The sequence below is a fragment of the Emys orbicularis genome, chromosome 2, assembly GCF_028017835.1.
Source record: "Emys orbicularis isolate rEmyOrb1 chromosome 2, rEmyOrb1.hap1, whole genome shotgun sequence".
Taxonomy (NCBI): domain Eukaryota; kingdom Metazoa; phylum Chordata; order Testudines; family Emydidae; genus Emys; species Emys orbicularis.
In genome coordinates, this window is record NC_088684.1 from 202,266,513 (window position 1) to 202,692,435 (window position 425,923).

General features: G+C 40.7%; 1 protein-coding gene across 2 annotated transcripts; it reads right to left on the reverse strand.

Moving 5' to 3' along the window:
• Positions 1-3,080: 3,080 nt before the first annotated feature.
• On the reverse strand, positions 3,081-397,458 carry POU6F2 (POU class 6 homeobox 2). Of its 2 annotated transcripts, XM_065399712.1 has the most exons (10): positions 397,354-397,458; positions 329,431-329,602; positions 234,981-235,072; positions 233,736-233,964; positions 125,868-126,193; positions 71,299-71,445; positions 31,198-31,404; positions 14,944-15,112; positions 7,038-7,206; positions 3,081-3,585 (listed from the first exon to the last, which is right to left on the reverse strand). In XM_065399712.1, exons 1-10 carry the CDS (start codon positions 397,456-397,458, stop codon positions 3,081-3,083), a joined length of 2,121 nt encoding a protein of 706 aa, XP_065255784.1. The 2 variants fall into 2 exon arrangements, with proteins under 2 accessions (XP_065255784.1, XP_065255785.1); XM_065399713.1 differs by lacking the exon at positions 397,354-397,458 and having other exon boundaries at positions 3,081-3,477; positions 329,431-329,596.
• Positions 397,459-425,923: the final 28,465 nt, after the last annotated feature.

Here is a 425,923-nt window from a genome sequence, read left to right on the forward strand (position 1 = left end):
ATAAATAATTTACAAAACATAATACAAAATTAGAAAGCTGTAAAAAGAAAAACAGCACACATGAATGGTTTTAAGACTGTGGGATGAGCTTCATTTTTTTGTTCCAAACTGGCAATTTATATTTATTTTACATTTTCGCTGTCCTAGTTATATCCTTCCAGTATGTACTTTTGAACAAACCAGACCTTGTATAACTGCTGCCAGCATATTTTTAAACATTTAACATCCTTTATATGATGTTTGGTTCACTTTCCTTCTCAGAGAATTTTTCTTTGCAGAATTTAGAGCAGTTCCTGGGAGATATGAACTCTAGTTTTTTGATAGAGCAAGGATGACAATTTTGGTCCCAGGGCTGTTGATTTTATATGTGTGTGTGGAATTTCAGAGGTGGTGGAATGGGTGATCACATTGCTGGTATTAATGATTGGACAAGCTGTAGTCCAATTAGTCGCGTACTGAAGAGACGGGTAGGACTTTACGAGCATCCGCTTCCAAACACTGTCTATTCTTCATAGTTTCCAAGTTGGTTTCTGAGTGGTCTCCTGATCATTGTATAAATTCAGTTGTAGCCACAAATATACATACCACAACTTTACCTTAATTAGCTAACTAGCTATATAGATGTGCTTGGGGAAGAGAAAAGAAGAAGAAAAAGAAGAAGTAGACCCAGAGGGGCAGATGTTGCTATGAAGTTATTTCGCTCATCACTTCGAATACACAGCTTGGGTTAGGGATTTTTATTTTCTATTTCCCCTTACAAAATTTACCTGCACTTATTAGTAGGATTTTATTTTTCACAGATATTTACATTTCAACAGCAGGAAAAGTGACTATAACAATCCTTCCCCCCCTCAGAAAAAACAACAACAAAAAATATCCTTATACACCCTGCTGAAGTTTAAAGCCTAAAAAGTATTCACTAGAATGAGTCCAACCTGGGACAGTGGATCCACATCACTCTTCACCTTTGAGCAGCTCAGATCTGGATGCAGTGCCACACGTGGAAGGTGATCTCTGGAGCCTTAAAATTCCATGGGCCCTGCAGAGATTTTCTCATACTACAGGGTGAATTCCATTAATAAAACATAGAAAGTGAGATCCAAAGCCCATTGAAGTCAATGGGAGTCTTTCTATTGCTTTCAATAGGTTTCGGATCAGGCCCTGAGTTCTTGAAAAAAATAATTCTGCAGGTGTAATTTGAAGGTTCCAGAGCTCTGGGACTGATTCAGATCCCATTTAGACTCTCAAAAATCCAGACCAACTCTGCTGAAGACACTGGAGTTTATTGGGATTTATACCAGCATAACTGAGAGCAGAATTTTACTCTACATCTGTACAATAGACTGAACCTAATTCCCAGATGTGAACTTTTGGAAAGTCCAGATCAGGATGTGGCCTCTACCTTTACAATAGGCCAACCCACAACCCTGGATCAGAATTTCAAGAAAGTTTGGATCCACATATGAGCTTTGCAGGTGAGGTTCACACTACACCCTTTTTCTTCTCTGAGCCTTGATATACTTTTTGATCCAATGACCATAGAGTTTTAGAAGATGCCAAGTCCATCAGGAAATGAAGCCACAGAGTGAGATAAGTTGCCTTTTAAAAAAAACATTTTTAGATGAAAAATGTCACAAGTGACCCACCCCGTTCCCTATTCCCAAAGGATATGCACAATGCATCCCGATTGTTTAGGTTTTTTAGCCTGCCATGGCAGTACACACCCACACAAACCCACACACACTCCAAGAGTAGCAGTTGATAGGGAAAACATCAGTGCCAGGAGGGGGAAAAAAAAGGCAGAAAAGATAAAAGTAGTAAAACAGTCCATAAGGGTGTAATGATCAAAATGTCCTCATTACTTCTTGGCCTGTCCATTTGTTTGTTTTCATCAGACTCTCACGAAACTTCTTTGGCTAGCAGACTTTGGAGAGAAATTGCTTCACACAGAACCTTAACATAGACGCAGTATCAAACCAAGTGTGCAGTTTATATTACAAAATTAGTTTTGGTAACCTCTCCAGGTTCATGGCCAAAGGACAGAGAAATCAGGAGCCATGCTGTTGACAATGAGCACAACATTGAGCATGTGTGCTACACTGACAGTTCCTCAGACATAATTCTAATCCTTCTTTGTCCTCTATTGCATTTCAACATAATCTATATAAAAGTGTTCAGGTTTCACTTTTCTTTTAAAAATCTTTAAACAGTATTGGAGGAAGAGGGAGGAGGCAGGAAAAGTGTTAGACAAATCAAAATAGAAATCAATACTTTACACTTTCAGGGGGAAAATACTGAACCCCACAATTCACAATAAAAAGAAAGTCATTTTGGCACACAAACACTTGGAGATTGCAAAACTGTGTAGATAAAAAAAAGGTGTGTGTGTGTATGTGTGTTTGTGAGCACTATGGAATGGCTTTAACATGTGTTAAATCCACCTGCAGGGGGTGTGACAAAGGGTGGGAGAAATTAATCGTATTATTTTTTTCCTCTTTGTAAAGTACAAATGTAAAAACTCATAACACAATTTTACGCTTGTAAAAGAGTAGACTAACAATCTAGTTTGCAATGCCATGTTTCTGACTTTGGTTAATAGTTTTCATAGTGAATCAGCACTTGATACCTGAAAGGCTACAATCACTCCTCCAGGTGGCAGGCTTGTATTCTCTTTTAAACAGATAAAAGGTTTTTTTTTTCTTTTTTTTTTCTTTTCCTTAAAACATATTCACATTTTCATAATACACAGAAAAAAAGTAAGCAGTTATTTGGTTTGCTTTAAGTCCATTTAAAAAACTGGCTTTTTTGGGTGGGTGGGGGGAGCTAATTCTACAACACACACACACACTAAGTGCTGTGTATTTTGTTTGTTTTTGTTTGGTGGTTTTTTTTGTTTTTGTTTTTGTTTTTTGTTTTGTTTTTTGTTTTTATATAGGAAAACCCACGGACATTTATAAACTGTTCTGTCCATCTTGTAGTTTTCTCAGTCTTTTACTTACAAGGGTGACGAATGGGCATTTTCAGAGTCCAAATGGTTAAATTTTTGTTTGTGTGTTTCCCTTCCTTTTCTTTTTTTCTTTTTAGGAGTTTTCCTCCAGAGAGTCTGTTAAGGGCTCCATAGGGACTGCTGTCGCAGGCTCATGCTGTTTTAAACGTTTAATTGTGTTCTTCAGTGCTTGCCTCTTATTGCAGAACCAAACTCTAACTACTTCCCGGTCATAGTTCAGTTTCTCTGCAATCTCTGTCATTTCCTGCCCAGAGGGATGAGTGTTCTTCTCAAAGTGGGCATTCAAGATCTCAAGAGCTTGTGGCGTGAATGAGGTACGCCTCTTGCGCTTTTTGGATGGTTCACTTCCGATAAACTCAGTCAGGTTCTGCATACCTGCTCGATGGCGGGCCTCAGCCTCAGCCATCCACCGCTCAAGCACCGGCTTTATCTTCTGGGCACTTTTAGGGGTGATGTCCAGCTTTTCAAACCTGGCAGGATACAAAAGGCCAGGGTTCAGTTTGGCTGTCAGACTGCTAGCTATAGTGTTCTCTTGGGCTTCCTGTGGTAGGAAAAAGTGGCTTCTCAGGATGGTGTGTCTGAGGGAAAATTGAGAAAGAAGAGTCTTACACTGATGCTCTGCCAGGGTGGGACTTCCTGCCTGCCTGACTAATTGACTGGCAGAGGTAATTTACAATGGATTACAATGGAAAGCCATCATATATCTAGGTATATATAGCTAGATAGTTAAGAAAACACAAAATGAGCACTGTGACAAAATACCAAGAATTCAGTAAGTGACATAATACAGGCTATAAAGTTCAGTTTTCGTAGTTCAAGATCAATTTTTCATGATCCTCAAATGCCTGAAGACTAAACCTAATTACAGGAAATGACATCAAAGGCAACTGATTGTTATTCGTGATTAATTATCTTGTTTACCCTTCCATCCCATATTGTCCAAATGCCACAGCTTTAGTAATACAAAGCAATAGTGGCTGCTAGCCTCTGAATTTCAGGTTTCTTTTCCCATTTTTTTTAAAGCAATTTTCACTGTATGCAAGTTAACACTCTGTCCCTTCTCTGGGTAGGAAAAAAAACTCCCATAGCTACTGTAGTGTTCAGCTCAAGCAGCTGGACACATTGTAATTATCTTGAATGCCCCCACAACATGCTAAGACAGACTCATGCCTTTCGAATGAAACCCAGCATAATAGTGCACTAATATGCTGTGGCACCAAGCTGGGTTTATTGTGGGATATCTGCAAAGTGTGCTGGAATGATATCATTTCCTGTAAATGAGGTCTTCTATGTATCGTTTTGCCATCAAAAGTCCTTCGCTAGATTTCAGATCAGGCTTTACAAATATTGTGAAATATCTGAAGAAACACCACACAGAGCTTTCATTCTTTCAAAAACAACCTGTAAGAACTAACTTCACTTTTCAAGTCTTCATTGTAAGTCCTCGCTGCTTTGATTTATCATTTTGTCTAGCTTTACATTTAAAATTCTTAATCAAATTCTGTAACATCATTCATTTGTATTTTCCCCAGCCCCCATTTCCACCCCGGACCTTAGAATATTTAATGCTGTTGAAAAGCAACATTACTGCATGGCATCCTATTGCACTAGCCAGTCCTCATGGTGTGAAAGTGCCACTGCTCTTGGTAATCAGAAGATGCTTTAAAGAGGAGGCAGACTGAATCCATGTCTTTATGCCTCTTAACCCAGGGTCTGGAACTGGGATTCTGTAGCTACTGGTGCAGCATCAACTACAGAGAATTCTGGATGCACCAAGTGGCAAGCTTAGAAAACATTCCAGGAGCAAATATAATATCATACACACAAACAATTGAAGGGAATAACTAATGCTCCAGAAAACTTACAATTGGTGGTTATGTTCCTACGGCAGTACGGACTGCCAGGTTTTCCCCTCTTCAGTAATATTTTAATTGCGTTATGTTTTTTTATTGGTTATGTTCCTACGGCAGTACGGACTGCCAGGTTTTCCCCTCTTCAGTAATATTTTAATTGCGTTATGTTTTTTTATAACTGTGTCACAAGTTAGGAAAGCGCCAATATTGATATGTATTGTATTTTATTTTTGCATGAAGAATATGTTAGTAAAGTGGAATATTGTATTGCGTGTGCTGCAAATTTGCACCAAGATATTCCCTTAGGGCACGTGAGTTGGAAATTCAACTTGCTTATCCTTTTCCCATGAAGTTCATATAGCAGCTGCTTTTTTATCATGAAGGGAAAGAGAGAACTCAGTATTTCTGAGGAAGGGGTGACTGCTATTGAAGTGGCCTGCTTTTGTGCTTAACAAGAAGTGCACAGTCATTACAGATTATTGCATCCCAATGGGATGTCTCAAAAGGTGGAGAGGAAAAGGTAAAAATTATAACCTTGCAAGCATTTGGGGCCAGATTCCGCACCTGTTACTCAGGCTCAGCATTGATTTACTCCTCAAATACTCCCACTGATTTCAATGGGGCTACTGAGGGGAGGGGGGTAAGTGAGGACTCAATGTCAGGCTCCCCACTTCTGGCCCTTAATTAACTATCTACTTCTAACTTAGTGTTTTTCATTACGATCACTTAGTGGGTAATCCTTTTTTCATTGTAATTCAAAGCATCTCAACCAGGTTACTGGGCTCTGCATGTTAAAGGCGGGGAGACTGGGGGAGGCGGGGGGAACAAGATGAAAATAAACCAAACATAAGTAAAGCAAACTTCAATTTATAAACTTAAAGTATGGCATGTTAAAAAGCAATCTACAGCTACTACAAATTGGCAATTGCTAAAAACACTTCCTGTTTTAGGTGTTCTTTACCAATTGACCATACAGAAAAAATAAAATTAATGCTTCGGAACAAGCAGCAATAGCATCCATATCATTGGTGTTGCTTGTTAGTGTTGATGCTTCAGTACACGTTGTTTGGTATAACAATATACAAGTCTTGAAACAAATTTCCCAGCAGTAGTATCCTTGTATAGACTGAATAAAGGTTATTTTCTACAGGGAGGTATCTTATAAGAAAAAACAGTAGGGGAGACCATAGAAGTGAGAGGATCCTATGGAGCTTTTTGTATTTAACAACAATCAATGGGTTTTATGGAAAATCATTGAGCAAAATGTGAGCTGCAAGCTCACTACCCCATACTGATGTTATTTATAACCTTAGTCTTAAACTGCAGGAAAAGTACACTTCCGTTCTATGGGGAATACATTAAAAGTATAAAGAGCAGATAAAAAGACAGAGCATTTCATGGATCACCAAGAACAAAATCCACTTAAATGAGCTTAGAGTTGGTTTCTTGGCTTTCACTGATGGAGGAGGACTATAAGGCATTGCCCAAGAGGAAAAAGCTGTTACCTAAGTGTGTTAGTTACCTCATGCATAAACATGGGATTAGTGTAACATACATACATGTATACATGGTGTTTGCTTCTGACTACTTAACTTTAACTCCATCAAGACTGCATGATTTTTTTTCTTAAGATTAGAGCAGATTCTTACTCATTTTCTGTACATTTTTAAAACACTTGGGTAATAAAAAGATTAACACTAGAAAGTTTGCAAGATACCGTGTAGTAAATTTTTTCTCCCTTCTGTGTTGCCTAGGTAAATCATTATTAACATCCTGTATGTGAAGTGCAAACCACAATAATACAGGCTTTAACTTAGCAGGGATGCAGCCATGAAATATCTGTTCAGTAACCCTATCTGTAGAAAATGGCACAGTATGAAGAGGGTCAGCTGGTGCTTATGCAGCATCAGCAGGGTCTCCAGCTCCACTACTGAATTAAATCTCAATGCCAGGAACATATTTATTGTTTCATACTTTTTGTTAAAAAAGGAAAAGACAAAACTTGCTTTGGAAGCACACAGTAAGTACAGTTTATCTGCCAGATACCAACATTATTTGCTAGTCTAAGTAAGTAATGAATTCTAAGGACACATGATTAAAATACTCGTATACTCCAGATTAATAAATACAATTAAGAACAAAGAGAGGAGAATATAGCTTATTATGTAACTTGTTACCTGCAGATGGCAGACTGGCTATAGGCTGGGCCTTCTGTGGCACTTAGAGCTTGGCCAACTTGAGTCTGTGTCAGACCAAGAGACAGGCGCCGGATTTTAAAAGCTTTGGCAAATTCTCGGATTTCCTCCAAATTCACCCCATCCACCTCACCAGTGGCTGTTTGAGGATCTGTTGAAATATTTTTTAAATTGTGTAAATGCTTCATACTAGTCATTTGAGCCGTCCAGGATTACTACATTTTCTTGGGAAGTGTAAAGTGGATTTTTTTTCCCCTAACAGAGACAGATTGGTACTGTCAGAAGTTACAAAACATTCTTAACTATTTTCTTCACTAAAACACTACCAAGTTTGTAGACCAAGGTATTTACAGTTCATTTCAAGGTAGTAGGGAAGATTTTCAAAGGCACAAATGGCAGGTAGGTGCCTACTTTGTAAGAACTGAAGAACGGCCATACCGGTCAGACCATAGGTCCATCTAGCCCAGTATCATGGCTTCTTACAGGGGGAATAAACAGAACAGGTAATCATCAAGTGAGCCATCCTCTGTTGCCCATTCTCAGCTTCTGGCAAACAGAGGCTAGGGACACCATCCCTGCCCATACTGGCTAATAGCCATTGATGGACCTATCCTCCATGAATGTATCTAGTTCTTTTTTGAACCCTGTTATAGTCTTGGCTTTCACAACATCTTCTGGCAAGGAGTTCCACAGGTTGACTGTGAGTTGTGTGAAAAAATACTTCTTTTTGTTTGTTTTAAACCTGCTGCCTATTAATTTCATTTAGTGACCCCTAGTTCTTGTATTATGAGAAGGAGTAAATAACACTTCCTTATTTACTTTCTCCACACCAGTCATGATTTTATAGACCTCTATCATATCCCCCCTTAGTCGTCTTTTTTCCAAGCTGAAAAGTCCCAGTCTTACTAATCTCTCCTCATATGGCAGACGCTCCATACCCCTAATCATTTTTGTTGTCCTTTTCTGAACCTTTTCCAATTCCAATATATCTTTTTTGAGATGGGGCGACCACATCTGCATGCAGTATTCAAGATGTGGGCATACCATGGATTTATATAGAGGCAATATATTTTCTTTCTTAATATCTATCCCTTTCTTAATGATTCCCAACATTTTCACTTTTTTGACTGCTGCTGCACATTGAGTGGATGTTTTCAGAGAACTATCCACAACGACTCCAAGATCTCTTTCTTGAGTGGTAACAGTTAATTTAGACACCATCATTTCATATGTATGGTTGGGATTATGTTTTCCAATGTGCATTACTTTGCATTTATCAACATTGAATTTCATCTGCATTTTGTTGCCCAGTCACCCAGTTTTGTGAGACCCTTTTGTAGCTCTTCACAGTCTGCTTGGGACTTAACTATCTTGAGTAGTTTTGTATCATCTGCAAATTTTGCCACCTCACTGTTTACCCCTTTTTCAAGATCATTTATGAATATGTTGAATAGGGCTGGTTCCAATACAGACCCCTAGGAGACGCCACTATTTACCGTTTTCCATTCTGAAAACTAACCATTTATTCCTACCCTTTGTTTCCTATCTTTTAACCAGTTACTAGTCCATGAGAGGACCTTCCCTCTTATCCTATAACAGCTTACTTTGCTTAAGAGCCTTTAGTGAGGGACCTTGTCAAAGGCTTTCTGAAAATCTAAGTACACTATATCCACTGGATCCCCCATGTCTATATGCTTGTTGACCCCCTCAAAGAATTCTAGTAGATTGGTGAGGCATGATTTCCTTTTATAAAAACCATGTTGAATCTTCCCCAACAAATTATGTTCATCTATGTATCTGACAATTTCGTTCTTTACTTTAGTTTCTACCAGTTTGCCCGGTACTGAAATCAGGCTTACCAGCCTATAATTGCTGGGATCACCTCTGTAGCCCTTTTAAAAAATTGGCGTCACATTAGCTATCCTCCCGTCATTTGGTACAGAAGCTGATTTAAATGATAGGTTACAGACTACAGTTAGTAGTTCTGCAATTTCACATTTGAGTTCCTTCAGAACTTTTTGGTGAATACCATCTGGTCCTGGTGACTTATTACTGTTTAGTTTATCAATTTGTTCCAAAACCTCCTCTAATGACACCTCAATCTGCGACAGTTCCTCAGATTTGTCACCTACAAAGAATGGCTCGGGTTTAGGAATTTCCCTCACATACTCAGCCTTGAAGACCGATGCAAAGAATTCATTTAGTTTCTCCGCAATGGCCTTATTGTTCTTGAATGCTCCTTTAGCATCTCGATCGTCCAGTGGCCCCACTGGTTGTTTAGCAGGCTTCCTGCTTCTGATGTACTTAAAATTTTTGTTGCTATTACTTTTTGAGTCAAAGGGACTTAGATGCTTCACTACCATTTTGCCTTTGAAAATCTCCTCCAGTTTCAACAAATAACGCTCACAGTCTTCTCTGATTGTCTTTGGCTCACACAAGGGGCTGCAATTGGTTTTTCCTTTGGAGCTTAAAATATGCACAACTGATGAAAATGGGCTGAGTCTTTAAATTTGAAATTAAGTCTTTTCTGCTTTAGCTGGAACAAATGCAAACAAATCAACCAAACCAAAACCAAAAAACCACTCAAGCCCACCCCATCCAAATATTTCTGTTTGAAACATCTTAATTTTATAATCAGTGCTTAAAACATGTCTTTGTGGGGAAAAATCCTTTCAGGGTTTACATTCTGCACCCCATCAGGTAGCCAACCAAGCAGCAGAGTATTTGCAATGTCAGCCATCGTGTTTTAGACGGTAGTGCTGCACAATATTTTACTTTTACATTAGACCCAGAAGATAATGCTCATGAAGCTGTGAGAATAAATTTGTCCTTTTCCTCTACAGCAGTTTACTGCCACAGAAGCCTTTGTCCCTGAAAGGGCACATAATAAAGGATATCTACCATAGGAAGGCTCCTTTGGTGCTGGATAACTCGGTCAATTTAGGACTTATCAAGGGAAATGACACAACAGCTGGAGAATGAAACTTCCCCCACCCCCCAAGCTACTGATCCCTGGCTAAATGAAGGCATTCACCAAGCCTGAGACAGCATGGGACTAGGATGGTGGAAGATTTCAAAGTCTTGTTCAATCCTGCGTGTAGTGAAGGCATTCTCCCAGCGAGACATCTCTATTGTTCTTCACCTCATTCCTGAGACTTCTTAGGTGAAAAGTTTTCAGCACAATAACCCATCAATTTCTGTAAATGCAAGTAGCTGTCCGAGGACTGTGCTAGACTACATTACTGTGCTGAACACCATATTATAGTGGCTCCTGCTAGTACTGCTACAGTTAAGGACTTGTCAGTATTACAGTAACAAAGCTTTCATTTTCAGGGGTTTATAATCTGATGTAAAAATTCCCTTAGGATTGAAACTCCATCTAAAAAGGCTCTTAGACCAATGAGAGAAAAAGAGAGAGATTTTTAGCATATCAGTTTAGCCTATGATGATTAGAATATTTTAAAATATAATAATAAAAACCCAAATAATTTTTATCAGAAACAATGCTATTTTTCTCTTCTATAGTTGAAAACAGCTTGGATTTTAAAAATGAAATTGCGGTGGTTTATATCCCTTACTGTGGGCCTTTGTATGCATGTGTGTGTGTAGTGTTGAGCACTCAACCATGCAACTCCTGTTGAAGTCAGTGGGGGCTGCATGTGCTCAGTATATCAGATAAATTAGGACTTATATGTATTTCATGCAGGTATGTGCATATACATATACACACGCATTATACGTGTGTGTGTGTGTAATATATATGTGTCAGTTGTATATTTTTATATTTCGTTAGTGTGTGTAAATATAACTAAGATCATTCAGGTTTACAAAGTACGACTGTTCACAGAAACTAACCATTAGCCCATAAATGTTTGAAATATTCCTACTTGCTGTACACACATGACTTACATACCACACTGGTTACTAAGGGGGAAAATTTTCAAAGACACAAATGGGAGTTGGGAGCCTAACTGTCCTTTATGCCTTTCTAAATCTTTTCAGAAATGTATATAACCCCACTGACACAATAAGTTGTAAAGAGTCCCCTGAGTGATCCAAATGATACAAGGCATTAAGATAATGGCCTCCTCCATTTCTTTCCTTTCTTTGCTTTAGGACTCTGAGTGGGGATGCTAGGGACAGACCAATGGACAAATCAGACATTTCCAAAGCACTTTTAAATGTAGTTCTGAAAGCAGCAAACTCAGTATTAAGGGTATTTATAGCTATTGCTGGGAGTTGGTGGAAAGACTGAAACCTGTTGGGAGGGAAAGATAAAGGATGTAAGAAGCTAAGGCTTGTTTGTTTGTACATGATTATGGATGCGTTGCGTTGAGTTTTATTGCAACTGGACTCTTTTGCTATGGCAGGGTTGCAAGAGTGGATTCCTTGTGAAGATCATTTCCTGCACTGGGATCTTGGACTAGGGAAGAATTAGCCTGAACTCCTCCTTGGGAATGGAAATCAAAACCTATCATGCAAAACACGAACTGGGGAGGAAAAGATCTGACATGCATGGTAGAGAATAGCTGGTATCTGTGTTAGTGAAATGGCATGTTACTGTCATGTGATGTCTTTAGAATAGGGATTGTATTAGTAGACAGGGGTAGTACTGAAATACTTTCTTCCACCCCTGAATTTTGCAGAAAGTAGTTTTTGGATCAGATTTGATCAGATTTCTATTTAGAGTCTGATCCAAAGCCAATTGAAGTCTATGGAAAGACTCCTCTGACTTCAGTCAGACCCTTACTGCTCATATATGCAGTATATAGGTTTTTGTATGTGTCCTTTGACACAATCATCTATAATGGATCAGGCCCATCTCACACTATTGCCAGGTTAGATTTTTCTTGCCATCTTTCTTGCTAGGTCTGTAATTTCCCTCCTGTTTTAATGCAAATTTCTCATTCTACATTGTAAAGAAGGCGGTTGATTTTTAAGTCCAGCTGATAGCGTGGAGTAGATAGTACAGTGCCAATGAGGAAAAAGGGGTATATGCCTGTCTTATGGAGTTGTCACGGTCAATAGTATCAGTATTTAGATTAAAGCTCTACCATGGCTGCAGAGCTACCAGCTTCTGCTGAGAGGAGAAGGAGCCATTTGGGACCTCTACAGGGAGAGATGCACACTGGGAATCCATCCACTTGAGGAGACAGAGAAGACGCCACATGGAATTTCCTCTCTGGTGCTGGGGGAGGAGGCAAGAGAATCTGGTGTGAAACCAGGGGATTCAAAAGCTCCTACAGATTCTTTCCTGTTCTCCTGCCTTGGAGAGCTTTCCTCTTTCTTCAGGGATGCCTCCTTCCAGTGTCAGCTCTGCAGGGATTAAGTAAGGCCTGGGTGTGCTCTCCTTTCTCCTGCAGAGTGCAAATCTGTTCCTATCTGTGTAGTAATGGACAAAAAACAGTGCAGAGAAAATAACACTCCCTGAGGGAAGGTAGAAGTCCTGTATGAGGAACACCAGCAAGAGGGAAGATGTGGGTGAGGACTTCTTCACCGTGGAAGACAGAATAGAGGGTAGCTGGCCAGGTAAGGACAACAGAAAGTAAATAGGGCAGGGAGAGGCAGGACAAGACAGTGCCGTCGGGAAACATGTGGGCTCACAGGAGAGGGGAAAAGGAAAAGAGAAATAGCTTTGTTGTAGTTTATTTATTTGTGGGAAGTGCTCAGATACTATGGTAATGGATGACCTGGATAGACAAAGAGGGAATTGGATTCAGGGAGAGATGGGTCCCATAGTGTGAGGAAGAGGGATATGGTATTCATAGCAACATGTAGTGAGAAAGATCAAGAAACGAGGGGAAAGAAGAATTAGAGGTTAGGGAACTGGAAGGGGAAGTAGGAGAAAAAAGACCCTTAACGTTTTTTCTTTTGGGGTATGTGGATAGAAAGAAAGAAAGAAAGAAAGAAAGAAAGAAAGAAAGAAAGAAAGGTAACAAGTGGGGAGAAGGAGTGAATTATCTGAGAAAAGAGTAAACACACAGGATAAGAGAATAAGGATAAGTACAGCGTACAGGGAAAAGAAAAAAACAGGAGTGAAACTTGCAGTCCTTGCTCAGGCCAAACTCTTATTTAAACGAATAGCTTTGCCTGAATGAGGACTAACAACTGCAAGATCTGACCCTAAAAGCTAAAATTAAAATAAAAACCTTTAAAGGAAAAAGATAGGCAAGAGAGAGGAAAAGAAAAATGAAACACAAAGGGAAACATAAAAAGGTATCACAGGACATCATTGGAGATAATCTATAATAGAAAGAAGGGAATTAGAGAAAATATACAGAAATTTTAAAAAAGGCTGAAAGATTTTAGAAAACATATTGGGGGAAAACGGATGTAAAATCACAAAGAAAATATATACATAGAATGAAAAACAAACAGAAACAGACAACATGGAAAATGTATTTCACTGGAAGCTATGAAGGGCCAGATTCTGTTACCCTTACTCATGTTGAGTAGCACCTTAGTCCATGGATTTCAGTAGGGCTACCTGTAGAGTAAGTTATTACTCAATGTGAGTAAGGATGGCAAAATCTTGCCCTAAGTAATTCATTAGATTATCACACAGATGTCACCCTTAAGTAACTTGCCTCTTTTGCCTCTTATAAATAGACATGGGCACATGAATATTTGCAATGTTAATATTCTCACTAATTATACCTGAAATAAATACTGCAAATCCCTACTGCGGTAAAATTATATAGGGCTGAATTGTAGCTCAAGACTAGACAGAGCTTTTAGAAAGTGGGTACATTACTGTCTCAGGAGCAGGACAGGGACCAAATTGTTGTTTAAAGGGCCACAATTCCTCCCTTGCTCCCCCATGAGGTACTGATCTACTGCTTGCCTGTTGGAGCAGTAAGGGACTGATCCCACTGAAGTCAATGTGAGGCTTTCAATTGACTTCAATGGACATTAGGTCAGGTCCTAAATTATTATCCTTGGTGTATTATCTCAGCCATGCCGGCCAATGTATGGGTAGGGATGGAGCCAAGGCTTTATTCATTCCTTGCCCACGCTCCATCCATTTGCCCAAATGGAGAGTAATTGGGCATACAGTGCCTCTGACCACTTATAGCTGGAGTTCAGGGCCAAGGCAGCTCACACAGGTGAGTAGAGGGAAGCCTTGCTGTCCGGTTACTCCCCTGTCCACACACAAATTAGTCAGTTCACACACAAATTAGTTATCTAAGGCAACTTTTTAAGGGCGTCACATATTTGGTACATTTTTTCATATTTTCCTGATCTTGTCCCATTGAAGCTGTTGGGGGAAAATAAACCTCACTTTAAGCAATATCCAGAAACCAGCAGGCAGCCAGTCCATACCATTGAGCACTGGTGTCATACGTTCCTGGAAAGATACACTACTTAATAAGCAGGCTGATATATTCTGCACCAGCTTCAGTTTCTAGGTTGGTTAAAGGAACATTGCACTTGCCAGCCTGGATCAGATCCAAGATCCATCTAGTCAAGCATACTGTTTGATAGTGGCCAGCAACAGATGCTTCAAAGGAAGGTGCATAAACCCCACAGTAGGCAGATTTTGGGTAGTCCACCCCCCATGTAGGTATCATTCTGATCTCACATAGTTAGAGGCTGGCACAATATGAAATACCTTTTAGTTTTAAGAATGAGGATAGGCTGCCACTTTGTCCACAATTAGGGTAATCAATCAAGGGCTACTACAGTTTTTATGACCATTTTTAGTGCTGGTTTGGATTTCTTAGGCCCCTTGAATCACAGCACTGAGCAGTTCTTATTGGCAAAGATTACTCCAGTTAGCAATATACAGTCCATTATATGAATAAGAAGGAAAGGTAGATAAGGAAGATAAGCAAGAATGGAAACAAACAGATAGGAGAAATAGAGAGAGCCAGGGCGCAATACTTACTGCTGACTAACTGGCCAACACTCAAAGCTGAAGAGGAGGAGGATGAGGAGGAAGAAGAGGAAGCCTGACGCACTGGGCTTTGAGACATAGATGCTTGACTGTGAGCCAAATGCAGAAGGTTGGATTGTGAGGCTGCTTGTCCCACTTGCGTCTGGGAGGGCTGATGGAGCTATATGTTAAAATGTAAGAATAAAAATTTAGAAATGTACTAGTAATCAAAGACTTTCCCAAAGAAACTATTGACTCTGAATGAGTATATAATACCATGTGCAAAGTTTAGATGACAAAGGGTTGACAGGGGCAGCTTGAGCTGCGTCAAACCACCACCCTTCCAATTTTGTTTAATATAATCAGATAATTTCTCTACTACTAAAAACTTCAGAGGTTCTTTATATATTTTCTTTATTGAAATGAGTATCAGAGAGATTCCTGCTACGTCCAGCAAGACTCTGATTTTATCAATATAAGCCCTCACCCTACAACCTGATCCATGAAGGCAAGCCCTAATTCCCTATGTAAGGCAATGTGGTTTCATGAAGGTGGAAGGGTCCTTTCAGAGTGGGACCATGGGGGCTATAAATAAAGGAATAGTCCATTTTATGACACTAACCAATGATTCAAAATTATTTGTAATGCTTCATTATTCCTTAGTCCACAAACCTGTTCTTTCTTGGTAGCACACTGTGACACTTCTGAAATCCACTCACGTACCATCAGGATTGACATTTCTCTCTCTATTTTCCAATAGATAAGATGTTCCTCAAATATGGCTAGATGCAATTCATATACAATGATACATTATGGATCTGACTCTGATATTCCACCAACTTTACAATGGTATAACCCTGTTAACTTTAGTGGAGATACTTCTGATTTACAGTGGAGGAAGCAAGAGGAGAATCAGACCCTTTCTCCTAATAATGAACTCTTATGCAGGCCTGAAAAGCTAAAGACCATTGTCCGGGTATGCTGGAAGAAGGACAGGAGACACTGGATGTCATTCAATTAGGCTGCAACTTTATTCCTAAATGTCCAGGAGTACCCGGCAGATAAAATTGTACAGTGCAGATAATTCCATAAACATTTACACCTACCCAAGAGGGGAGGGCTGCTGTCTGCCCTCCCCCTTTACCCATCCTGGTCCCTAGCCAGCTCACTGCTGGGACCTCATCCCCTCCTCAAATGAAGGTTGGGGGGGGGGTTATAAAGGAGCAGGAGGGATGACTCCCTGACATACTGGTCATAAGAGCCCAGAGCCCCCCTTGTTTCCACTCCTTTAAAGAATACCTTCTTAACCAATCCATTTTATCTGATCACTGTATTCCTTCCCTATGGAGTACCTGCACTGGACATCCATCCCATGCTTAAACAGTGAGCTGCAACATCATAACCTAACTCCCATTTCTTTTTTGCCCGAACTAAACCCTCAACCTGCTGTGGAGAAGGCGAATCCTCTCCCCCCCCCCCCCATGTCACTTTGGCTGACCTGGGGCTGAGGGAAAAATTCCTTCCCATCCCTCTGAGAAAGGTGTGACTGGCATAATGCCCACAGTGGCTTATGACAAAACCTGGTATTTAACTACCTCCACAGGCGGGAGGGTGCGTGCTGCTCTCCCTGGTCCGGATAAAAGAGGTTTTTTTCATGCACCAGCATAGACATATACAGTCCCCCCTTTCTTCTGGTCACCTGGGGGCGGGGGTGGGTGAGCACCCCCACTCTGACCTGGTATGGAACTGCCGCCGCAAATCACTCCCTAGCCCTTAAAGGGGAACACACCTCTTCCAACAAGCCAGACAGTACCCTCTCCACTTAATGTTCAGTGAGGTCATTCTGTCCCACTGATTTTACACAAAATTCCCAACAAATTCAAGAGGAGATCTTTACCTGGAATGAAGGTGGGATATATTATCCTATAATATAAAACAGCCTTACTACATCATAATATTATAGATTTATTAGAACCTGGCACAGCCTTATTAGACTACAGTAAAATATCATAATATATCATCTTAAGATAACAAGTCCTTATTATTGCTTTAAAACATATTGATTCTTTCTGTAGGCCTAAAAGACTACAAAAATGAACAAAAAGGACTCATAAGTCATGCTAATTGTTAGCCCTGTGAGTCCTCACAGTGAGGAAATAAAGAACCATTTGGTGTTGTTGAGGAGGAATGAGTTATATTTGAATTTTTAAGGTGCATAAAGCAAATTATTGTTTGATTTTACTGAACAAGTGGCTTCAGGTAAGAGGTCTCTTTGGTATCTTTAGTAGCACCCAAAATTAGGAGTACATTCCACATACACACAAAAAGACTGATGATAAACAGAGAAACAATTAAAGTACCCAGAACAACTGATACCTGTTAGATGTATTTGATCTAATCCAAGGTGGCTTACCACCTCCTTTGGAACACATATTTGCAGCTTTTTTACTTTAATGTTCTTATTCCTATTATAGAACAATTCAAAAATTGGAGGTCCGGGGGGAAATCATGTTTTTTTTTTAATGATTAATTTCATTTACTTGTCTACCAGCTCTAGTCTACTATAGTTTCCTTATGGATCGAAAAGCAAAATCATTTCACAGTCTTGAGGTTTAGTTAAACAACTGGATTTTCTCCAAAGATCTTCAAGCCCTATCAGAGTTATATTGGCCAAGGATGTGATTGACACACTTGCAACTTTCAAAAATCTCAATACATCAAATACCGGTAAAGATTTTTTTTCAGTTGGGGAGGATGGGCAAAATGTCCATAGAAACCCCCCCAGCACAGCAGAACTACTGCAGTAATGCTGGGAGGTAAGGAAGGAGCTCATGGAGGGAGAATTTTGCACTCCCTGAATATGGCAGAGCTGGCCATTCCATCCCTTCTGCATAAGCCACATCGGAGTGGTGCTTTCAGGACCAGTGCCTCTGAGTGGGTGGCTTCTCTTCCAGACCCGGCAGAAAGGCTGGAGAATTACCCCATATCATATCCATGGGTAAAGGGTAGATTCCATCCTCTCTCCCTCCCGTATAGTTTCCTGCAACCCCCCTGTTTTACTGGTGTGATGGGTGGGCTGTAAATGTCATGCTTAAAGAACAATGATGGTGTTCTATGACATGAAATTGCATTAAAGTACTCTCTCTGTTTTCATCCACTATAATTTCCATTCCAGAAATAGGACTTAAAGAGAGGTGATGATTAGATTGCGAATAAGGCAGTTTGTTTAACTCTGACTTTTCCAGATGACACAATCAATTCAAGCTAATGCAAGAGTTGACGTTTTTTCCAATTTTGGACATGTATGTAAGCCATGAGATATATTTATGACTATTCTACATTTTCCATCTAAAGACAGAAGGGTGTATAGAAATTGCAGCAGCTGTTGCTGTATGTGTCACTCTGTGTAGGTGGATGTAGAGGGCAGACAGAGAATGACTATTGTATGCAACACTGATCAGAATCTGGCAGGGATACATGTATGTGCTACAGCCACAGAAATAAGATGAACATGAAAAACATCAAAATAGAGCATAATATTTTACAAGAATAATGACTGCATTTTCACAAAAGTGCATAAATGGAAAGGGCCAGATTCTTATCTCTCTTCCACAAATTTTATATCAGTGGAGTTAGTCCTGATTTATGCCGGCATAAGTGAGGACAGAATTATGCCCATAAAACTGAATTTTGTCACTCAAATGATTGTGTGTGTTATTTTGCCACATCTGGGATTGTTGGCTGTAAATATACAATAAGGCCCACAGGTGAAATTGGTGATCTTCTGACCTGCACCAGAAAGTTACAAGTCAATTGTGGAACATAAATTGCAGGACTGTGCTATGATTTTGCATAGACTATGAGAGGAAAAGAGTGAGAGAAGAGGAAATAAAGACCAAACTAGGGGAAACAGTCTGCTCCCAGACTGCACACAGAACTGAAATTGACTTTACTTGGTGTATGGACAAAGATCTAGGCAAAATATGGCCCTACAGAAAAGAGTGAAAGGAGAGGAACTCTGAGAGAAGAAGAGGAAATAGACAACCAATCAAGAAAAGAAAGGGAGGAGAAAGGCAACAAGAATGAATAAAAGGACAGAGTAGGTGAGACTAACAGGAATGACAAGAATGGTATGAAAAATTTAAAAAGACAACTTTGGTAATAAAAATAGAGGACTGTAGTTTTTCTGATGTAAGTACTATTTTTTGAGAAATATAATTAAAGCTGGTCAGAATTTTTTTCCCCCATGGAAAATTTGACAAAAATGAAAAAAAAAATTTTGTCAAAGCTTTCCACAGACAAATTGAATTTTTGTCACAAAATCAAAATATGAACTATCTTGATACTGAAATGCCACCACTATGTCTCATGGGAGTTGTAGTTTGGGTGACTGATGTTCCCATTCCCCTCCATAGGCTGTATTCCCTGGTTAGACTACATATCCCATGATGCACCACAGGCTCTCCTCTTGGTGAGGGGAGATGGTGCATCATGTCAGTGTCATGGATATAGCACACCATGAGAGATGAAGTCCAGCTCATAGAGGTGAATGGGAGCATAAGGCACCTGAAATACAACTTCCATGAGGCAACATAGCAACACTTCAGAATTGAAATATTTCAGTTTTCAATAGAAATATTTTGGGTTTCAGGCACCCAGTATTTTGATGAAAAATTGAAATTTTCAGTGGAAAGCAGACCCTTTTTGTGAAGAATTTCAGTTAGTCAAAAACCCAGTTTTCCATGGAAAAATAGTTTCAATCAAAATTTTTTGACCAGCCTTAATAAATGTCTATCCCACATTCTCCACTATTAAAGAGGTGTTCTATTTATATTTCCTTTGGGCCTCAGAACTAGTGATACTGTAATATTACTCCCTGCATAAACAGGCATGGCATTCAAAAACAATTTATTAATCTTGCAGTGCTCAGCAAAACACACACTCTTACATGCTTGCACCTCACACCAAATCCCACTCACAATCAAGCTACACCAAAGCAGGCACACTCAGACCCAAACACTGTGCCCACAGCCTAAATTTAGCATACACACAGCAAGTACAAACACACAGCATCCTGTTCTATCCACCCTCAGAGGGTCCAGTCTTGCAAATAGATTTATACACATGGAGCTTCACTCCTATGTGGAGTTTTACACAGGAGTAAGATTTTACACAAGTGGATTTAACTGCAGAATGAGACCCATATTTGACATTTCAAAATATACTTATAACCATCTTATGTATAGGGAGAATGTTATAGGGAGATTCTACAAACACTGCCCAGCCGAACAGTGTGCGCGCATGTGGGAAAGTGGTGTGGTATGGTCAAAGGGTTCACACAAACATTGTGCATCCTGAGCGTCAAACCTTCAGACAGGAAGAACAGCAGGGCACTGCCACTAGTACAGCCTGTGAACACTCCTAGCTGTGGATAGGGCATGCAGGTGCACTGGATCCTACCATAGGCGTGCACCCAGGGAGCCCCGCCCCTGCCATGCCCTAGCCCTGCCCCCACCCTGCCCCCATCCACTCCCTCCTACTTCCTGCCCCCTGACTTCCCCCCTCAGAACCCCCACCCCCCCTGCTCCTTGTCCCCTGACTACCCCCTCCTGGAACCCCTGCCCCTAACTGCCCCTCAGGACCCCACCCCCTACCTAAGCCTCCCTGCTCCTTGTCCCTTGACTGCCCCCCTAGGACTCTACCTGTCCCCTGACTGCCCCGACCCTTATCCACACCCCTGCCCCCAGACAGACCCCCAGAACTCCCATGCCTATCCAACTGCTCCCCAACCCCTGACAGGACCCCCAGAACTCCCGACCCATACAACCCCCCCTGCTCCCTGCCTCCCCCAACCCCTCTCCACACCCCTGCCTCCTGACAGCCCCCCCAGAACTCCCGACTCATCCAACCCCCCCAGCTCCTTGTCCCCTGACCACCGCCTCCAAAGACCCCCCCACACGACCCTCCTTGCTCCCTGTCCCCTGACTGCCCTGACCCCTATCCACCCCCCGCCTCCTGACAGACCCCAGGACTCCCATGCCCCATCCAACCCCCCCCGCTCCCTGACTGCCCCCTCCAGAGACCCCCGTCCCTAACCACCACCCCATAATCCCACCCCCTATCCAATCAGGGGCGGCAGGTTTGTATGATTTTTGGTGGTGCCCAAGCAGAGCTGTCCCAAACATAGGACGGATCGGGGCAACCGCCCTGGACCCCGTGCTTTGAGGGGCCTTGTGCATCAGGGGGACACAGGGTCCAGGGCAGCCTGGGGGCTTAGTGGGGAGCCTGGCACCAGCGAGCAACCCAGCCCCAGCATGCCCCACCCCTTCCCCCAAACCCCCACCACTGAGCAACGCTGGGAGCCGGTGGGGTGGAGCAGAGCGGGCTGGGGCCAGGTCACTTGCTGCTGCCAGCGTCAGACCCCCTGCTAACCCCCCTGGCTGCCCTGGACTCCTTGTCCCCCTGAAGAATATCCTGAGGCTCTCTCTGCCTGCAGCTCCCTCCCCCTCCCTGCAGGGGAGGCGCGGTCAGGCAGCTCTGGCACCACTTCCCCACAGCTCCCATTGGCCGGGGTTCCTGGCCAATGGGCTGGGAACCAGGTCAGCGCTGGGAGGGGGGAGGGAGGCAGCGTATAGAGTTGCCCTGCCTCTGCCGAGACTCTCCCCTGCACGCAGGGACGCTGGGGAGGGGGGAGCTGCCCCCGAGGTGAGAGCGCCCCACCCCCTGGCCCAACCCACCCTGCTCCCTGTCCCTCGACTGCCCCCCGCCACTTCCAACCTCCCCCAACCATGAGGGAGGCTCCTAGCAGCGTCTGGCTCAGCGCGGCGCCATACACGCTGCCCTGCGGGAGCACGTAGCCCCACCCCCCCACAGCTCTGCCTGCCCTGCATTAGGGTGTGCCCAGGCACACCCAGCACACCCCCTGCGCACGCCTATGGATCCTACACCTGAGTTGGGACAAGGATTCCATCCCCACATTATCTGCCTATGTCCCCCATGCAAGGCCGTATTCCTTGACCTTTGCTTGTGGGACCAGAATTGCACTCAAAGTCCAACTTGTTGAGTTGTAAAATGCAGCCTATGACCACAGTAAATCAGGTTAAAGAGAAAGTTGATCAGTAGCCAGATTTTTATTGCTGATGTACCACAAACAACCAACAAATTCCTTGTGGAAGGTACATGTATTGTGACAGACCCAGACCTGTTGGGTGCAGGAGTCTGGTAGATGGAAAACACACTGGACACTGGATTAATAGTTTTCTGTTTCCTGAGTGACCAGGGCAGGGGCTACCTCAGAGCAGTCAGGAAGGTGCTAGAAGCAATTAAGTCAGGCAGAATCCATAAGACACCTGGAACCAATTAAGAACTGATTAGAAGCAATCAAAGGAAACAGGCTAATCAGATCACCTGAAGCCCATTTAGAACTGGCTGGGACTAGTTTAAAAGGAAGCCCCTTCAGAGAGGCCGACTGGTAGAAGCTGGGAGTAAGAAGGTGTGTTGTGGGATGAATGGGAGAAAGAAGGTGTGCAGTAAATGACCCGGAAGAACAAGTGTGGTCAGGTACCAAGGAGGGTGCTAGGACGGGCCGTTTGGGGAAGTAGCCCAGGGAAGGGCTATAGCTCCGGTAGTATAGGAAAATTACCTGTTGCCATTGCCAATTAGGGTCCCTGGAACTTGGAGAAGAGGGCAGGCCCAGGTTTCCCCCAACCTCCACCCTCCCCCACAAACGCTCCCTGAGAAGGAAGACTGGTACTAAAGAGGGTTCTTGCACCAAACCCGTAGACTGGCCGATGATGAAGGTGGCTCAGTAAGCTATAACCCTTGCCTCTAGGAGGGGAGAGAGGCTACACTGAGGGTCACAGCAAACCTCTGAGGCCAGCCTAACTGTCTAGAAGTGCAGGACCCCCTGAGGCAAAGCCGGAGTTCTGCCACAGTTTGTATAGGTATATATCTGTACACACACACACACACACACACACACACACACACACAATCTAGAATATATATATATCTGGTATAGGTGTGAGTATGTGTATCTATCTAGTCATCCATCCATCCATCCACACCCTTATACACACATACACATACATATACCTATACCAGATATATATCTTCCAACAATTTGTTGGTTGTTTGATTACACACAGTTATTTTTTGTACAAAATATACTTTTAATGCAGCATTCAGTCTCCTGGCCCACCATCAGTACTGAAATAAAAATACTATTGTATCAACTAGACTTAAACACATACTTAAGTGCTTAACACAACAGGGATGATACCAACTAACATGCTTAATATTAAGTTGATGGAAGCCTTAATCTCTCTGTGCCTCAGGTCCCCATCTGTAAAATGGGGATAATAATATTTTCATCCCTCAGAGATGTTTTGAAGATACAGTATTGGTTGTGACACTCTCAGATACTACTGTGATGAAAGCCATAGGTACACACATAGGTGACCTTGCAGACTTCTGAAATCCTTAGTTTTATTGGAAGGTTACTATGAGTATTTTGCAGCCTTATTCTACCACTCTAAAACAGCAATAATGGACAAAGTTGTTTCTACCCCAAAATTACACTACTATTTCACCCATGTAATTGGCTGAAGGATTATGGAGAATGTCATTAGTGTGCCAGAGACACAGATGTGCAACTGATGAAGAAATGAGGAAAAACTGGCGTCATCAGCATCATCAAGAAAAATCAGATACTATGAAAAGCAAAGGAAGAGAGTGAAGTTAGACTGAGATACCACAATTTAGTGGCTATGTTGAAACACAGAGAAAGAAGAGCATGGTCTTCATAAAACAACAAAGCAACAAGAGCACAGTGGAGAAGAAATGATGAAGAGCAAGTTAGATTTTAATGTGAGAAAAGAAAACAAGGGATTGTATGGAGTTGTGGTAATGAGGTGGGACGGTGGATCTGGTGGGAAGAAGCTGCAGGAAGAAAACTTTCTTGGCCTGAAATTTGGAAAGCAGATGTACAAAAAATGAACACAGTCCCATCTGAGAGCTGTCCTCAGCCTTTCAGCAACAGCTAATTTGGAACATACAGGCAAATGATGGGAGGTGCAGAATATGTAGGAGAATGCTGCCTTGCAGCACATTTTATCCTGTTGGAGTGTAGCAGGACCCCAGGGCACTAGTGCTGTAAGACACAATGAAATATTAAAAGTTCTGGCAGGCACTGTAGACAAGACAAGACTGAGGACAAGTCAGACTACATACCAGATTTACTGAATCTGCTATGTAGAAGGAAATAGCAAGACAATAGCAAGAAAGTACATTAAATGCAAAGCTAACTATCTCACCTAAAGCAGACTGGAAAATAACACAGCAGCCTTAAGAGGTACCTCTATGTGCTGTGGGCGAGCAGGTGATCATGATAGCGCCAACTATTAGGAATATTGTGTTAAAGTGATACATGAATTGGAGCGTGTTTTCAACACAAGTGATATATTTAGAACTACAGTTCATTGGCCAAGTTCTCCTGTCAGTTACATTGGTGCAAACCTATGTAAGTCAGTTCTTCAGAGAAGAGTATTGTGATGGCTGGGGTAAACTCCAGAAAAGGCCCTATTATTGAGGTCCTCCAAGTATGGAAATATATTAGTGTTAACAGGCTGGTACAACAATAGCTAAGTGGCTGTTTTTTAAAAAAAAGATGCACTTGTCAGTATGCTATGGATTTGGATAAAGTCCCTCACAAAAGGCTATTGAGGAAACTAAGTAATCAAGGGGTAGGAGGTGAAATTCTGTCCTGGATTATGAACTGGTTAAGAGAGGAAACACAAAGAGTAGGAACAAATGGTCAATTTTCTCATGGAGGGAGGTTATTATGGGGTGCCCCAAGGATTCACATTAGGACAAGTGTTGTTGTATGATTTTAATAAACACCTGGAGAATATGGTGAAAAATGACCAGGTAAAATCTGCAAGTGACACAAAATGATTTAGGTTAGTACAGAAGACCATGAGGAACTCCAAAAAGACCTAAGATTCATGGTTGGGAAACACCATGACAGATGAAATACAATATAGATAAATGTAAAATGAGGTACATTAGAAAGAATAATTTCAGTGGCTCACACACATTGATGAGTTCCAAATTAACTGTAACAACTCAGGGGAAAAACGTAAGTAAGTGTCACAGTGGACAGCTCACTGAAAACACCAGCTCAAAGAGCATTGGTGATCAAAAAAGCAAACAAAATGTTCGATTGTATTAAGAGAAGGACCAAGAATCATACCAAACACATTATAATGCCATTATATCTGTTGTTGATGCACCTCATCATTACCACTGTGTTCAGTTCTGATTACAGAATCTCAAAGAGGTTATTGCAGAAATGAAAAGGGTTGAGAGGAGGGCAATGAAAATGTTTAGATGCATGGAAAGAATTGTTTATGAAGAGAGATTAAAAACATGAGGCCTACAACAGGTGTACTTTAAACATTTTCAATGTTTTGAAAGGTATTACTAGTTCTAGTAAAATTCTCATTATATTTATAGGCAACTGTATATGCTTAAACTGATAATATCTTTGAAAACAGTAAAAACTTTGTAACAGCAACTATTTCATATAGCTTGGAGAAGAAATGGATAGGCGGTGACGTGATAGAGGTATATATAATAATGAATAGTTTAGAGCACATAAATAGGAAGCTTCTATTTATTCTCTTATGTGCTTGAAACAGCAACTATTTCATATAGCTTGGAGAAGAAATGGATAGGCGGTGACGTGATAGAGGTATATATAATAATGAATAGTTTAGAGCACATAAATAGGAAGCTTCTATTTATTCTCTTATAATAGAACAAGGTGACACCCAATGAAATGAAAAAGCAATATATTTACAACTCATAGAAAGAAACAATGTTTTGCACAACACATAATTAACCAGTGGAAGTCAATGCCACATGGTATCATTCAAGCCAAGAAAGTAGCAAGATTCAAAAATCCATTAGACATTCCTATAAGCCAACCACAGTTACATTAGATAGGCTTGAAAGTATATAAACAATATAAACCCTTTTACTCAAAGCACAAGATAATCACTAACGGTACAATTTTCAAAAAATTCCTACGTGACTTAGAAGCTGAAGTCCCATTGACTTTTAACTGGGACTTAGGCACTTTTGAAAATTTTACCCTCATTGCCTGGATTTAGAAAAGAAATTCCACTAAGAGTACTATATTTCATACTTATTCATTGTAAGGTTTCTTGCATCTTCCGCTGGTGCTGACCACTGTCAGAGACAGGATACTGGACTAAATGGCCCACTGGCCCATTATGCTATGGCAATTCCTTTGTTTCTGTGGCCGCCCCTGGAGGGTTTTAATTAAAAGTGACTATAGATTGATTTTGGCAAGTCTGGGGGCTCTTATGAGAAAGTTGTATGACTGAATTTTAAAATACAACAGAATAATTTGGACCCACATTCATTTGGGATATAATCTAGAATTGGGTGAATAATGCATGAACATATTAATAGAATCATAGAATAGAATCATAGAAATGTAGGGCTGGAAGAGACCTTGAGAGATCATCAAATCCATCCCCCGCACTGAGGTAGGACCAAGAATACCTAGACCATCCTTGAGGAGTGTTTGTTTAACTTGTTCTTATAAACCTCCAATGAAAGAGGTTCCACAACCTCCCTTGGGAGCCTATTCCAGTGCTTAGCTATTCTTCTAGTTAGAAAGTTTTCCTAATATCTAAGCCAAATCTTCCTTGCTGTGGATTAAGCCCATTACTACTTGTCCTACTTTAAGTGGACATGGAGTACAAATTATCACTGTCCTCTTTATAACAGCCCTTCATATATTGAAGACTATCAGGTCTCCCCTCAGTCTTCTTGTCTCAAGACTAAACATGCCCAGTTTTTTCCTCACAGGTCACGTTTTCTAAACCATTTATCATTTTTTGTTCCTCTGGACTCTCTTCAATTTGTCCCCATCTTTGCTAAAGTGGGGTGCCCAGAACTGTACACAGTATTCCAGCAGAGGTCAGAGAAGGACAACTACCTCCCATATCTAATATATGATACTCCTGTTAATATACTCCAGAATGATATTAGCCTTTTTCACACCTGCATCACACTGTTGGCTCACATTCAATTTGTGATCCAGTAAAACCTCCAAATCCTTTTCAGCAGTACTATGTCTAGCCAATTATTCCCCATGTTGTAATTGTGCATTTGAATTTTCCTTCCTAAGTGAAGTACTTTGCACTTGTCTTTATTGAATTTCATTTTGTTGATTTCAGACCAATTGTCCTATTTGTCAAGGTTGTTTTGAATTCTAACCCTGTCCTCCTGTCATTCTGGACACCACCCGCAAATGCTAGACATTAATTTAAAAAACACAGAAAGAAGCTAACAAGGTACGTACTTGACAAAGGATACAAAGATTTATGAACAAACGATTTAGCCAATCACTGTTTTCATTATTTGTGCAGCACAAGATGTGAATATGGTCGAATCAAATTTCCCTTTTGAATTTGAATCGTCACAAATAAGTTTTGCAGTATTGACTCTAAAAGGAACTGCTGTGTGCCCTGCAATCTGAAAAATCAGGCAGGTGCCTAAATATGAGCAGAAATATTTTCAGCTCAAAATACATCAAGGTGTGAGAGTACCATGGTTTTATATAGTGGCACTATGATAGTTCCTATTTTATTATCTATCCCTTTCCTAATGGTTCCTAACATTCTGTTAGCTTTTTTGACTGCTGCTGCACATTGAGCAGATGTTTTTGGAGAATTATCCACAAGATCTTTCTCGAGTGGTAACAGTTAATTTTGTGACCCCATCATTTTGTATGTACAGTTTGGATTAATTTTTCCAATGTGCATTACTTTCTATTTACCAACATTGAATTTTATCTGCCATTTTGTTGCCCAGTTACCCAGTTTTGTGAGATCCCTTTGTAACTCCTTGCACTCAGCTTTGGCTTAACTATGTTGAGTAGTTTTGTATCATCTGCAAACTTAGCCACCTCACTGTTTACCCCTTTTTCCAGATTATTTATGAATATGTTGAACAGGATTGCATATATTTTTATCTCACAATGGTAAAATATATAATAGAAATATATAATAGAAAAATATTTAAATTAAATACAGTCACTGAGGACTAGAGGCTGCTCTGAGCTACAGCAGTCTTTTTTGCTTGACTGTACTTTATAATGGACTCATATGTATCTAGAGAAAATCCAGAAGGCTAACAGTTTATGTAACCATTCATGGGTCTGCTGAAAGATTCAGAGGAAACCTCAGAGCCACTGTGATGACTGACTGGGACAGCCATTGAATGAATAGTCAGATCCTACTGCAGAAGAATATCTGACACAACATGCAGAGTTTCCTTAATTGCTGTGTTTCCAAAAGGATGGAAAGTTGCATGATGAATTGAGATTGGCTGTAACCCTAGTTTAATACATCATTTTTACTTCACTGATTTATTTTTACACTCTCAAAACTTAAAAAAAATGGTTTGCAATTTTTCTCCCCAATATACTTTAAGAAATTTGAAAACTATCTACCAGATAGAGTATGGGTCTGATTTTCAAAGATCCTGAGTACCTGTAGCTCCCACTGAGTTTATATGGAGTTGTGAGTGCTCAGCTCTTCTGAAAATTAGCCTTTATAGCAGAGGAGTAGAGATGAGTTGAAACAAAATGTTGGACTGAAACACCCCTGGCTTGAGGGAAGGTTCATATCTACAGCCAAAAATTGTGACGGGTTCATGTCTGGCAGATAACAGGGTAACTTCAGTACTGATTTATACCTTGTGCAATCCCATTTAGTTTTCAAACAGCCAGTATTGTTACATCTCATTTGATTCTTTATCTGAGCATCAGCACTATCAACTTGTAGGACTAGGTTCTTAGGCCTTAGCTCTGCTCCAGCTGAAATCAATGCCAAAAATGCCACTGACTTTAGTTGGGGGCTTTAGGTAAAAGCTTGAAGAGCCAGTAGAGGGAGCACAAACACAAAGAACTATTTTTCTGTAGCTCCGATCAAAATAGCGATTTTATAGTATTTTTAATATACCGGTAATTTTGTATTAGGTTTTTTTACATCCACACTGAGGAGGACATTCAACATCAGCTTACCATAGATTTAAGAAAGGGATTTTTTTTGGTGCTGAACTACTTGGGGCAATCCATTGAAATCCTGGAGTTTGACTGAATAAGGTCAGTGGGATTGGACCCGGAGCTGCTGATCTTTTGAAAAACCGTTATTTGAAAAAACATTTATTATTTCACCTTTGAAAATAAAATCCCTCCAAGGACTCGTTTGCTTGCTTTTAAAGATTCACCTTCCTACTCAATAGAACTTGAAGCAAATACATTATTTAACATATATCTGTGTCTCCTTCATTTATTGGTGGGCAATTTATAGTAACTCTTTTTATTTATATTGTACAATATGTAACAGTTCCTCAACTGGTGGAAACTGTCATAGCTCCATTGCCTTCAGTGAAGCTGTGACAATGTACACTAGCTGATGATTTGTCCTTGTGCGTTTATGGTGCCCACACCAAGGCACTTGGGTGGGATGAACCACTGACATACGATATGGTAAGACCAAATAGCAGCTCTTCAGCCATTGGACTGTCCCATTGCAACTAGTTGCACCACCTAGCAACAGTTCATAGAGGCACTATGCTTCTCTCCATGTGAGGCTGACTCCATCAGCATTGCAGAGGAGGGGATGAGGCCCTGGCTCCACTGCCATCCACCCCCTTCTCGCCCACTTTCGGGGGTCTAGTACCACAAGCAGCTCTAGCTTGAATGGGGTCCCCCTCTGCAGCAGCCAGCTGGGATTCCATAGGAACCTGGCTCGGCAGAGAGTTGTGATGCTTTTTAGACCTCTGCTAACAGGCCTCTGTGCTCCACGGTTGTCCTAAGATCCATGGATCTCCCAGGGGATCTCAGGAGAGCAACAGTTTTTGTGAGTCTCACCCCCTGCCTTCTCCGGGAGGGAGGAAAAGCCCTGCCCTCTCAGTGGGACAATCAGAAGGAAACCGAGGGATGAAACCTACTGCATTTCCTAACCCATATGCAGATTTTCCACTGCAGGGGAACATATGGCCTGGGCACTTTACATTCCTCTGATAATAAACATTTAAGGGTGGCATTTTCAAAAACACTCAACATTGGCCTAACTCTGCTCCCACTGAAGTCAATGGGAGTTTTACTAGTGACTGTAATGGGAGTAGAGTTGGGCCAATGCTGAGCACTTTTGAAAATTCCTTCCTTAAATGACCAAAAGAGTAGGCTGGCAAAAGAAGGTGCAGCCATATAAAGGTATGAGGCCTAAGAAAAGAGCCATCTTAGAAATTCATTAGCTCTTTAAATCTCAAGCTAAACAAGGCACAATTGAGATTAATTTATAGTTCACTCTATCCTAGAGGTCTCACAAACATGGGACAGCTAATTAGTATTTGGGGTAGGGATGGGGTATGGGATAGACTTATTGGTGTCTAAAAATAAACAAAGGTTCAATAACACCACCACCACCACCACAATAACTTGACCATTGAAATGACTGACTCTTTCATAATATGACTTCTCTTGGCAATCACAGCTTGATATCATTGCACTGATCTGTTCTAGACTTGGCTTTTCCTTTTTCAGATGAAAAGATTTTGGATCAGACAGCATTTTATTCTTTACAAACATGGCAAGAAGCTTGCCTTTAGAGCATTAGACAATCATGAAGGATTTAATGAACTATAGAACCTTTTCTGGACTATATGAGGTTGCTACATCCATCCTGAAACTTGTGGATCGCATGGTACATTATACTGAATGACATTTTTTCACTGCAACCTTTCCCTTGGTTTTTTGTGTGCATACACTCGTATATACATTTTAACTGAGGAAGTTAGTGAATAGCCTGGGTTTTTTTTTTAAAGGAAAATGAAACTTGCTATATTTTTGAAATGAACTATTATGGAAGTGCCTGCAATATAAGTCACTCCATTCAGCTTTAGACAACAATTTTTCCTTTCAGAATAACACATTACTGGTTGAAGTACTTTGCTCATAAGAGAGAAAAGTGAAACTACTTCTTTGAATTTTTCCCCCTGCCTGAATGAGTCTGAATATAATTAAAATATACCTTTCATTCCGCGAGACAGAATGGTAACAAAACAGGGAACTCTGAAAAAAGGCTATGAAAGTGAGTAAGGAGCAGATGGTTATTTCTGTTGCGGCTGTTTTTGAAATCACTGAAGCTATAGATAATTTACCTGTTGGCCTGGTTTGAGTGGTGATAGTGTTATTCCCTGGGTGTTGATCACTGGTAGTATCTGGTTTCCAATGACTGTAGCAATGATCTGACCCTGGGCATTGGTCAATAACTGTGGGGTAATTGGCTGCACTTGAAGGCCCTGAGCTCCTCCTGCTGCCTGATTGGATGGGACTGGATTAGGCATCAGTGGAATTGTTCCAATAATCTACAAGAAACAAAACAATAGGTGAAAATCTACACATAACACAAATATTTATTATATATTATTACTTGTTTTATATATATGCATTTTATATCAGGTAAAGACTGTCCTTTTTCCCCCACAAGTTCACTTTTCATCCCAAATTGCTCAATAAATGATAGGCTTACGCCTGAAAAGTGCTGAGCACCCTTGGCTCCTGTTGATTTCAGTGAGAATTCTCTCTCTCACACACACACAGCTTCAGTGATCAGCAAAAAGCAGGCAAATTCTGGCTGACGACTAAGCAGCACAACACACAAATTGGGCGGGGGCACTGACATTTTGACTAATAAAATGGGCAAAACCTTGCATTTATAAAAAATGACACAGGGAGCCAAACGTGGAGGGGATAAAGAGAACAGAAAGAGCTGCCATACTGAGTCAGACCATGTTCCATCTTGCCTAGTATCCTGTCTCCAACAGTGGCCTGTGCCAGAGCTTCTGGGGCAGTGCACAGAAGAGGGCAATTAGGGAGTGATCCATTCCTGTCTTCCACTCCCAGCTTCTGGGAGTCAGAGCTTTAGGGTTGCCGCGAGCATGGGGTTGTGTCCCTGACCATCTTGGCTAATAGCCATTGATGGAACTATCCTCCATGAACTCATCCAGTTCTTTTTTGAGTTCCGGTGTACTTATGGCCATCACAACATCCCATGGCAATGAGTTCCATAGGTTAGTTATGTGTTGTGTAAAAAAGTACTTCCTCTTGTTTGTATTAAACCTGCTTCCTATCAATTTGGTCAGGTTATTCCTGGTTTTTGTATTGTATGAAAGGGTAAATAACACTTTTCTATTCACTTTTTCCTCATCATTCATGATTTTATAGACCTCTATCATATCCCCCTTTAATCGTCTCTCTTCTAAGCTGAACAGCGCTAATTTTTTAGTCTCTCCTCATATGGAAGCCATTCCATTTCCCTAATCACCTTTGCTTCTCTTCTCTGAACCTTTTCCAGTTCCACTGTATCCTTTTTGAGATGGGTTGACCAGAACTGGACACAGTATTCAAAGTGTGGGCACACCATTGATTTATATAGTGGCACTATGATATTTTACGTCTTTTTTTCCCCCTTTCCTAATAGTTCCTAACATACTTTTAGCCTGTTTGACTGCTGCTGAACACTGCGTGGAAGTGTTCAGAGAATTATCCCTGGTGACTCCAAGATCTCTTTCTTGGGTGGTTACAGCTAATTTAGAACCAATCATTGTATACATATAGTTGGGATTATTTTTTTTCAGTGTGCATTACTTTTCACTTATCAGCGTTGAATTTTACCATTTTGTTACCCTGTCACCCAGTTTTGTGAGATCCTTCCATAACACTTTGCAGTCAGCTTTGGATGTAATTATCTTGAATAATTTTATATTGCCTGCAAACTTTGCCACTTCACTGTTCACCCCTTTTCCAGATTATTAATTAATATGTTGAACAACAGAGGTCCTAGTACAGATTCTTGGTGGACCCCACAGTTCACCTCTCCATTGTGAAAACTGACCATTTATTCCTACCCTTTGGGTATGTCTACACTACCAGCGATCGATCCAGCGGGGGTCGATTTATCGCATCTAGTCTAGACACGATAAATTGACCCCCGAGTGCTCTCCCGTCAACTCCTGTACTCCACCACCACGAGAGGCGCAGGCGGAGTCGATGGGGGAGTGGCAGCAGTCGACTCACTGCGGAGAAGACACCACGGTAAGTCGATCTAAGTACATCAACTTCAGCTACGTTATTCACGTAGCTGAAGTTGCGTAACTTAGATCGATCCCCCCACCCTAGTGTACACCAGGGCGTTTCCTATCTTTCAACCAGTTACTGCTCCATGAAAGGACCTTACCTCTTATCCCATAGCTACTTAGTTTTAGTACTTAGTACTTTAAAAGCCTTTGGTGTAAAGAGTATAAGTTACTATAAGGGTTATTTACCCATCACTTCAGAGTCTTTAAGGTCCATAAGAAAAGACTGGGTCTCACTTTCTGAGGTGTCATCTGAAAGAACCACACACGGTAACCTGCACTGAACTCTAGTCAGATACCTCAGAAGGAAGAAGGACTGAGTGGACGCCTCTTGCATTTGAAACCTGAGCTTAGAGCAGAAAGCAATCCCCTGAAATATTAACATGCCTGTAAAACTGAAATACAGATAAGATGACAGACGAGTACTGAATGAAAGGCAGCAGGATCTTTTCACAAATATTATAGCACATAAATACACCTCAGGTGAGGCTCATTTAAAAAAAAAGTTTTTCAAGATAGTGAATGGCCAAAGTTACCTTCAGCATAAACAGGTGCAAATCCCACTGACTTCAATAGCTATTTTTAATACATCAATGGAAAATAATACCAATACAACCCTAGTGCTTATATAGCACGTCTCATCTGTAGATTTCAAAGTGCTTTACAAAGGAGCTCTGTGTCATTAACTTTTATGTGGTATAAGTGTGGTATAAGTTTTAACACAATTCGCTGTAAAAATAGCTTTAAAAATTGCTTAGGAAGAATACCAGTGGCTTGGTGGCCAGATCACAGAAATATTATCTGGGACAGCAAGACAAGGGGAAGACCTTGGGTCTATTGAAAATTAAAGGGGATACAACATGTGAGTTCCAACAGAGAAGAATGACAGGCCTCCATTGAATGTGCTTTGACATATGACTCAGTGGCATTCAGTTCTATCCAGGGTGATGCTGACATGCCTTCTTTCTTAGACTAAACATTCTGGGAAGAAATCAGGGGTTGGAAGCATGGGGTGGGAAGAGCAGAGGGATTAAGAGGAAAATTGTAGTTCTCAAAATGAAGACAGAAGAGAATGCGAAAGTTCCACCCTGAACTAGCTTTTCTGTGGGATGGCCAGGTGGAGTATTCAACCCACCAATTTGAACTATATAATGACACCAGGGTACATTTTACACGCTCAAAGCATTGTACAGATATTATCTAATTTACTACATCCCTCCCTGTAAGGCAGATAGTTAAATAACCAGATGGGGAATCTGAGATGGAGAAGTGAAGTGACTTGCCCAAGATCAAACAGCAAATGATTGGCAGAGTGAGACTTTGGATTTAGATCTGCCCCAGTAGTGCATCTTTCTCCAGACCACACTATTTCAGGCACCCTCATTTGGGCTGCACCTATGCTACAGTCTCTGAGAGGATGATAGTTCATTAACCAGTGGGGATTAATTTGAATAATTAGTAGACCACAAGCTATTTTAAAGGGTCTGACTTTCATCATAATTAAGATAGTATAGAGCACAGCATGTCAGCCTGCTCACATGTCCTGGAAGGTTTATGGGCTATACAATATATTCTTTCATTTTCAGCAAGTGTTAACAAATGGGAAGAAGAACGCTTCTTCACTTCATCAGCAGAAACTTTGCATAGGGATCTCATCACTTCACCATGTCAGTAAAGGACATGGCCTTGAGATGTTACTATTGGGCCTACAACTTTAACCAGGAAGGTTTGAATCTCTGTAAGGCAAAAAATGCTGCTCTGGTTTATCACTAATAGATATGTTTGCACCCACATTTAAAATGCATTTCTTAGATTGCAGCTGGACATTTATAGACTGACAGTGCTTAGGACGACACTTTTTGAGGTCAGAAGCAGAAGGATATCGATATGTGTGAGTGTGTGTCACACCCTACTGTACTCTGTGCACTGTACACACACAGCCAGAGACAGAGTGGGGAAAGGATACATAGTACTGAACTACCCTAAAAGTTTAGGCACACAAGCATGTTGAGGTGTAGGCATTATGATACAGTCTAACTACATGATTCCACACTACTTTTTCCACAGGATTCCTGCCTCACTCAGTACGCAGGATGGATAGTGCTCAGGGAATGAGTCAGCCATTCAGTGTTTTTATCCCAGTCATTCAATTAGTGGTCCTAACCTATTTACTGCATACCTTCTAAAGCCTGCAATGAATACAGAATTATTCACTTTCTCATGGCTTTTTTTTTAAATCACTACAGTATTTGAGTTTTATCATAAACATTAATTATTTTGTCTCCATTGCAAAATAAGAGAGCATTATTATCCCCATTTTACAGATGGGAAACAAAGAGACTTACCTCAGGCCACAGCGTGAATCAGTGGCAGAGCCAGGATGAATCCTTATGCTCATTCCTCCAGGCTATGCTACCTTTAGCATCTTTAGGCTATTGTGTATAAGTTTTTGCAATTCTTTTGCTAACACAAAGAGAGGACACCAAAGAGCTGCTGCTTCCACCCTTGTAGAATGGGGTGGCTAATTGTGCACATATTTGCACTTCAGCTATAGAATTGTGTTTTTGTTTAAATGTATAATAATAGTTGTTTATTTCCCAACAGTGGAGCTTTTCTTATTGCCACTGTTACATTTATTGGGGTTTGAAATTTATTTAAAAGTGACTATTATGTTCTAAAATGTATCGTGTTGGATTTTTATTATTAGTTCTTCTCCAACAAGCATTAATCTTCAGTCAGAAACAGGCATGCCACCTTGTTTGGCTGCTTCCCCAGCACAGCCAAAGGCAGATGGCAAATTGTGGCAAAATGAATGGTTTAACATCTGCCTTTGTCTCTGTTCAGAAACAGCTGAGTAAAGGCAAAGACAGGCTTCATTGGGCTGTTTCTGATGTAAACCAAAGGCCGCTGCCAAGCAAATGCTGCTGCTCATTTTGAAAACTGGTTGTGAAGTATTAAAGAAGGGAAATGCTGAGATTTTTTCAGTAGCAGGGCCCAAAAGCATTTATCGCCTGGCTTTATTAGTGTGCCACATTGCACTTGAAAAATGTATACAGTTTTGAACTTTTAATCAATGGAAAAGCTGGTCTAAAAAACAAAATCATATGCACATAAAAACCATTTAACATCCCAAACCACAAGGAGAATATGCGTGAAAAACTTATACTTAAAGTAGTGAGAATTGCTAAGTCAGTTTCAGGGAGGAGAGATGGCCGCTAATAGAATAGAATGAAAACCCCAAATCAATATTGAAAAGACAATACAGTGTAACTGAACATAAAGCAGCTTTATTAATAAACAGAAATATTTAAAAAGAGAAATAACAATTATTTGTAGAGTGGAGCTCAATGCTGTATATTCTTCCTGGAGTTCACAAGGAGCTCAATAGTTGTCAGATGGTGAAATCATCGTGGTTTGCAACAGGTTGTGCAGAAAAGGACTCTTGTTCTGCGCTAGTCTTCCAAGCTTCAACAACCAAGCTCAGTGGCCAGAAGAGCTCTCATGGCTAGAAGTGAACAGCAGCAGTCAAAATGTCTTTGCTCTTGGATGTGAAACTCCTGTTCCCAATTGCTAGAGATGATCGGTACCTTAGGGAGCACCATTCCCCAGCTGTGGAAAATTGGTCTACTAGCAGCAACACATTTATTGCTCACGTAGCGGCTAACTCATAGTGTCTATAGAATACACTGGTGTGGTTGTTGGTAGGCTCTTTTTCTTCTCATGTGATGCCTGGGTCCATGTGTAGCCTCTTAGCCCAGCCAGCCATAGCATTCTCCACACCATCCAGGGACCCATCAGGTCTGCTCTGTGCCAAAGACTGCACAGAAGGGGATGAAGGAGTCTATGTCGCACTGATAAAGCCCTCCTCTTACAGGCCTTCAGTTCATTCTCAAAGATACATAGTGATACATGGTGGCAGTTCCCGTATCTCTTCCTATCCTGGTAATCCTCAGGAACTATTTCATCACCCACCAAGAGCTCTCTGGGTGTCCCTGAATAAATATCTACTACATGTGTGACTTCTGTCTCTTCCATGCCCTGAGGTGGATCTGCCTGGATGCAGGGAAACACCACACTTAGGAACTTTGTCTGAAAGGTAACGTGTCAAGGACGTTAATGTGTGCCAAAAGATAAAAGCAACAATGATACAAAACAACCCTATCCATCAGCTCCCCCATTCTGATAATACACTTTCTCCATCTTGCTTGGCTAAGAAATATGATGTGCCATGCACACCAGCAAGAATAAAATCCATTGCATGGCCACTGTACAGTGAATTATATTATCTCCTTACCAATAGCATTCCAGAGTAGCTTGGAAATGCTTTAGTCATGTTGTGCTTCCTTGGCAAGGCCTGCATTTTCTTGCTGACTTCATTTGTTGTCTCCTTTGGCAGATCCTTGGATTTCCACCTCCATCTCCTTAGATTTCCACTGCAGCTTTAACTTACCTTTGCTATCTGTGGAGTTAAAAGTAATTTATAATTATTAGAGTGCAAAATAGCACCAACAAATACTGCCAGCCAGTATATAAAGGCACAAAATACAATACATTACTTTCCAGCTTCATCATTTCAGTCCCAAACATCCAGCACTTTAGGTTTTCTTCAAGTAAGCTTCTTGTCAATCCTTCGCATTGCCTCTGAGGTGTCTGGTATCAACGATGTCTGAGATAAAATCATCCACTCAGAGTGATACAGACTTTTTAGCAGGAAGATGGTGAAATGTTGTTGAACTAAGGGTAGTATAGCAAGATGATTATCCACAAATGAGCACATTCTATAGCTGGTCTTCAATTTGACGATCCTCAGGCGTGAATCAGATGTCCATATGAATACTTTGCTGGCCCATTCTGCAAAGAGTTCAGTGGCCATAACATAGTTAGATAACTTTTGTCATCACAACTTTGTGGTACATGAGTCCTTAAGCTCTGCAAGAGGTAACATTGCAAAACATATGATTCATTCTCTGAGATACAAGAAGGTTTTTAAGCTTCCTGCAATGTACAACATATTGGGAGTTAAAGTATCATCTAAATGCATTTCCTTTCTTAGCTTTTGAATGGAGAAAAGTGTTTGTATTCAGACAATAACCAGAATCAGAAGGGTCATCATGCTGCACAAGTTAAAGGCATATCTTATTTTAGGTTACATTTCTGCAACCTATTAAGAGAAGAATGAGAAAAGTGGAAATGAGTGAAATGTATTAGGGATTTTAAGTTACTGAACATTTGCCAGTCACTTTAAGGCTACTGATGGTAGGACCAACAGGATAACAAGACATCTCATTAGCCTATTTGTTTCAGTGTTTCAACTTTGGGATTTTGAATTATTTCAAGTATGCTATAAGACCAAAAGTATGTATGAAATATGGGAGGAAGAGGTAAGTCCTTGTAATCTATGGTACACAGCACGTTTGATTACCATATGATGCATTTACTACAGGTTAATAAATTGCCTTCAGAATCTGTTTGCATTAATAGAAGGGTTCTTTCCTGATAGTCACTGTCCCATGATCATAGATAGTTTGAGGATAAAAAGAGAGAGTAAGGGACAGAGTAAAGCAGGGTGAGGATTTTGAGGTGACTCTTTTGGACTCAGTCAGATTCCCATATTCTTAGTTACATCAACTCTACCAGTACGTATGGGAGCCTATGTTATTGTGTACTTTGCACACTGAAGATCTGGAAGGTATAAGTTCAAGTCAATGAGTGCTACTGGCACCTTTTTCTGGCTCCTCAGTATGTAAGTTACACTAATATAGACTTCCTTAAAGATCAAGAGAGTGGGTGTAAAAACTAAAGCAGTCCGACTGAATCTAACGGTGTCTACTGGAGTCAAAGAGATGATAGTTTATATCACACATATTTGCATTTGAAGCTGAGAAAGCTTGAAAACATGATACAACAGAATGCTCTTCCAGAGAATGGGGCATCAGATAATGAAACTACAGCCAAGCATCTATGAAAGTACATCTCTGGATTGTCATTGCATATAAAGAATTATGGTTTTCAAGGTTGAACATTGTTCATATATCTCATGGTAAGTATCATAATGGAACGTTGAGTTTGACATTCCACCTTCCTACTTTTGCAGCAATTTTTTTTTACCAAGTAGTGTTTGTACAGTAACACTACACTGTACAAGATTTTGTTTTTCATTGTAGCAGGAATGATGTGCTGACATTATTCTCAAGCAAATATAATGATGCTCTATTAAAGGGGACACGTCTGTAGTCAGAGAAATGTCTCTTCTCATCAAACACAGTTGGGGTTTTCACATAGCAAAAACTTAAAGAAATATAACAGACCAAATAAAAGTTAGAAGTTATGTAGGGTTTCTGTTTAAGCTGGTTCTCAGGGAACAGTTAATTGAACAAATGTAGCCCCTTTTTTTGTTATGAGAATCTTTATTAGTCATAAAGAGTCTTTAAGGGCTTGATTTCCAGAAGTGCCTGAGCACCTGCTGAATTCAACTAGATATCTGGGTGCAGAGGCGTAGCGAGCGCCCTCCGTACCCTCCGACTGGAGGGGGCCCTGCAAGGAAGGGGGCCCCTAAAAGTGGCAAAATAAATACCGCATTCCAGTTTCTGCATTGTAAGGGGCCCCGCCCGGACATATGTTCGGAGGGGGCCACGTTCGGAGGGGGCCACGTTCTTTGTTGCTACGGCCCTGTCTGGGTGCTAAGAACAACACACCTGTCGATTTCTACAAAACTGTTCATCATTTAAAACTCTTCAATGAATGGCTAATGCAAATGGATTTCAGCATATCCACTGCTTGCAAATTATTGCTGTGATTAAGTATTTGCTATCTGTAACTGGCTGTTTTAACTGTCCGTCAGTACCAGGAGCCTGTAAGTGAGTGTGGCCGTGTGGGGAGAGGGGCTGACACGGGTGTGGTGCAGTATATGGTTCCCCTGCAGCAAGCCTTACTGAGGGAAGGAAGGGAGCATGCAATATCCCTATAGCTAGACAAGGCGAGTAAGGTGGCTTCAGCAGCACTGTGAAGATTTAAAGAGGCAGCATTGGTGTAACAACTGATAATGAAAACACAGTTTCACGGGCTGCGACGTCATGGGGTACCAAAATTAACATATGGACACATTTGACAGTACAGTAAAAGGCTGGCCTATGCACATAGAATGGTTGGAGCAGTACTTTGCGCTCCTAGACACTCTACAAGAGAAGAAAATGCCTGCACTGCTGAACTCTATGGATGGCAAGACATACCGTCTACGTGGCAGTCTGACGTCTCCAGACAAGTCATGCAGCAAGACTTTTGATGAGTTAGGGACAATATTACAAGAGCATTTTGCAGAAAAACCCTGGGAGATAGCTGAGCACTTTAGATTCCATAAGCACAGCTAGCAGGAAGATGAAAACATCATGATGCATTGAGCTACACTACAAAGATTAGCAGAACACCACAGTTTTGGAAATACCCTGCAAGTTGCTGTGAGGGATCAATTGGCATGTGGTATCAGAGATGAAGCAACCCTGAAGCATCTTCTAAAAACAACCACTTTCACATGCAAGAGAACTATGGAGATAGCTACTTCTATAGAGGTTGCTGACAGAGAGTCAAAATTAGTTTCAATCAATAGGTAAGAGTAGACACTCTACACACATATTGCATTATATTCCAAGGTGAAAAGACAAGACAAAGTCACAGGGAAATTGCTATCACTGTGGCAACGGTGGATACAGTACAACTGACTGCTGTTTCTGGCATGAGGCCATTGGCACCGTGGCAAAAAGGGGCCCATTGAAGCATCTGCAGGTCCTCCACAAAGAACAAAACACCAAATGACAAGAAGAAGAGACTAGAAACACACCATAAGATGCACGTTTGAAAGCAGAAGCTGATAACAGTGAGGATGACTTAGCCAAGTTAAGCAATGCATGCCTTGAAGTGTGTATCTGGGAGACACCTATGGCGAATGGTAAACCCCTTATGATGGAGGTGGACATGGGTTCAGCTGAGTCTGTGATTCCACAAAAAGAATCCCTGGAAACCTTTAGTAAGAGCAAGTTGGAATGGTCTGACATTATGTTAAATATGTACACAGGAGAGAAAATTACCCTGTTGGAAGTACACATGGTAAATGTACAGTACAATAGTCAGTGCCACAACTTGGACCTCTACGTCATAAAATTGGAAAAACCAGCATTGTTTGGATGAAGGTGGCTGAACAGTATTCACTTGGTTTGGCAATTGATCAAGGCTCTTCAAGTCCATCAGAGGGCTAGCTCACAATGGCAGCTGGAAGAGATTTTATTTAGAGCTGTACCAGTGTTTCAGAAGGGCACTGGACATCTGAAGGGGTAAAACCTCAGCTCTTCAAGGCTCATCAAGTACCACTTGCCATCAGAGATGCAGCTCACAAGGACCTGGAACATCTAGAAGGTATGGGCATACTAACCAAGACTGAGTGGAGTGAATGGGCAACTGCCATTGTTCCTGTCATGAAGATAAATGATGCAGTAAGGGTTTGTGGTGACTATTTGTGTGACCATTAATCCTGTACTCTGGATGGAACAATACCCCTTACCTCGCATTGAAGATATTTTCTTATCACTGGCCAGAGGGAAGAAATTCAGCAAACTGGACTTAGCTCAGGCTTTCCTGCAAATAGAAATAGAGGAAGGGTCGAGGAAATTCCTCACCATCAAACTGAAAAAGGCATGTTCCAGTAAACTGACTGGTATTTGGAGTGGCATCCACCCCTGCAGGTTGGCAGAGGGCAATGGATCATTTATTCCAGGGAATACCAAGCTGTAGCTGATATTTAGATGAAATCATTGTCACCAGATCCAGTGATGAGGATCATTTGAAGAATGAGGCACAAGTTTGCAAAAGGTTGGAAGAATATGGATTACAGGTGAACTGTGATAAATGTAAGCTCTTGTAACGGAGTGGCCCCCCCACCTCTCATGAGTCCCTCCTTCTGGTCAACTGCATGTGCCTGCACTCTCTCTGATTGTGGTGACCCTTGTTGGTAGTTTCTCAGGCAGGTTTTCAGTGACTCAGCCCTCCGTCCGAGTCACACACAGAGTCTGTATGTGAAATAGAACAGGCCCCTTCCGGGTTATACAGTCCACCAGGGGCCTATCCCAGTATCCCTCTGTTGGTATCTCTGGAGTCCTCCCTGGGCTTACTCTTTAAATAATCCCATCTCTGGTATGGAACCATACGCTCAAGGCTTCCTCCCTTCCTTCCTTCCTGCACGCCTCCCTGGGCTCAGTCCTTACTCAGTCCCAGCAGCCAGCCAGGAGCTCTCTCTTGCTTCCCCAGTCCCTGCCAGCATTGATCTGTCTGTGATGCTGCAGTTCCCTTTGGCCAGCCAGGAGCACCCTCTGCACTCCTCTGGCTCCAGCAAGGAACTGACTGACTCTGGCCATGCAGCTCCTTTTAGGTGAGTCTGCTGGGCCCTGATTAGCTGCTCCCTGCAGCCTCCCTCACTGGTTGATTCCCTGCAACCACTCTAGGCCACTCGGAGGAGTTCTCTTCTGCTCCTCTCTGAGAAAGAGTGTGGTAGGACCCTGAAGCCTCCAGTAGGGGGCCTAGTTCACCGCATCACAGTTCTTCAAGGAAGCGGTGACATACTGTGGACACATCATAGATGCAGAAGGACTGCATAAATCACCAGAGAAAGTTGAAGCTGTTACGAGGGCACTTTACCCTGAAGATGTGTCACAGGTTCGTTCATTCATCGGATTAATTAAATTAACAAATTCTTGCCAAATCTGGCAAAGGGTTGTATCCACTCAATCAGTTGCTTCAGAAAGGGAAATGCTGGAAACAGACTAAGCAATGTGAAGAGGCTTTCCAGAAGGCAAAGCAGCAAATGTTAACTCACTACAATCTGGAGCTAGCAATCTCCTTGGCATGTGATGTTCCAGCCAATGGAAATGGAGCAGTGATCTCCCATCTCCTGATGGTCAGGAACAGCCTATTGCTTTTGCTTCCAGATCCCTGAGTCTAGCAGAACACAACAATGCCCAGATAGACCACAAAGTCTTAAGTCTGGTCTGGGTAGTTAAGAAATGTACACATTATCTCTATAGTAGGAAACGTTACGCTTCTGATAGATCATACACCCTTGTCCATTTTAACCCAAAAAGTGGCATTCCAGAAATGGCTGCTGCTTGTGTTCAGAGGTGGGCTTTATTTTGGGGGGCCTATAACTATGATGTCAAATGTAAGGGAACGGCTCAACATTGTAATGCTGACGGATTATCACGACTAGCACTATTGGATACAAGCTCCACGCAACAAGAATTTACAGCTTTTGAAATGTTCAATGTGGCACAGATTGGCATACTTGTTTTACTCAGCTGATACTGAAACAAGAAATGAGAACATAAGAACATAAGAACATAAGAAAGGCCGTACTGGGTCAGACCAAAGGTCCATCTAGCCCAGTATCTGTCTACCGACAGTGGCCAATGCCAGGTGCCCCAGAGGGAGTGAACCTTACAGGCAATGATCAAGTGATCTCTCTCCTGCCATCCATCTCCATCCTCTGACGAACAGAGGCTAGGGACACCATTCTTACCCATCCTGGCTAATAGCCATTTATGGACTTAGCCACCATGAATTTATCCAGTCCCCTTTTAAACATTGTTATAGTCCTAGCCTTCACAACCTCCTCAGGTAAGGAGTTCCACAAGTTGACTGTGCGCTGCGTGAAGAAGAACTTCCTTTTATTTGTTTTAAACCTGCTGCCTATTAATTTCTTTTGGTGACCCCTAGTTCTTGTATTATGGGAATAAGTAAATAACTTTTCCTTATCCACTTTCTCAACATCACTCATGATTTTATATACCTCTATCATGTCCCCCCTTAGTCTTCTCTTTTCCAAACTGAAGAGTCCTAGCCTCTTTAATCTTTCCTCATATGGGACCCTCTCTAAACCCTTAATCATTTTAGTTGCTCTTTTCTGAACCTTTTCTAGTGCTAGAATATCTTTTTTGAGGTGAGGAGACCACATCTGTACACAGTATTCGAGATGTGGGCGAACCATGGATTTATATAAGGGCAATAATATATTCTCAGTCTTATTCTCTATCCCCTTTTTAATGATTCCTAACATCCTGTTTGCTTTTTTGACTGCCTCTGCACACTGCGTGGACATCTTTAGAGAACTATCCACGATGACGCCAAGATCTTTTTCCTGACTCGTTGTAGCTAAATTAGCCCCCATCATGTTGTATGTATAGTTGGGGTTATTTTTTCCAATGTGCATTACTTTACATTTATCCACATTAAATTTCATTTGCCATTTTGTTGCCCAATCACTTAGTTTTGTGAGATCTTTTTGAAGTTCTTCACAATCTGCTTTGGTCTTAACTATCTTGAGTAGTTTAGTATCATCTGCAAACTTTGCCACCTCACTGTTTACCCCTTTCTCCAGATCATTTATGAATAAATTGAATAGGATAGGTCCTAGGACTGACCCTTGGGGAACACCACTAGTTACCCCTCTCCATTTTGAGAATTTACCATTAATTCCTACCCTTTGTTCCCTGTCCTTTAACCAGTTCTCAATCCATGAAAGGACCTTCCCTTTTATCCCATGACAGCTTAATTTACGTAAGAGCCTTTGGTGAGGGACCTTGTCAAAGGCTTTCTGGAAATCTAAGTACACTATGTCCACCGGATCCCCCTTGTCCACATGTTTGTTGACCCCTTCAAAGAACTCTAATAGATTAGTAAGACACGATTTCCCTTTACAGAAACCATGTTGACTATTGCTCAAGAGTTTATGTTTTCCTATGTGTCTGACAATTTTGTTCTTTACTATTGTTTCAACTAATTTGCCCGGTACCGACGTTAGACTTACCGGTCTGTAATTGCCGGGATCACCCCTAGAGCCCTTTTTAAATATTGGCGTTACATTAGCTAACTTCCAGTCATTGGGTACCGAAGCCGATTTAAAGGACAGGTTACAAACCTTAGTTAATAGTTCCGCAACTTCACATTTGAGTTCTTTCAGAACTCTTGGGTGAATGCCATCTGGTCCCGGTGACTTGTTAATGTTGAGTTTATCAATTAATTCCAAAACCTCCTCTAGTGATACTTCAATCTGTGTCAGTTCCTCAGATTTGTCACCTACAAAAGCCAGCTCAGGTTTGGGAATCTCCCTAACATCCTCAGCCGTGAAGACTGAAGCAAAGAATCCATTTAGTTTCTCTGCAATGACTTTATCATCTTTAAGCGCTCCTTTTGTATTTTCATCGTCAAGGGGCCCCACTGGTTGTTTAGCAGGCTTCCTGCTTCTGATGTACTTAAAAAACATTTTGTTATTACCTTTGGAGTTTTTGGCTAGCCGTTCTTCAAACTCCTCTTTGGCTTTTCTTATTACACTCTTGCACTTAAGTTGGCAGTGTTTGTGCTCCTTTCTATTTGCCTCACTAGGATTTGACTTCCACTTTTTAAAGGAAGTCTTTTTATCTCTCACTGCTTCTTTTACATGGTTGTTAAGCCACGGTGGCTCTTTTTTAGTTCTTTTACTGTTTTTCTTAATTTGGGGTATACATTGAAGTTGAGCCTCTATTATGGTGTCTTTAAAAAGGGCCCACGCAACTTGCAGGGATTTCACTTTAGTCACTGAACCTTTTAACTTTTGTCTAACTAACCCCCTCATTTTTGTATAGTTCCCCCTTTTGAAATTAAAGGCCACAGTGTTGGGCAGTTGAGGTGTTCTTCCCACCACAGGGATGTTGAATGCTATTGTATTATGGTCACTATTTCCAAGCGGTCCCGCTATAGTTACCTCTTGGACCAGCTCCTGCGCTCCACTCAGGATTAAATCTAGAGTCGCCTCTCCCCTTGTGGGTTCCTGTACCAGCTGCTCCATGAAGCAGTCATTTAAAGTATCGAGAAATTTTATCTCTGCATTTCGTCCTGAAGTGAAATGTTCCCAGTCAATATGGGGATAATTGAAATCCCCCACTATTATTGGGTTCTTAATTTTGATAGCCTCTCTAATTTCCCTTAGCATTTCATCATCACTATTACTGTCCTGGTCAGGTGGTCGATAATAGATCCCTAATGTTATATTTTTACTAAAGCATGAAATTTCTATCCACAGAGACTCTATGGAACCTGTGGATTCGCTTAAGATTTTTACTTCATTTGAATCTACAAAGACATTACCTTAGCAGAGGTATATGAAGCTACCTTAAAAGACTGGAAGACAGAATCAGTGGAGAGTATAAAGCCATTCTTCCACCAGAGGAATGAAATCACAGTTGCTCAAAGTCATCTGATGTGGGGAATTCATGCCATCATTCCTACAAAACTACAGACAAGGGTCCCGGAGGAGCTGAACACTCGGCACTCGGTGTAGTCAAGATGAAGACATTGGCTAGAGGGTATGTCTGGTGGCTAGGTATTGACAAACAGGTTGAACAGTTAGTGAAGGACTGTTCTGGCTATCAGAAGATGCAAAATATGACTGGATTGGTGTCATTTCATCCTTGGAACTGGCTAACTGCTCCCTGGGAACAAACTCATCTGGATTTCACAGGCCCATCCTTGGGTACCAATTTGCTAGGAGTAGAGAATGGATATTTCAAGTGGCCTGAAGTTTTCTGCAAGTCATCCACAATTTCTGCAAGTACCATACTAGTTCTGCAAAGTCTTTTTGCTTGCATGGGACTGCCAGGTCAAATTGGAAGCAACAATTGTCCATAATTTGTTTCAGTGGATTTCCAAGCTTTCGTGAAAAGTAACAGCATCAACAAGTTACATCTGCACCATACCATCCTGCAACAAATGGCTTAGCAGCACATTTTATTCAAACCAAGAAACAAGCATTGACAGCTGTAACAGAACAACCAGGTTCGTTACAGGCCCAACTTGGAAACTTCTTGTTGGCTTACTGGAATGCTGCACATGCAAAAAACAACCAGTCGCCTGCAAGTTTGTTCCTAGGGCACAATTGCTTATCTCACCTGGATTTGTTAAACCTGACCTGTGAAGGTAGGTAATCAACAAGCAGACTGATCAAACAAAGGACATTGGACACTCTTCAATTAGAGAGTTATGGATGGGACAATGAGCTCTTGCTCGAGATTACAGAGGTGACCACAAGTGGGTTTCTGGCACTATCCTTGCTGAGAAGGCACCTTATTCTGATGCCATTGCATTGATACCTGCTGTGATACACCTCTACCCCTATATAACGCAACCCGATATAAGACGAATTCAGATATAACGCGGTAAAGCAGTGCTCCGGGGGGGGGGGGCCTGCGCACTCCGGTGGATCAAAGCAAGTTCGATATAACGTGGTTTCACCTATAATGCGGTAAGATTTTTTGGCTCCCGAGGACAGCGTTATATCGAGGTGGAGGTGTATGGCATTGCCACATCGAGCAGATTCAGGATTTACCCCCAAAACAAAGTGTCACAGCACTGGCTGTACCTGATCTGGCTGATCCAAATTCTGAAGTTCAGGACACTGCATTTCCTTTGATTCGTAGCAGAGAGGAACCATAACCGAATTGTTATCCAAAGCATCTATCCAAGTGTCTACTCCAGAACCTGAGTGACGCTACCCTGTGCGCCAAAGGAAATCACCTAAGTGACTCAATCTGTAGTTTAAATAGTTGATAGGTAAGGCTGAAGAATGGTACCGAGGCAGAATAATTTGCTCACTCTGTCAGGAATGCTCAGATAGCCTACTCTGACCTCCTTAGCTACAGCTGCAATTTATAATGTTAGGTTAGACATGTTTGGCGCGGGGGGGGGGGGGGGGAGAGACAACTCAATAAGGGGGGGAAGACTGTAATTTATGCAACGTAATTGTGCCTGTTCCATGCCTAACCACTAGAAGGCATCTCTATGTATCAAGATCCCTAGTAGTAAATCAGAAGAGTGTGGCGGAGCAAGAAGCAACACAGCAGCTGAATAAACAAGCAGGTTCCTTAGCAATCTGTCCATGTCTTAATTGGCAAGTTCCAGGGTCCAGGCATACGAGATCTAGCAGTATCCACATCCCTTATCCTTCTTTGATTTGTGTCTTTATACCATAAGCCCTTCAGGTCAGGGATTGTCTCTTTTCGGTGTTTATACAGTGCCCAGCACAACGGGACCCCAAATCCTGACCAGGGCTTTTGGCACTACCATAATATAAATATGTACTACTACTACTGCTAATGCCATGCAGCCAAAAGATTGGACTTGATTACCGCCATGAGAGAATCCAAGTCCTAGCAAACAGGGCATACTATAGCAGAAAACACGGAGACAAACTCTGGAAGCCAGAATCAGGAGTTGGGGAGAGGGCAGTGGCTTGCCCATTATTCTTGGAATTTTTAAATAAAATCTGGTATTGAGATGTTCAGTTAGCTGAACATGAAAAGACAGTGTTTTCAACAGCCAGTGCATTTTTTTCAGATGCGGTTTTCATGCTTCCTGTTGTGACATTTCCTTTTTAATAACAATCATTAAGTTATTGCCACTGTGTGTGGGGGGGGGGGAGAGGGAAGAGTTTTTGATGCTGCTAATTTATTGTTATCTCCAGTTGCCTCTTCCGGCTTGTCACCACATTTTCAGTGGGCGTGGAAGTGGATGCGGGAGATCAAACAGCAGCTTGTTTTTGCAATGCTTGGGCTAAGCAGGTGTGTTAGCAGTGTACTACTTTGATTTTCTATATTATCCTTGTAGAAGTTGTTCTACAAGTGGCTTAATTTTCCTGTGAAAATTTATTGAAACTAGAGCTGAGAACTCTTATTTAGTATATTTTGATTTTTATATATTGGTGATTTTTGTGCTTTTGAAAGGAGTTTTAAGCCCGATCTAGACAAGCCATCTCTAGGGGTCAGAGGATATTTCATTCTTCAAATATATTCTAGTCTTGACTTCTCTACTAAGACAGATAACTTGGGTGCCAATTAGTAGCAAGTGTGTATTTTTTATTTGGGCACTCGTCCACACAGGAACTGGGCTGAAATCAGCACCTCAAGTTCACAAATCAACACCTTCAGAGGATAATAATGTTCAGCACAGCAAACCACGGTTAGATCTGAACCAATAAGATCACTAGCCCATCACTAAATCCTTGAGTCATCTAGTTTCAGCTTCCTCATTATCAATTTGTGCCACTATGTAAAATATTTACTGATTTTCAAGCTGGAAGTTTAAAGTGACATAAGCCAACAGACACAAGGGGGAAATCAGAATTAACCAGTCAGTCTGAGGCGGGAGCAGTGTCTGATATTACACTAAACTCTAAATTGGTAAATAAGAGTAAAACTGTTGGTCTTATTATTTAATAATAATTTATATAGTGATAGTATCCAAAGGCCCAAATCAAGATTGAAATAGATGCTGGGCAAACACACTGGAAGGCACTTTTCCCTTCCCAGAAGAGCTTACAATCTAAACAAGCTTAATCTTTTATAGCACATAAATGGCTTTAGGAACTGATATATAAATTGTTCAAAGGCATCACCACCCACCACTGAAACACAGCCACCTGTAGGGTGGAATTTGGCAGTTATAGCAAACCTATACAAGACTTTTAGGAGAAAAAGGAAAATGAATATTTCATTCAATGGGAAATGGAAGGAGAATATAGGTAGGCTGAATGTAAGTAACGGAGCTGGAAAATGGCCACAACTTCAGGGTTATATACCCCAACATTTGCAAGAAGTGCCGCTTGAGAACAAGCGTGACAAAGCTTTCTTTTATAGCTCATTAGTAATACAGCACCTCCATTGGTTCCTCACAACATACTGCGGTACTGAGAGACGACTGTTACTTATGTTAGTACCTGCGCATTCCTTAAAAATCACATGTCCAAATATAAACCATACCTAACCTTGCTTTGCTTGTGAGATTTGACAGGACCACAGGACAAAGTGGTATGACTGCAAAATAATCTTGAAAAAGAGTTATCTTTCTTGCTGAATTAAAAACCAGGATCAACCACGTACTTGCATGAGTAATGGATGTGTATCAGGTACTAGGTATGTACAAGATGTGCAGTGGTGTGTATACTCTGCTCTGCCAGCCAGTTGCTGTTTGACGTGGGCAAGTCACTTAATTACTGTGCCTCAGTGTACCCATCTGTAAAAGGGTAATAATAATACTTCCCTACTTGAGAGGGGTACTGTGAGACTTACATAATGTTTGAGAAGTTGTTTGAGATTCTTCAATGAAAGATTTTACACAATGGAAAGCATATAGTATAAGGGGGAAGGGATAGCTCAGTGGTTTGAGCATTGGCCTGCTAAACCCAGGGTTCTGAGTTCAATCCTTAAAGGGGCCACTTAGGGATCTGGGGCAAAAATCAGTACTTGGTCCTGCTAGTAAAGGCAGGGGGCTGGACTTGATAACCTTGCAAGGTCCCTTCCAGTTCTATGAGATAGGTATACGAGGTGACTATCTCAATGAAAGCATTCTAAACTAGTTCTTTGATTGAGTTTTAGCAGGAATAGTATATGTATCACACATCATAAGTGCAATAGCTAAAGTATATTCTCTTTCATGTCATCAAATGCATCATTAATCCATTGCACATGAGCTGACAGGTAAAAGGGAAGAGAAGACCTTTTCTTTTCATAGCCTAACAGACTAAATAAAAATTCTGTTCTGGTCACCATCTGACAGAAGAGAGAAACCCTAAATCCCTGTTACAGTGTAGCACGGGGTCGGCAACGTTTGGCACGCGGCTCGCCAGGGTAAGCACCCTGGCGGGCCGGGCCAGTTTTATTTACCTGCTGACGTGGCAGGTTCGGCCGATCGCGGCCCCCACTGGCCGCGGTTCGTCGTCCCGGGCCAATGGGGGCGGCGAGAAGCGGCGCGGGCGAGCGATGTGCTGGCCGCGGCTTCTCGCCGCCCCCATTGGCCCGGGACGGCGAACCGCGGCCAGTGGGGGCCGCGATCGACCGAACCTGCCGCGTCAGCAGGTAAATAAAACTGGCCCGGCCCGCCAGGGTGCTTACCCTGGCGAGCCGCGTGCCGAACATTGCCGACCCCGGTGTAGCATTATGTAATACTCTGGCTTAGTTCCTGTGCTTATGTCAACTATTAATGGCTAGCCCTAGCAACTATAACGGAGCTCTTTTTTTCTATAGCTATAACTATTACTTACTACTCTCTTATGCTATAATAGTCTTTTAGCTCAGATGATAGCAATTTGTGGGTCTGGTGCTGAAGATCCAAAGTTCAAGCCCCACTGACTACCCTTGTGTCACTATATATTTGGTTTATAATTAGATACAAGTCCACCAGGGTTATTTGGCTCACTTATTTATAGACAAAAGGATATGCATGCTTAAACTCATACCAAAATAATTACTGTTACATCTCATAATTCATACTAAGAGTGGGGAAGACACAACCTCCTCCTGAATGTTAGAAATGGGGGAGTAAGTGAACAAGCAGAGTTTACAATCTCCCCTGGCTAAGGGTGGCATGCAGCTGTGCTGTCCCAGTTGCAAGTAAGGGTTGGAATAGCAGCTCTGAGACAGTTTCCTCTCCAGTTCCCCCTTGCTACAGTGGTGAAGTCGTCTGCTATGGCTATAAACTGATATATTGAGGTTTTACTTTAATTATTTTAGTATGAGTCTAAGGGTACGTCTATACCCAGCCGCTAGTTCGGCGGCTGGCAATCGAAGTTCTGGGTTCGACTTATCGCGTCTTGTCTGGACGCGATAAGTCGAACCCGGAAGTGCTCGCCGTCGACTGCGGTACTCCAGCTAGATGAGAGGAGTACCGCGGAGTCGACGGGGGAGCCTGCCTGCCGTGTGTGGACCGAGGTAAGATCGAACTAAGGTACTTCGAACTTCAGCTACGTTATTCACGTAGCTGAAGTTGCGTACCTTAGTTCGATTTGGGGGGTTAGTGTAGACCAAGCCTAAACGCGCTTGTCTTTATCTGTAGCAGTAGCAGATACTTCGCCTTCCATGCTGGCTTGGTTCTTCATGCCAGCACATCTGGGGCAGCCTAGACACTCTGGGGACAAACCACTGTGTGTGTGTGTGTGTGTGTGTGTGTGAATTATGAGGCGTGAGGATGAGTGAAGTGCAAATTACCACAGTCCTACCTCATTGCAATTCATATACAGAACATTTTAATTATGGCTAAGAGTAGATTTCCATCTTCACAAGTCATGCAGTCTGCTCACTTCTAAGATACAGCAGGATGTATTAACGACTCTTAGAAAACTATCAATATTTCTGCCTGCTCAAAAACCAGCTCACAGTAAAATGCATTATGAGATGAGAGCTCTTTGATGCTTTGAATAAGTAAAGATACAGAAATGTTGCCAATAAGTTTCAGGAAGAGGCTAGAGAGAAAAAAAGGGCGATTAATTACGACCACAATACAGTATCCAAAAATAAATGTGTCAGTGAAGTTAGCAAGGAATATAAAAATAATTACCGCTAATAATTATGTTCATTGCTTTGTTTCAAGCCAGAATCCTCTGTCTTACTTCCTTCACTGAGGTGAAATCATATGCTCTATCGTATTATGATATATCATATCATATCAAATCATATTTGGCTCTAAAATGCAAGGTGGTCTTTTGTTTTCAAAATACGAGAGAAATAAAACTGGCCTAGACCTTAACAGCATGAGGCAGACTAAATAACTGAGATCCTAAAGAGTCTTTTACAACAGCTATTTCCTTATACTAACAGAGCCATGACTATGCTGCCCTTTAGCAGCAAACATCTACCAGAGAAATTTCATAGTTCAAGGAAACTGACAAGCCTCCAAGGGAAGAAGCCAGTATGTTGTTCCAGTCCAGTCCATTCTTACTGGACACACATCTATTTTGGGTCTACATGAAGTCATCAGGCCTATTTCTGATTTCACTTATACTAGATGTAAATCATGAGTAAATGCATTGACGTAAATGGAGTTAGACTGGGTAAAACTGACGTTGGTGAGATCAGAATCTTTTTCAATGTAGATAGAATACAATATAACATTATATCTCAGTCAATTATTCATGATCTCAGATCTCAATTTTTGCATGTGTTTTTTCATTATTTTTGCAGAGGAAGTCAAGTTTTGATCAAAAACATATTGGCCCTGATTTTCAAAAGCCAAAAGTAGGCCTTCTGTGATTTTTGCGCCCTCACTTAATTGTGTGAGCACTGAGACATCCAGCTACCTGCATGTGCCTGCAGATGAGATAGTTGGATGTTTGCGTGCTGTGATCATCCATTGGTTATCTAAATGCATAAAAATGTGACATCAAAATTGGAGCCCACTTCTCAGAATCAGGCCTATTGCTTTTGAAGAGTGAAGATCTCATTTTGTCTGTTTAAGTGCAACATGTAGTACATTGGTCCCCAAACACTTTACCTCGTGTCCCCCTGACCCCCTGTCTGTGCTCCCCCTCCCCCCAGAGCCAGGGTGCTCCAGAAGGGGAGGACATGGATAGAGGTAAGGGGGACAAGGCTGGGGACACAGTTTGGGGCGGGGACAGGACTGGGAGCAGAGCCTTGGCCAGGGGCCGAGGCCGGCAGCTGGGGCCCTGGGCATGAAGGCTGGGGCCCTGGGCGGGCAGCCAGGGCTGGGGCCAGGAGCAGAGCTGGGTGGCGCTCCCTCCCCGCCCTCCATGGGGGCTGGTCTAGGCCCCAGACGTGCTCCCCCGAATGTTCCTCCATGTCCCCTTGGGGAACACACCCCACAGTTTGGGGACCTCTGATGTAGTAGATTAATAAGGTAAGCGTTAAAATAAGATAAATCAACCAAATTGTAGGACTTTCCTCCATCACTACAGAAACAGCATTGCTGAGTCAATAATGTGCCCTTTTCCCCTTCAAAATATTAATGGCTACTTAGTGTCCAAAAATAGTGCTAATTTTTATAAGATTTTTCTTTTGCCTTGTCTGAAACTAGGTTTCAATTTCAACTGAAGTTTGAGGAATTTGGGGAGTATTTCTCCTTTTCCTTATTATACTTGGTTAAATACTACTTGCATTATTCAGGTGAGCTGTCCCATTGAAGCCAAAGCTATGAGTTAAGTGAGTAGGATTTTGTCCTAAATGACTTTTAAATAAGTTGCTTTATTTGTTCACTGCTTTATTAGTATTATTATTTGTAATGTAGTAGCATGTAGGAGCCCCTGTAATGAACTAGAATCCCATTTAGAATAACCAATGGCTGATCACAACACTTAAACATCCAGCTATCTCATCTTCAGGCACAATGACAGTTTCTGAAAGCCTTAATGAAGCTTCTGGATACTTCTGTTCAGGTTTCAACCTTTAGGGCCCACTCTTTCATTGCTTTATTAGTATTATTATTTGTATTGTCGTAGCATGTAGGAGCCACTGTAATGAACTAGAATCCCATTGTTCAAGGTGCTGTACAAACACAGAACAAAGAGAGAGTCCCAAAGAGCTTACAGTCCAAGTACATTCCTTGAGTACCCAAAACATCCATTTACTTTAAGACTGATGTGAAGAGAATCACTGGTGCTCAAGAATGCAGGATACAGCCCCAGATTTGAAGTTCACTGCCCAATGGGGAATTTTTTTTAAATAAAATGTTCCCTATCTGCTAGGGTTCCCAACCCCATTCCAGTCTACTATAAACAGCCATGTGAGTTTCTCATACATGACCTTATCTTGAGAGATGATGAGGAAGTACAACTATCACTGAAATCAATGGGGATTAGGAGGTGCTGAGAACCCCAACTAGTAAAGTATTTCTCACATTAAAAGGGGAGACCATCTAACTCCAACCTGCATAAGATTTACCGCCTGAGGTGCTCAGATCAGAAATGAAAGTTTAAAGAAGTGTAAACAACAAAGAACCTTGACAAAGAAATAGGGGTCTAAAAAAGAGAATGTTATCCAATATCCATTTGTTTATCACAATCAAGTTTTACGATTCAAAGCTGATTTATATATATTTTATGAAGAGCATAGATAGCCATTGTAGTGGCAAAATTAAATGTATTTTGAAACTTGTGTGTGACATTTATCTATCTGCTCTATCAGAAAAAAGTTGTCATATTCATTCAAACACATATTACTTTTTCAATTTCCTGCCCGTAATGTTTTTTTAATGTTCTTTAGGGCGAGACCACAGGATTTCTCATTTCTCACAACAAAGACCATAACTCATTAGAATTATGCTGATGAGTTTATCCCATAAAAATTGCATCACCCTTTTCATAGGTGAACAATCTGCACTCTTATCCATGACCAACATGGCTTTTATTTATTTATTTATTTAAAATACAAATGCAGGTAAAGAGAGCTAGGTGCAGCCTTTCAAACCATTCACACTCTCTTAGATATCTGTCTTCCCCTCCCCTTCTTCAGATGTTCATAAGACAAAATAGAAAGTCACAGTGCTTTTTTATCATGTTTGAGATTCTATTCTGAGCCACATGAGATAACTAAGGTAACAAAACAATTGAAACTCCTTATCTCCTGTCTCCCCTTCTGAAGGTTTGATTTTGATTGTAAATGCGTATAAACCAAATGCTTAAGAGTAAACCATATTGTTGTGTGCCAGGCAAGGTCAGGGGATCAGCGGGTATTAGTTGTTAGAGTTGAAGAAAATGCCTATTAGATTGAGTCAAGTGAGGACAGGATACAGTTGCCAGGCAGAGGACATAATGGGGGAGATTTTCAGAGGCACAAAGGGCAGTTTGGCACCCAAGTCGGTGGGAATTGGATGCTTAACTCCTTAGGTCCTATTGAAAATCCCAGCCCTACTTATTAAAATGATACCGTAGTAAGAGCCTGATCCAATGTCCTATGAAGTCAATGTGAGTCCTTCCACTGACATCGAAGAGTACTGGACCATGTCCTATGTCTTAGCAAAAAGGCCACATCATTCGTTAAAATTTTTCGGAATGGCTATTAATACTGTAATGTATAATAATGTAAGATTAAGGGCCAAACTCTCTGCTGGTATAAATGAGTGGAGTTCTATTGACCTCATTCATTTACACCAGCAGAGAATTTGGCCCTAAGAGACAGGATGCATCTTCCGTCCTGCCATAAATGACAAGAAACATAATAAAAGGATTTGTTCCATCTTCTTCAGGTATTGGTAATACTTGTGGCGTTTGAACTTCAAAAGACTGGCCAATTTGGCTCAGACGAGAATCCGCTTATTGGAATGTAAACTCCTTGGTGTATTTTATTGGGATGAAATTTTATGTGCCAAGGCTCTCCCATGAAATTTCTAGTACTTGCTGATTTCAACTCTGCTAGAAATACAGTGAAACCAGCCCTTTCCAAAATTTCATTATTTACCCCTTCTTGTTCTATTTAAAACAAGAGCAGAGATGCGCAGAAATTTAAAAGGTGATCTACAAAAATAAAGGATTGTGCCCTTTTCTGTTTCTTCATGTTTGGCCTCAATTTTTTATTTTAAATGCTGACTTGTTTTTAACCACAGAAATCTCAGGAATATCAAGTCTTGAGTTCTCTATTTTACTAATGATCTTCTTTGAAGACCAGATAATGGGTGGAACAATTTCTCAGACCTTAAGTGCAGGGTCAGAGGTGTTGAATCTTGAGCAGAAAGAACTTTCCCCATAGTTGCTTACAGGGGAGGCTCTACGTTTTTTGCCGCCCCAAGCACGGCAGGCAGGCTGCTTTTGGCGGCGCGCCTGCGGGCAATCCGCTGGTCATGCCGATTCGGCGGCATGCCTGCAGGAGGTCCGCCGGTGCTATGCCATCGGCGTCCCCGCTGCCGAATTGCCGCCGTAGCCACGGGACCGGCGGACCTCCTGCAGGCGCGCTGCCGAAAGCCGCCTGCCTGCCGCCCTCACAGCGACCGGCAGGCTGCCCCCCACGGCTTGTCGCCCCAGGCACTCGCTAGCTGCGCTGGTGCCTGGAGCCGCCCCTGGTTGCTTATCCAGGTGTTTGAGATAAGTAGGCATTAACAAAATTACACCAAATCCAAAGAGAATCCATCATTTTAAAAAGTCTGAATAAGTATCACACCACTTTTTAGTTGCTCAGCTTTCAGTTCCTTGGTACTTTGGATATTGTAATCTTGCTAGTGCTCTAGTCATCCATACAGACTTTCAGGCAGAATGGAGTGGACAAGGAGTACAATTCTCAAAAAAATCTGAATGACTTACAAGCCCAAGGGTAAACTTTTCAAAAGCGCCCAAGTCGCATTTAAAAAAATGACTTCAGCACTAAATCCAAAGTAATTTTCAAAATTAGGCCTTAGGCTTCCCAAGTCACGTAGGCCCTTTTGAAAAATGTTACTCATGATGTGAATTTCTATGTGTTAACAAAAAGCAGATTTATTTCTTTATTTAAGCACTTAGGCCTTCTTTATTCATCAGCAAAACACCTTTTTTCCCTTTGCAAGTCACTGCTAAAACAAAATAAACCCCCTCACATCTCAAGAAAGGTTCACGAGGATGCAACTTCTGTTCAACTTATGGACAAAACCAAACCAGTTTGCTCACCATTATCTAATATACTTATAAACATGAAACAGTGATTCTTCCGTTAAATGACTTCAACTTGGCTGGTAATATCTTGACACATTTCCCTGGGAAGGATATAACTTAAAATGCTCTTAAGATCTAATTTTGTTGATATTATTTTAAATGCTCAGGAATGATTCTAGACTGAAGATTTATAAGAAAGAATCCCTAACCATCTCTTGGAAGTCAAATTTTCATGTTCTGTACAAACTCAGTGAGAGAAATTGCCTTCTTGACATGATGCTCATTTATCTCCCCCTTCCTCTGTATTCTTTGAGGGCTCCTTTTGCATCATTTTCTGGATAGTATAATGCCAATTTAAACATTTTTACCTTTATGTGGCTGCCAAAGACTATAGTGATTTAGTGAATCAGGCATTCATCATTCATGTTTGCTCTGTCTTTTCACTGCATATGATTTTTAAGGAGAAATAAAAGGCAGGAGGGAGCTCTGGGTGCTACTTTCCACAATAAATGCTATTTACCAGCTACCCTTTCCATCGATGGATCTGGTTATAAGAATATGAGCTTGACTCAATAATATTTCACCTATGTTTTCACATGTATTCAGAAAAAAGGGAATTGTTGTAGTACATTTACTCATTTGATTTTGTTTCAGAAATACTGGACACACTATACTGTTGAGTAAGTATTTTCCCATAGGGACAACTCTATCTTTTATTCCTGTATATGATAGACAGAAATAAAACCTTGTTTATGAACAACATATATAGTGTAGTAGCCTAAGCATCAGATTTGACATAATTAGACTAGAGCTGGTCAAAAAGCAGGCTAAAATTTTTGCAAAAATGTAGTCCTTTTTTTGAAAATTTGACCAAAAAAATTTGGCCAGAATTGCAAATTCTGAAAATTTTCAGTGAGCCCTAAATTAGATTCCCCCAAAGACACAGGTTCCAATCCTGGTAGGGTTTTCATCATCTATCTAATGCTGATAAACAGAGTACCATATACCTTATGCTGTGTGGCTCTTTCAGAAGAAATCTTAAAGACAAAATGTGGTGTGTTGTATATGGATATTAAAGATACATTAACATTTTTCATAAAGGGCTTGCTCTGATGACTGGCCAAAATTTCTCTTCTCACCATCCTATGTGCTGCTATCCTCCATCCAAAATGAGAAAGTAGATGCAAAACATGAGAAAGTAGATGAGAAACAGAAGACAGTATGTGGGTGTGCATGCAGATATCCCTTCAGATTTTCACCGCAGCAAGGCATATTGCAATGAATCTTGCTTTAAAGAATGTCCACAAAAATGACATTTGTTTATGAGAATTATATTACTTTGTTTATAGCATCACTAGTCAATTCTTCTCTATTTATATCAACCCTACCCATATATGTATACCTATATCTACATACACACAAAAAATATACATACATACATATAAAATGTATATCTATACATGAATGTGTAGATATGAATGTACATAATACAGAGATGAAGTGAGAGTATGTGTGTATTTATACAAACATGCACAGACACAAATATATGTGAAGGGGAGGGATCATCTGCAGGTGTGATCATACTGTGGAAAATGTTTTGCTGGACAAGATAGACTAACCACAAATATATAAGGTTTCTTTGTAAATTACAATAATCGTGTGAGAGATTATAAATATAAAACAAATAGCATGAGTAGAATTAAAATGCACAATTCACTATTTTAAAATGCTATGAGATCAAATTTAAACTACTAAAAATTGAAACATCAAGTCAAAATTTTGGAGAGGGTACAGAATTTGATGTTAATAAATATGAGAGGCTAACAGAGTACAAGTCAGAGCAAGCATGCTGTGGGCAGGAGCTGTGCAATCTTCCTCACACAGTTCTGCTAATAAACCTCAATTTTCCGGACCAGTTAAGTATTCCAGTTCTGATTCTCTTGTTCAGAGACTACCAATCGTACCAAATTGTGTGGTGGTTTCCAGCAGTGAAAGGATAGTGCCTTAACTCATTGCACCAGCTATCTAGCTGTTTATAGACACACATTTATTAATATTTAGATTTGTGTCTGTGGGCAATCAAGCCATTATTAAACTAAGTAACTGTTTTTCCAACGGATAACCTGTAAATAATTCCCAAACTGTACTTAAGACTACTTGAGATAATTTCTCTGTGTTTTTGTCTTTCTCACAGCATTGTGGAGGCACAGTTAGAGTAAAAGGACTAGGAAGGGGAACATTAGGAGATAATTTAGGAAGGTTTTGTTCACCACAACTAGCGGTTCGTGCCCAGTGCAGATAAAAGCTAAAAGGACCATCTCCTTAAGGTAAATGAGGCTGGGATTTTGCTAGTGGACCTTGTGTCTGTAAGGAGAAAGTGGGGGACCTGATGTGTTTGCAGATCAAGGTCCTGCTTGGCACAGTCTACTCGCTTTGTGGCAGAAGGATGAGAGGATTCAGAAGGCAGCTGAGCCCTAGCAGTTGTTGTGTTTAATGTGCAGTGCTGTGTGCATTGGATGGCCTGTGATATACAGGAGGTCAGACTGGAAAAAATCTGGTGGTCTCTTCTGGCCTTAAACGCTATGATTTTATGAAGAGGGTCTATGGCTGAGCCATTACAAACATTGAATCTATCTCCCCTTGTAAGTATTCTCACACTTCTTATCAAACTGTCTGTACTGAGCTATCTTGATTATCACTTCAAAAGTTTTTTTCTCTTACTTAATTGGCCTCCCAGAGTTGGTAAGACAACTCCCACCTGTTCATGCTCTCTGTATGTGTGTATATATATCTCCTCAATATGTTTCACGCTATATGCATCCGAAGAAGTGGGCTGTAGCCCACGAAAGCTTATGCTCTAATAAATTTGTTAGTCTCTAAGGTGCCACACGTACTCCTGTTCTTTTAGCCTGAGTTAATGGTTCTATGGTGGGACTCGTTTAACTCTGCAATGGACCCAGCTAAGTGCCTGGTATGTGAGAGGAAATGGGCATATAGCACTCCTCACTATTGGTAAGTTATAAAGTTTATAAAGACACAGGACTCAACCCCTGTGTCTATCTTTCATTCACCTGAGTGTCCTGATCAATGCAGTGTTTCTTTCTGGCCCCTGAAACTGACCATGAAAGCTAGATAACAGGTATGTGTGTGAGTGCATATAGGTTATGTTACCGCTTAGGGAAAACTTGAAGGCAGGGGCTGAAGTGGGGAGGATGGTAGAGAGAGGAAGTGGATCAGGCCTGGATTAACCAGTGTGTACTTGGTGCACTTTCATGTGGCACTCATCTCCATGATCCCCTCCCCAAACCACAGAGGGGGAATGCTGTCTATCTGCCCCACTCCCAAAAAAGCAACAAGAAACAACCCAGGCCAGGAAGTGGGTGGGGAGATCCTGCCTGCATGCTGTGGTGAGAGCCCATGGACTGGAGCAGGGAGCTGGGCCACCCCTGCAGGATTGGAGCTGAGCCAGGGTGAGTGTACTGTGGGCTTACACTCCAACTTTCCCTCCGCCCAGGGCCTTCCACCCCTCGGGGCAAGGAAGACGGGAGGGCCCCCAATTGCCAATGTGCAGAGAACCCTAAAATTCTTTAATCTGGCACCGATCAGCATGTTTTGGAACCCCAAATGTCACTGAGAAATACTTTAGCAGAAGGCTGGGTAGCCATTCATCTTTATTTAAATGTGCACAAGGCTTTAAAGAAGGAACTAACAAAAGCAAAGAAAGAAAAGATTAAAGAAAGGGTTACAAGTAATCAAAGTAATAAAGTGACCGAGTGGGAGAGAAGAGGAGAAATTTGGAATGAAAGCAAGGAAGAGGATATATAATTTGATGGGATCTGTCTGATGGTACTAACATAGGGTTGCCAACCCTCCTGGATTGTCCGGGAGTCTCCAGGAATTAAAGATTAATCTTTAATTAAAGTTTATGTCATGTAATGAAACCTCCAGGAATACATCCCACCTAAATTGGCAACCCTACGCTAACACCATATGCCAAATGGGTGCTGCTTCTTGCTTTGGACCCACACTATTGCATTATGTTAGTCTGATATCACCTGCTTCTCACTGTCCATCTAGCAATCCATTGCATCAAATAAGCTGCGTCATGGCTTAATATACGTATCCTGCAAGGATTGGGGAGAGAGGATCAGGCCTCTGGAGACTCTGACTAACAAGTTAAAATTAAACTTTTTTTTTCCAGTTGGGCTGCAATGACCTATTTATACAATTTCTTTCTTGATAGCTAGCTATTTTTTTGAACATTATAACTTGTACCTGGCTCTCTCGTCTCTCGCTAGAACTGTCTCCCTGATGTCCCAATCACTCTCTGATCTATTTTTCTTTTCTTATCTGTTGGATGGATGCTAATATGACACATCCCACCTCTAAAACAAACCATTTATTTTGAAAGTTGGCTGTCAGAGTATTTGAAGCATCAAAAATGAAAATGAATGTTTATTTGGCTACTGGGTGCGTCGTGTCTTGGTATTAAATTATTTCTTGAGAAGTGGATTTTTAAACTGGGAGGATGTGTGTATTGTTTCCTTAAATATGCAGCAGGAAGCCATGCAGGAGGGATAACTGGACAAGGTTCTGTGTAGAATGTCCACAGTGAAGCAGAGAGAGCAGTTTAAGGGATTCTACTGTTTTCTTTATTTTAATAAAATCCATGTTGTGTCTAAAGAAAAACACTTTCTGTGATTCTTTGCCACTGTCATATGACCATTCATTCATTTTCTATAAGAACTATCTATCCTAGATGTAATATTTATTTAAATTAATGCATTAAAATGCAAATTTCAGTGAAAAGGTCCTTTAAAAATTCTATATCTTGGATAGCATCAGCAAAGGTATTTTTAAACCCATTTTTCTTTTTGGTACATACTCAGTTTGCATACACATGCACACAAAACTCCCTTTGCTACCAATGACTATTATGTTTTCCTACCAAAGAAAAGACAAACGCTTACTCTTTCAGGGTCAGTGCCGCCCAGAGGAGTCAGGGGGCCTGGGGTCTTCGGCGGCGGGTCCCGGGGCGGAAGGATCCCCCGCCGCGGGTCTTCAGGGCACTTCGGCAGCAGGTCCCGGAGCGGAAGGACCCCCCGCCGCCGAATTGCCGCCGAAGACCCGGAGCAGAAGAAGCTGGGCCCTGCGAGAGTTTTCTGGGGGCCCCGGAGCGAGTGAAGGACCTCGCTCCAAGGGCCCTGAAAAACTCTTGTGGGGGCCCCTGCGGGGCCCGGGGCCTGGGGCAAATTGCTCCACTTGCCCACCCCTCTGGGCGGCCCTGTTCAGGGTCTGATCCAATGCCCACTGAAGTACAGAGCAACCAGGATGACTTCAGCTTTTTCTGCTTGAATGGTCTGTACAACTTTTGACAGAAGTGGAAAAGTGGAAAAGCGTAGAGGAATTCTCTGGGCCATTTCTGGATCTATGGCCAGAGCTCACAAATCCTTCCTATTGAAGAAGAATTCCTGTCATGGTGTTTCATTTAGAAGTCAATAGGTCCATAACTAGGGTCGCCAGGTGCTGAGTTATCACTACAAATGCTACATAATGAAAATTCAGTTCTCCCTGCCTACCATGATGTGACTCAGCCAACTGCTGCTCCAGTTTTCCTCTCCTTTAACATGAAGAGCTTTCAGGGATGAAAGGTTTTTCTCTTCCAAGTTCATCAGTTGGGCTGCTTTTCTGTGGAGCCAAGATTTCATTCTCCCTTGACTGTAATGTATACCATTGCTGTTGTGTTCTCTGTCACTACCAGGGTTTGCCTGTTTTGTGTCTCATCCTTTTTGTTTTCAAGTGCCAGTGAAATGTTCACAAACACTAGTCAATTTATGCTCTATGCCTCCTTGAATAATCACTGACTCTGAGTCACTCTATCACATAAGCATTTCCCCTTGCAATATGCATGTGTCCATGGCTTATACTTTCCTCTTCATCTTTTTTGGGGGGAAGACTTTCTTGAACATTATAGGGGCAGCCACCTCTGAAAGGCTGAGCTGATGTGCCACACTTCAAGTGGTTTTGCATGTTATGGGTGGACACAAAGAGACCTGAATTCCCAGCAGTCTCACTGTGACCTTTGAACTGACCTCTGAATATGACCTTGGTGATCTCAGAACCATCTGAATGGTTGATATGGGTTTGGCATGTCTTTCCATAAATATGAAAATGTTCTCCTTTACCATACTTATCACCCCTCGAAGATGCCAAATAGATTGTTCTCTGAGATATGTCTGTGTTCCCAGTACTGATAGGAACAGGGGCGGCTCCAGGCACCAGCGCAGCAAACGCATGCCTGGGGCCGCAAGCTGTGGGGGGCGGCGTGCCGGTCGCCGTGAGGGCGGCAGTCAGGCAGCCTTCGGCGGCCTGCCTGTGGGAGGTCCGCCGGTCCCGCGGCTTCGGTGGCAATTTGGCAGCGGGTATGCCGAAGGCGCGCGACTGGCAGATCAAAACGCCGCCGAATCCTCGTGACCAGCGGACCGCCCGCAGGCATGCCGCTGAAGGCTGCCTGACTGCCGTGCTTGGGGCGGCAAAAAACATAGAGCCGCCCCTGGATAGGAAAGTCAAGCAGGTAGCCGGTCTCGTAAGATGTGTATTAAGGAAATGTAAAGGGCACTTCTGGATAGGAATATATATATATAGTGACTACTTTCATGTCAATAGAGGTCTCCATATGCACCTTTACCATCCTTTGTAAATCTATTTAGAGACTTGACCCGAGGCCCAGTACTGCTCTGACTCCTCCATATCTTTTGGGCCTTCACAAAATTATTGAGTAGGTTCCAAGTAAATTCTCTTCCAACGGTATTCCCTCTGTAGCTCCTAATTTGCAGTATGTGTGATTTAGCTTCCCATATCAGCTCCTTCTTTTTAGCCTGCTTTGAGAGCGAGAAGAATCTGCTCTGGGAAATATTGCATTCACCTCAGTGTCTGATCTGATCTATATGTAACACCCACTTCTCTGAGGTTTTGGAGCAAAGAGTTGCAGCCTCCTCTTTAAAGCAGACCTCTTCCGCAGAGTGAATTGGTATCCAAACATGCTAAGTTGTGGTGGTGGTGGGATGCTTATTTGGATAGTGCCCTTCTGAATTTTTCTTCCCTTTTCTGAATTTTTTTTCTTTTCCTGTGAGGAAGTTAGAATCTTTTCCTTGAAATATGGGATATCTGTGAATCTGAAATGTCTCTCTGTTTCTATTGGCTTATCTGAAATTGTTCCTTTGTTTTGAGGATGGTAATTTTTTTTTTCCAAACTAAATTTTAATGATGCGGAAGTCCAAAGTAGACTGGCCAGATACACAGCTGCTGTAAATTGGCATAGCCCCATTGACTTCAAGCTAAGGATCTTGCCCATATATATTAACATTTCTACCATTTCCTGCTCTGTATTCTTTCAAAATTGAGGCAGGATAACAGTAAAAAAACCCAGCAAACATATAATTCCATAAACAAACAAATATTCCTTTAACATACAGATTCACTAGGGAGATAATGAATCAAACAGCTCCTTTCATTGCATAGCTGTGGGGAGGAGAAGCCAATGGAGCCATTCTTTCCTTTCTGTTGACTTTTCTTAACAGGATGTGCCTCTTTTCTGCCCGAAAACACACTCAGAGAAAGATACTGACCCCTTTCTTCCCCCCCACACCTGTAGTGTCCAAGAGTTGTAAATCCGCAGTCCAGTCAAATTTGGAGGGGAAAAAAAAGAGTGTGACCAATGGCAGCTCCAGTCTGCCAATCTGAAGGTCTTTTGAAATGGAGTATTCTGGCAGTGGGCTCCCCAAGGAATGGCCCTAAGTCCTATTGAGAGCACAATGTTCACCAGTGCAGATCAGCCAGGGGTAATGGTAGTCTAGACAAGGCTGCCAGTGTTTTAATCCCCATTGTTCAGATGGCTGTGAGCAGTGTTAGATGACATGGTGGTTAAAACATTGGTGGCTAGCAGACATGAATGTTCCCGTCTTTGCTACCAGCTGTGCAGCTCTAGTGGTGGTAGCCATGGTGGGAAATTTTAAGAAAAAAGTCTAGTGTGGACACACTGGCAGATATGGAGAGTGGTGTCAACTGCAAGGCCCCAGAGGCAGCTCTGACAGGCATTGTACCTCACACAGGCACTGTGGCTCCAGAACTCCCTGTAGGGTAACAAATATACGTCCACTGTTAAACCCCATAAGGAAATGGAGCATGCACTCACTCCCCTCCACAGCCAACCAGTTCTGCTGGCTGGTGCAGAATAGAAGCTGGGCCATGGCCCAGCTTCTTCCAAACTTCCTTGAGATAGCTAGTGATACGAAAAGTACTAGCACTGCATAGTCCTTGCACTGATGTAAGCACGAGGACTGTCATTTTCACCAGGCCCTTGCACATCTGCTCACTGGCTGGTTGTATCATACTCTAAAGGTAAGAGAATGGAAAAATCCTTTGTATCGTTTGTCAGACATGAACGAGATGAACAAAAAAAATATTGTTTACTAAGAAAAAGATATGCATTAGTCATTCAAGTTTTGTCTACTCACAGATGTTAAGTTACATTATTTTAATTTAATTTTAAACCAGTTTAAACTGCTGTGTGGACACTCTTATTTCGATTTAAGAGTGGCTTATTACACTTTAGCTTAATCAACGTAAATCAAACCAAAATAAACCTGATTTAAACCAAAATAAGAATGTCCACTAGGACTTTTGCACCAGTTTAACTAAACTGGTTTGAAATCACACCTCATATTAAGCTGGTGCAACTTCTTTGCATAGACAGGATCTACAATTTAGAGGCATCCATAGGGCATATATCTAGAATAGGAATAAAATGCTGCAATTACATTGTAGCATATCTTGCTGCAGATATTGCATTCTTCAAAAGAAGGGCATTGTATGGTTTTACAGAAATAGAACAATTATAACATTGTGTCTTATAATTTACAATCCAGTTTTGGACTAAATACATTAATTTGATGCCTCTACAATCCTCAAACTTTTAAGAAGACAAGAGAGCCATCAAAAATGTCACTTGTAAACTTAGTTTATAGGCAAGTGCTTGCCACACCAAGGAAAAGAAGAGTTACAAAAGAACATGAAAATAACAAAAATACATACATAAAAAGTGGCTGCACTGAGAGAGATTTCTTTTTGAATGGGAGATACTTTAGTATTTAGAAAATCAATCTACAAAAAGAGTCACAATCCTACCCTGGAATCCTGTCCCCAGTTTTTATTGCTCATGGAATATTACATTGTACCATATACGTCACAGGGTGACGAAAATTCCCCAGCTTATTTAATTGTGACTCTTCAATGAATTTGAAAGGGAATGCTTTATTTCCATTTCTTTAATTTATTACTTTTTTAGCTGATGAAGTATTTTATTTTATTAACCCTTGTATCTGAGAGCTGATGCTTAAAAAAAAAAAAAAAGGGGGGGGGGGCCCTTGGGTGTATTGTGAAGGCCTGGAACTGAATAATGCACTTTAATAATGAGGGATAGAGCTATGGCTTTCGCTGATGGCTGTGACCGCCTCTGTGACCTGATTATGTCGTAGAGTGTCAGCAGCTGAGACACTACAAAAGCGAGCGCATCCCATCAAATCTATCTCCATTGTAATCACTCTCACTGCTGAGAGCCTTGTTAGGAGCAGAGAATCCATCAGGCCTCATTAGCACCATTTACTATCAAGAAGCTCAAAGAGCAAATGTGTGCCCTCTCATCAGAATAATGAGAACCAAAGTACATCTATTATCGAATTGGATCAACAATGCCACTCTCTCTGTTTAGTTTTGCAAACTAATTGCAGATTAAAAAGCTGTACAGATAGTTATGTGTGTTAATCTCTGTGGACTGCACCCAAGGTTCTCTATATGTGGAAGGTTTTCATATCCAGGGAGTTAGGCAAATGTTCAAGTAGATTGAGTTCTTTAGATGGTATTCTTAGATGATACTGATATCATTCTTTAAATCCACTGTATAATTAACATGTTCATTATTCATGTATATTAACACTGACATTATTTTCACATTAATGTCAAAAAAGGAAAATCAGGTGGTTTTGTTCTCTCCTCATCACAACACAGTTTTATAAAGTTATTAGATTTCACTTTTTTAACATGCTATGTTCTTCCACTCTCTGGTGTCATTTCTATTTTACAATCCCTCAGGTTGACAAAATTAGTATTTTTCTTCTTAAAAAGCTCTTGCCCTTATTATAAAATGACTGAACTTCCTAAGTTGCATTTCACCCTCACTTCAAACCCATGTAAACCCTGCTGAAGTCAACAGGATTGCATGAGTGTAATTGAGGGTAGAATATGGCTGTATATTTTAGTCAAGTAGAAAACTGGGCTGGGGGTAGCCTTTGTAGTAACCATCACCATAAAGCATGCTTTCGAATCTGTAGTGATTTAAAAACTAGGGATTCAATGGGCATTACCTCCTTCCAAAATATTAATACCAACAGCTAAAACATAAAATGTCTATGCTTTCTTCTACATTCAATAGAGTAATAAAAATATTCTATTTTTCTGCATCTGAAATAATTCCAAGTGCAAAAGTGGTGCCAGAAGCCCAGCGCTGTTGTACAAATGGACTTCTTAACTTTGAAGACAGAGTAACCTAATTTGCCTGTGAATATAGACAATTAACATAGATTTTTCCACTTACACTATAACAAACTAATCAGGTGATGTAAATTTGTTATCCAAATGATAAGATCTCTTCTGATATCTTGGTTGTGAAAAACTCAGGCTTCTCAAATGAGTAGTAGTGACATAAGAAAAGAAATCATACCATCATTTTTAAAGTCCAAAATTAAACCAATACAAATTTGCTACATAACATGTTGTCACACTTGTATAATCTGGACACTCTGAACATAAAAATGGTTGGAGTTGAAGGTCAAGTCATATGTCACCCAAAAGGTAATTTCCCCTAGATTTGCAATAGGATCTCAGATTTGACCTATATTATGTCACTGTGTTACAAGGGATTAAGGATCACCATATATTTAGCCAACAGACAGACAATTATACAAGACCTAAATCTTTAATTAAAAAAAAAAAAAAAAAAAAAAAAAAAAAAAAAGAAGAAGGTGTCTACAATTACTATGTTTGCAAATACAAATGGTAAATCACCTGAGCCTAACTTTCCAGAGATGACTAGTGATTTGTGGTTCCAAACTTGAGATTCTTTGAAGGAGCCTGATTTTCAGAGGGCAAGTGCTCAGGACTTTCTGAAAGTCAGACCCCCTTAAAGGGTCTCAGGTTGAGCACTCAAAAAAGCAGAGGTACCCAAACCCACTACTCACTTATGGATTAAGTTTTAAAAGTCAGACCCACCATTTTTGCTGCTTTGCTAGAATTGTATTAATTGGCAAGGGCAGACTCAACAGGACTCCTCTGTCTAAAATGCGATATGCCTGTTACATGGACGGATAGCTTCAGAAGCATGCTATGAGCCATAGACTATTATAGAGATGGCTGCTATAGAAAACACTTATTATTTTTATTATTATCATGATTATTATTTATTTACATTGTGATAGTGCCTGGGAACCCCAGCCAGGAGCCAAATCCCTATTGTGCTAAGCACTCTACAGACACATAACAAAAAGACAGTCCCTGCCCCCAAAAGCTGAATAGACAGAAATACACTGTACTTTTATTTAACAATAGAGAAAAAGACTCTTTTTCTGAGCCCCCCTCTTTCTCTGAAACCTGTGGAATTATTAGATTTTACTTTACCTGTAGAGTAACTAGCAGTACCCTGGCCCAATTGACTATAGTTTCATTCATTGGTATATTCATTATACTAATTCATTAAGCACCCGACTTACGTATATATTTCACTTACATGTTTTCTGGAGAGAATAAGTAAGAAAAAACTACTGAAAAACTGACATGGATGTATATCTTCAACTCTTACAATTTACATCTTAGGAGCCAAGTGTCTCTTGTGAGAGAAGGATATGCACTATTTCTGGAGCACAGATATAAAGAAGCAGACCTTCTAGATGGAGGTGATCTGACTATGAATTATAGGTATTATAACCAACTTTTCTTCCATACCAATACCCCATGCCTCCAGAAATCTTAATAGGCTTTTGAGAGCCTCCATTTAAAGCTGGCTGCATAAAATGATCCTTTGATGAAAAGGGATTGAAACAAGGGTTAAAGTAGACATTGAAAGGTTATTGTAGAGGGCACATTGTTCATACAATCCTCCTTTAATATGTGTGGTGTGCACCTGCGATAAGATGATTCATTAGATAAGGCCTCACTTTGACAAGCTCCATCGTTCAACCCTCGGGGTAGTGATGGAACAATTCTGCACCCACCCAGTAAATATAACAAGGTCAGCATTTTTTCTGGGACTTAGATGGGGAGACTGAAGCTCAGGATGCATCTTTGTTTATGTTTTATGTAAAAAAAAATCCCTATAAAGTTTGAGGATACCGTTTTTGTTTTGTTTTACTGATCAGAAAAAAATGTAACCTTTGTCTCTAGTAAAAAAACTCAGTGACATAAAATTATGAGGAAGAAAAGAAGAACTTACAATTTGTGCTTTTTTGAATTGTAAGTCAAGAACTGTAGAATGAAACTTTATAATCACTGATATCCAGGGCTGTACCAGTCCATCAAACATCTACTGAAGTGTCTGGAATCAGCTTGAATTTTTCATTGTAGTAGTATCTCTTCTAATAACAGGTTTGTTTTTTGGTATAGAGTACCAAGTTAGCAGTAGTAATCTTAAACTATATTATTACACTTATTATAATGATTCTATTATAATACTATTTGCCGCGAAACAAATAGTCATATTACTTTTGTTACTGACAGATGAGAGGATAAAGCCAGTCAATGATCATGATTCAGGAAGGTACTTAAGAACATGAAGTCAATGAGATCACTCATGTGCTTAAAGTTAGGTGCATACCTTTCTGAACTGGGGCCATATTGCAGGACCAGAATGATATCAGCTTCAGTTAAGACAAATAAGCAACTCTGTAAATAAGCATGATATGATGAAACTTCCCTTTTAGACATCTCAAAAATGTACAAATTATTGTGTTTAAAAGACAGTATTAAAAGGCTTTTAAAAGACAACAGAGCCTCTTGAATTTGCACTAATGACTGGCAGATCCATTATAGGTTGCTAAATTTTGTGCTTTAATAAACAGTGAGCAAATAATCATATTAAATCAAAGATACTGTATTACAAAATATGCTTTGTTAATTTATTTTGACTAATGTGGTATATTTTATGAACACTTTATTGCATACTAATAAATGGTATAGTTTATAAAAATAATGCAGTCTTGGTACTATAAGACTTCAGTGTAGATTTCTGTTATTAAATCTGTGCTTAGAAATGGGGAGTGACTGCTGGTTTTTTGGTGAGAATTATCAGGTTCTTGAATTAGCAAAGTGAGACGCAGCAACAATCTGCACACTTAAAATACCACATTGTTACATTCTTGTAATCTCTTCCCAAGATTGTATTAGAAAAGCAAAAGCGAAACCATTTTCAGTTTAAAAAACAAATTCCCCATTCTAACACCATCCCGCCCCCAGTCCTAAACATTTCTATTTCTTACCTTTCCTGGTAAACATTATTTATTTATCCTCAATATGTGCACTTACAAATTGCTGTCATGCAAAAGAAATTCATTTTTATCCAAAGATCAATCTGCCATAAGAATTCACCGTTTTCTCCATCTTCCACTCACCTGTCCTTGTGCATTAGTGACTAGTTGACCTGTGACCCCTTGAAGACTGGAGAGTGCATTGCCAAAGGCCTGTGAGCTTGCTATTGAGCCCATGGCTGCTGCTGCTGCAGCCGCTGCTGCTTGACTTGCCAGTGGATTATTAACCAGCTGAAAAAAAAAAAAAAAAAAAAAAAAAAAAAGATCACGATAAAACCACTGATGAGCGAGGAAGCACACAAAACACAGCGCTAAATGAATATATAAATGCTACAGTACTAACATAGGGGAATACTCCAGTTTATCCCTAGAGCTTAAGCACTTCTTCAGAGAGGTTTTTATTTCTGATGCACTGGTTCCTTTGACAATGAATGTATCTAAGAATCCCAGAGGAAATTCCATTGTCCTGAAGAACACAATTGTCTTATTGTTCAGAGTTATGCTTGTATTTCCTTCTTAGGTGCATAATCTAGGTACCCGAATCTTGCATCTATGTGAAGTCAATGAAAGTTCAGTCTTTGACTTTAAAGGGAATGGGCTCAGACCTTAAGTTTGGCCATTAAGATTAGAAAGAAATCTTCTTGCTTAATGTTACTTCAGCTCAACTATTGAACCCAAATATGAGAAAAACTCGCTGCTTCTACCGGTTTATACATTCAAGGAATATGTGTCAACACAAACACAAATCACAGTCTGGAACTTGACCCTATGATTAAGTTAAATGGATGTCAACTGAAAATGAATAACCATCTCCACAGCTTTCTATTTGCAAAACCATGGAAAATGTACTGATATAGTTATTTGTTTTTGCCTGTGAATAATTAATTCCAGGGTTCACGTACAATTCTCCAGCTGTCGGCATGTTTCACTTCTTCTGCCATAATGACATGCTCAATATACAACATAGCATGCATAAAACATTTTCACTGATGGACCAATTTTCAAACGGTCATCTCAATAGGATGTCCAAATCCCACATAAGGACACTCTAAGCAACACTTGGGTTTGTAAAAGAACAATTACATGTTTAAATACAGAGGAAAGTGTCTCACTGGGGATTCAGATGTCCTATGGGAGACTGGTACTAGTCGTATAAACCAAGCCACAAGTGCTAGGGAACTTTCTGGCGATGAAGAATTGTTGGAGAAACAGACTGGTACAAGAGATTAGACGGTATCTGTCAGAGACATGCTTTCTGGAATGGAACATCTCTGAACCAGATGAACAGCTGGTTCAGGTGTTAGCCTAGAACTTGGGAGACCCACGTTCAATTTCTTGCTCTGCCACAGCCTCGGGCAAGTCACTCAGCTTCTCAGTTCTTCAATCCCCATCTGGAAAATGGGGACAATAGCACTTCCCTATCTCACAGGGGTATTGTTAAGATAGACATAAAAGAGCGTGGTACACTATGATGATGGGTGATCTACAAGAAGGGAAGGGGGATTCACTCTGCACCAAGAGGGAAGATACCCTGATGGTGTTAAATTCCTTCAGGCATAGGGAAGAAGCATAAGGGATTGGGTAGGCTGTACTGTACTGTGGGAAGGAGGTGAAGAAAATGATCTTGGAAAAGGTGGCAAAAAGAGGTCAGGGCACGGACCCGTAGGTGCTGGAACTAGGGATGCTGGGGGTACAGCAACAGCCCGTGGCTTGATGTGGTTTCCATTATATACAGAGTTTACAGTTTGGTTCAATGGCTTTCAGCATCCCCACTACACACATTGTTCCAGCACCCCTGCATGGACCTGAGCCTTATTTGTTTGTTTAGAGCCCAAGACTGGAATCCCCTTCTCCTCCCCAATTCTGAAGAGACACCCAGTTACACAGCCTCCAAACTGTTCTAGTGGGTTGAACAGAAAATGCCATAGATGAGAAAATGTATGATGATAAATCCTGTTTAGCCTTCATTCTGTTTTTATGTATATTTGAATAAGGTTTATTCAAAACAAAACAAAACAAAAACCCTTTGTAACAACAAGTACACGATCTATTCTGGTCCTAGATATGTGCCCCAAAAATATGTTCAGGAAGTAAAAGGGATATAGAATTGGGTTTTTTACCATCCTACCTGGAGTAAAAAAAAAAAAAATCTCTCAAACAGCTGGAATACCGCTGCTATGAACACTGAGCTAAATTCCGCCGATGTCTCACATGAGGCCTTAATCCATTATGCGGTGGGTTAAAAGTATGTATAATGAAGTTTCTTATCAGCATTGAGGATATATCGTTTCATTTTTTAAAATAATTTCCACAGATGTGGGAGCAGAATATAGACAACTTGCCTACTTTAGTAAATTATATTTATTCACTTTTACATTTTCTCATCCTCATCTGAGAATGCAGAGATAGAAAAGTAGGTTATTTATTATGATTCATATTATCGTAGAGCCTAGGAACCCCAGCCCTGGACAAGGATCCCATTGTACTAGGCACTGTACAAACATAGAAAGAAAAACAATCCCTGCCCCCAAAGAGTTTACAATCTAAGTATAAGACAAAAGACAACACATGGCTACAGACAGCTCGATGGGGGAGTACAAGGCAACAATAAGACAATATTGCTCAGGATGTCAGGCAGTGGTCCTCAGCACACCACAGGAGAGTTTTAAGGAGACATTTGAAGGTGGATAATGAGTTGGTGTTGTGCATGTTTACAGAAGCACATCCCATGTGAGAGGGGTAGCAAAGGAGAAAACACAAAGTTGCTTGTTTGAAAATTTAACAAGTGGGCGATGGGGGCTGGCATCATGGAGCTATTGGACGCAAGAGTCAAACTTCTGATACTGAATGAGAGACAATATGTCAACTCTCGCCTCCAATCAGTCCATGCTGGGACCATGACACCTGTGGCAGAATATAGAAGACTGATACCGTATTTGGAGCAGCTATACTTTGTAATGTTCTGAGACACATAATACAATAGAATAATGTGCCTGTTTCATTTAGCTTTACCCCTAAGGATCAATCCAAATCTTTGTGCCTGCCCTGTAGATAATGGTGTGATAATGGTGGAGAAGTTGGATAAGTAAGTGGGGAGACCATGATAAATGCTGCTTCATCAAAACCAAGTTTTCATGGGAAGGGGAATAGATAAAGGTCTGTTTGTCTTTCCCAAAAGGTTGGCCTACTTGCCTGGGATGTGGGAGGTTCAAGTCCATGCTTCAAATCAGGCAGAGCAGGGATTTGAATTTGGGTCTCCCACATTCTCAAGGGAGTACCCTAATCACCAGGCTATTGGGGGGGGGGGGGGGGGCTCGGTCTTGTTTTTTGTGAAACATTTCAAAAGGTCTCTTGTTTTGTCTTGATGGGAATGGCAACAAATTCCAAAACCTCATTTTGTTTCCACAGGATGGAAAATCTGCTTTCGGACCAGCTTTATAAGGTTCTACCAAATGTGAATAAGAATATCCCAACCTGCCCCTAAATCAGATTTTAAAATAATAGATTTTCTTTTGAATATTTTCAGGAGCTGTTGCAAGCTGTTGATGGGAGATTCAAACTTTCACAAACGGATTCCTTCTAAACTTTGATGCAAATTGGGGATGGAGGACTCAAGTTTATCCTAATTATTTGGACAACAGGATAGCATCTGACATATTATACCTTGCTCTAATTTTAAAATAACACCCATTAGCCTCTTCCAACTCCGGCTTGAGAGATTTCTGCTATTTCTGAATGCAGACGTTAGCACTTGGGAGCACTTATTGATAGAAATATATTATGAAAGATCCCATTAAAGGACTCTTCAGTATTAGTTTCAGTTTTTAAATAGTGTTTTAATTTAGAATGCTGAGGCTCTTCAGAGCTGTCACTTCCAGTGCCTGAGTTTCTGCTTCTACTCAAAGCAGCAGCTGTAGCAGCAGGTCATGGAGAGCTTACTTTAAAATGACAGGCCTAATTTCTCAAGAGTGCCTCAGTGCCTGTTAATGAAATTATCTTGAAGTTCTTATGAGGAGGAGCCCTGTAGTATCTGAGTTGCTTCAATACATTTTCCCAATGTCCCAACCTCTCAGAAAGAAAAGTCTATGGATCTGATTCTGAGCTCTCTTACACTAGGGTAAATCAGGAGTTACTCCACTGAAGTTAATGGAACTACATTATTAAAAGAATGCTGTAAAATTAAGAGAGTAAACTGTAATTTCAAAATCAAAAACTGGTACTCTTCTGCAGTACATTTTGTAGTGTTTGGAAATACTCATTAAAAAGTGCATTTAAAAAAATATGTGCTGGTGTTGTTAGCACCAGCTTCTTACTCAACAGCAACACGTGCCTACTCCTTGTGGTGGCAACATGTGCATATTCCCTGTGATGGAGTATTTTTTCCAGTAATGTGGTGTCTGAATGAATTTATCAAGAAAAACTGAGCAAGTGTTTTTATTTACATTGAGCAAAATATCAGTTGTGATAGCATGTACACTCATTTGACTTTTCTTTTCACTCCAAAGTGTTCATCATAGTGTACGCTCATTCCACTGCACTGGTAAACAAAGGTGAAATTCTACTAAGTAAAGCAATGCCTCTTTAACAAATATTAAGATGAATGCAAATAGTTTGATTAATGAAACGAAAAACCAAGACATTTCAGGACACTGAGGCATAGTATCAAAAACTAGGCCTGTCAACTTTATCGTATGATCACTTTATGTAATATCAATAGATGAGGAGAATAAGGACTTTTGGGTTTTTCAACATATTTGTAGAAAAGGGTGAAGGGTGAGGAGACTTCACCTGAATGCAGCATTGAAGGAGTGGGTACATTATAAAGTAACAGCTTGAATGGTTATGCTACAAAAGCCTGCTTGTTTGCTAGGTGGGCTTTTTAAACGCTCACATTTCTGGTCACTACCTAAAACTGAAATTACCGTAGAAACTTCATAGGCCTGATAGCCAATGATGTAACCTTGATCTGGTACATTCACATGCAATTTTGCCAGTAAAGTGCATCTGGCAATAAAATATCCAACCACTGAAAGGTATTTATTTAAAATAATGAACAATCCTTGCTTTATTAGAGAGATGGTACCCAACCAAATCGTGGATCTGAACATCCCCAGAGCTTGGGATGAGTTCAGAAATGACTCTCAGTAAGAACTTTGTGGCAGACTCCTATCTGTACTGTCAAGAAGTTTGAATGTGGAACTGAAATTTCTGGCTCAAGGCCATCACTAGTTTATTACAATGACGCCTGCTCTTGTAGCACTGCCATAGCTGAAGGCCATTTGCATTTTATGCCAGGGCTCAGAAATTTTTTGTGACCTTGAGAACACACTGAAAGACTCACCTATTTTCCCATGTTTTTTTTTTTTTCTAGGGGAAGGATGTAAGAAAGGGTTTGATTAGGGTTGACTGGGTTATGGAACAGATGAATGGGAAGAGTTTGTTTTAGGGTTGGCATGGCCTTTTTATGGAAGTTCTGCTGCTGTCTTCATTATTGTTATTACCCACATCATCATTGCTTTACTAATCAGTATATCTTTAATAATAACTCACACATTTATAGTAACGATATCATTATTCATATATCCTCAAATACCTTAAACAGGTAGGACAAGATTTTTCAAACCTCTGAAGCCTAGGTAGAGGGGTGGCTTCAGAGCCTGAGCTCCAGTCCAATCCACAACTTCAAAGCACTGTCTAGTCCGCTATTTTTAGAGCACTAGCGTGAGCCTTGCTAGCCCGGGTGTGTCAACCCAGGCTGGGAGGCTTGCTCATGCTTGCTCCAAAATGCTGTGTAGACATACCTTTGATGTTAGGCTCCTAAATAAAAGTAACCTGATTCGCAGAGGTACTGAGCAGCTGCCACTTCCTTTGAAGTTGTGTGACTTCCATTGACTCTGCTCCCAAATATCTGACTAGAGCATAGATTTATATTTTTAAATTTTTTTTAATATACGTGGCACTAATACTTTGCAACCTGGCTCCCTGTAAAATCTAAAAATCTCTGATAGAATCTCAGAAAGACACTATAGGTTGTCTCAGCTTAGTCCTTGTGAGGCACCTCAGTGTCACAGGGATGAGCTCCAGATAAATTTTTGTAGAAATAATAATAATTAATAATTAATAATAGCAACACTCAGCATTTGTAGAGTTTTACAATCATACATTTCAAACCTGGGTGCCAAAGCTTACTTCACCTTTTGGCTCCTAAACAAAAGTAGCCTCATTTTCAGAGGTGTTGTGTGTATATAGATACACTGACCTCAAGAGAAAATTATTGATCAGCACAATATGTAAATCTAATTAATTAAATAAAATAAATTAAATGTACAAAAAGATACTCTAGTCTGACATTTGGGACCCCTGTACATTTTAAATCCTAGCAAAGTCAGTGGAAGCTATTTTTGTTCTTTTTAAAAAATCCTTTCTTGGATTTTGTATAATGGGATAATTACAACATTTTATGTTTCTAAATGAACAATGGTGTAGACTGTCTAATAAAAAGGTTGTCATACAATTTAAATTTGCACTACTCTTTGAAGATAAACTCTTGCTAGGTAAATGTTGGAAGCAAACCTTTTTCCCACCCAAATCTGAAAACAATCTGTCAACACTTGTTATTTTTAAAAATGTCTGAATAAAGATTTACATGATAGGCCTATAACTATACTATATATTTATATAAAGTCCATCAAGGGAAACATATACATTTTAAAATTGTTTGAATTTGTATTTTCAAGTTACTGTAGACAGCAACAATTCTGTACAGGCAAAACAGACATTTAAACATATGCACATATCTATAAAATATGTATATGTAAATACACATTCAGATATATGCAATAGCATAAATGGTAGAGATTGGGTATTGAAATATCTGAAGGCACAGACTTGCTAGGGACCTTTAAAATATCTGGTTTTCACAGATACTTAATCTGCTCATTATATACAATTATTGTGGCTGGGATATTTGCTGTCCAAATCTACGCTGAATTGCCTATCAGGAATAAGTACTGATAGTGGTATTGCTGATGTGACATGACTTGATTCAATGCAAAGCGACACGACCTGAGGTGCTGGAGAGAACACAGCTCTCATGTGCATCCTGGTATCACTTATGCAGCATGGACATTGGAGTATGCCTCAAAAATGACCAAACTATCTTTATAAACAAGGTGTAGAATGTCTAATGTGGTCAAATTGGAACCATAACCCCAAATCCACCACCTGAGTTTATGCTATCAAAAAAGCTGTGTATGTGATATCAACAGCAAAGCAGTTAAACAACAGGCACCATTCCCACAGCTCTTCACCCTATTATAGATATGAATGATGAAGATGTGCATGAACAGGGAAGTGAATGGACGCCATTCCAGCCACGTTGATCTCTGCTTCTTTAACATAGAAGAGAAAAGAGGAGAAGGGGGATTGGAAAGAGGAATACTATTTGAATCCAGTCCTGCAAGGCGAGCTGAGGGTCCTCGGCCCCTCTCAGGACTGACTACGCCTTATGTTTGACAAATAGAAAAGAATGAAACTAGAAAAGAAAGTAAATATATATCTTCAGGCAGCTACATGGATACTGAAAGAGTAAGAAAGCAGTTAGGAATAGTAGCTGACAGAATGCCTTAAAATGACAACATTGGGCACCTACCTCCAATAATGTAAGTTCCTGGATGTCTAAATTTACTTATTTGTTACAGGCCAAACCTTCATCGGGGTAAACTGGTGTGGTTCCATTTATGTTACTAGAGCTGCATTCTTTACCCCAGTTAAGGATCTGGCCCTTTAAGGTTAACCACTCTCTTCAAAACCAAATTTCATCCTTACATGTGGCATAAACTTACTGTAAACATAAGAAGTCTGACTCTCCCTTGACTTACAGGGGTTTTTACACCAGTGTAATTCCACTGACTACAACGGAATGACTGCTTATTTACACCAGTATTAGTGAGAGCATTAGGACCAAGATACGTACCACAATTCTATACTTTTCTGAAGTAGTTGACATACATAGTAGGAATATATGCTAAGGGAATCTCCTAAACTTTCTGAAGAGGGTAGAATCACTTGAATTCAACTTACTGCAGTTCCTTGATTCCTAAGCTGGTCTATTTTAGAATGATTTATCAAGCTTCTGAAAGATTCTTTCTACTCAAGAAAAATGGTTACCATAGGGCTCCCTTGTTACCAAAAAATGAATCCTCATCAAAAGGAAATTGCCATCTGTCCTCCTGGATAAGAGGCTGGCACTCGAGTCTCAGCAATCTGGCTGTAGCAAGGTGTCACACAAGAGACACAACAAATTAATCCTTTTAATCTAAATCATTTATTTGCCTTTAATTTAAATGTACAAATGGGATGTCTACATGTAAATTTGATCATTTGCAGGCACAAGTGATAATGTGCCAAAAACGATGTGGATGCAAATAGAGGCCACACTGAGAAAATGTCATCCTTTATGTCTAGATATCTGAGTAAATCTTTCTGAAATGTTTTGCCTTGTAATACAACTCATTATTTAAATACACACACACTCTGCACTATTTCACTGAAGACTGGTTCACAAAGCAGAATATTATGGAGAATCCAGGATTCTTCTCTCCTTTGCGTGTGTGTGTGTGTGTGTGTGTGTGTGTGTGTGTGTGTGTGTGTGAGTGAGAGACAGAACTTCCATTTAATTTATATGGACATACCTGTATAAATGAAATCTACAAGAAAGTCAGACAATGCCCTGGTTTAAGATTATAAACTGGATGATGTGATGAGATCTTTGCTACTTTTTCCACTCTTGGAATATAACTTTTATAATGTAATAATCTCACATAATGGACCTGCTACCATATAAGCCAATGGGAAAACTTCTGTTGACTTCAACAGGAGCAAGATCACACTCTAACACTAGAGCTGTGGGGAATCTGTCCCTTTTATCTGGCTTCAGCTCCAAATTCAGGTTCACCAAAATTCACATACTTATTTTTGCCAAACCTGGGACAAGATTCAAGCACACTAGGGATACGTTTTGAGTGCCCCGTAGGCCAATTACTGGTAAAGATAGGGGCCAACCAAAAAGTTCTCATCTGATTCGAGATCCTTACTCCCTCAAAGCTGGAGTGTATTTTGGATTTGACGCAGTTCCTTGTGGAATCTGCAACTCAGTCTCTCTAATTGAATAATTTCTCAGGTTACTCCTGGGGACATTCTGCACCCCCCCAACCCCTCCAAAAAAGAAAAAAAAATTCTGCACACAATATTTTAAAATTCTGCAAAATTCTGAAAATTTTATTTGTCAAAATAACACTACATAATCATGCCAGTTTCAATTATTTTGGTAATTTATTTCAAAATACCTGTCAGCAAGTATGTCTGTAACAATACAGATACATAAAAATTCCCCCAGGAGTAGAGAGTTAACGAAACCCCTATGACAACCTAGTTCCTGTTTCTCTGTCCCCTTCCCCCATGCACTGTGCCAAGCCGGGGGGACGGACACCCACAACCCCTGCCCCCTAGAGCCCAGCCACAGTGCCCCCCCAGCCAATACACCCAAAACCCCTCCCCCCCAGAACCCAGTCAAGGGGCCCCCGACCCAGATACCCGCACCCCCTTCCCCCCCCCACGAGCCCAGCCACGGGGTCCCCCAGCCAATACACCCAAAACCCCTCCCCCCCAGAACCCAGTCATGGGGCCCCAACCCAGATACTGACACCCCCCCCCAGAACACAGCCGTGGGGTCCCCCGGCCCAGATACCCATACCCTCTCCCCCCGATCCCAACTGTGGGGCCCCCCCTTACCCAGACACCTGCCCCCTGTCCCCCCAGAGCACAGCTGTGCCCAGACACCCACCCTCTTCCACCCCAGACCCCCAGGATCCAGAGGGAGAAACAGCGTGATGCTCAGTCCCAGGCTTGCACGGAGTTCCCTGCGCATCACCCGCTCCTTCCCTCAGGATATGCGGGGAACTGCAGCTGCCAGGAACCCTCTAGCTCCCTTCCTCTCCCCACAGTAGTGTCTTCTATGTGCGAGCTGGGCTCTGCCGGGTCCAGCAGTCCCTAATGGTGGCCAGCAGCACTGCAGCCCATTTCTGTGGGGGGAAAGGAAATTCTGCATGCACAATGCTAATTTCTGCAAAATTCTGCATTGCGCAGTGGCGCAGAATTCCCCCAGGAGTATCAGGTGCTGAGCTGCTGCCCACAAGACATACCCACAGGAGCAAAATTAAACAAAAACTTTACCTGGTGTCAAAGACATTAAAAGGCCTATCTCCAAATTCTGGTTTTGGGTGGAAAATGTGCAGTTTGGTGGGAAACCAGTTGAAACTCAATTTCTGCTGAATTTTGCTTTGAATTTTTGGGTTCATTCAAATCTCAAAATTCAGAACAAAACTTGAGAGGCATGAACCCACACAAAACAAAACTGACAAAAGGGTTTGCCCGAAGCCCTGTGAATGAAAATCACAGTCTGATTAAACACATATAAGAGCCAAGCTGTGGCTACCACAGAACATGTGACCTGAGTGAAGGCAGGGAGAAAGGCGAGGATGCTGGGAATTCCTTCCCTGAGTAATATTCTGAGGCAGGATGCAGCCATTGTTTAGTTCAGCCAAGGTTGTATAGAGAGGGGTGGGTAGATGACCTTTCTCTGCCTCCTATACACTGGATAATGCCTGGGGAACATCTGCTCCTCGTTTTCCAAAGATGGAGCAATGAAGGCCTATAAGCATGTTCTCCCCCAATATCAACAAAGGCATTACATGATTGCCTCTGCCGTACACAGGTATAATGCCTCCAGCCACTGCCTCTCAGATTCAGCAACATCCTGTTGCCTCCACCTCTTGAAGCTTTAGTTTGGCTCTAACTATAATACAGGGTGTTCACATATTGGAGAGTATATTAAGATGCCCTGAACAGAGACAGGATTAATTATAACACAGAAAATCCACAGCTTCTGCACACATACATGGATGGATATGTGATCCTCATCAACAGCAATCTCAGTACATAAAGGTACATGTAAAAGGATACTGAGTGTAAATCTATCATGACAATGACCTTCCCCACCACAATTTTCTACAGAAGAAATGCCGAAGGGTTAATGCTGTAATGGAGCCATGTACAAAATGTTTCTGCAGAGAACCCTCCTTCTCAGTCACTTCCATCTGATCTGGTGTCAGCAAGCAACCTGCTACCAAAATGAGCTGTAAGTCCTGACACAGATGCAGCACAGTCAGAGCTCTATTAGGCATGCTGGACGGGGCTGTGGCTGGCTCAGTTTCATCCCTTAATAGTAAGGTAATTCCAGGTGGAGTTTTGTTAATGTTCTTTTGAGAGGTACACAGAACACAGTTTACCAGCTATTCTAATTCTATCAGTGTTCCTAGAAGCTTAATATTTTTTGCACAACCGTATCTATACCCCATATCTCCCCTAAGAGCTGCATTCTTTTTTTCATTCACTGTTTTATCCTTGGGCTTTTTCTCCATTTTATTCCTTTACTCTGATCTCCTTTCTCTCATCTACTTTCCTGCAGTCTTGGACCTGATGACAAATTAAGTTTGCCATCTAGGTGTTCAGTAAAGACAGCATTAAATCTGTGTTCATAAGGATGTGGTGTTGCCATATTAATTCCTAATTAATTTAAAAGCTGTATATGTATACATTTTACATTTGCAAAATTAAAATGCCATCTAATGATTTGGTCACACGTACAGCATGAAATTTGACAATAGCAAATGGAAATACTGTTCAAGGTACATAGAGCAACCGTTTGTTGCAATCTAGGACTTTGCTACAGTATTAACACTGTGCTACATGCACAACTTCACGGCAACAAAGCAGATAAAACTGAGATCCACTCACTCCAAAAGCACAGTCCCCTACCATTTGAGGTAAAGAACAACTGCTATTAGCAGTACAAAAATATGACATACAAGGATGAGTTGTAGAAAATTTGCCATAAAATCCCTACTCCAAGGATCTTACAATCTAAGGCCACTATCCTGCAAAGACTCTTAAAGTTAATCATGTGCATAAGTCTTTGCAGGATCGTATCCTAAATATGAGGCTTGTTCTAGCATTATTTTCTGATTGTGTTTAGCTGACAGTCAAACAGACTGGATACATTTAAAATCTAATGATTTCATGCCAGAAGTAAATTATTTTTTGTGATCTTAAGGCAGTCACATGGGGTATAAGTCATGGCAAATTATGGGCCCTTGTCTCTCTCTGTCTTGTACGATGTCGAACACAATGTCTGCACTTCAGAAATAATACGTAAGTTATTCTGTATTTGTTAATGGCTGACAGCACAGATGGATGAAATTATAATGATCATTTATAATAATTTCAGCTGTGTGCACTACCAGAGAAGATCTACTCACAGACATTCACGCAACAAATTCTGCTACATGTGCAAAACTACCTACCATCTTTTTCTGCAGCAGCTCAGCTAACAACCTGAAAAGCTGTAACTTTTTCATTAAATCCCACATTATTGCCTTATTGTATATAGACTCTTGTTCTTCCATAAGGCACTGTCAGTAGATAGATAGATGAATTTCTTCATGTTCTAAGTATTTTCTACTTTTATCTATTGACCAGATTCACAAAATATTTATGGTCCCTTCAGGCACTTTTTGTGCGTTACAAAACAAAGGATTTTTGTGCTAAAAATAATATAAGTTCCAAGCTTCTGAGGCCTGATTCTGATTTCCCTCACACTGGAGTAAATCTGGAGTAATTCCAATGAAGTCAGCAGAGTTACTCTAGCTTTAAACAGGTATAAATGGGATCAGAATCAGGCCCCTTGACTTCCTATACATACTACAGATTTTATATAATAGGATGGCATTTTCATTTAAAATTCTGGAATCAGCTGATTACACTGATGTTTTACTTGAATCAAGTTTTCCCAATGTAAAACCAGCCTCTTTTCACACTTATGTCAGTGTAAATTAGAAATAATTCCAATGAAGTCAAAAAAGATATGCCATTATATAACCAGTGAGAGACGTGAGTCAGGCCCATTGGGTGAGATACTCCTCCTTGTTCTAGTGCCTTTTATGCTGGGTAAAAGAGATGGAGCAGCATAAAGGGGTTCTAAAAGCCCCATTTCCAGTTGGGGAATGATTCCCTTTGGGCAGGCACTGCAGAAGAGGGCCAAAAGGCTGTCCACTGTGGACCCCTTTGCAAGCACTGGTGTGAGGGGAATGCCAGAGGTGGGGCTGGGGCAGGAGGGCCATGAATCATAGAATATCAGGGCTGGAAGGGACCTCAGGAGGTCATCTAGTCTAACCTGCTACTCAAAGCAGGACCAATCCCCAGACAGATTTTTGCCCCAGATCCCTAAATGGCCCTCTCAAGGATTAAACTCACAACCCTGGGTTTAGCAGGCCAATGTGCAAACCACTGAGCTATCCTTCCCCCCTGGCTAGACATTCCAGGTAGCCTGGGGAAGCTGCTATAACTTACAAGTTGGATAGGAGGGTAAGTCAGTGGGGAATCTCACTACATGTATCAGCAGGGGGTCACTGTCACATGGACCACAAAAATACTTCTCCCTAATTTACAGTCCATGTGTACTTCTGCATATTTCTGCATCCTTGTGGATGTTTTTTGGCTTGATTCGAATAGTATCCTACAGACTAGTCCTTAAAAAGAATCATGCACAAGCAGATTCTAGTCCTTTAAGAAAGAAAATATTTGAGAGGCATTATACCTATAAATATCACAAATAGTTATTATCTCCCTATGGATTTCACTCTTAGAAACCTGGACATAGAAGAACTCGGGCCACTGCAATTATGCTTGCAAGAGCTAAATAAAGGCAGGCTTTGGCAGAAAAAGACATTACTTATATATACACAACAGTAAAAATGCTTCCCTTAGAATATAGTACATGCACCCATTTCCACTCTCCAAACTGAGAGCAGAACACGGTCCTGGAAAAACCTCAAGGTAACGTTTTGAAAATAAGGCAAATGACTCCTATTGTGAGCATATAATGCCCTTTCCAAATCCCATTGGCCATGATTTTATCTCAAACTATTTCAGTGCTTAACTCTAGTTTTCTGCAGAAGGGAAGGGGCCAAATTCAGATGTAGTGTTAACAAACACAAAACTCAGTTGACTTCAAAGGAGCTGTACCCATTTTTACCAGGTTCAAACTTCAGCCAATAACTGCAGGGAAGATCCCTGGAATTGGGCTAAACAATCACTTATTGGATGGGTTTGGCACTGCAAGACTGTGGTAGTATTAGCTATATTTTGATTGAACGGAAAATGCAGGTACAGTCTTTTCCCATTTAATTACCTTCCCTTCCCCAACACTGATTAGCAAAGTCTACTATCTTCCTGATTAATATGTAGATGCAGTTTATATGCTGTTCAAAGAACAGAAACCGAGGCCACAAATAAAGAAGAGGCAGGTGACATACACAACCCCACTAACTTTACATTCTCAACCACATGAGGCCACATTGCCCATCAGCCAACCCATAACAAGATGCTTGAGGACCCAAGTTCTAGAACTGGCAGATCTATATACATGGTGTATTACTGGGAAACCAATGATTTAATGTTTTCTTATATAGCATCCATCTTTAGAAAAGTAAAAGTTACATTATAAGCTAATACAAAAGTTGTTTCTCTTGCATGACTCTAAGAGCCATGTTTTCTGCTGAGCCCACCTTGCACTGGCATAGCAGAGAGAGGTGATTGCCAGTTATGACTCCCTTATTCTCTCTCTGGCCTCTCGGGACCATATGCCAGTTGAAGATTACAGGTTGTCCAGCTATTGTCACTGTACCAATGGCTTCAGGAGTCATCTCTGCCAGCTTTACACCTCCCCACACAGGGGTAACCCCAGTCAGGGCTTTATGGTAGATTTCCCTTCCCTCTGTGCCATACGAGAGGTGCAAAAGGAAATAGAGCAGGGCCACAAATTCAGCTCCAAATATCTAACTGGGCCAGATTTTCATCTCAGTTAAACTGGTGTAAACCCAGAATAATTCTTAACAGACTTACTCTGGGTTTACACCAGTGTAACTGAAGTCAGATGTAGCCCTCTGCTCTTCCATTCAATGGTACACACAAACTCTAGAAATTGATTTCCTTTCTAAGAACCATGGATCAGTGTAAGTAGATGCAACTGCATGGAAGTCAACAGAATTGCACCCACTTACTGTGGGCTGGAATTTGACTCCTTGACAATAGCTACTGCAAACTTCATAGATATTAAAGCATGTTGGAAACAGAATACTTTATACAGTAATTACAAGTTCATTTCTCAGTAATTTACACTAGTGAGAATGAAAACATCTTTTCATTGGTGCCTGTGACAGCAATAAGTCTCTTCTCACTGGCATTTGGGAAAGCAACACAAGCCTTTCACTGAGTTCATTTAAAAGGAAAATTCATAGTTAGAAAATTAACATTTAAAGTGTGAATATGAAAAACTTTCCATACAGTGAATCTCTATGAACTGTGTTCAGACACCACACTGGAAGAGGGACAGTCTTGTGATAAAAGCACTTGCCTAAGGCTCCAGAAATTAGATGCAGTTCCCAGATCTTCCACAGACTTGTATGACCCTGGCTGAGTTACTTTAATCTCTTTGTGCCTCAGTTTCCCATCTGTAAAATAGGTATAAGAATGCCCCCTTTCTCCCACACTTTGTATTTCTTGTCTATTTAGATTGTATCTTTGGGCTAGACTACATACACTTGCCCCCAAATAACAAAAGGCATGCAACAAAACGAATTTCGTTATTTCAGTGCAGATCTGTATGTGGGCCAGCCCTTAACATGCACTGCACAGCACTTGGTAGAAGGGGTCCCCATCTTGACTGGGGCCCCTAGGCAGGCACTACCTGAATACAAATAATAAGTATAAGCAACATCAATGGAGGGCATGTTTGTACGGAGAGGGGAGTGGGTGGGTTAGCACCCAAGAAATTAGCAAAAGTTGGTCATCTAATAGAGATGGACTTTAACTAAAAAAACCAAACAAAATTGTAATGAAAATTGGAACTGGACGTTTCAAAGTGGTTTCCTAAAACAGGAGGGTGCCTATTGGAGGCTGCACTGTATTTCACATATGATAGACTTCAGTCTGTACTACACATGTCTGGATCAGCTGCTGTTTATATATAATTGATTTCACTTTGCTGATTTATATGTTATCGGAACCTCCTGAATAAATGAAAGCCTTGTATTCTCTCTGAGGTTGTTACCTGACAACATAAGTATATTCTCCAGAAAATACTAATTTTACCATTAACAGACCAGACACTTGTCATGAGATAAATCAGCTGTTCAACTTGCCACTGAATCTTTCTACCCACACTGAATCCTTTCACTTCTTCTGGCTCTTTGTTTATTGCAATGCTTCCAGTAAATGTCAGACACAATACCTTGATTTTATCAACCTAGATGTTTATAATGAATTATCCTTACTCATACTACGCTGATTTAAGCTGTAGAACTATTGTTGTACCTCATCATGCAGAAAAGACCACACACTTTATAAATGAGCCTCATCACACAGCTGTTACAAGTAACAGAAAGTCAGAAAAAAATTCAAATAACCCACAACAGCCGAACTGCAGAGTGTCACAAAACCGTTTATAACGGGCACTAACTGGCACTCAGGTTTGTAGCCACAGCAGAGAGCTGGGATTGAATGATTATAGAGACTGAGGCATCCTCCCTCACAATGGTTTCTCCAGAAAAGGGGTAGTGCTGACTTAGCAGGGGAAGGGAACTCTACCACTTTCCCTACTGTGTCTGTTCTGTGGATAGAGGACTTCATTCTCCCCTGGGCTGATTCTGTCTCCCACCAGTTATAGTGCAGTGTAACTTCACTGATTTCAACGGAAGCATGGTGACCCCACTCTGTAGATTAGCAGCAGTGCTGTAGGGGCTGGCCCTGCTGCCAGAGCCATGGGGATGGGCATGCAGAAGAAGCTGACCATCTCTCCAAACCACAGCCATCCCACAGCCCTGGTTGGCAGGAGAGCTGGCAATAAAATCCTGCCCTTACTTCCCCCTGCCAACTATCCTGCAGTGGGAAGATGGATTGCCATTGGAGAAGGGACTGTGCAGGCTGCAGGAGATGGCATGTAGGAGATGAACTAAGGGCTGGGGGACAGGCCCAGCAAGCAACTGAGCATGGGATACTTGTAATCTGGCATCACATGTAAGAATTGACCAGAGCCCAAGGGGAAGGAGGTGCCTGAATCAGGGACCGAGGAGCTGAGACGGGAGAGGAAGTTGAAACTGTTTGATGGATGAAGGTAAAGTTCCCTTCTGGCCTGTGGGATTTATGCCCTACTTATTTTATTGGGCTCTGAAATAAGACTGATGTTCTATACATGCTAATAAAGGTGCTGGGATATATTTGTGTAGAGTGAGGACATAGACATAAAGAGCCATGCTTTAAGGAGCAACTAGAGAACAACTCCCTAACCAGGAGGTTTCTACCTTATTAAGCTTCCCGCTGCAACACATCTCGGTCATCTCTGGCAACTGGAGACCAGAAACTCTACAACCACTTCACAATCTGTGTGTTGGAGAGATTTCTGCCTCATCGAAGGTTGTAAGAGCTTGGAACAACCTAGTACAGAGGTCCTCTACCGCAGCAGTGATTCCTGGCTTACATCAATGTCAGTGAGATAAGAGTCAGGCCCCATGATTTTACATCCAGCAACTTAAAAATATGAATAAGTAGATAAACAAATGAATAAACAATATAATAGAATACCCGCAAAATAATACAAAGGGGGGAAAGCCGTGGTTCCTTCACCTGCGGAAAATGTAAGCAACCCTATATCAACAATATCTTGGAAGCAGAACTATAAAAAGTAATGGCAGCAAGAGGACAACAAACAGAAAATATTATAAATAAATAATTCACATTGGGACCAGTCCCTGTATGGAGCTGATTTTAATAGGAATTGAGGGTGTTCAACATCTCCAGAAGTTGCTCAGTATCTTGTAGGATTGAGTCCTGAAAGGGCAAGAATATATATGTGTGAAAGAACGGCACAAGGGCAAATAAAAATCCTTCTGTGCTCACAAAGCATATTAGATGCAGGTTGCTCTATAAATTTTAACTAAAGAATAACAGCCTAATATAGGCCACTACCTAATATAGCAGATCTGATATATCAAAGAAAACACAAAAAACATATTGTATGTACATTTTGGGAAAGTTCCCATTATCCAAGCGGAACACAAGTAAAAAATATTATATAGAGATTAATCTTACCAAAGAGAAAGAAAATTACAGGACTTGAATTATACTTACAAACGCAAAGCACCACTGAGCAAATAAAAGGAATAACTAATTTTAACACATCAACATTTGGTGGGAAAGGGAGGGAAGAACATAAAGAAAGAGGCAGCACCACAGGAATGACTATAGAAATAATTATTTTAAATCAGACTCTCAATATACAACATCATAAAAACACTAAATCCTGGGTTAGGGATAGAAGAGAGAAAAATATGGATACATCAAAACAGTCATGTATTTCTGACATTTGTCTGAATATCATGCAGCCTATACACCTATCCTGCTGTGTGAAGGATCTAGGGGAAAAGATGATAGGCATATATAAGTCAACTGTGTAAGAGATGAGCCTTTAATCTATATGCAGGGATCTTAAAAGCATTCAGAATAAATGTACACACTTTTTTGCTAGTGTTATTTTTAGTTTTACAAAATAGCGGGATAATTATTCTAGGCTATTTTACATTAGAAAAGAAGAAAAGCGTGTGGTAATGCATCGCTAAAATCTACATCCTGTTTAAAAATAGCCTTTAAAATAAATACAATGTGCCTGTGTCACTGTTACCAAGATAGCTGCTAAGGCTGGTCGGGAATTTTTTGACTCAACCTTTTTTGTCAGAAAATGCAGATTCATCAAAACCATTTGTGGGACAAGATCGGTTTTGATGTATTTTCCATTTCATAAAAATTTTGAAGGAACAGTTTTGTAGTTGTTGCACTGTTTTGTTTCGACAATTTTCAAAACTGGGATGAAATTATTATTTATTTTGAAATCTGAATTAATTTATAGTAAAAAAAAGTCAAAAAAATTAAAAGGGCGGAATAAAAAGTTTCAAAATAATTGAAACTAAACATTTTGATTGATCCAGTCCAAAAATTATTTTGCATTTTTGGTTCACAAACATTTTTGAGACTTCAACTTTTATGCTGATTAGGGCTGGGAAAAGTGTTCAAAATCTTGGAAATGCTCATGGGATAGGAAATCCTTTTTCCTTCCCAGCCCGCCTGTCCCATTTCTAGTCTCTCTGAATGCATCCCCTCGTGTTTTAGGTCTTGTGCCTTTACCTATCTTGAGGTGGAATTTTGCAATTCTTCCACACTTGGTACTGTGCATATCAACTGTGATTACCCAGCAAGTCCAACTGAGTTTGGACACCTGCAGTTCTTCCCTTCAGGAGTCTGTGACCAGAGATATACAGTGATCAGACAGCCTTCTGGAAACCAAAGTACTCTTTATTTTGCAGTAGGAACTCAGCGTTTAGAGAAAAAGGATTTTAAAACAATAAAGTCTACACATGTCTATCTTCCCTAAAGCTCTATCATCCCCTGGATGGTAACCTGGGCAGACCTAACTTCACCAGATACCCTCAGTGGGTCCCTGCGTCTCAGTCTGGTTCCCCTGAACAACTACAGTCCTCTTTTGAGAGAGGGTCCCTTTTAATCCTCCCAGAGTTCTTTAGTTCTTCTGTGTTCCTGGGCTTTTGCCCATCTGGTCTAAGCCAGGCCTGTAGGCTCAGCAGGAGATTGAGCCAATAGTTCTCGTATTGTCCCTTAATGATTCTCAAATGTTTGCTGATTAGTGTTTTATTTTGAGCCATTTTTCGCCTTTCTGTCCATTTTCCAACACAGCCCTCTGTTGAGTTAGCCCCACGTATTCATCCAGCAAACATACAGTATTAATAAATTATTACAGAGCAGTTCCAGATCCATCACAACCCACTTTTCAAATATGGGTGCTTTAAAAGGATGTTCAATTTCCTCCCTGGGATGCTCACATCAACATTTAGGACCATAAAACAGACAAGTAGGTGCCTGATCCAAACCCTATGTCAATGTGAGTCTGTCCAAGGACTTAGATGGGATTTTAATCGGGCCCTAAATGTCTAAGACCTCAATTCAGGAAAGCTCTTAACCATACATTTAACTTTAATGATGTGCTTAAGTCCCATTACTTCGGTGGGACTACTGCCCTTCCTTTAGGCATCCTATTAAGGCACGCCCATTTGAAATCTTAATTCAAAATGATCTGTAATTAAAAAATAATTCTTAAAAAGACTAACCTCTGCCATTCTTCATTGATATCACTGGTATTTTGTAGTAGTGTAGTTCTGTAAAACTATCATATTGTCCAATATCACAACTGGAAAGAGACTCAGTAAATCCAGACCCCATGTCTTTCCAGTAAAGCTCTACTTATGCTTATAAAAGAGTAAAGAAAAGATTTAATCTCCTAGAAGGAACAGCTGAATTTAAACCTATTATGGCCACTATTACTAACAATAGGACTAATATTTATATATCTGCTCATCACAAACTTTTAAAGAAGGGGTCAATAGTCTCCCTCTCTGGGAGTTCATAAAATGTTCAAAAGCAAAGCAACAAAATTACACCGAGTAAATCAGCCAGATGCAGATGAAATCGCATTCCATTTCAGAGAAAACACAAAACAATCCTACAATCTTCTGAATGTCTCTTTAATGCAGATATCTTTCAAGAACTTTGCAAACTAGCATTCAAACAGTAATAGCTCAAAGAACATCGTAAACAGCTTATTTCAGGTAGAAATCACATCACATCTAAAATTGGGTTCATGTGCTGATCAGCAAGCAAATAGGTGAACCAACTGGGGAACACTATGGATGTTTTCCTCTCTGGTTCCTGCTTTTCTTAGAGCATTAAGGTCTGGAAACTCAATTTGTTTTACTATTACATTACCTATATAGCGTGGTCTCTTGTTAGTTGGCCCACCATTGTGCCAAGCCTTAGCCCTTGAAAAAACATCCATTTGATATCTAGGAGTTATCAGCCAAAAAAGAAAGCAAAATCTATCTTGAATTAATAAAAGTTCTTCCCCCCTCACCCCCCATCATTACTTTCTGGAAAATTGATCCAAACACTGTATATTATAAACAGAACTTGTTTTAGTGTTAGGCAGTGAGGAATCCATTAATCAAACTGAAAGGTAAAGAAATTGGCTTTTTACTTTTGTAACGTTTTAATATAGGACCTGTTATTAAGAAACATAGTTTAAGTCACTTCTTAAAGAGATTGGTCCTTCTTTAGGGACTGGGACTCAGGAGATCTAGGTTCAACTCTAAGGTCTGCCCAAGACTTCCTGTGTGACCTTGGGAATGTCAATCTGTCTGTGACTTAGGGCTTGTCTAAATGCGTGGCAAAGCATGCCAAAGCTATACATAAGCAACTGCCCAATAATTCCAGAAATTAATCCTTGGTCTGTAGATTGCTAACCAGCAGGTCATTGCTAAAAGTTGAGATCCAAAATTGTAGCTGTTTCAATTGGACAGCTAAGTCACATATGTTGCTGTCCTCTGATTGAAAGGGTTAAGAATCAGGTTTCCATTGTCAATACTCATGAATTAGAAATTTGCCTTCTTCAAACACCATGCAGCATTTCCTTTAAATCCACAGCATTGAAGATCATTCCTGTGAGCGTGCTACCTAGGCACTCAGGAGACCTGTTTTACATTCCCTGCGCTGGCAGACGCTCTGTGTCTTTGGGCAAGTCACTTAGTTTTTCTGTACCTCAGGTCCCATTTGTGCTCCCAACAGGGGTGTTGGGAGCATAAATACATTGAAGATTGTGAGGCACTCAAAGACTATGTTGATGGGGCCATATAAGTACCTAAAATAGTTAGATACTAAGCTCATTTACTAGAATATTTGAAGCAAGTCAGAAAAAAGGGGGGAGGGGACTCATTTAAAGGGAAATGATTTAAAAACTCAAACTCAAACGCATATTCTTGGATATTTTTGCGCAGCTCTGCAGCTATGACATTACTTCTGGCTAGCACTAGAAGCAAGAGAAGTAGTCACACTGTACGTGACTGGCATTCAGTTGTTGACCCTGAAGCACCGAGGTGTGGGCCATATCTTATCTCTGCTCCCCATCATGGCCACTTCCTTCCGACTAACCAGTGCTCGCTTCACTGCAAGCCGTGAGGTGCTGAAGGTTATGCCGAGATTTCCTGTACAGCTGTTGAGCATAAGTAGAGTGGGGAGCACACTCCACACTGCTTTCAGCAGCATTCAGTTCCTTCTTGTAGGACTGAGCCATAAATGAGTCCTGCTTCACATGCTTATATATCATTCTCAGCTTTCATGGGGTGCTACTACATTCCATAAAGCACAAAGAAATTGGTTGAAATCTAGACAGCCTGAATAGTTGGCTTTTATGTGGCTGGAGTACAGGAGAAATGAAATCCACCCTCTCCATTGCAAAGGAGGGGCTGAAATAACATCTGCAGCTGCTTTGTGACAGTCGCACAGGGTGCTGGGGGCCACTGGATACATATAAACATGGATACAATGTTTCTTCCCCTGCTGCAGCCCAGTCCCATTACCTATTTTCCATGGTGTGAAGGGGGAATGCAGGCACCCGTGGTGACCTCTCTACCTGTGGTCCCTCAATGTGGAGTTTAAGTGGTGCTGAGGGCCTTGGGCTAGTTTTTTGCACCATGGGGAAATTTCACCCTTTCTTAATAAGCCAAGTTAAATCTTGCTCCTGTGCTTTTAGGTTTATTAACTGATAACAGATTTTTAAGCAACATAAAGATCAAGTTTTTTGGAAAGCACTTTATTCTCACTTGGTAATGTTTTTAACATGATGATTCATCACTGCTACCAAGGAAAGAAAACAACCAGTGCACAGAATTTGTACCAAGTCCCAAAGCATTTGATCTGGATAGACTGCTGGCATTTTTAAAGACAGAGTATGTACTGTCTTGTACGTCAAAAGTAATACAATGTATACCTTTCCACTTTAATCACACAAATTTGAGCTGCTGAGTATAGCACAGAACTATTCAGCACCTCTCAAGCAACAACTGGCCAACACCATGGGCTAATTAGCCAGTTTTGCTGTCCTGCAATCAGGGCAATATTTCCAGGATCAGATCCTCTTTTACTGCACCAGTGATTTTTTTTTTTTAATACCACCATGATCATATAGTTCTGCACATGGAGCTTTGCTGATTCACACCAGCTGGGCCACTTTTTTTCCTCTGTAAAATTTTGAGGGGAGAATAGAGACTATAGAGGAGCCCAAGCCACATAGTTTCAGTTCAGATCCTTGATACAAAAACTTTCCCAAAGTTCAGTGGCATTGAGATCTGTGTGAGAGTTGATTCCCACCTCACACCACTTTGACACTGATTTATCTCCTTTCTGTGGAGTTATTCCTGATTTCCACTTCTGTTAAATCAAAATTAGGCTTCTGGGTTTTGGTTCAGGTCTGTCTCTAATAAAGACTGAAATAATACTGCAAATACAAAAAGGAAAATATTATCAGGTGTATTTTGCAATCAATTTTGCAATGAATATTGACAAGTATTGAACATATTGAGCAGTGCTCCCTTGGCCAGTTTGATCCATTGACCAGTTTTGGTGATGTAACTGAAGTCCTTATAAGGGATGATTATGGATGGAAATATTAATTAAATCAGGTGTAGGGAATCATGAACAAAACAGAATACTACACAAGGAAAAAATGTTGTTTTTCATATTTATTCCCTTTAGGAAGTTGTAGGTGTTGTATCCTTGGGGGCAGCAGTTTTAGGAAGACATCACTTGAGACACAGAGAGCTGTAACCCTTAAATGCAGCCATTTATTGCCACATACTGAACTAACCAAACCAGCCAAAACTGGCTGGGCTATCCCCTAATAATCTAGCTCAGTTGCCATAGCAACAACAAGGTTCTATTACCACGACAATCAAATACACAACATATTCCTCCCCCCTTAATAAGAACATCCCCTAAATAAAACAAACACTAAACTACAGAAGGAGGGCAGACTGCCTCCGTTCCTGGCTAAACCCCAGGGATTATTTTGCCCCCTAACTGTGGGTTTGCCCTAGCTAAAGATCCAGCCATTGAGGAGGCCTTCTGTCTCTAGGTGGATTATGGCAGACTTCTGGTGGTGTTGCACCCAAAAGTGTCTTGGGTGCAGGCCTGATAATGAGCTCAGAGTTCGTAGCGCGAATGGGTGAGGATGTGGTATCAGCTTGTTCCGGGCAGGTGGGTATCTCAGTCGCCGGCAGTAATGGAGGGGGACAGTCAGGAACAGGTGACTCTTGATTTGGTGTCTCGCCGGAAGTGGTGAAGTCAGGCAACTCAACTGAAGATGTGTCCTGAGGACTGGTATGACCTGGCAACAGCTGATCTACATGTCGCTGCCAGGTGAGATCCTCTGCAGTCTGGCTATGTAGGAAACAGGTCCTGTTTGAGCGATGACAGTGGCAGGGACCCATTTAGCTCCAGAAGTATAATTCCGAGCCAAAACCTGCTGTCCCGGGCTAAAGGTTCGGTCTTTTGCTCTGGGTGAACACCTGATGACTTGATATTGCTGCTAACATTGCACAATTTGTCAGGGTTCAGAAGGTTTCAGCAGATCAAAGCAAGTGCGCAGCTGTTGTCCCATCATTAGAAAGGCCGCAGATGCCTTGGTCGTAGCATGAGGTGTGTTTCTGTAGGATAGTCCAGACGCTTTTGAATGGATAATTGTCCCCTTGCTGATTTCAAAGCTTGTTTTATTGTCTGCACAGATCTTTCAGCTAATCCATTGGTGGATGGAAGATATGGTGCTGAAGTGATGTGGCGTATCCCATTTGCCTTCATAAAATTTTGAAACTCCTGAGAGACGAACTGCGGTCCGTTGTCACTCATGAGTTGTTCTGGCAGACCAAAACGACTAAAGAGTCCCCGTAGTTTTTGGATAGCACTCTCTGCAGTAGTGGACTGCATTATAGAGACTTCTGGCCTTTTAGAATGAGCATCTACCACCACCAAGAACATGCTTCCTTCAAGGGGCCAGCGAAGTCAATGTGAATACATTGCCATGGGTTTTCAGGCCAGTCCCATGGGTGTAGGGGTGCCCACTGGGGTGCATTCCTCACACCCTGACATGACATACAAGCTCTTGCCTTAATAATAATATATGGAGATATACCTATCTCATAGAGCTGGAAGTGACCCTGAAAGGTCATCGAGTCCAGCCCCCTGCCTTCACTAGCAGGACCAATTTTGCCCCAGATCCCTAAGTGGCCCCCTCAAGGATTGAACTCACAACCCTGGGTTTAGCAGGCCAATGCTCAAACCACTGAGCTACCCCCCCCCTTCTCTTCAATAGCAATATCCAATCCAGGCCACCAAAAATAGCTTTGTGCAATTTCCTTCATGCGCACTATTCCACAGTGACCAGAATGTAGCTGTTCCAACATCTGTGATCTCAGTGGTGGTGGGATAATGACACATCTCCCCTACAACAAACAACCAGATTGGATTGATAACTCCGTCCTCCCGGACGTGTAGGTAACAAGGTCGGGTGAGACTGGAGAGGTTCGTCGAGATGTTCCATGCATCACCATATCTTGGGACAATATTGGGTCAACGCGAGTTGCCTTCTTTACCTGAGTAGCGGTGATGGGTGTATTCTCTACCTGTTCAAAGTAAAAGATTTCCTGCTGGGCAATATCTTGATGTTTGACTGGCAAAGATAACCTTGAGAGACCATCCGCATTGCCATGCAGAGTGGATTTCCGATATTTGATTTCATATGTGTGCGCTGAAAGCAACAATGCCCAATGTTGCATATGACTAGCTGCTAATGGGTGAATGCCTGTGTGGGGTCCAAAAACTGAAGTCAGAGGTCTGTGAGAAGAGTAAACTTCTGCCCGAACAGGTACTGATGAAACTTCTGAATTCCGAAAACGATTCCCAATGCCTCACGTTCGATTTGGGCATAGTTAGTTTCTGCTTTGCTTAGAGTATGTGAAGCAAACGCAATAGGTCTCTCTTCTCCTGAAGGCATAATGTGTGACACGACCGCTCCCACTCCACAAGGGGAGGCATTGCAGGCCAACTGTAGGGGTAAGGATGGATCAAAAGTGTGTCAAAACTTCAGAATTTAGCAATGCACCCTTAGCTTTGTTAAATGCAACATCACAGGCTTCAGTCCACTTCCAGGCCTTGTTCTGCCCAAGGAGTTTGTGAAGTGGTTTTAGCAGTGTGGCTAAACTGTGAGATGAACTTTCCATAATAGTTCAATGGTCCTAGAAATGAGCGAAGCTGGCTAACATTTCGAGGAGGGGAAGCCTCCACAATAGCCTTAACTTTTGCAGGGGCCTTACGAAGACCCATAACATCAATAATGTGTCACAAATATTCAACAGAGGGCTGGAAGAATTCACACTTGTTTTTGCGGACTCATAGGCCATACTCTTCCAGTCTTTGTAGGGTGGCCTCTAAATTCTTTAGGTGATCCTCCTCATTCCTTCCAGTGACCAGGATGTCGTCCCGATAGCACTGGACTCCTGGCAAGCCACACAAGATCTGGTCCATAGCCCTCTGGAACAGGGCAGGAGCAGACGTTATTCCGAAGGGTAGGCGACAGTATCGATAAAGCCCTTTATGCGTCACAATAGTCAACAGACCTTGGGACTTTTCATCAACGTGCATCTGTAAATATGCTTGACTCAGATCAATCTTACTGAACTTTTGTCCCCCAGCCAGGCCTACAAAGAGGTCATCGATGCGAGGAAGCAGGTATTGCTCTGCACACAACACCGGGTTGACAGTGACTTTAAAATCACCGCAAATCCAGAGGGAGCCATCTTTCTTCACTATTGGAATGATAGGAGTTGTCCATGGGCTATGGGTAACTGGTATTAGGACTCCATTTGTGACCAGGCGCTCCAGGTCCACTTCAACTTTCGGCCTGATGGCATATGGCCCAGTTCTAGCTTTCAGATATTTTGGTTGACTGTCAGGTTTAATGTTCAATGTCACAGTGATTTGCTTCGTACTTCCCAGATCCTCTCCAAAAACAGCAGTATGTTTCCTTAGTATGGCGGTCAGACCAGTTTCTTCTTTAGTTATTCTGTGTACTTCTGCCCAGTTCAGCTGGATCTTCCTAAACCAAGACCTACCCATTAAGGCTGGGTAATTATCTCTCACCACAAACAGTGGCAATTTAGCAGCCTGTTCATTGAGCTCCACCTTAACATCAATTGTGCCCAACATGGGCACAGCTTCTCCCGTATATGTCTTCAGAACAGTTTTTGTTGCCTTAAATGGAAGATGCTGTAGCTTTTCTTTATACACAGTCTCGGAGACCAGCGAGACGGCTGCACCGGTGTCCAGTTCCATGTGTATAGGTTTGCCGTCCAACAACGGGGCTACTAAGTATTCATGTGAGCCCACTGCCAAAGACAAAACGTGCAGTGGCACTTCTTCTTGTGATGAGGTGTCTCCTTGGTCATCCTGGGTCTGCTCTAGGGTATGCAGGTTTCCCTTTTTGGTCGGCCAGACCACAGGCCTCTTTTTCTTTTGTTTACAGGCACACTCCATGTGTCCCTTTTTGCCACAGTGTCGACACACCAGGTCCTTACATGAGTATTCTGATGCATGGTGACCCGGCTTACCACAGCGGTAACATTCCTGACTCCGCACAGTTTTGTGGGTAGGTTCTTGTGACACCTTATGCACCCTAGGGGATGCACCGATGGATTGCGCCTCCTTTGTAGCCAGTTCCATGGAGACCGCAATATCAACAGCCTTCTGTAAGGTAAGCTGAGCCTCTGTCAATAGGTGCTTCCGTATAGCTTCACTGTGCGGGCCACACACTAACCTGTCACGTAGGGCGTCATTTAATATCTCCTTAAATTCACAGTGTTCTGCAAGCCTTTTTAAAGTTGCTACAAATTGTACAACTGTTTCATCTTCTTTTTGGCCTCTTTTGTGGAACCTATATCTTTCAGCAATTACCAGTGGTTTTGGAGAAAAATGGGACCCCAGAATTTCCACAGTGTCACTGTAAGATTTGGTCTCAGGCTTAACAGGGTGTAGTAAGCTGCGTAGCAGGGAGTAGGACTTAGCCCTTACAACACTTAAGAATATTGGCACCTTCTTCTCTTCTGTAATGTCATTTGCAATAACAAAAAGCTCAAAACGCTCAGCATATACATGCCATTGCACTATAGTCTCCTCAAAAGGTTCCAGCAGCCTCGTAAGTGTAGCTATCAGGGCCGGCTCCAGGGATTTTGCCGCCCCAAGTGGCGCAAAAAAACCCCCAAAAAAACGCAATCGCGATTTGCGGCGGGAGGTCCTTCGCTCCGAGCGGGAGTGAGGGACCGTCTGCTGAATTGCCGCCGAATAGCTGGACGTGCCGCCCCTCTCCGGAGTGGCCGCCCCAAGCACCTGCTTGGCAAGCTGGTGCCTGGAGCCAGCCCTGGTAGCCATGGTTTTAGTTTCAGGTTGCACAGTCAGTGCAAACAAGCCAGTTCTCACCTCCTTCCAACAGCAAAAAAGATTATTTTTTTTTTGTACCTTGACTTCTACTTCCTTCTGTTGCTGGGGCAGCACAGGAATCCCACCCTTGTCGCCACTTTGTTGTATCTTTCACAGAATATCAGGGTTGGAAGGGACCTCAGGAGGTCATCTAGTCCAACCCACTGCTCAAAGCAGGACCAATCCCCAGACAGATTTTTGCCCCAGATCCCTAAATGGCCCCCTCAAGGATTGAACTCACAACCCTGGGTTTAGCAGGCTATCCCTCCCTCCCCCATCTTTGGGGGCAGCAGTTTTAGGAAGAAATCACTTGAGACATAGTGAACTATAAACCTTAAAAGCAACTATTTATTGCCACACACTGAACTAACCAAACCAGCCAAAACTGGCTGGGCTATCCCCTAATAATCTAACTCAGTTGCTATAGCAACAACAAGGTTCTATTACCACAACAACCAAATACACAACAGTAGGTAAAGGAATTGTCTTAGTTTTATTTTATTTTACAAAGTAGTGTCCAAAAATATTAACTAGTGTAGATGTCTAACTGTATGACTAGTCTAAATCAAAATGGTTCTTGGGTCCGTCAAAATAATCCAGAATTATGCGAAGAAATCAACTGGGAGTTTTATGAAAAGGATATGATCAAACTGTGGGTGCAAGCTAACTTTTCACTGATTCTCAGAGCCTAAAAAGTGAGGGTCACTTTGAGTTATAGATCTGTCTCGGTCTTTTTAAAAATTTGTTTTTTGTTCATTTTTGGGTGCCTGTGTATTTTTTCCTGGTTCTATGAAGATGACCCTTCTCCCGGTTGATAACACTACAGACAGTAAACTACATAGGTAGAATGAAGCACTGGCTCGAAGATGGGTTGCTGCGACCTTCAAAAAGCATCTGTCCTAAAAGACCTGCAGCTAGGGGGTGGAGCAAATAGTTTAACAGAAAATCGAATACGCAATATATGAGTTATTCCCCCACAACGGTTTACAACAATGAAAAGGAAACATTTCCATCAATTTCCATTGTGTCCTTGGTCATAATCAATAAGCTATAGACACAGAGATATTTCTGAACGAATGAACAGGTCAGAGAAAGTCAGTTGTCAACACTGTGGAGTGTCATTAATGCAATGTAGTTAAAAACAAAAGCAGAAATGCATCTGGGCATTCCAATTATAGTGTGAATTAGACAACTCTAGGGTGTTAGTACTAGGAGTTGCTGGCTAAACCGTGGTCAAGTTACTTATGCCCTGATCTAGCACATCACTCAAGCACATGTTTATGTGTTGTGCTAGATCAGGACCTCCTATGTCTCAGTTTACTCATCTGTAGAATGGGTATAATCATACTTGCCTAACTCACTGGGGTGTTGGAAGGCATTAGGACATGTGGAAAAATGATGATACAGAAGTGTGTTCATTATATCTTGAGCTAATTTGAAAGTTTAGTTTGTGCCACCACTGCACTAAATAATAGATTCAGACTGTGTAAACTTCCTAAAATCTAAATAAACAACATTCTTTAAGGTAGAATGGGCCTAAAACTTTGTTCTGTGACTTGTCAGTAAAAATATAGGGCCCATATTAAACGTAATTGAAATTAATGGGTATTATTGTCACGGGGATAATGATACTTACCTCTTTTGTAAATGACAGATCTACAACTGAAGAACTATATGAAAATATAATTAATTATTAATTATTATTATTATGGTCATTGTTGTTTCATTGAGAACAGAATTAGGCCTGTAGGTTTTAAACTCTGATTTCTAGTAATGTCTGCATCTGGACTCTAGAAAGAAAGCACAAGAAAAAAAAATTCTGGGTAAAATGTTCAAAAGTGCCTAAGGGCCAGATTTTTAAAGATAATTAGATGTTTAAAGATACAGCTTGCTGCCTAGTGACATAATCCAAATCACCTAGGTCCCTAATTCTCATTGATACCTATGGGAGTTAGGCACCTAAATGCTTTGGTAAATTCCATTAGGCACCTATTTGCTCTTTGCCACCCAGTGATTCTTTTACACAGAGGGAATCCCCAAGGGGTTGGATCCACCAGGTTTTTGACTGCTTTGTGCTGCTGGTCTGGTGCCTAGCAGATGCCCTGGGCCCCAGGATCCAGCCCGATTTTTCTCATTAGAAAGGACTGAGAATTTCAGTTAGTGCATTACAGAAAAGCTGTGACAATTGCTGTATCATTTATCTATAGATAACTAAATGTGTGAAATTGCAGGTTTAAATTCTGGGTCCATATTTAGAAACTGGTGACACTTGGGCTATGTCTACACTGCAAAAAAAAACCCTACGGCAGCGAGTCTCTGAGCCTGGGTCAGCTGACTTGGGCTCGCACTATGTGGTGGCTAATAGCAGCGTAGACGTTCCCGCTTGGGCTGGAGCCCAGGCTCTGAAACATGGTGAGGGGGCAGAGTCTCAGAGCCTTGGCTCCAGCCCAAGCCAGAATGTCTACACTGCTATTTTTAGCCCCATAGCACAAGCCCGCGTCAATTGACCCAGACTCTGAGACTGACTGCCGTGGTTTCCCCCCCCCCAGTGTAGACATACCCTTGGATTCCTTTTGGAAAGGACATACCGCTACATGCCTAAGCATGCACAGCTCTCCTTGGTACACAGGCTTTCCGAGATATGGCTGGGATTTGGCACAACTGCCTGGTTAATTAAAATGTAGGTGAATATAGTGACCTAACCAAATGGCTGTATAATTCAAATATTAACGGACTGCAAAGTTGGTAAGGGGACTTGATAGCAAAGGTTAATTTCTTAGTGTGTTTCAGGTACTGATGGGCAAACCTGGTCTGCAGGTTTGGTTAAGCATCTGAAAGTTTATAGGATGTTTATTCAACTTGTTTGGACATCCTTATCCTGGAAATCTTGTGAGACGTCATAGTCTTGTGAGAATTTTAGTACTTCCTGTTTGCATCTAGACTGGAAAAAGGGCAGGGGCAACTTCTCCTGTGGTATTTCTCCATTTCCACCGACTGGACTAGCTAGAACCAGAGAAAATTTAGGGAAAAACCACCAAATGTTTTTGTACCTACACTGTTCATGTTCGATTCAGTTTGATTTGCGGGCAAAGGCTTGAGCCAGTGCCATTTAATTTGGACTATTTTGTCCATGCTAATTTATACAGACACAAAAGCCTCTGTTAATACTGATCCCAGCCTGTATGTTGTCTTTAGACAATTTAAAAATAAAAATGGTCCAAGTCTCCTATTAGTCAGTCCTGGTCACTCTTAGAGACCCCAGAATCCTTGGGGAATGACGGCACAGACCTGGCTCAATAAAATGCCCATTCTCATCCAAAAAGTAAAGAAAACACACCTATTCCCAACATGCCCTGTGAATATGCTGCTACAATACCATGTTGTTGATTAACCATTGTTTCCTTTAGTTATTGCTGCTCCCATTGTGCTTACAGTTTGCCTACACTTTTGCATGAGAATGGGCATTTTACTGAAGTAGATTTGTCCCATCATTCTCCAACAGTTGTTTCATAACATAGTACGATAACACCAGATTTGCAGGGTCCATTTGGAATGTGTGTATCCATCTTACACTCCAAGGGCATGAGAGACTGTATCGTATCTTAGCCTTGTAATGAATTTTAAGTTTCTCGAGACCATTACTCACCACCTGAAATAAGTGTTGGAGAGTAAATGAAAATAGCCATCCCCATCAGAAAAATATACATTCATTTAATGGCCGAAACAAAATGCCATCTCTGTTGTGATAACAAAAGGCTTAAAGTGCATTACTGTTGTTTCTCAATACACTTGCGGTCTGACTACTGGGTCAGATGGTGCAACAGTCCATGTAATCTCCTGAATGGAAAAAAATTAGGCTCAAAGTGCCAAATAGACGCCCACAACATAATATCAGGTAAAACAAACATATTCCTCCTACCTGCCCCCCCCTCAAATGTTAGAGAAATAGAGAGAAATTCCAGTCATTTCTCATTACTGTGAAGGTCAGCCTAGCTGGGAAAATTGTTTCTGCTTTACAATTCCCCAAACTGTAGAAAGCAGTTAGAGTTCTGGACAAAAACTAATGTTGCATTCAAAGGGAAAAGAGGCTGATATGGCATTGCTGCAGTAATAAGAGAATTTTTTACTCTTTCCACTTCCCTGTGAACCTAATCAACTGTGACATGAGAAAATATACTGGGCTCACCCAGCCAGAATCAGACTGCCACCTGAAAATGTCCTCAATATTCCACTGTTTGGGACTTTACAATGATCCTTCCGACATCAATTTTGTACATGTACATCAAAATGCCATTAGAAATGCTTACAAACACCTCCTGCTCACAGGCCTGCACTCAGACTCCAATCGAAGCCTGGCTGTAAAGACTCCCCAGTGGTTGACTAAAGGTTTCTTTCGATTACTCATATGAAAGCATTTGGTTATGGAAAGGCATCTTGGGGGAACCTGGGGGATCTAAGGATATCTACTCTGACCTCCCCTGTAAGCTCTCTTGAATGTCATTAGAAGCAATATATAATGAAGGTGCCTTAAAATCTGCCTTTCACATTTAATTAATATCTGTTGATTTATTGCATTTCTTTGTTCTCCTTAAGATCCAACAAATAGGTTGTGCCTTTCAAGGGATGAAAATCTGTGCAAAATCTGAGAGAGAGGGGGAAAAGAAAGTGGGTGGGGAAAAGAGAATGACGAGAGACTGAGAATATACACTATATACAGTATACATCTCTGATATGTACAGTATATTTGAGTGTCTCCATACACATGTACTGACACACACATGCTCTGCACATATGATGCAAGTGTAAATGAAGTTAGACAGTCTTGATAAATGCTTGGCAATTTAATGTAATTCTTGATGACAGTTTTATTATTTCTCAGTGATGAAAAGCTGAATAAATCTAATGTGACTGCACACAATGGTATTATCATCCTCTTCTTTTGTTCTAATATTTACAGGAAATATTACAAGTGTTTGACATATAAATTGAGCATTTGACTGACTTTAATAACCATGTGATCAATAAGAAGTGATATTTTTATAGTCTAAGTTCAATATTTAAAGGGCCAAGGGTGGAAAATCTTTATCACAGCAATAAGGCTAAAACTTTACTTTCAGAAACTATAATTCCTCTTTTTTACATTCTGTTCAGAACTGGTATCTTTAGAAGTCAAGTTCTGTTCATAAAAATCTCAATTGCATTGGACATGGGCAGCAGAAAGGTTACAGATAGGGGGACATTTATTTATTTTGGGATTTATTTTAACTTTATTGTCAAGAAGTTCAGCCTGTAGCTTTATTAAAATGATTTCTGACACATATATCAAAGTTTATACTTTATTCTCACAAGAGACCAATTCTTTATAAAAACTCTGACCAGCTATAATCATATTGTATATGAATATGTATTTCATATCTGATATCTCTGTATCCATCATCCTTTAAAAATATTTCCTTAAAATAACCTAAAATATTACATGCAAAATGGAACAAACAAACAAGCCCCACCACCCTTACATAAAACCTACTGCGCATGCAATGCTAAGATTGCAAGATCGCTCACCCAGTCAGGGAACAGACACAATACCACAAGACCTGTATGTCCAACCAAAAACTAACAGGCTTAAATTTGGAACACTCACAATGAACTGTTTGTGAACAACCTACAAGCCGATAACTAACCATAGAATTTTTCAGCAAATAATTTAGAATCGCAGATAAATGTGAGATAATGATAAACGACTGGCAGCCAATTCTCAAACAGAAATTAGTCTAAATGCTTTGACTAAAGTACTCGCTGTGAATTATTCATTCAGCTCTATTTGGAACCCTTTAGTTTGCAAACTGATCATCGGTATTCAAACAAGATGGACAACCACCTCAAGGGTTAATTTATAACCAAGCTTATAGAATCAAGAGCACAGAAAAAGGGTCGCCAGGCATCTCAGACAGCAATGGATTGTAGGATAGGGTAGGCAGGCCACCTACCAAGGGTGGTACTGTGGTTCCCACTTAGGGTGACCAGATGTCCCGATTTTATAGGGACAGTTCTGACATTTGGGGCTTTTTTAATATCGGCTCCTATTACCCCCCACCCCCGTCCCAATTTTTCACACTTGCTATCTGGTCACCCTATTCCCACTGGCCATTGACAAACCTGTTATTGGGGTAAATCGTCTTGGCAGGGGGTTAGGCCATTTGATTGGTGTGGCTCTCAGGGCTGCACAGAACAACCATTAGGCAATCACCTCTCATTAGATCAAAAAGGTCTGGAGTGGGAAGTGCACTGATTTATTCTTTCTTCTTAATGAGTAGTCTCCTTGTGAGCTCATTATCCTTGATAGGATGGAAGACCCTGGCAGAAATTAAGAAACAGCTTCCTACTGCATGGACCACACTTCACTAGTGAGCAGCCTTCGGGTAACTGCACGAGATAGCTTTTTCTGCTTAAATGTCTGGGTAGTATTTGTAATGTCCAGACTGATTTTCAGGGTGGTGATGGGGGCCACATGCAGTGTGATGCGTCTTTCTGCCAGGAAGCAGCTAGCAAAACTAACATGCTCTGAACAAGAATCATTAACAGGATTTAGCTAGCACTGAAGACAACAACATGGACCTTTGTTCTGAATATGGAGCCCACCAGCCTAGCTACTGACACCAGTCAGTAGCCCAAGGGCAAGCAAGGTTTACTGGGAGGTTCTGGCAAATGAGGTGGAGGCATTAGAGGGGTGGTATTTGGCCTGCTTCCAGGCTTACATCCATCTGGGGTTAGCCAGAAGTCACTGGGGCCTGGATTTTACCCTTTATTTTTATCACTTAGAAAAGAAAACACTTTAGACAGACAATCAGGCCAGATTTTCAAAACTGGGTGCCTAAAGTTTGGCTCATAGGCCTTTATTTGGGCACCCTGGTAAGTGGCCTCATTTTCAAAAGTGTTGTGTACCCAACATGTTTTTTCCAAAGAGTATAAAGCCAGACAGGCAGTATTTCTACCTTTCATTCTGGGGTGAATTCATTCACAAAGGCGTTCCATATTAACATGTGTTATGTGAGACAAGATTGCTATGAAATCGGTCAGTATGCAGTGGCTAGTTCATAATGCAACAATGGCTGCTGCATAAGTAATGACCGTAACAAAGGCAGATCAGATGTATATGCTGACACGTCTGTATATGGCTCTTTCTGTATATGACTGCTTCTCTTTCTGCTGACTCCATTCCCCCTTTGACCTGTAGAACCCTAGGATAAGTAACACAGAGATCTCCGTTTGTGTTCCAAGGCACTGTAGTTTAATGACTTGTGAAAGCATGTGCTTCGGTCTCTAAAGAATTTGCATTTCACCATGTTCCACTTGGCAATTCCCTCTCCCAGAAATAATGAGTAAAACCGTCCCATGTCATGCACTTGATCCAGGAGTATGTTATGCAAAAAGTTAGAGAACATTTAGTGAACTGTCACATCTTTGACATGCTCAGTAATCTTCAGAAAATCAGTACATATTACTATCACATTAGCAGAAAAATATATTAAATAAAGATTTTCAGTAGCAAGCCTAAAGGCTATCATGTTGTCTGTCACTCAGGTATAGGGTTCTGACCCACACACAGGTACATCCCCTTGTGTGCATGCAGTTATACCAGTAAGGTGACTAGCTTATGGGAAGAGCCATACCAGTATAACTGCATCCTCACTAGGGGAGTGGCATAGCTTGAACTGTACTGTGTAGTAAAAGCAGTGTAACTTTTGTGTGTAGTCAAGGCCTTAGTAATGCAAACACACACAGGGTATTGTATAAATCTATTTGAATGACTTCTAATTTTGGAATTTACAAACAAATTTGTCTTTGTTCCCTGTGACATTGATAGCCAAGGCCAAGGTTTTAAAAAAAAATACAAGCCTAAAGTTCTGGCTCCTAAGTCCATAAATAGGTTCTTTAAAAAGTCACCTGATTTTTAAAAGTGTCGAGCACCCAGCAGCTCTCAGTGAAGTCAGTGGAAGCTGCTCAGTGCTCAGCCCTTTTGAAAACTGGGTCCCTTATTTAAGAGACTAGCTTTAGGCTTCGTTTGGGGGCTTTTTAATTTGCCCATATGCCTCTACCCAAAAGGATATCATGTGGAATTGTACAAGGATAGAGCAAAATTTCATAATGTTATATGTGACTTTACAAAAACTTCCTCTGGTTAGTTTCCTGAACATCTTTGTCAGTGGCCATGCAATTGTGGCTCTCAGTCATAATCAGGTGAGAGAATTCTCATTTTAAATGGCAAATGAGCACCGAGATAACAGCAGCTTACATATAAAAGTTCATCACACTGAAACAGAAAGGAGTTGATCTAATGCAAAGGACATCATTAGCTTAAGGTCAGTTGTCTAATCAGATCCTGTCACTATGGGGATTGATCCTGTTCTCACTGAGGTTGAAGGATGTTTTGAATTGGCTTCAACTGTAGCAAGTTCAGACCGTGCTCAGGTGCTGATTCTGTTACCCATTATCATTCTGTTACCCACCATCATGCTGAGTGCTGCCTAACTCTGAAAGCAATCCAGTGAAGGGAGAAAGGGTGGAGACAGGGGCAGAACTGGTGCTCATTTTCTTGCCTTCTCACTGCATTGTCTTGCACCATTGTAAAATATATATATATTTCCACTTCAGGATGAGATTTAGGCGGCACCGATGTGACTAAACTGGTTTCTACATTGATTTAGTTAAATGAGAGCAACCCCCTTGGGTTGGTTTAAAAGCGTCCACACAAAGAGGTTGCACAGATTTAACTAAAACAGTTCTCTAAAGCCAACGTGTTTGGTTACATTGGCGCAATGGCTGAGTGTAGGTATGCCTTCAATAAATCCTTTAGGAAAAGCTTGTCCCATGACATGAATTTAAGTTTAAGTTGAGCACTCTTTGCGCCTTAAAAAATAAAAAAGGTAAGATTTTGAAAAAATTGTAACCTAAAGACAATTGTACTTCTGACCTTACAGCCCAAAGGGCTGATCCTACAAACCCTTACTTGCATGAGCCGTTCCAATGCCTTCCATTGCCTAAGGATTACTCACATGGGGAAGGGTCTGCAGGATTGCGCCCTAAAAAGTTGCTGCTCTTCCTAGTGAATAATTGCATTTTCAACAATTTTTAAAGTGAAGGTGTTAAGAACCCTTTGAAAAGTGACTGAATATTTCAACGTAAATAAATCTTGCATGTAAAATATAAAAATCTCTGTGTGTTGCATTTTAAATCTGATAAATATTTATTATCAATGCTGTTTGCTTTTAATCTGTTCAGGATATCATTCCTCCAGCTTTTTAGTACTTAAACAAAAATGGCATTTACATTACAATATTGCTTCCCAACAATCTCATTTTCTGGTTTAGTCAGCAGCCTTCATGCTTGATTAGTCTTTAATTATACAAATACCTACATATTAAAAAAGTTTTCTTTTTTCCATACTTTGAGCATGTAATTATTTTCTCTTGCATGCAATAACCTTTAATTTTAGGATTAAGCAACTGATTCTCTTTAGTATGGATGGATTTTTTCAAGTGTTAAAGCAAATTTGGTTATTGTATTATGAGTAGGAAAATTAACTTTAGGAAAACCTTTCATTAGAGCATCTGACAGCACACTGATCAGCTGCTGACAGAAACTTCAACATATTCATACGTGAAAACAAAACAGGGGCCTGATTCTCTTTCCTTTGAAAGCAGTGGCAAAACATCAGAGGGTGGAGGATTGGGCCTACAAGACCGCTTGAATTTTCTTGCTTTTTATAGTAGGAGTATGATTTGTATTACAGTCGTACCTAGAGGACCCAACTGAGATCAAGGCCCCATTTCACAGCACCAAAACAATGTAAAAGACTGTAGTTCTAGAAGAGTTTCCAGATTCTAAATAGATCAGACAAATGGAGAATCAGAGAAAATCAGGGAGCAGAGGCAGAGAAAGGTGAAGTGACTTGCACAAGCTCACATAACAGGTCAATAGCAGAGTTGGGGGGTACAACAAAGATATCCTGATGGCTGCTCCAATGCCTTATTTTCTAGACCACATTGCCCTCCCTGTGTATATTAGTTTTAGAATGGTAACTCTACAAGAAAACTTTTTTTAAGTATCAATAATGAGCATAGAGTGAAACCCCATTCAGAACATTCATATTCTATGTAGAGGAAACAGAGGTTCCAGTCCTGCAGGCCTTAGTCACAAAAACTGCAGGACTGGACCCACGGGATACATGAATGTTATTGATATCCATGAATGTAAACTTAAAATACCAATGATTTCCCTAAAACATACACATCACCCCAAACTTCTTTGGGGAGAAACAGCAATGATTTTAGAATGGATTTGTTTTCTACAGTTTTGTGGGGTTTGTATTTACGTGTACTGTAAATATTGTAAATACACACATTGATTGTATTGAGAACATGTTTTGTGGGTGGGATGGGGTTAAAAAAGGATGATGCTATAATTCCAGAAGGTTAGATTTTTATTTCATAATGTCAGAGAGAGCCTGACCTTGCTCCATCTTAAAGCAACAGGAAAACTCCAACTGACTTAAATAGCATCAGGATGAGACCACAAATAAGAAGGAAAGTTAGCTACAAAGGGTAGTAAACTGACAGCCATCAGGAAGAAGGAAATATACTGAACCCCTTACTTTGCTAGTAAATTCTTTGCTGTTATTGAGCCACAGTTTTGGGTGTCATTTTGGTGTTTTGGATCACCTGCATTTAAAAAAATCTTTGGATCGCCTGAGCCTGACTGCTTCTCTGTTATGAGTGTGCAATGATTTTGCAATAGTGGGCTAAGCACAAGTCTTTTTAAAATAAAATAAAATAAAATAAAATAAAATAAAATAAAATAATCTTATCTTCCCTCCCCCCTTACTAGCTCAATGGTTTCAGCAGTCAAAAACATTGTGAAACAATGCTATTTGGTGCAGAGATTTAATGCACTTAGTCTTTCATTTCTGGAAACTTGGCTTCAAATCCTAATTTCTGTCACAAACATAAAATTGTTTTTTTCAATCTGAGTCCCCAGTGGCCATTTGGCCATATCTACGATGACCATTTAGAGCTGGGTGAAATAGAGAATTTCTGTTCCACAGGAAATTCAGATATTTCAACAATTATTTTCATCCCAAATTGGAATGAAAAGTTGTATTATCAAAAAGTTTCATAAAATGAAAATTTCTGAAAAATTTCAATTAGAAAGTGTCAAAATGATTTGTTTCAATATTTTCTATCAAAGCAAAACATTTCTACATTCCCATGTATGTTTCATTTCAGTGTGTTGAACTGAATCGAAACATTTTGCTTTGAGTCAGTTCGACAGTAAACGGAATCTGCCTATCCTGGTGATGTGCCTCATGTGAACTGTAATTCAGGTGCCTCATGCAATCATTCTTCCCTTTGGGCAGGGCTCCCTGGCCAGACTACATTTCCCATGATACATCATGCAGCTCAGCCAGAGAGGAAACCACAAGTCATCATGGGAGATGTAGTCCAGATACGGCCCTTGGCTCACAGGAAAGAATGGGGGCATGAATTACCTGAATCACAACTCTCTTAAGGCACTGTATCACTTTAAGCAGATGCGGTTTAATGTTGAATTGACTCAAAATGAAATATTTTGGTTCTGTTTAACAAACGGAAATATTTTGCTTCAGGCTGACCCAAAATGAAATGTTTTGTTTAGATTTTCCTGATATAAAATCATAACATTTCCTTTGGAAAGTTTTGATTATATGTAAACTGCAGTTTCCATCAAAAAAATCATTGTGACAGAAAATTCCTGACCGGTTTAAGTGATCATGTTTGCAAAAGTAAAAATGGGCATATTTTGTGGCAACATTTTTAGGGTCATGAAATAGCCATACAAAAGTGGTGTCACAACTACCACCTTCTGATGCAACTACATATTTCCCAGAGTGGGACTTTTTCTAGCAAGTTAGTGTTCTACATGAGTTTGTCATGAAACACTGAACAAATGTCACTAACAGTCACTTTGAGGAAAATAACAGCTTTGATAGCATCTGTACTTTTCTCTTCATTCCAAACACTATTCATCTCACTGAACACTTGTTCCACTGCACTGTTTGTTCTTGGCAAAAACACCAAATTCTACTCTGCATAGCAATAAATCTTGAACAAATGTAAAAACCCCCAATTGTTTTAACTGATTAAAAAAAAAAAAAAAAAAAAAAAAAAAAAAAAACCAACCAAACCCACCAAGATGTTTTAGGTGTTCTGAATAAGTCTTGGCACATTTGGACATCCTATGTAAAAGTGAGGTGTATGGTCAACTTAGTCATAATATAATATCACCACACAATCTGCAGAGTTATTCTATATCAAGACTGAAGCTTATTGGCAGTACTTCACTTTTCATAAGCTCTACATTCACTATCAAAGTAAATACTCCCTTTACTCACAGCTCAGCCCAGGCCTGACATTTTTTTGACATTCAGCTTTTCTTTTGGTTCTTTCTTTCCCTCTTTTTTTTTAATAGGTGCACACTTCTTCACTTCCTGCTTTTGGCTGGGATCAGAAGCAAAAATACTTAAGTACCGTAATACAGATTGTTCTAAAAATCATTTAAGCAGTGCTGACACCAAGGATGCTAGAAATCTCATGGGAACAGGCATTCTCCTGAGAGATGCTCAACCTGATTTCCAGATTAAAGAGGTTCAGATGGAGCCAGATCTTGGTCCAATGGTATAGCTCCTTTTGACTTCAATGGAACCAGGAGTTGGTCCCTAATTATTTTTTACCTATTGTATAACACAATGCAATACATGGCAAGTACATGATTTAAAAATAAATCTTAGGATCATCTAGATCTGTGAGATGTCAAGTCTGATTATTGATCGATTATCTGCCAGGACTCCCCTTCTCTCACATGCTGCTTTATATCCATTTATTTAACTTGTCCCTAGTTTAACAGCTACGCTTCCAGTTGGAGCTTTTAAAAGGACTCTTTTCCTAGCTGGAACTATATGTCATGCCCTCCGATCTTTTGATTTTTCATTCTACATGTAATCAATTGTTGGTTACTTCAAATGAAAGTAAAGGGGTGGGGGAGAGGAGAAAATGTAACAAGTAAGATTCTTACAGCTCACCTTTCCAGTGCAACCACTCAGATAAAAGGAAATTTCTTTTTTGCCTTATTTGTTTCTAGTTGCAGTACTGAGGTCAGAATAAGCCAAGAGAACGAAGGGAATAAGCGTCCTGATGGGCTGCCCGAAGCTGGCTGGTGTTACGGATCAGCGTAAAGCCAGCTCTTTTTCCTGTGCCTGGGCCGATGTAACTCACTGGAGTGGCAAATTACATCAGACCTACAGCTGTAACCCGACATTATGATTAATTTGATCAGTAATTTCTCCTGTTTTTCATTTTAATCGGTGTGACTATTCTGCTGTGGCAGGTCTTTCAGATCTAATTAAGATAAATTTCAGAGTAAAAGACTTGGCAGAGTTTTCGAGTCAAATCCGAGCATAAAGTGTGAAGACCTGCAGCACCAGTCAATCAATTTCCAGTAAAGACGGCAGACTCTAACTCAGCAATCAACCCATTAACACTTAAGCAAATTTCATAATCTTCAGGACTGTGCTTAGTCACTCTCTCAAAACATTCCGGCTTAAAAAAAACCAGTATTATTTTTTTTAACATTCATCCTTCTTTAAATCTACTACAGCTGCCAAGAGAATCCACAGGTGGACACTTAGATAGAGCTTCGCAGTGCTGCTGAAAAGACTTAGTTTAAAACTTTTAAAAGCTCAGAGCAGAGCGCTTTGCCCTTTTCTTTACGTCAGCACCTGAAAGCCAAGCAAGCCTTGTGAGGTGAAGATGAAGCTTTAATTCTATGAGATCTGCAGGATATTGCTCTCCAATCAGACTCAGTGAGCTACTCAGAGAATTTCATACCATTTGCCTGTTTTCACTTGGTCCATGTGTCATAGGTGCTGGAACTAGGGATGCTGCCGCACCCCCTGTCTTGAAGTGGTTTGCATTATCCACAGGGTTTACAGTTTGGTTCAATGGATCTCAGCACCCCCACTGTACACATTGTTCCAGCACCCCTGCCATGTGTCTCCAAGCAGAAGGAAATGTTTCTCACAGGGCTAGAAAGACTGAGGGCTTCCAATATATTTTAAAAACAGGCCACTTGCAGTTAACTCCCTAAACAGAAGAAAGTGCCCTTTGGCCCAACCCTATGAGGTGTTAATTGCTGAATGGGAATTGAGGGCATTTAGCACTCATAGGAGGAGGTTCTTTGTTCCTCTGGAAAGGCCCTAGGTGAAGTCCATAATTAGAATACTTATGATATCCTCAAATCTGTAGGGCATTACATAAACAAGAATGAAAATGTTCCTACCTTTTTGTGTAACTTTTTTAGTTCGTGGAACCACAGAACTGCCAGAACTGGAGGCAACCCATTGTTCATCATCTAAAAGGGACTTTCAAAACCATCTAAGTGACATAGTAGGACATGTTTCAATGGCACTTGGGCTGCTAAATCATTTAGGAGCTTTGAAAACCCCAGTCCTAATCTCTACTCCTTGTCCTTTTGTTTTTCCCCCCTGTGATTATAATATCTCTAGTTTGTCTCCAATAAATGTGCATCAAGAGGTGGCTTGGAGATTTCAAACGACTTTATTCCATGGCCTCTTTTGTAAATTATTGCCATTCCCTAGTATATTTTACATATAAAAACTCTTCTCCTTTAAGTGTCAGATTGGAAAGAGGTTTCTTGGATGTAGCCAGCAGGTACATTGTTCATTGGGCCCTTGCTTTTCTGTTCTTGGATTCTTTTGTAAGGACAATATTATAAAATGTTCACCTAAAGAGTACTGTGGCTGTGTGAAAAATGTGGGGGTGGGGAAGATAAGCCACTGGTTCTGGATACTTCCAGGTTCTTATTATCTTTTTGGAGCCAGTGATGAAAAGCAGGAAACATAAGACTAATACACTGCTGACAGACAGACAGTTCCATTGGCTACAAAAGAACGTCAGGGCTGTGTTGATTTTTCTGTCACTGGGATCCCTGAGGCTTGCTGTGCCATCAACAGGAATAGCCATCCTACCACTTACAGAGGCTCTGGAAATGTAAGACTTCTTGGGATATGGATCACTTCCAAAATTTGCCCTGGGGAATATTTTTGCTTTTATATTTTTACAGTTTACTAAATACTCTAGTTGCTTTAGGGAGTTTATTAAGTACTCTCCTTTCAGAATCCAGAAATTGCTGGGGAAGCCAGCTCTACTTTCCCCTGCTTTCAAGAATTCTCTGGCAAATGGTTTCCTGTATTAGACTCAGCCTCTGGGGTGTTAATAATGCCAGTTGTTTGGCTTGAAGATTAATTTCTTTCACTTTAAATGCGAGTCAGAGACTGATGCTCTCTGCGCTTCTGAAAATAACAACACCTGCAGAGTATACTTGGATGGACCAGGTAGCCAGTGCTCCAACTGAAAGGAGCTCTCCTCAGGGAATGAAGACACTCTCTTATATATTCCTTTTCAGAACTCTTAAACTTCTCTTTGTTCGTTTAAATACAGCATTCAGCAGCCTTACAATGTGATGATCGAGTGCTTCAACTACCAAAATAGTAGTAAGCTTCTGGGAGGAGGAAGCCAGCTGTGAAGAGAAGAGGACCCTTAACTGTACTTCTTTTGGCACTAATGTACTTTTTGTTGCAGAAACCTGAACTGTGGTGTGTTGCTGATCCCTACCTATCCATCGGTTAAGACAAAATGCTGTTTCCACATAGGGCTGAAATAGTCAGAGCCCCCGTTGGGACTCTCAAATACACTAACAATGGTTAAGAGAACCAAATTGGAAAGTTACAAAGAGAGGGTTCAATCTCGCACCACTGAATTTTGCACCAAGGGAATTTTGTCTGTGTTTTTATTGGCAGTCGGATCAAACCCATACAGCTTCACCACTAAAGTTGGCACTAATAACTGGCTTCCTCGCTGACAGCGCCACTAGAGAGCAAGGACAGAATGGGTACAGAGGCTGAGGGGAGTGCTCCAGTGTAGACGGTGAATTCTTGTGAATGCAGCACTTCCTCTCCAAAACTCCCAATCTGGCAACTTTCCCTAGAGGGGCAATGTAATGGAGTTCATTCATCACTGGAGGCGCCCCTTGGAGTCGCAGCGCTCTCTCTTTGTGAGGCAGCCCTCGGGCCAGGTCACTATATAGTTTTCCCCATTAGGGGTATTAAAGTTTCTCCAGATCAGCTGTCCAGGTGCCCCCTTCACTGGTCCGGCGCCACTTTTCCAGTGGCTGGTAGGGCAACCCAGGCCCACCTGCTACTCTGAGTATCAGCACTTGGGCTTTCTCCTACTCTGTCTTCCACAGGCTTTCTTCCTCATTACTCCTCTGGATAAACCCCTTCTGTCAGGGATGGGATCCCAGGGCTTTTGCGCCCTACCCCACCCCTGGTCTCCTCCTATCCACCTCTTTGTGCCCAGAGAGCAACTGAGGACTCTCTCCCTGCAGCCCCTTTCTGCTCTTAACTTCCTGCTCTCAACTTTATACAAGCTCAGCCTGCCCCTGTCCAGATGGGCTCCTTCTTCAATTAGTTCTTGTCAGCCAAGTCTGAGGCTATGGGCTTGGCTACATTTGCAAGTTAGAGCGCATTAAATCAGCCCCGGGCGCCCTAACTCCTGAGGTGTCCACACTGGCAAGGCACTTAGAGCACCTGGACTCTGCAGCTGGAGCGCTCCTGGTAATCCACCTCCACGAGAAGCATAAAGCTTGCTGCACCACGGCTGAAACGCCTGGGTATCAGTGTGGATGACGTGTTGCATTACTGCGCTGTGATTGGCCTCCGGAAATGTCCCATAATCCCCTGAAGTCAAGTGGCCACTCTTCTCATTGTTTTGAACTCAGCTGCAGGCATGCGGATATCCCCTTTCAAAGCTCCATTTCTGACAGCCCGCATGCTTATCTGCTCCGGGACACAAAGCAAATCATTACTGTGGAATGCTGCTGCTGCTGCCGAGGCAGGCGTTTGTGCGTGTGTGTGTGTGTGTGAGAGAGAGAGAGAGAGAGAGAGAAGCGGGGGGGTGTCTGTGTGTGTCTGCTGCTGTCTCACCTTACAAGACAGCATGCTGACACACTCTCAGCCCCCCAAACACACTGTCTCTCCCCCCACAAACACACAACACACTCCCTGTCACACTCCACCCCCCCTTTTGAAAAGCACGCTGCAGCCACTTGCACACTGGGATAGCTACCACAATGCACTGCTCTCTGTGGCGTTGCAAGAGCTGCTAATGTGGCCATGCCACTGCGCTTGCAGCTGACAGTGCAAACACACGGCAGCGCTTTCCCTGCTGCTGTCTCCGAAGGCCGGTTTAATTCCCAGCGCTCTACATTTGCAAGTGTAGCCAAGCCCTTAGTCTACACTACCACTCAGGTCGGAATAAGTTACGTCGCTCAGGGGTGTGAATAAGCCTCCTGACCGACATAAGTTACACCTACCTAGGCACTAGTGTGGACAGCACTACGTCAGGAGGAGACCTTCTCCCACCAACACAGCTACTGCCACTCGTTGGGGGTGGATTAATTAAGTCAATGGGAGAGTTCTCTCCCATCAGCTTAGAGCAGCTACACTAGAGATCTTGCAGCAGTGCAGCTACTCTGATGCAACGGTGCCGCTGTAAGCTCTCTGTTGTAGCCATAGCCTCACTCTCCCCTCGGGTGCAGCCTTTGAGCCACCTTAACCTCTTCAGGGCTGGTGTGGGGGTGACCAGCCCATCACAGGCAGTACAAGAACTCGTAAGGTTTCCAGGATTGTGAGCATGACACCACACAAAAATATGAACAAGCTGGTAGCAAAAATGATCAGTAGCTAGAACAGGACACTAGAAATCAAGCCTCCCAGGTTCTGTTCCTGCCTGAGCTCTTGACAGATGTGTATCCACATACAAACACCACTAAAGCTCCCTGTGCCTCAGTTTATCCAGTTGTAGAATGGGTATAATAATAACTACTTCATTGTAGTCAGGTGTTGTGAAAATTCTCTAATGTCTCTATAGGTAGTAGTATATAAGCTCCAAGTATTGTATTATACTCCTCCTCCTTCTCATTCTCCAGGGAAACAAGGAGGGCAGAGATTAATATGAAAGATGTGAACTCATCTCTTACTGTATAGCAAGCAAGCATGACCAAAACACAGTAAATTTTATCTGATAAAGATATCCTGACGCTTATTTTATCTAGCTTTAAAATAACCAGCTTTGACTGACGCAGAGGTGGAGCAGGAATGCCTTTGGCTCTGGTGATAGCTGGCTTCGGTAGCAATTTTAGAGAGGAGACCCAGAAGGCTAGTGCTACTTTTTGGAAATGATGCATGAATTTCTCCAGCATACTGTAAGTTACCCTACCCCTAAAGGACTGCATATCTGGAGGAAAAACTGTGGTGGTGGCGAAAGCAAGGGGACAAGAGAATTAAGGAATTAGCAAGAGTGGGAACAACGCCCTAGAATTGCAATGTTAATGGGTTTGGGCTGGGCTGTGCGTGAGTACGTCCAATCAATGACAACAAAATTGTTCAGTAGAGATTTTGAGACAAGGAGCTGGATCTCAGCTGGTGACAATAGCATAGCTCCATTTATACCAGATGAGGATCTGATCCAAACACACAAAAAATCATTTCAATTTTATCAGAATTCTCAGGAACAGGGCTTCAGCTGTGTGTATATTTCAGTGGAAAAAGCAACCCTATGAAACAATGACATGTTCTTTATCTGTTTGGAATGAGGTAGGATGGTATCGAGTATATTTGCAGCAAACTTTCAAAATTCGTGTTTGCAAATGGCTGTGGATGACACTTGTTGAATGCAGGGAAAAATCATTTTCAGAGAGACACTGCCAATTAATTACATTTCTTATGGATGAGGCCACCTGCTATTATTTGAATGTAAAAAGCAAAAACTGGAAAAACGACTTATGATTGCTGCATCATTTGACAAATTCACTCATATTAAAACTCTCAGCTGATACCACTATCGCCTCTCGTATTGTAAAGGCACACTATCTCACTTCTAACCAGTACTAAAAGTGAAGAATCATAGAATCATAGGGATCTCGAGAGGTCAGCTAGTCCAGTCCCCAATCCTATGTAGAGGAGCGGTTCACATCTTCTGTACTTCCTTCAGTATTTATCTTTACAAAATAGTGTTTTGTCAAGCTGTTCTCAATCATTTGGGGCCAGATTCTGCCACCCTTATTCACACTGAGTAGTACCTTACACTGGAAGTGATCCAATTAATTTCAATGTGACTAGTCAGCCAGTAAGGTGGTACCCAGTATGATTATGGGTATTAGAATCCAGATCTTAACTAATCTGGAGGACATGAATGAAAGGAGTATACAGCAATTTGAGAACTGTAAATATGGACAGACAGAAAGACAGAGCAATAACTACATCCTCTGTAAATTAATTATTTTCCCTGCCACTCTCAAAGCAATATAAACTTTGTTGTTCCTCCTGGATCTCAAAGATTTGTAATAAATTTCTGGAAATGTCAGTAAATGTTGAATTGAGCTCCTTTTTTTTTTTAATGAGAAACTAACCCTTGAATACTTGTGGGGTTTTTTTGTTTTTGTTTTTTTTGCCTGTCGGAGCCCCAGGCGTTTGTGTACATACTCTCCCTCATTTATAGCTGAGTTTTTCAGTCTTTCTGACTCTCTTTCTTTGTTATAAAAATATCGAGGTGCCAAATACATTATTTAAGATTAGCATGAAAATTTAATCTGAAGAAGACTTTTCTTTCGCCAGCCTACGGTTTGCTTTTATTTGGAGGGCTTTTGTTGTCATCCACCCTTCCCCCCCACTTCTTCCCCTCCACCCTCTTTTTTATTTATTTTTACCTATCATCTTCCTTCTTCAGCTTCAGTTACTGTATGTAGGCTTCTATGACAAAAAGGTGGTTTGGCGCAGAGTTCTTAATACAGTCAGAATAATTTTACAGTTGGGACTCTCCAACGGGGAATTTCTGTTTGTGTGTTCAACTTTGCCCATGAGTAGAGCAGTGGAAATTAGTTGGGATCATTCTCCACCTTCAGTGGGGATCTTATTTTGAGGATATAGGTGTGGATGGGTTCAACTGATCCATAATGCTCAAACACCTGGGTCAGTGTTCAACCAGTAGCTAGCCTTGTCTTTGGGGCCAGATTTAAACATCTGTTGTCAACACAAAGTGTCCTGTTCTTGCAGCCAAGCTGATAATGGACTAAGTTATTCTCTAACTTGAATTTATATTGCAAATCATCAAGATCTGAGGGCTCCTAAAAGTATTCATGGAATGGCAAGTCCTCAGGATTTGCCCATTAATAGGTGGCTGTTTAGCCTTTGAAATTTCAGCATGGTGGTCTCTCAAAAACAGGCATAGTGTCCCTTTCAATAGCAGAGACCATCCAGGATCAGAATTATATTTATTCCAAGCTGCCAATAATTTTATAGAACTGAAGTCTTCCGCTGTGTGTCCCAAATGAGCTAGATTTGCTTCCCTGTTCTGGCTCCTTTGTGCTAGTCAATTGGTACAAAGCAACTGGAATCTGACAGCAGCTATCTTGGGGAGAAGTCCCCTGCTCTCAGATGGTGTAAAACCAAAAACCAACCAAACAAAAAAACACACCCCAAAACTCCTCCTTCACCAACTACCCCCCCCCCCTTCAAGTCTGGGTAAAAGGGGAATGTAAGGGATCTCCTGGGATGAGGTTGAATGCGGCTCCACTCCAGCAATTCTCATCTGGTATATTGTCCTTTAGAGATTAGTTATGGACCTCATTCAGCTCTATTTCACTCACATCAATGTAAATCAGGAGTAACACCTCTGTAGTCAGGGCAGAACCAGACCCACAGAGTGGAATAACCAAAACTAGGATTTCTCCTCTGCTATTATAAAATAACGGTAAGACTTGCTAAAAAATAATATATATTTTTTGTAAATGCAATCCAGTCCACTGAATTGAATAAAGGATAGCAATAGAATTATAGTGCAATATTACAGAACAATCTGACAAGAATCATGCTGAGAATTTTAGCCAGTGTGCAGTGTATCAGCGTTATTAATTTCTGATCAGCTAGAGAAAGCACCTCACTCAGGTATACCTAAGCAAGTCACTTTCATTTAATTTTCTTTCTGAAGACATGACAGCATCTGTACATTTCAAGATATAATTGTTGTTATCCTTCAGAGTTTTTGAAACAAACGCAATCATCCTTCTGAATTACTGGCTTCTCATGACAATCTTTTGAGGTTGCATTGTTCTAAACTAATATCTCTCAGACAGATCCTGAATAATGTAAGAAGGTAAAACCCACATGAAAAATCAAGAATTCAGAAATGAAATTTAAGCTGTCAAATTTTAACTTAGTTGATCTTTATTCCCTTAATATTCCTCAAACAAAAACCATTTCATTCTAGTTCATAAAGATCATTACCTTAGAGGCCATAATATCTTTGAATTTAGTTCCAGGTCGATTTTTAAGTTAAAGTATCAGACATACAAACAAACAAACATACATACATTCTAAGCAGGTATTATAAAGTAGATATATAAGGTGATGCCAAATATAGTGCCCATCTATAAAAAGGGAAATAAAAACAACCCAGGAAACTACAGACCAGTTAGTTTAACTTCTGTGCCAGGGAAGATAATGGAGCAAGTAATTAAGGAAATCATCTGCAAACACTTGGAAGGTGGTAAGGTGATAGGGAACAGCCAGCATGGATTTGTAAAGAACAAATCATGTCAAACCAATCTGATAGCTTTCTTCGATAGGATAATGAGTCTTGTGGATAAGGGAGAAGCTGTGGATGTGGTATACCTAGACTTTAGTAAGGCATTTGATATGGTCTCGCATGATATTCTTATCGATAAACTAGGCAAATACAATTTAGATGGGGCTACTATAAGGTGGGTGCATAACTGGCTGGATAACCGTACTCAGAGAGTTGTTATTAATGGTTCCCAATCCTGCTGGAAAGGCATAATGAGTGGGGTTCCGCAGGGGTCTGTTTTGGGACCGGCTCTGTTCAATATCTTCATTAACGACTTAGATATTGGCATAGAAAGTACGCTTATTAAGTTTGCGGATGATACCAAACTGGGAGGGATTGCAACTGCTTTGGAGGACAGGGTCATAATTCAAAATGATCTGGACAAATTGGAGAAATGGTCTGAGTTAAACAGGATGAAGTTTAACAAGGCAAATGCAAAGTGCTCCACTTAGGAAGAAAAAATCAGTTTCACACATACAGAATGGGAAGAGATTGTCTAGGAAGGAGTACGGCAGAAAGGGATCTAGGGGTTATAGTGGACCACAAGCTAAATATGAGTCAACAGTGTGATGCTGTTGCAAAAAAAGCAAACATGATTCTGGGATGTATTAACAGGTGTGTTGTGAGCAAGACACGAGAAGTCATTCTTCCGCTCTACTCTGCTCTGGTTAGGCCTCAGCTGGAGTATTGTGTCCAGTTCTGGGCACCGCATTTCAAGAAAGATGCGGAGAAATTGGAAAGGGTCCAGAGAAGAGCAACAAGAATGATTAAAGGTCTTGAGAACATGACCTATGAAGGAAGGCTGAAAGAATTGGGTTTGTTTAGTTTGGAAAAGAGAAGACTGAGAAGGGACATGATAGCAGTTTTCAGGTATCTAAAAGGGTGTCATAAGGAGGAGGGAGAAAACTTTAAAATAAAAAAATGGGTCAGCTACCTTTAAATTTAAAGAAATTCTAAACAGAGGGAGAGAGCGAGAGGCAGGAAGGAATGGTTAGGATGCTGGCCTGTGGCTTAGGAGATCTAGGTTCAGTTCTGTGCTCCACTACAGTCTTCTGGTGTGACCTCAAAGAAGTCATGACTCCATGTGCCTCAGTTCCCCATCTGTAAAATGGGGATAATAGCACTGCCCTACCCCTGAGGTGTTGTGAGGATAAATACATTAAAGATTGCAAGGTGCTCAGATACTATGCTAATGGAGGCCATATAAAGTATCTCACACAAAGAGAAGTTACTGCTGTGACATGCTTCTTTGTGCTCCTCCAAGTGAAAAATGACTTTGTTTAGCTAAAACTTTGCAGTCATATTGGTCTGTACCTCTAGATCAGAGATGGGCCTAGGAGGGAGTGTTCAGATCCAGATTAGGTTCAGTTTAAGGTTCGAGGCCACATCAGGGCTAAGGGTTAAGTTCTGATTCAACGCTGATGACATCTCTTGAACAGTTCTCATTAGATCTTAGTCCTACCTAGTGGAAATCTCAGGCGGAACTGTTCTCACTGGCATTTGGATTCCCCTTTACCAGAACTGGGAAATATGCCCCTTGCAATTTTGGATCTGATCTGCAGCCAACGCTCCAGCAAGTGGGTTTGGATCTGGGGAACTGAAATAGGAGCCCACACAAAACGTAAAGGCTCCCAGATTGAAAGGTTCTGGTTTTGGCTCAGCTGCATTTGAGATAGGTTGGAAATTAACAAACAGAATTAAAAAATGGGGTTTTTTTTTGTTTAGAAGACCAAATGCACAGTAACTTCCAAAGCAAATAGCTAACAGGCATTTTTAGTAGCATATAAAAAATGTACTTAGCGTGCATGCATGGCAGCTGCACTGAGACAATAAAATGTAACAGCAGCTCCTTTGGAGCTATTTCTGTCTCTATGTGTCAATAATCTGCATATTAAAGAGTCCCAGAGCCCTCTCTAACATGATGGACTGTGCACTAAGTAGTGCCTAAGTAGCCCTTAACACAATACACAGTAGGAGCTCTAGCAGCATTATGCTTTGCTGTAGAAAAAGCTCACAGAGTAAGGACCTGTCTCCAATGGACTTTTAGTGTATTAGCTGAACCATTTTAAAACACCGTTTTTATTCAGTTTAGTCTTAATGAGGTTGCATATGATCTGACTGGCCAGCATGGACAGGGCTGAGTGCCTCATTTAAACCAATTGTAATAATTGTGTAAAAAGCATTTGAAAATAGTGAAATCATTGTAGAGTTAAAGATGCAAGGTGAACAGGCCTGAAACCATAGTGTGGACAAAGCATAAAAAGGGTAATGGCAAAGTTTATAAAATAAAGTAAACGAAAACCTTTTTTTGCAGTATTTCTAGCTGTTGTTTAAAGCACAGTTCTACTCTGAAAAGTGAATGTATAAAAACAGCACTTTTTTACTCCAGAGATCTTCTCCTTGTGTGTATTCACAGTCATAGTTATGTGTGTAGTCAAAACTGCTCTTGTGGGGTTTGGATCCAAGATGATGAAATTCAAGTAAGAACAACTGATCTTGTGAGAGTGGTTTTTTTTTTTAAAACAAAACTTTCTGGAACTGCTTGCAAGGCTTTGGCCCCATCATACTCAACCCCTAATCTGGATCTGAGCACTGCTGCTTCACCTGCCTCTGGCTGAAATAGAGCTATATACTTTTTTCGTATTAAGAAATATTATGAACAAAAGTTCTAATATCCACCAATGCCTTTTCAAGTCTAGTGTAGAGTGATGAATCTAATTAATTATAAAGTGCCCAATGGAATTGTAGTGGCTTTGATGGAGTTGTAAGCCTATTATGTCAGTTACCTCTACAAATCTGAGGGATTTCCAAACACCAGGAAACTGTACATACTGTATTATATTCAGTGCAATGATTAGGCACACAGGGCTTGTTCCTGCACTACTGAAGTTAGTGTGAGTTCTTGCTCCCCAATAGATAAAGTTGTAGCTGGCTGTTTGAAATTTGTGCACACATTAACTGACATTCATAGATTTTAAGGCCAGAAGGGACCATTAGAGTCTAGTCTGAACTCCTCTATGACACAGGCTATTAAATTTCACCCAGTTGCCCCTATGTGGAGTCCAATAACTTGTGTTTGGCTAAAGCATCTCTTCCTGGAAGGCATCCAGGTCTTGATCTGAAGACATCAAGAGATGGAGAATCCATCACTTCCTTTGGTCATTTGTCCCCATGGTTAATCTCCCTCACCGTTACAATTTGTACCTTATTTCTAATTTGAATTTCTTCGGCTCTAACTCCCAAACATTAATTCTTGTTATGCCTTTATATATAGCCCTCTGTCTGCAGTACTGTATATTCATCTTCTAAAACTTCTAAAGTTGATGTGCAATAGCACTCAATATGATCATTAAGTACTGCGGGCCTGAGTCTCCTCTCACCTCTGTAAATCAGGAGTAGCTCTCCACTGTCTTTAATGGAGTTACACCAGTATACAACCAGAGTAGCTGGGAGAAGAATGTGGCCCAGGCTGTGCAAGTAGACACAGTTATGTCTAGCCATGTGTCAACAAAAGGCCTTATGAACAACAAAAAGAGCCACGAGTCACTGTAACTATTATTGCCCCCAGCATTTCAGACATGACAGTGGGGTGAGTAGGTAAGGATGGATTTAACCCTGGATTTGTGGTCCACCATAGGAGTCTCAATATTGTTTAATTTAGCTTTTGTTCTTAATAAGACTAACGATAAAATGTGGAGATGAGAGAAAGGACACCTTTCCTACCCTCTGCTTTGAAACTTTTTGGAAATAGTGGAAGCTAAAGCATGCTGAACACTTATGTTATGACAGCAGAATTCTGAATGTACAATAATGATCATTTTGGGAGCATAATAACTTTAAATGGCAGCTGACTTTGTTGCTGCTTTCAGAAAATAGCAGATGGTGAGATTGGTGGGCCAAACTGATCTCTGCTATAACACCCACGAACCTAGTGGAGTTACATCAGAGAAGAATTTGGCCTGTTTCACCTAGGAGCTTACGATGTTTGTTTCAGGAGCAAAAGATAATATTTGCCCTTCAGAAGCAAACAGTCTAGGAACAAAACTTGTTTTGTTTTTCTAGTTTCCTAAGACAGGCTTAGGCTGAAAGCAGCATGCACATAAAGGATTGATTCAAATTAGCTGACACTGATCAGTGTGTATGCTCAGAACATGCAGTGTGCATTTTATTTTCCCCACAACGAGTGGATTGCTGCCTTCCAGAAGAGAGAAATTTACTATTCATTGCTACACAGTAGAGATTTCTATTCACCAGGGACCATCGTACCTGCAGTGGATTTGGAGAAGTGAGTGGAGATGGAAGGCCATGTCCTGGTGACTGGTTGGGTTTCTGAGGGGAGTTTGAGGACTGCTGGGCTGGCGGTTGTTGGGTCTGGCTCTGGGGCTGCGTTTGGTTCTGCTGTTGTGGTGTCTGCTGCTGCTGTTGTGGCGGCTGCGGTTGTTGGGCTTGTTGTGTCTGCTGAGCTTGTTGCTGCTGCTGGCTTGTTTGCTGCTGCTGTTGTTGCCCTTGTTGCTGCTGCTGCTGCTGTTGATGATGCTGGAGCTGTTGAAGATGCTGAAGTTGCTGAAGCTGGGAATTCAGGGATGAGGTAGCTACAAATTAAAAAATTAAACCGAATTATACATGATACAGCTCATGTACTCCAGAGACACTTACTAGGTGAATTATATGCTGGACCAAATCCTGGTCCTATTGAAGTATATGGCAAAACTGATTTCAACCTGGCCAGGAACTGGCCCATTGTGAATAACACAGTGCAGGCTCCTGCAAGAGTCTAAGAAATATTTCACCAAGAAAACCAGCATTCAGTTCTGCTAGTGCAGCTCTTTGGTGAAATCCTGGCTCCACTGAAGTCAAAGGTAAAACACCCATCCAGTGAGCCCATGTGTAGGTTTGGAGCCTGATCTTGCAGTCTTTGCTCAGACAAACCTAGCAATGAAGTCAGTGGGAATTTTGCCTGAGTAAAGACTAGAGGACTGGGCTGATGGGATGCTGTTACACATACCATAGCGTGATTTGATGCCACTACATACAGAAAGAGAGAATCAAGGTTATAAAATAAAGCATTCCCTGAAAAGATGAGCAATGACACAACAAAGCTGTAATATTGACACAGGGTATTTATATGGTAGGTATCAGGAGATAAAATATCAGGTGTGATGTTTTTTGTACAGCGCATAGGTAATAAAAATAGACAGTAAAATGCACTTGTGCCTCTGAGCTTTGAGTCCACCTTATCATTCAGTCTAAAAGCTGTAAAACTCTTGTGAATTACTGCCAGCCTGGTAGACACAGCTGTCATCTGCTGGTGGCAAAAATATCACTTTTTCACTAGTATGGTGCCCTCAACCAAAAGCATCCAAAAGTGTGGGCTCAGTTCACCCTGTTGGCACAAAGAACACATGGTATCTCCTAGTGCCAGCAGGGCCACCTTAGGCAAATGGGAATCCAGTCACGGAGGAGGGCACACAGTGTTTGCATTGGGGACTTCATATGTGGAGGGCAATATTAAGTTGCAAGCCAGGCTTCATAGAAGCTGTGTCAGATGCAGCTGCCCAGAAGATTCACTGAATCAGCACATGTCCCAAGAGTCCATTTACCTATGCTCAGCCATCACTTTTGGAGCTGTACTGGCTGGCGACAGGAGCCCAATGGACAGGAGGTTGTAAGTGTCATTCACTGCTACAACCCACCGTCCAGAGGGTCTTGTTGCCACCAGGATGCTCCATCCTGAGTTGTATCAATGGAAGCCAAAGTAACCATGGAGTGAATCAAGCCTATTATTTAGAAATATAATTTACATTTCATGGCAAGAAACATTGTTTACCAGGTTCAACTGTAGATTTGTCAAATAAACAAAGTTGATTCAGCTTTCTTTTCATGCTGATAGCCCTATTCCAGCTCTCTAGGTATGTATGCCCTACAAATGACACTGAGGATTTGGAGTGATTTCTGAAGTCACTGCGTGGGTAAAGTGGCATAAAACAAAAGAAACGGGTGAGGAAGAGCAGGGAAGTATAAACCACATAGGATGCATGGTGGAGTGGGCAGCATATGGGAAGAACCTTTCATCACCCCATTCCAATATTCCTAATTTATCTGCAATAATATACAGGTATTCTTCGATCAACAAAGAGAATCAAATGGCTAATGTGTATTTACATGAATTACAGTCATGTATGTATGACCCACCTCAAAAGCAAACTGAAAAGGAAATTAAACTGCAGCTACATCAAGGGAAACAGGGCCGGCTCTAGGCACCAGCAAACCAAGCATGTGCTTGGGGCGGCACATTTTCAAGGGCAGCATTCCGGCTGTCTTTTTTTTTTTTTGTTTTCCTTTTTATGCTTCGGGTGGCAAAAGCCTAGAGCCGGCCCTGGCGGCAGCAGCGCGTCGCCCTGGGGCCGCTGTGGTTCGCACCGCGGGGGAGCAGTGCCCACACCTTGTGGCTGGGCCGGGCAGGCTCCGAGCAGGGGACACTCGGGCTGGGAGCTGCCCCTCGGGGCACACGGAGCAGCCTGCAGATGCCGCAGGGCGGCCGCCCCCCCAGCGCCACAGCCGGGGCTGGGCGAAGCGGCCAGAGCCAGAAAGGGTCTGCGGCAGGGTGGCCAGAAGCAGCAGCAGGGCCATAGAGGGCGGGGCGCTGCCGTGCGGGGCCTGCGTCCCGCTCTCCGGGGCTCCGCTCCCTCTGGGGCTGCCCTGCCCCAGCTCCTCAGCCCCCTGCCGGAGCCGTCCCCCAGCTCTGCCCTCCCGGGTCCCGGCTGGTCCTGGAGGCGGGAGCCCTGGCTGGAGGGACCCTGGGCTGAGGCACGGCCCGGGAGCCCTGCTGCTTACCCCGACTCTGCCAGCGCCGGACTGGCTGGAGGCAAGGGAGGAGCGGGCAGAGTCAGCACTGGTGGGGGGGAGACCAGGGCTGGGGCGGCAGGGGGAGCGGGTGGGGTGTGGGAGAGAGCCCAGTGCTAGGGTGGCAGGGGTGTGTGAGTGGGGTGGGGGGGGGGGGGGAGAGCCCAGGGCTGGGGCGGCAGGGGGTGTGGGTGGGGTGGGGGTGAAAGCCCAATGGTGGGGTGGGGGGCGGCCAAAATTTTTTTTGCTTGGGGCAGCAAAAAACCTAGAGCCGGCCCTGAAGGGAAAGTGAGGATTTGGAAGAGAAGGAGTCACTCACCAACCTAAGTTGCAAGGAACATGATTTCTGAGATAACAGCAAATTCAACACCTGTTCTGGATGTAAGATGTGAAAAAGCTTGAGTTGAAAAAACCTGACTATAGCCTCTGGGTGCTATAATGATATAAATATTTACTACTATTTACTTAGATGCCTACGTCTGTTTAGGGTAACTGCTGAACATAGCAAGTGATGATGAATAAAACAAAGGACATGTGACTGGGAAGATGGCGCAAATATTAACAAGACGACATGGGGAGTATTGAAAGTGGAGAATGTGGAGAATAATGAATGTTGCTGCCAAAATATTCCTATTACTGGGCTGTTGGAGAGGAAAACAAGTAACTGTTTAATGGAAGCTAAACATGACAAAATAAAAATAGAGAGCGACCATCAAATTAAAGGCGCTTACAATACACCAGGCAAGACACACCAACCGGGAGCAGTAACTGTATGCTCCCACCACTTTAGAAAACAGAACCATGAGCTAGATGACTCAAAGTCTTGAGGGTAATTTAAAAAAAACCTTCTAAGATTTTTCTACTAGCATATGAAAATGGAGACTGGAGAGTACATGTATGTTGGAAGGCAACTCTGATTCCATTATATGAAAATACAGTTAGCACTAATACAGTCTGCAATACATACAACATTTTTATGGGAGGAAGGTACGTTTGCTCCAGGGGGTAAGCAATCTACACCAGCCTTTTACCTTGCACAGATTACTTCCCCCTCCTGGCCATCAGGAGTGCCAGAGTCAAGGCTCCCCCACTCGCTGTCTCTGCCTGCTCTTTCCCCAGCCTCTTGTGTGGGAAGCGGAGTGGTGGCTGCATGGAAGCTGCATTCCTCCCAGTTCTATAACTAGGGCCCTACCAGATTCATGATCCATTTTGGTCAATTTCACGGTCATAGGATTTTAAAAATCGTAAATTTCATGATTTCAGCTATTTAAATCTGAAGTGTCACAGTGTTGTAATTGTAGGGGTCTTGACCCAAAAAGGAATTGTGAGGGGGGTCTCAAGGTTATTGTAGGGTGGGTTGCAGTACGGCTAGCCTTACTTCTGCACTGGGACGCTGGCTTCAGAGCTGGGTGCCTGGCTAACAGCTGCCACTCTCCGGCCACCCATCTCTCAAGGGAGTGCAGAAGTAAGGGTGGCAATACCATGACCCCCCTAAAATAGCCTTGTGACCCCCCTACAACTCCCTTTTGGGTCAGGAACCCCAATATGAGAAACACTGGTCTCCCCCATGAAATCTGTATAGCATAGGGTAAAAGCACATAAAAGACTGATTTCACAGTCCATGATGTGTTTTTCATGGCCGTGAATTTGGTAAGGCCCTATCTATAACCTACGATGTACATAGCCCATACAGAGGAGTAAGGGTGTAGCTTACATTCCCTTACCCTACTGTGCAGGTCAGAGTAAGCCACAACCTTGTCCTTGAAGGCTAACCAAAGCCCCAAATATTGTGATTTTACTCTAGAGGAAATTTTAAAAAGTGTTTCTGGAAAGCAAAATAATGGTCAAACCACACTTTTTAGTAATGCATTTGGGAACAAGGAAAGATGGAGATGGTATGATGGGGGAATTCATATGGTTCTGACCATACGAATGTGTAACAACAGAGTTGTCCTAAATTTGCTTTATGGTCAGGGCCGGCTCCAGGCACCAGGCAACCAAGCTGGTGCTTGGGGCGGCACCTGGAGGGGGGCGGCGCTCGGGCCGCCGGGGAGAGCGGGGCCACAGCCGGGCTCGCCGCCCTCCCCCCGGCGCTCTGGCCGCCCTCCCCCCCCGCGCCCTCCCCCCGGCTGCCGGGGGGAGAGCCGAGCCCCGGCCGGGGCTCGCCGCCCTCTCGCCGCCCTGCCCCCGGCGCTCTGGCCCACGGGGGGGGGGGGGGGGGCGGAGGCTTTTTTGCCTGGGGCGGCAAAAAAGCCAGAGCCGGCCCTGTTTATGGTTGAAAGTTTAAAGTGTGAAAAATGTAACATTAAAAGAAATACAAGAAGACGCATTGTTAAAGTTAAAAGTGGCATTGCCTGGAGGTCTCAAATAGTCACTTGGGAGCACAGGCAGGGCAGTGAAGAAAAGAAAGGCAAAAAAAGGAATGAAGATATTTAACATAATAAAACAAATGAGGGGGAAGGTTCAGTACAGTGCCCAAATTACAAGGATATGTTTTTGTGACTGAGTAACACAAAACAACTGGAATACAGTACTAATATTTTAAGAAATATTAGTATTAATCTTTTTCCTCACAGAGCACATAATTTAATTTCAGAATGCTTCTTTTAATGAAATGTGACTTGTTGCCAGTGACAGAAGTGCAACTGAAGTAACAGCACACGCTCTAGGGAAACAGATAATGGAATTGATGTTAAACTGTTTGCTTAAACCTAGGAGAGTAAAACCTGAAGAGGTAAAATTTCTTTAAATCTATGAATCTTCTTGAAAGGAATGTGTCGCTTGTGACTAAAGCAGTGACTTCAAACCCTGCAAAGAAGTAATTTAATTTGATGGAATGGCTAGCCAAGCAGCTTATGTCTTCCTGTTCGCACCACCTCCATTAACAAGCTATGCATTAGGCCAGCTTCAGCACTGTACTGTTTCAAATTAAATCTTCGTTAAAGTGTTTTCTTGATGGCATATTCTGAAAAACAGTACAATTTATTTTTCTATTTTACAAACATTTCTACCTTCATGTCCTCTCTTCTCCTTAACCCAAATAGTACAGAGACAAAGTCCATAAAAGCAACCAAATCCCTCTCTTGTCTTAGACCTTGTGACTTAGGGCCAGATTTTGATACCTTTATTCATGTTGAATGGCACCAAACTGGAGAAGAATGTCTGGTGCTTAGAGCACTAGCCAGGGCTTAGGAGACCCAGATTCAATATCCTGCGCCACCACAGATTTCCTGTGTGACCTTGGGGCAAGTCACTGAGTCTCTCTGTGACTCAGTCCCCCAGCTATAAAATGGGCATAATAGCACTTCCCTGCCTCACAGGGGTATTGTGAGGATAAAGACATTAAAGATTCTGAGGCGCTCACATACTATGGTAATGGTAACCATATAAATACCTATGACAGATACTCTATGATTTGCCCATAGAATCTGACACTTTATTCACCCTGGGGTTGGGAGAGGGTGGAAACAAGTGGAGATGGAGGAGGCAGTAGGCTCCTACTCTGTTTGTCTATTGGCAGTCTGAGTCAATAGAGTCTTGTCTGTTTGGAAGAGCTCTGTACAAATCCTCTCTGAGGCAACACTTAATGGCCTACTAAGTTATAAATTACATTGAAGAGGTAAAAGTAGGGATTTGGTTTTCTTAATATGATGATGATAAACAACTTTTTCACTGACTAACAAACAGATGTGGAATTGGAGGAAGGACTCTTTGGAAACAGACACTGCTCTTGTATCATCTGAAATTCCACCAGGCTCCAAGCGCTGAAGAAAGTGACAAATGTCAGACAGGTATACAAGTCATAAAAGCTAAGGAGCGTAGACAAACGACATGATTTAATTGAAAGCAATAAATACATGACAAACCCCATTGATTATACTACATATGCAGTTTGTGAGAGGCAGTGTGATGAGGAGTGAGCATGGGACTGGATGCCAGATCCAGCACTCACTTTGACAGCAGATTCATTGTGTGGCTTTGGGTAAGCCACTCAGGATACATCTACACTGCAAACCCTCCCACTCCCTCTCCCCCATGGCAGTGAGTCTCAGAGTCTTGGTCAACTGACTTGTGCTCACAGTACAGGGCTAAAAATAGCAGTGTAGACGTTCCCACTCGGGCTGGTGCCTGGACTCTGAAATCCGGCAATAGAGGAGGGTCTCAGAGCCTGGGTTCCAGACCAAGTGAGAAAGTTTACACTGCTATTTTTAACCCCATAGTAGGAGCCTTGCAACCCACGTCGGTTAACTTAGGTTCTGAGACTCGCTGATACCTTTTTGTTTGGTTTTGGGTTTTTTTGCAGTGTAGAAATACACTCAGGGATGTCTACGCTGCACACTAAGCCGCTCTCTATAGATATGTAAAACATAACATGTATTCACCTACCTCACAGGAATCTTATGATGATGTATGTGCTAATTATTGGCTAGAACTTTGGCGATAAGTGTGAAGTATTAATTTATTTCTTCAGAACTGTATATTTTATCTAAGATAAACAAAATCAAATTTCTGCAAAAAGTGTCCCGAAGAAGATCCCTCTTTTCTATCATTCAACAAAGAAACAGTAAAATGAATCATTTTAAGGGAGAGATAAGTTTAATGAGCTAACATTTTCTATATTGTATCTAAACTGTAAACAGGGAGCAGGAAAACCCACAGGAACTGGAATTCATCTCAAATTCTATTAATGAAAAATGCATATTGAATTGATATTATGTATGAATCTAAGGAATCAGTTCCAGCCCTTTAGGAAAAGGAAGCTGGTAACATGTATTTATGCTTATAGACAAAAAGAAACAAGCTGGCTTTCTAATTTGAGTGTCTCCATTGTGAGTACAATATGATCTTGTCATACTACAGACTAGTTACGAATGTGTGTGATACAGTTGCAGTCACGCTAGTGCTGAACTGGTGTGTATGGCAATTATGATGGATCCTTAATTGTTGCAGTGCCCTGGTAAATCTCCTGAGGGATGGTCACACGTTTCAGTGATCACCACGTTATATAAAAGGCTAACGCAAAAACTCTATAAGGGCAGAAAAACATGTAGGGACCGACTTGTACCTGCTCAGCACAGCTCAGAGTCAGGGGTGCTGTAGAGCCAGGCTGTGCCAGGGGGAGCATCCACACCTGGCTTTTCTGATCTGCCCAGTGCCCCTGCTACTACATCCCTTAATGGTGTTGCCGGTTCCACTCTAGTGCAGAGGGAGATCATGGGCTAGGCTTCTCCATGCCCCTCCCAGTTCCCTTTGGGCCAACATAATCTGCCTGGCCCTTATGTTGTTCACATAAGGTGGGGCGTGGGGAAGGCCCTTTCATGCTCCTCCACCTCTCCTGTTCATCCACGTATCACCCATGTAGAAAACTGGCAGGTAACTTTAGCCATTAAAGGTGATGCAATGGGTCCAATTCACCCCTGATGTAACTATGCTGAAGGCAATGAATTTACACCAAGAATTCATTCTGCTCCACGAGTCTAAGGGAGAGAAGGTCTGATTCATGGCTGTAGCAGGAAAAATGAAGGTAGTCATGGCACCAACTATATGTACTCCGGTCCCAGTTCTGCTTGCACTGACTTCAGTGGGAACAGGAGTAGGGTCTCATTTGTCATGGTTAGTATGTTTCTGCAACTGTCCAGGCAAAAAGAAGGGCTCTGAATGTCAATAATAGCAAAAGAAAAAATTAGAAATATTTTTTTCCTAGCAACTGAAAAAAAAAGTTAACAAAGCCACAAAAGCTTAATTATATTTATTTTCAGATCCAGACCCATATTTAACACCCCATTCACAGTATAAATTCAGATTCCAAAGATCTCTCAAGCCTAATCCTAAAATCAAATTAGAGCTCTTGTAATTCAACTTGTATTCTGAATTTGTTCTTGTGGATGAACTCCACATATTGTCTGATTAGAGAGAGAGAGTAAAGAGGAGAAAGGGATTGTGGGAGTTTGAAGGAATACTTTATTGTTACTTTTCCCTAAAGCCTCATATTTGCATAATTGCGCAGATGTTATACAGTGCCTTGATGTGATGTACAATTGACTAAAATGTAATGCGATGTACAACGGACAAAAAGAGAAAATCATACATTATACCTTTTCCTATTTGACTGAGCACAGAACTCGGCTCTAGCTGCTTTTAGAGGCTAATGTCTTTTTCCACTTCCCCAATAATGGAGAATGGATTTACATTGCCTCAAACTAAAAAGTGTAACTAACTTAAGCATCCGAGCTTGCGTCCGAGTTGACATGGCCTGCTTTTTCCTGTTGTTTCTCTTTTAATGAGGTATATCTTCTTCGAAACAGATTTCTAAAGATTGAATGCACACACTGAATAGTCTAATGCAGGCCCGTGTTTACACTCTCTCCTACTAGGGGTAATAAGGGGCGGGTTAGCCATCTACCCACTTTATTTTTTGCATATGCTTGGATTTTCCTTTTGAGGGGGAAGTGAGGGTTGTTTTATTTATGTTAGCATCTGGTAAAAAAAATAAGGAAAGGGTGGCACATAATGGCTCAAGGGATTAGTAATAGAATACAGAGCATATTACTTCTAAATCACTAGTTTAAATCCAGTCTGCATGAATACAGGGAACAAAGTCATTGCATTCTGATGGTTGCAAGGTACCCTACTTTCAGTAAAATGAATTGGGCATCACCTTATATATATACTGTTTACATTTGGAATAATGTCACTAGGTAGCTTCTATGTAATGCATTGACAGTATCAAAAATATTAAGCGGCAACATCATAAAAAAACACCACTATAGGTGTCACCAATTGACACCTTTATTTGCAGTTTCAGTCAAGAGGCTAAGGATTGAAAGAGGAAGGAGACCAAGTCCTCTGCTCATGCCTAAAGGTGAACCCTCAAGGTGAAGGCACGGCAGGGGGGAAAGCTTGCATTGCCAATGCTCTTGTTGTACCAACTCTGCAGATATGCAGAGGGCTTCACTTTCCACCATTGTCAAATTCAGGATCTTTCAGGAACACTAAATTCACTTTAAAGAATATAGGCAATAAAAAGGAAGTATTACGGAGAAAACCATCATAATTTATCAGGTGCCTGTGGTGTCTCAATATTTTGATGTATACTGGAACTTCCCTGAAAAATGACCACTGTATTAAATAAACCTGACATTTTCCCCTACCAAACTTTAAGATGTACAATAATACACTGGAAACATCAAAAAAGTTCTAGATGGGGAGGCGTGACTAGGCAGTAGGGCAAATGTATTTGGAATAGTTCCTGCTTTGAGATAATCTAGAAGCTATTTTCTCCTGGTTTATGACAACATTTTCAGAGTAACGTTCCTTGAGAGTATTGTAAAAATTGCATTAACCTATTTAAAATGCCCAAAGGCAAGAACAAGCCGGAGAAATTAGACTTTAATAAGCCATTTGCTTCCTCGGCTCAAATGGGAGCTCAGGCCCCATACTGTACAGATGGTTGAAATATCATCCTGGATACTGGTATCACCAAGGCAAGAGAGATAAATCAGGAAATCATCTTGAGACTTTCATGCAATGATAAACAATTAAAAAACCTCTGTAACATTGTCCGAGGGCAGTGCAAGGGCTTAAATTACCAAAGGAGAGGCACTGGGTGTCAAGCACAGACAGCAAACATCATCTAGATCTGGTAGCTCCAGATTTTGTGAACATGAAAAATCTCTTGTGAAAATGTGGGCCTCTATTAAACTTCTGTTGAAGCACAATGGGTCAAATGAGGAGTCCTGACACCAGTTCTGTATGGAAGCCAATAGGAGGTTTCTGCCTGAATAAGGGCTGCAGGATTTGGTCCAGATTATTTAACGATAGGAAAGTGCAGTGTCTTGAACATCAGATACAACATAAGAATGTGCAAGTTTATGGTGTTCCTGCCTGCTGGACAATCCAGAACCTATTGAGCTCATGGGAAATGTTCATTTTCATCATCGGGAGGCAGGATACAAAGGATAACCTGTTATTTCTTGGGAATTTCTTCAGGATTCCTTCAAAGGAAAAAATTTATAGGGAAAAGTTGGAAGACTAAGAGGGAAAAAATCCTCTCCAGGACAAACAGAACCAGATGTGAGTTCTCAAAGCAATTTGGCCATGCCATTTCACAGGAATCACATGTTAGTCTGCTAGAAGAATAGTGCACAAATACCTACAGAAGCACAGACAGGAATGTATGATGGTCAAGGAGTGAGGTCATAATGAAAAAGTACTTAAAAAGAAACAAACCCCAAATACCTCAAAGTTGTTTACTCGTCTCGATTTCCCACTTTGTCATTTTGTCTCTTTTTAGGCCCCAATCCTGTGAACTGCTCCCTGTGGGCAGACCCTTATACCTATGCTGAGCACTAATGGGATTACTGTGGCTTCACTCAGGCACAAGAGTCCACCCAGCCTCTGCAGCTTGCAAGATGAGGGCCATGGCCAATATGCTCTTTGGGACAGGGGATGCTTTTATCTTTGTGTCTTTGACAGCATTGAAAACACTGTCAGTACTAGACAAAGAATAAACAAATAAAGTTAAACAGAACCTTATACGTGAGGGAGTGGTTATATGCTTAAAAGGAATATATAGAGTTATAATGTTAATGCTAATGAAGTTTATTGTAAGGGAGATAAAACCAATCTCTAATTATGCCCTGGCCTACACCAGTGGCAGCATGTATAGGTACGCGCAGCTACATGCCACAGTGAAAAGCAGGCTATATCCGCACTGCAGTGTGTAGCTACTTGTGTCAATGAAGGTTCTGGCAGGAGGGAGGCAGTGGGGAAAGGCTCCAGCACTGGGGAGGCAGGGGGAAAATATGCTGCTAAAAATAGCAGTCTAGACATGAGAGGCACTGCTTGGGTGCACAGAGAGCCATGTAGGGCACGTACCCTAAGGTTCTGGTGTGTCTGTATTTTACTTACCTAACTGTGACTCACCACCTATATCGCTGTTTATACCTGCGCTAGGAGGGCATGTAGTGTATGTACTCTACATGTGGTGTAAGTGTAGACATAGCTTATTAGGGATTAGGTTGAGACCTTCAGGAGGAGCAGATTTCTCCATATCTGCCTATTGCAGACTTTCTTGAACCTTCCCCTGAAAGATCTGGAGCTGGTTACGGTCAGAGACAGGACACTGGATTAGATGGACCTTGGGTCTGATCCAATATAGCAATGCCTATGACCTTATGGGTAGTGTTTGTCTTTGCAGTGAAACTGCAAATAGCTCACACACTGGGCTCCTTTATTTTGGAAAACAAGGGATTCTGCTGACCAGATGATGATGATGATGGCTCCCAATAGACTCTCTGACAATGAGTGGGCAGCACACGCACACAAAATGTGTATTGATTTTAATACTATTGCTTGTAATTTGTAATTTTTGTTACTTGTCTGTTTCCCATGTTATAATATTGATGTGGCTCTGAGATATAAATCCCCATGGCATTTATAAAGACTACAGGCCAGACTGTGCCTTGAATGCACTAGCTTGTGGTGGATGCAAGTAGAGTGCCATATCATGCCAGGGGGAGCTTGGGAAGGATTGCGCAGAATCCAGTTTTGAGCTCCAGGAAATGCAGAGGTGAGTCCGTAGTCCCGGGGGTGCCTGGCCATTTCCACTGGTACAAGGTACAAGGGCCGTAGCAAGAAGGACTCATTGAGCTGTCTGGAAATTCTAAAAGAGGATTTTGCATTCTTATGGACAACTGAGAATTCTGTACTTGTCTATGGCACATGGGTCTCCCGACAAAGAAATATTTATTCAGGTGCACCTTTAGTATTGCTTCTTTTGAACATCAGAAATTATTAGAAGTCTCTTCAAAGAAAGTCTTTGAAATGAATCATGTTTCCTTAACTAAAAGTGAAGTTACCGTAAGTAAAACATACTGTTTTGTACAATACAATGGAACACTAGATCAAAGTGTTTGGGGGTTTAAAAGGTTGGCCTTGAAGCTCAGCTAGTGGAAGAGTCCTGGGAATGACAAAGGAGGGTATCACTTCCCACCAGCCTTGACCAAGATATGTAGCAGAGGCTACTGTGCCTCAGAGATGATTTGGTATGATGAGATGCTTTTATCTAACAGACTTTCATTACATCTGTGTTCTCTGTCATTTCCTATTGTCAATATAGGAAGCTTCTGAAAGTAAGAAATACTTGAGTATGTGGATCTTTGTTTAAATATGTGCACTGTCACTGGTTTTCTTTCATTGTGTGTGTGCTAAGTAGCTTTCAGGGGCTGGCTCTGATTAGGAGGCTGTACAATGGGGCCCTAGTCATGACCTCCAGAGCCTCCAAATGCTACTGCAATACAAATATATAATAATCATGTTTTAATATGGAGTGGCTAGACTCTAATATACTACATGCTCTGACACACCTACAGAGACAGTCAGTGTTGATTTTGTCTAGTCAAATAGCTAAGAAACATGAGACAACTCCATGTATGTATTCAGAACTCTTCAAGTTTCAAAAAACTGAGTATTGCATTCCAAGGTCCAAATTCCAAGTGGCTAGAGAAGCAGGCTTAACAATGATGAGTGCAAGTCACTGAATAAAGGAAGAAGGCAAGAAAGTGTGTGTAACAAGGAGCAGAGAAAACACTGGTCCAAAAGTCTTCCATTCCTTATAGACAATAAAGCATCAACAGCGAGTGGGAGGCACAGATGCAAAACTGACAGAGGCAGCTCCATTTCCCTACAGAACTATGCAACTGAATTAGCCATGAAGGTCTTGGATTTGGGTCGAGACTCATCAACACGGAGCTGCGCCTTCCCCATTATAATATCTAACTTCTTTTGCGTCTGCCTCCCCCACCCCCCGCCATGTAAAATTAAAGGCAATGCGGCAGACTGGGCAAAAGAACAAAGTAAAATAAAAAGGAAACAGGGTATTAGTCTTCTATCCCAAAGAACATAGGGCCAAGTCCTGCAAGAAGCTGAGTGCCCTTAATTCCTACCGAAGTCAACAGGAGTTGAGGGCACTCTGCATCATTCAGGAGACGCTCAGCACATTGCACGATCAAACCTATTACGCTGATCACAACTACACAATTAATTCAATTAAAAAATTAAAACAGGAATGAAGAACAGTTTAATGATCATTCAGTATTAATTATTATTTGTACTACCACCATCCTCCGATAAGATCAGGGTCACCATGTGCTAGGTGCTGTACATACACATAGTTTTAAATAGACCATACCTGCAGTGAATAACTTGTAATTTCGGCAGACAAGACAGAGAAAGGAAGCATACCTTCCCTCTTTTACAGGTGGGGGATTAAGCACAGAGAGATTAAATAACTTGCAAACGGTTATATAGGAAGTTTGTGAAAGAGCCAGGAAGTGAATCCAGATCTTGAGAGCCCCAGACTCATCACGGGACCTGCCTGATTATATACTAGCTCACTGCTGCCCCACATAATAAGTCTGCCTGTTAGTAACTTTATTTTGTTCTCTTCAGCTTTGTTCACTTGTTTGGTTCATTTCATTGACGATTATACGTCAAATTAAAACAAAGCGAGCAAATGCAAGAAGCATTTTGTTTAGGGGCTAGGTCCACACATTCCTTCTCAAAATATTCTGCAACATTACCAGCTGATTTTGTTTGTTGTTTGCAGTAATTCCTTGGTAGGTGTAAGGGGCCCAATTTATTTTTTCTCTCCTGTTTATTTTATTCATTTCTAAATAGACTAAAAACAAAGTCTAGCACTGGGGTCAACAGCAGTTCTGGACCCTGTTGCTGGCCACCCCTCTTCTGCAAAAGGAACTATTGCTCATGACTTTATTCACAATAACGTGAGAGTGGCTATAAAGTCAAGAGGGTGGCAAACTGAACACAGGCCCCTTTGTCCTCCTCCTCCCCCCCAAGATGTTGTTGCTTTGGGTACTCAGCAGAGCGCTGTCATGCCTGGCTTCTACCTGACCTCTGGTTCCTCAAATTGTCTTCCCTGCTCTTCTTCTCAAACAACAATGAATGCTCTCTGAACCCTGAGATGCCTCTACCTACCTAACTTTGCTTGGCAAATAGAGGGTATTATTCTTACTGCCAAAATCAGTGCTTCTGCTACTGAAATAAGTACAAATTAACACAGTAGTGGGAATTTTTGTTTTAACAGGAGGAATTTACTGTACCAGTGTCCAGTAGGGCAGCCATCAGTTAAGGTAGTCACAACTGATATTACTGTAAACCTAATGACTTAGTCCTTTTTTGGTTTGGCTAGGATTTGTCTCTTTCTGCTTGTCGATGGTCACCTTTAGGGTGGAAGTTAAAGATGCTGGCCTGATTCTGCCTGGTCCTCACACAGGTGCCTAGTGGGTGAGTGGCCTGCTGGTGGCAGGGTGTTGGGGGCAGTGACCCCTGGTGTGGTTTGCAGAAGGACAGACAGAGTTCCAGTCCCCCTGCACCTGTCTGCTTGCTGGAGGTACATGGTGCTCTGAAGGTGGCCGGAAAGAGGCAGCCCATGGTTCTGCCCCACTGCACCTGACTATCGGGCATGGAAGAACAGCCTGCTCCCCATAAAGGAGTGTAGTAGAAGGCATGGTCCCTTCTGTGCACTACGGAGTTAATGGATATGTTCTGCCTCCCAGTGCTCCCCCTAGGAGTTGTTCTGCATTGCACCTCTCTGAGCTGTGCCCAACAGACATACTCTAGCCCTTTTCAAAAAGAGTGGGACATAGCCCCTGTGTTTTGTCCAACCTTCCTTCTCTCAACAAGATTAGAATGTGTGAATGCTGGGAAGTCCAGAATGGCTGCTGCAGTTGTCTACATAGTCACTGCAATACCTAATTCATTGCTTTGTAAAGCCTGTCAGGGTTAGAGCTGGACAAAGCTTTTTGGTTGAAACTTTTTTGTGAGAAATGCAGAATCAGGGACACTGATTTTACTGAATTGTCCATTTAAAAACAAACAAAAATTCAACCCCCCCACCCTGAAATTTTTGTTCCAAATTTTCAAAATAGAACTTTTTTATTTTAAAATTTCCTTTAACTTTATTAAAAATGCAGTGTATGCAAATACTTGAAATCCATCTATTGATTTTGTTGAAACAAAACATTGTGTTCAACCTGAAACAATTTTTTTCTTTTTGATTTTCTGAAAATTCTGGAAAAAAATCATTTTTCATTTAATCTGAAACTTTTCCCCCGACTATTTGAAATTGCCAATAAACCAAAGAATCTATTATTTGCCTAGCTCTAATCAGGATTCCTCATATATGAAAGCTGCCATTTAACCCTGGGTGCTATTCTATATCTTATTTGGCTTAGTTCCCTAGTATACCACAAAGAAGCCATGAGAAATTTGGATGAACTGAAAGATATTACAATTCAGGGGTCGGCAACCTCTGGCACGCGGGTCGCCAGGGTAAGCACCCTGGCGGGCCGGGCCAGTTTGTTTACCTGCCACGTCCGCAGGTTTGGCCGATCGCAGCTCCCACTGGCTGCGATTTGCCGTCCCAGGCCAATGGGGGCTGCGGGAAGCGGCGCAGGCCGAGGGATGTGCTGGCCGCCGCTTCCTGCAGCCCCCATTGGCCTGGAGCAGCGAACCGCGGCCAGTGGGAGCTGCGATCGGCCGAACCTGTGGATGCGGCAGGTAAACAAACCGTCCCGGCCCACCAGGGTGCTTACCCTGGCAAGCCGTGTGCCAGAGGTTGCTGACCCCTGCATTACATGCAGCTAAATCTTCCCTTTGCAGTTAATCTACAAGTTTCTCCCACAGCAACTGATTAAGCATTTATAAATAAAGAGGGCTACAAAAACATTTAATAAAAGACATTTCAGTTAATAATCCATTCATTTTTGTAGGGCATTTTTGGATGGGAAAAAATGTGAACACAGATGGCAGGCTTGCAAATTGAATGAAAAACCATTCATTATTACTGTCCAGTGTACTAATTCAGGGGGTAAGCTTTTTGCTCTTTATATGTGCTGATTGGTACCTCATTATGCAAATCAATGGGACTACTTGTGGAATATAGCACCACTCAATGTGAGGGAGGCAAAATTGAGCCCTACAGCAATGATGCTCCAAGGTGCTCACAGGGAGCTAATCCCTAATGCACTCCTTTAGGCACTATTGGCTTAATTTTAATAGTTAGGATAATAAAGGATGGTTTTAATTAAGTGTTTAGACCCTACCAGCTGTATCTGCTTTGCTGATTACTCAAGCGCTAGCTGCAGTTTGAAAACATTCTGCTCACTGCTGTCACTTGTGAGTAGCCTCTACCCCTCCCCCTTGAACAATCAGACAAACTGCCCACGCATGTATACACACACACATACGCACACAGACATATACCTATAAACCATGGGTTTATTAACAGCCATAGTGTGTACCTATAAACACATTACTGCTGCTAATAAATATTAAAATTTTGGTTTGGGTCCAACCTGAAATGAATATTAAAAATCTATTCTGTGAATTCAATCCTTTTTACAGAAAAGTCCCATAGAATTTAATAGGGATGAAACCATTACAAATTGAATATTCTGTAGAAATTACTCTAAGAATTTATAAAATTGAAAAGAGAAATATAGCCTGTCTACAGTTTTTTTTTAAGCCATCCTACAGAGGCTATTAGCAGGCACATAATTCGCTATTAAATCCTGTAGAATGTTTCAAAAATCCCATAGAAAGGTTACAATTTTCTATTCAATTCTTTAGGACTTTTCCAAAAGAAAGGTTAACATTTAACTTTTAATTGTAGAGAGTTCAGGAAATTTTGACAATTACTAGAATATTGGATGTGGTTGAAGAAGTTACTAATGTTTTTTAGTGTTGTTACTTAGGGGGAATTCTCTGTTCTGGAGTTTCCCCATCTGTAAAAGTGGGGGTGATTACTTACCCTCGTTAGGAAAGCCCTTTGAGAAGTATAGATGAAAAATGCAATGTAATGTTAGAGACTCATTATTATTATTATGCCATTTTAGAATGAAGATACTGTCTGTATCGAAATGGAGCGTTTTTAAATAAAAAACACAGTACAAAAGAAAGGATTTTTACGAACAAATTTCAACTGGGATACAAGACACAATTTTACAATGTGTCTTGGTTTGCTTATATTAACTTTTTAAATTAAAAATCAAAGGTTTAAAGTGTATTTCAAACTGTGTGAACTATGATGGCAATGCAGGAAGCAAAAGATACACCATGAGCACACGCAGAAATCTGAAACCATTATGTCAGATTTGTTTTGCCAACTTTTAACTAAAGAGATGCAAAACTCTTCTCTTCAGCTGCAGTGCCAGGGCATTTTGTTTTTACTCTGTTGATTTTAATAGCCCGCGCAGAAGCTTGGAGAGGAACATTTCTTCCTTTGTTAATTTTAAACTTTTCCCATTTGGCAACCCTGGGTTTTTTTTCCATTGGTGTGTTTTCAGTGAAGCTGAACTTAATATGGCTCTCTTTGGTTTTGTATCCAAGCTTGCTCTCTGCTCTTGGTACAGAGCCAGGGCTCAGTGCCACACGGCCCCAACTGTCCTCCTTTACTTCCCTTCCAGGAGCACCTTGTGAGCTGGAGTTTTCTAGGGAATATCCTGGTGGAATGGCTCTTCAAGAAGGTCTCAGCTTTCTGGAAAAAGAAGAGCCTCATCAGCACCACTACTAGCTGACCTGCCCTTCCTCCCGCACAGAGCCAGGTCTTTGGGAGTACAAGGCTCCAGCAGTCTCTGTGACGGAATACACCACTGTATTCATACCCTACACCCTATTGTAATAATATTTGTACAAGATATGCCTTGTAAGGTATGATTTAAAAACTCATAATTTTCAGGTCAGTATTGTCCTGATAAAATACATGTGGCAAAATCATATGTGATGTTATAAGATTCCCCTGTATGATGCTATTAACACATGTTCCAAACCCCACAGCCCTGTCCAGGCAGAAGTTGGTAAACAGGTCTGTCCTAAACTAAGGGCACATCTTCACTGGCAGCTTTAAAGTGCTGCCGCTTGTGTAGTTGCAGCATAGCACTGGGAGAGAGCTCTCCCAGCACTCTAAAAAAACCTCTTCTATAAGGGGCGTAGCTACCAGCGCTGGGAGCACGGCTCCCAGTGTTGGTGCACTGTCTATATTGGCACGTTATGGTGCTGAAACTTGCAGTGCTCAGGGTGTGTGTGTGTGTGTTTTTTCACACCGCTGAGCAAGAAAGTTGCAGCGCTGTAAAGTGCCAGTGTAGACAAGCCCAAAGGAATGTGTGATTGCCTTCATTTGCATTGAAGCAGTAAACAGAGTCATCAACCTGGAAGGGAAAACCAAGGAAGCTCAAACAGGTGAAAAAACGTCTAGGGAACATCCTTCCACATAGATTCTTTGTCTCCTGGTTCTCAGCTAGAAATGTTTTTCAAGAGGAGGACTGAACCTATTAAAAAGAAGGGGGAACACCCCAAGGCACGCCTCTTTTTCTCCCTGCCATCACATTCTCTGCACCTGAGATAGAAACAGCTGTTGGACTCTGGAGAAGGGGTTCTGACCAGAAGAGTTTGGCCCATGGTTTACATATTAAATTGAAACTTTACTCCCTCAGTGGAACAGTTTAATCAGAAACCATTTTAATAATTTGTAAACACTGCCATTGTTTGATCTGCTGGTAAGTGATCAAGCCTTCTACTGGAAAATCAAATAAAAAATTCAAACTATCACACAAACAAAACTTTATAAATGAAACGTGTTGTAGTGACAAATACTGTTCTCACCGTATGCTGCAATTCTGTAATGCAGAAGGGCACAGTGTCCTGAAAAATCAGCTTTCAAATCAACTCGTATCAAAAGGAAGCCACGTCAAAAAGAGGAAGGGAGGATGGTTAGACTTGTCATTAAGGCACAAACTTGGAAATCAGGAGTTCTATTCCTGGACCTCCTACGGACTTCATGTGTGACCTTGGGCAAGTTAACTAGTCTCTCTCTTTCATTTGCCTCATCTGTAAAATGGGGAATAAAAAAAACGTACTTCCTTCCCTCATAGAAGTGTTCCGTGTAAGGCTAAATTCATTAAAGGAAGTAAACTGCTTTGAGATCCTCTGATGGAATGTGGAAGTGCAAAGTATTATGTCCACATAGGAAGTATCATGTTATAAAGCCATCTTAGATACCATGCTAAATCATGGAATGGTGGTTTAAAAGCCTGAATTTATTGTCTCACTCACTCATCTCTACAAGGAGTATATTTTTGGATAAAAATTTCTGGCTTCACTAAAACATGTTTCAAGGGAAGATTTCATTTCATTTTATTCTAAAATCTCTGTATGAGTTTGGAATGTTCATAGACACCAGGGAAATAAACAACTTATTTTAAATCTTTAAGAATTAGAATGCCTTTTAAAATGAACTCTCAACTTAGAAACTTTATACACACTTACATAACACCAGATGTTAAAAGATATCAAATGACAAAACTAAATTCCAGATCTCCTGGAAGACTAGAACTGACAGCCAAGCACATACAACTACAGCCACCTTCTTCATAAAACTGGGGCACACCAACAGAGCCAACTAAACCACACAAGCTAACAACCACAACAATAAAAATCCATGAGAAAGTTTCAGCAAATAGATATCAAAGGTAACAAAGTGTTTCCTCCAGCACAGCAAGCAAGGCCACAGAACAGAAAGATGACAAAAGAAAATGAAGAAAGGAAAACAGATTCAAGGGGAATAACTATGGGCCCCAAGTGGGCTTATTATATGAATAGACTGCAGGTAACTACATCCTTCCACTGTGGTGCTTCATAAATTCTGTCATCTTGTTAAGACTGTGAAGACCACTGACCTCACTTCCTCCATTAATAAGGCTGCACTGCTCTACTCAGAGACTTTTATTTTGTTTATGAAACTTGAACCACTGTATAAATGTCTCTTCTGTCTGCAATGAAGCTCATTACTTTTGAAATCACAAGAGTAAGGGAAAAATGCCCTCCATACTCTACTTACCACCTACACAAAAATAATTAAAACAAAAAAACACTTTTAAGGCTCATTCATTCTCGTTTCTGAATATGCTACAACAAAAGATTTGTTGCTTTAGTTGTAATATGCTGGGAGAGGCCAAGATGGTTGTGTGCTGCTCATGTCTTAGCAACGGATATTTTAGACAGCCCTAATAATCTCTCTTCTTAAAGAAATCAAAACTGTTATTTATAATTAACTATAGACAAAATTCAACTTTTGCACCACTAAGGGACACATATGGAGGGATAGGGGACAAAGAGGTAGTGGTCAACTGGAGTGTTCTTGGGACATTCTTCCTACACAGAGCAGAAAGACTCAAAAGGTCAAGCAGGCAGCATACTCTGCAGCACTCTTTACTGCTGCTCAGAAAAAGAAGCAGCATACATTCCATTCAGCACTTGCTTCCGGACAGCAACATGTGTGTAGGAGGCTGAGGCCACACCCAATCCAGTTGACCACATCCATCCCTGGCTGTGAAACCCTGGTAGGTGACTACTTCAAGAGAGCAGGTGGGCTGTGACCTGTCTTGTCCCTGGCCTCTGCAACCTCTTCCTCCCAACCTGAACAAGCACAAGACAAGGCAGAATTGTCTCCTCACATAAAAAGGAAAAGATGCACTTAAACAGTATGTAATCCATGTTTTTTTCCCCTGTTGCTACAGTTCTGAGTGTTCTATGACCAAGCACATACAAAGTATGCGTCTTTAAATTTCACAGTATGCAGCCAAGATAAATGTTCAGCCATTATCCTCTGACTATGAGACTAGAACCTTTACCTAAGTTGCAAGCACAGTCAATAAAAAAGAAACTTTTCCTCTATAAAAGCTACAAAAGCTCCCTGTGGTCACCTCTTGTAGCTGGTGAACTGCAATAATGTTGCTGTTGCTGACTAGTCTTAGTTTTAGTGTCTCAAAGCAAAAATGCTGCAAATAAATACATATCCATCAACAGTGCCAGTGAGAACAAGGGGGCAAACTCTGCTCTGAGTTACACACTGTACATATGGGGTAATGCCAATGAAATCAATGGCTTTACCTTGGATTTATTCTGGTGTAACCAAGAGCCGAATGTAGCCTCTTATCTCTTAGTTCTAAGGGTTTTCTTTCTCACTGACTCACTTTTCACTTCACTTGAGTTACATATGACTTAGGTATGTTCAGTGCTTGCTTTGCCACCTCTACTAGATAACAAAAAGCTCTGTTGTCTAGACTTAATGCCCTTTCCAATAATAAGGGAATACAAACATATGATAGTGCACATCACAATGAAACCCACAATAAAACACTAAAAGCAAAAAATCCCCCCCAAATCATAAAGAATTCCTAACATTCCTTTTACTGGCTTTCTGCACAGTTGCTGCACTGGATCATAGCCTGCAGTTACTGTGCTGCTGTTCTTATTAAGGAATGGAGAGTTCATATTTCACAACTACAATATTTTCTTTTAAGCATTACATAACACAGCAGTGAGAGACTGCTGTAACCTTCAGCCACCGTCTGTTGTGCCCCCCTACAGCCCAGAATCCCTCTTTCCAAAATAGAAGATGACCTTTGGTTTCTGCAGCCACACCCCATAGACTTACGTAACAATGACAGCAGCTCCACCCACTTATTTGCATCAGACACATCACCTAGTATATGGCACACTTAGAAAGAGGGTGTCAGGTTGCTGTTTATTTATGTCAGCCAACCGCCCCCTCCCAAGACATCCCTGACATTTGCAAATTGAGGTTTTATTGCTGCCTTTCCTCCAATCCACCCCAACCCCAATATCTGCCTCTCTCTCTTTCTCTCTCTCTTTTTTCTCCCCAGGACAATCCTCTATTTTGTGTGCTCTGGTATACACCATACACATTTATCTTCTTGGACTATGCATTCCAAAAAAAAAAAAAGTAGTAAAAGGGAATAGTAAAAATCCAGTCCAATGTGAGTGGCACAGCTATAATTCTTTATGAAGCAGCAGGTAAGATTGATTGTCAAGGGTCAAAAGGCTAGGTCAAACTCCGCTCATTCGTCAGCTGAATGTCATTTTTGTTTTCCCTGTCACCAGATAGCTTAAAAAAAAAATTGCAACTCCTTCCTCATTATCTGGGACTTGGCTCCTTTCCTGCCATCCAGTATTAATGAAACTGTGCTTCAAGCCTGGCCCACATCTTTGAGGTTCTTCTTCATGTACTTATTCCCTTTCTTAAGCACTAAACAGCAAGGACAATTTTAAAGATCGTTTTCTCACACAGAGAAGTTGGAAAATTGCTGCTGCGGTAAGAATGATTTGAAAACATGCATGCAGCATAAACGTCTGGATGAACAAAAATGTAATTAAATCAAAGCAGGTCCAAAGCCCACACAGCGAGGTAACTGAATCATGGTTATATCCGTGCATCTCATATGGAATCCTTAAAAAAACCAAGATATAATATTTTGAAGTCCTCTAAAGAAAGAATAACTTTTTGGTGTTGTTATAATTACAAGCTGTGCACCAGTGGAATAATACTAATAGTGAAATCATCCATTGATTTACTGTGAGCTTGATTTATACAAGCCTGATTCAGATGAAAACTTAACCAATAATTTCCTTAAAGAGAACTAAATATCTAAATTAACAGAAGTTTAATTACATCCAAGTGAAAGGGAATGGAGATGTATTAGCTGGACATTTGGGAATACATTTTCAAACCTACCTAAACAATAAAAAAAATGATGTATAGAAAATACCACTCTGTGTGTGCAATTACCTCTTTGTGCACACAAATAAAGATAATAATTTAGCACCTTTCGCAATGGGATCTCACAGCAATTTATAAGAAAAACTAATTAAGCCTTACTACGGAACCAACTCCACTTCTTCTAAAGTCAACTAGCAGGACTGTCACTGACTTCAGTGGGAGTCGGATCAGTAACTCTTTACTGTTAGGGAGGCAAGTATTATTCAACTCATTTTACTAACTGATAAACTGAGACAAAGCGATTAAGTGGATCGACAGGTTACACAGTGAGTCAGTGGCAGAGCTGCGACTAAAACAATAGACAACACTGCTTTCGGACTTAGTGTACATAAACTGTTTGCATGTGCACATGCATATTTGATAGGCACAAGTTAGGTACCCATGTTTGAAATTTTGACCCTTAATACTTTCTTTCATAACTTTAAAAAAATAATCAGAACTCTAAAGTTCTTCAAAGCTTGAAAGCAGGACTAATCCTTCCAGTTAAAATCTCTGCAGTGATGAAGACCTCATATATACATTACTGTATTTCACTATGGTTTTTGTGCTGTGGTCCTACTGGAATTTTTCAAACTTTTTCCATGGCTTTGAGATACATATTTAAAGATATAGGTCAACATTTTGTAAGTAAGGTGCCTATAGGTACCTAAATCCATTGGAGGTATTATTACTAGGGGTAGGAAAAATATTTGACTAATTTCCAAGCCACAAACATTTATGTGTCAAAAGTTTGCCTAAGACTTGAACTTCATTCAGTTTCTGGTCCATGTCAGGGAGACTTTGAAAATAATGAGCAACAAAGGATAGATAGAAAACAACAAAAAATACAGGTTAAAAAAATTTCAGACTGGACAGAGTGAAAAACAAATGCAGAAAGAATGTGAAAACTCAACTGAAAGAGGAGAGAGAACTCCAATAAAATGAAATAAGTACATATACTATGTAGATATCTAGATAACTTCACCCAGCTGAGAGAGCCTATGTTTTACAAAGTGCTCTTTTGTCCCTAATACCTAGGGCATACTTCACTTTAGCTAGAAAAATGACCTTTAAAATATTTTTAAACCATAAGTTTAATTTATAAGGAGCAATCTTTCACACTAGTTTAAGTTACCTGTGTTAATTGACTTCAGTGGCACTAACTGTGGGAAAAATGATAGATGAATGAGAGTAATCGCCCACAGTAATCAGCTCAGCCATCAGCTGAATTAGACTGCGGTTTCAGTGTGCGCAAGAACATCATGCAAGAGTGTAGGGAAATGAATACAGCTGGTTGAAATTCCACCTGTTCCCCTCCGCCCCCCCCCCCCAATTTTTTATGTGGGTCAAAAAAAAAAATGCAGTTTTTGTCAACATTGAAACATTTTACAAAAGTAGTTCGTGTTTGAGAAAGTCCTTGATGAAAATAATCCAAAAGAAAATGAAACTTTCCTTTTGCTTTGACAGGAAATTTTCATTTTGTTTTGAATTGTTTCATTGAAAAATGGAAATTTTCTGCAAAATTTTTTGAATGAAATGGTTTTGTTCAACATTTTTTGTGGAAATAAAGCTGGATTTCAGCCAGCTCTAGCAATGAAAAATAATGCATCCAACTGGAACTGTGGGATGGGATGAGGATGGGGGAATTAAAGCAGGCAGATCCTGCTTCATTAAAAAATATCACTCATGGCACGTGTGAGTTTCATGATTTTCGAGCCAAGCTGCAGAGCGGACATCCTGCTGTGTGTGTGCTGCAGTATGTCAGTATAAAACCTGAATTTGCTCTATGTCACTAATCTGGGAAGTGGCATAGTGGGGTCTGGCCAAGTGCATAGATAAGAGCAAATGCAAACCAGAGTTGGGCACTGTCTGGGAGACACTCTTTTCAGTCAGTAAAATGACTGATTATATGTTCCCAGCTGGGTTTTGCATGGGGCCTTGTTCACTAAAATATTAATGCATGCCATTTAGCTAAACAGTACAACAAATCCATGATATTGTGCCGAGAATGGCTGCAACTGACACATTTCAGATTCATCGCAGATTACTGCCAAACCAGGATGCTTTCTGCTGACAAACTACAGCCTTGTCTAGTGTCCACAGGTTTTAAGAATTAAGCTGTTTTCAGTAACATCTATGGCACCATTTAGCTGAGAGATAGTAAGTGCTGCATTGTACACAGGCAGGAATAGAGAGAACAAAGAGGCCGGTCCCTGTAGATACAACAGAGGAAAGGGCTTTATTTGTGGTGACCTGGAAGGGGCACAGACAGTCAGCACAACTTTCAGGTGCAGTGAGACCTATAGTCTTAGCTTTTGAAGGGCCTTCCAGCATATCTCCCTGATTAAGCTCCAGAAACATTTATTAATTTTGAAGAACACAGTGATAATCCGTAAACTTTAATGGACGACATGGTAGATTAGCTGACTCTCTATTTCAGATTTCTTACATTTGCTAATGAATCCACTATTGAGCTAGGACTAGAAATCTTTAGTAAGATGCTCCTTATTTGGACAGAATGACCAAGATGGTGGAACTTTGTTCTCAGCACGGCCTCAATCAGACTTTGGCAGCTCTAGAGCTATTTCTATTGTGGACCTGGCCTTCTTGTCTGGTTCTTCTTCACCATTCTCAACATTCTGACCCGGAGATATCAACAACCATGTACCTGTGTCTGCTGTGAACATTTCACTACAGAACATTGTCTCCTCACCCTTTTTCTTTGTCGCTATTTTCTGCACTCTCATGATCAGATATTGGCAGCCCTATAACTATTTCTAATGTGGACAACTCTTCTTTCTCTGATTCTTTTTCTCCTCTTTCTTTCACCTCTACGTGCTGTGCAGAGCCATATAATTAAAGCACAGCATCCCTTTTTCTAACATTCAGCTTCTTGGGCTGAGAACATTTTCCAGGGATGTTGGGGTGTCCTACCATATCTTCCATACAGAGGTTTCCATTTTTTTTGTTTCCCCCAAAGTCATAGTTTCTCAGGTTTTCTGCTTTTTGAACTTTTTTTCTTGAACCTCATTACATTGAGATTTGCCTCCTCATGGTTTCCCAGTGTCATTCTTTGTGGGTGGCTTGGTTTCCCTATAACATTTATGTTAATCAACTTTTTTGGTGTTTTGGATACATTCTTCTTATCTGAATTTAGGCCTGGTATCATCAGTATATCATCTGACTAATCTCCCATGATGTACATCATTTTTAGAGAAGCCCTGGTGTAACATGTAACAGCTCAAAGTAGTGTCTCCATTTTGGTCATGCTGACTTATCTCTTCATCTACACTTCACCTGCCCGATTTGTGTTGGCAGGTAGAGGGTAGCTCACAGAAGCCCTAGTGCCAGTGATGGCAGCCTGTGTGGCCTCCATAGCCAGAAATCAATCCAGAGCTGCCACAAAAAACAATGGACCAATGAGTAGGGGACTTGGCACTCCCTAAAGAATGAGCCCAGGAGTCTGTGTTGGGGACTATGAAAATAAATCTGTGATTTTCAGGAAAAATTGCCATAAATTTTCCAACCTAACAATCATTTTACTATTTGTTTAGCAGCAGAAGAGGCTAGTCACATGCATTTTCCCCCAGTGAAAGCTGAAATTCAGTCTGACATTTACATGGTTCCTAAAAACGAGGCACTCAGGCCCTTAAAGGCTGGCTCTGGCACAAATTCTTTTCACATGGTGAACAAGCATCCATCAATTAGCAATTACTCTTGTTCTTTATCAGCCCCAATCTACTGTTCTGCACATCTAGACCCTTCATTTAAGCCGAGTCCCACTGACTTCAGTGGAACACCACGTGAATGTAAGGGTCCATCCATGTGGAGGAACTTACAGCTGTTCATTACTTACCCTGAGCCAACCAGCTTCTCTTTTGATTTCAAAATAATCTTAAGTACATCACATGGCGACCTACACAATAAAGCTATCTATACCGTCTTCATTTTAACACATTTTTGTTAAATTAAAATAAGTTTTAGCATTTAAACACCCAACATTAATTGTCTCCAAATCTTTCCAGTTACTATGGTTTTGTTGAGAGCCACAATTTGATTTTATCTGCTACGAAGTATTTGAGACATTCACTTGGCAAGTCTTCAGAATTCAGTACAGGCTGTCTCTCTCCCCAAAGAAAAAAAGGCTCATATTTTCAAAAGTGACTAGTACCCAATTTGAGACACTCTTAAGAGGCCTGATTTTCACAAAGTGCTCAGCTCTGAAAATCAGGCCCTTCTAAGGTGTCTGAAAGTGGGCACCAAACAGGGCCGCCCAGAGGATTCAGGGGGCCTGGGGTCTTTGGCGGCAGGGGGCCCTCGCCGCCGAATTGCCGCCGAAGACCCGGCACTTCGGTGGCGGGTCCCGGGGCGGAAGGACCCCCCGCCGCCGAAGACCCGGAGCGGAAGAAGCTCCGGGGGCCCGGGCCCCGCGAGAATTTTCCGGAGCCCCCGGAGCGAGTGAAGGACCCCGCTCCAGGGGCCCCGAAAAATTCTCGTGGGGGCCCCTGCGGGGCCCTGGGCCTGGGGCAAATTGCCCCACTTGCCCCCCCCCCCTCCTTGGGCGGCCCTGGCACCAAACAGTGTTGGCACCTAAGATTACTAGTCACTTTTGAAAATTTGGGCCAGGGTTTATGATTCCCTTTTCCTCCCCTTTTTGGTCACTGTTTAGCGACTTATTTCAGTTTCACAGAACAACATGGTATATGGAAACTGGGAAGCTAAGAGGGCATGTGAAGTGTTTTTCTGCTTCTGCACTTTGAAGCTATTTGGACTTCCTTGAAGGAAACTGGTGTCTGTCTGTATCTTGTGGAGAAAAAAGCCTTGTGGAATTGTAAGATGTAGAAATATGGATCAAAGGGTAGAGAGGGTACCACTGTTATTTCATTAAAGCACAGTACTATCATTTTATTGCATTAAATTGAAAGAACCATAAATACTCAGACTATGAGTCAGATCATGCAGTTATAATTTGGGCAAAACTTCCACTACAGAATGGATCCCAATGTCTACCTTGTTTTAAAATATTCTTTGTGCATCAGGCATAGAGAGACCAGACAACTACATACAAAATCACTTAGGAAAAGATTGTGGACAGAAACAATTTCTCAGAATTTGTAGGGCTTTATAAGAAGTTGAGTGCAGAAAGCGCTGAATTGTATGAATTTGTTGCTTTCCATTTTAACATTAAATGGAGATTTAATATGACTACTTTCATTTGTCATGAATGCACATAAGCAGTGTTGAAAGACTAATATGCAGAGATCTGAAATAGATTTTTTTCAAAAGGAAGCTTTGTATGTCTGCGTGTGTAGCAATACCACTATTTTAAGAAATGAGGATCAAATTAAGTATTTACTGCTGTTCAGTGTTGCCAATGGGGGTCAGTAAATTTATGAACAGTTTATAATTTTAACTGTCTTCCAGACAGTGGGTCATATGTGTGTTAAAGTAGTCATAATAACCTGTCAGTAAAAATTTCCTGCAACACAGTCATTGCAAAAAATGTTTGCAAATAGAGCAGCATTCTTCAGGACTGGCAGCGCCATTTCCCTTATGAAATGATACAACCAAGCACTGTAAAAAGAAACCCCAAAAAGCAAAGGATTTACTAAGTGGAATTTTAGGATTTTTTTTGTTTCCTTTGTTACTTTGCCTCCACATTCCAGAGAGTTCAAGTCATCAAATATATATGTTTTTAATACACAGGTAGTGACTGGAAAATATTAATGATGACATACAGCCTCTGCCTCCAAACTAGAGACAGCAAGAATGAAATATAATCTGTATTTGTTTTTCTGAATTATTATGCATTATTTAGAATACAGTAGTGTGCAAAACATGTGAGACACTTTTCAAATACAGAGGGAGCTGGTGTCACCATTTTTTATTTGTCAACTGGTTCACTGTCAGTGCATCGGAGACTAGCTAATTACTTGTGTACCTAATGTCTTCTTATCTTATTTGGTATTGATCCTGCTCACACTGTAGTCAATGTAAGTTTTCCTATTGATTTCAGTAGGATCAGGCCCATTCACAGTGCACTTGCTGTTCATTCTCTGCTGGCAGAATGTTTTCAAGGGTCTGCATCCACCGATGATGTCACCTAGCACAGTATTGAAATCTTAAATATTACCCATCAGTCATTCTCAGCACCACTTGTCTCTCTTGGGGGTCATGGCTCCAGCAAGGTCAGCAGCAATCTAAAGTACAGTGCTCACTCACTAAAATACAGCCAGGAAAACATCTCAATTCTCTTTTCCTCTTAAGGAAGGCAGAAAATGCAAGTGAAAATATTTTGCTTTGAACCCTTTTGCTGTGAGCTGTTATTCATTGGGATATTAAGACGGGTTGTCATATACCCATGCATAACTCTCATGGACTACTGCAGGAGTTTTGGACATGTTTCTGAGGGAAGAATTTGACCCTTAATCTACACAGTACACCACACACATTCAGAATGGACCTGAACCATTGCATGATAGGCTAGATTCAGCCATGGTAAAAGCAGGTTAAATTCACATTAAAGTAATGGAACTGCACTTCATTATACCAGGGAAGAATTTGACCTAGTTATTTCAGCTAAAACTGTTTTGTATTAATAAACTAAAAGTTACCTGCTAATATTTTAACAAAAATGAAGTAACTGTATTTTTATGTGCTCATTGACACAAATGCAAGGCATATTCAGCACATGGCTCCTTTGAAATAACCCTCATTTACTCCCTGTATGGTATGCTCCAGAACTCCAGACTTATTCTGCTATACCACAGCTAGCATTTGTCCCACAGGACTATGGAAATGGCTTTTGGAAGGGGGCAGGGAAGCAGCATCTTTTTATTATGTTGATGACAAGATTTTAAAATTCCTTGTCCCACCTGGGATAAAACATTTTACAAATTGCACCACACGATAACATACTGCCACGTATCTGATACTGAAAAGGCTAGATTTAAAACCCAGTAGGACTGAGCAGTAGCTGAATGCTACAAAACAATGCATTCTGGGGTATCACAGAGTAGCTCAGCTAACCAAGATGACTTTGAAAGGACATCATTTTAAATTTAAGCCTTAATTTAAAATCTATTATGTGCTGAATGCCCCACCTCTACGTCTTGCTTTTTTCTTTTTTAAGTAGTGGCCAATGATATAGATGCTTCAAAGGAAGGTGTAAAACTCCCAGAATGCACCTGGTCAATTAAGCTGTGCCATGGGGGACATTTTGTTCTAACTGCAGCTGGAGTTTTCTTGTGCTAGGAAAGAGTGACAGACCCTTGTGGAAGTAGAGCAAGAACTGACAGGGATTTGAAGGGGATTTCAATGCATACAGTCTCTTCTGTGAGCGAGAGTCAGGCTAGCTGTAACCCTAATAATGCGAGATATGTAGAAGCGAGGATTGTGTGAGGCGAGTGGGAAAGAGCTGTGTGAGAAGTTGTTGCGACCTTGTGTAGATAAATATAGAATGTAGACTAGAGTCTAAATAGATGTGAAAAATAAGATATCAGGATGACCTATGTATAAACAAAATGCAGCTGTTGCTCATTATTGTATGTAACAAAAGGTATAAATGCTTGCTGTAATTGTTTACCTAGAGAGAGACCTGCCTAGGAGGGGGAAGCCCTGTGTCCTAGTGCACTCTCTCCCTCTATGCAATTGCTTGAGAATAAAGTATCTGACTTTGCTTAACCCAACCAAAGAGAGTGAGAACTCTGTTTTTCTCCGACAATTTGGGGGCTGGTCCGGGATTGTTGCTCCAAAGCTCTGTAATAAAGTTATTTTACTGGAAAGGTGTATGTGGCATACATTGAATAATAAGACTAAAGTACTGTATAATGGCAATGTGTATGTGTTCATTGTGGGAAAAAGGTTAATTCGTTCTGTTCTTTTTCCTTCTCCTCTTCTTGGCTTCTTTTAACCTACAAAGGAAACTTCCACTCTCCACTCACACATCTTTTTTCCACAATGAACACATACACATTGCCATTATACAGTACTTTAGTCTTATTATTCAATGTATGCCACATACACCCTTCCAGTAAAATAACTTTATTACAGAGCTTTGGAGCAACAAGCCAGGACGAGCACACCCACTTTTGAGGAGTCCACTCAGTACAACCTCTGGTGTCCAATAGCTTTCCTCCCTCCTCAGCCCTCTGGCTAGAAATCTGAGGTAGCCAGAAAGATACCATGTGCAATATGGGGAGTGGGTTAACCTTCATGTCCTTGCTTCCAAAGACTGTTGGTATGCAAATTTTAACAACAATTTTCAATTAAAAGATCTGACCAATGAAGTCTCTTTTCTTACTTAAGCAAATGTATTAGACTTTAGTATATCACATTTTCCTGATATTATCCAAACACTTTGTTTTGCCCTTGTTATTTTATGTTTGCTTTGCTTGGTATTGTATTGGTGTTGTCTGGTGTTATATGTTGAAGATTGCATAATTAAAAGTGTGCCTACTCTCAGCCGCAGTAAGTCTGAGAACCGGAGAGGGGTTTAGCATTCCTCTCTCCACCCCGGTTGACAGGGAAGGGGAATACAAAGTGTTTGGATAATATCAGGAAAATGTGATATATTAAAGTCTAATACATTTGCTTAAGTAAGAAAAGAGACTTTGCTGCACCCAAACAAAGAGAGTGAGAACTCTGTTTTTCTCCGACACGCTATAGTGGATCTAAAGCTGGAGCTAAGATTCCCACTGAAGTAACTGGGAGTTGTGTTTGCTCAGCACCCCTGGAATTCAACTTGCTTATCTAGTTGCCTAAATATGGATTTGGGTTTTTGGCCCCAATTCAAAAAGGTACTTAGGGACATACCTAAACTTTAGCACTACTTGAGTAGCCCCACTGATTTCAATGGGACTAATCATGTGTTTAAAGTTAGGTGCATGCTTAAATTATGTCAGTATTAGAGCCTTTTAAACACCCAAGTATGAAAATGTTGGCCTTAGTTCTTACTCGAGCAAAACTCCCAAAGGCCTCAAAATGGGAATTTTGCCTAAGGACTGAAGGATTTAACTCTTAATATTTTATATGTTATTCCCTTGTACATACAGCCTCTATCTTATTCACCTTTTTGGCTTGCACTGTGTAATAAGCAGACATACCCTTTGAGCAATCCTTAACAATTCCTGAACATTTTAACTGATAGGTTACATCTAATTTAGAAGCTGTCATTAAATATGTATAGTTTAGATAGTTCCTGCCAATGCACATTATCTTGCACTTGTCTACATTTCATTTAATCTCCTGTTGTGTTGCTCAATTATGTAGTTCAGTTAGTTTTTCAGGAAAGAACAGACCCTTTTAATGATTAGTTATGAATGTACTAAATGTACAGTTGTAAAGTATAGTCATAATTACTGTTTTTACCAATATGTAACTGTAATTGTCTTTTTATGTGTGCAAGTTTCAACACTATGATTGGCACAACTTTTAATATTGAAGTTTGGGTCCTTACAGAACAGAACTAAATCAATACAAAACTTCATTAGAGTGTCTTCTCATTGGCATATTAAATTTTATACAGTATTTAACTGATGACCAGAGTGATATCCATCTCCCACAACATAGACATTGGAACAAGAAGGATTTGCTACAGCAAGATAGAATGTAGCTGAATATTTCCCAAAACAACAACGAGGAGTCCAGTGGCACCTTAAAGACTAACAGATTTATTTGGGTATAAGCTTTCATAGGTAAACAACCCACTTCTTCAGATGCATGGAGTGACCACACATCTGAAGAATGCATGGAATCACCATGCATCTGTCACTCCATGTATCTGAAGAAGTGGGTTTTTTACCCACGAAAGCTTATGCCCAAATAAATCTGTCAGTCTTTAAGGTGCCACCGGACTCCTCATTGTTTTTGTGGATACAGACTAACACTGCTACCCCTCTGATACTGAATATTTCCAAAATTAAAAACATTCCAGCAGTATCAATAGTTTCTTTACAAGATGCTGGATGGGAGAACAGAACCATCTTGGTAATTATTTTGGAAGGTCATCGGATGTGCTGTATTGATGAGCCTTCTGTTCCTCTTGTGCAACAGCATAAATGGTATTTGTATTGCATGTCTCGAGGACTATCCAATACATAATCTCATTGACTCTGCCCATAGCGACTACAAGTAGAATGGGAGACACCAAGCCCTTGTACAGCAATTGTTTCTTCTTGTTTTTTATATTTTATTGTTCTTGGGGCAGCTGTTGGTTTGATTAAATGTAGGGTTCACACATCTAAAGTTAGCATAAAGGTCAATCTATTTCATGGTGCCTTGTACCAAAGGAATAATGACGGGGTGCAATAAGGTTTAAAAATGTTGCAAATTACTGGAAATTGGCTGATGCGATTATTTAAACAAAATAAACCTACTTTTACCTAGACAGCTTGAAACTTGCTATCTGCTTGTAGAAGCAGCAGCAGTCTTCTACAGTTTAACCCTTTCATCTCACTATTCACCCCCTCCAATTCTCCCAAGCTGCATGACTAACTGTCCCCAATATGATTTTTTCCTCCCCTCATGCTGATCTCTGTATCTTCTTCCAAGCAGCTCCTTCTGCTGAGAAAACCCTCCCTGCTCTTGTCTACCATGCCTCCATTCTCTCCTCCATTAATTCTCTCCTCAATGCACACTTCCTCCATGAGGCAAATACAGGATCTGGTGTTCCCCTTAAAGACGCATAAGCAAAATAAACATCAGAAACACTAATAAAGATAACACACCTCTAAATAAAATTCATGGAACTGACAAGACACATGTTAAACATCACCACTCAATCTTGTGGTCTTTTGTTGCATCTCATCCCTGTCATTAATCTGTGCCTTGTTTACTTAGGGCCTGATTCTGCAAACACGTCCTGGATGCAGTGTTTACTGTCATGAATATCTGTCTAATGCAGGGTTTCTTGCACCTTTCTCTTATGCATCTGGTACCAATCACTGACTGGATAGATCTCGGGTCTGATCCAGTATGGCATTTCCTATGTTCTTATGACTCCCTGGGACCGCTCATCCCCAGGCATAGCGCTTACTGAATTAGTGTTTCCAGGACTGGAGCCTTAAGATTACTGACTCTTTGAGTCAGGGATCTTGCCTTCCTACTGAATTTATGTGAAAAGCACTTAGCATGCTATCTAAATAGCAACAATGGGTGTCACATGCACCACATGCAATCTCAGCAGTTCTGTTCTACTCACCAGACTAACTAACTGCAAGAGTGACCGAAAGACTTATTGTTTCCATTTCAGACATAAATAACAGTATTGTTAATAAATTATCAATGTAATCATTGCTTTTCTTTAAGAAATAAACCTGGAAAACAGTTATATTCCAAGAAATGTCCAGTAAAAATCAAAGATGGAATTTCCTGAACTTCTTACCTCTATTATTATAGTAATAGCCTTCTATCAGAAACAATGCTTTTGAATTGAGAACTCCGGGTATGATACTGATAGGAATTCTGTGGCACTTCACGCAGGCTTCTCCAGCGAGATTAAGTGGATACTGTAGTGATTTTGCTGCTGTGATAATCCGTAGCGGCCTACAGCGTTGCATCAGCAGCGTCCCCTTAGCTGGCAGACTACTAAGAGCTGAGGCATTTTATATAATTTTTGACTATAGAATCATTCCCTGGCTATAAAAATTATTCATACCACCAGCTGAACACAAAGCGGAGCCCAGCCTCTTAAATCCATGTAGGAGGATTCTTTTCTGTTTGTTTAGACTAGCACAAATGATATATCACCTGGCTGATGCTGAGACACATTAGGTATTCGGTAGGAGGAAGACAACATGTAGTTTGTATGTCATGTTGCAACTAACCCTCCACAGCCTGAAACTATTTTTTTTTGTTTATAGTCAACCCTGGTAATGAAGTGGCAACTGGTGCATTAGTCACATTATCATATGGTAACAGTGAACAAGAGTGATCTATCTTAGATCACCACTCAGGATGGCTGTAAGCAAAAGATCAAAGATCTTGATCTGTTTGATGAATTTGATCAATCTCTTCTTCTCTACACACTCTTCCTTGGTCTTCCATCACTTTCTACTTCAGGATTCTCTCTTAACTGACTGACCATTTTTCATGGAATCTTTTTCTTTTCCACCATGTTTCTGCATCGTCTCCAGCATTCCTTTATCATCTTTTTGGGTGTTCTCATTCGCTGCTTTGAATTCCGCTATTACTTCTACACTGATGGCTCCCAGAGAGTTCTTCTCCCCACCCCTTCACCAATCATGCATTTTTGTCTGCCTTTCCAATGTCTCCTCCTCTTGGAGGCCTCATTGCCAGTTCAGTATCACCATGTGTAAAATGTATTATTTATACAGAACCATAGGTAGGCATGATGCTTGCCAGAGCAATACACATGTCAAGCCTCTGCCTTGAGGCCCTTACAGTCTAAAAATGAGCTTTATTCCATGCCAAATTCCATTCACTCTCTATCAACATTGACAGCATGACCATCTCCACATTACCCAGATTTGTTGTCATCTTTGTCCTCTCTCTCAGCAAAATCATACTGGTTTTACTTCAATATTATCTCTAGTCCAGGGGTTTTAGACACATCTTCCATTCAAATTAATAGACTCATAACCCACTTTTTTATTTCATATATTTTATTGCTTGTAAAGTGCTGTGTACCTTGCTGTACAATGCCATAAAACTAACTAATAATGACAGCCAAAAGGAGATGAGTGTCGTAAGGGAAGGAATACTTGTTAAAGCACTTTGACAAAATTTTCTCAATTTTAGTAGTGTGATTCATACCCTTTTGGAAGAGCAAGCAGTGATTGGAGAATTGGTCTAAATGCAACAAGATGAAATTCAGAAAAGATAAGTGTAAAGTACTTTATCTTAGGAAGGAAAAATTAAATGCACATCGACAAAATGGGGAATAACTGGCTAAGTGGTAGTGTTGCTGAAAAGGATCTGGGATTTATAGTTGATCAAAAATAGAATATAAGTCAACAATGTGACGCAGCTGCAAAAAAGGCGAACATGATTTTGGGGTGCATTAACAGGAGTGTCATATGTAAGACATAGGAAGTAACTGTCCCGCTCTACTCAGCACTGGTGAGGCCTCAGCTGGAGTAACGTGTCCAATATCATGCACCAAACTTTAGGAAAGATTTGGACAAACTGGAGAGAGCCCAGAGAAAAGCAATAAAAATGATAAAAGGTTTAGACCTATGAGGAAAGGTTAAAAAACCTGGGCATGTTTAGTCTTGAGAAAAGAAAACTGAGGGGGGAACCAGATAACAATCTTCAACTATGTTAAGGGCTGTTATAAAGAGGACTGTGATCAATTGTTCTCCATGTCCACTGAAGGTAGGACACAGAGTCATGAGCTTAATCTGCAGCAAGGGAGACTGAGGGTAGATATTAGGAAAAACTGTCTAACTATGAGAGTAGTTAAGCTCTGGAATAGGCTTTCCATGGGAAGTTGTGGAATCCCCATCACTGGAAGTTTTTAAAGAACAAATTGGACAAACACCCATCAGGGATCGTCTAGGTTCACTTGAGCCTGCCTCAGTGCAGGGGCCTGGACTGGATGACCTCTTGAGGTCCCTTACAGTACAACATTTCTATTATTCTAAGATTAAATGACAGTGGAATGACCCAGAATTGTGTTCCTGAACCTCTCCATGTTTTGGTGCAGGGATATGCAAACTAAAGGTCACATATTGTCTCTGACTCACAAGTGGAACCACCATAGACGTCACTACACAGCTCTAAGCATACTGTGCACAGCCCCTCACGGGTAATGTACTAGGGAAGCTGCAGGTTTTACCACTATTATTAGAGTTCACTAGAGCTGTGGGCCTCATTCACCCCTAGCTGGGAATAACTGGCAGGAGGGAATGGGAAACTCCAATAATTTCAAATCACAGACTTTCCTCTGAATTCGTCTGTCTATGGAGAGGTGGAACTAGATTGGTACTAGGCCTGATGCTATACAACATGCTCATCAGGGATCTGGACGTAAATATAAAGCCACTACTGATAAAATTTGTGGATGAGACAAAGACTTGGGACATGGTAAATAATGATGACAGGGCAGTTAGATAGAGCAATCTGGATCGCTTGGTGAGCTGGGACCTATTCACACAAAATGGGTTTGAAAACAGCCAAACACAAAGTTATACTTCCAGGGACAAGGAATGCAGGCAATACCTAAAGAATGGAGGGCTGTATCCTGGAACACAGTGACTCTGAAAAAGATTTAGAGGCTAAGTGGACAAGCAACTCAGCATGAGCTCCATGTGCAATGCTGTGGAAAAAGGGGTCATGCAGTCCTTGGGGATTAGTGAGTACGAATATGGAGTTGCTCTGCATCTGTCATTGGTAAGACCAATACCGGAATACAGTTCCAGTGTTCATGTTTTTTAAAGGATGTTGAAAAACTGGAGAAGGTGCAGAAAAAAAAGCTATAAAAATGATATGAGGGCCAGAGAAAACACCTTACTGTGAGAGACTTAGAGAGCTCAATCTGTTTAGCCTATCAAAAAGAAGAGTGAAAAGTGACTTGATTACAGTGTACCTTCATGGGGAGCAAATACCAGGTACGAAAAGGCTCTTTAATCTAGTGGAGAAAGGCATAACAAGAACCAGCGGCAGGAAGCTGAACCCAGACAAATTTAAATGAGAACTAAAGCAGAAATTTCACAGTGATTAAACATTGGAAAAAACTACCAAGTGAAGTGGTGGATTCTTCATCTTGATGTCTTCAAATCAAGGCTGGATGCCTTTCAGGAACAGATGCTTTAGCCAAACACAGGTTTATTGGACTCAATACAGGGGTAATTGGAGGAAATGTAATGGCCAATGTTATATAGGTCAGACTACATTATATAATGGCTCTGGGACCCTCCCACCTCACAAGGTCCTAGAGCCTGGACTCCAGCCCGAGCCAGAACGTCTACACTTCAATTAAATGGTCCCTTAACCTGAGCCCCTTAGCCCGAGTCAGATGGCAGGGGCCAGCCATGGGTTTTTAATTTCAGTGTAGACATACCCATAGTCCTTTAATTAGAGGCTGAGACATACTGGACTGGATGGGTTTCCTGAAACTGTGAATGCATCACAACTGAGTGTAAGCCTTCCTCTTTAACCTTCTATAAATGTTGTTTAGCAGTTTGGTAGCTGGCTAGCATCTTTTCTCCTTAGAACAAATGCATCCTCTATTCAATAGGCCTGGTTTTCCATTGGTTAGCCCTTAAGATCAGGTCTCCTGCTTGACAGAAGTACACCCCAGCTCTCATAGTGCAATATAAGGAAGAATGCACTGCAGATTTTTTTTCTGTTTTAGACAACAGGAACAACCAAGGACTGAAGAAAATAGCTGCTGAATCTGAAGAAGGCAGAGTGCTCTCTTAACTGAAAGGCATGTTAAAAGGAACAGTTTTAAGTCTGCAACACCAAGGGGCCATTGTCTTGGTTGATAGGCCCAAAGTATGGCCTATCTGTTTACTGAGACACAAGCATGTATGTATTTAGAGAAGGCAAATGGCCCTTCCCAGTTGTGCCTGTCTGCTCAGTCTTTACATTAAAACTTAAAAGGCTCTGCGACAATGCAGGATTCCTGTGCATACTATGCCTGTTTGGGTTATTGTAGGTTGTAAGCTCCACTGATTTTATTTACATTTTGGGTTGTTTGTTTCAGTGCTCATAAAGGATACTGGCTTGACACCCCTGCAAAATGAAGCATTTATCCAAAGAGTATAGGGAATGGAAGTGCAAGGCGGTGCCATAACTAAATAAAGCCCATGGTGAAACAGTAACCTTCTCTCTCTTCTGAGACTGCCGATTATTATAAATTGTGACTCTTATGTTTGTGATGTGGACACCTCCCCACTCAGAACAGGTGCACCTTTTCCACATAGGCCAGTGAATAGCCATCAGACTGAAATATGTTTACCAGTCTAGGCTTGTTTCAAACAGATAGCCTAGACTTAATATCCTACTTCTGATCATTTGAGCAATCCTACTTCCTCTGGCACTTTTTAAAAATTACATACATTTATTTGCAGACTGATTTATTTTGGGCATAGGGAGGGAGAGAAGCTTGTGCAAAGTCTCAGGGGGACTCCTATCAATAAGTTGTGGAATCCTGTATGATTAGCTAAAATGTGGACCTAATAACTCTGATGGCTCCCCTGTTAACAAATAATAACAAATAATGGTGAATCATGTTGCCTTTGTGATACCCTTAGCTGGACATTCATTTTTGTCCCATGTTTGACAAACATACAGTCCATAGGAATAACACAGTTAAATAGCCTCATTTTTTTAAACTGGCCTGACTTTCAGAGGCACCTCCAGCTCCCACTGTAATTGCTCATCACCTCTGAAAATCAGGCCGTATATTTCCACGGCCTCATTTGTATTTGCTTAAAAAATAATGTGTGGAAACTCCAGATTTGGTACCCGTAGAGTTAATCAAACGTTAGCTGATGAGGGAGAGTTCTTCCCTGCAGGTCCTCAGAGACAGTTGTAATTAATTTGATCTTCTCTAGTCATTAACTCAGATTCATAGTGAGCTCTCCAGATATCAGTCTATTAATTCACTGGAGGGAGATCAGTTCTCAGGATTCATTTAGTTAAGCAGCACTGTTGGATTACATTTTAAACCCCTTAAAACTGGTTGTAATTGATGTCTGTTTATGGAAGCTTACTTTAATGGAGTTGAAGTGAGATGAAAATCTAGCATACTAGTCTGAGATAGTACTATACTGTTTAAAGCCTGTCTCCAGAGGCATCCAGTTAAATAAGAGACACTGCAGAATAAAATACATTCCTCATAAATCACTAACCATCTCTGGGTGTTTTTAAAATGGTTTTTAGCCATTCTGATTGTTGGCGCCTTGGTAACCAATCGACAGTAGATCCTCATTGTACAATATGTGTACATGTGATATGTAGCAAGGGCTTGACCCTGCACTCGTTGATGTCAATGGCAAAACTCCTATTGGCGTCAGTGGTGCAGCATCAGATTCTAAATGCACAAATGCAAAGAGCTTAATATTCTTGTCCATTAGAACTCAGTGCAATTAACCCAATGGCCACCCTTCCAATTGCATCAATAGCAACATACTTGCAAACACCCCTACTGGAACTCCCTGAAGTCCCAAAGCACCAAGAAATCAAACTAGTACTCTGCAGATAGCATTCTGCCACTGCAGTTCACCACTTAAAAACACAGCCTGGATAACTGGAATTTTATGACTGTTGCTTTAGACAATTCGACTGCTGTGTGTTCACTGTGGCTTTGAATTTCCATAGATCTGTTAGTAACTGATAGTTATAATTGTCAGCACTTAAAAAGGCAACATAGAGTGTATGGCTTTGTCACAAAACATAGAGCATGAAGTGACCTTTCAGGTTGTTTTAGGGAGAAGAGTGATATAGTAATTAAAGTAGGAGGCTGAGGTCAGGAGTGCTGGTCTCTATTCCCATATATGCCACTGACTAGCAGTGTGACTTTGGGCAAGTCACAAAGGTCAACATTTTCAAAAAGCATCCATTGCATTTGGATGTCTCAGTTGATGGGTGACAAACATGAGACGACTTGGGTCTAATTTTCACAGGTTCTGAGCACCCACAACTTTAGATAAAGTCAACAGGACCTGCAGGTGCTCAGCACCTCAGACCATCAACCTAAAGTGTCTTAAGTCTGGTACCCAAAAATGGAGGCACCACAAATTAGTGTCCATTTGGAAAAGTCCGTGCCTCAGTTTCTTTACCTGTACAAGTGTCAATAAGCATATGTCAAATTCTCTGCTGTAATGCTATGGACTTCAATTTGGTCCACTAACACTTAACGTTTTCACAGGGGTGTCATGAGGCTAAAGTCATTAAAATTTGTAAAACCCTTTGAGGTCCTTGGATGGAAGGTGCTATAGAAATGCAAGAAAGTACTATTTATAAATGTAAAGTCATGATTGCTACAACTGCAGGGAACGAAATGGGAGTTCTCATTTTGAAGCATATTTTGTTAGACTAATATGCAGTTGATACACCTGAATTGTTGTGCAGAAGATCCACAAGAATAATACCATGGTAGCACCCCTTGGTGTATGAGTGATAGTTTTAAAGTTCATGGGACAAATTCTGTACTGACTTATAGCCAATGACTTTAGTACAATTGCACAGGGTGTAAATCAGTACAAGAATATGGCCCCTTATGGGATAAACATTTTCACTCTATTTTACCTCATAGGGTTTGATTTTATGGGGGGGTACGGGGGGGATTACTTTTTAAACTCAAATACTAAGGGGACAGATAATACTGAATGCATTTTATTCTTGAGCCCTAATAGCAACAACATATTTACTCAGCCTACTCTAAGTCCACTCAAGGCTCCATTCCTAAAGTACAGCTTGAGTTGTAGGGACCATATGTGCTTTCACAACAAGATGAGACAAATTGCCACAATCTTCTTTAATGTGATCTCATACCATATGAGCTGAACAATGGACTGGAGAAAGCCAATGGCAAACTTGACTGTTTTCTGCCAAATAAAAGTAAGGTGGAAATGGAGGTCGGTGATTTTCTTGGGTATAGCATTCTTCTTGTCATAACAGAAGTGAAAAGGAGTTGGCTACTGCTCAGAGCAAATGGACTGGGTAATTTTGTTAAGTATATGTTCTTCGCTGCAGTTTATAATATACAAAAAATGTTGTCAGGCTCTCTCTGGCTGGAAAAAAATGACTAACATAGCATAAGCAAAACACAAAGTTAAAAGTTATAAAATGTAAGAAAATGGACAAAAAGAGATTTTGATATATATTTTATGTATTTATAGGCATTTCTATGGACCACCATCATATTATCTCAGCATCCTGTAAATATTAATGATTTCATTTTCCCTACATGAAGGGAAGTATTATCTCTATTTTAGAAGCAGAAGATGATTAAGCAACTAGCCCAATGTCACACAGGAAGTCTGCAACAGAGCAGGAAACAGAACCCAAATCTCTGAAACCCAGAGACTTGATCACAAGACACTACTTCCTCCCTTGGAAGCAGGTATAGAAATTTTATATATTTCTTAAAGTGCCTTTTAAAGAGTCTCCCAAATACAAGTTTAATTTTTATTTTGTGTGTTTCTATTATTCTCTTTATTCTATAGTTGTTCATGATGTTACACTCACAGTGCTGGAGACTATAATACCTGGTTTATCCACCTTAACAGTTACAGAATGGACAGCAGCAGTGGAAGCTGCCCCATGCTAACCTCCACCAGTGTGCTTCTACCTTGTTTCAATGGTACCAATCCTTAAGGGAGCAATGACACTTCAATCTCCAAGGCCATTCAAACTGCCAACAAGAGTGCCAGCTTAATGCTGTTTAGACAACTGTCCCTGAGACCATCCACTCGGTTCATCTATGTCAGTGGTTCTCAAACTTTTTTTTTTGCAGACCACTTAATGATTTTTCCAAATGTTGTTTGTACCATTATCTAACTATTGTAAAGCGCGTTGGATAAAAGTGCTATATAAAAAAAAAACACCTTAATAATAATTAACTATTTTTGTTCTACAAATAAAAGCACACAGCTCATATTTCAATATCAATAGTCTTACCTTTCTAATGCGATGGATGTGCCCCCTCTTCCCTGCTGCGGCAGCCCCCGAGCTGGGGCTGGGAAGGAGGGGGTTCTCTCCCCAGCCACAGAGCTGAAGCTGGGAAGGAGGGCCATCTCTCCCCGACAGCTGCAGCCCTGGAGCTGGGGAAAGTCACCTCTTTCTCTGGCCACTGCAGCCCTGCACGTCCCCAATCTCCTCCACCCCCTCTTCTCACCCCACTGCCCCCTCCCACCTACCCCCTATTCCCTGCAAGGCCACCACCTCACCTTACATGTGCATCTTCTCCAGGGTCCAGGCACCTAATTAGCGGAGCCACGCCTGCACGGCTCCACTAATTAGGTGGGTGGCCCTTCATTCTTTTGTGTGCGGCCGCCCAGGCACGCACCTTAGAGGGAACTATCCGCAGACCATGTGAATGGAGTGGTCTGCGAACCACAGTTTGAGAACCTCTGCCAATGAATAGCATGAGAGTGAGAAGCACCAACCGCCTGCAACTCCTCACTGAAGGAGCTGCAGGTACTCAACACCTCTCAAGTCTAGCCCTCAGTATTCAACTGAATATTTCACTACTGATAGTATTTAATCAGCTAAGACAACACAAACTCACTTCAAAAGACTACAATACTTTCCAAGTATAAACCATCACAATTAAAGCTCAAAACTCCAGTGGGCTGATTGCTTTAACGTTATCAACTACATCCAGTTTGAGCCGATACTGGATGTTTGATCCTCAACTCTAAATGCTCAGAGTGGTTTCTGGATTTGATAGAAAGACGTATTAGGAATCTGAAAATCCTGTTTGCATTGCTCAAAAGATTTGAACAGGATATTTCATCTCCAAATAGACTGCTAACTTGAATGCATTCCACCACATTTCTTTGAGAAAAATGTAATTTTCACTCAGTCAGGGGGTAACGCAGAGAGCAGCCACACTGGCGGCACAGCTGAGTATTATCTACACAAGCCTATCTGTGTGGTTTTTAATGCAAGTTATTTCTATCTGAATCCTTATCATTCCAAATTCCTTAGTCTCCTTTAAGGACATGTCTACATTACATCTTTTAGTGTGGTATCACTCCCACTTTATTGCACACACCATACTATGGTGAGGTGGTAGTCTATGTATAGTTATAGCCGAGGCTTGCCTTTTATTATAAACCTGTGGCTTACACACACACACTTTTCACAAGAATATCCGCTCCACATGTGGTTGTCAGTATATTCTAACATTCCGTAGTTCTAACTTTCCATCTCTTTCTCCTTCCACTGGTATCAAAGTAGTACTATTGCCATGGGGGAAAGATACCATTTCACATTACTACCATTTGCATGTAAATATTCTACTACATACATCCTACATAGGAAAGTGTGACGATACGGTTGTGAGTGGCCTCCAAAAGCAGGGTTTTTGTGACGCTGGTAAAGAATCTGCTGCCTTGGTGCCTCAAACCCAGGAGAATAAGGTGAAGGGAGAGCCAGTTCCTTCCCCAAATTTGTGGCATAGGACTAGGATTCATTTCCTGGAGTCTTCTAAGCATGCAGAAATGCCTGCAGGAGACCCAGCTCAGATGGACTCCATACAAAATTTGAAGCAGAAGGGACCTTTTTAAAAAAAAGATTTTAGGTGGTGATGGGTAGGAGGTGGGGGTAATATCAAGTTTACAAAGGAATACAAGTGTCAATCCTAACTATTGAGAAGCTACCACCTCTCCATAATAGGGTATATGCCTCTCTCTCTCTCTCTCTCTCTCATCAGATATCCAATTTCTGCAGATATAAACTCTAGCCAACCATTACATTTTTTCACTGAAAACACAGTGGCCATTAAGCTGACATCCTTAACCAAACAAATGGCAAAGAATTTTGTATTTTATTTTGGAAGAAAAAGTGGCAAAGTTATGGCCTGCAGAGCTTGCTTTTTAAGGAAACATATCTACAATATTATACTCAAGTTTACGAACCAAATATTTCTATTTTGAAAAAAGCCTGCCATTTTACTGCTGATGGAATCCACAGAACTTAGTGTAATAATGAATAGCTCTGTCTTTATCAAGCTGTACTACTCCCTCAACGTCCCTGTTTAATACTGCATCTGGGTAATCACTGTTGTTTGATAAAGTGATTACCAGATATTGCTATCAAATAACTATCATGATTAAGCAAGTTACATGGGCCTTGAAGCACTGGAGCAATTTATGTGAATAATGAGTTTCTCCTTCAAATGGCATTATAAAAATATTTGAATAGTGTGCTAAAGTTAGGTCAAGAACAATAAATTTACATTTTCTGAATGGCTACAAATACTATAAATACTATACATTACTTTTTTCTACAAATAGTACAATTACCTTAAGTAGCTCAGTTATTTTCCAGTCCCTTCTCTTGGTACGTTGACTCATTGTGTGTATAAAATTTGTAGCAAGATGTTTACAGCTGTCACTATGGCTTTCTGCACACCTAGGCTATTTTATGACATTACAAATTTCCTTTTCTCTACCCAAAGTACAAGATGCACAGATCAGCCAGAAAACAATTTGTAGCTATTCACATCCAAAATGTCAAAAGCTGTTAATGATAATTTGAGCTCAAGCTCACATGTAATCTGGAGGTTGAGATGAAAGAATTAGCAATCAGCCAGAGTGCTACTGAATCAGACTATATGGGAAATCAGATTGACCTGTGATAGGAAATATTTCCCACCAGCTGAAATTACCAGCAAACAGATAGATAGCTGCATTTAGTACGTACATTTCATAAACAGAAAGCAAAAGATTTACTACAGTACAACCTCGATTTTCGTGAAGACATGAGGGACTTTGAATAAATTTGGATAACGGAGGTTTTGGATCATTTGGGAATCTTAAATGTAATTAACAGACATCTCCCCCCTAGGTCACTGCCTTCTTTGTGTCACAGTCAAGTCTAGTGAGGAAAACAAGAAGAAGCATAAACTCTGGCAAATCAAGTGTAAAAGTATAATTAGGCAGGCCGAAAAAGAATTTGAAGAACAACTAGCAAAAGACACAAATTATCAGCATTTTTTAAAGTACCATATATACTTGTTCATAAGCTGAATTTTTTTAGTAAAAAAGGGAAGCACCAGAGAAGGGGGTCGGCTTATGAACGGGTATAGAGAGGGAGAGGTGGGACACAGCCCCTCCCCCCAACAGAGGGAGCAAGGAGAGGCAGCACAGCCAGCAAAGCCAGAAGGGAAGAGGCGGGGCCAGAGTCTCTCTGCTTCTGGCCACGCTGCTCTCCCCCCAGCCTCCGAAGCAGCTGCAGCTTCGGGGCTGGCAGGCTGCAGCCGTGCCGCTCGGCCCAGTCCCCCAGAGCAGGCTGTGGCCACACCGCCCGGCCTGCCGGAGCACACTGCAGCCGTGCCGCCCAGCCCAGCCGGCTGGAACATGCTGCGGCTGCGCCGCCTGGTCTGGCCCGCCGGAGCAGGCTGCGGCCACGCTGCCCAGCCTGCCGGAGCAGCTCCAGTCAGGACAGAGACATCCACCCCTGGACCTCCCCAGATAAGGTGGGAAGGGATGGGATGGGGAGAGTGTGGGGGTCCCGAAAGGATGGGATGGGGAGAGTGTGGGGGTCCTAGACTAGGGGTGGGGTCATGTGGGGGGTGGTCACAGGGGTTATTTCTCTGACTCCCAGCTTCCCCCCCGCCAAAAAATTTCCCCACCAGTTGCTGTCCTGGCCCATCAGGGTAAGCAGCTGGTGCGTCAGGACACTTTGTTTACTTAGGTTTACCTCCGTGCCTGTGGACGCTCGAGGTAAACAAACCATCTCGGCCCACCAGCGGCTTATCCTGATGGCCAAAGTTTGCTGACCCCTGAATTATAGGGTCAGCTTATGAACGGGTTATAAAAATTTTCCTTTTTTAATTATCCATCTTGGGGGAGGGGGTCGGCTTATAAACGATCCAGCTTATGATCGAGTATATACGGTACATCAGAAGCAGAAAGCCTGCCAAACAATTAGTGGGGTCACTAGACTATCAAAGGTGCTAAAGGAGCACTCAAGGAAGACCAGGCTATTGCAAAGAAGCTAAATGAATTCTTTGCATCAGTCTTCATTGTGAGGGAGAGTCCCACACCTGAGGCATTCTTTTTTTAGGTGACAAATCTGAGGAACTGTCCCAGTTTGAGTTTTTGGAACAAACTGATACGTTAAGCAGTACTAAGTCTCCAGGACCAGATGGTATTCACCCAAGAATTCTGAAAGAACTCAAATATGAAATTGAAGAATTACTAATTGTGGTCTGTAAACTATCACTTAAATCAGCCTCTGTACCAGATGACTGGACGTTAGCTAATATAACACCATTTTTTGAAAAAGGCTCCAGAGGTGATCCTGGCAATTACAGGCTGGTAAGCCTAAATTCAGTAGCAGGCATATTGGTTGAAACTATAGTAATGAACAGAATTATCAACACATAGATTTGTTGGAAAAGAGTCAACACGGCTTTTGTAAAGGGAAATCATGCCTCACCAATCTATCAGAATTCTTTGAAGGTGTCCACAAACATGCGGACAAGGGTCCTCCAGTGGATATAGTGTACTTGGACTTTCAGAAAGCCTTTGACAAGGTCCCTGACCAAGGCTCTTAAGCAAAGTAAGCAGACATGGGATAAGAGGGAAGGTCCTCTAATGGATCAGTAACTGGTTAAAAAGATAGGAAACAAAGGGTAGGAATAAATGGTCAGTTTTCAGATTGGAGAGAAGTAATTAGTGGGGTCCTCCAAAGATCTGTACGGGACCAGTCCTGTTCAACAATTCATAAGTGATCTGGAAAAAGGAGTAAAGAGTGAGGTGGCAAAGTTTGCAGATGATACAAAACTACTCAAGATAGTTAGGTCCAAAGCTGAGTGCAAAGATTTAAAAAGGAATCTCACAAAACTGGGTGACTGGGCTGGCAGATGAAATTTAGCGTTGATAAATACAGAATAATGCACACTGGAAAATATAATCCCAACTATACATAAAACATGATAGGATCTAAATTGGCTGTTACCACTCAAGAAAGAGATCCTGAAGTCATCATGGATAGTTCTCTGAAAACATCTGCTCAATGGGCAGCAGCAGTCAAAAAAACTATGCCCTGCATAACAACTGAGATCTCATGTTTTATCACATATCCCAGTTGCACCTTTGCTCCACCACGATGCCAGTCTCAACTTTCCTTTCTATGTCCTTCTGCCACTTGCATTCTTGTGCCCTCCTATGCATGGAATGTGCTCCAAGGCCCTGTGCCCACCTGTCCTACAGTCTCACTTCATTTATGAGAACCACAAACACTTAACCATCATTAAAATAATAATACATTTATTTTTTAGTAACTCACCCCATATATCTAAGATAGTACTCACCGCTGTCTTCTCCACATCTGTCTTTTGTATTTTAGGTCCTGAAGAGCCTGGACTCTCTTTACATTTATTCCTTGTACAGCCCTGAGCACACCGTTAGCACTTTGGTCGACCCAAAACTATTTGTGAATTTTACATGAATTCACCAAATAGTTTCTGTCCAAACAATGTCTTTTGGAACTTAGACGTCTTGTGGGCAGAGGGGGTGGCCTCCATTACAATCTTTCCCCAGGTGCTTACAGCGCTCACTTGAGATGTGGGAGACCTAGGGTCACACTATTCTCTCCTCTCCCGGATGTGATAAAGAGATTTAAACTTGGGTCTCCTCCCACTGTACAGAAGCATACCCTAGCCACTCGCGTTTTCTTGGGCAGGCCTCTCTCGATCTCTCCTGTTGAAGCTGTTCCACTTCGCATCAATAGTCCAATAGTCATTGGAACAGTGACTTGAACTTAGGTCGCCCACATTCTAGGTCAGTACCTTAACCATCCGGCTACACACTCACTCTTAGTCTCATTGCCTGGACCATGGACTATCCATTGTCATTAAGTATGAGTATGACTTGCCACCATGATTGACAGTCAACATGTTTTGTCCAATCGGAAACAGATTTGTTTTTCAATTCGTTGGAAGTTTATGACATTTTTAAATTCAATTTGACCCTAACCAATTTTTTTTTGAACTTCCAACAAAATGAAAAAAAACCCAGCTATTCTCCAGCAATAACTGCAATACAAATAAATAAATAAGAATCAGACAGGTAAAGGATTGATAATATTTTTATAATTTCATAGATTTTAAGGCCAGAAGGGTCAATGGTGATCAAGTCTGACCCCTGCATACAACAGGCCAAAGAACGTCACTCACTAATTTCTGCATCAAGCCCATAAGCTCTGTTTGAATTAGAACAGTGGCTCTCAACCTTTCCAGACTACTGTACCCCTTTCAGGAGTCTGATTTGTCTTGTGTACCCCCAAGTTTCACCTCACTTAAAAACTTGCTTACAAAATCATATATAAAAATACAAAAGTGTCACAGCACACTATTACTGAACAATTGCTTACTTTCTCATTTTTACCATATAATTATAAAATAAATCAATTTGAATATAAATATTGTAATTACATTTCAGTGTATAGTATATATAGCAGTATAAACAAGTTATTGTCTGTTTGAAATTTTAGTTTGTTCCGCGCTAGTGCTTTTTATGTAGCCTGTTGTAAAATCAGGCAAATATTTCGATGAGTTGATGTAACCCCAGAAGACCTCTGTGTACCCCCAGGGGTACATGTATCCCTAGTTGAGAACCACTGAATAGAAGATAGCTTTTGGAAAGACATTCAATCTTGATTTAAAGACTTCAAGCTTTGGAGAACCCACCACATCCCTATGTATGTTGTTTCAGTGGTAATTACCATCACTGTTAAAAATTTGCACCTCATCACCCATGTTGACCTCATACAGCTACAGCAGGATGAAAACTACAAAGCTTTGTCTCCACTTGGATTTTACATTGAGACCCCTAACATGTGACAGTTATCTCATTGTAAAAAACACATCTTTTTTTGTCAGTGAAGACAAAGTCTGTGCATATTATGTCAACAGAATTACCTTTGTCAACCAAATTTGTAACCTCATCAAAAAATGACATCAAGATTGTTTTACAAGGCCTATTTTCCATAAAATTGATTGGTATTAATTATACTGCTATCTTTACTGACTGCATCATGTATCAGCCTTTCAATGATTTTGCCCAGGTTGATGTCAAATGAATTGTCCTATATAGTTATCTAGGTAATCTGTTTACCTTTTTCAAATATTGGCATAACATTTGTTTTTTTCCAGTCCTTTGGAACTTCCTCAGTATTTTAATATTTTCTAAATATCAACATCAGTGGCTCAGAGTTCTTCAGCCAATTCCTCTAAAACTCTTAGGTGCAAGTCATCTGGTCTTGCAGATGTAAATATGTAAACTTTTAGCAGTTGCTGCTTAACATCCTCCCTAATTACTTAAAGTATTTCATTATCACTATAAGTTGTGAATATGGTCTCAAGCTTCTTTCTGAAATCAGAACAAAAATATGTATTGAACACTTCCTGCGTTTTCTGCATCGTTATTGAGAATTTTACCATCCCTGTTTAGTACATATTCCATTGCTAAGATTTATTTTGTTCCTGCTGTATATTTAAAAATATCTGTTTTATTGTCCTTAATGCTACCGGTCACAGATGTTTCAATGAAACCTTTAGCGTCCCTTATCAACTGTCACCATTTCATGACTTCTAGTGTACAGTCATTGTTGCCAACTTTTGCCTTTTTTATTTGTTACTCATTTTTTTTATATGTATTTATTGGCACTTTCACTTTACTTTTGAACTAGGATGATTTTTTTTAACTAAAAAAGCCTCCTTTTGCATTAGTAGAATTTGGGGTTTTGGACATCTGGTAAACTTTAACTCTCAATTATCATTCGCATGTCAATTTAATTTTAATTATGACTTCTGGCTACTGTCTAATGTGAGGAGGTGAAATTTCCTCGGAAAACAAACAGAATAAGACAATCCAACTTTATTTTATAACTCCTAGATTTTTCAGGGACCAGAACTGAAGCACTTGGCTCTTAATCAAGTTTCCTTTCTGAAAGATATACATAGGATGACAATGGTAACTCCAAGGAAGGAGGCTGAAACATTGAAGAAAGGGTTTATTTTAAAAGTAAACACTGATAGAAAAAGACTCTAGTACAGTACACAGGCCCAGTCCTGAAGTGACTCCAAAGCCCTGTGGTGCTATAGCTTGAACCCTTTCCCCCTCCCCCAGTTACTCTGTTCATTTAAGTTCTCATGTTCTTTTCCCCAAATTTTTATGGAAATGCACCTCCACAATCCTTTTGAAGCAAATAAGAGGTAGTTGTGTTATTAATCAAAGGCACTAGTTTGGATCTATTTTGACACCTTTCCTTGTTGAGTGATGATGTACAGTATTATTTTTATTATTATTTATATAGCAGCACAGGTGACCCGAATGCTTTATAGAGAAATAAAATGACAGGTCACTGCCCTGAGGTGCTTACAATCTAAATTGGACATACAGTGAAAGATGAAAACAAACAATGAAAAGAGGCATGGAGGGTGAGGATTACAACAGTGAAAGAACAATATATGTGGCTTGTGATTAATTAATTTGAATATTAATAGACATAACTATCAATTATTAATATAACAATTAATACATAACTACGGTACTTCAGTTCTTTGAGGTGTGTATGCTTTTTTTTTTTAAAGACGAATTATAGCTAGAGGACAGAAATGAAAGAAGGCAGGGGCTGAATATATGTTACTATGCCTATCACAAGAGGATAGGACTTGAGGGCTATCTAGCATTCTCGACTAGGTCCCACAGGGCTGGACTATTGTGGAAGAAGAAGAGAGGAACGAGAAGAGAAGAGGAGAAAAAACTTCCACGGGGGTTAAATAAAATCAAAAGGTGAATTTCTTTTCAAATGTTTTATCTTATGTTGAGAGCTCTATGCTACATGAAAAGCATACACACATTAGAGAGTTACATTGTTTGTCTTATCTATTTCAATTTTGGGGTTGGGAACCTGAATTTCCAAGCTGTGGGAAATTCTGACATTTTAAAAAAGTTGTTCCAAATCAGAAAGAAAAGTTGAGATTTGGAAATTTCTCACAGACTGAAAATTCCAATTTTTTTGATTCAGGACTATTGAAACGTTTGCAACAGTGTTGAAACATTTCACTTCAATGCTATTACTTTGATTAACTAGTTTTGACTTTATAATATAGTATTAACTATAGGTATCACATATATAATATGAAATATATTAAAATATTTTAAATATAAAAATTGAAACAAAATGAGCCAAGATAATAAAGTCACAATGAAATGTTTTCAATTTTGTTGACTTTTGTTTCCAATTAACAAATTCTGATTTTTGTCCCCTCATACTCCTCATTGATATATTTTATTTACTTCATTTTTTATGCATCAGTGGTATTATCAATGGCATCAGCACCAGTGTCCACGGCAGCAGGGGACCATTGGGGGCCCCCCACCGCCTGTGGCAGGTTGGGAGCGGTGGGGGGCCCCCTGCTACCTGCAGCAGCCAGGAGCTCCGGGATACCCCCACTGGGCAGTGGGAGTACCCCGCAGCTTCTGGCACCATGGGCGGCGGGGGGACCCTGGAGCTCCTGGCCGCCGTGGGCCACGAATGTCATTGGAAGTCATGGATTCCATGACTTCCGCGAGCTCTATGAAAAAGTCCTAGCTTCAATGATAAGGCATCTTACTTAGGGGGTTCGAATCTTCAAATGAATCCTCCTGGGCTCACGCCTGCACCCATGCAGAGCCCCACTGAAATAAAGCAAAGAGCACAGATCCAGTTGCAGGATAACATCCATAGTTTGCACTGTCTTGACTTGTTTTGCAGCAGCACAGCATAATTTTTTTTCTTTAAAAGACCTTTTGAGAAGCAGAACTGGGCCCAAGTCACAAAGTTTGGAACCAGACTCAACTTCAAATCCAAACTGTCCCAAAAATCAAAATGGCGTTTCAGTTTCATGTTCAGCATCTTACAGGCTATGGTTAGGTCTACACTACCCGCCTGAATCGGCGGGTAGAAATCGACCTCTCGGGGATCGATTTATCGCGTCCCGTCAGGACGCGACAATCGATCCCCGAATCGACGCTCTTACTCCACCAGCGAAGGTGGGAGTAAGAGCCGTCGACGGGAAGCCGCGGAGGTCGATTTTGCCGCCGTCCTCACAGCGGGGTAAGTCGGCTGCGATACGTCGAATTCAGCCACGCTATTCGCGTAGCTGAATTTGCGTATCTTAAATCGACCCCCCCCCTGTAGTGTAGATGTAGCCTATGTCTGCACTTTGTGCTGGAGGTATAATTCCCAAATTCATGAGACTTACCCAAACTAACTCCAATCAAGCTACCATGCTGAAAATAGAGCGTAGCAGTGGTGGGAGGGGCTAACTTCCCCAATTATGTGCCTAACATCTCTGATGGTTACGTACTCTGGACAGCTTGCCTGTGTTGCCATTGCTACCCTCTAGCACAAGTATGTCTCCGTGAGCTGGGAATCACACCCCCAGCACTACTGTAGACATACCTTCATGACAGGCACAAGTACAGAAGCTCAGATTTGGATCCAGATCATAACTCCCCCAAAATTGTTTGACCCATCTCCAATTTCTACAGGCAAAGTTCTGCAACCTTTACTAACGTTAACCTTACTTTGCATGTAACCCCACTGATTCCAGTGAAGCTACTCAAGGAGCAAGGTACTCAATACAAGTAAAGATAGTAGAACTGGGCCCTAGCAGTCTTCAGACTGAAAACTATCCATTTTGCAACTATTCCAATTTTCTAAATTTTAAAACTTGATTTGGAAATTTCCTAAGTATACTGATTAAAAATAAATCAAGTATTTATTTTTCTAAGAAATTGTTTCAAGACGATATGGTTGTAGGGATTGTGTAACAAGGCCTCACACATTCAATTATTTTAATCTTTTGTCATAAATCAATACCTCCAACCCTTTAAATCATTTTCTATTCTCTTTCTTAAACTCCTCCCAAGTTGTCAATGCCTTTTTAAATAAAGATTCTTGAAAATGCAGAAGAGTCATTATATTAAAAAGTGGATGGTCATTAACAACCAGCTCAAATGAAAATAAATTTAAAGACTAATTATACTTTTGAATAAGGATTAGTTCAGATTATATTGTTTGTTGAAAACCAGTGTTTCCCTTTTCCTACATAACCAAATGAATCTTTAAAATAATTGTGCATGCTGGACTTTTACATATATTCGCATTGGTGCAAGCCTACTGAGTTTTTGTCTTGTTTTTGAGACTGGGTCTACTTTAGTGTCAAAGAGCTGAAACTTCTGGAATCTTCATAGCACTCCCTATCAGTAAGAATAGCATAATGTAGAGAGAACACGCCAAAACAGTGTCAGTCAGCAGATATGGTTCAGTCCTGTGGTCTAATGGTTTGAATCCTTTGCTACAAACCAGTCTGTACATCAAACAAATCCTAGTTCCAACAAACTTTAAGATTATGTAAGGGTGTTCTTTAATTTTCACCTCCTTATGTCAGGAATATTTTCTCTCTTCAGTTTATCTGATTGATGATGCCCAATGGGCAGAGCTCATTCAGGATCCCTGGAACGTTATATAATTTCTCTGCTGCTGCAGAATGTGTGGGGGAGGGAAAAGAGAAGAATATTGGTGTAAATAAAAATGACTCCATTGGCTTCCAGAGTGATGCTGCTGTAAACGAGACCTGAATTTGGGTCTGTATTCGCAGTCTGCTCCCTTCCCCACCTCAGTAAGGTCTCAGCAGTAGTGATAGCATGGCAACAAATAAAATTACATCTGATTTCCTAAAAATGCGCCCTCAATCGTGGAGAGACCCAAAGGGCTTCAGTGCTTACAGTGCTTACATACCATTCTACAGACCACCTAAGCACTAAGTTGTGGTGTGTGTACGTGAGTATACAGTTACCTTAGTTATATATTGATCCCCCGACACACTTAAAATGGATTAGAAATCTTACATATGGAAAGAGGCAGCATTGGTTGACGGTTAGAGCATAGAACTAGGACCTGAGTTATATTCCCAACACTGTTACTGATGACAGTGAACTTAGGCCTAAATTTTGAAAAATGTCCATCAGTTTTGGGTGCCTCAATTTTTGGGTTCTCAAACTCACACACTTCTCAAGCTGAGCACCCAAAAATTCAGGTATCCCACACTGTCTTTTACTTCACTGTGCCTAATTTTCCCCAATTCAGAAATGTGGCTGTCACCCACCCTTTTAAAGAGCTTTGAGAAGTTAGGGTGAAAAGTGCCATACACGGGAAAAGTATTCTTATTTTATACTGAATCAAGTTAATTTTTAAAGATACTACAACTTCATATCATACAAATGGACTTGGATAGCTTTAGAGCCTCAATCCAGAAGTTTCTATAGAAAATAATGCACAAATACCAACAATTTCAAATCTAGAAAATTCCAGCAAGGACCCTACCTTAAGGATTTAGGGTCTTCCTGAAGGAACTCTCTCCTAGGAATCTACCTCGAGATTATACTGGAGACTAAATCTGATCCTCACCTCCCCCAAAACTAGAGTGGACACTTCATATTCCTTCTCAAAATCCCAGGAAGGGTGAAGAACACCACAAAAATGCACTCCTTTATTTTGATCATGTATTTTCCGTCATGTGAGCGACAAAGATGAGTTTTAAGCCTGACATGGAGGCAAGAGGGAAGTTTGTATCCATCTAAGCATGTATCGATCTACCCAGATATTGCTAAGGCCATTCAGGCTCCCAGGAAAAGACTTATTTCTTTAAAGGTGGACTATGCTGATCTTAAATTGGACATGTCTATATTATTTCCTGCAAAATTTCATATCCTTTCTGAGGGGCATAAATTTCTTTTTTACGACTACGATGATGCAAAGCAATTTTAAATGCCCGGAGGAGAGAACTAGAAAAGATGTATAGAAAGGAATTGAATGATTCATTAGACTCAGAAAAGGATTTGATGAGGAATTCTATAATTCTGGACTTTTAATTTAACTGTCTCTCTCTTTATTACTTATTTTTTCCTCTTTACCTTCATGTAGTTTGAGAAAATAAAATTATCAAGAGCTCCTTTTCTTACAGCAAATAGTAAGAAATATCACACTGTTTATTTTGTTTGGCTAGTACATTTGGCTATACAGATTTTAGGGGTGGTGATTTATCAACCTTTAAGCATTAAGCATATGTGTGTACCTGGAATATCCTGATGCTTATTTCAACACAATTATGCCTTTGTTATGAATTTCTCATTATTTCTTATCTTTACAGCATTTTCTATAGGTGGGAAATGAGCTCTCTGACCTGTCTCCTTATTCTCTGTGCTATAGGCCACATTCTGTTCTCAGTCACACCGGTGTAAAGCCACAGCAATGCCACTGAAATCAATGGAATTGTTCTGGATTTACACAGACATGTAAGCAGAATTTGGCTCTCGGTGTTTGTGTCTAAGGTCCTGGTCCAAATCTCATTGAAATCAATGGGAAGACTCCCACTGACTTTACTGGACTTTGGATGTGGATGTAAATCATGTGTAATTAATTGGGTTATAGAATTTTATATCATTTTCTTTTCAGTAATATAGATAGTGCAGGACTGATTCTCAGTATAAATTAGCCTAGCGCTGTTGAAATGAATTAAACTGCGCAATTTACACCATCTGTAAATTGGGTCCAGCCCTATAAATTACAAATCTAGCATCTGATCTATTCCTGTTGACTTCAATGGGCTTTGAATCAAGCCTCCAGGCTGTGATCCTCCAATCTGTTTCATTTAGGTGGACCCTTATACCTGCTCAATTGGTGTCGAAGAACATTTTTAGGACCTGCCTACTATTTTCTAGATTATGGGCCACTCATGCACATCAGATAGCAAGGCCAACGTCTTGAAATTTGAAAAAGTCTTGCATAACCTGGAAGTCCAGGGAAACCATATTAACTATTCAGTGCTGCAACCCTTTCACACATAATTCAGGGTTACAGGATTCAGGCCATATACTATCAGTTTTCTTGTTTTACACTAGAGCTGTTTGAAAAATGTGTTGAAACAGGGAAAAAAATGCACAGTTTTTCCAAGCAGCCCTATAGCTGGTAGCGGGGTTTTCACTATTTTGTTTTCTTGAATATTCTGCCAATTTTTGCACCAGTTCTTGTGTTTACCTTTTCGAAGAACACGTGTCACTTGTTCTTTCTTCAAACACAACAGTTTTAGAGGTACAGATATCCTTTCTTTTCTTCACTTTACTGGCAACCTTATCAAGGTGAGCATCAAGTTATAAGGGGCATAATGGTAAGTTTGGGTCCCACCCTTCTCCCATTAAAGTCAAAAGCAAAATTCAAGGGGAATAATAATGCCTCCACTGGAAAATGAATCTCTCTCTCTCTTGGTAGTCCATCAATCCGATGATGACAAATCTGTGCAGATCATCAGTTGTTGGTCTTATGGTGTGCCCTCTGATGGCTATACAAGCCAATTCTAGAGGTGCACATTTTGCTGCAGATGGTGCATGGGAACTTCGCGGTCAGTGGATTGTGCGCTGCTGATGCTCTGTGACGTTGTTCGCGTGCCTCTTGTAGATGCCGGCAGCGGTCTTCCTCAAAGGCGATGCAGGTATTTCTGACTGTTGCACGCCACTGTGTTCTATCGCTGGCGGCGTCCTCAAGGTCCCTAGGTTTGATACTGCTGTACTGCAGATTGGCTTTGATGGTGTCCTTGTAACGTTTCCGTGGACGACCTATATGCCGGATGCCCTGGGAGAGCTCACCATACAGAAGCTGGCGGGGGATTCTGTTGGCATCCATGCGGCTGACATGACCGGTCCAACGTAGCTGTGACTTCATGATCATCATTTCGATGCTTGTCATCTGGGCTTTCTCGAGGACTTCGAGATTGGGCACTTTGTCTTGCCAGTGGATCTTCATGATGTTATGGAGGCAGCGCATGTGAAATGCTTCGAACTGCTTGATGTGATGCCTATATAGTGTCCATGTTTTGCACCCGTACAAAAGAGATGAAAGAACAACAGCTCTGTACACAAGCAGTTTTGTTGACATCCGGATGTTATGGTGATTTAAAACTTTGACACACAGACAGCCAAGTGCCTGGCTTGCTTTGGATATTCGTGCATTGATCTCATTATCCAGTGATCCATCATTGGATATGACACTACCCAGATATTTAAAGTTCTCCACTACTTTCAGCTGAGTGCCGTCGATGGAGATACTCGGGACAGAAGCATTTGATCCAGGTGCAGGTTGATAGACAACTTCTGTCTTTCCGAGGCTGATAGTTAGTCCGAAAAGTTGCGAGGCCTCAGCAAACTTGTTGACAATGTGCTGAAGATCATTTTCAGTGTGAGCCATGAGGGCACAATCGTCAGCAAAGAGTGCCTCAAGAAGGAGTTTCTGCACTGTCTTAGTCTTTGCATTCAGGCGATGGAGGTCAAAAAGTGAACCACCGTGCTGGTATTTCAAGTATATACCTCGGTCCAGATCTTTCACTGCATGGTTAAGGACACATGCAAAGAACAGGTTAAATAGGACAGGAGCGAGAACACATCCTTGTTTCACGCCGTTGGTGATGTTAAAGGGGGCTGATGTGGCTCCATCAGACAATACTTCGCCTGTCATGCTGTCATGAAAAAGGCGTATAATCTGGACAAATTTTCTTGGGCAGCCAAGTCATGTTAGAATGGTCCAAAGGGCTTCCCTGTTGATGGTATCAAATGCCTTTGTCAGATCTATGAAGACAGCATACAGGTGCATGTTCTGTTCAATGCACTTCTCTTGTATTTGTCTGACAGCAAACACCATGTCGACTGTGCTCCGGCCAGGTCGAAAACCACATTGACTTTCAGGTAGATTTGCCTCGGAAATACTGGCTATTAGGCGGTTCAAGATGATGCGGGCGATGATCTTCCCTCCAACAGAGAAGAGGGATATGCCTCTATAGTTTCCACATTCTGCTTTGCTGCCTTTGTTCTTGAAAAGAGAGAGACAATAGTAGCATCGCGAAGGTCCTGTGGTATGTTTTCATCCTCCCAGATGTTGATGATCACGCTGTGGAACGCTGCTAGTGCTGCTGGACCTGCTGCTTTATATATCTCTGCTGGTATCCCATCTTTTCCAGGAGCTTTCCCTGAACTCATCTGGCTAACAGCTTTCTTAATCTCATCTATAGTGGGCGGAAAGTCAAGATCTGTCAGAGCAGGTTGTTGTGGAATTTCATTAAGGACATTATTATTCACGGTTGATGGTCTATTGAGAAGGTTGCTAGAGTGTTCTTGCCATCTTTCGTTGATGCCTTCTTTATCTTTAATCAGCGTTGTGTTGTCTAATGAGAGCAACGGGGTGGTCCTTGGTTTAAAGGGTCCATAGACAGTCTTAATAGCACTGAAGAACATCTTTAAATTGTGGGTCTCAGCATAGTGCTCAATTTCTTTGGTCTGTGAGAGTGAGGGATCGTCCTCCAGGATAGGTTGTAGATCGTTGATGATGCGCTGGAGAGGTTTTAGTTGGGGGCTGTAGGTGATGGCTAGTGGCATTCTGTTACTTTCTTTGTTGGGCCTGTCTTGTAGTAGGTGACTTCTCGGTACCCTTCTGGCTCTGTCAATCTGTTTCTTCACTTCACCAGGTGGGTATTGCAATTTTAAGACCACTTGATAGAGATTCTGTAGGTGTTTGTCTCTGTCTGAGGGATCGGAGCAAATGTGGTTGTATCTTAGAGCTTGGCTGTAGACAATGGATCGTGTGATGTGGTCTGGATGAAAGCTGGAGGCACGTAGTTAAGTATAGAGGTCAGTAGATTTCCAGTATAGGATAGTGTTTATGTGACCATCGCTTATTAGCACTGTAGTGTCTAGGAAGTGGACCTCTTGTGTGGACTGGTCCAGTCTGAGGTTGATGGTAGGGTGGAAATCATTGAAATCTTGGTGGAATTCCTCAAGAGCCTCCTTCCCATAGGTCCAGATGGTGAAGATGTCATCAATGTTGCCAAGTAGAGTAGGGACATAAGGGGACGAGAGCTGAGGAAGCGTTGTTCTAAGTCAGCCATTAAAATGTTGGCATACTGAGGGGCCACGCAGGTACCCATAGCAGTCCCGCTGAATTAAAGGTATAAATTGTCCCCAAATCTGAAATAGTTGTGGGTGAGGACAAAGTCACAAAGTTCAGCCACCAGGTTTGCCGTGATGGTATTGGGGATGCTATTCCTGATGGCCTGTAGTCCATCTTTGTGTGGAATGTTGGTGTAAAGAGCTTCTACATCCATAGTGGCTAGGATGGTGTTTTCTGGAAGATCACCAAAGGATTGTAGTTTTCTCAGGAAGTCAGTGGTGTCTTGAAGATAGCTGGGAGTGCTGGCAGAGTAGGGCCTGAGGAGAGAGTCTCCATAGCCAGATAATCCTGCTGTCAGGGTGCCAATGCCTCAGATGATGGGGCATCCAGGATTCCTAGGTTTATGGATTTTGGGTAGCAGGTAGAATACCCCTGGTCGGGGCTCTAGGTGTGTGTCAGTGTAGATTTGTTCCTGTGCTTCTTTAGGGAGTTTCTTGAGCAGATGATGTAGTTTCTTTTGGTAATCCTCAGTGGGGTCAGAGGGTAATGGCCTGTAGAATGTGGTGTCAGAGAGTTGTCTAGCAGCCTCTTGTTCATATTCGAACCTATTCACAGAGTAACCATGGAGCAAGCATGGGGAAGAAACCCCCAACCTGTTTCAGTCCTCTGCTAAGTTAGATCAGTCAAGTTTTTTTTTAAATGAGTGCCTAAAGTTAGGCTCCTAAGAATACATCTAGGCAACCAAATAAATGGGCAGTTGTCAGATGTGCTGAATACCCAGCAGCTCCCACTGAAGAAAACAGGAACTGCTAGATGTTTAGCACTTATGAAAATCAGATTACTTGTTTAGATGCCTAAATATTGATTTAGGAGCCTAACAATGCACTCACATTTGAAAATCTTGTCTTGATCATTTCTGTTATTATCTATTATTTTCCTGTTTCATCCAGCAGCATTTTATTCGCTTTCCACTACAACTTTCATATTTCTCTCATGTATTTAGGCATTTTAAATGCGAATGAGAGAGAGAGAGAGAGAGTGTGTGTGTGTGTGTGTGTGTGTGTGTGGGTGAGAGATCTCTCTCTCTCTATCTCTGTGTATGTGTCTGTGCATGTGTGAATGACTGAGTATATGTCCTTAAACTATTCTATATGTAACAAACAAAACCTTGTCCTGTTCTTCTGTCTCTTGATATCCTGTGCTCACTAACAGTCTCCTCTCCAGGAGCTCACGCTCACAAGTGGCATAATGTTCATTACCAATCTGGAAAAAGCTCATTTCATAGAATACAGGTCACCTCAATAGCTTTGGTTTTAAACAGAAACATTTCCTGTGATACACTCAACCTAAAAATATAATATAATATAATATAATAATAAATAATTTCATACTTTTCGCATTAAAGAAAGGGTAGTGTGATTATACTGCATCCTCGGTAACACAAACAAAAGCAAACAAACCCCTAAAATACCCCCAATGACAAAGTATATTTCTTCTTAGCAGTGCACATTCTAATAAAAATACGATCATCTTCCTTTAAAATGCCAAATGCCAGCCCATGTGCACTCTAGACTAACTCCCTATTATTTAAACATTAAAGATTTATTTGGATTCTGCATAAATATAAGGACAACAGTAGCCATGTTTATAGTATCTCGCCCAGTCTGTAATAGTCATGTTGCTGTATGACGACTACACTGAAATCTTTTTACAAAAAGAAAAGAGAATTCATCTGCAATTATTCATTACAGTGGGACCCTCTCTCTTCCTATGGTTGTTATTTGAAGTGAAATGGCTCGCTCCTTTTCTCTGACTAAAATTGTGGGCTTTTTTGCTTACAGGTAAATTTTCCTCTAGGTCAATTCAACTTAATTTTAAGAGGTTTCATTGCGTTATATTATAAATTAATTACATCAATTGGCTGTAGTTAATGCACTTTAACCAACAGCTAATGCACTGCTGCAGTTGTTCCTGAGAAATTACTCCTTGTGGTGTTATTTCAGACTCACGTTAGTTAGGATTACTTCTTCTGTCTTGTTCCATTGACATGATCCTATAACAGGATGAATGTAGTTTAAACTGAACATTTAAACAATAAAAGACAAGAGAGAGAGACTATGAGAATATTAATGAGTAGAGGAACTCGTACCCGGCAGCAATCAGAGGAATAGAATGTTGCTATTAAGGAGTGTTTTCACTCCTGCCTGTCTATCATGGGGCCGAATCTTTAGATAAGGCCTTTTCAGCATGATACAAGATGTTATCAGATGCTGTTGTACAATATTTAGTCTCAAGGGCTGACTTAAAAGAAATGGCATCAGCTACAAAACAAAACAACAGCAGCAACAACAAAGAAACGTAGAAGCGAAGTGGAGGAAGGGGTTCAAGTTTGATACACAGTCATTACACAGCTTTGCTTTTCCACAAAGCTGATTTTTATCTGGAACGGGTATCGTTGATAAGGATATTATATGTATGTACATGTGTGTATGTATGTATGTGGGGTTTTTATTTCTCTGAAAGGGAGACGTGAAAGTGTAGGAGAGAAACAGAAAATAAAATTGAATCTCGACTGCCAAGATGGAAATGATATTTGTTTTCTATCACACCAGAGATGCACCATCCCAGCTTTTGTCCTTCAAAGCTGTGAGAGACCACGCTTTAATGCCTGCAGGTTGACCATGCATTGTTATTATACAGTCTTCATGTTCACATCATGTGTCATCTGACCAAAGGAGAGTCTACAAAGTGAAAGCCTCATGCAAAATTTATGCTTATATGGCTGTTTCAGTCAGTGGAAAAATCAATACTGCAGGCTTGATGCACAGAAATGACTGAGTGCTCTCTGACTGACACTAAAAGCACCGGGAGATTGAGGGGCTGCATTTGCCGTTCAAGGAATAGAGTGTATTAGAGCTCTTATAATAGTCTGCTCACCTTATATTAGCCTTTCCTTGGGATTATTTTTTGATAACAATTATGATTGTGGGGTTTAAGGCAATTACACTATTACAAAGAAAAAGCTGCTTTTTATGTCCTGTAAAGCTGTCATATATTTCACACCACAACTGCCTTCCAATTATTTTGCTACAATGCACTTTGGAAGCAAAATGTCCTAACTGATATATATTAGTCCTTTATGTTTTATAAATAAAAATCAAAGCCATAATGTAATCCTTCAAAAGAAGCTTCTCAGTTTCCCAGATGTGATTTTTAAAAGAGTAAAATGCAATGTGTGCTGTACGTCTTAAAAAAAGACATACACAGTATCTGTTTTTATATAGGAGGATAACAGAGACCAAGGATGTTACAAAGATCATGTAGTCAGTCATAGCTGAAAATGCTAATGCTGTCTGTTGAAGATGAAGGTCCAAAAAGGTGGAGTTTAATGAAAAAGAGAAAAAAAATCCTAGAAAGCATTTTCAAATCTGGTTTGAAGATGTAGTTAGATACCAGGGTAAACATCTTACATGCTTTATTTATTTTTAGAACCAATAAAGACTTCTTTGTTTGGGGAAATCAGTGTCAGAATTGTGGACCAGTGAAATTCAGTGTTTGAGATGAGGAACAAACTCTGATAGACTAGCTTAAGAAAAGAAGGTGCCTGTGAACTAAGTGTACTCTCACCATCATGACAGGTTTCCTGAGTAGAACAGACAAGACTTTTTGTTGTTGTTTTTATTTTGCAATTTAAAATAGGGGGAAAGATTCTATTAAATGCTATTATGATACCTTGAGCAACATCTTTTAGGCTTCTCATGATTCATTTGGAATGAGTAAAAGGATTACTATAGATAATTAAAGAGGATAAAGCGAGAAGGTCTATGTTATACGTATATGGGGGTTATTAACAATTGAGAGGGGTTTTATGCTGCCAAGAACCATGCGGGAGGGGACCATTTTAGTGCACTCTACCCCTCCTTTAAGGAATGGGATGAGACTCGGACACCACCACCACATTGCCCCTCTCCTCCTCCAGACTCTGTGGCATGCACTGAATAGGCCAGGAATCCACAGAAAGAGGTGAGGTGTTTTCCCAACAGCCTGGGGCTATTATACCCGGAGCAGCTTGTATTCTATAGCACAATGGACCCAAACTTGATGGCACTAACCACCAAATTCTGCAAGCAGTAATTCCTAAATTCCACAGCACAGTTAATGTATTATATTGTGAAATACCCAGAATTCCCATCATTCCCATCCCCCAACCCTCCCCACCTCCACATGCAAGCCTACACAGCTGTACTGGAAAATACTCATTGATGTGAAATTAATTTCTAATTATTTTCAAGGAATTAAACACATCAAGTGAGTGTTGTTTCAAACACAGACTGTAGAAAGAGGCAGGAGAGAACTCCTCATACAAAACACATAGGCCTGTCCAAACATGTATCCAGAATAAAAATTAAAACTGTGACCCACAAAAACCGAAGACAGCAACTGTCCTACTTAAGACATGGGCATATATATGGCATGGAGAATATAGCATGCACAATTGGAACAATAATTGTACTATATTTTCATGAATCTAGAATGATTGCTTACTGGAATTCACAAGTGGCTGAGCCAGCAGTGAGCTGTGTTCTACAGTACCTTCCCCAAAACAAATCGGTAAGGGAGTCATCCCAATGGATAAATAGAACTGGGAAACATTTTTAGAATTTTCAAGAATTCGACCAAATTCCTTTCCATGATTTTTTCCCCACCATTTTCCAAGTAGCTTATTCATATATCGTTTAGTCCACTTTTAAGCTGAGGCCTTATACGGAATATCAATTGTGAATAGGATTTACATCCAAAACTGCCACCACATTTATGTTTTTTCTGTACCCCTTGAACTTGGGACATCAACAAGCAGCTTCCATCCACACAAACTGAACAGGCATGGGAGCAAACCTGCTATAAAGCCCTATTTAACATTCTCTGCTCAGGGCCTAGTTCCAAGAGATCAGAGACCGGCAATCTTCCACTGACTTCATTAGGAATTGTGCGTGCTCAGCACTTCTCTGGATCGGTCCAAAGTCTTTTATTTGTGCAACATTCCTGTGAAATTAATGGGAGTCTTGTGTTGACAAAGGACTGCACAATTTTGGTCTTTAAGGAACATAGAAGGATACTTGGCATACTGATTGTTACAAGCAGGTGGGCTGAATAGAGTCTGCATAGACGGTGGGAAGGAAATTCAAAGAATTCTGGTGGAAGGGAAGCTGGCTCTTCATCTGCTCATTCTGAGAAGCAGGGAGAGACAGACAGTACCTGCAGAATCAGAAGGTAGATAGCTGATTGATGCTGATAGGAACTAGTGAATGTGGAGCCACAGTGAAGCCCTATAGGAGGTGGCTGTCAAGCCTCAAGTATAATATCTCTGAACAAATGCTAGGGCTAACTTCTTCCTGCTGCAGAAAGAAAACAACAGGGAACATGCAGGTTGGCAATATTTCTTATAGTGAGGGTATTGTCACATAAATTCCAGTCTTGTCTGTCTTCACTTGCTGTCATGGAGGAAGGTTATGCAAACATCTGGCGTAACAGAGGAGTATGTGGAAGCGATGCAGATCACATAGCACAACATGCTGCAGAGATGTTCAGGGAACATTTCATATGGGGTTAATGAAACCAACTCTTCTGGGAAGTTAACTTTCTAAATTGTAAAACTTCTCCATAATTTTCTTGTTTCTCTCTTCATTTACCATGAGTTTCCATAGTGACAAAACAAAAATGAAGAGGATTGCAGAAAGGAAGCTGCCATGTAAAAATGTACTTTGAATCTTTACCATCATTTCTGTGTGGTCTTAGTCAAAGAGATTCATGACGTGAAAAGGTAGTCGCCATTTGAGTGCAATCAGGCTGGTAGAAGGCAAGATGCTCAGATTCTACAGAGACAGAGGCCATGTAAGTACCTAGACAGGCAGATAGATTTCACTGCCTCAGATAACTATTTCTGGAAGGAATTAACATCACCCCATTCACAGACTGATGTTAATCTTCATTAGCTTTCATTCCTTGCCAGGCATGTAGAATAAAAGGAAAACATCCATGGAACAGAACATTCCCACAGGATAATGGTCTCTTATCACTAGATCAATGCTGAGGTGAAGATAAGGGGCTTGTTTCTGACCCCATTAGCTCCAGTGCAACACCCATGACTTCAGTGTAGCTGCTTCTCATTTACACCAGTGTAAATCAGAGCAGAATTTGGCCTGATCCAAAGTAAACTGGAGGCAGACATTTCTTTTCAAATCAGAAAGATGCTTCTACTCTAATGCGATTCTAGTCTCACGGCTTTCCATTCAAATGGTTAAAAAATAAATAAGTAAAATAAAAGGCATTGCTAGATATTGTTGAAAGAGAGCGGAAGTTTCTCATTGCGCCATAATTAAGAACTCTTACTAATACAGCAATATTTTAAAACTTTAATAATGAGAACTAAGAACAGCAGCAATGAAGATTATGATCTGACCACCTCTGAACCATTCCTCCCCCTCACCTCTTCAGAACCTGCAGCCCTCGGTTAACTCTCCCACTGACCAAAAGGGCCATTCACTTCACTTGAGCACCAATTTGTTCAGCACTGTACAAGTTATAAAGACAAAGTCCCTCCCCTAAGAAATGTACAGTCTAGGGGCCAAATTCTGCTCTCAGTTGCACCGGTGTAAACCCACAATAACTCCATTAGAATGAACATTTTTTTCTAGTGTTGAGGAAATTCCCATCCATTTTTGACTCAGTTTGACTGAAGAGTTTGAATTATGATACAGGATGCACAATACCAAAGCTGCTGCTAAGATCATCTTTGTGGATCGTGGCTTTGACCCTATCACTAGCTTCTTTGTGTAAGCACATGGGGACTAGAATCTCGGTCTGGGGAGCCTAGTACAGCTGATGTTCCCACAGTGCCACCTGGAGGCCACGTAGAGATCCATCCAGGGAGCAATGATTAGAATAGGTGCTGCAGGAAGCACCACCCAAGAAACCCAGAATGACAGTATCCTGAGGCCCTCTGATTGGCCAACCACCCTATGTAACCCTGGAGGTAGTTGTCTGGGCAACAACATAGACGTTGGGTCTGCTGCAACTCCAGACCTCAGCTCAACTCCTGATCTCTGGTCTCCAATCCCAGCCTGACCCTGACCCTTGCCTCCTGACTCTAGCCTGGTACTATCTCTGATCTCCAGTCTCTGACCCTGGCCTGGCTTTGACCCCAGCACTTGCTTATTGAACCCAGCTCTAGCGATTCTGCCAAACTCTGCTCACCGACTACCATCCCTGATGTGTGGATTCCAGCCCAGCTGCGACCGCTATGTCAGCCCACCTACACCCCATCCCTTATGCTTTGTGTCCCTCCACCCCCACAAGTTTTCTCTTATCTATTACTGTTCTGCTATATCAATTTATGCCTTCACTTTGCCAACATAAGCAGCTTTTGTCACCCACCAGTCTGCATCTCACTCAAAACCTCCATGCTTTCTCCCAAGACACACCTTGCACATGGGAAAAATTCCATGGAAACAGCCACAAAGCTACTACATAATCCTCCTTCAAATCCCTCTTTAAGATTTACCTGAGCCACCGTGCCTACAAAGCTCTCCCGGCTGACAATGGGTAAGGAGGTGATGAGCTGAGACTTCAGCTTGATGTATAATACCTTGTTTGTCTTAGTTACCTTGTTCCCCCACGTGTGTTTGTTAGTCTCACCCACTGCATTTTAACATAGCCTCAGCTGTGCACTCTTCAGGACAGGGACTGTCTTTGTAATGCATATATGTGCAGTGCCTAGCACAAGGATCCTGGATCCTTGATTGTTGCCCCTAGATACCACTGCAATACAAATAAGTAAAACCATCAGTAACACACCACTTGTGTGGCACAAACTGTTGTTATTTGTTTCTGATAGAGCCCTCAATATGCAAGGTGCTGTACAATCACAAAAGAGATTATGGTACCCGATCCGAAGACCTTACAGTCTGAAAAGGACAGATCAGAGCAACAGAGGGTGGGGAAAAAGGCAAAAAGCAACAAACAACTAGATGGGCCAGCCACTGCCTGATAATTCATAGTTACAAAGGCACAGTTATCTTGGAAATATTATACACGAACACAAAAAGATGTATAGACAATCTCAGATTAGTCGAAAGTCCTGCTGTTATTGATACTTGTGGGTGTTGCTGTCCACTGAGTCTTCAAGAGGGATATGAATAAGGAGAGGCTTAGCGAGCCAGGTCAGGAATGGTATTCCATGCATAGCGAGCAACATGGAAGAGGGTTCATGGGTCTTTGTTACAGAAGCAGACACATGGCATATTGAGGCTGCATTGTTGGTGGAGAGGAAGGGATGGAGTCAATGTGAAGAGAGAAAAGGGCAGAAAAGTAGAGAGGGTCAGAATTAAATAGGGCCTTGAAGATGAGGACAAGAAACTCAGACAATTCATTGGAGGAGAAAGCAGTAAAGGTATTCAAAATGGGAAGGGTGATATGGTCAGATTGGTGGCTATAGTGACTGAGTTTTGTAAGGACTAGATAGGGGCAACAGGGGTATTAGGAAAGGTAATGCTGCAATAATCAAGACAGAAGATAGCAAGGGTCTGAACAAGAGTTTGAATTAATTGAAGGGATAGACAGAAAAGAACAGATGCTTTGTAAGATGAAGTGGCAACATCTGGACATGGCATGGATGTGCAGGATAAGGGAGAAGGAAGTTAAAGACAGATTATAGGCCTGAGGAATGAATGGGGAGGATGTTGGTGTTGTCAACAGTAACAGAATGGCGAGTGGAGAGAGCTCAGTTTTTGGCCATGTTAAGTTTAAGCTGACATCTAGACATCCAAAAGATGATGCCAGAGAGGTAAGGCGAGATGCAGAATTGGACAGACTGAGACAACTCAGGAGTGGATGGGTAAATTTACAAGTTTTCAGTGCAGAGATGCTAGTTGAAGCTATATGAGTGAATGAGAAATTAACATTTCCAATTCAGTAATTAATAGGTAGCTGAATAATTAAAGGGTATTTCATGAAGTCTCTGTAACTCATGAATGCAAATGCTGTAAATACTGTGAATTCATTTTGTAACATCAAATACAGTACAATACCGCAGATTAGTAGAGTACATCTGTTGATTTTTATACTCAACAGCTTGGTATATATAATGTAAATGATACTAGGTATGAACTGAATTTAGTCAGAAACCTCCAATGAGGCAGTTTATCTATCAACAGAGAAATATTTTGCTGACTACAGCACCAGATATAAATGGGACTAGTCATGAACATGGAGAGTTCTAACCTTTCAATGGTTTCTAATCTGTTTACAATCTACATGTCCTACAATATTCTGTGCTTATATTGAGTGCACCCGATCACCATTTTTCACAGCTCCTCGTTCACTCTCCGCTGTTCCCCCCATCCCACCCACACAATCTCACTCACTCACTCCTCTTGAGATCTTCATGGGAAAAAGAATCTTTATTTGCCTCAATTACCACTGAAACTACTGGAAAAATAATATCCCAAATACACATCATCACACCTCTTTTCATTTATTCATGTGGTGCAAACCTGTGACTTGTTGACAAAGGTCTCTCTGACTGAAAACGGGCCTTACAGCTTTGTTCTCTTTCGCAAGGGTGTCCTTCTGGACTTTACATGGCTTTGGGATAATGTTCTCACCACGTTCAACAGCAGCATCTTATAAAATTGTTGTGCTCTTAAATTAAATACACTTCCCCTTAAACAAAGAAAATAAATACTGGATGAAAAATGGCCCGATTCTGCTACTTTTAGTCATGCTGAGTAGTGCCTCACTTTGCCAGCAGCCTCACTGAAATCAATGGAATAGTAATATTACGTAATAAGGCACTACTCAACATGAATAACGGTGGCAGAACTGGGCTCTAATGCAACAAAAAGTATATTTGGTGGGCAGTGTAAAAAGTCCTCCTCTAATCTCTTGCACTCATGTGGAATTAATATTTGCCCAATGCACAACACAGACAATCACACCTCAGGATCATCTGAGCAGGAGTGGAAAAGACCTATTGGATTACTAAATCAATCACCCTGCAGGTACATAATAGATTTTACACTGATACGACACATGATCTTAGACAAAGAACCTTTGAGAGATGCTCTCAATTTCCACATTGGATCAACAAAGACATTTGGAGAGTTACACAAATTTTCAAGTGGCTCCACACAAAAATATCTGACAGATAGATAAGTCAATAGGTTTTGGTGTTTGTTTGTTATCTGTATCACGTAACTAATATTCTGAACTCACGTTTCAATGTGTTGGCATCCGAGGGTATGTCTGCACTGGAGCTGGAAGGTGTAATTTCCAGCTTGAACAGACATACCTGAACTAGTTCTGACTAAGCTAGCACACTAAAAAACAGAAGTGTAGCTGCAGCGACTAGCCACCTCAAATACAATCCCATCCGAGACCCTAAGGCCGTACTTGGGTGGCTAGCCTCTACCTTTCAGTGTAGACACACTCAAACAAATACAGTGGTCTAATTCAGAGGATTATTGGTGGGCTTTAACACAACAATAGTTAAATCAGCTGGTTCAGGACCTATGAAATGGTGTAACATGTAGCTGGTCATTACCCACTTTGCCATTGTTGTTCCTGCACTGGGGAAGGGGCAGTGGACAGCAGAGAAGAGTGGCTGTGGCAGTTTTAAAAAGCCCATTGCTACTGAAAATCAGAGCCGCACCAGGCTTGAAAGTGGTTGCTGCAAAAGACAAGTTGCAGGGAAGTGATGGCCAGCAAAGAGCTGCTGCTATTAATTTCTTTGCATTTGCAGCTTGAGAAAGCAAGTGGTAGTTTGACCGCCTGTAGCTAAAGTGCTAGTTAATTTAATGCTGTGTATCTCTTCCAAGATGGAATTTATTTTTAAGTACCAGTTTGCGGAGAGAAAATTAAAGAAAAGATGTCACTCCCCCTTCCTCCCCTATTCTTGCTGTTTCTGGAATACTCACTCCAACTCTAAAAATATCACAGCCATCCATGACCTCTTCATATCTTGCTCCCTCCAGCTCCTGGCTCTCATAGAGACCTGCATCCCTTTGTCTGACATTGTTTTTGTTGTTGGCCTCTCCTTCTCTCACACTCTGTGCCCTAGATCAGACTCTGGTACGGGTGTTGCACCTCTTTCCTCTTGTTCCTGCTGCTTCAAACCCCTTCCTCCTCCCACTTGCCACTCTTTCTACTCTTCTGAACAGCACTGCATTGACTTTGTTCTCCTCTTCCCCTCCATGTTGCTATCACCTACCATCCATCAAACTCCTCCTCCACCAGCCTTCCTGATTTTGACTCATGACTCTCTCTGTCTTCCACTCCTCACAGTTTTCCACACTCAACCTCCGTGACTTCAGCTTCCATATTGATGATCCAAAATCTGACCTCTAATTTGCACACTTCCTTGCCTCTTCAGGACCTGCAGCCCTGGTTCAACTCTCTTGCTTGCCAAAAGAGTTGTTCATTTGACTTGGTATTCACCAAGCATCACCTTCTCTCTGATCTTTCTGTTGCCAAGTTCCCCTGTTCTGACAATCACCTGGACTCCTTCAGCATTGCCCATCAGCCCCACTCCTCACACCACTGCTCAGCCTTTCTATGACTTCCAGTCCATCAGCAGCAGGGGTGAAAGTAACTTAAGGGACTTACCAGTATGCAGGGTGGCTGGGGTCCTGAGCAAGGTGGGGGAGGAGGGGCGGCTCAACTGGAAGGGGCGGGGCCTCCAGCAGAAGGGCAGGGCTGGGGTCAGACTCCCCCAGCCAGCTCTTCACCGTGGCCCGGCGGCGATTTAAAGGGCCCAGGGCTCCTGGCCGCTGCTACCACTACCCCGGGGCTCTGCCGGTGATTTAAAGGGCTCTGGTTGCAGTAGCGGCAGCCCGGAGCACGTGGCCCTTTAAATCACTGCCGGAGCACCATGCTAGCAGCGGTGGCAGCCAGGAGCCCCGGGGCTCTGGCGGCGATTTAAAGGGCCAGGGGCTCCGGACGCTGCTGGGAGCCCCACGCCCTTTTAAATTGCTGGGCCCCGGGGAAGCTGCCCCTTTTGGCCCCCCTCATCAGCGGCCCTGCCGGTATGGTCGGCTGTGTACCGGCCCTTACCGGTACGCTGTACCGTACCGGCCCTTACCGGTACGCTGTACCGTACCGGCCCTTACCGGTACGCTGTACCGTACCAGTTTACTTTCACCTCTGATCAGCAGTCTAACAGACTCTGCATGTTTTCATCTCTCTCTTCCCTTTCTTCCATCCATATGGCTGTTGATTCGCTCCATGCTTAATTCTCCTCTACCCTTAACTCTTTCCCCCCCTCTGCTCACACAAGATCCATCCTGGCAATCCCCAGCCCTGACTCAGTCCCAACATCTGCTCCCTTCACTCCTGCTCTGGCACTGCGGAATGTCTCTGGTGGAAACTCTGACCAGGATGACTTCCTCCACTACAAATTCATTCTCTCCTCCTTCAATTCTGCCATCTTCCTAGCTAAACAACTCTATTTCTCAAACTACATTGAATCCCAGGCCTGCAATCCCAGCTGTCTTTTCGCCATCTTTGACTTATTCCTCAAACCCTCTCTCATTTCATTCCCTGCACAGGATCTCACAAATTTCTTCCAAGAGCAAACTGACAAAATATGATGTGCTCTTCCCCCACCCCTTGGATTGTCTTCCCTTCCCTTCTGTCACAGATGCAGAAGTTTCTCAGCTACTCTCCTCCTCTAACCACTTCATTTGCCCTAGTGACTGCATCCCATCCCATCTCCTGATCTCCCTTGTGCCCACTCGCATCCCCTCCCATCCTCTTCTCCTTAACCTCTCACTCTCCTCTGGCTCTTTCCCTCACAATACAATGCTTGGATATCTTCCATCTTAAAAAAAACCCTCACCCTTGACCCCACTTACGTCTTCAACTACCACCCCATCTCAGCTCATTGCACATGCTGTTTACAAGAGATGTCTCGAGGTCCTCTCCTTCAATTCCACCCTAGACCCTCTCCTCTCTGATCTGGTTCTGCCCATTACACTCCACTGAAACCACTCTTGGAAAAGTCTTTAGTAACCTCTTCCTAGCAAAGTCTAAGAACTGCACTCCATTCGCATCCCCCCTGAACTGCCTATGACACCACTGACCCATGCTCTTCTACCTGAAATCGTGACTTCCCTTGGCTCTTGTGACTCTGTCCTCCCCTGGTTCTTCTCCTACCTCTGTAATCACTCTTTCAGCATGTCTTTTGGAGGATCCTCCTCATCCCTCCCTTCCAGCTTTCTGCTGGGGTTCCTCAGAGCTTTGTCCTTGGTCCCCTTCTCTTCTCCCTCTTATCTCTGGGTAATCTCATCTGCAAACACAAATTCTACCTCCATCTCTATGCTGGTGCCTTACAGATCTACTTCTCTACTCCACACCTGTCTCTTTATGTCCCAACTAAAATCCCAGCCTGTCTCTCTTATATCTCCTCCTGGGTGTCTAGACAACATCTCAAGCTCAACATAACTAAAACAGAGCTCTTAAGCTTTCCCCCCAAGCCCTCCTTTCTTAATCACTGTGGACGACCCCACAATCCTGCCTGAAACTCTGGCCTGTAACTTGAGTGCCATCTTTAACACAGACCTCTCTCTAGGTCCTCAGGTTCAGGTTATATCTAAATCTTGCAGTTTCTTTCAGCACAATATCTCCAAGATATGGCCTTTCCAATCCAACCACACAGCTAAAAGTCTTGTTCCAGCTCTCATAATCTTATATCTCAATTACTGCAACATCCTTTTCTTTGGCATAGACAAATGCAATCTTGTCCCATTCATATCCTTTGAGAACGCTGCTGCAAAGATCATTCTCCTAGCTTGCCTTTTCAATCATGTCAGTCCTCCCTTTGTATCCTTCCACTGGTTCCCCCTTCTCTATTGCAACAAACATAAATGACTTATTTTCATTTTCAAGCCCCTTCACAGTTTATCCCCACTTTACCTGTCATCTCTCATTTGCTAGCAAGATCCCTAGATTCCCGCCTCTGATCAGCCAATGATGCCGGCCACCATTGCACACACGTTACATTTTCAAACAAGCTCCTTCATGCTCTCTCTCAAGCTGCTCCTCACCCTTGGGAGGACCTCCCCATAAACATCTGCAAAGCTACTTTGTAGCACTCCCTCACATCCCTCTTCAAAACACTCCTCTGCCATGAGACCTATAAAAAAAACTTGACAATGGTTAGGCCACTGGTGTGCTGAGACCACTGCCCATCATGCCAACCTGTACTGCCCCATGTTTTCTTGTATTCCCCCATTGGTCTGTCTGTACTCATCTATTGTCTCTTGTTTTATACTTAGATTGTAAACTCTTTGGCGCAGGGACAGTCTCTTTGTTCTGTACAGCACCTAGTACAATGGGGTCCATGACTGGAGTTCCTAGGCACTATGGTAACACAAATAACCAACAACAATCCTCCCATCATTTGCAAGTGAAATCAAGGGGACGGGAAGTGAAATCAAAGTGTGGCTGAGGAATGCATAAGAGGAATTACAGTGGTCCTTTAATACTTGTTTTGTTTTGTAAAGGAAATTATTTTAGTTATTGTTGTCTGTATTTTTTCCAGGGATCGCCTCTCATCTCTCCTGGGTATTCAAGCAGGGGTCATCCTACGTTTACTAACCATTACAGTGTGGGCAAGCAAAGGAAGGGAAAGAATGTCTAGTGATTAGAGGAGGGGACTCTGGGTTCTATTCCTGGCTCTGCCTCAGTAAACCTTTCAGTACCTTTATTTCCCCATGTATAAAATGGATATAGTATCTATCTACCAAAGATATTGTGAAACTTAACGTTTGTAAAGCACTTTGAGATACTTGGACAAAATGCACTATATAAGAGTAAAGTGTGATTCTTACACAAAGGAGGGGTAATTTTTATGTGACCACATAAATCTTTAATGGAGATCTTTAAACCTGCAAACTCCCCACAATGAAATTAACTGGCAACCCACAGGTGTCTTCCAAGTAAATAGTTGAAAATGTCACTGTCTGGGGTACCCTGACTGCTCTTTATCCACAATACAATTAACTTCCCATTACGATTTTGTATCTACTGGATCCAGTATATTTAAAGTATTGTGTTTTGTCAGTAGCTTGAGATATGCACGGCAAGTGAACCTCTTTTACCCTTTTAACTTGATAGGGCAGTGCCAAGTAGTCGAAAGATAGCATGGCAAGGAAGCTGCAGTCCTGTGACTTGCTGAGCATGACCAATGGGAGTTTTAAGGCTAGAAATGTCTCCTTTATGCCACATGGACACTTCCGGTTTTTTTTTCTTCTTCATTTTTTGCACGTTAGGTTCTGGTATGAAATGCCTGGCCTGCACTTTGTCAAACATGTCATCTTTGTTTCCCCCCAGGTACCATGGTGACATCTACATGGACTGGGAATCTTAGTGGCCATCCACATATAATAGACAAAAATATACATACACAGTCAAATAACAAAATCTGCAACTGAAGACAGAATGAAACCTTCCTGGGTGAGAGCCTGAGTGCCATTATGACAAAGTAATTCAGAAATCATTTCAGGAAAGCCAAACCCCCACACTCTACTCTACTCAGGCTTCTCAAATGTATTAGCTGGAATTTTAAAAAACTGATGACTTTTGATTTGATGGTAATAACAAAATCTGAAACACCTCAAGGACAACAGCAATTACTGATCATTTATGTAGCACACCACTTTCCGAACACTAAATGTCATTAAGTGTTTCTTTCCTTGGGCTCGCTGATGTGGTTATTAATGAGAGCTCCAATTGTTATTTTTATTTAAAAATCCAGGAACGTTTAGTGCCTACATTAAGTGGATGTTGTTCTATAATTTCTCTCCGTTCAAGTTGTTCTAGGTATGGTACATAAATAAATAGGACATCTGTATAGATAAATATATTCTGGAGTTTGGGTGATTTCTAGCTTCAGCTCTTATGATTCAAATATCACAGAAAGGCAGCAAATACAGAATAATGCACTCATTTGCCCAAAGTTTGTATCCACAAGCTATAATACTAAAATATAATAATGAGTGCTGTTATATGGTGGCTAGCATAGTAGCAAGTATCAGGGGGTAGCTGTGTTAGTCTGTATCCACAAAAACGAGGAGTCCGCTGGCACCTTAAAGACTAACAGATTTATTTGGGCATAAGCTTTTGTGGGTGGGTTTTTTACCCATGAAAGCTTATGCCCAAATAAATTTGTTAGCATAGTAGCATACCTCCTCCTTATAATGCGTGGAATCAGAAATACTCAAATGAGGGCCATAGGGCTCATGCTGCTTACAGTAATTCTGGTTTAACTCAAGGGCAGATGCCGAATTCTCTCCCTGCTCTCTCCATGAAATTCTGAATGGTCACAGTGCGGCACAGTGACATTCACGAAGTCCTGGTCACACAGTAAGTTGGTGGGAACAGAACACAGACTTCCTCATTCCCAGTCCTGAGCTTTAACCATTGCATTTCAAATGTAAAAGAAATGCTGAGTTAAATTTTATAAACAAGCTTTCAAATCCCCTTCCCGTAACAGGCTTTCATCCTAGATTTGAGCTTCATATTAAAGTTGCATGCCTCCTCTCTCAGGGCTGAAGTACATTGTGTATGTGGAGAATAGTGTAACTTTGTACACAAGTACAATGTAGGAACATTCAAATGCTTTCATACTGATTCAATTTGTATTCCCTTTCTCTACCCCCGCTGTTATTTTCAATGTGCAATTGTCCATTGTTGGGTGTTCAGGGGTGCTGAAGCTGGCAATACTAACCACAGGTTGCTCATGGCTATGGTGAAACTGAAATTTCTCAATTCAAACCAAGCCTTCCATTAGTCATTTAGACTTACAGAAACTGACTGAAGCTGCTGTCAAAATGGAATATCAGGCTGAAATCTGCAAACGATTTGACACTCTAGTTCTTGCAGATAAAAGCCTTGAACACAAGCAAATCAGCAATTTGTGGGACTGTTTCTGGTCTTCTACCACCACCAAAGTGCTAGGGAGAAGGCACCCCAGCCCCAAACATGAATGGATTAGTCAACACACCCTGGACATTATAGAAACATGACGTGTGGCTCACAAACAGGAACAACCAAGAACACTGATTCCTCAATGCCTTGAGTAACACAGCTTTAAAGCAGGACCATGAGATGTTTTGGGCAAATAATGCTCAATTGATGGAAGCTGCAAGGGCCAGAAACGACTACATTGCTGTCTATAAAGAACTGTGCAACTTAAAAGTTGGTCATAAGAACATAAGAAAAGCCATACTGGATCAGACCAAAGGTCCATTTAGCCCACTATCCTGTCTTCTGACAGTAGCCAATGCCAGGTGCCCCAGAGGGAATGAACAGAACAGGTAACATCAAGTGATCCATCCCCTGTCGCCAATTCATGGCTTCTGGCAAACAGAGACTAGGGAAACCATCCCTGCCCATCCTGGCTAATAGCCATTGATGGACCTATCCTCCATGAATTAATCTAGTTCTTTTTTGAACCCTGTATAGTCTTGGCCTTCACAACATCCTCTGGCAAGGAGTTCCACAGGTTGACTGTGTGTTGTGTGAAAAAAAATACTTCCTTTTGTTTGTTTTAAACCTGCTGCCTATTAATTTCAATTGGTGGCCTCTGGTTCTTGTGTTATTTACTTTCTCCACACCAGCCATGATTTTATAGACCACTATTGTATCCCCTCCCCCCCAGTCGTCTCTTTTCCAAGCTGAAAAGTCCCAGTCTTATTAATCTCTCCTCAAACAGCAGTCATTCGCCATACCCCTAATAATTTTTGTTGCCCTTTTCTGAACATTTTCCAAGCCCAGTATATCTTTTTTGAGATGGGGCGACCACATCTGCATGTAGTATTCAAGATGTGGACATACCATGGATTTATATAGAGGCAATATGATATTTTCTGTCTTATTATCTATCCCTTTCTTAATGATTACCAACATTGCTTGCTTTTTTGACTGTTTCTGCAGATCGAGTGGATGTTTTCAGAGAACTATCCACAATGACTCCAAGAGCTCTTTCTTGAGTAGTAACAGCTATTTTAAAACCCATCATTTTATATGTATAGTTGGGATTATGTTTTCCAATATGCATAATCCCAACTATACATATAGACATATAGTCATATGGTCAATAGAACAAATCCTTGCTCGTCAAAGATGAATGTGATAACATACTGAAAGACAGAATAGATGTACAGAACATTTTCAGGAGCTCATTAACCACCCCATTAGAGCTACAGCTCCACAGATCCAGGAAGATGCAAAGAGTCCAGTGACCGCTCCTCTGTGTAGAGGATATCACTGTTGAGGAGGTTCCAAGTACCTATAATCTCAAGATTTGGCCATACGGCTAGTATTTATGGTATAGCAGCCAAGCCGTTCAAACATGGTGGGGATTCCATCTTGGAGCAGCTGACCCATATTATCAATAAGGTATTGATTCATGAGAAACTACCCAATGACTGGCACTATGGGATTATTGCTCTGGTGTGTTCCAATCACTGTGACATCACTTTGCTTTCCATTCCAAGCAAACTGTTCATGCTGGTTCTTCTTGCGCATGTTGAGCCTGCTGTAAGGAATCTACAACATCTACAGCAAGCTGAGTTTATGTCTGGCTGATCAACCACAGAACAGACTTTTATCATTAGACAAATTATTGAAAATGCCCAAGAGTTTTGGTGCAAGAAGGATGAGATGTACATAGCCTTTATTGGTTTAAAAGCTGCCTTTGACTCTGTTGTTCATTGCTCACTTTGGCTCTGCTTGTAAGCTGCTCGTGTGCCTGGCAACCTCCTCAATCTTCTTGTAGAAGTGCCCCACCAACGTGATTGCTGAGTGCACTTAGTTGCTAGTATGCCCAAGGTTTGAATACAAGAACAGCATCTGCCAAAGGTGTGTGCCTGTTCAACGCTGTTATTGACCAAATGATGGAAGCTGTTAACTAGCCTCATACTGGGGAGTGGTACTGCATGACTTCTGCCTAACAGACCTGGAAGATGCAGATGATATAGCTATATTCACATCCTCATGAACTAATCTCATCCGTGCCCTGGATATATTTCTAGAACTAGCAAGTAAGTTTGGTCTTCAAATCAACTGGAAGAAGACCAAATTGATGTAAGTGGCTGATCGATCTCTACCTCTACCCATCATAGCTGAATTTGTCAGCTGATTTGAATATTTTGGCTCTGTTGTCAACAAGAAGGGAGATTGCTTTGCTGACATGAAACACTGAATCAACAACATTACAGGTGTTATGCACATTTTTGGAAGCCTCTGTGATGTCAGCTAAGATGCATATCTATCAAGAACCAGCGACTTCTGTCCTTTTGTATGTCTCTGAAAGCTGGGCCACAGATGTAACTGCACCAGACTGGACGCTTCGACATGAAACAGCAGCTATGCACTGAAGACATATAGTAGTTTCATCATGTTACAAATGAGCATGCCAGTTGTCAGACCAACCAGCCTCCAATGTCTTCCCAAGTGACTCAATGCTGGCTCTGGTGGCTTTGCCCTCTGCTCTATATTCTGGAGTCCATACCAGCCCGCCAGGTTTATGCATTTGATCTAACAAAAGTCAGATGGAAAAGACATTGTGGATGGCCTCATACATGCTGGAGGGATATTATGCCTTTCAACCTTGCCTGCCTCAGCCTTAATATAGAGCAGGCCACAATGTTGGCAGGAGATTAGGCTCTCTGGAAATGGGTGATGCAATGTGTGCACTCTATGCTCCATGAGCAGAATGAATGAATGGTCTACTTGACCTCTTTGCTTTAGGCCTTTCCAGATCCTCTACCTCTTTGCAAACTTTGAATGCATGGTAACAAGAATGATGAAGCAACTTCCACATTATACCACCTGTCGGTGAAAACGCCTTAGATTTCACAAGTTATGATGGTGAGCCCTGATCAGGATTTCAATGGAAGATCTCCAAATAAAAGCCACTGTTTTGAAGGAAACTGTGTTGGGGATTCTGCTGGTAAAACTCTGCCTTGTACATTTACTCACCCAATGCTCCAGAATGGTGTTAAAGGGCACTGTACTGCTGTAGGTGACATTTTTTCAGATGAGGTATAAAACTAGTGTTTTAACTACTTGTGCTTATCAAAGATCCCGTTATTCTTTTTTCAAAAGCAGGAGTGACAGCTCAGATGACCTAGTCAAATTCTAATTCAGGAAATTAAACTCTGCTTATATACATTTTCCCTGAAATTTAAGTTGAGTATGACATTCTTCTCCATTTCTTCTTCTAAACAAGCATGCAGTGTTGCTGTGCACTGTTAAATAGCTACCTTCCACACTAGAAATGGATACATTTGAATGGTAGATAAAGTGACTTTTTTATGTTCAGTTTTAAAAGCATGCAATGTGAGAGGTACTATATAAATGTAAGCTGTACTTTCTATAGTCTAATATTCTAGACCAAGGTTGTAATTAGTGTAAGCACCGCTTCGCCTAAATCATAGGTTTACATTCAACATTTCAAATGCAACATTCTGACAAGATCTAGATTATTTTATGCTGGACATAAAAAGCAGCTGGTAGTAAAATCTTGTCACGATGGTCTGAAGAGGCTTTGAAATCAATACATGAAAAGTTACTGAAATTAGGAAGGCATGACCTATTGTTTTAAAAGCAGAAAACAAGACACATACATTTTGTTTCATTGGTGCTTGTGATGGGACACCCCTCTCCCCCCCCCTGCCCCCTCCCGCAATTCCACTGCAGCAATCCTAATGAGCATCCCTGCACTCAGAAAGTGCCAGTTAGGTGCATCTACAGAGCATGCTCTACCTGGAGAAGGGGAGCTTAAAAAGACAAAGCTGGCCAGAGAGCAGGGGGGAATTTTGCCCAAGAGGAGAGGCTGGTAGCGACTACTAGGGAGCAATAGCCAGGAGAGCCCGGTTCAAGGCAGTGACTAGCCGTCCTTTTCCCCCGCACCTGTTTACAGCAGACAGACGGTGCAGCTCTGGATGTCTGCTCTCCATCAGCACCCTGTAGCTGGCCCTGAGGAGCAGCACCAGGGACTGGAGGTAATTGGACTAAAAGGATCCAGAGAGTGAGCACCATGCCTGCAGGGAACAGTGAGCTGGCCCCGGGGTAGGGGTTCTGGAGGGAACCCAGGGACAAGAGACACAAAGGGATGATGGCCGAGCCTGGGCTGAGAAGCATCAGACTACAAACCTAATTTTTTCTGTAATTTTTCCTTCTAATTCAAACTTCCCTAAATGTTGGAGGTTTTTTGTTGTAGTTTTTTTTTAAACATGTTTTTATTTTAGTCAACTTATAGGCAATATTTAGAGGAACACGAGCATAACAAAAAACGCTAACACTGCTGGATATTTCAAGCCTGTGATTTATTTTGCAATGTAATTCAATTATTAAAAACAGCATTTTTATATCTTTCTATTCTGTTACATACCAAATCACAAAAGCCAGATATTTTCTATTAGTGTTTGATAGCATGTGCTTACTGAGGCTATAAAAAAATAAAGGGTACTTACACTTTTAGTATAAAACTATGATTAATTTTTATTAGGATGATACATTTATATATTATAAACTGACAATTTATTTGTAGATTCCCCCCCACCCCCCCGCAAGTTTAGTAGTTTCCTTTGGTGCAGAATGCAGAATTGTATATGAGATATTTGAGTGTCTAAAACGATGTATGATAAATGAAGTAGCATGCTACTTATACGCTTATCATGTTCCCTGACTAGCAACAGGTTCAGCAAAGGGCACAGCCAGTAAATGAAATTTTCCACCAGGACAATATATCATCACAAGAAATGTATGCGCTGGAAACTTACAAGCTTGCTCGAGATGCGGACAAGGTGTGAAATGGTAAAAAATGAAAAGCAGAAACAGCATATAGTAAATTTCAAATTCAGCTGTATTTCCATATTGACTGAGCTTGGTGCTTTAACTCTTTAAAGTCATGCATTTCAGAAAAAATAACAAACACAAACATACATACAGGTCAGGTTTAATGCTGGGATAAGCTTCCTTCATTAAAGAACTGGGAAATTCTTTTACCAGAGTAACAATGAAGCAACAACAAACAAGAACAACATAATTGTTTTAAAATCCCTTTCAGAGTTAAAAGAAAAAGCGGTGTTTTTAAATGCATATTTGTTTCTCTCAGTTACAGGATTCTGCTTCAGGAAACCTTTACCAGAACTTTTCAACACTCTGAGGACTGCACCAATTAAAAAAAAAAAATCTGTATATTTCCCAGTGGAATTCAGTTCACCTACAAAACATGTTTAATAAAAGGAATTTCTGGCATATTACCACTGAATTCTAACATACTCTGTTTCCTTATGACTAGGTACAGCAAATACTGAGGAGGAACCTCTCAACGTCTTTGGTTTAGCTGAAATTCCTGCTGAAAATACTCTGAGAAAGTCTGTTCTCATGAGATTTCCTGACTAAAGAAAGTAAGGTGAACTTTGGACAAGCTGCAGAAGTTTTGGATACTTATCTGAACGAAGCCTTCTAACCTTCTTGAGATTACCCACCATTGCACTGTGCAAATTTATGTATGTGCCCTACATAGCAGGGTGAAAATTACTTGCAATTAAATAACAGTTTGCCTCTGGCAGTAGCCATACTCAAGTGCTTTACAAATTGATTTACAAACTGAGGGGCAAGTCTTGCTCCCGTTTCCATTCCCACAGGCTCAGAAAGCCCAATAGGCAGTGGAGCTGATGCAGTTCCATTGTGTGGGCATTCCAAAGGTTACCATTGCTATTCATCAGTAACATTGAATCAGGCTCAGAGTCAGGGCATAGATAGCAATAATCCCTCATTACTCCATTACCGACAAAACTATCCAATCTGCATCCCCCTCCGCCCAAATTCATTTGCAATTAGAAATAAACTATATTAACAACTCTAAGACGTATTTAACACTTGCTGTCTTCTGTTAATCTCTGCTCTATCTTTCCTTGTGACGGTGCTCTTGTTCTGGTGGGAAAAATGATAGCCACTGCATATCCAATATCAAAATATCAGCACGGTCACTGATCAGACAATAATGTTGGCCTCCACTGAACACTTGTTATATTTTCAAACAAGCATTTTTGTGCTTTCTCCCATGCTGCCCCTCATACTTCAGAGAAACTCCCCATAAACATCTGCAAAGCTACCTGGTTCTCTCCTCCTTCAAAACCCTCCTTTGCTGTGATGCCTAACAAAAACAACAGTTAGGTTGCTAGTGCACTGATACCGTTGCCTATCATGCTGACCAATATTGTCTCATTGTTTCCATGTATTTCCTCACCCCAATCTGTGGTCTCTTGTTTTATATTTAGATTATAAGATCTTTGATGTTCTTTTTATGCTGTGTTTGTACAGTGCCAAGCACAATGGGATTATGGTCCATGACTGGGGCACTTAGGCATCATGATGAAATTTAAATAATAAGTTGTGACACAAGCAAAATCAACAGACCCAAAGATGCACATGCACTTGCAACAAAGAGAAATACTTTACTAATCATAAGCCTGAAGTTGCACCAGTTCTGAGCATAGTAAAACCTGAAGTAAGGGCTTTTCTACACTTACCGGAGGATCGACACTGCGGCAATCGATGCATCGGTGGTTAATTTAGTGAGTCTAGTGAAGACCCGCTAAATCGAACGCTGATTGCTCTCCCGTCGACTCCTGTACTCCACCTGATAGAGAAGAGTAAGGGGAGTAGACGGGAGAGCGTCTCCCATCGACGTCGCATAGTGTGGACCCCACGATAACTAGATCTAAGCTACGTTGATTTGAATTACGCTATTCACGTAACTCAAATTGCGTAGCTGAGATCGACTTTTCCCTTTAGTGTAGACAAGACCTTAGTGCCTTCGTAGGGAAAAGATTGATAAGACTTAGCCATACATTTAAACTTAGGAACAAGAACAGACCACCTGGACTCTCAAACCTACAGGAAGAATTATTCTGCCTCACATTCAGCGGGCTCTCTACTGTGCTTTATTCTTCTATATGACTTTAGGCTTGATCTTTTCCCTCTTTCAGTGGACTCCTGGCCCCACTGAAGTCAATGGGAATTTTGCTGCTGACTTCAACAGGGCCAGGATTTCACCATCTATCTTGTGGTTTAGCCCTCACCTTTCCCTCCTCCTGCTCGTTAGCTTCATGCTTAGCCTCTTTTCTTTTTTCTTTAACTGGACCCTTTTCCTCCTATTCCTTGACTCTAGACTGAATCTTTTTCTTTTCCTTCTCTTTTTCATTATTTTCTTTGATTCTCTTTCCACACCTTCCATCTCTGAGTAGATTAAGATTTTCCTGACCAGACAGTTCATCCTCTTCTGTGTCATCAAATCTATCAATGGTGGATCCAACTCCAAACAGCTGTCCATGGGCTTATCTTGGATATAAATCTGAGCAGAACTTAGGTAGTTTTCTCTAAAGCTCCAGTTGGGGCCTTGTCCATGAACAATGAGAGATCTGGGTCTGTGGAAAAAAAGTTCCTACTTCTTGACTTCAGCAACAGCAATCGGTAAGCTCTCCAGTGAGATTAATCTTTTTGAAACTTAGAGTAGGAACAACACAAAGCCTCCAATGGGTCTCCCACCAATGAAATAACTGCTTTTACCTTCTACAAGTCCCATGGTCTAAGTCTTTCAGAAGCGTAGATTCAGTCTGCTTGGCTGGTGTGAAAGTTCTATATGTGCTGTGCTTTAAGTTTGCTATTGAATCCACTACTGAGCAATGATTATCATCTTCCATAAGGAGCTCCTCACTAGAATGTGGTGGCAGAACAGGTGGAAGCTCATTCTCAGCACTGACATGAAAAGACTCCAGCCTCTCTATAACCATTTTTATGTAGATGTCTCTTTTTTCTAGTTCTTTGGATCATTTTCCACATTCCCATGATCAGACATTGCAGTTTTGTAGCCATTTCTACAGCAGACAATTCCTCATTCTTGTACTCTTTTTCAACATAATCTTTCTCTAGTACTTTTTCGCTGTACATCATCTGCACCTGCTCTGAATATATACGTAATGTGGTACTTCCCCCCGGCAATTTATGGCATACAGCTTATCAGGCTGAGCACACCTTCCAGGATGTGACCACATCAGCCACATAATTTTCCATTCTTTGTTTTCCTGTCCCCAAACCTATCTGTTGCTCAGATTTTTTTTTTATTATTTTGGGCTCTTTTCTTGAACCTTTTTACAGTGAAATTTGCATCCTCAGGTTCTTCTTTGACATTCAGTGGGAATTGCTGTTTCCCAATGAAATACACAGCAGATAGTTTCTTCATAAGTTTTATATACATTCTTCTGATCTGGAGTCACCAGTATCTCTGCCTCATCTTCCATGATGCAGATGAGGAAATGTATTTGGTATTCATCACTCCTATTGACTAAAAACAGCTTATCCATTGTGGACAAATGAATTAATAAGCAAAGTTGAAGTGTTTTGGAGGAATTATAAGAAATATTATCTTAATTGCTCATGAAAAAGTTGTGTTTCTTCAACTTCTGGTTTATCCACCCCCCTCTCCCTTTCTGGGTCTTTCTAAAGGAGTCTCCGTTTCATAAATTTATAGATTCCAAGACTAGAGGGGACCACTGTGATTATCTAGTCTGACCTCCTGTATAACACAGGCCAAAATAATTCCTGGAGCATATCTTTTTAGGAAAAATCCTCTCATCTTGATTTAAAAATTGTCAGGGATGGAGAATCCACCAGAACCCTTGGTAAATTGTTCCATCGGTTAATTACTCTTACTATTCAAAATGTATGCCTTGTTACCAATCTGAATTTGTGTAGCTTCAACTTCCAGCCATTGGACCATGTTATATCTTTCTCTGTTAGATTGAAGAGCTCATTATTAAATATTTGTTCCCATGTAGAAATTTATAGACTGTGATCAAGTCACCCTTAACCGTCTCTTTGTTAAGATAAATAGATTGAGCTCCCTGAGTCTATCACTATAAGGCAGGTGTTCTAATCTAATCTAATCTAAATCATAGCTCTTCTGTGGATCTTCTCCAATTTATCAACATCCTTGAACTGCGAGTACCAGAACTGAACACTGTATTCCAATAGCGGTCGCAACAGTGCCAAATATAGAGATAAAATAACCTCTCTACTCATATTTGAGATTCCCTTGTTTATCCATCCCAGGATTGCATTAGGTCTTTTGACCACAGCATCACACTGGAAGCTCATGTTCAGTTGATTATGTACCACGACCCCCAAATCTTTTTCAGAGTCACTGCTTCCTAGTATAAGGTCCTGCATCGTGTAAGTATGGCCTACATTCTTTGTTCCTAGATGTATACATTTACATTTAGCCATATTAAAATGCATATCGTTTGCTTGTGCCTAGGTTATTAAGAGATACAGATAGCTCAGAATCAGTGACCTGTCCTCTTGTGTCATCTGCAAATTGAATCAGTGATGATTTTATGTTTTCTTTCACGGGGCGGATTAGGTTTAATGGGGCCCATGGGCCAGAGCAAGTGGGGCCCCTCCCCACCCCTTCCACCTGCAGTCCCCCCTGCGTTCCTGCCAGGGAGCAGGGTCAGGGCGCGGAGGCTTTCCCCGACCCCACCATTTTTCCGGGGCCCCCCAGTTGGCCGGGGCCCCTCGGCATAGGCCTCATTAGCCCAATGGCTAATCCGCCACTATTCTTCCAGGTCACCAATAACCCAATAAATTAAAATGGTATATTTCCCATAAATTCTAACTTATGTTAGTATAAAATATCATTATTAATTAAAAAAGCATTTAATAATTTGGCTTTTACCCCCAATTCCAAAGACATGGACCTAATTTTTTTTTCTGTATTTGTTTACATTTCCATTTTAGATTTTTTTCCCGTCAAATGAGTTGGTCTTGACAAAAAAGTTTGATATTTACCCCTATGTATCTGCAATACTGATAAAATTCATTAGCAGTGGAAATTTAAAAAAGATGCCAGCACTTCTATATCATGCATTGGTGCAATTTTTCCTCTTAAAGGTTAAAAACAACAACAAAAAACAAACCAGAAAGTGAATCAAATTATTTACAAAATAAATTCTGTAAGGCAGACCCTGTAGAGCACAAATGAGCCACCTATGCAGATCTCACTGAGTTTACTCTGTAGACACTAAAGATTATTCAAGTACCACCTTTTTAAAGCTGTTAAAACTGTAATAGATTTCCCTATCAGTGGCTTTGCTCCCCTCCCCAGCTGAAGATGGCTGCAGTGGGGAAGCTGGAGTGTGAGCAGCAGCTGGTGAAGCTTAGAGGGGAGCTCGCTTTATGGAGTTCCCTTTTCTATTTTTGAGGTGATGTCCCTGGGAAAGCAGCAGCTGCAGCTATGCAGGGATCCAGCTTTCTAGTCTTACCTAACTATTTAGAGAGGATGTTCTGGGGTAGCCAAATACTGAATGACAAGATCCACAAACTCAATTTTATGACATTGTTAAAATGTTTGAAAAAAATAAACCACATGCATTTCTGGCCATGGAGAACCTGGTCTTCCTCCATCCCATCAGATCAAGAGCAGTGCCCCAATATTCTGAAGTACACTAAACCTTAGCAGTGTCTCTCCATTACAAACTGGGAGGTTGAAGGACGTGCAGCTCTCTTCACATTTCCTCTCTCTCACTCACTTATCATAATCTTGGTCTTGCTGGAGTTCATCCTTCAAGCCTTGCAACTATTGATTTTAATGATACAAGGACCATGGCATCCATATACCGTCTTTAGAAGATGGTTAGATTAGGTGTAATGAATCTTTGGAAATTATAGGATTTAGATACATGACATCTTTTTTCTGAGGTACATTTTTACATTGGTAAGACTGAAAGGGCAGAAAAGTCAAGTGAATCAGGCCCAGCATTCTATGTAAAATGAACTTTCCAGCCCTTTACTTCCAATGCCTACAAAATGTTAAAGATGAGGATAAAGGTTTTAATTAACTTCAGCAGAAATAGATTCCACTTAACTAGGGGCAGGAAGAAACATAATGGAAAAACTGGCTTTCTTGGTTTATTTAAAGCACAGCCTCAAAATAAAACCCTCTTTTTGCCAACGCTATCTGTCTGAGGTTACATGTACTTAAGATTAACTTTACAAATCAGGAACTTTATGATGAAATGGATCTCTTCATTCGAATATCCCCAACCACTATTCATTACTTTGTGGTCTGTGGAGACGTTATCTGATCATACAGTGATTTACTTGTGGTTAGTAAAAATGGGGACCCTAAAGATCATCAGAGCCTAAGTCTCCCCCCAGGGGCCTTTTTACCCTGCTGACACACACTGCAAATCTACCAAAAATACACTCTCCAGAACAGCAATCATTAACTCATACATAGACACCGGAGAAAGGGTCTTGGGTTAGCAGCTATTAATTAGGATAATTATTCCCAGGGCTACAATTACAAACCGCAGGATCCACTTAACATCTATTCTCAAATCTTGTCTTTCTGGAATGCTAATGTTTCTAAAAGGTTCATTTACCACCATTTACTGATTGCATTCACTATGGTATATTGTTTCAGATGGACAGGACGGAAAGCCAATACCTAATATTGACCTTAACAGTATCCTGTGATTAGAAAGTCTGCTCCCACCATCATTAGCCACATAGTTTTATTGAAAGACATATATGCTGTTTGTGATAGGTTTGTGATATTTCTCCCCTTTCACATATGCTTACGAAAGGAATGTACTGGAGAAGTAGCAGGGTGTATTTTAAACTATTTGCTACAATAATACATTGGCACCAGTGACTAGAATGCTACTATCTGGTGTTTAAGAACATTTTAGTTGAGGCTGATAAGCATACTGTGGATCTGAAAACTAGATTCTCCAATGTACATTTAAAAAAGAAAGGAAGCAGAGAAAAGGTTCAATGTTACAAGTCTGAGTTTGTTTGGCAAGGACCCAATCCCGCACAATGCTGAGCAACCTCAACTCCCAGACATATTTGGAAGGAATTGTGGGTGCTCAGCGCTACTCAGAATCAGGCCCTGAAATGTCCTAAAGAGAAAGAAATATATACACTGAAATACAATGTAGTTTTGCTACATAAAGGGTCCAGCACTTCTATTTTGTGAGAGGGAACAGTGTGTATTCTATTTTTGACAAGAGTCCAGTAGGACAGGCAGCCATTCTGCCTAGCAGCAGAAGCTCGGAATAATTCCCAGGAAGAGATTCTCTTTTCAAACATATCTGATTAATGCCAAGAATGGAATTTTCACTTGGCCCTAAAGAGTTAAGTCTCCATGCTGGGGAATTAAAGCCCCAGTTCAACAAAGAAGTTAAGCACCTGACTTCATTGGGTCTTTAAAACTGTTAGGGTTTGATTGAGCAACACATTTCAGCATGTTTTTAACACTTGCAGCTCTGGAGTCTGGTAAATCAGAAGTCAAAAACTCATACCATTTGTCAGACATGGAAACTACAGACAGAGGAAAAGTCACAGAGTATAGCATTAAAACCCAGCACCACAATTTCTTTTCCAATCCTAATCAGCTCATGACACTGAAACAGGAAGGAGACTTTCCACTATAATAAAGAGAAGGAAGTGGTGGGAGCAGGGCTTCCCATTAGGATGACATGCTCCTCTTCCTTCGTTCTCCAAGAAGCTGACAGCAAGAGCAAAAATGGATGTCACACACTTAACATCAGAATTCAAAGATGGGGAAAGAAAACATAACAGCATGATGCATTTTTCAGGAGAAACTTTAATTCTGTTCCCTATTACTACACTGATGAGCAATAAATTAAAATGGAAAACACAAACCCTTCTATATAGGGCAAAAGCTTTACATTGGCAGCACTTGCTACTTTAGTGTACATTTTACAGGCTCTTTCCTGGACATTGCCTCAACTATGCAGAAGTAAGTGGAAGCAGCAGTGTTGCTTTTAAATGTGCTGTTAGATTGTATTTGTGAGCATTTGATGTTCTTCTTTAATAACCTCAAGTAAAAGGCTGAATGAATTCAACAACAGTAGCTGAAAAAAGTGCAATGAGTCATATTATAGGAAAATGGAGAAAAGGATACAGGACTCGCCACTGAACACAATCCTATATTGTAGGCAATCTGTGATAACACCCTTTTCATTTCAGTTCAGTCCCATAAAATTACCACTAACATTACAACTCATGCAGAACACAGATAAATGTAAAAATGTCACAGAATTCTTCCAGATGGGACTTTTAGTTCCACTAGATCACCATCTACTTTTTTACTTGTCTAATATTTCATTACAACCTTCCATAAGTTAATTTTCTTTCCACTGACCATGTAAATCACAAATCAATTTTCATTTAAAATGCCTGACTACAGATTGCTCCTGAAAGCTCAAAGCACATGCTTCAGTGAATTCTCCAACATTCTTAATGCACATTAGAAAAATGTTGTGCGTTTTAAAAAAAAAATCTTTTTAAAGGAATTAATTTTACATTAAAGTCTGGCATAAGATCTGAGTGGTCCTATCTTTTTTTTTTTTTCCTTTTTAAAAAAGCAGGTGTATTTTTGCAGCATGATTTTATGTATAGCTAAATAACTGTCATGACAAAATTAACAGTATGTGTGATCTTAAGCCACAATTGAGGCAACACCATAAATTGCTCTAAATCTGCAGAAAGTTAACTCCGAACTGTGTTTCAATCATCTACTGTATTATGGAGTACAAATAAAAAATCTAAGTTGAATGATTGGGTATTCTTTAAGTGACTCATCTCTGGTTTAGAATTCTAAAAGGGCCTTCCATAACTGAAATATAGGACCAAATCTTGCAATCAGTCATACCAAAGTCAATAGGACTTGAGTGTGAGGCAAGCAGGATTTGGCCCTTTAAAAATAAACCTATAAGAAATGCTTTATGGAACTATCCAAGGAGTCTTTTGGAAATAGCACCCCGTGACATTTTATTTACTTGTTTTCATTTAAGTAATAATGCTCCATTCCTGCAAATGCTTGTGCATGTGCTTAAGTTTGCATGTGTAAGCACTCCATTGGCTTCCATTTTGACCACTTAAGTTAAGCATGTACCTAAGTGATTGCAGGATCAGGGCTGAAAGCAGAACGATAAGGATTTGAGTGTTTGTATTGCCCTTTTCTCAGGGCTACATTTTAGCTTTCTACCGCTGGCAATCCACATGCCATGTAAAAATGTATTTTCAAACCACCTGCCACCATGGTACCTAAGCACCAAACCTTCAAGTGAAGGACAAACAAAATAATAGAACAGTTTGATGTCTTGGGAGGTGGGTCACTGGCTTCCCTAGAACACATTGGAATTATAATGATGCCTACACACTCAGAAACATGCAACGGAAGCATCATCCTGCATTGCTAAGGGTCTATCCACAGTTCGAGCTGGGGGTTCAGTTCCTAACTTGAAGAGACAGACCTGCGCTAGCTCTGATGAAGCTACTGCATTAAAGATAGAGCTGTAGCGGCATGAGCTCCTGCTGCCATGGCTACACTATTTTTAGCATGCTAGCTTGTTCTAAACTAATGCGGGTGTGTCAAGGCTGTATCCCCACTTTGAACTTTAGGGTACAAATGTAGGGGCCTGCATGAGGACTTCTAAGCTTAACTACCAGCTTAGTTCTGGTCCGCTGCCACCATTCCCTACCCTGGGAAGCTTTTAGAAACCTCTCACCAATTCCCTGGTGAATACAGATCCAAACCCCCTTGGATCTTAAAACAAGGAGAATTTGACCCTTCCCCCCTCCTTCCTTTCACCAACTCCTGGTGAATACAGATCCAAACCCCCTTGGATCTTAAAACAAGGAGAAATCAATCAGGTTCTTAAAAAGAAGGCTTTTAATTAAAGAAAAAGGTAAAAATCATCTCTGTAAAATCAGTATGGAAAATAACTTTACAGGGTAATCAAACTTAAAGAGCTCAGAGGACCCCCCTCTGTCTTAGGTTCAAAGTACAGCAAACAAAGATAAACACTCTAGTAAAAGGTACATTTACAAGTTGAGAAAATAAAGTAAAACTAAGACGCCTTGCCTGGCTTTTTACTTACAAGTTTGAAATAAGAGAGACTTGTTTAGAAAGATGGGGAGAACCTGGATTGATGTCTGGTCCCTCTCAGTCCCAAGAGCGAACAACCCCTTAAAACAAAGAGCACACACAAAAGCCTCCCCCCCCCCAAGATTTGAAAGTATCTTGTCCCCTTATTGGTCCTTTGGGTCAGGTGTCAGCCAGGTTACCCGAGCTTCTTAACCCTTTACAGGTAAAAGGATTTTGGAGTCTCTGGCCAGGAGGGATTTTAGTACTGTACACAGGAGAGCTGTTACCCTTCCCTTTATAGTTATGACAGGGTGTGTGTCTCCTCAAGGTGGGAATCACACCCTCAGTTCTAAGTGCAAACATACCCTCAGTCAGTTGGAGGTCTGAAGCACAAAGGAGGAGATATATGTGTTCCCCAAGTCCCCTAACTGGAGCTGGTTCCCTCCGTGAACAGCCCTTTCCCTTCCCTCTGCTATTGCTCACTTTCTCCCGTCCTTTTTCCACCTGCGACTGCCACATTTTTCTCTCCGCCTCAGCTCTGGGTTGTGTCTCCACCATTCATTTCCCTGCTGTTTTGCACTACTCCGTCTGCGCTACTAGCAGCAGAGTACAAACTGACTTGAATCCCAACTTCTTCAAGCACTCTGACATTGGCATTCTAGCTCGGGGGTGATGCAGAGGGAGTCACTTTAAATAAGGGTGAGTGCTTGTGACAATCCAAAGTACAAGTTCTATGGTAAGTGGGGCTTTTTCTCATAATGCAGTGTGTCAGTGGGGTGAGGGAAAGCTGCCTGAGCACTCTTTTAGAGTGTCCTCTCACTTCCAGGTTTCACTCAGGCTGCTGACCAAATCCTGAGGTCTTTAACTCAGCCTTTACCCAAGAAAGCTCCCACTGACGTCATGGGCATAGGACTCAAGCGCTGTACTCAATGGGAGTCGCCTGCCTCCGTGAAAACTGAGTTAAAGGCCCCAGGATTTGGCTCTGTGCTTGCATATCACAGATGTACTTTAGAACTGGCCGTTTTCTTGTAGTCATTCTAAACAATTACTTAAGGTACAAAAAGAGGCAGAGCTTTGTCACATTGCCTACTTTAGGCCAAACTGAAAACTGAAAAAGAAGCTACTTACAATACTGAAGTCTCCAAAGGGATTTACAGTGTAAGGATTACATTTTTGGTGACTTTTGAATGGTTACAACATTCAACTAGTCAACCTTCCAGTCCTCTAATGGGCCTAGGAATTGGTATGGGGTATCCAGCCAATCAAAAGTGCATGACCGCTAATCAGACAGAAATATGGTGGCTTGCTTGTGAGCTGGTTGGCTGGCTGCCCCCTTTTTTTAAAAAGCACTAGCAACCTGTTTGGTTTTTTTAGATGGCTGGCTAAGGGGACGAGGGCTGTGCTTCCTTGCTTTCGTTTTCTTTTCTTTAAAGCTTTTGCATGTCTAAGTTGCCAATTACCATATTTTCAAAGTGCTAATGCTATTTAAGATAAGCATAAAAAACAATCGAAATGCATTCAGCTCCTCCTAGGCTTCAGCCACTCTAACGAGAACTCCCCCCAGCCCCCCGTTATTGCAAGCAGGGTTACAATGCACTGGGTTCCTGAACGCTGGGGCTCATTTGAATCTCTTCTATGCCATTTATAAGGGACATGATCTGATTGGCGGAAAAAAGATAAAATAAATGGAATGTGACATTGTATGAACTGTTCTGCACTGGAAATCCCATCCCATCCCATTCTTTACTTTTTCTTAAGTAAGATAATTAAATTTGTTTAGGTATAGATATGGCTATAGATTAGATGCTACATTGCAAAGCCACAAGGGATCATGATCTTGTTAACATGATGGTTGTCATAGTTTGTTTTGTTTTGAATGAGCCCGAGCTCATTACAGAGAGCCCGCTGTCATTCACCATTGGCTTGTGTCTTTTTAACAGAACATTTCTCAAATGAGTGGCAGGGCATATGTATTTCAATCTATTCTTCACTTGAGTTTTTGTGTCTGGTCCTGCTCCCACTAAAGTCAATGGGACTTCAGGATTTGGGCCTAAGAGAGGAAGCACGGTAGGCTGGGGTTTTTAAGGCAGTTGGGCACCTAACTCCCATAGGTACATTTACAAATCCCAGCCATAACTTTTAGATCACTTTGCTTTTAGCCATCCTTTTCAGTTGTCTATTTGGCTACCTTCTTTACAGAACTACCACAGTCTTATTCACTGCTAGGCTCAAAAGATACTGTAGTTCTCAATGGTCCTAGTGGTGCAGTGATATGGCCTACTGTAAGCTTCATCCTATTTTGGTTAGCTAGACTGGGTTAGTTTGCTGTGCAGAAGAGGTGAACTAAAAACAAGTCTCACTGCTGGGGAGGGTAACAGCAACTCTGCACTTGCAGCAATCCCCTGCTAGGCAATCCATAGATTGACACTGATGGTTGCTCTAGAAGGAATCACTTACCCTCCAAGCTAGAGGTAAGACGCCAGATAAGCAGTAGCCTGTAAAAAGGGATTTAAAATAAGAGAAAACCAGGGGGAAAGATTAAGATAATTTACCCTTGTATATTACATCCATCATAAATCCCATTGTCAGTATCTATTGTTCAAGTACCTGACAAACTTCTATTTCTACCCTCTCCATAAAAGTCTCCCTTGTTGGTAAAGTTGTGTACCTTTCATTGTTTTATAATAAACTGGAAGTGAGTAACAGTGCGATATCAAAGGAAATAAAACTCCCGTTGCTATTGCTGCTGGGGTTGCCTTCTGAATGTGGCTTATACAATATTTCATCTGTGCTGACACCTTTCACTCTCAATTATTTGGCTGCTGTCAAAACAAATCAATCAAATTATAGCACTGTGTCTTCATGTTACCATTCCATTGTAAGTTGGCTGCATTAGCTTTGAAATATACGGAAGTATAAATTTTATCTCTATTATTTATGTAATGTAACTTTCTCCCTTGTGCATTATCTTACAAACATAGCAAACTCAAATGATCTCATGTCAAATGTTGAATATATATATACACATGCTGCTAAGAAATTTTAAAATAATGGCACGCACGGGAACATAAACATATAAAAAATACACTTGATAACAGTCTTACACATGTTACCAACACTAACCTACTGACAAATGACACAAATACGATGTGGTTTTAATTTTGGATACAAGTCTACCATTGTGTACACGTCAGGTAAATGTAATTTAAGAAGATACGATTCTGTACCACAGCTTCCACTAAAATGCTGAAGAAAGGTGAAACAAAGATCAAAAGAACTGATTATTTTAGCAGTAAAATGAAAAAAAAATTGCTGAGCCAAAACATTATTTTTTAATTATGCTACATTATTGCATAATGGAATGTTGTCTTCTTTTACAATGCACAAACAACATGGGTTAGTATAGGAAAGGAAAGGCTTACATTTAAGTGACAGAATCGGAAAGAAAAATATTTTGGTGGTATTGTTCACACTGCTATAGTCACAATTTTGGCAGCATATAAACTCTAAACCCTTCCTTGAGAGTGGTTTTCCATGTAAACATAATAAAAAGTTAGTTTTTAGTTTCTTAGCTGAACCCTGAAAATAAGCCATTTATATCAGTTCCATTGCTTTTTAGCTAGAGTGCATTACTCTTGCTACTGCTTCTACTAATATAGAGACGCATAATACATGGAAGCACATAACTGATTTGTAAACACCAGTTTATAAGAAATCCTTCTTATTCTTCACTAGTGATATAACGGGAAAGCAATAATGGTCAAGAACACAGTAAAATATATATATTCAGTACCTTTTGGCACGTGAATAATTTTAGAAGTCAAGCTGGGGTGGAGGATGCGAGAGACAAAGACCAGGAACATATGGGCTGGGTGAGGAAAGAGGACAGAAGGCAGACACACAAAAAAGGAAAGATACCCACGGCCCAGAGTCTGTAAATCCAAAGCAATGTAATTGAACTCAATGGCACTACATCAGCAGAAATGAGATTATCGTCTTGCCTCTACAGGAATAAAATATTTTTTTTTAAACTGTGTACAATATAAAATAACTTATCACCACAAAATACAAAAAAGAAATGAAAGAAGGTATTATAAAATTCATCAAGTGCATACCTGCTTAAGTCCAAAAAGTAGACTTACATGATGTTAGTTGGGAGTTTGCCCCAACACAAAATGCATTTAAGATACATGTACTCTGTGGTTTATATGCTTCAGGTGGTGGAGATTCAGAAATATTGGCTGACATCCTAGCTGCAGTGAAGTCAATAGAAGTTTTCCATTGACTTCAGTGAGGTGAGGTTTTCTCACATGGCTGTGCGTCAGACATTAGTATTCCAAGGGCTCTATACACTCTACTACTTTGTGCAAGGTTGCAGGGATCAAACCAAATGGGACCTGGACCTTCCAAGTTGAAGGGGGAAGGCAATACCTTTGCACCAGACCTGTGGGAAACTCTCTGATGGGTTCCCAGCAGGGTTGAGGCTCGGCAGTTTGGGAAGGGAGGGCTGTGGGCAGGCAGAGGGGGCCTGGGGAAGATGATACAATCTCCTCCAACCCCCGAAATCCCTAGTATGCTGACTCTCTCAGCATTTCCTTATGGGGTATCCCCTGCGCATAGGAAGTGGAATCTAGTGGGAGGTTATGGAAGTACCACTCCCAAGTAATTTGTGCTGCCATGAAGAAAAGCTGATGCCCCAAGGTCCGGGGAATTTCCCTGTGGATCTCAAAACACTCAAGTCTAGAGGACTAGGATCACTGCTTTTGTTGCATGTGGGGGAACTATTTACCTATCCCCCCTCGCCCATAGAGGGACAATTCAGACGCTCACAATCTACGTGTCGATCTAATTTTCATAAACTGAGGTTACTATTTTATTTTGAGATCCTAGGAACCTCCTCAAGGCACTTCCATGGTTAGGATGTCATTGGAATCCTGCAATGGAATTGCAGCCGTACTAAGTACAGACAGGGACAGGGCCGGCTCTAGGCACCAGCAAAACAAGCTGGTGCTTGGGGCAGCACATTTTTAGGGGCGGCATGGCCGGCGCCAGAATGCCGCCCCTAAAAATGTGCCCCGGCCGCCCTAGCTCACCTCCGCTGCTGCTGCCGCTCGCGCGCCGCTACTCGCCCTCCCTCCCAGCCTCTCAAGCCTGGGAGGGAGGGGGAGCAGCGGCGCGTGTTTCGCGCGCCGCGGCCACTCGGGGTCTCCCCCTCCCTCCCAGGCTCTCAAACCTGGGAGGGAGGGGGAGACTCCGAGTGGCCGCGGCGCGGGCACCGCTTCTCCCCCTCCCTCCTAGGCTTGAAAGCCTGGGGGGAGGAGGCAGGGAAGGGGTGGAGTTGAGGCGGGGCCGGGGGTGGGGTAACTAAAAAACGGGGGGGCGGCCAAAATTGTTTTTGCCTTGGGCGGCAAAAATCCTAGAGCCGGCCCTGGACAGGGAGCATACAATTCCCTACCTGGCGTAGTCTCCTACTTTGAAATTAATTCTGTAAATGTCTCTTTTTCGCTCCAATGTTTGTGTTGGTGCAAGAGACTGTTATCCTGTGACAACATGTTTCCCTAGCACTCCCTCTATATGATATACTATATTCACACTCCATGTTCAGGTGCCTCTTGTTCAATTAATGTTCCAGTGCTTCAAGGATGTGTTGATGTGCATAGGTCATAATGTGGAGTAGGCCTTTTAACACTGAATATATATGTTTCAAACTCTGAGACACAGAAACCTATGGCAGATGCACAGTATTGATTCCTTCTGTTTTACTGTTATTTATGAAAACATACAGGTTATTTGGCATTACTGAATATTCATTTACATACTGAATACACTTAATACACATTAACTGCATACTATTATAACCTGGATGTAACTTTGTTATGGGCTGAGTTAAATCCTCACTGAGGTTGATTGGGTGTGAACACACACACTTCAATCAGCATAACTGTAAGGATAAATTAATTCCAAAACTCCACCTAAGACAAAAGGGTTATGTGAACCTGCCCAGGATTTTTTGAATGGGTGAGCCAAGGGGCTTTTGCTGAGTATTGTTTTGGGTAGACTGTATGTGTGAGGGAAGGGAGAACAGAGGCAATCAGCAAGAAAGCCAAGCAACAGCCTGTGAGCACAGTGTATGACCTGCAAAAAGGCTAGAGAGAGAGCTTTTGAGTCTGCTGTTGGCTAAAGAGGCTCGGTGCTCTAAGCCCAGAAACTGTTTGTTTTCTTACTGGTTCCTCCTGCTTTTGGAGAAACAGGACTTTGTACGTTCCTTGTAAATAAACAAGACTGCACCAAAGAAAATACCAAACTCCATGATCAATTTCTGCTCCCAACTGGAATGTGCCCAGGGCCCTGAACTTTGACTAATTGCTTGGGTTGAAAAGGCAACAATACAATATAATAACCCGTATGAAATTAATGCATACTAAGGGCCTGAAACAATTGGTGCAGGTCTGGCACTCTTCTTTGAAGTCAATGGGTAGTTGCGCATGTGGCAGGACTGTAGGATTGGATCGTAAGCTTTTAAACACATGCTGAGATACCTAGGCCTATATCAGCACTTATAGATTGCCAAATCATTTACAATGTCAAAAGTGTAAGGACTGGTGTGGGAACTGAACTTCATCAATGAAACAACCCCAGAGCACACCACATTATGAAGAGTAGCTCCCATACAGGCCCAGTTACCATTTTTAGATAATTATAATAATATATGGAGATATACCTATCGCATAGAACTGGAAGGGACCCTGAAAGGTCATTGAGTCGAGTCCAGCCCCCTGCCTTCACTAGCAGGACCAAGTACTGATTTTTTGCCCCAGATCCCTAAGTAGCCCCCTCAAGGATTGAACTCACAACCCTGGGTTTAGCAGGCCAATGCGCAAACCACTGAGCTATCCCTCCCCTCTCAACTCTAATTGCATGCACAATTTTTAAAAAGGTCCCGCAAAATGTTTCAAGTTGAATTCACATAGAGTCGTTTAGCAAGAAGGGCATAATACAGCTTCAACACTTTCCACAACAATAAAAAAAAAAAAAAAAAACACACACACAACTTCTTTCTCTCCAGTAAATGACACAGAACCAGACAGATTTTAAAGAAATTTCATTAAAAAAATTGGCTACTAGGCTATTAACTTGTACAATATATGGGTTCAAAATCTGTATTAAAAATGCCAGTAAACTCAGCCGGTCAATAAAGACTTTGTTGTTTTTATGAGTCCCTAAATATATATGTACTCGATTAGAGTCTTGCTGGTCTATCAGAAACACAAGTTTCTAGCCAGGAAGTTTTTCTAACATGAATCACAGGGACTTTATTAATACAAATTCCATTGAAAAACAAAGGAAATTAAACCACAAAGACTACAAATGTCTGACTTAACTCCACCAAAGCAAGGAAATTAAGAGTGAAGGCTGCAAATCCATCACAGTAATCCATCCTTAATTCACCTTGTGTTACTTACTGCTAGAGTCTAAGATCAGTGTATATATACACATGTGTGTATACCATATGGATGTATCATTCTATTTGTATATGACCCACCAGGGTATGTAGCATGCATGCTACAATGTTGAGGCAAGGCACAAAGTGGCAAGTAGCAGCTAGGATTTTCACTTTCATTCTGAATTTCATTGTTTCTGTAACATTGCAGTAATTTAAGAGTTTAACATTACATGATGGAATTTTCTGGACATTAATTTAAATTTGTCAGGGCCTAAATTCAAGAAGATTAAAGGCCCCTGAAACAGGTGCAAAAAATACTTCAAAAACAGCATTAAAATGCATTGATGTTCTGGCTGACAACAGCCACATTTACAACCCTGCACACATATTATTCCTGACAGGAGCAGTATCAGTCTGAGATGGGGGCAAGGGTGAAAGTAAGCCGGTACTGGCCGGTACGGCGTACCAGTAAAAAGTGGCCGCTGGTACTGGCCCGTACACAGCTGACTTTAAAGCGGCAGCGCTTTAAAGTGTTCAATGTTACTTTCACTCCTGCATGGGGGACTAGTTATTGGTGGACAAAGGGGTATATTCCATACACATGCATCTCATACTTAAGTCATCCTTCAATTCCCAGCCTACAACGCATGCCGTGGCAGTGTCTGCAAAGTGGCCAAACCATGGGTTTTGGTTGGAGCCAGAAGAGGAGAGCACAACTCTTGCCTTGCCAATCTGCTGCTTGGCATGTGTTTCTGGAGGGCATCTTTGCATACAGGCTGCCAGAATTTAGCCTCAGACGTTTGACTGAATGTAATCAATCCTGATTTAGAATTAATCTTATCAGCACTGCCTTTTTATGCCTCACTTATGTTCCCCCACAATTGTTAGCAGGACTGGAGTGAAAGGTAGGCATAGGTCTGTTGGAAATCAGCAAGAGAGCATGCAAATATTAATGCTACTGCATCTTAATGTCTCTGGTGTTAGGTCTTTAACTTATGGGGCAGAAAATATAGAGAATAAATCACTAGTACTCTGACAGTGATCAATAAATAAGAAATAATAACTAATAAAGACCTGAACCTTTCACATTCACTCTCTGAAGCTACTGTTCTGTCATTGTAGAAGATGAGCAATTAATAACAGTGGGCCAGATCATTCCCTTCTGTAGGAAAACTCACAGGCAGAGTCTTCTTGGGGGATAGCCTATTCTCTCTTTGGAGAGGAGTTTTATCACCCTCTCCCATGGAAGAAGGAAAGGGCTAGACCCCCCGCCTCCTCAACCGCTGTGAGTCTTGGGAGATCTGCCAGAGGCACAGGGTCTTCTGTGTGGTTTCTGCTCCAGCTTCAGGGATCCCTGTTCACCTCCAATTCCCTTGCAGTGTGGCGTCAGAGGAATCAGATTGTCAGGGAATCCTGATGTGGTGGTAGTAAAGGGAGTGTCCTAACTTGGAGGAGCATGCATACAGTTTAGGGCTGCATTAACTTTTGCCTGGATTTCCTATATGGAATATGTGCCCTCTTCCTTCAAATCCTTTCCCTTCCCTTGCACAAATCCCTGGACTCACAAAGGTAAGGAGGTTGGTACTATCGAGTGGCTGACCCCTCCTTTTTGCAAGCAAGTCCTGGAGAGATGATTCCTTCCACCCATCTCCACCTTCTCTATTACTTTCATCAGTTTTAGAAGATGGACCATCCTCTCTCCCTTAAACCTTCCATACAGCTGGCAGTTCTCAAGTAAAAAATGTACTTACAGATCAAATAGTACTGTTCATCTGCTCATCCTAAAGGACTGTACAAAGGTGAGTGAACCAGTAGCCCAATTTTTGGTAGGTGGGGAGGCAAGGGATATTAAGTGACTTGTCCAAGGCTACATAGTGAGTCAGTGGCAGAGCTAGGAACAGAACCCAGGTCTCCTGGCACCCAGTCCCATGTCCTATATACTGCAACTGTGTTAAATACAGCCTTCATATAGTGATGGTTGCGTATCTGGACTGAGGGCTTCACTGAAATTGCTACTGAGTGTAGCTCTTCTTCTTGATCCTTGTCATTCTTGTTCTGGTTATGTTAGTACAGTACAGAAGTACCTGGGAATAAACTATTCCTCTAAGTGAAACATCATTTTGATTATTACTGACATTGGTGCTCATTAAAATACATAAGTAAAACACAGACTTTCTGTAGGCTCTGAAAGCTATTTCATGTTACTTGAAGGGGAATACAAATGAATAGGGACTGCATCATTTTAGTTAAAAGAGGAAAATGTTCTAAAAACTGGAATCTGGACTCTAGATCAGTGAACAATTGAGGATTGTCGTTTATTTCTTTTCTGTCTCTTTCTTGCTTTTCATACCTATCCAATATCTGACTATTAAGCTGCATGTACATGGGGAATGAAGAGAGTGTATGTTGTTTACTTTATATCTGTTCTGCAATTAAAGATACACTGCTAAGTTAAGATGAAACAAGATCTAATAAATGTAAACAATACATTTTGCCTCTCTGGCACTGTTATTTCTTTACACTGACTGATCAGATCTGTAAGTAAATAATGACTTTTAAAAAAAAAAATCGGTTATCTATGTCTAGTGTTACCATATCAGTGTATTTTAATGGCTATCTTCCAGCTCTCCAACTGTTTAATGTATTTCTTTCTCCATTGTATTGCAGTTAAAAAATATGACCTGCTGCTGTTTAAATAATGTAATTTAATGATTTCACATTTTCAGCCACACAAGGCTTTCTTTCAGCTCTGAAGCCTTTCACTAATGATTTGGGGAGATAGTTTGTTCTTGTTTCTTTCAGAACCTGGGACTGAGAAACTCAGACTTACAAATAAATTATTGGCACCCACTTTAGAAACATTACAATTTGCAGTGAAAATAAAACAGATAAGATTCAGTGTTATGGGGCCAGAATTTCCAACTTGTTGATTCCTCTTGGCAGCTGACTGGGAGGTTCAAGTATTATTCAGCCTCCATAACTGTAAAGGACTCTGCAACCTAGTTGCATTAAACCTGAAATAATATATAGTTAAGATAGGTGCATTGGACCAGAGGTTCCCAAAGTGTTGTCTGTGGCCCACTGGTGGTCTGTGAAACACATGCTGATGATTCAGAGAGAGCTGGCTGGCTCCAGGATGCTCCTTCTCATTTCCAGCTGCTATACTGGACAACTAAAATGCATTAATTAATTTCCATCAAAGCAATTGCTATAGGTGCCACGGGGATGTAAAGGGAAAGTGAACGAGAGAGGAAATAAGATCCTTAGCAACTCCTGGGCATTGCTAAACATCCCCAGTTCCCAATGAATTCAACCAAAGTTGAGGCCATTCAGCAGCACCTCACAGAACACTCCTCAACAGGAGTACAATAAAACTATCCAGTGTTCAGTGCTATAATGTGATCTCTAAGGCAGGTGGACAGGTATATTAGAGAGGGCATCTCCGTGCAGAATAGTTGATCCACAGGCAGAGTGTTAGTGAGCTCTGAGGCTCTACGAAAAAGCTATGACTAGACTGGAGAGAACCCAGAAAAGGACAACTGAAATGACAAAAATGTTTAGAAAAACCTGACCTGAGAACAGAATTTCAGGGAACTGAATTTGGCAGCCTAGAGACAAGTCTGCTAAGAAACGGAGGGATGAAGATCTAAGTGAACCTGCTACAGGTTAATTGAAAAGGTAGCAGCTGAGAAGGTTGTTCACAATAGCCAGCAAAAGGAGGACTAAAAAAGCAATGGACTAAAATTAAAGATAAAAAAAACTTGGCCTAAATAGTAGACAACACTTCCTCTGCTTGTCTAGCATCTGCTCCCTCTTTCCCCTTCCCCCAGTCTCACCACTGTTGGTGTGACAGCCTTCTCTTCTGTGCTTCAGTTCCCCATCTGTGAAATGGGGATAATAGCATGGCCCTACCTCCCTGGGGTGTTGTAAGGATACATACATTCCTGTTGTGAAGCGCTCAGGTTCTATGTCAATGGGGGCCAGATATGTACATAGATAAATAAGTTTTCAGCACTGCTGTACTTATTGATTTCACTAAAGTCACACAATTTTGTTGCTGCTAGGGAAAGCTAGCAAGGAGAAAATGGTTAAGGGTGGGCATTTTAACTGAATCTGTGCCCTATCCCTTACTCCCTTTTTAAACTATTTTAGTCAAGGTTTTTGGGGAAAATTTAACTCATACAGTGCTTTCAAAACCTATGTTTAAAAGTGATTTCAGTGTATATACTCATTGGCTGAAAATACCAAGACTGAACTCAAGTGCATTGGTTGCAGCTCTTAGGCCATACCATCCAATTTAGCAAAGCAGAATGAATTCATGACGTAAGAGTTCCATGAGCTTATGTTTATTTATAATACTATATACACAGAAACCATAAGCTGGTACACTCTTGAGTGGAGGGATACATTTTTATAATGCCTGTTTCCTCATTAAGATTTTATCATCTACCTACACTAAAAGGCCTCTTCCCTTCACTTTGTTATCTCTGCTTTTACCCGGTTCTGTTCCTGCATTATTTTTTTAATCTTCAATTCCCTACTTTACATGCACTCTCAAATTTTAAACAAGCAAAATTTGTGCATTACTGTGTCCTTTTCATCTATGATTTATGAATGACAGGTTCCTCGGTACAGCTTAATGGTATGAGAAAGACATTATTTTAAACATTAAAGTGAAAACCATTTACAACTATAAGAGAGGTCTGTTGACATTAAACTTTAACACACACACAAGGTAAAGGCAAGTAGCTGCACCAACAGGTGAGAGTACCAGGCATACAGTTTTGTTCAACACATTAACTGTCTCTCCTCTTCTCTGTTTCACAACCTGTAGACATTGGTGCTTCAAACAATCCATCAAGTCATCAGCAGCAACTGAAGTTTAATTGCCTAAAAAGTATTTAAAATGCTGTGTAGAGCATTCATTTAATAGAACTCCCATTTTGTCTTTGGAAAACTTTTTCCAGCATTTAGGTCAGGAAAGAAAAACGGGGGAGGGAGTTAAAGCTATATTTGATTCTTCACTATCACACCCTCTATCACTTTCTTATAGGATGTGTCCCTCCCCATTAAAACTACTCTTACAATTTCATTATGGGTTTTTTTCTACAGGCCATTATCAGAGGATAATGGCCTGTAGAATGTGGTGTTAGAGAGCTGTCTAGCAGCCTCTTGGTCATATTCCAATTTATTCATGATGACGACAGCACCACTGAGGATTACCTAAAGAAACTACACCATCTGCTAAAAAAAACTCCCTGACAAAGCACAGGAACAAATCTGTACAGACACATGCCTAGAACCCCGACCAGGGGTATTCTATTTGCTACCCAAGATCCATAAACCTGGAAATCCTGGATGCCCCATCATCTCAGGCATTGGCACCCTAACATCAGGCTTGTCTGGTTATGTGGACTCTCTCCTCAGGCCCTACGCTACCAGCACTCCCAGCTATCTTCGAGACACCACTGACTTCCTGAGGAAACTACAATCCATCGGTGATCTTCCAGAAAACACCATCCTGGCCACTATGGACGTAGAAGCCCTCTACACCAATATTCCACACAAAGATGGACTACAAGCTATCAGGAACAGTATCCCCAATAATGTCACAGCTAACCTGGTGGCTGAACTTTGTGACTTTGTCCTCACCCACAACTATTTCACATTTGGGGACAATATATACCTTCAAGTCAGCGGCACTGCTATGGGTACCCGCATGGCTCCACAGTATGCCAACATTTTTATGGCTGACTTAGAATAACGCTTCCTTAGCTGTCGTCCCCTAATGCCCCTACTCTACTTGCGCAACATTGATGACATCTTCATCATCTGGACCCATGGAAAAGAAGCCCTTGAGGAATTCCACCATGATTTCAATAATTTCCATCCCACCATCAACCTCAGCCTAGATCAATCCACACAAGCGGTCCATTTCCTGGACACTACTGTGCTAATAAGCGATGGTCACATAAATACCACCCTATACCGGAAACCTACTGACCGCTACACTTACCTACATGCCTCCAGCTTCCATCCAGGACACACCACACGATCCATTGTCTACAGCCAAGCTCTAAGATATAACCGCATTTGCTCCAATCCCTCAGACAGAGACAAGCACCTACAAGATCTCTATCAAGCATTCTTAAAACTACAATACCCACCTGCTGAAGTGAAAAAACAGATTGACAAAGCCAGACGAGTATCCAGAAGTCACCTCCTACAAGACAGGCCCAACAAAGAAAATAACAGAACACCACTAGCTGTCACCTTCAGCCCCCAACTAAAACCTCTCCAGCGCATCATCAAAGATCTACAACCTATCCTGAAAGATGATCCCTCATGCTCACAGATCTTGGGAGACAGACCTGTCCTCGCTTACAGACAACCCCCCAACCTAAAGCAAATACTCACCAGCAACCACACATCACTGAACAAAAACACTGACCCAGGAACCTATCCTTGTAACAAAGCCCGATGCCAACTCTGTCCACATATCTATTCAAGTGACATCATCATAGGACCTAATCACATCAGCCAGACCATCAGGGGCTCGTTCACCTGCACATCTACCAATGTGATATATGCCATCATGTGCCAGCAATGCCCCTCTGCCATGTACATTAGCCAAACCGGACAGTCTCTACGCAAAAGAATTAATGGACACAAATCTGACATCAGGAATCATAATACTCAAAAACCAGTGGGAGAACACTTTAACCTGTCTGGTCATTCAATGACAGACCTGCGGGTGGCTATTTTACACAGAAAAACTTCAAAAACAGACTCCAACGAGAGACTGCTGAGCTGGAATTGATATGCAAACTAGATACAATCAATTTAGGATTGAATAAGGACTGGGAATGGATGAGCCATTACAAACATTGAATCTATCTCCCCTTGTAAGTATTCTCACACTTCTTATCAAACTGTCTGTACTGGGCTATCTTGATTATCACTTCAAAAGTTTTTTTTTTCTCTCTTACTTAATTGGCCTCTCAGAGTTGGTAAGACAACTCCCACCTGTTCATGCTCTCTGTATGTGTGTATATATATCTCCTGAATATATGTTCCATTCTATATGCATCCGAAGAAGTAGGCTGTAGCCCACGAAAGCTTATGCTCTAATAAATTTGTTAGTCTCCTTCACTTTGCCTGTTGTCCATTGTGCAACTCAACTCATGAGCAACCTCCTTCTAAGAAGCAATAAACACCATTGAGAATAATAAGTAAATTCCTTTATACTTAATATAAGATAAACACTTTGACTGCAGCAGTGTTATTGTTAAGGCACATTCATGCATCAGGAGTAGTGAACATTACGAAAAAACAACAGTTACACTTTACTTCACTGTGCTGGGTTTTCAGTCTGTCTTAAGATAATAAACACAATGGGGCAGAGAGATCTAGGTCCAGACTCTCTGCTAAGGCAAACACAGTACAGCTCAGGACATGGGGGCAGGGGAATGCATAGGTGAACTTTGTACTCCCCTGGCCCTGAGTCAGGTATGGTGTCTACTCTAAATTTAAACAGCATTCAATGGCCACAAGGGGCTGAAATGGCAGCCAGGGACCAGGGTGGAGTAATGAAATCCTGGCCACACCCCCTACACTGCCAGCAGAGATTAGGAGCCATTTCACCATCTCCGTGCCACCAGAAGATATCATTAGTGCCACTTTGTGCTCGTACTATGTAGCACAGCCCCAAGTGGTTGCACCACACTTGAGAATATGGGCATTGGTCTTTAAATTTTCCTATAAAGCTCCATGCACACATATGTTGCTATAACAGCCACAATAAGAGTAATGTGCCCTTGATGGATGCAACAGCCTCTTTATTTTAAACTGACACTCATGCACTTTATTTTGGTAGCTGTAGCGAGAGAATTAGCTTTATCACAGCATGCCTTTTTTATAATAACCTAGACCACTTTAGGAAGAACCAGTAGAAAGCGGGAACTAATTTTTAAGTGGAATGCAAATGCCACTTTGCTTGGTTTGCCCTTAGAGGGCCTGTTGGTTGGAATGCACACTGTTGTGGTGTAGGCTAAAGTACCATAAATGGGAGTATGGGACAGCAATACACGTCCTAGAGAGTCTAACAGCAGTTACAAAAAGGATGCTTTTGTAATATGAAAATCAAACAACAGATACTTCTAAATGACCACATCCTGATACTAAGCTTTTAGCTGCACCTCTTCCTTTACTCTTCCCTAATCTCTCAGCTAAGACTCAGCATTGGCCAATCTTATTGGAGTTCGCAATGCTATTTTAAAATTTTAAGTGAACAGTGAATTAAAGCCATCAGCCAGTATGATAGAGCAGACCAATTAGCTATTTCCAGGATCTCATAGTACTGGCCTGTGGAACGAGAGAGAAGAATACTGACACAAAATGTTTATGAAAAATGCAGTATAAATTTGGTAACCATTCCAAAAGATTCAAGGTTTTGAATTTTCAATAAAGATTTGGCATCAAGAATAACATTTTTGTGGACAAATGGATCTACCTGTGAAAATACTGATTGATGTGGTTTACCTTGTAGATTTTGCAATGGCAAAGTCATAATGCCTCCTGCTGCAGCTGCTGCTACCAGCCCTTGGATGTTGGTGAGATTAGCTGTAGGCAGAGTTAGGACCAGTCCTTGTTGACCACCCAGTTGTCCAGCCATGTTGAAGGGAATAAGGATAGGTTGATTTAGGGCTGGAGTGCCTCCTGGCATCACCCCCGCTACCGCTGAGGCTAACTGTTGAGCTGTCAGTAATGGCTGTAATGAAACATATACAGTAAGCACCTGAATAAGAAATAGCACCCGTATCATTGTACATGTGCCTGGGATCATCTGTAGTGTTACCGTACATACATGCAATTACAATGCACCACTTCTAATGTAATAACATACATTTCCTCCAACACAAAAAGCCTTGAAGATCCTGAAGACTGAGGCTGGAAACCCTGGTAATCATATCCAACCCACTGATCTCTGAAATCAGAGTTTGACTTAAGTTGCATCAACTTTGTAAAAAAATTACTGTACGTACCCCAAAGATGGTTTATGAACTCAAGAAGGCCAAATTCAACCAAATCTACAAGAATTTAAACTCAAACACTTCCCAGAGCTAAAGTTGCAAAATTAATAATTTCCAGGAGCTATGTGATGCAAGGGATGCTCAAAGACTGCACTATAAAGTGGGCTGGAATATCAAGTATCTGCTTGCCTTCCCAGGGCAATTGACTGAATGTAGATATCCCTATACAAAGTGACACAGAAAATCAAGCACTTTATAACTGTTCAGAAGAACAGTAGAACACCCACACCTTACCGTAAAAAACATTTGGCTTTATAAAATAATGAATGGATTTCTTTATTAATGCAGGAGCTGTGTGTGACTATAGGATTGTCAAATCCAATAAGCTAAACTTGCATTAAAATTGCATTAACTTTTTTTTATATTAAATCATGACCTGTGCTTCCAAAGTAACTGATCTAAGGTTCAAATAACTTCATTTTATAAACACAAAAACCATTTACATTTTACTCTTTGGAAAAACATATAGAAACAAACCTTGTCTGTTTGTTTTTAAAGCAAGACCTTATACAGAATATTTTTTTAAAAATATGTGTCACATCCACATCTTCTCTGTACATGTTTGTGTAATAAAAATTCAGCCAAACAGTTTATCACCATGTTTTCTATATTTATATGGTTAGGTTATTTTCATTCATTGTTAATTACTTTAATCAAACTGCAGTTTTAATTAGGCTAAATGAAAGGTACTGACCTGGGACCCAACAGGGAATGCTGGGTGGGACTGACTGGGCTGATGCTGATCAGCTGTGCTTGTATCAGACAGCACTGGGTTTCCTCTGGCCCCTAGAATTCAAAGAGAAGCTCTACATTAATATCTAGCCCAGGGACCGGCACATTACATTTTACTGTGATGTCACATAACATCAAGCTGCAAATGATATGCTAAAGTGGTTTATCAATAACGCAAGCACTCAAATCACTTATCAGCTGCATAAATTATGCTAACATTCATTCAGGCCAGCCAGCTCATTCAGGGAGATACAGAAATCTGACAGCAGTGAAACTGAAGCTATCATCAACTCCGCTAATGTGGATTGCATTATACATCAATTTACATACAGTACATGAATACACTGTGTGTGTGGCAACTGCATTTTTTATGCTTAGGTGAGCAGCAGCTATGCTAATTTCTCAAAGCAAAAATTATCTGGGACACAATCAAGTCACATCTACTTTATATCTCAATAAAGCTTCTTCTTCTTCTTTTTTTTTTCTTTTTTTTTTTTGGCCACATACTGAGGCAGAGAAACCTGTACCACTCATGATAAAAGGCATTACAAAAACTGAGCACAAACATGCTTCTAAAAGGCACTTTCTTCTTGTTCTCTAATTATGTATGGTAAAGCAGAGCTTGTCATAACCAAGGCATTTCGGTGCTAATTGAGACAATCAAAAACCAGCACTAACTATGTGCTTGAATCAAACATGCTGAGCATAAAACACTTTCCAGTATAGATCTATCTGGATTTTGCTGAAGATCACTGAAGAGATTTGAAAAACACCAAACAAACCCTAATAACTGTAACACATGGTCAACAATAGGCTTTCAAACTTAAGGTTCACTCCACCAGTCCCTACTAGGGCAGAACTCACACTGACTCACAACTTCTTCAAGGAGGACTGCAGGATCAGGCCCACTTTTTGTTTCTGTATCTGAAGGAAATGACAGCAAGTATCAAAAGCAGCAGCTGGAGCACTGTAGTTTTAAATAAAGAAAATTCCTGGCTACAATTTTAGGATTTCTGGTCAGTACGGTAGCTTTTGTTCTGTTAGTTTTTTTCTGATGGATGGTTGAAATCCAATTCTAAGTAAACCTTAACAAGATCCCCTTTTCCAATGTTTGTCCTATGAATAGCAAGTGCAAGACAATTCAGAACCAGTTTATTGGCATGCCATGGTCTGTGACGGAAAAAAAGGATATGATTCTGTCATACTTATAAATTTTAAAGAAGGTATTATCAGCTCATTTAAAACAAATTCTTCTATATATTCTCCAAGGAGACAGACTTATAAATAATGGAAATGTGAAAAAAAAATACTTCATCACATTAAGGTACAAATAAAATTGACTGCTACATATTATTCAATTGACTTCTATCTCTACCGCGATGTGTCAATCACAACAGCATTTTATAATGGGATTAGGCAATAAATGTGCAGAGCCATTATGCAGAAATCTGATTAATTTGTAATATTTTTGTGTGCATGCAGAAAGTCAGAAATGGACATTGCTTTGGGAATACTTACAAGCGTTCTATTGAAATTTCTAAATTGATTTGGAACCAACTAATAAAAACACACAGACTTTTTGACATTTTATAAAGTGAAGTCTGTCAAAATAGGTTTGGCATTTTAATGACCACTGTCATTTAATAACTAGGGTAAGGTGACCTATTATAATTGGTCAAGACTCCAACAACTGCCTAATAATGTGCATGAAGAGATTTAGGAACAACATTTTTTGTGTGTGATTTATTATCTGCGATGCTTGGAAAGCACGGAATTTAACTGGATGTGCACGAGACTGTGAAAATGTATACAATCTGTGTTTTTATATGCATAACACTGTCCTCACTCAGGCAAAACTCAAACTGCCTTCAGCATGACTCCTGCCTCTACAGGGACTGCAGGATCAGATCCATTATGAATAAACATCACTTTGCCTAAGCTTATTTCCACATATCAGCGTGCTCTTTATTTATCTTCATATGACAGCTGTATGCAAGGAATGATATTACATCAAACACTCAGGTCCCATGATCCTGACTAGCCCCCCACTGAGGTAAAATTAAATATCTGTTTTTGTTTGCCTGCTTGAAGAAGTTAGAGCTTTGTGTTGGACTATGATATTACTGAAACAAGTTCCTAATATTGTATCCTGTCACTGAATTCGCCTGGAAGGGCTTCAGAGAAAGTACAAAGCAAAAACCAAATGTCTATTAGTACATGATCCTATTTTAATTAATTAAGGGCCTGATCCCACAGCACTTACTCTCATGAATGTTCCCAATGAAGTGAGTCTGTGTTTTAATACATTTTTTATTTAGCGAACACTATTTTCTGTTATGTGTACTGTATGTAACTTGCAATATTTAATCCTGTGAGAAGCAGTTTGTACAAAAGGTGTCATACAAAATCAGACAATAAAACTAGAGTACTATTAAATTATAATTAATTATGTCATTTTCTTATTGCATTGCACAAATTACAATCAAATATGATTTTATTCATTTTATATGGCTGTTTATTCAAGATGCTGCATCTGTTTTTATTCCAGTGCATGAATATTGTGCCTGGTTCTTCCAGCTCACTTTCGACACAGTTTAGGAGTCTTGTTGAAATGGCATACAATTTCATGTGTATGAATGAGGTCTTACACAGTCTCCAGATGAAATTATGCATGCTGTCTTTTCAGGATCAAAAAGGCACACTACCCCTCATTCCCATATTTATTTTTCTCATACACATGTAGTGTACTTAGTTTTATAGGCCCATCTCCTAATCTATCTGCTACAGCAGCCACTCCAGACTCAAGTTTTCTTTCAAAGTCAGGAGGGAAATCTGCAGCTTGTTGGCTGAGCAGTGAGTAAATGTGGCAGAGCAAGAATTTCTGGGTGATTGGAGGTTTCGCTGCATCACCCAAGCAAACAGAAGTTGTTCTCTGCCACCTATTATCTTCAGTGAGAAGCCCCGGCAAAGACATCCAGGAACACAAAATACAGCCACAAAAGGTTTGTAGAACGCTATGATTCATTCCTTCCCTACAGTATTATTTCCCTGAATTAGCAGGGCAGATTCTGCCATGCTAGAAGAATTCAGCTAACAAAACAAAGTACTGAGAGTACCTTATGTTATATTTACTGTTTGTGATTCACAGAATCATAGATGATGGACCAGAAAGGCCTCGTAGGTCATTATCTAGCAGCAAGATTTCTAGCCTTTCCTTCCACACGAGCTCTGGATTGTCCTCTCCCCTATGTTTTAATTCAGCAGCTCTTAAACCCTTTATTGTTGTTGGCTCAGTGACCTCCCTAGGCAAATGGGACCTTGGCTATTTTAAAAAGATTTGCCAAAGTGTTATTTTCCCAATGTCTGGATTCATGCCACTGCCTCTTGTTAGATCAACTTCAACAACTGTACAGTCCGTTCACAAGGATATCGCTGCCCTGTACAAACATGAATTCATTAAGCCTCAGAACACCTCTGTGAGTATAAAGCAGCATAACAACAGAAAGGGACTATAACCGAAATGGTTAGCAGTGTGAGAACAGCTCTGGCTGGTGTTTGCAGGGTACCCGGCACGTGTTAAGTGACCGGCTACTAAGTGGGAGCTACAGTCTCTCCCCATATGCAGGTGCACCAGGCTCTCTGCCCCTACAGAAAAAGATCTTGTGAATGGACAGGCCTTCTAGCCAACTCTGTGATACTGGGATGAAAGTAATGGCATGAGTGTTCTGGACTTAAATCCTTCTCATATGAGGGAGGCTGTGTAGCCTAGTGGATAAAGCATTAGCCTACAAGTCAGGGGCCTGGGTTCTTTTCCGGCCTCTGCCACTAGGTGAGCTTGGGCAAGACACGTTACAGCCATGTGCCTCAGTTTCCCCATCTGTAAAATGGAGATGATGATACAGATCTCCTTTATAAAGTGCTTTGAGATCTACTGATGGAAAGTACTAGATAAGAGCTAGGTATTATTCTTAGGTCTTACCTTTTTTCCTTTCCCAATTTTGAAAATCTTAAATAGTAAATAAATAAATATTAATAATAATGTACCACACCTGGGTCAGCTATCCCCTCTTCCCATGATGTTTAGGGGAGGTTGTGTCCTCACCTGTGTCCTCCACAATCTGCAGGAGGTCAGACTAGATGATCATGATGGTCCCTTCTGACCTTATAGTCTATGTGAATCTATGAGTCTAATTACGCTTGTAGGGAGGGTGACTGATCACCCTGTCCAATGTCATTCGAGGTGATTTGTCTCCTCCCTGATACACGAAAGCTGTGGCATTTGGGTTGAGGGAGAGTAGAGACGGTGCGTGGGGTGGTCCATTTTGAAAACAGAAATAATCTTGTGCGCAGGAGGGGAGCAGGAGCACAGGTTTACTAGTGGAGCCGCTCTCATAGGCCGGCTCAGAGAGCATGCTCAATAATACCATGCTAACAGTCTCGGGAGCTGCTGCCAGGACACAAGCACCAACTTAGATACAGTTTTAATATTTAATAAATGTTATTATTAATACCAAATTAATTATTAAAGCAGCCCCTCACCTGTCAAGGTGTTTGGAGTGCATGACAAAAAAAACACAAATGAAAATAATATGAAAACATAATGTAAAACCACCCTCTTAAAATACCAAATAAAACACAGAGGCAGTAAAGAAAAGAAGAGGAAAAAGATGGAAGGGAAAGGGAATTAGCCGGGTGCTAAGTGTGGTTTTAATAAGAGGGATATTCTTGTGATTAAAGGCATTGGACCAGGCCTCAGAAGGTCTGGTTTCAATTCCTGATTCAGTCATGGACTTCCTGTGTGACAATGTGGAAATTCAGTTCTCTTCTCTGTCTGTCCTGTCTATTTAGAGTGTAATAACTTCAGGACCATCTCTTACTATATGGCTGTCCAGCATCTATGGGTCATGATCTCAGTTGGGGCCTCTGAGCGATACTAAATACTACTATTGCTACTAATAAAAAGCTTTTGAAATAAAAACTTGTTCAACTGTTTTTGAAAAGTGAGGCGAGACGAACCAAGGTAGATATCAGTGGGGACAGAGTTCCACAATCAGACTAGCAAAGACCTGCTAACCGTAGGTGAGATGATGGTGATGAAATCAGCCTCAGTTATAGCCAGGTCTTAGACTGTTTACCACACTTAGGTGCTTATATGCCCCCAATACCATAGCATTGGAGCATCTCACAGGTTTAAATGTATTTATCCTCATAGACTCATAGACTCTAAGGTCAGAAGGGACCACTATGATCATCCAGTCTGACCTCCCGCATGATGCAGGCCACAAAAGCTGACCCACCCACTCCTGGAATAATTCTCTCCCTTGACTCAGCTGTTGAAGTCCCCAAATCATGATTTAAAGACTTCAAGTCGCAGAGAATCCTCCTGCAAGCGACCCCTGCCCCATGCTGCGGAGGAAGGCGAAAAACCTCCAGGGCCTCTGCCAATCTACCCTGGAGGAAAATTCCTTCCCGACCCCAAATATGGCGATCAGCTGAACCCCGAGCATGCGAGCAAGATTCTCCAGCCAGACCCTCCGGAAAAAAGTTCTCTGTAGTAACTTTTAATATCCCATCATTGACCATTGTTACTAATTACCAGCGATGGCACGTTATTGACCTATTGACTAAAATCACGTTATCCCATCAAACCATCCCCTCCATAAACTTATCAAGCTTAATCTTAAAGCCAGAGAGGACTTTCGCCCCCACTGTTTCCCTTGGAAGGCTATTCCAGAACTTCACCCCTCTGATGGTTAGAAACCTTTGTCTAATTTCAAGCCTAAACTTCCCGACGGCCAGTTTATATCCATTTGTTCTCGTGTCCACATTAGTACTGAGCTGAAATAATTCCTCTCCCTCCCTGGTATTTATCCCTCTGATATATTTAAAGAGAGCAATCATATCCCCCCTCAGCCTTCTTTTGGTTAAGGTAAACAAACCGAGCTCCTCGAGTCTCCTTTCATACGACAGGTTTTCCATTCCTCGGATCATCCTAGTGGCCCTTCTCTGTACCCGTTCCAGTTTGTATTCATCCTTTTTAAACATGGGAGACCAGAACTGCACACAGTACTCCAAATGAGGTCTCACCAGTGCCTTGTATAACGGAACCAGCACCTCCTTATCCCTACTAGAAATACCTCGCCTAATGCATCCCAGGACCGCATTAGCTTTTTTCACGGCCACGTCACATTGCCGACTCATAGTCATCCTGCGATCAACCAGGACTCCGAGGTCCTTCTCCTCTTCTGTTACTTCCAACCGATGCGTCCCCAGCTTATAACTAAAATTCTTGTTAGTCATCCCTAAATGCATCACCTTACACTTCTCACTATTAAATTTCATCCTATTACTATTACTCCAGTTTACAAGGTCATCCAAATCTCCCTGCAGGATATCCCGATCCTTCTCCGAATTGGCAATACCTCCCAACTTTGTATCATCCGCAAACTTTATCAGCCCACTCCTACATTCGGTTCTGAGGTCAGTAATAAATAGATTAAATAAAATCGGACCCAAAACCGAACCTTGAGGAACTCCACTGGTAACCTCCCTCCAACCTGACAGTTCACCTTTCAGTACAACCCTGTGAGGTAGGAAAGCGCTGCTATCCTCATGCACAGATGGGGAACTGAGGCAGAGAAAGGCTAATTCACTGATCTATGGCAAAGCAAGGAATCCAGATCCAACAAGTCCCAGACTAGCACCCTAACCACTGGACAATCCTTCCTTTCCACTGGACTATCTTTCCCGAAAACTTTGGCTTTGTTGATTTTTCAAAGCCTAACTTTTATAATTCAACTAACTACAATAATAAAGTTTTGCACTAACAGAGCCAAATAGATTCTGAAATTAAAAGTTATTTTACCTCACCATAGCAGTAAGGCAGCTACATGTGAATTATAATGTAAATAAAGAAACTAGCGTTTCAAGCAACTATACATATTAAAATGCTTAGTTCCAACCCTATCTTGCTATCCATGTAATCAATTTTAATTGTTCTCACAGTCAATGTGACTTACAATCAGAAGGTAAGAGCAGGGTTGTTTCTTCTTCACCATTCTGTTTTGCCTTACAAAAATGTTTTAGAAATACTTGATGTGATATATTCAAATATCCAAAGTTAATAAACTGAAGTACTGACTCCATTGAGATTCAGTCTACTCATGTATAAAATATGATTTTACAAACCTAACTATGAAAACAAAATATAATCTATGCTTACAAGAGTATTTCATTATTTTAAGTCAGTATCTATAAAAGCATATGCCCATTGTCCAAGCCTATAGACATTTAGATCTTAAACAATATGATCAATAGAAAAAGAAAAACCTCTAAATCTAGTATTGCCAACAAGTAGCAGCAGAAACAGACAACATGCAAAGTAAAACATAGTCCTTCGGGGTGTTGAAAGTGGAGTTTTCCCAACTCTGCTCAACTTCAGTGGATGTTGAGGGACCTCAGCACCTGCTGAGATGGAGCCATAATCTGTAAGCTCTTTGGGGCTCTTTTTCAGGAGAGGCAGAACCAGGGGAGGGGAAGCAGAGGGCTAGCCCCTGCAATGGAAATATTGTGGGAACTCTGTTCCTAGGTAAACTCATGCATACATGGGGTGGGATGGCGGATGGAGGAGTGGACCCTGAGGGGCTGAAGCAGCTGCTCTGGGACTCAAGATAAGGTTGGGGAGTAGGGAATGGGACCTAGAAGGGCTGGGGCAGGTAGAAGTCCCAGGACCCTCCTTTCCAGCCTGGAGCTGGCACCTCCTCCCGCCAAGTCTCAGGACCTCTCCTCAATCCCCCGTCCACATCTCCACCACCTCGTTCACAGGGAGCTTTCGCTCCCCATGGTCTTTTTATTCTGTTTGTAAAGCACCTAATACAGTGGGGTCCTGGTCAATGACTAGGGCTCCTAGGTCCTACAGTAATACAAACAAACAAATAATAATAATAATAATAATAATAATAAAACCAAAATCTACCATAGTTTAGCCTGATCCTGCAGACTTCACTCACACAAAACTTCATTGTCAAGAGAAAGGTCAGCAGAATCAAGCTTGTCCAAAGGAAAAACTCAGCATCCCCAACCAATTAATCAGCCTGTTCTTTAGAACCCCATCCTATAAGTGCTGAGCATCCTCAACTTCCACTGCCTCAGCACCTCACAGGATTGGGCCCATAGGCTGGCGGCTCTTTCCATCCAAATCACCTGTAAAGCCTCAGTAAAGAGATGGCTATGTATGGTGCACAGGTCCTTTATATGTCATTGGTATGATTCTAATAATCACAATATTTGCAGCAGAGAAATTTGAGGTCTTCTGCTGATCTGCACTGAGGTGCTGATGAATTCAGTCAAAGGGCCTAGTTTTCCTCTCTCACACCAGTTTTACACTGGTGTAACTCTACTGACTTTAGAGGAGTAACTCCTGACTTTCACTGGTAAAAATTTCACTCAGGCAGAGAAATTAAATTATTATAATGTATCACTCACAGAAGGTTACGTGCTCACACTTGGAATGCTTCTATTTAATTTAAGGGCCAGATACTGTATTCCTACAATGCCAGTTATAAAATTGACCAAGAGCAGGCATGAAATTGACTCAGCACATGGGCTGGCCCACATCAAAGGTTCTTTCTCGTCCATGATTCCATAGTACTTGTTCTGGAATTCACCACTTGCTGCAAAATTGGGCTCCAGATTCTGAGCTTTCATATAGAAAAATATTTCTACCCCTACCAAGAACCTGTAAAAATATGAACCAATTGAGTCCTCGTAGTGTTGCTTCCTGAGTCTGCAGACAGCTTGAAACAATAGCTTTGAGGGGTACAAATTGCCCAATTCATATCAATGGCTTGTTAACTATGAAACCTAAAATGACATTTAAATGTCAATACTGTTAACTGTTTCACAGCTGATCACTTTAATAGAACATCCAGTTAAGGTGTTCATTGCATAATCCCTAATTGCCTCCCACACCTCCCCATGCACCAAAAGTCTCAATTGCCCCTTTCCCAGTTTACCCCTGAAAACATCGATGATGCAGCTAGGCACTGTCAACACAAATGTCTCTGGCATCTTCAAAACTGAAAATACGAGAGCAAAAAATAAATTGTATGTGATATCCAAATAAACAGCACGGGGCTGATGTGCTCATTTTATCATTAAATTTCATATTTAATTAATTAACCCCCTACATCTTAAAATGTAAATAGAGCTGTTGCATAATTTCCAGACTGCCACAGATTCCAAATCCAGCTTGCCTCTGACTACACAGAGATCTTTGTTTCATCCTCTTGTTCTTTGTGGGAAACATCATGTTCTCCAAAAGGCTCCAGTTCAGCAAGGCACGAAAGCATATGCCTGATTTGGAATGTGTGAGTAAACCCACAGAAATCCACGGGACTAGTCACGTGCTTGGCACACGTTTCTGCACCTTGCTGAATCAGGCCTAAAACACTGTGGGGTACATGACTTGTAATAATGCATATTCGTTTATGAAAGTGATATAATATCTCACAGGGTATGTCTACACTGGAATGTAAGCCCAGGGTTAGTAGAACTCAAGTTAGCAGATCCTGGGTTTGTCAACCTAGGGCTTGAGTGTCTACACTCATTTGTAACTCTGGGTTAGGATCTGTTGAACCCATGTGTCCCAACCTGGGGCTCCAGCATCTACACATTATGCGGGACAGAGTCCAACAACCCATATCCCAAACTTCCTAGTGCCTTCCCAAAATGTGGTCACTCTAGCCCTTTGTTCGTGGCGCACCGTGGGAAAACTTGACTGTCCACCAAACTTGACTGTCTAAAGGACAAAGGAAGTTGGCCTGTGGGATTGTGGAATACTTTTGGTGGACTCCCAGAGCATGAGTCCAGTGGGGCTGCGTCTTCCTCTCTCTTCTTTTTCCTCTTTCTTCCTCCTCCATCTCTTTCCCTCCCCTTTTTCCCCCTAACTGAAATCATTTAATAAAATAAACACACATTTTATTGTTAGACCCTATATCAATTATTTTTGCATTTGACATGCTTCATGTGAGAAAAGAAGCATTGCTACTGCAGACAAGGGGAAGGGATATAATTGCAAAAGCATGTTCTTTATTCAAAATAGGCTCATTCCACTTTTTTCACCTTGTAACTACAGTGCATAAATATCCCCTGTTAATGGTACATGCATTTTTTATGAATTGGACCCTTCATATTGAGTGTTGTGGTTTCTTCTCTACTGTATGCATTAGCACAAAGATAATCACATTAAGGTCACAAAGCTCCTATCAGTTTTCCCTGAATTCATACAACATTTCATACCCACTGCTTGCTGTTAGCGCTGGTGAATGCAGTGATGATAAAGGTTACTTATTAGAAGATGGACGGCTGAATGCATTATTATTTCATGTTGGGCAGCTGATCCCTAGCTAAGCAGGGCAGGAGGCTTCTTTAAATTAAACTTCCTTTTCTTTCAGTTCCTGCAAGCTTACTAAATGCCAAAGAGAGCACATCTATTTGGAGCAACTGCTACTGTTTGCCTTTTTTTTAATTGGCATCTATCATTTCCTTATGATGTTTATGGCATTTATACACGTATATTTACTTGGTCTACAGGACAGAAGCACCCTCCCCCTGTAACAAGCTCCCCAACCAGCCCCAGCCCTTACCTCTAGCCCTCCCAAACAAAATAGACTGTATGATGGTGTTGGACATTATACAGATTTGCACTGCCATTTGTCTGGGAGGACCTGTACAATTCACTCATTATTGGTTTAGCTACCAGCATCAGACCGTTTTGATATACAACAATCGCAATATGTAAACATTCACATGGGGTGTGTGTGTCTGTGTACAAGAATATTTTACTGCCTGGCCCGATTTTAGATATTTTGTTTTCAGAAGTTCCGAGGAGTGATTCACTCCCAAGGGGGAGAGCCACAAGCCTCATTCAACCTAGCGAGTGAAATTCTGAGCTCCAACATCCTGTCTGGAATTAAAAAAAAAATTGTGTAGGGAGAAAAGATGCTGCAAATATATAAAATAACTTGAGTGTCCTACCAATCCTGGGTGAATGTGTTAAGGGAGCTGCAGTGAGTGTGGTTCAGTTAGTAGAGAATCTCCAAATAAGGCATGCAACGTACATTTAAATCCAATAAAAGCACCTGCATTTACAACTCCTACAGACCCACCTCTCAGCAGAAGGCATGCTAACTACAGCAACCAGCTCTGGTGTGCAAGATCCCTGTTATGCTAAGTAAAGTTAAAGAGATACAGCATGTAACATCAGTTTAGGCATGAAGATGGAGTACAAGCAGGTAATATAATTTGATATTGGGCTGAGATTCCAGGACAGGGAACAGACAGCAATAATTCATGTTGTGTTTTCCATCACAAGTGACATGCTGTTTTGGAGGAAAACAGCTCCATGCTCCCAACCTTGAACCCTGGCATGCTCCCATTTTGGCACTCCCACAAATCCTGTGTGATACTTGAGACAGAACGCTTCCCAAAGTTCCCTCTGGGGTGTCACAACCTCCCCCCCTCTCCCTCCCTCTCCCCCGTGCTTTGCTACTCATCACTGAAGCTACCTAAAGGAACCCCACTAAAAAAAGTTGCGATTTATTCAGGATTGTAGTAAAGACTGGAGATGGCAAAAAGAGTTCTGAAATATTCTTGAAGTAGAAGTCAGAAGCTTTGGAAAACCTTCCTAAACCTTTAAAAAGTTTTACTTTGGTTTGGGAGCAATTTCCTTTTCCTTTTGGAATTGCTTGACCCCACACTTCCACCAGATTGTCCTAACCTGGGACCAGGGTCACGTGATAGTGGCTTATGAAACTGCAGCTCTCATTGCTGAGTCGACTTGTCTGGTCTCATCCCTGCATTGTTTTTGACAATTTCTCCCTCTCTGCTATGGCCTTTCTGCAGCCCTCCGGGGCTGCTCCATCAAGAGTCTCATTACAGGTTGTTCAATTGTTCAGACTTTACCGAGATTCTTGAAAGAGCAGCCCCACAGAGATGCATACTGTAGGAGCCTAGCACAGAGCCAGGGGAACAGCAGCAGCTCTGTAGACATGAGACCATGCTCCCAGATCCACCTAAATTACAAGCTAAAAGGCTACATTAGAAATAGATAGCCCCAAATGCACCACTGAAGATTCCCACCCACAAATTTCTAAACCCTCACTGCCTCCATAAAGCTGGCTCACCTGTTTGATACCCATAGCAAGATCTCATGATGTGTCACAGCAGGATGAGCCATTATTTCAAATGAAAGTGGCTGCAGTAACTATGAATGTTTCAAGTGCAGTAAGTACGAGTGTCTCAAGATCTTGTAATTTTTGGACTGAAACTAACTTGGGACTGTTTATTACTGTCCCAGATCCATTGCAGCAATTATTTACAGTGGTATTTCATGAGGAATTCCCAAATACTTCTAATTTGTCTGCTTTTCAGGACCATTCGGTTGCAGGCTGGGTTCATGCTCTAAGCTTGAGTCTGGTTGAGTTGAGGTTAAAAATGCAACAAGAGCTGTTTATTCTCATTGTAAACCCAACAGTTAAATATACCAAAAGACCCAAAGAACAGTCTACGAGCTTGAAAAATCTGGGAAGGTATTTATTAGAGAGTTGCACTCGAAAGGCCTGTACGGGAACTCCTACAGTTGTGTTTCCTAATCATACGGTACTGATTAGATGTGTGGGAATAAAGATGTGAAAGAAGCAAGTGTGTTAAAAAATCTCTGACATCATTCCTATAATTGGGCCTGATCTTGAGTCCTCTTCAGCCAATGGCAAAACTCCCACCAACTTCCATAGGTATAGGATTAGTCCTGGAGGACGGATTCAGGAACAGGGAGCCTTGTATAGGGTTAAAAAGCTTTGCAGATAGCAGGCACATCCCCCGACAGTCATAATGCATGAAATGTGCGGTATCACAGTGAAAGATCCCCTGGTTAGTAACACCTTGTCATGGCAAGACCTCTCTGTAACAACGTGTTGTGCAGGCAGGAAATAAGCAAAAAAAGATGCACAACCTAGCCTTGCCAAAATACCAAATGACAGGCAACTTTCTTCAAAGAGTGAGAGAGGGCACCATGATACTTACTAATGGGATTAAATGCTATGGAATATATCAATTGATCCACAGTTTCCAATCCATGAAAATGCCTGAGATCAGATTTTTACAAATCAGATTTTTATATCCCTTTTTATATATTACTGGTCTGTTTATTTTTTCAGCATTACAGTAATTGAAAAATATCTACTGGTAAAAGATGCTATTAATTTAAGTGCATTCATAGTGTGTTATGTCACTAATAGACTTAGGTAACATTATTCTTTTATCCTTTTTACAAAGCATTATTTTATTGTCCTCTCATTTCTAAGATTTTAGTTCCACTTACAGTCAAGTAGAGTGAGGGCTTCATGGAATTCTATTATATTATTGTCCTGTCATTATTTTAACTCCATTACACAACACAGCAACACAAAACCAGCATCAACTTCCATTTGTCATATTATTTATTTTGAGGATTATGTCAGATCTCAGACTGTGCATACGTGCCTACTAAACATAATTTGGAGTTGGGCAAAAAAAATCATTACTTCCTTGTACACATATGTTAGAAAATGTGGTTTCTAAGAAGATACTCTTTTTTTTATTCTGCATTTTGATAAGAACGGTATAATCTGAGCTCGGACCACATGTAATTTTTAGAAGAAAGCAAATCTATGTACCTTATCCCTCTATTCAATTAAGGGGTCAGAGCCTCAGATATGCCAGTGCATTGCTTGGCACACCTGAAATGAGGAGCAAAGGTGCTTTCCATCTCCTTTCTGCCACCCTCTCTTACCCTCCCTGGTCATAGGGGTACATGGGGACTGATTTGGCATAGTTTTGAGTAATCTCAAGATTCCTCTGAAGTTCTCCAGCTTGTAACAGCCAATCCTAAGAGAAGGATGGTCTAGTGGTTAAGGTGCTGACCTTAGAATCAGGAAACTAAGGTTCAATTCCCAACTCTACCAGAGACTTTGTGTGTGACCTTGGGCAAGCCACTTAGTCTCTCTGTGCCTCTGTAAAATGGGAATAATAGCACTTTGCAAGTGTGTTGTGAGGCTAAGTACTTTAAAGATTGTAAGAGCCTCAGAATTTACAATAACAGGAGTCATATAAGAATCTAAAATAGACAGATTACACTGGCAGGGATGGTCCAAATGCAGCATGCTCCAGCCACATCCATCTCCTTCCCTAACACATCCCCTATGCTAGTGGGCAAGGAGAGGTGACACAGCCTGCATACTCTGGACTTTATGCCAGGTGGGGTTCCCCTGTATTGAAGAAAGCCTCACCTTCCACCTTAGGACAACTTTATGTCCTCTTTGCATCATCAACATGGCACAAAGGAGAATTACTGGGGCTGAGGATCTGGCCCTACATTTTTTATTTATTTGTTACATAACTTTACAATTTGGGGAAATGTAGTGCCTCTGAAAGATGCTAAAACTGACAGTTCCCTGGCCTGAATCCACAGAATGGTTCAAGTACAGGCAGCTACAAATGTGTGTTTCCCTGCCTTGTTCCCAACTCCCCACACTGCTGTATCCTTGAAGCAGAGCCAAATTCTGCTTACCTACTTGTGATCAGGAGGCTAGATAGAATATATCCACCCAAGTGCCTGTTTAATTCTCTCTCTCTATCCTTGCTATGACAAAGGTGCCAGTCATTAGGGTGTTTTTGTGGTTCATTTAAAAAAGGCTACCACCAGTTAGAAAACTTTTGGTTACTATCAACCTTTAGTATCAGGGGGTAGCCGTGTTAGTCTGTATCCACAAAAACGGCAAGGAGTCTGGTCGCACCTTAAAGACTAACAGATATACCTTCAGTCCATTTGGTATGATGTCCATCTGTTTGTACTTGGAGAGGAAGATGATGTCTGTCTGTATCTGTGCGAGTTTACGGCTAAATTTAGTGCCTTGCATGGTGTCAAGTTTCAGGGGGTAGCCGTGTTAGTCTGTATCCACATACAGATGTATGTATCCATAGTCTTTAAGGTGCCACCGGACTCCTTGTTGTTTTTATCAACCTTTAGCCACTATCAACCTTTAGCCACTAACAAATCTTTCTGTTAGTAATCATCCAGTCTGCCAGTTTCATTAAAAGCTCAGTTAAACATTTTCCCTTAGAAAGATGCTATGGCAAACCGAAGATAAATAGGTAAATAGTAGCTCATCCAGTGGATTTAGCCTCAACAAGAAAAAGTTTAGATTTAAGCCAGACAAAATAAAAAAATAAAAAATAGAAGTTACATCAGTTATAATCATGCTAAAGGTCCTTTCAATTAGAATAGTATTGAAAACAAGTGCTAGACACCCCCTTTCCTCCCCCCCCCCCGTACTATACTGTGTACAATTAACACTCTTCTTGTAAATTCCCTCATACATAAGGTAAATAGGATGCAATATTACTGTAGATTTCAGTTTGGTTGTCATACCGAACATCTCTTGTACGTTTTAGTGTATATAGCAAGTACCCCCTTTGTACTGTTATAATAGTTTGCTTTCATGTAATGCTATTCTAATTACTTTTCTCTGAAGAGTATCTGTGGACATCACAACTCCCTAAATGGTAACAATGGATAAACATCAGCTTGAGAAATTCAGGTCTATTTTATTTATGAAGCTGCAATTCTCCTGTAAATAACCCAGTTGTTAAAATGATATGTATCTATGTAATTGAGTCTTCTGTACACAAATAAATAAGGCTTTATTGCAATGTCAGAAGTTAACAGGCCAGTCAATAAAATCAATAACTCACTTTTTCTTGCTTATATATCTAACTTTTCTCCACCTTTCCTATGTCCTCTGTTTGTTCTGGTTACATATTAACACTGAAGGATATATAGCTCTTATGGTATTGTTCAGTAAAGGGTGGCCAGCAAAAAAGTTTTAAGAAACACCACCTCAGCAATTTAACACTCTGTCTATTTGTTGTGTAATTTCACATATATATGTCTTATACAAGCGAGTAGGAGAGAAAATGTCTTGATCTATGTATCTGTGCATAATATATTTTTAATATGAATGACTCCATGAAGTAGTAAGTAAATTAGGTCCATATTGATACACTTAGCTAAAAGTGCTTCAGGCCTGTATTGCATTATCGTATAACTGCTGTCAAAACAGCACTGCTGGATTATAGCACTGTGCAGCTCACGCCTCTATGGGTAAGGTTGTGTCAGCATTTCCATTATAAACCTCATTTATATCTTGACTGTAAAATTTGCTTTGGGCTAAAACTTGGCAGACAAGGGGCCAGATTCTGTAGACCCTTACTCAAGTGAATAGTTCCATTTTTTTTTTCCAGTGGGATGGTTCCAGTAGGAGGAGCTGCTTCCATGAGTCAGGCAAGGTGTCAAATAACGAGCTAGGCTGTTTTATTTTAAATCAGAATATTTGGTTCTTTTTAAGAATGTATGAAATACGAGATTACTACCTAATTTTGTTATGTGATTAAGTCCATAACTTGATCAACTTCAATTTTTAATACTTAGGAGGGGGGAAAAAACGTAAACATCAACGCTGCTGTGATGTAAAAATTGGCTGTAGGGCAAGTGCACTAAATTTTACTCCCCTAATTAAGTTTTCTCATGGATTTTCATTCTGGATCTAGTACATCTCCTAAATATGAAAAAACTGGGATGGCTCCAAAGGCATCCTTCCGTGTCTATAAGGAACAGAAACACGCCCACAAAAGCTATCTAATTATATATTCACCATACAGACTCTCCATTCAAAAATATTTTTTATGCATGCCATGCAGGATAAATATAATGGCCCATCTGAGATCTAAAGATGCTTTATTCGTAGTAGCCACAAATTTGGGCAGCATGTTTCAAACTGACTTAAGTCCTTAATACACACCCACAGCCTGACTTACACTTATAGATGCAGCATCTTCTTCTTGTACCCTCCTTAACTGGTTGTATGTATGATCTGATGTTGATGGATGTGTCTTGTTCCAATGTTGCTCTTGGTTCATTGCTAACATATGTTGTAACTTTGCAGTTACCTTTTGGGTCAAATTGTCCTTGAATGCCATTTCACAGTGCAGGGGAGGCAGGGACTGCTTGGATCTAGGCTACCACTCCAGCCTTCTCTGCCAACAATTGCATGGCAGCGGAAACCCCTGGGTTATTGATGGCATGGTACTGGAATCATCCTCTAAATCCTTCCCAGTTAGGAAAACTGGTTCAGGGCACAGCTCATTGTGGGGTTATTGCAGATTTCAATATTTTGTCAGTGCAAATCAATAAAGCTGGTAGAGCTTTTAAAATATGATAGATAGCATAAAGTCGGTTGGGGAGCATTGGGATTCCTTTTGGAATTCAATTTAAAGAAAAGGACGGACGCAGGTAGGTGTTTTCTGTTATTCCTTGGTACAGAGGAACAATGTGATGTAATGGTCTGGTTTTCGACTTGATATTGGAAACAACACTGGTAGATAATTTTAGTCATGCAAGTAGGCCCAGGGAAATAATGAGACTTCCTAGCATGTGTAATGCCTCCCAGGTAAGTGTTCATAAGGTCAGGCCCTTTCTGTGGAAGAGTAGAGCTGGGTGGGGAATAGTTTTCCTGTCCTGCAAACATTTTGAAAATTTCCCCCCTCCTGAACTGGGACAAAATGTTGAAATACTGAAAATTTTTGTGAACTGAAAATAAATTTAAAAAAAATTCTGTTCCGATCCAGCAAAACACTTTTTTTTCAGTAATTCTGACATGGCTTAATTTCAATTTTGATTTTTTTAGAACTATACATTTTAAACTGAAAAACGGAACTCTTCATTTCAAAATGGTCAAAATCTGACCATTTTGGAACTTGTTTCAAAATGGTTTTTAAACGGGAAATTTGTGGAAATTGACCCATTCCTCCACCTACTCCTTCCTGGTGAGCTGCTCTTGGAAGGTGCTTCTCAAGACCATGCAGTGCAGAGGCTGGAATTCTGGCCAGCCCTTACCCAGGCAGTGAAATGGTGCACAAGGTTCCTCACTCCCTTCCCTGCCGCTGCACAGCTGCATAAGAAGCAGCAACAATCTAGCCCTAAAGACCGGGTTCCTGGAACAATTTGTATAGTAGGGTGCTGAGAGCCATTGAGCCAAACTATAAACCCTGCATATGATAGAAACCACTTCAAGCCAGGAGGTGCTGCCAGCACCTCTGCCTAAGGAATGAAATTGTTCTGCAATATAACTTTTGATACTCTCATAACTTGAGGGTGACACAATCCAGTGGGGAAAACAACAGTAAAAATTATTTCAATCACAGAAAAAAATAAAGAAAAATTCTGTGCCAGATAAAGGTAAAACATTGATTGCCTTAACTTCCATTTGTATGTGGGATTTTGGGTGTGTGTATGTTTATAGATATATATTTCTAAAAGGAAAAAAATAATCAACAGTTTTTAAAATTAAAAATGCATTTTTCAAGTAATGTGAACGCAATACAGGAAAAACTAGATGTGAAATACATATTTAAGGCTTTGCTCACATTGTTATGCTGCTTTTCCCTCCACAGTAATGCAAGTTAAGCATAGTGGAGAAGATCAGACCCTCCCATATGTAAAGCCTTGAAACCTCACAATTTCTACAGCATCATCCGCTCTGATGGATGGGATCTGGGAGCCGGCAAAGATGAGGCCCTCTAAAACAGCCAGTACTGTGAAGAAATCCTGCGGGTCTCAGGGTAACTATAGAGGGCTGTAATGTTCATGCAGAGACAGTGTCTGTGATATTCCCAACCCCTCCCTTTGCACGTTTTCCCCCTGGGCAGCACAGCTCCTAACATTGGGTTAGATTCTTCCACTCTGCTTCTCGTTAAGTAGCACTTAGCACTGTAAGCTGTCCAACTGAAACCAGTGGATCTACTCACAGAGGACCTGATCCAAAGTCCCTTGATGTCAATGGAAATAATCCCAATGAGTAAAATAAGCTTGGATCAGACCCAGAAGAAGGCACTACTCAAACGATTTGGATCCTATGTTTTTAACTAGTGGAGGAAAGGACTAGCCAACACTTCCCCGCCTTCCCCTTTAGCAAAACGGTACAACATTTTAGTTATTCTGGGGTGTGCACTGGGGACTGTTTTAAACAGAAGCCTGTAAGGAGAGACTTCATCAAATGAAATGTGGTGGTCTATTAACTAAACATTATGGGCCCCTCATAATGTACATACTTTTTACATTTACATTGCAACATTTGAGATTCATTTGTTGAGAATGAGTTATACTTTAGTCACATTTCTGCTTTCCCCCGCTTGCTAACACAACCTTCTCCTTTTCTTTTAAACAGTACACCTTCTCTTATTAGACTGTTTGAACAGAAAGTACAACAATGATTTAAACGGTGCTCAAGATGCGAAAAGAAGGCAGAGTGAGTCCCGAGAGACATTCCTGGCTCAATTAACAATTTTACTAGTAAACAAAAATTCCCAAAATAGAAATGCATAAATTATCTTTTTAATCCACATTTTTCAGAACATGCATTTTGTGCTATGAATAAAAATATCCAAGCATTAAAATGTTAATAGGGCAGGAAATCAGATTACTGGGATGATAAAATCCAGCCACCAAAGTTGTTTTGATTATGCAGTTTTGAACATGCTTACTTGTCACTTGAGATAGCAGGCCAGATTCTGTTCTTAACTTGATGGATGTAACTGAGAGCAGAATTTAGTTCATTAGGTACAATTCATCTTCCAAATATACCACTTCCTCAATAAAATAAAATAAAAAAATCAGGTAGCATTTGCCAGTGCTGTATCATATGCACTCTCTTCTACTGTAGTTACCAGAGACACAAATATCTTAATATTTCAACAGAGTTATGAAATATAATATAATTCAATAAGATATAGCATAACAACATCTATCAGAAAGGACAACTTAAAAGAAAGCATTGCATTTTCTTTGTAAAACTATATATAATGATCATTGAATAGAAATGGCTCAATCTGGCAGCTGCATAAGCATTCAACACAGCAATAACTGCAGGCTCTGGTGTGGTAGTTTTCTTCCCAATGTCATATCATTGTATCCCCTCTGAGCAAGGCCGAGAATGGCACTGAAAAAAGATGCAAAGATGTATCTCCCCCCACCCTCCAACCCCTGGAATCCCTTCCATTGTATTTACAATTTTCAATTGTGCTAGCAATTTTCAGCAGTCTTGTACTAAGATTATACCTGAGCTGTTTGCATAACTATAAGTTACTTTGCATCAGCGTAGCCACTATAAACCCAATTTTTCAGTGGTTTATAACTTTTCTCGGGAAAGTTCACCGTGGGACAAAATTAAGTGTACAAGGATTGAGTTTGAGATGCTTTGTGTTTTTAAATCTGGCCATTTATATTTTACAGGTCAGGTGGAGGTGGGTTTTGCACATCTGTAACTCAGGCAAAAGTTTGATTTATTATTATTCCCTAAGGTGGAATTAATGTCTTTGGGTGTTTCAACAAGAGAGAAAGATTACAAAGCAACAGTATTCATGTTACTATGGGCCAGATCTGAGGACGCAAAGGTGGTTTTCCAACACTTTTCCACCCCCACAATCCTGGAGGCAGCTAGATGCTGGCCCAGAAGGCAAGTCAGAACAACCTGGGAGCTGCTCCAGATTGCATCAGCTTGTAATGGCTTTCAAGGGGCATTATGCAATCAGGGACTGCCAGAACATGGTACCCTCCCCAGCCACGACCCCTCCTGTTCCCAACACCGGGGAGGTCGGTAAGAGGGATATTCAAGGGAAATTCTCAACTGCCACGCTAAGGCAGCTTTCTAGCCTCTTTGTACCATGGAAGAAGTGCAAAGGGGTTGGGAAGAGTAGCCAGGAATCTCACCCATTGTGCTAAGCGATATGCAGTAGTGCACATGAAATGTGTTCCCTCCCCCCCTCAATTTAATGTTTAAAAATGTTTTATGGCACATGTATGAATGGCTGGATTTATGGTAAAGATGGCCATATCCCCTTTCAATCTCCCCTATCAACCTTAGTATTTAGATAGTGCCCTTCCAAAGAGATGAAAGGGCACACTGTTATGGATTTTTCCCAACTAAGTTTGGGTTTGGGCTCTTCACAATGAGTTTTCAAAGTGACGCCCACTGTCGTTTTCTATACTTAGATTTTTTGGTGACCCCATGCTACAATAGGCACAAAGAAACTCATCACCCTTAGTTTCCATGGAATTCTGTTATTATTTCTCCCCTTTCTGTGCTTTTTTCTGCAAATCAAGAACATACGGGGTATTTTCATAATGTAACAACTATAAGGAAATATATGATGAACTAACATTGTCCAGGAAATTCACAGTTATGGCTGAGATTCCATCCTTCATTCAAGTTTCCCTGATTTTCTACAGCTGACTGTGTGATGGAAAAAGTATTGGTCATAACTGTTCATTCATAGCCTTTAGTGGTTGGTGTGACATACCTTGATGACATTTCTATGAAGTAATATATCAGGAAATATTTGTTCTCACCAGTGATCATGAGAGAAGTACCATTTGCTTTGTATTAAAGAAATACCAATGACATGTAATAATAGTCAATATGTAAGTTGATAGCACTATTTGCATCCATATATGGGGCCTATTACGCTCATCTGATCCTTGCTCAAGCCTAAATGCCCTTTGTTGTGAAAAGCCTGAGAAAACAGGCATTCCACAAGGGATCTAAGAGGAGCTTGGAGGAATTAATTCTCCCTTCCAATATGAGCAGCTTGGTGTGACTTAGCTTGTAGTAGCAGGTGGCGCCCATGCAGAGGGTTAAACTTACACACTTATCCACTGAACACCCCCACCCACCCAGCTCACAATCTCCCCTATCCCATGTACTATTCTAGAGTGGCACACCATGGAGCTGAGACCCATAGCAAGCAGGGAGTGCAAATGTCATGGCCTCCAACTTGGCAGACACTGAGGACTGAACTGGGTACCTCCAGAGCTAAAAGCTCTTCAGCTTTAACTAAAGAGCCAAGTGCTGTAGTGAGGGGGCAGTAACAGACTCATATCCCCTGTGAATTAGACACAGAGGAAAACACACAGCAGACACTGACCAGTGGGATACAATGAGGCTTCCTGCATGACTTTTCCCTTTGCATCCCTACCGTGATGCTTGTGTATTTAGGATGTTCTCCACTGGGAGAGTGATGGGTGGCTTTTGGGCTTGAGGGCATAAGGCCAAAATCTCTGGTTTATCCTATTACAGGCCGTCAGGTCAGTACAACTGATAAAGGGAGAAAGATGAGGAAACTTTCTATGACTTGTGTGTGTAAAAGGACTTCAGCATCACGTATCAAAATACTTTCCGTCGCTCTGCACATTTCTGCCCAGTAATATATATCCCAACCTCCTCCTGATGCTAGATGCGGTGTTAGCAATGCTGATCAAGATGCTGCTGGGTCTTTTGTGTTGCTTCTGATCTAATCTCTTCTCCCTACTTTGCACATTGGAGAACGGACTATAGACTGAGAAGGGGCACTGAATAAACACAGTCCAGCTAGAGAGGCTCAGCTGCATCACATGGGCATTATTAGTGCTCTCAGCCACGTGGTATGGGCAGGGAGCATACTATCAGGCTCAAAGCAAGTAAGGCCTGGTCTACACACAGACACTGCACTGGTGCAAACTAAAAGTGTGATGTTGCACTGATATAGCTAAACCACTGCAACTATGTGTATGGCCAACTTACACTGGTTTAAGCCTGGCTTGCAGCGGTTTAGCTACCCCTATTACTGAAATGGTGCGCCTTTGTGTGTAGGCAAGCTCCAAGCAGTTTTCAACATTTTGTTATTGTGTAGTGTATGGAAAAGAGGATCTGAAAAAGTGAGAAGATAATGTAGAGGAACAAGAGGGCAAAGGTGAGAGGGAGAGAGAGGGTGTGAGAGAGTATGTAGAGGGAAAGAATCTATTCTGTTCTGTATAGGTTCTTATACTTCCTTCATCATTGTAGTATCTGAGTGGCTTCCAGTAGTGCAGGATGCCCAGGACTTCCCCAGAAATATTCACAATAGCCTTGCCTTTAATTACCTCCCAAGCCCAATTCCCCCACTACTCCCCTGGTTCATATGTATCCTCAGTGATTTCAGGCACTCTTACCACTGAGCCAACCCACCCTCCACTTCCCCTCTCTGGCTCATGCTGTCAGTCTATCATGCTGCCAGGGCCTGTCAGGAAAAAGAATTGAGGCCATCTGTCTGCAAGAATGTTGTATTGTTACCAACTAAGACATCAAGCTGACCTATTTTCTACCACATAAAGTAATAAACAATAATAAATGATGACTACATCTATAACAAGGGAGAGGATTCCTAATATTTATGTTAAATACCACATTTTGATGTGATATCACTCAATATTTTTGTGCAAATTAACCAAAAAACCCATCTTGCATTTCCGTTCCTCACCTGTATTCCTCGGGGACTTCAGCTTGCTGATATATGGTTAAACAAGTACCTAAACATTACCACAATCTACTTCACAGAAGGAACAAAAGCTATTTTAATAGAAAGTTGCAACTACTTTTTCCCATAAATGGTTTGGACAAGTATTTGTTCAACTTTTTTCCATAAAAGCCAAATGCAGTTGTTATAATGTGTACACATCTCCGATCTTTCTTTTGAATTGAGACACAATGCACTAAATTCTGCCATTCATTTGCATCATGAACCGTACTGAAGAGAATGGAGTTTCCATGGTGTACGCTAATGGGCCAAATTCAGGAAAGTTCTGAGTATCCTCAACTCTCACTGACTCTGGTGAGAGCTTACAGCACTCAATTCTTCCATGTGCTAGTTGGCATGAATGGGCTTTAAGGCCCCAATCCAGCAAAGCACTTAAGCCATATTTAACGTTAAGCATGCAGGTAATCCCATTGACTTCAAGGAGACTATTCATATGCTTAAAATTAAGCACATGCTTAAGTGCTTTGCTAGATTGGGGCTTAAATGAGAGTTGAATTGAGCCCCTACTGCATGGCAAAAAGTACTGTACATACCTAGGCAATTTGCTAAGAAAATCAGTACTTTGCAGAAAGGTTTTTTGTCATGTCAAATGTTTCCTTCTCTCAATTGCTCCAAACCATACAGCTACTTGTATTGACAATGCAGTACTGTGCGCTGAACCTGTCATGGTTACGCATATGATCCTGTGACATGCGGTGCTGGTAATCAAAAACAAACTACTTAGGCTCAACAAAAACGAGACCATTCCTTTGAAGATGGAGCATTTGAACGTTAACAGATAACTACATCACAACGTAGTTAAAGCAGCTGCCCTTTCAGGGCCTACGACCTATTCTATTTTTGCAAAGTATTTCACCTGCTGCTTTAGTCCTTGGGACTGCCTTCAGATTCACATGTTTACATCACAAGGAGCGGAATAGCTGGTGGGTCTAAGTTTACACCAGCAGAAGGTTTTGCACTAAACTATTGCTCTAATGCAACATCCTTTTGTCCCAAAGAGCACAGCAAAACAGACACGCGGTGCCTCTCTTCAAATAGCTGCAAGAGGCTGGGGTGCAGTTTAACCAATAGCAAGAAGAAATGGTAACTCCAAAACCAAAAGTCATTGTTTACTCAGGCTGGCAGAGTGTGAAACACTGTGTCTGGGAATAAATCTGGCAGCAAGCCAGGAGCTAAAATCCAAAGTAGCACTGTGTATTCTAACACATGTCTCTGAATCAATGTTAAAAACCAATATAATCCTGACTGATCTTCAGGGCTCCCTTTGACACTCACTCTGTTTGTTGACCAACATATTTCATGGTGTCAGGGATGGGATGGGATGGTTGTCGGGGTGAAGAGGAGGTGAGTTTGTACAGGGTTCTGAGCGCTCAGCAGCATTTAACATTTTCAATGCTCCAACGCTAATTTTCCCAGAAACAAGAAAGGAGCATGCAGCTTGGGCACTTTGCCAGATGCCTCTCCAGACAAACCCTGGCTTTGACCCACATTAGGGGGTCTACCATACAAGCGGAACTACTGCCCTCCATGGAATTTACCATGTCCTGATTGTGATGGTTGGTGCTTGACGGAAGCCTGGCCTAGTGGTTAGGGAGTCAGTTCCTCCTCAATGCAGAGGGGGATTGGTAAGGGAGCCCAGGCCATCTCACTCCAATGGGCTCAGGCCCAGGGTCCCGTGAGGGTTACCAAAGATCCCGCACCCAAGAGTACCTTAAGGCTGCCCTCTCTGGGCCACTTCCTACCCCCTGACTCTATAGTTTAAGCTTTGCAGTCTGTAGCAACAGGTAATGAAGAAAAGGTACTAACTGCACCTTCAGTCCCAGCAGACAGGCTCCTCTTTGTCCAGAGGGGCTGCTGCAGCAATCCTTATCAGGAGCTCATAGGGCAGGACCTTCTCCCTGCTTTGACAGCCCCCTTCTGAGCAGTCTGACTTCCTTTTAAACTCCACCTCCATCTGGAGCATGCTCTGCATGTGCAGCTGCGTGGGGTCATCTGGGCCCAGAGCTATTCTATAAGCCCTCCTGTCCTAGAGCGGGGTTTATACTCCCTGTCACACTGAAATCCAGTGATTCTCCACAAAGGCAGAAAGTAGAATCATTTGCTTCCTTATGACCTGATCCAAAGCTCACAGTTTTCAATGGGCAAGACTTCCCTTGATTTCAATGGGCTCTGGATCAGGCACATACCAGTAAGCACCCCAAGTTTCCTAAAGCTTACCCGTGCACTTTATATGAGTAGATGCCACCACCTGCACTAGTGATGACATAGGCACAGCCCCACAAAATGCTAAACCAATCCTTTTGATGTCCACTGCACTAATCCATAGTCCCCCAACTGCCCCAGTCTTATACTAGACACCCCTTTAAATCCTGATTTTGCTGTTCTTGTGCCTGACATCCCCAGAGCTCCCTTAATCTGATAGCAAACCTCTTTGTAGTCCCTCTTCCGCAGACTGGCCTGACCATGGCAGCATTATGCCCTCTGATAAGCAGAGTACCCTGTTGAGTAGTGGGTGAGCAAAGTAGCCACTCTGCATTTCCAGGTATCCCTGTTTTCAGATGCAGTGGCAGTCAATTCAACTTCTAAGACACAAGCACTGTCACTGTTTCAGCAGCCTAGGATCAAGGAAGTAATGGCACACTTCCCCGTCACCATGATCCACAATGAGAGCCATAAATATACCTGCCAATGTGACTGGGACTGACATGATTGGCATTACTGAGGGTATGTCTACACCCAGCCGCTAGTTCGGCGACTGGGAATCGAAGTTCTGGGTTCGACTTATCGCATCTTGTCTGGATGCGATAAGTCGAACCAGGAAGTGATCGCCGTCGACTGCGGTACTCCAGCTAGACGAGAGGAGTACCGCGGCGTCGACGGGGGAACCGCGGCGTCGACGGGGGAGCCTGCCTGCCGCGTGTGGACCGAGGTAAGTTCGAACAAAGGTACTTCGAACTTCAGCTACGTTATTCACGTAGCTGAAGTTGCGTACCTTAGTTCGAATTGGGGGGTAAGTGTAGACCAAGCCTGAGTTATATAGAAAGCCATTCACTACCCTCCTTTATAAATTCTCCAATGCACACCTTTCACAAGTCCATTGTCTCCAAATAATTGTCGTTTTCTGCTCAGTGGCTAATAAGCCTGTCCCGCATGGACCCAATACTAAGCTAGGGTTGATGTTCCATGGTTGTACTCTGCCATCTCCATCTGCGTCCAAATGGATCTCCTCACACACCTCCTCATTATCAGAAGGGATGAATTCATTGCTGCAGTATACATCATTCCAGAAACATCCAAGCCACCTTTGCAGGGTCATTTAATAGAGTGCCTCCAATCTTGTTAGTGGCCATAACCTCATTTTCAGGATGCCAAATGCTCTCTTTTATGACTATTGTGTTGGATATTGATGTCCTATCCTATCCATGCTCAGAGTATGCGTGAGGGCAGACGATTGGGACGATTTAGTCACAGGTATTTTTAGTAAAAGTCATGGACAGGTCACGGGCAATAAAAAAAAAATTCACGGCCCGTGACCTGTCCATGACTTGTACTATATACCCCTGACTAAATCTTAGCTGGGGGGCAGGGGAGTGCTGCTTTGGGGGGTGATCCGGGACCTCCCACCCGCTGCTGCTCTCGCTGCCCCCAAAACGGCTGCTCAGGCAGTCTCCGGGACCGCCCGCACCACCTGCTGGTCCGGCGACTATTCCAAGATGAGTAAGTTGTGGCATTACCCAGGATACTGCCCCACCACAGCCACAAAGGCCAACATGGGATCACATATACTCATCCTATTCATGCTGTCTCTTCTGGAATGTAGCATTATCTGCTCGGAGCGACATGAGTCTCACCCACAAAGTCCAGCATTGAGGAGAATTGCAGTATGGTATGAAATTCTTGCATATTTTCTAGTTGTGTCTGTTTGTCCATGGAGCAGGTGATATACTGTGTTGCCCTACGACCCATGACATTGGGGACGTCCGTGGGGATACATGGAGGCTGCCAACTGACATTCAAAAAGTTTCACCGATTATATTTTGAAAGGGCCCAGTGGCAGGAATACCTCGTCCAGTGGTGACTCCGCCTGGTTCAAAGAGGGCATGGCTCCTGTGGGTCACCTCTCCAGATCACCCCTTCACTTAATAAACGATAGCTGCAATGTTGAGCCTCTACCCCTGCAAATTTGAGATTGAAAGCTCTTGAAAGGTTCTTTGTAGCTCAAACTGTGAGCAGGATATGAGCCTATCCTCCTCTGATTCTCAGCAACCCGTACCTACCTCAGCCTACCTACCTACACTCCTCCTTCCCCCAAACCCAGGCAGACTGCCTTGCAGTATCAGGGCCTTAGTTTATAATATCCTAGGGGGAGGGAATGTGTCATCTTAGGTTTTGGAAAGCCCCTAGCACAATAGAGCCCTGGTCCTGATTGGGACTTCTGGGCTCTGATGTAAGATAAATGTTCAATAATAATAGGCACATCTGTTAGGAACCATTAGGAAAGGGATATATAATAAGACAGAAAATATCATAACATCTCTCTATAAATCCACAGTAAGCCCACACTGGGAATACTGCGTGCAGTTCTGGTCGCCCTGTCTCCAAAAAGATATATTAGAATTGGGAAAAGTACAAAGAAGGACAACAAAAATGATGAGGGGTATGGAACAATTTCCATCTGTGGAGAGATTAAAAAGGCTGCAACTGTTCAGCTTAGAAAATAGACGACTAAGGGGGGGATGTGATATAATGTCCCCAATAAAGTAATCAAAATGATGTCCCATGCCTATCCAAACCAAAACAGATCAGTCAATAGCTTAAAATAGAGGGAATATTTGTGTCCTCTACTTGCCATACTGGAGGAAACTAAACTGGGTACAAATAGGGGTAGAATGCATAAATGGGGAAGCAGAGACTTAGCAGCACCCTTCCCTTCCCCTGTTCCTGTGGAACCCCCTCTGCATGTATGCTATGGGGTCAAGGATCCATGGGAATACAAGAGGGCCAGTCTGTCTAAAGCACAGTCCACCCTCCACCCTCAAAGCTGTAGAGAACTGGCAGTGTGAGATCACTGTCATCTTATGCTTACTTCACCCTCTGTACACTTAACACCCCTGAGCAGGGAGGGGATGGGAAGCAGTCAAGAGAGCAGGGTTCCTGAGAAATTGTGCTGCTAGATGATGGGAGTAGGAGACTTAGATTGCAAGCTCCTTGAGGCAGGAACCAACTTTTTGTTCTGTGTTTGTACAGCGCCTAGCACAACAGGGTCCATGATTGGGCCTCCTAGCTGCTATGGCAATTATAAATAATGATAATAATAATGAGGGGCAGGGAGATGTGCAGAGATACCACACAGCCTCCAGAGGTTAAGAGTCATGAACCTTGCTTATTCCATGGGGGAGCAAATGAAATTTTCTACTCCCCTTCAATAGAAAAAGCTAAAAGTATCTGGCAGAGTTCCTTAACCCTTACCTTCCCATTGCCCCCAATAGACAGACAGACAGACACACACACACAGACACACACAGACACACACACACACACACACACATGGCCTTTAGTTAAGGAGTTAAGGCCACATTCTGCCATTAGATATGCACAGTTTCCAAAGGACACTTCAATGATCACGCACAAATATCCAAAGACAGGTTCTTGCCCAAAGAGCTTGTTGTTTAAGGCCCTGTTTCAGGCAAGTATAAACAGGAATGGATTTAAGAATGTGTTCAACTGCTTTCCTGAATCGGGGTCTATGCATTCTAAACAAGACACAGGGTGTGAGAAAGGAAGTTTTATTAGCCTCCTTTTTACAGATGGGGATCTGAGGCACTGAGAGATCAAGTGGCTTTTGCCCAACGTCACACAGGGAGTCTGAACCCTCACCTCTGGAGTCCTAGTCCAGTGTCTAGACCAAATACTCGGAGCTCAAACCAAACCAAAAACAAGGCACAAAACCAATTCAGAACACATATTATTGCCAACAGAGGAGTGGGGAACTGATTGAAAGAGGCAGAAAGCTCACAGGAAATAAATTCAAGCAATTCCCCAACTAATTCTTCCCAAGAAACCTAAAATGAGTGTGGCCACAAGAACACAAAACAACTGCGCAGCACTGATGTACAGTAAGCTTAATCCATACCATACAACCTGGGGAAAGCAGACAAACCTGATTATTTTTTTTTGAGCCGTGATGAATTTTTTCCCTCCAAAAGGGTAGAATCCAGCCTGAAGTAACCTTTGTTCAATTCCTGAATTGTCACTATTTTTCCCTTCAGGAAATACATCCCGCAAGATGTTTGTTGTGTCATGGGTAGAACACTGATTGAATTCAAACCCTTTCCACTTCACCCTGTCTCTCTTATCCTGAGAAGTGCACGCAGTGTTCCAATCGTAGGACAGGAGCAATCTATAGTCATCCACGCTATTTATCAAGGGGATATATTTTAAATATGCATCGTTTGCAACCAAGGAATACAACCACGAAAAGGTTTTTATTTGGAAATTAAATGCAGCTGTAAATTAATTTCTGTAAGCACCATTCATTAATATTTAATACATTTATATAAAGGATAACATTCCTTAATTCCCTGGGCATCCCATATTTAATAATGTGGAAATAGCTTATCTTCTTCCCATCGCAGAGAGTGGGTTTGCAATAACTGGTAATGTTAAATGTGTATTTTTTTTAAAATCAATATTAAATAAATACATAAGCACTTCCCCCCAGAATGCTCTTGATGTTATTTACAAAATTAAAAACCAACAGACTAGCAAGGGACCTTATAACCATTTCATTACTACCTCCCTAATTGCATATGGTGGAACTGCATAATCAGTTTATTGAAATTGAAATCTTTGGAACTGATTCTCCCCACAGACATTAACAATAAGCATCCTGTGCAATAACACCGTACTTAATGCAATATTAACATTATATGCACCAGGCTTTAAATATCCTGTGGCTTTCCCTGCTGGAATTGGGCATTTTTTAACAGTCTTGTGTTCTGCCATTGCATTAAATCACGTATCTAATTTACAGACTGTAAAATACAATATTCACAGATTACAATAAATAAAGAAGGGTACATTCAGAAAACACACACACACAATTGATACTAGGACAAGCAAGACTACATTTAATAAAGTAGAAATAAAGTAGACTCTTGTAGGAAATCTGAATGGATTTTGATGCCCGATATGAAAGAAATTGCTTCTGTTTTCCACTGTGTGTCCTGAAAAGCAGGCTTTCAAATAATGGGGCTGATACTGCAAGGTGCTGATCCGAAACTTGTACTTAGTGAGTATTCTTTACTCAAGTGAGTAGCCCCATTTGGACTGATCCTATACATATTTATGTCCAGGAATACTTTTACTCAAATGAGTACTCTGATATCAATGGAAGTACTCATCTAAATAAAGTTACTCATGTTTTAGTTTGCAGGGTTGAGCCTAATAAGGACTAATCACATGAAGTAAGAAACATTCCTCTGCATGATCTGTCTCTAACATCAAACATACTTTAAAAGAACTACAAAGGAAAAAGAAATTAGCCCATGTTTGCTTCTTTAGAATGTATGAAGAGGGCCTGAAAGATTTTCTGTTTTTTATTAAAGTTCTTTTCTATTTCTTTTTACATTCGAAATTTATTTTTGCTGGAAGACTACTGGAGAAGCAACAGGTTTATGATATCACAGATACCAAGCAAATGGACCCTGATCAATAGGGGCAGTGGCTTTCAATTCTTTGGTTTTGATAATGCTAATTTATTTTAAATGCTTAATACCACAATAATTAGGGGGAAAAGTTAATTTGTTAAGAGATTCAACACCCCTTCAATTAAAGGATGACAAGATGACAAGGAGGACTCCTGATATTTCTAAGGTAAAAAAGCAAGCACAAAAATTAGAGAAACAAAACCAAATATTTCAGGCTTTCTTAAAATATCTTAAACAGAAAAAGAAGGGACAAATGCCACTTATTTTTCCTCTTCATTTCACCACTAGTGTGTGTTAAAAGAGGCACATTGCAGGATTGAGCACCATATTTTTACAAAGTTCCTTCTCATAGGCAAGATTATATGCTTAATTACTCTAATAGTTAGACTAAAAGAGATATTAGATCCTGGGAAGTCCAGTCCTTTTCTTGTCCTTGGCTCCCACTCTGATGTGACACCTGAATGTGCACTATGCTATGACATTGTCTCCATCCCCAAACCCTAGTGAATCTTGGAGCCTGTTGAGGGTATGCCAGAAGTACCTCTTGACAGTAGACTCCACAGTTGTGCAAAAGCTTTTAAAATATTTTATATCTTTCAAGACATAAAATACTGCTAATGAATACTTTGCAAAACTGTGAGATATACTTAAAAAGGCACTTACCTGAGCCTCCAAAAGCCAGCATCATACTTCAGCAGAGTCCCTTAGCTAACTTGATACTACAGCAAAGCTGGGCTAAGTGCAGGGACATCTCATCAAAGAGGAAGTCAATGGCTGAGGCTGGATGTGATAGGAACCGTAAAGATTAAAAAAAGAAAATTTCTCTCTTGCCCTGCACCTTGTGCTCTCCTTTACATCAGTTCAAAGTGAATGTAGTTGAGTGCTACCATTCTGACATGCCATTGGTACAAATGATTACACAAGGGGCAGGACAACACAGAATTATACCCCAAATACGCTGAAAGCCTCTTTTCTAGGAGGTCCCAATCCAGCGAGAGTTCAGACTTCAGAGCCTGATGCACCATTCAATGAAGTCAAGACAGACTCCCACTGACTGTGATTGTTGGATGAGGCCCATATTGCTACACGTGAAGTACAATTATAAAGGAAAGATTTGCATGTCAACTTTAAAACATCAGTGCACTAAAAGGAAGAGTAAATAACAGGGAAAGTGAGGAAACAAATGTAGTGTGTTGAAAAGTAATCACACTTCCTCTTCAATTAGTCCATCCTTTGATTAAATACCAAATCATGGGAAGTAGTGTGGATTATTTTCATCAATAAAAGTGTATTGAAAACAATCTTTGCATAAGCCATGATATAAGACCAATTTGGCAATTAAGACAATACATGTGCAAAAACGTAATGGAAAAGATCATGCATAAAAGAGGTCATTCATTGTGCTTGTTGTATTTACCGAGTTTTCCAGAATACTGAATGAGTCCTCAGAATTAGCCTGGATGTTTTTAGCAAGTTTGATTTTAATTTTTAAATGAAAATGTTACCATTCAAAACTAATCTTCAAAAATAGTCCTTTCCTCCTTATCAAAAAAAAAATTAAAAAGTTTCCTGAAAGGCTTCCCAAGACAGAGCAATGCAAATGGAAAGGAGAAGTATTTTGACTATATGCCAACAACTGGTTGCACTGCTGTACATATCCTTTAAAAAATGTTTCTAGTGTACTCTTAAGTATTTAACACTCTTAATGGTCAATAATAAAAGAAATAATCATCTGAACTGTCAATTTTTTAAATAAATTGTTGCATTCAGAAGCTAGATGCTGTATCTTGCAATTTGCAGTAGTCCTGCCAGCGTGGTTATAAAAGTGAGCTAAAGCACTCATTAACCTGCATGCACTGTATTTATTTATTTATTAATGTCTATTTCACTTTCTAGAAATTAGACCACACCATGAAGTTAGTTCCTTGAGACATTCGGAGCAATAGCAAATTCAAAGTCAGTGAATTAATTAGAAGGAGGGTTACAGTTTTTATTTTTAAATACTCTTTGGTATTCTACTCATTCTCCTGATGTTTACTACAGCATGTCTAACATCTGTACAAGTCTGAAAGTGAGGGGACTCCCAGAATCTCAGATCTCTCCTGTGTCATTTCAGTTATCCCATATTTTTCCCCAATCTCCTAAAATCTAATACTAAATCATCACTGTACCTGTCATAGATGGAATTTGGAGAGAAAATATCATGTTTGAGGCTACAATGCAAGTCAATGCACTGTCAATGTATTTGTGTGTATTTGGTGGCACAGAAAAAGGATATTTAGAACACATGCAGTTAGGGCCCCATCTGTCACTGGTATAAGCAAACTCCATAAAAGTCAATTATGCCAGTGGTGGATAATATAAGGTCTTTAGTCTTTTAGAAAACAGAAATTAGCACTATCTTTTTAAGGGCCAAACTAGAGCTGGTTGAAAATTTTCAGTTGAAACTTTTTTTTTTGGAGGGGTTGGGGGTTTGCAGAAAGTGTCTGCTAACTGATTCTACGCAAAATGGGTACATCCCCGTATCCCACCAATTATAACAGAGCATCAGCTGAACTCAACATCACAGAGCTGAGGTGGAGGACCAACAGCAAAGCAGGGAACAACTACGTATGAGAGACACTAAATTGTAGCTGCTCAGCATCTCACAGGGTACGTCTATACTTACCTCCGGGTCCGGTGGTAAGCAATCGATCTTCTGGGATCGATTTATCGCGTCTTGTCTAGACGCGATAAATTGATCCCGGATCGATCCCCAAAGTGCTCGCCGTCGACGCCGGTACTCCTGCTCCGCGAGAGAAGTATGCGGAGTCGACGGGGGAGCCTGCCTGCCGTGTCTTGACCCGCAGTAAGTTCAAACTAAGGTACTTCGACTTCAGCTACGTTATTAACGTAGCTGAAGTTGCGTATCTTAGTTCGAAGTGGGGCGTTAGTGTGGACCAGGCCTCAGAGTCAGTTCCTTGATATGAGGGATTTGCACCCAAAAAATGGAAGGGAGGGGGAAGAACTAAAGCAATCATTGTGATATACACATGCTCAAGCTCCCAAGGAAATCTTAAGTGAGAATTTGCCAGCAACCGGGTCTTCATCATTACTCCACGGCCTGATCCTGTTCCCAAAGAAGCCAGCAACAGAAACTCAAGCAGGTTCAATGTGAACCAGACTAAATAACAATGTCTCATAAATGAAGAGGCATATTTTATTTTAGAAGCACCTTCTTGACACAAACGTAGTGTACAAAAGGCAACCTGGGAAACTAAGTTTTCTAAAGATATATAATAGAACTGGTTAATACAAATGTTTGTCTTGGGAAGACGCTGATCTAAATTTCTGTAAGTACAGTATGCTTTGAATCTCTCCTTTGTACGAGCTCAACCCTCTCTTCTATTCTTCTTAGTAACTATGCCCATTTTGTCAGTAAGAGTGGCAGCACTTCAGCAGCAAAGGCCAGTAAAGCTGCTCACTATTATCTATTGTCATGATGTGCACGGTTATTCAACTTGTTCTTTCCACGTTCTTCCTCTTCTAGGAAACAAACATTCTAAAGAGAGAGAAAAATAACTCCAACAGCTCTGTCTAGGATTTGGAAACTAGGAAGGTTCCACTTGCTCATAATAATGGATTGATTAATTTTTTAAAGAAACCTGGTAAAGAAGGAGAGGAATCTATTATGTTTTTAAGAACCAGAGCTAGACAGGAGGCAGGGAGAAGGTGCATCACTCTGCAGATAACTGGAGGCTGTAAGACTGCAGAAGCCAGGACAGCCATATGGCTTCAAGTGATGCTGTGGAGCACCCAACTGGGCAGCAATAACTACCCCTGTTCTACTGGAGTAGATAAACTTCCACCAGTACTGTTGCCAAGCTTCAAATTGATGCAAGGGTGTATAGCCTTTGTATAGGCATGTTGCCTCCATTTCCTCGACTCTATCCGATGTCCATTAAACCATTGACTTTACTGGCATTGAATCCTTCCCACTGGGGCACTGCTGGTTGGCCTGATCCCCCTTACACTTCAGGGACACAGCCATCCAAATGATGTTCCTCTGAGCCTCCCACAGGGACAAAGTGTAAGGTTGATTAAATTAGTATATCACTATCCAAAACCAGTGAATTATGGCCATTGAGACCAGTGGTTCTCAAACTTATTTGATTGCGCTCCCCTTCTTTGTGTCTGTAGTAGTTTATGTACTTGCGTTTCACCACGCAAGTACATATACCAATTAAAAAAAAACCAACATGCAATGCTCACTAAATATTAATAACAGTAACACACTAATTCAGAAGGAGCCATTTAAAAACGTAGTAATGCAAATGTTAAGTGAGATACTGCTTACTTGCATCACACTGTTGTTACTAGTGTGACGGGTGCATCTGTTTTTTGCAGCACAGCAATTCCATCCTGGATTGGACACTTGAGACAGCTATCCAGAGATCTCCTTCTACCTTCAATTAAATGTGCTGACTGCGTCGTAGCTAACGGATTGACGAACAGATGTGAACGACTTTGTATAATGCTGTGCAAGCTTAACAGAAATCCATCAAAATGCACAACACCATCTAGAGTCAAATGCACAGTGCCATCCGAGGCCTTGGTATTCTGGAGGAATGAGTGTTGCTAGTTATTCATTGCTGTGGGTAAAGTGTGCACAGTAAGGGTTTATTTCCCCTAAAGCTTCTCATGCCCCTCCACAGAATACATTTTGCAACACCTCCCTCCCCTCCCAAGGGGGGCCCGCCCTGCAGTTTGAGAACCTCTGATTTAGACCCTGCTGGAATCTTTAAGTAGATGCCCTTAAGGTTAGACTCCTAAATCCACGTGTAGGCACAGGGATACAAATGTATGTTGGCTGAGCACTTGCAGCTTCCTGTGACTTCAGGCAGCCGGGTTTATAAACTTGGATACAAACGTTTGAGTGTTAAATGAGAGTAAACTTTGCTTTGTGTTTCATTTTCATGTTTTCACATGGAGAGGAAAGATGGCTCTTATAGACATTAGACTCTGACTTGGGAGATGTAGGTTCAATTCCCATTTCTGCCATGTACTTCTTGTGTGACTTTGGATATTTAGGCCCTGATTCTGCAAGGTCCTTAAGCATGTGAGCTTTCAGCCCGTGAGCAGTTCCATTGAAGTCACTGGGGCAACACATGGAATTAAAGTTAGGCACATGCTTAAGGTTCTTGCTGAATAAGGGCCTTTATCCTTCTGTGCTTCAATTCCCCATCTATACAATTGGTATAATACTATGTTCTGTCTTCTACCCTTCGTGCTCACAGGCTTAAAGTTAGGCATATGTGTGACTTAGGCTGTATTTTGTTTGGGCAGTGACTATTGCTTACAATGTGCTGATACAGTGCATAACATAATAGGGCCTCAATCCCATAGCTGGGGCCTCTAGGTGCTACCATAAAACAAACAATATATAATAAAGACAGGTAACAGTGTGAGAAGTGATTATTCCTGTACATTATGGAACACTGATGGGCCACAATAATGAATATCATCAATATGTAGCAGCTCTACAGCTCTTTAAAGTTCTTCAGAACATTGAATAGCTACTCAAACCTCACAACAAACCTATGAGGCAGGCTAGCAGACTTTCATCATGCTTTTTATAGATGTACTCCTTACTCCAATCACTAAATCTTGCCTCCAATATCTAAGGAAGCTCCATGCATGTAGCACTAATCTCATCATGATGCTAGAAGAAAAACAGATCAATAAACTATTCATAAGATGTATAAAGTACTGATGTAATTTTTCTCTTGTCCATCAACATCTTGCTATTCCTATTTTGTTTGCATTTCTATGTATGCAAAATGTATATTATACTTCTAGCTGATGTGTGTACTCTGCTCTCCTCCCTTCTATAGTACTCACTGTCATAAGAATATATGGGGGAGGAGGGTGAAGGAAAAATAAGTAGTCATCCATTCCCAATATGAGCTAGAAGTACTGACCTAAACAAACCCCCTCCATCTTCTCTCCACCATCATAGTTGCTCTAGAACTAAGGCAACCAATCCTCAAAGGTGCTGAGCACCCTCCAGACCTACTGAGCTCAATGAAAATTGGGGGCACTTAGCACCTCCAGGAGTTGCTCTGCACCTAGCAGAATTGGTTCCTTAGTCTCTTTACACTGTTATTCTCATTGAATAGTTTAATTTCACCATCATACCCACAATTTTTTTTTTTATTTGCTAAAACTATTGCGCACTCTTTGGGGCAGGGACCTGTGTTTGTACAGCGCCTAGCCCAATGGGGTCTTGATCCATGACTGGAGTTCCTAGGCGATGATGATGATGATAATAAACCTTCCAAAAGCTGGCCTGTAGAATCAGTCCAAAAATGCAGAAATATTTTCCCTGTAAAGTTTACAAAAACTTTTTTATGAAAATTTATCAAAAATTTCCACCACTCTCTAAGTTAAACAGCAAAAAGGTGTTTATGAAAAATGTCATCAAAAAGTTGATCATTTCAACCAGCTCTACTTGACAATAAGAACTGATATAAAGCTGACATTCTATACTTCTCTTTCAGTGTAACCTTGATCAGTATTAGTCTGATGTGCTTACAGATGGGAACCGGCACAGAAGACCTTTTATTTTTTGTTAATTTGGTATCTTGAACCCAGAGCCAGTGCAGACATCATTACAGATTACTTCTGTGGGAAGTCTGCGCCGCTGCACACATACACAATTCATGTCCCCCGCAGATTTTTTTTCCTCCACAGAAAATACTCTCTGTCAAAGAGGTTCTGTAGTTACACCTTTTGCCCACCAGCAGCTGCTGTGGTGCCAGAACAGAGGGCAGCTGGCTCAGCCAGCTGTAGCAGTCAGCAGCCAATAGGGACGGGTCAGAGTTTGCATTCCTCATAGCGCCCTGCCAGGTGAGGAGGCATGGGATATGGGGGGACAAAGGGGGACATGGGGCTGTTATGGAGGTCACAGACTGCGGTACAGAAGGGCTAGTGAGGGAGACAGACTAGAGTGGGGGCTGAGTGGGGGTGCAGGGCCACATGGGGATGGTGGGGGTGCAGGGCCACATGGGGGTGGGAAGTGGGGAGATGCAGGGCCGCATGGTACAGGGGCAGGAGCTGGCTGAGGGGGTGCAGGGCCACATGAGGATGGGGGAGGAAGGGTGGCTAAGTGGGGGTGCAGGGCCACATGGGGACCTCAGAGGGGATGGCTGAGTGGGGGAGCAGGGACACATGGAGACGAGGGGAGGAGGGGTGACTGAGTGGGGATGCAGAGACATATGAGGATGGGGGGGTGCAGGGACACATGGGGACGGGGTCACATATGCCTGACTGATTGGGAGAGGCTAGGGGTCAGCCAGGGTCTGCATGGGGGAGGCTCCCCAACTCCCTAACAATCCTGCCCCAAAAAAACCACTGTTCCACACCTCTACACCCACATGCAACAACCCCGCAGGTTCACTCTCAGGCTCTTCCCAGTAAATCCCTCTCTCTCAGCTCCTCTGTTACCCCTAACTCCCCCAAGCCTTTGCACGGCTTCTGAAGGGTGTGGGAAATACATTTCTGTACTGTAGTTTAAATGAATTATTACTCAACATTATGTATTACTATTAGGGCTGTCAATTAATTGCAGTAATGCATACACTTAATGCAAAACAAATTAACTCAATTTAAAAAATAGTGATTAATCGTACTTTTAATTGCACTGTTAAACAAATAATAGAATACAATTTAAATTTATTATAAACATTTTGGATGTTTTCCTACATTTTCAAATATATTGATTTCAATTACAATACAAAATACAAAGTGTACAGTTCTTACTTTATATTATTTTTATTACAAATATTTACACTGTAAAAAGAAACAAAAGAAATAGTATTTTTCAATTCACCTCATACAAGTCTACTCAGTCCTACTTCTTGTTCAGCCAACTGCTAAGACAAACAAGAAGTTTGTTTACGTTTACAGGAGATAATGCTGCTCGCTTCTCATTTACAATGTCATCTGAAAGTGAGAACAGGCATTTGCATGGCACTGTTGTAGCCAGTGTTGCAAGACATTTACATGCCAGATATGCTAAACATTCGTATGTCCCTTCATGCTTCAACTTGTATGCGCTAAAGTTTTACATTGTTTTGTTTTTGAGTGCAGTTATGTAAAAAAAATTTTACATTTGTAAGTTGTACTTTCACGATAAAGAGATTGAACTACAGTACTTGTATGAGGTGAACTGAAAAATACTACTTCTTTTGTTTATCTTTTTATAGTGCAAATATCTGTAATAAAAATAATATAAAGTACACTTTGTATTCTGTGTTGTAATTGAAATCAATATATTTGAAAATGTAGAAAAACATCCAAAAATATTTATAATACGTTTAAATTGGTATTCTATTATTTGTTTAACAGTGCAATTAAAACTGTAATTAATGGCAACTGTTAAATCTCGTGATTAATTGCAATTTTTTAAATTGTTTGACAGCCCTAATTAATATGCCTAGTAAGGAATCTATTTGCCAAAAAAAAATCCTGAATCTTTTTTGTTTCCTGTATTGTTACAGACATACTTGTTGAGAGGTCTTTTGAAATAAATTACCAATATAATTGAAACTGGGATGATTATTTTGACAAATAAAATATGCAGAATTTTAAAATATTATGCACAGAATTTTTAATTTTTTGGCACAGACTTTCCCCAGGAGTAACAGATATTGCAACACCTCTAGTAATTATGGCCATTTCTATTTAGTGGGCCACATGGCTTTTTAAAACCGAGCAACACATACACACACAAAGAAAAAACAAAACTGAAGCCTACCAATAAAATTGAAAAGTAAACCACAATGCTACTGATGCATTTTGCCAGGATCTAAGAGCCCCACCTAGCCCAAGCTGTGTCCCTTCTGGTCTATATATGTATTATCCACCTTCTATGTTAGCAAGAGGTATGTTCCCACCTTCACATCATCAGAACTGCATTGACAGAAAAATTAGTAATTACTGAAAACAAGCAAAATAATTGCAATTTGTTAGCAATTACTTTGAGTTACTTATTTTTGTTGGAAATCAGTAATTTTAATTACTGATACAGAGTAAAATAATTGCTTGTTATTTCTTTTTACTGACAGTTAATTCAACTCAAATATTAACATAAGGGAAATTCTTTAAGCCTACATCACCCATGCCACTTAAGCACGTAAGTCAAATCAAGCAGAGCCCTCTTGGGGACAATCACTCCCTGCTGCCTGGAGCCCTGCAAAAGTTGTTATGCGGGTTCACTAGAGGTACTGCACATTCTGAGGTCTTTGGTGGCACTCTGGGTCTTATTCAGCAAAATCAGCCACACTGTTCACACACTTAAAATCAGGCATGTACTTAACTGCTTCACTGATCAGGGGCAGAGTACCCAGTATCTTGCAGGATCCAGTCCATGGTTGCTAACATTTCCGGAGGAGCAGCAGCAGTGTTTCCTTCAGCAGCCCATTGTGGACAGGTTTATGTAAGTAAGGTTTTGTTCTTAAAGTTTGCAACTCTATATTTCAGCAACATAAATAATCCCTGCTGCTAGACCCATTGGTAATCCTGCCCCTCCAGAGGAGCTTCCTCCATGGGGCAAGAATGGCACTGTGATAGCAGCACTAAGCACTAGTTTCATGGTTGACTTTTGGGCACATACAAAAACATCCTGGATTTAGCACTGATTGCAGGTACTGTGGTCCCCACCGGGATGATAGGATTTGAGCCACATTCACACCTGGGTTAAGCAGGTGCAACTCCAGACAATGGACAGCTGCATTTCCTTATGCAAGGTATGAATTTTGTCTGCTGTATGTGTCTAGGTGTACAGTATTCCACCCCCACATCTATATACACACATATACACTCATCCACCTGTTGATAGAAATGTTGGGCCCTGGGACATCATGTTCGCTGAGGCCCCATCCCCTCCCATTTCACTTTATTAACACAGACATTACAGATTTTTTGGGGGGAGGGGAAGGGGACTGAGCTTGGGGCCAGGGTTTTATTCCCCCCCCCACCTCCCATTGTCAGCCCTTCATCCTTTTATTGCGGTTTCTCTTGTTTTCCTTCAGCTGCTCCTTTCTACTGTTTGTTATATTCATCACTGTTGCATCCTGTCTTAAATTAGACTGATCTATTCAGGGAAGGAATTGTCCTTATACTCTTGGTTTCTACAACACGCACCACAATAGTCCACAATCCTTACTGGGCTTCTATATGATACTGTACTACAAATATTAAATAATAGTAACAACAATAATACAAAGATACATATGGATGTTGTATCTATGAGAAATTGTAAAAGCATGTGATACATTTATTTATCATTTACTTCCTACTGCATCATCTGCCCTCTGCTCACTAATCTAACTCTCCTGGAATTTTTGTAACTTTCCAACCACCCTCATCAGCTTCAAGCAGCTGACTTTTTCAGAAAGAAATCAAACTGCCAGAGTGATGCTTTCTCCTTCTTTGTCACCCCCCAAAAAACATGGAATTTCCACCCAAAATTCAACTGGCCCAAGACCCAAAGCAAGTTATATCCATTCTTGCTTCAGTGACAGGGTTAAGGTTCCAATCTTTCATGACACTGCAGAGATCAAGTTGAGTATTTTATGCTGAAAGAGAAGAGTCTCAGCTCTCGCTTCTAGTCTTAGTAGGTCCCAAGATAGAGTACTTTAATGTTATAACAATGTTATATATAGAAACTCTATTTTTGGATCTTTATTAGGGTTTTTATGGTTCCCTATGAGCCCTGTGCATTTGGACTCATGATTACTAAAGCGCCTGGTTTGACAGAAGGAAGAATTCAAACAATAGCCTCAGTAAAGTGAATACCAAATTATTAGCAGCTATATAGACCCTAATTCTGCAAACACTTATGTGCATGTGTAACTTTCTGCATGTGAATATTCCTGCTAAAATCAGTGGGCCTACTCATCTGAGTAAAATTATGGACATGTGTAAATGTTTGTACAATCAGGGCCTATATGGGCTGCTAATAATTCGGTATTCACTGTCAGAAAAATTTGGATCACAGACGATTAAAGGTTCATCCATTTCTTTGGCCAGTCTATATTCCATCATGTCAATCCACTGAAAGACCCATTGAATACTATGCATGACAAATATGGCTGAGGCCATTAAGCACAAAATTTCTAAAAAAAAGTATTGGCAGATACTCATGGTTTTATCTTATATAGTCTGTTATGCCAAGTTTTTTCAAGCTCTCTTCCAAGACATGCCAAACAGGGCTCCTATGAATTCCAATTGCAGGACTAGGGACTAGATAGGACTTGGGGTACATTTATTATGAAGCTTGCTTCACAGGTCTATGATAATTTATTATGAATCTCTCAGCCACTTCTAAAGAGATGTCCTTGATCATCCAATTGTCTAAGTTAAAGGAAAATGTTCAATCCTAGTCTGTGTAAATAAGCTGTAATAAAAGCTAAACATTTCATGACATGAAACGCTAAAGACAGCAGAAAGAAACCTCATTCAACTGGAAGCACAGTTTAAAATTTCTCTTGTGGCCACAATATATCATTATGATAAGTGTATCTAAAATATCTGATTTTAACTCTCTTAGTATACGTAAACAATAGTGAAAGTGATTAAACAAAATCAAGACCATTACAAGTAATGTCAATGTGAGGGTAATATCCAGTTATTTAACTAGCTCCTCATTTAGTTTTAAAGTTTGTTATACTAGTGAAGGGAGATGGTTTCTAGCTAAAGAGTCTGTTTCTGATCCTCTTCTCTAAAAGTGAGCTATTCAGACGGAGTTCAAAAAAAAGTAATTGATATGTCTTTTGAACAGATTTCTGAGCACCAGTGTTGTTCAATGATCATTATAATACAAAGGTATTCATCACTGACATCCAAACAAATACTATAAGTCCCAGGCTAAGTTTGAGGATTTCATTAAAATTTATAGTGAGAGGGACAATACTTTAGAACTTAAGGTATGTGTTGATGATAGGCCCAATAAGTGACTGCAAAATCTTTGATTTCCTTAAGCCACTTCTGTTTCCAATGGCTACTGTAATAAAAAGCTCATTCCCAATTAGAGGAATGGAAATGCAAAGAAGCAAACAGCTGAGAAACCACTTTGGGGAACTTCTCTGTGGCTCTACTTGTCTCTTAAATTGATGTGCCCCTTACATTCTCTCCAAGAGAAATTTTCACTACCACAAAGAAGACTCTTGAAGGTCCCTTGCCCCTTACTGAAAAGCCAATATATGCACCTACACATATCTTACAAAGAGTTCTCAAACTGCCTGTAACAAATGGATGGGTAGGTAGAACTATATTTGCTGTTGTGATTTGGAGAACTTCAGAGAACCCATCTTACATCATTTATTCCAGATTGAATAGAGTTGGCTGGTGTGTCCTAAGCACCCTCACCATACTCCCAACATACTTTTCTAAATCCATCCCATCTATCTAGTGGAAAGATGCAGGAGAACTCCTGTTCTTGCTCTATATATTGAACTCTATGGCCTCATGGTTGGCAATTTTGGGTGCTTGCCTCCATCAACAGGAATTTTGTGTTGGTGCCTCTCAAGCTTGTAGAACTTTCCAAACACAGGGCTCAGTTCACACTACCGGCACAGATGGGTGAGAGCTGTGCAAAGAGGAGCTGCTGCACTGGAAGGGAGGATTCACTCCATGTGAAGGAAGGCAGTGTTTGCACTGCTGCCCTCTCCAAGGACCTCTGCCAAGGGAGAGATCTTTAGGATTCTGCTAGGGTTCCAAAGAAGTCCTGCTAGCAGTGTCTGCTTGGGGATACATTGAATTAGCACATCTCCTGTGTAACCTAGTTGTGCCTCATGCCTTGCCAGTGCTGCCCACACTTAGGTTGTGTCATGGCTTCCTGAGAGCCACTGAAGGAGTTGAGGTTGCAGGTGCTTTATACCACTATCAATCTACCCTCCAGGCAGACTTTCCACCAGTGGGACTCTTTCACCCCTGAACCGGGCCCTTAATGTTTACATGCAGCCTCAAATACCACATTCTCTTGGGAATTCTCATAGGTATGGCATTAGATTGTTATGTGGGGTGATATTCTCTGTGTTTCATATTGCCAGTCTACATTATTATTTCACAGACTCATCAAATGAAGTTGAGGCTGGATTCTCTCGCTGCCTGGCCATGGATCGGAAGGATTAGCACAGTCATTTTGTCCCTCAGAGTTTCTAAGAGAATGCAATGACAAGTGCACTGGTATCCTTGCAGCTGTCCTTCTGAGGAGATAACACGCACCTTCCTGCTAATAAACTTGGGAAAACTCACATTCTGCAGAAAGCACTCGTCTGCTTCTGTAATGTTCCCAGAAGAACAAATGAGCTGCAGAAGTCTCTTCTGATTCCCAGGAGTCAGTTGCTATTTAAATTGAAGGGCTTTCTTTCCCTCCTCCAACATTTTCTCAAGGTTCATGAAAGACTCATAAAATTAAAGGGAAGCTCAGGGCATGTCAACAGCGGAGACATGATCATTTGCCTCAGAGTGCCTAGGACACTTACTGAACAGCAAATCTTACCATCAGAGCTGTCATGGGCTACAACAATTCGTCATCGATGTCTACTGCTAACAATGTTGGGAGATGTTTATCATCCAACATTGTAGTTAGCTAGCAAACCAAAATGTGAAAGGAAAAAGATAACAGGTATGTAGAAACTTTTGCTGCTCATACTCAAACAGTACTTGCAGTGCTAGGTCATCCATTAATGTTCCTTTCAGAGCAATTGAATGTTAAAACATGCTTGCTGGCACATTCAGCAGCACAGCCAACACATTCCTGGTCATGGCTGGAATGTTCTACCTAGCTGAGTTTTTAATACCGTAACCATCATGAATTTCTGGTGTTTAGCAGCAGTCTAGAGATGAATAAAAATAAATTACATTACAAATATATTTTTAAACTACCAAAAAAAATCAAATATTTGTAATTGCTAACACAGTGTAGAAACTCTGGCAAACGAAACAAACAGCAAAGCGAGCCGGCATGAAAAGAGAGGTAAGATGTGATTTCTTACACAGAACAGGTGAAAATTCCTTCTCTGGTATTGTGAATGGCGACAAAGTGTGGTGCTGACATGCAGTGACTACGAGTTACTGATAGGATATGTATTTATATATACAGCGTCCTGTGACTTAGAGCTGCTGACCACAGTATAGTGCTCTAGATACAGTGATGCAAGTAGGGTGGTACGGCCCAGTACGCCATACCAGTCAGAGTCATGTGCCCCCCCTTTAGCTGGCGCAGTGTATCGGTAAGAAATGAATTCTACTTGCACCACTGTCTAGAAAGTATTACCAGCTCTGTGATCAAGCCCAAAGCACATGTCTACGACACTAAGACTTAGAACTTTATGGTATCTACATAAGATAGTTTTCTTCAAGGAACAATTTCTGGCCCAAGATATTTTGGAAAATATACTAAGATAGTTGAAACATACATTAGGCATTTATTTATAGCAAGCAAGGCAATTATTACAACTCATTAGAAGGTTCCATACTGTGATACGCTTTGGCTTCCTACATACAAACATTATGGTCTTCAGGTGAACTACACATGTGCAGCGTCAGGGATAAAACCTAAGATACTGTATTTGATTCCCAGAATACAGACTTCAAGTAGTGCTAGAGGAGAATTCCTCAAAAGCTGTCAACGGCATTTGGCCTTCTATTGTCTGTAAACCAGTCCCTGTAAGTCAATGTGATTGCACACTGAGCAGGTCTGATATGTCATCCAACAGAGGACAGTGGGGCGCACACACACACGTAGGGCCAACTCCTGCTCACTTGCCTCATGCAACTAGTCCAACCAAAGTCAGTGTATTATTTTCCACTGTCTTGGTTTACACACCTGATTTAGCCCTTGTGTGAGTTAGAATATATCCACTGACTAATGAAGTTCCACCTGCTTACAGCTAACTTCTTTTAATGGAATTTCAGCACGTATTCAGCCTGACAGTACTATGCCAAATCAGAACTTTAACTGCACAGGCCAGTTTCCCTCCCCTGTTTCTGACAATGAAGAGGTTAAAGTTCTGAAAGTATTTCTAGAGTGAAGAATATTGTCAGTGAAAATAAAAAATTATGTTAGAAGCAGATGGAGCGAATAATTTCCCAACCTTTGCTACATAAACACAGAGTCTAAAGGCTTCAGGCGACTTTTACCCTCAACTCTGTTTTTGTCAGATCAATGACAAGTCACGTTAACAGCGGTGTTTAATTCTATCAATATGTGACCAATTGTGTTAGATTGTTTGGCCATTGATTTCACTTAGTGCTACAGTTGAGCTCTGAAAGGAACTGCTTTCCCTTGCATTACCTCACACAGTGACAAATGCCTAGTGCTGACTTTCTGTCTCACATGTACACAAGCCCCACTTTAGGAACAGTCTGCTCACATATCAGAGGAATACAGCATGATAGGAATATTTTTTTTTTAAATCACCAGGTCATCACATGCAATTCTATTTAGGTTTTAAAGAGAAAATGCACAAAACCAGTTAGCTGGGTAGCCAGTAAGAAAGACAGCAGTTTGGCCATATGCAAATGAAAAGACAGACGAGGCTGCATTGTTGAGGGGGTTGGCGGGTGAGCGATACAAACTGAAAAGCTAATTCCTTCGACATGACCGTGAATGGGCCAGATCCTGAGGCTCCTGCTCAGTTTCTACTCAGCACTTAGGCCAAACTCCCTTTGATTTAATGAGAGTTTTGACTGGTTAAGAATTAAATAAAAATTAAGTCCTTTATCCAACAATCTTAAGTCCTTGATCCCCCACTGCAAACACTTCACCATGCCCTCGATAAGGGCTCCACACAGGCGCATATGTCTGCAGTAGTGACTCCAGCTATATGATCAGGGTCTAAGTAGGGACCTCAGGATTTGGCCCAATAATCATGTATGATGAAAACATATATAAAAATACATCTATTCAAATCTCAGTTTATTTATAAGACTAAAAACCGCCATTAAAATTGCAAAAATATCGTACTTTCAAATGGTGCTTTTCCATCCGAAAAATCCAAACGCTAAAGAGATTTCAAATTAAACACACTGCCATAGAAGTGAGTCATGTTCTTGGGCCATTGGTAGCAACCAAGTGGACGACTTGCACACAACAGAAAGCACAACAGCAGGATGACGGGGGAAATTTTGGCATATGACACTGGGACAAAGCCCCATTCTTTTAAAAAAAATTATGTAAGATATTTATGGATAGGATTCAGCGAAGCTAATGCCTCGTCGCTCTGTTGGAGGATGCAATTAAGCTTGTAAGAAATGTGAGTGCCCACAAATGACCTGCAGGTTCATATCTTTGCACTGTAGTTTAACATCTAACTACCTGATTTGCTCCCACAATTAGTTGGCCTGCAAGAGGGAGACCAGGTTTCCAAAAGTCTGGCCCTGGACAGAGCTCAGTTCTAAGGTCTTGTTCAAAATAATACAATTTCCATCCTCCTTGTAGATTGGGTTAACGAATAATAATATGAAAAAGCGCATTCATCTGTTAAAGCCTTAAAAGTTACATTTTTATTTAATAAAAGTACTTCTAGTAGATTTTATGTTCATTTAGAGGTGAAATAGCTCATCATGCTGCACTAGTTATTTTTCTTGATCTTTTAATATCTTCAAAGGAATAGCGATAGGATCCATAAAGAGCCGAGTTCTCATCTCCTGCGAAATGCCTATGTATCAGGACTTTGCAAAGGGCGCTTACCTATAGAGTAGGGAGGATAGAGACTCTTGCCATTCAGTGACCATGTGGAGCATCTGCACAGCCCCACTGTTCTCCAGGCATATTAGTCATGGTCTTCTATGTGCCACCTATGCAAGGATTTTGGCTAGTGAATCTGCATAAAATTCACAGACTCTCTCCCTCCCCTCCCGGCATGTGAACAACTACTCCAAAACACTCCACCATGCCCCATGGTATACAGGGGGTCTGACTCTATGTTTGCCAACCCCCAAGCATTCAAAAATTCATGAGTCGGGGTTCCCCAAAATCAACAGTATTTAAATAACAAGTGTGGGATTCTTTTTATTTACATTCAGATTTCTGAGCCTTTCGTGTGCACGTAGGTCACATTTTCAAGCTTTTCTCTGCAACCATGAAGGGCAGCAATTTATGTTTTGTTTTAAAATAAAAGTTGAGATTCTCTCACAATCACATGAAGATAGGAAATGGATTTTAAGAAAATCACAAAATAAGACTCAAAAAAATCTTGAGAATTGGCAAGACTCCCTGCATGGTCTGTCCAAAGATGTGCTCCAGAACCATTGGGTTCAGCTACTTTTAGAGGTCACCATCGGGAACAGTATTTGCCTGTAAATGTCTAGACTGCTTATAGTGGTAGGGCAAAAAACAAATGAGCAAACGAAGGGGAAACTATCTGGAGAGAAACATGCTCTGAACTAAAGGCCCCAATTGTTGACTCTGAAAATGCCACAGAAATCAGCTAAGATGTTCAGTGCAATGGTTTTCACAAATGGGACAAAAACCACAGCATAACCAGGGGAATGAGCATGGGCTACTTATCAGCTCAGAGGTCAGCCACAGAGAGCTAGGAAGATAAGGGCCCTCAACTTGAACTTAAAATTAGGTTTTTAAAACTTTGCAAATGTTATATTGTTCATTGCAACAGGAGTTTTGCTTGATTCACCCACTTATCAGTATTATTTTATATTTGTAGCTAAGTGTGTTCTGTAAGTGAAATTTTTATATAATATTTATGCAAATAAATATGTATTTTTTAAAAAAATCAGAAACAAGTAGCAGCATCTGAGTTAAAAGCAAAGAATGAAACCAAAATGTTCTGCTCCAACTAATGTTCCCACAGAAACCAACTGAAAGCCACAGAGAAATAGCTTCCTAGTCCCTAGCTGAATTACATCAAACCCCAACCATTATTTGAAAGTGGTAGTTTAATGAAGTCATACTGGACCTTATCCTGAACCACTGTAATCTATGGGAGCTTGCCATTGATTTTGATATTGCGGGATCAGGCCTAAAGGACATACACTAATCTTGAAAAAGAATATCCCCTATAACTTAAAATATACACTTATGCATGTTCAAAAGGGCACGCTCCTGCTCTTTAATTGACCTGAGCCACTATTATCCATCATATTGAACCAGCCACTAAGCCTGATCTGATTCTGCTCCCACTGAAGTCAATGGCAAAATTTCCATTGACTTTAATAGTTTAGGATACAGCTCTTTACCCTAAACAAGAAAATTAGCTATTAAAGACAAGGGGGAAGAGTGCAAATATTCATGTGCAGTGCCCAGTTTCCATGAAGCAGATACAACAGAGTTCAATTTGAGTTTTTTCTCCCCTCCCACTTCCCCGCACCGCCTGAGTCGCACTAACTTTAAGTAGTATGGAGGACAGCACCCACAGGTCACTCTTAATTAAGATGGTCAGGAGGTGCACACATATTAAAACAGCCTAGTCAGTGGGCTATGGTGTGCAGTTGCCTAAAGCCTTTAGCCCTCATGAGACTTTACAGCACTCAGCTTATCAATTTACTTGCAAATGGCTCCCTGAAGTATTAACCCAGGTTAATTATTCGTCAAATATGATTATGCAGTGGTAATGTAAAAAATCGGAAATGCAGGATGGAATTTTTCACTCCAGCGGTTTGGCAATTGTGGCAGCTGGTGGAGTAGCTGGAGTAATTACCAGCCCATTCCAGCTGGTGGATCAGCATTCTGGCTCAGAAGGGGAGGGGGGAGAAAAAGCAATAAAGAACTAGAGGAGCGGGAATATGAGCCGTGCCAATCGACGTGGGGAAAATTTCACAGCTGCTGGTGGTGATAAATGAGAGACGGTGGCCCTACTTCTAATCAATACATGTAAATGCTACTCATTACAGCTTTTATACACACTTCTCAATTAGCCTTTCCTCCCACTGGTAACAAGGAATGTCATGCTTTCTGGACTGTGAAAGTGGTTCAGCACTAAGTTCACCTGCATCTGTAAGACACAGTAACAATGCTCACCGCTCAGCCTGGCAGCAGGTGGTAGCAGGGAAAGTCTAAATTCCTTCTGTAATGTGAACTAAATGAAATCCCAAGTGTTGTCATTTAATTAAATGTTTTTTTTAAAATACTATTTCCTTTTTCTTGCAGCAATAACAACCGAACCCAGACACACTGCTTAGTACCCAAAAAGAACCCAGGAAACATCTACACCGTTATCTGGTTAAATCTTAAAGAAACTAAAACGAAACAATTGGGGTTTTTCAATCTAATCTCTGGCAATGCTATGGTTTAAAAAGACATATACCATTAAGACCAGATATTTTAAAATAACCTAATCTTAAATCTTAGAAGGGGAAAATACCCTTAGACAGTCAAGCTGCACACTTTAGTGCATTTTTCAAAAGGTTACTGTTTTTTTTGTTTGTTTTTTGAAAGGTGACAGCAAATTGGATGACCTCATGCAACAGCAGCTCCTTCCGCTTCTACAATTATGTTGTTCCTTCTACATTAGTTTTTTAAAAGAACTCAGAGAGACATTAAGGGCCAATTCATGAATCCTTTACTAACAGTGACAAACAGTTCATCATACGAGTGGTTCCACTGGAGTCAATGGTACTACTCATGTGAGCAACTGCCCACCAGTCAGAATCAGAGGCTCACAATCAGGCCCTAATGGAGGGTGTTTGACTTGGGCTTGTTGAGAATATGTCTTTACACAGCAAAAGAACCACTAAACTCCCATCTCAAGCTATATTTTTCCTTCATGAGACTTAAATTTTCTGCTGATTTGAACGTCACTTTTTTTGGTCTAATTCTAAACATGATATTCCCCCCCCCCCCAAAAAAAGAAAATAAAACAATATTTTAAAGGGGCCTAGTCTCCAAATTTGCATGCCTACCTTTTTTGCATATATACACATTCACATGTGGGTACATAAACTATATTTGAATGTGCAAAATGCTTCATTACCAGCTTGTGATATTTAGTACTTTTCTTAAAGACCCAACTGCTGGAGTCATGTGAGTACATGAGAATCGCAACATCTGTTTTTTAAAAAAAGGAAGATTTAAGACCTCCTGGCTGCAGAGAAAAGCTTCAAACCATGAACCCTAAAGCCTCAAACCCAATGAGCAAATAAAAAGAACCCCAAAATTATCAATTTTAAAATCTCATGATTTTTAAATCACTCATAATTTTTGAATACTCGGGGTTGGCTATATTGAATTAGGTAGCTAGGCTCTTAACAAGCTCAACTTGTATGAGCAAACACAACTTGCTCGTTTCAGAAGCACATTCTTACGTGTCCGTATTTACAGCCTATTTTGGAAAATGCAGTCATGCATGTTTTCTTCCAGCTTTGGACCAAATACTGATCTCAGCTATGCATACCACCCAGAATCCAATCTATCTCTCATTGTAATCAATTGGATTCTTCATGCACCTCCATGGGTAGTATCTGACCCTAGAATTTAATGCACTCCTGCAACCCTTCTACATCACAACTATCACTGTCATTGACTTCAGTGGGACTGGTGTGTGAATAAGGCCCCAGGATAAGGCACAGAGTAGTTCTTTGTTTGTTTTTTTTCTAGTGATCCTACAGAGAAATTAGAGCTGGAAGTGAAAAACAATTTTGAGCAGTGTATGTAAATAAGTAATTTGCAATTGATCAGGAGAAACAGACTTTACAGATTTCTCCTTATTTATGTGATAGGTAATATACCAAAGGTTTGCAACTCATTCTCAAAAGTTGTTTAAAAGCTAATCCAGCAACCAGATATGTTAGATGTGATCCTGTTCCTTTCCTGTCTTCTCTGTCAGCTCACAATGAGCCATTTGCCCTTGTTCTGAACATGGAATGCACTGACCTAAATTGGAGCTTTGCATACAGACAGAAGGGAGAATTTGACCTGATATTTGCACACATGATTGTGCAAAATCCTATGGTAGAATTACTACTGGAAAGTATCAGGTTAATCTATTTTGCATTCATTTGGGATTGTGCAATGATACAAACTTCACTTAAACCTTGCCTACACAGACTCTTTAGTTGCAACATTTATTCAGTTTAAGAGTGGTTTATTTCAGTTGGGCATAAGCTGTTCTAATTAATATAGGTTGACAAAATAAGAACTGGCTTAAACAGAAATGAGAATGTTCACTCAGCCTTTTGAACTAATTTAATTAAATCAGTTTTAAAAGTCCCACCTTATATTAAATCAGTGCAACTCTGCAGGTAGACAAGCCTTTAAGGATCCTGTGGTTGGAAAAGGGGAGGGTAGCTGGAAAAAGGGTGTGACCAGTAATAGAGTATGTCAAAGGAATGTCCTGTTAAGGCAGCCCTATATTGGTATAAACTGCTGAAAAGTGGATTGTAAAATGAAGTAGACCCCTTCCAAGCTTACCTCTGTCTGCTTGCCTGAAGAAAGAATCTTAAAATCCTACCCAAATACACTGTTGTCCAAACATTTCAATATTGAAAATGTTATAAATATTATGAATTTAGAACTTGGGTCTAATACTTAAATATATGATACTGTTGTATTGAAAATACATTACATTTTTCATAGCAATATATTTAGCAAAATATACTGATAATGCCCAAATACACTGGATATAGCATTAATTTAAAAGTTCCCTTTACTTGTTTTTATTAAACAATTTAAATATATTCACCTGTTTCAATATTTTTAAAATCAAGTGTACATATGCAGAAGATATAACCTGATTTGTTTAAGCAAATATATGACTCCAGGTTTAAGGTTCATATATTGTCACATGTTGTAAATTATACTTACTTTTTATTACACAAAATTGTTGATATTTAAAAGAATAATTTGCATTAAGTATTAAATAAGAGGGTGACCAATGCAAGAGGAAAGGGAACACAGCTGTTAGGAAAGTCGAAGTTATGAGATACAGTAGCATATTTTACATGATGAATACATTTACCTATTTAATATTTAAAATACACTGTTAACTGAAAATGCTTCGTATCTTTTCTGATGTAAATGAAACCAACTTTTTCAGTATTTTTCAGACTGGTGGCTCATGATAGTCCTCAACTATCTGGGTCCCTATGTGCAGCGTCCTGAGAAGCTGTGAGATTAGCTGTTTCTCAGGGTATTACTCCCTGCCTGTCATAGGCACTGTGTGCTGTCAATGAGCAGTGTTGCGACTGGCCTCTACAAGCCAAGTTGTGCAACACTCCTAGTTTGCGATCATATTGTTCCAACCTCCCGCCCACTGTGACTGGGAATTATACCTGCCTGATCTTGAACTTTTTTCTTAAAATCTCAGTACACGAACTTCCCATTGCTACCTTTAAAATGAATCTGTTACATCACTTGGCATATTTTACAGCCTTTTTATAAACCCATCACAAGTTTTGGCCCAGGCATCTCATTGTAATGACACCATATAATTTCTGTTGATATTACCAGTGTCTGGTGATATTTATTCCATGGCACTAATAAAAGCTGTTCACGGTAGTTAGGCTAAAATCAATCTCACTAACAACTAGAAGTAAGGGTGAGGCGAAAGGCCTAAATTACCAATATTCAGAAATTTGGCGATGTTTTCTCAATTACACTTAATTACGCTGACTCAGATACTCAGGAGGCTGAACCACATAACTTATTGGAGTTTGCGCCTTACTGACTTGTGGCATTATGCTTAAGTTTAATGTTTCTCCTAACTGTGGTACCAAGGCTTTCCATTGTTATGCAGTTATAAACCACCACCTCCACTGTAGATTCAAATCTCTACATTGCTGATGAGCAACTACTAGAGAGGCAGAAAACCTTCAGTTTTCACTGTGGTCAATCAGAGTTGAGGGTGTTCAATTCCTCCTTGTTGGTCTGGTCAAAATGTGCTCGAAGTCAGGACTCAAGTACAGAGAGGCATAGGTAGTTTTATATACATCCCCTATATACTCCCCACCACCATCTCTGAGGTTGCCTGGGGCTAACAGCACAAGTTAGAGCAGTCTCACGGCTGCTATACCCCATGCTTATATGGGCCCTTTATGGGACTCTTATGCCAGCTGAGGATCACCAGACAACAGCATGCTTTAACCATGCCTTCTATCTCTCTCCTGTTACTCCCCCTACACCAGAGGGATTTGAAAGGGATGGGTTTCCCTCCTGTTGGGGGAATCCCAAGCAGCTTTATGGTCCCATTACACCAGAGCAGTGCAAAGAGGATGTCTGGAGGCTTAGCCTTCCTTCTTTCTTTTTTCTCTATACCTGTGACTCTCTAAAATGATAAAAAAGAAAAAGACATTTTCAAAGCTGTTACCAATCTGACAACATTATGCTTATTTGCACATGCTGTACAGACACATACATAATGTAAAATAAGATTCACATTCATTTCTGAGGTCCAGTTTACCTGAAGTAATGCAGGATGTAATTGCCTCTTGCTGTTTTTAATATAAACACAAAATACATGTAATGCACAGAAGTTATTCTAGTCTTAGTTGTCAGCTCTTGACAGGCATAAGTTTGATATTCTATCCGCTTGCAAGTGCCATTGAGAATCTGTGAATTCTAACTTTCATTTTCCAATTATTTTTGTGAATTCTTGCCTCGCCCTGACATACTCTAAATTTTCTGGAAAGCTTTTTTTGTTACATGCTCCCTGTGCTTTGTGTGCTGACACTGGATCTTCACCAAGCAAATGAAGCCTGAAGTTTTCCCAAGTTATTCTGGAGTACAGACAGTAATTGTTTTGCCCCAAGAAGAGCCCTGAGAACCAAGATAAGCTTAAATATACCTTCTGTTTTTCCCAGGTATTTAAGATGCTGCATTTGTTATGCCTGCAACTACATTATTTTTCATCTTGTCTAAAGGCCGAATTGTAGCCTTCATGAACGCAGATCATGGGCATGTAGCTCATATGAAGCTGTGGTTCTTGCTGTCTTGTGCAAAAGCTGTTAATGAGCTGTACTGAAATGGTAGCTGTCACTTTGCATTGGATCAGAGCAAACCGTACAAGGTAAGGAAATTAAAAGCTCCCAGTGGCAATGGATCCCGTTTCAGTCATTAGCTGCTAGGGAGTGACAGAGACCATTCAGAGGACCAGACCCCTGTGAGGTTCTTGGGTCCTCAGGGGATTCACCACTAATGCTGTTTTATGCCCCACTTCTTTATGATGCAGAGTGAGCACAAATGAATTGTTATATTTATTTAGGTGCAGCTAACATTGCATGGGAAACAAAAACCATGAAAACCCCCACATGCATTAGACTAACAATCGAGATGGCCAAATACAACTATTTGGTGTGCATGCGCATTTGTGTGAGAGAGATATTATAATACAATGAATATCAAATTTATACTTCATCCTTTTACATTTTCCTTTGAAACAACTCTACTGAGAATGAATCCTCAAGTAACTCTTACTGCAGAATCAGAAATATGGAATTTATATATATATAAATATATATATATGTATGTGTGTGTATGTATGTATTATATTTAACAGAAAGTCTGAGAATGTTCGCTTCAATTTTGGAGTTTCAAAAGAGAGCGAATCAAGCAGAAGGACAGAAGGTTACAGATTAGTCCTGGTCATTGCTCAAAGAGTGTGGGTTATAAATAATAAAGGAGGAAAGGGTGAAGGACACTAAAATATAACTTGGGGCTCACAATGGAATAATCAAAGCAACTAATCTAATTTCAGTTTAAAAATACCAACTAGCTTTGGATTCCATCTCTCTCTGTGGCAGTTTCTTCTGAAATATAGGAACTGATGTACAAAAACACATGCTATACATGCATATTTTAAAAAGTTCCACAAAAACAGCATACAAAACCAGAATGTCATGTTTTCCAGTGTACAATAGACAGGGAAAGTATATGTTTTTAAACAATTACATTAGAGAACAGTATTGTAAACTGCACAAATGATGGTCTAAATCCTGCATACCTGGCCTCTCTTCAATGAGTTATAGGTGAGGCGTACTTGCAGGACCAGCCTACTTGCAGGAAATTGGAAGTTAAGGGTTTTATCCTACAAGATGCAGAGCAACTTCAAGGAGATGAGGAGTGCCCTCAATTCCCATCCACTCCCATGGGTGGTGAGGGTGTGCAGCACCTCCCTGGGAGCATACAGCACCTTGCAGGATCGGACTCCAAGGTCCTTTTGTAAGCTCAGCTTTCAACCAGATGTACCACGAGTAGTCAAGGGAGTTAAATCAATGTTAACTTGGTGTAAACAAGATCAGGATCACTCAAAGAACATTTTTAAGTTACAAAGGGGCCTATGGATAATAGTGTCTTCTAGACTGTTGGCTTAGTTCCCCTGTCGGTGTAGGTAATCCACCTCCCCAAGAGACAGTAGCTAGGTCGACGGAAGAATTCTTTCATCGACCTACTGCTGTCTACGCAGGAACGTAGGTCGGCTTAACTAAACTGCTCATGGGAGTGGATTTTGCACCCCTGAGTGAAGTCGCTGGGTCGATCTAATTTTCTACTGTAGACCAGCCCTCAGTAATCCCAGACTCTGTTCTTGATTCTGGAAAAGAGTATATTCTAATGGTTTATGGCCCCTCTGCCCTGTCTCTGCTTCTAACCCCCGGGCCTGTCCCTGTCAACCTTTGCTCCTGTTGTACCCAGACAGTCCCTGGACTCCTCTTACAGCCTCTCTTTCCCCTCCCCACCCCCTGCTCCTTCACACAGGAAAGAGTCTCCCATCTTATAGTTCAAATGCCACAGTGGCCCTAGAAACCAGGAGGAGTCATTGTAGGAAAAGTTCTGCTCAGCCCTCACAGGCCTGGACTGGCGTACACTCAGTGCAGACAGACTCTTCAGAGAATTTGGCTGCCAGCGTCTATCAACCCCATACTGAGCATTTGCAAATGATCATTTTTTCAGAGACTGCCAAATTTGGGTGGATTTTCACTGAGACTGCTAAGGGCACCTCTCTGATACTGGGGTGACACCTTCTTGAAAGGTTTAAAAAAAAAAAAAACATTTGCACAACAATGTGTCCCCCCCCCCCAACATAATTCTAGGAAATGGTTGAATAATTTTTGCTGAAAATTTTTAAAAATTCAGCCTGAGGCAATCACAAGACATGGAAAATTTTAGCTCAAATGGTTAAAGCCTCACCCCAAATTACTTCCATTTCCTAGATAAAATTTTCTACTAAGATCACACAAGCACATACTGTATTCTTTTGCATCATATCTGTGAAGTTTAATTGTATGTTGCTGAAGTTAATATAAGAGTGTGTGTGTGTGTGTATATACACAGACACAATATAAGGTGTGTGTGTGTATGTATATATATATATACACATACACATACATATATATATACACACATACATATACACACATACATATACACACATACATATACACACACACACAAACACATTGTGAAATCTGGAACGAAAAGTTGCAGGATTTCGCACTGACAAATGTGAGATTGTACAAATGTCAGTACATGTAGCTGTAAATAAAATGAAGAAAAAAGCTCACAATAAAGGTCAGTTCAAAGAAATCTCAAATTGTCCCTGCTAGAAATATAATACAGTATATAAAGTTATTACCTCACCTTCAGCGCCTTGCATAACTGCCCCTGGCTACATCTCATCTCTAGATGCTCATGACCAACTCAACTTACCTATCTACAGTACTTATATGGGCCCATTACTGTAGTATCCGAATGCCTCACAATCTTTAATGTATTTATCCTCACAACACACCTGTGAAGTAGGGAAGTGCTATTACCTCCATGTCAGAGGTGGGGAACTAAGGCACAGTGAAGCTAAGCGATTTGCCCAAGGTCATACAGGAAGTCTGTGGCAGAGCAGGGGGTTGAACCCAGGATTCCCAAATCCTAGGTTAATGCCCTAGCCACTAGATTATCTTTGCTCTTTTTTGCTTTTCTGGTCTGATCCCATAAGTAACTATACACCTTTTCTCATTTTCCCACTCCTGCCTCGAGCAGTCCCCTTGAGCCTGGGTGCCATTCGCTCACTTTCTTTCTTCAAAACCTCTTCAGTTTTACCTTAGGAACTGTACTTAGCGTATTCCCTTTATTCAATGTGCTCCGTGGCAATCTAAATTCTCTGGAAAAAGGCCTGGATTCTGTGCTCCTCCAAAAGAGTCGACTAGAAATTTTGTGGCAGTTCAGATCAATTTTAAACACTGAGGGTTTCATTTAATTAAATATGAAAACAAACAGTACTATAAAGTTGAATATTGCTTGTTTAATTTGATAATACATTTAATTAATTTCAGGCTGCTCCTAAGTTTTTAATATTCAGAGAGCTGCAGAATTTTGTACTGAAAATACAGATCAGAGGAGTTTTCAAGGCAAAGCTGGAGGTTTTGGCAGTCAGATAGGGAACAAATGGGGCACTTTTGGCCTCCAGGGATGCCTGGAGGGCAGATTGGAATTGTGGAGATAATACATTGGCTGGATGCTACTGCTAAAATGATTAGCAATATTAAAATGCCACTTACATGGTCAGCATTATGTTGCAAAGTTTACTCTTTTAAAGCTGTTGGTACACTTGGTTTGCAGACTTCAGACACATGTCAGTGCATCAGTTTACACTACATTCACATCAGAGGTTTTCTTTACAACTATTAAGGTAGGGACGTTTTTATATAATGAAAGCTCATGTCTGGCCTTCACTAGGAAAAAAATAATTAACGAGGTAAAATTCTAGTGACGACAAGGCAGTTGTAGCTGAGGAAAAGCCAACGCTTTCCTATAGGGCTTACCTCAACCTACTAATATGTGCAAAAACTACAACCTGCATTGTTTTGAACCGCACTTTAGTTACCACATTACCTAACACCTTTTTTCCCTCGTGTGAACACACCTTAGAGTTTGGAGCATAATTCTACAGCAGGACATAGAGGACAGTGTTAAGGACCAAATCCAACTTCAGTATATAAATACACTCTATCCACCAAAATGCCCCCACAACTTTAACTGCATGTGGTATTCTTCATTTCCTGTCCGAAACGACAGTGTAGCACTGTTGTGTGCTGTTAAACATAATCTATGTTTCAGAAATGAGTGAAGCGATCCCCAGTTATGGTTTGTATATCCATTTATTATACTTATAAAGCTATTATTATCCTTTGGGCTAAAAGATACTCTATACATGCAATATATGACTGAAGAGAAACAGTTTTCATTTCACAAGATGAAGTGCTATGTAAAGATATCATTTAACTGATGTACACTTGGCAAATTCCGACATAAAACATTCTTTATACAAGTCATAAATTAATTAAAATCAAAATTAAATGCGGAACCGTCAACAAAAGGAAGTGACTCAATAAAAGACATTTCCCCTTTAACCATAATGCAGCTAGGACACTGGCTCAGAAACAAACTCCACTATTACGCTCCATTACTGTGGACACCTGCTCGACTCCCCAAAAGAGGTAAATGAAATAATTCCTTCAATTTACCCCATTAAAAAGTCCACATTCTCCTCAACCTGTGGGCATAATTTCTGTCTGAAACACGTTGCTTATTAGTAGATATAGCACACCACTTTTTTTTTTTTAAAGAAACATGAAATACAAATACAGTATGTTAGGTGTAAAAGGGAAAAAAGTCTAACCCATCTATTGACCCACGAAGGATAAATGCTAAATTCTTACAGTCGAATATTCATTCTAATCCTTTGAAAAAGATGGATGAGCTCTAGATCCTCTTTAAATTACTATGAGATGGATAACTAGATACTATTATCTGGAAGGTGATCATCATCACTAGCATGATCACCTCCCAGCCGATAAAGACGACTGAATTCTGACAAGGGAGCTTTTTTACGTAGACATAAACCTACTATAGTATCTCACTGTCTCTCTCCCTCTGTATATATATTTATAATATAATTTATATTTAGGCTTAGCAGAATTTGATATTTAATTTTTGATAATTTCAACAGATAATATCGATATTTATTTTTAAGATTGTTTTAATTATTAATTTTAATTTTCACAGTTGCAGGAAATTGGGGGGGGTCAGACATAGGGGGAATCAGACAATAATTATTTAACAATAATAAATGCTGAGATTCAAAAATGTACAGCTTTATAATTGTTAAACACAAATTGTCAACATCCCATGTCAAAAAATAAAAAGTTTATATCTTTAAATCACACTAATAATTTTTCAAGCAGCAATTTTCTTACTTTGCCTATCTGTAAATTTTGATAATTCTTGATGAAAATATTTATTCATTAGTTTATGTGTGCAGGGTGAAATCAACATTTACCAATAAAAATCTCCTCCTTCCAAACCTATTTATATGTGAATGCAAATTGTGGATGTTATAATGGTAGTCGGAGCCTGGGTGCTTATTAACCATCTGACATAATTTTATACATCAAAATACATTAATAATTAGTTTCAAAATTGCCAACCCTTTATTTGTGAAATCTGGAAGAAATTTATTTAAACTGCAAAAACTTATAACTAGGCAAAATTAGACCATTTGAAAATATGCTGAGCTGCTTAGATACCAGAAAACAGTATTCACTTTTAAGATAGAAACTTAATCATGGATCCATGTGTAATTTTCTAAGGGCTTGATTATGGCAGATGCTGAGTAGCTACAATGATCAATGAAACTAGTGGGTGTTCTGGTCCCAGGATCCACTCTAAGGTCTGACTCTAAGGGGTATTAAGAGCTCTCAAAATGCCCTGTCAGTTCAGTTGAATTTGTTGGTGCTCAGAGTCTGAACCTTACAGGATTAGGCACTTAACTGTACAGTGAAATAGCTGATCGGATCTAAACATATAAGTTCTCTTCCTTTTGATGCCCCAAATGCCATCTGGAGAAGTGATAACAGGGCTCATAGACCAAAATTTCTGAGGCCTGGTCTACACTACCCGCCTGAATCGGCGGGTAGAAATCGACCTCTCGGGGATCGATTTATCGTGTCCCCTCAGGACGCGACAATCGATCCCCGAATCGACGCTCTTACTCCACCAGCGAAGGTGGGAGTAAGAGCCGTTGACGGGAAGCCGCGGAGGTCGATTTTGCCGCCGTCCTCATAGCGGGCTAAGTCGGCTGCGATACGTCGAATTCAGCTACGCTATTCGCGTAGCTGAATTTGCGTATCTTAAATCGACCCCCCCCTGTAGTGTAGATGTAGCCTGAGTCCTAATTCCACCTCTGCCATGGACTCTCCATTAGTATTATGGGTCAGACCCTATAAGTGCAAAGCCCATTGAACTCAATGGAAAGATCCCCACTGACTTCATTGGCTTTGGACCAGACCCATATAGCACATCACAAACATCATTTAGTTAGACCTCACAAAAGTAAGTCATCATCATTTTAGAAATGTAGGGCTCAAGCCTGCTCCTACTAAGGTAAATAGAAATACTCCCATTTACTTCAATGCAGTAGAATTGGACGTTAAGTGATTCACTCATGGACTCACAGTGTGTGTCAGAACCAGGATTAAAACTAATGTCTGACTGCTAGGAACATCCCTAAGCATCTATCGCACCAGTGGGGCCATCCAAATAAATAATATCCCACTGAACCACAGTGTTTGTCAGGTGTGTTACTTTGCTGTATTTCTTTCTCACAGTTGCTAAGATTGGTTCATCTCCATCACGGTTAGCAAAGTTGGGCGCCATGTTGTTGACAGGTGGCTAATGTTTTAAACAACAAATTAATTAGATTGCACTGAGAGACCTGGTGACCTGTCTACATGGGGGTTCCCAACACTGGGCCAGATTCTGTTACCCTGACTCATGCTGAGCACTACCTTACTATAGCATAGATTCACCAGGGTACTTAAACACATCCCTAACTTTAGTACTCGATCAATGGGACTAACTCAGATGCTTAAAATTAGGTATGTGGTTAGTACTTTGTTAAATCTCAGCCTTTTCAAGAAACCCTATTGATTTCAAATGGAACAGAATCTGGCCTGTTTAACATCTGTGGAACTGAACAAAGGTTGGCAATAGTAGGAACTTTTAGCCTAATTTCCTTAGAGTAGACACGGCCTGTGTGTCTAAGCATCTCCATCTATAAAGTGAGATAATACACAATGGTATTTAATTGATTAATGTGTGTAAAGTGCACAGAGATCAGAGGTTGTATGAAGGGCAAGGAATTGCATTTTTAAAATCCAAAGTATTATTTTTGTCATAAAGATGCCTCAAAGTTTAGGGTGATTCAGAGTTAAAGTTGCACCAAGTAAGTCCAAGCCAAGTTCAAAGAAAATATTTGCAACAGTTTAAAAATGACAAATAATTATCATAATGTAACAGAAGACCATTCTTAATGGCATAATCACAAAGGGGTAAAATTAAGGTTGAGCTTTCAACCTCAATTCTGCTTTTCCTATATCCTCCAGAGTGCTTGATTTCAACCTTTATGTTGTATAACACTATCTTTTGACATGGGAAACACATAGTAGAGTTCTGTATGTGCTTTGCTTTTTCAATCTTATTTTGTTTTTTCTTCCATATGACTCTTAGTTGTATGGGTTATAACAACTTTGTTGCAACTCTTATTACAGCTGTGGGAATCTAGAAGCTAACATTTGTGACAGCAATGGCTACTGCATTCTTAATCAGGAACACATATAAGTAGATAAGTAGTTGGGTAGTTTAGCTGTACTGTCTCCCATCCTAATAAAAAATGCAACTTTTTCCTCTCATCACAAAGACCCTAAGGAGCCAAGGAAACAAATACCAGGAAGACAGCATTCCCTTCTTAAATATATAAATGTGGTGAAGTTTGAAGGTGGAACTGGACGTGTGTTCAGAGATTAAGTTTAATTTTGTTCCTGAAAAACATAATGGATTTTCCTTTTTAATATAGCATGATAGTTACAACTTAATAAAATTCATTGATCAATTTAGACCACAGATTCTATATATTCTTAACAGATTAAAATGGGAGATGTTTCACAAGTAGTAAAAGGAAAACAACTCCATAAACTATATCATTGCTTTAGTTTACATTACCCGCGTGCACTGGCTCACCAGGTCTATAATGTATTTTTCACTCTCTAGTGTTTGCTCAAAGAATCTCAAATACAATATAAATTCCTCTGTCAAATCACACAATTATTTTTACTAATCCACTGAGAATGGCAGAAGCTGAAACATTTGAACTGAGTCAGCCTTATACAATAATCTAACAGTTCATTCAAGCAGGTGCAGGAAGTGTTATGTAAATTTCAACTAACTTCTTTTTTATGCATGAGTACAGCATATTAATATTCCTTGGGCACAAAATTCATTCCTTTGACAATCACTACCAGCTCACCCTCGCTAGATATCATTGGAGCTGTATCAACTGTGAGTATTACAAATGGAACATGTTTTCCTAACTACTTTAGTTAAAAGGGCAATAATCCTAAAGGAAGACTTGGCTTTAACTCATACGACAAAAATAATCAAAAGCAGCACTGTGATGTCCCACAACAAGTGCTATACACACAGATTCCTGGGGAGCCATTCTTGCATTTAACTATATATTGATGATTTTCTTCCAAGACTGACTGGAAAGCTCTTTCACTAAGGGTATGTCTACACTACGAGGGTAGTTCGATTTCACTTAAATCGAATATGTGGAATCGATATTGCAAAGTCGAACGTGTGTGTCCACACTAAGGACAGTAATTCGACTTTGTGAGTCCACACTAACGGGGAAAGCGTCGACATTGGAAGCGGTGCACTGTGGGCAGCTATCCCACAGTTCCCGCAGTCCCCGCTGCCCATTGGAATTCTGGGTCGAGCCGCCAATGCCTTCTGGGTAAAAAAAATGTGTTGAGGGTGCTTTTGGGTAATTGTCGTCATCCGTCCGTCACTACCGCCCTCCCTCCCTCCCTGAAAGCGCCGGCGGGAAATCAGTTCGCGCACTTTTCTGGTTAGTGACAGCGCGGACGCCACAGCACTGCGAGCATGGATCCCGCTGCGACCATCGCTGCAGTTGTGGCCGTTGTCAACGCCTCGCAGCTTATCATCCACCTTTACCAGAGGCAGATGCAGATAAACCAGGCGAGGAGGCTACGGCACCGCGGTGAGGGCCTGAAGTCTGAGAGTAGCACAGGCCTGTCAGAAAGCACGGGACCCAGCGCCGAGGACATCACGGTGACAATGGGTCATGTGGATGTTGTGGAACGGCGATTCTGGGCACGGGAAACAAGCACGGACTGGTGGAACCGCATAGTGCTGCAGGTCTGGGCTGAATCCCAGTGGCTGCGAAACTTTCGCATGCGGAAGGGGACTTTCCTTGAACTTTGTGAGTTGCTGTCCCCTGCCCTGAAGCGCAAGGACACCCGGATGTGAGCAGCCCTGACTGTCCAGAAGCGAGTGGCCATAGCCCTCTGGAAGCTTGCAACGCCAGACAGCTACCGGTCAGTCGCGAACCACTTTGGCGTGGGCAAATCTACCGTGGGGGTTGTTGTGATGCAAGTAGCCAATGCAATCGTGAAGGTACTGCTCTCAAAGGTAGTGACCCTGGGAAACGTGGAGGTCATCATAGATGGCTTCGCCGTGATGGGATTCCCAAACTGCGGTGGGGCTATAGATGGAACTCACATCCCTATCCTGGGACCGGACCACCAGGCCAGCCAGTACATCAACCGAAAGGGCTACTTTTCAATGGTGCTGCAAGCACTGGTGGACCACAGGGGACGTTTTACCAACATCAACGTCGGATGGCCGGGCAAGGTTCATGACGCTCGCGTCTTCAGGAACTCTGGTCTGTTTAGACGGCTGCAGGAAGGTATTTACTTCCCGGACCACAAAATAACTCTTGGGGATGTGGAGATGCCTACAGTGATCCTTGGGGACCCAGCCTACCCGCTAATGCCCTGGCTCATGAAGCCCTATACTGGCGCCCTGGACACTGAAAAAGAACTGTTCAACTACCGGCTGAGCAAGTGCAGAATGGTGGTGGAGTGTGCTTTTGGCCGTCTCAAGGGGAGATGGAGAAGCTTACTGACTCGCTGTGATCTCAGCGAAACCAATATCTCCATTGTTATAGCAGCTTGCTGTGTGCTCCACAATCTCTGTGAGAGCAAGGGGGAGACCTTTATGGCGGGGTGGGAGGTTGAGGCAAATAGCCTGGCTTCTGATTACGCCCAGCCAGACAGCCGGGCGATTAGAAGAGCCCAGCGGGACGCGCTGTGCATCCGGGAGGCTTTGAAAGCTAGGTTCCAGAGTGAGCACGGTTACCAGTGACTTTTCAGTTTGTGTACAGAGAAGCTGAACCTGCCCCCGTTTCTTTACCCAGTTAATGTTGACTATCCTCTCCAGTTACATACCCCCTTCACCCCCTTCCAAAAAAATAAAATCAGTTTTATTTTCTTAATGAACACCGTTGTCTTTATTACTGTTTTCGCGGGAATGTTTTAAACCTGGGACGCAGACTGTGGTGGGGAGCGGGTGTAGTGTACTGATGCAAATGATGCTTCTAAACTCCAGGAATGACAGGATTCGCAGTGGTGGACTGGTTGTTTCAACGGAGCCTGCCAGCCCTCCTGAGCGGGACTGCGTGTATGTGGGGGCTATGTGACTTTATGGCAGGGGGAGGACGGTTACAGATCCCCTGCTGCGTGGCTCTGTGATCCAGGAAAAGGACCGCTGCATAAGATCTGTAACTGCCCTCCCCCGCCACAAAGTCACAGAGCAACCCCCCCCCCCAACGTAACATGAAAACCACCTCCCAGAATGACCAGGGTAACTAGTCACTGCACTGTGTATGTGCCCTCCTGCTGGACCTGCCCCCGCCTCTGTACCCTGCTAAAGGTGACTGTCCTGTCCAATTACCAAGCCCCTTCCCCCCCTGCAGACAGACTCTCCTCCAAAAGAACATGATGGAAACTGTAATGAACAGAAACGTATTTTTTATTAACAACCACACATGAAACTGGGGGGTGAAACTTGGACGGGGGCTTGGGTGAGGCGGACAGGAAAGGACTTTTCAAATTTTGGGGAATGACAGCCTTCTGGTGCTTGAGCAGTCTGCAGGGGTGGAGCGAGAGTTTTCACGGACTCTGCCGCCCCTCCTTCTTTGGACTTTGGGCGAGGGGGGTATGGGACTTGGTGGCGGGGGAGGGCGGTTACTGATAGAATGCAGCGGGGCTCTGTCCTCCTGCCTCCGGTCCTGCAGAACATCAACAAGGCGCCAGAGCGTGTCCGTTTGCTCCCTCATAAGTCCAAGCAGCGTTTAGGTCGCCTGCTGGTCTTCCTGCCGCCACCTCTCCTCACGTTCCATGTGTGTCCGGTGCATTTGGGACAAATTCTCCCTCCACTGGTTCTGCTGTGCTGCCTGGGCTCAGGAGCAGCCCATTAGTTCTGAGAACATGTCCTCTCGCGTCTTCTTCTTCCTCCGCCTAATGTGCGCTAGCCTCTGGGAGTGTGATGCCAGGCTGGGTTGGGAGACAGTCGCAGATGTGGCTGTGGGAATGAGAAAAAGGTAGTGAATTCCTCCGAAAGATAAATGTAGTTGTGAACAAAGAACATAGTCTTTCTCTGTGAACAAGACCATGCACTGCACCTATCACATGCGCACTCAGGACAAGGTCGAATTTTCGGACCTCGCCTTCAGTGCCTGGGGTCTTGCACTGCCGATCTGGGAAGCGGGGCAGGACACCGGAATTTCTATAGCAGGCAGACATGGTAAGCCGTAGACTTGTGGCTGCTTAAAACTTTAATAGTAGCACTGGCCTCCTTTCACATTGAAAGCAATGCCAGTCTCTGCTGCCAGCAATCGGCCAAGCATGAACTCTGCCCCTGTCCCACCGCCTCGCGGCTGTCCCAGGGAAAGATCCCTGTATGCTGCCCCTCTCCCGCCTCCACCGCGTGGCTGTAAACCGGCGGTTACAGTTCTGTAAAGGAACGGGCAAGCAGTCCCAATACTAACAGTCCCCTACCTAATTCAAAGCAGGTCATCATGAGCGACATCACAATCATGAGGATCTCAGACAGCGATAAAGAAAGGATGCTTCGGGAAAGCCTGCAAAGACCAGGGCCGTATGCCGCCATGCTGTGCAAGGCTATGATCCCGGAGTACTTGAGGATCTCCTGGCGCGGAAACGTCTCCTACTTCGGAGGACCCAATAAGGCCGCTCTCCCCAGGAACCTGATGAACAGGCTTTCCAATTACCTCCAGGAGAGCTTCCTCGAGATGTCCCTGGAGGATTTCAGCTCTATCCCCGGACATATAGACCGCATTTTAATATAGCTGCACTGGCAGGGACTAAAGAGTGGAGCGGCTTGGGCAGCAGAATCATGCACAACCGGACACTGTTAGATTTTTTTTAAATAGTTGGGACTGAATAGTTAAGTGCCTAGGGCAAACAAATCATGAAAAACACATTGTTCTTATTGTTAATATTCCAGTTCTGTTAAAAATAAATGTTTAGATGTTTAAAACACTTACTGCTTGATCCTTCCCCTGAATCTGTGTCCGGGTTAACGGCTGGGGACGGTTGGTAGGGGATCTCTGTAAGGGTGATGAAGAGATCCTGGCTGTCGGGGAAATCAGCTTGGTAAGCGCTGTCGACTGCCTCGTCCTCCTCATCTCCTTCCTCATCTTCCCCGTCCGCTAACATGTCCGAGGAACCGGCCATGGACAATATCCCATCCTCAGAGTCCACGGTCAGTGGTGGGGTAGTGGTGGTGGCCGCACCTAGGATGGAATGCAGTGCCTCGTAGAAACGGGATGTGTGGGGCTGGGATCCGGATCGTCCGTTTGCCTCTTTGGTCTTCTGGTAGCCTTGTCTCAGCTCCTTGATTTTCACGCGGCACTGCGTTGCATCCCGGCTGTATCCTCTCTCTGCCATGGCTTTAGAGATCTTCTCGTAGATCTTTGCATTCCGTCTTTTGGAGCGCAGCTCGGAAAGCACGGACTCATCGCCCCACACAGCGATCAGATCCAAGACTTCCCTATCAGTCCATGCTGGGGCCCTCTTTCTATTCTGGGATTGCACAGCCATCTCTGCTGGAGAGCTCTGCATCGTTGCCAGTGCTGCTGAGCTCGCCACGCTGTCCAAACAGGAAATGAGATTCAAACTGCCCAGACAGGAAAAGGAATTCAAATTTTCCCGGGGCTTTTCCTGTGTGGCTGGTCAGAGCATCCGAGCTCGGACTGCTGTCCAGAGCGTCAACAGAGTGGTGCACTGTGGGATAGCTATTAGCGTCGATTTCCATCCACACCAAGCCTAATTCGATATGGCCATGTCGAATTTAGCGCTACTCCCCTCGTTGGGGAGGAGTACAGAAGTCGAATTTAAGAGACCTCTATGTCGAACTAAATAGCCTCGTGGTGTGGACGGGTGCAGGGTTAATTCGATGTAACGGCGCTAAATTCGACATAAACGCCTAGTGTAGACCAGGCCTAAGAAACTCAAAGAAGTGTCTGTTTAACTCAAAATTCTCTCAAGATGAAAGGTGTAAATACCAACTTACTTTTTTCCAGCATCATTTTCTCATTCACTAGCATGTACCATTGCAACTGTATATACTTTTTAAATTTGCAAATAATTTTTATGAAGAAGAGTGTCATTCAGAATGTTAATTTCAGAAACAAATACATCTTTATTCAAATCTCTAACAACTATTTATTGCCATAGGGATCTGTCCAGCATAATGTAACATAAGCCTTCTGAGATGCACAGGCTGCAGAAGGCAGACTTTGGATATTGAATACACAGCAGGCTAATTGACCCAGAAGAAAGATTTTCCTGCTGAGTAAGACTGAGAAAACGAAACACTCTGAACACTTGGGAATTGCAGAACTGGCTGGCAGGGAGGAAAAACCCTATGCTTGGTTGGACACTTTGCCCTCCCAATTCCCTAAAAATGGGCCACACATCCTATGGAAATGACTACAGCCATAGGGCTAGAATAAGCTCCGTGTGCAATACCACTGGGTAGGGAGGACTAGCCCAATCTAAATACTAATTGGTCTGAATGGAATGACAATGTCTGGCTCACTGTGTTTTATCTTCCCCCTGGATGAGCTCCAGCCTGGGGCTCTCATCCAGGGAAGACACCTTTGTGTTACAGAACTACTTGAAAGGTCTACCCTAGCTATCAGACAGGGAAGAACCTTCCCTTTCATTAGGGCCCTGTTTGTAACAAAGACTAGCACAGGATGCTTGATGTTCAATCGACCTTTATTTGGGGTTTCACAGCCTAGAATTTATACCATTCTTTCAGCCACAATCCCACTCCTCACCACCATACCCACTTACTCAATTAACACTCTGATCATGCATCAGAGGATGAAATTCACCCCAGTGCAGAGGGCCTCCACAAGTCCCTCCACACCAAATAAACCGCTGCTGAGTCTGGAGATTAAGTGGTGGGGGCAACTTTCTGCAGGCCTCTGTATTGGGCTGAATATGATCCATTGGCACAGATTCACAGCATGGTTCATACTGACAGGAGCCAGTGAAAACTGGAAAGTCCCCAGGGGAGTCTCACTAGGTGCTTGCAATCTCCTCTTCACCAGGGGAGCACCACTAAGCATGGGTGCATTCTCCGAAGGAAAGGCATCAAAAGAGTCGCTAGAAGATGTGCTGATTCAGTGATTCTGGTTGTAGCTTCTATCACCTGGGCTCCAAAGCAACCATGGGAGGAACTTGGAAGTTTTCTTCACCTGGGTAAAACCCTTAGGGGAAGGAGGTGGGGTTAATTCCCTTTACTCCTGGATTTCATGAAAGTGTAGTTTGCACCTCTTGGAGCACGCAAGGTTGAGTCTAGACTTGTAAAACATACATTTTAAAGAGGGACTTCCTCAATGAAGAGGGGGAGAATATGCCCCTTATTGTGCAAAAAGGAAATAAATTAATACATATTTGTGATCAAATATTGGAGTATTTTTAAATAAATGAAATATTTACAACATTATAAAATGATCTACATTTACAAATGTATCATTTTTAATTGTGTAACCACATTTTTTATTTCAGTTTTGAACATAATGTACTTCAATAACTTCCCAGCAGCAAGAGCAAAGGTTATTAGCTAGTTTACAAAATGTGCCATATCTCACAAAACAGGTCAATAAAAAGTGGAGAATGTCAGCTAAAATGGTGACTTACAGCAATCCATGCTTATGAAAATAAATGGTTTTATAGTTTTTATATTCCTGTGCTGTGTTTGAGATAAAAATGTAATCCCCAAATAGGAAAGCTCATGGGCCTGCTTCGTTCCATGTGCAGTCATTTACATCTGTGCAAAGTGGATGGAAAACACTCCCATCCCGATCAGATAGCATTTTACACCCACTTTGCTCAGGTGTAAATGACTACAAAAGGCAGGGAAGACTCAGGCCTCAGAAGGCTTAAATCAGCTCTGGGCCTGATTCCTCTCTCATCTTTACACTGATGCAACTAAGCAGCCAACTTCTCTGTGAGACAGATACAAATAACTCCTGTTGATTGTAGCAGGAATTACTTACATCCTCTGTGGCTACATCTACAGTGTGAGTTAGGGGTGTGATTCCCCTGTTCATATACAGATACTTGCACTAGCTAACCTCGAGCTAGCACAACTATAAATAGCAGCATAGCCACAGTAGCACTGGGAGTGGCAGCAGAGGGGTATGTACTTTGCACAGCTCAGCTGTGCCTTCGCTGCCATCACCAGTGTTACTGTGGTGACACGGCCATTTATACTTGTGCTAGGTTGATAAGAGCTAGCGCGAGTATATGTACCCAAACAGGGGAATCACATGCTTAGCTTGTATGTGTGTGTGTGTGTGTGTGTGTGGCGGAGGGTGGGGGGGGGAGGATAGACTACATGTATCTCAATGGAGTTATTCTTGACTTACATTGATAAGAATGACAGAAGAATCGAGTCTAATATATCTCTTCTTCAGTTACATAATTTTTCATCTTCTTCCTTGCCACTTCCCTCTTCCCCTTGTCATGTGTTAAGTTTCATTTATTTAAAAACACTCCAATATTTGATCACAAACATGTATTAATATATCATCTCCTTTTTATGGCCTTCTTCCAAAACTCTTGATCATGTGCCAGGCTGTCATGCAGATGGGTCTCTCTGAGGTCCACTGATATCTAGTCCATGAACTGCTATCACGTATCATTGCAAGTGCTCCACTGGATGTGCCCTACCATTGTAGCCTAGGCTCCTTCAATTTGTCTTTAATCGGAGCAACACGCATTAGGCTCCATACAGCCTCATTTAGTTCCCTTTCATGAAGTGTCTAACCATTTGACCATCTCCACGTCTTCATTTTGATGGTGGAGAGCATACCAATTTCCTTTCTTGTGGCTGTCCACGTCTCCGTTCTGTATATTAAGATGGGTCGAATTACAGTTTTGTACACTATACCTTTTAACTTTATTGGCATCTTTTTGCCACAGAGAAGTGGTGTCAGCTTCCATTATTTGCACCACACAGCTCGAGTACAATGTTGTCATCACTCAGGAAAGTACCATCATCAGCAACTATGCATCTGAGGTATTTAAATTCTTTCACTCTTCTAAGCTCTCTACCTGTGACTTCCTTTATGGTGAGTCCTCTTCCCTCCATTATCTTAGCTTCAGTCTCACCAGTGTTCACCCTAAATGCAGCCCGCTTCACACCTGCCTCTGTGTTCAACAGCATGAGCATTCCACATTAATAGTTTGCTTTGTGGCCTGGAGCTGAGTTCAAAACAATGAGCAGAGTGGTCACTTGAGGCATTATGGTACAGTTCTGGAGGCCAATTACAGCACAGAAAGCAATCAAGTGTCTACACTGGCAATAGAGTGCTGGAGCCTCTGCGCAAATAGCCTTACGACTCTTGTCGAGGTGGGTTTTTTGCAGCGCTGCAACTGAGGAGTTTCTGTGCACAAAGTGGCTTGGCAGTGTGTACACGTCTGCAGTTTGAGCACAAAAAGCTGCTTTACTGCACAGAAACTTGCCAGTGTAGACAAGTCCTGAGTCACCAGCAAAAAGCATGTTCCAAGGCAGCTCCCTTCATATATTCTCACTTGTCACATCCATGACAACTGCAAACAGGAAAGGGGCTCAACATTGACCCCTAATGCAAGTCAATGTTTACTGGAAATGTAGTTCCATCTAGTTTTGACTATGGTAGTCATTCCATCATATGTATCCTGGTTAAGATGGACATATCCTTCTGGTGCACCTCTCTGTTACAAATTCCACAAAACTAGTTTTCTTGGTACACAATCCATTGCCTTCTCTGGGTCCACAAAGACCATACCTAGTTGCCATCTCTTTTCTCTGAACTTCTCCATGAGGATTTATAGAGCAATCATGGCATCAATTGTGCTCCTTCTCGGCATGAATCCATACTGACCCTTCCAAATTTCAGCCATTCCACGCAGACACTTTTCAATAACCTTCTCCCCCATACTTTCAAAGCATGTGACATCAGCTTCATTGGGTAATAATTAGCACACAGTGCAACACTGCCTGTATGGTTAAAAACAGGCACCACAAAGTTTGTTTGCCGTTCATCTGGTGCCTTCCCTTTCTTGAGAATATAATTGAACAAACTTGTAAGATACTTGATGCTTTCATTTCCCAATGGCTTCACTTCTTCCACTGGTACGTCATCTGGCCCAGGTGCTCTCTCCTTTTTCATTTTCCTAAGTGCCTCTGTAACCTCTTCCTTCTGTATGTAATCTAGCACCAGTTTGGTTTACATGTTCTTAATTCTTCCCTTGGGTTCTCCTCATTCATCACTCTTTCAAAATAATCACTCCAAACTTTGTTGATAGATTCACCATTCGGTTGCAATGTACATATTCCTTTCTAATATAAGAAAACTTGCTTCTCCCTCACCTTGGCAAGTCTATAGATTGTCTTCTTTCCCTTATGTCCTTCTAGTTGGTTATATAGTTCATCACAGGACACACTTTTAGATGTTGCAACACTTGTTTTGGCCTCTTTTTTGCCTCCTTATCACTGCTCAAGCCACTGGACTTCCATTTTTTAATGTTATTTTTTTTCCTCAGTGGTTTCTTTAACTTGAGGATTCCATCACCAAGTCTCCCTTCTTATACCCCCCCCCACCCTTTTGGGGAATTGGTGTCATCACTCCTAAGACTTAATGCACCATTTCCAGTAAAGTTTATGTTAGTTTGAATCATCTGACCTCCACACATCCCTGTGGGTAGTTCGGAAATCTACACATTACTCCTGCTTTAAAGACATTTTAAAGTTTCTATCAGTTAGGCCCCTCCAGTGCCCCAGGGTTCAGTGCTTCTGAGGTCTGTGCATGCTGAAGTCTATAAGAAGAAGTCTGTGCTGTGCATTCGCCAAGTATTACCTTACAATTTACTATTCATGCTCTCTCTCATTATTAGAAATAAATCAATTTTGGACTTATGTCCTCCCTCTGGCATAAGTTATGAGATGGCTTTCCCTCTTCTGAAAGTATGTGAGATCACTAAAGTCCAGTGCCAGACAAGTCTGTAGGACCATTTCCCCACAGAGTTTCTAGGTCCAATGCCATGCCCACCATGGACTGTTTCTATCCAGGCTTTGCAATTCTAATGTGTGCATTTAGATCTGCTCCGATAATTATCTTCTCATTGGAAGATATGTTTCCAATAAGGCAGAACATCTCAGCAAGAAACTCCTATTTTATCGTCTGATCCTCTTCTAACTGTGGTGCATACCCACTTACTATATGGATAGTTACCTCTTCCCAACACAGTTTAAACACTCATCAGTCAGCCCGAACTTCTGGTAACCTCGATCATGTTTTTGTATGGTTTCATCCAGAATAATGCCAACACTGTTTCAGGAGGTTGAACTCCCTGAGTAGTAAATTTTGTAGCCCTTCACCAGCATCTTGGCTTTGCAACCGTTCCATTTGGTCTTATGTACATATACCTGCCACATTTACTCTTCTCCACTTTAAATCCTCACATAGCTTCAAACTTCTTCCAAACAGCATTCCTATATTACAACTTGCCCATCTCAGCTTACTCAGCTTACTCACTCGCGTCTTTAACTTTAGCGACCACTGGCCCAGTTACAACAGCAGGCAAGGCTGTTGTACATTGCTTGTGGAGTACGCCATTGCCCTCTGGGGTACACGTGACATGGACATCAGTTCAGATGATCATATTTACTGGATGAGCTTTACAGGTCAGCTGTCCAAGCCTGACACCTTTGTTTTGAAATCAGAGTTTTCCTTCTCCTAGATGAGCAGCCTACCAGGGCTGATGAGCTCTCATGCCCCAGCAGGACTTATTTTAAGGCAGTTTTTATTCACCTTGACATCCTCATCATAGGGCTTAAGTGGCATTTTACAGAGGTAGCCCTGCCACCAGCTAACTCACTACACTCTGCTGAGAGAGATTGCCAGTTGCTCCATGACTGCTTATTGAATAGTTTCAGCTGTACTGCATATCTGCAGGACATTCCCCTAATCCGCCACCTGGGCACCCATCTGATGAAGGTTGGTTACCCCTACATAGTGTTTAGTTACATAACTGTTTTGCAAGCTTAAACACCAATATTGGGTATTCTGCTATGAGGCATGTTTTGGCTTTGTTATTTGATAGTCTGAGTTTTTATTTAACTTAGTTTGATAAATACAGAGCCGGGGTATTATGACAAGAGAAAAAGCAGAAATTCAAGATAAAGTACAAACTGAATGTATTTTGTAAATGTTTATTAGTGATCCGCCTAATACATATGGTTGGACTTTAAAAACCTGCATTATGGAAAAAAAAAACCTCAACCACTGTAGCAAACATATGTAAGAAGCACAGGGTTAGTGCATCACCATGCTTTTTGGGGATTAAATATACAGTGTAGTCAGCTAGAGTATATCCTAGCAATTCCTTCCTTGGAGTAATAACAATCCAACAAAGTAAAATGCATGAAGTTATTTCTGAATGATGGTTGATTACATTAAAAACAAACAACATGTATTTTAACTTTACTATCTGGTAAAAAGACAACACATAGTTAAAGAGATTTGAGATTATTTTAATTTAGTCTATATAAATGAACACTCCAAACATGTCAATCCCCATTTGTCACCTCTCCTAAATCAAGCAAGTTTGTATCCAGTTACTACTTGCAGAGGAAGCCTCCAAAGAAAAGTTAAATAATGCAGGAAGTAACGGTAAATCGGTTCTGAACTAATACCACAATATGGTTCTAAGATTAGCTCCTATGCTGGTCAAATTACCAATTTTTAATCAAATTTATTGATCATATACTCTAGTTGAACTGTACCACCCCATGATGCAAAATGAGATGTAAGCCTGGCTTAACCAGTTAGTTAAGTCTAATATAGGGCAGTATTCCATTGCCGGAACAGTTCAAAGCAGCCAGAGTGCAGAGATGAATCTAGAACTCCATATTCAATTAAGCTGATGGGAGTTATGTCATTCCCTTCAACTGGAGCAAGACTGGGCCTCATATATGCCATCACATCCCTAAATGCTTTTCTTGTCTTAATCCTACTGCCTTTTTAGTAAGTCTAGAGTTATTGTAGCCTGTTTCCCGGGGAAATTCCTATTTGGATATTGTACATACCACCAACATAAAAAACTCCACCTACAGTTTCAGCTGGGTAAATTATTATTCACTTCTCCTAAAATGGAGGCATATTGCTGCTGGTACATTCACCACAGAGGTGGTTACATTTGAGTAGCGGTAAAGATATCCTAGATGTTCAGTAAGTAAGGGCTCTAAAATCCTTCATGATTAAAGGAACAGAGGACTCAGTATTAACAGATCTTAATAGCATAAGAGCAAGCCACATCAAAAACCTCCTCCTGACCACTGGCCTGACAGTATCTACGTTCAAACACCACAAGTTCAACCATCACACTTATTTTAAGTCAGTAGGCTTTCATTGTGGAGGTCTTATTGTGATTAAATCAGTTCTCTTGACATTCACCTCAGTCTTTCCCTACTCCCGTTTAAAAAAAAAAAGAAGCCACCACTAAAACAATTACGACCTTATTATTTAAAGGTCAGGTTTTTTGGGTGGACATCTCTAATTGTTACTTTTGTTTCCTCTTTAAGCCTCCCCTCTGATTTCTCAGACTTTAACCAGTGCCAATTCCTTTTATTAGGTTTTAGATTTTGTTTTATTGTGACGTATTCCTGAGTGCTTTGGTGGCAATGGCTTTATAAAGTAACTATTGGGTTGGATGATGCCCCCGGGTCCCTACCACATGCTAAAAATGGGCTCAACCATCTCCATAGCAGTATCTTCCCCTTCCCCCAGAAACTGTGTGTCATATCCCCACTGCAAACAGAGCAGAAACATAATACATCCAGAGGCTGCCTTACATTTCCATGCCCCCTTTTCATAGAAGGGATCCTTCTTAAAACAGGGAGGGTGAGCTCCAGCGAACAGCTTAAGAAGGCCTGACACTGGATCTTAGGGAACTCTGGGAGGAATGACATGAGGAGCTGCAGAGCCAGCCATTAACCCCTCAGAATGCCCAGTGTGGCCTGTTCCAGTGGGGGATGGGGTATCACTGACACCTCCTGTCCCTGGCAGAACCATTGGGGAAAAGACTCTACAAGCTAATTTAGGCATTTTAAAGGAAGAGAGTAAAAGATACTTAAGAAAAATGGTAATGATACCAAAATGCAGAAGTTTTATTTCATAGACATGGGGTTCATTATTTATTTAAGAATCAGTTCAATAATTTCAATAATCCTACAAGACCAGGACAGCAGCTCCACTTCTAAAGAAAACCCATGAAAGCATTTACACAATAGGGTAAGTACAGCATCTCTGTGTGCGTTTGCCTGACTGGGATTGATATCTTGTGTTATCTATTGAATTTCATTTTCTAGAACCTTATTAATGATTTAATTATCTGCTTGTTGGACAAGAATTTTCTGAATGGAGACACCAGGACGATGAGCATGGTATAAAAACTTAGATGGAGAGGCAGAGGCTGAATTACGCCTTCAAAAACAGATTTATGAACAATCACACACTTGCACTTATGCATGAAAACTGAATACGTAAAAATAGTCAACTTGTGCAAGTACTTACTTATTTGCATATCCATTTACCCCAAATGGCCCGGATCCTGCAGGGACTTGAGCAGGTGTTTAATTTGACATACATGCATCTTCCCATTAACTTCATTTACTAATGTGTATAAAGGTAATTCTCCATCCTGCAGTCTTTGGAGGATCAAGGCTTTTGTGTGCATTGAAGTCAGCATAAATGAAGATGGAATCTGACTTTTTCCTTTTAGTCCTTTAATTAAAGGCTATTTTTAAATAATTGTGTTGTCTGAAATACTTTTTTGGGTGTAAACTAATTGTAGGTCACTCCATCTCATTCCTCTGTATGCTAACTTCCCTCTCATCATGTTATTCTTCCTCAGAACTACTAGCAATGCTCATATAAGCCTTTACAACACAGTAGCCCAGAAAAAACATACTGTGCTTAATACAGTACAAGCCATTATAATGACTTTACACTCAGCTACCATCGATTTTTATTTCTCTATTGAAGTATAGACAGAAGCTCACATAATCTTACCTACAGCACCACCTGTATGATAAGCATTTGAAAATACTGACCATCATCTTAGAGTTGGGAAATCCTTTTCATTTGTTGGACCCCACTATCAAATCTTGTAATAGACTGCACAGTATTTCACTTTAAGTACAATGGTTAGATATAAATTACTGAACATATAAACTATTCTCTGGTATCATCCATTTACCTCATCACATGTACTTCCCTCCATCTTCCCACCAAACTCCCATGGATGCTAACTGGAGTTTTGAGCACAGATCAGGGATTACTATATATGTCAGTATAGTATGTTGCTTGCCAGAAGCATCACACCTGTATTTGAGGTGAAGAGATACAACTCCTGATGCATCAGCACCAGTCATAATAGAAAGACCATCCTAGAGCAACAGGTCATTTAAGAGGAGAGAACTGCATGTAGGTACCAACGTGACAGGCACAATATGAATACAACATAAACAGATAAGGCCGGCTACAAACCCAAGACACCCACAATAAGTATGTGCATAACTGCTTCCTACGAGTGAGTACTTCCAATATCATTCAAGGGAACTTTCCCCGGGAACTCATCTCAATATGCCTCTGAAAAAAGACTTTCACAGACCAGTTTAGCTAATTAAGCAGAACAACAATTCCGGACAATTCACAAGCTACAAGGTTTAAAAACTCCTCATAGTAGAGGTTCCTAGACCAACCACTTGACATAACAAAGAGGAATCTAATAAAAGCATGGAAGTCCATCACAGGAAAGATTCAGTACGCAATTTTTAGGTCCCAATTCTTTTTTCACTGACTCAGTAACAAAACTCTTCTAAATTCAATGCTGCAGGATCGGGCACTTAATGAACACAAATATAGGGGACAACTTAACCAGAAATAATGTAAATGGAAAGGCTGTTTCAAAAATGGTACCTGAGCCTCAGAAAAGATCCCCAGTTGACAAAGGTCACAAAGAAATGGGACTGAACTGTCCAGAGCTGGGTGAAAGGGATCAACAAATAAATCCTGTCCAGCTGGAGATTAAACTTCTATTGGAGAAATACAAACTTTTTATATAGCTCAGCTTTGCATTGGTTTGCTATAGTGTTGACCCAGCACTACTTCATCCTTGCTGCCCTTGGGTCATATTTTCCCTTCAGACTTTGCACAAAATTCCTTAACACTATGACAATAAGAGTCCTGTTCAGAGAATATCAAGCGTTCTTCCAGGAGAGGCTAACCCAGAGGTTTTCAACCTGTGGGGCGTGCTCCCCCCCCCCCCCCCCGTATGGAGACATAGAGAACATTTGGGGGGGGGGAAGCGGCAACGTCAGGTGGCTTGTGCCAGCCCTGCACAGCGGGGCCCAGGCCAGCCCCCATGAGGGTGGGGAGAGAGCACCCCTTCCTCCCCCAACTCACCTCAGTGGGACACTCAGCCAGTGGGTCAGTGTCAACATCCACTGCGGACGTGTCGATTTTTGCTCCCGGCAGCCTTGGCGCCCAGCACTGGCTCCGCCCTCAGAGATCATCACACACACCTTCCCGCACCCTGAAAACTCAAGGGGAGAGGGGCAGGTATTGGCCCTGCCCTGGTGATGCAGCCTGGCTGTAAGGTAGAAGCAGCCTGCTGCTGAGAAAGACACGGCTGTACCATTGGTAAGTATCTGTGTATATGAAACTTACAGGTGTAGGTAATTTAATTAAAGTTGTGTCAAAGTCTCTGTTAGATTTATGATTAGACTATCATGCATAATTTTGCATGTGTCTATTTTTGTCTGAGTTCAGGCGGTGCAACCAAAAATTATAACTCAAAGAGATGGGTGGGGTTTCAGCTAAAAAAGTTTAAAAACTGCTGTGCTAACCTGTCTGTGGACTAGAGCTAAATCTGAGCTAAGCAAAATGAAACAGATGGACAGAGAGTACCACTAACATTAAACCAGCTACAGAGAAATCACACCAAGAATAATTTAGTAGAGAGAAAGGGAGTTATATAAATGGGCAAACCCGTACATAAGGAAAGTGGTAAGGCCTCTCTGATGGCTATCTGCACTTTTGTATACACAAGACATAATAGATTGGGTGGTGGGTGGTTGATATAATGAAAATGTCTGTATATAAACTGATGTTTTACAACTACAGTTAGGCATAAGGAAATAATATATTTATTATATACACATATAAATAGAATGGTACGTTCCTTTGAAAAGTCACTCTGTATTACAGCATAAGTACTGTACCATTTCATGTGGAAGTAGTCAATGTAACTTGCCAACAGGTTAGTAGTGATTCCTCCTAGCTTTTTGGTAATTTGTTCACAGCTTCCTGAATCCCTTGAGGCTCCCTGCCCGGTAAAAACTTTTGGACTGCAACACTATTGCAGTCTAGCTTTTCTTTCAGTGTTGCGAAAAGGCAAACAGTACAGGAGAATTTTTCCATAGGCCGACTGAATGCTTGTTCATAGCACCTGGCTCAGTATCCCACAGCACTAAAGAGATGGATGATAAGCAGAAATTTCTGACTTAAATTTAACAACACACCAATTGGTTTCCTCACCCTGCAAGATGCTAAACACCCTCAACTCCAATTGATTTCAACAGGAGCTGAGGGCGCTCAGTCCCTTGCGTGATCCAGTCCATGAAGTGCTGGCTTGTATCCTGTAGCCTGTCTCAGGCAAAACTCCTAATGACTGCAGGAACTGGCGCTTTTATCTTTGTTGTTGTTTAAATCTGAAACAAGCCAGAAATGAGGAAACCAGTTTCACACCACTCATGCCTCTCCTTGTCAGTTCCTCATATTCCTAACAAAATGAGCACTGAAGTTCTTCCAACATTATTGTTTAGCCTGAAAATCTAAGAAGCCTGAACAGTTGCTTTGCTTGTTCATTTTAAACTGATTTAATATCCTTCACCTTTTGCAGGTGCTTACTCTCCTTTACACAGACAAAATTCTAAGGGACCTCTGTTAACTTTGGGCAACCTCCGGAGACTATCGTGAGGTAGCACATGTGGGCAGGATTTGGCCCACTGACTTCAGTAAAATTTTTGACCCTGGAGTGCAGAATCAGGTAAACAGTGATTTTTGGTTTTTTAAGCAGAGCACTATTTATCTGAGAACACAAAGACAACGTAACAAATTGCTACAAACAATATTTTACTAAGACTAAACAACTTGCTCTTCAAATGGTCTCATATGGTAATTAGTAAGCCCTATAAAACAGGAACCAGAAAACAGCTGCTGTGTTTGTGTGGGGTATCTCTTCCCTCAAGAAAAATAGAAACGGAAAAAAAAATTAATGAACTGCAACAGGTGTTGCGAATAACCAAATATAGTGTCATATCGTATGTTTACAGAGCAAACAGTCAAACACTTAGGATATGTCCATACTACTATTAAACACTCATGGGTGAACCGTATCAGTTGACTCGGGCTCGCGGGGCTCAGACTACGGGGCTGTTTAATTGTGGTGTAGACATTTGGGCTTGGGCTGGAGCCTGGGCTCTGGGACTCTCCCCCTTATGGGGTTCCAGAGCCCGGGCTCCAGCCTGAGCCTGAACGGACCAGCCTCGGGTGTTTAACTGCAGTATAGACAGACCTTTAGGGGGCAGATCTTTAACTAGTGTAAGTTATCATAGCTACTTTGATTTCAGTGGAGCTATGAAAACTTACACCAGCTGAGGATCCGGCCCATAGTAGCTATAATATAAATCTTCACTTCGGCTCAATTCTGCACAGTGATATGCTAGTGAAGGCACACAGGTGCAGAGAGCCGACGAAGAAAGTGGGACTCGATGAGAACATCTGTATGCAGGATCAGAGCCTTCACATGTGTTTAAAATTGTATCATCTGTATTCAACTATCATATAGATTACTATTGTATTACACAAAAGTGTGTCTTAACATGTTTTGAAAGGTCTCCCTTTATATATATTGTGCATATGCCATACAGGACCTACATCTGCAGTCCTTACTCAAGCAAAACTCCTTTTGACTTCTAGAGTGAAATCTTGGCTCCTCTGAACGCCTGTTGATTTCAATGGGGCCAGGATACAAGCCCTACACTTGTGCAGTATCTAAACAACTGATATTTTTTTCCCTGTATAAATGCTTCTTCTACAACAAAGACAATAATCAGGTCTGGTTGTATTTTAAATCTATTTTAACCATGACTTTTTAAAAAAAAAAAAAGAAAGCTAACAGTTTAAAATTTTTTTGCTGAATATTCAAATGTGTGTTTATTTTGTGCAAACTCATTTAGCACTTTAAAAAAAATCACTTTTTTAATGCTGCAAAAGTGTGTTGCTAAATAAACTAACAAAACATCTTGGAAACTAACATAAACGTGCAATTTTAATGCCTCCTAATCACACAAATCAATAGAAGATTTTTGTACTTGTGCATGACCTTCTTCAAATTATCCCTCCATTTTGGCTGAATCAGAATGAGCGAAGGCTATTTGATAAAAAACACTAAGTGTGTGAAATGAGGGGCCCTCATCGCTTTTGCCAGACTCCTCTTGACAGAATGATGATAGAAGCATCACATCCCTGGGAGAGTAAATGCAAACTGACAAGAGATGAGCCTTTAGATGTTGAATATAATCTTGAATTGTGCTTGAAGTGTCTTATTATCTTGTCTTTTGATGTCTGAAGGGGTGGCTCATTGTTAGAAAAAGGAAAACCCTTGCACATCTTTGCCATCTTTAAAAATTGTTTGGCCTTTAACAACTGCTTTTCCAACTAATGTCCATTTCTCCTGACAATAAATATGGCAGGTCGTCAGCAAGTGACAAACAATTTACTTTACATCCCAGGCTTTTATGGGTTTTGAGAGCTCATGTGGAAGCATATTTTAAAAAGCACTTGGAAATTAGCACCATTACAAATGTTAAGATGACTGAGATTTTTGTGTGTATATATTGCCACATTGCTATTCATTACTTTTATTTCCTACAGTTTCTGTTTTCAGGTCTTGCCTTCACTGGCTTCAGATTGCTGCTAAAGTTCTTTATTTATCATTGACTAAAATAGTCAATGAAAAATAAAGAACAACAAGCAATTTTCTTCTGCCCTAAAAAAAGCACTGTTATGGATACAGTACATGGGTAATGCATACAAACATATTTATTAATCATAACAAATCAATATCAGTGGTAGTATGGTACAGTTTACCTGTACATTCCAGATCCTTACATCACTATTTTTTGTTCCTCCACCCAGCTTTATGTTTTTAAACTTAAAAGTTTTTAATGACAAATCAGATCAATATGATTCCTTAGCAATTAAATCACAGGCATGCTAATTTTTCCTGTCACAGAACCAGTTTTGCGAAAGCAGTCAAGTTCTTTTTTTCAGGCCTCTGTCCCTCTGTGAATCCGTAAGAATTCTAAATGGCTCATAAACTGTTACAGGGTTCAGGTTATTGTATCATTATAAAACCATATTGATACACTACAGATGACAAGACATACAAGTCTTGTTACAACCTATTACAACCATCAAAATACCATCAGAAACATCAGACAAACACTAAACTAAACAAAACAGCAGTAAGCTTACTTTTAGGCAAACTAAACAGTTTTTATCAGTTTTAGCTTGTTTTGACCTGGAGCAGCTTTGAAAAGTCCTACAGTATGAACCAAAGAGTTCCATGAAAAGAAGTGAAGGAGACAAGGTTGTAGTGGGTTACAAAAACTTTTTTTTCAACAGTTAAATTCTGATCCTGTTGAAGCCAGTGGAATTTTGTCACAGACTTCACTAGCAGTTGGATTAAGTCTAAAAATAGGTGACAAATCCTCAATTGATGTAAACTGTGACTTCAATAGAATGATGACAATTTACACCAGCTGAGAATCTGTCCCACAGGCAGTGATCCTGAAAGGTGAAAAGCACCGCCCAAGAGACATGAACCATCCTCAACTCACATGAAACAACTAGAGCCTGACAGCACTCAGCTCCAAAATCCAACACCTCAGCTGTGCAGGGCCTTACGGAGGAATGCTGCAATCCTTACTCGTGTGATAAATAGGACTTCTCAGACAAGGAAAGGGTTTGCTTCATCTGGCCCTTCTCTTTTATTCTTTATCTCGTTAAAACAAAGACATAGCAAAGAGCTAGTAGTACCAACTGATTGAAAGTTTTGGGGGTTTTTTGGTCAGTGACCGTTTTGAGAAGGTTGTTCAGTGTTCTGTATCCAGGCAGCTAAAATAGGAAAAGTCTGAAAGTGATGCATCAAATCCTATAAAACAGAGCAACACAAGAATTTCCTTCCTACTTGTCATACGAAAAAGATTGAAATGACTCATGTGGATGTGTTCCATGATTAAATGTATATACTGTGTGTATATGTGTACTAAACAGATCAAATAAATGGGACTAGAAAAAATAACAAAAGATGAAATATTTCCATTTTCAAGATTTTTCCAGTTGTAAATTTTATTCTTCCTTTGGAGAAATTTGTGGCTTGCAGTCCCAAATATTATGAGATGCAAGCAAGTATAAGAAAGGAGGAGAAATACCAAACCTGCACATTTACAAGCACTTTTGAGATGGGACATTTTCTCATTTTCACCTCGATCACTGTTCATTTTGCAATGAAGTTTTGCTTCCACAACACTTATCCTGAAGTCATTAATTATTTTAAAAAGTTTAGTTATTAAAATCAGATATATCTGCTCTCCCCATACCACAAACTCTATTATGATATAAACAAGTTTTATCTTTTGCCAAGGATAATATCATTTCTGATATTATATATAATTTCCGCCACACAATGGGACAGATCCTGTTCCCATTCAAGTCAATGGATGTTTTGCAATTGTGAATTATTGCGGGCAGGACCAGATTACCTCATTAGTACATACCTACACAAGAGACCAGAATATTGCTGCTACAATGTACTGACTAAATAAAACACATTTTATTATAGATTTTAACATGCATAAATGCCAGCCTATTTGGTTAAAAAACCAAAAGGTTCAAAAATGTGTAAATATATATACCTAGGCTTGGAAAGGTTAGATTTTTATTGATAAACGTCAATGTCAAGATGCACACACAAACCAAAGGTATTTTCATTTATCATTGAAATTTAGAGATAAGCAAAGTAAGAAAAATGCTGCTTGAGAACTTCTTAGAGTTTGATTTAAGGCTATTTATCAGGTATCTTTTGACATTTGATGTTGACAATTTGTGTTTTTAACTGTTATAAAGCTTTAATCTTTTGAATCTCAATGTAATTCTGTAATTGTCTGACCCACCTCCTAATTTCCCACAACTGTGAAAATTTAAATTGATTAAAAATAAAAAATTTTTTAAAACCAAACATCGATATCATCTGTCAAAATTATAAAAAATATAAAAGTCTGTGTACAGCACATTAACACTGGCTAAATATGAGCCAGAGCTGGGATACATTTACTCACATGAGCAAGTCCCACTGAAGTTAATGTAACTACCTGTGTATGTAATCACTGCTCTTGTGTGAGCTTGCAGGATCTGGCTTCCTATCTTTACTCAAATTCTTGAAAAAACATTGTCTCTCTATACGAAATATATGTATTTCTTACCTATTACTTGCAAAATAAAAAATAAAAACTGTCCAGAGAGGTATTTACTCAAGAGGTTAGAGTGAATCTGAATGATCTTTCTTCCTCTCTGGCAAATATTATGCAATATCTAGAGATAATTATAAAAACTTAATGCTAGTATATTAAAAAATGCCTCAAGACATATTTACCATGAAGCAGTTCCAGTTTCTCAACTGAATAATGTGAGTTTCATATGCTCCTCTAAATATATGAAAAATTATAGTACTTTTCAGTAACAGGCAAAATCCACTGAAATCACTGGGTTTAGACAGGATGACAGTGAGGGAAGAATTTGGCCTATGTATGGGTCATATGCATGCACACACTCTATATTATATATGTATGCATATACACACACACACACACACACACACAGATACACACACACACACACAGATACACACACACACAGACAAAATGAGGACGGAGAGAGATAGGAGGGACAAGAAAGAGGGGAACAAAGTGGAAAGGGAAAGAGAGGGGTTTTTGCTTTGTTTTTACAGGATTGAGTCAGCCTCAACTTTGTATTTCTTGGCTGTTGTCACCTTTGCCACAATCTTAATGGGCCAGATCCTTCTTCCAGTATAGGCAAGCAGAACTTTCCCACTGTCTTAAATTGGAGCAGGATTGACTCACTGTTAATAATGTTTTAGTTAGTATCTTAAAAAGCATGTAAGAGATTCAAAAAGTGGGTTCATCTGAGATATACTGAATGTAGTGAGAAGGGTAAATTACTTAAATAGCACTATTAATAATAGCAATCCGAACTGAAGCATTAGAGTATTTTTAAAGTTACTATTGAAATAACTATAAATTCCACTAAATACAATTTTGTTGAACTATTTCCTCCTATAGTCTTTAAAAAAACACTTTTGCCGCCTTCAGCTATAACACTAGATAACTGTGATAATTAATATTGTTTTACTAATGAATATTGATTTTTAATTTCCTGTTTGCTATGTATAACATTTCAACCATCATTGTGTTTTATACTACATTGTGTTTTAAAAATCATGTTTAAATGATATTCTGGTCACAGTAACTAATAATTTTGTTTATATTACATTGAATAGAAATTTATTTTCTTGGTGTGGCTTTCAGGGATTTATTCTTTCCATTGTAGCATTTTTCTTGCTACAGTTATAAACCATTCAGGATCTAAAATGATAGTTTGCCTTTCAGAGAGTAAAGGACATCTGATAAAAAATTCTTCCCTCTACAAATTCAAAAATAAAAACGGAAATTCACACCACATTTAAGAATAGACAAGTGGTAGCTTAATGTTAAATAAACATGTTCAGAGGGTTGTATCTTGATTAGGCGGATACCTATATCCTTGGAATACTTACAAAGCAAACCCAATTTCAATCTCTCTGAGAAGGGCAAGCTTTCTTTAGCCAGACTGGATACAGTACTATTCTTCTCTATATGACCTCCGCTTTCAAACTAAAAGGGCTTAGTCCTGCTTCTGATAGCGTCAAAACAGTTTCACAACATAGAGCAGGAGATGTCACAGTACAAATCTGCCCTTGTTTCATATTGTTATTGAGTCTGACTTCTATACAGCAAAAGAGAGAAAATAGGAATTTACATTAACGATTATAAATTCATTTTCGCTCAGCTTTCCTTTTTTAGAAGTGATATCCCTGTTGAAAACCACAAATTAATAGTGAAGGAAATAAATTTTTAATGCTCATTTGCTCTTTACTTATTGCTCATTTTGTGATTTAGCTTTTATTTTTAATGTAATTTTGTCATTTACACCACTGATCTCTTTAGAAATTATTTTTGGAGCCAGTCAAAGTATAACGACTGAGCCTGAAAATATATTTACAGTAAAGGCAAAAAAAGAGACAATTTTCCCTACCCTCTGACCCCCCACAAAAGAGGGGGGAAAGTCACAAAGAAAAAAAAGCTTGACAAAGGGGAAAAAATTAAAACAAAGAAGAGCCCACAAGTGTGTCAGGAAAGAACAAAACCTAGGCAGAGAACACAACAAGAAAAATCCAGGACTACACAGGATTTTAAAGAGAAAAATGATCCACAGGAGAGTGGCAACTGTTACTATGAGCTTCCTACAGCTTTCTCTGCCTTTGGATATTTTAAAAAAATTTATTAACCTGACAGCAGGAAACTTTATACAGCTTGCCCCCCGACAGGGTGCCAGTTTGGTATAAACATTTTGCTATCTTTTTCTTTAGCATAGGAAAATCAAGAGGGGTGTTAAGTGGTGCCATCTGTACATTTGGGCAAACATGACCTCTCCTCTGGCTGGATTGCTCATTCCCATGGAGGACTTGAATAATCATAAGAAGTCCAACAGAAACATCAAATTCTCTTTCCTTTCCTTCATCACGTCTGCTTCCTTTTTAATGTGTGAATGTCTGATGTATTATTAATCTCAAAACATAAACCGGCAAGGTTCTCAATCAAAGGAAATACCAGTTCTCTCACAAATTATCTGTTTACTGTCTAGTAACAACCAAATTCCCTTTGAAACAGCCAGCCACTTAAGTCACTTTTTAAAGGAACAAATTTGTTTGGTATTAATTTTTTTCAAAAAGGCAAAAAGCCAAAATGAAAAAAAAGCAACTAATTAAGAATGAAGCATTTCAAGATATAAAGTCATTCAAGCTACAATCTATGGTTAAAGTTTATACACCCTTAGTCCTTTTTCCCAGTAATTAATTACACGATGTACATAAACACATTATAATTATGTGAACCTTGATTCACAAACACAGATGACACGTACAAACCTCAGCTCACAAAAGTTTAACAGCGCAGTATTATCAATCCACTAGGATTATAAACATTTCCTGTTAAAAATTTAATTACTCTTTTTCGCTCAAAAGTGATGTTATGGACAGACATATCCAAAGAGCAATAAGGGGATGATCTGTATCCATAAAATCAAGGGAATTAATGATTAAGGCTGAAACGTTTGTTCTTAATGAGCCCAATCCTGCTTCTATTGGACCTAAGGAGAGCAGGATCAGGCACTATCACATCAAAATCTGCTTTTTTTTTTTTTTTTGTTGTTGTTAGCATTAAGTACAGTTGTAGGTACAGTCCCTGCTTGAGCTTCTGGAAATACCAAGGATGAGTTAAGGATGGAATTTCACGATTTCCTCCTCCTCAGGGTTTTAATAGCCTTAATAGCTTCATTAGGTTTTAATGGGCATATACTGTGTTCATATATGCAACCCCTCACTGACATCAGTGGGCACACCACCACAAATCAAGGGAGTGTAGTAACCAGAGTCAGAACATGAACATTATTTAAAGATAAAATTAATACACCATAAATCTATTATTTTTAAAATTAAAACTCCATGACTGCTTTTAAAACATGTGTTTAAAGAACTGTCTATATATGTACTTGTCCAATATATTCTTTAAAACTAATCTAGTCTGTCCCTTCAATACAGTTTTAAGCCATTCTTTTTAGAAATGTTCATTATTTGATCAAAAAATCATATTAAGGTATGTTTTAGAGAGAAGATTTTTTTGACCCTATGTTATGGCCCAATCCTGCAAACATGCACACCATTAACTTTTCTCATGTAAATAGTCCCGTTAACATCACTGGGACTCCTTATGTTAATAAAGATGGCCACACACACACACATGTTTGCAGGATTGGGCCCATATACTTTAATAATTGCATGAATATTTGACACAATGCCTTATCACAAAAGGCATCAATCCACACTGTAGATATGCTGAATAAAACAATATTAATTGAGGAGAAACCTATAAATGCAGAGTAAATAATTTTCAAATGGTTGGGTTGCTTGAAATAAGGCTATGCTTTTAATATTGATAGGATCTGGCCGATAATCTGACCTATGAGAACAGAAATTTTCACTTAAGAAAACATACGATATACTTTTTTTGGCACTCTTAACACATCAAATTTGTCAAATGTATCTTTCTGAAACTTACACACAAAAAAATCCTTCTGGACTGAAACCTTCATAGGCCAAGGTTCTGTGTGCATGTATATCTTCTGATCAGGTTTTAAATCCCCTTTATAAATAGGGGTTCCAATAGAAATATTGAGATGGACTCTTACATATAATGATTCAAAGGGTGATGCTAGAGTGAAGGTTGCAATTTATCTACAGGCTAGGTACCATATTAATGACTCTAATGTGAGCTTCCTCACAATGACCTCTGCTCTGACCTGCAGAGGCCACTGTCTCAAGGAGTGAAAGACAATTTAGGCTTTCATCCTTTGTATCTGAAATGACTTTTGTGCCATAAATTCTAATCAGGCCAACCTGGATGACAATTTAAAAAATAAATCACATAATGAATGTTTTTTCTGCAAAAGAGGCTCTGAGAAGAGAGATATACAGTGGATTTTCTAGCAAAGCAAAATTACTGTTCAAACTTCTATCCTGCTTCACAAGAACACTGCCACACACAAGCACACTTACAAGCAAAAATGTAGAAAATTCTAAATTCTGCATAATTATACCATAAAGGATACCAAAATGTTAAAACTGATTTTCAGTATTTAAAAATGGGAAATTAACAAACACACACACACATATATATATATATGCAAAGCAAGCCTGAGATTTAACTTGAACAGAAGGAAGTGTTGCCAGCAGAAGAAAAAATTAAATAAGCAACATTTATGCTAAATGAGCATTAGGCTTGATCTTGCATTCCATGCAAAATCTCTAATTTCACAGAAAGTTTAGGGTGTGTAAAAACACATGAGCAGGCCCAAAATGATTAAATTCTTATATTTGAGTAAGTGATCTTAATGTGCTGTAAATGTGTCCCTGCTGTATCTTCTTTATCAGCAACTGAGTTACACCAGGAATGAATCTGGCCCGTTAAGGGCTTGATCCAACTCCATGAAGGCCAATAGCAATCACTCCATGGACTTCAATGGAACTTGGATTAGGCTCTGTGTTACAGGAAGTCCACAAAGTGACTACCAATGGCTTTCATGGAGTTGAATCAACCCTGTACATATTATTTTTATGTGCAGTACATATTGCTTCCACATCTCCTCTCTATACCAACTATTGAAACTGTATAATGCTAATAATTAAGTTTTTATTCCCCGTTATCAGGCTTTTATCAGATGGATTTAAACATTTTACAGAGGTCATCAAGATATTGAATGAATATCTTGCAGGATTTAAATAATTTCGAATCTAATCCTCTAGTACTTATTCAGTCCTTACTAAGGCAAAATTCCTATCAACATCAATGGGAGCTTCCTCTAGTAAGGACTCTAGGATTTGGCCCTGTGTCATTAATTTGGAGCACAGTGCAACATAAACCTACTTGATTTAAGGACAGCACTCTACCAAGAAAGTCAATGACTTACTAAACAGTCTATGCTTCTATTTGGCTCTTAACATAAAGGAGTCATGATTGAAATAGGAGATAACTCTTCTCCAATATTTACAAGCTTAAATAATATGCCACTTAATAGCATACACAATTACCTGATCTCATGTTACTCAACGCAATCTGGATTTATATCTCATAAGTATACTGTAGCTTTTATAACTCTGCAAGTTAAGCAAAATGTTACCTCTGATGTAATATGTTACAGAACACTAAAGTCCTTTTCTGACATTTTGCACTTGCAGCAGCATCTCTTATCTTGTTTTCCCACTGTTGCTTAGCATGATTCAAACATTTAAAGTTTTGCATAAAAGTATTCTCTAAAGATGTCAAAAGTCCATAGATACATAAGCCTATGAGGTCCAGTTTAGGTAAGACAGACAATATCGAAAGATTACAGAACAGACTTTGATTTCTAAAAACAAACAAAAAAGCAATGGCATTAGTATTAACCGCTTTGATCACGACTTTAAGGGGATACTCTCTCATAAAGACAAAGGGCCATATCTCAGCCGCTATAAATTAGGAGGTACACCAGTTAAGGACCTGGCTCAGAGTTTTAGACTGGAATTGCTTAAGATTTGTGGGAAAGCTGCCTCTAGTCAGACTTGTGCTCCTAGTGTCTGAAAAGCTGATGCCTTCACCTCCTCTGCCACTGGTGGCGAAGTATACATTTAGGAGATAGGATTAGGCCAAAAATTCATCATCCTTCACATGCCAAAAATTAGTATAGTCAATCTTAATCCTGTATCTTCAACACCTGAAACTGAACTTGCTGCTGGAGAAGAGTCATTTCTAATACTAGTTACTCTATGCTCTAGCAAAACAAGATATGAATATCCGTTTCTCCATTACTGTGAGATACTATAATAAGGAGAGCGAAAGAAAGAGAGAGAGAGTGCGCAATAAGGAGACAGAGAGAGTGAACGAGCGCGCGAGAGAGAAAGCGTGTGTGTGCAGGCCACAGGTATCTCATCCCCATTATTCCATCCCTAGATACTGTAGAAAATGGGGTGTGCATTTTCTGAAACATTCTTGAAGGTGCAGGTACTTATAATAATAATAACAACAACAACAAACATGTCTGTCAAAAGAAAACTAGGTGGCAAGTAGAGACATTCATACCTGATGCTGAGGAAAACACTATTTGTGCCTGATCTATTCAAATTATTATAAAATCAGTTACTCAATATGAAAATATGACCCAGGAAATGCTGCTAAGTTTAGCAAGACATGGGAAGATCAAATGCTGGTCATTCGAAGTAAGCTAGTACACACAATTATTCCAAAATTTGAAGAACACCGTCTGTGTAACTTTCATCTATGGGCCAGTCTCCTCCCCTCACTTGTTAAAATGCTCCTCCTTACCAGGTATTTGGCAAATGTCCCCACAATGTGTACCAAATGCTAGATAAGAAACTCAGGGAATGCTAATCTTGTTTCATATGAAAGAAAATTATCAGAGAAATAATGCCACTTTTTGCATCAATTATGCAAATCATATACACGCAGAATATAAGAGACTGCAAAGTAAGGCCCAAAGTGTGCATTCCTAACATGCCATTCAAATTTCTAAACAGAGAAGCTGCTCTAGAATAGCATTATGTTTTGTGTGTCATATTTTTCAAAGAAAGCAATTAAACACTGAATCACTTAATAAACTGTATTACATCAGCTGAATAACTCCTAAGTGTCTTTATTTTAAATAAGTTCATCCAGTTTCATCCTGCTGAATAGTCCCATTGTCCTGTCTTTTACATTCCCAAAGCAACAACAACTCATTGGTAAAGGTTACTGCTTGAAGGGAAAACCCAGATAAATGCTACTCAGTTCACTTTGAGGTAGTTAAACTATTTGCTTCTACTATGATTTACTTTGGTGATACCTTGTTAGAAGTATGAAAGCAGAGTAGCAGACACCTTAAACTCACAAATAAGTACTCATGCACAGTATGTTCACTTGCATCTTTTTCATTATGGTTTGCAGCTAAGCAAAATTAATAATTTACAATCCAAAAGGAAAAAAGATCACGGCACATTATTTTTACCCTACACAGAAACTATAAGGAAACTACTTAGGTGCTCTACAATGGTATTTAAACATGCAAAAATGACAACAACTCAGGGACATCCCACCCTTTATTATAAAACTTACCTAATCTAAAACATATAACATAACTGAACAAAACCAGACTGTAAAGACATATTGGTAGTCTCAGGTAAAGTACAAATTTTCAGGATGCTGTCATACCTTGAGATATTTTATATTAATCTCTTGCCACCTAAACACCTGATCAAATAAAATACATGAACATTCTTTAAGATATTCAGATTACCACACACAAGTATTAGCCCTCTGAATTTTAGACATCACAATTCTTCTCTTGATGAAATGGACTAAAATGATTATTATATGGAATTTGAACATTCAAATTGCTAATGGAAATTCTGTTTTCCAAAATATATATATATATATTGAGGAGGGGGGTGGCTTAAAACTGTGTGATTATATTCCATAGTGGTCACTACTGTATTCTAGAAATTAAATCTTCACATTTTATTTCACCCTCTCTTGCATTAAGTTACTCAATAAAACATTCTGTAGAATATGTGTAGCTTCTAATAATATGAAAGGACACCTTCTTAAAAGAAAATTGCACATATTTTTTGTAAAGAACATTTTGCAGTTTTTCCTATTAGATCTAGGGTATAGACATCTGAACATTGCTACAGAGTCCGTACAGATCATGAAATCAAAACTTGAATCTCAGAAAATGAGATCTCTCTCTCAAAACTGCATTTCCTTGTAAACAAAATCTTTTCCCCTTAAAGTTCCAGCTGTGAGAATTTGTAAAATGTAAGAATGCACTCCATTCCATCTAAGAATTTTATATAGTCACAAATGGATATAATTAAAAGGAACTCTTTCAGGAGCAATTGCTCTAAAACCAAAATGTCACTATGTACCATGTAGTGCTGCTCCAGCACAGACATCTATCAACATCTATCACTCAAGCATGCGCCTCTACTACTCCGCTCCCTTTTCTGATTAGAGATCACAGTTGCTTGAGTTGGCTTACAGGGTGTCATCTGTTTGAATGACAGATGTCTATTCTGGAATGCCACTCTCACTGCTCTTGTTTTGGATATGAAACAAATACACCTGAAAGGCTGTGTTTTCATTAGCCATAAGATACAGTGTAAAAATGTATTTTCTCCCTCTATAACCGTTGGAAGCAAAATTTTAGTTCTAATTTCAATTGTGAAAATATTATACCTGAAAGCAATCCTCACTGCATCCTTTGTTTACTTAATACACAATGTTTTCTATGGACAATTTTCAGTTCTCTTTTCTCCTAGCTTTCACTTTACTAGATATAATGACACTCTTTAGTTTACTCCATCCTCAGAAGGGACTGTGAGAAACTGAAATTCTGGAGTCAATACTTAGGCAATAAATGTTAATAAAAAATCACAACCAAGCAGGATCGTTTATTTGTGTTTATATTAGAGATCCTTAAGCAAGAGAAAATATGCAATGCCTACAACTTGCATGGAATAAGTTCATTGTTGACAAAAGTTTTCAGGACATGATGCTGTCATTCTGTTACCCAGTTGAAAGTCAGAGCATATGGCTGTACACCTGCAGACTCCAAGCTACTCCCTGGTATTACAAGAAAATTAAGCGAATAAAATAAACGGGGGGGGGGGGGGGAATTGCTCTTCCGGACAACATGGTAACACTGAAATGAAATACCTAGACAGACTTACCGAAGAGCTTGCTGGGAGTGTCCTCGCTGTCATTTGATTCCACAGGCGCAAGCAAGGGCTCATTCAGCTCGTTGTCTGAAGTAGCTGCCTTGTCCTCACCTCTCAACTCTGCATTCATTTCACTCCGCAGTGACAGCAAGGGCTTACTGACTTGTCCAGCTATCATTGGATCCTAGGATGGGGGGGAAAAAAGAATGAGGGGGGGGAAAAGTGGCAGCTTTGGTGCGCGTATAGTCTCTCCCACTCCCCCCTCTCTCTCTCTCTCACACACACACACTCTTATCTCTTGCTGCTCCTGCTGTTATTGCTGGCTGCAGTCAAGTGAAGAGCTATTACAGATCCAATGAGTTTTCCATTACTCCCCACCCTATTAAAGCTCAACTAGCATGTGAGAGATTCAGGATGCTTTGGAGAAAAACTTCTATGAAAGCAACATAAGCAACACAGCTTTAATTGTGGGATGTGGTTTTGTTGTTTTTTGTGTGTATGTTTTTACACCTCCCTCCTTCCTTAACGTGGTAAGAAAATAAAATCGCTGCAAGTGTGCTTCAACAACACAGAAGAGTAGCACCTGGTGTATGCTCCCGAGGGATTTAAAGAAGCATCCTCACTTGAATAGCATTAACCAAATCATACACAACAATGTTCATCACTCCAATGTTTTAGTGAAAATACAAAGCAACAAATAGCCATTTTATCATATACATTCAATACAGATATATTTGTTCTAACTATTCTTGCTTTTGGGATACTGTGCTCCAAAAGCCCATAAACACATTTTAAAAAAGCAATATATACAGATATAAATTTTTAAAAGATAAAATCAGTGAAGATACTTACACACAGTGTTTGCAATTATTCTTGTATTTGGGACATTATACTCCCATAAAAAATTATATATATTAGTTAAATTGGTTCTTGATGATTTGGATCTATTTTATCTTCAGCTCATTCAGAGGGCATTTTGGGGTCAGATATTATTTCCAAGTGCACTCTATTATTCCATTTGCAAACTAAGATGTATAATATCGTTACAGCTCAGAAACCAGACTCAAAAGCAAAAAGAGAAAAGAAACAAGTGACCTTGTTGCGCTATCTGGCAGCTATTTATTGCAAAGTTCATGCCTAAATGGTTCTTATGCAGAGAACAGGTGACCAGCGTGCAAGTAGGTTGGTTAGCATGTTCCCTATGTCCCATCATCACATTGGTCGATGTTTGCCTATGGGTTTTTTTAATGTATTCATGTCTGAAAAGTGAATTTGATATGACACATGATAATCTATGAAAATGTTAATCAATACAAATAGTTTAAGCTGTCATCAAATGCACTTCTTTAGTCAATACTCATATCGCTGAAAACAATGTCACTGTCACCAGGGCTTAATTTGCACAGCACTTAAATATTGGACTCTGTGCATCAATGCACTCCTCTTCAAATACTGTAGGTAAACACATTTTCTCCCTATTTAAGGCTGAAGCACTCAGCACGCATTTAGCTGAGCTGAATCCTCCCTTTTGAATACCTTGATAGGTCCACTGGAGGGCAAAATTAATACTTAATTGAATCTCACAGTCATCAAAATAATCAATACTTTTTTATTATTTATTCTTTACAGTCTGTTGACTGTTTCAAACCTCTGAGGGAATGGTGGAAAGGATTCATGGCTTTGAAACACTGTCATTTAACAAAGTAATTTTCAGTGGGGCATTAGGGGTTGTGAAACATATAATAAAACAAAAATGGTGGCTTATAATAGGAAGAAAGAAAAGAATTATATTTCTGCCATCTAACAAAACAGGATAAATAAAAAAGCAAGTGCAGGGAGAGGGAGAAAGGAGGGGGAGAGGGAGAGAAAGACTGGCTTTTGAAGGGTTTTATCATATCAAGAGCAGAGCTGAGCTTTCATAATGCTGACATTTCTCATCCTGACAATCCTAAACAAGTGGAAAGGATGAGATCGCAGATATCATCTTTCATCACATTCCCCAGCTTAAGAACCAACATGACAGCTTCTCTCCCCTTTACACTGTTAATTACTAAATAAAATACTGCTCTCTGTCAGCATTAGATTATTGCAGATAGCAACCACAAACATTACTCCATTGTTTTTTTTTTTTAAACCAATGATACCTACCTTGAACTCTTCAGAAAATAAATTGGGCTTGTGTCTACATATTGTAAATATATGAAATATAATCAATTTAATCAATGCGGTCAATCCACATTGTCAGGCTAAATTGCAGGTGATTTATTAACATTTTATTTACTGTATTTATTAGCTGGTAAGAATCTGAACATGGATTAGATATTTTTGGGGAGGAAACCCAGAAGTTCATAGATTTTTTGTTGTTGCTAATTTTATAAAAACATACAAGTTATACCATACGCTTATTCTGCATTACATACAACAGCTGCACTTTTATTTTTATATGCCATATAAAGTATTTCTTAGTTGATTCTCAAGTGAAAGGTCACCTGAGGAAGTAGGATACATTTTTTCAAAGTATTGGGCGATAATTCTGCCCTCAGTTACATCTGTTCAACCCCACTGGGTTCAGTGGGGTTGCACAGGTTTAATCCAGGACAAAATTTGAATGTATCATCAAAATGCTTTTGGAACAAGCTAATGTTGCCCACAGGTCCACACTGCTTATCTGAGGATTGCCAACAATTTAGGGAAGAGAACTGAGCCAGTGGTTTTCCAGGTGAAAGTTCTGAGGTATCAAATTTTCAAATTGAGTTTATAAAGAGTGTGATGGAGAATAATAAGGAAAATATCATAATGTCATTGGGCAAAATCAACCCCACTGAGGTTATTGGCAAAGCTCTCATTGACTTCACCGGGATCAGGATTTCACCCACTCTGTACATCAATGGCACACCCTCAACCTGGAATAATATGTTCATTCTGGTTACCACCTTTCAAAAAGTTACAGCAGAAAGAGAGGGGGCTCTGAGATGTGTGATGAGATATTGAAGAGATTGGAACTGTTTTTCTTCTTACACAGGCTGATGTGCTTAATTTATTAATTATCAAATGAAATATGGTAGACTTGTAAATACAAAATCGCAATACTTATCACATATAGTTATTCATTAGATGCCAAGATTTTAATTACTTCCCTCTGCAAAGTTACATGAAATACTGCTTCTAAATGAGGAGAACTTCTATTGCTATTTTAAAAGCCAGGCCCTTCACTTCCATGGTAAAGATGCAGCTACTAAGCAAAAGTGGTCAGTACTCAAAGACAACTTATGAAGGAAACTATATGTTCTTTGTGTGAATCCTGCTCCAGGCTGAAGACTAAAGATGGGACTGTGAGCTACTTAAATCCTTAATATAGGGCTTTGATAGGTTCTCTCCACTGGGATGAGTTTCACCCTTTAGTCCAGATATTGCTATAACAGACACCTGCACTGTTAATGGTGTTACTCATTCCCTTTTTTTAAATAAGGTGAATATTAAAATTTGCTTTGACTTTATTCTGCCCTTATTTTTAAACTATTTGCTTTATATTTCTATTCATAAGTTTAAAAATCCTTTTAAAGTATAATATTCATCATTTCCTTATAACTTACACAACTCTATCAATTTACAATATCTGTATTAACTTTTACTCAAAAAACGATTCTATTTTAGAGTCTTACTTCTCACCACAATAAAGCTGAAGTCCCTGTTTGCCTCAGAAGTTTTAAAAGCAGCAGCAAAGACTTTATATTTAATAAACCAATAGCCAGAACCATGACAATTAAAACATATTTGTCATTAGGTTAAAACCTGGTATAATGTAAAAATAATACTTTTAAAAGAGATATATCTCACTACTTGGTAATCATAACAGGAAATATGATATACTTTACTAAGGCCCTGTGCCTGCAATGAGTTCTGACTGGGACATACTCAGGAGAATTATTTATTTTGACACAACAGCTCCCAGGAAACCTAGGAATGTCTATACACAAAAGGTGTAGCACTTAAACTATACAAAGCACTACTGCCCTCCTCGTATGGACATTGGTATACCAATCATACTAGCATAGCTTATTTCTGGATAGGAAGGGAATAAGCTATCATAATATAAGGCATCTTTAAACTTGTATAATTGTGTCCACACTAGGGGTTGCTCCAGTATAACTATTTTGATGGGGGAAAAATGTCACTCCTAATCAAACCAGTTTTACCAGCAGAAAATCTGTGTGTAAAATAGGCCTCAATAATGTTAGCAATGACAATGACTAATGTCTTCACTGGAACATGAATGGCTAAAATTCCAGTTAATGAGAATTTGGAAGGGGTTCAGTCATTAAATGGTTTATTATCAGGTGTTAAATAGGTGCACCATTCTGACCGCAAGTCATTGAACTTACGGCCAGAAGGGACCACCAATATTTTAATACAGTAATTGTTAAATAAAATTAAGAAATAAAGATCAAATTCTAAATAAAATATATAATAAATATGAAAACCAGTGAATCTTTATGCCTGTATTTTAATCAGTGCATTATTTTAGCTCATTAAGTGTTTTCAGAATGTATTTTTATATGGTATTTTAATCAGGACAGCTGAAGTAGATAGCCCTGGGTAAAGGCTATTCCAAGATTGGGATAATTGGGTTGACAAGGTTTTCACCAGGGTGTATTTTATAAATGTTGTCTAAGGAGAAGATTAATTTAATTGGTATTTGACATAATTTACTAAAGCTTTTAGTATCTCATTTTCCCTTGATTCACCTGCAACCTAGTATCATGGCCATCACCTTATCACTACTAGAGGTACCATAATGATATATTCTTTTATAAATAAGAGCACCTCTTACTGGACACTTCTGCAATTGTCACCTCCTGCTGTTGTTTTGTCTGCTACTGCCACTTTATCACTGGTATTCTTTCTCCGACACGTACAAAACTATGACTACAAAACCCATTCTAAGACAATTTTATTTAACTTCAACACCCTCCCCCAAATCGCAACTTGCTATCTATCCTTCCTTTATTCAGCAAAGCTACAGAGAACATCATCTTCTCTTATCTCTCTCTACACAACCACCTTAACCACTTTTAGCCTGGTGTAAAATGAGCATGATTATTGATATTGGGTTTATGACCTCCCCTCTTGGGCACAAATCTCTCTCTTTAAAGCCACATTTGATTTTATTAAAACTCTAACTACTTTCAACAATTCTCTCCTTTTATAGTGCCTTGAGTAAGATGTTGATGTCTTCAGCATGTTCATCTTCTGATATGAATTGTACCTTTCAAATGATCTCCTCTTTAGTTCTATTGAAGGCTTTACATTAATTATCTTCTTGTCTCCTCCACTATGGAAATGTTCAAGTTTCTTTTCTTCTTCCTTTTCCCATCTCCCCTTTCTCTGAAGTGTCTCATTATAAGCTTCAATCTTGGTGTCATTTTTCTGCAGATGATGCTCAACAGTGCATCTAACATCCTGGCTATAGTTAAAGGAGGTAGTGTGTCTGGTTAAAAGTAATTTTTAAAAGACTTATTTCCCAACTGTACCCATAATGCTAAAAATACCTCAGATTATTTAAACTGAACAAATTTTAGAAGTCTAATTTACTTTTCACCATTCAGGCTGTTAAAATCATAGAATCATAGAATATCAGGGTTGGAAGGGACCTCAGGAGGTCATCTAGTCCAATGCCCTGCTCAAAGCAAGATCTAATACCCAACTAAATCATGTTTGTTTCTTTTGTTCCATTTCTCTTAGCTTAGTCAGTGAAAATAGATGAGTCCATTTCACTTTTGTTTTTCCAGGCAAAATCCTTTTTCATAAACAAGTAAAATCCTCATAGTCCTCATTAACTAGTAAAATCCTGCACATTTTGGATGCAAGATTGCTAGTGAATGTTTATTTGTCTAAAAATGCAGTTTCTACTGAAAATTATCTTGGAAACATTACTTTTGGCCTTATACTTTTTTAAATCCTTTAAAAAATTTACTTTGAGTTAAATTTGACTTGGCATTGTCCCTTTAAGTGCTGTTCCAGTACAAGACAGACTTTGACCTTGCCTTCAATAATAAAAAGCACAGCAGACACACATTAAAAGAAAAAAAAGAACAATTCCTCCCCCCCTCACCTCCCAATGAGAGTAAGTGTGAAAGACAGAATCCCACACGACAGATGTTACTAAGCTCTGGAATGCATTCAGATACCATGGTGGTGGGCACAAAATAAGAACCTGAATACAATACAAGTGTAGTAATTAAGTTCTCCACTCAGACATATTAAATCTCCTAAACCAGCTGACAATACCAGTGGCATCCTATGCTGAGTAAGATGTGAATAGTGATTCCACAACATGCAGCACTGTTGAGGAGAAAAGTTAACTTGCTGGAGAAGACAGCTCTGGTCCCAGCTCCAGAGCAGCAAGATGCAGAGATGCCCAGTGAGGAAAGAACTCATGCAAATGAATTCCTTATCTTCTCACTCTCCACAATACACCCTATCTAATCTTCATCCTGGACTACACAATCTGTAGGAATCACTTGCCCTGACATATACCTAATGGCCCAGATGTTTTACCTCCAATGCTGTCCCTATGGAGTTGAGGTAACTACTTCTCTCAGTGACTGCTGGGTAGGAAGAGGAAATAGCTCTAGACCTGGCCTCCAGTTACCTGGGCTACACTTTCTTATTTAATTACAGTATTTGGGAATAGAGAGCATTGTCGTGCCCTATCCCAATTATTAATCTTCCTCCTCCCAGTATGTACCACTCCATTCCTCCAGTTGTGGGGTGAATTATTCTTGTGAGGTACACAGGGGCGGCTCTATGTATTTTGCCGCCCCAAGCATGGCAGGCAGGCGGCTTTCGGCGGCATGCCTGTGGGAGGTCCGCTGGTCCCGCGCCATCGGCGTCCCCACCGCCAAATTGCCGCCGAAGCCGCGGGACCGGCGGACCTCCTGCAGGCATGCCACTGAAAGCCACCTGCCTGCCGCCCTCACAGCAACCGGCACGCCGCCCCCCGTGGCTTGCCGCCCCAGGAATGCACTTGCTGCGCTGGTGCCCGGAGCCGCCCCGGAGGTACATAAGGTTATCTTCCTGTCCCAAGCTAGCAAGATCCTAATCATTTTAGTAGGACCAAGGTCAAAATGTTCAGATCTCGGAGGCCTGCATAGCTTCCATAGGCCTACAGCCACAGAGACTATTATTATTTTGAACTGTCACACTCATCAACATTCCTGAAGTGCCCCATGTTATCCCAATTTTCTTGAGTCCCACATACCAAGCAGCTGCCTCTCTGCTCTGGGAACTCTGTGCTGAGAGGAGTTTTTCTTGTGGTCTTGCCTCCTTTCAACAGGGACTGCTCTGGTGGATAGGGTGCAGGCTTCTTCTATATTCTCACAGTCCCCTTATGGGTTCCTTGCTGCTCTGCACATGCCTCTCACTGGGCTACAGTGAGTAAGCATCAAGCTGTTATAGTCTCAGGATCAGCCACTGCTAGGAGACATGATCCTCTGTACCAAACCAGAGCATTACTCTCACTTGAGTGATCTTACATTGTATGTCCCAGCAACATTAAGAATATTATCTCTGCCTCAAGTAATTAGGTCACCTGACCTTTGTTTTTGAGGAACTGCCCCTTTGGTACCAAGAACTGCAAAGCATCCAGGGATGATTAGCACTAGTCTTTCCTGAGGGAAAGTTAGGTCACCAGTATTGCCAACCCCAATTTCTGAACATCAGAGATCTATACATACACATCAGGGGTAGGCAACCTGTGGCACGCGTACCAAAGGCGGCACGTGAGCTGATTTTCAGTGGCACTCACACTGTCCGGGTCCTGGCCACTGGTCCGGGGGGGCTCTGCATTTTAATTTAATTTTAAATGAAGCTTCTTAAACATTTTAAAAACCTTATTTACTTTACATACAACAATAGTTTAGTTATATATTATAGACATATAGAAAGAGACCTTCTAAAAACATTAAAATGTATTACTGGCACGTGAAACCTTAAATTAGAGTGAATAAATGAAGACTCGGCACACACTTCTGAAAGGTTGCCGACCCCTGATATACATGATTCTTTTTATTTGCTGTCTGTTTTTTGAAAATTTTGGTGCATTTGGGTCACCTTTTCTCCACGAAAAACGAAACCTGAGATTCTACCAAAATTACTGGATTCTAGGATCTGAGGCATCAAGAAACACTACATATAAGACTTGCACTAAATTTCTGAGATTTGGTCATACAAGAAGCATACCAAGAAGAGAGGGATGCTAGGAGTAGCTTGTCTAGGTGCCGCAAGAGGAACTCAGGACATCTAAGAGATATATCTAGTATGGCCGGCTGGAAAACAAGAATTCCATTTTGCAAAAAGTGTCAAGTGTTTTGAAATTTGGTTCTGTTCTGCATCAAAATGAAACTGAGATCTTTCTAAATTATTCACAAAAATACATGAGAGTCCCACCCCAGAATAGCCTTGAGACATGGGAGATCCAGGTTCAAGTCCTTGATCTGACTCAGTCTCACTCACTCAGTCTCTCCTGCTCTTCCACTTGGTATAAATAATTCAATATTCATTTTACCAGAGACAGAGAGAAACTCCCTCAATAAACCCAGCAGTTAGGGCACTCATCCAAGATGTGGGACACCCAGGTTCATTAAGTCCCTGCTCTGAATTCCAGGTGAGTACCCTAACCACTAGGCTACTGGTTATTCTGGGGCTGGGGAAGGGAGGTGTCCCTCTCTCTTTTTGACCAGAAATTCCCTTGGACTTGAGAAATCTTCCCAACGAAAGTTTTGTTGAAACCAATATTCTGTTTCTACAAAATATTTTGGTTTTGATGAATCCGCATTATTCAACAACATGTTTTGTCAAAACAAAAGCCAACCAACTTTATTATCTAGTACTACCCAGGTGTGAACACTGCTTTTGCAAACAATTCACACCCCAATCCAAATCATGTTTGAAGCTGCTTTTGCTGTTCTTGTGCATGACTCAAAAATCATATGCAGGCAGGACCTACTCAACTCATTTTTATACAGGTCTGTCGCATCTTACGCGCATTTAACATGCGCGATTTCAGCTTTACGCGGTCAGCAAAAACAAAATAAATTTTTTTAAAAAAAGAGAAAAATAACTATTTTAATACTGTCTCTGTAGTGCGGGCGATTCCGCCCACAACTGAACTCAATGTAATTTTGACTATACGCGGTTTTTGCTTTATGCGCTGACCGCATAATGTAACCCCAGCGTAAGATGAGACAGACCTGTATAGACAATCAGGCCTTAACTAAAACACCCTATCCAAAAACTGTCAAAGAATCCAAATCCAGATCCAAGTTTTACAGCTGGTCTCTCAGTCTATAATGTGTGAAAAGGCATGGATCTACTCATCCCCACCTGTGGAGGACTTTGAAATTTGAATCCCAATTTGGAACTCAGGCCCAAATCTCGCTTTTAGTACTGTTGATGTGATTAAATGAGTTGTCTTCTCTTGGAAGCTGCTCTTAGTCTGTCTCAACCTGCACATCTCACTATACTAATACGCACTGCAGAAGTCACAGGGGAAATACTGAAAGGCCTTGCTCTCATAAAGTTGTCCTTCCTAACCCTCCGCAGCTAGTGGAGAAGCACAAACCTACACTTTTTCATTTCCTTTTCTATACTCACCCTCTTTACAGTAAATTATACCAGAACAATGTCTCTTTGTGGAAGTATGAGACTGAAAACTTCATCTGATTTCACAGCCACACACATTTCCATGTTCAAAGACGAAAGGCACCACTTTGCTGCAGTTTGCTTAGGAGCGAGCATCCCAAGTCTCTTCTTCTATGCTGGGTCTCATGTCTGACAGCAAAACCTGCTTAGAACTGCTAAACACACTTAATACTGCAACAAATACTGTAAAACAATAACACCATTCTTTTTGTATTTCTAAGCCTTTCCCATTTATAAAATGTGTGCAATTTTTATTTATTTGGTTTTTTAAAAATCTTTGTAGTTGGTGTTCAGGGTTACTTTTCTTGGTAGCAGGTCTATATCAACAGCTGGATTCCACATCCTCCTTTTCCTATCTCAAAATATTAATTCATAATTAAATATTTCTTTAAATGAATTTAATATATATTTACCTGTCATACAACTTTACAGGGGTGACCAATCATCTGCAAGAGCACTTGTTTTTGTTTAAGAAGTTTAGGCTCATTGTGATAGGAAACAAAGATAGGAAACAAAGGGTAGGAATAAATGGTCAGTTTTCAGAATGGAGAGAGGTAGATAGTGGGGTCCCCCAGGGATCTGTACTGGGCCCAGTCCTATTTAACATATTCATAAATTATCTGGAAAAAGGGGTAAACAGTGAGGTGGCAAAATTTGCAGATGATACAAAACTGCTCAAGATAGTTAAGTTCCAGGCAGACTGTGAAGAGCTATAAAAGAATCTTACACAACTGGGTGACTGGGCAACAAAATGGCAGATGAAATTTAATGTTGATAAATGCAAAGTAATGCACACTGGAAAACATAATCCTAACTATACATATACAATGATGGGGTCTAAATTAGCTGTTACCACTCAAGAAAGAGATCTTGGAGTCATTGTGGATACTTCTCTGAAATCATCCACTCATTGTGCAGTGGCAGTCAAAAAAGCAAACAAAACGTTGGGAATCATCAAGAAAGGGATAGATAATAAGACAGACAATATCATATTGCTTCTATATAAATGCATGGTACACCCACACCTTGAATACTGCATGCAGATGAGGTCGCCCCATCTTAAAAAAAGATATATTGGAATTGGAAAAGGTTCAGAAAAGGGCAACAAAAATTATTAGGGGTATAGAACGGCTTCTGTAAGGAGAGAGATTAATAAGGCTGGGACTTTTCAGCTTGGAAAAGAGGTGACGAAGCGGGGATATGATAGAGGTCTATAAAATCATGAGTGGTATAGAAAAAGTAAATAAGGAAGTGTTATTTACTCCTTCTCATAATACAAGAACAAGGGGCCACCAAATGAAATTAATAGATAGCAGATTTAAAACAAACACAAGAAAGTATTTTTTCATGCAACGCACTGTCAACCTCTGGAACTCCTTGCCAGAGGGTGTTGTGAAGGGCAATACTATAATGGGTTCAAAAGGGAGCTAGATAGATTCATGGAAGATAGGTCCATCAATGGCTATTAGCCAGGATAGGCAGGAATGGGTGTCCCTAGCCTCTGTTTACCAGAAGCTGGGATTGGGTGACAGGGCATGGATCACTTGATGATAACCTGTTTGTTCATTCCCTTTGGGGCACCTGCCATTGGCCAGTGTCAGAGGACAGGATACTGGGCTTGATGGACCTTTGGTCTGACCCAGTATGGCCGTTCTTATGTTCTTATGTGGTTCATGCTTTTGGAATGGGTGCTAATCCATCAAAAGCTGCAGGTATAGCTGCAAATTCCCAAGATGTCTTGCTTACTGTGTCAAGTGTGTTATGTCAAATATCACATAAAGTAGCAATCCTGTTCAGCAGGCTTACAGGAGCACTTTAATACAAAGCAGCGTACAATGTTGTTGAATGCTTTACAACATGAAAAGAGCTTGTGCACTCACTCACTGATCATTTTTAGAGGTAATTACAGTGACTGGATTATTATTAAGCAAAGAACAAGTAATTTCTCAGGTATACTAGTATTTTCCTACACACAATACTATTCCCTAATGTGCACGAATAAAAAAAGACAATTATTGGCAGAGCCCTGCATATCTGCAGATATCTGCTTTATATCCGTTGACCATTTTTGCGGATTGCAGATGGATGCAGATTCAAATTTTATAGATAATGCCCTGCAATTCTGCGGATATCTGCTTTATATTTGCAGATATCCGCATCTGCAGACCATTTTTGCGGATGGGATGCAGATAAAAATTTTGTATCCGTGCAAGGCTCTAATTATTGGTCACTGTTTTCCTATTGTTCCTTAGGGAAAACCCTTCTAAACAAAATATTTTAAGAGGGATGGGTTAAAATCTGATCAAAGCAAAAGTGTGCCATTCCAGTGCTGTTTTTTGTTGCTTGTTCTTGCAAACTGGTGAATGTTGCTGGATTGTTCAATTTCACCCTTAAAGAGTAACTAGGCCTTTGCAGTTGCTTGGGAAACCTCACTAATGGGGCATTTCTTAGGTTCCAACAGTAGGCCTCCAATCTCTCACCTTGAAGACCCCCCAAAAGAATTAGGGAGGCAGAAGATTTGCCAGGCTGTTCCCACCCCAAAATATAAAAAATGAATGAATGTCATTCATCACAATTAAAAGATGTGATCAGTTGAGTTAACAATAGTCCATACAAACTCTAGGTAAAACCTGAAGACTGGAGTCCCAAATATAGTTATTCATAGTAATTGTTGGGCTACAAAGAAATTAATGTCACCAAAAAGAAGCCATCCATTCCTCCAGACCTCTTAGCAGCTTTGGACAATTATCCTTTCCCTTAGCTACTTTCATTAATAATCAGGAATTTATCCCTAGAAAATATCAGTGACTAGTCGCTCTGGGTAACAGCAGAGATTACTCAATTCAAACAGCTGTTCCTGGGTCCTGATTTGAAATCATTCCAAGAGGTATGTAATAATGTAAATAATATAAATATGCTATATTTTCAATATTTACAAATCAAACACCTTATTGTGAAATCTGGATATGGCTCTATCTAAACCTTTAACCACATTTGAGGAGTTGACCCGGGAGCAAGCTGGAACAAAAGGTTTAATTTCTAAGAGATATACAATTTTGATTGAAAAAGATGTTTAAAAGAAAACCACCCAGATGAAAAGATGGGACAAGAGATCTGGATAAAGAAATTGATCTGTATGAGTGGGAGTCTATATGTGAAAGTGGATATATCTCTTCAATCTGAGTCACTCAAATAATTTTTTTTTATAAATTACTGTATAGATGGCATTTGAGACTCATATTTTGGCTACTAAGGAGGCATTCTGTTGGAGGTGTTGCAAAGAAAGAGGAACATACTTGCATATATGGTGGCTGCATCCAGGAATTAGATGATTTTGGGAGGAAATTATTAAAGAGCTTAATCTTGTGACAAAATGCTGATTTCCTAGAGATCTGTTGACCTGCTTCCTTAATACTCCAGTAAAGGATCTTCATTTTAGACAGAATGACACATGAATTTATTTTTTATTGTTAGCAGCAATACTTTGTATTGGACATTATTGGAAAAATGGTGTTCCTCCTTCTATGGAGTTGTGATACAAGGCCAGTCTGTATTTTACTGTAATGGATACACCAAGAACATACACAAGAGAAGCACCAAAAAGAGGATAGGTATTTAGAAATTTGGTCACCCTTTTTAGCGTACTCAGAGAAGCCCTCCCAGCCAGCAAGCCAGAATCTTTAGCCAGGTTGTCTATTCACCTGATTCTGATTGAGTAACATGCAATGTAGTATATTCACATTTCATTGTAACCTTACCTTAATAAAAAGTTTAAAAAAAGAAAAAGAATGAGTGGACTGGCTATCTAAAATCCTACAGAAATTCCAGAGGCATTGGCCTGGCTGTCCTCTCTGCAAAGCTCCTGGAGAAGGGGCAAGGAGAACTGCTTAGCCACTAGGCAGAGCATGGGGAGACATGAGGCTGGCTGAAACCACAATACACAGCACAGGTTCATTTAGTAAGCCAAGGCCAATGTTTGGGCTCCTAATGAAATCCAGGAGCAGGTGAGCATCAGCTGCTTTAACTATTGTGATTGTGTTGCAAGTATTCTGTACAGTTCTGATTACAATACCTAGTCAGAGGGCGGCTCTGGGGGTTAATATTTTGAAAGGGCATTGACTGCTTCAAATGAAGAGGGATATAGCAATGCAAAAAGGAAAAGTAGCAAGGTTTACCCAGTCTTGCTTCAGGCCCTGCTACTGCCTCAGTTTCTCCTTGTTCCCTAGGAAATCAGCCTTCACACTGCAGTTGTTTCCCTCTTCTTTCAATGCCAAGCTCACAATAGCACATCTTTACCCCTGCTTTCTGAGCTGGCTCATAACCTTTAGTGCAGGGTTCTTAGTCCTATACCCCACTGAGGCTTTCATCCCCACACTCAATCTCTCTTAGCTGGCTACTGCTCTCTGCAGGCCTGCACCACCCAGGCCCTCTAACTCAGAGATAGCAAGAGCAATTCTGTACAACACAATTATCTGACTCATTTGAGTCTCTACTTAAATTCACCCTCACTGGAGTCAGGCTGCCCTTTATTTCTCTCAGCAGGCCTGGTTCTGAGTCATATGCTCCCATCATGTGACATTCCTGGACTCATTCCCTTCATCTGGGGAGGTGGGCGGTGCTTGGCTCCAAAAATAGAGGGCCAGCTCACCAGCTAATAGGCAGCTACAACAGGGCTGTATATTTAGCAGAACAAGCCACTTAGAAACCTTTGTATCTATGTGGAAGAGCCTACAGAAAAGCAGAATACAAGCAACATAGGTAGATTTGGGATGTGCAAAACAAATAACTTATGCACATTTTTCCTTTTCTGTTTGTTTGCCTTTTACAAAAGATTCAAATTACTAAATTTAAATTAATCCAGTTCTGGGATCCAGTGGGATCCATTCATGCCCTTTACAACATTTCATCTATCTATCAAGGTACTTGTATGGCTCTTATCACCATAGTATGTGAGCACTTAATCATAAACCTATGATCACTACATGTAAATGTAGCCTGTCCCAGGAGCGCATATGGATATTAAAATGTTCTTTTTTTCCATAAAATCAAGTTGGTATGCAATTACTACAGTGAGACACCTTATGTAAGCTTGACATCATGTCTTCACTTTAAACAGTGTAAGTCAATAAAATTATATCATAGCCATTGACAACACATACAATTTTGCCTGTTTGATATCCCATTACTGCAACAGCAGCCATAGTAGTTATGGGAAAAGCTCTTCTCTTTCCCTAGGATAGTATTATAGTTTTTGCTCTCACAACTCAGGCATGTTTAGAGGGAGAAGAATAATGCCACTTAAATTGCTGTCACAGTGTTTGTTACTTTCCAGTATAATGTGCACAATAAATATTACATCCACATGCCTTCATACAGGTTTACTAGTAAAGCAGGGTCCACATCTCCTACATGGCACCAAATTTCTCCTACATGGCATCATTCCACCTGTGCATCCAAAGAATCAAAAGGGCAGAATACTGGTAGACTACACACTGAGCTTAGATGTGCAAGAAATTGCAGTACAGATCCCTCTCATCTTACGCGGGGGTTCTGTTCCGCGGTTAGCGCGTAAAGCGAAAACCGCGTATAGTCAAAACCCCATTGAGTTCAATGGCGGGCGAAATTGCCCGCACTACAGGTATAGTATTAAAATTGTTGTTTAGCACATCCCTCGGCCCGCGCCACTTCCTGCAGCCCCCATTGGCCTGGAGCGGCGAACCGCAGCCAGTGGGAGCCGCGATTGGCCGAACCTGCGGACACGGCAGGTAAACAAACCGACCCGGCCCGCCAGGGGCTTTCCTGAACAAGCAGTGGACCGGCTTTGAGAACCACTGCACTAGATTATGCACACATATGTCTTTTCACATTAAATACTTTGAGCTCTATTCCAGAGAAAGTGAGATTGGGACCTATGCACCTGTACCATTTTTCCTTGTTTACCTTCTTCACAGCAGGACAGGTGAATTATGAATGTATATCAATATTATGACAGAGAATTCCTAAAGCACAGAATATCCAAATGCCTTAAAGTTTGAAGGAAGGAATATAGGGTCAGAAGATCAAAGCCAAGTAACGCTGGGGTTAAAGACATACGAGGACTAAAAGAGGCTTTAAAAATATATCAGGGTAGTATAAATACTAGACAGGAGAGCGATTAATAAAATGAAGAGTGAGTCTAAACCAGCAATGTTCCTAAAATGGCTCTGCTGATAAAATCGGACATTAAAAATGAAGGAAGTAATGAATTCCAGTCAATATAACAGGTAACAAAAAATAAGTGAGGGGGTTATACTATTACCCATTTAGACAAATCAGCAATTTGCTAGGAATCTGGAGCCATTGAAGTGGTATGTGTGCTTAAATTGAACTCTCCATTTTGGGATTCAACTCACTTCCTCTCACACCAGCTAGCAAGCTACCTTGCAGTAGTGGTCTAACATGTATATGATCTGTGTAGCTCTCTAGACATGCCCACACAATCTACCACTCACTCAAAGCACCATTCCTGATTCTCCATCAGTGGTCCAGTCTGACCCTAGCACCAGTAAGCTGTGACAAAACAACTGAGAGTGAGAGATAATAAACAGGGAAGGGAGGAGGATAAAGGTAACAGTAATAAGATTATGTAGATACATGATTTAACAATATGAGCAATTAAATTCCATACAATCCTTAGGTTTTGGTTTTTTACTTTGTTTGATGGTTTGTTCTTTGGCAGGAAGAAATGTACCTTTGGTACTTGAGAAAGTGTAGGATGTAGCTTGGGATCATGAGGTAAACATATGAGCTGAATGCTCCCAATACAGTGAGCTGAAGTGAAATGAGTGACATTTAAATCACCCTTGTTAGGTTTTAGAGTTAATCCCATATCTAGATGAATGGGGAGTTCCCATCAGCTATTATTTCAGGTGGTTTGCAGACTCAGAAAGAAAACATTGCCCTGGTTTATGTTTAGAAGATTTATATATATTTAATAAAAGCTTAGATTCTGCAGTGAAGGGTGCATTCTTCAGTAAATTCCAACACTGAGGAACTGCAGAACAAACCTGAGCTTTTTTAGTGGCATGTTACTGCACAATGCGGGAAGGAGGGACTTGTGACACTAGATGGGGAGGGCTCTGAGTTACTATAGAGAATTCTTTCCCAGATGTCTGTCTGGTTGGTCTTGCTGACATGCTCAGGGTCCAAATGATCCCCATATTTGGGGTTGGGAAGCAATTTCCCCCAGGTCATATTGGCAGAGACCCTAGGGGGTTTCCACCTTCCTCTCCAGTGTGGGGCACAGGTCACTTGCAAGTTTAAACTAGAGTAAATGGTGGACTCTCATAACTTGAAGTCATTAAATCATGATTTGAGGATTTCAGTAACTCAGCCAGAGATTATAGGTCATGAGTGGGTGACACAGACACATACCTAAAAACATGTAGGAAGAGACAGCCCTTGCAATCTAAATAAATACAAGCAAGGGGTGGAAGAAAGGAAGTATTATTAGCCCCATTTTACGCATGAGGAATTAAGGCTCAAAGGCCAAATCCACAAAGGTATTTAGGGTCCTAACTTCCATTTGAATCTCTCCAGGCCAGAGAGATTAAGTAATTTACCCAAGGTAGCAGAGCCAAGAATTGAATCATCCAAAGGCTTAATCCAGTGCCTTAACCATAAAACAATTCTTCTTCTCAGGGCAAGTCTACACCACAGCTCTACATCAGCTGCATCTGGTGAAGACATGCTATGCTGACGGGAGAGCACTCTCCTGTCAGCGTAATTACTCCACCTCACCGAGAAGTGGAAGCTGGTGTAGACAGCGTGACACTTGCATGGCTCAGCTTTTTCACATCCCTAAGAGACATACGTTATAGAGACTTAGGCTGTAGTATAGACCTGCCCTCAGTTTTCAATATTTTCCACACAATTTGCTCTTCACAGTGCTCCAGAATTCGCTACCTGGAGCACACAGAGGTTAGCTAGGAGGCTTTGCTGTGTTAGAAGGAAGGCACCACAGAATCTGGGGAAGCCAAGTTTGCTTCCTTTTCTTCTATAAGGAAAGCACAACAATCTATTTAAATACATGTATTAAATCGGAAGCTAATACTAAATCTTATATAGCATTTTTAGTCCATATACCTAAAAGCACTTTACAACTAAGCTAAGTATCATTATTAGAATTGATCAGGAAAGTTCCAATTAAAAGTTATTTCATCAGAAAATGCCAATTTGTTCAAAGTGAAACTTTTCACAGGATAGAGTTGGCATTGATAATTGTTTTGACGCAAAAAATGTTTGGAAAAAAGTTTTTAAATTATCAGTTTCATTTTGACATTTTCTAAATGAAAAAAATAGTTTTCCTGTTCAAAATCTATATATTTTTTGCTTTTAAATTTAAGCCAATTATAGTAAAATAAATTTTAAATTGTCAAAATCAAAATGAAATGTTTTGAAATTATTGAAATGAAATATTCAATTGACCTGAACCAAAAATTTGTTTTACCAATTTTTGGTTTGTGAACATTTTTTCAGATTTTGACATTTGATCCAGATTTGGAACAAGAAAATTATTTGTTATCTCCATTGTACATATGGGGAAACTGAGGAAAAGAACTTTTCAAGTGACATCCATGGTCATGCAATAGAGCCATCTTCTCACTCCTAACCCAAGTCCCTTTTCACTGGCCCCCACTGCATTTGTTACTCACTTCAGTGAGAAAAAATATAAAGGGAAATATGCCAAAAATTAGGACAAGAAAGTAAAAAATGAAAACCAATGTAAAAAAATAATGGCTAATACATCTGGAGCAAATTTTTCAAAAGCACTTGAATCCTTTAAGAACCTAAGTCGTATTTTCAAAAGTACCTAAATCACTTAAGGAGTCTAGGGACATAGGGGAATAATAACCAAAGTACACATGCGCGCACACACACACACACATAGGCAGAAGATACATAAAACTGCAAAGCAAAAATACAAATAAATAAGACCTAGAAATTATATTGGGATACAAGCTGGATACTGAAAATTGCAAAGAAATAGCAAAAAAGTCAGTGATATTTTAGTCTGAGTTCAGGTGTCCTATCACAGACCTGGCATGTGACTGTTCCTCTTTGCACAGTACTACACAGCTCTACCATAGATCCTCAGATGTTGCATGCACTTTTAGGAACCTCCCAACAGAAAGATGACAGCAAACTGGAAGGAATTCAGAAAAGAGTAACAAAACTGATTACGCAGTTAAAGGGACTGACTTGTTCTATAAAGAAAATGTAAATATTTATATTTGGGCTAAATTATGGCTTAAGGATATATCAAAGCCATTTATAGTGCTTATACCCTTCAACTACATAAGGTTCTGATCCTTTAAGCATTCACACATGTGCTTAACTAAACTCATATGAGTAAATCCATTGGAATCAATGGGACTAATTACATGCTTAGAAATAAGCATGTGCATAAGAATTTACAGAATCATGGCCTAATTGTTCCGAGTTGTTCAGAGTAGACCATGGGGGTAGCTAGAAGGAAAAGGATGGAACTAAGAAAGGAAGAGTGAAGGATGAATATCAGAGGAAGAAAATATGAATAGATTAGAACATTCTCACAAGAAGCCCTATTACTTGAGTCAATTGAAACCAGACTGGACAAAGCAATGGGGAGTGTAAAGGAGGGAGCAATCATGCTTTGACAAGGTACAACAGTGGTAATGATATCACTTTTAGTCCCCCAAGAAAGTTGACCCAATACTGTAGGTTTTTCCCATCTCTACTTCTACGATTCTATGGAAGGGTTCTGCACTGCGAACTGAATGAAAGTATGGTGCTACTTTGAAAGTGTAAAAAAGATTATGTGAGTTTCTGCATCTATTTTCCTCAGGACCTCCATATCTATTCTGCTCAGTTTACAAGTAAAAAGGTAAGTTTTTTCTTCAACTGCGAAGTCTGCAAACTCAGCCTGGGATCTGAAAATCAAGTTGGGTTCCTTTCTGCTTCATGAACCATATCAGTACCAGTAATAAATTATGCCCCACGTTACACTTATTCTAATACTCCTTTCAGTGGGGTTCTACAAGTGTAATTTTAGCACATCAATTGAAGTCAATGAGATTGCAAAGGTGGCCTATCAAATATAACTTAGATTGTTGTTGATGTTGCACCACAAAATCCATTACAGTCACTCAGAGCTATGTTAGTTATGCAGATCTGACAGTAGTAAAACTTGACTTTGTTAAAAGTTCATATTAATCTGAATACATACACAAAATAGATTTGCTGAGTTAGGAACTGCCACTTTTATACAGACACTTCTCAAAGCAGAACCTCTCTTTAAGTACAAATGTGGAGATTCCATCTTTCCAACCATATTAGAGAGCATATTCTGGTTCTACAGTCAAGGTTCTAAGTCCTATTTTTAGTGCCCCTCCAATCTCTCAAATCCCATTACTTTGGCTAGTGAAAATTGATCTGTCCTGAAAAATGCCAAATACACTCTGAAGACCAAGGAGAAATTTTACACTAAGTCTGAAGGAAACTGGTCAAACTGTTCTCAGTTGCATGTAATGAAAAAATTACAGTGATCTGAAATTTTCCACTAGTGACTAATGTCTCTCTGGTTCCCTGTAGCTCAAGACAGCTTGTTACTAGCTCTCCACACTTGACACAGAGTTAAAATACTTGAAATAGTAAAGCACAGGCTCTATTTGAAGAAATGAGATTATGATCAAAGTGTTGTGTCTAATTATAATGGTTATAGCTTGCATGTGAGAGAGGGGTTTTCATATGCACTAGGACTCTGTGTGGAGGTACTAACCTTTAGGCTTATAGTCTTAGACCAAATGGGTAGCATTAGACCCAATAAAGAAAAAGAAAAGACTGAGTGGATGTCTGAAGTGAGTGGGCTACAGTGAAAAGTCTTGACAACAGACCAGTTTCAGTGAGGGTCTGTGGAGAACTATCTGTGCGTTAAGCCTTGCCTCAGGGCTTCATTTCTTATGGTACTCTGTAAAGTCACAGAGTAAAGGCAAAGCTTAGTGGGGATGTGGGTCAGGTCTGGACCAGACTACTGTGTATGTGGTTTATAAGGAAAAGGCATGAGGATCCCATCTCTTCTCAGTGAGCATATTGCCATCTAGAGGCTGGCTGCTGCTTAGAGAAATCAAGGGTTCTTTGTAACTGGCAGTTAACAGAGAACTTCCTTTAGACCAAGTGGTAGAGGCCTGTGTTTATGAAGCTGTAGGACTGATGTGCTAGTTCCAACTCTGCAAGCACATATGGCTTATTTAGCAGTTCTGTTTGTTCCTTTGCAACAATGGATTTGTTGCAGACACCCAACCATTTTTTTTCAGTTGAAGAACATTTGTCAAAATGTTCTCAGCCTTTACAAATTATGCTGATTATGGAACCATGCTGTGCCGAGGCCTCAGAAATCACAGTATCAAATACCTAGATGTAAATCATTAGGGTTGCAACCAGGGATCTAGAAGTTCTGTTTTTCATGTCCTGTCCTAAAATTTTGCACAGGAAAAGCATTTTTGGGGGGTACAATGGAATTCTTTAAATGGAAATTTTGAAGGAACTCTGAGAACGTCAGTCTACTTGCCTACAGTGGATTGAATAATGGTGAATATGAGGTCTACAAAATGGGGTCTCTGACTTACCCTACGGGAGTTCATAGCAAACTCAATAGTAAATCTTCTTTCAAGCCTTCATGGTGGCAATTGCAGCCCATGTAGAGAGGGAGCTTGAGGATGACTGTTTCTATTTTTATCTCGTAATCAAACAGTAGATTAAGATGTGATTTGTGTGGTCTGTTGACCACAGCAGGAAGTTGGAATTGGGGAGAGTTAGGCCTCTCTTACTTGTATATTAAAGAAGCAAGAGGTTGGTGCCTCTCACCCACTATTGAACTAGAAGAATCTGGCACCATAAATGGTGGTGGTTTGTGAAAGTTTGTAGCTGGTTGTTCAAATGTAAGGTGAGTGGATGTAAGAGGATTTCTAGCCTCTAGGTTAAGACTACAAGGAAAAATTGGGGGGGGGCATTGGAATGTGTACATTTAAGAGATTGTATGAACTGTAAGGTTACTTGAATACTGATTTATCTCCCCTTAATAGATTATTTCCAAGCTTTAAATGTTTGGAGGTTTTAACTGCAACATTCCTTGGTATGAATCTCTTGACATCGACATTAACTAGTGCTTTAACTTAAAAGGTAAAGAATAAATAAGATTTTTTTGTCTAGTGAAACAGTAAAGGAACAGCACAAGTCTTAACATGTAATATGTTCTTAGCACTCTTTTGTCACAGAAAGGTATTCCCTCTCCCCAACGCTCAATGCTTTAATTTGTAATTGTCTCATTCTGTATTATGAAGGCCTGAAGATATCAGTGCTACTACTGACAGCCGATGGACATTCTCTTCAGCTCAAGAGGTGGACTAATAAGTCCCTACAAGCAGGGATCCCTCAGAAATTACTTGGGTGGAAATAGGAAATAGACGTTTGAAATAATTCTTCACTATCTACCTATGTTTATGTTCTGTATGGTCTTTTCAGTCAAAAAGAAAGTGTTTGTCTCCATATTGTCTGCTGCTGGTGCCACTGAACACTCTGGAGAGATGGGGAAAGAGCTCACTTTGGATGAGGATAATCAATCAAAATCTTCCCTGGAACTAGAACTGTTGTAAGAACAGATCAATAAATGCTACTTGTTGATCTGCAGCATTGGAATTATGAAGTAGTCTACTCAAAAAAAATATGTATATGTTTTATATAGCTACATCTTTTTCTCTATCTCTTTGTGTACACACACACTCATATATCTATCTATATACACACACACACTTTAATGCACACAAAAGTTCATGTATAGTAAGATCCTGAGTATCTTTATTAGCATGAGAGCCTGAAAAAGGGAGAAAGAAAAAGAGTCAAATATTAATGGAAAGTAGGATTTTCCGTGCAATAGCCACAATAAATATGTCTGTTGGGGGGAAAAAATTAGGACAAAAATAGAAGGCTTATATCTCCAATATCAAAGAAAAGAATGTTTGTGTCAAACACATTGGAGGAATTGCTCACGAATGGTTCATCTGTGTGAAAATATGACCCTTGTAATGGTGCTAAGATCAGCGAGACCTAGAGTGATCTGTTGAGTATGTGCTGGTTGCACAAGTTAAAAATGCCTGTGGGAAGCTTTAATTTACGTGTCCATTTCCTCCCTCTCCCCAAAATTTTAAATAAGATGATATAAAAGCAAGAGAAGAAGGTAACTCATAAACATAAACAAATCATTTCAGGTGAGCATACATTCTGCTTGAATTGTAAATGACCCTGCTAACAGAAATTACATTGAAGTAGAAACTTCAGTTGTTCTCTTGCATGCATATACTTCTGTCCACTTAGTCTTCTTTGGGGCATTTTTCCAATTTTAGCAGACTAATTCAGACTTGTGCTGTACAGAACCTTCGCTTGTCAATGTTTTTCCTGTAAATATTCAATTAATTCATTTTAAAATATTTGAATGAAAAAGACTGTCACGGCCTTTGCTCGTTTGTTTATTTTGGGGTTGATTTGTACCTGCAGTCAGTGATTACAATTTTTTTCTAATCTCATATAAAAATCCCATTCTACTGGGGGAGGGGGAGATGGGACTGAGAGATACAGAGGTTTGGGTTTATTTTTCTTATTTATCTGGTGGATATTTATTTGTGGAATGAACTGTCCTTTATATTTGAATTCATGGGGCATAGGATGGGAGTCCAGAAAGCGGTTGTGGGCGGTTATTCTTAAAGAAAAATATAAAAATTATAAATAAATAGTTCACTTAAACCCAGATATAAGTAGTTCTTTCATTCACAAAACACAAGTCAAGAGCAGATTTGCTTTGAAACAGACAGGTACAGATTCTGATCTCTGTTACGCTGGTGAAAATCCATAATAACACCACTGATTTGAGTGGAGTTACTTCAGACTTGCACCAGCGATCAGAAACTGGCCCATAATGCTCCTTAATTTCTCATTCATTCAGTAGCAGACATAAATCCCTGCTATCAGTCAATTATTTGTTATTGCCTGCTTATTCCAACTATGTCAGAATCACTGATCACATCCTTCCTGATTGCTTCCTTCATTCTGGAGAGATCATTTCATACAATAAAGAGGAAACGATAAACATGTTTCAGCTGCTTGAAAACTTTAAAGAACACAAATTATACACACACTTCTGTCCCAAGAATTTAAACAAGTATCTACTTTCCCTTTAAGAGAATGTAGCATCTTAATAATAATTTTAGAGATCTGTGAAAAACTGAATCTTCTGAAGGAAACTAAACAAATGTTTTTATGGAGCATATGATATTAAGAAATGAACAGCCAAGAGTATATTTTATATAACATCTGAAGCCCTAGTATTATTTTTTAAAATCAAATAAATTAGTAGCTCTTGGATTTATTTAAATGTTATCTAAATGCCCAGGCAGGTACAGTTTTGCACAGCCAGAGAAAAAACTAATAGTTATTAACATTCAAAGTAGCTGCTAATTTGTCTGTTTATTTTTCTGCTCATAAAACTTCACAATAGAGTTTGCAAGACTAATGTGTTTGGATATGCACCCAGTGTGCCAGCACAGTTATTAAAACAAACAATACATTTACAATGCATCTTACTCTCAATCTATTAAAGCTGAGCAAAACCACATTTGAAGCTCTGAGACTCACACCCAGCAGTGTCCACTTTAAATAGAAAAATCTCATTGATTGCATGAAACTCGGGTCTCATTTTTGTCCATCGATTCCCCTAGTGACCTTCTGCAGCATCAAAGCCCAGAGCGAACCCAATCTGACCCCGACTTTATGTGCATTATTATATTGAGAGACAGGAGCTACTTACAGTCCATGCCATTGTCTCCGTAGATATGTAATAAAGTATTCTAGAACTGCTCCTGCAGAGAACACTTCATGCACTCGGCATTTCCTTTTCTCTGTCTCTGTCTCTCTCTCCCCACCAATCTTAAAATTCTTCCCTTTGCAGTGTTGAATGTTTTTTTTCCCCCTACAGTGGACAGCTCAAATGAGCAACTTCAGACTTTGACTAATACTCACATAACTCTCAGTAAACAACATCCTTCACACAGATCTATAACTAATAATAATGCTCTTTATTAAGCTCTCCTGTGAAACAATATGTCTAATAAAAGCTGCTCTCTATGCTGTTTTAATTATAATAAATCACCTTCATTATGATGCATACTTCCATATAACATGTCTAATGCTTAGCTACCTAGGATACTACTATAATGAGGACAGAGAGTAGACACATCTTGAAGAAAGTTATTTACACATGCACTGAAAAATTCTACAGAACCCTACTGCTTTGCAACATGAATTTCAACAACTTTTATCTTACCTTACTGTTCAGAACATCACAGCTGAGAAGAAAAAAACCCCCTGAAACATGCTGTTTACACAAATAATAGTACCCAGAATACATCCACTCGCATGGAAAAATAAGTCCTTACAGTGCAACCATTTCTCTATAAATGTATAAAAGTATTTTACCACCCTGTGCAACAAATCAGTGATGAGAATATAGGCTGTTGTGCACCAGTACCTAGGGATTTCATGTCAAAGTCAACTTCCTTGGCAATCCCAAGGGACCTCCGCTGTGCACATTCTCATGAAAGGTGTGAAAATCTGATTTTCTAAAATGGATCAGTAATTCTCTATGAAGGGGAAAAGGATCGATAAATCTTTGCTAAGTAGATTGTAAAGGAAAAATTATTCTTTCAGTGACAGTACATTAGGATCCTCCAAACAATCTCAATAAACTAAAGACATAGCATTTCTCCACCAGCTACTTTTGACTTCTGATATATTTTTGTAATCTCAGATCATTCTGCAAGGCACATACATTTATATTTGCTAAGCAATGTTCCATGTTGATGTTGATTTATGGGTATGTGCCATTATAATGCTTGGCTGTGAGTAGAAAAAGAAAATTATTAGCTGCTTGTAACCTGATAGATGTGATACAAGGAAATGTCATTACACCATGAACACATATATGATTGTTACTATATCACTCTTACATTGTATATATCCTGCAGTCTGCCTCCATATACACACATTTACCATGCTATGTGTAATTATATACATTTATGCATCTATGCATATATAGCTAAATTTTCAAATATAGCAAGTTAATTATAATTTATATAGCACCTGTAACTGTGCTAGGTAATTTACAGCCATTTGATAAGACCTTTGCCAAAGCTGCACACACAAATTGGCATTTGCACTTGCAGACTGGGTAGTAGTGCTGTACTCAGGTGTCTGATTTATACATGGAAATAGCATTCGTGGTGCTGGTTTGATGATTTGGCCCATAATGAGCAACCTAACCATACAATCAAGCCAAAAGTGGGCCATACTCATGGCCAATGGAATTTTCTAATGTTTTGTGGATAACTGCTTCTTCATGTTGCAGAGGAAAAGAGAATCTTGTCAGAAATGTTGTACTGTGAATTCCACAGTGGTGGTAATATGTACAGTGGATGCACTTAAAAAGTTCATTCCAATTTTAGGCACCTTACCAGTTCCTGTATGTAACAGGGTGAGCTGGCCCTTTAAAATAGGTTCCAGGTCCAGCTCTGCCCTATTCACTTCTGTTCCAAGTTTCCACCCAGAACAGAGACATAGTAGGATTAGCAGCTGTAGGCCTTGCAGCAATACATGATGGGAAAAGAGGCAGTTATATAAGGCACTTCTCTTTTTCCAGTGTAGTGAGACCCCTAGAGGAAGTGGGGCTACTCGTCGGCCTCTCTGCTGAAGAGACCTACAGAGAGGTGGCTTACCAGTGGGTCCCTCCAGCGAGAAAAGAAGAGATGGAAAAGGAGCCAGACTTATATGGGATCTTTATGGGGAGTTTGGAACAGACTACTGAATCAAACCTGGGAGGAAGCCTGAGAAAGCCTGAAACAAACTAAGAAACCAAGCCTAAGCGGAAGGCATGGACAGGAGAAGTTTCTTGTATATTTATCCAACAACTATTCTGTGTTAGAGTAGATTAAACCAGTCCCCACGTTTCAGACCTACACAGAGCTATTTATTCATTTTCCTGCTCATGGAGCATAAGGTGCACACTTTGGATCACCTGTTTCCAGAGGGCCAGGTTTCCAGTGTTGCGATCTGCTATATTTTAAGGGTGAGGCAGGCAAGGTTGGAAGCCACAACATCCCTCCAGCATGTGCGAGGCTATCCATGGGGTCTTCTCCACCAGCTTTTGTTGGATGAAATGCACAAAGCTGGCCAGCTGGTATGGACTCAGGCATACGGAGCAGATGGCCAAGCCACCTGAGCTGGCACTGCAACTTGGGAAGACACTGCAGGTCCATTGGTCCGACACCTGACATCTTGTGTTTGTAACCTGAGGAAACCACCATATGCCTTCAATACGTTGTTGCTGTTTCATGTCACTACATTACGTACGAAGGTCCAAAAATCATGAGTCTGTCATTCAATGAGGGGGTCCGGTTCCAGTTTGAGTTATGTTTCGTGTGCAGTTCATAACACTGAAAGCCTGCACCAGTCCCCTCCTGGCAGCGGGCAATTCAGGTGTGTTGGCTAGCTGGGCCTGCACCGCTCTAGGCAGCCTAAGATTAGAAGGAGAGCTACCAGCCACGATTGGGGGAAGTCATGCTCCATGAAATGCTCACCACAACAGGGGCTCCATGAGAAGTGTCACCACTCACACAGAGCTATTCCCTGTACACAAAATGGGGAATGCTGATAGAACCACTAATCGTCTTAAAATCAGAATGAACATTCCTCACTGAAATAATTCATCATTTATTACAGAATTAAGGAAGATGAGGCCTTTTATACCAGTTCCACAACACAAGAATCCTTCTTGCAACACTGAACCTTTTCAGTACACTTTTGTACAAACAGGGGCACTAATACTGTGGGGAAATGAGTATGGGTGTTATCCCAGGAGCAGATTTAGCAGAGGGCTTCAGCTGCCCTGCCAGCTGAACAGGTTCAATATTGCCACATGCTCTCAAGTGAGCAGCAGCAGGTGATTATGATTTTTCTTATTTTTCTGTCATCTCCACATCACACTCCCCTCAACCCTACACAGTAGTTCCCTTAACCCACCCAGCAATATTGTTAACCTTTCCAGCTATACTCTTAGCCCAGCAGAAGAGTCTGTCCTATCTCGGGGCCTCTCCTTTTGTCCCTCCAGACCCACGAACATGATACAGTTCTGCGGTGACCTAGAATCCTACTTTCGACGTCTCCGACTCAAAGAATATTTCCAACATACCTCTGAACAGCATACTAACCCACAGAATCCCCCCTACCAGCACTACAAACAAAAGGATTCTGCGTGGACTCCTCCGGACGGTCGAAACAACAGACTGGATTTCTACATAGATTGCTTCCGTCAACGTGCAAAGGCTGAAATTGTGGATAAGCAACATCACTTGCCCCATAACCTCAGCCATGCTGAACACAACGCCATCTACAGCCTCAGAAACAACCCTGACATCATTATCAAAAAGGCTGACAAAGGAGGTGCTGTCGTCATCATGAATAAATTGGAATATGACCAAGAGGCTGCTAGACAGCTCTCTAACACCACATTCTACAGGCCATTATCCTCTGATCCCACTGAGGATTACCTAAAGAAACTACACCATCTGCTAAAAAAACTCCCTGACAAAGCACAGGAACAAATCTGTACAGACACATGCCTAGAACCCCGACCAGGGACATTCTATTTGCTACCCAAGATCCATAAACCTGGAAATCCTGGACGCCCCATCATCTCAGGCATTGGCACCCTAACATCAGGCTTGTCTGGTTATGTGGACTCTCTCCTCAGACCCTACGCTACCAGCACTCCTAGCTATCTTCGAGATACTACTGACTTCCTGAGGAAACTAGAATCCATCGGTGACCTTCCAGAAAACACCATCCTGGCCACTATGGACGTAGAAGCCCTCTACACCAATATTCCACACACAGATGGACTACAAGCTATCAGGAACAGTATCCCCGATAATGTCACAGCTAACCTGGTGGCTGAACTCTGTGACTTTGTCCTCACCCACAACTATTTCACATTTGGGGACAATATATACCTTCAAGTCAGCAGCACTGCTATGGGTACCCGCATGGCCCCACAGTATGCCAACATTTTTATGGCTGACTTAGAACAACGCTTCCTTAGCTCTCGTCCCCTAACACCCCTACTCTACTTGCGCTACATTGATGACATCTTCATCATCTGGACCCATGGAAAAGAAGCCCTTGAGGAATTCCACCATGATTTCAATAATTTCCATCCCACCATCAACCTCAGCCTAGATCAATCCACACAAGCGGTCCATTTCCTGGACACTACTGTGCTAATAAGCGATGGTCACATAAATACCACCCTGTACCGGAAACCTACTGACCGCTACACTTACCTACATGCCTCCAGCTTCCATCCAGGACACACCACACGATCCATTGTCTACAGCCAAGCTCTAAGATATAACCGCATTTGCTCCAATCCCTCAGATAGAGACAAGCACCTACAAGATCTCTATCAAGCATTCTTAAAACTACAATACCCACCTGCTGAAGTGAAAAAACAAATTGACAGAGCCAGACGAGTACCCAGAAGTCACCTCCTACAAGACAGGGCCAACAAAGAAAATAACAGAACACCACTAGCTGTCACCTTCAGCCCCCAACTAAAACCTCTCCAGCGCATCATCAGAGATCTACAACCTATCCTGAAAGATGATCCTTTACTCTCACAGATCTTGGGAGACAGACCTGTCCTCGCTTACAGACAACCCCCCAACCTAAAGCAAATACTCACCAGCAACCACACATCACTGAACAAAAACACTGACCCAGGAACCTATCCTTGTAACAAAGCCCGATGCCAACTCTGTCCACATATCTATTCAAGTGACACCATCATAGGGCCTAATCACATCAGCCATACCATCAGAGGGTCGTTCACCTGCACATCTACCAATGTGATATATGCCATCATGTGCCAGCAATGCCCCTCTGCCATGTACATTGGCCAAACCGGACAGTCTCTACGCAAAAGAATTAATGGACACAAATCTGACATCAGGAATCATAATACTCAAAAACCAGTGGGAGAACACTTTAACCTGTCTGGCCATTCTTTGACAGACCTGCGGGTGGCTATCTTAAAACAGAAAAACTTCAAAAACAGACTCCAACGAGAGACTGCTGAGCTTGAATTGATATGCAAACTAGACACAATCAACTCAGGGCTAAATAGGGATTGGGAATGGCTGAGCCATTACAAACATTGAATCTATCTCCCCTTGTAAGTATTCTCACACTTGCTTCTTATCAAACTGTCTGTACTGGGCTATCTTGATTATCACTTCAAAAGTTTTTTTTCTCTTTTTTTTCTCTTACTTAATTGGCCTCTCAGACTTGGTAAGACAACTCCCACCTGTTCATGCTCTCTGTATGTGTGTATATATATCTCCTCAATATATGTTTCACTCTATATGCATCCGAAGAAGTGGGTTGTAGCCCACGAAAGCTTATGCTCTAATAAATTTGTTAGTCTCTAAGGTGCCACAAGTACTCCTGTTATAAAAGTACCCCAGTTATTAGACTCTCCCACAAAAAAATCATATGAGTACATCTCCTGTTTTCTTCTCCTCATTCTTTTTTGTTTATTTGAAATGTTTTTGAACAGGGATATTTTAATTAAAATCTAGCACTATATAAATTCTGAATGACCAAGAACAGGTTGAACAATCATGACCTTTCTATAATATCCCAAAAGTACTCTATAGAAACTAGCAGGAAAAGGAGCCTTACTCTTACTTCTATCACAGATTATAATAGGTATCCAAGCATATACCTACATGTGTTACAATAAGCCTCCCCTCCTTAGGGCAGTGAACCATCTACTATGTTAGGTCCCTGTAAGTGTGGTAATAAGCACTGTGTTTTTGAACTACAATTCTTACTCTATAAAATATACATCAGTACATTCTTGTGGCATACAATGATGGCAGTTTCCTCCCAAAGTGGTATCTCTGATCCATGCCAGGTGTTAGGGGTGTGATGGACTCTGACCCAGAGCAGCATGAAACTCATTGGTTTTAGTTTGAAGGGATTTGTTCAAACTCATAACAGGCCACAACCTCCAAAGTTTGGATCCTAATCCCAGAGTTCGGGGTGGGGAGGAGCTGACAGGCATTCAGGCCCCTTTCGGTTTGCACTGACAGAATCTCTCTTTGACTTTAAGTAGCATAGTTTTTATCAGCAAAAGTGGATTTTTATTTTCCACTGAAACAGAAGCAGGAGTAGAGATCTCAGAATAAATACTTCTTCTGTGTCTGAAATTTGATTAAGATATTCTTTTTGTGAACAGCACTTTAAGCTGTATTTTTGCTTACCCAAAATAAGTGCATTGCTGTTTAACTAGAGATGTGTGGGGCAGAAAAGAAATAAAGAACTGGGCAAAAATTTGTTAGTTTTTCATATTAAACAGTAGTTTAAAATATAGCCTGTTTATATGGAACTCGGTTTAATGCAATATTTTACTTGCCAATTTTTGGATCTGAAAATTTGTCCTGTCAAAACCACATAATGGCACTCTCAATGGGAAGCTGGCCTCTGGCTAGCCCATGGAACTTCTATGGTCTTCTAAGAATAGAAAGCAATGGAGGTAAATCCTGATTCCAGAGTGGGTAGTGAACATTTGAAAGTGTTTGCACAATCCCATTGAAAGTATATCATGACACCTCCTTCTGACACTGCCTGAGCACCATTTATGCTCTGGGAAATTACACTGAGGGAACGTACAGCTCATTGTGGGCTGTAGTTAAGGCCAAAACTTGCTTTCCATTATAAGGTTGTGACTGTACGCCTTCACCCCCAACTTCTTTTAAAAAGGAGACAATCTACCTTTAATTTTGCATGACACATATCATCCCAGAGTAGTGCTTTTCTGAGAAGTTTGATATAAATCAGAAATGGAGTTTTAATGTTATGGCATTTTGAAAACATCCCTGTGCTTGACTTTTGAAAAAATGTCCTAACTTTTTTGGCTCTTTATGTCTCCAAACAGTCTTGGCCTAGCAACTCCAGTTTTGTTTTGTTGGCCTTAGCAGAGGAAAAATGCCTTGTAGTATTTTTGTTTTGTTTCTGTTTCTTTAGGTGAAATCAGAGGAGGGAGGTGGATAAAATACAAAGACTTCTTTACATGTATAGAGAACTATTGGTATGACGTAAGTTGACCTTTTGCTGGACTTCAAGTTTTGCTGCTAGTAAGCTGAGCTGAAGATCGGGGGAGCATTATCTGGGAAATAGAGATGGAGGTAGAGAGTGTGGGGAGAGAAAGGGGTAGGGCAGGAGTTTGGGAGAGGTAAAAATGGAGGCCAGAACCAGAAGGTACATAGACTAGAAGGTACACAGAAGGTGAAATGAAGCTGTACACTCCCTTCAAAAATGGGAGGCTCTGGACTAGGCAAGAAGAGGGTAGTGCAGGATAGTACATATGGTGCTGCCTATAGAGGTGGTGCATTAGAAGGGCATAAAGGAGAGGGCATAGAACGAGAGGGGAGAGAAGGCAGGAAGGGGTACTGGAGGAGGCATAGAGGATGTGTGTTTGTGCAGGACACTGGGGGGAGGTATAGATGAGGTATGCAGGGGACCAACGAGGGGAATGGAGAGGAAGGCATGTGCCACGGAGAGATAGAAGGAGGATGGGTTTGGGAGGACATAGAAGGTATAAAGGGTACTGGATAGCAAAGAGGAAAACTGAAAAGGAGCAAGAGGGCATGTAGGTGAAATGCAAGGGGCTGAGCGAGACATGGATGTGGAGGTGCAGTGTGAGACACAGAGTTAGAGATGAAGCACGTCAATTCATTGAAGACTTAGAGGCTACCACACAGGTGTAGTCGCAGGCTCAGAGCTCAAGTTCCAAAAATGTAAGTTCAATATAGATTTTCAATACAGAAGAAAAGTGATTGATTAATCTTATTATTCATGTATATAATTTTATAGGATCACAAATTAAGATTAATTTTAACCAGTTACCTACTGTTCAATTTGTGCATATATTAGTGATGGCAGAGTTAGATCAAGAGACTAGACTTAGCATCACAATTTAAAAAATGCAAGAGATCTAATATAAACCTGCATGTTTTAGTTAAAAACATACATGAAATAAACTGAAAAGCATTTAAGGGGAATTAAGTGTTTCCCTCTGCAGCACTATGAATCCAATAACACTAGCAGCATGAACACTAGAAAGCAAGACTGACTATAAACCAAAGTGAAATTGACCTGTCTTATTTTGTTGACCAACCAAAATAAAATGCAAAAGTAGGCGGATGGCATCAAAGGGAACATTTAGATTTTTAAAATATTTTCATTTTTAAAAAATCAGGGTGCTAGCAGCATTGCAGCTACTGCAAGGAATTTATTTTCAATACATAAGAGGTACGTGGAGAATGACCTTGCGAATGAATGCAGCATCATGACGCACCTCCAAATTATTTCATGCATAAGATTGACAAGTCTTTTTAATATTAAGGGCCATGTTCCACTCTAATTCCATACATGGGACTCCCATTAATGTCAATGGGAGTTTCACACAAAGAGCAAGAATAGAATATAGCCCTCAACATCTTTTAGTAGTTAAAAAAAAATTTCAATAAGTTAACTGAATCCATCAAACTGGCAGACTCAGGCATTAGCTTCTGTTATAGTGCTGTCAGTGCTTGGTCGAGCCTAAAAACCTTCAAGCTTAAGCAAGTCTTGACACAGCATAGAAGCAGAAGCTCAAGACAGCCCACTGCATGAAGTAAATAAACTTTTAAAAACGCAAAAAAATAAAGGATTAAAGGATAAAGAAAATTATTTCCCCCATTTATATCAACTTTTTCCACAGTAAGGAATGTATGCTTTTAACTGAAACCCTGCAGCTTGACAGGTTGTGTAAAAAGGAAGGACGGAAGCACAGGGAAAAGAAAATGAAGCTTCCTAATCCTGTGGAGGACAGTCTTCAGGACAGTCAGGCCAATACGATGGGAGCGTGAAACAGCTGTTGAGGCATCCCATAGCTGGGGCCCATGAAGGCTCAAAATGGGTTAGGGAGCTCATGCCTCCCACCGTGGGAGCTGCTATCGCCTGTCTGAGGGAATGGGGGGGGGGTGCAGAGTTGTGGGATATCGGGTGCTCAGTCAGAGCTTCCCCAAAACCACTTCTTTTCATGGGGAAGATTGCAAGAGGGCACTGCTGCCCCTTTCTTCCCCCATGCCTACCTCCAATTGTCCCAACAGTGCTGTCTTTGGGCCAACAGGTCTCATTACTGGGTGACAACTTCAGTCAAGAGCTCTCAGCTGACTCCTGTGCTTGTCAGCCAACTCCCTCACTGTCTCCTCGACTCTCACTTTGGAGGGAATATTCTTGGCTAACTGAGATATTGGGAGAGGCACCAACTATTCCCAAATCCCTCCCAGTGACCTGGTGCAACACTGTGGGGGTTCACTCAGATCAGTAAGGAGTTGTGTCACCACCTGCCCTGTAATCCTGGATGCTTCTGTGCTGGGCAGCTTTGGTTCAGAGCCCTGACCCTAGCACAGTGACCTCACCCTGGCTTCTACCTGCCTGGTTACTCTGCAAGGTGACACCAATAACCCCTCCAGTCTAGACTCTCCCTGAACTGTCTCCTGTTGATTTCAGTGTCCTTTGGATCATGCCAAGTAACAGTAAATATGTTCTATTGCCAGTTCCCAGGAAGCTTCCCTTCTGACTTGCGAACAGCTATACCTTTTAGAATTAGGTAACAAAGCACATTTTGTTCTGGGGCCCTTTCTGTAAAGATCACTGCCTGCTCCAATGGCGCAGGCACCAGTTTCCATGCAAATATCATCTCTGGAAGGTAAGAAGGGGATTTGTAAAGCTGGCTCTCAGCTGCAATTACTGCCTGCTGCTCATGCTCTATGCCTTTCCTTAGCAGTTTGGCCATCTGTTCCTTTTGTCACTGTTGGGGTAAGGAGTGCTTTAGAAAGGACTTTTATATTGATATATTGATATATATTTTTCCAAGCTATCGTGGAAGAGCTCAATCCTGTAAGGTGCTGGGCATCCTCAACTCCCACTGATATTGCAATAAGTGCTCAGCATCTTTCAAGACCAAAATTTATTTTTTCCTGGGTTAGGGTACTGGGACCAGTGGACTAGGACCAGAAACAGTGCCTAATCCTTTAAAGTACTAAGTCATACTAAAGTGACTCAATTAATCCAATTCATGACATGTGCCGAACACCCTCAACTTCTATTTACTTTAATATGATGTTAGGGATGCTCAACACCTCTTAGAATCAGGACCCAAGTCAATAGGAGTGGAGGGCTGCTCATTTAGACCACTAAGAGCTTTATCTAGACCATTAGAGCTTGAGCCTAAAAAAACCTCACTCAATTGGGTACTCCCATTGAATTCAACTAAACAACTCTCATGAGGAAAGTCTACAGAATCGAATACATCTATGGGGAAAGAAGGATATTTTCCCAATATCCATATTGGATCACTGGAGAAAATTCTTAGTTAGCTATTCTTTGCTCATGAGCCAGCATAAACTTTTTATGATAATCCTACAGTAATCTTTTCTTTAGACTCTGCCCACTGCTCTGGGGGAAAATGCACGAACAAAGCAACCTGGCAACTCGAATACACAAATTAAGTACAACAATTCTTTACAAATAGGCTCTTAGTAGAATATGTAAAGTGCAACTAGAACTTCTACAGCCCACCCACAGAGTTCATTTGTAAAATGAATGAAATTATGCCAAGAAGATGACACTTCAATTCACCTTCACTTACATTGGCTTCACTTGTTTTACTGTTTTGAACTAACACAGTTGCAAACTAAAGCCACTTAAATGACAACTTTTGGCAATTGCACAATGCGCGGTAATATATGTGCTGAAGTATGAAATCTATTAGCACCAGATACATCAGGGACTAAATTAATTTTGCATCTGGAAAGTAGGGAAATACCACTCACTCCAGATACAAGTACAGCATTTTTGGTTTGTTTCTTCATTTTCTTTGAACACAAAAATCTAGTTTTTCAGAACAACCCTTTCTGATGGCATCCTGACACTCAATAAAATACATCAAGGTAAGTATTTGTTTGCTATTTCCTGCTGAAACACAAGAATGTTCTTTGTGTGGTGTGACAGTGAATAGGAGAGATGGCAATGACACTTGGGAGATTTCACTACTGGTGGGGAAATTATAATAATTTAAAAAACAAACAAACAAATCAAAACAAAACAGGATGTCCCAAAAAGAACAACAGGCCCAGAGAAGAATAAGTTTTTTTGAAGGGGGCACACAAAATGACAGGAGAGTGCACTGAGGTGTGCTGAAGCAGAATCTGTGCTGGAGTTCTACTGATCTGCTCCCATGGAGCCCATCAAAGAAACAAAACTTAAGAGCCCAGTTCTGTATCGTTTTGCATATTCAAACTTCCTACAGACTCCAAAGGGTGTTCTGGGAGAGCAAAGGATGCAAGATTGGGGCCTGCTGCAGCTGATTGTTTCTTCATGATTTTTTTCCTGCTGTTTAGACACTAATTGTGCAACAACCTGTTATAATTAAATGTTGTCCTGTGTTCCTGTCACTCTTGGAGAATAAATAAATGTTAACTTGGGTGAGGATAGCTCTTTTTAGCAATGCCTCATTTGCTGCTTGATCCCAAACTGTGAGAGAATCAGGCCAATTATTTCTGAATGCAGGCATGATGTGCTTTAAAGAAAATAATACACTTCTGATGTTTTTATGAATGGTCAAGTCTACCTCTGAATGAAAATTCATATGCAGGGATAAAAAGCAATGCAGTGAAGCTATTCTCCCATTTACACACAGTAAAACTGTGATTACCTCTTTTTCTCTTCACGGAATAAAATACTACTACCCTAGGGTCAATGTACAGTAGCTTTAGCGTATAAAAGTGAAACTGGGCAAGTAATTTCCACTCCCACAATAACATTCAAAATAAAATCCATCTAGACAAAAGGCCTAGTTTCTCTACTGATTTGTGCTATGGTGGAAAACAGTTGTCTGCTACATTAGTGAGAAATAACAACTTCAGTCAGTCAGACACACGCTGAAATGTTTCAGCTGAAATCAAACTCTGAGAAATTTTTTAAATGTTTTCAACACATCAGCATGAAGCATCGACCTAGTTGGAATCACTTAGATCTAAAGCAAATGCACTGATTGTTTTCACAGCATGCTTTTCTTCTTCAAGCTGCAACAGGCAGACTGGCAACTGCTGTTCGGAAAGGTTTTCAGCCCCCTGCTTTGGTCTGCTGTAGCCTGTGACACGATCAATACCAGGGTTAGAAGGCAGAGGAAGCTAAGGAAAGATTATGAAGATGAGGTGAGTGACAGAATTACCTTACAGGATTTGTTCTCTCTCTCACCTTGAATCTCATCTGTCGCAGACAAAGATGGAAAACCATCAGAGCACAAAAATCAAGAGAGGTGGGGGAGGGTCTGTGTGGCGTCTGCATAGACAGCACCCGACAATGTATTTTAAGCATGTAACGTTAATCAGGCATTTTCAAGCAAGGAAGCAAATCTTCTGGAAGGCATCTTAGATATATATATATATGTTTTGACTGATAACATAAGAACTGCTTTTCTTTCTTCATTTAGAACAATTAGCATTTGTAGGGGAAAAGTTCACAGTGAAATAAAACTTGAGATTTCATTTTTAATCCTTTAACTGAACAGGCTGGGCATGGTGATCTATAGGCATCTATGCTACCATCTATCCTGTGGATTAACAGAGAGCTTCAAAATCAGGGCAACATCTCACCCTCCCTTAGTACTAGTGCATAATATCAGAAAGTCACCAGTTAGTCTGATTAATATATCACTGCACTGAATGCTGTAAATTAGATTATAGTGTTATAAAGCTCTTAGCAATATTCAGCTGATTAGGTATCACTTCAATAATTAAACATTTTAACTGTAAGCCTACCAATTTAAATGTGCTACAATATTTGTTGGACCTCCTATGAGGGGAAGTCAGATTCTATGACCCTGCATGGAAATGTGATGCTATTTTTCTGGCTTTACGCCAGCACTGGCTTACCTAGATGGTGATCTATGGGCACCCCTTGGGTTCAGTCAGTTCACATTTCCATTTTAGCATGGGATAAAATAGAAGATGAGGATGAGAGCAGAAAGTTTTGCTTTTTTAATAACACTATACTTTTATCTCAGTGCTCTACAGCACAAGTATCTAGTTTCCTGTAAAAATCATAAGTAACCTCAGTCAGGACAGAATGCCTTATCTTCACTATGTGGCCTGTTCACAAGACACCCCATAGTAGTTACAGAATTAACCTCAGGACATTTCTTTACTAAATGCTTAAAAACTTTCACGTAATATATACAAAACTTGATTTTTAAAAAATAAGAGGTATAATTAATGACAGAGGCCCGATTCTCCACTGCATTGCACCTCCTATAGTCATTTACATCTAGGCAAACAGGTGTAATGTGCTACCAGTTCAGAATAGGAGCATTTTTACATCCATTTTGCTCAGGTGTACAGGACAACAATCTGTATAGAAATATCTTACAGTAGTTTCCATTCCAATGGATTCCAGACTTTAGTAACAGGTTTCAGAGTAGCAGCCGTGTTAGTCTGTATCCGCAAAAAGAACAGGAGTTCTTGTGGCACCTTAGAGACTAACAAATTTATTAGAGCATAAGCTTTTGTGGGCTACAGCCCACTTCTTCGGATGCATATAGAGTGAAAACCACTTTAGTAGCTATTGAAGTCAGAGAAGACTGACTTCAGCCATAACCTTTGATAACCCTGACCAGCAAGTCAGTCTCTTGCCAACCTGCTTCTGAGATTCACCCATGTTGTGCCAAACCAACCATTTCAAGGGTGGAAAAGTAGCACCGTTTAACACTAAACATCAAAAGAGTTTAAGAAAGGAAGTGAAAATAATTAAAACTATGGCAAGAATTTAGTTAAGAAGAACATAATTAGTCAAATTAAAAATTCACCATCCTGTCTGTTAAAAAAGAGCCTACGGGTTCTTAAAATGACCACAAATGATCAGAATTTCAGTTCTCTATGTCCCCTGAAAACAGCACCACCATCAGCACAGTATAACATAGCACCATTCTGGTATCTCAGCTCAATGTTCACTTGATGTGAAGAGTGCAAATTAACGTCCATCACTTCCTGCAGCCTTGGGCTTTCCTTAGAAGCTTCCAGTCCATGAATAGTACTGACCAGGCACAACCCTGCCTTGCTTGAGATATCTAATAACTCAACATATGACTGCGCTTATAATAAATTACTTGTTTTTCCTAACAGTGAAGCAACTACTCAACACACATTACCATGTGTTACCAGACCAAATCCCATCCCTACCCTCAAGCAGAGTGAACAATGTGATAGCAGCAAATGGCATGTTTTATTTTTGGTTTGGTATGTTACTATGGTAGGAGGGGATTCGCTAGATAGAAAGCTGGGTGAAGGGCGTTGAAGACCATGACGGAAGAGGCATGAGAGGTTGGAGCAAACAGCCAGTCATCACAGGAGAGAATATTCGGAGTGAAAACTGCAAGAAAGCAGTCTGATGACATCATCAGTGTGTCCCTTTGTCCCTACTTCATCTGCTGTCTGCATCTGCTGTGCCAGCTTCAGTCGTTGGCTCTCTCCTCCTTGCAGTTTCTCCCCTGCAATGGCCACATGGCTGGGGAAGGATAGAACTACATGGGTCCTAGCATCCCCTGAGAGGTAGATCTGCCCTCCACAATTTTGGATCCAGGAGTGCTGGGGAAGATGGGTGGCCCCAGCCAGGCTCCATTTTATCTCCTCCCCAGTTGAGCCATATCTGCTTGAACTAATCTCTACAGCTGCTAAACCAACTTCAAAAGCCTCCTAAATTTTGGCTTCTCCAAAGCAATAACACAACACAAATCTCAGTCTAAAGTACTACTTCCCTGAGCCTAACTGGAGCTAAATATACCCATCTACCATTTTGACTCGACAGTAATTACCCTGAATTTTTAATGCAGGGTTTTAGCACCACAACCTAGAACTAGAACAAAAAAGCCATGTACTCCTTTACAGGGTCTTAGCATTTGCCATGCTCCTGGACTACTGTATTTAAATGAACGACAATGTGGGTTTGAAGCACTATTTTCTGTACAATAATTATTCTAATTTACAAAACACTCAGAAAATCACCCAACATTCTCTCTGCTTTTTGTCTCATATTTACAGAACTGGCTGTGAGAGGCTTGTTGTCAAATTGCCATCCACACTTCAAAACACTCCTGATGTGAGACAGAAAACACAAAATATTTATTCAACCCATGGTTTTGAGGGCTTTTCTTTTGGGGAGGGAGTACCCTACAGACAAGTCTGTCACTTGACAGTATTGTTCATGATCTGGCAATATGTTTGGCAATTGTGTCAAACTGACACTTGAGATTTCAATTAATCCCGTCTCAAAGTAAGAAGCAAGTTTCGCACATGCCAAAGCCTTTTCTTTCTTAAATTACACTTAGATGTTTTGAGATCTTTTTATAAAAAAACACCATTTTTTAAAAATCCACAATACAGCATGTAGGTGACAGACTCAAACTAGACATTTCGGCTGCTGAAATTTATGCTAACATTTAAAGATATCTGAGTACCAATTTACATGAGATTGATATATATAAAAACAACATACTGAGCACATGTAATCACATTGTCATCTAAGAAATAAACATGTACATACTCAGTACAGTACTCCTTCGCTATGCAGCACATTCAGATACCAGACACAAAACACATTGCCCATTACAGGACACAGAGTGAAATCCAATCCTGTGCAAAGAACTAGCACAAGGCCTATGAACCACTTGAGTCCCACTTAAGCCCTCAAAATAAGACTTAAGAGGGACTTAAGTGGTACATAGGTCCCACTGCACAGGGATGAATTTCACCTTCTATAATTAAGAATACAGATTTTAATATATTGTTCAGCTGTTTCTAACCTGATTATGACTAGGGTCCAAGAATTGTTTGCAATTACACAAAATCAATACCTTTTAAATAGGCTATGGTGAAACTGTGAAACTCTCACAATAACTTCACCAGGGAGAGACAATACCCAACAACTTGTATAGAATTATAGATCACTTTAATTAGTATTTTGCCCTTCCTTTTACTGCTGTGAAGAAATTTATTAAATTGATAAACGATGGCTAAAAAAGAAGTTCACCATCTCTACCTTTAAATATGTTATTTTTGTCCTCAGTATACTTGTTATGACATCATTACACATCCCAGCGAACCCCGCATCAGAAAATCAACACCTTAAATTTCACACTGCAGCTTTGCCTAAAAGAATGAACAGTAAAATGTATAATAGCATCCGCTGCTAGTGACTGATAAAAACAAAAAAACTTTGGGGAAAATGTGCTGTGTATGCCATCAGTACTCTATTTACTGCAGAGCTCTCAAAAATGGGGGTGGGGTGGAGGGTGTCTGAGTACAACCCAGATGTTCAGTCCTGTCCTACTGAATTTGCTGGTACTTTCCATTTCTTTGGGAAAAATTTTGGAAACTAGCTCATCAGTTCCTACTCTAGGACCAAGATTTTGAAAAGTGGATGGTAATTTAGGGAGCTTCAATTTGAGTGCCCTTTAAAGACTGAGTTTTGGAGGTGAGGCACTCATCACATTCTGAAAGTCAGGTCTCAGTTGGGCATCCAAAAATGGAGACATGCTAAACCACTAGTCACTGCTAGAAAATCTTGGCCCAAATCTCCAATCCTTCTTTAGGCTTTCTAGCATTGTAGTTGCATTTATGAAAAACAGGGAGAACTCCATTCTCAAGGATGGTGGTGGGATCATTTGCCACACACCCCAATAATATTCAACTCTCACAAGAATCAAGTTATCATGGCCCATAGATCAGGCCATGAAAAAAACAATTTGAATGATCTCTTATTTAAGTAGTTGGGGTGGGGCGGGGCGAGGCGAGGGGGAAGGCTACAGCCTCACAGCGTGGATAGCTCAACAAAATCAAGTCAAACAACTTCCAGTAGGGAAAAAAAAGTTAATACTACTTTTAATCGCTTCTCTTCACACAACACACAATCAGTCTGTGGAACTCTTTTCCAGAGGATGTTGCGGAGGCCAAGACTATAACAGTTCAAAAAAGAACTAGATAAATTCATGGAGGATAGGTCCATCAATGGCTATTAGCCAAGATGGGCAGGGATGGTGTCCCTAGCCTCTGTTTGCCAGAAGCTGGGAATGGGCGACAGGGGATGGATCTCTTGATGATTACCTGTTCTGTTCATTCCCTCTGGGGCACCTGGCATTGGCCACTGTTGGAACCCAGGATACTGGGCTAGATGGACCTTTGGTCTGACCCAGTATGGCCGTTCTTATGTTAATATCTTACCATCTATTCATCTCAATCAACATAAAATGGTGCTAAGCCATTTGTATTTTGTTAATTTCATGTGAGTGAAGTGTTCTAAGAAAGACTTCAGCATACTTTTTACCAAGGTATTATGAATGTTTAAAGCACAATATTCATGGTCAATAAAGTGAGGGATATAAGAAATATTAGTGATTATTTTCCTAGAAAAGGCACAGTTCTGTTTCCTGGCCCTGCCTCACTAGAAGATCCTGCTTTCTTGCAATTTCCACTGTTCTAAGGGAAAGCTACAGTATGTAGCGTACAGAGTCATTGAACACAGATGACTATTAGCATCACTTGTCTGGATGCAATACTTGCAGAGTACAGGTTTTCAGAGAGACAATGTTGATTTTTTTCTTAAAGGACATGAACACTGAATACATATAACATTGAGTTCATATGAATACATCCTATTTGGGAGTTTTTAGGCACTTTATTTTGGAGGCAAACTTCAAAGGTGAGATATTCTGCTACTAAAACACTAGTGAATGATTATCTTTCCTTGATGGAACCATCTAAATTTAAGGCCTGAGCTTCAATTTTAGTCATTTCTCAAGGTTAGCAAATATAAGGAATATAGTATGTTGGTTGGGATTATCTCTTTATTGGAGCCAGTTAAGCCAAATTATGGCAAATGATGGGACCTCATTTGGAGTTTTATGATAATTGGCTTTTATCTTCTAGAGTTTCAGAGACAGCTTTTTAAACAAATCTCTCTATTAACAGCTACTAGCACAACTAAAAATGTAGCAATAGACAATAAATATATACAAATAAAAATGATCCTGCTATAATTGCAAGTCTGTTTGGGGGAAATTACCTATTAAAACATATTAAATGATTTATAAAATATGTCAGTGCATCAGAAAACTGCACATTCTTCAGATTTTCTTTTTATTTATTTATTCACAGAAAAGTACCTCACTAGGGCATGAGATGCTTGCTGAACAACTGAGTCAAGGAAATCCCTCTTTATGACTTGAGTAGTACGAACGGGACCTAGGGAGGTGAACTTAATCGAGTACCATATCCTTCTAACCACCATAGCCACAGCACAATTTTAGATCATTCTATACATGAGATTTTAAAAATTAATTTAAAACTCAGTTTAAAAAAAAATTAAATTGAGTTAAACATTATTTGGTCAGATTAAACCACTTCAGCTAACTCAATACACAAATCCCTAAGAGTCAGGATGAATGTTATTCTCCATCTCGGCAACAACAATCTTTTTATCATATGATAATGACAAAAGTTACAAAAATATATGTCCAAAGGTGTCTTAACCTCGGCTGAAAAAGAAGCCGGGGGTTATGAGTTCCTTTTGTCCTGAGGGGTATGACTTAGATGGATGATAGTCCTTTTCTATTATATTTGATCAGAGGTTGTAAGCACTATAAAGTTTGTCTGTCTTCCTGTCTTGAGGCTTAGATACAGACAGCATCTCAGATGAGTACATGGAATATCTTTTTGCTTGTGTGGCTGGTACAGGACCAGCTAGAGTAAACTCATGTAAATCTGTTACATCTCCCACTGAAACGAATGTGCTACATGTGTTTATTCCAATGAACTTTTATATTTATGTTAATCAAACCTCAGATTAGGATGACTAAACACTGATCCCAACAAAGTTTGTGTTCAAGGTGATATGGGAAATTATGTACCTAGAGCCTGGGAAAGACAACAAAGGGCAGGTCTTCACTACCAGCCAGATCGGCAGGTAGAGATCGATCTATCGGGGATCGATTTATCGTGTCTCATCTAGACGCAGATAAATCGATCCCCGAACATGCTCCCCGTCGACTCCAGAACTCCAGCTCGCAAGGGGCGGAAGCGGAGTCGACGGGGGAGCGGCAGTGGTCGACTGACCGACGTCCTCACGGCCAGGTAAGTCGACCTAAGATACACCGACTTCAGCTACGCTATTCGCGTAGTTGAAGTTGCGTATCTTAGGTCGACCCTCCCCCCCACCCCCCAGTGTAGACCAGGGCAAAGACAAGACTCCTCTATGAAGACCACTAGAATGCTATGCCAACTTAATTTCCCTGTTCAGAGTTTAGGCCGTGATCCAGCAAATTACAGGTTTAAATTTAAGCACATGAGCAGTCCCATTGACTTCAATGGAGCTGCTGACATGCCTAAAAATAAGCATGCACTTAAATGCTTTTCTGCATTGGGCCTTAGATACTATGGTAGCTATAGAAAAACATTAGGTAGTTGTTCTTCACACTCACAATACATTATCTTCAAGTGTTACAACTTTTTCTCAATCACAAGTTCCCATCAAACAAGGGAAAGCACACACTTTTCACAGAATATATGTACGTTAAATGCATATAATATATATAAACACTCCATACTTTAGACCATTTTGATATTTTTTCTTTGTATTGCCACTTTTTTTCTCCATTTCCCTCCCAATCTCAGTCAGACACAGTGTAATCAATCAATCTGTTACCCATCATGTGATTTTATTTTACTTAAAAAAAAAAAAAAAGAATTTCAGTGCAGAAAACAATATTGGAGGAAAAATATATTTGACAGCTGAAATCCACATAAGTTAGGACATTCAAAAGTGATGGTTCCTACAACAATAACTCACACAGGCTGCATGCACACACACAGACACAGACACTAACAAAAACAAACACACACCCGAACACAAACGAACCAGTACAAAAATTAACTACATATACAGTAATGCAAAATGCTAGGTTTGTGCAATGTTATGGGATCCTGACCTTTTAAACAGCAATAAGGATGGAGACAGAAACCAGAACTGCAGCTTTGAGTTTTACAAGATCTTTTCCAGGAATCCCCTACCACAAATTGCAGTAACTTGGCCAGGGAACATTTTCATTTGTATCTGAAACAGGGCTTGAACTGGGGTTGGGAGTAGAGGAGTAATGGTATTTATCTAAGCAGTGTCCACAGGCCCTGTAGAAAGTTCGAATGAATCATAGCCCTGGTCTACACTATCAGTTTAGGTCAAATTTAGCAGTGTTAGATCAATTTAACCCTGCACCCGTCCACACGACAAAGACATTTTTGTTGACTTAAAGGGCTCTTAAAATCGATTTCTGTACTCCTCCCTGGTGAGGGGATTAATGCTGAAATGGACATCGCTGGGTCGAATTTGGGGTAGTGTGGACGCAATTCGACGGTATTGGCCTCCGGGAGCTATCCCAGAATGCTCCATTGTGACCGCTCTGGACAGCACTCTCAACTCAGATGCACTGGCCAGGTAGACAGGAAAAGCCCCATGAACTTTTGAATTTCATTTCCTGTTTGGCCACAATGGCAAGCTGATCAGCACAGGTGACCATGCAGAGCTCATCAGCAGAGGTGACCATGGAGTCCCAGAATCCGGGCACCCAACCACTAAACCCCAGAGGACTGCCCAAGCAACAGAAGGCTGGCAAGTTTTGAAGTGCAGTGTGGCCTTGTCCTTCCCTCCTCCCTTCCTCCACCACCCCACCCGGTGCTTCCCTCCTCCCCCACCCCTACCGGGCTACCTTGGGATTTATCCCCCTATTTGTGTGACGAATTAATAAAAAATGCATGATTTTGAAACAACAATGACTTTATTGCCTCTGCAAGCAGTGATCAAAGATGGGAGGTCGACTGGCTTAAAGGGAAGTAGAGTCAACCAAGGGGGCGGGTTATCATCAAGGAGAAACAATTAGAACTCTCACACCGTAGCCTGGCCAGTCATGAAACTGGTTTTCAAAGCTTCTCTGATGCGCAGCGCGCCCTGCTGTGCTCTTCTAACCACCCTGGTGTCTGGTTGCACGTAATCAGTGGCCAGGCGATTTGCCTCAACCTCCCATCCTGCCATAAACGTCTCCCCCTTACTCTCACAGATATTGTGGAGCACACAGCAAGCAGCAATAACAATGGGAATATTGGTTTAGCTGAGGTCTAACCTGCGCCATGACCCTGCCAGCAGGTAGGGGATCTTGGGGGACAACTACTGCACTGGTGGGGTGCAAAATAAACTTTATTAAGAAAATGCAAAAACAGGGAAAATTCAATAGTGAGGGGTATGGGGTTTGTTAAGGTAGACAATTGGGGAGGGGTTTCTTTTAGTAAATAGGATAGGGGGTTTCAATGGTGGGGTACAATACAGTGGGGTACAATACAGTTGGTAACCAATTAACACTGAAGTATAAATGTAACAGGTAGCTAACAATTTCTATGTAAAGAGTGTGTCACAGCAGCATATAGCCAACTAACAGTATGGGTAAAATGTGTTAAATAACCAACAACTTTAGGTAAAAATGTGTCACAGTGGTGTAAATGTAAAATGTGAGGTGTGTTAGAGAGAAAAAGGGGTAACCAATGGGGTTTTATGCTAGACTTCAGTAATACAATTGAGGTTTGGCAGCAGTGGGAGCGGGGTGAGCACGTGGGGGAAGGGATTAAAAGAGAGAGAGAGAGAGAGAGAGAGAGAGAGAGGAAGAAAGTGGTAGAGGAATGAGGTTGGGGGATGGGGGAAGAGGAGCACATGGGGGAGCAGAGACCAAAGGCAGAGTTGCTGCGGAGGGAGATTTAAACTTAGGGAGACACAGAGAGCAGACAGGCTGCAAGTTTAAACAGCAGAGAGACAATTATACAGAACACATCAAAATCTTATCTATGATTTAACTTAACCAAGACTACACAAATTCGCAAGTAACAAAACACAATGCAACAATTCTTTAAGCCTAACTTACAGAGTACAATGCAAGCAATTTTCTAAACCTAACTTAACCACAACTATGCAAAATGAAATTACAATTTATCTAGACTAAAGGCTAAATCTAACCTAATGGGTGCACCTTATACTAGGGGTAGTTTCAGAGGGCAGAGTGGTGCCAGTAACTCTGACCCTGCCAGCAGCTAGAACGAGGGGAGTGTGCAAGAGGTTTTTCCTTACCAACCCCCAAAGCAGCAGCAGGAACAGCAGTTTCAGCATCAGAGGACGCAGAGAGGACTCGATTCGCTTACAATAATCAGGAGATCTCCAGGCACAAATTCGTTGTTCGTGGGAGGGGAGTTTAAAAATGGGGGTACGCTCAAAAACAAACGAGAGCGGGGAGAGGGCCCCCCAAAGACCCCTAGCTGATCAGACCAGGTGGCAAAGCAAGGACCTTCTCCGGGGGTCTGATCAGAAAATGTCTGGTTTTAAGGGCAAACTCAGGCAGTTTCCTGCCAGTAACTTTGTTTGGTTCCCCTTAATCCAGGGGAGGAGAGAAGGCAGGGAAAACTTGCAGGTAGGCACAGGACATGTCTGGGCAAGTTCTGAGTCACAGGTATGACTCATATGCTTAGCTATGTGGCCACTTTAGGTCTTGCATACCTGGGCAGAGCACCCTACACCGAGCCGGGTCCGAATAAAGAAGCTAGACAAAGGAGCGAAAAAGCCCCCACCTCCCTGAGCAGAGCAATGGCTCCAGTCAGTCTGCACAAGCCATTTCCATGAGCAGGGCCAGGCTGTGACTTTGGTCAGTTCCATGGCCGGGGGGGCGGCTACTCAGCACAAACAGAAAGGAAGGGGGAAAAGGAATCCAACAGGGGGACAGCTGTAACAGACATAACCGAGTCAGTAAACTGTGCCAGCGTGCTTTTAAACGTCCAAATGCACATTCTACCACCATTCTGCACTTGCTCAGCCTATAGTTGAACTGCTCCTTACTACTGTCCAGGGTGCCTGTGTATGGCTTCATGAGCCATGGCATTAAGGGGTAGGCTTGGTCCCCAAGGATAACTATAGGCATTTCAACATCCCCAACAGTTATTTTCTGGTCTGGGAAGTAAGTCCCTTCCTGCAGCTGTTCAAACAGACTAGAGTTCCTGAAGATGCGAGCATTGTGTACCTTTCCTGGCCATCCCATGTTGATGTTGGTGAAACGTCCCTTGTGATCCACCAGTGCTTGCAGCACCATTGAAAAGTACCCCTTGCGGTTTATGTACTGGCTGCCAAGGTGGTCCTGTCCCAAGATAGGGATATGCATTCTGTCTATCGCCCCACCACAGTTAGGGAATCGCATTGCAGCAAAGCCATCCACTATGACCTGCACATTTCCCAGAGTCACTACTCTTGATAGCAGCAGCTCAGTGATTGCGTTGGCTACTTGGATCACAGCAGCCCCCACAGTAGATTTGCCCACTCCAAATTGATTCCCGACTGACCAGTAGCTGTCTGGCTTTGCAAGCTTCCAGAGGGCTATCACCACTCACTTGTGAACTGTGAGGGCTGCTCTCATCTTGGTATTCTTGCACTTCAGGGCAGGGGAAAGCAAGTCACAAAGTTCTATGAAAGTGCCCTTACGCATGCGAAAGTTTCACAGCCACTGGGAATCATCCCAGATCTGCAGCAATATGCAGTCCCACCAGTCTGTGCTTGTTTCCTGGGCCCAGAATCGGTGTTCCACGGCATGAGCCTACCCCATTGCCACCAGGATGTCCAAATTGCCGGGGCCCGTACTTTGAGAGAAGTCTGTGTCCAGGTCCTCATCACTCTTGTCACCGCGCTGCCGTCGCCTCCTCGCCTGCTTTTACAGGTTCTGGTTCTGAACATACTGCAGGATAATGCACAAGGTGTTTACAATGCTCATAACTGCCGCAGTGATCTGAGCGGGCTCCATGTTTGCCGTGGTATGGCGTCTGCAGGAGAGCAGGAGAGCAGAGTTGCAGCGGAAGCGGGAGCCCATGACAGCCAACATGGAGAAATTCGCTATCAATCGAGACAAGAGCAGGAGAGCAGAGTGGCAGTGGAAGTGGTGGTTGGAAGACCAGTTTTTCTGACCTATCGCACCGTCTGCGGCCAGAGCAGGAGAGCAGAGTGGCAGCAGAAGCGGTCGTTCAATGATGACGGTTAGCAGTCCTACTGCACCGTCTGCTGAAAGCAGTATGGTGCCTGCACGGAAAAAAGGCACGCAATGATTGTCTGCCGTTGCTTTCACGGAGGGAGAGGTGACTGATGTCATGTACCCAAAACCACCCGCGACAATGTTTTTGCCCCATCAGGCATTGGGAGCTCAACCCAGAATTCCAATGGGCAGCAGAGACTGCGGGAACTGTGGGATAGCTACCCACAGTGCAACGCTCCAAAAGTCGATGCTAGCCTTGGTACTGTGGACGCACTCTGCCGACTTAATGCGCTTAGTGGGGACACACACAATCGACTGTATAAAATCGCTTCCTAAAAAATCGACTTCTATAAATTCGACCTAATTTCGTAGTGTAGACATACCCATAGAATTCCCTTCTTCCCAAGATTCCTAGCATAAACCATGGCATCAGATGAAGACATCTGAAAAATGTTAATAGAAGATGCTATTGGGATCCAATCTTGAGCAGGGTATTATATAGCAACCTCTAAAGCCTTTCAATATGGTAAATCAATTCTCTTTAAAGTCAGCCCATGTTCCTCCACTGAAAGAATCAGCATCTTTGTCTACTCCTTTGCGGTAGTAGTAACTTTTCAATGTCACTAGTTCCTAACATACAAATATTTCAAGAAAACATAAATATTAAAAAAAAATATTTAATTTATATACTAGTTCCAGCTCTATTAAACAGTAAGACAGTATGGGAGTATTAGTGCCACAGCTGATGTAGAATATGGCTGTAAAACATTGCTGCTACAACATAAAAAAGTGAAAGGGGACAAGAGAAAAGATGCATTCTGTGGGAATTGAGGTTCCTTACACCACAAGTAATGAGTATATCTTAAAAAGTCCTGGCCTTCATGGTATGCCATTGGGATGAGTTAATATACAGCTCTTTGAAGATGTAAAGTTCTCTATGGCTTCAACCCTACATTGGGATCCACTAGAGCAGATCCCTGAAGAGTCTCCCTGATATCACGGAGTTTCTACACTAGTTCCTACTGTAGATTCTTTGGGTGAAATTCAGGCACCACTAAGTCAATGACAAAATTCCCATTGACTTCAATGAGGCCAGGATTTTACTCTCAGTTCAGAGCCTTAGGGAAAGGCTTACCGTAGTTTTCAGCTTGACAGCCCATTAGATTTGGATAAATGCACTGTATTGTATTTATAGAAGTAAATTTCCAGTATGGTGCCCTTTTATGCAGCAAGGTGGTGTTTTACTCTGTCATTCATGTAATGCAGTCAGTTCAAATTTGTTTAAAAAGAACAATACATTATTTCTAGCTAGGTGAAATCAGGACTTTTTTAGAACATTCAGGGACTCCCAGGAAACAGTCGAGTCTCTCAGAGATGGCACAGGTAATTTGTGAATACAACAGGCAGCTATTACTAAAATAATAATTAATTAATTACCTTGAGCCTGATCCAAAATCTATTGAAACTTCCCAGTGACTTCAACAGTTTTGGATTAGGCCTTTAGTATTTATAGTGGCCCTGACTGTGTTCAGGGCATGGGTCTGTATTTGGGGCCAAAGTTTTTGCATGATTAGCAACACAGAATGTCAGACTATGTATGTGAAATTTGTAATGTTTGGTTTATCATGCATTTTTTTTTACGTGTAATGTGCAAGATTTGAACAAGTGAAGGTTCTATTTAACAAAAATATAGTACATTAGAAGATTTATATGCCATTTTATACCCCAATATTGGCTCCTCTTTCTTCTCCCATGATTTGTGAATGCAGCAAGGTAAGCTATTTCACCATATTTTCAGACAAATAAAAAATGCTAGCAAAATTACTTAATACATATAAACAATAATGGATTTGTGAGCCACTGTTTACATAAGAAATATGATAAAAAAAATTCATGGAAGTGTGACTTGCAGAAACATTTTCTTTTTTTGCCTTTCAAAGTGCAAAAGGAACCCCCATCTGGATTGCAAAAATAGCGCTGCTAGCCCTGCTGTCCTGGCCAAATTCAAAGCTGAAATTGTCACAATCTGCTTAAACTCCATGAGAAGTTGCAGTTGGATAAGATATTCCTCACTTCTTGTCCCAAACTCTTATGTAAAATTGCTGTGTGCTGTTAAACGTTTGCATTGTTTCACCTCAGTGGTGGATGAAATGATCCTTGTATGTTATGTTTGTGAATTAATCACTCTGGAATACATAAATACATTTAAAAGATGGAAAACGTTACATAAATGGTTAATTATTCAGAGGATCTAAAAAAATGAGAGACTGCTCCACAAATAATGGTGAATGGTTAAATTAACAGATCTTATAGACCATCTCTTCAGAATCCAGCCATGCTGGCTGTATTGTGATGCAAACTACTTGATACAACTCAGTAAATTATGGATGGGATTTTCAAGAGCAATTAATATTTGCCTAATTCTGCTCCTATTGAAGTCAATGGGAATTTTACAGTTGACATCAATGGGAGCAGAGTTAGGCCAATGCTCAGTGCTTTTAAAAACCTGCCTTTCATCATCATTTCTTTTTTGTCAAAGTCTTCATGATGCTTTTGAGAAAATAAAAAGATGAAGACTACATTCTAGTACGATGTGGTACAGTAATTTCATTTTTTGCTCATCCTTTTAAAAACAATTATATAAATTACTGTTTCATCTGTGGTACAATCTCCCCTTTTAATCTAAAGGACCTCCATCCCCTATTCAAATCCATCCTTGAAAATCAGGTCTCCAGTGAAGCCTTTAAATATTTCAGTGGAAAGATAGATACAGGAACTCCTCACTTAACGTTGCAGTTATGTTCCTGAAAAATGTGACTTTAAGCGAAACGATGTTAAGCGAATCCAATTTCCCCATAAGAATTAATGTAAATGAGGGGGTTAGGTTCCAGGGAAATTTTTTTCAACAGACAAAAGACTATATTAGATATATATATATATATATACACACACGCAGTGTAAGTTTTAAACAAACAATTTAATACTGGTACACAGCGATGATTGTGAAGCTTGGTTGAGGTGGTGAAGTCAGAGGGTGGGATATTTCCCAGGGAATGCCTTACTGCTAAATTAACTAGCAATTGACTGAGCCCTCAAGGGTTAACTCTCACAACACTCTACAAGGCAGCAGGAAAGGAGGGAGGGCAGACAGAGACACACACCCTGTGTGTGAGAGAAAAAATGTGCATTTCCCCTTTAAGTAGCTGACCCCAGGCTTAAGTACACTGCTTTGTTAATTAAATCAGCTTGCTGAGACCTGAGATGGCAGCTACTGCCTAGAACAGTGGCTCTCAAACTTTTTTACTGGTGACCCCTTTCACATAGCAAGCCTCTGAGTGTGACCCCCCTTATAAATTAAAAACATTTAAAAAGCTTTGGGGTGTAGGTTGACAGCTCGCAACCCCCCATGTAATAACCTCACGATCCCCTGAGGGGTCCTGACCCCCAGTTTGAGAACCCCTGGCCTAGAAGCTCCCTCCCTCTGTTGTGTGTGCCCCCCTCCTCTATGGAAGATGGGGTAAGCGGGGTGCAGGAGCAGGGGGGAAGGGGAGACACCCTGACATTAGACCCCCTTTTTCTCCCTCCCCCCATACAGCAAGCAGGAGTCTCTGGGAGCAGCTCCAAGGCAGAGGGCAGGAGCCGCTGCTGCACAGGGAACTTAGGGGAGTGGGGAGCTGATAGGGGAAGCTGATAGGGGGGCTGCTGGTCCACCCTGGTTCCAACCACCCACCAGCTAGCTGCAACGGGCTGCTCTTCCTGCAAGCAGGGGACAAAACAGGCGGCTGCCAAACGACGTTAGAAGGGACTATTACACAACTTTAAACGAGCATGTTCCCTAATTCATCAGCAACTTAACATCGAAACAACTTTAACCGGGATGACTTTAAGTGAGGAGTTCCTGTACCACCCTCTCCCATTGCCCTCCCCCCCCAAATACTTGAACAACACTTTGTTGAACCATCTACAAATTTATCATGTTTCTGACCTGAATTTTGTGTATCAAATTTAGGGAACTAGTCACAGAGAAGAGTACACTCTGGTAATGGTGGCAGAGTCTGGCCATAAAACTGTCACATCTTTGGGGCAGAAACTGTGATTGTCCTTATTTGTGACTGTGCCAATCACACCGCTGGCACTCCAGAATCAATTATCATGTCTTTTCTTCAAATGTCACAACTTTCACTTTATTTTCATGGGGCACACATCTTGTCCAGCATTTATTATTTTAAATCACTGTAGGAATCTCTCTATCACCAAGGTCCTTAGCTGCAAAATTAAAACCCATCTCATCTTCTCTCCCTCCCCATCAGTTCTTTCAAAATATTAGAGATATTTTTATCATTATCTCATGTTTCCACTGTACATCATAATTAGCTAACAGATACACTGAATTGAGGATAGTATGTTACAAAATAGCTCTTAAGAGCCCAGGGGACATTACAATGTACATACTTCAAGAGTTAATCTTTTAAATTTCTTAGAGTTAGTTGTAGCATGAGATTGTTACAGTTAATCCCAAACATGATAATCATGGTAGGCCCCAATTTTGCAATAAACTCTGCATGAGTGGATCCCTGCCTCCAACCACATGAAGATCACTGCAGGATCTGGGCCTTACAAATATTTACAGGGGACGACAGAACTGAAAGCCTCCTTTCTGCTGAACTCTTCAGGATTTAAATGATCCCATCATCATGTTTGAGTCTGCAGATTAATGAATGAACATGTCAATGAATAAACATATAGGTCCAAATCCTGGTTCCATTAAAATCAACAGGAGCTTTGCCACTGATTTCAATGGGACTGGGACTTGGCCCATAATCTAATGTTAGCTCTGAATATGATGGTAGTCGGAGATAGATGTGCAGTATGTGGCACAAGTTCCCAGTTTCAAAAGGGTTAGAATAGTGAAGTCCCATGCAATACGGTGAGTACAAAGCATAAAGGGCTCAATTTTGTCTCCATATACACCCCTACCTCGATATAACGCTACCCGATATAACACGAATTCGGATATAACGCGGTAAAGCAGCGCTCCGGGGGGGGTGGGGCCGCGTACTCCGGTGGATCAAAGCAAGTTCAATATAACGTGGTTTCACCTATAACGCGGTAAGATTTTTTGGCTCCTGAGGACAGCGTTATATCGAGGTAGAGGTGTACATGATTTTCAATGCCTTTGACATCCTTGGTGGCTGCACCTGTGCATGTGAGTAGAGACCTGAGCCTGCAGCACATAAATAATACAGTAATATGAACCTTAAGAGGACATCTAGTCTATCCTCCTGTGCTGAGACAGGAGATATACATGTGAGAGTGTGCATACACAAATCATTTTTAACAATCTACCTTGTATTTATGGTGAGAAAACAAAGAGCTATTAATTATTTTAAGTAAAACACAATATGGTTAAACAAATCACAAATTTCTTTTTTCACCTTCCCCAGATCATTTTTTGAGGGATGCACAAGTGGGTGGCCAGGAAAAATATTTCATCTTTCCAATCTCACTGAGGGCCATGCCAGTAAAGTGAACACCTAAAATGGCTCTGACCAAGTGAAAGCTGGTTGAACAATACTAACACAAAAGTATCTTTTACTAAAGCAATTCCAAAAGAGTCATTAAGTCACAGCAGGGGGGGATCAGCAGTACAGCCAGCTTCACCTTTGCTAACAGAACAACTCTGGAAAGAAGTCACCTTTAAGGATTGCTTTATAGTCGTAAGTTATATAAAATCAAGAATATTTTAAATGGTAGCATCCCTGATTTGCTGCCACCTGAACTCCCACTCCCCTCTATCCTCAATTAATGCGGAATAAAGGAATTTAAGAGATTAACATTTGATACTCATAGCCATTAGAATTTTTTTGCAAAATTTTAGTTAAGAATGGGAAGATATCAGGCGCAGGTCCTGATTTTACACCTGCATTTCTGTTAGCTATTATTCTTTACGTAGCACCCACAAATACGTTAGGTGCTTTGGAGACACTCATTAAGATAGGTCCCTGCATTTAGAGACTAACACTGACACTGAACAGACAAAGATGCAGGGAAAGGATATAACACGTATGTATAAAAATATAATCCCTAGCCCATTTTCCCCTACTGTAGTCTCATCCAGCCTAATCTTGATTATTAGTCCCAATTTTCCCCAGCCTATGCCAGGCCACCATCTGTTTTTAACCCATTACTAATATGCTGTAATAAAATGATAGAATACTGTATTTCTTTAAAAAAAATTAACCTTCAAAATTCCCAATTCTAGTCAAGGTACAACTCTCACACTCCCCCCTCCTTCCAATCACTCCTCATCCTCCCTTCACACAACAACTCCCAGCCTATCTTTATGCTGTCCTCTTCACATTCCCTTTCAGACAATTACCCCCTTCCCTCTCCACACATCTCCCCCACACACATACAACTAAGCAGTTCATGCTAATAGTCTGTTCCCAGTTCCCCCTCAGTATCATGACATATTCCTACTAAATTATGCTTAGATTACAATTGCAATTGCAAATAACATTGGGTGGAGAGAGCTAAGTACGTTTCTCAGAAAATTACCCCCAAGAAAGTGGAAATTGATAGAATGTCAGAATAAAAGTAGCTTAGTGCTGCTGAAAGCAGCAATTATATCTGTAAAAATCAACTGAAAATGATAATTCTCTATATAACCTGAAACTTTTTACTTTGAAGGTAAGGAGCAGTGTTCAGTGAACACAAAGCTTTAGCTACTATACTTGGAAAAATAAAGGACCTGGTCCTGAAACCCTAACAATTTGCAAGAATGTAAATAACTATGCAAAGTTGCAAGGCAGCGGAGAATCAGGCCATCAATCCTTACTCATGCAAACTCCTATTGAAATAGATGAAAGTTTTGCTGAGGAAGGACTGAGTAATGACTGTTACTTTCAGTATACAATGGTCACCCTTAAAAACTCCCCAGTTGCCTTTGATACCATGGTAAGGGATCATATTAGAAGACAGATAAAATACAGTGAGTTACCCAAGTGTTGGCAAATCCTGGAGGAACCTTATCTATTTATCTAAGGCAAAAGTGAAAAAGTTTTAAGGTCAACCACTGTAGCAAAACCAGAATATCTAACAAATGCATTTGAGAGTGATTTAGAAACAACTGATACAATGCAATACTCCCTCTCTCTTTCTCTACTATTACACATAAAAAACTACTGAAATGCTACCTTTAAGGTTGCCTATGCAGCCTTCCATAGGAGCCCAGTTTCATTCAGTTCACACAAGGGACAATGCTGCTATAATCAACAGCGATTCAATATTTTGTTTTCTCCTCACTGTTCAACATGTGGCCACATACCTTGTTTGTTGCACACTATTCATACCCTGCTCTGAAGCCATGGGCTTTTCTGTGGCGCTCAACACTAGTATCTGAGTGCTTCACAAATATTAATAAATTAATTTTCACAACATCCCAGTGAGACGAGGGGGTATTCTTATTCAGATTTGCAGATTGGGAGCTGATGCACAGAGAGCTTAAGGCTGGGTGCCCAACTTGAGACACCTAGGACCTGATTTTTCATTGTACTTAGCATTACATCGCATTTTATATGTTCAAAGCAAAGCTGCCACTGACTTTAGTTGCAGTTGTGAGCATTCTGCACGTCTGCAAATCTGGCCTCATGGACTCATATCAGGCACCCAGAAAATGAGGAACACACAATTAGTGACCACCTGTGAAAAGAGTGATTTAAGTGACTTTCCAGTATCATGTAAGAACTCTGTGGCACAGACACAGATAGAATCCAGTACTCCAAGGCAGTATTCAATTGTCTTCTTTCTCTTCCTGCAATGCATGGCCTCATTTACTATACACCGTTCAACTTCTGCGACCAATGAAGCAGGGGTTCTACAGACAACAGCCTCCTTAATTATACAACCCTGATTCATCCCCAAAGAAGGAATAAGGCAGGGTCCAGTGGGAAATAAATATTATGTGAACATGTAATTAAAGCATGTATCAGAAGGCACATGCAGAAAGGGGCTGAATTAATGTTTCACAGGCAAGTAAAACAAGTAGTGGGCTGGAATCTCAATCTTGGGGTAGAGCATGCTCAGTGTGGATGGAATCTTCAAGGAATTTAGCTGGTAAATCTAAGAAGTCTTTGCTGAGCACATACAAAGTCAATTTTTCACGCAAAAGATACACCCCTGAAAAAAGGACACTGCTCTGCCAATTATCAAGTCCCTGCTCCAAAGTATGGGGGCGTTAGAGCTGTTCAAAGAAAAGATCACCAGAATTTTTTAATATGGGCAAAACAATGTATTTTTCTCAAGTCTTGTTCTTGACATTTTCCAAAATAATTCAGCTTGGGGCAGATACTTAGCATGTAATTCTTCAACGCACACAGTTAAAATTTGGCAAAGTTATAAGCAACTGAAAGCAGGGTCTTATAATGGGAAGTGTCGGGCAACCTGAATACTAGGTGGTGCTACAAGCCTATAATTTTCTCTCGGGCTGTCGGAGAACATGAGCACTGTGGAGGCAGTGTACTCAAAACGCCAAAGAGAGATTTTCATAGCACTCTGTAGAAACCCTTAAGCCTCATTCAAGGAGCAGCACTGAACAGTTCCAGAGGGAGCCATGTCTGTTGGAAAGAGGATTATCATGAGGGAGAAAGAAGGAATATCGGGAGCTTTTAAAAGTTTGAAGACAACTGCAAACCTAAAAAAATAGCTACTTCAATATTTTTCCAGTTTTTGTCTGAAATTTTAAAATGTTTCTAATTAACATTAACATCTGGGAGTACTAACGGAATAATCCACTGAAAAACTAGACCTTTGTCCGTTGTCTTGGGAAACAACACTGAAGCCTGCGAGTTAACAAATGTAATCAATTAAGCCATTGCAATCTGTGGAGTAGGTAGCTCAAAAATATACTAGTTTTAAAATCATAATGCATTTGATTGAGAATTATTAATCTGCTAAAATTAACATCAATTAAGTGGTATAGCACAAGGTGTTCTCTTCTGATCTCCCATCCTCCTGTTTGGTGTTGGTTCTTGCTGGGCTGTTTGTGGGTCATATCATACAGTCTATAATCAATCCCCCTGGGCTTCAGTGGGAGATTTACCTGAGGGCTTGTCCTCACAGAGGGGCAATGCACACAACAGGAGTGTGATTTTGGAAGTGCATTAACTGGTCCATGTAGATCCTGCTGGTGCTCACTAAAAGTACCCTCTAATATTAAAATGAACGAGGGAAGACACACCCCTGTACTGAGCATTGATGAACCATGTAGACAAGTCATGAGTAAAGACTGCAGAATTTGACCCTATTAGTTTAGAGACTGATGCTGGTCATGTTTGCACCAGTGTAACTCAATTGACTTCAATGGAGTTACTCCTTATTTATATCAGCAAAACTGAGATCAGAAACAGACCCTTAGAATATACTTCCATCATATACTTTTTAAAGAAAATTGTCTTTTTTCTTCTTTTCTCTTGGGAAAGGAAAAAAATACCCTGGCAGATGTCTTTTGGTGTTTATTAAATGCCTAATAAACTTATAATAATTTATGTAGTGAATAACATCACAGGGGGAGAAATAGCTCAGTGGTTTGAGCATTGGCCTGGTAAACCCAAGGTTGTGAGTTCAATCCTTGAGGGGGCCATTTAGGGACCTGGGGCAAAAATCTGTCTGGGGATTGGTCCTACTTTGAGCAGGGGGTTGGACTAGATGACCTCCTGAGGTCCCTTCCAACCATGATATTCTATGATGTAAGTCTACAAATTCTTTTCTCAATACACACTATGCACTTTTTAATTTAATAAAATATTGTGTGGCTTTGTAAAAAGAAAGAAAGAAATACTACAACAACAGCATGCATTTCTTCAGTGTCCTTCATGAAAGAGACAAAGTGTGCTTCACAATACAATCCATTGCTGGATATAACCTTTTAAAGAAATAAATGATGATTTTAAGGGTTTAGAAAACACTAGATTACAGAATGTAAATGCTGAGATCTAATAACCACGGTGATGCACATGGTATCAGAACCTGAACAGAAGAGAACATAGTGTTTGTACTAGCTGTTAGTTGAAGTGTCTTATAAAGCAACACTAATTCCCTAATTCTGGAATTACTTTCAATTTCCCCTTTTCTCAGAATCCATTGTGAGTTTAATAGTAAATTGAAAACAATGTTTGCAGGGAAGAAATTCTAATCTTGTAATTTTTTTTTATTTGGCCATTCAAAATCTAGATATTATATTTTTTGGAACACCAAAAATAAATTACCGGTACTTCTCTTAGATTTCAAATATAATGTATCCATTTTCACAAACTACCCCAAACCCTAAAATGCTGAATTACATTGGGTTTGAGGGCCAATTTGTGCCCCCAGTTTGTCTGTAATTCTATTGAAGCCAATTTGGCTCCAAAGCCTCAATCCTGCCTACACTTAAGCACATGGGTAGCTTTACTCATGCGAGCAGCTCCCTGATGTCATTGAGACTGTGTGAATTATATACATGCTTAAGTGCATGTCGAATCAGTGCCTATATAAGTAACATCACAAAGAAATAGCCAACTTAATGTTCAGAGCAGTTACTCTCCTCATATACTTGTTTTAAAGAGTGCTCACTTTATATCTTCAGCTTGGATCTGAAACCTTTGAACATTGCTCATTGTTTTGTGCACAAAGAAATTCTTGCCTTTTTTGGTGGGGGTAAATACTGCATTCAAACCTGGTGGAAAAACCCTGTTACCTTTTTTCATGTCTGACCTTGGGCATTACACCCCACAAACCATCATTTCTGCCTACCATTCAACCAGCATCTTGTCAAATCTGGCTTCAAGATTAAGTTTCCTGATTCTGAATTCAATATTGCAACCCTAAGGATATAAGAACCAAGCTGGAACATTCTGTTTTTTTTTTTTTTTTTAAATGGATAAAATTGTTTCAGCTCTGAGACCACGGTTTGCCCTGACTATAATGATAAATCATCATGAACGACACTAAGTGAAATGAGTTTGATGTTCTCTGCTTTATTCATCCATGTTAGAAGCCATTTTTACATTTGCCACAACTTTCAACCTTTACTCCAAAGGACTGAAGGAGTCTTGTTTGCAGATATTATTTCTGCTTTGTATAATCCATCTGATGAATGTGAACCACGTTTTGTACACAAAGTGGGATGGGCGTGGTGTGGAGAAGGTAAAACATTTGGCAAGGAATCCTACAGTGGTTGTGTTTCCCTAGACCAGTTTAATATACCACTACTAGCCACTCCTCTTTTAGAGAGGATTTCCTTTAATTTTACTTTAAGTACAAGAAATGTTTCTATTTTTCCTTCTTTATCACTTGGTATCAAAATTAAAAAATAAATGAAAGCTTCCCCTACTGAGATTTTAAGGCCTGATCAGGTTGAGAAAGGGACTAAGGAACTTTCAGTACTTTCAGGATTTGGCCTCTGAAATCAATGGGAACTGCAGGTGTTATGCAAGTATTCGGCCCTTCTCTGGGTTTGGCCCAATACCAAGAACAATACAAGAGTCATTACTGTATCTTTTTAACTATTTACTTGTTTAAAGGAAACATTTCTTTTAAACAAATATCAATGTTATTTACATCTTTACCCACCTTTTACAGTTAGGGTTTGGTATGCACTCAGGCAAAATTATCTACTGTGAGCTATATAAGAAAATTGAGCCCGACAGCATCTGCATCATATTATGGGTAAACAATAATAGGCTTGATTTGGCTCCAACTGAGGACAATGGGATTTTTGGACAATGAGAACAAGACTGAGGCCACACTCTGAAAAAAGAACTAATCATAAATATTGTTGCTTTAGTCTTAGCCCATCTGGTATTTTTTTTTAATAATATATCTTCCAAACATGGGCTAAATCCTCACGTTCGTATTTAGATTTTTGTTCCAGTAAAACTCCCATTACTTCAGTGTGAGTATGGCCTGATATAGCCTAACTAAAGCTGACTTAGCTTTTAGCTCGAAAGCTGGCCCAATAAGCAGAAATGCAGTTGAAGAAGTAAACAATTCAGTAAAATGGACAATATTCTGATATGTCAATAATAATCTACTGTAATATGTTTAACAGCAGCTGTTTTGCATCATATTATCACCAGTTTACTTAATCTGCTTGTAAAAGGCTCATGCTCTGTTATTGTCTCTTGCATGAAACTCTTGTTTCCATAGCAGGGGGTTACTAAAAAGCATTTTTGTCTATTATTTGTGCCCTTATTATACTTCTGTTTTGGAAGCGCCATTACAGAGCTCGACTGTGTCTCCTAAACACACAAGCATGAGATACCTGAAAATGTTTGAAATTTATAAAACAAAATTTACTTGATGGAAGCAGTGAGTGAAATAGTATGTGGTTTGTTTTTAACTTTTTTTTCCCTTTTGCTTAAGGACCTGTTTCTCTTTGGAATACCCCTTGCTGTCTGTGAGCTACTCCTAACTTAGAGCCCAGTACCGCAGTTACAAGTAGACAATACCCAGGCAAGTAGTCCAAGTTCCGTCAACAGAACTAATCACATGACTCACGTGATATGAATTTGCAGGATCAAGACTTTTTACTTCCAAACTGGCTGTAGATCGCTTTAGTGAAGTGAAAGAAAATCTATCATTGATATTAACAGGAGCAGAACTTCAGAGTAAATCCTTTCTCACAGTTTGCAGCACAGCAATGGTACTACTGCTGTGACTATGAACTACCGTGAGTAAGGGTTTGCAATATCTGGCTGTAAGGCCCCAACCTTCCAAACAGACACATGCTTAACTCCAAGCCCATGAGTAGTCCCAATGGAGTCAATGGGTTTACTCCTGAGGGTAAAATTAAGACTGTGCTTAAGGGCTTGCAGGTTCAGGACTTAATTTTGCCAAGAAATTGTATAAAAGACATGAACAGTACATATATCTTTAATAGTGGAATTATTCATTTTCAATAACTATGATCTTTATTTTACATTGCTTAAGAAAAGTCATTTATACCATTGGACAGAAGAGAGTGTTTTGGTATAAAGCTTCCCCCTTCTCCCCCCCGTCACTTTCAAAATAGCTAGGAATTTAGAACAGTCTCTTGATCTTCAAAATTTTCTTTTGATCTCACAGTTAGATAAAACTCTCCTATGCAACAGCACTACCAGTCAACAGAGAATCAGTAGCAAATATCAACAGCTAATCTCTCTCTTTTGAAGACATAGTTCTACATATCAGAGAGGTTTCAAAGCCAGCGATAAAACAGAAAGCCTGAAGCTATAGTCCATTTACCTGTAGCCCTGACATTCATGAAAAATAAAAATGTTCAAGAGCCTTAAATTACTCTCTTTAATCCTAATAGTCACCTCTAATTATACAACAGTTTGTATTGTAATTATTTAGCTGGCATTTAAATCAGACTTCCCTGAATTTATGAGCAATGACAGTTTGCAAATAGGCAGCCAGGGCCTGATCCTGCATACTGTTATTCTTGTGAGTAGTTTCACTGAGTTCAGTGTTGTATAGAAATACTTGAACAATTAAGAATTACTTGTGTGAGTAAGGATTTGAGTCCCAACTCAGCAGGGCACTTAAGCACGTTTTTAACTTAAAGCATGTGCTGAATTCTCATTGACTTCAATGAGACTTATGCACATGCTTAAGCCAAATCGAGGCCTCTCAGAGTGAGACCCCCCAGAATGACACAGCAACACAGCTGTTGTAATTATAGTGTATTAAGTGGGGCGTCACAAACAGGCACCACTAAGAGAAGTACTTCACCAGCGCGAGGATATTTTACCATGCCCTCCTCTTGCATTGGAAAAGCTGTATACATTTGTCTTCAACTGTCTTTTATTTTCTTCCATTTGAGTTTCAGTCCAGATCAGAGGCAAAAAATAAAAGCCTTGTTACAGCTACAGGTCAATGTAAGATAAGAGGCTCAACGCAGTCACTTCCATGTACTATACATAAGAAAAGTGGCCCAGACTGGTATTTAGTTTATCAGGCTAGAATCAAGGAACCACAGCAAAGGTACTTGAATGTAAATGCATTGCCAGAAGATAAACATCTACACAACTGAAGGATTGTAGCATGCCCAGCAATTTAAAGGTCATATGCTGTGCATTGTTTTTCTTTAGTTAAAATAGTGGGGAATATTAAATCACTGCTCTTTAAACATTTGACTTCATAAATGGGTTCAACCACCAAGTAATAGGCTAGACGACACAACACAAGATGAAAAGGAGAGAAAAAGAAATGCACTACGAAAGAAAATAATATTGATAAGAACGTTTTTAGAGGGCTGATATCAATTAAAAGCTGATTTTGGTGTGAAAGCAGGAAAATAATTTTAAACATGCAAGAAAATGATAAAAATCCATCTTTTGCACTGTAAAAGGAAAAGTGAACAGTGAAATGCATTCTTTTCCTGGAATCCAGGACAAGGACCAAAGAATTTACATATATTAAATTAACTAGATCCAAACTCCTCTACAACAAATATTTATATTGTAAAATATTACAGCCACATTCCTCCATCTCCTTACAACAATAATTCTTAAGGACACACTGTACTGGAGAGCATATAAAAGAGTGTATTTCTGTGGAGATGGAATGCTTCATTATCAGAGTACCAGAGTGTACATAAATATTAAAAATATGTTTTTAGACATGATTCTTTCTGTTTACATTGTTTTCAGCACTACTGAAAACAAGATTTAATGTCTACCTGTCCATAAGCATCTCACTTGCTCTCTCCAATGACAGAACTCAATTATTGGAAGCCATATAGGACAATGATGTCTCTCTCCACTAGTAGGTCAGTGAGTAGACAGTGGGTCAGATACCTTACTCATGCAAGTAGTTCTACTCACCACAATGGGACTAATTTTGCCAGAGAGAATAGGAATGGCCCAAAATGTAGAAAAAGGGTTTATTCCTAAAATGTATTTAATATAAGTTTATAATGCTTAAATGTATAAGATTATTTTGGTTAAAAGAATAAAGTTTTATGTGTCCTTCAGATTACAAATAGGAATGCACATTTGAACAGCAAAAGATTCTCTGTAGGAGTACACAAGGACTTGTTTAATGAATGTTCAAGACAAACTAAAATATAGATATTCTCTTCACTGGTTAAAAATTAGCCTGCTGGAAATGCATTAATCAGCATTAAAAAACAAAACAAAACCCACTAATTTGGACACTTAGATCAATTTTGTAAAAAGTGACCAGCAAGTCACTGAAATGAGAGACTTCTTTTTCAAGGTATCCCACTGCTTAAAATAATTCAAACAAACAAACAAACAAACAAACAAACAAAGTAAAAACCAAAGAGGACCCAGCTATGCTGTACAATGTATGAGATATCAATCTCATAAATTGGTCTTCTGAGCCAAACTCTCTATGGAAAAAGAGCATGTGTTTACTCTTGCATATACAGTGTTTGTTAGATTATGAGACCATATGGGAGGATATAATTGAAATATATAAACATGGCTGATGTTAAGAAAGGCAACCCAAACATACTAATAATATTGACAAGTTCTTGCCTATTTGAAGAAGATTTTCACCTAATTTACTTCATTTGTTTTTATTACCATCTAATTTCATATCCCTCTGTTCTACTATATTTCCAAAAAACAGTGAACACAAATGTGCAGCCAGCCTGGACCCTCAGGCCTCTGGATCAAGATGGCAGGCTGGCCTTGGTTCCCCTGGGGACAGCAAAGCCAGAAGGGTGATTGGACACAGTGACCTGTCTGCATGAGATGAGACAAAAACAGGAGGGCTGTAATGCTGATGAACTAACCTGTCACTCACAAGCTCAGGTCTGCAACAAAAAAATAAAAAAATAAAAGAAGGTGCAGTAAAGATTTAGTGAACACACAAGGTAGAAAGATACAGCATAATTAATTAGATGATGACACAGTTAGTAACCAGTTTCGGCAATCTCAGGGTAAAGGGGGAAGCCTAGTTCAGAATCTACTTAAATGTTCTTATATAAGGATAAAAGGAGAATAATTTTAAACTGCTATTATGGTTCAGCATGTAAGGAAGGTAGCTGTCAAAGATCAGGTTTGATTCCAAACACTCCAGTTATGAATCAAAATCACAATGAGCAATGAGCTTCTAGATCTTGACACACTAGGCAAGGAGGTTGTTCTTCAGAGTACTTGGCTGCTTAATTGCTTGCTTGGGGGAGAAAAAATCCAGAGGGAAGGTATATAAGCAATTCTGGAAGCCAGTAAACCCAGCTACTAGATAATGATTAGCACTGCAATAATATGCCTAGCATTGCCATCACCAACAGAATTTGGTTCTTAAAGCCAGAGAGAAATATTGTTCCAAAATGAAAAGATTTAATGGTAAACATTTCTTTAAAGTTTTAATTTTTGGTCCTTGAAAGTTAACAAGAACTCATAAGAACAACTTTTTCCAGTACTATGATGGGAGCAAATGAAAGGGTCATTTTTTAAAATACTGGTATGTATAGAATATTCATAGCTTTATGATTTATCAGTAATAAAGGATATACAGTACATGTAATTTTGGAGAGATTTTATGGAATCTAGGTCATGTCATTTGATAGTTATTTTCTCTTTTTATCAGCTGAATGTTTTAGACCCACAGGAAAATTAATATTTCTATTTTCATTAATATGAGCTAATTAAAATGATTGTTTTATGCTTCCTAATTTTAAAATGTATTTTACTTAACAAACCGAAAACGTATATCAGCAGTTCTAATCAAAGGGTAAATCTTTTTTAATTTTGTAGCTCTTTATTCTGCATTAGCATGTAGCTATTCATAAAAAAATTAAGAGAAGAATTTATGAAAACTAAAATAAATAGACTTGAAAATACTGTATGTATGTAAACAGACATATATAGGTATAAATGTACACATCCTATATGCACATACATCCACACATACATATGCAAAAATGCTTGGAACACATTTATAACTCAAACATAAGCTGTTTAATTACTTGATTAACAATACTCTTGAATTAGCACAAAAAAAGAAAGTTAGTTCCTAAAATTGTGAAATGTATTTTTCTTTTAAGTGCATGCTTTCATTATTGATTTTTGGAAAATGACATACAACAGCACACTATAAATATTTTTTCAAACATTCACCTAACTTTGTTTATAATTGAGGAAAATTAAACATTACACACAAAAGTAACATTTTCAAACTCATTCCATTGTCAAAAATCACATTCATAAATATAACAAGCATTAAATAAAATATAGATAACTTATACATGGAAAAAGTTACATTAATGAGGATACTGCAGCTATCACAAGCTTTGCGATTCTTCAAGCCTTCAAATTACATTTTCTATCAACAGTGCATATGTAAATCCTTATTGTTACATTTGCTTTAATACCATAAAATATATTTATGTAACACTGAACAAGTTGCCACAAAAAGGTAAATAGCACTCTCCAAAATATATTTTTTCAGGCAATCTTATACTGCCAAAAAAGTGCCACTTTTTAAGTGCCTAACAGAAACCTATTAATGTTTGGGAGATTTTTAATAAAAAATGTATTCTCATTTTTAAAATATTTAAAGCAATATGAGTCTGTGGTAAACATGGTATTACGTATCTGACATTTTCCATCTAAAAGTGCATTACTGGATATGATGATATTAATAAACCATACGCTTTGAGAGACTTCAGTGCTTTGCTGTAATTTAGTTGAAAATAGTAAGATGTGTGTTTTTCCACCACTGCATTAACATACAGGGAACACAAATACTATGCCATCACTTTAGCAGCATGCGTTCACTATGCTGGAAACATATGCAAAAAAATAACAAACTTTTGAGAGTTCATAAATATCCTTTACCAGAGACTGATTTATGAGTCAATGGTTAATGAGAAAGTGTTGAGTACTTAAAATTTTGTTAGCAAAACACCAGACACCCTCTTCCCACTCCTACTGCACTCATAGGGAAACAGCCCTTCCTATACAGCAGGACACTATCATTTCTTTCACCACCACTCCAGGTTATTATTTGAAGGCAAATGAAAAGACAATGATTCTTCTCTCTTCTGGTTAAGCTCAAAACAGAACATTTAAAACAGACACACATAAAACTACAGACTTATCAGAAATCACAAAACAGAAAGAGAAGGACTCACTGACCCATTTGGAAGACAAAGACGACAAAACGGAAAAGCTCTAAAAATCAGCTTGTGAGGCCTCAGAGAGATATTCTTCTGGCATTTCATCACAGCAGCCCCAGACCAGTTCACTTCCCTGGATACAGGGAGGGAGAACTAAATAGAGCTGTTTATTAAAGCTGTTGTGCTGGATTGCATTAGGAAGCACGAGCAGACCACCTGGACCTTTCAGATTGTGGCAGTGTTTAATTTGCAGGCTGCCCCTCTGCAGCAGCAAAGACTACTACATTTACCAAGCTCAATCACACATTATCTGGGTTAGGAGTAAAAGCAAAAAAATCTACAGCCTCTAGTATAAAAATACAGCCAATATAGAAATAATGAACAGCATTAGGAATATGAAGCAACTCCTTAGTAAACATAATACTTTTACTCTTCACTTCTTCTACTTCAGTATATTTAGACAAAATACAAAGGTAAATTAATAAATAAATATTGACAAAGCTCAGACTAAATTATAAACTGGGATTATTAAAGCAAAGCATCACATTTTTAGGTTTAACTAGTGATTCCCTGGCCAGATTAATATGGTCTTTTGCCTTTCTCACTTTCAGCACTACACTTGCTGGTAGCTGAAGATACAGATAGAAAGATGGTACTGTAAATATGAATTATGTGAATCATATGGTTAGACCCTTGTGAAAAAAATAAAAGGGGAGTTGAGAAATGGCTGACTCCATACCTGACCAATTACAGCTTGCATGGTCCCTGTGTCCTGCTGAGCTGAAAGATCGCAATCCATCATATGTAGTCTTTGAAAAGGAGAATGGGGGTTTCTGGCATGCATCTGTCAATCAACTTCTGCACTCACAACCATCACCAAAAGCAAGGGAAAAAAGTCAAGCTGCTCCACCAAATAGGATGAAATAGTCATGTGACCTTCAGCACACTCACACACATACATACTTCCATATAACGTATGAATTTTCTGCAGATATGAAATGACATTGACAAATACCCAATACCAAGTAAATAAAGTGAGACAAACAGCTACTCACCAAAGACAAAACACTTGCTGTAATCTTCAGCCTAAAGATTTAATAAACCTAAGAGGTATTTTAAACCGATGCTTTCTTTTTTAAGCCTAAACTTTCTAGATAATGTGATATAATTTTATGCATGGATACAGTGGTCAGAACTTTAACCCTTTGTGTTCTCTCTTTTTATTTATTTCTCCCTTGTTATTCTTCTGTGGGTTGACTGATTTCCTGATTTCTTTAAGTTTCTTTTTTTGTCAAAGTGAACAGTCTTGCTGTGCCTCTTATGTCCATATACAAGTAATCTGAAACCAGTAAAAACTAGAAGAAGAAGAAGAAAAAGGGGGGGGGGGGGGACGACTGTGAAACTGGTGCCCTTACCTAAAAGCTTAAAATAGTCCTCATTGTATCCCACCATCACCCATTGAACATTTGCTGATTGGAAATACATATTTAAGTATGAGTTTGTGTGAACTGTGATGAGCACTAAAAATATAAAATATTCAAACTATGTAAATCCTACTCACAGAATCCTTTTCATTTTGAAGGTTAGCAGAGTTTTGGTTCATTCACTGCTCCGCTGAACTGACATAAAATGTTGTTACTTATGATGGCAAACATTACCATTTTTTCTAATGGAAGCAGTTTGTTTCATATATCTTCCCTTCTGAGTTAAGATTTGCAAGAATTTCCAAAACTATTTTTTTTCTTTCTTGTCAAAATATATCATGCACTTGTCTCCAAAAGCTGAGTGTTATGAACAACACGTTACAGCATTGATTGCTGATGTATTATTGGCCAGTGATTGCTGAAGGGTGACATTAATGTAACCCCCCAGTAGCATTTTAACCCTTTCAGAATCAATATGGCTATCTGGCAATATATTAAATTAACAGCCCTTATACGTTTTTGCAGTATTACTGTTCAACATAAACATTAGCTTCATCTTTTTGTCCTCATTCTAAAATTCCAGTTACATTACTACTGTAAACAAGCTGGTTTTGAATAATTGTCAGAGTAAAAAGCAGTACCTGCGTCTAATATTTGTATCATACCCTTTCCAGTTAAAACAAGGTTCTTACTAGTTTTTTGTAAATAATTTTCTTTTTCAAAAGGTATTGTAATGCCACTTATGCCTTTAAGAAAAACCACTTGGAAATCTCCAACATAAATTTGTTAGTCATAAAACACACATATGATCATGAAAGATGAAAATTGCATAAATATCACATTTTCAGGTCCTGCTTTTTGCTGAATTTTCTGGTCTAATTTTTCTAATAATTTAAAATTAAGACTCCAACAATCAGGAATGCTTAAAACTTAACAGCATGTCAGTGAGTGTTTGTGAGAAAGTGGGGGACATGAGAGAGAAGTGCCAATTTGATTTTGCATTTTCCAGTTCCTCTATTACAGTTATTTTAAAATTACTAAGTAGACACTTAAGAAAGAAAGTTTTCCAGCATATTTCAAAGAAAATGTGGAAGATACAAAAAAAGAATTTCCACTTTGGTACATACAAGGAGTCAAAAAACCAAAATATGGGACAAAAACTTCTTCTGATCAAGGACTGTAAGATATGTGCAATATTAACATGGGAACTTTCCTCCTTGGAACTGGAAAGGAGCACTTGAAATGGTACTTCCAACATCTGCTCTGCATTTCATTTCTAAACATAATTAAAATACACCACTCATGCTGAAATCTTATCTGTTCCTCCTTATCCATGGAAGAAAACTCATCAAACTAATACCCTCGGTTGCCTTTCAGTCAATCTAGAATTTGCTGCTGTTTCATTCTTCAAGATGATTCTTTCAAAAAATAGTTATTGTTGTAAAGGGCATAATCATCATCAGTATGATCAGCGTGAGTAAAATAAACCTATAGCTGGTGACTGGGGAAGAGAGCAGAGGGGGCTGCCTAAGCAGTCTCCACAAAAACAGTCTTGCTAAAGGCAAACATAGGAATCTGAAAGGCAAGTTGAAGATGTTTGTTTTATGGTTTCTTTCAGAAAGAGCCTTTCTGCAGCAGAAATGTACACACTCATTTCAAATTTCCGTAACTTCTCTAAGAAAACAAACCTCTTACACTTACTTTTGCGGGGATTTTATTAGCATACACCGTGACCTAGACACACCCTCCTTATTAACACATAAACACTTCACTTCGTACACACACACAAAGCTGATACCCCCTCCTATACACAGACACCCTGTTGCACACAAACACACACTAGCTGGTAAACCACACAAAGACCCTACCACACTCACAAGTATATACACACCTGCAAGGAGGAACTCTTTGCTTACATTCGGAAACGTGCTGCCACTCTGCTTACAAACACTGATGAAAATTAGAATTCACTCTTCTAGTAAATGCAAATCTATTTTAAAAACTTCCTTCGTTCAGTGTCTCTGCGTAGAACTACATTATTGACATTAGTATTAACCCTAACAGCCCGGAGATTCTCCTCTGCCACCCATCATTTCCTCTCACTTCTGTAATGCATTCGGCCTGTTCCCTCAGCAAAGTTTGCCTGCATTTGCAAGCATCTGCCACTCACAGGTGACTACTTTGTCCTGTGGTCTGAAGGGTCCACAACTTCACTGTGCAACCTCCAGGCCCAACCCTGGCCATGCCCAGACACTTGTTGATGGTGTTTCCCCCTCTTCTTGTGTTTAGGGGGGCGGGGGCAGAGTAATAGTTTTCTCCCCTGACTGCAATTCTCTTTTCTCCTCAACATAGTAACTTAGCTCTATGCTCACTAACCAAACTGAAGAAAATAACAAGTGAGGGAACAAGGTAGCTCATGCCATAGTACAGATCCTAGGTGAGGAGCAGAGCTCAAGTTGGTACAGTATTTAGAAGAATGAGCTAAGATTCCCATCTTTGCAATATAGGACAAAAATGACAAACTCTGCAATGCTGTGATGTGGCATCACAACTTGTTGTGTTGTTTACATAATGGATAAATTCTGTTCTCCTTTATAACTTCTTAATGCCACTGATGTCAATGGAATTCCCTGGGAGTAACTGAGAGAATAATTTATTTGTTGTGTTGTGATGACAATGCATTGCTGTGCAGGACCATGCACAGCATTCTTATATATTTGTACCGTACCTGGCACAAGGGGAACCTAATCCTGATGGTCACCTTTGCGATATAAATAATTAACACATTAATAATTGTAATGACTCACTCAGGGACATTTCCCTTTACATTAATACAATTCAACTGACAAAATTCTGTTCTCAATTACATAGGTATAAATCCAAGGTGACTGTTCACTTTATTGGATTTACATCAGTGTAACTGAAAGCAGAATTTAGCCCATGGGATTTTGCACCGCACACTCTATGTACACAGTAGACCCATGAGAGCCATGAAATCTGGGACAAGCGGTACCTCCCAGCCCCCAAACACAATAAAACAATACCAGTTCTAATTAACTTTATTTTCTCCCTCTTTAAAAGTTTATTTCCTTTCATCTTCTGATAAATTCTCTGCAACGTTTTTCCTTTGTTCAGGTGAAACAATAAGAGTTTTTAAAAATGATTTAAAATGAGCAGTAATTCTGCTATTGAGCACCTGCTGGAAAAATGTCTCTGAGCACAGCCCCTGGACTCTTTGACACCTGCTCATGATGATACTGACACAGCAATAGTCTAATAAACATTGTACCTTCTTCCAGGTGAATAGATGTTTTGGAAGAGGCAAATATAAATTAAAAAACTACAGCAGAGTGTCATTTGTTTTGTAATAATTAAAATGCTTTAGAGACAAATTCACTTCTGTTGAAAATTTATTATTGCTTTTCTTGCCCTGCCTTGAAATGGGAACTGCTAGTCCTTTGATAGATAAGCAGACTGAAGGCTTGTCTAGTTTCACAGTAGTCTTTTTAAGCCTCTACTGAAATGCTAACTCAGAACTTCTTACAGCAGTTCTCCTTAGAGAATCAAAATAGATACCTCATGCTTCTTACAGCAACAGTACACTAGGGGGACTATTTTTCCTCTGTCTGCCACTATGGAGCACAACTTTGTCAGAACAAGCTGTGCTACCATTAGAACACTGGCCCTTTACTCTCCAGAGCTAAGAGGTTAAATACATAAGGCCCAGTTCTGTACTTTTGAAGGTAAACGTGCTTAACTCTAAATTTTCAGTGGATCTCTGTGCAGCCTGGGCAGCACAACTTAAACTGTAGTTTGCCTTTTGATTTTCATTGATCTATGTGTGTAGATGTAGCTGGGAGGTGGGTTTTCCCTGTGGGCCAAATTCTCCTCTTATTTAAACTTAATCTTCATATTTACAGGGGCTGAGAGTAGAATCTATCTGTATATGTCAATTTGGTACACAGAGTTAGTATTTTTCCTGGATTTGGGACTTCATTTCTTTGTGCCACTTTTCTGTGCCTCATTTTGGCTTTTACGGTCCTATGTAGATCAATTGGAGGAGTGGTGTTAATATAAATGGAGAACGATTATCTCATCTCAGATTCGTGGATGACATCGTACTAATTGCGGAAAGCACCAACCAACTGCAGAGCATGCTACGAAGACTCGACAAGAAAAGCAGTCAGGTCGGTCTGAAAATGAACCGCTGCAAAACGAAATACATATGATCAGATGTCTTAAGAAAAGCCCGAATAATGGTAACAGGAGAAGAAATTGAAGAAGTGGAAAAGTACGTATATTTGGGCCAAGAAGTTAATATGCGCCAAGACATGAACAGAGAACTCTCGCGAAGTATTCGGGCAGGATGGTGTGCGTTTAATTCCATCAAGGACCTCCTCAAAGGAAAAATCGACAAGACCACACGTACAAATATCTTCAATTCAACAGTGCTGCCAGTCATGCTGTACAGAAGTGAAACCTGGGCACTGACGAAGAGAGAAGAACAGCGGCTGTCGGTAGCTGAAAGGGCAATGGAACGAGCTATGTTGGGAATTTCCCTTCTGGATCGCATCCCAAATGAAATGATTAGAGAACGCAGCGGTGTGAAAGATATTGTCATGGAAAGCAAATATAATAAGATACAATGGGCGGGCCACATAGCACGGTTCACGGACAATAGGTGGACCGCAATCATTACTTAGTGGTACCCGCGAGAACAGAAAAGACCACCTGGTCGGCCTCCAAGAAGATAGGAAGATGACATTGTTAAACGTTTTGGACAAACATGGAGAAGAAAGGCAAGAATGCGAGAAGAATGGTGGATGTGTTGTGATCGGTGCAGTCTTAACGACAGCTGAAGACCGATCGATCCAGGTGATCCAGGTGATGTAGTTCTTTTCTGATTAATCCACACAGCGCCCCTCCCCAGCCAGCCATAGAGGTGGGACTGTCTAAGCTAGAACGGGAAAGAAAACACTTGGCCTCTTTAAGTATTGCAACCCCCCCACCTCCTTTGGGAACTCAGCCTATTCGTGGGCGCAAAGAAGGCAGGAGGGGGCTCTGTGGATTGGTTGGACAGAAGGGTGCTGCATAAGCCTATTGGCTCCTGCAGACCTCCAAGGAAAAGCACTGGGAAGAAAATCCCCATCTCTCATGGAGTTTTTTGGGCTTTGCTATTGGCATCATGCTAGTAGCCTTTTGGGGACTAAGAAGGAATTTTCCCCTCTGACCTGGGCAGGGTGGGTTTTTTGCCTTCCTCTCCGCAGACCAGACTGGTGGATAGGTTAGGTTGTCAAACTCATTTTTTTTACAACTTGGCAGGTGCCCAGTGCAGGTACTCACTGAATTACGGGCTCATTCCCTGATAAACTGGAATTGGAAGCAGATTAGGAGAAGACATCCCCTAAAGAAGGTGGTGGGACTCTTGAAACCTGGTGCAGCAAGGAGACAAACCCTTCTTCCCCACCCCTTTAATCTGAGGGAAGGGCAATGGCTTCCAAACAAAAGTGCTGGGACCAGGTTATCTGGGTGAGGGGGGCTGGCAGCAGTCGTCCACCAGGTGGAACAGATTACAAAGGAAGGATGACCTGCATTGGACTGTTCCCAGATGTGTTACTTAATAGTTAAACCATATTCCAGGCATCTTCCTGTGGTGTTTGGGACAATGCTCTTTTTAGTCATTTCTTTACTGGAAATAATGTAGATCACAAAAGAAATTATGATTTTCATTGTATGAGGAATTAACAATACTTGGCTGAAACAACAGGATTCAAGCAACTCAGCCAACATATGAACAAGCAAGAAGTGATTCCTATATTGCATATAATGATTCCCTGATACTATTTTTACATATTTATTTGTGACCGGTATAATCACCTGACCAATATTTACTGTATTACTTTTTTGTATAAACAGTTCCCATTCTGTATTCTTCCAAAAACATGAGAGAGGTTTGGAATTCCTCTGTTTAAAATGAAAATAGTAATACCTGTCAAGCATAGATATCTCTCTCCAACTTTCTGCTAATGGAGGTAATGTTGTGATTATGTCAGTGTGCATATGGGGAAGTAGGTGTGGTTTCACAGTGTGCTTGACTGATGAATAACTCCATGATCACTCCATATTCATTTGTTTCCCCTCTCATACCCATTCCTCACAGTAAGGTATGCTGAACAATACACAGGTACATTGTATATACACAATACACAGCATATTGGAGCAATACTGAAGGCATCCTCATAGGCAAAAAAAAATGTGTGTGGTGAAGGCAACAATACACATTAACATTCACCAAGTCCCTCAAGCAGCCCATCTGCATATTTCACCAGTCATACAAAAAGACACACCACAGATAGGTACAAATAGGCAACTCACGACATTAGAGTGGGTTATCTCACAGAGACAAGTGCTTCCTTGGTAGTCAACTCATATAGTGTTCTCATGCACTTTAAATCCTTCTAAATATTCACTATGTATTATGCAATATCAGGCCTGAGCAGATGACAGGTTAGACTAAAGCTATGGAAACATGTTAACATATTGAAATATCAATTATGTAATATTACTCATTGTTTGTTTTGGTATCATTTGTCAATGGGGTGACCTGTATGTTATCTACCTTTGCACATGGCGAGGTGTTTCATTAGGTTATGTTTATTATTAATTAGTTATTATTATTATTATTATAGGCAGAGCTGATAGCAATGCTTATAGTGAAGGTTATCTAATATTTTCCATTGTAAGACCCTGCTTTCAATTACTTAAGTCTTATAATTTAGCTAAACTTGAACCTTCAGGCTGAAATTTTCTATGCAAGATGTCTGCTTCAAGATGACTTTTTGTTTAAAGTTTCAGCTTAAACAGTTCAGCCATTACTATGAATGAATTTAGGGAAAAGCATCTCAAACGGAAAAACATTGTTTTGCCAACCTTAAAAAATTATTACAGCCATTTTGTTGAGTTGCTCCAGCACCCCATGCCTTGCAACAAGAAATTTAAATTTGGTGAGGGGGTGGAGAATCCCTTATACCACAGATGTGCCTTTTACTACCCCCATGACAATCTTCCCAAATTTGCTTAAATTATATGCCTCTGAAAAACTGCAGTGTGGTGGGGTGGTCACCCCAGACAGGCCTGAAATGGGTGAAGTAGGCCACTTAACCTTAGGCTGCACCTGGAGGAAACCCAGGGTGTTCTAGGATCTAATTGCTCATGAAGGCCAGCTGGGGGAGGAGCTGGGTGGGCTCTAAAAAGAGAGAAAGTTGGTTAACTGCAGGTTTCCTCCCCATAGCCTTACTCCTGGATACAAGGGGGAAGGGCAGAAAGCTGTAAGAATAGAGTAGGAAGCAGTCCAGGGAAGGAGCAGTAAGGGCTGGGAGAGTAAAAACCCAGAACTGGTGGGGTGAGGGTTTTGGGACTGGAACCCAATGTAGAGGGTGTGCCTGGGTTCCCCTACAAGTCACTGCTGGAGTGATGCATTAGGGATAGCCCATCTGGGGTGGTTGGAAGCAGTCTGGAAGCAAACTTTGATGATACCCCGGAAGGGGGGAGAACTTGAATGTGACTCAGTTGAAGGGCTAGGCCATGAAGAGGAAAGTGCTGCAGCTCCCAGCTCATGAGAGGCCATGCAGTAAGTGAGTGGAAGGACAGATTGAGTAACTGCAGGATGTGGCATCAGACCAGGTAGTAGAACTAATTCTCCAGATGAGCCTCAAGGAGGTGCTGCTGAGTGGTGAATAGAGCAGACTCCATCATATGCAGTTTGCATATAGTCAGTAGAGACTTGTTAGAATTTGACAGCTACATTTTCTGAAAATTCCATTTGCCCTGAATATGCTCCATGTCTTCACAACTCCTATTGCAACTGAACTACATGTGCACTACCCCGACAGAGTGACTGAGCATGCTCCAACTTAGGGGGTCCAAGGCTGAGCAAGACTTTCCTGCAGTTGCTCCTTCTTGGCTGCCAAGGACCACAGTGCGTATGTCTACACAGCATTTTGGAGCAAGCCTCCCAGCCTGGGCTAGCAGGGCTTGCACTAGCACCGTTAAAATAGCTATATGGACAGTGCTTTGAAGTTGCAGCTTGGGATCTAAAGGCTGGGAAAAGGGGTGGCTTCAGAGCCTGAGCTGCAACTCCAAAGCACTATCTGCACAGACATGTTTAGAGCATGGTTTAGTGTGGGCCCCGCTAGCCCAAGTCTGTGAACCTAGGCTGGAAGGCTTGCTCCAAAATGCTGTGAAGACATACCCTGTGGTTCCCAGGACCAGAGCAGTGAGCCTCTCTCCTGTGCTGGTGCCCAAGTAGCATGGGTGGGTGAAGAGGGAGAGAAGCAGAGAGGATGAGGACAGGAACAGGAACTAGGGAGGGGGTGGAGGACAGGAGCAGGGTGGCTTTGAGCATAGCAGGGGAGGAAGGGATAAGGGAAAGAGCTGGGGTGGGAGAGACAGAAACAGAAAGTGGGGGCAGGCCAGGATCCAGGAGAAGGAAGAGGAGTGTGAAACTGTGTTGCTGATGTGGATGCCTTCTGGGGAAGCTAGTGCTCAACTGTCAAAAGATCTGAGTAATGAAGAGACCGTGAATGGTGTTACTCCTGGGGGATGCAGATAGTTGGTGAATGGGAAACAAACTGTTCAACAGAGACTGCTATGAAAAGAAACAGCCATATTTGGAGAAAACAAAGCAAAATTACAAGTGTTTTGTATCAATGGACTATACTTCTCAACAATTATGAAAATCACATAAAATTAATAGTGCTTAAATGGAAAGAATAAGGGCCAACCCCTCAGCTGGTGTAAATCAGCATAATGCTACTGAAATCAATGACGTTATGTTGACTTGCATTAACTGAGAGTGTTTAAATTTCTGTAACGTGGGAAGCATTTTGGATGAACTTTGTTTTGTGAGGCTATCACTGAATGAAGAGAAAACCAAATCCACTGAGACATCTACATCAGACAGCTTATAAGGTGACCTGGACTAAATTATACTTAGATTGTCAAAAATGAAATGTACCAAGATTGTATGTGTCACAAATTAAAACACCTTTATATGGTACTGTGTAATCCAGTCACTTGGTTATGGGACCTGCAAAGCCCTGTTACTGCAAGTAGTTTCAACCACATGAATGGAGCTTACGTGAATAAGGGTTGCAGGCCTGTGTTTTTAAAAGGATATTGTCAGGTTAAAAAAATTGTGTATTAAAAACATATTTCTCTTGTGTTACTAACCACCATAGAGAATAAAATTGAAAGACTTTTAACAATCAAAATTGATTCTCACTGTTTCTGCTGTTGGTGCTGCATTTTATTTAGCTTGGGCAACAAAAATAAGTTGGTCGGTGTCCCCTATATTTCTAATCAGTTTCTCTTTCAGGTTCCCATATACACTGCTGCAGTACTTGGACTGGAAACAGAAAGGGAATGATAAAATTCATACAAGAACTATTTTAATTAAATTATTTCTCAATAAAATCATTTGTTTATATTAGGCTTTGTAAACACTTTGTTTAAAAACACCCTCAAAACCCTTCCCCCCCGCCAAATTTAGGACCCAAACTACTTGACAGTGTCCCTTTAAGTGTCATTTATTTTCAACAGCCCATGCATGCAACTCCATTAATATCCGTGGGAGTTCCATGACAGTTCAAAGGTAGTAGATTACCTGAAGAGTGTGTTATCTTAGCTAAGGTCTGCAGTAACTTACGTTCACTGAAGGAAGAACAGTTTCTAGACATGTTTCCTTTTGGTCAAAGTACCACCCCTTTTGCTGTCACTCAAACAAATGGGATGTGATACTGGAAAGCCACACATTTCGAAGGATTGCAGATACTGACTGATTAGAAGTTAAATGCTGAAACTGGTGTTTATTTAATTCTTCTGCACAAGTCTGAGGGCAGGTTCTGACAAACTGCAAAGGAGAAAAAAAGGCATTTGTGGTCTTCACCGCTCCTTTCTGATGTATGAAGATGGCCATAAAGATTATTATTATTGTATGTGTTTTTGTGCTTTAAAAATATATATAAATATCAAGAATATTGATCTTAATGTCTGTCTGTGTTGGAGGACTCTTTGGAGAACCACAGTGAGGTAGTGACATCACACTATCCAGACTCCAGCAACCCTAGAATAAGGGAGGCACAAAGGTAACTTAGCATCTTCCATGCAGATGAATGAGACACCCCCCAATGAACCCCTCTCAGTTAAAACTGTAGAATCAAGCCAAACAGATTCTGTCTTTTCACCAGAAACATTAGTAGTCTGCTGCATCATTACTGTTCATTAAGGGCCAAGTCTTTGTTCCCTGTACTCAACCTGGGTAAACAGAAGATCCTCTGTAATGGTTGGGAGAAACTGAATCTGCATCTGGAAACACAATAGCAATGAAAACTCTCCATAAACACTCCTGGCCACCTCTGTGCTACCCTTACACAGGCTAGTGGATCTATATAACTGCAGTTTCTCCACATAGTCCCACCTCTTACCAGAGCTTCACACACGTCAGTCCCAAACCTCTGTATGACTTTATCCTTGTTCTGCTCCTGTTCAATAAGCATCTACAATAGATACATCAGACAAAACAATAGAAATTGTGCATTGGTAACCATGTGATGTTATAGAAATAAAATAAAATGTCTGAAGCAGACTGCAGCCACAAGATAAATGCCTTCAGATTTTTTAAAAAAAAACTAATGTTACAGCTCTAACCAATTTACACAAAAGTGTTTTCACTGGTGGGATACTGAAAGTTTCAAAGACGTTGTCCTATATAAAATCAAACCCTATTACTATACAACAAGGGAGAAGCTATTCCCTTAAAATCAGGGGCCTCTTTAAGAGGTGCCAGAAGGAAAAGGCTAGTGTTTTGTGCACAAGCAGACAAGAAAAATATCTCAGAGGGAAATGTTAGCTTCAGATTAATTTCTGTCAGATTTGATTGAAAACTCACACATATCTGTCCATTGGAGGTTTGTGACCTGACTCTGCTTGAATGAGATTTGGTAATCAAATAGAGAGTCCTACACCACATTATATCAATTTCACTCTAGGCAGGAGATAGTGGTACAAATGCATAACAAATAAGAATACAATTAGAACAAGTGGATTTTGGTAATATGTGTATGTACACACACAAATACATATACTCACATATATCTATATGATTACTGTGGAGTTTTAATTTTTAATTGAATGAAAAAATGTCCATATTAGGAATAAAGATAACTATTCTGCTAACGGCTTACAGGTTGTTCCATTGTTCAAATGCATCATCATGGATTTCCCACTATAAACTATCAAAACTAGAAATCAGGGCCCAATTCTTCATTTCTTGTGCACCAGTGAAAGTTTTGGGAACGTAAGCAATGCAGGATCAGTCCCCAAATTTCTTATTGAATTTAATCTAGTACTATTATATAGGGTTGCCATTTTTTTTTTTTTTTTTTGCAGAAAACTGAACCCTCTTGTCCTGCCCCTTTTCTGAGGCCACACCACCGCTCACTCCATCCCCGTCCCTCCGTCACTCGTTCTCCCACTCACTCACTCATTTTCACCGGGCTGGGGCAGGGGGTTGGCAGTGAGGGCTCTGGCTGCGGGTATGGACTCTGGGGAGGGGCTGGAGATGAGGGGTTTGGGGTACAGGAGAGGACTCTAGGCTGGGGCAGGGAGTTGGGGTGCAGGAAGGGGTGAGGGCTCTGGTTGGGGGTGCAGGCTCTGGGGTGGGGCTAGGGTTTGGGGTGCAGAAGGGGGCTATCTCTTCATTCAGTGATAGCCTCACAAGAAGAACCAGGGTCTTTTAGCATGGATGCCAAGACATCCACTAGTTTAGCTAGTGTTTGGACCCTCAAATCAGTGCTCCTCTGAGCCTAATAGAAAACTAACTTCCAGTCCATTTTAATGTACTTCTCTTGTAGGATTTGACTAATATGCTTGTGGCTTACCAATTTCTACCATCCAGAAGAGCTTACATTAGAAATATAGAGTGAGCAGCTTCAAAGGGCCTCAACTCTTGGAGTTTAGTAACCCATCACTGAGGCAGTAGAAGGAGAAGGAGAAGAAGAAGACTGGCTACTGTTTCATACCGGTAGCCCAGAAAAGCCCTACCACCTTACCTCAAACCAGCTATTCAACTTTCCCTGATTTTCCCCTTATCCTAATACAGATCTGTGCTCTCTTCCTGGATAGTTGCCTAACCCTCTCTAATTTACTCCCCTCCTTAGTTCACTCACTTCAAAAAGTTTGAAATTTCAATGAAAATTCGTCAATTTTTTCAATCATATCTAGTGACAAGTGACCTTCATGCTCTACTCCAGAAGTTCAGATTATGGACATCTGCACACCTGACTATACAAGACTCAACAAAATCCACAGCTGCCCTGGCAGATCTAGTTAGTTAGAAGTGCAAGAACCTAATTCCTGAGAGGCTATAGAAACCACATTAATTGGCCAGCAGAGGACACCAAGGGTATGTCTACACTGCAGTTAAAAAAAGTGGCTGGCCCGTGCTAGCTGAATCAGACTCCTGGGGCTTGGACTAAGTGGCTGTTTAATTGCAGTGTAAACGTTCAGGGAGGGGCCCAGAGTTCAGGCTGCAGCCTAAGCCTGAATATCTACACTGTAATTAAACAGCCCCTTAGCCCAAGCCCCTTAGTCAGCTGGCATGGGCCAGCTGTGGGTGTCTAAGTGCAGTGTAGACATACCCTACGTGAAAAATTAATGAAGTCTTGGAGGCTGTGAAATCCATGCATGCTATCAATCATTCAAAGCAAAACTGTTATTATCACTTCCTATGGCATTTGTATTATAGTAGTACCCTAAGGCCCCATTTAGAACTGCATCCCCATTGTATCAGATGCTGTAGAAACACAACGGGGAAGAGGAGTCTTCTGGGCCACGGGGATGGCAGCAGGGAAGGACTGGAATGCTTGGACTCCAGTCTGGTTGCTCCAGTAACCTCAGCTATAGCTATTTTGGGGAAAGAGTTGTGAGGTCTGGAGGTTGCCCTACTTCATCCCCTGGGAACTCCTCCCAGTAATCTACTCCAAACTTATACCACTCATAAGGAGAGAACAAACTGGTATAAATGGACCTCCCTGTGAACACAGCACTGCAGTGGCTGTTAGGCCTGGCTACTGCTCTCCCTCCATTCCGTTGTGACCTCCTCCTGTCTACCATGGCAAGGTGAATAAAGGGGAGAACCACTCCCATCAGCCCTTCTGATCCACTAGCATGTTAAATTAAAATTTAAAAAATAAATGAAAAGCACTTAGGAACATAAACTGCAACCCAGCAGACAAATCAGCTGGAGGACAGGCCTTGCTGAAAGTCTTGCTGAAAGTCTCCATTGCCCTACACCTTGTGCAGTCATTTACATCTGCACAAAGTGAATGCAAAAGTGATGTAGAATGTTGCCATTTTGACTTGACAGCATTTCCCACCCACTTTAGACTTAAGAATAGCTAGACCGCTGTGTATTTTTTCAATGGTGGATCCTCATTCTTCTGTGACAAGTGACCAGAATCAAGAGAGGCTACTAAGGTATTTATGCTTCCTCTGGCTATCCCTCTGGTACTTGGCACTACCCTCACCCCACACTCCCTCTGAGGGGTAAAAAAGAACAGAGGGGGAGTCACTCTAGGTTCTACCTGCATTAAATTCCACCACATGCCTAATCCTGAGGCGCTCATGCTATGCAGAAAAGTAGTTCCCAGTTCCACTCCTTCAGACCTTGTCCCCTCCAAAGCTGCAGAGTTCCAAAACACATGCAGTTGGCATGAAGTGGCTTCTGGGGAAGTGTGGATCATACAGCTGGGTCAGCTATGCAACATCTATGTTTAGCTGGGGTATGGTCTCCTCGGGACCATACACCAGTGACATAACTTACAGCAGTGGGTAGGCTGCTCTAATTCATGCCAAGGATAGCAGAGACTAGCCCCCAGGATCAGGGAATTGTAACTGGCGTTGCCTGATGGCCCTCCCCTCTTCTGTGTCATTTAGAGCATTGACACATAGGAAAATCTGGCTCCTAGACCTTGATTTTAATTAAGTACAGACTGTTATTATTTTACAAATATCTGTGACATAGTATAACATATTTATGTTGGCTTACCTGTGAATAGTACTTCTAGGAGTGTTGGAAGACACATTAACAAGGCTTGGGGGGGGGGAATCTTATGACATATATGTGCCACAACAGTGTTGTTGAGAGTATGTGTGGCAGGGAAGGGAAGCGGAGATGGTGTTACCAATGATTTTATCAAGGGTTTCAAAATACGTGGTATTTCCATCTCATGGAGATCATCTTGTTACATGAAACTCTAATCTTTCATTTGGAAAAAAGAAAAGTGATTTTCTAGCCCTCATGGTTGCAGAGAAAAGCTTGAAAATGTGACCCAAGAGAAACCTAATGGCTCAAAATCCAGAAGGCAAATAAAAGAACACAATATTTAGTTCTTTAATTATGATTTTAAAGTCAGTCTCATGATGTTCTGGGGTGTAGCCCAACTCAAGATTTTGAAAACTTGAGTTTGGCAATACTTATGATGCTTCAGACTTAAAAATACAGTGGCTGTTTTATGATGTTTTATTCAGTACAGAAAATTATAAACCATATTTCCATCAGTTAAAATAGGGATAAAAATATCCTGTTCTCTCTCTCAGAATCCCAAGATTAACGTTGTTGATTTTCTAATTATGGATCCAATCCGATGAGATGCTGAGTACCCACAATTCCCACTGAAGTCAGAATTTCCTGAGAGCTAGTTTAGTAACCTTAAAATTTAGATGACATGTATAATCCTCCTTATTTTGCCAGCCTGTGTTGATTATCTCTAACCTTATAACTGAGAAACAAATATATATATATGTATATGTATTCAACATTTGAACAGAAACCTGCAACTGTTCATTCATAAATCATAATGGTTGGCAGATTTGTTGTGGGGGAATCAGTTGTTTCTGCAACAGAATTCATAATCAATGTTGACATCACTATTACCACCAGTCAGCTGAGTGACAGTCAGCTAATGATTGGCTTTTCAACACAACAGCCTTGGAATTCTGCTTTAGATTAAGAAGTGAACTCTGCTAGGGTTCAGAAAAGTTTCAGTGGGCTACACTGTTTTTTTTTCATTTAAGTAGTGAAGTGTTTTAAAAGGCACCTACATTGCCTGCTTTGGAGCAGGAAAGATTTGTATCATTTGAACAACAGGAAGAGATGAGCCATCTATTGAATATTTTGGTGAACATTTTAAAAATGATGACCCACCACTTGAGGAAAAAGATGAACTAATTACACGACCATTTCTAAAGTTACTGGACCAACAACTCAGTGGATTTCCCTGAAATGTTTTGAATGAAGCAGCAGCTGTTTGGTTTTGTTATTGTTTGAGACATCCAAAGTGAGAGATGGCATTGATAATCCTATATTGGTTTGACCCGCAGACCCTAAAACTTCTCAGTAGTAATGCCAGTGGCCAGGAAGGGATTTTATTAACACCAAAAAGAAAAAGCTGACTTCAGACCAAACCAAGACATTAAAATGATCTTATGTTTTTATCCTGACACCCACCATGGTAGTATCTGAACATCTTCCATGTAAAGTCAACAGCCATAGTGGAGTCCCTACTGGACTTCATGTAGCATGAAAAGTCAACTGCAGAGTCAAGGAACTTTGAAAGAACATTTTGCTATTTTTATGTCTATCACCAAGTGTGCTGTGATGGCCAGAAAGCCATCTGAAAAAAAGTTCAAAAGATGAAAGTATGATTGAAATTAAAAATAAGATTTAAATGAAACAGGACCTGGTCCTTCAACACTTACCAGTATGAGTAAAGATTACTCACTTCAGTCAAGATCACAGGATCTGGCGTGTATTGTGTGTGGGGTTTGTTTTATGTATTAATTCATTCTTTTTAATGACCTGCTCTAAGTTGACATTTTTGGGGATTTTTTAAAGGGAACAGGCTGCTATTCTTGTAAGATAAAGTAATTATTTTTGTTAACCAAAGCATAGTAGATTGGAATTTAAATATTTTTTTCGACTGCAAACACAGACTGGCATGTCTCACATTTCTACTTCCCATATCTGTAATAGTTTAAGTGCAAGATTCACAATTATTTTAGGCTTTTTGAACTGTAGTGTTTGGTTAAAGGTTGTAGAAAACACCATTATCTGCAGTGAACCAGTTCTGCATTTAATACGGTTTGTACTGTGTACAGAGGGAAAAGAGGATTATAAAGAGGATGTCTAAAGTCAAATTGTAAACTGCTAGAAAGTTTTTGTATTGCCACTTCAAAAGAAGAATTATGGCCCTTCCTGTCCTGTGGACAATAGCCATCTTTAGATCTAAGAGAGTCCTAGTTTCTAGTGACTGTATTTGCTGTTTTCATAATAACTGTGACTTTCGTATTGTCACATTACTTTTTTAGAAGCAGAATTTTTGCTGCTTCTGTCCACTGAGTTTGAGTGCCTCATTATTTAGATGTCTAACTGGAGACATATTAAGAGCTGTTCTGTCTCCCTTTTCTAAATTATCAAAGGACCAAAATGATAAGTACAAGCCCAGAAAAAAAACATTAATTAACAGAATGTGCAACTTAAAAATCTATCGCTGGTAAACAGTAGTGCTTCTGTGCATCAGGGTTTAAATTGTATATCATAAAAATAGAATAGGGAAGTTATTATTTGTTACATTCTCAAAGTTCACCTCATTTAAGCAAACCAAGGCTTTTTGTAGTAACAGAGTGGTAAATACTGATACAGTGATTACAAACATATTTAACTGTTTTCAATATTTGCTTGAATTTGGTAAAAAACAAACCCAATCAACCAGTTCTACTTACATGATCAACTCAATATCATGCCTTAGTAACAAAGGGCATGATCCAAAGCCCGTAGAAGTGGATGGCATTCTATACATTCCCTGCGCTTTAGATCAGGCCCAAAGAAAAATCCAAATTGTGCTTGTCTAACTCAAACTAGCAGAACTCTATTTACTTGAGCAAAGAGAAGACAGACATGTGCTGGTGAAGCAGCATGGTGGTTGTGCTCCTCTGTCAGCAGAGGCACAAGATTGTTCCTCAAGGGCATCTCAGATTTTCATCCCTGATTCTTTAACCCTTCCCCCCCCCCCCCCCCCCAAGATAAAGAGTATCTAAATGGATTAAGTTAAATCAGAAAAAGGTACTCTTATTTCAGAATGAGTGTCTATGTGGTCTTATACGGAAATAAGTATTCCAGAATAGATATTTCAGTACATTTCCAAGTGTAGATAATCCCTAAACATGTCTTCTTTTGGGACCCACTCCTATGAGGTGCTGATGGCCCTTAACAGCTCAGCATATCGTGAGAGCAGGCCCTTGCTATGAATCTTCATTGCTCAGTCTCGGTTAATGTATCACAAAGACACACAGACATCACACAATTCCTGAGAAGTCTAGACGATTGCAGAAGCTTCCTGTGTTAGTGCTTCAAAGGGAAAGTTGTAGGTTAGTGTTCACTGATTGCAGCCTCTCATTCTCTAGCGTGTGCCTCTATTGGTTATCTCATATACCTTTGTTAGCTGGAGATTTCCTGCAGTTGAACTTGACCTTGGAAGGTACGTCACACACTGTTTTGCTTGGAAGAAAGGTTTTAGAAGAACACATAGATGCTAAACTTGACGCCTGTGTCCCACATACTTCCAAGTTGGGGAATGTACTACTGCTCCAAAGAGTAAATCTAAATAACATAGACACAGAGTAAACAGGATGCCTTGGGGAAAAAAGGGGAAAAAGAAAATGACTAGGATTTCTTATTAATTATTATTATTACTACAGTACTACCTTGTGACAAGATACAGGCACTGGCAGACTATAAAAGGAAGGGCAAATGGGGGTCTACGGAGAAAGTGTCCCTTCTCCCATACTGGCTGTCTGGCATTGAGAAAGCCACTGGGGATTATTGCCCAGTGTTTTTCAGTTGATTTTGTTTTGGGACCATTTTGTGTATAATAAAGAAAGCCTTCTGGAAAGGGCCTTAAAAGGATGAATGCTTGGAGCATTATTTCTGTTCCTTGGCTGGTGAACCCATCCATCAGAATACATACCCTCGAGAGAGGCCCTGACTGAGATCAGACCTCTGTTGTGCTAAGCACTGTATATACATGTAGTGAGGGATAGTTGCTGCTCCAAAGAGCTTACAGTTTAAAGAAGGCAGGTACACGGTGGGAGAAAGGAAGTATTACCATTATAAAAATTCTTTCCAACCTCAGACAGGAGAAAATCTTGTTTAATTTATGAGACTGCTAGTTTTTACGACAGGTATAATTTTAACTTTATTCATGTTTTTGAATATTGTGGCCTTCATTGTCTGGTGCATAGGAGCTGCTTTGCAATGCCCCTGCAGTGTAAACCAGCACTAAAGCCTGATCAGCCAGTCACCTGAGGATTCCTCCTGCATAGGAGGGATCCTTGGAAGGCACAGAGCTACCATAGCAGCTCCTGCACCACTCCACCTAGCCAAGGGAAAGGAGGCATTACTGAGGTTCCCTTATAGCCTAGTGAACTCTGGCTGCTGAGACAGGTGGAACCACTGGTATCCAGCATATATTACCATCTACCAGTGGTGACCCTGGTGGACTGACCATTACTAAATATGGGCTCAGAACCTCAGTCTTTCTTTTACTGCCAGAAACGGGAATGGCTGAAGTAGATAGGCTACCTCTCCCAGGCAGTGATGACACAGGAGTTGACTGGATAGAGATAAGAAAGTTTGGTCTCTGATGCCTCTGTTCTGGAAGGAGCTCCAATATAGACTTCTGAGCCCATGCAGAGTACCATTAATTTCAAGGAGGCTCCATACAGATAAAAGGGTCTTCACGTGTAGTGTTCATTACAGGATCAGAGCCTTACCTTATAAGCCATTATCCTTCAAATGCTTACGTAAATTTGCCAGCACTTCAGAGAAGTCACTATGTTGTGTAATACAACAAGTAATGTAGAACTGAAGGACCATTGTGGGAGCCTGAATCTGCGGCTTTTTCTCCATCAGATCAGAGCTTAGTCATATTTGGAAACACAGGGACTTTGGGGAAGACTATAATTTCCTGAATTTGGAGCAACCAATCCACCTTTGCCCACCAGTGATTTAGTGACTTCTTTGTCCTGCCATGAATACCAATGATACATGCTTTACTGATTAATTCATTCTACCCCAGAGATAATTTTAAAAAGACTTTCTCAGTCCCTGGTCATTTGTTCAAGTTCTACACAATTAAGCATCCTTAAAGAGGTGGCAGGAGGGACACACAATCATTTGCATTATGAATGTGGTTGATTATTATACTATCTTATGGCCTGACCCAACAGTTGATGGCTCCAATGACTTCATGCTCTAAGAGATGAGCCCATATAAAAATCTTGGATACAAACAAACAGCAGACTTTGGAAAAGTTTAACTCTGAAACCCGAGCCAAATTTCCAGGCAGGTCCCTCTGTTTATAGAGGGCTGAACCAAAATCCCAAATATGAATGCTTCTAAACTTTGGAAAAGTTTGGATCTGGATCCAAACTTTGTGCCATGAACTGTGCTGGAGACTTCTCTATCTACTCTATTTAACCTAGATCTCACAATTAAAAACCTGCCTATCACCTTTTTTAAGTATGTCTTATTATTTATACAAACACACACAAAAATCTTTAAGTTGTATAACTTCTAATTGCAGGTATTACTGGGATATCATACAGGAAGATCTGGATGACCTTGTAAACTGGAGTAAGAGTAATAGGATGAAATGTAATAGTGAAAAGTGCAAGGTCATGTATTTAGAGATTAATAACAAGAATTTTTGTTATAAGCTGGGGACTCATCAGTTACAAGTAACAGAGGAGGAGAAGGACCTCGGAGTATTGGTTGATCACAGGATGACTATGAGCTGCCAATGTGATATGGCCGTGAAAAAAGCTAATGCAACCTTGGGATGTATTAGGCGAGGTATTTCCAGTAGAGATAAGGTGGTGTTAGTACCATTATATAAGGCACTGGTGAGACCTCATCTGGAATACTGTGTGCAGTTCTGGTCTCCCATGTTTAAGAAGGATGAATTCAAACTGGAACAGGTACAGAGAAGGGCTACTAGGATGATCTGAGGAATGGAAAACCTGTCTTATGAAAGGAGTCTCAAAGAGCTCGTCTTGTTTAGCCTAACCATAAGAAGGCTGAGGAGAGAAATGATTGCTCTCTATAAATATATCAGAGGGATAAATAACAGGGAGGGAGAGGAATTATTTAAGCTCAGTGCCAATGTGGACACAAGAACAAATGGATATAAACTGGCCTTGAAACTATTAGACTTGAAATTAGACAAAGGCTTCTAACCATCAGAGGAGTGAAGTTCTAGAACAGCCTTCCAAGGGGAGCAGTGGGGGCAAAAGACGTATCTGGCTTCAAGACTAAGCTTGATAAGTTTATGGAGGAGATGGTATGATGGGATAGCCTAATTTTGGCAATTAATTGATCTTTGACTATTAGCGGTAAATATGCCCAATGGCCTGTGATGGGATGTTAGATGGGGTGGGATCTGAGTTACAATAGAGAATTCTTTCTTGGGTGTCTGTCTGGTGAGTCTTGCCCACATGCTCAGGGTTTAGCTGATCACCATATTTGGGGTCAGGAAAGAATTTTCCTCCAGGGCAGATTGGCAGAGGCCCTGGGGGTTTTTCGCCTTCCTTTGCAGCGTGAGGCACGGGTCACATGGTGGAGGATTCTCTGCACCATAGGTTAGGAGTTTGTTGCGGGAGTGGGTGGGTGAGTGAGATTCTGTGGCCTGCGTTGTGCAGGAGGTCAGACTAGATGATCATATTGGTCCTTTCTGACCTTAAAGTCTATGACTCTACTTTTGGAAAATTTCAAATATTTATAAATAAATAAATAAATCATTTTTAAAAGAAAGAAAGGAAGAAAATGGGCTCAATTCTGAACTCACTAACACAGGGGTAGATCAGAAATGACTACTGAAGTTAAGGAAGTGAGCCCAGCTTAGGGAATGGGTGCAGCATAATAACACAAGTGGATAGAAAATAGCATGAGATCAGAGCAAGGCTTCTATTTTCTTTTACATGAGTGCTCAGGTTTATGGTAGTGATACAAAGAAATAATAGAGTAATGCATATGAGAGAAAAAAGAAATGCACACATTGAAAAGCTGGGGGATTTGTGGAGAACTTTGATATCAGGTTATCCAAATGAGAGAGCAAACTAAAAGTTTTACAAGTTCGATTGAATTATGTTTCTCAACAGTGTCAAAGTTGTTCAAGTTTTTCTTAACAAGATAGATGACAGACATACAAAAGGGAGTGATCATGATTTGCCATTTATTATAAAGTCTTGCCTTTAGCTTGGTAATCAAGTACAAAAGATAGCAAGAGATATTTTGTAGTATGTTTTTTCAGCAGCATCAGCGATTTCAAACAGTGTTCATCATTCTGTATTGGCCAGAGCACAAGAAATAATAAAACATCAAAGGCTCTATTTTGATATACAGTTTCCAGCTGATTAAAGGATATACATTCAGGATTGGATGACCAGTATGGGAGATGGAGGAGGGCTATTCCAAAAGAGACATTGTAGGGCCAAGTCCTATAGTTCAGGGGTTCTCAAACTGGGGGTCTCAAGGTTATTACGGGGAGGGGGGGGTCATGAGCGGTCAACCTCCACCCCAAACCCCGCTTTGCTCCAGCATTTATAATGGTATTAAATATATTAAAAAGTGTTTTTAATTTATAAGGGGGGGTCGCACTCAGAGGCTTGTTATGTGAAAGGGGTCACCAGTAAAAAAGTTTGAGAGCCACTGCTATAGTTCTTTAGCCAGCAAAGCTCCTATTCAAGTCAGTAGGATTTTTGCTCCATTATGAATTTCCTCTGTAGTGTGCTCCAAAAGTACAGCTTGGAAAGGATGAAGGATGGGTTTGAAAGAGTCACTAGGATAGGTTATACTAATATGGAAATAATTATTTAGAATTTCTGCAGATCTACTGTGCTAAAAGAAGGAGAAAGGTGAAAAATCTGAGCAGCCAATTTATTTTCTATAACCAGAAAAATTTCATATAAAAATATTTAGCGGGTACATAGACCATTCATTTGAGGATCTCAAAGTACTTTAGAAAGATAGTTAAGTGGTATTGTGTTATTAGCCCCTTTTCACAGATGATGGAGCTGAGGCAAAAGAAGGTTAAGTGACTTGCACAAGATCATACAGGAAATCTGTGGCACAGGCAGGAGGAGCAGAATGCACATTTCTGGCTCCTATTCTTTTGCTTTAACCATTAGTCCATAGTGCATGTGATTCTATTTTGCCAATGGCTTATTCCCTCCTCTCCCAATTATATTTAAACACACATTTCAAGTGCTTGATGCCTAACTGCAAAGCGTGCTGAAGACAAACATTGCCCAACCACAGTAAATAACAAGTGAAAAATTTAATGTAAACATTAGTGTACGTCTGTTCTGCAGATTTCTCATAAACTACATAGACCAATTTAGGGAACAAAATAAAATAAAAAGCGCCTTCGAGAAAGTAATAACCCAGAGGTTAAAAAAATATTGATTAGGAAAAAAATATTATCTTAATAAAAAATATGTCTTTTAGCAAAAAGAGGCTGTATAATCTCAAGCAAAAGAAAATGAAGTGTGCTCTGAAAATACACCTTTCATTTGTTGTGATGTTTGTTGAATAATGAACAGAACTGTCATTCGGCTTACAACCCTCTCTCACCTTATACTTTACAATGAAAGGTTTTAGAATTCCATAGAAAAGTCAGTGTAACTTCATTTATTAGCCTGAACAAAAATTAAACACTTTTTAAAATTTTTGGAAAACAGTGTAACTAAATACCTTTGGTGCCTAATATTTTCTTAGAAGATACAACCTCAAATTTAGTATGGATTGTCACAGACTATATTTACTGCTAATGAGACATAGTTACTCCTGATCTTTTTCATCTATCTTCAGAGAAGTAAGATTTTTTTTTAAAAAGCTTGTTTCTGTCAGAGTTCATTCTTTGGTGTTAAGGAAACATGCTGGGTTTTTTCTTCTCTATCATCTAAGTTTTCACCTTGATCTTGTAAAACATTACAAATAATCAGACAAAACAGACATGCATATATTGTATTGCTATTTTGTAAATTCAAACTGAATTTGCAATCTTATCAACAGTCTTAGATAATGGCAATGATAATAATAATTTAGGAATAGATTCTGCTACACTGATTTATTTGAAGTACTTTATTACTTCTTCTGTAATCCCGTTGAGATCAATGGGGCAACTTTAAAAGTAAGTCAGCAAGTAAAGAAAGCAGAATCAGGGGCCTTCCACTGATTTCAGAAGGCTTTGGATCAGTGTTCTTAACACTTTTCCTCTGTAAATATCAAAATGCTTCACACAAAGGAGAGTATGTATTAATACTCCCATTATACAGATGTGGAAACTGAGGTAGAGTGGTTAAGTGACTTCTTCTACATCACATAGTAAGTCAAGAGAAGAGACTCCAGCTCTCTTGACTTCCATTCAGTATCTACTTGGACATGTGGTCTCACAAAGATCACTTTAGATTATATCATTTGGGTCTGTTACTGGATACACTCATGTAATTTTGTCCCAATCTTCAAAATTAGCTGAATATATTGAGGAATGTACCATATCCCTTGACTGTACATATTCTATAAGTAGAATGCTGATTTTTCAGGGCTAATACTAGGTATATTAGTAATTCTCCAGTACGCTCTGCACCACCTCCAGCTCTCATTATGGAGACTCCCTTGTATTTTTTCCTGTCTCCCCCTGGATACTCCCCATTCCTTACTTCAAGGCATTATGATGACTTTAAATTAGATAACATGTTGATTTTGAAAGTTTTTTGTTTCGGGCAGGAACTGTGTCCTCTCATGTGTATTTGGAAAGCACCTAACACACTGTGGTCACTATCACAAACTAAAGAGATAATTATAATAAGGAGCAGGATACTCAAAAAAACAAGTAATAAAATCTCTGAGTGTACCAGTCCTGTTCCTTCTGAAGTGTATTTTCTTTTTCAAATGTTGGAGGCTAGAAAATCTGCTTGAGGTTAAATATTTAAAGAAAAAAGCTGTCACTTTGTCACAGAGAAACATTTTTAATAGCCTCTCTTTAACACATATCAAAAATAAACAAATAAAAATGTTCTCAGTGCCCCTACTGGATAAGCAAAGGCAGGTAACTAATAAATACTGTTCCCACAGGGTCCACAAATAATGAAGTAACCAAAAAAGAGCCATGTTAATTTCTATTCCATTTTCAGGCACGGGAGGGAAATCAATATTTGCTTAATGGAAAAAGACAATGCTGGAGGAAGGAAGGTATTGTGGCTAAAGTATAGGGTTGGGAGTCAGGAGACCTGGGTTTTGCCCTTGCTCCACCATAGATTTCTGGTGTGAATGTGTGCTAGTCCCACAATAGTGCTGTGCCTCAGTTTCCTCATATGTAAAATGGAGATTGTGATATCTACTTCACAGGGGCATTGTAAGGCTAAAATACATTCATGTTTGTCAAGTGCTTTGGGTGCCTCTCTGAATGGTAGCAAGCATTTGGGAGAGGAGAGTTTCTGGTAGCCGTCACCTCCCACAGACAGCACTGATACACTTGCAGCCACATGTAAAACTGAGACTGTTCCTCAGCATTGTATTAAAATCTACTTAATGATGCACAGATGGCCTGTCTTAGTAAAGTAAATGCAAGGTTTCATTTTGTTGTGGGGTGAATAATGGCAGCTTTGAACACTTGGCATGCAATGGTTACACAGTCCCTCAGTATCTGACCCATGAGTTCAGGAAAGCCTGATCATCCGCAAAATACCTGCTTTTAGTCTAAAGAATGAGAAGAATGGAAACAGTGTATTGCAAATTCAAAAATTGTTTTTTTGGGCATATTTTCCTATTATTGCCTTGTGGCAGCTGTATTTATCCACATATATTGTAGATAGCAATCATCTCATTAACATTTTTATACTCTAACCATATGCTGCAGGAATGATTTGTATTCATGTAAAAGCAGTACTGCCTTCTGTCTCCAAAATACTCATATATTTTGAAGTCTTTGAAGATGAATCACTTCCTTAATAGGGACCATGACTGTTTACCTTTCATTAATTGTACTTCTGAGGTGGGGGTGGGAGGGCGGTATGGAATTTTTTAAGTCAGGAGTATTTGCATATCATTAACATGGATAGTCTTATATTTTAATTAGCTTAAATCTACAAATATATTACCTGCATCTGATAGTCTCCCAGATCAAAATGGAATTCCTTGAAAATGTATTTCACTGAAAAGGTATTTCACTCAGAGGGTGGACGGAGGCAAGAGGAAGTACTTAAATAGTCTGTATATTACCTCAGGCACCACTTAAAGGCACTACCCTGCACGCCAGGGATCTGGATTTTGACTCTGACATTGCTTCATAATCAAGGATTGTCCTGGGGTGAACTGTCAGACTTCAGCTATGTGGTCTAGGGTCAAATCCTGAGGGGATGTAAGAGGAGGGGGAAAGATAGGAAAAAAACCTATTTGTATGAGGCACAGGAAAGAATTGATACAAGCAGGTAAAGATGTAATGAAGGAAGCAATCGTTTTTATGAGAATTTTTTTTAAAGCAAGGCTATGATTAGAGCCTCAGAAAACACAAAGCTCAGCGAGGATTGTACTTTCAGTAAATGGAAAGTGTGTCTCATAGTTATGGGAATGTATGACTAAGGGAGAAAAATTAGGGAGAAACTCAGGGCCTAACTCTCATTTACACTAAGGGCCTCTTTCCACTACCCTGGCAGCATAAGGAAGGTATAAATGTAATTTTTTCCGCACATGAAGTCCCCTTTTCCCTGCAAGAGCACGGTAAAGGAGCATTATTGTAAATAAAAATTAAGCTCTCAGTGCTGACATGTAGCAATTGCAAATATTGTACACTGTCTAGAAATGTAAATAATTTTGTACACGTCTGTCACACTCAGACAGAGGTCCCAAAAGAGATGGTGCCTGAGGTAATTCTGTGGTAACATAACTGGAGAGCACACAGAAAAAGTGAATTCACTGAGGCAGTTTAGGACTGCTACTAATGGCCAGGCTAGATTCTCCCACACTTATTCATGTTGAGTAGCGTCTTCCTCCAGGAGTAATCTTGGTCAGTTCAATCGAGTTAGGACCTCAGTCCTAATCAAAGTTAGTGGGACTACTCATGGAATAAAGCGCTAGTCAACAAGAGTAAAGGTATCAGACTCTGACCCTAAGCATTAGCACTAGCATTAGTGAACAATTGTGTGAATTTTGTAATATAGGTTTCCTTCCTTTTAATAATAAAGGACTAGATTCTCTCACTCGTAATCAAGCTTATTACTATGCAAGTAGTGCCACTAAAATTAATGGGACGTTGCAAGTTGATGGTATCCTGTCAAGTATTCACACCAGTGCCAGGATGCCACAGTTTACACCACTTTAATTCCATTTAGTCCACAACATGATATTAATTAGACTACTTAGAGCTTGTCTACACTGCAAGATAGTACATCACAAGCCAGGATTTGAATCAAGAGCAGACCAGCTTGCTTCACATGAATGTCCTGTACAGACATTGCTACAGTTCAGTGATAGTCCCGGAGTGCAGCTTAGCATAGTGGGCTCAGAATGAATGTGGTGCTTGTGAAAGCAGTTATATTGCCATCTCTGCGAATGAAGTCACCCTTATATCTACAGAACAGATATGGAACAGACTTCTCTGCACTAGCCAGCCACGTGCCTCAACTTTGACTTGGAGGAACATCTTCTACAGGCAAGGGGTAGTGTCATTTCCTTTCCCATTCAATGTTCTTAATGCTCAAATAAACAGGAAATTGGGCATCCTGGATTCCCCAGGTGAAACTTTAGGCCCATTGAAGTCCATGCCAAAACTCCCATTAGCTAAAATGAAGGTAAGATTTCACCCTGACTCTTAATGTGTGTAATAATACCAACCTACTTGAGAAGGGGTATTGCTGGGCCTTAAGTAATCAATATATCCCGCTTCTTCTCCCATCCTTTTCATTTTTGTTCCTTAGTCTTCTATTTTCTTTCACTCTCTGAATCTCAGTTAAGCAGGACTACACACAAGTTAGTGGTTAAGTGGTATAAAAACATGGTAAAGTTGAAAATTTACTCTATCTTAAAATACTAGAATAATATGGCCAAACCTATAACCATAATATTATGAGCTGAAAAAGTGCAGTACTTCTTGAGGTAGGGACTTTGATAACCTCATCAATCATTTTCTGTGTGGAAAAATAAGAACCCGTACATACAATATTTAGGTAAGTGGAAAGCTAAGTACTTTTCTTTGAGGTTAACTGTTTGTCAAAAGAAGAAATCAAATGTTTCTCATTGCAAATTACAGATATTTTGTTTTCCTATGATCTATTTAACATTAACACCAATATCATTAAAAATCTGCAATAGCAGAATAAGCCATGAAAGACCAGAGAAAAAATTAGAAATAATACTTATGAAGGAAAAAGAACAGAAAAAATGCCACCAATGATTGATCTGACCCCTGCAGGTCAAAGACAAGAGATAAAACAACCAGAAGCAAAATGATTTTATTTTTTATTTTTAGGCAAACATTTTAATACTGGTATCTCTTATGCTAACTGTTTGAAGAACAATGGATGGAATTTTCGAAATAGCTCAGCATTGAACCAGCTCTGCTCCTATGGAAGTCAATTATAAAATACCCATGGGCTTCAGTGGGAGCAGAATTAGATAAATGGTTAGTTCATCTAGAAATCCCACTTTATAGCTTTTTGGGGTTTACTTCTTCTATATGTATGTGCAATCTGTAGGTTCTCTCTGTAATC

Excerpts from the sequence above, each read along its gene's own strand:
- POU6F2 (XM_065399712.1), bottom strand. The coding sequence starts at position 397,458 with ATGCATGCCAGAAACCCCCATTCTCCTTTTCAAAGACTACATATGATG. Across the intron at positions 126,194-233,735 it reads GCCATTGCAAAATCTACAAG|CTACCTCATCCCTGAATTCC; the intron begins GTAAACCACATC and ends TTTAATTTGTAG. Across the intron at positions 3,586-7,037 it reads AGCCAGTCTGCCATCTGCAG|ACACACCATCCTGAGAAGCC; the intron begins GTAACAAGTTAC and ends ATTTTCCCTCAG.